Below are 499520 nucleotides of genomic sequence, written 5' to 3' on the forward strand. Positions count from 1 at the left end.
GAAGTCAGTCTTTGACTATTGAGTTTGAGGTTTGCTGTAGGTTTTTATGTGGTTTCCCTTCATCAGGTTAAGGAAGTTCCCTTCTGTTCCTAATTTGCTGAGAGTTTTTATTAGGAATGGATATTGAATTTTGTCAAATATTCTTTCTGCATCTACTGGGATGATCATGTGGCTTTTTCTTCTTTAGAAACACATCATCTGTGTTCCCACCATAACATATGAGCATTCCAGTTGCTCTGCATCCTCACCAGCATGTGGTATTGTCAGGTTGTGTTTGTTCAGGTTTTTTTTTTTAAGCCACTTTAATAGGTGTCTATTCATGTCTCGTTGTGGTTTTAATGTGCATTTCCCTAACAACTAATGACACTGAGCATCTTTTCATTTGCTTATCTGTCATTTGTGTATCTACTTTGGTGAAATGTTTTCTCAAATCTTTATTTTTTAAAACTGGGTTGACTATTTTCTTGTTTTGAGGATTCTTTATATATTCTGGATACAAGACCTTTGTCAGATATATAATTTGCAAGTATTTTCTCCCTGTTTTTGGCTTGTCTTTTTATTTTCTTAATTCCACAGATCAAGTTTCTAATTTTGATGTTGTTCAATTTATCAATTTTTAACTTTATGAATTGTGCTTCTGGCGTTGTAGCTAAGAACTCTGCCTAACACAAGGTCACAAAGATTTATTTCCTGTTTTCTTCTAAAAGTTTTATAATTTTTCATTTAGGTCTATGTTTGGTTTTGAGTTAAATTTTGTATAAGATGACAGGTATAGGTCAAGGTTCATTTTCTAAAACATGGCTGTCCAGTTGTTGCTACACCATTTATTGAAGACGAATCTTTCTCCACTGAAGTGTCTTTGCACTTCTGTCAACTCAATTAACTATATTTGTGTGGGTCTATTTCTGAACTCTGTTGTGATTCATTGATTTATGTGTCTATTCTTTGACCAATGCCACACTGTCTTGATTACTATAGCTTTGTAGTTAAGTCTTAAGACCAGCTAGTATGAGTGAGTCCTCCGAATGTATTCCTCTTTTTTTTTTTTTAAAGATTGAATTTAAAATTTTATTTTTGGCTGCATTGGGTCTTCACTGCTGTGCACAGGCTTTCTCTAGTCGTGGTGAGTGGGGGCTATTCTCTGTTGCGGTGTGTGGGCTTCTCCTTGCAGTGGCTTCTCTTGTTGTGGAGCACAGGCTCTAGGCATGCGGGCTTCAGTAGTTGTGGCGCGTGGGCTCAGTAGTTGTGGCACATGGGCTTAGCTGCTCCGCGGCATGTGGGATCTTCCCAGACCAGGGCTCGAACCCACGTCCCCTGCATTGGCAGGCATATTCTTATCCACTCTGCCAACAGGGAAGTCCTGTATTCCTCTTTTTCAAGGTTGTTTTAGCGATTCCAATTCCTTTGCATTTCCATATATTCAAATCAGACTCTTGATATCTAAGAAATTCCTACTTGGGACTGCAATGAATCTATAGGTCAATTTAGGGGGCAGACTTAACAATATTGAGTCTTCCAACCCATGAACACAGTGTGTCTCTCTATTTAGATTTTTTAACTTTCTTTCATCAGTGTTTTGTAGTTTTCAGCATAAAAACCCTGCATATTACTTTGCTAGGTTTATACATATTTCATTTGTTTCATTGCTATTGTAAATGTTTGTTTTTTAAATTTAATTCCCAGTTGTATATAGAAATACAGTTGATTTTTGTATGTTGGCCTCATGAGCATGTTAAACATACTGCTATTTCTAGGAGATTTTTTTGTACATTCCATGGGATTTTTTTACATTGACAATTGTGTCACCTATGAATAGAGACAGTTTTATTTCTTCTTTTTCATTCAGTATGCCTTTTATTTCATTTTCTTGCCTTACCGCACTGCCCAGGATTTCCTGTACAATATTGAAAAGGAGAGGTGAGAGCCGGCATTCTTGCTTTGTTCCCAATCTTAGAAAAAAAGAAGTCAGTCTTTGACTATTAAGTTTGAGGTTTGCTCTAGGTTTTTATGTGGTTTCCCTTCATCAGGTTAAGGAAGTTCCCTTCTGTTCCTGATTTGCTGAGAGTTTTCATTAGGAATGGATATTGAATTTTGTCAAATGTTCTTTCTGCATCTATTGGGATGATCATGTGGCTTTTTCTTCTTTAGTCTATTTATGTGGTGATTTGAGTCGAACTAGTCTTGCATTCCCAGGATAAACGCCACTTGGTGATGATGTATCTTTTTATACACTGCTACATTCAATTTGCTAATATTCTGTCAAGGAGCTCGCATTGAGGATTTTACTAGGGACTGCGGAAAAATCTGAAGTACTTACCACAGCCTCCAAGATCTCCCCTCCCCAAGCCACCCAACCTCATCATTTATGAGGGATGCTGATCTGTAATTCTTTTTTTTTTTTTGTCTTTGCAATTTATTTAACACAGATTCACTGTGGGAATTATAATAATTTCACTAGCCAAGAGAATACAGGATGTCTCTTAATAAACCAATAAAGAAATTAAACATACTCAAAACAAATGATAGATTAATTACCCTATTGTACCAGGCAAGGTGAGATAAAAGGAATAAAGTCCAAGTACACCTTAGTTAAGGTGTACCTTTTCTATGAGTTTTAGTTTCTCCGGAGAGAAGGCTTTGCCAACCAAGATCTGACTTCCATCCGCCAGCATAAAAGTCCATCGCAGCTAGAGCACGTTGCTAGGGAACAGTGGTGCAGGTGCCCATGGGCAGGCTGATCTCCTCTGGCTGCTGTTCCAACCACCACCTAATAAAGGTGTCGCCTTTACCAAGGCAAGAGGTATTAGCAAAGGGTAGCTTTTACCCGGACTGATAGTTGCTTCTCCTCATGTTCTTACCAATAAGCCCCCAGAAAGCCCCCTCAGCGGCTGGGCTAATAAGTGCTTTTCTTTTTTCTTCTCTTTTACTTTTTATTTTATATTGGCGTATAGTTGATTAACAATGTTGTTAGTGTCAGGTATACAGCAAAGTGATTCAGTTATACATATACATGTATCTATTCTTTTTCAAATTCTTTTCCCATTTAAGTTGTTAAATAATATTGAGCAGAGTAGCCTGTGCTATACAGTAGGTCCTTGTTGATTATTCATTTTAAATATAGCAGTGTGTACAAGTCAATCCCAAACTCCCCAACTATCCCTCCCCACCCAACCCTTCCCCCCCGTAACCATAAGTTCATTCTCTAAGTCTGTTAGTCTGTTTGGGTTTTGTAAATAAGTCCAGTTGCATCATTTTTTTTTAGATTCTGCATATAAGCGATATCATACAATATTCCTCTTTGTCTGTCTGACTTACGTCACTCAGTATGACAATCTCTAGGTCCATCGGTCCATCCATGTTGCTGCAAATGGCATTATTTCATTCTTTTTTTAATGGCTGAGTAATATTCCATTGTATATATGTACCACATCTTCTTTATCCATTCCTCTGTCAATGGACATTTAGGTTGCTTCCATGTCTTGGCTACTGTAAACAGTGCTGCAATGAACACTGGAGTGCATGTATCCTTCTGGACCCTGTTTTTCTCCAGATATACACCCAGGAGTGGGATTGCTGGATCATATGGTAGTTCTATTTTTAGTTTCTTAAGGAACCTCCATACTATTCTCCACAGTGGTTGTATCAATTTACATTCCCACCAACAGTGTAGGAGGGTTCCCTTTCACCACACCCTCTCCAGCAAAATCCAGTTTGTGGATTTTTAAAAAATATATATTTATTTATTTGGCTGTGCCGGGTCTTAGTTGTGGCATGCGGGATCTTCATTGCAGCATGCGGGCTCTTAGTTGCGGCATGTGGGATCTAGTTCCCTTACCGGGGATCGAACCCGGGCCCCCTGCATTGGGAGTGTGGAGTCTTAACCACTGGACCACCAGGGAAGTCCCTGTTTGTGGGTTTTTTGATGATAGACATTCAGACAGGTGTGAGGTGATATCTCATTGTAGTTTTGATTTATATTTCTCTAATAATTAGCAATGCTGAACATCTTTTCATGTGCCTCTTGGCCATCTGTATGTCTTCTTTGGAGAAATGTCTATTTAGGTCCTCTGCCCATTTTTTGATTGGATTCTTTTTCAAAGAACCATCTTTTCATTTCACTGATTTTCTTTAGTTTTTCTGTCTTCAATTTTATTGGTTTCTGCTTTTATCTTTATTATTTTCTTCTGCTTTCTTTGGGTTTAATTTGCTCTTTTACTAGTTTTTAAAAATTACCTTTGTTCTTTTAATATTTAATTTTAAGTATATACAATTTGATTTTTTTTTTTTAAGATTTTTTTGATGTGGACCATTTTTAAAGTCTTTATTGAATTTGTTACAGTATTGCCTCTGTTTTATGTTTTGGTTTTTTGGCCGCAAGGCATGTGGGATTTTAGCTCTCCAACCAGGGATCGAACCCACACCCCCTGCACTGGAAGGCAAAGTCTCAACCACTGGACTGCCAGGGAAGTCCCCAATTTGATTTTTAATAATGGCTGTATTCCACAACCAGCTCACAATGTTTCTGATATCCACACGCCTCACACACTGCTATGAGCTGGCTCCATCACACACTGCTTCCGAGTTTCTCTCTTCACAGGTGGTGGCCTCTTCACTCAGCTCCAGACTCTCTCCAGCTGCCTATTCAGCAACCCCACTGGAATGTCCAATCGACATCTCAATACAAACATGTCAAAACAACATCCACCACAAGGCCCCAATCTTTTTTCTCCTACTCTTCTATCCTCCCACTTTGTAAACAGCATCTCCAACACACCAGTTTGCTCAAGTCCCCGGGTAGGGCTTCATCCTTGACTCTTTTTTCCTCACACACCACATGTAGTCAGTCAGCAAGTCCTCTCAGCTTGACCTTTAAAACACATCTGGAGTCTGACCACTTCACACCACCTTCTCCATCATCACCCTGGTTCACACCGTATCAGCTCTCACCTAGATTCTACATCTGACCCCGCACGGGCCCCCTGCTTCGTCCTTGCCCATGTCATCTATTCTCACCACAGCAACATGAGTGATCCTGTTAAAATGTCAGTCACGTTGGGTCTCTCCTCTGCTCACAACTTTCCAATGGCTCCCATCGCAAAGAAGAAGCTCAAGTCCTTACCAGAGCGGCCAGGATCTGCCCTCCCCATGTTGCTTACTATTCTCCCTTCCACCGACTCTTGCTTTTCTTCCAACACCCAGCCATGTTCCTGCCTCTGCTATTCCCTTGGTCTACAAAGCACTTCCCCAGATTCCCACAGGGCTCACTGCCCCGCTTCCTTCTGTTCACACAGCACCTCCTCAGAGAGGCCTTCCCTGACACTCTTTAACCCCATTTCAGGCTTTATTTTTCTTCACAGCTTTTAGCACTCACTGCCGGACATCATATTACATACTTATTTGTCAGGGTCTACCCCACACACACCTCCACTGTTCCACTTACCACTTCATGCCCTAGAACAGCACCTGGGTCCTAGTAGTACTAAATCAGATTTGTTTGCGAAAGAAGGACTGAATAAATGAATGGGTGAGCAGCAGCCAGGAGAATGCTTAAAACCCACCCCTTGCTCCCTGCTGTATCGGGACGAGGGCGTGCTCCCTGGCAAGGCTGGTAGGGTGCTGGAGAATGTGGTCCCCTTGACTCCTGTAGCTCCACCTTGGCCATCTGGCCCTTCACCCCTGGCACTTCCTCCACCTATGGTGAACTGGGTTCCTCAAATGGACCACTCTCTCTCAACCTCAGGCCTTCTTCTATCTTCAGGCTGGAAACCCTTTCCCCACTCCACTTGGCTTGTTCTTCAAATGTCCTTCAGGCTACAGCTTGGCTACCACCGGCTCTGGGAGGCCTTCCTTGACCTCCTCAACTAGGTGAGGGGTCTCCTCAGCTCCAACTGACCAAGGCTTCCCCCACCACAGTACATGTCATGCTCAACTGCTTCCCCACCAGACTGTGAGCTCCCTGGTGGCAGGGCCTGTGATTTACTAATCTCAGGCCAGGGGGGCCCAACACAGAGTAAGTGCTCAACAAATACAATTTGAATGAAAGAATGAATGAACAAGTGGATTAATAAAGACCAAGCCTGCTGAGGGATGGAGAGAGGACTTAGGGCCCCCACCCTACTCCCCACCCCTGTCAGCCTCCCACACAGAGGGCCTGGTTCAGCCCAGCTGAGGAGCAGGGAACCAGCAATCATCCAGGGACTACAGGGTGTCAGCCAGTCACAGCTCTCAGTCCAGTCCTTGCCAGAAGGCCAAGAGCCTTGGGGCCCCACCACATGACAGGGGCTGGAGAACAAATAAACGGCCTCCAGGCCCTGGCAGGAAGAAGCTGAATCACCCCAAGTCTGGTCACTATGCCCCCCCCCACCATTACCACTTTCTGCCTAATTTCAAGCCCAGGTCACACTCCCTGGGCACAGCCCCCAGGATGGCACCCAAAGGGAAGGCAGAAAAGGGCTCCTCCTAGACCTGCAGACAACAATCACTGATGAACTGGGTGGCAGAACCAGAATCCACACCCATGCCGCCTGAGCCTGAGCCCTGGGTCACACTGCTGCCTGTGTCCCCTGGAGGGTCTGCTTCAGGGCCCAGGACCAAGAAGTCAGAGGCCCATGATGAACCCAGATGAGGCCACTGAGAAGACAGACTGCAGACCAAGCTGCACCCTCCCTGACGCCTTGTCTGTGTGTATGTGAAGTGGAGAAGAAGGGAGAAACAGTCCCATCACCCGGCTGTGGCAGCCTGGCACTGGTCTGGCTCCCCTCTCTCACCTCCCATATGCTCTTTTCTCGGCCCCAGGGTCCCCTCTCCCCAAGAGTTCGTGGCCCAAAATCTCCTTTCCACTTTACAGGTATGCTATTTTATGCAGCATACCTGAGGGCAGAAGAGATACTGGGGTCCTCAATTAGGCCTCTACTAGTGTCACTCCTTCTGTGGGAACCCCTTCCCATATCCCAGATCAGACCCTGGTGGTTAAAGAAGCTTCAGTGGCTCTGGGGATCCTCAGTCCTAGCCTGATACTACCACAGGGGCCTCACAAGCCCTTCTTCCACAGCTCCCCACATTTCTGTCAGCCCTCATCCAAATAGTGCACCTGCTCCTACTGCCTCAGTGCTCACCTCTGCCAGGACCGAGACTCAGACCAGACTTGCTCCCAAGTCCAAGCTCCCCTCTCTCCATGTGCCAGGGCAGCCCCATTCCCCTATGTCTCACCTTCCCCCTTTCTCAAACCCACCTGAGAGTCTCCTGACACCCTCTTTAAAGTGACTCTTGACCTTGGCCTTAGCCAGGTCCCAGCACCTCCTTTCTGCACTCTGCCCTGCTCTGCCATCTCTCCTGGCCCTCCCACCACTGCTTGTCAAATTAAAATGATCCTTTTCTGAGCCAAACATTCAAGCTTTCCACATCATGGTCAGCCCAGCAAACTCCAGCTCTGTCACTCACAACCTGTGTGACCTCAGGCAGATCATTTAGCCTCTCTGGCCATGATTTCCTCATATGTAAAATGTACTTCGAAGGCTACTGAGAGGTTTTAAAGGCAGTGAGTCAGTAGGTATCCAACACTTGATAGACTTTGGGTCTGATCCCCACAACGGCCGAGCCCTGAGGCATCCTACCCTGGCTCAACAGACTCCTGCTTTCCTCCTGCCCTCCTGGGAGAGCTCTCTACAGCCAGCAGCACTCCCAGGCTTCCTGTGTGTTGTGGCATGAGGTGGGCAGGGGAGGGTCTGAGGCCGAGCAAAGGGACTGCAGGGAAGGAAGCCACCAACTTGCCCCAGGTTTCTCTGGGCCTCAGTTTCCCCTCAGCTCAGTGAAGCTGAGATTTCTACACGCAAGGCCAGGATGGGGAGATTTCTACATGGAGGCTGGGAGGGGCTGCCTGAGCAGCAGGAGTGAGCCTCTGGTGCATTGGGAAAGGCAGAAAAACAAACGCACCAGAATCCAAATCAGGAAAGCCCAGAGCAGGGGTTGCCGTGGCAACCTGCGGCAGGCTCCCAGCTTCTCTGGGGTGGGAGCCGCGACTTGTCAGGCTCGGCTGCCCCTGCCTCCAAGGCCGCCTCCTCCAGCTCAGCGCAGATCACCACAGACACAGGAGAGGGGCAAGGGCACAGAGAAGCACCTCTGCCCCGTCAGGTGGGCCCGGCAGGCCTGGGCTCCCACTACCAGCTTTATCGAGATTACTCCTCTCCCAGAGTTAGGCCTACACCCAAAGGCCTCCCGAGTGCACGAAGCCACCGCAGTCCCACCACCCGGACCCCAGTGCCAAAAGCTCCAGCCTCGCCCATCAGCTGCCTGGGCTGACACAGCATCCCTGCGTGTGGAGATGCCCTCAGGCTTCTGCCAGTGCCAGTGGCCTCGAAACTAATATGTAGGCACAGGATGAAGGGGGCAGTGAGATGATTACCCAGATCTCCCTGCATAGCTGGGTGAGGAGGGGACAAGCACGAGTGCCAGGCACTGGTGTAGTGCTTTATGTATGTTTTCTCTCAATTAATAGCACTCCCCTTTTACAGATGAGGAAACAGCCTCAGGGAAGTTAAATGACTTCCCAAAGTCACAGAGCCACTGGCTGGTAAACAGCTGGGTCCCAACTGGGGTTTTCCAACTCCTGGGCCCAGACCCTCCCCACGGGGCCTGTTACTGGATGCCCTGGACTGACCACCCAGCACGTCACCTGGGGACCTCAGGGCCCTATCACCCAAAGACCACCAAAGCACTGTGCCCAGTCTGCACAGACACATAGTAAACAGACAGACAATGGCCTTCATGCTACCATTTAATGGCCAGGCCAGCACTGCCCAGATGATGCCCAGGCCCCAGTGGGGAAGTCCTCCCTCCTAGCTGGTATCCCCTGAAGAGCCCACCCCAGCTGGTGCCCCTCAGCCTCACGAGCAGCGTCCCAGTCCAGTCCCAGTGTCAGGGGCAGCCTCATCTTAGCTCCTTCAGCAAGCTGTTGATAGAGCCCAGGAGTTCCCAGAAGTAGCCCTCATCCTCGCCATCCTGGAGCTCCAGGGCAGCCAGTGCCTGGTACTCAGCCTGGAGGGTGACCAGCGTCCTGTTGAGCTGCGGGTCCTGACGGTAGCGGTCCCGACAGGTGGCCAGGAGGGCACGCAGCGTCTGTAGGACCTTTTCGCGGGCATCGTGCTCTGGCAGTGCCAGGAGGTGGGCAGTGATCTCGCACCAGCCCTGTTCCTGAAGGCCTGGCAGGAGGTGCACCTGGCGGTACTGCTGCAGCTTCTCTGGGGACGTCTCCCGCATCAACTCGGCCTCCTCCTCAGCAAACATCTGCCATCCGCATGGCCAGGGGCCGGGGTGTGGGAAGGGGAGAGAACACACAGAGAGCAGTTAGCCCTGCCTTTCAGACTCGAAGGCACATGGCTGACCCATGAGTCTGCACCCTCTTCCTCCTTCCCGTGGGCCTCAAAGGCCCTTCATGGGAGAAGGCCAACTGGACTCACAGCTTCACACATGCTCTCCAGCCCATCCATACGTCCACCCATCTCTCCATCCATCCACTCATCAAAAACAACTGTGTAATGTGCCAGGTGCTGGAGAAACCAAGATGGAGACATGGTCCCTGCCCTCAAGGAGCTCAGGATCTAGCAGGAGATTAAACATTAACTGAATAAGTCCTAAATATCATGATACATTTCATCCAGCAGGGTGGTGTGAAGGCAGACAGTCTGGATTCAAATTCCTGCTCCACCACTGACAGCTGAATGACGGAATGACCTTGGGCTAGCATTTGCCTCCCTAAGACCCAATGCCATCATCTCTCATGTGGAGGAGAGGACGTAAGCCCTTCAGGACTGTTGGGAGGACTCAGTGGGACAGTGACCATGCAGCCAGTGCCCAGCACACAGAGCACACCCACAATGTGAGCTTCGCCATCAACAAACGTTAGCTGTACCAGCAGCAGCATCACATCGCCATCACCACAACTACAGATCCACTCCCTCAGAGGAGTTAGGGCATGGGCGACAGAGGAGGCTGGCATTTCCCTGAGTCTTGAGGGGCTTGTGGGAGTTGCCCAAGGGGACAAGGGTGGAGGGTCCACACACACAGGAGGGTTGCGACAATAGGCCTGGGCCCACCTCATGTTTGAAGACCAGCAGGCTGTTATGGTCGATGGGGCACGAGGGCCAGGCTGGGGCCCAGAATGCTCAGAGCCCTGGGCGTCCCTGGCCATTATGCTGAGGGCCTGGGGAGTTGAGGAAAGTTTGGGCAGGAAGTCACATGCATGGCCTGTGTCTGGTAAGTGCAGAAACCCAGCCCCATCAGAATATGGTGGGAACCGATCCTGCCAGGCTGCCCGAGGCAGGAAAGGAAACATCTGAAACCTGACAAGTTACCAACTTATTTCACAATGCAGAGTACTAACCACTATACCATCACAGCAAGCCACCAGGAGTCTACCAACTTACTTCAAATGTCAGAGGAAGGCTATGCAGAGATGGAGGGTCGGCAGTGGGTAGAGATGTCCCATACTGGTTGTACTAAATGTGCTTGCAAGGAGAAAGAAGAAATCACTGCCCTAACTCCAGGGGAGGATGAGGCATGCAGATGACAGGGAAGGCAAGAGGGAAGCCCAGAAAAAGATCAGGGGCCACAGTGGACCACCTGATGGCTTTGGCGATTGCTGGAGCTGGCAGAGGAAGCAGGGGAGGAGGGGGGTCAGCATCCTGGGACAGAAAAAGCTGAGAGGGATGTAGTAGTCCTTTCCTAACCTACTCCCAAGTCCTGCCAGCTCCACCTCCAAACACATCCCAGTCCTCCCAGCTCTCTGCTCCATGGGCCCTGCTCCTCACTGCACTTTTGCAGTCCCCTGCCTCCCGCTCCCAGCCTGCATCCTCCAGTCCTCTGACAGCAGACAATGTGGCACAGCCCCAAACCCTTCACAACTTGGCATTTCTGATGATAAAGACTGACTCCCTTCCCTGGGACTTGGAGGCTCTTCAGGATCTGCCCCTGCCTGCACGTGGGCGCCTCCCCACACATGCCCTCACTCTGGCACCTGTCACACTAACTCTCCCCCAGGACCTATGTATGTGCAGCTCCCACTTCCAGGCACCCTCTCACCCAACACTGACTCCACAGTCAACTTGACTCACCCCTCATTTCTCACTCAGCACCTCCTTTGACTCCTCAGAAGAGGTTAGGGCCCTGATCATAAGCCTCCAGGGCCTACATGCTCTAGGAGATTCTCTGATAAATGTCTGCCTGAAAGCACCAGGAGGGCAGGGACCATGGGGCTGGCACAGCACTGGCAGGGCAGACGACCAGTCAACACTTGTGGAAGGAACCAGCGGGCAGGTCACCTCTGCGGCCCTTTGGCTCCAAGAAGGCACGAGAGGACGTGGGCTCATGACCACAGGAGGGCATCCCAGCTCTGCAGGAGCCCAGACGTCAGGGCACAGTTTCTTAGTGGAGGGCCCACCAAGAGCCAAGGGGCAGAAGAAGAAATGCCTGGGGTCTGGCAGACCACAGAAGGGGTAAGCCGGTGAGCCAAGGACCCTAACAATCTGAGAGGTGGTCCCACACTCTCATGGGAATTCTGCCTTCAGCTGCTACCTCCCGACACCAATGATGCCCTCAAGGTGCATGGCACCCTCCGGTTGGCAACCTGTCACACCTCTACCTTCAGGCAGCTCTGGACCCATCCCCAGATGGGTTTGGCTAGTTTGACTAGTTCTTTACTCTCTCTGAGAAACCATAAGAACAAGAAGCCCTGACTGCCTCAAGTGTAAAGTATGGCTGTCATCTGTTCTAACACTCTCTGGCTGAAACTCCTCCACCGTCCTCCTCCCGCAGGAGGATGGCTGTCTCCATACTGTTTGCAGAGAGACGCCACTCCCTCCCTGATCTTCACAGCACCCCAAAGCCTCAAAGGCCGGCTCCGGGGCCAGCTGACTCAGGGGCCTGCCTCTCACCAGGGCAGCCTTGGTGAGACTGCCAGTGGTAGCTCTCCGGGGATGAGGCAAAGTCACAGGGCCCGCTACGCCAGGGCTGAGGGCAGCAAAGAGACACCCAAGTCACGAGGGGAAAGTGATAGGTTCCTCCTGGGAAATGCCAAGCCTATGTACATGTCCTTCCCCTGGCTTGCTGGCCCACTCCCAGGATGTCAGCTGTGCCCCGGCCTTATTAATTGGACGTGAGGACCACATGGCTGCCTGCTGTTCTGAGAAACTGGGTTTCTGCAGCTTAGAGGGGTGGAGGAAGAGAAAGGGGGAGAGGGGGAGAGAGAGAGGGAGAGACTGAGAGACAAGACAGGACAAGAGAGACAGACAGAGTGAGTGAGTGCACACACACAAAAGCCAACAGGTGGAGAGAAAAGCAGCAACAGACAACCCTGATCCTTGGCCTGAGGCCTGGGGGGAGGGGTGCACAGGGGGGGGGGCAGGGAGGAAGGGCTGGGCCCCTCTGCCTCCAGCATTCAGAAGTGGTTTCCAGCGGCTGCCCAGCCCTGCTCCACTAATCCGCAGTTGGCTGTAGGGAGAGTGTGGCCCCAGAGAGGCAGCTGAGAAAACCCTGCCAATGCTCTCTGCAGCAGCTGAATTAAGAATCAGCCCTGGCTGGTTTTACCCTCTCCTTAATTAAGACACTTCTCAGGCTCACAAACACCAAAGTGGTCTGGGCACCAAGTCTCCTCCCAGATGGCAAGCCCGTGGGTCCCTGGGTCCCTCAGTGGCAGCCAGTCTGAGTCCCTGCCCAGAGCCAAAGCTCCCAGAGAAGGCACCTCCAGGTTTCTAGAATCTTAAGATTCAGCATCATTCCAGCCCCTGGCTCCTCAGTCTCCTGGCTGCTGTGATGGCTCCCAGACACAGCTGCTCCATCCCACCTGCTCCTGGTCACCCGCACCCTATGTTTCAGCCAAATGACCTTTTATTCCATGAAGGGCTGATACTGGCTGTTTCTGGCTTCTGGTCACACTGACCCTTCATCATGCTGACCCCTGTGCTTGCACACTTGGCCCTGACCACTGCCAGCGCCCCCTCCTCCCCTCCCACTCCTCACCAGCCCTCAGGTTTTAGCTCAGCAGCCGCTTCCCACAGGACATCCGCCCTGACATCTCAGAAATCCTGGGCTCCACAGCATCCCTGTCTGCCCAGCTCAGGGCTGGCATGTTTGCTCAGGATACTCAGCTATGAGGATGGAGGGAATGGATGGAAGATATGGGGAGGGGGGAGGGGGGAGGGTCAAATGGCCAGAAACAAACACAAAGCAAAGTGCACGGGAGGCAGGACAGGCCTGGGCACTCACCTTCTCAGTGACCAGGTCGTAGAGCAGAGTGACCACGCGCACGGCCAGCACCTCCATGCCCTTCTCCTGGACCAGACTCCTCAGCACCTGCAGCCCCCCCAGCTTCAGGAACTGCTGCTGGGCATAGGGGAAGTGTCGCAATAAGGAGCACAGGGCAAATAGAACCTGGGGAGGCACAGATCCAGATGGGTGAGGAGCCACAGAAACTAGGCCTTGGGGCAGGCACCCAGAGGTGCCCCAGCTACCCCAGCCCAGCTCCCATTCTTCCTGGCCCCACCCACCACCCTTGGGTACAGCTCACCCCAGCACCCAGGGCTGTGAGAGCCAGGAGAGACATCAGACACCTTCAACACCACCCAGTGGACAAACGGAGGCCCAGGGCAGGAAGCCAGGGTGTTGAACCTGAGACTGCACCATGGGAGCAGGCCTCCAGACGCCTCACATGCTGCTGTGCTGCTTTAGGTGAAGGGGACCTCTCCCCCTACGCCACCCAGCGGATGGCCACTCAGGCCCCCAAGGGTGATGTGTACAACCTGGAAAGGGACCCTCGCCTTTTAGGCTCCACAGGTGTGCTGGGGTCTGGGCGGGAAAAAGGCAGCAGAAACATACCTTCTTCTTTGCAGTGAGAGACTGCTCCGTGGCCAGAACGACCAGCAACTTCTGCAAGGCTCCTCCCTCAATGGCTTCCACCTGGACCTTTGGGTTGCTGGAGGGGGAAGCACAGGAAAGCAGGACTTTGCACCTACCTACCAACTTGGCGGTACGCCCCTGGGCCCAACCCAGGTAAGAGGGCTACCACCACAGCAGCCATCCCTGGGGAGGAACAAGGTGCACAGGGGGTGTTCCCACTCCGGACAACCTAGAACTTATCTGGGGAAACAGAAACAAACTGATGTAGGTCCACCTGGGTACAATGGCCTATGGCACAGACAACAGGGCCAAGGGCCCCAGGCCAGTGTCCACTCCCTATCAGCCAATGGGCTGGGGTGATCTGGGAATGGAAATCACCTCTACCATTTTAAGATCCCTCTGATGCTAAAGGTGCTACTTCAGTGTCCCTCCTATGGAAAGCCTTCCTCCACGCTCCTCAAGCCAGCCTTACGTGCTTCCCCCTTCCATGATCCCAGGTGCATCACACTCCGGGGAATCACTAACGATCTGTTCCTTTCAGGGTGTGGAGCTCCAGGGCCAGAGACCCCTTCCTCTCTCTCCCCTCCTGGGTGCAGCACACAGACAGTATGGAGTAAACACTTATGGGAGGGAGGCAGGCAGAAAGAACAATATCCAGGGAGCCTTTGCATCCCTGAGTAGATCCCCAAATAGGACAAACCCAGCTGCCTCCCTGCTGGACTCTCCACTATGTGACAGCTGCTACTATGATTGTCCCTGTATCTCAGCACTCAGCACAGGGTCTGCCATGGCGTAGGGCCCTGGACAGTAAGGAGTGAATGAAGCAACATATGTGTACAACCATGACTGCATCAACCAACAAACGGGCAACACTGAAACACAAAGAACCCAGAGCTGCCTCTGGAACTCCAGTCCCCATTCTGGGCTAGAGAAAGAGTGATGAGCTTCAAACAAATATTTCAGGCAAAGCGCTCATGGATGAAAGGATGGGGGTCCTGGAGGGTGAGACCTCCTCTAGGGCAGGGTGCCAGACAGGGACATGGCTGGGAACCCCTTACTTTCTAAGATCAAACTGATGATGAATTAAGGAGCAAGTGCCAAGTGCAGGGATCTGTGTAGTTAGGCCTTCGAGGAAGGTCAAGACTCCCTCATCAGCAGCTTATGAGGCCTCAGAAAAGAAAGGTGGCAGGCATGTAAAAAGCCTGAGACCAGCAACAAGAGGAGAGGCTGGACCAGAGGTGAGACAGTGGCTGTCACCCTCACCCAGACAGCAAGCACACAGAGGGCACCCAGTCTCTTCTGGGCTCTGGCTGCCTTATCTTAGCATGGCCACCACAAAGTACCCTGGAGACCCAAAAAGCACCTGTTTCTCCTAACCCCCAATCTTAGCAGGGGGCCCTCAGAACATCTTGGAGAGTAAGGCAGAGTACAGACAAATCAGAGAGTCGATTCCTGGTCCAAAACCCAGAGAAAAGGGGAGGCAGGTAACAAGAGAGAGAGCACACTGCTTGCTGCTCACAGGAGACAGCCTGGCATACAGCAGGCACCCCATACAAGCGGGCCGGATGGTACGGTAATGGGGCCCAAGTGAGTCCTTGATGGTCCACCCACTACTCCTACCAGGCACCAGCTTCAAGGTTCGAAGCAGACTTAGCACATGGAGCCAGTTTTCCTGCTGTAAAATGGGAGGCGCCTGCATCCCTCTGCATCTTCTCTGCAAAAGGATGCGCAGGGTGGGTGCCGGCCTTTCCCACTGCAACTTCACTTGTGTCTGAGGAGCAGCCTGGAGATGCACTGGGGCCCCTGGGGAAGAAGGCTGACAGCTCCTCTCCAGACAGGCAGGTGGGCGCCGATGCACAGAGTATGGAGCTGAGCCTCTCCCCTGCCCCCTGCTCCCCCAACTTGAGAAAGTCAGCTGCTTCATCAAAGCGTGAGTTAATTAGGGCTGTCTCTGCCGTCATGTGTCTGAGGAACGCTCACCCACAACAGGCAGGGTCTAGGAAAAGAAGTCGACCACGCTGAGAAATTCACACAAACGTCAAACGCAGCCTCCCAAGGAAGGGGGGCTGTGAGGCCCAACATCTCATCAGCCTCAGGGAATAGCACCTAGGAGCCCCATCCCCAGTGGGCCTGCAGAGCGGCACAGACAAGGCCCTCCAAAGACGTCATGTGAAGCTTCATCCTTGTCTACAGATCTGCTGAGAACAAGACCCAGAAACAATCACCTGGCTAACCCCGAAAGACAAGCTCAGAGCTCAGGAGCAGAGGGGCCTCCAAGGAGACCCAGCCTAAGCAGCTCCCAGAGTAGCAGCCCTGTCACCAACTGGGGCAGTATTGGGAGAGGGGAGAGACATGAAGAATACTGGGACTCTGCCCACCCAGGTTTCACCTGGTAGAAGGGGAGAGAAGACTCAAACCCCAAAGGGAACCACAGCACAAACAATAAAACAAACTACCAGGGGCAAAAGGGGAGGGCACATACTGTGTAGGCAAGTTCCTAGGATCCTCCAGAGAAAGAATAAGCCAATGGGAGTAAACAAAAGATGCCAAAAGCCAAGAAGAGATATGGCTTCCCCAGCATTTTTGTCCATCAGAGCCACGATGTGAGTTAGAAAGGGCCAGAAAGCACTGTCCTAGGAAAGATCTAGAGGCAAGGCACTGGCCAGGCAGTTGCTCAGAGAAGCCCCATGTGCAGAACAGATCCTTGGGGACACTCAGCCTGTTCTCTGCCACTCAACACTCAACAAGCCAGGCTCCACACATAGGAGAGACACCACACCACCATATCCTACTTACAGGTTTCAGAGTGAATAAATGAACGGCTATGTAACTTTAGGCCGTACCAGGTGGCTCTGAACCTAAGGTCTGTGGGGGTTCAGAGAAAGAATAAGAAAGTCTGGTCTGGAAGAGCCAGGAGGGCTGCCTGGAAGAAGAGAGACTGCAGAAGACTGGAGTACAAGTGAGGAAGACAGCCTGTGCACCAGACGACAGGCATGTGCTCAGGGAACAGCATGAGCATGTACAGAGAGGCAAGAAGACCATTCAGTGGAAGGCTGCCCTGAAGAATCATAGAAAACGGGGCTGAGGAGTGCAGCTGACTCCTGACACAAGGGCAGGTCAGGCTGCGACTGAGGATGGGGAGACACAGGACCCATATCCTGCCCAGCAAGTGGAACCTGCTCCTGCTTCTCCTTCCTCAACACACGCAAGGCAAAACGGGGAGTTGGAAACAAGCACTTCTAGGGCATACAGACACAAGAGAGGGCCCAGGAGAAGGGCCTGCCTCAGGACAGTGACCCCGGGGTGGGAGATGAGCTGGAGGGACACTCTGAGCCAGGCATAGCCCACCATTCCCAGGTCAGGCCGACTCTGTTACACCGTGTGTGTCGGTATCTGCCCAGCATCCTTTCTTCCTCACCAGGCACTGACACCCCTTTCTTCCCTTCCACTGATGGCTGCCTCTTCCACTCCTTGTGGTCCTGAGGGGGCAGGTCCCAACCCAAACCATCCCCATGGAGGGAAGCCATTTAGAGTAGGAAAGAATAGAACTCAAACACAGGAGAAGTAAACCAGAGAGAAAAAGGGAAAGCCTGGTGCCTTTTGCCACTTGCAAAAATCACTTTCATAAGGCAATGAATCTACTTTTTCACCTGCAGCAGAGTCCTGAAAACTTGGGTAAGTAGAGCAGGACCATGGGCCAAATGTGGGCCTGTGGCTGAGTGTGGCCAAGTGCGGCCTTAGCAGCCCTGGGCCCACACCCTGACTAGCTTAAATGAGGGAACCCACGTAACTCTGAGCTCTACCCCAGGCTTCAGGGCTTCAGTGGCTCCACAGACACATCAGGGGTTCCATACAATACCCTTCCGAAAAAAGCCTTTCAGTGCCACCCAGTCAAAGAGGCTGAGGAAACACAGCAGGAGGGTAGGAAAAACCAGGCTAGCATTTCCAGATGGCACTCAGTCCATCCAGGCAGGGACAGCAGAGAAGGGCTTTTCTTGAGCAATCTGCCCTAGAGGGGCAGACACCAACATGCTCTCAGAACCCCTCTCTCTCCAGGCAGCTCAGCCTTGGGCTCTCAATGCTCACTGCTATGTTTTGGGGGAAGAAATGCCCAAAATAGCTCAGAGTGAGGTCTACAGAATGTGCCAGGGCAAAAGCCTGGAGAACTCTTGGTGAGAATCCTGTAAACAATGGCTGATGACCTTGGGCAAGTCCCTTCACTTCGGTTTCTTCACCTGTGAGGCAGAGCTAAAACTACCTTGAGTTAAAGATAGAATAGCTAACGAGTGCCAAAATGCTAGACAATACATTGTGACCGGAAGATTATAATTATAGTGGGGTTGCTACACAAAGAGGCCAGACCATATCCTTGAGAACACTGCTTTTATTCAGCCCAGATGCCCCAGGCACATGTATGCTGGCCTCATCCCCCTCCTAGCCTACAGACTCAGGACCGGAGCTGTGGCCCACGCCTGAGGGTGGGGGTGGGGGTGGGGGTGTCTTGCTGGCTGGAAGATGGGTGTCCTGACAGCTGGCGATCTGAGTGAGTTGGAAGGGCAGGGGCCTGGCACGCCTCTCAGCAACATCAGTGGCGCTGGTGTGCTCAAAGTCAACAGAAGGATATTAAGGACGTAGCTCATCTCCAATGAGATAAATGAGAATAAACCTTGTTCAGGGCTAAGCTGGCTGGACTGAATAAATACCATTAGCACTTGGATTACCGGGATGTTCACAATCAGCAGGCGAGTCAGCTGTCTGTGTGCAGAGGGATGGCAGCAGCTGCTACTCTGTTAATCTTGGAGGCGGGGGGCGGGCGGGGTGCACGCAGAAATGGAAGTGATTGCATTCGCAGCAACCAAATGCTCTGGGTCAGGGTGACTGATGTGGGCAATATGCCAAGGGTCAGAGGTCATATTTCAGCTAACCAAGCTGAGCAAGTGTCTAGGGGTCATTGAGGAGGTGGTGGAGCTGATCTCAGGGTGGCCAGGGGGCTCATGAGAATGTTGCCCACTTCAGATTCAGAAGCTGCCCTCCTCCTTCCCTGTCACTCAGGACTCACAACATAATGTTCATGAAAATGTGAACATTTAGTTGTTCTAAAACTATTAGGAATTTCAAGATGGTGAGGGCAGAGCATTAAATCAAACACAGGCCCTCTTCAGTGTGGGGTCCTCTGCGATGCACAGGGCCATGAAGCAGGCACTGCTGGCACCAGGGTGTGTGCACAGAAACAGGAAATGCACAGAAATCCTGCGCACAGGTGAATCAGAACAACAAGGGCTAAAAAGGGAGTTTGAATCAGTGGAAAAGGAGAAAAACAAAAAGGCAGAGCTTCAGGACGGGAAATAAGGATTAGGTTGACTGGTCCGATGGGGGCTGAGGAAATACTAAGGTGAAACCCTTGGCACAGAGCCTGTGTCATCCGGAGTTTCAGTCCAAACCTAGATATCAGGCTTGTCCACGGCACACTGGGGACATGGGACACATGGGGTATGTGCCCTCTCATGAATCCTTGCAATATTTCTAAGTAGCACAATTATTATTTCTTCTGTCTTAATAACAGAAGAAAAAGCTGCCATTGTTCTGAAATGCTCTCTGCGAAGATGCTGTGCAGTAGGGACAGGGGGCACACCGCAGGCTTAATCATTTGTGATCCTGACTGATGACACTGTGCATGCTCATCTTCTTGCCCAGAGAGAAAGATTCCTTCTCCGATGGCCTCACCTTGTTTGTGCCCTAGCGTGTGGCCTTGATCACCTGTGAAACACAAGGACTTGCAGGATGTGTACTCCTGAAATAGGTTCATTAGGGATCTATAGTAGCCTGCCATCTAGGGATTAATAGGGTTAAGCATCTGTTAATCAAGATGTGGACAGTTACCAACTTAAATAAGAACAGAATAGGTTCACCAAAAAAATAAATGCCACGTACAACTCTTCCACATGGAAGTGAAGCCCCCAGGAGAAACAAAACATCCAGCCTGTTACGAGCTTCATACCACCTGACTATGGTGGGAACCACATTAGGCCCCTCAGAAGTTCTATCTGGACACCGGAGAAAAGAAGGAGAATCACTGGACCCATTCAAATACAGTCCCCAACCAGATGCCAGTCATGTAAGCAAATGTGGGACACCCACAGTTCACCACAATGATAAAGCTCACAACAGCATCTCTAGAACCTCTTTCCAGACACAAACACACAGAATGATAATCTTCCTACCTCTGGAGAGACAAAGGGGCCTCAGAGGAAGGGGCACTGAAGAATCTTCTTGACATCTGGTAGCTCTCAAACATAGCTCTGCATCACAATCACCTTGGGCATTTTCCCCCTCCCTTAAATCATTTCAGACTGGGCACTTAAAAACTACTACAGAAAATTATACAGAAAAATAACCTACAGAAAAGTTGCAAAATAAAAAAAGACTTCTATCAAGAGTCACCTGTTAACATTTTACTACATTTGCTTTCTCATTTTCTCTCTCTATGTTTATACATTTTTTCTGAAACATTTGCGAGTAAGTTGCAGATTTGATGCAACTTTACCTGTATATGTATCAAGTGTGTATTTCCTAAGAACATAACCACAGTACAGTTATCAAAATCAGGAAATTAACATTGACACATGATCTACAGATATTCAGATTTTGCCAACTGTCCCAATAATATCCTTTTTAGAAAAATAATTTTGGTCCAAGGTCCAATCCAGGACTTACATGATGAATTGAGAAGCATGTCTTTGAATCTCCTTTAACCTTGACACACCCTTCCTTAGCCTGTCTTTGTCTTTCACTACATTGACAGTTTTTTTTGTTTTTTGTTTTTTTTTTACATTGACAGTTTTGAAGAGTACAGGCCAGTTGTAGAATGTCCCTCAGCCTGAACTTGATGCTTTTTCCTGATTAGATTGAGGTAGTGTCGGTTGGCAAGAATGCCACAAAAGTAATGTCTTGTCTTTCTCGGTGCATCATATCAGGAGGCACATGATGTCATTCAGGCTCACAAGTGGCTGTGTTCACTTTGATTACTTGATCATGGTGGTGTCTGCCAGATTTCTCCACTATAAAGATACTATTTGTCCCTTTGGAATTGATAAATATTTTGAGAGGAGACTCTTTAAGATATGAAGACAGCCTGTTCCTCATCAAACTTTCACCCATTAGTTCTGGCATTCATCAGTAATTCTTTTTTTTTTTTTTTTTTAATTATGTTTTAGCTCCACAGAGTTTGTTTGGGTTTTTTAATTATTAATTTATTCATTTATTTTTGGCTGCGTCGGGTCTTCGTTGCTGCGCGCAGGCTTTTTCTAGTTGTGGCAAGCGGGGGCTACTCTTCGTTGCGGTGCGCGGGCTTCTCATTGCAGTGGCTTCTCTTGTTGCGGAGCACGGGCTCTCGGCCCATGCTTCAGTAGTTGTGGAGCACGGGCTCAGTAGCTCCGCGGCATGTGGGATCTTGCTGGACCAGGGCTTGAACCCGTGTCCCCTGCATTGGCAGGCGGATTCTCAACCACTGCACCACCAGGGAAGTCCCCAGTAATTCTTATTTAAAATAATTAATACCATGATGTTTGTCAAAGGATGATATTCAAACTCCATCATTGCTTCTATCTGTATTTGTTGGCACTCTACCTAAAAGAAGTTTTCCTTCTTCCTCACTTATTCATTCATTTATATCAGTATGGATTCTTATTTAATCTATGGGTTATAATCCAGTTCTACGATTATGTAAAATATACCTGAATAAATCTGAAAAAAAGAAATAGAGCCTTTTCATGTTGGTTTCTGTGTCTTTTTGACACATTTCCATCATTCTTTGAGCACCTCCATACTTTCTGGCACAAGATGTTCTTGTACAAGATATAGTACTTTTCCTACACCTGCTGTGGAATAAGCCATTTCTCCAAGGAGCACTTTGGGCACTTTCTGAAAATTCTAACAGATTCTAACCCTTACCCTACACATACTGAATCACAGTCTCAGAAGATAGGGCTTAAACACCTGATTTTTCACAAATGCTTCACATAAGCCTTACCAGGAGGCCTGGCACTGATCTGAGGACCAGCATTTGGGATAACTAGATCCAATGCCCAACCTTTTATCCAGTAAAGCATGTCTGATAACTGGCTGCCAGGTTGAAGATTACAGCAGTAGGGAGGCTCACCCTTATGTTAGCTTTAAACTCTTCCAATTGCTAGAAAAATGTCTTCTGTTCCCGAGCTAAAATCTGCTTTCATGAAGCTTATATCCACTGGTCCCAATCTGCCCTCTCAAAGTAGAGAGAGTCACCTGAACCTGCCCTGACAGGTCAGCCCCTCTGAACCTCAGAAGGCAAATGCCCAGAGAAAGATCCCCTCTCACAAATCTAGCCTCATGGGATCCAGCAGTCATTCTTCGTGTGACTCCTGAAATCCTTTGCCTTCTTGACAATGCTCTATGGGACACTGCCCCATGTACTGACGAATCCCTGCAGAGGTGGTATTCACATCTACCCACAGGGCTCCCCCTGGGCCAACCCCTCCAGAGTTCAGTGGTCCCAGCCACTCTGCCCCAAGGTCATCTGTCCCTAATACCTGAGGCACATCTAGGTTTTTGGCAGTAGTGTCACAAAACTGACTCAACACTGGGCCTGCCTAGGTCAAATCCCTGCAGGCTGTTCATATCACCCTCTGATGAGTCAAGTGTTCTCCAACATGGCCCTGAATACAAGTAGAGAAGGTAAAAAACAAGTTACAGATGATTCGGTGGACTGACACCATACTTTTGTTTCTGTGTGGTAAGACTTTAAAAAAAACAAAAAAACAAATATGGGTTATTTATAAAATTAAAAATTGAATAATAAAATTTTAAATGTTGCTTTGCTACCTGGGCCCTTCATCCTAGCCTGTCACTATTCTTCTGGATCTTCATTCTGTCTAACATGTTGGTTATCCCTTCCGAATCTGTGTCATCTGTCCCCATGCCCTCACATGAGAACCTGAATGCAGGTTGGACAAGCAGAGTCTGACATGAGCTCTTTGGCACATCACTACAGTGAAGGCTCTGTTGACACTTAACCACTTATAAACAAACCTTTATTAGGTCTGATTGTTAAAGACATGCGGATTTGTAGCTACTTGATCATCAATTTCTCTATCTGACCTATTAGATTATCATGAGATTCTGACAAATTCTTCTGAAATGCAGATTCCCTCTTTGTCTATAACATTGGTCTAATCTTCTAGGTTGGCAAATCTTCCTGAAAAAAGAAATTAGAATTAGGAGGGAGCACGAGAGTCTTCTGGGGTGCTGATAAAACCCTATTTCTTGACTCGGGTGGTAGTTACATGGGTATGTTCACTTCAAAAAAGTCATCAGTGGTATGCGTAAGATGGATGTACTATTCTGGAAGGAAGGGCAGGAGGAAGGAAGGGATATTAAGCTTTAAATCAGTCTATTTTCATGGAACACACATTAGCTCCAAGAGATCACCTCTCTTTAGAAATGCCCATAAATGAAGTCTCAAAAACTTGCCTTGTTATTTTGAAAAGCAAAAGAGTTACCATCCTGTCTCCTTACTCCTCTCTCAATGATGCTTAAACATTCACACATGCACAGGTCTCATGATGATATCATTAAGTTTTCATTTGATGTTTCAGACCCTAACTAATTTTAAGAAGCAAGTGGCTCTTCTCCTTCCTCACACTTTTGGGCTGAAGTTCTTCTTAGCCATGTTTGTTTTACTCTTTCTGGAGGGAAGGCCATTCTTCTTAAAAGAGAAGTTAGAGGCAAAATAGAATAGAGGATGGTGATGCCCTGTCATCTGCTACACTGAATCACCTGACTGAAGCAGCTGGCCCAACGCCTTCCCTGCCATTCCTCTCACTCTGAACAGTAACTGCTCAGGCAGGTCCTTTGCTCTAAGCATCCCAGGTTCCACCCACCTAGTATTCCTGACAGTGTTCTCAGAGATCTACACCTTTGTCCTCAGTTATAGGTCCCTTTATCATCTCTCAGACAAAAGCTCAACTCTAAGAGCTCCCCATGCAGCCTTGTTGGCCTGTTTTGGTGTCTCCTCTCTGTTCCTTGCAGTAATCACTTGTGACTATATTAAGCACATTTCATTGTTCAGACTATGAGTCATCCTTCCCTTCAAAGTTCTAGCCCAAACAACATATCTACTTTTTCCTGGACCTTCTAAAATCTGCTTTCCCCAAAACTCAGAGTTCTGCATTTCCCTTGGCTTCTCCAAACACAGCCGCTTTCTGCTAAAGTTTCCAACACCTTCACTTCACCAAACAAATCCTTCGTGATGCTCAGAATACAATTTCAGTGAAGCCCTTTTCCTTAATCTTCTGAGAGCTAAAACTGTTAGAAAAGTGAGTTAAGAATTAAAGCAATTCAAGAATTGATGAGAGTTTTGTTTTCTGCAGAAGGTTTCCCGCAAGACCTATAGCGCCACACCAACTTGCTTCTGCACCAAGTTTTATAATCTCAATTCAAAAAGCCTCTTCTGACTGTCATACAGAGTGAAGTAAGTCAGAAAGAGAAAAACAAATACCGTATGCTAACACATATATATGGAATCTTAAAAAAAAAAAAAAGGTTCTGAAGAACCTAGGGGCAGGACAGGAATAAAGACGCAGACGTAGAGAATGGACTTGAGGACACGGGGAGGGGGAAGGGTAAGCTGGGACAAAGTGAGAGAGTGGCATGGACATATATACACTACCAAATGTAAAATAGATAGCTAGTGGGAAGCAGCTGCATCACACGGGGAGATCAGCTCAGTGCTTTGTGACCACCTAGAGGGGTGGGATAGGGAGGGTGGGAGGGAGACACAAGAGGGAGGATATATGGGGATATATGTTTATGTATAGCTGATTCACTTTGTTATACAGCAGAAACTAACACAACATTGTAAAGCAATTATACTCCAATAAAGATGTTAAAAAAAAAAAGCCTATTCTACACTGAAGGTAAATAGCTGACATCTTATCCCAGGGTGTGTCTGTTTTTTGGTGGGCTAAGAGCCAGTGATCCGGACTTTTGTTTTACTGCAAAGCCCAAACTCAGTAAGCAAACTACTGAATAAGAGCTGCTCTGGAGTCAGAGAGACCTGAGTTCAAGTCCTAGTTCCAGCATTTTCAAGCTGTATGACTGCAATATGTTACTCAACCTCTTTGGACCTCAGTTTCTTCATCTATAAAATGGGGATTAATAATATTTATCTCATGAGATTGTTGTGGGGATGAAGTGTGATAATATAGAGAGATTAGCACACTTCCTGACAAACACCAAGCATTCAAATAATAGTTGTTTTTATCATAACATATTATACTCTTTAATGAAAATTACTATTTTTACCTTTCTGCTAAGAAAGGCAGAGTGCCTGGGTTTTCAGGCTTCTCAGAAGTGGGAGGGGTTACCTGTGGTAGGGGACAAAGAAGAATGTACCACCTCCCACTGAGTGGCCCTACATTCTCATTCTCAGCTCCTCTGGTTAGATAGGCAAAGCCAGTACAGGAAGAATTCATGGGGGAGAAATGTAATTAACAAGCTAGAGGCAGAGACAGGGAGGAAGGATCAAAGAAGCTAATTAGAACTGGCTAAAGAGAGGCCACAGAGTGGGGAACATGGAAGACAGAGAGCTAAAGAGAAATTATCTGTGGCTTATAATTATTCAACAAACATCTCCCAGTAATTGTCTCAGACAGTTTGAGGGAAGCAAGGTGGGGTCAACAAGGTTAAGCAGAAGAAAATTCAGGCTAAAACATATGGGAGATTTTTCACAGTGAGATTTATCAAATTTATTAGAGAACATAGAGAGGGTGTTAGTTTGGGTCCTCTATACTAGCTGGAGGTAAAACTATCCCCCTAGGTGCCAAAGGCTGAGGGAGAGCAGAGCAGGCTGGTCCAGCAGGGTATGAGGGCCCCAGGGAAATCACCTGGCCAATCCTTGTTCCAAGCTGCAGGCAATACACCTTCTCAATAGGCCTTTAGTGGCTCAGGAAGGAACTTCCTTACTCACTCAAATCTTGCTCTCAGGAGTTCTGAGATGTGTGCTGGGAAATCACTCAGTTTTCCTTCCAACCTCCTCATCTCCTCAATCAGAGCCAATGGAATCAAGCAAGGCCTATTTTGCTTTTGCCACACAACTGTAGAAATGTTTACGAATGAGCCATCTCTCAATAGCAAAAGGAAAGGCAACGACCGTGGGATGGTCTATAGCAGAAAATGACAACATTGAAATGCTTCATTTCCAGGATTTGGAAGTAGTATAGACTACAAGTCTCTCTGCTGTGCAACATACATAACAAGTCCCCAAAATATCCTTTGTTTGCTAAGGTTCTGCTTAGATATTTAAGGTTTCTGACAGTTTAAATATGGTGAACAATATGGTGAACCATCCAAATACTTTGCATCATTTGTATTTGGAAAGATCTTTGCGAACAATTAGTTCTAGTTCTGAGAGACGAGAACAGCACCCAGGCTCCTGGTTTTCCATGGGGGTGGATCAACATGGCCTCCTTGGCCAGCGCCATTTCATGTGGCCGATCTCATGGCTTGACTGAGCATGGGTTTCCTGCTCCTAGCCACTTCTGGTCACATTGTAACAGAGGAGAAAATCGAACAGAGTGGGTCTGCTGACTCCCCAGCCAGGCTCAGGGCTCACCAGGTCTCCTCCAGGTTAAGAAGGACACAGAGCTTCCCCGATGCAGAAACAAACCTGGGAGGCCTGGTCTTGCCCAAAGCCTTTACACCTGACTCATCAGACACTGGAATGGGGGCCTAAAAGGAAAGTGAAGACTTCCCATTCTGTGGAGATCTTCAAACACTGGAGAAAACCCCAAATTACTCACAGCTTCTGGAGACAGAATGATGGATGGTTTCGTTTGTGAGCATGCTATTTGTCTGAGGCTCTTTGTCCAGTCAGCTGGTCGACAAATGCTGACTGGGCCCAGAGTGCACAGGGTCTTCAGCTAAGCATCTTAAGGCCAGAGCAAAGAATGAAAATAGTTCCTGTCCCTATTAGACAAAATTAACAGCTGACAGAAACATGCAGAGAGGCACTCTATTAGACAAGTAACTGTGCAAGAGGGTGGCTTCAATATTAGGTGTAATCTGAAAAATGGAGGGCTTGACCAGGAGGGTGTCCAGGAAGAATGACCTCAACAAGATCAAAAGTCACTCAGCTAGGAGGAGAAAGGCTAAAAGTCTGCATGTATTACCCAAGTGAATGCAGATAAAAATCTACTTTTTTTTTCTTCAAAGAAAATGTTAAGAATCACCTTCCACAGACCCTTTTAACTCTTTTACTAATAAGTCATTAAAAGGCCTTCTGTTGCGATCATTCTAATGCCAACGAAAAAGTTACACTCATAAAATAGTTAATGTCAAAATGTAAATGGTTTGTTTAAGAATCAGCAATTGTTGCTGAATCAAACACAAAATCTCTATGGCTTGAATAGCAAGGGAAACAAAAGGCTTGACGATTTAGTGCTCATTAAAGCCTGTCTGGCTGAATTTTAGATTGCAACTTAAAAGAAAAAAACATTAAACCAGTTCAAGTGTGAACTGACATATGCACAGCAGTTTTCAGCTGCCTGCAAATGGGGCAAAGGCACAGTCTGGAATGTGACTTGCACATACCAAGGCTGTGGTTGGGCACGGCCCCATGTCCAGGGTATAGGGGTAGAGCCAGAGATGAGCAGAACCCGAGACAAAAAAGCACTGGGTCACAGAGCCCAGGCTCCCACCAGGGCTTGAGTTCAGCACAGTGGAATAGACCAACCCCAGTTAGCTCTTTCCTGCAGGAAGGCTAAGGGGTTTGTGGACAGCCAAATGCTAGGCTGGGGCTGTTTTGTCTGGGAGAAGTGGGAAAGTGTAAGCTTTTTGCACTTCCTCCCCTTTTCTGGCCTGGCTTGTCAGACACTTCTATGAAGCCACAGTGGAACTCTTGTCTTGATAGATCTGATTGGCTTTGTGACCCTCACAGACCTCAAGTCTGGTCTTAGAAATAGTCCTTTGTGGTAGGTTTGTGGGGTGCTGAGCAGAAACTCTGTCTAAATCCTCGTGCCCATTGGGCTATAAAAGTGCTTAAAATTTTACCACCTGGGGTTTGTTTCTTTGAGTCTTAAAGATAATTCTGTCTTTCAGGGTCCCCTATTAAAATGCCACTGTCCCTGGGTTGGGAGAACCAGTCATGTGTAAGTAGGGTGACCACATAATTTACTGTCCAAACTGGGACACTTTTAAGAGTGAAAAAAAGCACTATTAATTACTGCACTGGGACAAGAGGCACAAACAGAACATATGGTCACCCTCTGTATAAGATTTTGTGTTAAGTTCTATGAAGATACAAAGGTGACTAAAAAACTTGCACAGTCCTGGACCCTGGACACTAAGCTAAGGAGCAAAGGATACTGGGAACAGGCCAAGGTTAGGCACCCATAGGAGGGGAAAAATGACACCCCAGAGGGAAACATCACGGTAGAATACAAGGAGGCAGCTTCACAAAGGTAAAGACTACGGGCTCTGGAGCCAGACAGACCTGAGTTTGAATCTTGGACCTCCTTTCTGCATAACCGTAATTAAACTATCTTTGCCCAAACTTCTTCATCTGTAAAATGAGAATTATTTCATTGGGAGGATTAAATAAGGTATCCAATGTAACTGTGCCTGGCACATAATGTTCAATAGGTTGCATACTATGAGCATTATCAGGACCAGCCCTCTACTGAAAACCCCAGCTAGTTCTATACACGCCCCTGTCAGAAGGTGGAGGAGAGACAGGAAGACAGAAAAATACTGAAAGGGCAGACTGAGCTTCTCCTCCTTGCAAACTAACCCCTGAAGGGCCACTCCAGGGCTGAGTTCCCAAGGGCCTCAACTGCAGCAGCTCCTGAGGAGTGACCTGATGACCTGGCTGCCTTGCCCTCCTGGTCTTAGACTTCACACACTGACCCAGCCCAGCAGCTACAGCTCTACCTTGAACTCCTAGATGCACAGGCCATCCACAGTTCCCTCAGTGAAGACCATAGAGAGAAGGACCTTTCCAAAGTGAGTGAGCCCTGTCCTGATGGTCCAAGATAACGCTGTCTGTTGAGTAGTGGTACATTCTCCTGGGTCTCCTGTGACAATCGAAATGCAAAACTAAGGGCAGCCCCTCACAGTCATTAGGAGAATGGATTCTGGGGTTCCACCATTTAATAGTTCTTAAGTGCTTTCCAAATGTTAAGTCACATAATCCTTACAACAACTCTATGGGGCAAATACTATTATTACCCCCATTTTACAAACCAATAAACTGAGTCATGGAGAGTTAAGTAGTTTTTTCCCAAGGTCACATAGCTAGTAAGTGGCAGAGGCCTGAAAGCTCAATAGGAGCTAAGAGACCTGGATTCTACTGGGGCTATACCACAAACTACCAGCTGAATGGCTATGAAAGAGTCCTTAACTTATTTGAACTTTACTTCTATTATCTGTCAAGAAGCTGTCCTACTTAACCAAGGGAACTGCTTGGAGTATCAAATGATACAGGGCAAGTGAAAGCACTGTAAAAGTGTTTAAATATTATGATGCCACTGCCAACATTTGCCATCATTTAGTTTTGGAGAGCTGGACCCAGTATGAAGAAGAAGGAACCTGGTCCCGCACTATTCTCCCGTCCCTAGGACCCTGGACACTGGCTCAAGGTAAAGAAGGAATTATACTAATACAGTGGTTTTCAAAGTGTGGTCTCTGGACCAGCAGTACCAGCATCACCTGGGAACTAGTGTGAAGTAAAAATTCTTAGGCCCCAACCCAGACTTAGTGAATCAGAAAGTTGAGGGAAGGGTCCTGGCAACCTGTATTTTAAGAAGCCTTCCAGGTGCTCTGACGCGTGCTTAAATTTGACAACTACTGGGCTAGAGTGTCCATGGACAGATGACAGGCTGGGCTCTCTCTAGCCCTGGCCAGGAAAGGCCTGCTTCAGGGGCCTAAGGCAGAGCCCAGCTTTTGCAAGAAGACCCAGGCCCCGAGGGCCACTGCCAAGAAGATGAAAAGCTCCCAATAAAACCCAGACCTACATGGCCACACTGATCAAAATACAATAAAGAAGAAAGTGAGAAATCTGACAAAAGAAAAACGCAGCTTCAGTGGGGACAAAATACAACAATCTTCTGTAGGAGATGAGAAGCATAAGAGGGATGTTAGATGTTCAAAGCACCAAATGTCGAAACGACAAAAAATACAAGAATAAAGACAAAGTGTGGCTATCAATGCCACATGGGCCTCCGTCTAATGATGGCAGTAGCAGGAAACATCAGTCCCCCCAAGCGTAAGCCTGCTCTCCCCCACCCCCAACATGACAGTCTATATAAATAGTCTTGAGGAAAAAAATACCAGCAATTAGTCACTGAATCCTGCTTGTTGGAATGAGGAAAAGCTTGTGAAAAGTCACCAGAGGCTCTGGTGAGAAAAGCTTGGCTAAGGAGGCCATGCAGACTGAGGGTGGGAGCAAGATCATTAAGGGAGAAGGCCTGTGGGGTGTTCCTAGCAGTCTTTGATGCCTGCCAGGTCTTACCTGGAAGGAAAAATGGAGGGCCCAGCCATGAGGCCATAATGAGCTCCAACCTGGGCCCATATCCAAGTCAGAAGGACATTTATGTGGGCTTGGGCCAGAGGCGGGTGGGTGGGCGGGGGAAGGAGTCCTCAACCCAGTGTAGCAGACCCAGCCCTGGGCTGTGGTACCTTGGAGGATGAGGCAGTAGAACACAGAGTCTCTGACCAAAGTGCCTCCACACAGAAGCCTATCTAGCTACATACAGGTCGTCCCCCAGGCACCGAGGAATCAGTAAAGTAGCCTCAGTGCTTCCATTCAGGAATCTGCTAAAAATGACCCCATGTAAGGACCAAAAAATGGACCTCCTCCTGCAACGAATTTCTCAACTCAAACGTTCAATGCTCACTACTGCCTCTTGCCTGGAGTGTCCTCCCCCCACCACTCCCCATCCCTGGCCCCAACTTCATCAGGCTAGTTCCTATTCCTCCAGGTCTCTCTCCAACCATCTCCTCAGAGAAACCTTCACTGACCACCTGACCCACACAGGGCCCCGGCTATGCATTTCTGGGACCCCTTTCTCCTTCATAACACTCAACAGACTTGATCAAAGTCTGTTTCCCTTACTAAACCGTCACCACCCTCAAGGACATGGACTATGCCTTGCTGCCTGTTCACCTGTAACCTCACCCTCTAGAAGGTCTAGCCCAGTGCCCAGTACTCAATTAGTAGGAGCTGCCTAAAAGGATGAGGCTGGCTTGGTGTCACTTCACTGCTGGGACACCGAGGCCTAGATGGTCCAGCCCCATAACCAGGTGTGTGGATGGGTTGGACAGATGACCTCCCTCCCTTTCTGAGCAGCTTACCCACTCCAAGAGCTCACACAGGGAAGAGCCCAGTTAATGTTCTAAATTTTGCCTTCTTTTCCCTTTCTCCTCTAGTTCGACTCCTTAACCAACTCCCTGTGTGTCCCCATCGCCACGCATTCCCAACTGCTTGAGAAAAAGGATACAGTAGAGGTGTTCGATGACCCCTGGGGTACCCCTTCTGGGAGTATCTGTATTTGCTCACAAAGAGAGGTAAGAGATGTATTTAAAAACCAAGAAATTAATTCCCAACAGTATTAACAGAATTTTAGGCAGCAGGAGAAAAAAAAAAAAAAAAGATTTGGGGGCCAGGATCCTCCACATGGTTCCTGAAATCAATCTCCAATAGGTAACTTCCATTTGTGCTGTGTCTGAGATCAGCCCTGACTCAATCCTAATGTTAGGCACCGCTTGCCAGCCATGGCGGGGCAGTCACAGACATGTCTGCAGGTGGCCACTGTCATCTCCTTTCAGCCCAACCTCACCTGGCTGACCTTGAAAACGGCCCTCTGGCTAAAGACCAGAAACCTAGGCTACAACTTCTGCTTTCATTTCTGGAACCCTAATAACAATCCAACTTTCCAAACCGATGTCAGGTCAGCATGGCATCAGAGGTGGCTCCTTGGCCACTCTCCTCCTTCTGCAATACTCCAAGCTCCACCAACCTCTGCTCCACCTAAGAGCTACCCACAGTCAGCTCTGCCAGGGGCCCTAATAGACTGACATGCTAGGGATCCATTGAGAAGGTGGCATAGAGCCACACAGAGGAGCACGAACACTGTAAGAGGGCAAGGTCAAGTTAACAAATAACATACAATGAGAAAGAATTGCATGAACTGCAGTGGCATAATGTAGCATAACAGATGGATAATTTGATTTATTCTAAGATCTGTAAAAGTAAGTAATTAAAAATATGGAACAACGAATCTGCCACAGAGAGACACCTAACAGCCCCACAAGGGCCCTGCAGCTGGCACAAGCAGCCTGGGAAAGAAGCAGTGGGCAAGGAACCTCTAACACTGCCCTGATGTTTTAGGGACAATAAATTCAGCACCAGCTCGAGCTGGGCACCAGGGGACAGCCTGATTTCAGAGGGAAATAGTCAGACGCACAGCCGCAAACAGCATTGTGCCACAGGAGTATGGTTCCCTGTCTACATATGGAAGATGGGAGCTTAAGGTAGACTGATAAACTCCCCATCACTGACATGTTTGGCAAGTCCCCTGCAAAGCGAGACTGACAGATTGTATTTATCTCTGCAGAAGCAGAGGAAGGAGATGAAAAATGCATGCACGGATGACAAGATTAACTGACACCAAGAGGCAGGCTGGGAGACACAGGCTCAGGTCTCTACCCTCCTCCCATAGGTTGGCAGTAGATGGTGAGGGTGCCGTTACCCACATAAGAAACATGAAGTGAGCACCCAGTGTGTGTGAAGCACAGTGTTCCGCACAGGGTCCCAGCCATGAAGCATCTTCCCTGGACATGATGTTAGCTATTTGGAAGCAAAGAGTTAGATCAGTTGGAAGCTGTTTTCTATTAGTCAGGACTCTTTTTTTTTTGAGGGACCAAAACTGAATTCAGACTCATCTAAGGAAAAAACTAAGTTTGTTGGGCCCCATCATGAAAAATGATGACAAAAATAAAAGGACAACTGAGTCCAGAGGCTCAAGCAACATGCCAGGCCCTCTCTCAGGCTGCAGCTCTAGGCTCTGCTTTCCTCTCTAGATGAAGATGCATTCTCCAGGGAAGGATAAGTCTGATGGCCACTGGTAGCCCCTAAACACATCAACCCCAGCATAAAGAATTCTTCCTCTCAAATGGTATGGAATTCCAGGGCAGGACTTTGATTGGTCCTCCCTGTGTCACATGCCAATCCCCGGAACAGTCACTGTGCAGACAGAGGAGGCACTATGAATAGCTAGTCCAGGTCATATGACCAGCCCTAATTGGGAAGGGAAGAGGTGGGTCACAAAGATTAACAGCCTTACCTGACCACATGGTTCTGATACAGAGATTCCCAAAGGAAAGAAGATGTTTTCCAAAGGAGGAAGATAGAAGAATCTTTCGAGAGACCAAAAACAACATAAATCAAGAGCCTTCACAGCTCACCACACTGTTTCATACCAGCTCAAGCCATAATACTAGATAATAATTGGCTGTTTGGGGCTAGATTGGGAGTCAGCCCAGGTATGTAACAGTCGGGCTGGGGCCCTCCTTGCAGAGATCCAGTTTGACCCTACCAACTTTGAATGCTCCAAAGGGCCTGCTGCTTGTCCCTTTAACAGCAGCCCGTCCTTGCAGATGTGTCCCCATGGCCCAGGCACAAGACCGTGTGGACACCAAGCAGCTTCATACTTAGGAAACTCACACAGTACTAAAGCATAAAGCCTCCAGGCAGCAAACTCCTTGGATGTTTTCTTTACCCACTAACTTGAATCTCCTTCCCATAGCACCAACCACGTAGAATAACGCCCACCCCCTGCCCCCCCCCAACCTGGAAACCTCAGCTCAGCATCTTTGATAAGGAGCCAAGAATAGGGATGAGGCTCGCTTCAAAATCCCTACATATTCAGGAGGCCCCTTTGTTCTAAGGCCAGCTGGGGACACGAGATCACAGGGACCTTTGGGAGCCAGATCCAGCAGAGGCATCTTTAGGCCATCAGCTCCCAAGTTCTGCACATTCTTGAGTCATCCCAACAACTTCATCACTGACCTGAGGCCTGCCTAAGCAGTGATGCTGGCCAACACGGGGCTACGAAGTTCTTTCTGCCACTGAGGCCTTCTCCAGAAATGCAGGAAAATGAAGCTTGGCTCCCACATGGAGCAGCTAAATGCTCTGGCTATGTGTGGTACTTCGGAGCCACGTTTGAAGGTCTGGCCCAATGCAGCTCTGCTGGGCTCAGATGTAAAAACCTCCAGCCGGGCTGAAAAGCAGCTTGCCCACAGATGGGCCCTCTGGCCCAGAGCTCTTTGAGCTGGCTCTGCTCCTGCTCCACACACACCACAATTTATTGCTGCTGTTAAGAGACCCAGAGACAAAAAAGTTCCTGCCTCCACTTTGTCCCTGCCCCTCCTAAGCACACGCTGGAACCAATCACCAATGAAGACCTGGAGTGAACCTCAGTAACTATGAACCCCAAACTGAGCTCAAACAACTTTCCTTGAGCCACAATCTAAATGAAAGTTGTTTGTTTTTTTTAACTCAGAGAAACAGTTCAAACACCAACTAACCTTTCTCACCCCCTTCAAAATTACTGATCTTGGACAAACCACATACATCAAAATAGTATCTGGATCAAGAGTTTAATCCTCTCCCCCAGAAGCAAAGAGGGGTCTAGGTGGGTAACTTCAGGGTAACCCTGGGTCTAGCAGATGCAGGGGAAATGGTTCCTGGGTCCTCAGGGAAGGAAAAGAGAGAGGGGTAATAATAAGAGCAGGAGGGAGGACAGTAATCACGGGGCTAAGGCACTGGTGACTGGGGATAGATCTGTTCTTGTTTAGCTCCAGTAAGGAGAACAAGATTCTAAGAGAGCCTGGGCCGTGGTATTCTCGAATAATGTCTCGCTGGCCACCTGGCTGAAGGGATCTGAACAAATGGTTGAGTCCACCCCAAAACTCAAGCCAGTTAAAGGTTACATACCATAACGATTCAAAGGGCCGATTCCAGCAACTTCTCTTACATGTTTTAAGTTCACTGTATCTTTTAATTAGAAAATCATATAAGCTCATGGTAAAAAAATTCATACAGTATAAAAGGTATAAAACAGAAAAGTTCCTCTATCTCATAACCTCATTCCTCATACCCTCAGAGATAAAAGCTGATTTTTATATTATGTATTTATATGCACTATAAATTTATAAATCAATCTTCACTCATTTACTTTTTATATGAATGGATCATTACTGTACATGCTATTTTCAATGTTGAGACCCTACTTTACAGAAAGGAGAGGCTCCTCGAGTCTCCTAATATAGTCCCCTGATGCCAAACAGAGCAGCAAATAGAAGGAAAGAGGGTGGTCAATCATATTTTAAAAGACTCCAGGAAGATCTAACATTTCAGAGTTGGGAATTCCCTGGTGGTTGAGGTTAGGACTCCACGCTTTTACTGCAGGGGGCCTGGGTTCGATCCCTGGTCGGGGAACTAAGATCCTGCAAGCCACATGGCGTGGCCAAAAACAAAAACAAACAAAAAACACTCCAGAGTTAAATTTAAATCCAAAGAGTTCCTCAGGGAAGCATGACCCTTGACTCCAGTAGGGCCTCTCCCTCTGGCCCAGGTGAGAGAAAAGGTGCCTTGTAAACCATTCCTCTCTGGCTCTCCCGCTCTGCCGTTAGCAGCTTTGCCTCCCCCAACGTGTCAATCCAGGGCTCTCATCCTTCACCCTGAATCCTGTCACCACCTTTGTCCTCTCCCCTTGGGCTCGCTCTACAGCCTCCATGCTCCTCTGAAACATCACCACTGGCAGGGCTGAGCTAACTGAGAACAATAGGAGATGACCTCATGGCCTTCACATTCTAATGCCAGCTCTCAATTACTTGTACTGTTGAATAACTGAAAGAGGAGAATAATCCACTCAGCTGATTTGAGAAGCTAGCCAGGCACACAGATTATCTCAGAGTGAATTATTCACACTAGATAATTGGGAGTTGCCCAAACTTCTATTCGTGGTTCAGGCATCACATGGAAGAACATTCAAGCTGGAAAGTATGAATGCTGGAGGAGGGATGGAGACCTCCCTCCTAGGCCCAGAGTCCCTCTGTGTTGCTGGGTAAGTCACTGCCTCTCTCTTGGTCTAACTTAGGGTCAAAGAGTATAATAATGATGATGATGGTGATGAGATTGATGTTAATAATATTATTAGTGACATGTCTTACTGTATTTGTTTACCGGGCCCTGGATGCTTCGGATCCCCCAGTGCCTTTTTAGGAAAGCGTTCTTGGTGCTCTAGGTGTGGTAGCCAGTCTCCGAAACGGCCACCAACAATCCTTGCCGTCTGGTATTTATACCTTTGTATAGTTTCCTCTCCCACTGAATCACGGCTGATCTGTGTGACCAAAAGAATACAGAGGAGGTGGTGGTGATGACTTCTGAGGCTACATCATAAAAGGCACTGACACTTCTGCTTTGCTCTCTTATGTTGTTCGCTCTGAAAGGAGCCATGGGGATATATGAACAGCCCTATGAAGAGGCTCACATGGAGAGGAACTGAGGCCTCTAGCCAACAGCCAGCATCAACTTGTCAGGCATAAGAGTTGGAAGTAGATCGTGCAGCCCCAGTCCCAGCCAACATCTTGACTACACTTCAAAATTTGTGACCCACAGAAACTGTGAGAAATAATAAATGAATACTGTTGCTTGCTTTAACTCACTACGTTTGGAAGTAATTTGTTATACAGCAATAAAAAAAAAAGCTAACAATCAACAAGAAGGAAAGGAGAGAGACATTTCACAGCATTCTGTTTCCTGCAAGTGACACATCGTTGGAAGAACTCGGTCCGGTGTCAGGGCCACAGGCCAGCAAAACCCCTAAGCCCGTAACGTCCAGAACACTATACAAGAGAGGACAATCACCTTTATGGCCCATATATCCCAGCTCTCCAGCTAAAAAAAAGCTTGCAGAAAATACAATGCCCATACCTCTGCCTCCAGTCAGGATAACAGTAACAACAATAATAAAGCTACCATTACTGAGGGCTCACTGGCTGCCTAGCATGTGCTAGGCACTCTTTTTACATTATCTCCCTTACTCTTCATAATAACTCTTCATTATCTCCCTTACTCTTTTCTATTATGTCCTTTTGATGTCATTTCAACTTTCTATATCATATATTACTTTAATGTTTGGAAAGCTTATAATGAGCATGCATTTCTTTGAGTCACACAAAACAATACATATGAAATTTAAAAAAAATATTTGCAGAGCAAGCAAAGCGCTAATGACTATGTGCCATCCACTGCCTTCCCCAGAGAAGTGTCCTGAGCTGACTCTCTGAGTTAATGTTTGGGTGAACAAAGAAAATATAATAGCAGTTAACACTCTGATCACTACCTGCCAGGCATTCTTCTAAATGCTTTACAAGTATTACCCCATTTAATTCTCTGTAATAACCAACCTTAGGTAGGTTGGTTATCCCCATTTTACAGATAAGGAAACTGCTTGAGAGATTACATAACTTGCCCAACGTTTTTCAGCTAACAAATAGCGGAGTCCAGATTCAAGTCCAGGCCATATTGCTCCTGTCTTATGTTCTAACTCACCACATCACTGGCCTCTCAAGAGATAACCTGGAACTGTAAAATGTTCATTCCAACCCTGCCCACTGCGTCGTGGGACTTCAACACAGCACCCTATGTTGCTTACCATCCAGCCTGTCCTCAACCGCAGGGGAAGAAAGTAGGTATGCTGCTAGCTGGTAGAGGCAGAAGGATCACCCTACTCATCTTGGGGCCAAGGAACTAGGGCCAGAGCCAGCCCCAGCACTGGAAAACCAAGGAGACACCATGGTCCTGAATATGGAAAGTGACAACCACATGATGAAAGTAGCCACATCCATGGAGAAACATAGAAACTTTCTTATTCCATTTTCTAATCTGGAGAGCAATAATCTTCCAGGTTATGAAGGGCTATCATGGCCATGAGATCTACCACCCAGAATCCTGATAAGAAGGGATGACTTGAACAAGACACCAAGAAGAACCTCCTACCATGAGAGGTGTAAGATTACAAGACAGGAGGCTCTACATTCTGAAAACATGAAGAATTCCTTCCCACAAGGCAATCAGAAGGATCACTCAAAAAATGTAAATCAGATCTTGTTACTCCCCTGATTAAAAGCTACCAGCGGCTTCCTATTACCCTTAGAATAAAACCCAAATATATCTTACCTTGGTCTCTAATGCACTGTTAACTTCCCCAACCTCAATTCTTAGTCTCCCACTCCACTCAGGCAACAATGGCCTTCCGGCTGCTTCACCAACTGGCCAAGCTTGTTCCTGCCTCAGGGTCCTTGCACTGGCTATTTCTCTGCCCACAAAACTCTCAGCCTAATGTGTGTATGGCTGACTCCATCTTGACATTTGAGTTGAGGCCAGAAGGACATCTCCTGAGAAAGGCCTCCCTAACTAACCCTTCTAAAAAAACATAATCCTATTTTATTTTCTTCATAACACTTATCACTGACTTTTTATTTTTCTTCTTTTTGGCCGTGCCTCGCAGCATGCGAGATTTTAGTTCCTCAACCATGGATTGAACCCATGCCCCCTGTAGTGGAAGCGAGGAGTCTTAACCACTGGACTGCCAGGGAAGTCCCATCACTGACTTTTTAAAATAGCTTAATTGAGATATAATTCATATACCATACAATTTACCCATTGAAAGTATACAATCCAATAGCTTTTAATATATTCACAGAGTTGTGGAACCATCACTACAATCAATTTTAAAACATTTTCATCAGCCACCCTCCCCCCAAAACCCATATCTATTAGCAGTCACTTCTCATTTTTCCCAAACCCCCACCCTCCCAGGATCAGGCAACCTCTAAATTCATTTCTGGCTCTATAATTTGCCTAGTCTGGGCATTTCATATAAAGGGACTCATACAGTATATGGTCCTCTGTGACTGGCTTCTTTTATTTAGCATGTTTCAAAGTTTCATCCATGTGTTTCATGTAGCAGCACTTCATTTCCTTTTATTCTCAAATAATATTCCACTGTATGGATAAACCACATTGTATTGATCCATTAACAGTCAATGAACATTTGAACTGTTTCCACTTTTTGGCTACTATAAATAATGCTGTTGTGAACATTTATGTATCAGTTTTTGTGTGGACATATATTTTCAGTTGTCTTGGGTATACATCCCTAGGAGTGGACTTGCTAGGTCATATGGTAACTTCATGTTTAACTATTTGAAAAACTGATAGACCATTTTCAAAGTGGCTGGATCATTTTACATCCCCACTACCAGTATGTAAGGGTACCAATTTCTCCACATTCTCACCACGACTTATGATCATCTGTTTTTTTGATAACCATTCTAGTGAGTGTAAAGTGTTATCTCATTAAGGTTTTGATTTGCATTTCCCTGGTGGCTAATGATGTTGAACAGCTTTTCATGTGCTTATTGGCCATTGTATATCTTCTGTGGACAGCTGTCTATTCAGATCCTTTGCCTATTTTTCAATTGGATTATTTATCCTTTTTATTACTGAATTGTAAGAGTTCTTTACGTATTCTAGATATAAGTCCCTTATCAGATATATGATTTGCAAAATTTTTCTCCCATTCTGTGGGTTGTCTTTTCACTTTCTTGATGGTATCCTTTGAGGCACAGAAGTTTTTAGTTGTGATGATGTACAGTTGACCCTTGAACAACTAGGGGGTTAGCGGCACTGCCCTCTGTGTAGTCGAAAATCCATACGTAACTTTACAGTCAGCCCTACTTATCCATGGTTCTACATCCGCAGGCTCAACCAGCCTTGGATTCAACCAACCTTGGATCATGTGGTACTGCAGTGCATATTTATTGAAAAAAATCTGCACATAAGTGGACCTGAGCAGTTCAAACCCATGTTGTATTAACTGATTTTTTAAAAATTAATTTCTGACTAAAAGGTAAGCTATTTAAGAAGCGAGACCTATCTGTCTTGTTCACCACTGTACACCCCCAGTACAGCAGCCTAGCACATGGTAAATATTCAATACAAATATTTTTAATGAATGAATGAATTTTAAGACCAGAAGAGGTTAAGTATGAAATGGGCTATGAGAAATGGCTTCCTTGCTAGGAGACAGGGGTGAAAAGATGACATCTGAAATCATTTCTGGTCTAGAGAAGATATTAAGATGGCGAGCACGCAGACTTCCATTGGAGCACAGGGAAAGAGCATTGAGGGGTGCTAGATGCAACATACCTGAGAAGTGTACATCACCAATAATAAACTCCCTCATTTAACTGCTCAGGCAGTCATCCTTTCTTTTCAGCCACTCTGGAGAGCCAAAAGACAGAACAATGGCTCAGGAATGGGGCCATCCCAGGCAGAGAGGCCCAGCCACAGGGGGAGGTTCTCTCCAGAGTCCTCAGCTCAGCACAAAATCCCAGAGGCAGGCTCCAGGTTCCTCTGCTGTTCAGAACTGCTAGGGCTTGTATGTCACCGTGACTGACAAGCAGAGGTTTTACTAAGGAAAAAAAGGAGGTGAAAGCTGGTTCCCTAGACCCGTCATCTAGCCTTTGCCAAGAACAACATCAACAAATCTGAAGAGCCTAAGGTCCAAGCCAGGGTACCTCATCAAAGCATCTTGGGGATCCTGGATTTCACTGCCGAGGGGGAGCATTTCACCAGCCAGGCAAAGAGGGTAGAGGTATGGTATGGGAGCTCAAGGTTGCCCGAGTTGTGGAAAAGGTCTGGACAACCAGGGCAGGGGAGAGATAACTTCGCAGACAAGAAGGAATGTGAAACACAGGTGTGGGAACTCATCAGCATCAAAGAAAGGGATTCAAAAACAAGAGCCCCTGCCTTCCACTATGTCATTTTCATGATAGGAGAGGAAAGGGGCAGAATGAGTTTGTGAGGCGCATGCACGCATGCGTGTGCACATGCGCACACACACACATAGACACTCACACATATGGAGTTGCCCCTGGGAGGGTAAATATTCATGAACAGTTCAGTGTGTGAAAAGCAAGGACAGAGGATGACAAATGGTGCCAATTAGAAGGAAAGGGTGGTATCTATTTTTAAAGTGGCTGAATAAACAATAAAGGCTTGCTTGCTAAAAATACTGTGCTTGATCCTCTCCCCAATGACAGGGTACCTCTCCTGTGCTTGGTGACAACAGGCAAATTCTCTTCCCAGTGTTGTGGGTCCAACACTGCCATGACAGCCTCATATTTGCATTAGAGGTTCACCCTGGGTGCCTGTCTCCAGCAATAAGAAGATGATTTCTTCTGAGAAGCATTCTGAGCTCAGGACCACAAGCTGAGATGGGCACTCACACTCTCAAGATTCCAAAAGGAGCCCTTGGTGAGGAGGGGGCAAGTGAATGAAGGACTCCAATGAAGAATTCAACTACAGAGGCAACATAACCCAATGTATCCAAAAGGAGGGAGGAAACCCCAAACTACCTTCCCTAGGGAGCAGAGTCCCCTATGACAGGAGTGTTTGACAAGGGTCATTTCATGGGAATGGTGAGTTACCAAAATCAAGTTTCTTATCTACTGCCCACTCCTGATACACATCTTGATTTTCCTCCTAGGGTTGGATCTGACCTATGGCACAAGGAAATAAAGGCAAAGAATAAGGCTGATTATCACTCACAGGCAGAGAAAACAATAGAAACCCAGATATCTAGCTGGCCCTCTCTCAACCTCTTTCTCATCCCCCTCATCTTCTCGTCCATCTCCCCTCCACTCTTTCCCTTCCCCCCGTCTTTTTCTCTGTCTCTCTCTGTCCCTTAATGTATCTGTCTTTCTCAGTGTCTCTGTCTCTGTCTCTCCTTCAGTATTTGTCATCACTCCGGCATCGCACAGTGGTGAAAAAGTTGGCTTTTGGGTTACACTACCTGGGTTCATGTCTTAGCTCTAACACAGTCTAGCTATGTGATCCTAGGGAAATATTTGCCCTCCCTAGGTCTCATTTCCTCATGTGTAAAAATGTACATGATAGTTGTATTTATTCATAATAATACTTACTTGGATATATTCAATGAACAAATGTACGAAAGCCTCTTAGCTCAGTGTCTGGAATACTCTAGGTACACTGGTTATTTCTAAACATTCTTCATGCCTTGATCTAGACTCTAAACATTGAGGGCAGTAAACATGCCAAATCTATCTATCTCTTTGGAAAGCAACAAGAATTGAAATTCAGTAAACATCTGTCAGATAAGTTGGTCTCTCTTAGCCTGTTTGCCCTGGGCAGTAAGCATGGCTGCCAAGTACTTTTGCCCAGTTCACAGTTCTGCTGTGCTCATTACCTTGCGGTTAATCCTCCCAACCATCAGTGAGGTGCGCAGGGCGGGCAGCATCTGCCCTTCCCTTCATTAGGAAAAGGTGAGAATAAACTGGAAAACTCTTCCAGGCAAGAGCACAGAGGCCAAGGGCTTTGGCTAAGGTCCCTGTGCAAGTCAGTGGGACCTTGGTGTTCCTGGCTTGTGGGTTCCTCTGCATCCCTGGATGGCATCTCTGCTTCCTGTAGGACTTCCCCAGCATGCTTCTTCTGGGACATTTAGCAAATAAAGTCACCTCTTAACAACTCACCCGTGGTGGGAGGTGGCATCTGGCACTATTCCAAAAAACATCTCTCTTGGTGGGAAGTCCTTAGCCATGACTGCTACCTGGCTTAGTCCTCCCCTTCCAGCTTGTCATCAAGAATCACATTTGTACAGCAGTCCAGAGGCTGGGGTGCCACACAGAGAGGGGAGCAGGGCAAGGACAGGGCCCTTATACTGCATGAGACATACAGGAGATATGTGTTCAAGTAGATGTCTGTCCTACCACCACCTATCCCACACTAATGGGTCTCCCACATTCCAGCCCTCCACAATAGAGCTTGTCCACCTACCCAGTCATAATAGAGAACACTGCTCCCAAGAGAAGAGGGACAGTGAGGCCTGGCACAAACTGTGAATGTGTGTGACACTGATGTCCAAGCAGAAAGAGACAGTCTCTGTGAGACACAAGCCTAGGAAGCATCTCTCCTCCTAGAGCAGATCCTAACCACTGCCAGACAAAGGCTTCCTCTGCTGGGAATAGCTCTTTCAGCCATCTCTCTGACACATACTCTGCCCACAGCACTGGGCATTGGACAGATAGGTGGTCATGATAACCGCAAGTAGTGTGTGTTATCCTAGAGACTAAAGTAAGAGCTTCTTGTCACAGTGGGCTTCTTGGGGGATTAGCAAAGGTGGCTAGAACTGCCCCTTGCCCCAGAGGACAGGTTCCAACCAAAGTCTGGTGAATTAAAGACTAAAGAATGCACTGCTAAGTTCCTCTTCCACCTTTTATAACAAGTAGGGTTAAGTGTCTAGCCTATCCTCTTGTCACTGAATAGAGCAGCTGCATCTCCAGGACTCCAGGAAAAGTGGATGAGAGGTAATATCCAGGCTCAAGCACAAGAAGAGGAATGAGTACTGACACCCTGGATGCCAAGGATTACTCAGTCCCAGGCAAGACTGGCATTGTCCTGCTAATTCCTCCCTTTCCCATACATGCTTGAGTCCTTTCAGGTCCAGGAAACCAGGCAAGGTCCCCTAAGCATTGCCATCCCCTTCCTATCCCCACATACCCACACAAAAGCAAGGAGGAAAGTCTGCTGAGCACTGCTGGCTCTTGGGGTCCAGGCTAGTAAGAGGCAAAAGGTCCAGCTGAGGCTGAGCTGGAAAGGGAGATGTCTCTGACAGGAACAAAGGCTGTATCGGACACAGGGGATTAGATACTTCTCAGCTCAGGGGATTAGACAGCACTCTTCACAAAGGGGACTCCAACGAAATAGGCAAATTAAACTCCTTTGTGCCTGACACAATGGTAGCAGTGGAAAGTACAGCCAGAGCAGCTAGCAGGGCCAAGATAACACCAGGGCATGGCAGTGGGAAAATGGGGAGAAGAGAAGCAGGGCTCAGTTCTTAGCTCTACAGCGGCCTGAGCGTGTGGTATGGACTTTGGTTTCACCTTCTCTGATGTGGCACCAAGAAACCTCACCTTGCTCCCTTGGGGATAGTGCTCTCTAGGCTTGTTCAATTTAGAGAATGCCCGAGAAATGTCATCAAGGAAGATTTTTTTTCACCCCCTTCTGAGGTGCTTTGCTGTACTCCTTTCCATCTAGGGATGAGTGAGATCCCTTGTGATTCCCTCTGACCTGCCTGGTTAGCAATTCAGCAGGAAAACACCTCCCACGGCAAAATGAAAGTAGACTTCAAGCCGCTTTCCTTCTGGCTGTCTCCCATGTAAATGAGTTGCCTGCAGCCTGACTCACAAGAGCTCAAAATGGAAAAATGAAAAAAACAAAAAACAAAAAAAACCCAACAACAAAAACTCAGTTCGAAGGTAAGGGTAAGGCTAGCCTATCAGATGAGGCTTCTATGGGCCTAAACCCAGCACAACGCCAGGAACCTGACATGAGCACCAGCGCCTGGAAGACAACTCAAGAAAGGGATGATGGCACACTTCTCTGGCTGGAAAGAACCTCAGATATCTATTCCTCTTGTTTTTATAAGTAAAATGATTACTCAAATGTCAGTTAGCTGGCTATAGACCTGAGACTATGACCCACGTGAGTACAGGACTAGATCAGAGTCACCCTCAAGATCAGGATCCCCTGCCCCACATCCCACCCCATGCCCATAGCTAGAGTTAGTGGTGGCAGAGGGTGATGAGGGAACTTGGGCTTCCTCCCTTAGCCCCGGGTCCAGGAAGTGTAGCCCATCCATGAAAGCAAACCCAAGCTCTCTAGTTCCACAGATGATGTACTGTACTAACAGGTCCCCTGGCAAGGTGCCAGGATACCCAATTATCCTAATGGGCTCGGTGATTAATGTGACTGCGGTCCCCCATAGCACCAGGCCTTCTCCCTCTCGCTCCCTGTATGACAGGGTCTCCACAGGCAGAAGCTGCCCTAGGTGACTGTTTGGTCCAAACATCAAAAAAGAACACATCCATTTATTCGCTGTGGAAAGGAGGCAGTCATTTCAAACCTATACATCATGCATCTCTGCTGCAAGAAAAAAGAGCAAATTAAATTAAAATTCTCTCTGGAAGACTTCTGCCCCAAAAGACAGAAAAGCACTCTACAGTTGTACCTAGTTCCCACCCCCAAGCAGCTTTCTGCTCCCCTCCTCCCTCTTTCCCTTCTGGCTGGCCAGCTCCAGATGTGTCGCTGAGTTTCAATGATTCACTCTAATGGTAACACACCCTCAGAACAAATCATGGACTCTGACTGATTTAGGAGGCAACTTCCACAAATACCTGTAATCTAGTCCTAATCTTGTTTGTTTCCATCCCAATTATCCTGCATCAATGGTTTAAAAATGGGAACCGTCTGGTGCATACATCCAATCCATTTTCATAGAGGATAAATCTGGGTTATTGTGACCCTTTCCTCTCTCAGGCTCAGGACAGCACCAGCCGTCTCAAGGCGCTGATTGGGCCGAATCAGCTCTAACTCTATTCAACTCTTTGAGGATTCAATTAATCATAAAGCCAATTCCATTCTGGGCTCCATCTGTCTTGCCTCCTTCAGGGACTAATAATCACTCACTGCGTGTTTTTACACACTAGTTGAACTAAAATTAAGACTGATTTCATCATGGAGCACTCAAGAAGAAACAGCATTTCTTGGAGGAAAATTTCAGAGCTACTCTAATATTCAGTCTCGGTAAAGATAATATTAAACAAAAGAACATTTATTAAAAGCTTCAAAATTCTTGACATTGTAAAATAATTCTTGCCATCCAAATCCTGGGAAGAAGGCAGCTCCTCAGGAGAACTAGAAACTCTCAATGTTAGATCATGCAACAGAGAGACTCAATTTGTCCTTGGGCATCAGCAAAGCATGGGTACCCAAAAAATGTGAGGGAAAAAATGAAGTCAATTTGATATTTGATACATTTTTGTAAAAAATCTAACTAGTCATCCTTCCTGGGGGTGGCAGACTTAATTTAAAATTTGGAATTCTTTTTGAGTTACCTATCTGTGGGGAGAAGGAGATTGGGGGGTGGGGGCAATGGGCACCATATTCTTTTCAGTGTTCAGGACCTCTGGATGTCTTAAGCTGGACCTGCAGATTCTAAGCCCGTGCACTCCTCTAAAGGGCAAAAAATGTGGCTTTTGTGTTCTGTAAATAGCCTGGCTCCCCCAGAAGCATTAAGGTTGCTGCCCTGGCAAACACTCAAGATGGAGCCGTCCTACTCACCCCAGAAAGATTCCCTGATCTTTCTGGGATCATCTCTTTACCAAGAACATGACCACAAAAGGGTCAGAGCCCAACCAGTCAGCCACCTGGGTCTGGAAGTATTCCCAACTTGTCAGCAGGGAAAATGCAAATAGCTAAGCTTTTTATTTTTACTTTTCACAGTTGCACAGAAAGTATCTGGGCATCTCCAGAGTCCCAAGTGCCTAGTGGCCATGGTATACCTAGTGCAGCCCCCTATATCTGACTGTTACAAAATGGTTCCAACACAGCATAGGGAAGGCACTGCAGCCAAGGAGACCCCGCATGTGGCTGCTTTACTCCCTTAACAGGTTTTAAACTAAAATTCTGAATTGCACAAACTCCCAATCATAACTAATGACACAGTCATTCTAAACTTATCATCAAAGATGCTTTGTGAGTCATACTGGCTCTAAAAAGCACCAGTAATCACTCCTTAGATACAACAATCAAATACATCCGTAATTTAAACCATAAACTGCGCCTAGTAATAAATCTAATTAATTGGAGCACTGTCAGTTTTAAACATGGGTCAACACACACACTTTCCCAAGGTTTCCACCTGAGTCATTCTACATTTATTTAAAACAAAAGCCACCTCCTAAGAAGCTGTTTATGTACTGATAAAGAATGATATCTAAGATATATTGTTAAGTGGAAACAAGTAAATTGTATAATCATGTACTCATAGTAAACTACCTTTTGTGTAAAAATGGGAAAAAACACTATATGGGTGTATTTGCTTGAATATACATAAATGTCTCTAGAAGAAACTGGCAACACTGGTTGCTCTGAGGAAGGGAAGCTGGATGGCACAGGAATGGGGTGTAGGAAGTATTTTCACCATTGCCTTTAGTGCCCTTTGAATTTTGAACCATGTGAATAGATTACCAAATCAGAGTTGAAGACATAAAATTTAAATTTAAGTAAGTCACCTCATAGACACTAATCTGGACATTTGCCAAAACTCTACAGAGAAGTCTAACCACATTTCATGGAGAAAACAAGAGTCTTACACATCTCTCAGCTATGCAGTTTTCGTAAGGCTTTGGGTGCAGACTTCAAGAACACAGGACCAAAATTAGCTATAGCTAGAAAGATGTAGGGACCCAAGTGGTCACTATGAACATCTGAAGACAAAGCTGTAGCAACAAAGGAGGGAGGGGAAAGGCAAGCAGGGAGAAGGAGGTCAGGCTAGACACTTTGTGTAAGACACCCACTGCCCCATAAGGTACCATCTAGCTTGATAAGCCCCCAGTAGGGCTTTGTGAAACGGGAAACTGCAGCTCATCTAAGGCACAGTTCATTATGAGTTACAGGGCTGGAGAGAGGGGCTTTATCTGAATATTGCAGGAAGACGTTGTTCCGGATCCCAGGAGTTTCTGTGCAGGAAATGCTACCTGAAGGCCGTATCTTAGCCTGAAAAATCAGAGCTTCTGACTCATCTTCTCATTTTGGCTGCCAGCTGGCTCTGTGGTCTTGAACAAATCATTTCAACAGAGACACTGAGGGGGATTTGAGGCTCCTCCATTCAGCCATTCTCCACAGCTCTTTGGCAAGAACATCTGTGCAACAGGGATTTCATGTTAAATGGCAAAGGTATGTACCAGGGCTTGCTGATTCCTGTCCTCTCTTCCTGCCTGAAAACAACTCAGCAAGCTTACTCCTGGGCCCACTTTCTTTTTTTAAAAAATTTATTTATTTTATTTATTTTTGGCTGCATTGGGTCTTCGTTGCTGCGCGTGGGCTTTCTCTAGTTGTGGCGAGCGGGGGCTACTCTTCGTTGCGGTGTGCAGGCTTCTCATTGCGGTGGCTTCTCGCTGCGGAGCACGGGCTGGGCTCTAGGCACGTGGGCTTCAGTAGTTGTGGCCCGCGGGCTCAGCAGTTGTGGCTTGCGGGCTCTAGAGCACAGGCTCAGTAGTTGTGGCACACGGGCTTAGTTGCTCCGTGGCATGTGGGATCTTCCCGGACCAGGGCTCGAACCCGTGTTTCCTGCATTGGCAGGCGGATTCTTAACCACTGCGCCACCAGGGAAGTCCCTGGGCCCACTTTCTGCTTAGCCTTTGCTTCTCTTTGAATCTTAATGCCCACCCCAATGTGGACATACTTATCCAAAAGAGTTTTCCACCAAGACAATGAGGATTGTGAAAAGACACCTGCTCAGAGCGAAGGTACCAGAGTGACCATCATGAAGGAAAATCCCTCAGGATGCCCCCAGAACTCCCACCCAACCAGAAACCCTACTGGGACAGCCTTTACCCTCAAGTCCTTGCTGTGAGAATCTAAATGGCCCAACCACAGAACATAACATGGGGAGTACTCCTGGGAATTGGGCAGGTAGACTGCATTTTATTTTTCATGCACTTTCTAGCTGGTTTTTAAGAAGAGCCTTCAGCTCCCCCTTTATCCTTCTCATATTCTGGATGTTTTGCAAAAGGAAGGCTCCATGACAGCTTAAACTACCCTGCACTTGCCAGTCAAACAGAGAAGGAAGCCTCTGAGACATTCTGTATTCTGGCATGTTGACCAGATGCTCTAGATGAGGCCGGGACATGAGGGCCCAGCTATAATCCTTTCCCGGCAAGCCTCACTGAAGTGGCTGTGAGACTAAAGCAACTGATTAAACGCAGTATAAAAGCTGAGAGAAAATGAGGTAGAAATAAATTAGCTTTAAACCTCAAGGCTGTGTACGCAAATGAAGTGCAGTATGGCTTGGGAGGGAGCCTGGGAAGTCAGTCTTAGAGATTTCCCTGAAACAAAGGGATTATGGATTGTCCAATATGAGAAAATCCTTCTGTTCCACAGCCACATGACAGCCTTTTACCCGGTGCTGTTCATTAAACACTTCGCACACATTCTGAGATAATGGGATGCAGCCAACTTCCTGAAAAAGCCCTGAGACTCCTCCCTTCCCAAGTCTTCTACTCAGGCAGCGCAAGCTGCAAGGCATGGCTGTCATCAGCGGGGACAGGGTCGAAATTTCCTGCCATCTTTCAATTATTGCCCTCCCCCTTCTCTTTATGGATTCTCCTCTTTAAGTAATGGACTACTGTTACCCGCAGATGAAAGGGTGGGAGAGAAAACTTCTAACTGATCAGAATTCAATACATAACTCAGAAATGCTTGAATGGAGGCAGAGAAGAAAGGAAGTATGACAAGAGAAGGTTCCTCATCTCTGACCTTGTGACTTAAATCCCATAGAGAAACCACGCAGAAGGGGCTCGACCGTTCTGAAAAATGAACCAGAGCAGCAAAATTCGAAACATGCTTGCCCAGTCTGAGCAGCCCCACTTCTGGAAAGGCTGGTCAGAGCTGTTTTCAGGGTTCATTTGCAATGGGCAAAAAGCCTGTGGCCATGAAATTCCTAATGAGGCTCAATCTAGTCAGTGTCCATTGGACCCTCATACTAATGTATAAGCAGATCATGGAAAGAAAGGAAGGTACAGAACACTTATCAAGTCACATCCTGTGTTGGCTATAGCTGCTAGCCTTAATAGAGACCTTTCCATAAGCCCCACCTGTTACTTCCCCATCTCATTCCCTGCAACCTCAAAATATCAAAGTCAAGAGCTTGCATGACTGATGAATAAAAAGACTAGGGTCTCACTCAAGACCCTTAGAGGCATAGCCCTTTCTGTGGGAGTCTTAACTCTTCAAACTAAAGAAAGAACACGGGCTTTGACATCAAAGACCTGGTTTTAAAGGGTTGCCCTCCCATAAGTCATCTGAGAGCCCTTGGGCAAGTACCCTCTTCTGTAAAGCCAGAATACTATTACCCACAGCAAGAGTTGTTGCAAGGACTAAATGAAACAAAATATGTAAAGCCCCTGTCCCTAGCAGGCTCCTTTTCCACAACCAGCCTTCCTCATATCCACATTGTACCTGGTCCAGGTTAGTTCAGTTCTCTCTGGCATACTGTGCTCTTCAAGTCCTCCCCATTCTACAGAAAAGAAACTGAGTCTTTGGTAGTTTCTCAAATCTCCAAAAAAAGAAAAAAGATAATTTTATGCTTAACTATCCCAGAGCAAAGAGTTTTTTAGTTTTTTGTTTGTTTATTTGTTTAGCTTACAGCTAGTTGTGGTAGAAATTGCTAGTTGTTCCTCATGATCTGTTCTCCCATTCTTCCACCGCAGCCAAATTTTTGCTGGGCAAATGAAGTATAAGTAAAAAGTCTACATTTTGGCCAACAGGGTATAAACAGAAGCATCATTTGCCAGCTTTTAAGATCCTCCTTAAAAGACTTAAGTGTCATTGGCTTCCTCTTCTATGTCCCTTCTTCTGCTCTGCACCCTGGAATGCAGATCGGATCATTTAAAATGATGAAGAAAGGGTTACTCCTTAGGGATGGCATCAAAGTGTGACTAGAAGGAACTCAAGACCCCTGTGTCTACCTGGAGGGGGGCTGCCACACCAGCTCTGCTGACCTGACGATCATCTTTAGGCGAAAGAGAAATAAATGTCTATCTTATATATACCATTTCCTGTTACTTGCAGATAATTTTTAATGTCTAGACCAAAACCAGAAACATCTCCTTAAGTAAGAGATATGACTTACTTCTAACTAACACAATACAGGAAAGGTGACAGGATGTATGTGAATATGTGTAGGTCACTAATACTACCTGACACTGTAATGTCTGTTTTGCTGAGCACTCTCTCTCTCTTGCTGGCTTTGAAGAAGCAAGCTGCTGTGTTGTGAGCTATTTATGGAGATGGCCATTGGCAAGAAACTGAGGGCAGGCTCCAGCCAGCAAGAAACTGAGGCCCCTAATCTGACAACCTGCAAAAAAACTGAATTCTGCCAACAACCACATGAGTTTAGAAAGATATCCTTCCCCAGTCAAGCCTCAGATTAGACCTCAGCTATTGCAGTGATACAGAGGACACACTAAGTTATGCCTAGACTCCTGAACCACAGAAACTGATATAAAAAAAGTGCATTGCTATAAGCAGCTAAGTTTATGGTAACTTGTCACATAGGAATAGATAACTAATACAATGACCAAGGAAATAATTACAGATATGTAAAAATGATTCACTATTGGGTAATATATAAATAAAATTCACCAAACAAGTGGTCACAGTAGAAGGATTATCATATAATCATCTTGGTAGATGGCAAAAGTCATACAATTCACCATAAATTCCTCATAGAAGCCTTTGGTGGAAATGAAATTTATGTATACATACTTAACACTACTGTAACATACTTAACATAAACATATGTAACATAAACAAATACATATAAAAATAGATAAAACACACATAAACACATACACATCAAATGCCAGCATCATGTATAATCCTGAAATACCAAAAGGATTCCTGTCAAAAACAAATAAAGTACCTACTATCACCACTAAAAAAGAAAATGTGTATCTTTCTTTGCAGGTATTTTGACTGTAAAAACTAAAGAATAAACTTAAAAGCTTTTATAAACAATAAAATGGTTTAGTAAGGTACCCTGCAATATTTTTTTAAAAAATCAGTGGCCAGGATGTCCGTGGTGGTCCAGTGGTTAAGAGTCTGCCTTCCTAAGCAGAGGACATGGGTTCGATCCCTGGTCGGGGAACTGGGATCCCACATGCTGCAGGGCAGCTGGACCCATGCACCACGACTAAAGAGCCTGCATGCCGCAACTAGAGAGCCTGCGCACCACAACTACTGAGCCCACGCGCTCTGGAGCCCACGCACCACAACTAGAGAAGCCTGCATGCCGCAACTAGAGAAGACTGCACACCGCAATGAAAGAGCCCACATGCTGCAACTGAGACCCAACACAGCCAAATAAATAAATATTAAAAAAAAAAAGTCCACAAATTCTTTAAAAAAAAAATCAATGGCCAACTCTCATCTCCAATAATGGTGAATTAGATTATTCAGATCAAACCACTCTTTGAAAACAAAAAAACTGAATATAAAAAAATATCTCCCTAAAAGCCATCAAAAAAGCAACAAAATGTTTAGGAACTACAAAACCAAAAGCTAAGGAACAGATGAAATCCAGAAAAGTAACCAGACTATTGAAGCCACTCAGGCCTGCAGCATTCACTGATTCAGTCAAACTTGGGTTTTGGTTTTGGCAGCCTTGTGGGGAAAGGAGAACATAGTCAAGGTCTAGAGCCACCCAAAGTAGAAACCCTCCCCACATTTTCCTGAGAGTTTAGTCTTTTGAAGTTCTAGCTTAAAGGTGAATCAAAAAGACTGCCCTGGGAATAAGCAGTACAAAGGCAGGGCAGGGTCGGCGGGTGGAGAGGAAGGAAAAAGGAAAAAGAAAAAACTGACCCCAAAAAACTGAAGCCACAATCTGCCTTCATATGGTTTACAATCTAGGTTCACATCTCTTGGGCAGACTAGAAAACCTCAAGTTGTGAACTTGATTTGAGATGATTCCAGATCATTGATTATTCCAGGCACCCTGGCAGAAGAAAACCCAAATCTTCTCTGGCCCCAAAACATTTTTAACAATCAATGAGTAGTACAGTAAAAATAACCAAGCATATAAGGAAACAAGGCACCAATGATGCAAACTAGAAGAAAAAGACCTGGAATTGTAAAAATATATATTATAAAATATCTATACCATGTTTAAATAAATAAAAGACATCCTTTAAAATATCTGCAGTGAATAGGAAACTTTAAAAAGGTATAAATCAGACTTTGACAAAGATGCAAATAAAACTTCTAAAAATTAGAACTATAAATCCATAACTGAGTACTTAATGGACAGATTCAATAGTAGGTTAGACATGGTAGAAGGGAAAATAAGTAAACCAGAAGATAGCTCATACAAAATTATCAGGATTTCAGCAGAAATGTGGCATACAGATGAGGAATACAGAAGACAGGGAAAGCAACATAAAAGACTATTGATTAAGACGGTCTAACATATGTTTATTTGGAATCTCGAAAAGATAGGAAACAGAAAGAGGCAGAGATAATATTTGAAGCTATAATGGCTAAAAATATTCTAGAACAGATGAAAGACACAAATCCAGATTGAATAAATTCAACACACTCCAAGAGGAAATTAAAAAAAAAAAATCCACATGTAAACACATCACCATGAAAAAGTACAAAAAATAATAGAAAATCTTAAAAGTAGACAGTGGGAGGGTGGGGTAGAGATTATTTTCAAAAGAGTGATCAATTGATAGCAAGCTTCTCAACAGCAACACTAGAAGGCAGAATGGAATGATATATTTAATTTACTGGGATAAAACAAATGTCATCATAGAATTCTATATCCAGAGGAAAGAGATGGGTAGAAGGGAGGAGGAAAGGGAAAGGCAGACAGGCTATCTCATGATCAAAGTGTAGAATACACATCCTTTTCAGGCACATGTGAACATTTATAAAAACTGATCATATACTAATGGAAGGTCTCAACTATTTTAAAATGACTGAAATAATAAAAGTATTTATCTGACCACAAGCTAGATGTTACTAACAAAAACATAAGTAGAAACTTCCCATTACATTTCGAAATTAAGGAATACACTTAAATATAAATCATGAATCAAGTCATAATTAAAATTTTAAAATATTTTGAATGAACAATACTTAAAATAATACAAATCAAAACTTTTGGATGTCACTGAAGCAATAATTAGAAGGACACCCCTAGAAATGAAAAACATAGCCATTTAAATTGCAACTTTATGGACGTAATAAACACATCAGACACTACTGAAGAAAAAATCAGTTAATTTGAAAATAAAGTGGAAGAAGTCATCCAGAAAGAAGCAGAAGAGATAAAGAGATGAAAAATATGCAATAACAGTTAAGAGATGTTAGAAACACATGGTCCAATATTATCCTGATAAAAGTTTAGGGAGACGAGAATAGTGAATATGGGGGAGAGCCAATGAACCAGGTAATGGCAATGAATCAGGAAACTTCCACAACTGAAATCTAAAGATTGAAGTAGCACGTTGAGAGCCAAACAGGATAAATGAAAATAAATTTCTTGGACATATAATGGTAAAACTTGCTGATAATTAAATACAACTGAAAAACCTTAAAACAACTGGGAAAACTGATTGCCTATAGAAGGAAAAACTACTAGATTGGCAATAGATTTTCCATGAATAACAACAGATACCAGAAGGATAACTAGATACAGTATTATTCAAGGAGGGCAAAATGATGACAGTTTCAGGAAAATCTAAGAAAGATTACCAGCCCAACATTTGATGAAAGAATAACTAAAGAAAATTGAACTCCAGAAGGAAAAAGTAGGCAAAGAAATCAATAAACATATAGGTAAATATGAACAAGTATGAACTGTAAAATGTTAGCACTGATTATGGTAATAATGACTACTTTATAAAGTTGGTTAAAAACAAGGTGGAAATAAAATATCAGCCAGCAAAATCACGGAGAATGGAGAAATTGGAGTTAAAGCATCCTTACAGTTCTTGTACTGAGAGGAGGTAAAAAAAACTTTACACTTCAGCAGCCCAATCAAGCATGTTAAAAACTTAAAGGTAATCACCAAAACAAATAGCAGAAATTAATCCAACTATGTCAATCAATCATAATAAAAGGGACTGTATTAAATTCACCCACTAAAAAGCAAATATACTTAATTGGATTAATAAAACAAAATCTAGCTATAAGCTAAATGAAGAAAAGATATATCCAAAATACTATGGGAGAAATATTGAAAGAAAAGGGATGGAAAAAGCTATACCAAGAAAATACTAGCAGAAAGAAAGCTGGTAGATATATTGAGCAATTATAGGAAGAAAGAAAAATATGTAATCATAGAAAGATTTCACTACTAATTTATCAGAAAAGAAAGCAAGGCTGGCCACATATTAGTAAGAAAACAGGAAACACAAACACCTTATATACAAAGTTAAATTCACATACGCAAGTATATAAAGCAAAAAAATATTATATATGTCCATGTATCCAACAAATAAAACTCATTCTTCAGAAGCACTGACAGGACATTCACAAAAACTAACTACTTGGCAAGCAAAAAGGAAGTCTCAGCAAATACTGAAGAATCATTATCATACAGACCATACTCTTTGCTCACAAGGCAAACCACATACATACACACATATATACATAAATACAGAGAAGGAAACACTGTACAGCTGGCCCTCGAACAACGCCAGGGTTAGGGATGCTGACCCTCTGTGCAGTGGAAAATCCACATATAACTTACAGTCGGCCCTCTGCATATGTGGTTCCTCCATATACATGGTTCCCCCACATCTGTGGTCAACATCTGCAGATTCAGCCAACCCCGGATCTTGCAGTACTATGTTATTTACTACTGAAAAAAATCTGTGTATAAGTGGACCCGCGCAGCTCAAACCTGTGTTGTTCAAGGGTCAACTGCATTTGGGAAACCAAAACCACATTACTAAATAATTCATGGATTCAAAACCAACCAACCAACAAACGAAACAACTATAATATAAATTATAAACTATTTAACTAAAATGGTATTACAGGGAAAACTAAAGCCTGTATTATTTTCAAATTGAAAAGTTACAAAAAGAACAAAAGAATGAACCCAAAGAAAGTATATAAACAAAAATAATAGTTAATTGCAGAAATAAATTAAATAAAAAATGAAGGCCAAAATAAAAGAAGGATTAACAAAGCCAAAAGACTATCAGAAGATATACTTCTAGAAAGATTGGCCTAACTAAAAAGGAGATAAGCACAGGTAAATAATATTAGGAATGAAAAGGGAAACCTAACTATAGATGCAGTACAGATGAAAATAAAAAATCCTAAGGTAATACTTTAAACAACTTTATGTCAAAAATTAAATGTAATATAAAGGAAAAATGACCAAAGTTGACTCAAGAAGAGAGAGAAAATCTAAAGAGATTTAAATACTAATGAAATTGAATATGAAATTTAAAAAAAACTACCTACACAAAAAAGTGCCAAGCCTAGGTGGTTCTACAGGTAAGTTTCATCAAGCCTTTATGGAACTGACAGCCCCATCTTGTACAAAATGTTCCAGACATTAGAAAGGGAAGGAAAGCATTCCAAACCCTTTTATGACATCACTATAACCTTTATACAAAACCATGTAAGAACAGTATGACAAACATTAAATCTGAGCTTAGCTGGCCTGTTACTTATGTCTAGTTAAATTTTATAGTAAGTTCTGATAACTCTTTTCAATTTCATAGCTTTCTCTGGATTTATATTTGCACAACATATCTGAGTTCATATAAATCTGATCGGTTTTGATGGTATTCTCCCATGAGAATGAGATACTTAGGGGAAAAAAAGCATTTTTTTAGAGCTCTTTGTCTGTGGAGTCCTTATATCTATCTCAATAAAAATAATTAGGGACTTCCCTGGCGGTCCAGTGGTTAAGACTCTGGGCCTCCACTGCAAGGGGCACGGTCTGATCCCTAGTCGGGCACGCCGTGCAGCGCGGCCAATAAAATAAAATAAAATAGTAATAGTGAAGTTTGTATTTTGTAATCCACAAAAGCATAAATGAAGTCCTTAAAATGTTAAGGTCACGTTAAGATTATTATTATTTTTTTTTTTTTAATTTATTATTTATTTTTTATTATTTATTTTTGGCTGTGTTGGGTCTTCGTTTCTGTGCGAGGGCTTTCTCTAGTTATGGCAAGCGGGGGCCGCTCTTCATCGCGGTGCTCAGGCCTCTCACTATCGCGGCCTCTCTTGTTGCGGAGCACAGGCTCCAGACGCACAGGCTCAGTAATTGTGGCTCACGGGCCCAGCTGCTCCGCGGCATGTGGGATCTTCCCAGACCAGGGCTCGAACCCGTGTCCCCTGCATTGGCAGGCAGATTCTCAACCACTGCGCCACCAGGGAAGCCCCACGTTAAGATTATTATTAAGCATTAAGGGTTCTATAAGAATGAACTAAATGCTTTCTCATTAAAAAAAAAAAGACTAGTATAACCAAAAAAAATCACATGACCAACATCATTTATAATCACAGATTTAAAAATTCTTAATTAAGGATTAGCAAACTAAATCAAACAAAATATTAAAGATAACACATCACAGCCAAGTAGAACAGTAGAAAAACCTCCTAATGCAATTCATCACTTCAGCAAATTAACAGAAACAAAATCATATAATCACTTCTATAGATATAAGAAATTATCAATAAAATCTAATACAAATTCATGATTTAAAAAAACAGCAAACTGGGCTTCCCTGGTGGTGCAGTGGTTAAGAATCTGCCTGCCAATTCAGGGGACACGGGTTCAAGCCCTGGTCCGGGAAGATCCCACATGCCGTGAAGCAACTAAGCCCGTGCGCCACAACTACTGAGCCTGTGCTCTAGAGCCCGTGAGCCACAACTACTGAGCCCACGTGCCACAACAACTGAAGCCCACGCACCTAGAGCCTGTGCTCTGCAACAAGAGAAGCCAGCACAATGAGAAGCCCGTGCACCACAGTGAAGAGTAGCCCCCGCTCGCCGCAACTAGAGAAAGCCTGTACACAGCAACGAAGACTCAACACAGCCAAAAATAAAAAAATAAATAATAAAAATAAATTAATCATAAAAAAAAATTTTTTAAATCATACATCAGCAACAACAAATTAGAAAATGAAAACTTGAAAACAATCCTATTTACAGTAACAAATCCTGTAAGGTTATATCCTTTGGGATAACAAAAGATACTTAATGCCTAAGTAGAAAAATTATTAAAAGATTATTATTAAAAGCTTTAAAAACATCTAAGTGGAAAGATAAGCCATGTTCATAGATGGGAACACAACTGTGTAAATATGCTGATTCTCACGAAATAATCTGTAAATTTACTTTAACTCTAATGGAAATATCCAGAGTTTTTGTTGACCCTGACAGAGTGTGCCCAAAATCCATATGGAAGAGTAAAGGGGCAAAAATATTCAAGGCAATTTTAAAGAAGAATAAGAAAAAAGGATTTGTTTCACCTGATATAGAAACATATAAAGCTACAGTAATGGAAATAATATGAGATTGGTACAAGGATAGGAAAAGAGACCAACGGATCAGAATACAAACCCATACAAACAGGGGAACTTGGTATACAGTAGAGGAACCATTATAATTCGCTGGGGAAAAGACAGATTACTCATTACATGGTGCCAGGACAACTAGTTGACCACATGGTAAGAACTAAAATAAATCTATGTATCACAGCACAGAGCAAATAAGTTTTAGAATAAAAATCTAAGGGTCAAAACTTTACACTCAGGACCTCCCTGGTGGCGCAGTGGTTAAGAATCCGCCTGCCAATGCAGGGGACACAGGTTCGAGCCCTGGTCCGGGAAGATCCCACATGTCACAGAGCAACTAAGCCCGTGCACCACAACTACTGAGCCTTCACTCTAGAGCCCATGAGCCACAACTACTGAGCCTGAGTGCCACAACCACTGGAACCCACGCACCTGGGGCCTGTGCTCCACAACAAAGAGAAGCCACCGCAGTGAGAAGCCCGCACACTGCAACGAAAAGTAGCCCCTGCTCGCTGCAACTAGAGAAAGCCCGTGCACAGCAATGAAGACCCAAAGCAGCCAAAAATAAATAGATAAATTTATAAAAAACAAACTTTATACTCTTAGAAGGTAACATAAGAGAATATCTTTATACATTCAAGGCAATAAAGAGTTTCTTAAAATATAAAGAAAAGAAACTATAAACAAAAAGTGGTAATTTTGACTTTCTAAAAATACATTAGAATGTCTATAACAAAAGGCAACATAAACAATGCTAAAAGGCTTCCCTGGTGGCACAGTGGTTGAGAATCTGCCTGCTAATGCAGGGGACACGGGTTCGAGCCCTGGTCTGGGAAGATCCCACATGCTGCGGAGCAACTAGGTCCGTGAGCCACAGCTACTGAGCCTGCGCATCTGAAGCCTGTGCTCCGCAACAAGAGAGGTCGCGACAGTGAGAGGCCCGCGCACCGTGATGAAGAGTGGCCCCCGCTCGCCACAACTAGAGAAAGCCCTCGCACAGAAACGAAGACCCAACACAGCCAAAAATAAATAAATAAATAAATAAATAAATTTTTAAAAAAAGCAAAAAACAATGCTAAACAGCAAGTCATATACTAGAAGACATTTGCTATGCATATAACTGACAAAATATTAGTATACAGATTATATATAATAGACATGAAAATATACACACTATATGTAAGTATACAGATTGTATATATTTTAAAAACACTAAGCAATAAACAGAAGACTCAATGGAAGATCAGGCAAAAGATGTGAAGAAGTAATTCAAAAAAGTGCAGCCTTGATGGCACAAACAAAAAATTTACTCATCAAAAAAAGGAAGCGGACCTCCCTGGTGGCGCAGTGGTTAAGAATCCGTCTGCCAATGCAGGGGACATGGGTTCAAGCCCTGGTCCGGGAAGATCCCACATGCCGTGGAGCAACTAAGCCCGTGTGCCACAACTACTGAGCCTGCGCTCTAGAGCCCACGAGCCACAACTACTGAGCCTGCGTGCCACAACTACTGAGCCCATGCGCCTAGAGCCCGTGCTCCGCAACAAGAGAAGCCACCACAGTGAGAAGCCCGTGCACCACAATGAAGAGCAGCCCCCACTCGCCACAACTAGGGAAAGCCAATGCACAGCAACAAAGACCCAACGCAGGCAAAAATAAAATAAATAAAAAAATAAACAAATTTAAAAAACAAACAAAAAAAACACAAAAAAAACCCCCAATCAATATAATTCACCATTAAAAAAAAAAAAAAAGGAAGGGAGGGAGGGAGGAAGGAAATTTCTGAACAGTATATACAGTATGATTCCAATTATGGGGGGGAAAATGTACTCAATCTCTATAGAAGTCAGGGAAGAATGAAATAAAAAGAAGGATGGGATACAATTTCACATCCATCAGATTGGCAAAAACTTAAATACAAACATACATCCATACAGACACACACAGATATGAAAACAGATATATATGATAAACTATAAAAAACAGATATGATACACACAAAATTGAGAACAGTGGTTACCTTGGGAAGAAGAAAGGGAAATAGAAAGGATTACGAAAGGGTCTTCAACTATATCTAATATTTTATGCCTTTAAGAAATCTTAACCAAATATAGCAAACTTTAGTTTATTAAATTTGGGTAGTGAGTATAAGATTTTCTAAACTCTTTATGTTTGAAATATCTCATATTTTTAAAATAATATGAAGAAAAAATATTTATATACTCCTGGTGTATAAACAGCTTTATATGTGTCATAAGAAACAGAAACTATATAGATTAACAATTTCGTCAAAATAAACATTTTTAACTTCCATATAGAAAAGTACAATGGTGGGGAGGGATGGACTGGGAATTTGGGGTTAGTAGATGCAAACTATCACATTTAGAATGGATAAACAACAAGGTCCTGCTGTATAGCACAGGGAACTATAGCCAATCTCCTGGGATAAAACATAAAGGAGAAGAATGTAAAAAAGAATGTATATATGAGTATAACTGAGTCATTATGCTGTACAGCATAAATTAACACAACATTGTAAATCAATACAATTTATACTTCAATAAAATTTTTGTACAAGTACCATAAGTAAGGTTGAAAGAGAAATGACAAACTTGGAAAAAATATTTGTAACACAAAAGGTTAATCTCTAAAATATAAAGAGCTCTATTGTTTCAACAATGTCTGGGGCACAAATTGTTCAACAAACTAATCCTATCAATGTATGACTCCTTTGAAGGAATAGTTTCTGAGGTCCCTGTTTGATGTTTGTTCTCACCCTGGAGGGTTCCTCCCAACTATCTTACTCCCTGGTTCCTTCCTGCAAAGTAGCTGGTGTACAATCTAGCTGGTGCCTCTTTGTAAAATCCATCAATCTCCTCCCAGCTGCCTTTTAACACAACCTCCACTGTTCTTTTTTTTTTTTTTTTAATATCTTTATTGGAGTATTTACAATAAATACTTTGCTTTACAATGTTGCATTAGTTCTTGCTGTACAATGAAGTGAATCAGCTATACGTATACATATATCCCCATATCCCCTCCCTATCCCATCCCTCTAGGTCGGCACAAAGCACCGAGCTGATCTCCCTGTGCTATGCAGCACCTTCCCACTAGCCATCCATTTTACATTTGGTAGTGTATATATGTCAATGCTACTCTCTCACTGCGTCCCAGCTTCCCCTTCCCCCCGTGTCCTCAAGTCCATTCTCTATGTCTGTGTCTTTATTCCTGCCCTGATACTAGGTTCATCAGTACCGTTTTTTTAGGTTCCATATATATGTGTTAGCATACGGTATTTGTTTTTCTCTTTCTGACTTACTTCACTCTGTATGACAGACTCAAGGTGCATCCACCTCATTACAAATAACTCAATTTCGTTCCTTTTTATGGCTGAGTATTATTCCATTGCATATATGTGCCACATCTTCTTTATCCATTCATCTGTCGATGGACATTTAGGTTGTTTCCATGTCTTGGCTATTGTAAATAGTGCTGCAGTATCCTTAGGTTTGAACTTCTGCACACTCTGTTGCAAATGAAGTCAGTTCCATTGGGAGGAGATGAGGAGAGATCTGTTTTATGGCCTCACTTCCCCCCAGGCAAAATTTGAGCCAGGGCTCTGGAGCTGGAAGTCAGAACAATGACAAGCTTCTGAGTGACACTCCTAATCCAGGAGTTGAGTGCTCAGTGCATTGGAGTACAGAAGCCAGCAGTGGAGGTTCTGTCAACTTGCCTCTCCCAGCATAGAACGACCACCTCATGAGCCAGGGAAAAGATGAATGGGGTCCCAGGATTCTCAGTGCTCCACACCAAAGGCAGCACCTTCATTGCACAAGTGCAGATTGGACAGAAAAAGGGAACACCCACTCTGGAATGTGCTCAATCACAACTTAGCTTTAGCTACAGGTAGCTCAGGGGAGGATGAGAAATGATACATTTCTGCTCTTCCCAGGAAAGAAGCCCTCCAACTGGGAGCTGGGGGTAGAGGAAGTCCCGCATTCCTGGCTGCAGCAGTTTGGAGTAGAGTCTCTACCTCACTGAGCTGGAAGTGGGGAGGGAAAAAGCTGTCTTGGTTCAAATGACAAAGACTCTTGCCTTTCTTACCAAAATTTTGTAGATTTCAGTGAGTAGAGGTTTCTTTATTTGCTGTTTACCCTTAGGACCATTTCCAGAGGTTTTATTTTTTTATTATTTTTAAAAATAATTTTCACCAGTCTCACTGGTGGGAGTGGGTCAGCAAAGCTCCTACTGTCGAGCCGAAATCAGTCTCTCCTATACCTTTTAAATGTTTCATGACAATCAAGTATATGCTCTATAAAACCAGTAACACTTAAAAAGATAAAAACAGAGAAAGAGAAACTGAGGTTGGTAGGAGTTAGGAAGAAAGTAGGAATGCGATATTTAGAAAAGCCCAAGCTGACTGCCTCCTCATCAGACTCTGTAGTTCCACTCTTCTTTTTCCTCAAAGAGAGAAATTACTTTCTTTCCAGTAACCTCGGGCCATGAACAGGCACTTAATGAGAAATCTGGCAGACTTGAAATACCTTCAACTTTAGGGAGCATGGCGGATTCTTCCTTAAATCCAGATGTCTAATGGGACCAAGAAAGAAATGTCACAGACAATGGAACTGTGATGGCAATTACTGTCTAGAATTGATGAAAATGGCATCAGAGCATAGTTCTCAGGCCAAGCAACTAGGCTAAGAGTACTCAGGGCACAACTGTTTTCCCTCTTTTTGCCAAGCACCACTCCTACTACTTTGTAGCTCATCTGTCATTTCTCTAGCTGTTTTCATAACTCCAGTTTTCTATAGTTTTGCTATGTTGTTAGAAATGTATATTTTCTTAATCATTCTGCTTGGGATGCAGTCAGATATTCCTGAATCAGAATACATGCCTTTCATCAATTTCGGAAAAGTATTAGCCAAACCTCTTAAGATATAGCTTCTCCCACATTCTGTTTATCCTTCTGGAACTAACATTAGGCCTTTTCATTCTATTCCCCATGTCTCTTTACCACTTTTTAATTTTTAATTTTTTCATTTCTGTCTCTTCATGCTGCACTTTGGGTAATTTCTTCAAGTCTATACCCCAGTTCACTTAATTACTCTTCAGCTGTGTCTGACTAGTTATTTACCTTATCTACTGAATTCCTAACTGCAATTAACTTTTTTTTCCTTTTGTCTCCCTCCCTCTTCCACTTTCAAACACTCTTGAGCTTACATTGAGCCCACCTGAATAATCCAAGATAACCTCCCTATTTTTTAATTTATTTTTTATACAGCAAGTTCTTATTAGTTATCTATTTTATACATATTAGTATATATATGTCAATCCCAATCTCCCAATTCATCCCACCACCATCACCCCCCACCACTTTCCCCCTTTGGTGTCCATACAGTTGTTCTCTACATCTGTGTCTCTATTTCTGCCTCGTAAACTGGTTCGTCTGTACCATTTTTCTGGTTCCACATATATGCGTTAATATCCAATATTTGTTTTTCTCTTTCTGACTTACTTCTCTCTGTATGACAGTCTCTAGGTCCATCCACATCTCTACAAATGACCCAATTTCATTCCTTTTTATGGCTGAGTAATATTCCATTGTATATATGTACCACAAGTTCTTTATCCGTTCATGTGTCAATGGGCATTTAGGTTGCTTCCATGACCTGGCTACTGTAAATAGTGCTGCAATAAACATTGGGATGTATGTGTCTTTTTGAATTATGGTTTTCTCTGGGTATATGCCCAGTAGTGGGATTGCTGGGTCATATATTAATCCTATTTTTAGTTTTTTAAGGAACCTCCATATTGTTCTCGACAGTGGCTGTATCAATTTACATTCCCACCAACAGTGCAAGAGGGTTCCCTTTTCTCCACATCCTCTCCAGCATTTGTTGTTTGTAGATTTTCTGATGACGCCCATTCTAACTGGTGTGAGGTGATACCTCATTGTAGTTTTGATTTGCATTTCTCTAATTATTAGTGAGGTTGAGCAGCTTTTCATGTGCTTCTTGGCCATCTGTATGTCTTCTTTGGAGAAATGTCTATTTAGGTCTTCTGCCCATTTTTTAATTGGGTTGTTTGTTTTTTTTAATATTGAGCTGTATGAGCTGTTTATATATTTTGGAGATTAATCCTTTGTCTGTTGATTCATTTGCAAATATTTCTCCCATTCTGAGGGTTGTCTTTTCACCTTGTTTATAGTTCCCTTTGCTGTGCAAAAGCTTTTAAGTTTCATTAGGTCTCATTTGTTTACTTTTCTTTAATTTCCATTACGCTAGGAGGTGGGTCAAAAAAGCTCTTGCTGTGATTTATGTCAAAGAATGTTCTTCCTACGTTTTCCTCTAAGAGTTTTATAGTGTCTTACATTTAGGTCTTTAATCCATTTAGAGTTTATTTTTGTGTATGGTGTTAGGGAGTGTTCTAATTTCATTCTTTTACATGTAGCTGTCCAGCTTTCCTAGCACCACTTATTGAAGAGACTGTCTTTTCTCCATTGTATAACCTTGCCTCCTTTGTCATAGATTAGTTGACCATAGATGCGTGGGCTTATCTCTGGCTTTCTATCCTGTTCCGTTGATCTATATTTCTGTTTTTTGTGCCAGTACCGTATTGTCTTGATTACTGTAGCTTTGTAGTATAGTCTGAAGTCAGGGAGTCTGATTCCTGCAGCTCCGTATTTTTCCCTCAAGATTGCTTTGGCTATTCGGGGTCTTTTGTGTCTCCATACAAATTTTAAGACTTTTTGTTCTAGTTCTGTAAAAAATGCCATCAGTAATTTGATAGGGATTGCACTGAATCTGTAGATTGCTTTGGGTAGTATAGTCATTTTCACAATATTGATTCTTCCAATCCAAGAACATGGTATATCTCTCCATCTGTTTGTGTCATCTTTGATTTCCTTCATCAGTGTCTTATAGTTTTCTGAGTACAGGTCTTTTACCTCCTTAGGTAGGTTCATTTCTAGGTATTTTATTCTTTTTGTTGCAATGGTGAATGGGATTGTTTTCTTAATTTCTCTTTCTGATCTTTCGTTGTTAGTGTATAGGAATGCCAGAGATTTCTGTGCATTAATTTTGTATACTGCAACCTTACCAAATTCATTGATTAGTTCTGGTAGTTTTTTGGTGGAATCTTTAAGATTTTCTATGTAGAGTAGAAAATCATATATCCTGCAACTTTACCAAACTCACTGATTAGCTCTAGTAGTTTTCTGGGGGCATCTTTAGGATTCTCTATGTATAGTATCATGTCATCTGCAAACAGTGACAGTTTTACTTCTTCTTTCCCAATCTGGATTCCTTTTATTTTTCTTCTTTGATTGCCAATGGCTAGGACTTCCAAAACTATGTTGAATAATAGTGGCGAGTGGGGACATCTTTGTCCTGTTCCTGATCTTAGAGGAAATGCTTTCAGTTTTTCACCATTGAGAATGATGTTTGCTGTGGGTTTGTCATATATGGCCTTTATTATGTTGAGGTAGGTTCCTTCTATGCCCAGTTTCTGGAGAGTTTTTATCATAAGTGGGTGTTGAATTTTGTCAAAAGCTTTTTCTGCATCTATTGAGATGATCATATGGTTTTTATTCTTCAATTTGTTAACATGGTGTATCATGTTGATTGATTTGCATATACTGAAGAATCCTTGCATCCCTGGGATAAATCCCACTTGATCATGGTGTATGATCCTTTTAATGTGTTGTTGGGTTCTGTTTGCTAGTATTTTGTTGAGGATTTTTGCATCTATATTCATCAGTTATATTGGTCTGTAATTTTCTTTTTTTGTAATATCTTTGTCTGGTTTTGGTATCAGGGTGATGGTGGCCTCATAAAATGAGTTTGGGAGTGTTCCTTCCTCTGCAATTTTTTGGAAGAGTTTGAGAAGGATGGGTGTTAGCTCTTCTCTAAATGTCTGATAGAATTCACCTGTGAAGCCATCTGGTCCTGGACTTTTGTTTGTTGGAAGATTTTTAATCACAGTTTCAACTTCAGTGCTTGTGATTGGTCTGTTCATATTTTCTATTTCTTCCTGGTTCAGTCTTGGAAGGATATACCTTTCTAAGAATTTGTCCATTTTATTGGCACAGAGTTGCTTGTAGTAGTCTCTTAAGATGCTTTGTATTTCTGCAGTGTCTGTTGTAACTTCTCCTTTTTCACTTCTAATTTTATTGATTTGAGTCCTCTCCCTCTTTTTCTTGATGAGTCTGGCTAGTGGTTTATCAATTTTGTTTATCTTCTCAAAGAACCAGCTTTTTAAAAAAAAAAAAGAACCAGCTTTTAGTTTTATCGATCTTTGCTATTGTTTTCTTTGTTTCTATTTCATTTATTTCTGCTCTGATCTTTATGATTTCTTTCCTTCTACTAAATTTGGGTTTTGTTTGTCCTTCTTTCTCTAGTTCCTTTAGGTGTAAGGTTAGATTGTTTATTTGAGATTTTTCTTGTTTCTTGAGGTAGGATTGTATTGTTATAAACTTCCCTCATAGAACTGCTTTTGCTGCATCGAATAGGTTTTGGATCATCGTGTTTTTGTTGTAATTTGTCTCTAGGTATTTTTTGATTTCCTCTTTGATTTCTTCAGTGATCTCTTGGTTATTTAGTAACGTATTGCTTGGCCTCCATGTGTTTGTGTTTTTTATGTTTTTTTCCCTGTAATTTATTTCTAATCTCCTAGCATTGTGGTCCAAAAAGATGCTTGATATGATTTCAGTTTTCTTAAATTTACCAAGGCTTGATTTGTGACCCCAGATGTGATCTCTCCCTGGAGAATGTTCCGTATGCACTTGAGAAGAAAGTGTAATCTGCTGTTTTCAAAGGGAATGTCCTATAAATATCAATTAAATCTACGTGGTCTACTGTGTCATTTAAAGCTTGTGTTTCCTTATTAATTTTCTGTCTGGATGACATGTCCATTGGTGTAAGTGAGGTGTTAAAGTCCCCCACTATTACTGTGTTACTGCTGATTTCCTCTTTTACAGCTGTTAGCAGTTGCCTTACGTATTGAGGTGCTCCTATGTTGGGTGCATATATATTTATAATTGTTATATCTTCTTCTTGGATTGATCCCTTGATCATTATGTAGTGTCCTTCTTTGTCTCTTGTAACATTCTTTATTTTAAAGTCTATTTTATCTGATATGAGTATTGCTACTCCAGCTTTCTTTTGATTTCCATTTGCATGGAATATCTTTTTCCATCCCCTACTTTCAGTCTGTATGTGTCCCTAGGTCTGAAGTGGGTCTCTTGTAGACAGCATATATATGGGTCTTGTTTTTGTATACATTCAGCCTGTCTGTGTCTTTTGGTGGGAGCATTTAACCCATTTACATTTAAGGTAATTATCGATATGTATGTTCCTATTCCCATTTTCTTAAATATTTTGGGTTTGTTTTTGTAGGTGTTTTCCTTCTCTTGTGTTTCTTGCCTAGAGAAGTTCCTTTAGCATTTGTTGTAAAGCTGGTTTGGTGGTGCTGAACTCTCTCAGCTTTTGCTTGTCTGTAAAGGTTTTAATTTCACCATCAAATCTGAATGAGATCCTTGCTGGGTAGAGTAATCTTGGTTGTAGGTTTTTCTCCTTCATCACTTTAAGTATATCCTGCCACTCCCTTCTGGCTTGTAGAGTTTCTGCTGAGAAATCAGCTGTTAACCTTATGGGAGTTCCCTTGTATGTTATCTGTTGTTTTTCCCTTGTTGCTTTTAATGACTTTTCTTTAATTTTTGTCCATTTGATTACTACGTGTCTCGGTTTCTCCTTGGATTTATCCTGCCTGGGACTCTCTGTGCTTCCTGGACTTGGGTGGCTATTTCCTTTCCCATGTTAGGGAAGTTTTTGACTATAATCTCTTCAAATATTTTCTCAGGTCCTTTCTCTCTCTCTTCTCCTTCTGGGACCCCTATAATACGAATGTTGGTGCATTTAATGTTGTCCCAGAGGTCTCTTAGTCTGTCTTCTTTTCTTTTTATTCTTTTTTCTTTATTCTGTTCTGCGGTAGTGAATTCTACCCTTCTGTCTTCCAGGTCACTTATACGTTCTTCTGCCCTAGTTATTCTGCTATTGATTCCTTCTGGTGTATTTTTCATTTCAGTTATTGTATTGTTCATCTCTATTTGTTTGTTCTTTAATTCTTCTAGTGTTTGTTCTTTAATTCTTCTAGGTCTTTGTTAAACATTTCTTGCATCTTCTCAATCTTTGCCTCCATTCTTTTTCTGAGGTCCTGGATCATCTTCACTATCATTATTCTGAATTCTTTTTCTGGAAGGTTGCCTATCTCCACTTCATTTACTTGTTTTTCTGGGGTTTTATCTTGTTCCTTCATCTGTTACATTGTCCTCTGCCTTTTCATTTTGTCTATCTTTCCGTGAATGTGGTTTTCGTTCCACAGGCTGCATGATTGTAGTTCTTGCTTCTGCTGTCTGCCCTCTGGTGGATGAGGCTATCTAAGAGGCTTGTGCAAGCTTCCTGATGGGAGGGAGGGACTGGTGGTGGGTAGAGCTGGCTTTTGCTCTGGCAGGCAGAGCTCAGTAAAACTTTAATCTGCTTGTCTGCTGATGGGTGGGTGCCTCCAAAAAGGGTTTATATTTGTTTCTACCAGTAACCTGGAAATTCTGCCAATTTGGAACTACCTTAAAAAAAAAAAAAACAACTTTTTCTTACAGAAATTTTCATCTATAGACTAAAGTACAGAGAATGGTATAATAATCCTTCATGGATCTGTCACTCAGCTTTAAAAATTATGAAGTCATGACCAGTCTTGTTTCATCTATATCCCCACCCACCCACTTCCCCACTTCCTCCAGATAAGCATAAAGCAAAACTCAGACATACTATCATCTTACCCATAAATGATTATGTTTCTCTAAAATGACTCTCTTTTTAAAAAACACAACCACAATACCATTTCACATTAGAAATGTCTAACAGAAACTCCTTAATATTATCAAATACCAAGTAATTATTTAAATGGCCCCAATTATCTCACAAATTTTTTTAACATTGTTGATTTGGTCAGGCTCTAAATACAGTGTAACTGGTTGATATTTATCTTAGGTATCTTTTAATTTACTGGTTTCATTCTCTCCATCTTTTTCTTATAATTTATTGTTGAAAAATCCAGTAGTTCTACAGTTTCCAACATTCTGAACTTTGCTGATTACATATCCATTATATCATTTAACATATCTGCTGTCCCCAGAATTTCCTTTAAATTGGAAGTTGGATCTCAATCAGATTCAGATTTGATTTCCTATCAAGACAACTTCATGGGCAGTGGTGTCTACTTCTATCAGGAGGCATGTCAGAGTCAGGTTCCCTAATAAACCAACTCGTAAGATTTGTGGGCAAGAGGTTTACTAGGGACTATTCTTGGGTACAATACCTCTGAGGGATGAGGGAGGCAGGATTAGGCCATGGGAGAAGCTGAGCTGTGATGGCAATTGCAACAGAAGGCTCAACTGATCCCACAGGGAGCTCTGGAGCTAGGATGGTCTTTCAGAGTTGTTTCCTTTGAGGTAAGGGTGGAAGCACTTTGAACCCCTACTCTGTGTCATTTGGAAGCAGGCTACCCCCAGGAAGGGACATAACCTTGAGCAAGGCAGCTCCCTTCTGGATTAATTCTTGGAGGAACTGAATCATGAGCCTTGAGTAGCCAACACTCCCAGACCTGGGGGAATAAATGCTTTGGTCCTTAAGGGATAACTGGATGTACACCACATCCATCGTCCACAACAATGCAGATAATGTTTGATTGCCTTTCTTTTGCAGCCATTGATGATCACTGATCATTGCCAAGGTCCATTAATTCATTAAAGGTTACAGAAAGGTAATATTCTAACTGCATCACTCTTCCTTTTTTAGCTAGAGTTTCTCTATAAAGATAAACTTGCCCTCAACTAGTTGAGTACACGGAGATTCAGTTCATATTGGAAAGGCAAGATAAACAGAAAATGCTTTATTGTTTCTATTTATTTGCTATTTTTGATTATGAATTGGTTGCTACCCAGCACTCTTCAAAAATGACCAGTGAAGTTTAATTTGTTCTTTTAAGTATCATGATGGGGACTTAAACTTGGGGATTTAAACATATTTGATTTGCTTCAATTCACTGCAGTTATTATCCTTCTTGAAACTCCAAGAGCCCCATCTATGGTCAATGGGAACCTTTTCACATTGAACCCTGAGTCCTTTACACAAGACCCAAGTAGTCTTTGAGAATGTCCTTGCTTTTGATTATGACAAGATATCCAGGGTCATTTTACAAATGTTTTACTCCAGATTTGAAATGAGCTATTTCTTTAAGAAATCACAGTTCCTTTTAGAGGAAAATGCTATTTTAGAGGGAAATGTTATTTAGAAAATACAATCTAGGAGTCACAGTTGATCACTGTTATCAGGTTCATCTTTTTCTCTAGATCCTTTCAGTGGACAGAGCTAAAAAAAATACATTTTTTAAGAAAAAATTCATCATGAAATCATACTAATACTTTCAATCCAAAATCAGGACTAAGAGGGATTTTACCCAATATTCAATTTTACATCAGTATCTCCCTTCTGTCACGTTGAAAATCCTGGTTCTCAGAGAAACCAGCATAATTATTCATCTGCTTTATCCCACAATACACATAATAGTCTGAGAATAACAACACCAACATTTCCATCAACAATAAGATTTCTGAAAAGTTTTACAGATTTTTTGTCTTTAAAATACATCCAAATTGGGATGTATAGTCAAATTACTGGATTGTAAAATCACATAAAAGAGTTCCTCCCCGTGTGATTATCCCACCAATTCTATAGACAGCTAGATTCAATTGTTTCATCTTTTCTCAATTTTTATGAAAAATATTTTTTGTAATTATTTTGAGTTTTTAAATTACATAAAATATCTGCATGATCACAAAGTCTATCTCCCTATAGCATTTATCCTTCATTTTTAAAAAATATAAGCACATGCACATGCTTAATAGCAGTTTTTCATAATTTTCTCTACCTTCTTTTTTTTTTCATTTAACAAAATAGCCTGGAAAATATCACAAGAGAAATATTCTGTATTATACAAAAACATTCTTAAATCTTTTCTATAACTCTATAGCACTCCATGGAATAAATTATGTAATTTATTCAATCAATTCCCTGCTGATGGACGTTTGGGCTGATTCCCATCTTTGCTATTACAAATAGTGCTATAACGAATAACCTTGAGTTTACATATGTTTTTTCATATCTTTACCAGTGTATTATAGAGGTAGAATTCTAGAAGTAGGAATAATATTTCAAATGGTAAATATATGTGTGCAATTTTGTTAGATATTGCCAAATTTCCTTCTGTGAGGGTTGTACCATTTTAAAGTTCTCCCACCAGTGTATAAGAGCCTATTTCCCCACAGCTTCATAAACAGAATATGCTATCGACTTTTGGACTTCTACTATCCTGATAGGTGAAAAACAGTATCTCAGTGTAGTTTTAATTGGTCTTTCTCTTCTTATGAGTGAGGTTGAGCATTTTTTCATATGGTTAAGCCATCTACATTTCTTTTATTCCGCAAACTGTGTGTGTCTATCCCATTTTTTTCTATAGGGTTATTAATGTGCTTACTCTCTATTTTTAGGTGCTCTTTATATATATCGGAATATTAATGTTATATCTGTAATATAAGTTGCAAACATTTTTTCCAGTTTATTATTTACCGAGACTATTTCAGACTAAATTCTCAGCTTAGAGATTTTTAGGCCACAAAAAGAGTATGATTTCCAGCCCAAATGCACTCAAGGGTGAAGAATTTTCTTGGAAATTTTTCTACCTTCCGTTCAAAGCCAAAATGCCTTAATACCTCCTTTCGAGTAGAAGATTTTCATTTTTCTAATTCTCCCTGTCATGGGCTGAAATTTTCGTCTTCTGTCCCCCAGCTTAACGCCTGTTGGTATCAAGAGATTTTGGCCACTAGGGAACGACAAGTGTCCTGAGAACAGATATAACTTTCAGCATTCTGTATCTCTAAGAATTTGTGCTTTCCATTATATTTGTCTTTGAAACTTCTCTCAATTTCTTGCAGGACTACCACATAAAGAATACGTTGAGACTTCCCTGGTGGGGCAGTGATTAAGAATCCACCTGCCAATGCAGGGGACACAGGTTAGTGCCCTGGTCTGGGAAGATCCCACATGCCGCAGAGCAACTAAGCCCATGCACCACAACTACTGAAGCCCGCGTGCCTAGAGCCTGTGCTCCGCAACAAGAGAAGCCGCCATAAGAAGCCCGCGCACTGCAACAAAGAGTAGCCTCAGCTCACCGCAACTAGAGAAAGCCCGCACGCAGGAATGAAGACCCAATGCAGCCAAAAATAAATAAATAAATTTATTTATTTAAAAAAAAAAGAATATGTTATTTATTTCCCCTTTAGTTATGCAAAGCAGTGGCCCTACAGTTTCTTATCAGCTGAACTGAGCATTTAAGGAAATGTTTATATGTTACAGATCCAGCATCTTCAGGTATTCTGAACCAAAAATGCTTTTTGGGAAATGTAAACCACCATTTGCTAGATACAGAAGCCTTCCAATTCTGTTTTGCTTTGTTACCTATTGTTTAAATTTTAATTACAAATGTAATACACACTCACTGGAGGACAAATAAAACAAAACAAAAAATTAAGAGCTTCCCTGCTCTTCCTGGCTTCATTCCTCCCACTGATTTTTGGTGATTTCAGCTTTTGTGCTGGACCATTTAGTTTGTACCATGAAATGCTCTAAGCAGCTACATGAAACTTACCCTCTATAATGTGTTCTGGGTACCACAGACCTGGGTACTAGCTTCCACTCTCAAGCAACTATTTTATTGGGAAAACAGAGGAAAGAACTGGCATACATAGAGAATTAGATATATAAAAGAGATAGTTTAGGAGTCCAGACAACAAATGCTAATAAAGTTGAAAGGAAAGAACTTTGTGGGCTGGAGTTATGCAGGGAAGAAATTAAAGAGGAGGTAGTAAATAATGAAAAAATCTGAAAGCAGCCACACAGAGGATCTGGAGGAGGCAGGGGAACATTACAGAGATAGATTCAAAAGAAATGCAGAAGGGACAAGTTCATTAAGTAAAGTGGTGCTTCCCTCCTCAGAATGAAGCCTTGGTTTCTTCAATACTCAGGGTAGCTGGTCAGGTTTAGATCTCATTTTCCATTTGTCATTAATTGCCATTTGAAAAAAGAAACCAGACTTTGAATGCAGCTTTAAAAGCTATAAGGCTATCCAACTGCCCAGGCCAACCTGGTTAATATGCTAATTAATTTATGAGATACAAAATGGTTTGAGCACCTCCCTGTCACTGGAGGAGTGTGAAAAATTAGGTCATGGAGTCAAGAGGTCAGAACTAGTCCTAGGAGTCGCACGTGATCTTTTATTCAAATTCTGGCATTTAAAACATCTGACTTCACCCCAACCTCTAACCTTATATTTTCTGGGCCTTCAGCTGTGGGGCGGGGTGGGGGGTAGGAGTGGGGAGTGCTGCTTCCATGGCCTTAGATTTTTAAAGGGTCAAGATAAGGTATCTGAGGGCTTTCCTGGTGGCGCAGTGGTTGGGAGTCTGCCTGCCAGTGCAGGGGACGCGGGTTCGAGCCCTGGTCTGGGAAGATCCCACGTGCCGCTGAGCAACTGGACCCGTGAGCCACAATTGCTGAGCCTGCGCGTCTGGAGCCTGTGCTCCGCAGCAGGAGGGGCCGCGATAGTGAGAGGCCCGCGCACCGCGATGAAGAGTGGCCCCCGCTTGCCACAACTGGAGAGCCCTCGCACAGAAACTAAGACCCAACACAGCCATAAATAAATAAATAAATAAATAAAATTAAAAAAAAAAAAAAAAGATAAGGTATCTGAACCATCCACTATTACATCATTAATAAAGACAGCATTCTCCACTCAGCCCTCATATGCTATCTGAAAAACATTTCATTTCCTAGGTATCACTTTATTCTTTCGTTGTTTCATTATCATTTCCTAGCACTCAATGCTAGGTCCTGTGCTATACACTGGGGAGACAGCAAGATTAAGATAGAAAATGAATCCTATCCTCCTTGTACTGTCTAACAGGGGTTATCAACAGGTAACAGGTAATCAAACAAATATTTAATTGCAAATTGAGATAAGTGCTATGAAGAAGCAAGGGTATTTAGGTGTGTGGTTTTTTTTTTAACATCTTTATTGGAGTATAATTGCTTTACAATGGTGTGTTAGTTTCTGCTTTATAACAAAGTGAATCAGCTATACATATACATATATCCCCATATCTCCTCCCTCTTGCGTCTCCCTCCCATCCTCCTTAGAAGCAAGGGTATTTAAAAGGAATTTTAAAGATGTGAGAGAAATTTTTGAAATTTATTAATATGAATATGTTCAGAAACAAGTAATAGAATAATGACTAACATTGTTTTGTTTTCTGTTTTTTTAAAAAAGACTATCTCTCACAACAAAAGTATGGAAGTAGATGGTTCCAAAACCGGTATAGTAGCTAAACTATTCATACAGGAGCTAGTGTCCTGTCCTTCCCCTCTTTTATCCTCCTCAACATGTTGCCTTGTGCATCTCATCTCACTGGTCGAAGCCAGCTGTAGCTCCAACAACTGTAATCAAGGCAGAAAGAAGTGGACAAGGTCTCTTTACTATCTTTCTTTTATAAGAGAACAAAATCTTTCCCAGAAGCTTTCCCAGCAAACATCTCTTCGTGTCTCATTGGTCAGAACTGAGTCACATGCTTATCTCTAAATCAATCTACATCCACAGAAAATGGGATTACCATGCTTGGTTTAGACTATTCAGGGCTCATTTCCTAGCACTGGGAGAGGGAGTCCCCTCCCTAAATATGTTGCTGCCCTCACAATATCAAGGTTCCTTAAAATGGATTTATAAAAGGGAAATCTTTGTTTAGTAGACAACAATCATGAAAATAAAAATCCATAGGACTTGGTGACCAAGTAAACAACTAAATAGAGAGAAAGAAGACTCAAATATCACTCCAAAGTTTCAAGTTTTGGTAACGAAGACAATCATATGGCCAAGAATAGATAAAAAGAGAAAGTGGAAGAAAAACCTAGTTTATGAGACAGGCAAAATGAATCCCACTTTCTTCCTCTTGAGTTTGAGGTGCAATGACACAGTCTGGTAGAAATGGAGGAAAGAACCTGAGGAGAAAGACTGGACTTAGACATTGGAGTCATCCACAATGAGGTAGAATTTGAAACCATGGGAATAGGTAGGACCACTGGTGAAGAAAATGAGGAGACAATAAGGACAAGGCCATAATAATCTTGGTGAATTAGGAGACAGAAGATGATGATTAGGAGATAGAAGATGATGTTGTCATAAAAAGAAAAGGAGAGGGAGTAACTAATTACAGACATCCAAGACCAAGGGACTACAATCACATGGCAGCCAAGAAGTAAAGTTTCCAAAGGAAAGCAGTGGTCGACATTGTTAAACGTTATGGAGATGTCAGTAATGCAAAAATACTATTGAAAAATTTCAGGGATGGTATCTCATGTTCACTTATTTGGATCCCTTTTTGTCTACTCTTCCAAGAAGTTTGGAAAGGAAGGCTGGCAGGGGTCAGTGGATAAGTAAATGAGAACATCTGTGGGCTAAGAGGAAGGAGCCTAGAGAGCGGCAAGAGAGTGAGGAACACTGACGGCGAAGGGGAGAACAGGAGGGTGTGCAGAGGTTGGAGATCACGACAAGGATAAAAACCACATTTAAGAGGAGAGATGAAAATGTGAAGACATGATGGAGGTGGGCAGAGAACATGAAATGTTGGGGAAAAAAAGGAAACAAGTTTCGAGATATCTAGTGGATGACAGCAGTAAAGGTAAAGGTCAATGGAATTAAGAATGCTCCCCAGCAATCTCACAAAAGCCATCAGGAAAGACAGAGAAGATACAGATGAGCCCTGAAATTCACTGGGATGGCAGGAAAGAAATCTGGAAATTGGAGGCCAACCGATGGAAACAGGACACAATGATTTGACACTGGCCAAATGGTTAAAATTAATTAGTAAAATATCAGTGGGAAGAGTACAACGGAGAAAACTAGAGAACCAACGAAGCATGGGGTGACAGGGTGAAGGTCAGCAGTGGGGTAAACATTCATTTTATAAAGAGATGTATGTAACTCAATATTTCCTAAGGAGGTTCCAATGAAGATGTCGAAGACAGGGTAGAACGTAATCCTGTTCCAGGGATCCATCATAAGAGGTCATAATCACACTATGACTGATAGCACATGTACCTCCCTTTCTGTACTAGGCATAGGTTCATGACACACTGCAAACTACAGACAGTTCAAACAAAAGGACTGCATACAGTGAGAATTTACAAGCCTATGGAATTGCATAATAATTCATACATATGCATGTAAGAATGTGAGTTACTAAAGATGGATAGAGAACACCAAAAGTGACTGAGGGAGGGTCATGAGAACAGCAAAAGCCAGTGATCCCTGGGATAAGTATACCAGTTTCTTGATAATTTAACTCCTGACAGTTAAAAGGTAAAGGCTACAGATAGGGAGACAGAGGAAAACAAAAGGAAGCAGCCAGTTAGCTGAGAAGTGAAACCAAAACCAGTTTACAGAAGGCTGCATGACTTCTGAAATTCACAAGGCCTTTCTGAGTCTTCCCAAACACGGAAACACAAATAACTTGCCCGGGATTCCAGAGACTTCTCATAGGCCAGACTGTAGACAGACACACACAGGTGCCATCATGAGATGAAATCAGGTCACAGAAAGATCACTGAAAATATCTGACTTGAAGAAAGGAGAAAGGGAAGGAGGGAAGGAGGGAAGGAGGGAGGGAGAGGGAAGGAGGGAGGGACAGGGAAGGAGGGAGGGAGAGAGAAGGAGGGAGAGAGAAGGAGGGAGGTAGAGGGAAGGAGGGAGGGAGAGGGAAGGAGAGAGGGAGAGGGAAAGAGGGAGGGACAGGGAAGGAGAAAGGAAAGATGAAGATGCCAAAGGCATCAGACTCCTCCCTATCTTTACATATCTTCTTATGCAAGAGCCTGACCTGCCTTGCACATGGGCAACAAAAACATGGGCAGCAGAAAATGAATGTGTGTGTGACCCATAATGAGTGTGAATAATATTTTAAAAAGGGAACAAACTATTTCAGTGGCCATGTAACACTGAGTGGCCACGTCAATTACATTTATGTCAACTCTTTCTTCTTGATCTTGGATTAATTGCTTCACATCTAACACCACGGAAGAGATCTCTCCGTCCACAGAATATATGTGGAGGCCTGATGAAGCAATTAACCCAGGTAGGCAAATAAATACCCTCATGAAGCAGCAAAGTTAACACCAAGAGATATATGTGGTAGAATGCAAGCTCCTAATAGAAGAGAAAATGAGGAAGACAAAGGTCTGCACTGTAAAAACAAAAGAAAAAGAATTGCCTTACAGTGAAAACTCAGAGTAAAAAGGACACACGATGAACATGATGATATACCCCACATCACTGACAGGTACTTTATAAGCATTTTCACAGGACTTATTGTATATTATGTTCTTTCATATTCATTCAGTCTTATGAAATGCAGAGGAAACCTATTATTGCTTCTAGCTAACAAATGAAAAAGGTGAGGCTTAGAAAGGTGAAATCCCTTGCCCATAGGCAAACAACCAGGAAATGACAGAGACTGGACTTGAACCTAGATTTTCTGACTCTAGGTACAGTGGTCTACCTAGTCCTCCCAAACAAACATCTGGACTGACTGAGCAATATTCTTCCTCATCAGCAGAAAACTGGAAGGAATGATTTCTAAACAAGATCCCCAAACCATGAGACTCCATGATTCCAATGTGCTCACTACCCCTTGAATGCCTTCTTGACAAAGAACAAACTCACACAATCACTTTGTATGTGCACATATGCATACATGCATGCTATGTGTATGCACACCTGCATGCTGAGGGCAGGTAGGGAGCTGCGGAACAAATACTTAGGACATCAAGAATAAATAATGAATAGCAGACTAGACCACTGAAACCTGCCTCTCTGCATAGAAATACTTTTACCTTGCATCAAGTTCCTCTTTGCATAAAACACTGACATTTTCATGATGTTCAGGAGCCTGCTGTTGGCTTCCAAAAGCCCTGGCACTATAACATGCTGTCACTGTCACTGCCCTCCAGTGAGCCATCAAAATCCTGACTAGAACATTTTTGAATACAGCAGTTTTCTTGCCACCAAAACACTAAATTGCAATATTTTATATTTATCTCTATTTAAATTTTAGTGATGCCACATAAATGTTAACACGGTCTTACACTAATACAATCACGAAAAAGTCTTAATAACACTACATATTGGCACAGACCCCAGATGAGTTATGGCTTGCTAAGCAGGCCCAAAGCATGCTTCTCAAGTCACTTAGCCCCCCTTAACTAAGATGTGACATCAAGATGTTCCCCCATGAAATGTGTTTCCGGAAGCAATGGCAAAGTATATATAGAATAATTTGTTCACATTCAAAGTAGAAAGAAAGTACTTGGGATTACAGAAAAGCTTAAGGGTCTGGGGGAAAGAGGTTAATAACGTTTGAATCAATTATTTTATGGCGTGAGAAACAAAAAGTGAGCCTCAGTAAGTTCTCAAGCCTCTAAAGCCTTATGAGGATAAGGACCTTAACTTTTCCAGGGCTGAAATCACAGCTACCAATGACAAATTCACAGATTCTTCACCTTTCCAGTAGGCGCACAGGCAGTGATATCCCTGCCTGGCTCTGGTAAATCAGAGCAAGGGAGATATACCCTGGAGTCCACAGGACAGCCAGGGGTTGAAGATGAGGCAGGTAAGCAATAAGGGAAACAAAGGCTTGCAGTGCCCTCAACCTCTCCCCACAGAACAATTCTTCCAGCCTTCCTAGCTTTGCCCCTCAATTTACTAAGAAAAGATGCTTAAGTCTTTGAGAATGAGAGGGCATCAGACCGATACTCTGATTAAATAAAGATAAGCAGAGATGAAAGGCAAAGGAAATCTTTTCAAAACAAAGATTCCTGTCCATCAACAGAGGAATGGATAAAGTAGATGTGGTACATATATACAATGGAATATTACTCAGCCATAAAAAGGAACAAAATTGGGTCATCTGCAGATGTGGATGGACCTAGAGACTGTCATACAGAGTGAAGTAAGTCAGAAAGAGAAAAACAAATATTGTATATTAACGTATATATGTGGAATCTAGAAAAATGGTACAGATGATCTTATTTGCAAAGCAGAAACAGAGACACAGTCGTAGAGAACAAATATATGGATAACAAAGGGGAAGGGGGTGGTGAGAGGAATTGGGAGATTGAGATTGACATATATACACTACTGATACTATGTATAAAATAGATAACTAATGAGAACCTACTGTATAGCACAGGGAACTCTACTCAATGCTCTGTGGTGACCTAAATAGGAAGGAAATCCAAAAAAGAGGGGATATATATATGTATAGCTGATTCATTTTGCTGTACAGTAGAAACTAATACATTGTAAAGTAACTATATTCCAATAAAAATTAATTTAAAAAAAAAGATTCTAATGGTAAAAATGTTCAGAATAGCCTTTTTCCTACATCACCACAATCCCTGCATGCAAGTGAGGCAACACTTAATAGGAACCACACGTGCCCTTAAAGCAAGAATCAGAATACTGGTTCCTGCTGTAGAGGAGCAAATGGTCCTAGGAACAGATTTTCAAAAACAGAAGGAACTATAGCTCCAATGGACCAACTACAGCTTGAAGACATCTTGACTTTTTTAGGATGAGTATAATGATGAGGTACTCAAATCTCTTTCTGCATCCACTCTTTAGAGATGCTCATTTCTCTTGCCTGATCAGTCTTCTAGCATAAGCCAGGCTAACTGAAATTTAAACAACTCCCAATCCAGAGAGTGTGATAATCTGACTGCATGTTGATTGGTTCCAGGCAACTAGGGGAAGACACATTTCCCCACAAAAGGCCCTCCTTGGTCAGGTTCATCATTTATTCATCACCAGAGTAGCTTTACTGCCAAAAGGATCAGCTCTTGGAGTTCATTCCCCTTCCTCTCAACTACCTATGGTTGGTCTAACTTCTAACTAGCTTTGAATAAAACAGAGAATGTGACCTAAAATATGTTATTAAATGTCCATACAGGGCTTCCCTGGTGGCGCAGGGGTTGAGAATCCACCTGCCAATGCAGGGGACACGGGTTCGATCCCTGGTTCGGGAAGATCCCACGTGCCACGGAGCAACTAAGCCTGTGCGCCGCAGCTACTGAGCCTGCGCTCTAGAGCCCGTGAGCCACAACTACTGAGCATGCATGCCGCAACTACTGAAGCCCACGCACCTAGAGCCTGTGCTCCACAACCAGAGAAGCCACCACAATGAGAAGCCCGCGCACTGCAACGAAGACCCAACACAGCCAAAAATAAATAAATAAATAAATAAATTTTAGAAGTCCATACATATAGGATGAGGGGGAACCAAGAGTCACAGATGGTGACAACATGGGTGAAAATTCTTATCTACTTGGAATAAGGGCAGAATCAAATTCTTACTCTAGTTTCAATGGGATTACACTAAACTGTGGATAGAGATGTGCATGAGTTCAAATGTAACCTTCTTCCAGGCCAGTCAGGCCAAGAGTAAAGCCAGACTTCACCTGAAGGGTCCAAAGGATCCTGGCCAATGGGATGTCCATCCATGCTGCTCACCTGGAAAAGGCAGCCCCCAGCACAAACGCAGCATACTCCTTCAGCAGGGGTTCTGTGCTGTTCAGCCCGTTGATCACCACTTGAAGGCCACCGAAGGAAAGCAGGTCCTGTGCATTATCCATCTGCAACAGAGGCACTGCTTAGTACAGTACAGACATCAAGGAAAGAAGAGCCTTTCTTTTGGTGACTACTGAAGAACAAACCAAAAAATCAAGTAAAAAGTGTCGGTGGCCTTTCTAACTAGGAAAGGGTTTGTAAAAACAAACTAAATTTTTAAATAATCTTAAATTTGAGAATTCCTAATTCACCTAATGTGATTTATGAGCACGTGCATGGGAACTGGCAGAAATGGTACCTAGCAATTGCTTATGCCAAACATGTCCTGGAAAATTCTAATACCGTAATAAGTCACAAGCTTACTCGTAATGTACAAGCTGTTAACACAAAGATCTGGCGTCATCAGCACTAGTAAATGGCACTATGCTTCCTGTTGGTGTCCAGCCTCAACGGGGGCAGTGGAAGCAGCAGACACTTTTTAAAAAGCTGATTTTTAATTAGAAATCAGGGACTGTAATAGGAACTCTGTTGTAGGGAAAGGGCTGGAAAAGTGCTAGGAGAAGAATAACAATAGTACGCTTCTCTTCCCTCTTCCTCACTTTATAGTCTAAGGTTGACTGAATCTAGTCTAAGGTTGACTGAATCTGAGGACACTTGTGATAAATCTGCACAATAGTCTCTCTCTCAAAAGCTTTAGCCTAGGTCTGTGCTACTCACTAGTGGCTATTATTGGACAGTGCAGAACATTTCTACCATCCTATAAAGTTCCTTTGGACAACACTGGTCTAGGCTATACTTAAGGTCCAAAGCCCCAAGTCCAGACTCTGTCTCTTTTATTCTACAGGGAATCTCATTCCCCAAGCTTCATTGGTATCCTGGAACAAGAAAACTCAACTTCCTCAGAAAGGTCACTGGATCCTGTTTTCCCCATGCAGTAGCTACAGTCTCCCTTGAAAATATCTCCGTTGCTATAAAAGCTGTCTCTTGTCTACATGCTGATCCCACTCTACAAATCATCAGGAGAACTCAGGAAACTAGAGCCCAACAACAATGTGACTACTACCCACTTTTTTCCTCCAGATGCCACTGAGCCCTTTCCTACCTGACTGTATCCTTCCAAACTGGAAGATGGCTCTAACGGAGAAATCCAGTTTGAAGGGCTGTATTTGACTCTGCCTATGTTTTTGGAGAAGTCTAGCCTGTTTTTACCACTTAGAAGATCATTCTTAAACTCAACCACAAGAGCAGGGGTTTTTGTCTTTCTGTCCACTGGTATAGGTCCAGTGATTACAACAGTGTAAGCATATAGTTAAGTGTTCAATAAATCATCATTAAACCAATGAATAAATTTGATCAGAAAAAGATGTTACTGAAATAAACTCCACTATGAGTAAAAAAGGCAATCTGGTATATGTGTGTCAACAAAATGAGTGGGTCGCTTGTACCACAAACCTAAAGAGATGGCCAATCCATGGCCATGAAGTAAGCATGGAGTCTGCTCTGTCATAAGGTCCACAAGCCAGGGTTGGCATTTGTCTGCTCTAATATGTCCTTATGAAGAGGAATGATTTACTGGGCCATAGCGCGGCTAACTAGGAAGACTCAGAGCTGGGTGCTTTGCTGACATAAGCACAAATAATATGGGACTTCCCTGGTGGTCCAGTGGTTAAGAATCTGCCTTCCAATGCAGGGGACACAGGTTTGATTCCTGGTTGGGGAACTAAGATCCCACACGCCACAGGGCAACTAAGCCTGCATGCACCGCAGCTACTGAGCCCACGCACCACAACTAGAGAGAAGCCCACGCACCGCAACAAAAGATCCCGCATGCTGCAACTAAGACCCTACGCAGCCAAAAAAATAAATAATAAATAAATAATACTTACTGAGTCTTCCTTCCTCACATACTTTGATTTTAAAATCTAAGAATTCACTACCTCTCCTTTGATCTTCCTTCCTCCAAGTTTTCTAGATATAAAACTCTGGCTCAGAGTCCTATAATTCCATGCCTGAGATGGCTACTTATCAAGGCTGGTATGAGTCCCAGCAGAGCAAAGCAACACAGCCCAGAGTCACAGAGGTTCTATTCTAGATTCAGTTTATCTTCATTACTACAAAGATAATCCAGGGTATTATAAATGCTGACATTTATATAAGCACTTCAGCCTTTTCAAGATGTTTTCTCATTTGTTATTTCACTGGAGATGAGGAAGAAAAGAGTCACTCTGCCTACTGCACACCCAAGCTACAAAATCTGGACCCTGCCCAGTATCACACAGGAGAAGGCATGACCAGAGCCTGGGTCTGGGGCCAGAACTTTTCCCAGGCTTCCCTCAGGATTGGGTGGGACAGGTGGAAAGGAGCTCAAGGTAGAAGCAGGGAGCACATAAGGAAGGAGGCAGTAGGCAACTGTGCCAACACTCAGGAGGGAAAAAGGGAACCAGAAAACTGACAAGACAATGAGAGAACCAGGAGAATAAAGAAAGGGAGAAACGATGGTAAATAACTGAGGAGTCACATGAGGGAAGGCAAATACACCACCCCAGGGTGGATGGGGCAGACAGTGGCTGTTCCTCATAAATAACTCACACACTGTTTCCACACACATGGTTTTGCTTTTCACAAATCTAGTTTAATAATTCAAACATGGCTGTGAGGAATCCTTGGCAGATCCACTTTGGGTCCTTGAAGCCCATGGCTCCTCAAAACCGCCAATCAGTAAGTCTAGAATAGAAGTGGACTAAGTAAGTTCCTGGCAAGAAGAGTCCTATCTTCCTCAAAGCTAGTACTACATCACCCTAATTCCCCATCGCAACTGGAACTTGAGGCCGAGCTATGTCTTCTTTAATCCCCTGGTGAAATCACAACTTAACACTATTGCAGGAAGCCCGACATACCAGCCCAGACCACCTTATCCGTATTTCTACTCAAAACACCAATCACCCAAAACACTTATGACTCTTCTGCCAACAGATCAAGTTTGGTCTCCACACGGGGACTGGTTCCTGGACTGACCACAGGCTAAATTTGGTGATGTCCAAGAAACTGTTAATCCCACCCAGCGACCCATGAAAGCAGAATGGGTCATCAACCTAGAGATGACACTGCAGGGTGACCAAAGAACCTGCAAGGGAAATAAAATTTGTTAAGGCCCTGCTAGCCTCCTGTGTACTCACTCCCCCTAGGTAAGATAAGCTCTCATAAAAGGTCATTTTGGCCTTTTATGCTGCAACTAAAGAGCCTGAAGCCTGATACCTAAGGATCCATCCAAGTGTTAAGAAGAGAAAAAATAAAAGTTGTCAACATCAGAGCAGGACTGAGTTGGCCAATAACCCCTAGGATCCTTAATCCTTTAAATATCTATAACGGAAAAGCTGTTGGAATTTTTGTTTTTTACCCTGGAGAGAAAGACTGGAAAGAGGAAAGAGAACCCAGGTCCATTTTCTTCTCTAAAAGGATCACAGACCTGCTATTTGAGGCCTGAGAAAGAGTTATGAGCAGAGAGAGATGAAGAGGCCACCCCATAATTCCTGCAGATACAGTACATACTCATCCTCTCTCAACACAAAGGCTGGCAAAATCCTAAAGAATGTCTTTTAGCCTAGTTTATAGAGAACAAGGACGCTGTCGTGCGTGGGAGGACGCTGAAGGTCTATGTCTTGATGAAGATCTCAAACAAGCCTTTGATTATGATTACACATCCTTCCCAGGCCACCATCGCCCCTAGTCTGGATTACTGCAATAGCCTCCTATCTGGTTTTCCTGCTTCTACCCATGCCCTCGGCCTACAGACTAATTCTCAACACACAGCCAGAGGGATCCTTTAAAAGTAAGTCAGATCAAATGCTTCTTCTGCTCAACATCCTCCAAACAGTGTGTCTAATTTCATTCTTTTCCACAGTCTACAAGGTGCTCCATGACCTCCCTTCCCTTATCTCTCCAAGTTTTACCTACTTCCCTCCCCATTCTCTCAGCTCCCGCCACATTATTGTTTCCCAAACACACTAGACATGCTCCCACCTTAAGGATTCCGTACTTGCTGTTGCTCCTGTCTGAAATCTTCCTTCCCAACACTGCCAATCCTTATCCTGCTCTACTTTTTATTTTTCAATAGTATCTATCACCTTCAAACATATTATATATAATTTACTTGTTAGTTATGTTTGTTGTCTATCTGCCTCTTCTAGAAGGTAAGCTCCAATTTTGTTCACAAATGTATCTTAAGTGACTGGAACAGTGCCTGGAACTTAACAGGCATGCAATAAATTAACTTATTCAATAAGTGCATGACCTCTCTTGGCTCCTTCCACTTAGATCCACCTATTCTCTTCTGAGCTTCATTCAGATGGCACCAGTATCCTGTGAGTAGCCAAAAGGTTTAGAGCACAGAGTTTAGGGTCAGACAGATCTTGTTGCAAATCCCAGCTCTACACTAACTGGCTGACCTTGGGCAATCACAAATGTGACCTGTGCTTTATTTGCCTCAGTTATAAAATGGGATTAACAGTAGTACTCCAAAGGCAGGTATGGAAGTCAATGAATTAATGTGTACAAGGCACTCGAATATGTGCCTAGTATATGATAATGCTCAATAAACATTAACTATTACAATTATGGCACAAGTCTGATCAGTCATTTCCCTGATTCAAACTCCCCAATGGTTCTTAGGATCAAGGATAAAATCATGAAGAGCATGATTTTCCAAACCTCACCTCTCTGACTCCCTGACCTTTCCACTTTATCTATGCCACCCCACCCACTTGTCTCTGTGCTCCAGTCACTCCAGTCTTTTCCAGGTCCTCAATCTCACCAAGTTCTTCTCTGACTCAGAATTTTTGCACATGCTGTTTCCTCTGCCTCTAATGCTCTAATACAATGGGGCAAACTTTTCCTGAAGGGCCTGATAGTAAACATTTTTGGCTTTGTGAGCCATGTGGTTTCTGTCACAACCACTTGACTCTGCCACTGTAGCATTAAAACAGTCAAAAGCAATAAAACATCACATAAACAAATAGATGTGACTGTGTTCCAATAAAACTTTGTTCACAAAAGTGGGCCATAGTTTGCCACCCCCAGCTCCAATCTCCCCTCTTTGCCTAGTCAACCCCTAATCATCCTTTAATGCTCAGCCTAAATGTCACAACTTCAGAGAAGCCTTCCCCAGTGTCCCTGACTAGGCTAAGTTCCCCTGTTATATATTCACACATTACCCTTGGAGCCCTTATTGCAATCTTAAATTATCTCATTATTAAATTGTTAATTTTTTTATTGTTCAATTGTTCATTATTTAATCATTCCCACTTCCAGACTATAAGCTACATGGAACAAGTACCACATCTATTTTACCTCTAGTGTATCCTCAGTGTTGAAAAATTAAATGAAGTAACACTCCAAATGAAAAAGAGCTTGGCTCTGGTCTGTAAGAAGATATCTTACTACAGCAGATATTGGCCTAGATTAAAAATGCTATATACTGGGCTTCCCTGGTGGCACAGTGGTTAAGAATCTGCCTGCTAATGCAGGGAACATGGGTTCGAGCCCTGGTCCAGGAAGATCCCACATGCTGCAGAGTAACTAGGCCCGGGCACCACAACTACTGAGCCTGCGCTCTAGAGCCCGCGCTCTAGAGCCCGCAAGCCACAACTGCTGAAGCCTGTGCACCTAGAGCCCGTGCTCCGCAACAAGAGAAGCCACTGCAATGAGAAGCCCGCACACTGTAACGAAGAGTAGCCTCCGCTTGCCACAACTAGACAAAGCCCACGCACAGCAACGAAGACCCCACGCAGCCAAAAATAAATAAATAAATAAATGTATTTTAAAAAAAAAAATGCTGTACACCTTGAGAGAGAAGTAAAGATGGTGACAATATTTTCGTAGGGCCTTGGGCAGGGGGGTGTTATTTTTGGAGCTGTTAGTTAAAAGTCAGACTGATAGACAATGAAATATAATACCTGATGGACATAATATTCAAGATCAAAGAGTGCCGCAATCTTCTCTTCCAGGCTGGAGTTGGAACTATTGAACTTGTTGATCAGTCGTACCATGATCTGCATGTCAGTCTCAATGACAACGTTCAGCTCCTCAAAGTCCTTCTTCAGCTCCTCAATGGAACGGAAGAGCCGTTTAACTTTGGCCTGCCTTGCCTAAGGAGAGTAGCAAAGAGATGGTTAATCCTCAATTGAAGACATCTCCCCAAGACTCCTGTGGTCTACCATGGATGCCCATCCTCAAAGAACTGCTGCTCTAGGAGGCAATCTTCTTTAATCTGTACTATCAAAAGTCCTGATACTTTCCAAGATGCCCAGAGAAGAGAGAGCCCTCAGAGTCTACCCATGTAGCCCTCTGCCCCAAGAACACACTCAAGATTTTCCAAGGTTCACCTATCTCAGTCTGCCTTCCAATGTTTGGAAGAATGTCAAGTCTTCTTGTTGTAATCACTGAGGTCAGGGGAAGCAATGCAAGCTCACCCTCCAACCCCTAACCTCACACGGGAAAGCTGAGGTCTAAGGTGGAATAATCCATACCTCGGTTCTCTTTCTTCTACAATCATAGAATATCTTTGCTTTGCCCCTGCCCAATCCAGCAACATTTTAGGGAAACCCGGATGGAGGAAACTGTGGGTAAAGAGCTGTCAGAGTGGGAGCAATTTGCTGATGAAAATTAAATCTCTGTCATTGCTGTCAATCTAACTACAGGTGTACAATTTGTTCAACTTTTGAAGTAGCCAAATTACTGTATGTACTATACTCAAGTCTCAAACAATTTTTGCTCAGTCCCTCCCCACCCCACACACATATAAAGATTTTAAAAATGAAGTTATGTTGGAGGTGAATAAGAGGCTTTAATTAGATATTTTATACATGTGACACTTTCTGTTTTCTTCCCAATTTTAGAGGATAGTGCTTATAAAGAGAGTCTGAAAAGTCACAGTGGCTTACATCTCTATCTTCCAAGAATAATTAAAAGGCCCGAATATTTATAAAAAGCAGGATGATGAGCAGCTGTCAGCTCCAAATTGCTCACCTATTACCTATGGGTTTTCTCTCCAGTTACAAGGACTCCATAGAAACACCAACCAAAGAAATGAATCAGTCTCTCTTAAAAAAAAACCAAGTTCCTAGCAGAGCAATCATATCTATGCGATGCCATATTCTTCTCCTTTAGGCTAAACAGTGAAATGCTCTCCTTACACCCAGCTAGAGGACTCTGGGTGGCTGCCAAAGGCCAAGCAAAGAGGTCTAGGAAAGCTGAGTCACTGCCTAGAGCTGTGGGATGACAGACAAGTGAGCAGGATAAGAAACTAGTCACCTCTGCCTCACAAAAATGATGCATGCCTGGCCCTCGGGAAGGCCTTTAACAAAACAAAACTTTTAATTTTGCAGTAATTATGAACTCAAAGGAAATTACAAAAATAATACACAGAGTACTATATAACCTTCATTCAGCTTCCTCCGATGGTAACACCTTATGCAATAACAGCACAATGTCAAAACCAAGAAAGTGACATAGGTACAATACTATTAACTAGACCACAAGCCTTATTCAGATTTCACCAGCTTTTACATGTACACATTTGCATGTATGTGTGTGCATCATTCTCTACAATTTTATCTAATATACAGATTCATAACAGAACAATCAAGTTACAGAACTGTTCCATCACCATCAAACAACTCCACCGTAGTCCTCTATAGTTGCACCTCATCCTCTCATCCCTTGCCTCCTGTCCTTATGCCCTGGCAACCACTAATTTGTTCTCCATATCTATAATTCTAGAATTTGGAGAAGGCTATACAGACAGTTACACAGTCTGTAATTTTTTGAGATTGGCCCTTTTATTAAACTTAATGCACTTGAGATCTATCCAAGTTACTGTAAATATCAATGGTTTGTTTCTTTTTAATGCTGAGTAGTATTCCATTGTATAGATGTACAGTTTGTTTAACCATTCACCTGTTGAAGAATGTTTGTTTCCAGGTTTGGAATATTATGAATAAGACCACATGAACATTTGTATAAAGGTTTTTTAAAATATAAACTTGGGCTTCCCTGGTGGCACAGTGGTTAAGAATCTGCCTGCCAATGCAGGGGACATGGGTTCGATCCCTGGCCCAGGAAGACCCTACATGCCGCAGAGCAACTAAGCCCGTGCGCCACAACTACTGAGCCCACGTGCCACAACTACTGAATCCCGCGCGCCTAGAGCCCGTGCTCTGCAACGAGAAGCCACAACAGTGAGAAGCCCGTGCACCGCAACGAAGAGTAGCCCCCGCTCACCGCAACTAGAGAAAGCTCTCACGCAGCAATGAAGATCCAACACAGCCAAAAATAAAATAAAATTTAAAAAATAAACTTAAGTTCTTATTTCTCTGGGATAAGTGCCCAAGAGTGCAATTGCTGGGTCATAATGATAAGCATATGTTTGGTTTTATAAGAAAGATCCCAACTATTTTTCAGAGTAGCTGAACCATTTTATATTCCCACCAACAATGTATGAAAGATCCAGTTTCTCCACATCCTCACTAGTATTTACTATTATCATTTAATAGTAATAGATACTGCTATCTATTACTATCTAATAGATAGTATTATCATTAAATAGCAATAGATGTATAGTGATATCTTATGGTGAATTTAATTTGCATATCTCTAACATCTAATGACATCAAACATTTTTTCATGTGCTTATTTGCCATCTATATATCCTCTTTGGTGAAATGTTTGTTCATGTCCTCTTCCCATTTTCAAATTGTTTGTTGGTTTTTACTGTTGAGTTTTGAGGGTTCTTTATATGTTCTAGATAGATACAAGTCTTTTATCAGATAGACAGTCCTTGCTTTGTACAGATCTGATATGCACCAATTTCAACCACAGTTTAAATAATACTAGTCTCCCAACATGACTCAAACTTCAGTTGCCATCATATATTTAACTTTAATTGCATTAAGTACCAACTTTGCTGCTAGCTCTTCAGTCCATAAATCACTATGTAAATAACATAAATGCCAATCATGAACAGTGGCTGATCACATTATTTATTTCAAAATCTGACAGTGGCAGCTTACCTGGTGGCGCAGTGGTTAAGAATCTGCCTGCCAATGCAGGGGACATGGGTTCAAGCCCTGGTCCGGGAAGATCCCACATGCCGTGGAGCAACTAAGCCCATGCACCACAACTACTGAGCCCGCATGTGGCAACTACTGAAGCCCACGCACCTGGAGCCCATGCTCCGCAACAAGAGAAGCCACCACAATGAGAAGCCGGTGCACCGCAACAAAGAGTAGCCCCTGCTCACCGCAACTAGAGAAAGTCCATGCACAGCAACAAAGATCCAACACAGCCAAAAACAAAAACAAAAACAAAAAAACAAATAAATAAATTTATTAAAAAAAAAAAATCTGACAGTGAACTGTCACTGTGCATCCATTATGCAGTTCACACACAGATGTCAAGTGTGTGGTTATGGCTTCCTCATCCCCCAAGGATAAACCCATGTAACATTTCATAAAAATGGATAATCAAAAGAGACAACTGATCAACAAAGTTGAAAGCGCAGCAAAGAAACAAAAAGTGGTAACTCTGGCAGTTGAACATATATTATTAAACATACATGGAATTACAGATGATGTCATAATTTTTGCTACAACTATCAAACATAATTTTAAAACTTCAGGAGAAGGATAATCTATTATAGTTTCCCTTACTTTTATTCATTTCACTGTTCTTTCTTCCCAATGGTCCATGTTTTCTTCTGTTATTATTTCCTTTCTCTTTGAAAAATATTCTTTAGTCATTCTTTTAGGTAGGTCTGCTGGTGATAAATTCTTTTAATTTTCTTTTGTGTGAGAGTGTCTTGATTTTCTCCCTGACACTCCTGAAGGAGATTTTCATTGGCTATAGAATTCTGAATGAACAATTTGGTTTTTTCAGCACTTGAAAAATATGCCACATATTTTTGGCCTCTGTGATCTCAGATGAAAAAGATGCTGTCATTCAATCATTATTCCCTATTGATAGTATGTGGTTTCTGTCTTGCTGCTTTCCAGATTTTTTTTCTGTCTTTAGTTTTCAGAAGGTTGACTGTGATGTGTCATGGTATTGATTTCTTTGAATTTATAAACTATTTAGAATTCACTCAGCTTCATGAATCTGTGGGTTTATGTCTTTCACCAATTGGGGGAGTTTTCCATCTTTATTTCTTTGATTATTTTCTCAGCCCCATATTCTTTCTCCTCTCCTTCTGAGACGACTCTGTGACACAAATCTTAGATTTTCTGTTATAGTCCTATAGGTCCTTAAGTCTCTGTTCTTTTTTTTCAATCTATTTTCTGTTACTTAGATGACTTTTTATCGGTCTTTAAGTTCACTGATTCTTTTCTTTCTCATCTCTATTCTACTATTAAGCCTATCCAGTGATTATTTTTCTAATTTTCAGTTGTATTTTTCAGTTCTAAAATTCTATGCTGTTCTTTCTTATGTCTTCTATTTCTCTGCTGAGGTTATCATTTGTCTCAAGAGTGTACATAATTGCTTGAAGCATTTTTATGATAACTGCTTTAAAATCCTTGTTTGATAATACCAACTCCTGGGTCATCTCACTGTTGGCATTGGTTAATTGTCTTTCCTAATTCCAGTTTTGATTTTCCTGGTTCTTGGTATGATGAGTGATTTTTGGTATACTAGGCATTTTGAGTATTAAGTTATAAGACTCTGAATTCTACTGAATCTTCCTTTTCAGTAGGCAGTCACACTGTTTAGGTTTAATATGTTGGTTCTGGTCTTCTGGTACAGTTGTGACCCCAAAACAATTTAGTTTTCACAGAATTTGCAGTGTTATTTTGGTCTGCTTCCTGTGTGTGCTACCTAGAGCTAATCTAAAAACCTGGGCAGTATTCTACACCGTAGTTCCATTCTCAAATCTGCTGTGTTAATTCTGGTCGGTTTCTCTTGTGGGTTACTAGGGAGCATTCCCAGAACTTCATATGCAAAATTCCTTTCTCCATCTCCCTTCCCTCCAAAATCCTACCACCACCTCTAGTTAGGAGAAGGAAGAGCATCACCTGCCACCGCTGGACACTCAGCATTGGGAATGGAAGTCCTTCCTTGGCCTCTACTGACATCACCCTGGCAGGGTAACTGAGGCACTGCCTCATCACTGCTGATCTGAAGGTAGAAGTTCGGGATCCTCACTTATCCCCATTAACACTGCCCTGGAGCAGAAAGCAGAATGCTGACTTACGCTGCCTTGTTCCCACCAGATGGAGGGTAGAAGTATAGACTCTCCATTCACCAACCCTCTGGCATCGCTGAAGCTAAGAGAAGTGAAAAACTACCTTGGTGCTGCCAGGGAGGGGACAGACATTCAGGTTCCCTTCTTGGCCTCTGCTGACACCACCCCAACTGAAAAAGCAGCCTGCTACACGCATGTGAAAGGCGAAAACCAGGCTCCACACTTGGTCTCTGCTGGTACCACAGCAGTGGGAGAAGCAGAGAATAGTCTTCTACCACTGGGCAGAGAGGAGAAATTCAGGCTCTCTGCTCAACTCTCCCTGACACCACCACTTGACTGAGGTAGAAGAGCACTGCCTCACACCATCTATTGCTACCAGAGGGGGTGCAAGTTCAGGCTCCCCACTCAGCTTCTGCTGACGCCACTCTGGTGGAGGAAAGAGAGTACAGCTTTGCTATACTACACCAAATGGGAGGTGGAAATACAAGTTCCCCATTCAACTCCCACTGGCACTAAGGGAGGTCTTTGGCTAAAGCAGAATAAGTATTGTCAAAAAGTTTTTTGTTCTATTAGGCTGCCCTTTTCCTAGTGCTATCTTATGAAGAGCAGGCCTTTCTTAGGGCCTTTTCTCTATCTGTACCTGTTGATATTTCCATGATATGGGCTTCTCCAGTGCCCACTCTGGGATATATAGAGGGCAAAAAGAAAGCCAAGGAACTTACTGCCATGTCATCCCTCAAATTCCGAGGTCCCTATCTAATCCACCTTCTTCTTCTCACCTTTAGTCTTCTTATATTTGCTTTTAGTATTATGTCCAGGATTTTTAGTTGTCCTGAGCAGGAAGAATAGGGAGAAATGAGTCTATTTTATCTTGTCCAGAATCAAAAGTTTAAGAAGGCCATATTTGGGGGACTTCCTGGTGTTCCAGTGGTAAAGAATCTGCCTTCCAATGCAGGGGATGCGGGTTCGATCCCTGGTCGGGGAACTAAGATCCAACATGCCGTGGGGCAACTAAGCCCACGCGCCTCAACTAGAGAGAGAAAACCCGCACGCCACAACTAGAAAGAGAGAAACCCGCGTACCACAACGAAGAGCCCGTGCGCCACAACAAAAGATCCCACATGCCACAGTGAAGATCCCGCGTGCCACAACTAAGACCCAACGCAGCCAAAAATAAATTAAATAAATAAATAAATATTTTTTAAAAAGAAGACCATATTTTTAAATGGAGTAATTTATAGGATATAGGTAAACAACAGCTGACATGATAAAACATAAAGCATCAAGCAATTTGTATGATAATAGGGGGATAAAGAGATCAGGTTCAACAACAATGGCCCAAATGTGCTGGGTAAGACAGAGATTTTCCACAAAGCAAGGGACTCTGGGAAGGACTGATTCACTTAAATCTAATAAGTTACCAATGGAGATAATGGAATTGATGCCCTTCCCCAAAAAAAAATCAGGTAAAAAAAATTCACTCAATTGGTTAAGATATGACACAATATCTCACAGTATTGTCTTTATAAATAGTAAAAGCACATCCTGTACTTGCAAGTCACCATGCAAAGATTTTGTTTAAAGATTGATAAACAAAAAGTATTATGGTATCTGCAGCCAGGAGCTTGAGACATATAAGAAACTCCCCAGTCTACTTCAAGTGAATTTATTTGCCAGTCCCAATGCACTGGCAGGGAGCTGAGTCAGTCCAGGAAGGATACAAATGAAAATGAGAAAAAGACCCTAGGACCCAGCACCTCAGCGAAGGAGCTAACAACCTAAGTGCCACAGAAGTAAAGAAACAGTGTGGCAGCCATAGGTCAGAAGTGGCAGCTGACTCAAATCAGCTGGTACAGGGGTGTCGTATTTCGCTACCATTATTGGGATCTCCCCTTGCATAGGGAAAGAATTATTTTTAATTGCAAAAAAACAGCAACTTAAAACTTAAATAATCTCTTGCTTTTACATTTAAAAAATATTTTCATAATATTCATACTTTTCTACACTAATTGAATTAGGGGATAAGAATGCCATTAAAGAGAGCAAAGAGAAGAGACAGGGGTGCAGTGGGTCTTCCATCCACAGAGAAAACATGGAACAGGGGCTAACTTTTATGTTCCCGTCTGCTCCATGTGGAGCTCATGGTGAGAGAATGAGTGGGAATGAGCCCAACCCCTGGTCACAGGAATACCAATCTCTGCTCCAGGCACCTAGGCATGCACTGCTCTCCTCTGCTGGCCTCACCTTCAGCAGGTAGGGGATTTGCTTTTCCTCACACCCCTCCACCCCCACAGTTAATACACCTGCAATGTGATATAATATTACGCATCACCTTCCTTTACCACAATTGCTGCCATCCTGCTACTCACCTTCTCATACCACATACACTCTCCATGTTGGGAGATGAGACTTTGGTAAGATGAGTAAAGACATGGAGACTTGGCCTGCATATTAACACCTCCTCCTGAGGTCCTCTCCAATACACACATGCACGCACACACACACACACAAGTCCATCTGTCTCAGAAATACTTAGCTCTGAAGGATTTGAGGGACCTAAAGCTTCCTCCACTAACACACAGGCTGTCAAGAACCTGGTGTTGCCTTTCCAAGATACTGCCAGAATTCTGGGGTGAGGGCAGAGAAATATAATACAAAGCAAAGGGGATTGTGAAGAGGAGAAGGGGGAGGGAGAACTTAGAAAGGTCTGCAAGGCAGCCATTGGAGGAGGTTCTTTCAAGGACAGGACTCAAGTGGAAATGTAAAAACTGATTTGCAACACTGTCTGGTTATCACCTGAGCTCATGATCCATCTAAGAATAAGACTTTGTTCTGATAGGTCGGGATCCACGAGCCATCCCAGACATTAGAGGCATAACCAAGGGGCTGCAATTCTGCCTCTTTCTCCTTCTCATTCCCTTAGCTTATAAACAAATTTAGAGCTGGAGGAAACCTCAGCCATCTGTTGTACATTTAAGGAATTTGAGGTCTGGAAAAGGTTTGCTACATGTTCAAAGGACTTGGGCTTCTTCCTTCCTGGCCTAGGTCCTTTGTCCTTTAAACTTGTGTCTAATCCAAGTATAAGTGAAGAGATCTGGGTTTTAATCTCTATTCCCCTCACTGATGTCTGTGGTAATGCAGAGTATGGCTCCCTCTGCTTTGTGCTTCAGTTTTCCCAAATATGTAATGGGAAGTTGGATCCTAACGTAAACGATGACAGAAAAGCTCCCAGCATTTTTTTTTAAGAGTCTGTAAAGGGTTACTTATTTGGCATTAACTTACTTGGCTCTTTAAATTATTTTATAATATTATTGTTATTATTATCCCATGTTCACTGCTAAAGCTTCAGGAGACAGTGATTCCCTTCAAGGCCATTCTGCAGGATGGTATGAACTCACTATAAACAACATCACAAACCTTGTCTTCCTTTGAACTCTCCATATCTGCCCCCTCCTTGAATTTTGCCAGTGCGCTCTTGAGGTCCTGAGATGTATAGGTATTGGTGTTGATGTCCAGCCTGTCCAAAGAGAAGTTGAGAGTCACAAGGGGGACACCATCTTTCCCAAGAAAGAAAACCCCTCTGGGTGGCTGGCACTCCAAGGCCAGCTAATCCAGGCCAGCTCTAACTCAGAGCACACTATCCTAACTTTGCCGTGGGTCAGCCAGAAGTCTAACAGGGTGATCTCACCTTGAAGCTAGAGGAGGAAAGAGCTGAAGATGGAGTCACTTCATGAAAGAGGAGAAAATGGCATGAGGCAGACAGAAGCCCACCATGGACAGAGAGCTCTCAGCCGGCTACTCGGGCAGAACAAGTCTAGAATGTCTGTGCAATGCTGCTCCCTCAGTACGTGCCAGAGTAAGACCTCCTGGAGGACAGTGGGCACAGACAGAGGAAATAACGTATACCCTATTTATATTCTTCTAGGAAAGAGACCAACAGGGACCTGAGCCCCGCAAGTGTGTGCCTGACCTGATTTGACAACTCAGTCTATCTTTACAAAAACAGGTTGGATAAATTCATACCCTTAAGACCAACCCCTGAGCACAGAATACATGCAGGAGGTATGAGTCAACCTGACAAAGGAATGAGTTTGAGATACTGAGAACTAAAATCGAGGCCAGCCACCTTCCATAGCCAGCCTACAGCGACAGGGGAGAAAGGAACCAATGTGGACATAATGTCAGGAACCTGGCAGAGACTAGAGTGGTATCCTCACAAAGAGCCCTGGAGCTGATCCAAGCCACAACAATTCATCTTGACTGGAGAGAAGGTATTCATGGGGTGAGGGGGTGGAAGGCAGGTTTTGCCACCAGCACTCACTTCAGTTCAGTGAACAGAGGTAAGAAAAAGAATGGTACATACAGACTAAGGGAAGTATAGAAAGTGGGCTGTGCATGACAAGACTGTCCAGCTGGCAGGGGAGGGGGTGGGAGGGGGAGGGAGGAATCCAGATATCCCTGGAGATATATCAGAGGCTGGTGAGGAAGGGGCTACTGGACCACTCTCTGTTCCAGGCGAGATGAGTGCATCAGTCTTATGGTCCAACATCCTAGCCAGCCTCAGGTCTCATGAGAGGTACTCACTCTGTCCTTGATTCATCCTAGAGACCCCTTAGGGCCCTCAGAAAAACACTTGACTTCTTTAAACCCCAGTCCTCCTAAACTAAATAGCTAATCACTCCCATTTACAGACCACTTAGCCATGTGTCAGGCACTGTGTTAACCCTTTAGAAGTAATATTTCATTCAAATCATTACCACAACCCTACAAGGTAGGAAAGAGAACCACTTTCCTGCCAGAGAATCACCCACTGCCAGCTGCATGAGGATGCCACTGCCCTGACCATTACCCCTAAGAGGGAGTTACGTATTTAGGGCTATAACTTGAGCAGATTATCTCCTCCTTCCTCCAATTCTCGGTCAGGATTAATCCCGTCATGTCTGTATATCTGTTTACTGCCTAAAGTCCCAGTCTCCAGGCTATCCATCATCACCCACTCTCAGCCCCAACTGCACACACACAAGTGTGCACATGTGTGGGTGCACACGTGTGTGTGCACATGCACAGGCACACATACAACTATCCTCAGCTGGTATTCTCACTTTATTCTTCACTGAGAAAATCAGATGTTATCAAGAACTCCCTCACCTTTCCATCATCCACTCTATATACCAACCTGCACCTAAATCTGTATTTTCTGCTTTCCCTACTATTGGAATGGATGACAGTGTCCCTGCCCCTGCTGAACTTAGGCTAGAGATCCCACTTGCCTTTTCAAAAGCTTTAACTCCCATAATTATACCACTCCCACCTGCCTGCATCATCAATTTTTCCTTTGACTGGATTATTCCCATCAGCATACCAACACTCCTTTGACTCCACAGTCTCTAATTATCATGCCATTTCCCTGCTCCTGTTCAGATTAAGTAAAACTTTATGAACACATTGTCTTCATTCACCATCCACACCTCCTTGAATGCTATTTACATTGCCATATGCATTAACCTGGATTTTATTCCCACAACCCCACTAAAACTGCTCATCAAAATTCCCAGTAACTGATGGCCAAATCCAATGGACTCTTCACTAGTGCCATGTTCCTCAACCACTCAGCAGCATTTACACAGTTCACCCCTCCCTCCTTGAAACACTCTCCTTTCCTGGCTTCTTATTTCCACGCTCTCCGGGTTCTTCCTCTTCCTTACTCCTTCTCTGTCTCTTCTTGCTGGTTCCTTATCTCCTACCTAAATCCTATATGCTGGAACACCTCAGAGTTCAATCCTGGACAATCTTTTCTTCTCTATCTCTACCCTCTCACCTAGATATTTTAAAATATCTATCAGGCAGTGATGCCCAAATTTACATCTTTGACCCAAACCTCTTCTCTGAGTACCAGCCAGACTCCTGTACAACTACTGATATATCTTGGATCTCGGATGTTTAATGGCCACCCCAGACTTATTACATCTAAAACATAGGTCTTGATAGTTCTCCCCATAAAACTGTCCCTCTCTCAATCTTTTCTATTTCAATAAATAGTACCTTCAAGTACCTAGTTGTGCAAATCCCAAATGAGGCTTTACCCTGAACCCCTAACCCCATCCTTTTTCCAACCCCTACATCTAAATCGTAAGCAAGTCCTATTGCTGCTACCTCCAAATTAAATCTCCAATTCATCCACTCTCCTTCACACACCATAGACTAAGCCACCATTATGTTTTGCCTGATCCACTTAAATGACATTCTAATTGTCTCTGTGCATCTTTTTTTGTCCACCTTCAATCTACCCTCCATATACATAGCAACTAGAATGATCTTGCTAAACTACATTACATTAAATGACTCTCCCACCCCAAATCCTCCAATGGTTTTCCATTACAATTCTACTTAAATGAAGAACATTCAACATGTTCCTCAAAATTCCACATGATCTGGCCCCTCATACCTTCCCAATCTCATCTCCTATTAGTCTTCTTCCTTCTGCTACCCTCTAGTCAACCTGATCATTTTCCTGTTTCTTGAACTTGACAAAGCCCTTTCCTTAACAAAGCCAGAAACTCTTCTTGTTTCTTCTGCCTGAAATGCTCTAACCATAAACCTATAAAACCAACCCCCTGCATGACTAAATGCCCCTCATTCTTCAGGTCTCAGTTCGAACATCTCTTTGAGAAGGCCTTCTCAAACCATCCTATCTACAGTTACCTCCCTCAGGGACTTATCACCTTATTTCTTCCCTAGTATTTATTATAATCTGTAATTACCTTACTTGCATACTTATTTCTCTCTTTTCCTATCTGCTAGCCTCAATAAAGCTAGCATCTTGTCTGTTTTGTTTACTACTGTATCTCCAGTGCCTGGCACATAGGCACTCAATAGGTCTTTTGTGAAATGAATGAATGGAGTAAGTAAATGGTCCTGTCCTTGGCCCACTCCCTTAACTACCATACCATATTATACCGTGGTAAACGCTCAACCCAAAATGAAACAACTTGGATGAAGTTTGTCCCTTATCCCTCTAAACATAAGAGGATGACTCAAATATCTGGTTGTTCCAAGGCAAAAAGAGAGATGTACTATGGAGAGATTGACAGGGATGCAGACTAAAACTAGTGGAGATGGCAATACCTAACACACAAAGAGGAAGAGGAAAACCTGCTGAGAGCCAACTATACACTGAACTCAGGTAGTGCCAAGAGAATCCTCTGGGACAAGTCAGAGTCAGGAGACCTCTCCCAGGCTTTAGAGCCCACAAGAACTGTAGCTCTAGGTAGCAGTGTGGCCAGTCACACAGCCAGCAGCTCTAATGGAGAAGCTGCCATGGATTAGGCTGAATGGACTATCCCCATCTCTCTCTAGCCAGTGGTTCCTTTCTTTTTTTTTTAATTTATTTCTTTTTATTTTTGGCTGCCTTAGGTCTTTGTTGCTGCGCGCGGGCTTTCTCTAGTTGCGGCAAGCGGGGGTTACTCTTCTTTGCGGCTCGCGGGCTTCTCATTGGATGGCTTCTCTTGTTGCGGGGCACGGGCTTTAGGCGCATGGGCTTCAGTAGTTGTGGCACACGGGCTCAGTAGTTGTGGCTTGCGGGCTCTAGAGCACAGGCTCCAGAGTTGTGGCGCACGGGCTTAGTTGCTCCGCGGCATGTGGGATCTTCCCAGACCAGGGTTCGAATCTGTGTCCCCTGCACTGGCAGGCAGATTCTTTTTTTTTTTTTTTTTTAATTTATTTATTTATTTATTTATTTATGGCTGTGTTGGGTCTTCATTTCTGTGCGAGAGCTTTCTCTAGTTGCGGCAAGTGGGGGCCACTCTTTATCGCGGTGCGTGGGCCCCTCACTATTGCGGCCTCTCTTGTTGTGGAGCACAGGTTCCAGACGCGCAGGCTGAGTAATTGTGGCTCACGGGCCTAGTTGCTCCGCGGCATGTGGGATCTTCCCAGACCAGGGCTCGAACCCGTGTCCCCTGCATTGGCAGGCAGACTCTCGACCACTGAGCCACCAGGGAAGCCCTGGCAGGCGGATTCTTAACCACTGCGCCACCAGGGAAGTCCTAGCCAGTGGTTCTTAACTTTGTGGGATCACCAACTTCTTTGACAATCTGATGGAAAGCTGTGGATCTTGTTCCCCAAAACAGAATTAAGTCAATAAGCAAAATATTATAACAATTTTGAAAATTAGCCCTGCCCTTTGGCCTCTGTTCCCATTCCAGAACTAGAGAGGCAGGAAGACACTGTGAAGTGGAATTAAAGGAGCACAGGATGAGGTCCACTCCTTGAGAAGGAAGTCACCACCAAAGGCAACCAGAGACTCACTGAGCTCACAGCACTGAACACCCACACCACTTTGTCAACGTCTTTGGGCTTCTGTTCAGACAGGTTTGCTGCTGGCTATAAATGCTGAGAAGGAAGAAGACATGTCCAGCATATCCTGGAGGCCATTCCAGGGCAGAGCCCTCAGAAACATTCCAAAGGAGAAAAGCAAAGAGGCAGGAGTGGGGACAAATATTCTTCTCTTACGGTGTCTCTACTACAGACGACATGGATGGCTCTGCTTTCTAGTATAAAAAGACAGGAGCAAGAGACAAAGCAATAAGTGCTCCTGCTAATGATCTATGGTCAGGTATTGGAGAAATCACTTCCCATAGTATTAAAACCAACAAATAAAAAGCTCCAAATTCATCAAGTTCCTAACTCAATATTCTTAGACCAGGAAAAAAATAGTCTTCTTATTCAGAAAATAAGACTTGGCTTAGATGTGAGAAAAGACTTCCTAAGTACTTTGAGACACTGAAAAATGTATGTATATGCATGCTAGGGATGGAGGGAGGTTGACAGGGGTTACAACAATGAGATTTGATTCTTTCTTCGACGGTTCTGAGAAAATAATCATCATATAACCTGGGTTAATCCAGGTTCAGGCCTATCTGGAGAATGGGGGAAAGTAAAGATCCTTCCCAGTTTGGGGTGACTATAAAGACGACAAATAGCTCCTTATCTATCATAATATAAAGTTGAATTTTCCAACAGTGAAAAATGCCCAAATCTGAATAAGCTACTTTGTGGGCTTGTGAGTGCCACATGGACAGGATGGATGACCTTTTGCCAGGTATATAAAAGAAAAGACTCAGGTAAAAATGGGGCTTCTAAGGTAACTTTCTGCCTCATATCTAACCGCAAAATATTGTTAAAATAATAAAAATCCAAGGACTGAGTAACACTAACCCCACTCAATAATCCATGATTGATTCCCAATACTTACATGAATAGGCATATCTCAGAGATATTGAGGTCACTGTTCCAGACCATCGCAATAAAGTGAATATTGCAATAAAGCAAGTCACATGAATTTTTTGGCTTCCCAGTGCACATAAGTTATGTTTACACTATACTGTAGTCTATTAAGTGTGCAATAGCATTACGTCTAAAAAAAAAGTAGGTACCTTAATTAAAAGATACATGACAAAAAAAAATACAAACCAAAAAACCAATTACAATAGTAACTTCAAAGATCTATTCATCAAAGAACTAATCACAGGATCACCATAACAAATATTAATGAAAAAGTTTGAAATATTGTGAAAATTACCAAAATGTGACACAGAGACATGAAGTGAGCAAATGCTGTTGGAAAAATGGTAGCAATAGACTTGCTCGACACAGGGTTACCACAAATCTTCAATTTGTAAAAAACGCAGTATCTGCGAACCGCAACAAAGTGAAGCACAATAAAACAAGATATGCTCGTATTAGAACAGGGACAACAAACTATTTGTAATAATCAGATAATATTTTAGGCTTTGTAGGCCTTATGGGGTCATTTTCCCAACTACTCAACTCTGTCAGTGTAGCAAGAAATCAGCCATAGACAATACCTAAATGAGTGAGCATGGCTATATTCCAATAAAACTTTATTTATGGACACCGGAATCTGAATTTCAAATAATTTTCAGTCATGAAATATTCTTCTTCTTCATTTTTTTTCAACCATTAAAAAATGTTAACAACAACCTAGCTTCTGGGTCATACAAAAAAAGGCAGTAGTCCCAATATTTTGCTGCAGGCCATAATTTGCTGGTCCTTGTGTTAGATACTTCATGGCTGGTATTTATACTGACCTATCAAGCTGCACAATTCCAGCAGCCCCTGCAACCCCATGCCTCAACCTCCTTCTCCCTTACACAGGAAACAGCAAGCAAAAAAACTTGGTAATTCAAGGCAAAAAACAGAAAAATAGAGACTACGAATTGCCCAAAAGCAAATAATCTAAACTGATTATTAAAAAATAAGGCAACTCTTACCATTAGAGAACTTTTGAAAGCCTGTTTTAATATAGACTAACAAGAGGAAAAGTTGGGCTGAATTAAAGACTTCAAAATGCAATTTTATTGCTCACCAAGGAAGTATTACTGCAAAGCAGAAGGCTTAACAGGCCTGTTTTAATGAATAGATGATTCATCTGTAATCAGTGCATTAACTGTTGGGATTCAAATGGGTACTCTTAAAGTACTGGGAAAAATGGTTTCATTTTTAAAGCAGGTTAAGCATTCCCCTACAGCCTTTTTTAAAGTATCAATTTGCTTTGCAAACTATTTCTTTCCAAAGACCGTAGAAGTAAACATCCATAAAACCCTGACAGATTTATCACAAATTCTAAGCTATTAAATTTCAAAAAATTTAAAGCCATGTGTATTTGGGTAAGAAACAACACATTGTCATTACTCTCAGTATTACAGGGTCAATGCTGTCAGTCTCCCAGTCCCTAGGGTTGACACTATACCTTTTGCCTTTTTTCAACCCTTTCAAATTATTTCGAAGCTTGTCCTCATCTTGGAGTTTCACTTCTCTTGCCCCAGTCTGGAGATTCAGCCGCACATGGGATCCTGCAGGAACAGCATGACCTAAAAGCCAAGAAGAGAGGAGGCTTATGACGTATACAGTACCTGGAGGGACACTGCATGTGAAAAATTCCTTCAAGCGAAGTGCATAGCACAAGTTATCTTGGAAAGATGAGGTAAACCCCGAGCATAAAAGAGTAATGATGTAGCAAGAATTCAAGTTTTCTCAATTCTGGCAGGATCATAGCAAACTCCAAGTTACACCAACCACTGTGCCTCCATCAGAGAACCAAGGAGCCGGGGAAACACCACTCCAAGACAAGCTGTTCTGTTCCTGCCATCCCACTTCAGCAGGGAGTTTCTATATCTTTGCCTAAGAATTCAAAGGGAACTTGAGTACCTGAGTGTATGTGTATAATGATCCACTTCTAACCTCAAACCCATCCAAAATGCCTCAAGGATTTTTAAAAAAGGTTATGTTCAGAGTAGAATGGGGAAACTTATCTCTGGGGAGGCTCCCTGAATTGGGGGTTAAATGATGCAAAAAGTGAGACCCAGACTGGGAATAAAGGGAATCCCAAATAGATGGTGCCCTTCGTGCAAAGACTCAGACACAGAAACTGACAGGCCGCATTCAGGAGGCAGGGAGCAGAAGAGCTTGGGAAAAGTGGAAGGGCTGTGGAGGCTGCTGTCTTGATGTGCCATTGGAACCCCAGTTTGGGTAGGAGAATAAAGGTAATGGCTGAGGAAGTTGGTTCTGGAAAGAGATGAGGCCAAATACTGGCAAGAACAACAAGAAACTGGTAACTTCTATCCTATTCCTATGATCATGGGGCAAGAGGTAACTTCTTTTAGCATTAATTCCATCTCTAAGGGAGTTCCCTGGTGGTCCAGTGGTTAGGATTTGGTGATTTCCCTGCCGTGGCCCAGGTTCAATCCCCAGTCTGGGAATTGAGATTCTACAAGCCGCGTGGCACAGCCAAGGGGAAAAAAAAAAAAAATCCCATCTCCAAATGTATGAAAGGGAGAGATTATCTCACCTGGAGAGATCCAAAACCAACATAACAACAAGAGTATCTTCCCGGCTGAAGGCTAAGCAGGTCATCCTTGATTTTCCCTCTACTTTACACCCCATATACCCAATCTCCCAAATCTGGTGTTTCTCCTTCCATATGTCTTCTTTCTTCTTGAATGCATATCTTTCTCTCTGCCCTCCCCACCACTGCCCTTCTCTGAACCATAACCATCTCTCTTCTGGATACTGCCAAAGCCTTCTAACTGGCCTCTACTATCTCCTCTTACCTCCTAATCAAACTGTTCTTTACAATGAGTGATTTTTTTTTTTTTTTCAAAACACAAATCTGACTATGTTATTCCCCTGCCTTGAACCTTTTGATGGCTTCCTACTGTTCTTAAAGATGAAAATCTTCATGCTGGTCAATGAGGCCCTTTTTAGTATCTAGCTCCTTGCCTGCCTCTTCAAACTTGTCCACTCCTCATTCCCCATGTTCTAGGCCACACTGGCCTTCTTCCATTCCATGAAAGGAACCATGCTCCCTCCTACAACAGGGTCATTCCACCTGCTGTTCCCTTCGCCCAGAATGCTCCTTCCAACCCCAGCCTCCATCTCTTCATCCTTCCAATCCCAGCTAAGAGTCGCTTCCTCTCTGAGAGGCATCCTCTATTTCCCCAGACCAGATCTGGCTTCCCCCTAAAGGCTTTCACAAAACACCATGACCCTTTTTCTTTCTCTTTCTTTCTTTCTTTTTTTTTTTTTTTGACCACCCCATGCAGCTTGCAGGATCTTAGTTCCCCAACCAGGGACTGAACCCGGGTCCACGGCAGTGAAAAGTGAAAGCACCTAGTCCTAACCACTGGACCACCAGGGAACTCCCTGCCATGACCCTTTTTCTTAATAATACTTACCACAATCAATAGTTATATGTTAGTTTTTTATTTATCTGGCTAATATAAATGCTCAGGGTCTATCACATATCTTCAGGGTCTATCACATATGCAAGCATATAGTAAACCCTCAGTAATTATATATTAAGTGAAAAATCAAAAATGGAAGAGAGAAAATCCTGGCTTATCTAGAGGTGTGTGGAAATGCCAACAAGGATTTTCACTAGGACAAGTAGATTCATAATAATTCATAATAATTAGTAGTCATAGTTATTTTTAGTAGTAATTGTACTAATAACAGTAATAATAATAATAATAATATCTTGAATTTTCAGACTTTTGAAATTAGAAATAAAAAAGAGAAAAAGTACATGACTTTAAAAGTTTCAGAACACAACAGGTTAGACTGTGCTAAGCTGGCCAAGGAAAAGACTAGGATCTTATGTGAATCCATTTATTTTATTTGGGGAAAATTCCAAAATTACTCCCTTCACATAAACCACCACAGGGGGCAAGAGCAACCACAATAACATTAACTTAAAATACAGGTTACGCTCATTTAAAATACATGAAACCAGCCACGGCAGCAGTGGCAGAAGCAACAGAAAACACAGTATTTCAAATATTTCCACTCCACTGGGAAAAAGGCCAAGTTAGAGAGTGTGATCTGACCTGCTTCCTTCTAGGGCCTCTCTGAAGGGACCAGAACACTGGAGAAGAACAGAACAGAGGCAAAAAGTCACCAGATACATGCAGGGATTGGGAGGTAGAGGGGAAGGGGACAAGCAGAAAATAAGACAGGAATCCAGAAAGGCAAATAGGCCTACAAAGCCTGCGGTGTCTATCTCCCTAACCCTGGCTCCCTGAGGGGGAAAAAAGTAGGTGGTAGACTGCATCACTGTCACCAGTTCTGTTCCATCCACCCCCTTTACCATGTGACCTCACAGTCCCTCCTACTAGTAGTAGAGTGTACTTTCCCAACCTTTGACTTTGGACTTGGCCTGTGACGTGCTTTGGCCAGCAGGATGTTAGCAAATGTGCCACAGAGGTTTGAAATGTGCTTGTGTGTTTGGCTTGTCTCTTGGAATTGTGTTATCACTGTGAGAAGAACATGCTCTACTAGCATTCTGATCCAAGAAGGATGAGAGACCCATGGAGCAGATCTGGACCCAAAGTGCAGATTGGAGATGAACCCAGCTGAGCCCAACCACGGTCAGCCAAGTCTAGCCTATCTGCAGACATGTGAACAAGAATAAATGACTGGATACCTTTTTTAACTTTTTACTTTGAACTACCTTTAAACGTACACTTGCAAAAATAGTATAGAGAGTTTCCATATATCACTTACACAGCTTTTCCCAATGTTAATATCTTATATAGCCATAGACAGTTACTGGGAAATTAATACCAGTAACCAAACTAAAGATCCTTTTCAAACCTTACCAGTGTTTCCACTAAGGTCCTTTTTTGTTCCAGGATCCCATATGGCCTTCGGTTGTTATTTCTCCCTAGTTTCCTGCACTCTACAACCGTTCCTCAGTCTTCCCTTGTCTTTCATGACCCTGATACCCTCAAGAAATAAATACATATCAGTTATTCAGGAATGTCTGGTTCTTGTCATGATTAAACTCAAATCATGCCACCTTGACAGAAGAACAACAGAAATTATGTCATGCTCTTCTCAGTGCATCATATCAAAAGGTTCGTGATGTCAACATGTCTTATACTGGTGATATTGGTCTTGATCAACTAACAAAAGTAATCTATACTGAGCTTTTCCACTGTGGTAAACAAAAATCATGGCAAACTACCAAACTGTAGAAAACAGTCTGGCGGTTTCTCAAAATGTTAGACAAAGAGCTACCATATGAACCCAGCAATTCTTCACCTAGGTGTATTCACGAGAGAACTAAAAACATATGTTCACACAAAAACTTGTACATGAATGTTCACTGTAGCATTATTTATAATAGCCAAAATGTGGCAACAACCCAAATGTCCATCAACTCTGAGAAATGAACAAACAAAATGTTGTCTATCCATTCAGCAGAATACTATTCAGCCACTAAAAGGAATGAAATACTTCAAATCATTAAACTGTATCTCAATAAAACTGGAATAAATAAATAAATAAAATACACAGTAACTGGGCTTCCCTGGTGGCGCAGTGGTTGAGAATCTGCCTGCTAATGCAGGGGACACGGGTTCGAGCCCTGGTCTGGGAAGATCCCACATGCCGCGGAGTGGCTGGGCCCGTGGGCCACAACTGCTGAGCCTGCGCGTCTGGAGCCTGTGCCCCGCAACGGGAGGGGCCGCGATAGTGAAAGGCCCGCGCACCGCGATGAAGAGCGGTCCCCGCACCGCGATGAAGAGTGGCCCCCGCTTGCCGCAACTGGAGAAAGCCCTCGCACGAACCGAGGACCCAACACAGCCAAAAATAAATAAATAAATAAATAAAGTAGCTATAAAAAAAAAAACGCAGCTTTCTTTAAAAAAAAAAAAAATACACAGTAACTTAAAAAAAGGAATGAAACACTGATATATACTATAACACGGACGAACTTTGAATGCATTAAACTAACTGAAAGAAGACAGATACAAAAAGTCACATATTATATGATTCCTTTCATATGAAATGTCCTGAATAGGCAAATCAACAGACATAGTAAATTAATGGTTGTCAGGGGCTAGGGGAAGGGAGGAATGGGGAATGACCACTAATAAGCATTGTTTCTTTTTGGGGTGATGAAAATGTGGTGATGGTTACACAATTCTGTGTGTATACTAAAAATCCCTGAATTGTTTAAAAAAAAAAAATCATGGGGGAAATATTCTGAGATTATACAAATCCTCTTTTTCCTCAAACCTTTGCACACCATTAGAGGGATCCGTTTGCGACAATTACCACTGTGGAGATGGTCTAATAGCAATTTTCTACTCCCCTCCTTCCTTACACATTTATTAATTGAAATTTCACTACAAGGAAAAACTGTTGCTCCTCCATCTACTTAATTATTTACTTTTCTTATCTCATTTTTTTTAATCAGTCATCAATTTTATACACATCAGTGTATACATGTCAATCCCAATCGCCCAATTCAGCAAATTATTTACTTTATCAATATGTTCTCATGGATATTTTATTCTATGAGTTATAATCCAATATTATCATTATTTTGTTGCTCAAATTATTTCAGCTTTGGCAACTAGGAGCTCCTTCAGGTTAGCTCTTGTGTTCCTTTGGTGAGTCCCTTTCCCCCATCATTTTCTTTTTTCAAGTACTTCCTTACTTTCTGGATCCATAAGATGCTCCAAGTTTATCTTGCATTTTCCTTTTCCCAGCCCTGGAATCAACCATTTTTCAAGGAGTCCTAGTTTTTTATTGAAGAACAGTGTTTAGAAACCATGATCTGCATGATAGGTGTGGTCATTACTACTAGGTTGTCATTGCTTCTGGGCTCTCTCTGGGTCAGAGATAAGAAATTTATATGTGTGTATACATATACATATATACATCTGTATTTCTACATCTATTTGTCTGTGGACATCTTAAAAACTACAAGTTTATACTGATACCTCAGATTCCAATCAGTCCCACAGGGTTCATCTCCCCCATTTCCTTATTTGCAACTTCTTTCTCCAATAGTGAGAAAACTGGTTCTTTTTACCTGCAATATTATATTTATTGTTCAATACTAGTACACATAAAAAGTAGTTTCAAAATTGCTAACCCATACCCCTGTGAGAAACACATTTGACAAACTACATTACAGCATTTATATACAGCTCCTTTGTCTTTAATTTTACAGTATCTAGTCAAAGTATCATTTCACAAGGTCACTTAGGTTAGTTCCATTCTTCCCTACCCCCATCAGTATGATTATGTTATCAATTTGGTTCATTTGTTAGCATCTGTGTTCCACTTTGTTGTTTCCTTTCCTCCACATCCTGGTTGGTTCAATTTTTTATTTGGGGGCATCTGAAGGGTACGTGAACTATTGCTACGGTTCTAAGAGTCAAAGCTATACAAAGAGAAATTACTGTTGTTTTAAAGCTGAGTTTTGAGTGGTTTGTTTATTGTGGCAATTCATTCCAGTGGTCCCGGAACAAGGAATTTAAAAGTGTCCAATATAAAAAAGAGTTCTTTTTTTCTGAAATTACATCATTTCTATCTTTTTAGTGTTAAAATGTCCTTTTATAAAATGAGATAACGATGATGGTGGATGACAGTGGGTTGTTTCTATGTTAAGGCCCTTAACTCAGCAAAGTAAAGAAATTGGCCTTTGGCTCCCCGAACTTTCTTTTAAAGTTTTCTGGTCCATGAAACACCATAGTCTAGAAACCACCCATCTATTCTACCAACATTCCCTAGGACGTTTGAGAATTATTCCCATGGTACACTTTAAATGACTGAATTTTATGGTATATAAATTTTATCTCAATAAAGTTGTTTTAAAAATTCATTTCTTTGGATAAAGCAGTACTTCTCCTTTTGAATCCTGGGACAGCAATTAGGCTATCAGATATAGTACAAGGTGACAGCAAGTATTCCTAGGGGCCAAGAAAAACCTAAGTTCAGAGCCTAAACACAAACCCAGAAGGATAGTTCTGGGTAGGGTAGAAAGAAGAAAATGAGCCTAGAAAGCCTGAGGCCATCAAACACCTAGGCAAGAGGAATACTGGTAGAAGGGCAGGTAAGAAATATTGATCCAAGATGCAGAAGCCAATTCAAATGCTCATGGGAGGCAGGCAAATAAGAGAGATGAGGAAGGCCATCTGTAAGACAACAGGGAGTGGTGAGGGCTGAGAAAAAAATGCCCCCTCTGAAAGCATTCAAATTTTAAAATACAAAAGCTAAACAAAACATATCTATATATGGAATTCAGCCCACAGCCAATTTGTGACTACTGGAAAAGATGTTTCACCTACTGACAAATCTTGCCTGACCCAGTATTTGTCCCAACTCACCCAAGTGCCCAGTGATTAGAAACTTAGCCCTCCTGGGCTCAGAGTGGCAGCGTCCTCCTTGGGTAGTGCCCACAATGAGCCTGCTGTGCAGTCTGACTGCCCTGCTTCAGTGGAGACAGGGCCAATTGAGATGGATGCCACAGTGCCCTGGTTTCTGCGTTGGCATCAGATGCCTCGGGAGTTATATGTCTTTGGGAGGTGTCTCTGTAGGCTTTTGCCTCGAAACCTCCCCCTCCAGGGACTTCTAGGCTCTTTCAAGTCAAACCTGGACACAATGGCAGAAAATCAAGGGCTGCCGCGGCACAGCCTGCCCAGTTGAGAGCTGGCCATGCGACCATGAGCACTGGAACTCTGCTACCCACTCAGCTCTTTCTTTGAGGGCCAGGTAAATTCCTTTTTATTTTTTAATCTTCATGCCCTTATGTGTCCAACGACAAGAATCTATCGTGTCTGCTTTCACTAATGTGTTAGATTGTCGTGAAGAATAAATGAGAAAACACTGTGTCAGTGCTCAGAAGAAGTTAAAAGTGCTTCAGGAAACACAGCCCCAAAAAGGTTAAATGTCAACCAGAATGAAACAAAGACATTTTATTTATCAAGTCCTGTAGGTATGTGTTAACAAGAGTAAAAATTCCCAATTATGCCGAGTTTCTAAAGGGCAGGGGCCAATTACTTGTGCCCACAGCTCAGGCTCAACTCCAGGCACACAGCAGGCCACCAGAAAGGTCAGCTTGAATGCCAGCCCCCTGGCCCCCACTTCCAAGACCAGAAAGAATAGGAGGAATATGGGACAGGAAGCAATGCCACTCACCTCCAAGCTCCTAACCAGGGCTGGTCAGAGCTGAGACTTTAGTCTCAGCCAAGCGCAGTTGCCATGGCTACCACAGCCCTATCCTCCTGCTTTTTTATTCAAAAACCCCAAACAAGTCCTGGCAAGATCCCTGCCTCACACAAATGAGCATCTATCTTGTCTCCAAGGCAGGACTTGAACTGAACCAGTAACAAAAAAATGTGCACAAACCTCTCTAGGGTGCTGAACCCTGAACCAATGTTTAATGTTTTTTGAAGGGAAACACAAATGGAGATCTTTTTTGTAAGCAGCAAAACACAGAGTGAACCAGTCTGTATTGTCATTACATTTATGCATTTTCTAAAAGGACTAAACAATGGCAAAATGAGAAAAAATAAAAATATTCTCCAAACTGATTTTTTACTCTGCTGCATAATCTACAGTCTGGGCAGGGCCTTAGAAGAGTTCTCTGGCATGGCTTCCAAGCAAGGGTGGAAATCCATCACCTGCATTAAAGCCCTTCAGATCAAGAGACTCCACAGTCTTCCTCTGGGAACAGCTATCCTGATAGCTCCCACCACATTCCAGAACTACCCTCCAAAATTTTATCTGCTGTGACCTAACCAATGTCTCCTTTCCAGTTCTCAAGGAGGACAGACGACAGCTGGGCACCAACCTCTGTACACAGAATTCACAACAGCAGTGCTCTTCAAGTGCAAGGACTAGCAATGCTACTTGGAAGATTCCCTCTGTTACAGTTGGAGAGGTACTCTGAACAGCCATCAGGACAAAGGCTCAAAGTAACCATATCCAGGACACGGTGAGCCTCTTTCCACAACTGGCTAGTCAACAAGCATTTACTGAGGATTAGGTAAGAGCCTGCCTGCTGTATTCTAGGCATTCCTTCTACCACACCTTACTGTGTACCCACTGAAGAAAGCCACCTGCTGTGTTGGGCACTGGGAAAGATACCACATTAACAAAACCAATAGCTGTCACTGAGGAATATGAAGTAAACGAGGAAGAGGGGTAACAATATTTAGAGTCCCAAGTCCAGAGAACAGCTTTCAGGCAAGCAAAGAAGTGGGCATAATCAGGGGACAATGAGTAACTCCATTGGAAACTCAGCATATAACAGAAAGAGAAGGAGCAAAGAGGCTAGTTAGAAAGCTATTATACTTGACCTAATCAGATATAATCAAGCCTGAATGAGGGGAATGGGTAGGGAATGGGAAGAGTGAGACGGAGTAAGGGACGACAGTATTTTGACCAGAAAAACTTAGGAATTCTATCTGACAGGGGTCAGTCCTCCTTCCCTCAAAAGCACCAGACCTTTAAGCATGTGCAGTGACTCCTCGCACCAGCCCAGGAGACCTGTCAGAGCCCCACAGTTTAGTAAATCCACGGGTAAAGGAGAACAGGGGAGAAGGGACAGAGGGGGTACTTTCACCCAGAGACTCAGGATGGGTATCCCACACCTGTTTCCTAGCCCACTGATTGCCTCTGTTCCCCTTTTATCTCTACCCTCAATGTGTTCCATGTTCCTCTTTAGCTCAGAAGAAGACCCAGTGAGACTAACAGATATAGCACAGCCCCTTAATCAGAGCACTTGAGCTTTTACATCCATGCTGGGAACTGGTTTTCAATAACCCTATTGATTGCTATAGGCTACTAGTTCCTGCCATTTCTTTTTTTAGAGATATAGTCCCCACCCACACCCTACTCTCTCAACCCTACAAAATGTTGACTATATTCAGATTTCAATCCATTTTCAATTGTGCATACATGTATCTGTTGGGGATGAGGAGACGGGGGAAAGACGTGAGAAAACTAGAGGGATTTCCCTGGTGGTCCAGTAGTTAAGAATCCATCTTCCAATGCAGGGGACGTGGGTTCGATCCCTGCTCAGGGAACTAAGATCCCACATGTCACGGGGCAACTAAGCCCGTGCGCCACAACGAGAGATCCTGTGTGCCGCAACCACAGAGCCCACGCACTCTGGAGGCCACACGCCACAACTACAGAACCCACACGCTCTGGAGCCCGCGTGCCACAACTAGAGAGAAGCCCATGCACCACAACTACGGAGCCCGTGCACCGCAACAAAGAGCCTGCGTGCCACAACAAAGACCTGACGCAGCCATAAGTAAATAAACGAATGAATGAATGAATGAAAAGAAAATTAGAAGAGGAAAGGAATCATTAAGAGACCAAAGGCCAGGCAGTTCTTCCAGCTCTCTAATCCCACTTAGGAATTATTGAGTCAAATAAAACCACATTTTGAAAAGTCTCACTACAATTGAAGTTAACCATAAGATACTGGCAATGAGTTTCACTTAATAATGAGGAGGGGAAAAACAGCAATTGGGAGTGAAGGAGTTAAATGTGCCCCTTTCCCAGGGGTCAGGGACCTTAGTTCCACTACAGCTCATTTTCTGGAGAAGACTCGGGGATTCCAGAGTGCCTGCATTTCCCACCCAGGCACAATTTCATTAGCAGCTCATTAGCAAGAGTGGCAACCATTTCTGACTCTTGTTTTTCATAATGTTTATTGGTTAATTGACACTTTGAACACAAGTTGACTGAGAACCAAATGAAAGTGCTAAAACCATTCATTAGTCAAATTTAAAACACAAAGATTGTATTCTAAACAAACCCTTTGTTCTCATTTATTTTCCTCAAACAGAAGTCATAATTTAATAAGAGGGCTAAGAAAGCAAAGTGCCAAGATATTGTGCCATAATTTTTTTATAAATTTATTTATTTTATTATTTTTTTTAATTTTTGGCTGTGTTGGGTCTTTGTTTCTGTGCGAGGGCTTTCTCTAGTTGCGGCGAGCGGGGGCCACTCTTCATTGCGGTGTGCGGGCCTCTCACTGTCGTGGCCTCTCTTGTTGCGGAGCACAGGCTCCAGACGCGCAGGCTCAGTAGCTGTGGTTCACAGGCCCAGTTGCTCCGCGGCATGTGGGATCTTCCCAGACCAGGGCTCGAACCCGTGTCCCCTGCATTGGCAGGCAGATTCTCAACCACTGCACCACCAGGGAAGCCCGTGCCGTAATTTTTAATCCTTTTTTTCCTACCACATCAGTCCCCAGGGTTCCTGACATCATAATTGGCTGTTTGTTCTCTTTTACAGCACCTGTTACCTCCACAGCCAAACGTAGTTCTGTGAATTATTTCAAAACAGTACCAGCTACTCCTGACCTCTGCAATTTCCCCAGTACCTGATTCAAAAGCCCCTCAGTTTGGATGCTCCCTGCAGTGGAAAGAGAGGAAATCCATAAGTATGAGGGGAGCAAAATTCCTAGGGCCAAATTTCTCTCTAGATAAGTTCTAAAGGATGGGACTCAACTCCCTTCCTTTTTGAGGGAGAGGGGCAGAATACAAACCAGAAGGGGAAAAGATGCAAATGGAGCAATAGATACAGTGTAGAGAAGGCAGTCAAGGAAACAACTGGTCCCAAGTCCTTGCCCCTGCATTGTGAGAGGGCCTCCCTTAAATGTAGGCAACATGGACAACAAAATGAGGTTAGTTACCTGAGCCTTCTTTCAGCTATCAAAATGTAATGACAATCCCAACTTGTTGTCTCTTAAAGTTTTGGATCATGAGTATTAAGAGACCTACTAAGCAGTGCTGTGCTTTGCTTTCTTCACCTGCACTGCTAGTCTCACCAGAAGGAGCTACAGCCTCTAGCACTTGGGTGACCTGGGCAGTTATCCAGTCCAGTGGTAGAGGGCACAGGCTAAGGAAGACCCAGGTTCCAGGTCCAGTTCTACCACTTAATAGCTTTGAGACCTTGGGAAAATAAGCTCTGTGGCCCATGTACAGAACAGGGCTTAGAGTACTCACTTCATAGAGTTCACAGAGTTCACTGTGAGGAATAAGAGATAACGCAAGTGGGATGCTTAGGGTTCATCCAGAGTACTCTCAACAATGGTGTTTGCTGGACTCTTGTCTCTCTCTGACTTGTTCAGTCTTCCCAGCTATGGGACAGGGACCATTACAGATGGTTAGACTGAGTGTTAACAAGCTCTCAGTATGTACTTAATTGAGTTCTGTAGAGGATAAGTGAGTACATGATTTTTGTAGAATTTTCATGTCAGACTGCCTCATTAAGGCTGCATGAAGTTCAATACAATGAAGCCTACAGGGCATCCAAATTGAGAGGGCAGCCAGTTAAACCAGGCTTCTACCACACTGAAAAGATGCACTACAGCCTTCCTTGGCTGGGGCCAGCAGTAGGCCAACCAAACCCATTTAAGATGGAGCGGTCCTACCTATCCTATTCCCCAAGTCAGAACAGAAATCAGAGGCCATAACCAGCAGCATGACTTAAGCAAACGCGGGGAGGATTTAAATGAGAACAACTGCCAAGCCAGCAACAAGGGAAAAGTTTCAGGTTTCCCGATAAACTTAATTCAAACACAGGCTCAAGCCAATTTTGTAACAATGCACCATAAGGCTTATAAAAGCAGATGCCCTGCTCTGGCTTCATGTTCCTAGGGGGACAGTGCTTGCAGGTGCCCACCCAAGCATGGGTGAGAGCCCTGGATATTCCAGGCCACTGGGCACAAGGTTGGTGCTTCAGCAAACCTGCTAATATGTACACTTCTGACAAGCAGCCTGCTTCATACTTCCAACCCGTCGTCACAACAGCTGATGCTGCCCCCAGCTGTGCCTCCCCACAATGCTCCCAATCCTAAGCACTTAATGTTAACTCTGCAACTGTCACTTGATTATATACACTCTACCTGCTATACACTCTGAAGTCCCCTACAAGTACACAGGCAGTGCCTGCAAGTTCTGGCCTTGGTGCTTACTACCATTCATGAGTGGATTCACTCCCTGCTGAGTGCTTCTGGTCTGGATCCCTTTTGATAGAAATCACCTCACAAAAAGCCATTGCCAAGACACCCTCTTTCCACCTGCCATTTCAAATTTATGAGAGAAGGCAAACCCTTCAGAATTCCACGGACACCAGCATCGTGAGCTAGAAGGAACCTTAGGAGATCGTGAGACCTAATCTCCACTGGAAAGATACATGATCCCTCCTTGTGCCATGCCTCCTGCCATTGCAGCCTGGCGAAGCATCCCCAAGGACAATTCTGTTGGCACTCTCCTTAAAACCTTCAGTGGTTTCTTTGCTACCCTCCCAAGTACCAATACTCCTGCTGGTGTTCAGATCCACCTAATACAGCAAAGTCCCTGCCTAATAGTCTCTGCCTTATCTCCCCTCATCCACAAATACCCCATCCTCTGGCCAAACTCACCCACGCTTTCTTTGGTCCTTGATACTGCCTCTTTACTTGCTTTTACTCTGTCAAGTTAAAATCCATTTTTTAACGGCCTAACTCAAACAATTCTATGCAGCTTTATACATTGTCTTCCCTTCCTTTCAACCTTGAGTGTCTTGCTTATTCCTCTCAAATGGCACTTCCTCTATTCATTTTTTCTTACTCAATTGGGTTCTTTGATACTCATTCAACAGATATTTACTAACCACCTACAGTATGCCAGGTTTTAGGGAAATCAAGGATGAGACATGGCCTCTCTACACTTAAGGAAATCTCTGATCTGGTGAGGGAAGCAAATCCATAGAAATATGATACTTGTCAAATTTTCCCCAGTAGGTTAAATTCTCCTTGAAGTCAGGACATCTTTATATTCCTACAGTGCTAAACAGAGTGTCTGGTAGTAAATGTCCACTGTGTGTATGTTCCAAAACAAAGGTAAGTTAGCTTTATGGGAAGAAAAGCAAATAATTTCCTCTTTCTGAAATGTGGGGCAAAGGGATGTATTGCTGCAAAGACAGTCTTTAACATGGGATCATGGGAAAATAAAACCTAATTTAATAAATACAATACATATTTTAAAATGTGTTTTAATTCCACAGTATCATTCCTCAACCCACAAGTTAAATGAGATAGAGGTACAAAAACTAAGAATTGCACAAAGAGGGACTTCCCTGGCATTCCAGTGGTTAAGACTCCACGCTTCCACTGCAGGGGCACAGGTTCCATCCCTGGTCGGGGAACCAAGATCCCGCATGCCGCGCAGTGTGGCCAAAAAAAAAAAAAAAGAATTACAGAAACAGAGAGCAAGAGATCAAAACAGAATGAGAGACCTACACTGTTGGTGGGACTATAATCTGGTACAGCCACTATGTAAAACAGTATGGAGGTTCCTCAAAAAACTAAAAATATAGTTGCCATATGATCCAGCAGTCCCACTCCTGGGCATATACCCAGACAAAACTATAATTCAAAAAGATACATGCACCCTTATGTTCATAGCAGCACTATTCACAGCAGCCAAGATATGGAAGCAACCTATATGTCCATCAACAGATGAATGGATAAAGAAGATTTGGTATACACACACACACACACACACACACACACACACACACACACACACTGGAATACTACTCAGCCATAAAAAAGAATGAAATAATGCCATGTGCAACAACATGGATGAAACTAGAGATCATCATACTAAGTGAAGTAAGTCAAAAAGAGAATGACAAATACCATATGATATCACTTATATGTGGAATCTAAAATATGATACAAATGAACTTATGTACAAAACAGAAACAGACTCACAGACATAGAGAACAGACTTGTAGTTGCCAAGGGAGAGGGAGTTTGGGGTTAGCAGATGCAAACTATTGTATATAAAATGAATAAACAGCAAGAACCTACTGTATGGCACAGGGAACTATATTCAATATCCTGTGATAAACCATAATGGAAAAGAATATGAAAAAGAATGTACACATATGTATAACTGAATCACTTTGCTGTACAGCAGAAATTAACACATTGTAAAGCAACTATACTTCAATTAAAAAAATTTTTTAAAGAAAAAAAAATGAATGAGTAACCAACAACAATTAAAAAAAAATAGAATGAGAGAGAAGCATGGTTGAGCTCTTAACTGTTAGTAAACCACACACATCAGACTTCACTGTGGACTTCAGAGTATTATCACCTCTGATTACAGGCTTTGGTGGACGAACTATTGGTCGTAGCTCTACAACTGCTCTTTATCCTTAAACTTTCAAGTATTCCCAAGTCCACCAAACAGAAGCAAAAGAGATCTGGTGGCTAGGAAGGCAACAAGAACTGTGTCACCTGAGAACAGTTGGTGAAGACTCTAAAATTGTATGTGAAATATTTAAGTATACAATTACATTTTTCTGAGAAGGTTTATAGCTTTTACCAGTTTCTTAAAGAGGTCTGTAAATCACTCTCCCAACACACATATAAACATGCATACCTTGGAGAGCCTGTAGGCCAATACTGGGAAGGCTACACAGCAACAGGCATTCTAATACACTGTAGGTAAAGATACAAATCAGTGCAATGTTTTTGGTCATCTGGTAATACCTATTAAAACTGTAAATGTTCATTTCATTTGACCCAGCAGATTCCACTTGTAGGAATGTATCCAACAGAGACATTCACCTAAGTACACAACTGATATATTGATAGAATGTTCATAACAGCATTTTAATAATTGCAAACGAGAAACAATACAAAATGTCCATCAGTAAGGGATTTACTACACAATGCACTTTATGCCTTCAATGGAACACAATAGTCTCCAATAAGGAGGAGGGAGAATTATACTGACATAAAAAGATGACTAAAACTAAACAAAAAGAACAAGCTACAAATACATGATTTCATCTTTCTTTTTAAAGAACATATATGTTAACGTGGCAGCAATACAGTTTTTAATCTATCCAAATCCTCACATTAAAACAGTGACTAGATAGCAAAACCAACCCTATAAGCAACATTTGTATCAAAACAAAGTGAAAAGACGCCTACAAATCCCCAAACAGAAGCGAAGCAGGTGAAGACAAATCACCAAATCTGCATGGTATCAGTCTCTGTATGGGAGGACACAGGAAGCAATGGCGTGTCTGACAAACTTGAAAAAGGAAAACCCCAAAGCAGTCAATAGGTATTCACACACACACACACACACGCACACACACACACACACACACACAAAATAGGCCAGTGGGAGAAGAGCAGTTGAACCTAGGAGGGATTTTTCCAAGTCTAATAGTAGGCAAGTACAAGAAACCTGGTGGTAAATTCTCAAGGGGCTAGAGCAATCAAGCCCCACTGAACTCTCAAATTTAATCAACCAGTGCTCCCTATTAGGACAGGGAGACACTGAGAAGACACTTCTAGAAGAGAAATCAAAAGCAGAACTGGAACAATAGCAATACAGGAAAGAGAAGATCCAGATAAAAGTGCTGGAAGAAAACAGAGCCAGGAATCCTCATAGAGCAAGCTGCCATGTTGAAAATAACAGAAAGGGGAGCACTGCGAATTTTTTTTTAAAAGATAATTAAAGCCATGCTTCTTTTCTAATTTTCTAAGAAATCTAATTTCACATAAAAATGACCTGAAAAAAGTAATGAGCTCAAATCCTATACAATAACATTATTATAAGAAAGAAAAACAGAATAAGGAGAGGAATAACATCCCTATGGATAATGAAAGCAAGCCAGAAAAACATGCCATGAACAGATCAGAACTGCAACTTCCTATTTCAAAATGAGCTAAACACATGTTTTTGATGATACAAGATATTCAAGAATAAAAATAAGATGAGGTACCAGAACTCAATGAAAGTTAGAAATAAAAGAATAATCACAACAAAAAATGCCTTAAAATAAGTAGAAGGTGAAAGGAGAAAAATTTGAAAAACCAAAAATGAAGGAAAAAAAGTAAAATTTATCAGAAACCGACAAATAAAGACAGACAAAAAAGATCCAACATTAAAGAAGAAAACCAAAAAAAGGAAAGAGAATACCAAAAACTATAATTCAAGAAAAATTTCCCCTAGGGCATTCCCTGGTGGTCCACCAGTTACGACTCCACGCTCCCAGTGCAGGGGACCCAGTTTGAGCCCTGGTCAGGGACCTAGATCCTACATGCTGCAACTAAGAGCCCGCATGCCACAAGTAACAGAAAAAAAAGATACCACATGCCGCAACTAAAAAGATTCCGTATGCCACAACTGAAGATCTCACGTGCCGCAACAAAGATTCTGCACATGGCAACTAAGACCCGGCACAGCCAAATAAATAAATAAGTAAATAAATACTTTCTATAAAAATACCCCTAAAATAAAAAAAGCAGTTTTAAAAACCTATGTATTGGGACTTCCCTGGTGGTGCAGTGGTTAAGAATCCGCCTGCCAACGCAGGCGACACGGGTTCAGGCCCTGGTCCGGGAAGATCCCACATGCCGTGAAGCAATTAAGCCCATGCGCCACAACTACTGAGCCTGCGCTCTAGAGCCCTCGAGCCACAACTACTGAGCCCGTGTGCCACAACTACTGAAGCCCGCACACCTAGAGCCCATGCTCTGCAACAAGAGAAGCCACTGCAATGGGAAGCCTGTGCATTGCAACAAAGAGTAGCCCCCACTCACCACAACTAGAGAAAGCCCGCATGCAACAACGAAGACCCAATGCAGCCAAAAAACAAAACAAAAAATTATGTATTGAAAGAACACACTGTGTACCTCAGAGAATATTGACCAGGAATGTCTAACAGAAAGATATATTTTAGCAAAATTACTGGATTTTAAAAGGGAAAAAAAAGATCATTTGGGCATCTAAGCGCAAATTAAGAAAATTAGAGTCTTATCAGTGTTTCTGACAGCAAAGCCTATTGCCAAAATAAGATAAATTAACATATTTAAGATACTCAGAGAAAAAAAATGTGAACCAAGAAGTTTATATCTACCAAAGTGACGTTTGGGTATAAAGACCACAAACTTATCAACACCCAAGAACTCAGAGAATATTGTTTCAATGAACCCTGCCTGAAGAATCTACTAGAAAGCCCATTTCAGACAACCAAAATAACTATAAAGAGACACTGTCATTAAGACTGATGTTAAGTATCAAATATATATAATTATTCGGAGAAATAAGACTAAATGAGTGTTAAAATGAAGAAGTATATAATGGCTATATGCTCTGACAATACAGACACAGTACAGCTGTTTACAAATAATGAGCAAACACATGCAAAGGAATGTTTTTAACTTTTTTCAGAAATCATATCAGGGTAGTAGTATTGCCATTCTGAAACTGTTATATGTATAATATGACACAGGACAAATGAGTAATTATTAGATATTCTAATTGTACACGCTACTATATCCCAGAACCAGAATTCTTAGTGTGAAAGAAAAGAGATATAGATGTAATATCAAAGAGGCTAAATAAAAATCCTGTACTCCTGAATATGAATATCTGCTTGAATACATGAAGTATATTGTCATATATATTAGCTCTTGTCAACTGAAAGACCTAGAAACAATGACCAATGCAGTAGCAATGAGCTACCCTAATGGCCAGATTACAGTCTTAAAACATCATTTCCAATTAAAAGAAACCAGAGCTTCTTAGAGCAATGGCTGATTCCAGTCCTAAGCAGGAAATAAACAACATTAGCCTAGACTATCCTGTCACACCAGATCTCAAAAATGCTACCAATAACTACAATGGTAACATCAAAAGCGCTTTGGTTCAAATGACCAAAGACAAGACGATTTCAGTTTCGGTAAAAATAGTAATTGCAATGGGTTGAAACTTACTAAACGTTCTTAAAGGAAAAAAACTTAACACCCTTCAGAGGAAGCCTGGGAAACAACTCATTATCTTGAAAACTGAGAAACCAGGAAAAAAATCAAGCATTTATCCTGTCTTTCCTTTATAAACCATACCACTGGATAACCAAATCGTGTATGAGGGGAAGTGCCTCTTTATAAAAGTTTTATGGCTAAAAGTAAAAAGGAAATGATAGGTTTGAATATCGCCATCTTGTAACCCCACAAAAGGAGAGGCACTCCCCAATACAAGAACTCAAACCTATTTATAGTATTGTCAAAAGGATGGAACCTGAGTCTGATTGAGCCTCTGGATCCAGCTGACAATTTGTAAGAAATATTGAGGTCTGAGGATCATGATGAACTGCATTATGAGTATGAAAGCAGCAAAATTCAATCCGGGAAACAGCCTGAGTTCTTCAACAGACAAATTGTAAAGATAAGGAATGGAAAAAGAAATAACCTGTGGATTCAAGGAAACTTAAAGGATATAACAATTTTTTTAATGGGAAACACTTTAGAGTCTAGGGTGTGCACCTGGGTAATATATTATTTTAAAATGCAAAGAAGCAATTACTGTAAAAGCCAGGATAACAGCTACATTTGTTGGGAAGGAGATGTTGCAGCTGGGATAGGACACAGGAGGGGCTTCTGAGGTGCTTGGTAAAGTTCTATTTCTTGACTTGGGTAGGATTTCACGAGTGTTCCCCTTGTAATTCATTAAGCTTTACATTTTTATTTAATTTTCTGTATCTAATTTTATAATACAAATTGTTTAAAAAGAATATATTATGTTTTCTCTGATGAAAAAATTGGACTTAGAAGGACTTCTACTTCCTATGATATATTACATCTTATGACTTTCTAATGGTGAGCATGTATTACTTTTAGTACTAGAAAATTAAATAAAGATTTATTTTAAGAAGAAAAAAGGAAGGGAACTGGAAAAAACAAACCAACCATTTGACATCTCTTACTATAGGTTGGCTTCATTTGGGCTCCCTTGAAATACACCGTTATAACTGGGATCTATCTATAAATTACATACCAGCAACACACACACACATTCTAAATTGAGAAATAATGACTCAAGAGTACCATATAATGGCCCTGAACCAAGATGGCGGAGTAGAAGGATGTGTTCTCACTCCCTCTTGCGAGACACCAGAATCACAACTAGCTGCTGGGCAATCATCAACAGGAAGACACTGGAACTCACCAAAAAGACAAAGACACCACATCCAAAGACAAAGGAGAAGCCACAATGAGATGGTAGGAGGGGCGCAATCACAGTAAAACCAAATCCCATAACTGCTGGGTGGGTGACTCACACACTGGAGAACACTTATACCACAGAAGTCCACCGACTGGAGTGAAGGTTCTGAGCCCCACATCAGGCTTCCCAACCTGGGGGTCCAGCAATGGGAGGAGGAATTCCTAGCGAATCAGACTTTGAAGCATAGTGGGATTTGATTGCAGGAATTCGACAGGACTGGGGGAAACAGAGACTCCACTCTTGGAGGGCACACACAAAGTAGTGTGCGCATTGGGACCCAGGGGAAGGAGCAGTGACCCCAAGGGAGACTGAACCAGACCTACCTGCTAGTGTTGGAGGGTCTCCTGAAGAGAGGCAGGGGTGGCTGCGGCTCACCGTGGGGACAAGGACACTGGCAGCAGAAGTTCTGGGGAGTACTCCTTGGCATGAGTCCTCCCAGAGTCTGCCATTAGCCCCACCAAAGAGCCCAGGTAGACTCCAGTGTTGGGTTGCCTCCGGCCAAACAACCAACAGAGAGGGAACCCAGCCCCACCCAGCAGCAGTCAAGTGCATTAAAGTTTTACTGAGCTCGGCCCACCAGAGAAACAGTCAGCTCTACCCACCACCAGTCCCTCCCACCAGGAAACTTGCACAAGCCTCTTAGATAGCCTCATCCACCAGAGGGCAGACAGCAGAAGCAAGAAGAACTACAATCCTGTTCCTGTGGAACAAAAACCACATTCACAGAAAGATAGACAAGATGAAAAGGCAGAGGGCTATATACCAGATGAAGGAACAAGATAAAACCCCAGAAAAACAACTAAATGAAGTGGAGACAGGCAACCTTCCAGAAAAAAAATTCAGAATAATGATAGTGAAGATGATCCAGGACCTCGGGAAAAGAATGGAGGCAAAGATCGAGAAGATGCAAGAAATGTTTAACAAACACCTAGAAGAATTAAAGAACAAACAAACAGAGATGAACAATACAATAACTGAAATGAAAACTACACTAGAAGGAATCAATAGCAGAATAACTGAGGCAGAAGAACGGAGAAGTGACCTGGAAGAATGGTGGAATTCACTGCTGCAGGACAGAATAAAGAAAAAAGAATGAAAAGAAATGAAGACAGCCTAAGAGACCTCTGGGACAACATTAAACACAACAACATTCGCATTATGTGGGTCCCAGAAGGAGAAGAGAGAGAGAAAGGACCAGAGAAAATATCTGAAGAGATTATCATCGAAAACTTCCCTAACATGGGAAGGGAAATAGCCACCCAAGTCCAGGAAGCGCAGAGAGTCCCATACAGGATAAAACCAAGGAGAAACATGCCAAGACACACAGTAATCAAATTGGCAAAAATTAAAGACAAAGAAAAATTATTGAAAGCAGCAAGGGAAAAATGACAAATAACATACAAGGGAACTCCCATAAGGTTAACAGCTGATTTCTCAGCAGAAACTCTGCAAGCCAGAAGGGAGTGGCAGGATATACTTAAAGTGATGAACGGGAAGAACCTACAACCAAGATTACTCTACCTGGCAAGGATCTCATTCACATTCGATGGAGAAATCAAAAGCTTTACAGACAAGCAAAAGCTAAGAGAATTCAGCACCACCAAACCAGCTCTACAACAAATGCCAAAGGAACTTCTCTAAGTGGGAAACACAAGAGAAGAAAAGGACCTACAAAAACAAACCCAAAACAATTAAGAAAATGGTCATAGGAACATACATATCGATAACTACCTTAAACGTGAATGGATTAAATGCTCCAACCAAAAGACACAGACAGGCTGAATGGATACAAAAACAAGACCCATATATATGCTGTCTACAAGAGACCCACTTCAGACCTAGGGACACATACAGACTGAAAGTGAGGGGATGGAAAAAGATATTCCATGCAAATGGAAATCAAAAGAAAGCTGGAGTAGCAATACTCATATCAGATAAAATAGACTTTAAAATAAAGAATGTTACAAGAGACAAGGAAGGACACTACATAATGACCAAGGGATCAATCCAAGACGAAGATATAACAATTATAAATATATATGCACCCAACATAGGAGCACCTCAATACATAAGGCAACTGCTCACAGCAATAACACGGGAAATCAACAGTAACACAATAATAGTGAGGGACTTTAACACCTCACTTACACCAATAGACACATCATCCAAAATGAAAATAAATAAGGAAACAGAAGCTTTAAATGACACAATAGACCAGAGAGATTTAATTGATATTTATAGGACATTCCATCCAAAAACAGCAGATTACACTTTCTTCTCAAGTGCACACGGAACATTCTCCAGGATAGATCACATCTTGGGTCACAAATTAAGCCTCAGTAAATTTAAGAAAATTGAAATCATATCAAGCATCTTTTCTGACCACAACGCTATGAGATTAGAAATGAATTACGGGAAAAAAACGTAAAAAACCCCAGAAACACATGGAGGCTAAACAATACGTTACTAAATAACCAAGAGATCACTGAAGAAATCAAAGAGGAAATCAAAAAATACCTAGAGACAAATGACAATGAAAACACAACAATCCAAAACCTATGAGATGCAGCAAAAGCAGTTCTAAGAGGGAAGTTTATAGCTATACAAGCCTACCTCAAGAAACAAGAAAAATCTCAAATAAACAATCTAACCTTACACCTAAAGGAACTAGAGAAAGAAGAACAAACAAAACCCAAAGTTAGCAGAAGGAAAGAAATCATAAAGATCAGAGCAGAAATAAATGAAATAGAAACAAAGAAAGCAAGAGCAAAGAGCAATAAAACTAAAAGCTGGTTCTTTGAGAAGATAAACAAAATTGATAAACCATTAGCCAGGCTCATCAAGAGGGAGAGGACTTAAATAAATAAAATTAGAAATGAAAAAGGAGACGTTACAACAGACACCGCAGAAATACAAACCATCCTAAGAGACTACTACAAGCAACTCTATGCCAATAAAATGGACAACCTGGAAGAAATGGACAAACTCTTAGAAAGGTGTAACCTTCCAAGACTGAACTAGGAAGAAATAGAAAATATGAACAGACCAATCACAAGTAATGAAATTGAAACTGTGATTAAAAATCTTCCAAGAGAGGAGCTTCAAGACGGAGGAAGAGTAAGACACAGAGATCACCTTCCTCCCCACAAATACATCAGAAATACATCTACATGTGGAACAACTCCTAAAGAACACCTACTGAACGCTGGCAGAAGACCTCAGACCTGCAAAAGGCAAGAAACTCCCAGGTACCTGGGTAGGGCAAAAGAGAAAAGAAAAAACAGAGACAAAAGAATAGGGACGGGACCTGCACCAATGGGAGGGAGCTGTGAAGGACGAAAGGTTTCCACACACTAGGAAGGCTCTTCCTGGGCGGACACTGCAGGTGGCGGAGGGGGGAATATTCAGAGCCACGGAGGAGAGCACAGCAAGGGGTGCACCGGGCAAAGCAGAGAGATTCCTGCACAGAGGATCGGTGCCGACCAGCACTCACCAGCCCGAGAGGCTTGTCTGCTCATCCACCGGGACAGGTGGGAGCTGGTAGCTGAGGCTCGGGCTTCGGAGGTCGGATCCCAGGGAGTGGACTGGGGTTGGCTGAGTGAACATAGCCTGAAGGGGACTAGTGCGCCGCAGCTAGCCAGGACCTGCCTAAGAGACAAGAGAGTTCTTGCATCTTCGTTTCCTGGTGCGCGAAGAGAGGGGAAAAGAGCACCGCTTAAAGGAGCTCCAGAGACCGGCGTGAACTGTGGCTATCAGCGCGGACCCCAGAGACAGGCATGAGACGCTAAGGCTGCTGCTGCAGCCACCAAGAAGCCTGTGTTCAAGCACAGGTCACTATCCACACCTCCCTTCCCGGGAGCCTGTGCAGCCCGCCACCACCAGGGTCCCGTGATCCAGGGACAACTTCCCTGGGGGAATGCACGGCGCACCTCAGGCTGGTACAACGTCACGCAGGCCTCTGCCACCGCAGGCTCGCCCCGCATTCCTTACACCGCCCTCCCCCGCGGCCTGAGTGAACCAGAGCCCCCGAATCAGCTGCTCCTTTAACCCCCTCCTGTCTGAGCAAAGAACAGACGCCCTCAGGTGACCTACACGCAGAGGCAGGTCCAAATCCAAAGCTGAACCCCGGGAGCTGTGCGAACAGAGAAGAGAAAGGGAAATCTCTCCCAGCAGCCTCAGGAGCAGCGGATTAAATCTCCACAATCAACTTGATGTACCCTGCATCTGTGGAATATCTGAATAGACAACAAATCAACCCAAATTGAGGAGCTGGACTTTGGGAGCCACGATATATATATATTTTTTCCCTTTTTCTCTTTTTGTGAGTGTGTATGTGCATGCTTCTGTGTGTGACTTTGTCTGTATAGCTTTGCTTTTACCACTTGTCCTAGGGTGCTGTCTCTCCGGTTTTTTTTTTTAACTTAAAAATTTTTTTTCTTAATAATTATTTTTTATTTTAATTATTTTATTTTAGTTTGTTTTATTTTATTTTATCTTCTTCTTTCTTTTTTTTCTCCCTTTTATTCTGAGCTGTGTGGAGGACAGGGCCTTGGTACCCCAGCCAGGTGTCAGGGCTGTGCCACTGAGGTGGGAGAGCCAAGTTCAGGACACTGGTCCACAAGAGACCTCCGAGCTCCACGTAATCTCAAACGGCGAAAATCTCCCAGAGATCTCCATCTTAACACCAAGACACAGCTCCACTCAATGACCAGCAAGCTACAGTGCTGGACACCCTATGCCAAACAACAAGCAAGACAGGAACACAGCCCCATCCATTAGCAGAGAGGCTGCCTAAAATCATAATAAGGCCACAGACACCCCGAAAAACACCACCAGACGTGGACCTGCCCACCAGAAAGACAAGATCCAGCATCATCCACCAGAACACAGGCACTACTCCCCTCCACCAGGAAGCCTACACAACCCACTGAACCAACCTTAGCCACTGGAGACAGACACCAAAAACAACGGAAACCACGAATCTGCAGCCTGCGAAAAGGAGACCCCAAACACAGTAAGTTAAGCAAAATGAGAAGACAGAGAAACACACAGCAGATGAAGGAGCAAGGCAAAAACCCACCAGACCTAACAAATGAAGAGGAAATAGGCGGTCTACCTGAAAAAGAATTCAGAATAATGATAGTAAAGATGATCCAAAATCTTGGAAATAGAATGCAGAAAATACAAGAAACGTTTAACAAGGACCTAAAGGAACTAAAGAGCAAACAAACAGTGGTGAACAACACAATAAATGAAATTTAAAATTCTCTAGAAGGGATCAATAACAGAATAACTGATGCAGAAGAAGGGATAAGTGACCTGGAAGATAAAAGAGTGGAAATAACTACTGCAGAGCAGAATAAAGAAAAAAAAATGAAAAGAATTGAGGACAGTCTCAGAGACCTCTGGGACAACATTAAACGCACCAACATTCGAATTAAAGGGGTCCCAGAAGAAGAAGAGAAAAAGAAAGGGACTCAGAAAATATTTGAGGAGATTATAGTTGAAAACTTCCCTAATATGGGAAAGGAAATAGTTAATGAAGTCCAGGAAGCACAGAGAGTCCCATACAGGATAAATCCAAGGAGACACACACCAAGGCACATATTAATCAAACTATCAAAAATTAAATACAATGAAAAAATATGAAAAGCAGCAAGGGGAAAACAACAAATAACATACAAGGGAATCCCCATAAGGTTAAGAGCTGATCTTTCAGCAGAAACTCTGCAAGCCAGAAGGGAGTGGCAGGACATATTTAAAGTGATGAAAGGGAAAAACCTACAACCAAGATTACTCTACCCAGCAAGGATCTCATTCAGATTCAACAGAGAAATTAAAACCTTTACAGATAAGCAAGAGCTAAGAGAATTCAGCACCACCAAACCAGCTCTACAACAAATATTAAAGGAACTTCTCGAGGCAGGAAACACAAGAGTAGGGAAATATCTACAATAACAAACCCAAAACAATTAAGAAAACAGTAATAAGAACATAGATATTGATTAATTACCTTAAATGTAAATAGAGTAAATGCTCCCACCAAAAGACACAGACTGGCTGAACGGATACAAAAACAAGACCCATATATATGCTGTCTACAAGAGACCCACTTCAGACCTAAGGACACATACAGACTGAAAGTGAGGGGATAGAAAAAGATATCCCATGCAAATGGAAATCAAAAGAAAGCTGGAGTAGCAATTCTCATATTAGACAAAATAGACTTTAAAACAAAGACTATTACAAGAGACAAAGAAGGACACTACATAATGATCAAGGGATCAATCCAAGAAGAAGATATAACAATTGTAAATATTTATGCACCCAACATAGGAGCACCTCAATACATAAGGCAAATACTAAGAGCCATAAAAGGGGAAATCGACAGTAACACAATCATAGTAGGGGATTTTAACACCCCACTTTCACCAATGGACAGATCATCCAAAATGAAAATGAATAAGGAAACACAAGCTTTAAATGACACATTAAACAAGATGGACTTAATTGATATTTATAGGACATTCCATCCAAAAACAACAGAATGCACTTTCTTCTCAAGTGCTCATGGAACATTCTCCAGGATAGATCATATCTTGGGTCACAAATCAAGCCTTGGTAAATTTAAGAAAATTGAACTCGTACCAAGTATCTTTTCCAACCAAAACGCTATGAGCCTAGATATCGATTACAGGAAAAAGTCTGTAAGAAATACAAACACATGGAGGCTAAACAACACACTACTTAATAACCAAGACATCACTAAAGAAATCAAAGAGGAAATCAAAATATACCTAGAAACAAATGACAATGAAAACACGAGGACCCAAAACCTATGGGATGCAGCAAAAGCAGTTCTAAGAGGGAAGTTTATAGCAATAGAATCCGACCTTAAGAAACAAGACACATCTCAAATAAACAACCTAACCTTACACCTAAAGCCATTAGAGAAAGAAGAACAAAAAAACCCGAAAGTTAGTGAAGGAAAGAAATCATAAAGATCAGACCAGAAATAAATGAAAAAGAAATGAAGGAAACGATAGCAAAGATCAATAAAACTAAAAGCTGGTTGTTTGAGAAGATAAACAAAATGGATAAACCATTAGCCACACTTATCAAGAAAAAGGGAGAAGACTCAAATCAATAGAATTAGAAATGAAAAAGGAGAAGTAACAACTGACACTGCAGAAATACAAAGGATCATGAGAGATTACTACAAGCAACTCTATGTCAATAAAATGGACAACCTGGAAGAAATGGACAAATTCTTAGAAATGCACAACCTTCCAAGACTGAACAGGGAAGAAACAGAAAATATGAACAGACCAATCACAAGCACTGAAATTGAAACTGTGATTAAAAATCTTCCAACAAACAAAAGCCCAGGACCAGATGGCTTCACAGGTGAATTCTATCAAACATTTAGAGAAGAGCTAACACCTATCCTCCTCAAACTCTTCCAAAATATAGCAAAGGGAGGAACATTCCCAAACTCATTCTACGAGGCCACCATCACTCTGATACCAAAACCAGACAAAGATGTCACAAAGAAAAAAAACTACAGGCCAATATCACTGATGAACATTGATGCAAAAATCCTCAACAAAATACTAGCAAACAGAAACCAACAGCACATTAAAAGGATCATACACTATGATCAAGTGGAGTTTATCCCAGGAATGCGAGGATTCTTCAATATACACAAATCAATCAACGTGATACACCATGTTAACAAATTTAAGGAGAAAAACCATATGATCATCTCAATAGGTGCAGAAAAAGCTTTCGACAAAATCAACACCCAGTTATGACAAAACCCCTCCAGAAAGTAGGCATAGAGGGAACTTTCCTCAACATAATAAAGGCCATATACGACAAACCCACAGCAAACATCATTTTCAACGGTGAAAATCTGAAAGCATTTCCTCTAAGATCAGGAACAAGACAAGGATGTCCTCTCTCACCACTATTGTTCAGCTTAGTTTTGGAAGTCCTAGCCACGGCAATCAGAGAAGGAAAAGAAATAAAAGGAATACAAATTGGAAAAGAAGAAGTAAAACTGTCACTGTTTGCACATGACACGATACTATACATAGAGAATCCTAAAGATGTCACCAAAAAACTACTAGAGCTAATCAATGAATCTGGTAAAGTTGCAGGGTACAAAATTAATGCACAGAAATCTCTTGCATTCCTACACACTAATGATGAAAAATCTGAAAGAGAAATTAAGGAAACACTCCCATTTACCATTGCAACAAAAAGAATAAAATACCTAGGAATAAACCTACCTAGGGAGACAAAAGACCTGTATGCAGAAAACTATAAGACACTGATGAAAGAAATTAAAGATGATACCAACAGACGGAGGGATATACCATGTTCTTGGACTGGAAGAATCAATATTGTGAAAATGACTATACTACCCAAAGCAATCTACAGATTCAAAGCAATCCCTATCAAATTACCAATGGCATTTTTTATGGAACTACAACAAATAATCTTAAAATCTGTATGGAGACACAAAAGACCCCGAATAGCCAAAGCAGTCTTGAGGGAAAAAAATGGAGCTGGAGCAATCAGACTCCCTGACTTCAGACTATACTACAAAGCTACAGTAATCAAGACAATATGGTACTGGCACAAAAACAGAAACACAGATCAATGGAACAAGATAGAAAGCCCAGGGATAAATCCATGCACCTATGGTCAACTAATCTATGACAAAGGAGGCAAGGATATACAATGGAGAAAAGACAGTCTCTTCAATAAGTGTTGCTGGGAAAACTGGACAGTTACATGTAAAAGAATGAAATTAAAACACTCCCTAACACCATACACAAAAATAAATTCAAAATGGATTAAAGACCTAAATGTAAGACCGGACACTATAAAACTCTTAGAGGAAAACATAGGAAGAACACTCTTTGACATAAATCACAGCAAGATCTTTTTTGATCCACCTCCTAGAGTAATGGAAATAAAAACAAAAATAAACAAATGGGACCTAATGAAACTTCAAAGCTTTTGCACAGCAAAGGAAACCATAAACAAGACGAAAAGACAACCCTCAGAATGGGAGAAAATATTTACAAACGAATCAACGGACAAAGGATTAATCTCGAAAATATATAAACAGCTCATGCAGCTCAATATTAAAAAAAGAAACAACCCAATCCAAAAATGGGCAGAAGACCTAAATAGACATTTCTCCAAAGAAGACATACAGAGGGCCAAGAAGCACATGAAAAGCTGCTCAATATCACTAATTATTAGAGAAATGAAAATCAAAACTACAATGAGGTATCACCTGACACCAATTAGAATGGGCATCATCAGAAAATCTACAAACAACAAATGCTGGAGAGGGTGTGGAGAAAAGGGAACCCTCTTGCACTGTCGGTGGGAATGTACATTGATACAGCCACTATGGAGAACAGTATGGAGGTTCCTTAAAAAACTAAAAATAGAATTACCATATGATCCAGCAATCCCACTACTGGGCATATACCCAGAGAACACCATAATTCAAAAAAAGACACATGCACCCCAATGTTCACTGCAGCACTATTTACATTAGCCAGGTCATGGAAGCAGCCTAAATGCCCATCGACAGACGAATGGATAAAGAAGATGTGGTACATATATACAATGGAATATTACTCAGCCATAAAAAGGAACGAAATTGGGCCATTTGTTGAGACGTGGATGGATCTAGAGACTGTCATACAGAGTGAAGTTTGTCAGAAAGAGAAAAACAAATATCATATATTAACGCATATTGTGGAACCTAGAAAAATGGTACAGATGAACTGGTTTGCAGGGCAGAAATTGAGACACAGATGTAGAGAACAAACGTACAGACAGCAAGGGGGGAAAGTGGTGGTGGGGGGGGCGGTGTGATGAATTGGGCAATTGGGATTGACATGTATACACTGATGTGTTTAAAATTGATGACTAATAAGAACCTGCTGTATAAAAAAATAAATAAAATTCAAAAATTAAAAGAAAAAAGAAATAGAGAAGACAAGAATGACTCTAATGTCTTGGCCGTAGCAACTGAAAGAATGGTGTTGTTGCTCAGACTGAGAAAATGGGAGGAATAACTCTTTGGGGAGGGAAAATTACGAGTCCAGTTTTACACCTGCTAAATTAGAGATGTTTATTAGGCATCCAAGCTGAGATGTTAAATAGTCAATTGGTTGAAGAGTTCAGGAGGGAAAGCTGGGCAGGATTCTTAAATGTAGCAATAAGTAGCATTACATGTGGCATGTAAAGTCATAGAAGTAGATGAGATTACTTAGGGGGTGAAGGGGAGATAACCAAAAAAAAAGAGTACCATATAGTCATAATCAACATGTACTACTCAGACACATTCTAACACATCCTGCTAAGCAGACAGGAGTCCAACAGATCAAATGTAAATTGCATATTTGCAATAAAGTACCTGACAGGTATTTCGCTAGGGTATGGCTTTACAAAGAGGTGGTCCAGAAGGCTGAGAACACAGGCCTTGCTCAAACACAAACCAACAAGATGCTGGGTTCAAACTTAGTGCCTTTATTCCCAAATGGCCTTGAACAGAGCCCTCACCCAACTAGCCAATCTGCCCCTCAAGGCTTAAGCAGGGAAACCAAAGAGTGGAAGAGAATGGGCACTTCAGGAGAATTGGTACCGACACTGGTAGTGGTGGGCGAGGTGGGAGTGGAGAGGATTAAAGAGCTTTTTTAATGGGATTCGTGTCCCTTCAACCCCTCTTGCCTCCAGAGCTAAGCATCTGAGTTATGTTTAATGCTTGCTATGGACTGAATGTGTCCCCCACAAAATTCATATGTTGAAAACTAATCCCCAATATGATGATATTTGGAGGTGGGGCCTTTGGGAGGTGATTAGGTCATGAGGGTGGAGCGTCATGAATGGGGTTTGTGCCCTCATATAAGAGACCTCAGAGAGCTCCCTTGCCCCTTCCACTAAGTGAGGCCAGAGTGAGAAGACAGCCATCTATGAACTGGAAGTGAGCTCTCGCCAGACACTGAGTCTATTGGTGCCCTGATCTTGGACTTCCCAACCTCCAGAACTGAGATATAAATTTCTATTGTTTATATACCACCCAAGACATGATATTTTGTTATAAAATTCCAAACTAAGATGATGTTTTGGTTACCAAAGGGAAAACAGGGTGGAGGGATAAATTAGGAGTTTGGAATTAGTAGATACAAAATGCTATATATAAAATAGGTAAACAAAAAGGTCCTACTGCATAGCACAGGGAACTATATTCGATATCTTATAATAAACTATAATGGAAAAGAATATGAAAAAAATATATATGTATGCATAACTGAATCACTTTGCTGTACACCAGAAGCACAACACTGCAAATTAACTATATCTCAATTTAAAAAAAAGGATGATGCCAAATGCCCATAATGACGGAAATGCACAAATCAGCAACCAGAGTTTGATAGCATTATCCACAGAAACCGCTGAAAGAGGGGTGTGCAGACCAACCTAGACAGGATTCTGCCTTGAGGCAGATGGATGGAAGCACTACTTCCTAAAAATTTCCATCGCTTGGAACTTTATTTTTCCTCCGCAGCACGAGCTATCTCAAAACAAGGACATCAGTCCAAACTGCTCTATGGAGTAAAAGCTATACTCCAAGGACTTTTCTGAGTTTGTGGCAGCCACTGAGAGGTAGGAAACGATAATGTGTGCTTAAGTTTATGTCCAGTCCTACTAACTCTACAAAATGGAAACGAGTTCCCTAAAAACCAAGTACTCCTAGATGCCCTAAGCAGTCCCCACCACTTCCCTGGCTCTGCAGACATCAATAACAGAGCTCGTCACAGGGAATAAAACATGATTATAAGATAATGCTACATAAACGCTGGTGCATTTATGGGGAATAAATGTCAAGGTAAAGCAGGAATATTTATTTTCCATGAGGGAGATGGTGATCTCGTGTGTCAATGCCTATTATGCTGAACTGATTTCAGTTTTTACAGTTCAGTAAAATATTTCACATCATTTTGCATGGTTATGGCAGTCATAGTGACAGAACCTACAATGACCTTCCACAAGGTCTAGCTTTCAGACATCTGGACTTCACAACCTCCTCTATTCTAAGGTTCCATTTTCCCAGGACAGACATAGTGAGGCATGCAGAACTGGCAAGTTTTGATTCCCAATAGGACTTGCCACAAGCAGGCTCATCCATTCTCTTGGCATTCCAGAGGAGCTGGACCCCAGGTCTTTCCAAGGACCCTAATGTCCTGTTATTTAGTCCCTTCTGAAAGTTGCTTCAAAGTAACAAAAAGGAAGCAGCTAATTTACAGCCCTATTCTTTTAATCTTGGTCAGCCAGATTTTCACAGACATCAGTTTATTTTGCTTTATAATAATATTAGACAAAACAACAGTACCAGAGTCAGCCCCAAGGCAGCAACTCACTCTCAGGGGTTCTGCTGACATTATAAACTGATCCTATTTCTCTCTTGTGTTTTATGTTATCAGCTAAACCTGTCAACTTAAATTATTGCCTTGTAACCAAATCAGAGTTACCTATTACTCCGGTATGTGTACATTTCTGAAGCTGTGTACCTATATCAAGTTTTGCAAGGGTAGAAAACAAGACTATAAATAAACAAATGGATAACAGAATATGTTACCATTACTTTAGCAACGGATGCTAAAAGTCAAATTCATCACATGGAAAGCCACTAAAATGGCTGAATATACAGACATTGGAAACAGCAAAAGCTTGATACTGATACAGTCATTTGCATGTTGCTCCATCCTGCAATCCATCTCTGGGCTCTGGTAGCTCAGAGCATCTCCATTTAGAAGAGTAAATAAGTATCCCTAGGGCCTGTGACAGGTGGGTGGACATTTGAAAAACTGAGGGCATGATGTCAAAAAGGTCAGATTTATAGCCACTCCATTATTTCACCAGCATAGTTACAAAGAAACCAATTTTCCTTCAACTGGTATGGCTAATGGTCACTCTTATTCAAAGACCACTGTGACCCAAATTGAGCAATAAAAGGGCCTCCAATAAGACATTAAAAATCTATTCCCTTCTCAGGACTAATTCTGGTTCTTTAACCATACCCTCCTCCACAATCTAAAAACAAATCTTCCCCCAATCTTTCTGGGATTTCATGGTGCTAAATATATGATACCTTTATGAACAAAATGCATAATTCCTTCTTCATTTCCAAAATAAATAACTTCAAAACTACAAAAAGTATAAAACTTGACATACATTTCAATTTCCCCCAAATTTCTATTATCCAATACCCAAGACTTTCTCATTTCACATTTTTTATACTTTACACATCTTGTCATAAGCATCAGTTAAATGTTCTCCATGACTTTCAATGACAAGCTCACAGTGTCCAGGGACAGTATTTTAACTTGAATTTCTGTATAGTTCACAGCATGGCAGCATATCCTTAGAAAGGACAGCAGCTGACTGCAGGCTCAGTGGAATGGAGGAGGCATTCTATGATCTACAGCAGGGGTCCCCAACCCCCAGGCCACAGACCGGTACCAGTCCACGGCCTGTTAGGAACCGGGCCGCACAGCAGGAGGTGAGTGGCAGGCAAGCAAAGCTTCATCTGCTGCTCCCGATCGCTGGCATTACCGCCTAAACCATCTCCCCCACCCACCCCCACCAACCACCATCTGTGGAAAAACTGTCTTCCATGAAACCAGTCCCTGGTGCCAAAAAGGTTGGGGACCGCTGATCTACAGAGAGGTCCTGAGGCTCAGAAGACAAATGACCACCTGAGAGACCACCCATTAAGTGGAGCGGTGTTTCACTGAGTTCTCATCAGTTTTCATAATGAAATTCTAACAGGCCCAAATCCAGGAAAAGGAGGCCAGAGTCGCACCCTACAACAAAACTCCATCTCCCCAAACTCTCCTTGTCTAGAATATAATTCCAATCTAACAATCATTTTCATTCTCTCTGGGAATTTATTGTTTAATCTCCCTTAGCTTTTCCTAACAGCTACCACCATACCTCCTGAGCCTAGAAACTGAGGCCTTGCCACACATCATGGGTAAGTTTCCCCAAAGTCAACTCTCTGAATAAACCTGAAAGGGTAGAGCAGGGGGCACAGTTCTATGCAGAGGCACCAAAACAGTCACTGATGAGCTGGGATTTGAGGGCTATCAGAAAGACACTAAAATCCCAATACTCCCCAAAATCCTACTGATTAAATCCCATTGTTAGAGAGTCTTCTTTTGGATCAAATCTTTAGCTCATCCTAGGACAAATCATACAATTAAGTGCACGTTAGGAGGAGGGCATGGCAGGGTAGGAGTGGTGTATATGAGTGTGCCTTCCACTGTCCTCATTCCCTCTAACGCTGCCCAGACAAACTAAAGCACAGATCAAGGACGCACATATCTAGATACGAGATTTGGAAAGATTTTGTATGAGCCCAGGGCAGCAAAGATGTCCCTCCAGGGTCACTTACGCAATGTGGCTATATTTTTCCATGAAAAAATCTCACATTCACCTTTCTAGGTACACAACAAACAATATTTGGCTACTATACACTCCTGTGTCTCTAATATTTGCCTAACCTCACCTTGTCTGAAAAAAATTACTAAGAATTATAGTAGACAAAATTGTAATTGACAAAAATGCTTCCCAATCTCTCATTTAGGCATCTGGGAAATTAAAAAAAAAAAATTCCTCATTTCTGGAATCATCTTAACTCTTGTGGAACCCTTTGGACTTGATTTTCACTCTATAGGTCCTGAAAGCCAAGCATCTTCCCACCTGAGCCTCCCAATTTCACTAGACCTACTTTCTTCATGCCTCCCTGCTGGGGAGAGTCAGAGCAGCAGGAGAAGGCAGGTCCCAACATGCAGAAGCCACCCACATGATCAGGTACAGCTTCTCTGCTGAGAAGCTCGGCCTCACAACCTGCATGTCAACTCCTCACCATTCCCAGTGGATGGAGAACCACCACCACATGGCACACATATAAAATGCCAGGCAACAAGAGGCAGAGAACACAGCGTTGCTGCCAATGGCTTTAGCTAGTACTATCTAGCACTTTCCACTTGAGAATTTTAAATTAATAAAGCAGCAAAATAACAACAACCGTGAAGCAGCTATGTAAGAGATAATACAGAAAAGGAGGTTATGTTTCCACATCAGCAGTCAATTAAGGCAGACTAGCATCAGCCATTTACTTTCTAAACTAGCACTGTTCAATAGAACTTCCTGTGATGATAGAAATGTTCTAAATCCATGCTGCCCATTGCAGCAGCCCCTGGTCACACATGGCTATTGAGCAATTGAAATGTCAGTAATGAAACCAAGGAACTGAACTTTAAATTTTATTTAATTCTGATTTTAATTTTATTTAATTCTGATTAATTTAAAATTAAATAGTCACAAATGGTTAGCAACTACCATATTAAACAGCACAAAAGTAGATCCATATTTCACAAATGACACAGCCCTGAAGTGAGGGCCCAGTCAAACATCGGATGGAAAAGGGCTTTGAGAGGCATGATGGCCCAAACATAAGCTGAAATCCTGGGGCCTTACAGCAGAGGCCCCTCTAGGGGATTCAAATCTGGTTTACAATACTGAGTATCTCTTGCCAGTTCCACTTCAGGAGATCCTAAGCCATGGAGTAAACAAGAGCAGTGGCTCTCCAGAGTCAGAGAGGAAGGAGGCCAGGGATCCATTAGTACTACATCTCTTCTGAGGACAAGAATTATGGGTAATTCCCCTCTCTCCAAGCTAACTGTTATAACAGATACCTATTCCCTGAAATAAAAATGTTCAAGGTCATCTCCACAATTGAAAGGAAGGCTGAGTATAATTGAATGCAAACGTAAATAATAGATGAAAACAGGTACAGAATACCCTGCCCTCCCAAACAATTCAGATAACCCTTTCAGAGATGAAGGGAGATGAGATGGAAAATAACTTACTAAGGAGGGGCAAAGGGATAATGAACTGCACTGGATTTCTTTAGTTCAGATGGTGGCAAAAAAGAACTAAATGGAAAATTAAACTCTACTGAATAGCATCTTATGTTAACTGAAAACAAAAGGTTCAACGAAGTAAGAAAATAACTTCATAATCACTTTATTCATATACAGCCTGTGGTTTTCCTCCATTTCTGAGGTCTGACCCATTAGCAAATGTGCACTGGCTATACCACCATTTTCCAATTTCCACTTTTTTTCTTCTCCATGCCAACTTCAAAGTCCCAAGAAGAGAAAAACCAAAGGGAACAGATAGGAAAACCTGGGATTTCTACTTTCTCTCATAGAGCCACAACTAACATCTTTCGGCAAATCTCCTAGGCCCATATCTACTTCTGATCTTAAACAGAAGAATTTCTTATGTAACTGAAGGCTACCATCTTCAGTGGGGGTAGGGGGTTAGGGGGGTGGATGCACGTTATTGCACTTGGCAATAGATTGTGAGTTGATGTTCTTTTCTCCAAATAAAGCTACACATAAACACAAAATTTGCTGGATACAGATTTTACCACCCATTGGACACCCTAATGAAAACAGTTAAACAATTCATTAGGATTTTTATTAAAAAGTCAACATGTGTCCAATCATTTTTACATTGCCACAATGCACAGAGTATGAACACAAATGGATCATTCCAGATAAAGCACTGTCTTGAAAGATGAAACACTGACCAGTTAGATTGTACCAAGTCCTGGCCAAAGTTTTCAGTCTTAATCTGACCACTATTCAAGTCCCTGCCAAAAACCAACCTGACAGAGCAGATATCTGAGGAAGGCAATCTAAAGTACAGGCTCTCTCCATTCTGCTAAGGGGACTCTATATTGTATCCCAGTTAAAACAGAAGAATGCTCACTGGATTTGCCCCTACAAAACAAATTCACTGAAACCTGCTTTCTTGTATGCTGTCAGGTTTTGTTCAGGTTCTATATAAGGAACAGATAGAAAAAAAAAAATTCTGCATTTTCTGAAAAAATCTTGCTAAAGACATTGTCCAGTACATGATTTAACGTCTATTATAAAAATGCTTTTAGATCAGTTCTTACTAGTACCAGGAAAAAGCTCTCAGCAGACAACCTATTTTATAATTTTTGACTATTTTATTAGATGATAATTATGTGATTCATCATATTTCCCTTTTTCTCTTGCCTGCCAGGACATTCAGAATTACATTTAATGTTTAGATCCTGTAACCAACGTAGCCAAGGTAGTTATTATATTTGTTTTCCCCAATCCCACACCCACAAAGAGTTTAAATTAATTCTAATTTATATTTAAGCAATCATACATCTTTTACTAAAAGTTACTAAAAGTCCTTTTCATTAGCAGGCAGCCTCATAAAAGAGTTGTACTACCACACTATGAGCACAGCATTAATCCCTGTCATCACAATGTGGTGTCAATGGTAATTCACTTGATAAATTCCTATCCTAAGACAGACATTCAAGAGAAGTAAAGTGAGTACAGTCAAGGCACCAGGTAGGGAGGCATGAAACAGGATACAGCATCCTTCAGGAACAATGGGGGTAGGGGAATTCCCTCTCAGGAAATAGATTTGAACTGCAATATAAATTCTCGATAGGGCAAATATTACTTTTTTGCAGATAAGAAAACAGATGATGAGGAGCTCAAGTATCTTGCCCTAGTCCTTGGCTCTCTCCACTACACCATACTGCTGTGCCATGAGCCACTGATGTGAATAAAGCCTTCACAGACCATGTGGATGGCTACAAGGACCACAGAAGACAACCTAGATGGGGAGAAAGGCCATACCTGCTAAAAATAAGATATGCTCAAGCCATTCTCACTGTAGCCTATTAAGTGTGTACATAGTAAGTCATAAGATTTCTAACCTTTAAGGGTATAAGAGGGAAGGGGGGCAGAAAAGAGGAAATTAGCAGTTACCAATTATTTACCAATTACCTCTTGATGCTAGGCATTAAAATAGCTTCTATACATATCTTATTTCATTTTCACAACAATTCTATGGGGTAGGTATTCCCATTTTAGAGACAAGAATATTTTGGTTATACAACTAGCCCAACTCAACAAATATTTACCAAACATCAAATTACCAGGCATTTTGATTCTGCAAACCACAGTGGTTCCTGTCTACAGTAGGCTTCAGGCTGGTGGTAGAACCAGGTCTCCAACCCAGATCTGTCTGAAGAAGGACTTCAAAAGCACTTCTTCTGGGCTTCCCTGGTGGCACAGTGGTTGAGAATCTGCCTGCTAATGCAGGAGACACGGGTTCGAGCCCTGGTCTGGGAAGATCCCACATGCCGCGGAGCAACTAGGCCCGTGAGCCACAACTACTGAGCCTGCGCATCTGGAGCCTGTGCTCCGCAACAAGAGAGGCCACGACAGTGAAAGGCCCGCGCACCGTGATGAAGAGTGGCCCCCACTTGCCACAACTAGAGAAAGCCCTCGCACAGAAATGAAGACCCAATACAGCCATAAATAAATAAATTTTAAAATAAAAAATAAAGGCAGAAAAAAAAATTAAAAAAAAAAAAAAGCACTTCTTCCACCACCGACACTGCCTCCCTCTGTCTCTGAGCCAGGCTGAGGACACATTGAGCCTGACAGTATTTCAGGAACAACCAAATCCTAACTGTCAACAACCTCTGCTGCCTACCCCCAAGAAAGCTAACTGAGGCCAAACAGAAAAGTCTCTCACTATGTGGTATAAGTCCGTTGATGCAAAGACCAGAATCTATGCTGATCTGGGGCCTGGCTCGCCTGCAAAGCAGATATCATTAAAGCTCAAGAGAGAGACTGGTGAGCTGGTAGAATAATAGATTCCCTAGAGGCTGGACAGCTCAGCCCCTTTAACCTAAAATTCTTCCATCATTGCCTCCTGCCATTCGTGGCAGGCACTAATCCACACTTCAATTACTTTGTGTCTTGATGGATTGCTGAGTTGAATTTATCTAATGCTAGGTTAGAGTCTAGGTTGCTACGTGGAAATGGATTCCTCTAGGGATCAGTAAGAACACAGATGAAATTTCCAATCACATCCTTATCAATCATAATCATTGGGATTCTAGTCAGGAAGCTGGTAATAAATTAACGGCCAATCGATCAGCCCCATCAGGCATATAGCTCCTGCTGTTGAAAAAGCAGGGCCTTTAGTCCCTCCCAAGGCATAGGAGCACTAAAGCCCCAGGATACCCGGATATGTGTGGGGCATGGCAGCCCAGCTCAACAAAGATGGAGCAGCCACTGAGCATGAGCACCCAGCCAGACCCTACAGGTGTTCAAGGATTCAAATGATACCAACTCCTGATTCAGGAGCAATAAGTGGGGAGTAAGGCAAATCCAAAAATTACTATAATATGAGGCTCGATGTGAGTTTCATGGGAGAGGTTGTGGGGTGGGGTGGGGGTGGGAGTTGGAGGAGTGGAAAGTATAAGCACCTGCCACTGGGAAAAACTAGGGAGGAGAAAATCTGGATGAACCCTGAAGGCTGGGGACAACTTGTTTCTCATTTTTTCCTTGCTTTATGTTTTCTGATTACTATAGAAAAATACAACCATTTTATTTTAAAAATCAAATATTACATGAATATATAATCATCCTACAATCCCTATAATCATTACTTTTCTTCAAGAATTATCATTAAGAGGGCATAGTTTTCCAATTTTTTCTCTATACATTCATATACATTTACTATCAACAATTTTTTTAAGAATGGAATCATAAATATATATTGTTATACAACATGCTTTTTAATCATCTAGCAGTATACCTTCCATATCATTCCATGTCAGCACATATACACCTACTTCATTTCTCAACAGTGTCACAGTATTCCATTGTAATATATATAAATCAACATGATTTTAACAGATAGAAATTATGTAGGCTGGGGGACAAGGGAGTGGAGAAATTGGGAAGTGGAAAAGCAGCTTCAGGACGAAAAGTAACATGAACAAAGAAGGAAAGTCCAGGACACACTCAGGGAAACAGAAGCAGTTCCATGGCTAGAAAATGAGGTATGTATAGGATCGTAATAGGAGGTAAGGAAGAAAGAGAGAGGTTACGGGGCCTCACAACCCAGGCTGAGAAGTCGGACCTTAACTCTGTAGGCAGTGGGGAAGCATTTCAGTTTCTTCAGGGAAAATTGATGTTACAATGGCTTAGACAGAAGAACAGTGGTTTACACAGACTGAAGCAGTAGGATATACCTGGAGGCAGATGCACCTAGAGTTGGGGAAACTGGGCAAGGAGCCACAGCTCAGTAAGAAGTCATGGGGTGGGAACAAGAGGGAGCAGTGGGAAGGGAAACAAGTGATGGGACACAGCAAAGCGAGCTTGACTGATGAGAATGGGCTGGGGGGAAGGGAAGAAGAGAGATGCCAAAGTTTCAAGGTAAGGTAACTGGGAGAATAATGATGCCATAATTAAATAGGAAGAAGAATGGGTTTTGGAGGAAATTATGAGCTTGGTTTTAAAGAATGTGTAGCACCAATGGGACAGGTGGATATACATAAGGCAGCTGAAAATATGGGATGGGGGTTCAGGAGGTAAGGCTGAGGCTGGAAATACAGGCTTGGGAGTCATCGGCATGGCAATGAGAGCTGAAGCCAGAAATCCCTGAGGCAGAAAGTGAAGAGACAAGAAATAATACTTTTCTTTCGACAGCCTTGATAAAAGGCTACATCTGAAAAGTAGGAAGGAGAAAAGGAGTCAGAAAACAGGTAAGAATGGATCCCAGTGCAGTAATAGATGTAAAAGCAATTTGCCAAATTTAACTTCAATATAAATGAGAGTTATTAAAATAATAATAAACTACATTTATAGGCTATCTTCCTTCCCCCCTCTTCCAGCTCCAACTCCACTCCTAGAGCTAGCAATTAGACATCAATTCCAGCCCAGACCCCAGGACTCTAACTTCCACCCTATAGCAATTCTTCATTCTTAATCCAACATCCTGCAATGGTCCCACCTTTTCCCCTATATGAAAACAAGGTGAGGGAATAAAGGGGGCTGACAACAAATATTAGTGTCTTGGAAATGAGAGGTGCCATGAGGTCCATGTTACATCAAGAAGAGAGAGGCCACAAGGACACTGAGAGACTCTAAGAACCAAGATGGGGCTGATGGGTCACAGGCCTGGCTCCCTGAGGTAAAACAACAGCTTATGGGAACTGGGGCAATCAATGACCAGAGTGGGGGTCAGTCATATTGTTATAAGTTCTGGAGGGAGGAGGTGATAGACTGGGTGGGGCTATGAGGCTATGGGAGGGAGCTACTAGAAGCAGAAGAAAGCCACGTAATTCTCAAACAATGGGGAGTGGGTAAAGCCTCCTCAGAGAAAAGATAACAAGACCACTCCCTTCATTTCCCAAATGACTACGTGTGGCAAGTATCCAGCCACCTGTCCACTTCCAGGTACACACCCTCTCTTCCTACAAGCCAGCTGAGGCAGTTCGCCCCTGTCTACCATCACCTGGGAATCTCCCTACCCCTCCCTGAACCACTGTGCCTCTGTTCCAAACTCTATCCCTCACCCTCTCTTTCCATGTTGAGCTATTACTAAGCCTGTCAAGCTGCTACCTCTGGAGCACAGATTCCTCTAAAAAGATGACACAGAATTCTGACCCCCTGCTTCCTGCCGCTGCTCGGCCCACAATGGTTCTTTCATTCACTCGTTTAGCAAACATTTGCTGACTGCTGACTAGGTGCCCTTTCCATTTTGTGATTTTTCTGACAAAGAATAGTGAAGTCAAAAACATCATGAAACATTTTCAAAATCCAAACCACTCCTGGTTCGTTGATTGGCTGAGAATAAAGTCCTTCTAATAAGCGAGATTTTGCTCCCCATGGGAACTTGTGCCCAAGTCCTCAAATGCCACGGCTCAACTCATTCTACCTGCTTCTCTACACTCTGAGAAGCAGAGTGTAATTTCTGGTGCCAACTCTACCTGCCCACCCAGCTCCTGTCCATCAACTTAGTTTCTAAGAACACTTCCTGGGGCAATGATGGGAAGAGTCGTCCTAAAGAAGTCTGCTTCCCATATGCCTCAACTCCAAGCTGTTCCAGCATGGTTCCCAGCTATACTGTGGCAGATATGCTCAGGTCCCCCTTTCAAGGAAAGACTTGCATAGGTCAGCAGGCAACCTATAGTGTCAGCTCTTCAGGGTTTGCCTCACCTGCAGAGAGCTACTTTGGTCAAGGTCATGATGTTCAGGGGCAGCCTATAATTGGGGACTGAGCCAGGAATGGGTATAAAAACCTAACCATTGTGGCCTAATGTAAGGCAATCTGAAAAACAATACTCACTCCAGAACGCCTTGCTGGGATAGCCATGGCTTCATTGAGTTTGCATCACAGTTTGACTTCATTCTCTGTCCAATCCTACCTTCCTTCCCCTTCCTTTCACAGATGTTGGTCCCTTATAAATAGACTGCAGCCCATCATCAACCTCAGTGTCTGCTTCAGGACAACCCAACCAAAAACTTTTTATACTAGTGAAGCTGTAAAACCTTGTGGGTCCTACTTATGGCAGGACCCCAAGCTCTGGTATGGCTATAGCACTGTCTTGGAAGAAAGAAGCAGAAACAAGTAAACAGTCGCTCTGTGATGATGCAACATTTGGGGAACTTCCCCAAAAGACCTTTTGTGAACTGAAATAAATAGTGGACAAAGTGTCTAGTACCACCCACCAATCATAACCACGTTTCTCTAGTTAGCACACTATACCCCTCTACTCAATCATTTATTCAGATCATCTACCCACCCTGCAACCTCTGATTCCCCATTCTTAGTGGAGGCCTGGCCTTCTACATCATGGAGCATACAGAAGTTATCAGATGGGGTCTCCCCAACTTCCCCCTTACAAATGGATGGAGTATATCTTTCCAAGAACCTTCCTCTTATCCACCCTCTCTCCTGAATCTTCCGCCTGTCCCTGTGTACTACAGTCTTTCCATCAGCATGTATACAGTCTCCAATTTCTCCAACACTGATGAACTTTGAAAACATTATGCTAAGTGAAAGAAGTCAGACACAAAAAGTCACATAGTGTATGATTCCATTTATATAAAATATCCAGAATGGGTTAATCCATAAAAACAGAAAGGAATTTGGTGGTTGCCAAAGCCTGGGGGGTGGGATGTGGGTAATGGGGAGCAACTCCTTTCCCTTTGGAGTGATGAAAACGTTTTGGAACTGGATAGAGGTGGTGACTGTGAATGTATTAAAGGCCACTGAATTGCTCAGCTTAAAATGGTTAACTTTAAGCAAAGGAAACCATAAACAAGACGAAAAGACAACCCTCAGAATGGGAGAAAATATTTGCAAACGAATCAACGGACAAAGGATTAATCTCCAAAATATATAAACAGCTCATGCAGCTCAATATTAAAGAAACAAACAACCCAATCCAAAAATGGGCAGAAGACCTAAATAGACATTTCTCCAAAGAAGACATACAGATGGCCAAGAAGCACATGAAAAGATGCTCAACATCACTAATTATTAGAGAAATGCAAATCAAAACTACAATGAGGTATCACCTCACACCAGTTAGAATGGGCGTCATCAGAAAATCTACAAACAACAAATGCTGGAGAGGGTGTGGAGAAAAGGGAACCCTCTTGCACTGTTGGTGGGAATGTACATTGATACAGCCACTATGGAGAACAATATGGAGGTTCCTTAAAAAATTAAAAATAGAATTACCATATGACCCAGCAATCCCACTACTGGGCATATACCCAGAGAAAACCATAATTCAAAAAGACACATGCACCCCAATGTTCATTGCAGCACTATTTACAATAGCCAGGTCATGGAAGGAACCTAAATGCCCATCGACAGACGAATGGATAAAGAACTTGTGGTACATATATACAATGGAATATTACTCAGCCATAAAAAGGAACGAAATTGAGTCATTTGTTGAGACGTGTATGGATCTAGAGACTGTCATACAGAGTGAAGTAAGTCAGAAAGAGAAAAACAAATATCGTATATTAATGCATATTGTGGAACCTAGAAAAATGGTACAGATGAACCGGTTTGCAGGGCAGAAGTTGAGACACAGATGTAGAGAACAAACGTATGGACACCAAGAGGGGAAAACCGCGGTGGGGTGGGGATGGTGGTGTGCTGAATTGGGCGATTGGGATTGACATGTATACAATGATATGTATAAAATTGATGACTGATTAAAAAACAACAACAACAAAAAAAATGGTTAACTTTAAATTATGTGAATTTCACCTCAATTTGTTAAAAAGACAAAAGAAAAATTTCCCTGTACCCGTTCGAGGTACGACCTTTTCTCATTTCCTTTCCTTTCTCTTATACTGAGAAAGTTTTCAAGGGTTGTCTACACTTAAGTGTATCTCCTAATCCTCCGGTTCACTCCATAGCTCACTCACTCTACTCCCACCCAGTGACAACCACCAATGCTTCTTACTCCTCATCTTATGAGATTTTGTGGCAGCACCTGACACAAGAGATCAGTATCTCAGTCCTAAAGTACTCGCCCTGACTTCCTTGAGACTGCACATCTCTGGTTACCTCCTCCTCTAGAGCCTCTCCTTCCCCAGATTCCTTTGCCAGCTTACCCTCTTCTATCTACATTTAGGAGTTGAAATTTCTCAGGAGTCAGTGTTTGGTTCTCTTCTGGGGTTCATCACACACACACACACACACACACACACACACACACACAAAGGAAAGCACAGAAATAAAACTAGAATGATCTATTAGATAACAAAATAAAATATACTGTAAAGTCTATATAATTAAAATGGTTTGGTAACTGGCACACGAATAGCCAAAATAAGCTATGGAACAGGAAAGAAAATTCAAAGATAGACCCAACTGCATACGGATATTTAGTACACAATAAGGTAGCATCTCAAATCTGTGGGGAAAGAAAAGACTTTTTAATCAGTGTTGTTGGGATAACTTAACAGACATATGGAAAAAAATAAAATTAATTCCATTCTTTATGCCTATATATCAGGATAAATTTCAAACAAATCATATTTAAACATTAAAAATGAAACCATACAAGCATCAGGAGAAAACATAGGTGAATTCCTGTATAACCTGGGAGCAGTGAATAACTTTCCTAAATATGATTAAAAAATCCAGATGCAATAACAAAAATACTAATAAATCTGATTATGCAAAAATAAAAATAAGTTTATAAAGTTTTAAATGCATGGAAAATAGCATAAGCAAAGTAGAAAGACAAATGACAAACTGGGAAAAAATCTGCAACTTAATATAGTCAGCTCTCTGTAACCATGGGTTCCACAACCAACCATGGATTGAAAATATTCAGGAAAAAAAATTCCAAAAAGTTCTCAAAAGCAAACTTTAATTTGCCACACACCAGCAACTATTTACGTAGCATTTACAATGTATTTACAGCTATTTACATAGCACCTATATTGTATTAGGTTTTTTAAGTAATCTACAAATGACAAAACATAAAGGAGGTTGTGTGTAGGGTATATGAAAATACTACGCCATTTTCTACAACGGACTTCTGCATCATTGATTTTGGTATCTACTTGCATACACTGCTGATGGAAATGTAAAATGGTACAATCTCTATGGAAGGGAATTCAATAACATCTAATAAAATTACAACAGAATTTAACTGTTGACCCAGAAATCTGACTTCTAGGAACTGATTCTGAAGACATATTATCAACAACCTGAATGATCTTGGAAGCAGATTCTTCCCCAGGGCCTCCAGAAAAAATACAACTGGCTGACATCCTGATTTCAGCCTGAGACCCTCAGCAAAAGATCCAGTTAACCAGTACCTGGACTTCTGATCTACATACACTGTGAGATAAGCCACTATGCCACTCAGTTTGTGGTCATTTATTACAAGGCTATAATCTGTAATACAGACCTGCAGATGGGAGAAAGGGTTTACACCAAGACCAAGAGATGGGACTAAGTCAGCTTTGTGAGACCTTAGGCCATCTAGTTCAGCTGGATGGCAGGTAGGCAGAGCTAGGGACTTAGAATAGCTAAGGTTCTTGAGGCCCACTTTCCTTGCCTGACCATCCTCTGAGGGTGGGGGAGTAGAAGGTGAGGAAGAAGGTCGAGGATGGGAAGCCCCTGGCAGGCTGCACTACTGGTAAAGAGCGTATGATCACTCACACTTTGATTCACATTCAAGAATCTTTAAGTACTTTGGTGTCTTTTTATTCTTTCCTTCTTTTCTTTTTTTTGTTTTTTCTCTCTCCTGGACACTCAGACTTTAAACCAGATAGCCTTGAAAAAAAATTTTTTTTAACAAAAACGTAGCCTGTTATTTGGTACAAATTTCCCCTTTGTAAGCTTTCCCTTTATATGAGTCTATTTCTGCAGATAACTGAACCCAACTGTGATATTTTAAGTTTTAAGAAAGTACATTCTGCTCTACTTGCAAAGGGAGGGGACCGCTTGGCCTCTTCCTTAAGACAGGCAAAATGGAAGGGGATGCAAGATGCCCTGTTTATTTGTTTCCAAGACGAATCTACTCCAGGCCCAGGCCCAATCCATGTACCCAGCAGCGAGTAGGCCTTTGTTCAGAGAGCATCACATGTGTGATGGGCACAGCACCAAAAACATAAAGCAAAATTGCTGCATATTCGGGCTCAAGACAAGGGAAACATGAAAACAACAAGAGATGGAGAATGCAAAGCACAAAGGAAATATCTTTTATCTTACAGTTTGGTTGTTCCTGATGACTTTTGTCCAGACCTGAAATCAGTGTGACTCCATTCTTTGGGAAGTATGTGCTATGGAGGCTTTAAAACATATTATGAAGGGAGACCTTCAAGATGGCAGAAGAGTAAGACGTGAAGATCACCTTCCTCCTGACAAATACATCAGAAATACATCTACCTGTGGAACAACCCCTACAGAACACCAACTGAACGTTGGCAGAAGACCTCAGACTTCCCAAAAGGCAAGAAGCTCCCCACGTACCTGGGTAGGGCAAAAGAAAAAAGAAAAAACAGAGACAAAAGAATAGGGACGGGACCTGCACCAGTGGGAGGGAGCTGTGAAGGAGGAAAAGTTTCCACACACTAGGAACCCCCTTCACAGGCGGAGACTGTGGGTGGCGGAGGGGGGAAGCTTCGGAGCCACGGAGGAGAGCGCAGCGCAAAGCGGAGAGATTCCCGCACGGAGGATCGGTGCTGACTAGCACTCACCAGGCCGAGAGGCTTGTGTGCTCACCCGCCGGGGTGGGCGGGGGCTGGGAGCTCAGGCTCTGGCTTTGGAGGTCAGATCCCAGGGAGAGGACTGGGGTTGGCTGCGTGAACACAGAATGAAGGGGGCTAGTGCGCCACAGCTAGCCGGGAGCGAGTCCGGGAAAAACTCTGGACCTGCCTAAGAGGCAAGAGACCATTGTTTCGGGGTGCGCGAGGAGAGGGGATTAAGAGCGCCGCCTAAACGAGCTCCAGAGACGGGCGAAGCCGCGGCTATCAGCACGGACTCCAGAGACGGGCATGAGACGCTATGGCTGCTGCTGCAGCCACCAAGAAGCCTGTGTGCAAGAACAGGTCACTATCCACATCTCCCCTCCCGGGAGCCTGTGCAGCCCGCCACTGCCAGAGTCCTGTGATCCAGGGACAGCTTCCCCAGGAGAACACATGGCGCGCCTCAGGCAGCTGCAACGTCACGCTAGCCTCTGCTGCCGCAGGCTCGCTCCGCATTCCGTGCCCCTCCCTCAACACCGCCTCCCCCCAGCCTGAGTGAGCCAGACCCCCTAATCAGTTGCTCCTTTAACCCCGTCCTGTCTGAGCGAAGAACAGACGCCAGAGGGCGACCTACATGCAGAGGCAGGGCCAAATCCAAAGCTGAACCCCAGGAGCTGTGCAAACAAAGAAGAGAAAGGGAAATTTCACCCAGCAGCCTCAGGAGCAGCGGATTAAATCTCCACAATCAACGTGATGTACCCCGCATCTCTGGAATACCTGAATAGACAACAAATCATCCCAAAATTGAGGCAGTGGACTCTGGGAACAAAGATATATATATTTTTCCCCTTTCTCTCTTTTTCCAGGTGTCTGAAAGAGTCTTGCTTCTCCAGCCGAGTGTCAGGCCTGAGCCTCTGAGGTGGGAGAGCCAAGTTCAAGACACTGGTCCACAAGAGATCTCCCGGCCCCACGTAATATCAAATGGCGAAAGGTCTTACAGAGATCTCCATCTTAACGCTAAGACCCAGCTCCACTCAATGACGAGCAAGCTACAGTGCTGGACACCCTATGCCAAACAACTAGCAAGACAGGAACACAACCCCACCCATTAGCAGAGAGGCTGCTTAAAATCATAATAAGGTCACAGACACCCCCAAAACACACCACTGGACACAGTCCTGACCACCAGAAAGACAAGATACAACCTCATCAACCAGAACACAGGCACCAGTACCCTCTACCAGGAAGCCTACACAACCCACTGAACCAACCTTAGCCACTGGGGGCAGACACAAAAAACAACAGGAACTACGAACCTGCAGCCTGCAAAAAGGGGACCCCAAACACAGTAAGTTAAGCAAAAGGAGAAGACAGAGAAACGCACAGATGAAAGAGCAAGGTAACAACCCACCAGAACAAACAAATGAAAAGGAAATAGGCAGTCTAACTGAAAAAGAATTCAGAGTATTTATAGTAAAGATGATCCAAAATCTTGGAAATAGAATGGAGAAAATATAAGAAACATTTAACATGGACCTAGAAGAACTAAAGAGCAAACAAACAATGATGAACAACACAATAAATGAAATTTAAAATTCTCTAGAAGGGATCAATAGCAGAATAACTGAGGCAGAAGAACGGATAAGTGACCTGGAAGATAAAATAGTGGCAATAACTACTGCAGAGCAGAATAAAGAAAAAAGAGTGAAAAGAATTGAGGACAGTCTCAGAGACCTCTGGGACATTAAATGCACCAACATTCGAATTATAGGGGTCCCAGAAGAAGAAGAGAAAAAGAAGGGGACTCAGAAAATATTTGAAGAGATTATAGTTGAAAACTTCCCTAATATGGGAAAGGAAATAGTTAATGAAGTCCAGGAAGCACAGAGAGTCCCATACAGGATAAATCCAAGGAGAAACACGCCAAGACACATATTAATCAAACTATCAAAAATTAAATACAATGAAAAAATATGAAAAGCAGCAAGGGGAAAACAACAAATAACATACAAGGGAATCCCCATAAGGTTAAGAGCTGATCTTTCAGCAGAAACTCTGCAAGCCAGAAGGGAGTGGCAGGACATATTTAAAGTGATGAAAGGGAAAAACCTACAACCAAGATTACTCTACCCAGCAAGGATCTCATTCAGATTCAACAGAGAAATTAAAACCTTTACAGACAAGCAAAAGCTAAGAGAATTCAGCACCACCAAACCAGCTCTACAACAAATATTAAAGGAACTTCTCGAGGCAGGAAACACAAGAGTAGGGAAATATCTACAATAACAAACCCAAAACAATTAAGAAAACGGTAATAAGAACATAGATATTGATAATTACCTTAAATGTAAATAGAGTAGATGCTCCCACCAAAAGACACAGACTGGCTGAACGGATACAAAAACAAGACCCATATATATGCTGTCTACAAGAGACCCACTTCAGACCTAGGGACACATACAGACTGAAAGTGAGGGGATGGAAAAAGATATTCCATGCAAATGGAAATCAAAAGAAAGCTGGAGTAGCAATTCTCATATCAAAAAAAATAGACTTTAAAATAAAGACTATTACAAGAGACAAAGAAGGACACTCCATAATGATCAAGGGATCAATCCAAGGAGAAGATATAACAATTGTAAATATTTATGCACCCAACATAGGAGCACCTCAGTACATAAGGCAAATGCTAACAGCCATAAAAGGGGAAATGGACAGTAACACAATCATAGTAGGGGACTTTAACACCCCACTTTCACCAATGGACATATCATCCAAAATGAAAATAAATAAGAAAACACAAGCTTTAAATGACACATTAAACAAGATGGACTTAATTGATATTTATAGGACATTCCATCAAAAACAACAGAATACACTATCTTCTCAAGTGCTCATGGAACATTCTCCAGGATAGATCATATCTTGGGTCATAAATCACAGCTTGGTAAATTTAAGAAAATTGAACTCGTACCAAGTATCTTTTCCGACCACAATGCTATGAGACTGGATATCAATTACAGGAAAAAATCTGTAAAAAAAAAAAAAAACACATGGAGGCTAAACAATACACTACTTAATAACCAAGACATCACTGAAGAAATCAAAGAGGAAATCAAAAAATACCTGGAAACAAATGACAATGAAAACATGACAACCCAAAATCTATGGGATGCAGCAAAAGCAGTTCTAAGAGGGAAGATTATAGCAATACAATCCTACCTCAAGAAACAAGAAACATCTCAAATAAACAACTTAACCTTACACCTAAAGCAATTAGAGAAAGAAGAACAAAAAAACCCCAAAGTTAGCAGAAGAAATCATAAAGATGAGATCAGAAATAAATGAAAAAGAAATGAAGGAAATGATAGCAAAGATCAATAAAACTAAAAGCCAGTTCTTTCAGAAGATAAACAAAATGGATAAATCATTAGCCAGACTCATCAAGAAAAAAAGGGAGAAGACTTAAATCAACAGAATTAGAAATGAAAAAGGAGAAGTAACAACTGACACTGCAGAAATACAAAGGATCATGAGAGATTACTACAAGCAACTCTATGCCAATAAAATGGACAACCTGGAAGAAATGGACAAATTCTTGGAAAGGTACAACCTTCCGAGACTGAATCGGGAAGAAATAGAAAATATAAACAGACCAATCACAAGCACTGAAACTGAAACTGTGATTTAAAATCTTCCAACAAACAAAAGCCCAGGACCAGATGGCTTTACAGGCGAATTCTATCAAACATTTAGAGAAGAGCTAACACCTATCCTCCTCAAACTCTTCCAAAATATAGCAGAGGGAGGAACACTCCCAAACTCATTCGACAAGGTCACCATCACCCTGGCACCAAAACCAGACAAAGATGTCACAAAAAAAGAAAACAACAAGCCAATATCACTGATGAACATAGATGCAAAAATCCTCAACAAAAACTAGCAGACAGAATCCAACAGCAGATTAAAAGGATCACACAACATGATAAAGTGGGGTTTATCCCAGGAATGCAAGGATTCTTCAATACACACAAATCAATCAGTGTGATACACCGTATTAACAAATTGAAAAATAAAAACCATATGATCAACTCAATAGATGCAGAAAAAGCTTTCAACAAAATTCAGCACCCATTTATGATAAAAACCCTCCAGAAAGTAGGCATAAAGGGAACTTACCTCAACATAGTAAAGGCCATATATGACAAACCCACATCGTTCTCAATGGTGAAAAACTGAAACCATTTCTTCTAAGATCAGGAACAAGACAATGTTGTCCACTCTCGCCAGTATTATTCAACTTAGTTTTGCAACTTTTAGCCACAGCAATCAGAGAAGAAAAAGAAATAAAAAGAATCCACATCAAAAAAGAAGAAAAGCTGTCACTGTTTGCAGGTGACATGATACTATACATAGAGAATCCTAAACATGCTACCAGAAAACTACTAGAGCTAATCAATGAATCTGGTAAAGTAGCAGGACACAAAATTAATGCACAGAAATCTCTTGCATTCCTATACACTAATGATGAAAAATCTGAAAGAGAAATTAAGGAAACACTCCCATTTACCATTGCAACAAAAAGAATAAAATACCTAGGAATAAACCTACCTAGGGAGACAAAAGACCTGTATGCAGAAAACTATAAGACACTGATGAAAGAAATTAAAGATGATACCAACAGATGGAGAGATATACCATGTTCTTGGACTGGAAGAATCAATATTGTGAAAATGACTATACTACCCAAAGCAATCTACAGATTCAAAGCAATCCCTATCAAATTACCAATGGCATTTTTTACGGAACTAGAACAAATAATCTTAAAATCTGTATGGAGCCACAAAAGACCCCGAATAGCCAAAGCAGCCTTGAGGGAAAAAAACGGAGCTGGAGCAATCAGACTCCCTGACTTCAGACTAAACTACAAAGCTACAGTAATCAAGACAATATGGTACTGGCACAAAAACAGAAACACAGATCAATGGAACAAGATAGAAAGCCCAGGGATAAATCCACACACCTATGGACTTTATTTTTGATAAAGGAGGCAAGAATATACAATGGAAAAAAGACAGCCTCTTGAATAAGTGGTGCTGGGAAAACTGGACAGCTACATGTAAAAGAATGAAATTAGAACACTCCCTAACACCATACACAAAAATAAACTCAAAATGGATTAAAGACCTAAATGTAAGGCCAGACACTATAAAACTCTTAGAGGAAAACAGGCAGAACACTCTATGACATAAATCACAGCAAGATCCTTTTTGACCCACCTCCTAGAGGAATGGAAATAAAAACAAAAATAAACAAATGGGACCTAATGAAACTTCAAAGCTTTTGCACAGCAAAGGAAACCATAAACAGGACGAAAAGACAACCCTCAGAATGGGAGAAAATATTTGCAAACGAATCAACGGACAAAGGATTAATCTCCAAAATATATAAACAGCTCATGCAGCTCAATATTAAAGAAACAAACAACCCAATCCAAAAATGGGCAGAAGACCTAAATAGACATTTCTCCAAAGAAGACATACAGACAGCCAAGAAGCACATGAAAAGATGCTCAACATCACTAATTATTAGAGAAATGCAAATCAAAACTACAATGAGGTATCACCTCACACCAGTTAGAATGGGCATCATCAGAAAATCTACAAACAACAAATGCTGGAGAGGGTGTGGAGAAAAGGGAACCCTCTTGCACTGTTGGTGGGAATGTAAATTGATACAGCCACTATGGAGAACAATATGGAGGTTCCTTAAAAAATTAAAAATAGAATTACCATATGACCCAGCAATCCCACTACTGGGCATATACCCAGAGAAAACCATAATTCAAAAAGACACATGCACCCCAATGTTCACTGCAGCACTATTTACAATAGCCAGGTCATGGAAGCAACCTAAATGCCCATCGACAGACGAATGGATAAAGAACTTGTGGTACATATATATAATGGAATATTACTCAGCCATAAAAAGGAACGAAATTGAGTCATTTGTTGAGATGTGGATGGATCTAGAGACTGTCATACAGAGTGAAGTAAGTCAGAAAGAGAAAAACAAATATCGTATATTAACGCATGTATGTGGAACCTAGAAAAATCGTACAGATGAACCAGGTTGCAGGGCAGAAGTTGAGACACAGATGTAGAGAACAAACATATGGACACCAAGGGGGGAAAACTGCGGTGGGGTGGGGATGGTGATGTGCTGAACTGGGTGATTGGTATTGACATGTATACAGTGATGTGTATAAAATTGATGACTGATTAAAAAAAAAACCCTACAAACAATAAATGCTGGAGAGGGTGTGGAGAAAAGGGAACCCTCTTGCACTGTTGGTGGGAATGTAAATTGATACAGCCACTATGGAGAACAGTATGGAGGTTCATTAAAAAACTAAAAATAGAACTACCATACAACCCAGCAATCCCACTACTGGGCATATACCCTGAGAAAACGATAATTCAAAAAGAGTCAGGTACCACAATGTTCATTGCAGCTGTATTTACAATAGTCAGGACATGGAAGCAACTTAAGTGTCCATCAACAGATGAATGGATAAAGAAGATGTGGCACATATATACAGCGGAATGTTACTCAGCCATAAAAAGAAACGAAATTGAGTTATTTGTAGTGAGGTGGATGGACCTAGAGTCTGTCATACAGAGTGAAGTAAGTCAGAAAGAGAAAAACAAATACTGTATGCTAACCCATATATATGGAATCTAAGAAAAAAAGAAAGAAAAAAGGTTATGAAAAACCTAGGGGCAGAACAGGAATAAAGACGCAGACGTAGAGAATGGACTTGAGGACATGGGGATGGGGAAGGGTAAGCTGGGATGAAGTGAGTGAGTGGCATGGACTTATATACACTACCAAATGTAAAACAGATAGCTAGTGGGAAGCAGCAGCATAGCACAGGGAGATCAGCTCGGTGCTTTGTGACCACCTAGAGGGGTGGGATAGGGAGGGTGGGAGGGAGGAGATATGGGGATATACGTACATGTATAGCTGATTCACTTCGTTATAAAGCAGAAACTAACACACCATTGTAAAGCAATTATACTGCAATAAAGATGTTAAAAAAGAAAAAACAAAAACATATTATGACATATATCAAGTTCCAACACAGGAAAAACTTGCCATTGAACAAGCACTGCCTGAAATCCTCCAGAGCTCAGTCAGGTCCATCTGTCAACCAACATTTCCCCACTTCTTGCACCTGAAAAGGTGCCGACAGTACAATTCTCCACCCAACACCACCTCCATTAAAGCATCAGAGGAATGCAGAGGACCTCCTGGCATGGGCACCGAGTATGGAAGAGACTGGTCCTTCTCCACTCTGTTCAATGGAGGTCCTCAAAACTCTCTTTCCGTCCCTTGCCCATTACACTTCTATCATCCACATATTTTTCTTAGACAGTGTGAATCTATACTTTTAACCATGCATTTACTATACATTGTGTGAGGCAGGTTTGCTTTAGTTCATCCTAAATTTAGTACCCTTGAGGTCAAGCAGTGTTGCCAGGTTCTACTGACCAGAATTTGCTAAACCAGTCCACATTTCCGCCATCTTTATCCTCCAAGTTTTCAGTGCTTGTCACAGAGAAGTTCCATACATATTCGTGATTAAATGAATTTTCTTTCACTGGCTTTACTTTCTTAGATCAGAAAGTCCTATGCTTCCCTCACTGTCCTCACTATCCATACACATTCCACGTCTGTCATGCCAAACCAGCCAGTCCTGGAACACAGGTTTAACCATGGGGGGAGGTGGGTGTAGGGAAGAGGGTGTCTCTCATAAACCAATCCTCACCTTCAAGAGGAACAATTTCTGCCAGGAAAGTAGTAAATTGCATCATTTACTTGTTCTTCCTGCTGATGGGTGAACACATTGGAAGCACACAACCCACTTCTGCCATGATTCTCATTTCCATGTGAACTCAAGTAGAATAGAAACAACAGATGTCATTTCCTCCATTAAAATGGGACACCATTAGAAATCTCAAAAGAGAAAAGAAAACTCAAACACAAAATCCTCATGTTGTTTAAGGACGAAAGGGTGATACAGAGGAATTCATTCTTTCATTCATTAACAAATATTTCTTAAACACCTGCTATGAGCTAAGCACAGTTCTGAGCCTTGAAGATCCAGATATGAGCAAGACAGGCCAAAATCCCTATTCTCTCAGAATTTTGTAGTGTGGAAATAGACGATGAACAACATTAGTAAAATATACAGTATTAGATAGCTAAGTACTAAGGAGCAAAATAATGTAGGGAAAGGATATGAAATGACAAGGAAGGAAGAAACTTGTTTCAGATGGTGGCCAGGGAAGGCCTTGTTTGAGATGGTTACTTTTTTATTTTGGGGATAATTTTAGATTTATGGAAAACTTAAAATGATAATACAAAGATTTCAAAATATTCCTGTACATCTCTCACTCAGTTTCAGTGCCTCTAATGTTACGATCTTCATTACTGTAATACATTTGTTAACATTAAGAAATCAACACTGGGGTGTGGTCAACACAGAAGAGCAGGAAGACCTTGACTGAGCCCACCTCCTCCCATTAGCCCATGAAAATTATAACTATTTACAGAACAACTATCAATGAGAATGACCTGAAGACTAGCAAAAAGATTTTCAGGGACTTCCCTGGTGGCACGGTGGTTAAGAATCCACCTGCCAATGCAGGGGACACAGGTTCGATCCCTGGTCTGGGAAGACCCCACATGCCGTGGAGCAACTAAACCCATGCACCACAACTACTGAGCCTGTGCTCTAGAGCCCACGAGCCACAACTACTGAGCCTGTGCACCACAACTACTGAAGCCTGCATGCTCTAGGACCCGCATGCCACAACTACGAGGCTGCGTGCTGCAACTACTGAAGCCCGCGTGCCTAGAGCACGTGCTCCACAACAAGAGAAGCCACCACAATGAGAAGCCTGCTCACCACAACAAAGAGCAGACCCCGCTCATCGCAAGTAGAGAAAGCCCGTGTGCAGCAACAGAGACCCAATGCAGCAAAAAAAAAAAAAAGATTTTCAATGACTTAAAGATATAAAGAAGGAACCACAACAAGACTCGTAGGAGGGGCAGTGACATGGCAGTCAAGACATACATCCTTGGGTAGGTAACCCACAAATGGGAGGATAATCACAATTGCAGAGGTTCTACCCAAGGAGTTAGGGATCCAAGCGCCACACCAGACTCCCCAGCCTGGGAGTCCTACACTGGGAAGACAAGTCCCCAGAATGCCTGCTTTAAAGGCCAGTGGGCTTGCATATGGGAGACATGGAGGGCTGTAGGAAACAGAGACTCCACTCTTAAAGGGCACACAAAAATATCTCACACGCTCCAAGACCCAGTGCAGAGGCAGTAATTTGAAAGCAGCCTGGGTCAGATCCACTTGCTAATCTTGGAGAGCTTCCCACAGAGGCAGGAGGATGCCCCCTAGGGACAACGACACTTGTGGCAGCCATTGTGGGGCGCTCATTCTACCACAAGGACACTGGTGCTGGTAAGCACCATTTTGGAGTCCTCTCTCTAGCCTACTAGCACCAAGGGCTTATCTGCCCACCAGCAGGTCAGTACCAATCCTGGGACACCCTGGGCCCTGTTGCCAGTGACACTGGAACCTGGCCCTGCCCAGCACCAAGCTAGTGACAGCCCCAAGATCCCCTGGGTTGCAAGCCAGCCATTCCATGACCCAGCCCCACCCACCCGTGGCCAGCAGCCTCCATATGAGGTAGGGCCTAGTAGCCAACTAGGCTGGGGGCTAGTCCCACCCACCAACACATCCACAGTAATTGGTGCTACCACAAGAGAAGGGCTTATGCAGCTCACATAGGGGGCACCCCTAGAGCATACAGCTCTGATGATGAGGGTAGAGTGTGCTGCTGGGCCCCATAGGATGTCTCCTACATAATGCCACTTCTCCAAGATCAGTAAACATAAATGATCTCCTAATACACAGAAACAAGATAAAATCTCAGAAGAAGAACTAAGCAAAGTGGAGAGTAAGTGATCTACCCAATAAAGAGTAAAAGGTAATGATCATAATGATGTTCAACGAACTCAGGAGAAGAATGGGTGAACACAGTGTGAAGTTTAACAAAGAGTCACAAAGTATAAAGAGGAACCAGAGATGAAGAACACAATAACTGAAATTAAAAATATATTGGGGGCTTCCCTGGTGGCGCAGTGGTTGAGAATCTGCCTGCCAATGCAGGGGACGCGGGTTCGAGCCCTGGTCTGGGAGGATCCCACATGCCACGGAGCAACTAAGCCCGTGAGCCACAACTACTGAGCCTGCGCATCTGGAGCCTGTGCTCCGCAACAAGAGAGGCCGCGATAGTGAGAGGCCCGCGCACCGCGATGAAGAGTGGCCCCCGCTTGCCACAACTAGAGAAAGCCCTCGCACAGAAACGAAGACCCAACACAGCCAAAAATAAATAAATAAATTTATAAAAAAAAAAAATATATATTGGAAGGAATCAACAGTAGATTAGATGATACAAAGGAACAGATCAGTGAACTGGAAGAAAGAGTAGTGGAAATCACCCATGTGAATAGAAAAAAGTATTTTTTCAAATGAGGTCTCTTAAATAGTTTAAGAGACCTCTGTGACAACAGCAAGCACACTGAAACTTGCATGATAGGGGTCTCAGAAGAAGAAGAAGAGAGATAAAGGGGCAGAGAACTTATCTGAAGAAATAATAGCTGAAAATGTCCCTAACCTGAGAAAGGAAACAGATATTCAGGTCCAGGAATCGCAAGAAGTCCAAACAAGATGAACTCAAAGAGATCCACACCAAGGCACGTTGTAATTAAAATGGCAAAAAGAGAGAGAGAGAGAAAGAGAAAATCTTAAAGCAGCAAGAGAAAATCAACTAGTTACATACAAGGAAACTCCCATAAGACTGTTGGCTGACTTTTCAACAGAAATTTTGTAGGCCAGAAAGGAGTGTCACCATATATTTAAAGTGATGAAAGCAAAAAACCCACGACCAAGAATATTCTACCTGGTGTGACTATTAGTCAGATTTGAAGGAGAGATAAAGAGTTTCAGAGACAAGCACAAGCTAAAAGAGTTCAGCACCACTAAACCGACTTTACAAGAAATGTTAATGGGACTTCTCTAAGCAGAAAAGTAAAAACAACTAGAAATATGAAAATTACAAAAGGAGAAATCTCATTGATAAAGGCAAATATACAGTAAAGGTATCAGAAAAACACTTATAAAGTTAGTAGGAAGGTTAAAAGACAAAAGTAGCAAAATCATCTATATCCACAGTAAGTAGTTAAGGGATACACAAAATAAAAAGATGTAAAATATGATGCCAAAAACATTCAATATGGGGAGGAATTAAAATCCAGGGTTGTTAGAATGTGTTCAAACTTAAAAGTTCCCCAACTTTAAATAGTCGTGTGTGTGTGTGTGTGTGTGTGTGTGTGTGTGTGTGTGTGTGTGAGTATTTGTATATAAACCTCGTGGTAACCACAAGCCAAAAATCTGTAACAGATACATACACAAAAAAGAGAAAGGAATCCAAACATAACATTAAAGATAGTCATCAAATCACAAGGAAAGAGTGGGGGGGAAAGAATAAAGGAACAAAAAAGAACTACAAAAGCAACCAGAGAACAATTAACAAAACAGCAGTAAGTACATACCTAACAATAATTACTTTAAATGTAATTGGATTATATGTTCTAATCAAAAGACAGAGTGGCTGACTGAATAAAAAAAAGAGACCCCTATATATGCTGACTACAAGAGACTCACTTCAGATCTAAAGATACACACAGACTGAAAGTGAAGGAATCGAAAAAGGTATTCCATGCAAATGGAAATCAAAGGAAAGCTGGGGTAGCAATATCAGACAAAATAGACTTAAATGTATATGAATAACTAAATCACTTTGCTGTACACTTGAAACTAACACAACATTGTAAATCAACTATACGCCAATATAAAATAAAAGTTAAAAAAAATAAACTTTAAAACTGTAAAACTTTAAACTAAAAAGACTGTAACAAGGGATGAAGATGGGCATTACATATAATGATAAAGGGATCAATCCAACAAGATGATATAACACTTATAAATATATGTGCAGCCAACATAGGAGCACCTAAATACATAAAGCAAATATTAACAAACATAAAGGGAGAAATTGACAGTAACACAGTAATAGTAGGGGACCTTAACACCCCACTTACATCCATGGACAGATCATTCAGATGGAAAATCAATAAAGAAACACAGGAATGACATGTTAGATCAGATGAACTTAATACATATACACAGAACATTCCATCCAAAAGCAGAATACACATTCTTTTCAAGTGCACATGGAACATTATCCAGGTTAGACCACACACTAGACCACAAAACAAGTCTCAATAAATTTTAAAAGACTGAAATCATATCAAGTATCTTTTCTGATGACAACAGTATGAGACTAGAAATTTTTACAAGGTAAAAAACTGCAAAAAACACAAATACTTGGAGTCTAAACAATATGCTACTAAACAACCAATTTTCAGTAATTTCTTCACTGAAGAAACCAAAGATGAAAACAAAAAATACCTGGAGACAAATGAAAATGGAAACAATGACCCAAAATCTATGGGACACAGCAAAAGCAGTTCTAAAAGGGAAGTTTATAGTGATATAAACCTACTTCAGGAAACAAGAAAATCTAATAAATAACCTAACCTTACATCTAAAGGAAAAGAAAAAGAAGAACAAGAAAAACCAAAAAGTAGTAGAAGGAAAGAAATCATAAAAATCACAGCAGAAAGAAATGAAATAGAAAGTAAAAAACATTAGAAAAGATCAATGAAACTACGAGCTGGTTCTTGAAAAGATAAGCAAAATTGATAAACCTTTAGCCAGACTCATCAAGAGAGAGAGAGGGCCCAAATCAATAAATTCAGAAATGAAAATGGAGAAATTACAACAAGCACCACAGAAATGCAAAGAATAGTAAGAGATTACTACAAACAGTTATACACAAATAAAATGACAGTTTAGAAGAAACTGATAAATTCCTAGGAACATACAATCTCTCAAGACTGAATCAAAAAGAAATAGAACAGACCAATTACTAGTAATGAAACTGAATTCAGTAATTTTTTTTTTTTAACTCCCAACAAACAAAAGGCCAGGGCTAGATGGCTTCACAGGTGAATTCTACCAGACACTAAAAGAAGAGTTAACACCTATTCTTCTCAAATTATTCCAAAAAAATTGAAGAGGAAGGAATGCATCCAAACTCATTCTACAAAACCAGCATCATCCTCATACCAAAACCAGACAAAAACACCACAGAGAAAATTACAGGCCAATATCACTGATGAACATAGAAGCAAAAAAGCTCAACAAAATATTAGCAAACCAAATTAAACAACACATTAAAAGGACCATGCACCATGATCAAGTGGGATTTATCACAGGGATGCAAGGATGGTATGATGTCCACAAATCAATGTAATATACCACACTAACAAACTGAAGAATAAAAATCATATGATCATCTCAATAGAAAGAGAAAAGGTTTTTCACAAAATTCAACATCCATTTATGATAAAAACTCTGCACAAAGTGGAGAACATACACCAAGAGGGAACATACCTCAACATAATAAGGGCCATATATGACAAGCCCACAGCCAATATCACACTCAACAGTGAAAAGCTGAAAGCATTTCCTCTAAGATCAGGAACAAAACAAGGATGCCAACTATCACCACTTTTATTCAACATAGTATTAGAAATCTTAGCCACAACAATCAGACAAGACAAAGAAACAAAAGGAATACAAATTGGAAAAGAAGAAGTTAAACTGTCACTGTTTGCAGATGACATGATACTATATATAGAAAATCCTAAAGACATCACCAAAAAACTGTTAGAATAAAAGAATACATTAAAGTTGCAGGATATAAAATTAATATACAGAAATCTGTTGCATTTCTATACACTAACAAACTATAAGAAAAAGAAACTAAGAAAACAATCCCATTTACAATTGCATCAAAAAGATTAAAATACCTAGCAATAAATCTAACTAAGGAGGTGAAAAAACTGTACTCGGAAACCTGTAAGATATTGATGGAAGGCACTGAAGATGACACAAACAAATGAAAAGATATACGGTGCTCATGTATTGGTAGAATTAATACTGTTAAAATGACCATACTCCCCAAGGCAATAACAGATTCAATGCAATCCCTATCAAAACACCAATGACGGGCTTCCCTGGTGGCGCAGTGGTTGAGAGTCTGCCTGCCAATGCAGGGGACACGGGTTCGAGCCCTGGTCTGGGAGGATCCCGCATGCCGCGGAGCGACTAGGCCTGTAAGCCACAACTGCTGAGCCTGCGCGTCTGGAGCCTGTGCTCCGCAACGAGAGGGGCCGCGACAGTGAGAGGCCCGCGCACCACGATGAGGAGTGGCCCCCGCTTGCCGCAACTGGAGGGGGCCCTTGCACGGAAACGAAGACCCAACACAGCCAAAAATAAATAAATAAATAAAGGAGTTCCTCTAAAAAAAAAAAAACACCAATGACATTTTTCACAGAATTAGAATAATTCTAAAATTTATATGGAAATTAGGAGATTGGGATTCACATATTCACACTACTATATATAAAATAGATAACTAATAAGGACCCACTGTATAGCACAGGGAACTCTACTCAAGATTCTGTAATAACCTAAATGGAAAAAGAATCTGAAAAAGAATGGAGATATATGTTATGTGTATAACTGATTCACTTTGCTGTACGCCTGAAACTAAGACAACATTGTTAAGTCAACTATACTCTAATAAAATTTTTTAATTAATTAATTAATTATTTTGTCTGCACTGGGTCTTAGTTGCAGCATGCAGGCTTCTTAGCTGCGGCATGCATGCCGGATCTAGTTCCCCGACCAGGGATCAAACCCGGGCCCCCTGCATTGGGAGCATGGAGTCTGACTCACTAGACCACCAAGGAAATTCCCCAATAGAAAAAATTTTTTAATTATATTGAAGCATGTAAAGTAAAACAGGAATAAACACTGAAAAAAATAAAACTTCTAAGGAAACATGAAAGATCCCAAATAGCCAAAATAATCTTAAGCAAGAAGAACAAAGTTGGAGGTATCATGCTCCCTGATTTCAAGCTATACTACAAAGCTACTATAATCAAAACAATATGGTACTGGCACAAAAATAAACACATAGATCAATGGAACAGAACAGAGAGCCCAGGAACAAACCCATACTTATATGGTCAATTAATCTATGACAAAGGAGGTAGGAATATACAATGAGGAAAAGACAGCCTCTTCAACAAATGATGTGGGGAAAACTGGTTACATGCAAAAGAATCAAACTGGACTACTTTCTGACACCATATACAAAAATAAACTCAAAATGGATTAAAGACTTAAATGTAAGACCTGAAACCATAAAACTCCTAAAAGAAAACAGGCAGTACACTCTTTGACATTGGTCTTAGCAGTATTTTTTGGCGGGTTTTTTTTTTTTTTTTGGTTTTGTTTTGTTTTCTATTTTTTGTCCTTGCCACACAGCATGCAGGTTCTTAGTTCCCTAACCAGGGATCAAATCCACACCCCCTGCAGTGGAAGCACAGCATCTTAACCACTGGACCACCAGGGAAGTCCCTCAGCAGTATTTTTTTGGATCTGTCTCCTCAGGCAAGGGAAACAAAATAAAAAATAAACAAATGGAACTACATCAAACTAAAAAGCTTATACACAGCACAGGAAACCATCAACAACAACAACAAAAAAAGGCAGCCTACTGAATGGGAGAAGCTATTTGCAAATGATATATCTGATAAGGGGTTAATATCCAAAATATACAAGGAACTCATAAAACTCAACATCAAAAATAAACAACCTGATTTAAAAATGGGCAGAGGACTTTTTCCAAAGAAGACATACAAATGGCCAATACACACATGAAAAGATGCTCACTAATCATCAGGGAAATGCAATCAAAACCACAATGAGACATCACCCCACACCTATCAGAATGGCTATTATCAGAAAGACAACAAATAACAAATAACAAGTGTTAGCAAAAATGTGGAGAAAAGGGAATCCTTGTGCACTGTTGGTGGGAATGTAAATTGGTACAGCCACTATAAAAAACAGTATGGAGGTTCCTTAAAAAATTAAAAATAGAACCACTTACCATACAATCCAGCAATTCCACTTCTATTTCCAAAGAAAACAAAAACACTAATTTAAAAAGATATATGCACACCTATGTTACTGCAGCATTACTTACAAAGCCAAGATATGGAAGCAACCTAAATGTCAATAGATGAATGGATAAAGATGTGGTATGTGTGTGTGTATATATATATATACATATATATGTATATATATATATACACACACAGTGGAATATTAGCGATAGAAAAGAATGAAATCTTGCCATTTTCAACAACACGGATGGATCTAGAGTATATTATGCTAAGCAAAATAAGTCAGAAAGAAAAAGACAAATACCATACGATTTCACTCATATGTGGAATCTAAAAAACAAAACAAATGAACAAACAACAAAACAGACTCAGATTCAGAGAACAAACAGGTGGTTGGAGGGGAGAGGTGTAGGAGGATGAGTGAAATAGGTGAGGGAGATTAAGAAGTACAAACTTCCAGTTACAAAATAAATTAGTTAAAGGGATGAAGTGTACAGCATGGGAAATATAGTCAATAAAATTGTAGTAACTTTGTATGGTGACAGATGGTAACTACACTTACCATGGTGATCATTTTGTAATGTATAGAAATATTAAATCACTATGTTGTATACCTGGAACAACAGTGCTGTAAGTCAATTATACTTGAATTAAAAAAAATAAAGAAAGAAACCAACATTGTTACATTACTAGTAACTAAACTCCAGACTCTTTGTGTTTCACCAGTTTGTCCATTAATGTCTTTTTTCTGTTCCAGCATACCATTCAGAATACCACGTTGCATTTAGATGTCATGTCTTCTCTGGTCTATGAGAGTTTCTTGGTCGTTCCTTGTTTATCACAACCATAACAGTATGAGGAGTACTGGTCAGGTATTTTGTAGAATGTCCCTTAGTTTGAATTTGTCTGATTTTTTTCTCATGATTAGAATGGAGTTATTGGTTTTGAGGAAAAATACCATAGAGGTGAAGAGCTCTTGTTTTCACATCGCATCAGGAGACTTATCCATATAACAGCACTGGTGATGTTACCCTGAATCGCAGGTAATGCTTACCAGGTTTCTCCACTGTAAAGGTACCGTTTTTCCCTTTCCATAAACTACTCTTTAGAACTGAGTCACTAAGTCCAGATCACACTTTAAGTTCTACCTCCTGGAAGGGGGAAGTATCTATGTATATTACTGGAATTCTTCTGTAAGAGATTTATCTTCTCTCTCCCATTTATTTAGTTATCTGTTCATTCATTCATTCAATCATTTGTTTATATAAGTTTATATTCATTCAATCATTTGTTTATATAAGTTCAGACTCATGTATATTTATTTTATACTTTGGGTTATAATCGAATACATTACTTATTTTGCTGCTTAAATCATCGCAGCTTTGGCCATTCAAAGAGAAGGTCACTTCTGAGTAAAGATCTAAGAGAAGTGAGGGAGCAAGCCACAAACTTATCTAGGAGAGGAGCATTCTAGGTCCCAAGGTGTGATGGGCCTGGTGCATTCAGGAAACATGAGGGAGGCCAAGGTGTCTAAAGGAGAGGGAATGTGAGGGAGAGTAGTACAAGATGAAATGACGGAGATAAGGGTAGTAATACACATCACAGAGCTGTGTAGACCATGGAAGGGACTTTGACTCTTTATAAGAGAAGGAAAGCCAAAGGATATTTTTGAGCACAGGAAGACATAACAAAAGGATCATTCTGGCTGCTGTGTTGAGAACTGACTGGAAGCGTTAAGGGCAGAAGGAGGAAAGCCAGTTAGCAGCCTATTACAATAACCCAGGGGAGAGATAATGGTGGTTATAGGGGTAATGAGAAGTGGTCAGATTCTGGATATATGTGAAGATAGAGCTGTTAGGACTTGCTGTCGGATAGAATGTGGGTGTGAGAGAAAGAAAGGAGTCAAGAATGGCTCTGAGGATTTTGGCCTGAGTAACTGAAAGGACAGAGTTGCCACAAACTGAGATTGGGGAAGGTTACAGGAGCTCAGTTTCAGACATGTTAAGTTTGAGATGCCTATTAAACATCCACGTAGAGGCAGCAGATGGACAGATGGGTCTGGAGTTCAGAAAAGTACAGGCTGGAGATTAAAAAAATCTGGGCGTCTTCAGCATACAAATAAAAAGTAAAGCCATTAGGCTAGAGGAGATCACCAAAGGCATAAAAGTAGATGAGAAGAGTAGAGGTCCAAAGACTGAGCCTCGGACACTCTGGTACTGAGAGAAATCAAGGCCTTCTTACCTGCCCTTCAATTAGAAACAAATTTAGCAAAAATTTTCCCATCCATTGTGTACAGAGTACTGTTCTGGAGCCCGTAACTCTCAGGTCTCTCAGTATGCAACCTTAGCTCTCACATTTCTGCAATTCCCTACTCCCAATCTGCTCCTTTGCTGCTGTGCAACTGGTCTCCATCATGAGACAATCATTACTGCCACCATCCCTTTGCAAGCTGTTCCTCCCACCTGGAAAACCCTTCCCACTCCACCTCATCAAACTCCAACTCTTTATCAAGCCCTAGGTGTCCCATCTTCTCTCTGAGCTTTATCTAACTATTCTGGCTTATAATAAATGACATTCCACCCCAAAGTAGCCCATCTCTGAATCTCTGTAACACCTGCTATCGGTACAATTAGATATTTATCACTTATTGACCTATATGGCTAGTTAACTTTACCTATAAATAGCTCTTATTTATATGTACTGCAGCTTCCTTTAAGGAGAAGGGTATCTCAGCCTTTCCTATTCTCCCAACAGTAGCCTGCCAAATACCTACTACATAGCAAGTGCTCGACAAACGTGTATGGATTATTTCATGTCAATTCTGTTATCCAGTCCAGTTCAGTAAGCTTCTTGAAAGTAGGGGCCTATTTTATATCCCTCCTTCATCTGGCATTGGGCTGGACACAGGTGGGCAAGCCCTCAACATCTGTTTACCATCAAAGAGACTGATGACAATGTCCCTGTCCTGGGGATCCTACAGTCTTGGTACAAAACAATGAGAACCTGTGTTCTGTGCTTGCTGCCCTGTCTTTCCTGAAGCCAGCTACTTCCTAGTCAAGGGAGAAGTACCTAGAGATCACAGAGAGAAGAAATCCCAGGGCATCTGATGTGTGATGCACAACAGGAATGAGAGATACTCAAAACATGGTGTTATCTTAACAGCCCAGACAAGGTTACCCCCAGCTGAGATGCTGGGCAAAAGAATCAGAAAAGATGAGCACTTCTACTTTAGTGAATCTCTTCTAAGAACATAGAGAGCACATAAAAATATACGCAAGAATGTTTACTGTAGAATTACTTATAATAATGAAAAACTGGAAGCCACCTAAATGTGTAACAATAATAATCAATTAAGCATAATTTGGTATATTCATACAAAGACTAGCATCTGGAAAAAGTTCACTGTGTGCCTAATTATGTGCTGGAGGCTCTAGCTTTTAAAACTCCACAACATTTAGCTCCCAATTTCTAAATGGAAAATATTAGCCTCTAAATATTATATACAGAATGAAAGCACTTTTGTAAAAACAACTGGAAGAACATAAACCATGCTATCTTTATATCTGGATAGTGGAGTAGGGATGGTTTTGTTGTTGTTTCCCTTTGTGCTTTTCTGTGTTTTCCAAGTTTTCTGCTTTGAAAACATAAATATTACTTTGTCAGCAGGCCAAAAAAAAAAAAAAGCATTTTAAAAACAAACACATAAAAGCTAAATTCTCAAACATCTAAGCATCAACTGCTAGAATGTTCCTACTTCTGATGTAAAATGCAAGAATCATAAGCTTGAGCCCTCCCCTGATCCCCCCTCCCCGCTCAAAACAGAGAAAAACCCATGAAACTATGAGACTAAGAGCTTCTTGAAGGTAAGATCCTGTTTTGCTGATCTTTGGTTTCCCGCCCCAGAGTTTTCAGCACCCAATAAGGCACATATTTACGTGCTCAGTAAACACAAAAGGGAAGGAGGAAGTGTGGTGAACTTATAAGGCACAGATGTCACTAACACAATGACATTACCCTACCTCCATCCACCCCATCCCAGGTCTGATCCCTTCCTCTCCTATCTCTAGGCATTGCACAAGCTGGCCAAGTAGCTCTTAGAACAGACAAACTGCTGACTTTTTGCACCACAGCATTCATCTTTTGCTTTTTTTCCCCTTTCCTTTCTCCCTCTTCTTAAAAGGTGATCTTGCCTTTCAGCTAGTATAATGCACCGCACTGAACCAGCATGCCAGTCAGTCTGCAGAGAATCATTGAGAGAATGAATCTAAATAATAAAAGCCAGAACAAGGAGATACCTTGGAGAGAGACTTGGTGTAGTACCTTCAATTTAGAACCTCATTTCAGTGGCTAATGCAATCGTTGGAGACATTAGCCTCATTTTTGCCAGGAGAGTCCAGCAACACAGCAGTACTAAACATGGGCACAGAGGACCCTGCTCATCTCAGAGACAGAGTGCAGAGAATGAAATTAGCAGCACTGCACTTCTGGTGGAGAGGAAAGCAAATCCCCACACCCTTCCACCAATTCATCACCAACCATGTTTAAAATAAAAACACACAAGAATGAGTATGGGAGTCAGCAGGAGAATGAAGTTCGAGAGAGGCCGAGACCCCTGAAGAGGTCCCCATGGGGCACTTACAGACTACATGAAAGTTAATTTCAAAGGACATCCAATAAAGGCAGCCCTACAACAGATTTTGTCATTGCTAAGCCCCATATGCTGGAATGGCTCCAAAACTTGCCAGCAGATCAGTTTGCTGAAGCCAGAAATAGGGAGGCAAGCCCCAAAAGGTCAGACTGGAAGGGAAAGGCTTAGCTCCAGACATATCTACACAGACTTAGGGGATAGGGAGGTTGTTCCTAAGACAAGAGCTTCCCATTGGCTAGGTTAAAGAAGTCGCATCTGGTCTGGTCCAGACTTGTCCTAGGTCTCTCTCTCAAGTGGTCAGTCTCCTTGCTGCAAGAGCCAAGCAGCTCAGGACCATGCGCTTTCCTGTGGCTACATGAAGAGGGAAGCAGGAGCCTCAGAGGCAGCAACAATATCCCTAGGGAGCAGTCTCTGAGGGGTTCCCCACTCCCTCGTAGACTGGGCCCACAGTGGGTCTCCCTGAATGGCCAGGTAGAGGAAGGCACTCCTTTCTCTTGCTCTAACAGGTTGTTGGGCCAGTAGCTCTCTCTCTGACCTTAGAGATTTCTCATTGTCTCTGGTCACCCAAAGTTCCATTCTGCCCTCCATTCTGTTATTTGAGGTTCTTTTGACTTATCTAGGGGTGGGTGAGAAGAAAAAAAGTTTAACCAAGTCTTCATAGCAAACGATTTTCTAGAACACAATGTTCCTTTTTCCTCTCCCCTCCCCCACCATAAGGCAAAGGAGAGCCCAAAGTCACCAACAACTCATTCCTTTTTTTCAATTGAAGTATAGCTGATGCATAATATTCTATAAATTATAGGTATACAATATAGTGATTCACATTTATAAAGGTATATTCCATTTATGGTTATAACAAAATATTGTCTATATTCCTTGTGTTGTACAATATATCATTGTAGCTTATTTTATACCTAATAGATTGTACCTCTTAATCTCCTACCCCTACATTGCCCCTCCCCCTTCCCTATCCCCACTGGTAACTACTAGTTTGTTCTCTGTATCTGTGACTCTGCTTCTTTTTGTTATGTTCACCAGTTCGTTTTATTTTTCAGATTCCACATATAAATGATATCATACAGTATATGTCTTTCCCTGTCTGACTTATTTCACTTAGCATTATGCCATCCAAGTCCATTCTTGTTGCTGCAAAGGGCAAAATTTCATTCTTTTTTATGGCTTAGTAGTATTCCTATATATACACACACACACACACACACATATCACATCTCCTTTATCCATTCATCTGTTGATTGACACTCAGGTTGCTTTCATATCCTGGCAACTGTAAATAATGCTGCTATGAACACTGGGGTGCATGTATCTTTTCCAATTAGGGTTTTTGCATATATATTTTAATATATACACAAGAGTGGAATTGCTGGACCAGTAACTCATTCTTAACAGCCTCATGGTCTTACCAGCACTAACCTGGACGCTTTAATGACTTTAAGAGGTCAACACTGTAATGACAGACACAAAGACACCTATACATCAAGACCTATGAGTGGAGGGGTGGGACCGCCAACGTTCTGGATCGAATGGATTCCCTGTGATGCTTAAAGCCAAGATACTCTGCTATGCTCCCACTGTACTTAACACAATGGTAGGCACATAGTAAGTACTCAAACACCTCAGGACCTGAACTCTTCCCATAGCTCTCTCCATAAAGTTCTGGGTATATGAAAAACTGTGCCCTCTACCTCATAGATACTAAAAGACAGCCCTACAGGAGACACAGGGGTTGCTTGGGAGGAAAAGCAACAGAGATGAAAAGCTAGACACCCCAGACTCCACCCAGGAGGCATACGCAATGAGAGGAGCAGTACAGGCATAGGGAGACAAGAATTACTCTCCACATACACTGCCTGCCTGCCAAAATTTACTGGATGGCAGGAATCCTAGATCTGTGGGCTAGGAGTGAGTCATGTTATGAATCCCTTTTTTCTAAGCAGCATGTGCAAAAACTCCTCCATCTCAAGCAGGGAAGACGGTGGTCTACAACTGGAAGCACTGATTTCATTCTAATGCTGGAGCAGCCTCCTCAAATTACAGAGTCCATTCTGGAAGAAGCCAGGCGAGCTAGACTGTGGCTTTGGATAGAGTCAAAAATACCACTGCCATGAAACTGTATCATCACAGTGTTGATAATTTCCCTTTAAGAAGCAAATCTTCCTTTAACTGTAAATCAATCCCTCAATGCAGTTTTAGAAATCTATCAAAAAAAAAATCAGCTATTACCAGAAATTCTAAATGCTAGACACTAGAAGCTGAGCTCTAGTATAATTAGGGGAGATTCTGAATGTTGCCCTGAGGCAGACTATACAAGACCAGGGTAGGAAGGAGTTATATACACTTAGAAAGCTCATTTAGGGAATAGGCTGTGCATAATGCATGTAGGCCTGGGAGTGCAGACATTCAAAGGCAGGCTTCGAGCCGTGACACTGGCAGATGGTTGCCTCGGTGGCAATTGTGCATGCTTCAATGGCCGCCTCCTCCTGTCCACCCTTAAGCACAGGCTTATGCTCCCATGAGGCATGGGGAGCACCGGCAAACATTACCCCCAAAGAATGGTGCCTTTCCCTAGGGATGGTAAACATTTCCATCAGAAGGCAGAAGCTGACACAAGGCAATATCTCTCTGTGCAGGGAAAAGAAGCCACAAATATAAAGTTGCTCATTCAAAAGAGACAGATGACCGCTGCAGGCCAAGCAGTGCCAAACCATTTGTAAAGGGTTTGCACACATCCATCAGCACAAGTAGCTGCATGGGGGAGGGGGAGCAGGAGCGTGGAAGGCCACTCAGGGTACAAGACTCTCTGGCCTCAGGTCACTTGTTATCTGGCTGAAGAGAAGCCCCAGGAGGAAGGAAGCTGGTCATCTTTCCACTGGGGCTCTAGCCTGAGCAAAGGGGCAGCAAAGATTTGATTTGTAGCCTCGTCTCACTCCTCTAGCCCAGGTGTTCCCAATCCTCTCAATCCACACCCAAGGTCTGTGCACTTCAAGCCTCTGCATTCACAAGCCTTCAGGGGTAGTATACTGTTCAATCTTGAACTGGACACTTCTCCCTCCCACCACCATCTCCCATCTTTTTTTTTAGTCACATGTGTCATAAGACATACTAGTCTTATGCCTAAAATATCCTACAGAGAAATGTGGTTTATGAACTCTCCCGTAATACAATACATAATTCAGAGACCAGCCATTTGTCACACTATTGAGTAATCCACACGCATCCCCAGGGTGTGACAATAAAATTTGTAAATCAACAGCAAAAAGCAGTACACCTTAGCCACTGAGTTAAAATACAGAGAACATTTTTTAGCACTGATTTTTTTTAACTTAGAAAATACATGGGCTTTTGGAAGGTAAATACTGGCGAGGGAGCTGTGGGCTAGAATGGAAGACTTTACACTTTCCAGACCCCGCCCCCCACAGTTTACTTCAATGCAAAAATAAAAACTCCAAGACTCATATTCTCCCAATGATAATAATGGCTTTCTTCTACAAAGCCTGTTATTAGCATGACAGAGATGGCCACATCAGTCATAAGAAAAGCACATGTACCTTCTGCACCCAAGAAGAGCAAGCAAAGTACCTGCTTTATGTGAGAGAAAGGCACTTAAAACAGGAAAGAAAATAATAAATTATTGCAAAGCTTGGTTTGAACTTATTTTTCTTTCTTCTGGATGATCAAACAGTGAGCGTGAGCGTAGGAGTAGGCATTGAGATCTGCAAACATATTGCCATAGTGATTGGTGCTTAGATAATAGGATAAAATAGGCAGTATTTCATTTATATTCCAAGGAACAGAGACAAATGCCCTGATCACTCAGCCTAATGCCAAATGAGTGGCCTCCACCCTAGTCGCTATGGCACCATTGCAGAATCAGAACTGGGGCGTGTGTCTGACTTGTCACCCAACGAATTATCCGCCTAACCTCTGCTCAGGGTGCAGCAGGTGTTCAGGAGCTAAAGGCCAAGCATTGGGGCCCCTTAGTAAGAGCCCTTCCTGTGACATAGGAGGTGAGACTGAGTCAAGTATGACCTGCTATGCATGGCTCCACCTGGTCAGTTTCTCTTTTTACCTAAGAGGTCACTTGGACTTCATTTATTTTAACTTTTTAATTCGAAATAATTTTAGACTTGGAGAAAAGTTGCAAAAACAGTACAAAGTCCCCATACCCTTCACTCAGTTTCCCCTAATATTAACATCTTACATAACCACAGAACAATTATCAAAACTAAGAAATCAACATTGGTACAATAGTAGTTAACTAAACTACAGAATATTTGCATTTCACCTGTTTTTTCCTCTAATATCCTTTTTTTCTGTTCCAGAATCTCATCTAGGATATGACACCGCATTTAGTTGTCATGTCTCCTTAGTCTCCTCCAACCTGTGACAGTTCCTTGGTCTTTGCCTTTCTCGATCTAGACGTACTTGAATACTGGTCAGTTAATTTTTAGATCATACCTCAGTCTGGGTTTGTCTGGTGTCCACTCATTTTTACTACAACAGAAACAATAGTAGCTAATATTTATTAAGCTATTCCTATATACCTGGCACTATAGTAAACACTTCTATGCTTACCTTATTTACCCCACTTAAAATTATCCTCTGAAGTAGGTATTATTACTATCCCTATTTTACAAATGATATTTCATTACAGGATATTTCATTAAACCTTAGTGGAATTAAATAACTTGCCCAAGGCTACCCAGCTGTAAAAGGCAGAGCTGAACCTGGGTAGATTGATTCCGCAACACTCTACTGTCTGCTATATTCAAGGCATTGCGACAACAACCAGATGCCAAAATACAGGCTAGACTCTGCCCTCTGGCAACTCCTTCCCCAAAGGACATGTCTCTTTGAAGAGAGGGCATTCTAGGCTTTTGTCTTTTTTACAAGGGAGACAAACTATCCACTTTAATTTCTAAGTTATGCCCATACAACCAGAAATTTCTTTCTCTTGACAAGAAGCACCTTCCTGGCCTGAGGACAAAGAAGAGGGCAGTGTTCTCCTGAGCCCTCACCCTCAACCAGTACCAGGAAAAGGGGAAACATACAAGCATGTAGGTGTGCTCAACTCAAGAGCACTCTCTTCCAAAGGCTTCTGCAAGTGTATGAAGACGTTACGGTCAAAGGATAAAAAAGAAATCTTCTGGGATTGCTTCTTTTCCATGTCATGCCCAGAGATGTCCAGTGATGGGCAACACAAGCTGACACCTTCTCTTTAGCATTAGGTATTTGGGAAAGTTGAGGCACAACCCATTCATGTAGCACAGGGCAGAGTGTCAAGGGACATGGCTGTGGGAGTCAGGCTGGGAAGAACTCTGGCTACACTCCAGGACTTGCTGTTAATGACTATGACTTTAGATCACTCAGTTCCACAGACTTGATTTTTCCCAAATCCCCTCTCTGGCAACGCTAAAGTGTTTTTTTCTCTTGTTCTGATTAATCAGTGAAATACATGGCTGAAAGGACTGGCTTGGAAGTCATTTCTTGATGCTGGTAGAATTGAGAAAATACTCCCCTAACTACACACTCCACATCTATCCACCCCTGCCACCTGACACTCAGCAGCAGGTAGAGGCCATTACAGCAAGGGAGAAAAGAATGCAAAGAGGGCAGGCAGTGAGGGAGGAAGAGAGAAGGGCTGAGAGCATGAAAAGGGAGGAAAAAAACAGAGAAAAAGTATTTTGTTCAAATTCAGTCACTATAGAACCAAGACTTTCACTGACATGCATAAGTAGGGTTAAATGATGTCAGCAAATAGGTGAAAAGACTCAGGCTTCCCTTGATTTGTCCTTCTCTTAACTTCTCCCCACTTTCCTTCATTCCCTCAAAGGGCACCTCCCAACCCCATCATTTAGATAGGCTCCTGTAAATCAAACATTTCACTTGGCTGCCAGCTTCGGGCAAGAAAGAGCCCCCCTCCTTTGAAATCTACCATTTTGTATCTAACTCCAAGGTATCCTCAGCTAGCTATTTTGATCAAATACTGGAGGTTGAAAAGCTAATGGTCTTTAGGGAACAATTCCTCCAGCCTCTCCATCTGCAGTCTAACCCAGTGGGAATCTAAAGCCAGCTAATAGCCCTCCAATCACACTGCACACAGGGCTACTTAATCCACTGTGTTTAAGGAACATCTGGATCTACCCCTAAGATCTAACCTAGGAAACAAAGATGGGGCAGCTTGAATAATTCTTCATCCTCTTAAATAATTTCCCCTCTCAATGTCAACAGCCTCCAAAATTCACATTATTTTGTTCCCACAGAAACCTGAAATAGCACTACTTTCAAGCAATGATCCTACACTTTCTATCTTCAGAAGAAAGAAGAAAATCCTGGGAAGAGCAATAGGAACTGAGGCCCCCTCACTGGCCAAATACAGGCTCCAAAAGAGACCAAGAGAAGAGATAAACACTTCTTTGCAGGGCACCTTCAAGCCTCCCTTAAATAATGTACATAAAGCACTAAGGACAAGGGGGGTTCCCCCAAAATGTTAGTTTTCTTCCCTTCCCCAAACAGCTAGACTTAGAGTTCCTGGGTCCTATTCCACCTCAGTCATTCTTGGCAATGAGATACTAGACCACCTCCTCACCCTCTGTCCAAAAGCCTGACTTGGCCAAAACCAGGATACAGAATGGAGATTAACAAATGATGTTTATGCAACATGTAGAGGGCTGCCTGGGGTGGGGGTAGTTTCCTTTAGGCTAGGCAAAAAAAAAACTTGACGAAAGTACCACATTACTACTCCATAAAAACTCACCTCAGGGAGGAGCTTCAAGATGGCGGAAGAGTAAGACGTGAAGATCACCTTCCTTCCCACAAATACATCAGAAATACATCTACCTGTGGAACAACCCCTACTGAACACCTACTGAATGCTGGCAGAAGACCTCAGACCTCCCAAAAGGTAAGAAGCTCCCCACGTACATGGGTAGGGCAAAAGAAAAAAGAAAAAAACAAGAGACAAAAGGATAGGTACAGGACCTGCACCAGTGGGAGGGAGCTGTGAAGGAGGAAAGGTTTCCACACACTAGGAAACCCTTTGCGGGTGGAGACTGCGGGTGGTGGAGGGGGGAAGCTTTGGAGGCACGGAGGAGAGCGCGGCAACAGGGGTGCGGAGGGCAAAGCGGAGAGATTCCCGCACGGAGGATCTGTGCCGACCAGCACTCACCAGCCGACGAGGTTTGTGTGCTCACCTGTCGGGGCGGGCGGAGCTAGGAGCTGAGGCTCTGGCTTTGGAGGTCAGATCCCAGGGAGAGGACTGGGTTGGCGGCGTGAACACAGAATGAAGGGGGCTAGTGCGCCACAGCTAGCCGGGAGGGAGTCCGGGAAAAGGTCTGGAGCTGCCAAGAGACAAGAGACTTTTTCTTGCCTCTTTGTTTCACGTTGCGTGAGGAGAAGGGATTAAGAGCGCGGCCTAAACGAGCTCCAGAGATGGGCGCGAGCCGTGGCTATCAGCGCCGACCCCAGAGAAGGGCATGAGACGCTAAGGCTGCTGCTACAGCCACCAAGAAGCCTGTGTGCAAGCACAGGTCACTATCCACACCTCCCCTCCCGGGCGCCTGTGCAGCCTGCCACTGCCAGGGTCCCGTGATCCAGTGACAACTTCCCCGGGAGAATGCACGGCATGCCTCACGCTGGTGCAACAACACGCCGGCCTCTGCCGCTGCAGACTCGCCCCACATTCCGTACCCCTCCCTCCCCCCGGCCTGAGTGAGCCAGAGCCCCCGAATCAGCTGCTCCTTTAACCCCGTACTGTCTGAGCAGGGAACAGACGCCCTCAGTCAACCTACATGCAGAGGCGAGGCCAAACCAAAGCTGAACCCCAGAAGGTGTGTGAATAAAGAAGAGAAAGGGAAATCTCTTCCCAGCAGCCTCAGGAAGCAGCGGATTAAATCTCCACAATCAACTTGATGTACCTGCATCTGTGGAATACCTGAATAGACAAAGAATCACCCCAAAATTGAGGCGGTGGACTTGGGAGCACCCCCGATATATATATTTTTTTCCCTTTTCCTCTTTTGTGAGTGTGTATGTGTATGCTTCTGTGTGTGATTTTGTCTTGTTATAGCTGTGCTTCTACCATTGTCCTAGGATTCTGTCTATCCTTTTTTTTTTTTTTTTTTTTTTTTAGTATAGTTTTAACGCCTGTTATCATTGGCGGATTTGTTTTTTGTTTGGTTGCTCTTTTCTCATTTCCTTTTTTTATTACTTTTTAAATTATTTTTTTTAATTTTTAATAATTTTTTTTACTTTTAATCACTTTATCTTTCTTCCTTCCTTCCTTCCTCCCTCCCTCCCTTTCTTTCTTTCTCTCTTTTATTCTGAGCCGTGTGGATGACAGGGTCTTGGTGCTCCGGCCAGCCGTCAGGCCTGTGCCTCTGAGATGGGAGAGCCGAGTTCAGGACACTGGTCCACCAGAGAGCTCCCAGCTCCACGTAATATCAAATGGTGAAAATCTCCCAGAGATATCCATCTCAACGCCAAGACCCAGCTCCACTCAACAACCAGCAAGTTACAGTGCTGGACACCCTATGCCAAACAACTAGCAAGACAGGAACACAACTGCATCTGTTAGCAGAGAGGCTGCCTAAAACCATAATAAGTCCACAGACACCCCAAAACACACCACCAGACATAGACCTGCCCACCAGAAAGACAAGATCCAGCATCATCCACCAGAACACAGGCACTACTCCCCTCCACCAGGAAGCCTACACAACCCACTGAACCAACCTTAGCCACTGGAGACAGACACCAAAAACAACGGAAACCACGAATCTGCAGCCTGCGAAAAGGAGACCCCAAACACAGTAAGTTAGGCAAATGAGAAGACAGAGAAACACACAGCAGATGAAGGAGCAAGGCAAAAACCCACCAGACCTAACAAATGAAGAGGAAAATAGGCAGTCTACCTGAAAAGAATTCAGAATAATGATAGTAAAGATGATCAAAATCTTGGAAATAGAATGCAGAAAATACAAGAAACGTTTAACAAGGACCTAGAGGAACTAAAGAGCAAACAAACAGTGCTGAACAACACAATAAATGAATATTTAAAAATTCTTCTAGAAGGGATCAATAACAGAATAACTGACGCAGAAGAACAGATAAGTGACCTGGAAGATAAAAGAGTGGCAATAACCTACTGCAGAGCAGAATAAAGAAAAACAAATGAAAAAGAATTGAGGACAGTCTCAGAGACCGCTGGGACAACATTAAACGCACCAACATTCAAATTTAAAGGGGTCCCAGAAGAAGAAGAGAAAAAGAAAGGGACTGAGAAAATATTTGAGGAGATTATAGTTGAAAACTTCCCTAATATGGGAAAGGAAATAGTTAATGAAGTCCAGGAAGCACAGAGAGTCCCATACAGGATAAACCCAAGGAGACACACGCCAAGACACATGTTAATCAAACTATCAAAAATTAAATACAAAGAAAAAATATTAAAAGAAGCAAGGGAAAAACAACAAATAACACATAAGGGAATCCCCATAATGTTAACAGCTGATCTTTCAGCAGAAACTCTGCAAGCCAGAAGGGAGTGGCAGGATATACTTAAAGTGATGAAGGAGAAAAACCTACAACCAAGATTACACTACCCAGCAAGGAACTCATTCAGATTTGACGGAGAAATTAAAACCTTTACAGACAAGTAAAAGCTAAGAGAATTCAGCACCACCAAACCAGCTCTACAACAAATGCCAAAGGAACTTCTCTAGGCAGGAAACACAAGAGAAGGAAAAGACCTACAAAAATAAAACCAAAAACAATTAAGAAAATGGTAATAGGAACATACATATCAATAATTACCTTAAATGTAAATGGATTAAATGCTCCAACCAAAAAACATAGATTGGCTGAATGGATACAAAACTAAGACCCGTATACATGCTGTCTACAGTAGACCCACTTCAGACCTAGGGACACATACAGACTGAAAGTGAGGGGATAGAAAAAGATATTCCATGCAAATGGAAATCAAAAGAAAGCTGGAGTAGCAATTCTCATATCAGACAAAATAGACTTTAAAACAAAGACTATTACAAGAGACAAAGAAGGACACTACATAATGATCAAGGGATCAATCCAAGAAGATATAACAATTGTAAATATTTATGCACCCAACATAGGAGCACCTCAATACATAAGGCAAATACTAACAGCCATAAAAGGGGAAGTCGAGAGTAACACAATCATAGTAGGGGATTTTTTTTTTTTTTAAGTAGGGGATTTTAACACCCCACTTTCAACAATGGACAGATCATCCAAAATGAAAATAAATAAGGAAACACAAGCTTTAAATGATACATTAAATAAGATGGACTTAATTGATATTTATAGGACATTCCATCCAAAAACAACAGAATACACTTTCTTCCCAAGTGCTCATGGAACATTCTCCAGGATAGATCATATCTTGGGTCACAAATCACAGCTTGGTAAATTTAAGAAAATTGAACTCGTATCAATTATTTTTTCCGACCACAATGCTATGAGACTAGATATCAATTACAGGAAAAAATCTGTAAAAAATAAAAACACATGGAGGATAAACAATACACTACTTAATAACCAAGACATCACTGAAGAAATCAAAGAGGAAATCAAAAAATACCTAGAAACAAATGACAATGAAAACATGATGACCCAAAACCTATGGGATGCAGCAAAAGCAGTTCTAAGAGGGAAGTTTATAGCAATAGAATCCTACCTTAAGAAAGAAGAAACATCTCAAATAAACAACCTAACCTTACACCTATAGCAATTAGAGAAAGAGAACAAAAAAACCCGAAAGTTAGCAGAAGGAAAGAAATCATAAAGATGAGATCAGAAATAAATGAAAAAAAATGAAGGAAACGATAGCAAAGATCAATAATACTAAAAGCTGGTTCTTTGAGAAGATAAATGAAATGGATAAACCATTAGCCAAACTCATCAAGAAAAAAAGGGAGAAGACTCAAATCAACAGAATTAGAAATGAAAAAGGAGAAGTAACAACTGACACTGCAGAAATACAAAGGATCATGAGAGATTGCTACAAGCAACTCTATGCCAATAAAATGGACAACCTGGAAGAAATCGACAAATTCTTGGAAAGGTACAACCTTCCGAGACTGAACCGGGAAGAAATAGAAAATATAAACAGACCAATCACAAGCACTGAAATTGAAACTGTGATTTAAAATCTTCCAACAAACAAAAGCTCAGGACCAGATGGCTTTACAGGCGAATTCTATCAAACATTTAGAGAAGAGCTAACACCTATCCTTCTCAAACTCTTCCAAAATATAGCAGAGGGAGGAACACTCCCAAACTCATTCTACGAGGCCACCATCACTCTGATACCAAAACCAGACAAAGATGTCACAAAGAAAGAAAACTACAGGCCAGTATCACTGATGAACACAGATGCAAAAATCCTCAACAAAATACTAGCAAACAGAATCCAACAACACATTCAAAGGATCATACACCATGATCAAGTGGGGTTTATCCCAGGAATGCAAGGATTCTTCAATACACACAAATCAATCAATGTGATACACCATATTAACAAACTGAAGAATAAAAACCATATGATCATCTCAATAGATGCAGAAAAAGCTTTCAACAAAATCAACACCCATTTATGATAAAAACCCTCCAGAAAGTAGGCATAGAGGGAAGTTACCTCAACATAATAAAGGCCATATATGACAAACCCACAGCAAACACTGTTCTCAATGGAGAAAAACTAAACCATTTCCTCTAAGATCAGGAACAAAACAAGGTTGCCCACTCTCACCACTATTATTCTACATTGTTTTGGAAGTTATAGCCACAGCAGTCAGAGAAGAAAGAAAAATAAAAGGAATCCAAATCGGAAAAGAAGAAGTAAAGTTGTCACTGTTTGCAGATGACATGATACTACACATAGAGAATCCTAAAGATGCTACCAGAAAACTACTAGAGCTAATCAATGAATTTGGTAAAGCAGCAGGATACAAAATTAATGCACAGAAATCTCTTGCATTCCTATACACTAATGATGAAAAATCTGAAAATGAAATTAAGGAATGCTCCCATTTACCACTGCAACAAAAAGAATAAAATACCTAGGAATAAACCTACCTAAGGAGACAAAAGACCTGTATGCAGAAAACTATAAGACACTGATGAAAGAAATTAAAGATGATACAAACAGATGGAGACATATACCATGTTCTTGGATTGGAAGAATCAACATTGTGAAAATGACTATACTACCCAAAGCAATCTACAGATTCAATGCAATCCCTATCAAACTACCACTGGCATTTTCACAGAACTAGAACAAAAAATTTCACAATTTGTATGGAAACACAAAAGACCCCGAATAGCCAAAGCAATCTTGAGAAAGAAAAATGGAGCTGGAGGAATCAGGCTCCCTGACTTCAGACTATACTACAAAGCTACAGTAATCAAGACAGTATTGTACTGGCACAAAAACAGAAATATAGATCAATGGAACAGGATAGAAAGCCCAGAGATAAACCCACGCACATATGGTCACCTTATCTTTGATAAAGGAGGCAAGAATATACAGTGGAGAAAAGATAGCCTCTTCAATAAATGGTGCTGGGAAACTGGACAGCTACATGTAAAAGAATGAAATTAGAACACTCCTTAACACCATACACAAAAATAAACTCAAAATGGATTAAAGACCTAAATATAAGGCCAGACACTATCAAACTCTTACAGGAAAACATAGGCAGAACACTCTATGACACAAATCACAGCAAGATCCTTTTTGACCCACCTCCTAGAGAAATGGAAATAAAAGCAAAAATAAATAAATGAGACCTAATGAAACTTAACAGCTTTTCAACAGCAAAGGAAACCATAAACAAGACCAAAAGACAACCCTCAGAATGAGAGAAAATATTTGTAAATGAAGCAACTGACAAAGGATTAATCTCTAAAATTTACAAGCAGCTCATGCAGCTCAATATCAAAAAAACAAACAACCCAATCCAAAAATGGGCAGAAGACCTAAATAGACATTTCTCCAAAGAAGATATACAGATTGCCAACAAACACATGAAAGAATGCTCAACATCATTAATTATTAGAGAAATGCAAATCAAAACTACAATGAGATATCATCTCACACCAGTCAGAATGGCCACCATGAAAAAATCTACAAACAATCAATGCTGGAGAGGGTGTGGAGAAAAGGGAACCCTCTTGCACTGCTGGTGGGAATGTAAATTGATACAGCCACTATGGAGAACAGTATGGAGGTCCCTTAAGAAAGTAAAAATAGAACTACCATACGACCCAGCAATCCCACTACTGGGCATATACCCTGAGAAAACCATAATTCAAAAAGAGTCATGTACCACAATGTTCACTGCAGCTCTATTTACAATAGCCAGGACATGGAAGCAACTTAAGTGTCCATTGACAGATGAATGGATAAAGAAGATGTGGCACACGTATACAATGGAATATTACTCAGCCATAAAAAGAAACGAAATTGAGTTATTTGTAGTGAGGTGGATGGACCTAGAGTCTGTCATATAGAGTGAAGTAAGTCAGAAAGAGAAAAACAAATACCGTATGCTAACATATATGTATGGAATCAAAAAAAAAAAAAAGGTCATGAAGAACCTCGGGGCAGGATGGGAATAAAGACACAGACGTACTAGAGAATGGACTTGAGGACACAGGGAGGGGGGAAGGGTAAGCTGGGACAAAGTGACAGAGTGGCATGGACATATATAAACTACCAAATGTAAAACCAATAGCTAGTGGGAAGCAGCCGCATAGCACAGGGAGATCAGCTCAGTGCTTTGTGACCACCTAGAGGGGTGGGATAGGGAGGGTGGGAGGATGGGAGGGAGGGAGCACAGAGGGAAGAGATATGGGGATATATGTATATGTATAGCTGATTCACTCTGTTATAAAGCAGAAACTAACACACCATTGTAAAGCAATTATACTCCAATAAAGATATTAAAAAAAAAAAAAACCTCACCTCTGCTCAGATAAACTAATTATGGCCACAGGTAATCAAATCTGAAAACTTTTTAATCCAAAGAAATGATTCTCTCCTTTCAAACAACTGCATTATACAAACCATAAACAGACTATTCTGAGAACTAAAGAAATTAAAATACAAATCAATCTGTTTGTCTCAAATCAACATATTACGGGAAATAAGGCAAGACCAACAACCTACTAGTCTATGAAAAGTAACAAAGCAAAACCCCAACATGAACAGAAATAAAATCAGCCTGATCAGAGCACAAGGAACAAAAAGCTTACAGAGCCCACTGCACACAAGCTCTGCTTCATTCAGGTTCTTTTCAGGCCTGCCTAGAAGATCAGTGGCTAGTGGGGTACCACCCAAACTCTGACCTTGAGCACTGCCAAGAGCCTCGAAGAGTCTTGATAATCCCTGTTTCAGAAGAGGGGAGGTTAGAGTAGGTTCAGAGGAGCTTCCACTAAAGCTCTCCAGCTTGCCCCATAGGCCAAAGGTCTCCCTCATCAATCCCAAAGACAATCCAACAATCTCCTTAATGATCTACCCATCTTTCCTCACACTTCAGCTATCCACTGGCCAGGGCTCACAGTGCTCTAGAAAGTCACCAAGCCCACTGGTCCTGGCCCAGAACAAAGTCAGGCTGTCAGACGTCAACTGGGCCCTGACGCTGGGCAATGCTTAGTTCTGACCTCTTGACTGTCTAAGCAACTTCTTCACCGTGGTTATTCCTTAACCTCACCATTCCTTAAGCACCCAATCAAGGCCTTCTCTTTCATCATCCAAGGTAAAAGCCCCACCCTTGGCTTGACTCAGAAAATCGAAGACATCTAATGGAAGCTTCCTCAATTTCCCTCTACATCTCTCGTACTTTTCCTTGTTTTTGTCTAGGCTGTGCTTCAAATTTCCAAGGCTCATCACATTCATGAGGCCAAGACTTTCCATCTGCCACCTAAACAACTCTGCCTCATCAATGATCTTCTCTCTGGGATTTTAAATCTGTCAACAGTGCCTCCTTCCCCCTCTGCCTTCCAATGTACACAAAAGCTCTCTCCATTCAGCTTCAATGCTTCAGTGTCTCTCTGAAATGAAGAGCTGCCTCTGGGAAGATGTTCCTTCAGGGCCACACCTCTGTCTTCTCACAGCATTATATTCCTGCCTGGGGTCTTCCTACACCATAGGCCCAGGCAGGCAAGCCCCTCTGTCAATGCCCACCATGGTATCTCCGACATCAAGCACTATACCTGGAACATTATAGGAGTTCAACAAATGTAACAAGAAATGAATTTTTTGGTGTGGCTATCTGTGAAGTTACCGTTTTCATTCTCTTCTTCCACTTATTTTCAAACTCCTCAGACTCAGGAGTTTATATCGTCCTTCTTCATTTCCTCATCTCCCATTCACGGCACAGCCCTGAATGGACTAAACTACACACTTATTTTCACATAGTTAGATCTACTACTTTTCAATTCTCTTTCCTCCTACCACCCCCTATCCTGACATAGGGGATGCTGCGCACCACCACCATCCCATTATTCTCTTACGCATCTCTGCCTCTCCTACCAGGTAGATATACTCTCACTTTTAGAGTGAGAGTTCATGTCATCCTCCCCTTCATTCTTGCTTCCTACCTGTCCTCTTCTCTACCTAGTCAAATATTATCTCCTCTTAAGTTACCAATCAAGTCCTACCTCCAGTACTGTGACAAACCTAGGAATGGAACAAGCTCTGGAAAAGGGCCTCTCATTCCAGCTCCAGGTCAGTCCTTGAGAGCTATACCCAGCCCTGGTTAATCCCAACCTTGGAGATGGCCTAGACAGTCTTAGCCAGTAGGGCGAGGGCAATATTAGAGAAAGAAGGGAAGTCGAGGTTCCACAGATTCTCTGAATTAAAGCCAAGCCCTGGGTATGAGGGCTGGAACTGGTTTTGGCAGCTAGTCTTCCATTATCCCTAATCCAGTCTAAGTTTTTTTATTTCAGTCAGTTTGCGGTTCCCGATCCTTGAAAGCTGAGGCTGTGCAACTCTAAGTACTCTTTATTAAACCTCAGAGAGAACCGGTAGGTGGAGGAAGGAGAGGAAGGGGAGAATAAGGGCCTAGGGTGAGCATTAAGCATATAAACGCTTGTTAGAAAGCAGATGTCAACCATCCAAGTCCATAGACTGCAAACTGGACCCTGGCCTGCCCCATCCAGGTACTTAAGGCCAAAGCCCAGGCAGAGATGCTCTGGTGCCAGTACAGTGCTCAGCCAGCTAGTCTCAAAGTGGCCTCAACCTTGACAGTGGACATGCTGCCCTGGCCTCCACCTGCTCCCCCCAGGGGGGTGTGGAATTTGGCTGCTATGGGGCAGTGGTCAGCCATCCTGAGAGAAGTCCAAATATGGGAAATGGTGTCACTCTGAAATGAAGAGTTCTAAACTGTCCTTATGGAGCCATGTGGGGCCTTCATGTATTCCAGCCCACCATTATTTTCTCTCCCAGTACAGGGTAATTTGGAGCCTCTGACATTGCTCCTACAGGTCTCAAGAGGCCTGGCATCCTGCTATGCCCCCAGCAGTTCCCTAACAAAGTCATACTGATAAAGAGTAAAGGAGATGCTCAGAGTAGAGACGCTTAACAAAGGCTAGGGAGGTGGCAGTAATGGGGGAGATGGACTAGAAGTATAGGCAGGAGAGAAACAAATGAAGTTCTCGGGGAATCCCCAGAAGACTTGAAAGGTTTCAAAGTAGGGGAGGAAGGCACTATGCAGAAGGAGGCAGCACCAAAGATAAGCTCTGCTGAACACCTCATCCTGAAAAGTTGTTGGAGATAGCAACTTGTGTTCAAGAGAGGACACAGATTACCACACCACACAAAAAGCATGCAGTTTCCTCTATCCCGCCCCTGCTCCACCTTTCCAGCACTGCTCTGAGCCAGGGTGAAAGATCATCCAACAGAGGCCCCTTGCTATAGCCCTCCCTCAGGCCATTACCTCCCGGTGGCAGCCAAGAAGTCCCAACCTCCCCACTCTCATGAGCAAGAGGAGCTTAGGTATGAACTGCCCTTAACTAATACTCCTACTCTCACCCACTGCTCACAGGCCTCGAGGTGTGTGTGTGCCTGCGTGTGAACGATGGGACACAAGCAGGTCATACTCTTGTGGACCATCCTGGGGAATGAGATAACCTGTAAGGAAGATCCCTCCTGACTAGGGGAGGAAGGGAGCATCACCTGCCTCCCAATCACAGAGCTGGGTAGGTGGCAGAAGGCACTGGGAGCTTTGCTCCTTAGTCCCACGTCAATTGTAGCCTGTGGTATTAAAAAAAAAAAAAAAAAAAAGTATCTGGTCTTTATCCCTGGTTCCTGAAATGACTCTTGGGGGGGATGGGTGGATGGGTGGGGGTGTGTGTGTGTGTGTGGAATTAGGTAACTTCAAGATGGGGGCAGGTCACCAGAAAGACCAAGCCTTGATTAGACAGTTGGAACTTTTAGCCCCACCTCCAGGGAGGAAAGGGGGGCTGGAGAATGAGTTCAATCTCCAATGGCCAATGACTTAATCAATCACGCCTAAATAATGAAACCTCCATAAAAGCCCCTAGGGGGCTTCCAAGAGCTTCTGATTGGTGAACACCTAGAAGTAATGGGAGGGCAGTGTGCCCAGAGAGGGCATGAAAGCTCTGCACCCCACCCCCCATACCTTCTATGCATCTCTTCCACTTGGCTATTCTGAGTTGTAGCCTTTATAAAAAACCAGTAAACATAAGTAAAGTGTTTTCCTGAGTTCTGTGAGCTGTTCTAGCAAATTATCAAACCTGAGGAGGGAACTGTGGGAATCCCTAATTTATAGCTGGTCAGTCACAAGTCCAGTGGCCTGGGACTTGTGACTAGCATCTGAATTAGAGGCAGTGGGACTGAGCCCTTTAACTGTGGGATCTGACACTAATTCCAGGTAGATAGTGTCAGAATTGAATTGAATTATTGGATACCCAGTTGGTGTCTGAGCATTGGAAGATCACACAGCCTCTTCTAAGCTGCAAGGGGCCAAAGGCCTCACAAAGACAATCCTGCAGAGTCACCCAGACCAGAGTCAGGTGTTCCTTCAGACAGATGTCCAGGGCATGCAGGAAATCAGACTCCTCCCTTAAATGCCTGAAACAGAGTAGTTGGTCTACCATAAATGAGGTTTTTAAAATTCAATTCCCTCCTATTGCTCGTGCAGATCTGAAATGATCTGACCAGATGGCTGGTGCTCTATAATTCTTGGATTGCTCTCATCAGTTGTTGATGATTTAGACTTCTTTTTTTTAACCCCCTCACATGAACGTGTTCCTGCACAGGCTTCCTGCATGCTCCCATCAAGTGGCTCTTTGTGCTAATGCCAATATTCCAGAGGCTCTCACACAGTATTTCAGAGCCTGGAAGTCACCTCAGGTCAATAAGAAGCCCCAGGTCTAAGCTTCCCTGAACCCATATGAGGCCAACATATAGCACTGGTTAAGGGGCAGAACAAGAGAGGCCTTTGCTCAGATAGCCTCATTGCCTCCACTTTTCCTTCAGGTCCCCAAGGAAAGGGAGGCAGCAGCAAAGGTATATTTTAAAAATGACAACTATAGCCATTTATTGAATATTTCCTATGTGCCAGGCCCAGAGTGAAACATTTTACACGTTAATCTTGTTTCAATCTCACACCATCTCTGTGAAGTAGGTATTTTCATCCCTATTTTCATATGAGGAAACTAAGGTTCAGAGATTCTGATCAAACTGACCAAGGCCACACAGCTCAAAAAGAGAACTGAAGGTGGGTTTGGAGGTTTAGCATCATAAAATTTGACTCAAAGCTCTACCAAGATCTCAGGGATAGAGAGAAGGCCCTGGCCTGGCCTCCCCATACCCTCCTCTGTGCCCTCACTGAGCACAGGACACTTCCACCAGGACATCCAAAACACTTTTTCTCTCTGTATCCTCTGTGAGACCATAAGCTGCTGGAAGGCAGGGGTCATGTCCCATTTGCTACCCAGAAAGACACGCTTAGGGCCAAACAAAGCTAGATCTGAATTCTGTCTCTACCACCTACTGGTCATTTGGCTAAGTCACTTCTCTCTGAGACTCATTTTTGTCTACGAAAATGAGGGTAGTTATAGCACCTGCCCTCAAAACATGCCTGGCACAGTCGATGCTAAGTAAATGTGAGCTATTATCTGTCTCTGGCTACCAGTACAGTGCCTGGCACAAAGTAGGATCTCAGGAAATGCCCAGGGAGCAAAAGGCCCACAATATCTGGCTGTGACCAGTTTTCTCTAATAATAAGTGCACAGGCACAAAGCCTGGGGTACAGTGGTCCTCAGCCCTAGGGCAAATTCCTGAGTTCCCTGCCCAGAACCCACAGGACCTGCCAGCAAACAGCTTTCCTCTGCCTGCTTGTGAACAGCTGATGCTGAATCCACACTCAAATGCTTGCTGTGCCTCCGTAAGGTATGACAGATCCCAAAATAAACCAGGAGAGAGAGAGAGAGACAGGAAAATCACTTCCAGGAACAAGCAACTCACAGTGAGGATGCTGACAGTGATAACAGAGGCAGGGAGACTTCAGGAGAGTGACCTACAGCTGCTCCAGGGCTAAGTGACTGGGGCCCAACTCCTATCTGGCCTGGTAGGAAGGTCCATGAAGTTACGGGTTAGTCCCCTGGTATTCCAGGCCACAGCAGGCAGTCAAGAAATCTGCCTTCAAATGAGCCCAGACCACGTAGCCCAGTATCCCCTCCTTGGAGACCTCAGGACAACAGAGATGAGGTCCTCCCTTCAGAGACCTAAAGAGACAGAAGGTACTGAACTGAAATCAATAACTGTCAACATAAACTAGCCATTTTGCCGTTCTCTTAAAAGTCCCCAAAAGATATTCCACCATATTCCTGTGCCACGCACCTAGCTCTCAGGCAGGAAATGCTGTACTAACCCCTTCTGCTCCCTTATCAAAAACCTCCCTGGAAGGAAAGAGGGAGAACATCCCATGACCATGGAAGTCTCTCCTTGTCACCATAAGTTCCTTCCCTACCTAAAGCCAGAGAGGACAGGAAGGCTACATACTCATGTACCCTCACTGGCATCCAATTCCACAATCAAGTTTAAGGAGTGGCACAAATGGCAAATTTACCGTTAAAAATCAGAACTGCTGTGTACCGAGTAATGTCTTCATGTTGGGAATCCTCAAAACAGCCTCTGCAGCAGGCAGGGCAGGACATTTCCCCGACGTCACCAATGGGGGAACTGAAGGGCAGAAGGATTCAGTGACTTGCCCAAGATCCCCTAAGTAGCAAAGCTAGGATTTGAACCCAGGACTGGCTCAGTCTAAAGTCTGTGCTTGGGACTTCCCTGGTGGTCCAGTGCTAAAGAATCTGTCTTACAATGCAGGGGATGTGGGTTCAATCCCTGGTCAGGGAACTAAGATCCCACACGCCACGGGGCAACTAAGCCTGCACACCACAACTACTGAGCTCACGCACCTCAACTAGAGCCCGCGTGCTGCCAACCATGGAGCCCACGCGCTCTGGAACCCGCACACCACAGCTACAGAGCCCACGCACCCTGGAGCCTGCGTGCCACAACTAGAGGAGAGAAAACCCGCATGCCACAACTAGAGTAAAGCCTGCACACCACAACCAAGAGCCTGCGTGCCGCAACAAAAGATCCCACATGCCTCAACAAAGATCCTGCATGCTGCAACTAAGACCCGACACAGCCAAAAATAAATAAGATAAATAAATAAATAATAAATAAATCTTTAAAAAATAAAATAAAGTCTGTGCTCTTTACCACTAAATTATACTACCTCCTCATTTATCTACTCTCCCTGGGACTGGCTACATTCCTTTTAACCTTTCAGTAGCTGTGATGGAAGCTCCCAGGCAGCATTCGTTATGTGGTGAATTAAATATACTCTGATTAAAGGCAAGTGCCAGCTATCCACACGACACTGAGATGTCAATTTCCTACAACAGACATAACATATAAAAACCTTAATATACACACAGAAGGGCTTCCCTGGTGGTGCAGTGGTTGAGAGTCCGCCTGCCGATGCAGGGGACACGGGTTCGAGCCCTGGTCTGGGAGGATCCCACGTGCCACGGAGCGGCTGGGCCCATGAGCCACGACTGCTAAGCCTGCGCGTCTGAAGCCTGTGCTCCGCAACGGGAGAGGCCGAGATGGTGAGAGGCACGCGCACCGCGATGAGGAGTGGTCCCCACTTGCTGCAGCTGGGGAAAGCCCTCGCACAGAGGCGGAGACCCCAACACAGCCAAAGACAATAAATAAATAATAAAAATTAAAAAAAAAAATATACACACAGAACACCTTGATCCTGTCCTGGGACCTAAGAGAGTCTTGTCTGCCTCGACAGTACCAGACTCTGAATCACCACACATCAAACCCTGAGACCATAACAAGCCTCTCACCTCCCTCCCCTCACTGGTCCTGCTTTGGGGGTGAGTGTAGGTGAAATGAAAAACACTCTTGGATATGGGGCAAGCATGTCTGGACCTAGACTTGCTTTGCCCCCAGAGCTGAGTGTCTGTGCTCAAGCACAACACCCCAGCCTTTGGGGCAGCTTCAAGGGAATTTGGGGCAGAACAACTTATAAGGGGCTCTTGAGAAACTAGAAGGCAGAAGATGATGTCAATGGGGTAACAAGTTAAATATAAAAATCAGTACTCCTCTCTAATTCTCCAGGAGGTGCTCAGAGCCCTCAGCCTGCCCTCGTTACACAGGCTCTGGCCCTCCCTCCCCAAAGATACAAAAAGGGCTCTTTTGCTTAACCATGGACAGGAGCCCCACTGCCCAGAGGCTGGGCAAGGACCCTGGGTCAGAACGTTCAGGCTTGTTCTGCAATGTGGACTGGGGTCTTGAAGGGTGCCACAGGAAAAGAGACGGTAGGAGTAAGGATGACAGGACGTTGACCTCCATCGGCTCCAGGCACTTGCCTGGTTAAAAGTGGTACAAGCACTTTTAATCACATAAGATCAGTGGATACAGCACACATCCTCCACTTCCCACACCCTGAGAGCCCCTCTAGTTTTAGTCCCCAAAGACCAGGGGGGCTCAGTTCTCAGGGAAGGTGGAGGAGGGCAGCCAGAGGTTGGATCTGCTGAACCCAGTACCTCTGTCCCTAAAATCTCCCTCTACCCAACTCCATTAGCACCTACTTGGTTTCCTTGGTGATGCATCACTCTTCTGTGGCAGCAACTACCCGCATGCAAACCCAGCAGGAGTGATATTGCTACCAGATAGTTGGCTGGCACAGCAAACGCTGCCCCTGCCAGCACAGCAGCAATGGGGGCAGTGAGGACATGGTGATGAATATCAGCAAGGAGTTGATGAAACTATACTCTGGCAGCTGCCAGGGCTTGCCATCCACCCGCCACAGTGCAGAACGCAAATAGCCTACTCCTGAGAATGGGCTCAAGTGTCATCACAGTCGGGCTCCAGCCAAGGACAGCTGGGACTCTAGAAGGACAAGTGGGAGGAAGGTGGGTCCAGGCTGGGGTCAATGACATAGGACAAGTTGGCTGAATGACATAGGTCAAGTCACCTAACCTCTCTGAGCCTCAATGTTTCATCTGAATATAAAGGACAATAATAGCTCCTATTATTGTGAAGACTGAACAAGATTATGCACATGAAGCACGTAGCACAGTATCTGAATGTGGTAAACACCACAACTGCTGGCTTTTTTTCATTATTATTTAAGCCCTGGGCCCAGGGCCATAAAAGGGTTAGAAAGTTGTTCCTTCTGAGGATGCTCCATTCAAAAACCAGGCCAGGAACAGCCCCTGTTTCTTGGCACAGGTTCCTTTAATAACAGAAAACTCCTGCCCCGCACCAGTGCTCCGGACTCTCCCATGAACAATATTTCAGCAGCACTGAGCCGAGCAGCAGAGCCCAAAATAGCATTTGCAGAGTGAGGCACATGTCACTGCCTCTCCTGTGCTTCAGAAGTGCAAGGAAAGAAAGTTTTCTATCACTTGCTCCAAAAGCTCGGCCACCCACCACCCGCCTTCCTTCCAGGGCACTCAGATGCCACAATCTCTGTTCTGCAGGAAAACAAAGGTCCCTGAGTCCTGCAGCAGCAGCCACCCCTACTCCCCTCCAGGAGGCCAAAGAGGGGCTGTTCCTTCAAAACAGCCCTGGGGGGGAGAAAGGACATACACATTTTGAATTTCAAGTATGTTTCCTGGGGACAGCGCTGGGCTTGGTACCTGGCCGAAGTGCCTGCCACTCATGGGTCGGGTGAAACACCTCCAGGACCTTGGGATCCAGCTCCTCCTCTGCTGTGGTTTCCTTTCTCTCTGTTTCTTTGGTGCTGCTCTCCTCTGGGTTGGTCAGTGCAAACTCCTTCAGAGAAAGGAAAACACAGGGCATGAACCACCACAGCTGGGTACCAGGCAAGCAGAAAGAAAATGGCCTGGGGCAGTACACTCTTCTCCTCCTTGCCCTTCCTGCCCTCCCTAGCCCTGTTTGGACCTTTCACAAAGTTAGTGTCAGAACCAGTACAAGTGAGGTGATATGGTTAAATTAACACAGTATGTGTTGTATGTATATGGCACTTCTGTGTATGCATTAAAAAAAAAATCCAGAAGGTTCCACACTATCTTGAGGGAGTTAAGGGAACATACTGGGGAGAGGGGTTGACAAAACGAGACAATAAGAGCCTTTTACTTTTTACTTGATAAGCTCCTATCCTGTTTGATGTTTAAAATTCATACCTATTATTCTTACAATTAAAAACTAAAGATATTTATAAAAGAAAAAACATACATATGAATAGGAAAGTAAGGCCTCAAATGGTCAACACAGATGTACAAAAGCTGGCAGCTAAGGCCCAATTAATTCCTAAGCAGCCCAGCAGGACAGAGTAAGGGCGTGGGCACCTTCATTACCCAGGGTACCTATGGAGCATAAATGACCTCTTAGGGCATTCCAATCCATGGAAGAAGGGGTACAAGTGGGAAGGTGCAAGTCCAGCTGGGCTGAGGGAGGAAGATGCCCGGGTTGGAAACCTCTTCCTAAAACCTGTTTCCTTCCACCCCATGGAGAGCATGGAGGATTAATGAGATGGTGTAGAGCACTTTGAGCTCAGGAGACAGACATGTAACATAAATACAAAGTATTATTCATCTTGCTCCTTCCCAGCCTCCAATCCTTCCTGTCCCATTTTTAAACCTGTTCTTGCATAAAAGCAGTAAGACCTCAGGAAATTGGAACCAGAGGGTTCCAGAGCTCCGGGAAATTACATTTGGGAGGGCAAAGAGGAACCCACACTAGAACACTGGGAGATTATTTCAGCCCTTCCACCTCCCCCGCCATCACTTTTCCTCCACCTCCCAATTTTTCCCCTAGGAAGTATTTTTCATGGATTCTTCCTATGAACCCAAACCTGTGCTAGGTACTTTACGTAGATCTCATTTTGGTCTCCTGAACAATTCTAATCCTACATGGGAGGTAACAATGTATCCCTTTCAATGTGCCCCAGCACAAATCTGAGCTCGAAAGAAAACAAGGAACAGAAGAGTAGATGTGTGTGAGACTAAAGAGAAGACAGACTGGCAGGAGGCTCCGTGCATTCTAAGGGCATGGACATCAAACTTCCAACAACTGAGTTTCCTGAGGGCAAGCACTGTGTCAGTCTCTTTCACCACTGTATATACCCCTTGCCTAGCCCAGGGCTTAGTTCGTAATCACACAACAAAGGAACAAAAGAAGGCCTTCCTCCTACAGGCAGGTATGTCTTTGGGAGGCAAGTCCAAAGAGTTTGCTGGAAGCCAGGAACTAGCCCCACACTCCAGAACAAAGACCACTTTGTCCACTAAGTACCTGCAGCCTATGTACTCCAGGGCCCAGCCATGCTGGTCAGTCTCTGCCAAAAGCACCATACACGAGACCATGGGACTAGAAGACCATTAATAAGATTTACCTCAGGGCTTCCCTGGTGGCATAGTGGTTGAGAATCTGCCTGCCAGTGCAGGGGACACGGGTTCGAGCCCTGGTCTGGGAAGATCCCACATGCTACGGAGCAACTAGGCCCGTGAGCCACAACTACAGAGCCTGCGCGTCTGGAGCCTGTGCTCCACCACAAGAGAGGCCACGATAATGAGAGGCCCGCGCACCGCAATGAAGAGTGGCCCCCGCTTGCCACAACTTGAGAAAGCCCTCGCACAGAAATGAAGACCCAACACAGCCAAAAAAATTAATTAATTAATTAATTAATTAATTAAAACTCTTAAAAAAAAAAGATTTACCTCAGAAGTATGTGGACTAAATGTGGATGTAAATGAGTGCTGTGTGCCAGGTGTAAAAACAACCAGGAGTGGTGGGACTGTGAAAACTGGAGTCCTCCTGCCTTGACTAAGAAACACAGCTGCTACTCAGCTGCTCCACCACTGCCACGAAGGCATTCAACTTGATGAGAAACAAAAATCCAGATTTTTATGTGACATTTTCTTACTTTTAGAACACTAAGAGGGCCAAACTAAACATCTCTAAGCTTTACGTTACAACTCTTGCTTTAGTGTATCTATTAGCCAGTTAACTCCTGGCAGGTACAGCTGTAATCAAGTAACCAAATGCTCAACATCAAGGGAAGCAGAAAGAGGCAAGGGTAATGGTGATGATGACAATATGGCAGAAAGCCCAATCCAGGCAAGGCTAGTGTTCATTCTGATGAGTAGGGGCTGAGAAAGCCTCTTTTTCTAGATCTTTAATGAGATTAATTGAGTAGGTTCAAGAAGAAGGATTACAACAAGATGTGAACCACTGAGACACATGCTTCAAGCCCTAGGAAAGCCAAACGCTTTCTGCAACAATCCCATCACTGCTCAAAATGTTTTTTAAGCTTCCTCTTGGTATCATCTTTGAACCATTTTTTTAAAAATTATTTATTTATTTATTTTTGGCTGTGTTGGGTCTTCGTTTCTGTGCGAGGGCTTTCTCTAGTTGTGGCAAGCGGGGGCCACTCTTCATCACGGTGCGCGGGCCTCACTATCGCAGCCTCTCTTGTTGCGGAGAACAGGCTCCAGACGCGCAGGCTCTGTAGTTGTGGCTCACGGGCCTAGTTGCTCCACGGCATGTGGGATCTTCCCGGACCAGGGCTCGAACCCGTGTCCCCTGCATTGGCAGGCAGATTCTCAACCACTGCGCCACCAGGGAAACCCTGAACCACATTTTAAGCTACACACACACACACACACACACACACTCACACTCACAATCTGCCATTATTTTACAGATCACCTGTTTTTAGTAGAGGTGATATAAATTTGGTGTTCCCCTGTCTGGTCAGCTCACCCTGTTCACCAAATCTGGCTCTGAGTGACTTTGGCAAGCACTGAGGGAGGTTCAGTCACACAAACATACTACAAGCTGGACAATCACTTCAAAGGTGGAACTGCAGAAAAGGTTTTCAGGAAAAGCAGCATCATGGAGATGAGGTTGTAATGATAACAGTAGCTACCATTTATTAAGCCCTTACCCATATTCCCGGAACTGGTCTGAAGTGCCTTCCATGCCTCACAACTCATCCAAGTTTCATCTATGAAGCACATACTTTTATTCCCATTTTACACATACAGGGCCTGTGCAAAACCACACTGCTGAGAAAAGAAGAGCAGAGATTTAAGTCCAGGACTGCCTGGCTCCAAAGTGCATGCATGAATTCTGACTCACTTCTGTGTTTCTGTTCTTAGTCATGGGTTCTAACGGTTGTGCCCTGGGATACCGAGGGAAGGAAGCAGGGTCAATGAGATCACCCCAGCACATTTATCAGCACATCCTCCTTCCCTTTAATGACTGTGTTTAAAGAAACACCGTCCCAGAGAAAGGGACGACCCTCTCTCTGCTCCAGCAGTGTCCTGAACAGGAGACAAAGACCAAGAGGTGAGGGAGGCCAGCCAGCCCTTGGTCAGCTCTGAAGTAAATCTCGTGCTCTGGTGACCTCTCAGTTGGCTTCTCCGAGCTCCCTTCCATGCTGAATCCTCTCTTCTCTCTGCCATCATTACTCTAAATACCAATTTCCTCTTAAGTGGCAAGAAATCCCAGCTAAGGTGTTAGCTGACAACAGCTTACCATGTCACACTTCCTTATAATTGTAACTGAGTAAGAGATTCTTAAAGACCAAAGCCTTCAAGATCCAAGGGAATGAATGAATCTCTCAAGGTAGGTGGATAGATGCTGTGACAGAGACAGACTGAGAAGGCAACATTTTGGGATAGAAGCCTGACTGACACAGCCCTAAATTAAACAATGGAAGCAGCCAACCCTTACTAAAAAATAACAGCTGACATTTATTGACCATCCATTAGCCATATTGTGCCAGTGCCAATGCTAGGTGCTTTATATATACAATCACATTTAATCTACAATAAAATTTCAGAGGGAGGTACCAACCCTGTTTTACACATGAGGAAACAAAGCTCAGAAATGGTCAAATTAAAAAAAAAAAGAAATGGTCAAATTGCCAAAGTAGAAGGCAAAAGGGAGTTTACCAAGGCTCTGTGCTCCTTCCACTGGGTTCCACTACCTCCCTCATCATCCACCACCTTCTGAAGGCCAGTATACCACACAACCACATCCCTTTAGCATTCGCACTGCTCCTAAGATGTGGTGTCCCAGGGAGATGCCATAGCAGGAGCCAGGAAGGGAGGCTGGCTCCAGATCATACCCTGACACACACAGCCAGCCTTTGCTGGGTGGCCATTAACCTGTACAAATCCCTTTGGGGAGGACAATTCCAGGTCACTAGGAGCATTTGCCTGGACTCCAGGCTCTGAACAAAGGATCATGACCACTCCCACTTCCCCCACCACCCATTTTCACTGTTGTGAAGGTGGCTGGCTGCATAATTTGGATTTTAAATGCCATCGGGGCAGCAATTTTTATGGTATGAGAGAAAAGATGCTTCAACTCCTACTTGTACTTAGCACATGATGAAAGATTATGACAAATGGATACAGCTTAGGAACAGACATAAGGATAAAAGCAGCTTTTGCTGATGAAAGTCAGTATTAACATTTTTCTGAGATTAGACTCAAAAGAGCTAATATAAATGGGCCAGAATAATTATGGCTCTGAAAGCTCATCTATTTGGTTGGACTATTATCCAAAAGAGACTTACTAACACACAGTCCTTAAGTAAATTCATCAGCACGCTTTTGTTAATTGTGCATCTGCTAAAGCTCATGATGGGGAGCACCCAGATCCTCATGAGCTGCAGGTTGGAGGGGACACAGCCCTGAGCCCCTGAGACACTTGGGTGCTTTTCTGGGCCAGGCTATGCCAGAGACAGCCCCAACTTCATGCCATGGCCAGTCCCACCCTCAGGGGCCAATGGGATCCCAGTCTCATTCTCCTTGAAGAGGAGGCCAAAAAACGGCAGCAACAAGATCTTAGTCAAAGAACATTAAAAGCTCAAAAGGATTCGTGACTCCTAACTGTACATTCTCTCCTGCTCTACAAAGTGGGGAGAAAAGCAGAGAGAAAACAAATGACTTCAGAGAGAAGGTGGAAGCTTGCCATGAGCCAGAGGTGAACCTCAGCTGAGCTGGATTAAATTCATCACAATTGTCATTTGCACTTCAAGGCCCTCCGTCTCCAAAGCCTCCAGCACTTTACCCAACATTTAAGTGGGACCCCTGGGGTTGGAGAAGGTGGCCAGGGGAGGGTGAAACTGTGAGAGAGCTGACAGTCAGGGCATCTCAAGGGAGAGGAAAGAGAGGGCACTGGGAGTTGATCAAGGGCAGGCTGTTGGTGGGGCAGGCCAGGGAAATGGGGCCAGGACACCCTGCAGCCAGGCCAAGCTCAGGGCCTTCTCGGGCATTCTGCCCCTGCCTTTGGCAATGACAGAAACCCTCAGCAATGAGGTCTGGGTTAATGAAAAGGAGGCTGTAAAGAACATGGAGAAAAGGACAGAGGGAAAGAGGATACAGAGCTACAGACAGACTGAGCATGCACATGGATGAGCAGAGTAGACAAGGAAGCAGTCTTACTTGGTGCTCACCACACAGGCACCCAGCCCCTTGGGGAGAATCATGACCTTCCCAGCTCTGCCACAAACTAGCTTTATAATGTTGGCCAAGTTACTTAATATCTCTGAGACTTAATCTCCTCCTTGTCAAATGAGGATAATAACTGTAGTTGTCTACTTCATAGGGTTGTTGAGGGGATTAAATAAGAATACATATAAAGCACATAATACAATGCTTGGTACATAGTAAGCTTATCATATTATCATCATTGTTATTATATCATTATCATCATCATCATCTTTTCCCCAAAGAGAAACTGTGTCGTAAGCTTTAAACAGAGGCCAGAGGACTAAGGGATGGGGGAAGAAGTACACATACTCCATGACCCAGCACTGGTCACATTCCTATAAGAAACTCCCACAGCAGCCCTGGTGGCATGGAGGCTTTCCTGGACCCACCAAAAAAGATCCCTCTATTTGCGGTAAGACACTTACCGAGTTCTTATGACTGAGGCAGAAGGTGAAGCAGGAGGTCATCAGCATGCCGAGCAGCATGCCCAGAGGAGCCATCCTAAATAGAAGCAGGCCCTGGTGAGGCATAGTTAGGGGCCTGAGGAATGTAAACACAGAAAACAGAAGGTCAACAGGAAGCTGGTGCTTGACACCCCTCCCCCTGCCCCAGCATAGTGATTCCCATGATGTCACCTTTTTTGACAGATGTCAAACATTTCAGATGATGTCAGACATTTCCTGAATAGAGGTATCACAGGTCTTCTACCCCAAAGGTAGATCAACCTGAAGCAAGCCTCCATTCTCCCATATGGGGAGATATGCCTTGGTTAAAACTGTACAGTAAACCAGGACGCTTGCATGTGCTATAATAGCCCTGGTCCCTTCCTTCTTCATTATCCAGGTTGTTATCAGGTTGCACAGGGTGGTATTGGCTATGGTGAAGAGAGAAGGAAACTAACCAAATGATTTGTGTGTGAACAGACGTGGGCCCAAATTCATATGAGCCTTTATAACCATTCACTTCTAAACCATATCCACTGTTATACCTGAAGACAGATACCATCAGCACCCTCTAAAACAGCAAAGTTCAATATTCCCAAGCCATAAAGCCTTTTACATCACTTTTCAGACAGTCAAACACACCAAAGTGCAGGCCCTCCTAGCTGTTAAAATTTAAATAACACAAGGATATTCCATGTTCACAGACTGGAGGCTTAATAATGTTAAGACAACAATACTACCTAGAGCAATATGCAGATTCAATACAATCCCTATCAAAATCCCAGTGGTGGGGAATTGGGGAATTCCCTGGCAGTCCAGTGGTTAGGACTTGGCACTTTCACTGAAGTGGCCCAGATTCAATCCCTGGTCGGGGAATTAAGATCCCGCAAGTCACAGCATGGCCAGGAAAAAAAAAAAAAACCAATGGTGATTTTTTACAGAAATGGAGAAACCTATCCTAAAATACATACGGAATTTCAAGGGACCCAGAACATAAAAATACTGAAAAAGAAGAACAAAGTTGGAGGACTCACACTTCCTGATTTCAAAACTTACTACAAAGCTACAGTAATCAAAACACTGTGGTATTGGCATAAGGACAGACATATAGACCAATGGAATAGAATTGAGAGCCCAGAAAAAATTACATATATGATCAATTGATTTTCAGCAATGGTACCAAGACAATTCAATGGGGAAAGGACAGTCTCTCCAACAAACTGTTCTGGAACAACTGGATTTCCACATGCAAAAGAATGAAGTGGACCTTTCCCTTACATAATATATAAAAATTAACTCAAAATGGATCAAAGATATAAATTGAAGAGTTAAAATTCTTAGAAGAAACATAGGGAAAATCTTCATAACCTTAGATTTGGCAATACTTTCTTAAATATGATACCCAAAGCACGGATGATAAAAGAAAAAATAAATAAATGGAACTCCTTCAAAATTAAAAAACTTTTGTGCCTCAAAGGACATTATTAAGAGAGTGAAAAGACAACTCAAAAAATTAGAAAAATATTTCTAAATCATCTATCTTAAGGGTTTAGTATCCAGAATATATAAACAACACCTACAACTCAACAACAAAAAAAAACAAGCAAGCTAAATTAAAACAGGCCAAAGACTTGAATAGACATTTCTCCAAAGAAGATATACATATGCCAATAGGGACATTAAAGGATTCTCAACATCATTAATCACTAAGGAAATGCAAACCAAAGCCACAGTGAGATACTGTACCATTTTACATCCACTACTATGGCTATAATTTAAAAAAAAAAAAAAAAAAAAAAACAGAAAGTAACAAATGTTAACAAGGATGTAGAGAAACTAAAACCCTAGTACATTGTTGGTGGGACTGTAAAATGGTGCAGCTGCTGTGGGACAGTTTGGCAGTTCCTCAAAAAGTTAAACATAGAACTACTATATATATATAATCCAGCAATTCCACCCCTAGGTATATATTCCACCCAAAAGTTCTGAAAACATTGACTCAGACAGATAGTTCCATGTGAATGTTCACAGCATCATTATTGACAACAGCCAAAAAACTGAAACAACTTAAGGATTCATCAACAGATGATTTTTTTTCAAATGTGGTACATACAATGGAATATTATTCAGCCATAAAAAGAATGAAATTCTGGTACATGCTTCAACATGAATGAACCTTAAAAACATTATGCCAAGTGAAATAAGCTAGACACCAAAGAATAGATACTGTATGATTCTACTTAAGTGAAATATCTAGAATAGGCAAATTGGAATAGTAAAAACATTTTGGTCAGTAAACTAGAGTGGAAGTCAAAAGAACTTAATCCAGACTGGCAAATGACCTCAGAAAGAAAGGCAGAAAGAAAAAAAATAACAAATTAAAAAAAAAAAAAAAAAACCACCTTAGAAAAATTCAGAACCTGTCAGTATCAGCCCAGACCCTTATAAAAGGTTTTCGTGTTGGTCACTCAGCCCCAATACACCTCATTAGTTTACTAATGAGGTTTACTCAAAGAGTCTTAAATGAATTAATTATAAGGGAAACACCTCTGGAGAGTATGGGGTTTTACCTTTTCTCTTTCCTATTCCTGCCACACTCCTCCATGTTCCACCTCAATAAATTGGTCCTGTGACAAGATTGCAGTGGAACCCAAAGCCCTGCCTGAACCCACTATAAGAAGTTATTACCCAGTGACCAGCCCACACCTTCTCGGGGGCAGACAGAAACTTTCCCTAAGGAAATCTGGAGCCGTGAAGGAAAACAGCCCTGCTGGACCGGCACTGTGCTAAAAAAGCACAGCCAAATGGAAAAGCAAAGGCTTGGGAGCTAAAAATAGATGCTATACTCACCCAGCAGCAAAAGCCTTTGCTTTCTGCCAGTTTCTCCCCTCTTTTTTTGTAGACAAAATGGAACGGCTGAGTGCCACATGAGCTTTCCCCAGCAACCTGGCTCCCTGGGGCACCAATCACATTGAAAGACACAGACTCAGTTCATAGCACAGCACTAGGTTCTGGACAGGTGCCTGGCCATGTCTGGGTGTGCAGAGGAGTGGGAGTGCAAGGCTCGGTGAGGATGAACAAGGGACAGAAGCTGCCACATCAAGAATGAGAAGTCAAGAAAGGCCCAGGGAGATGGGTCCCAAGAGGACAGAGCCCTAGAGCTTCCTATAATGTCCCATACCTTTTTTATTCTTGCATCCTTGGCTGTGGGGAAAAGGAGAACAAACCATGGAAGTAGGGGACTCACAGCATTATCAGGACAACATACATTAAGAGAGAAAAGGATTATCCAAAAGCCACAGACTTCCCTTCCCCTACATGAGACCATTCATGTGTATATGCATATACACACACACAGAGAGTTAGACGCCTCCTTCTTACAGCCAGGGATAAACACCTGGAACTGATGCTGGGGGGAAAAAATGAGAAGGAACAGATAAATGAGAATGAAATCAAGGGCAAAGACGACAAATGAGCAGGAGGAGAAGGCCTAGAAGGGACTGAGGAAGAAGAGCTTGGGGGCAGCTGATGCACTAACAGCGTACCCACCTCCTGGAGTGGGATGGCAGGCCAGGTGAGAGAAATGGCAGCTCCCACAGGGCTCCTTGCCGCCTCCATCACCTGCACACACACTAACGCCCTCAGAAGCATTTTCTGACAATACTAAGGATGACAGGTCGATTAGTAAATGGATCCTTCATCTCCCCCACCCCCAATAATTCCATGTGGACTGCACACCTGACCTATTCATTGGTTCCATATATTTTTCCATGAATCAGAGATAAAGAGAGAGAGAACATGGTGGTGGGGGCAGTGCCTGGGGAGAGGCCTAGGAGCAGTGAGGCTGGGAGAAAGGTGTGAGACAGTTTCCCAGGCATTGCAAGGGTACCCAGAGAACAAGTGCAAACTCTGCAGCACGCAGGCATGGGTAATGCTGTCCTCTGTCCTCATAAGGCCTGGCCTGTAACTATGTCACCTGGGCTTTGTCCTTATTCAAGAAGTGGCGATGGAGAGCAAGCAGGCACGTTTTCCCTGGGCTTTACACTGAAGCTTGGGGGAAGGGGAAAAGAGGGAAAGGAGAAGTGGCCCACAGTTTGGTTCTGCCAGGATGGTCCACCATCACAAGCAGGGACATAGGCAGCAGCAGCAGCAAAAGAAAACCTCAGACCCTGACATAAGTAAAGCCAAAGTCATGGAATCCCACAGAGGCATAGTTTGGCACTTGGCCTGAGGTTAGCGCCCTCCCCAAATCACTTGCCACCCACTAACCCTGAGTTCACCTGATCACCTGCTCCTGTACACCCTGGATAACAAACCTTCCCATCATCCTTGGCTCTCAAAAGAAGACAGAACTACATCTTTTCATTTATGGCCTTCTTCTGACTTACAATACCATCACTCAGTCCAGGAAAGGGGAATGCATTTCAGTGTTCCACCAGTAACTCTTTCCTTAAGTATCCTTGGGCTTTGAGACAAAAGAGATAATAAGGTACTTGAGATGCCCATTTTTCTATCAAAATGAGGATGGCAGGAAGCCAACAGAGGAAGGAGGAGTGGAACTGCTGGACCTCCTAAAGCTTCTGACATGCTGGGAGGTCCCATGGACAGTGGCTGCTCTCCAGTCTCAGGGCCAGAGCACAGGGGGAACAGGTAAACATCACAAGTGTTCTGGGCAGGGAGACCCACCTCAGCAGCCTGCCTGGGAACGCTTGGAACTCCCATCTTATAAAATGCTCATGTTCTTAACCTACAGTGTATGCCCATGTATTTGTTTCCCCAAATCTTTTGGAAAAAGTGAAAGGGCAAGAATTTCTACTTCCATCTTATAAGAAGGAAATTAAAGCAAAGAGATTTAAAACATTGGGTTGAAAGTATAGTACATGAATTTAGAGTCAGACACATCTAAGGCCAAGTCTTGGCTCTGCCAATTTCTAGCTATGTGATCTTGGACACACACTTCACTAGGCCTCAGTTTCTTCATCTATAAAATGGGCATAATAAGAGCTCCTACTTCAAAGAGTATTAGGGAGGATTAAATAAAACAATGCGTTGAAAGTACACAGTACAGCACCTGGCACCTAGTTATCACACCATCATTAGACCGGGGATGAGGACTTGCCCCTGGACCCACAGGCAGTCAGAGCCAGGCCAGGCCCCCTAGAAACACTCTCCAGAGCTCCCTGACTCCTGCAGGATTTGCATACCCTCTAGCTGACCCCACATCTCAAATTTTAGGACCAAAGCCTTTTGCTGGGTATCTGCTTTCAGGAGGTGAAGGAAACAGATGTTAGAGGAGGACCCCCACAGCTAAAAATGGAGAGACCCCAGCCAGTTTTCTGCTGAGCACCAAGGCAGACCCAGCCCATTCAGTGCTTTTCCTAGCATATTAGTGTCCAGAGAGCCAGGCCACCATCATGTAGAACTTCCACTTGCAGGAACAGCTATAAAACAGCCTTCTGCTTTACAAACTGACACTTAGAGGATGAGCTCTTCCCACAAACACATTCATTACTATTTATGTGCTACACAAACTCATACACACACACACACACACACACACACACACAGAGTCACTCACCTCTACACAAATAGAAGCTCACTGCCTAATTTGGGCAGAAAAATATGAATCTGAAAAAACAATGCAAAGAGAACATTGAAAGGATAGTCCTGACAAGGAAGAACAATGTGCAAAGGCTTAGGAAAAGAAATGAATTTTTTTTTTTTTTTTTTTAACTTTGGGTTTATTTATTTATTTATTTTTATGGCTGTGTTGGGTCTTTGTTTCTGTGTGAGGGCTTTCTCTAGTTGTGGCAAGTGGGGGCCACTCCTCATCGCGGTGCGCGGGCCTCTCACTATCGCGGCCTCTCTTGTTGCGGAGCACAGGCTCCAGACGCGCAGGCTCAGCAATTGTGGCTCACGGGCCCAGTTGCTCCGCGGCATGTGGGATCTTCCCAGACCAGGGCTCGAACCCGTATTCTCTGCATTGGCAGGCAGATTCTCAACCACTGCGCCACCAGGGAAGCCCAAGAAATAAATTTTTAAAGAATAATTTGAAGGACAAGAGAAGTAAGTTTGAAGAGGTCAGGCAAACAGGCTTTTTCCCCCATAAGACATAAATTAAAGTCAGGAGATAGACAGCAATTAAATAAAAAGAGGCTTTGAACTGCAAAAGAAATGTGGCTTCTAACCCCAGTCTAGCCCTAACTGGCTGGGAGGCTGGACCTGGAACATCCTTAAGCCACTGACCATTTCTGTAATGGCAACAGTGTGTGCCCCAAATACTGAAGTCATGCTTAAGGCCATGCAAATGGGGACTGCTCTCAACAAACCCAAGGCACCCTAAAAGGAAAGTGATCAGGTGAGGCTACTGGAGTGTAAAAAGTTCACAATGGATCCAAGCCTCTGCCTGACCAGAGAGTTACAAGGCCAAAATCCGCTTGTACAGCCTGCAAGGGAGAGCCCAAGTGAGGCCTTTCCAGTGGCAACACAGAGACAGGTGCTGGCCCTGCCAGAGCGCACATGGAGCCAAGAAGGGCTCCACAGGCCCAGCTGGGACTGGAGCTCTGGAAGGAAGGCAACACAGGATGGGATGAAATAGGAAGGAGGCATTCCTGACCCCTCCTTAATACTCTGTACTCCAAAATGTGGGGGACATGGCCAATCCCATCCCTACCCCAGTAGAGAAGAGAACAGATCTTCAAGAAGGTAGCTAAGTCGCTACTAAATATAAAATAGATAACCAACAAGGACCTACTGTATAGCACAGGGAAATACACTCAATATCTTGTACTAACCTATAATGGAAAGGAATCTGAAGAAGAATAGATAGATATGTATAACTGAATCACTTTGCTGTACATTTGAAACTAATACAACATTGTAAATCAACTGTATTTCAATAAAAAAATTTTTTTTAAAAAGGTAGCTAAGCATGTTAACAAAAAACTGCAATCTCGGAGACAAAAGACAGTGCTCCCTCTAAAAGAAATCAGGTGACAAGTAGAGTGATTGAATAAAAGGGAGCCCAGCCTGGCCCTCTCCAGACCTATCCTATTCAGCCCCAGCCTTCAAAGAATCTGAATGCTAGAAGGGAGCTTAAGACTTAGTCTTCATTTGGACTGCTAACAATCCAAAAGACACAGCAGGCACTTGATACCTACACACAGAAAAACAAGAGTTCAATGCCTTCTGGTATGGGCTTGTCACTGCATCCAGGAAGGCTCTGGCAACTTCATGCCTGTTGAAGACAAAGAGGTAGAGAGGACTAGGGCAGAAGAAGAATTTTGGTGCCATCACCCAGAGGTGACAACCAAAGCAATAAGAATAGAGTTCCTGTATTACGGAGAAAACTTAAAGAGAAAGGAACAATGGGCCAAGAAGAGTTTTCAAGCCATGACTGTACGTTAGTAAAAGAAAGAGGATGGGACTTCCCTGGTGGTCCAGTGGTTGAGAATCCATCTTGCAATGCAGGGGATGCCGGTTCAATCCCTGGTGGGGGAACTAAAATGCCATATGCCGCGGGGCAACTGAGCCCGCACACCACAACTACAGAGCCCAGGTGCTCTGGAGCCCACATGCCACAACTAGAGAACCTGCGCACTGCAACTAATGAGCCCGCGTGCCACAACTAAGACCCAACGCAACCAATAAATAAATAAATAACTTTTTTAAAAAAGAAAGAAAGAGGAGCAATCCAGGGACCAAGATGAAGAACATTAAGAATAGTGCAGAATTACACAGGTCAAGAGAGGAGGAAATCCTGAGAAGATCAAGTTGTGGGTTCAACAAAGTCAAGAGGTCAGTCAGAACGAGGATGAGAAAAGCCACTGGATTTGGCAACAAGGCAGCTGGAGGACCCTTCAAAAGAGGGCACACTTGTGAAGAAATAGAGGCACAAGGGTAGAACACCTAGAAAAGCTGAGTAGGTCCACTGAAGTTTGGAGATTTGGGGCAACTTCTCTAAATCCAATTTTTTCAACCTTTCCCCTAGAGTCATAATGATAACAGAGAAAATACTGACCCCGGTGGTCATATAGAGAGACTCTCCGATGCCATATGGTAGGTTCCCTTGATGGAGTAGAGCTACCCCTCAACACACACATCCTCAGGATAGTGACGGGCACACTCACATCAGTAGAGAAAGGAGGCAAGGAGACAAAGTCTCCAAGAACAAACTCCCATCAGACACACAACTCCACCTTCTCTGAGCTCTCAGCCATGCCTCAGACCGCTCTGAAGCTTTAGTCCTTACACTCTGTAGAGCTGTAATAATCATAATTATAGCACTTGGACCGAGGGATAAAGAGAAATACCCCCATGACACCCTATTCCCTAGTATCAAAATGCAGTATTTGGGCAGCCCAGAAGAAAATAAATTCTGTATAATAATAATTATAGTTAACATTTATAGAGCACTTTCTATGTTCCAAGCAAAGTTCTAAGCTCATTTACTCTTCACCACAACCCTGTGATGGGGTTCTAATATGCTGCTTATTTTGTCCATGAGGGGACTAAAATTCAGAGAGGTTAAGTAATTTGCCCAAGTTCACACAGTCAGAGAGTGGTAGAGTCAGGAATCAAAGCCAGTTTGGCCCCAGAACCCATGCTCTTTCTACAGACCATGCTGCCTTTCCAGTGGTCTATGAAATCAGCCATTCATTTTATTTGTTTTGCAACAATGTGAATAAAAAGGCACACATTTTGTGTCAGGAGAGAAATTTTTTAATGAGCCTACTGGAGCCCTCTTGCGGAGAGAGCCACCTCTGCCACATCTATATTTCTGCACATCATACACACACATGCATGCACACACATTTTGATTACTGAATGTCCTTGGCACAGCCAAGCCCACAGTAGAGACACAGACATTCAAGAAGAAGAAGGCCCTTGACTCAGATTGCAACCAGTTCGCTGGCACCCTGTGTGACTTGACCTCTTAACCTCCCATAACTCAGGCTCCCCAGCTGTACAAGAAGCAAAAGCATCCTTGCTCTCCCTCACAGAGTCCAGCACAAAGCACTCCCCTCATACATACCCAACTGTCTGGAAAGAACTTAGCAGAGGGGAGGAGAGAACTATATTGGGTAAAAGTTGGCCAGGATGATATCCAAGCTCATTTACAACTAGTCTATGATCCTATTCCCCACGCATGAAATATATAGGACAGGATTATTTCCACATGGCAGATGAAGAAAATAGAGCCCAAAAGGGTGAATGGGGCTTGCCTAAGCACACCAGCAAGCAACCAGGCAAAGCAGAGAAATATACCAGCCGTGGTCAGTGTATTTTCCACTAGGCTCCAGACTGCACGTTTCTAGCAGGGAGTTGGCAAGGAAATCTACTCCTTATACTTGCTCCCCGACACTGCATGAGGTCCTTAGAGTGATCAGCCTGTGTCTCATGACAGCAGCCAAGGTTACCAAAAACTCTACTCAACTCCATCTCCACTCCAGACCTGGATTTCCACCCAGGTCTCCCCAATTAGTTGTGGGACTTTGGGCTAACCACTTAACCTCTCTCCAAATTTCAATTCCTTCATCTAAAAAGGGACTTAATAGTAACTATTTTGTAGGATGGGTGTTAGCATTAAATGAGATGATATGAAGCATATAGCACAATGCTTGACACAAACCAAGGGCTCAAGAAGCTTGTAGCTCTCACTAACAACTACTGTTAGAGAAAATTCTGAGCAAAGGACAGGATAAACAAAAGCAGTGAGGCTTCACCCCCATATAGAAATGTCTTCTGTTCTGATAATCAAGTCTCTCCTTGGAACCCAGCTTCCCTGAGCTGCAAATCTGCCCACACACCTGCACTAAACTCTAGGTGGCTACAGAGGCATTTCCATTGAAACCTTTAAGCGATATTGGCTGGCTCTGCATCAGTGCCCACTGGAGAGTTGACTAAGAAAAGCCACTTCAGAGCCCAGCTTCCCGGTGACTCAGCCCTGTCTTCATATTCCTGCTGCTGCTCTCATACCTCTAAGAGAGAATAGGGAAGGCAGGAGCAGCAGGGGCAAATTCAGCAGACTTAGACTGCTTGGACCGCCCTAGACAGGGTCAGTTGCTATCCAGGGAGTAAGAGCTCCAGGGCCACCTCCTTCCCTCTCCTTTTAAACTAATAACTATATCTCCTAACAGTAAGCATGATGGGCTTTCTTTATAGCCTGCTCCCCAAGAATACCAGGACCTTCATACACTCATCTACAAACCACAGTCTGGGGCTGGAGAGGGATCAGAGCTCATCTTTCCTTTTCCCTGCTGCGTCCAAACTTCCAGCAAAGGTCAGGGCCTCACAGTGGGACTATGGTAGGATAGGGAGGAAGGTATGACTTCTAGTCCATAGCTCCAAATGGACTATCTGCAAATCAGTAAGCACACCAACCCTTATTCTGTGCCAGCCACTCTGGCACTTCGGATTACAAGCACTCAGCATTCACACTCTAGAAACAGGTACCTCAGGTCCCCCGAGCACACTGGGAACCATACTGTATAACAGAACATACAAAAGATACCATCACTGTCCGCAGGTGTTTTATGTCCTATTGACCATCAGTGAGTAGCATGGTTTTCCATATCTGAGTCTCAGACAGTACAATTAAGAAGAAAGCCCTCTTAAGGAATATGCCGTGAGAAAATAGATACTGTTCTGGGCAACTTGAGACACAAATTATAACTTTGAAATGATGAGATGGGCAACAATTAGGGTGATCCTTAAACTAATTGAGGAACCCCAAGAAAACAGCATTTACTTACAGAAAACCTTAGTGGCAGCACAAGTACGGATCACCAATCACTGAACTCGCGACTACCATGTTGGCATTGACTATGTCCTCCAGGTAAGTCAGCAACTGAAACAACATATTTTATTTTTAACACACCTGAGAGTCCAAGACTATTCATAATTCCAGATCCTTAAAAACTTGAAAGGAGGATAAATTTTAAAGTGTACACATTTACATACGTGGGCAGAAACACAAAAATCAGATGCTTCTCAACACAGCTCAGGGAGCCATAACTCACGGTTTTCAGAATCCCACCTAACACCCAGAGAAAATCTGGGTGCCTTCTCTGAGAGATGGTGGGAGGCTGGGGAGGTAGCCAAGAAACAAAGAAACCTAAACTCAGCACTTGGCAAGACAATTAAGGAGCAGAGGATTTTAAATGCATTGTTTGTGACTCTAAATATGTCTACATTTATTACCAATTTGGGATCAGAAACCACATTTAGTTCTGCCGTGACCACGCACTAAAAATATTAAGCAGAGTATTGCCTAGGAAACAGCAGTCCTCCCTGCTGCAGCAGCCCCATTTCAGAGCTGACTCTGCCATGGTCCCAAGGCTCCCCATCCTGGGCTTTGCTAAGAGCCCAGTCACAAGCAGAACTGCCACTGTCCTGACAAAGCCTCGCTTGCTTTTTAGAAAGCAGCAGTAGGAGCTTCCTTCGTGGCGCAGTGGTTAAGAATCTGCCTGCCAGTGCAGGGGACATGGGTTCGAGCCCTGGTCTGGGAAGATCCCACATGCCGCGGAGCAACTGGGCCCGTGAGCCACAATTGCTGAGCCTGCGCGTCTGGAGCCTGTGCTCCGCAACAAGAGAGGCTGCCATAGTGAGAGGCCCGCGCGCTGTGATGAAGAGTGGCCCCCACTTGCCGCAACTGGAGAAGGCCCTCGCGCAGAAACGAAGACCCAACACAGCCATAAATAAATTAAATAAATAAATAAATAAATAATTAAAAAAAAAAAAAAAGAAAGCAGCAATAGGAGCCAGGGCTAGAGATTACACAACGTCCTCATCCTCTCCAAGGCTGTGTTACGTGGTCAGTGAAATTCCATTTCATGGGCCTATAACAACTACAACCCATCTGACTGGGAGCTCCGCAAGAGTAGGGACAACGTCCACCTAAACCACTGTTGTATCCTCATTGCCTAGCACTGTGGCAGACGCTCAAAAAATATCTGTTAGTTGAATAAAATTAATAATCTAAAAGGGGGTCACGTGGAATACACAATGGAAAATAATGTCCGTGAAAATATGAACTATAGTGAAACATGAAAACAGATACATAAAATACTGTTGAATGAAGAACATAATGGCACATGTATATGAAATATTAGTACTTTGAAAAAAAAGTGTGTGTAGCCAACTCTGTCATCAGACATGAAGTTAGAATTATGGAAAGCTATGCTCAATGAAGTCTTTCTTCCTAAAATATTAGACATATGAGAAAATACTTAAAATAAATATTATTTTCAACACAGAACCTGTTCCCTTATCTACTTTTTTTTTAATAAATTTATTTATTTTATTTGCTTATTTTTGGCTGTGTTGGGTCTTTGTTGCTGTGCATGGGCTTTCTCTAGTTGCGGTGAGCAGGGGCTACTCTTCGTTGCTGTGTGCAGGCTTCTCATTGCGGTGGCTTCTCTTGTTGCTGAGCACGGGCTCCAGGCACGTGGGTTTCAGTAGTTGTGGCACACGGGCTCAGCAGTTGTGGCTCACAGGCTCTAGAGTACAGGCTCAGTAGTTGTGGCACACGGGCCCAGTTGCCAGTAGGATCTTTCCGGACCAGGGCTCAGAGCCATGTCCTCCGCAATGGCAGGCGGATTCCCAACCACTGCGCCACCAGGAAAGCCCTCCCTTATCTACTAATTCGTTCTGGTGCCTGGGATCACAGAGACCTTGTTCAGCAAGACCATCCATCTATCACAGAAAGAGAGAGCACAAGGAAATAGCTGCAGTCTTAAAATCCAACTTATCAAGTTGACCTTTTTTACCAGACGACTTCCAGTCTGCATCACCAGTATGACTGGCTCCCTAGACAGGTGGCCAAGACGGAGGTGCAGAGACCAAAAAAAAAAAAAAAAAAAAGGATGCCAGAGCTCCAAATAGGTACCCCCACACCACACGGCCCATGGCCTACTACCCAGCAACGTGCCTATTAAGAAAGGTAGCAGATACCAATCCTTCTAAAATTTCCAAAAAATAGAAGAAAAGGAAACACTTCTTAATTCATTCTGTGAGACCAGAATTACCCTGACACCAAAGCAAGACAAGGACACTACAAGAAATCTACAGACCAGTACCCTTATGAATATACATGCAAAAATCCTCAACAAAATACTAGCAAGGCAAATTCAGTGGCATATCAAAAGGATTATACAACATGATCCAATGGGATTTATCCTAGGAATACAAGGGTGGTTCATCACATGAAAATTAATCCATTTAATACATTACATTGGTAGAGTGAAGGAAAAAAAAACACATGATCATCTCAATTGACATAGAAAAGGCATTTGACAAAATCCAACATCGTTTCATGATAAAAACACTCAATAAACCAGGGACAGAAAAGAACTTTCTTAACATAATTAAGGTCATATATGAAGAACCAACAGCTATCATCACACTCAATGATGAAAGACTAAAAGTTTTTCCTCTAAGATCAGGAGTAACACAAGGATGCTTGCTTTTGTCACTTAGATTCAACATAATACTGGAAGTTCTAGCCAAAGCAATTAGGCAAGAAAAAGAAATAAAAGGCATCCACATTCGAAAGGAAGAAGCAAAACTATCTGTTTGCAGGTGACTTTATCTTATACAAAGAAAACCCTGAAGAATCCACAAACAAAAACTATTAGAGCTAATAAATTCAGCAGGTACAAGAGTTGCAGGTACAAAATCAAAACTCAAATCAGTTGTATTTCTATACACTAACAACTAACAATCCAGAAAGAAAATTAAGAAAATAATTGCATTTAAAATAGTATCAGGCTTCCCTCATGGTGCAGTGGTTAAGAATCCACCTGCCAATGCAGGGAACACAGATTCTATCCCTGGCCTGGGAAGAGCCCACATGCCACAGAGCAGCTAAGCCCATGCACCACAACTACTGAGCCTGCACTCTAGAGCCCGCAAGCCACAACTACTTAGCCCACGCACCACAACTACTGAAGCCACGTGCTATAGAGCCTGCATGCCACAACTACTGAGCCCACACGCCGCAACTACTGAAATCCATGTGCTCTAGGGCCTGCGTGCCACAACTACTGAGCCCGCATGCTGCAACTACTGAAGCCTGCGTGCCTAGAACCTGTGCTCTGCAACAAGAGAAGCCACTGCAGTGAGAAGCCCGCGCACCGCAACAAAGAGTAGCCCCAGCTCACTGCAACTAGAGAAAGCCCGCACACAGCAACAAAGACCCAACATGGCCAAAATAAATTTTAATAAATAAATAAATAAATAAATAAATAAAACAGCATCAAAAAGAATAAAATACTTAGGAATAAATTTAATCAAAGAAGAAAGCCTTTAACCAAGACAAAAGACTTATACACTGAAAACTGCAACACATTACTAAAAGAAATTAAAGAAGACCTAAATAAATAGAAAGATGTTCTGGGTTCCTGAACTGGAAGACTTAATTTTGTTAAGATGACAATACTACCCAAAGCAATATACAGATTCAACATATTCTCTGTCAAAATCGCAAAAGCATTTTTTGCAGAAATGAAAAAACTAATCCTAAAATTCATATGGAATTTCAAGGTACCCTACCCAAAATAATCCTGAAGAACAACAAAGTTGGAAGATTCACACATCCTGATTTCAAAACCTTACCACAAAGCTACAATAATCAAAACTGCACAAAACTCACATAAAGATAAATATATACTCATATCGACATAACGATAAACATACCCTCTTATATCATTACATCAATTGATTTTTAACAAGGGTGCCATTGACTAAAAATGGAGCAAAGATCTAAATTTAACAGCTAAAACTATAACATTCTTGGAAGAAAATGTAGGGGCCAAACTTCATGACCTTGGATAGGGCAACAGTTTCTTAAATATGACACGAAACCACAAGTGATAAAAGAAAAAAATAGATAAATTGGACTTCATCAAAATTTAAAAACTTTTGTAAACAACAAGGTGCTACTGTATAGCACAGGAAACTATATTCAATATCCTGTAATGAACCATAATGGAAAAGAATATAAAAACCAATGTGTGTATATATATATATGTATAACTGAATCACTTTGCTATACAGCAGAAATTAACACATTATAAATCAACTATACTTCAATAAAAAAAATAAATTTTTAAAACTTTTTAAAAACTTTTCTGCCTCTCATTAGCAAGAGAATGAAAAGACAACCCACATAATGGGAGAAAATATTTGCAAATCACATATCTAATAAGGGCTTACCATCCAGAATACATAACAACAACTACAACTCAACAACAAGACATGCAACCCAATTTAAAAATGGGCAAAGAACTTGAATAGGTATTTCTCCAAAGAAGATATGCAAATGGCCAATAAGCACATAAAATGATGCTCAGTATCACTGATAATTGTGGAAATGCAAATCAAAGCCACAGTGTGATACCACTTGACACCTATTAGGATGACTATAATTTTTTTTTTTTTAATGAAAATAACAAGTGTTGGCAAAGATGTGGAAAATTAGTACATTGCCACTGGAAATGTAAGTGATACAGCCACTGTGGAAAAGTCTGACAATTCTTCAAAAGCTAAACATAAAATTGTCATATGACCCAACAATTCCACCCCTAGGTATATATCCAAATATCTGAAAACAGTGACTCAAACAGATACCAGCATGTGAATGTTCACAGCAGGCAAAACAGGAAATAACCTAAGTATCAATAGATGAATAAATTTGCTTAAATAGATTTTTTTAATGTGGTATACACATACAATGAAATATTATTCAGTCATAAAAATGAATGAAGTTCTGAAGCATGCTGCAGCATAGATGAACCTTGAAAACATTATGAAATAATGTAAATTTTCTGGCTAAGTAAAATAAGCCAGACACAAAAGGACAAATATTATATAATTCCACTTACATGAAATATCTAAAATAGGCAAATTCATAGAGACAAAAGTAGATTAGAGATCACCTGCAGGGAGGGGGTAGGTAATGGGAAGTTATTCCTTAATAGGTTCATGGTTTCTATTTGAGGTGACGAAAAAGTTTTAGAAGTAGATAGTGGTAATGGTTGCAAAGCATTGTGAATGTAATTAATGCCACTGAACTGTACATTTAAAATGGTTAAAATGGCAAATTTTATGCTATCTATATTTTACCATGCTAAAAAAATATAAGATTGCCCACGAGTTGGTAATTGCTGAAACCGGATAATGGGCACATGGGTACATTAATTATATTGTTCTCTTTTCTAAAAATTTAAGAAAAAAAATGATGTCTTCTGTAGTTTCTCTGGTAGATAGTCTGTCAAGGTAAAGAAGTGCCTTTCTATTTCTAAACAGCTAAGAGGTTTTATCATGAGTGGGTGTTAAATTTTATCACATGTTTTCTCTACTCTAAGATGATCATATAGTTTTTCCTTTAACCTACTAAAGTAGCAAATTGCATGTGCAGATTTTCTAATGTGAAACCACCCTTGCATTCCCAGGATAAGTCCAACTTGGTCAGATGATCATTTTTATATCCTGCTGGGTTTGATTTGCCATATTTTATTGGTCCTTCATGTACTCCCATAACTCTCTGTGCAGCTATCATAAAACCCACCAAATTGTACTATAAACATGAACTCCCTGAGGGGAAAGACTCCTTCCTCATCCACTGCGCCATCCCTAGCTAGTGCAGGGTCTAGGACACAGTAGGCCCTCAATAAAAGTATGGCAGATAAATAAGTAAATGAATGGGTAGGTGGAGAGATTACCAGGTGAGCAGATGAACACCTTAAACCATAATAGTGACACCCTGGCAGGTGTGCAGAGAAGATTTTTCAGGCAGGAAGACCTTCTGAAGGCTCACCAACCACTCCATAGAGGCGTCTTCTCTGTCTAAGAGCAGCTCAGTTTGTCTGCAGCCCTGTAAGCTGAACCCTAGCCCTAGACTCTCATCTCCCCACTTTCCCTCATTACCTAATCAATAATGTCCACAGTTCAGTGCCTGCTTTCACACAACAAGATGCCGCCCTCATACCAAAGCATACCCCAAAGCTCAGATCCTGTGCTGGGATTAAAGGGGAATGTGGCATTAGTTTCAAATTTAAAGCGTTCCTGCCAACCTTAGAGTTTATTCCCAACAATCAAAAAGGCCTCATCCCAACCCTGACTGGCACAGCAAGAGCCCATCCCATTAAAAATTCACTGCATCAGCAGTACAGAGAAGGAGAGCAGTCAGCAAGGGAAACAGCTGAATTATTTCAGCAGCTGTAAATTATGTGTTCTCTCTTCCTCTCCTCCGAGTCCATGTTCAACTGTGCCCCATGCCTCCACAAGGAACTTGGGTTTGTCAAGTATCTACGTCAACTGCAGTAACCAAACTTGAGTTCAAGAAGCAATATTAAAAAGCACTAATTAGCTGATATTTAAGTAACTATGTTTAATGTCAACAAAATCACACTTTAACATTAAACATCCAGTACTCTATTAGTTGCTTAATTAAATTCCTTAAGATCCTTGGACACTGGCAGAAGCACACTGCTCTGGGGAGCATTCCCAGGCCCTGACCTTGGCAGGCTGTGGAAGGGAAAGGGCCCAAATCCCTGAGGAAGTGCCAGGAGAGCCCAGTTTTCTTCTAGAGTCTCCTAATGAGGTGGTTTCTCTTCACAGCTCTGCTGGTCTCCATAGGGCAACAAGAACATGACAAACACATCCTGAGCCTGGAAAATTGCCAAACCAGGCTACAATTTTTTTAATGTTTTTTTTTTTTTTTAAAGCACACATAAACCCAAGAGAGATATTTTTCCCATCTGGCATCTGTTCTTCTTAAGAGTAGTATATCATGAGACACTGAAGCATGCGTACAAGGGGGATACAACAGGATTCATGACAGCAGGTAGTGTCAGAGGGCTCTCTGCAAGATGCCACCAACCAAATCCCAGCCTGCCAGGAGTCATCAGCCTGCAACTGACAGGCGTACAGCTCAGCCAACAGCAGTATTCTAGACTGGAGCCTGCAAAGGGACTCTCAGTTCCAGTGAGTGACCTTGTGATGGGGATGCCAGTGGGATCCCAGGAAGTCTCTCCTGCCACAGTAGGCTCCATGAGGATGACTTACCAGCTAGTCTTCTCACAGCACCAGATTTGCTGAAAGGGGATAACATGCCAGCTACCTGCCCTGGTAAACATTCCCTAGAAACAATCAGTCTTACAATCAGCCTCTAAGTAGAGCACATTCAGCCGAGGATCAAAAAGCATTTGGAACCCACATTTTGGGCAGCAGATGCTCTGAACCCAACCCCACTGGGTCATGAGTAAGATAGTATCATTTTAAGGGCACCAAGGGTGTAACAGATGCCAAGTGGCCCTCCCTTGCCTCACCCTTATAGCAGGGGTCCCAGTTCTTTCTGGTTTCCTTACAAAGCTACCCCTTTACCTCTCAGGTGGTATCGCATTTTTATTTCTGTCACTCAGCACCTCCCCTACACCTTCTATTTTGCCAAAGGGCCTGGCCTGACACAAAGTAGGAGGTAATTCTTTCCAATTATTCTATCCTGTCTCTCACTGTTCAGGGATTCCTCTTGTGGCAGCTCTCCTTAAAACAGCCACCGCAGCCCCTGCTAATGCCAACAGAAAACACTGTAGAAGAAGCTTGGTTAATATTACAGCCTCTCACAGTGAAAGGCAACCACTCCCATGAACAACCAGGCACAAGCCCTGGCTTCAGAGAAGCTGGATGTTTGAGTTGCAACTTATGAAAATGTGGAAAGCAACCAGAAAACACAAGAGCACTATGCCCATGCAGCCCAGACACACTGCTCACTTACTACCTGCAGTTTCATACCCATGCCAAAATCATTTTCAACCCCAGATGAGCACTCAACAGCCACGCCAATTCAGAAAAATATTTTTGCAAAGACCTTGTTCACTTTCCCATACAGGAAAGCTACAAAAAAGTAAAAACTTGTTCACTATGAAAAGATGAATAAGCCCTTACCACCTACTAGGGAACATATATCCAGTTGCCACCACCTCCAACACATCCAAGTAGCAGATTATTCACCCTTCAGCACATGTTTATTGAGACCTGCTACATCCCAGACATGTGCCAGGTGCTGGGGATACAAAGACTAAGAGGGGTCCTGTTGTCCAGGAGCTTCTAGACGGGCAATGTAAATTGATAAGTAAATCAGTAGCTACAGTAAGCACTGGGTTGAAAGAGCCCTGACAGAGATGGCTAGAAGGCTCCACAGCAGGAAAGCACAGATATCTCCATCAGGAGATAGGGGTCAGAGAGGACTTCTTTGGAAGAGGAAGAGGAATTAACCAAAGACAATGAGAAAAGCATCCCAAGCAGAGGCAAGACTGCTTTTTGAAGACCTGGAGGCATGAAACTTGAAACATGTATTTATTTCAACAATGCTGGAGCAAAGGGTTTACGGGGGAGCGGCATCATGATACACAAGAACCCACTTTGCCAGATGGGTCAGATGGGTTCCAAACACATAGCTCATTGCACTTTCTTAACAAACCTTTGCAATCTCTCTCCTTTTCAGAACTGCCCCATGTGAAAGGGAGACTGGAGAGAGGAAAAAGAAGCCTGCTAAGATAAGAGGGTCACCATTGTTTGTGAATTTTGCTTATGAATTCACTCCTTTGCCTTGCAGTTCAATGGTTTGTTAGTTCTTGCAAATTCTCAATATCTATTAATAGAAGGAGTTAGTTTGTAAATAGAATCTGGATTTGTACTGTATTATCCCTCACAGTGGCCTAAAACCCAAGTGGGTAATTTGAACAGGAAAACAGCCTGAGATTCTAGGCACAATCTCCCCCAAGGATATGCCGTGCTCTACTCTCCTCTGTATGTTTCACACTCAACAAGTCCAAAGCTACTCTACTGATCCTCCTCTAGAGTTGCCTAGCTTTCCTGCACGAGCCAGAAACCCAGGAGCTCTCCTCAACACTCCCTCTCCTTTCCCCCACTTTCCTTCTGCCCCCTGCCCATCACCAACTACTGTCAATTTTATCTATTTTCCTCCATGTTCACCTGCCCAAATTGCTCACCCCCACCCCCAACCACCACCTCTCAGGTGAGGGCAACCCAAGCTGATCAGCACAATGAGGAAGCAGAGGGCACAGCTTTAATGAATCTGTTATTTTCTCAGCCCAGGGTTTCTGGAATAACCCAAACCCAGTCTTCTGAGACCCTCTGAAAGGCTCTCGATAGAAGCCACTTTCTTGCTCAGATGAAGAGCATCACTCAGGGAACCCATTTGATAACAATAGCAAGCTGGAATGTGGGCTGCAGAGAAGGTTTGGTGCCTTGAGTGAGTCCTCTAGAGGTCCCAATGCCCTGCGACCCCAGAGGCCAAAGCCAAATCTATGATTATGGGAATCAAATCCCAGGCAAAGCAAACTTGGCCCCCCCTACAGCCCCACCCCTCACAGCCCATGGAGACATCCTCTGGATAGCCACTGAGCTGAAGAGTCTTCATCCCTACTCCCTCTGCCCTAAGAGAAGCCATTTCCTTCCACCAAAGCAGGTGGAAGAAAGCAATTTTCAGGAGGATGATGTTGGTGAAACCGACGTCCCAAAATAAGGGATAAAATGTGTTGAAGAGGAAGGAGAGCACTGGCCATGGCTCTCAGCCTCAATTCACTGGAAACTTCCCTTCATCCCATTCCTTACCTGTGGCCCTCACAGCAGCCCAGGAGGAATAAATGTATGTTGAATGAATGAAGAAATGAACAAATAAGCAGACTAAGAGGCTGGAGGGAGGGGGCAACAAGAGAGAAAGAAGGCCCTGCTCAGAACCATCCCTCCATTCTTTCAGGTATCTCTGGGCACCTACTATCCTACTATGTACTGTGTACCTGTGCAAGGTGCTAGCAACACACAGGCTGCACAAACTATGAAAGAAGGGCAGAGAGAAAAGCACTCTTCTTCATCTCCCTGGGATGGCATATTTCCAAATACTACTTTAACAGCACCTCCCATTTGCCTGACCTTAAAGCCATGCCTAACGGCACACATGCAAATAAAAACTTTACTTTTTATTGTATCCAGTACTTTGGGGCCTTGTGGTTTCTTTTCTAACGAAAAACCTGTCATTCATCTCCTTGATTAAAAATGGATTTAATTTGGCTTTCATTAGGTAGATACAAGGGGAAAACATACAGATTCACAGAGTTAACTCACCCGGCAACAGGACTGTGATGAGCTTTAGCGACTGCACAGTTGGGTCCCAACCCACCACTAAAGAAAGAAAATTAAAAAGCTCACAACGTGGAGCTTAATCTCCAGCCAAAAGGAATTATCCTCCCATAAGCATCTCTGTCGGATTTTCGGTTAATGTAAAAAATTTTCAAAAGAAAGGAAACCCCAAGGGTTTCATAACATATAACTTAGAATTTCTATATTTTTCTAATTCCCTTGCAGGGAGAAAAGGCAAAGAGGTCTTTATTTCTCAATCCTACTTTTCAGAACTTTTCCCATTGATTTGACATTGTCATAAAAATTTTCAATTTGTAGAGAGCACAAAGCAGAGGAAGGTACAGTGGCTGAGGAATTTTAAGCTGCTGTGAAGGGGGCAGTGAGGTGAGGGTGGGAAGAGCTGCAGAGGAGGTAGGAGTTACAGTCCTGAACACCCCACGCTCAGCAACACAGCCCGGGCTCTGGGTCTAACTTCAAACATAAGGAACTCAGGCCTGGGGCAGCCCACACTCTCTACCACACTTCAGGCTCTTGTACTCAGTGGTTTAGAGCAAATGGACAGACTCTGCTGCAGTGTCAGAGGGTTTTAGGGTAAAAGATCAACAAATTACAAGTATACACCTTGATTAAATGTTAGAGGGATTATTCTACAGCTAGAGCATGAATTCGATCCTACCTTCCCCTGCTTGAAACCATTCAATGGTTTTCCAGGGCTCTCAGGGAAAAGGTCAAATTCCATACCCAGGCCTTCCACCATCAAGCCCCAATCAATGTCTCCAGCTTTCTCTATTTCCTCACCATGTCTATAGTTGGGCTTATGGAACTTTCTTCTCAATGCTCTAAGACATCTTGTCTCCCACCTCCAGGCCTTTGCACATGTCTCCTTGGAACTTTGTTTCCCCTCCTCTTTATCTGGCAAATTCCTACTCATCTTAAAGGTTTGCTACTCATCCTAAGACACTTCATGTAGGAGGCCTTCGATGATCCTCCTCACTAGATTCAATTAGGCACTGACACAGCACCCATACTTCCCTTTTCATTGCATTTACTACACTTTCTTATACAGTTATCTTCCTCCACTGCTAGGCCTTAAGCATCGTAAGGATAGGGACCATGTCCACATGCCCAGCTAACTCGACACTTGACACAGAAGAAACGTTTGGTAAATTCTTGAAAGATTTAGATTCTGTCTCACTTCTCAGTTCTATCCTGTTCAACACCCCCCAAGCCAGTTACGTGCTCATCTCCCCTCTGCCCCGCCTCAACCCCTCACATTTCAGTTCTCAATGAATGGCTCACCCAGACCTTAACCTCAAGAATGTTCATTAGTTACCAGTGCAGCGCCTGCTGTGTGATGGACACAGAGTTAGGTAATTAAAATATAGAGATGACTGAGCCCCTTCTACCTTCTCGCAGAAGAAAAAGCATATGAACAAATAATTGCCACACAGTATGACAAGTGTCATAAAGGAGAGATACATGGTGTGTGGGAGGGGCAGAAAAGAATTAAGCCATTCTTCCCAGTGTCCCCTTTCCCTCAGTATCGCAAGCTAACTACTCTCTGTCTTTCCTCATTCTTACAGATAGAAACCCCTCCAGTGCTCTTTCCCTGAGTATTTAGCCCAGATCAGACTTCTCTAAACTGGGCTCCCACTCAGTTCCAGATTAATTCAAATCCTTTCTTGGCTTCTGCTTTCTTACCTTCTTCAGTTCTTTTCCCAAGCATCTAACTCACATATATCTCTGCCTCTGCCCTATCCTTGGCCAACTTGTCTAAGCTACTATTTTTCCAGCTCCTCCCTCAACTGTCTTGGGTGATCACTTGACATTTATGAAGCATCTGCACTTACAAGGAACATACATAACAGTCCCTGTCTACAATGAAAAAAGGGGACTCATGAGGCCAAAACACCAGAAAAAATTGAATGCAAAATAAACCATCCTCACAACACAGCTTTTCTCCTCTACTGCTTTCTCTTATAGATCCAAGTGCCAGGGCATCATGGCCCCCAACAGGATGCTCCGAATTATGTTCCCAATTTCCAGGGAGGTTACAGCACCCTTCATCCACTAGCCCCCAGCCAATGAAGCCCTGGCCTACCCCTTCAGTCTTTCTGAAGGCAAAGATCACTCTATCTAGCCACACGTTCACGTAATCAACATGTACTGAGTACCCATATGAGCAAAGAACCATGTTCCCCACAGTGCTGTACACAATGTCCTGTACATAACACATGCTTGGTTAACGTCTATGACTGAATCTCTGATAAGAAGAAAACCAGCTAAGCCTCTCCTGTCCTTTGCCCAGGAATATCCCAGTGCAAAAAAACACTCTGCAATGAAGCCTGAGGTCAGAGGTCTCACAAACCTCTTACTCATCTGCGCCCAGACCAGGGAGACCTTCACCTCAGGTAAGAAGATGATGACACAGCCCTCCCATCAGTGTACCAAGGAAGTTAGAGAAACCACTGTTGTAAAATACCCTTTAATCAAGTGACCCGTCTCCACTTAGTGTAGATTTAGGGGAAAATTTTCTCAAGAAACCAGTAATAAATGGAGGGGAGAAAAGAACAGAAATTAATGAATATAGTAATTATCCCCCAAAGTTGCAAATCAGAACAATTCCTCTCTTGAAGACAAGTATGAAAAACAAGATTAAAATGCTTCGGGGATGTGTTCGTGAAACAGCAAGTAACAGAACAGATAAAATGCATTTACCGTACCTCGCTGGGGTACCGTACCTCGCTGGGGTACCGTACCTGTCGGCTAATAGCTATCAGATACTAAATACCACTGTAAAAATATTCTTCTATGCTTCATTATAGTTACTATTATCCCTGGGAAAACAGCAACACAGCAAACTGTCTTGAATGGTAATTGGGAATCATTTCAGAGCCCAAGCTTCTCCCCAGGTATCTGAGCAGAAGTGGGTATGAACCAGGTTATAACCCCCCATATTAGTCTGCTAGGACTACCATAACAAAATACCATACACTGGATGGCTTAAACAAGAGAAACTTATTTTCTCATAGTTCTGGAGGTTAGAAGTCCAAGATCAATGTTCTGGCTGGTTTTGTTGCTAGTGAGAGCTCTCTTCCAGGCTTGTATACAGCCACCTTCTCCCTGGCCTCAAGTGGCATCCTCAGTGTACAAATGCTGTGGAAAAAAAGAGCTCTCTGGTATTTCTTCTTATAAAGATCTTAATCCTACCATATCAGGGCCCCACACTTATGACTGCATTTAACTTTAAACTGCTTCCAAATTACTCCCTTGTTCCAAATACTGCCATTTTAGAAGTTAGTACAGAACCAAGAAGAACTACAATCCTGCAGCCTGTGGAACAAAAAACACATTCACAGAAAGACATACAAGATGAAAAGGCAGAGGGCTATGTACCAGATGAAGGAACAAGAAAAAACCCCAGAAAAACAACTAAATGAAGTGGAGATAGGCACCCTTCCAGAAAAAGAATTCAGAATAATGATAGTGAAGATGATCTAGGACCTCGGAAAAAGAATGGAGGCAAAGATCGAGAAGATGCAAGAAATGTTAAACAAAGATCTAGAAGAATTAAAGAACAAAAAAACAGAGATGAACAATACAATAACTGAAATGAAAACTACACTAGAAGGAATCAATAGCAGAAAACCTAGGGCAGAAGAATGGATAAGTGACCTGGAAGACAGAATGGTGGAATTCACTGCTGCAGGACAGAATAAAGAAAAAAGAATGAAAAGAAATGAAGACAGCCTAAGAGACCTCTGGGACAACAGTAAACACAACAACATTCACATTATAGGGGTCCCAGAAGCAGAAGAGAGAGAGAAAGGACCAGAGAAAATATTTGAAGAGATTACAGTTGAAACCTTCCCTAACATGGGAAGGGAAACAGCCACCCAAATCCAGGAAGCGCAGAGAGTCCCATACAGGATAAACCCAAGGAGAAACACACCGAAACACACAGTAATCAAATTGGCAAAAATTAAAGACAAAGAAAAATTATTGAAAGCAGCAAGGGAAAAACGACAAATAACATACAAGGGAACTCCCATAAGGTTAACAGCTGATTTCTCAGCAGAAACTCTACAAGCCAGAAGGGAGTGGCAGGATATACTTAAAGTGATGAAAGGGAAGAACCTACAACCAAGATTACTCTACCCAGCAAGGATCTCATTCACATTCGATGGAGAAATCAAAAGCTTTACAGACAAGCAAAAGCTAAGAGAATTCAGCACCACCAAACCAGCTCTACAAAAAAGGAACTTCTCTAAGTGGGAAACACAAGAGAAGAAAAGGACCTACAAAAACAAACCCAAAACAATTAAGAAAATGGTCAAAGGAACATACATATCGATAATTACCTTAAACGTGAATGGATTAAATGCTCCAACCAAAAGACACAGGCTTGCTGAATGGATACAAAAACAAGACCTATATATACGCTGTCTACAAGAGACCCACTTCAGACCTAGGGACACATACAGACTGATAGTGAGGGGATGGAAAAAGATATTCCATGCAAATGGAAATCAAAAGAAAGCTGGAGCAGCTATACTCATATCAGATAAAATAGACTTTAAAATAAAGAATGCTACAAGAGGAAAGGAAGGACACTACATAATGATCAAGGGATCAATCCAAGAAGAAGATATAACAATTATAAATATATATGCACCCAACATAGGAGCACTCAATACATAAGACAACTGCTCACAGCTATAAAAGAGGAAATCGACGGTAACACAATAATAGTGGGGGACTTTAACACCTCACTTACACCAATGGACAGATCATCCAAACAGAAAATTAATAAGGAAACAAAAGCTTTAAACAACACAATAGACCAGATAGATTTAATTGATATTTATAGGACATTCCATCCAAAAACAGCAGATTACACTTTCTTCTCAAGTGCACACGGAACATTCTCCAGGATAGAGCACATATTGGGTCACAAATCAAGCCTCAGCAAATTTAAGAAAACTGAAATCATATCAAGCATCTTTTCTGACCACAACGCTATGAGATTAGAAATGAATTACAGGGAAAAAAAACGTAAAAAACACAAACACATGGAGGCTAAACAATACGTTACTAAATAACCAAGCGATCACTGAAGAAATCAAAGAGGAAATCAAAAAATACCTAGAGACAAATGACAATGAAAACACGACGATGCAAAACCTATGGGATGCAGCAAAAGCAGTTCTAAGAGGGAAGTTTACAGCTATACAAGCCTACCTCAAGAAACAAGAAATATCTCAAATAAAAAATCTAACCTTGCACCTAAAGGAACTAGAGAAAGAAGAACAAACAAAACCCAAAATTAGCAGAAGGAAAGAAATCATAAAGATCAGAGTGGAAATAAATGATATAGAAACAAAGAAAACAATAGCAAAGATCAATAAAACTAAAAGCTGGTTCTTTGAGAAGAGAAACAAAACTGATAAACCATTAGCCAGACTCATCAAGAAAAAGAGGGAGAGGACTCAAATCAATAAAATTAGAAATGAAAAAGGAGAAGTTACAACAGACACCACAGAAATACAAAGCATCCTAAGAGACTACTACAAGCAACTCTATGCCAATAAAATGGACAACCTGGAAGAAATGGACAAATTCTTAGAAAGGTATAACCTTCCAAGACTGAACCAGGAAGAAATAGAAAATATGAACAGACCAATCACAAGCACTGAAATTGAAACTGTGATTAAAAATCTTCCAACAAACAAAAGTCCAGGACCAGATGGCTTCACAGGTGAATTCTATCAAACATTTAGAGAAGAGCTAACACCCATCCTTCTCAAACTCCTCAAAAAAATTGCAGAGGAAGGAACACTCCCAAACTCATTTTATGAGGCCACCATCACCCTGATACCAAAACCAGACAAAGATACTACAAAAAAAGAAAATTACAGACCAATATCACTGATGAATATAGATGCAAAAATCCTCAACAAAATACTAGCAAACAGAATCCAACAACACATTAAAAGGATCATACACCATGATCAAGTGGGATTTATCCCAGGGATGCAAGGATTCTTCAATACATGCAAATCAAACAATGTGATACACCATATTAACAAATTGAAGAATAAAAACCATATGATCATCTCAATAGATGCAGAAAAAGCTTTTGACAAAATTCAACACCCATTTATGATAAAAACTCTCCAGAAACTGGGCACAGAGGGATATTACCTCAACATAATAAAGGCCATATATGACAAACCCACAGCAAACATCATTCTCAATGGTGAAACTGAAAGCATTTCCTCTAAGATCAGGAACCAGACAAGGATGTCCACTCTCACCACTATTATTCAACATAGTCTTGGAAGTCCTAGCCACTGCAATCAGAGAAGAAAAAGAAATAAAAGGAATACAAATTGGAAAAGAAGAAGTAAAACTGTCACTGTTTGCAGATGACATGATACTATACATAGAGAATCCTAAAGATTCCACCAGAAAACTACTAGAGCTTATCAATGAATTTGGTAAAGTTGCAGGATACAAAATTAACGCACAGAAATCTCTTGCATTCCTATACACTAATGATGAAAAATCTGAAAGAGAAATTAAACGAAACACTCCCATTTACCATTGCAACAAAAAGAATAAAATACCTAGGAATAAACCTACCTAGGGAGACAAAAGACCTGTATGTAGAAAACTGTTAAGACACTGATGAAAGAAATTAAAGATGATACCAACAGATGGAGAGATATACCATGTTCTTGGATTGGAAGAATCAGTATTGTGAAAATGACTATACTACCCAAAGCAATCTACAGATTCAATGCAATCCCTATCAAATTAGCAATGGCATTTTTTACAGAACTAGAACAAATAATCTTAAAATTTGTACGGAGACACAAAAGACCCCGAATAGCCAAAGCAGTCTTGAGGGAAAAAAACGGAGCTGGAGGAATCAGACTCCCTGACTTCAGACTATACTACAAACCTACAGTAATCAAGACAATATAGTACTGGCACAAAAACAGAAACATAGATCAATGGAACAAGACAGAAAGCCCAGAGATAAACCCACGCACCTATGGTCAACTAATCTATGACAAAGGAGGCAAAGATATACAATGGAGAAAAGACAGTCTCTGCAATAAGTGGTGCTGGGAAAACTGGACAGCTACATGTAAAAGAATGAAATTAGAACACTCCCTAACACCATACACAAAAATAAACTCAAAATGGATTAGAGACCTAAATGTAAGACCAGACACTATAAAACTCTTAGAGGAAACCATAGGAAGAACACTCTTTGACATAAATCACAGCAAGATCTTTTTTGATCCACCTCCTAGAGTAATGGAAATAAAAACAAAAATAAACAAATGGGACCTAATGAAACTTCAAAGCTTTTGCACAGCAAAGGAAACCATAAAACAAGACGAAAAGACAACCCTCAGAATGGGAGAGAATATTTACAAATGAATCAACGGACAAAGGACTAATCTCCAAAATATATAAACAGCTCATGCAGCTCAATATTAAAGACACAAACAACCCAATCAAAAAATGGGCAGAAGCCCTAAATAGACATTTCTCCAAAGAAGACATACAGATGGCCAAGAAGCACATGAAAAGCTGCTCAACATCACTAATAATTAGAGAAATGCAAATCAAAACTACAATGAGGTATCATCTCACACCAATTAGAATGGGCATCATCAGAAAATCTACAAACAACAAATGCTGGAGAGGGTGTGGAGAAAAGGGAACCCTCTTGCACTGTTGGTGGGAATGTAAATTGATACAGCCACTATGGAGAACAGTATGGTGGTTCCTTAAAAAACTAAAAATAGAATTACCATATGATCCAGCAATCCCACTACTGGGCATATATCCAGAGAAAACCATAATTCAAAAAGACACATGCACCCCAATGTTCACTGCAGCACTATTTACAATAGCCAGGTCATGGAAGCAACCTAAATGCCCATCAACAGACAAATGGATAAAAATGTGGTACATATATACAATGGAATATTACTCAGCCATTAAAAGGAATGAAATTGAGTCATTTGTTGAGACGTGGATAGATCTAGAGACTGTCATACAGAGTGAAGTAAGTCAGAAAGAGAAAAACAAATATCATATATTAACGCATATATGTGGAACCTAGAAAAATGGTACAGATGAACCGGTTTGCAGGGCAGAAATTGAGACACAGATGTAGAGAACAAACGTATGGACACCAAGCGGGGAAAACTGTGGGGCAGTGGGGGGTGTGTGTGTGCTGAATTGGTCGATTGGGATTGACATGTATACACTGATGTGTATAAAATTGATGACTAGTAAGAACCTGCTGTATAAAAAATAATAATAATTTTTTTAAAAAAAGTAGTGCTTCAACATATGAATTTTGAGGGGACATAAACAGAAGGGTGAGGTCTGTTTCTAAAGATTAGCTCATGCACTGAGAAAGGAAAATGAAGGACTGGGTAAGAAAGTGGCCTTGAGGACATAGCTGCTGACTGTGGGGGATGATGGCCAAAGACCCTAGGGATATGGGGACAATGATGGGGGTGGAGGGGAGGCAGGAGGGAATGTCCAAAGTCAAATAAAGTCTTGAGGAAGTGTTAAGGAACTATTCCACTCCCTTTCATAGAAGATAGCTAAATAATAATAATAGTAAGATTTATGTACATAAATAAGAATATTTACTGGGAATTTGGGGTTGGTAGACTGGGAATTTGGGGTTGGTAGATGCAAACTATTACATTTATAATGGATAAACAAAAAGGTCCTACTGTATAGCACAGCGAACTATATCCAATCTCCTGGTTAAACAGAAGGGAAGGGGTCAGGGCACAACCTTTAAAAGAATGACATAGCTATAAGACGTAACAAACTGATTACCAACTAGGTCCAGATAGCAGAAGATTCGACTTCCAGTAGACCTTGAGCCTCAGTATATGCTCACTGTAATACATTATTATAAAACACACACAGCAGTGCCATGACAGTTCCGAGGCCAACCATCAAAGATCAAAAAGTGGGCAGTGGCCCAATTCCTGGAAATTTCTGCCCCTTCCCCAAAATAGCTGGAATAATCCTCCCACTCATTAGCCTATGAAATTACCCAGCCCATAAAAACTAACCACCCCATATTTCAGGGCCTCTCGCCTTCTGAGATGGCCCATACTCTGTCTGTGGAGTGTGTTTCTCTCCAAACAAATCCACTTCTTACCTATCACTTTGTCTCTCACTAAATTCTTTCTGTGATGAGACATATAGACCCTGAGTTTCATTAAGTCCTGAGACCAGGTGTGTGATCTCAATTAAAAGACCGTGAGTTCAAGTCCCAGTTTGGCTGGGTTCAAGTCCCAAATCTGAGTTGTGTGGTTTCACTGGGATAAACCATAATGGAAAAGAATATTAAAAAAAGAATGTATAAATGAGTGTATAACTGAGTCACTTTGCTGTATAGCAGAGGTTGGCACAAGATTGTAAATCAACTATACTTCAATAAAAATAAATAAAATTTAAAAATACCTCCCCCACAAAAAAAGAATATTTACTAGGTACTAGGCACCAACTGTATATCTGACACTGTGCCAAGTGTTTGGCATGCAAGGTTCCATTTAAGCCTCATGGAATTATTCCAGAAGATACAATCACCATTTTTATTTTACAGATAAAAAAGCAAACTTATATTGGTGAAAGTCTAGCAGCCCTCCAAAGATATCAGGTCCTAATGCCTGGAACCTGCCAATTTACCTTACAAGAAAAAAAGGTCTTCACAGATGTGATTAAGGATCTTAAAACGATTATCCTGGATTATAGGCCCTAAATACAATCACAACGTTCCTGTAAGAAAGAGGCAAAGGGAGATTTGACACAGGCACAGAAGAGAAGGTGATGTGAAAACAGAGCAGAGATTTGAAGATGCTGAGCTTAAAGAATGGAGTGATGAGGCCACAAGCCAAAGAATGCCAGCAGCCACCAGAAGCTGGAAGAAACAAGGAACAGATTTGCCCTAGAGCCTCGAGAGAGAGTGTGGCCCTGCCAACACCTTGATTTCAGCCCAGTGATACTGACTTCAGACTTCTGTCCTCCAGAACGAGAACTAGAATCTCTACTTGTTTTAAGTCTTCAGGCTTGTTTTAACCTTTTACAGCAGCCACAGGAAATTAATACCCCCAGCTAGTAGTGGCAAAGTCAGCCTTTGAACCTGGGTCCTTGTGACTCCAGGCCTGCACTCTTGAGCCCTGTGCCTTGCTCCTTGTCTGCACACAGCCTCCCCAAGCCAGACCTGTGCACTGATGGGTGGCCCTGCCAAGACTTGAAGTAATCGGCACCGGCACCTCCTCTATGGCAATGCCCCCAGACAAGCCTCCTCTCCCTCATTCTCCCATATCAGAGCAAATGCTTATCAGAGGCAAAAAGAATGTCTTAGTGTTCTAATTATCAGGTATGGAGAGAAACAGCCCACAGTCCAACATCTTGATGAGAAAGCAAACCAGTGTCTAACAAAGGTTTTCATCTAATTTATTTGTTTGCACTTGACTGTTTTCCAGAACATCAAGAAGCTCCTAATCTCTGTTGCTTGCTCCATTTGGCCCGTGATTTATTCTTTCCCACACAAACACGTTTGGGGAAGAGTATCAGCTCCAAGAACTGTTTCCCCCGCTTTCCTGTTCCCCACTTGATGACTTCTCAGGGAAACAGAGCGAAGGAGAGTGCCACACTGAGTCCCTCTGTTGAAGCCTTTGAGATGAGCAGTGGTGTGAGCAGGCTGGCACAGAGGTGCCTCAAGTTAACCAATTCTGAATTAACAAGCAGAATAAACACATGTCAGGGCAAAGGTACTGCATCTCAAAATGCACTTTTTGAACCTATTCTGACAGTATGGTGAGCTCTAATTTACAACACTTCAAAGCGCAGGTGGCAAAACACAGCTGTATGTTTTATAAAAATAATGATGTCCTGGTATTGTAGGATATTGTTGGCTGCTGTGGCTATTAAATCTTTGCAGAGGAGCCGTAACAAGCTGGGGGCTTCTGAGAGAACAATCATCTTGCTGGATTAGCAAAGGGTAGACTTGGGATTTACTAACGTAGTAAAAACAATAGGTAACTCATTACAGTACCCAGAGTTCTCCTCCTTTTCTTTTGCTACATGCTTTTTCTCTCCCTCAACCTCCTATCTTCCTTCATGGTTTTTTAGCAACTTCCTACATTATTGCCTCTTGCCAAGAAGGTTCAATCTGATATTTCCATCAGTATCTCAAAATAACAATTACAGCTAACATTTAGTAAGTATTTATTCACCAGACATTGGGCTCACATCACAACAGCCCTATGTCATAGGTACCATTGTTATCCTCCATTACATATGAGAAAGCTAGAGACTTAAGTGTAAGGGGTAAAGTCACTTTCCAGGTCACAGAGCTACATCAGTGGCAAAGTCAGAATTCAAAGCAGATCTGACTCCAAAGTCAAGCTCTTTACCCTATATCATACTGGCTGCCTCCCAAATGAACTGGGGGCCTTACTACTGGTGACCTCTAGAGAAGATCTTAAGGAGGACAACCCCGTAATCTTGGCTTGACGGTTCCAACTGACCTCAGGACAAGCCCTGGTAGCCAAAACTGTCCCAGGAAATTTCTTCCTTCCCCATTTCTTTCCTCAGAGACAATCATCCTGGAAAATACAGTTAGTCCCAAAGAATCCTTGGGGGAATGCAAATGAACCTAAAAATGAAAAGCAAGTTACCCACTTCCCCAAACGAACCACAACTCCTGGATTGAGCAGTACCTGAATGGGAGCCCCCCTCTGCTCCCTCCACCTGCCTGAATCTCACTAAGCAGGCTGTCACCCAACAAGACCCTCATTCCACCACCAAGGGAATAACGGAGAGTCCCAAGTCTTGGGAAGAAAACCAAAACAAAGGCAAAAAGGGAAGGAATAAATAAGAAGAGAACAAAGCTCAACTCTCTATTTATTATGTATCAGCAGGTTCTGGTTTTTTAACCTTATTAAAATATTCTGGCTCCAAATTCATTTTCCTTTGCTTAGTCCTAATATTGGCTTCAGCTCTCTTCAAATGGGCCCCCAAAGATGTTGAAAATGCATCTGAAAGGTCCACCTCCTTCCATGGGAACTGCAGGAAACGCTCCTGACATCTTGCTCCAAAATGCTATTTGTAACTTCTTAGGATAATAACCCTAGAATTATCGGGTAAAGAGTTCTCCATTTTCCCCGGCAACAGGGCTCACCAGGGCTAGGCAGGCAAGGGGAAAGAAAGATGGTACAGCAAGAGAAAAGCTCCCATTTCCTCATCTAGCAGCACAGGCACAAAACAGGCTCCCAAATGCTACCCAAATCACTAGGCTAGTACTGACATCAAATTCCAAAGCTACATGTCACATGAGGTGACACTGTCCATTCTAATGGGGGAGGGGTCAATAGGATGCTGGGAGATGAGGAACTGGAGTGGCAAAGAAAGAGAATGGAGAAGAAATGTAAACCATAAATTAGGGCCGGAAGCCCTGCTGCTTCTCCTGCTAAGAGCTGGCAATGAAGGACTGAATCAACTTCCTAGGTAAGACCATGAAAGGGGATGTTAAAATAAATTGAGAGAGAAAGAGGAAAAAGATCAGAGGAGAGAAGGAGAGTCTTACTGCACCAGGTTTGCAATTTGTCAGCTCTCAGAGCTGCAGCTCTGAGTGGCAGGTTTTTTAAGGTTTATTTTAAGACCTTTGAGGCCTTTGGGGGCAAAAAAAAAAAAAAAACTCACTAATTCTACCTTTTTCAAAGTCTCCTGAATTTTGCTGTAATGGAGGGCATTTGCATGAAACAAGATGGATTCCTCTTAGAGAAGGGTCCATTCCTCAGAAAATGAATGTGTTCATTCATGTGCATGTGTGTGCATGCATGTGTAAGAGAAGAGAGACATTTGAGAGCTGTTTCCACAGTAGTCTATTATTCCATCAGATACACAGGTGAAGAACATGGGGCGGGGGGACAGGGCTGGGGGGCCTGACCCTCCAAATCCTTGTGAACACAATAATTGGCAACTGGTTTTGAAGAAGTTCTTAGGATTTAAGGAAAGAAGAGAAAATCAATGCAAATCAAAATAAAAAGAGATACAAGTTGGTTTACTTTTTAAACAAAAAACAAAAAAAACTCAATGCAAGAAAAGAAAGAAAGAGAGGAAGGAAAGGAAAGGAAAGGAAGGAAGGAAGAAAAAGAGAAAGAAAGAAGAAGGAAGGAAGGAAGAAAGAAAGAAAGAAAAGGAAGGAAGGAAGGAAGAAAGAAAGGAAGAGGTAGCCTGATAAGCTACCTGAAACGTAGGCCTGATATCACCACCCCTGGAGTTTGGGGACTCACTGGCTGATGCACCTTTAAATGACTCAGAATTATGGATGACAGTCAAAATGGGGTGGGAGAGTATAACAGTGCATTTTACCCATCCCAACCACATTTCTACAATCGCACACACACACACAAACACATGTTGTATAGCCTGGGGGAAAAGGAGATGGAGCCTAACATTTTACCTACAATCCTGGCTAGAAGAAAGCTGTGAAAATTCTGAAAGAAAATACTCCTTTGAACAAGAATTGCAGAAACAACAGAAGGACCAGGAAATAGAGAAGTGAGAGAAGATTAAAGGAATAGAGATCATCATTTAGCTCAGAAAAGACAGAAGAGGGGAGGTGAAAGAAGTGAGAATCATGATTTTTGAGCCCAGAGAAAGTTGCTTGAGAGAGCTACTTGCTGTTCTACCAAAAAGCCACCTTCTGGTATCAGAATCTTCAAATACTTGTCTTGCTGGCTTATAGCTGAAATTCTTGCATTAAAAAAAGTCACTAAAAAGTGGACTTCTAGATAAATTTAAACACAGATTAAAGATTACCCCAGATGGATAGAGGATGGTCAGTAATGATAGCAAGTTAAGACACTGACTTAGTAGTAACAAGAGTGACCAAATACCCCGAATTAACCACAAGTCTAAGCCCTTCACAGGAGGAAAATAAGGAGAGAGCTGACAAGGAACTATCCAATGTCTTCCTTTTCTGAGCTTATAAATAGTGAAGAGTCAACAATATCTAAAGCAGGTTAAGATAAGCGTGTATAAGAGACAAGGAAAAGGAAAAGGCAGCTTTTGGTGGGAGAAAGGGAGCCTTGGAAATGAGTAAAGACCCAGTACTTGCAGGGCTATAGTTCTCAATAAACACAGACCCTTTTTAGGAATTTAAGCCCATGTCTGCTGGCCTACTCTGCTCCCAACACACTCTCCTGCTCATATCCATGTCTGGGATTTCATTCTCTAAATCCAGGCCCAGGTCTCTGAGCACTAGTAACATTTAGGACCCAAACATTTACAAAGATGGCTGGACTCCTGCTTCTTCCTTATTCTAGGAGCTTGGAGTGCTTCCCTAGCAAAGCAAAGCAGATTGCCTAGGACTTACCAGGTGGGCATAGCAGTACTGAGCCTACAGCCCCTGCAGCTCCCTAGGTTACAGGCCCTCTGCAAGGGGAACAGTTAACTGGTCCAGGTCTCACTCATGCCACTAACATTTGCCACGAAAAAACAGGGCACTGCCAGAAAGAGAAGCGCTATCCCCTCTGACTGCTCCATGTCTCACCCTGCTACTCACTCACATTCTGTGAATTTGTATCTATCTGGCCATCGTCAATTTGTCAATTCTTGTCTAATGCCCTTATCTAAGTACTTAGGTAGTATTGCAAAAACTGTCAGAGTGAGAAAAATCAGAGTGAGATAAATTTGCCATCATGGTCAGCTTCTGTGTTTGTTTTATTCCAAGCAAATGCACTAAAGCTTGCTTCCTTATAACAGAAAACCTAAAAATCAATGCCCAAAGCCCAATAACTACAAACTCCCCTTTCCAGTAACAAAATGCCTGGAAGAAAGAAAGCCACATAAAAGGAAGTCAGAGAAATATAGCCTCTCCCTAGAAGATTCCAATTAATGGTTGAGAGGAACGGGGGGGAGGACAATTAATAAGTAATGAGCAAGCAAGAAAATCGTCTTGATTACATTTATTTAGGAAACAAAGCATTATGAATGTGAGCACCTGTGTACCCAGTCTGAGTAATAACAAAATCCATTCTCATTTACAAGCTCATTCTTTCAATAAATGTTGTCTGATCATCTACCATATGCCAGGCACTGTTTCTACCACTGGAAATACAGCTGTGAACATGACAGCTGTTCTCACGTAACTTACATTCTGGTGGAGGGAGAACAGACAGTCAACAAGAAGCAAACAAGAAAAATATCAAACACTTATGTTACCATGACATAAGTAGTCACTTTAAACCAGAGAAAAGGAAGGGCCTTTCTCTTAAGTAACAGCAGAACTTAGATCTGAATGACAAGGAGTCAGTCAAGTGAACGTGAGGGAAGAGTATCCCTGCCAAAGGGTACCGTTGAAGCAAAGGTCCTCTATGTGAGGAACAGAAAGGAGGTCACTGTGGCAAGAACACAGAGATCGAGGGAGAGAGTGCAGGAAATGTGGCTGCCAAGGCAGGCAGGTGGGGATCCGCTCAGTAAAGGCCTATAACCTGGGTAGGGAGTTTGGATCTTATTCTAAGTATGATGGTAAGCCAGCAGAGAGTGAAAGGCAGGGGAGCTACATGGTCCTTAAGAACTTATTGTGGAAGTTGGTAGCTTATTCCAGGATGTAGACTGACTTTTGAAAAAATTTATCTGTCCCCAGAAGTTCCAAAGGGTTTCATTTCCCAAGAGACATGCTCAACTGTTTCTTAATCTATAAGTCATTGAAGATGTACTATGTCAAGGGCACTGTGCTGTTTTACATACATTATTTTATTCAAACCTCAACCAACACTACGAGTAGATATTATCATTTCCATTTTACAGATGAGGACGCCAAAGTTCATAGAGGAGGGGAAATGACTTGCCCAAGACCACACAGCATGTACAAGGCAGAGCCAGGGCTGGAACCCAGGTCAGTCTGACTTGAAAGAGCCGGGGTACCCATCCACTTTGCTCTAATGATTCCCAACCCCTTTGCATTTGGGGGGTGGGGGGAGAGACAGTAGTTCTTTCGGGTGACCACTCAAACCTTCTGCTTATTTCTTTTCTTCTAACTGAAGCAGTCTCTCATATTCCCCAGAGGGGAACAAAAATTGGGGCCTGACTCCAAATACCTTCTCCAGGAACCTTCCCTAACAAACCAAATCCATTCTCACCATTCCATGCCCTTGGCCAGCCTTTCTTGGCACCTGCGGTCCCATCCATGGCTTCTCTACTTGATGGGGTATGAAGTCTTTGAAGGTACTATAATACTCACCATTCACTGAGCACCTACCACATGCCAGGCGCATGATGTACATTATCTCATTTCATCCTAACTGCCCCAGCAGGTGGGTATCAGCATACCTTATTCAGATGAGGAAACTGAGTCACAGAAGTACTAGGACAGGGTCAAAAACTAGCAATTAGCAGAAGTGGAATTCTCTTTCATTCTACAGAATGCAGTGCACACGGCTTACTAAATGGTGAGTGAATAGAGGTACATATAAACTCATCATGGCAACCCCTACCCCCATGAATGAGGAAGAAAGCATGGACACAGGTCAGGGCCTGCACACTCTAGACCAACACATTTCATCTTCTCAGCCAGTGAAGGCTCCAATTCAGAGAATGTGAAAGACTCTGTCCTTCCTCCACCCTCACTTCCACCCCTGGAGGAATCAAATAAATCAAATTAACTTTCTTCAATACCTCCACTAAATACAAGCCCATTACAAAGATCATTCCCCTCCCCACACCCAAGACCACTGGGGGGTATTTTATTTCACCAATTTGGTACTAAACAAACCTTTACAGAAAATACAACCCAGCTTATTTTTCATGGTCTCATGTCAACCACCTTACACAGTATTTTACAAAGGAAAAGTAGCAGCAACAATAGAGTGTTTCAAGAAACAAATAAAAGGGGACAAGGATGTTCACTACCAGAAATGGAAACTCAGAAGGCAACAAAAAGACAAGGCTGCTCGAAATGGTGCAGTCCTAGCAAGAAGCAGCGCTACCTAACCAAGAGCTGAGCACCCCCACCCCCAAGCCAGGAGCAAACAGGAATCAAGGCATGCTGGAGGCTAGGGGCCGCAGGAGGAGGAAGAAGCCCACAGGAAGACAAAGCGTCACCAAGTGGACATCTGATCGGGATCCTCCCTAGGGGACTCCTTGTTTTACTGAAGCATGACCACACAGAAGAGCAGAAAAAGTGACCACAGGGACTTCCCTGGTGGCATAGTGGTTAAGAATCCGCCTGCCAATGCAGGGGACACGGGTTCAAGCCCTGGTCCAGGAAGATCCCACACGCCGCGGAGCAACTAAGCCCGTGCGCCACAACTACTGAGCCTGCGCTCTAGAGCCCGCAAGCCACAACTACTGAGCTCATGTGCCACAACTACTGAAGCCCGCACGCCTAGAGCCCGTGCTCCACAACAAGAGAAGTCACCGCAATGAGAAGCCCGTGCACCACAATGAAGGGTAGCTCCCGCTCGCCGCAACCAGAGAAAGCCCGCACGCCACAACAAAGACCCAATGCAGCCAAAAAAAAAAAAAAAAAAAAAGTGACCACAAAACTGAGCACCTCAAAGCCAGGACATCTTTATGCCATGCCCAGCATGGAAAACAAACAAAATTAGCCAAATAAACCATAACAACAATTGTTACCACTTTTTATTCATCATTTACGTTGTGAAGGAAGCTAAGCACCTTTCATATAGTCTCACCAATACTTCACAACAACTACCCTGTGAGGTGGAAACTTATTATTATTTCCCAGTTAGAGCTAAGAAAACTATGGGTCAGAGAAGTCAAGTAACTTGTCCAAGATCACACAGCTTATAAGTAGTGAAGCAGAGATTCTAACTAAGGTCTGCTCAATTGCAAGGGTCATGCTCCTAACCACTATATGCAGCATGGCCTTCCAGCTGAGTAAGTGAAAGGAACAGTGGCCAAGGCTACAGTACTGCTGAGGAAGGGCTCTGATCGAGGGTCTGGAACCACCTACCATGCACCTAACTCTTGGCCTGACAGCATGTGACTCTGACCCAGGCTTCTTTATACCACAGTGCATCTCAGTCTTCCTGGCTACACAGTGGGAAGAATGACTACAGCACATTTCCGGCCCTCCAGACACTGGCTGCTGCCAAGAGAGAACATGTGCACACCTGCGTCAACCAGAACTGAGTGGTACACAAACTGCAGGTGCTGGCTTTCCTAACTTGGCACATCACATCTCAGGGAGGTGCCCGTGTCAGTGGCTTAAGCGGTACAAGGTGAAAGGGGTAGCCCTTGCTCAGTAGTGACAGCCAACACAGGGATGGCAAGACAGCAGGTTACAAAGTGCTTTGTTGCTGTCACATGTTAACAAGCGACAGGCATGAAACCTCCAGGCCTTTTTCTGGGAAGATGGAAAAATGCCAAATGCCAGTACTGTGAGCCACCACGTCTGCTGAGTGGCCAGGTGGCCCCAACAACACACTGACGGTGGGCACTGAGAGAGGACTTGACTCAGGAGGAACAAGGCAACACGGCATGGGGTCGATCTCAAGATTACCATTTAGCTGACTGAAGGAAAACAAGTAACCTATTACAGTAATGTTCCTTTTCTGGTCTTCATTCTCACTCTCTCAAAACCCATCCAATGTTCCATCTAACAGAGTGATCAGTTCATAGTGCAAATTCAATCATCTCACCACCACAACCACGACTAACAACCCTCCAAAGGACTCTTCTAGTAAATACAAAATGCCTTGCCACGGCTGAACAGGCCTGCCCTTGCCAACCCCTCCAACCTGACCCTGTATCCATCTCCTCTCACTCTCTGTGCCCTGGCCACGTTTTATTTCAGTTCCCCATAGAAGTCATGCTTCTTTGCTCCCCACCCCCACCCCCCCAGGAGGCTTTGTAAACGTTGGGCCCTCAACCTGAAATGCTCTTCAACCTCATGTCACTTTGCTTAGTAAACATCTGTTTGTTCTTCACAATTTAACTCAAACATCATTTCCTCAAGGAGCTTTCCCTGATACCCTCTTAACCCCAGGATCAAGTCAAATCCCCTGTCAAATATTCTCATGGTACCACATTCCTTTCTTTCCACACATTTATTACAATCATAATTTTACATTTATGTATATGGTTATAATCTGACTTGATGTCTATATTCCTCAATACTCTAAGCAGGAACTGTATATGACTTGGTCACAAGTGTATCTCAGGGCTTACTATAGTGTCTGGAATGTAACAGACACTATATATATGTTTATTGACTGAAAGAAAAATTCAGAGAGAAGGAAAATGAAGCTCTGTCCAAATCAAAATGGTTCTGCTTAGAGAAGCTGTTCTCCTCTTGTGACCTTAAGACAAACTATTCTTCCCCTTCCCCCTTCCTCTTTCCCAAATTTCTTCCAGAAGTTACTTTCTATATCCTGCCATGGTAGCCATAGTGATAAGCTGGCCTACAGCCAAAAATAGTCTAAAAAGATATCACCTTGTCTGAGTACTCCAGGCTTCCAAAATAAAAGTCCACAGCAAAAGCCCAGGCATATAGAAATATAATAACCTTTACCCAGTAAAGAGACTGAGCCAAACAACTAGCAGCCTCTGCAAGAAACAAGTACTTCCCAAGGCAGGCAGTGCCCCCACGTGACCCACCCAAAGGAAAAAGGGGAAAGGAGCAAGGCTGCAGGCGACTGAGGCAGAAGCAGGGATACTATTCCCTGAAGGGATTTTAAACCCTATCTTTTACTCCCTGGATAAAGCAGAGATGTGCCCAAACATCAAATATCAAAAGTCTCCCTGAGAGGCAGCTTCAAAGTAGGTCTACAGATTGTGGCTCAGAGAAGCAACACCAGGGCCTGAAGAAACTCAAATAAAGCTCTAATTGAGGCCAAAATTCCTTTTAGAAGCAGGAGGGTCTTGTCCTTGCCCTTCTACTCTTTAGGATAGGCAGGTGGGGGTGGGGTGAAGGAAGCAGAAGCATTTACTGAGCTCTACTTAGTGGCAGGCATAGTGATAGGCACTTCAGAGACAGGGCTGTTAGTGAAAAACAAATGAGACATAGATGAGCACATACAAAGTCAGGCAGGTGAGGCTCAGCGAGGTTAAACTTGTCCAACAGCTAACGAGTGGCAAGGTCAGGAGCAAACCCAGGTCTGCCTGAATCCAAACACTCTTTTCTCCTACCCCAGTGCTGTCTTTGTGGGTCATCTATGAGCCCAGCTCTGCTCCTCACCCCTTCACCACCACCTTCCTATCCAGAGTGGGAATGCAGCTCCAGCAAGCTCTCTGGGTAAGGAGAGGCTGTCTTCTGCAAGCACAGCCCACCACAATTAGTATGTATGCATAAATGAGGTACACCCTCCCCCCCCAGGTATGGAATACATTTCACTGTAGGGAGTAGAGCTCATCACCTGTAGCTAAGAAGATGAGGCTGGGTTTTCTGAAAATCCCAAATGGGCCCACAGGGATGAAATCTCTCTCTGCCTTTCCTAGAACCCACTGCTGCTGGATGCTAGGATGGTAAAATTTAAACCAAAAGATGGTGCATGCTCCATCACACCATGAGAAAGACAGTACCTTTAAGGCAGACAACCCTAGCTGAAGTTTCCATAGCCCCTCTAGCTATGCAGAGAGGGTAGCAACTCAATACCTGAATCATTCACATCCACACAGCATCTCTTACAAGATTAAGCACCCATTCCCTGTGCTATAGTTCAAGGTTAACCCTTCCCTTGCACTCATTACAGGATCTGCCTCTTATCAGATGCTATGCCAGCTGATTATTATGATAACTATTATGCCATTATAACAACATTATTGCACTTTTTTCCTGCACTTAACATCTGTTGGCTGATAGGTTTAACTGGTACATAAGCAATAATTACTCAGTGCTCTCTCCCTTCCAACCTCTAGTGTGACTCTTAAAGCTAAATCCAACTGCAGCAAATGCCCAGCCCCAGCAGCAGTGGGAAACATGGCTCATGTGGGCTCAACCACCATATTTCCAGCGGTCACAGTGCCAGAAACAGAGGCTCTGCTAGGTCCCTAATTGTTGACACACTCCCCCATTCCTGGCAAGGTGATGGAATTTGGGGGAAACACCAAGCAGCAAGCGATTTATTGTTGAAAACCCCTACAGAGTCAGAGGAGTCATGTACAGGCCTCAGTACTGCCGAGGGACAAGCAGTACCAAATCACAACGTTACACACCACAGCAAGAGAAGGAGGAAAGGAAAATGCATTTCTCCACTGGGAGCTCTCAAATAAATGGTTCCCACAGAGCCATTCTGCCTGCTTCCCTATATACACTTCTTGGCAACTGCTGGTAAATTGGCAACAGAAAGAGGAAGAGGGAACAGAGGGCTATCTTCAGGCCCCATTTTGAAGCTAAGAAATCCGTCAACCTGGCTGCTGGGCCTTCTTCATGCAGAGCCCACTAGGGGCCAGGATGCAGCCTGGAGTCCAAAATGGAGAAGCAAGTCCCACTTCCAGTCAGCCAAAGCCCCTGACACAGTATATACATGTGACTATATATGTCACGCTATATATGACAAAGTAGAGAAAGATGTGAGATTCTATGACTACAGAATATCAATATGCCTGAATTACACATTAGCCTTATTAAAGAAAAGGCAACCCATAGCGAGGCTGCATAAAAAACACATGATAAAACAAACCCCACCAGGAGACCAGGGCTGCCCCTCTTTGTTATCTACCCTGTAATACACAAGGCTCTTTTTTTTTTTTTTAAAAGGCGGAGAAGGGGCGGAAGGTTATTTGAATTTAAATTACCCATGAACACTATAATCTGTGTGCAAGGAGAAAAGGAACATTCAAGAGTGCCAAGCGCAGGCCTTTGGGACATGTGTGGCCGAGGCAGTAGTAGCCCACAGGGCTTTCTCCTTCAGCCTCAGCTTGCTACTCTCATCACTTGGGAGCAAGCAAGCCAGCAGGCATGGCCCAGGCAGCACAAAGAGGCACTGTCTCCTAGGTCTAGGGAGAAGATTGTCCCCTCAGAAGGAAATTAGTATGAAGCAACAAAAAATGCACAAGACCAGTCATCCGCAGAAGTAACCCATCTGAGAAGGGAGTTTGGAAAGGTGTTTCTGTCTCTCACCACTCTATTCTCATGGCCAAGCAGTACCTGACACATAGTGGGTGCTCAGCAAAAAACTAGATTTGGGGCTTCCCTGGTGGCGCAGTGGTTAAGAATCCGCCTGCCAATGCAGGGGACATGGGTTTGAGCCCTGGTCCGGGAAGATCCCACATGCTGCGGAACAACTAAGCCCATGCATCACAACTACTGAGCCCGCGTGCTGCAACTACTGAAGCCTACACACCTAGAGCCCGTGTTCCACAACAAGAGAAGCCACTGCAATGAGAAGCCCGCACACCGCAACGAAGAGTAGCCCCCACTCGCCACAACTAGAGAAAGCCCATGCGCAGCAATGAAGACCCAACGCAGACAAAAATAAATAAATACATAAATTTATTAAAAAAAAAACAACTGTAGATTCAGTGGTAGCCAGAAAGCCTCCTTAGGTTGGAACAGATTGATTGAGAAGAGCTAGAATCTAGTTGTTCCTACTGTAACCTGTGGTAAAAGAATGACTGTGGTCTGCAAAAGACACATAAAAGGGAATCTAGAGAATAAAAATGAATCTCTCTCCAATACATTCCTGGTGCCCGAACAGACTGACAAATGTATTTTGGTCAGAATACAGATATAGCCCTAGAAGGACAATGCTGCGAGGAAAGAAGAGAGAGAAGGAGACAGGGGAATAAATAGGACAAAATATTTACTGAGTGCTTACTATGTACATATCTGAAAACCCCAGGGGGGGTTTACAAATGAAGAAATAGGAGCAGAGAGGTTAAATAACTCATCTCAAGTCTCACAGCTAGTATACGGTTTGAATCCAGGTATATCTTATCTACAGCCAAGAGCTTTCCACCATGCTTCACCCTGACTTCCTCCAGAGCTGAGTTGGCTCCCAGCTCACCTTTCCTATAGTGGAGACAATGCTCCTACCTGTGCACACAAATCAACTTGGTAGTCATGTTTCTCAGAGTTAATTAGTTAACTGAAACTGTAGCTTGATGGTCTCATGAATTTCATATGCTTAAGAGAGCCCACTGGAACTTAAACCTGGGTGAACAAGCTGAGTTTCCAGACCTACAAAGCTGCCAACCAGTGAGGCCTTGACTAAGCCATCAGCTGGTACATATCTCTATAACAACTCTCTTCAGCATAGCACAGGTTAGGGCTAGGTGCATAAAGATAACCTGAGCATGATCTCTGCATGCCCCCAATAAGTTCTCTTCAGAGATTGCAAAGGAGGTACCAGGAGCCTCTTCCATGCTGAGTTGTGTCAGTAATGCACAGAATTCTCTTTGACGGCAAACTTATTCTGATTTAAGTAAGAACAGAAAAGGTAAAAAGTCAAAGATTTCTGCTTAGTTCTTAGAAGCAGCTGAGCCTTCCCTCCATGGTGCTCACTGCCTTTCTGGAGCTTCCAGAGACCTTCCACACCCATGACACCAGGGGCAGCAGACTGGAAAGGGTAAGATGATTTTCTTTTCTTACTTACTTACTTATTTATTTATTTATTTATGGCTGCATTGGGTCTTTGTTGCTGTGCGCGGGCTTTCTCTGGTTGCGGCGAGTGGGGTAGCACTACTCTTTGTTGCGGTGCGCGCGGGGGCTTCTCATTGCGGTGGCTTCTCTTGTTGTGGAGCACGGGCTCTAGGCGCGCGGGCTTCAGTAGCTGTGGCACACGGGCTCAGTAGCTGTGGCTCGCGGGCTCTAGAGCGCAGGCTCAGTAGTTGTGGCGCACGGGCTTAGTTGCTCCAAGGCATGCGGGACCTTCCCGGACCAGGGATGGAACCCGTGTCCCCTGCACTGGCAGGAGGATTCTTAACCACTGCGCCACCAGGGAAGTCCCAGGGTAAGATGATTTCCAATGTTGTATTCTGAGGAGACCAGTGGTGAGGATCAGCCACTGTTTCTAATGGAAGTGAATACCCTGGACAAACTCAGGGGACACTAAGAAGTACTAAAACACACTGTCTCTCATGGTTGTCTGTTTATTTTGCCTCCTGTATGAGGGCTTTCATCAGTTAAAATTGTTTTTTTCAATGCTTAGGGAAGCTAACAATTCACCCAGGTGCACAACAGCTGCTGGGAAGACCTGTGGGAAGGGACCACCCGGCAAAGGCAGGCTGTGTATGGTGAGGAGGGTCTCCCAGGGCACTCCCAGGGAGTGCCCTACATGCCAAACCATATGTTGTCAGGATATTAATCCAAACCCATCTTGCGCACTTTACAATGTTTACTCTCTCTGGGATGTGGAGCATTAAATTATATCCAAGGACTACATGAGTCCTTCCAATTCTATTCCATACTTACTTCTTTGCTCAAAAGATTTGTAACCTGGAAACAAAGCCCTCTGCCTAACAGCAGCAATAATACTCAGCAAAGAATAGAAAACCAGACTGTCAATTCAAGCTTCCCTAAAAGGTATCGCCCCAATGGAGCCTTAATTTACCCTATCTAGAAAATGGAGAAACCTACTATTGACCCCTTTTTTCCAGAGAAGACAGGCCTATGTAACTGAGATTCCTAAAGAGGGAAAAGCTAGAGCCGAAAGAGGAAAAAGAAAACACCACAGCTCCACCCCCTGCCCCTACTGCAACAGTTCTGAAAACCTGTAAGAGAATTCCAAAAAGAGAAGACTACCTCACTGCCATAAGAACTTAGAGCAAGGGGCATGAATGTAAACTAAGGCTACCCGGAACAGTCACAGCTCTACCCTGACTAGCTATATGGCCCCAAGTAAGTCATTCAGACTCCCCAAACCTCAATTTTTCACCTCTATAAAATGGGGATGTTGTAAGGATCAGATAAAACAATGTATCCAAAAGCCCTTTAAAAACAGTAAAATGTTGGGCTTCCCTGGTGGCGCAGTGGTTGAGAATCTGCCTGCTAATGCAGGGGACACGGGTTCGAGCCCTGGTCCAGGAAGATTCCACATGCCGCGGAGCAACTAAGCGCGTGCGCCACAACTACTGAGCCTGCGCGTCTGGAGCCTGTGCTCCGCAACAAGAGAAGCCACGACAGTGAGAGGCCCGCGCACCACGATGAAGAGTGGCCCCCACTTGCCGCAACTAGAGAAAGCCCTCGCACAGAAACGAAGACCCAACACAGCCATAAATAAATAAATAAATAATAAAAATAAAGGAATTCCTTAAAAAACAAAAAAAAACAAAAAAAACAGTAAAATGTTGAACGTACTTTAGGCCTGATTGTCATTCTAAGACCCCTAAGTGAGAAACCCTAAAACACTTCTGGGGACCAGAGAAGCAAGGCTGCCACCTCTGAGAGGCAATCTACAGTGACTGGGTCTAGGTGTTTACAAAGAGACCCATGCTTCAGGACTAAAGAGAGAACAGAGAATTTGAAGAGGAGATCAAACTTAGGCTTGCTCAGGTACATTAAAAAAATAACAATATATGTACATGGTTCAACTTAAAGATAGCACATAAAGGTATACAATGAAAAGTCAGTCTCCCTCCTCTCCTGTTCTCCAGCCACACAGGGGGTCTCACCAGAGACAACCACTCTTTTCAGTTTCTCATGTATTCTTCCAGATATTCCAATCAGCTAGTTTCTACCACAAATGAGGATACCACTGGAGGCAACACTTTCAGACCCTCAAGTAATACCAAGCAGTAAGCACTGCCATGGGCCCTTAGAGACTATGAAAAGAACAGGACAGCCAAAGGAAAGATAATGCCCTGCAAGAGGCTCCATAGAGGTACAGATTTCCTTCTGGCTATTATACTGCTTTGCCCCTTGGCTGACCACATTTAGGCAATGATTTTGTACAATATATTTCCCTTTCGGTTGTGCTTGCTCATCCAGAACCCCTTCTCAGAGAAGCCATTAACAGGAATGGTCTCTGGGACTTCGCACTGTATCAGCCTGACCACCAGGCCCTTAGAAGTTGACAGAAGCAAGAACAACCATCAAACCTGCCTCAGCCGAGGCTGGGCAAAAAGAGCAAAAATCACATATGTCCCCAGGACACCATCTTTCTGGGGACAGAATACAAGGGAGGATGAAGCCCAGACCGTGCATGGTCTCTGCAGGACTCAGCTCAAGAAACTAAGTCACTACCCACAGAAAGTCACAGGATGCTCTCAACCAAAGCTAGGCTTTCACCAAAACTCCCTCAAAAGCTTTCAGATTATGCCTTCCCCTCCCTTTCTTCTTCCACAAGGAACTTAAATGTGTGAAATTTCAGCCTCTACCCAAAGGTCACAAATGGATAGTGTATAGGTCAAATCTATACCATAGATGTGCTTTGGTAGTCCTTGGGGATTTCACATTAAAATCTGGATTTCTAGCTTCTCTTGTAATATGAGATGAGGAGGCCACTAAAGCCACACTCACCCATGGCAATAATGGGCTGAGTAGCAGCTGTCCCCCATGGAGCTCATAAGCACTCCGGTTTGACACAGCCCAACATTCCCTGCTGCCTCACACTGTTTCTGACCCAGCCCTGGAACATCTTTGAGTTGGAGACCCCTGGCCAGTGAGTGACAGAGAAGGCTGATGAACTGGTAGGCAGAGGAATTAACCAAATGGCTGGATTCCTGGATCCAAAAGCATGTATTAAACACCCTCTATGTGCCAGGAATTGTGCTGGGGGCTGGGTACACAAAGAAGAAGAATGAGGGATGCAGTTTCTGCCCTCCGAGAATTTCTAATCAAGTTGGGAAGATAAGACTTACTCTAAAGAATCAGACTGTTTCACACAAAGGGCTCTGGGAGTTGAGTGTGCCAGACTCACTGTGATTAGGGATCAAGGAATATTTCAGGGAAGAACTGAGATTCGAACAGAACTGTTAATCATTTCTCAGGCATTCATGTATTCATTCATTCAACAAGCATTTATGGTGTCCATGTTACACCCAGCATTATGCTGGAGACAAAATAAAGCACACCCATGTCCATGAGATGCTCATACAATAAGAGACAAAGCAATAAACCAGGATAAAGTATGCTGAATTCTATAATCAAAGTGTTGCTATGGGGATACAGATGAGTAGGTATAAGGCAAGGCTGACTGAAGAAGGTGGATCTGCAGCATAAAGTAGGAAACTAAGCAGAGAGTACTCTGGACAAAAGAACTGGCAGAGACGCAAACATGCAGAATGATTACAGGACCACGTGGATCAGTTTACCAGGAGCAAAGGGTACTTGTGTGTAACGGTACAGGATATAATTAAAGTGGTAGGACAGGGATACACCGTGATAAGCATGAACACCAGGACAACTGATACATATGGAATTTATTTAGCAGCCAGTAAGTGCCACTGAAAGCTTCTAAACATGAGTGTTCTCCAATCAGCACTGTATTTAGGAAGACCCTAACGGGCAGTGGTACACAATGTCCTGGAGGAAGCCTAAGTAAAAGATAGGAGGAGGCTCCTATAAAAACTCAGGTACAGTTCCAGGAAACAGAGGAAGCAGTAACACTAGACGAGAAAGATACTGCAGAGGCTTGTCCCAAATTTTAAGACAATGGCATTTCTTTGAAAACACTCTTTAATTTCTGGGGTTTTTTACCTATTCAGACTGGTCTTGCCCCCAGATAATGAGGTTTTACCCTATTTGCTTCATTCAGAGAAGTAAAGCACAGGCTATAGTTATGATGCTCAGGATTTTTAAAACCCCAGCTTGAAATCAATATAATGGGGGGCAGTAACTTCAGGGGCTTCTTCCCCCCTCCCACCTCCACTGCTACACTGAACCAGTTGCAAATCTCACAGGAAAAGAGAGCCAACTTGAGCACAAAATCCGGGTCAGTGTATTTGACTATGCCTCTCTGACCTTGCACAAGGCCAGAAATGGGCATACAAATCAGAAGAAAGCTGTGACAGAAGTCAAAGTCCCCTTAATGAGCTAATGGCTTCATGTCTGGCTGAAAAGCAGAAGGCAAGAGACAAGGAGAACACATTGCCTCAGAGGGCTGCAGGCAGACTCTGGACCAGCCAGCCCTGCTCCATTAAAATCACCATGTCAGACACTGCACAGGAAACAGAGCCCACTGACTGGGGCAGCCAGTTAGAGAGAGCCTCAAAAAGGTGAGAACTAAGCCGAGTAAGGATAGAGATGGCAGAGAAGCTGCAAACTTCCTTGCTGTTCACAACTTTTAGTTATTTAGCATGAGCATGATCAGTGTGATTGATAGGAATACTAAGCCAACCAACAAACACAATGATGCGATGGTTAAGATCACACTTGCCCAGTCAGCATAACTTACCCTCTAACCAGGTCAGGAACTGGAAACTGCTGTTGCTGTCATTATTGATAATAATATATAGAGCACTTACACTGTGCCAGAGGATGCACTTTCTGCAATTCTCAATTCAGTTACAAAAGTAGCTATTACTATTCCCATTCTACAGATTATGAAATCAAGGCTTGGAGAAAATAAGTAACTTGTTCACAATCTGAAATCTAATAAGTAAATAGCAGAGTAAGAAACCAAGTGAGCTGACCCATGAGTGGGTTTTTTTTTTCAATTGAAGTATAGTTCATCTATAATGTTGTGTTAGTTTCAGTATGTATATATTTATTCTTTTTCAGATTTTTTTCCATTATAGGTTGTTTGTTTGTTTTGGCCTCGCCACACGGCATGCAGGATCTTAGTTCCCCAACCAGGGATCGAACCCATGCCCCCTGCAGTGGAAGCACGGAGTCTTAACCACTGGACCGCCAGGGAAGTCTCTCCATTATAGGTTATTACGAGATACTGAATATAGTTCCCTGTGCTATACAGTAGGTCCTTGTTGTTCATCTGTTTTATATATAGTATGTGTACCTGTTAATCCCAAACTCCTAATTTATCCCTTCCCGCCCCTTTCCCCTCTGGTAACCATACATTTGTTTTCTATGCCTGTGAGTCTGTCTCTGTTTTGTAAATAGGTTCATATGTATCGTTTTTTTTAGATTCCACATATAGGTGATATCATATGATATTTGTCTTTCTCTGTCTGACTTACTTCACTTAGTATGATCATCTCTAGGTCCATCCATGTTGCTGCAAATGACATTATTTCATTCTTTTTTATGGCTGAGTAATATTCCATTGTATATATATATATATATATATATATATATATATATATATAACACATCTACTTTATCCATTTATCTGTGTTGGGACACTTCGGATGCTTCCATGTCTTGGCTATTGTAAACAGTGCTGCTATAAACATTGGACCCCTGAGTGGTTTTAAACCACCTGAGATACCATTTACTCCTTCACTTTCTTTTTCTTTTAGAAATGTTTTAAAGGTTTGCTTGGATCACAAAATAAGGTCCACTGGTTCACTGGCTCCATTCTTTACAGAACACACAGCAGTCTGGCCTGGGAACTACTTCACTGTTTCTAAAACAAGTGGAAACTTCAAATCTATTTCCTTTGGGATAGGAGCAAAGGGAAACACACTTCAACATAAATAGGAGAAAAATCAGGGCTTCCTTGGTGGCGCAGTGGTTGGGAATCCGCCTGCCAATGCAGGGGACATGGGTTCAAGCCCTGGACCAGGAGGATCCCACATGCTGCGGACCAGTGAAGCCCATGCGCCACAAGTACTGAAGCCCACGCGCCTGGGTCCTGTGCTCCGCAACGAGAGAAGCCACCGCAATGAGGGGCATGCGTACCACAGCAGGGGGTGACCCCTGCTCGCCAAAGCTGTAGGGAGCCCATACGCAGCAACAAAGACCCAACGCAGCCAAAAATAAATAAATTAAATAAATAAATTTTTTTTAAAAATCAGCATGACAGCCAAAAACCTCACTGCTGAGAGTTGTAAGATGATAAACAAGGCAGTCAGTGGAGGCAGGGCCTTCTCCCTCCCTAGAGATTTTTAACTGCAATAACATCTTGCATCTTTACAAGGCTCTAAATAATTTTAGCAACATCTATAGCCATCTTCTGTGAGCTCTCTGGCTTGAGTCTTGGCTCTGCCACTAATACACTGGTGGCCCTAAAAGAAGTATATGGCCCATTTCACTTCTCTGGGGCTCCTTTTATCAGTAAAATAGGAACCAATGGAAAGCAAAACTGAAGCACTCGGTGGTGACAGAACTAGAAGGGTACCTCCTCTTTACTCACCCAAGGAACCACAAACAGCCATCCCTTGGATCTGAACAAGACTCAGTTCCGATGTTTGCAATGAAATTGATATAAAGACCCCCTAGGATGATCTCTTCCAGCACAGAAATACTGTGAATTTAGACTTTAGCAGCTGGGCCCAAGGGTGGAGACTTTGCTTCATGAATATAATCAAATTCAACCCTCATGAGTACGAGATGCAGAGGGTCACAAAACCAACCTTAAAATCCTTCCTAAGGAGCTGGCCTTTTATGCTTCCAATGTCTACTACTCACTGGATTCAAAGCATGACCAATCAATGTTTTCTGTATTGACTGTCCTACTTTATGTTTCTTCCACTGAACTAAAGCCTGCTAGTTTTCTACAGTTTGGTCAGACAGATGCTACCTCCTTGGGAGGCTCACAGAAATGAGAGGCATAAGCATGAAACTATTCACAAATATAAAGAGATGTCCATTTAAAAGTCCACTGGCATCAGCATTCCTCACCAGACCTTTGAGATGCATCTCTCATTCTTCTTCCCATTTCTAGAACCCCTCTCACTCACAAGACAGAAAGGGCAGGCAACTTGCAGAAAGGGAAGTGACGAGATATGGATCAATTCATTGACTGCTGTATGTTTCTCTACCTGTGATGATAATAAGTGGTAAATAAAAGGCATAATCAAGAATACTTTCAGTCAAGCACTCCCTCTGGCGAGAGCACCAGACTCACAACTAACTGCTGAATAGTCATCGACAGGAAGACACCAGAACTCACCAAAAAAGATACCCCACATCCAAAGACAAAGGAGAAGACACAAATGAGATGGAAGGAGAGGCACAATCACAATAAAATCAAATCCCATAACTGGGTGGGTGACTCACAAACTGGAGAACACTTATACTACAGAAGTCCACCCACTGGAGTGAAGGTTCTGAGCCCCATGTCAGGCTTCCCAATCTGTGGGTCCAGCAATGGAAGGAGGAATTCCTAGAGAATCAGACTTTGAAGGCTAGCGGGATTTGACTGCAGGACTTCGACAGGACTGAGGGAAACAGAGATTCCACTCTTAGAGGGCGCACACAAAGTAGTGTGCGCAGCAGGACCCAAGGGAAGAAGCAGTGACCCCATAGGAGACTGAACCAGACCTACCTGCTAGTGTTAGAGGGTCTCCGGCAGAGGCGGGGGGTGGCTGTGGCTCACCGTGAGGACAAGGACACTGGCAGCAGAAGTCCTGGGAAGTACTCCTTGGTGTGAGCCCTCCCAGAGTCCGCCATTAGCCCAACCAAAGAGCCGGGTAGTCTTCAGTGTTCGGGTGCCTCAGGCCAAACAACCAACAGGGAGGGAACCCAGCCCCACCCATCAGCAGACAAGCGGATTAAAGTTTTACTGAGCTCTGCTCACCAGAGCAACAGCCAGCTGTACCCACCACCAGTCCCTCCCACCAGGAAACTTGCACAAGCCTCTTAGATAGCTTCATCCACCAGAGGGCAGACAGCAGAAGCAAGAAGAACTACAATCATGCAGCCTGTGGAACAAAACCCACATTCACAGAAAGACAGACAAATGAAAAGGCAGAGGGCTATGTATCAGATGAAGGAACAAGATAAAACCCCAGAAAAACAACTAAATGAAGTGGAGATAGGCAACCTTCCAGAAAAAGAATTCAGAATAATGATAGTGAAGATGATCCAGGACCTTGGAAAAAGAATGGAGGCAAAGACTGAAAAGATGCAAGAAACGTTTAACAAAGACCTAGAAGAATTAAAGAACAAACAAACAGAAATGAACAATAAAATAACTGAAAAGAAAAATACACTAGAAGGAATCAATAGCAGAATAACTGACGCAGAAGAACAGATAAGTAACCTGGAAGACAGAATGGTGGAATTCACTGCCGCAGAACAGGATAAAAAAAAAGAATGAAAAGAAATGAAGACAGCCTAAGAGACCTCTGGGACAACATTAAACGCAACAACATTCGCATTATAGGGGTCCCAGAAGGAGAAGAGAGAGAGAAAGGACCAGAGAAAATATCTGAAGAGATTATAGTCGAAAACTTCCCTAACATGGGAAAGGAAATAGCCACCCAAGTCCAGGAAGCGCAGAGAGTCCCAGGCAGGGTAAACCCAAGGAGGAACACGCCAAGACACACAGTAATCAAACTGACAAAAATTAAAGACAAAGAAAAATCACTGAAAGCAACAAGGGAAAAACGACAAATAACATACAAGGGAACTCCCATAAGGTTAACAGCTGATTTCTCAGCAGAAACTCTACAAGCCAGAGGGAGTGGCATAATATATTTAAAGCGATGAAAGGGAAGAAACTACAACCAAGTTTACTCTACCCGCCAAGGATCTCATTCAGATTCGCCAGAGAAATCAAAAGCTTTACAGACAAGCAAAAGGTAAGAGAATTCAGCACCACCAAACCAGCTCTACAACAAATGCTAAAGGAACTTCTCTAGGCGGGAAACACAAGAGTACAAAAGGACCTCCAAAACCAACCTGTAACAATTAAGAAAATGGTCAAAGGAACATACATATCAATAATTACCTTAAACGTGAATGGATTAAACGCTCCAACCAAAAGACACAGGCTCACTAAATGGATACAAAAGGAAGACCCATATATATGCTGTCTACAAGAGACCCACTTCAGACCTAGGGACACATACAGACTGAAAGTGAGGGGATAGAAAAAGATATTTCATGCAAATGGAAATCAAAAGAGAGCAATACTCATGTCAGATAAAATAGACTTTAAAATAAAAAAGAGACAAGGAAGGACACTACATAATGACCAAGGGATCAATACAAGAAAATACAACAATTACAAATATAATTGGGTGCATACACCCAACGTAGGAGCACCTCAATACATAAGACAACTACTAACAGCTATAAAAGGGGAAATCGACAGTAACACAATAATAGTGGGGGACTTTAACACCTCACTTACACCAATGGACAGATCATCCAAACAGAAAATTAATAAGGAAACGCAAGCTTTAAATGACACAATAGACCAGATAGTTTTTTTTTTTAATTCCTGATTAGCTATTTTTTCCTTATTTATTTATTTATTTATTTATTTATTTATTTATTTATGGCTGCATTGGGTCTTCGTTGCTGCGCAGGCTTTCTCTAGTTGCGGCGAGCAAGGGCTACTCTTTGTTGCAGTGCATGGGCTTCTCACTGAGGTGGCTTCCTTGTTGCAGAGCACGGGCTCTAGGCATGCGGGCTTCAGTAGTTGGGGCACGTGGGCTCAGGAGTTCTGGCACATGGGCTTAGTTGCTCCGCAGCATGTGGGATCTTCCCGGACCAAGGCTTGAACCCGTGCCCCCGCCACTGGCAGGCGGATTTTTAACCACTGCGCCACCAGGGAAGCCCCAACCAGATAGATTTAATTGATATTTATAGGACATTCCATCCAAAAACAGATTAGGGCTTCCTTGGTGGCGCAGTGGTTAAGAATACACCTGCCAATGCAGGGGACATGGGTTCGAGCCCCGGCCCGGGAAGATCCCACATGCTGCAGAGCAACTAAGCCCATTGTGACAACTTCGAGCCTGTGCTCTGGAGCCCATGAGCCACAACTACTGAGCCCACATGCCACAACTACTGAAGCCTGCGCGCCTAGAGCCCATGCTCCACAACAAGAGAAGACACCACAACGAGAAGCCCACGCACCGCAACGAAGAGTAGCCCCTGCTCGCCACAACTAGAGAAAGCCCTCGTGCAGCAACGAAGACACAGCGCAGCCAAAAATAAATAAATGAATAAATTTATTTTAAAAAACAGCAGATTACACTTTCTTCTCAAGTGCACATGGAACATTCTCCAGGATAGATCACATCTTAGGGCACAAATCAAGCCTCAGTAAATTTAAGAAAACTGAAATCATATCAAGCATCGTTTCTGACCACAACACTATGAGACTAGAAATCAATTACAGGGAAAAAAACATAAAAAACACAAACACATGGAGGATAAACAATACATTACTAAATAACCAAGACATCACTGAAGAAATCAAAGAGGAAATCAAAAAAATACCTAGAGACAAATTACAACAAAAACACGATGATCCAAAAACTATTCGATGCAGCAAAAGCAGTTCTAGAGGGAAGTTTATAGTAGCAATTACAAGCCTACCGCAAGAAGAACAAGAAAAATTCTCAAATAACAATCTAAACTTAACACCTAAAGGAACTAGAGAAAGAAGAACAAACAAAACCCAAAGTTAGCAGAAGGAAAGAAATCATAAAGATCAAAGCAGAAATAAATGAAATAGAAACAAAGAAACAATAGCAAGATCAATAAAATTAAAAGCTGGGTCTTTGAGAAGATAAACAAAATGGATAAACCATTAGCCAGACTCATCAAGAAAAAGAGGGAGAGGACTCAAATCAATAAAATTAGAAATGAAAAAGGAGAAGTTACAACAGACACCGCAGAAATACAAACCATCCTAAGAGACTACTACAAGCACCTCTATGCCAATAAAATGGACAATCTGGAAGAAATGGACAAATTCTTAGAGAGGTATAGCCTTCCAAGACTGAACCAGGAAGAAATAGAAAATATGAACAGGGCTTCCCTGGTGGCGCAGTGGTTAAGAATCTGCCTGCCAATGCAGGGGACACAGGTTCGAGCCCTGGTCTGGGAAGATCCCACATGCCACAGAGCGGCTGGGCCCGTGAGCCACAACTACTGAGCCTGCGTGTCTGGAGCCTGTGCTCCGCAACAGGAGAGGCCGCGACAGTGAGAGGCCCGCGCACCGTGATGAAGAGTGGCCCCCACTTGCCGCAACTGGAGAAAGCCCTCGCACAGAAACGAAGACACAACACAGCCAAAAATAAATAAATAAATAAATTTATTAAAAAAAAAAAAAAAGAAAATATGAACAGACCAATCACAAGTAATGAAACTGAAACTGTGATTTAAAATCTTCCAACAAACACAAGTCCAGGACCAGATGGCTTCACAGGTGAATTGTATCAAACATTTAGAAAAGAGCTAACACCTATCCTTCTCAAACTCTTCCAAAATATATGAGAGGGAGGAACACTCCCAAACTCATTCTATGAGGCCACCATCACCCTGGTACCAAAACCAGACAAAGATACTACCAAAAAAAAAATTACAGACCAATATCACTGGTGAATATAGATGCAAAAATCCTCAACAAAATACTAGCAAACAGAATCCAACAATACATTAAAAGGATCATACACCACGATCAAGTGGGATTTATCCCAGGGATGCAAGGATTCTTCAGTATATGCAAATCAATCAATGTGATACACCATATTAACAAATTGAAGAATAAAAATCATATGATTATCTCAATAGATGCAGAAAAAGCTTTTGACAAAATTCAACACCCATTTATGATAAAAACTCTCCAGAAAGTGGGCACAGAGGGAACCTACCTCAACATAATAAAGGCCATATATGACAAAACCACAGCAAACATCATTCTCAATGGTGAAAAACTGAAAGCCTTTCCTCTAAGATCAGGAACAAGACAAGGATGTCCACTCTCGCCACTATTATTCAACATAGTTTTGGAAGTCCTAGCCACGGCAATCAGAGAAGAAAAAGAAATAAAAGGAATACAAATTGGAAAAGAAGAAGTAAAACTGTCCACTGTTGCAGATGACATGATACTATACATAGAGAATCCTAAAGATGCCACAGAAAACTACTAGAGCTAATCAATGATTTGGTAAATTTGCAGGAATACAAAATTAATGCCAGAAATTATTGCATTCCTATACACTAAATGATAAAAATCTGAAAGAGAAATTAAGAAAACACTCCCCATTTACCACTGCAACAAAAAGAATAAAATACCTAGGAATAAACCTACCTAGGAGACAAAAGGACCTGTATGCAGAAAACTATAAGATACTGATGAATGACATTAAGATGATACAACAGATGGAGAGATATACCATGTTCTTGGATTAGAAGAATCAATATTGTGAAATGACTCTACTACCCAAAGCAATCTACAGATTCAATGTAATCCCTATCAAATTACCAATGGCATTTTTTACAGAACTAGACAAAAAATCTTAAAATTGTATGGAGACACAACAGACCCCGACTAGCCAAAGCCGTCTTGAGGGGAAAAAACGGAGCGGAGGAATCAGACTCCCTGACTTCAGACTATAGTAGAGAGCTACAGTAATCAAGGCAGTATGGTACTGGCACAGTAACAGAAATATAGATTCAATGGAACAGGATAGAAAGCCCAGAGATAAACCCACACATATATGGTCAACTAATCTATGACAAAGGAGACAAAGATATACAATGGAGAAAAGACAGTCTCTTCAATAAGTGTTGCTGGGAAAACTGGACAGTTACATGTAAAGAATGAATAATTAAAACACTCCCTAACACCATACACAAAATAAACTCAAAATGGATTAAAGACCTAAATGTAAGACCGGACACTATAAAACTCTTAGAGGGAAACCATAGGAACAACACTCTGACATAAATCACAGCAAGATCTTTTTGATCCACCTCCTAGAGTATAGAATAAAAACAAAATAAACAAATGAGACCTAATGAAACTTAAAAAGCTTTTGCAAAGCAAAGGAAACTACAAACAAGATGAAAAAGACAACCCTCAGAATGGGAGAAAATATTTGCAAACGAATCAATGGACAAAGGATTAATCTCCAAAATATATAAACAGCTCATGCAGCTCAATATTAAAAAAACAAACCACCCAATCAAAAAATGGGCAGAAGACCTAAATAGACATTTCTCCAAAGAAGACATACAGATGGCCAAGAAGCACATGAAAAGCTGCTCAACATCACTAATTATTAGAGAAATGAAAATCAAAACTACAATGAGGTATCACCTCACACCAGTTAGAATGGGCATCATCAGAAATCTACAAACACAAATGCTGGAGAGGGGTGTGGAAAAAAGGGAACCCTCCTGCACTGCTGGTGGGAATGTACATTGATACAGCCACTATGGAGAACAGTATGGAGGTTCCTTAAAAAACTAAAAATAAAATTACCATATGACCCAACAATCCCACTACTGGGCATATACCCAGAAAAAACCATAATTCAAAAAGACACATGCAGGGGCTTCCCTGGTGGCACAGTGGTTGAGAGTCTGCCTGCTAATGCAGGGGACACGGGTTCGACCCCTGGTCTGGGAGGATCCCACATGCCGCGGAGCAACTGGGCCCGTGAGCCACAACTACTGAGCCTGCGCGTCTGTAGCCTGTGCTCCGCAACAAGAGAGGCCGCGATAGTGAGAGGCCCGCACACCACGATGAAGAGTGGCCCCCGCTTGCCACAACTAGAGAAAGCCCTAGCACAGAAACGAAGACCAACACAGCCAAAAATAAAAATATAAAAATAAATAAACAAACAAATAAATAAATAAGTAAAAAGACACATGCATCCCAATGTTCATTGCAGCACTATTTACAATAGCCAGGTCATGGAAGCAACCTAAATACCCACCGACAGACAAATGGATTAAGAAGATGTGGTACACATATACAATGGAATATTACTCATGTTAATGCATATGTGTGGAACCTAGAAAAATGGTACAGATGAACTGGTTTGCAGGGCAGAAATAGAGACATAGATGTAGAGAAATAGAGACACAGATGTAGAGAACAAACATATGGACACCAAGGGGGGAAACTGGCGTGGGGGGTGGTGGTGGTGGGATGAATTGGGAGATTGGGATTGACATATATACATTAATATACATTAATATGTATAAAATGGATAACCAATAAGAACCTGCTGTATAAAAAAATAAATAAAATTCAAAAATTCAAAAAAAAAAAATGCTTTCAGTCACGACAGCCAGCAATCGGACCCCATAAACATACCCCTTCCCATTTCTGTGTAGATATGACATGTGACATGGCTAACATCAGACACTACCCAAAGGCTCCAATTTCTAGACCAGGAACACCTGGGCTCAGCTGTGAGCAAGGCCAAGGAGCCACCAGAGAAGCAAATGTAAAGAATAAATTCAATTCCTGCCTCTTTGGAGAAGTCCAAGTAAAAATATCCCTCCTACCTCCACCCATATTCCATTTCTTTCCAAATCTCTTCACATCATTAGGCTTTGAGGCAGACAGTATAGAATAACTTCAGAAAGGGACAAACAACTTCTGCTCTGAATTATTAAGAACATCAATAAGCAAAAAATAAACATCATTCTTACTAATCCTCATGCTTACAAACATCTAATGGCCAAGGAGTTTACTGGACCTGCTACACCCATTTGTTTATACCCTGTACATATCATGCTCAGTGATTAGAAACAGCTCTGCTGGTTGGAAAATGGAACTAATAAAGACAAATCCACAGCTGTGACCCTCCTAAAAGCCAGCTAGCTCCAATCTTTCCATGACAGCCATTAGCTAGAGCCAGCCATCCCATAAGAGGCCCAAACAGGAGAGGGTAACAAAGGCACTATCCCTAAGGCATCTCCAACATGTAAGAGGTCACTCAGTGACCTCTTCAACAGCAGGAACTCTCTTTTCATAACATTTTTCATTGGGCTTGGCACCTAGCAGGGCCTTGAGAAAATAAGTTGAATGGTTGATTATCCTGCTGATGATCGCAGACTCTTGAGGAGTGGGGATGGGCAGCAGAGTCAACAAAAATAGCTTTAGAATCAGAACTGGATTTAAAGACTGACTACACCAAACTTTTTGACCTTGACCAAATCACTTAACCTCACTAAGCTTCAGTTACTTCATCTGTAAAATGGGGATGATACCAACTATCTTACAAGGTTGATGTGAGGACTGAATAAGATAATATTCTCCTGCTTTCACTAGTTTGGGGTTTGAGGTGTTGAAAAAGCTCATGGTAACAGCTGCAATTTCTAGATAGAAAACAAGCCTTGATGACTGTATTAGTGAGACAATATAGGATAAGACCATGCATTCTCAATAAGGGCAAAATCACCCCCAAAGGGGTGAAAATTGATTCTTGGGGAAGAAAAAATCTTAGATATTACAACAGTTTGTGGCCCTCCAAAGAGCCACAGTACATAAACAGATACACAGTACATCTATGGTATTAAAATTCCACTGACTGGAGGCAGGGGGGCAATTAGGGAAAAAAATGTCTCAAAAGGTGCTAATGAAAAAAGGTTGAGAAACACTTGATTAGATGTCCAAAGGGACAACCCAGTTTCCTCAAGAACCTGGTCATACTGGCACCCTAATCTTGCACTTCCGGCCTCCAGAACTGTGGGAAATAAGTGTTTGTTACTTAAACCACCCAATCTATGGTATTCTGTTATAGCAGCCCATAACTGACTAAGTCACTTCTCAATGCCTCAAATAGTGCCTAGGACACTATTAGAAGAATGAGGGCAGACATGGCCAGCCAACATAACCACACCCTTGTCTATCAGTCTGGGCTAAACATAGTTCAGTTGCTCCTGGATTCTATCTCCAAAGTAGAAAATTGCACAAGTGAGGATGTTTACAGGTTTACACAAGTTTACAGGTGTAAACTCTTCACAAATCAGGAAAATTCTGACAGGTTCTTCACATGTGTCCTGAGCAGCTTTTATGAGGTTTTTATCCCAAAGACAAACTCAATTACTGTTGAAGCTAGTAATCAGGGGTTACCGACAGCCCCACCTGAATGACAACAGGCTATCCTCCTCCCCTACTCAGCAGTAAAACCCTTGGTGAAAGTAAAGAAAGAAAAGAAACGGGCAGGATATTCCTTCCTTATAATTAAAATAAGAAGCTCTATGTTATGGAAGACTAAGCCTTGCAGCTTAAAGCCGACTCAGAGAAGGATAAAGCATTCATCCTTGCTCAGAAAGAGAAAAGATTAGCTCCACAAGGACAGGTCTCCAAATTGACACCAAATCCAGGCATTAGAGATTCCTGTGCTACAGAGAGTGATCTAAGCACCAGCTGAGGCCCCAGAGAAAAATCCCCAGGAATCCACAACCAAGGGGCTGGCACTGTAAGAATGTTCAGATTAGCTCTCCTGAAAAGAGGCTTACTCCAAGAAACTGGCAGATGGCCTCCACAGCACAGCTTCACTCAGGAAAGGATAGAAAATGAATGAAAAATAGAACTACCATACGACCCAGCAATCCCACTACTGGGCATACACCCTGAGAAAACCATAATTCAAAAAGAGTCATGTACCACAATGTTCATTGCAGCTCTATTTACAATAGCCAGGACATGGAAGCAACCTAAGTGTCCATCGACAGATGAATGGATAAAGAAGATGTGGCACATATATACAATGGAATGTTACTCAGCCGTAAAAAGAAACGAAATTGAGTTATTTGTAGTGAGGTGGATGGACCTAGAGTCTGTCATACAGATTGAAGTAAGTCAGAAAGAGAAAAACAAATACCAAATTGGGAGATTGGGATCGACATGTATACACTGATGTGTATAAAATGGATGACTAATAAGAAGCTGCTGTATAAAAAAATAAACTAAATAAAATTAAAAAAAAAAAAAAACCCTATCATGAGTACCATTAACTGAGACCACTCCCTGGCTCTACGTTTCCTAAACTATAAAATGGGTGTAAGAATATCTACACCCCATAAAAAAAAGAAAAAAAGAAAAAAAAATACCGTATGCTAACAAATATATAGGAATCCAAAAAAAAAAAAATGGTTCTGAAGAACCTAGGGGCAGGACAAGAAGAAAGACGGAGACATACAGAATGGACTTGAGGACATGGGGAGGGGGAAGGGTAAGCTGGGACGAAGTGAGAGAGTGGCATGGACATATATACACTACCAAATGTAAAACAGCTAGTGGGAAGCAGCTGCATAGCACAGGGAGATCAACTCTATGCTTTGTAACCACCTAGAGGGGTGGGATGGGGGGGTGGGATAGGGAGGGTGGGAGGGAGTGGATATGGGGATATATGTATACGTATAACTGATTCACTTTGTTATACAGCAGAAACTAACACACCATTGTAAAGCAATCATACTCCAATAAAGATGTTAAAAAAAAAAAAAAAGAAAATGAATCAAGAAAAAGACAGGAGGCAGGATGAGAAGGTCAGAGCATGAATCCACAAACATAAATGAAATGACAATTAGAAGGCATCCACCTATTTGGAAAAAGGCACAACTTGCCTTTACAAACGCCCCTGTCTTTCAGAATATTCTCATTTATAGCAAATCTTCATTCTCTGAGGGTGAAAACAGTTATTGCATTCCTATGTCCCAAGAGCTTTCATATGTACTACCTCATTTAACCACTCTTTAAAATATTATTCCCATTTTTATCCCATTTTTGTCCAAGGTCATATGGCTAATAAGAAATAGATTCAGAATCAAAACTCATGTTCAGGGAATTCCCTGGCAGTCCAGTGGTTAGGACTCTGCCCTTTCACTGCCGAGGGCCTGGGTGCAATCCCTGGTAGGGGAACTAAGACCCCACAAGCCTCGTCGCGTGGCCAAAAAAAAAAAAAAAAACATGTTCACCACTAGGTCCACTTCAAATGAACTGTTAATTCACCTGAAGTCAAGGGACAAGATTGCTTACCCATGCCATTTGGGGTTTAAAAAAAAAAAAAAAGTATGGTATCATGTACTAATGAAACTGATCTCTCATATGGTTCAAAAATGTCTCTGTCAGAGTTGGATTTTCAAAACTACTTTGTACAAAGGCCATATCAAAAAAAAAATTTTTTTATATGGGAATTCCCTGGCAGTCCAGTGTTTAAGACTCCACGCTTCCAATGCAGGGGACACAGGTTTGATCCCTGGTCGGGAAACTAAAATCCCATATGCCGTGTGGTGCGGCCAAAAAAAACAAAAACAAAAAACAAAGGCCATATCACTTAAGTGATGCCACCCTCAACCCCCTCCACTTGCACCTACACATACCATTCTAAAGGAGAACAAAACTCAGTGAGAATTAAGTTCTGGCATGTTTATTTCAAACCCTTTTTTTTAACTTTCAGTTTCACTTCATTATCCTTTTCTCCTGTCAATGAAACACACCAGGGCTCAAAATTGGTCTCTGCAGAGAAGTAACAGCTGGTATTCAAAGACAGCAGGAAAGGTGAAGAAAGCAGGAATCAGAGGACAAGGCAATTTCTCATTCCTGAGCTACCACATCCCTACTAACATACTCCCCATTCCCATCGTCTGTAAAATGGGGGCAGTAAGTCTTTTCTGTTGCCAATTTCATCAGAACAGCACATGTATTAATTAGCTGATAAAATTCACCAAACACCCAAAAGAAAGGTAAAAATAAATCTGGTGTGGCAACACCTTTAAAACCCAAGGGCCACGTTCTCAACTGAAGCCACAGACCAAGTCCTGATCCATTTTAAACAAACATCAATCCTAATATCCTCACGTCCTGACTCCCATCAAAATCCTATCCAATCTCCAAATCTGGCTATAGTTTTATCATAAAAGAAAAGAGCTTGGATGGGTTGGGAGCTAAAAAGACACATAGATACAAAACACATCTTTCACACTGTCAAAACAAACACTGTGTTTATAAAAATCAATTTCTTCTCTTAGCAAACATGGAGGATTCATTCTTTGCCTACCTACCTAGTCTGGGTTTAATCTAACCCCCTCAATCCCCCAAAGCAGTTTGCCTTTTTGTTTTGTTTTATTTAGGCCGGAAAGCCAGCTGGACTTGAATCGAGGCCAAGCATTTAAAAATATTAGAAAATTGATCTTACATATGAATCATATTTTTTAAATTATTATTATTTTTTAAGGCATCAAACAGCCCTCTAGCTCCTCTAGTGCAAAGGAAGCCTCCACTGGCCTCTTAGGTGTTGGGCATTTCCTGACTCCTTGTTTTTCCCACATGGGGCTCATATTTCAAATGATTTTCTCCTGCCTCCTGTAGCAGAGAATTTCAAAGCGAGGATTTCCAGACCACCTAAATCAGAACCACCTGGGAAGGATTGCAGGTGCCCATGCCCCACTTTACCCAAAATTCCTGTAAGTAAAACCCAGGGATATGCACAACCTTCTGGGTGATTTGAAACACACCAAAGTCTCTAACCCCTACTTTAAAGGCAAGTATTTCATCTACCAGGGCAAAGGATAACACAAGACAGGAGTGGAAATACGACGCGGGTAAGGCTCAATTCCACATGGTGAAGAGACACCAGAATGTCAACACTGGAGCAGCTGGACAAATGCAGAAATTGAGGCCGGGAAAAGGGAACAGGGAAGGGAACTAAAACAGATGCGAAGCCAAACGCCCGTCTCGGACCCCCATTGCCTCATCTCCTGGACTTTAAGCAGGGTTACGGGAGACGTTTTGAGTGGGAAAAGTAGAGAAGGCAGCCTTGGGCTGAGAAGCCAGGTCTGCGGAAACTAGTGAGGAGCCCAGAGCCCCCTTGTACGTCCCGCTTCGCAGACACCAGGGGGGCGATATGTAGGGGCCCCACAATACTGCTGGGAAGGCGCCGGGGCCTCTGGCGGGAGGAGACCCGGGCAGCGCCCTGAGCCCCCAGCCCAGGCCCAGGGCCGGGCGGCCCTCACCGCCCCTACCTTCGGCTTCCAGCCCGGCAGCCGAGGGGCAGACACAACCCCCACAATTCCAGGCGGCCGCAGCGGCAACCAGCTCCCCGTACGCAGACGCAGCGGCCACCGTCAGAAGCCGTGAGCGCGCGGCTATTATGTCACTCGCCTCCTCGCCCAACTGTCGTCTTCCAGACAGCGTACAGCCGCCTCACTCCCTTTCCCGCACTCGGAGTTGTCAGCCCCACCCATCCCGGCTTCTGTTAAGTCCCGCCCCCTAGCGTCTATCTCAGCAAACCTCCTGGAACTTATTTACCCCAGTATCCCTCCGCCAGCGTGAGGTACCCGCGGGCCTGGTTTTGCTCCTAAACCAGAGCTTAACTTCTTTCTAGCGGAAGGATTATCAGAAAGAAGTCAGAGGAGGACTTCCCTGGTGGTCCAAGGAGGACTTCCCTGGTGGTCCAAGGGTTAAGACTCCAGGCTTCCACTGCAGGGTGCAAGGGTGCGATTCCTGGTTGGGGAACTAAGATTCCCACAAGACGCATAGCGCGGCCAAAAAGAAACCAGAGGTGGTAGGGAGTAAAAAATCAAACTGGTGTGACTCAGTTGGGATAAAGCAGTAAGGAGTCTGAAGCAATAAACAGTCCTTAGAAAATTTATGCAGAATAGGGCACCTGCAAGTCACCTACTTTATATACTTATGTAATGTGTGAATTGACAACGACCAATTATTTTAAAAATAAAAGTCACCAGCAGCTCTAATTCCGTTTTACCACTGAATATCTTATTTATATACGCCAGGTGTTGCGTATACATTATATTTACTTCTTATAACTTTTTTTTTTTTTTTTTTGCGTTGTATCTGTGGCTGAACGCGGGCTTTCTCTAGTTGCGGCGAGCGCGGGCTACTCTTCGTTGCAGTGCACGGGCTTTTCGTTGCGGTGGTTTCTCTCGTTGTGGAGCATGGGTTCTAGGCGTGCGGGCTTCAGTAGTTGTGGCTCGCAGGCTCTAGGGCGCAGGCTCAGTTGTTGTGGCGCACGGGCTTAGTTGCTCCGCGGCATGTGGGATCTTCCCGGACCAGGGCTCGAACCCGTGTCCCCTGCATTGGCAGGTGGATTCTTAACCACTGCGCCACCAGGGAAGCCCCTCATAACTTCTTAAGATCAGAACTGTCACCCCCTTTTTATAGATGGGGAAGCTGTGGCTCAAAGAGGTTGACTTACACAAGTTCATACAGTCCGAAAGTGCTATAACTGGGAATTTAAGTCAGAGAAAGGATAATCTAAACAATAATAGCAAACAATCAACCTATCTGTGGAGTTCCTTTCCCTTTTCCATGTATTATGTGAGCTTCTAGCAGTTAATCTACTTTCTTGATTATGTTTACTTCAAGCAGATGGAAGATTGACTTCACAACCATGAACAAACTTTGGTTAGTAGCCTGGGAAGAGAGAACAAGCCCCTAGGCTTCAGTGAGTAGTGCCACTTTATTAGAAAAACCTACATAAGATAACTTCCCGGGGACTGGGTGGGAAAGGACAGAGAACAGCTCACTTTTCCCATGGAACACCCAGGAGGCTGGTGAGAATAGCTGGGCCCAGGAATAATTCTAGTTTGTGTCACTGCCTAGTACCATGAGGACAGATAATAAATGTTCAACAAGTATTTACTGCATCAGTGATACATTGCAGAGTGAACATATAAATTACAATTGAGCCTGACACAAGTTATAAAAAAGATATTAGTAAAGTACTACAAGAGTAAGATGCTTAAAAATAGAATAACTCAAATCTCAGAATTCATACATAAATGCATGAGCCAAGAGAAGAGTCCAGCTGGACACAGAGCTGCCAACACTCACAGGAGCCTGCCTTCCTTCTTGGGACAGATCTAACCAGCTCAAATATGTGCAGAAGGAAAATTCTGTGTCCCCCCAATCCCCAAACCTCTAAAAGCCCTGATTGAGAACCCCTTCCCAGGGGAACTAGCTCCAAGCTCAAGCCTACTGAGCTGCTAAAATCAGAGTGCAGGGCTGGGCCTAAGCAGATTGCCTCTACTCTCGTGGCCCCCAAACAAGGAGGACCACTGTAAAGGTGGAAAGTTTGAAATCCAGGGATCAGATTGGGTGGTGGGATCACGTTGATCTCTTCTCTGTTTCCCTATATTACTCTTGGAATTGAGCGGAAATAAGTTTTAAATTTTCTTTTCAATAAGTAAACAACAACTAAAAAGCCTTCTGTCCCTTACAGCTCTGTTGGAGAGCTTCCAAGTTCCCTCTTCCACTCCCCAGAAGAGCAAAACCTTGGAAAGGTAAAGAGCCAGGGGAACCACCTTCAACCTTGCCACCATCAATTAAAGGAAACCACAGCACCCACCCCCAGAGCCCTGGCTAAGCAGAGATTTATATGATCAATCTGGCCTACCTCAACAAGCAAAATGTGTGAATAGATCATTTCTCCTCTGATCAAACTTTCTCAATTAATCTCCAACAAGCCTGATACCCAGTTGTGTGAAAGCATTCCTGGCATCAGGAATTGGCTCCCTGCTCTCTCTGGATGGCCCTAAAATGTTGAATGTGGGGAGCCGGAGCCCTAGCTCTCTGTCTCACCACCCTATTGTCCTGCCCCCTCCTCTCTGTGTACCCCCCAATCCCAGCTCTCACCATACACTTTATTTTTTTTTATTTAATTTATTTATTTATTTGGTTGCACCAGGTCTTAGTTGCAGCAGGTGGGCTCCTTTAGTTGTGGCTTGAGGGCTCCTTAGTTGCAGCTCGCTAGCTCCTTAGTTGCAGCACCTGGGCTCCTTAGTTGTAGCAGGTGGGCTCCTTAGCTGTGGCATACAAACTCTTAGTTGCGACATGCATGTGGGATCTAGTTCCCTGGCCAGGGATCGAACCCTGGCCCCCTGCATTGGGAGCACAGAGTCTTAACCACTGCGCCACCAGGGAAGTCCCTCACCATACACTTTAAATCCTGCTGCCAGGAATCACTTCTGAACTCCAGACATTTTATTTACTTGAACATGAGTACCAAGCTACATGTGGTAAGGATACATCTCTGATACTATCCCACCTGTTCTTACCCTCAAAGAGCTCAGAGTCAGATGAGAGACACAGAAATGTAAACAGATCAAATCAACACAGTCCAGCAAGGGCCATAAAACAGAAATATTAACAAAGAGCTATAAGTTCACACTGCTGTCTATCTTTCCAGATCCCTTACGTGAATAAAACTTTTTCACATTCATCATCTTGTTTGCTTCAGACAGCCCTATGAGGCAGATGGGGCCAATTTTTATCCCCATTTTACAAATAAAAGAAAAACTCTTCTCTCTGAACTCTTCAGAGCTGTGCTGTCCAACACAGTAGCCAATAGCCACATGCAGTATTTAGATTTAAATTAATTAAAATTAAATAAAATTTTAAGTTCAGTTCCTTAGTCACACCAGTCACATTTCAAGTGCTCAAGAGCCACATGTGGCTAATGTCTACCATATTGGACAGTGCAGATTATGAAACATTTCCATCATCGCTAAAAGCTCTGTTGGAAAACAGTGCTTTAGAGGTCCTGAGAGGCTGAGAGTCAGTGCAAGGGCAGGAGTGTGAAGCTAGAGAGAGCTCTCTGCATTCCCAGAAAAGCTAAATCGAGCTGCCAACATGGAAGAAGCAAGAAGCTGAGAGTGAGAAGCTGAGGGGCACTGCCAAGGAGACCAAGAGGAACTGGCCATCTGAACCAGGGTCCTCTACTACCTGTGCTGCACTCAGATGCAGTAGGTGGCAGCAGCTAAGGCAGGGCAAAGACGAGATGACCTCTGCCCTGGGACCAGGCACACTTGAGCCCATCAGCAGCTTCCTTGGTGCCAGTCAGGAATTCTAGGTCTCTCTATCCCAGGAGACATCAACGACCCCAGTGTCTGTGCTTTGCTCAGGTGCATTTCTGAAGGCCTCAGTAGCAGAAAAGGAAAATTTAAAAAACAGTGTTTTCAGCCCCTGTGAAAGGGATGTGAGGCCTCTGGATGGCAGCCTCCCACCTGCTAGAAGCCTTTGGCATCTCCAGGGGGTTTTGGCCAGAAAAAGGTAAGTAAATTTAAGCTGCACTTGCTTTCAGCTAAACAGGCCTCTCTGGTTCAAAGGGAAAGCACGCAAAAGAAGAGACTCAGAAGACAGACAAGATTCAAAGGGTTCTCACCAAACAGCTCCCACTGAGGCCAAAGCTAAACCCCAAGAACCATGATTCTGTCTCCAGAAACACCTTCAACCACACACCTACTCATGTACACAGCCATTTGACACAAATGTACTGCCTATGGGCACCCGCAAAGGCACTGAATCACAGGAACACACACACAGAGCAGACACAGCTACAGCCGCATAACAAAGCATCCACAGTCATTTATTTAGCAATTTGGGCAGGGCTTGGCAGGGAAGAATAGACTCTGCTCTGTGCACTGTCCACTGGCGTGGCTCAACTAAGGCGTGGTTCTCACTCACATGGCTGGCAGTTGACGCTGGCTGTCAGTTGGGACCTCAGCTGGGGCTGTCAGCCAAGACACTGACAAGTGGCCTCTCCCAGTATCTGCTTGGCCTCCTCACAACTTAGTGGCTGGTTTCCAAGAATGAGCATCCCAAGAGAACCAAGCATTAAGGTGCATGGTATTTTCATGATCTAGCCTCAGAAGTCACGTAGCATTATTTCTGCCATACTCTATTGGTTGAACCCTTCTCTCCTCTGACATTGTCCCTAATAAAGGTCCCCAAGCACCAAAGCTTTGGGAGATCACATGTGGAGAATAAGGCTTGCCACGTGGCATGTCACAGGACGTTGGATCATCAAATCCAACATCGTTGTCAGCAGAGAGCCTAGAATTGGGGTTGTAGAGCAGTGTAAGAACAGGCTTTGAAATTGGACAGACGTTTTAAGTCCTGACTGCCCCTCACTAGCTAAGCAAGTTGCTTTAACCTTAACCAATGTTAGAGGTGTGTTTCCTTATTTGTAAAACGGAGATAATATTAGTACTCACCTCAGTAATTGTTATGGAGATTAAATGGGATAATATATATAAGGCATTCAGCCCGGTGCCTGGCACAGTAAGTGCTGAATAGTTCTTAGCTATTACTATTCTTTTCCATGCCTGTTGGCTACACAGATGTTGTGCTAGAAGCTGGGCAAAGTTAAATCACACACATATACACGTGTGGGTACTTATAGACTCACACAGGGGATCCGGCTTTATATCCTTACTTATATTCTAAGTAATTATCCCACTCACAGACGTACACATATTACACACATATTATACATCATGCCCAGACTCTATAGGAGCTTTTGCGGAAAGGTTGGAAGAAGAGGTATTACTAAGGCAGACAAATCCTCCTTCCAGTCAAAAATGAGACACAAAAAAATGAAAGGTATGGCAGTGTCTCTGGGACAGAGGATTTCAAGGAGGTTCTTCTGGGGAAAAGAATACTGCATTTTCTGAGCTGGGTTAGAGTGACAAGTTGAATGGTTTTTCTCAGCAGTGTCTTTATTAGTCCATATGTTGGAGCACACAACAGGCCAGCTCAGGTGTCAAGGGGCTGGTCACATGCAACTAATCATTCTTATTTGTTTACCTAGTGTGGCTTCCCATTTCCCCATAGCCTCTGCAGAGATGCCCAGGGTGGGAGGCATTGGCACCAAGATCATTATGGAATTATGAGACCCATCGAACCATCATTAGAGCCACTGTGGGGAAATAAATCTTCCCTGGCTAGAACTGGACTGCACAGCCATGGGAACCCTCCTAATGTGTGTTCCTCAGGAACTGGCAGGGGTAAGAGCTGAAGAGTGGGGTAAGGTTAAGGGGTCCTTCTCCAGGGCTGGGGATCTAGGGGCTCTGGCCTTGTCCACTCCTCATCCTGGGGAACAATGATAATAATGACAACCTAATGTTAAACAGAACTTTACAGTTTATATCACTTTCTTGCATTCATTATACCATTTAATTCTCATAGGAATCCTGTGAGATGCAGGATACATTGTCCATCATTAACCATGGTAGAGATGACCCATGGTAGCCCCAAAATGGAACATGTGGAATGGAGTGCTTCTAAGAGTCCAGTTAGACCTCAGCTTTGATCTATCTGCAAATCTGATATTTTCATATTACAAATAGGTCAGATTTTATCTACCAGAGTATATCCATTAGTTAACAAATTTATTGAGTTCATAAGCCAGGTGGTATGCTAAGAGCTGGCAATATATGGTGAGTGAGCTGACTTAGTCCTCAAGTAAATTAAAGAAAGCCTCAACTTTTCTGCACTCCTGTCATTGACAGGTGGATTATATTTCCCCTCCCTTTGAATCTGGGTTGGCCTGTGACTGCTTTGACCAATGGAGTACAGAAGAAGTGACACTCTTGAATTATAAACCCCATCTTTCAGAGTTTCCATTTTGGTTTTTTGGATACCTGAGCCACTCTTTAATAAGTCCAATCACTCTGAGGGAGGGACAGTATGGCAAGGGGCCCAGCTGAGCCCAGGCTTCCAGCTGACTTGCCAAGGTACCAGACATGTGAGTGAAGCCTTCTTGGACCCTCTAGACCAGACCAATTTCTAGCTGAGTGCCGATGAGCGGTGCCAGTCAATATCACATAGAGCAGAAGAATCATCCAACTAAACCCTTCCTGAAGTCCTGTTGCACAAAATCATGAGATGTAACAAAATGGTTGTTTTGGCAAACCTCTTCTATAAAGGGCCAGATAGTAAATACTTTAGGCTTTGCGGGCCATGTACCATCTCTGTCACATATTGTTCTTGTTTAGGGGGTTTCTTTTACAACCCCTTAAAAATGTGAAAAAAAAAATTCTTAGTTTTTCAGTTATATAAAAACAGGTGAGGGACTTCCCTGGTGGTGCAGTGGTTAAGAATCCACCTGCCAATGCAGAGGACACGGGTTCGAGCCCTGGTCCTGGAAGATCCCACATGCCGCGGAGCAACTCAGCCCACAACTCAGTAATTGTGCACCACAACTACTGAGCCTGCACTCTAGAGCCTGTGAGCCGCAACTACTGAAGCCCGTGTGCCACAACTACTGAAGCCCATGTGCCTAGAACCCGTGCTCCGCAACAAGAGAAGCCACCTCAATGAGAAGCCTGTGCACCGCAACAAAGAGTAGCCCCCACTCGCCGCAACTAGAGAAAGCCCGTGCAGCAACGAAGACCCAGTGCAGCCAAAAATTAATTAATTAATTAATTAATTAATTTAAAAACAACAGCAACAACCAAAAAAACAGGTGGTAGGCTGGATCTGGCACATGGGTCCTACTATGCCAACCTCTGCTTTAGGCCACTAAGGTTTGGGGTAGTTTGTTACCTAGAAATAGCTAACCAGAACAGCCCCTTCATTCATGAAGCTAGAAGACTGAGGAAGACAACATAAAACAAAAAAACAATTACTAGTTAATCAAATTGCTACATATGCTCCAAATGCCATGGGACTTTAACAGCACTGATGGCTCCAGGAAAGGACTCCCCAAAAAGGTAACATTTAGACTGAGACTTGAAGGATAACTATAAGTTTGCAGGTGAAAAGAAACAAAGAAGAGTATAGTGGGCCCACCATTTTGGTTCAGTGTGGGACTCTCTGAAGGGCAATACTAGTTCCAGAGCTCTCTCTTGGATTGGTGAAGGACTTCTTCCTCCACCCAATCTTCTTCTGCCTCCTTCCTTTAATAGGTATTGTTCCCTATGAACATCTGGAACCCTAAACTCAGTCTCAGTTCCTGCCTCTGGAAAACCCAACCCATGACACTTGCTAAAACAAAAAGGGAATTTATTGACTCACGTACGTGGAGAGTCTACAGGCAGAGTCCTGAGTGTCAAGCAGAGGTAGATTTAGAGCTCCAACTAGGGTGACCAACATGGGACACAGGACTTTCAGTTCTAAAACCAGGAAGGTCACAGACAAACTCCAATGTATAACCAGGTCTTGATATCTCTCCATGGCTTGGCTCTACTATCACCTGGGTGGGATAATTCAGTCTCAGGCTCTACACAAAGCAAGACAGGTCAGCAGGTTCACTGTATTCTCTCAAGTTGGAGACCTGCAAGAAGGAAACTAATTTGCTACCCTTATAGCTCTAAATAATTGGATTGAGTCATATTGGCTCTCATTGGCCTGCTTGAGTCATGTACCCTTATTTTATTTTTTTTTAATAAGGTTTATTTATTTATTTATTTATTTATTTTTGGCTGTGTTGGGTCTTCGTTTCTGTGCGAGGGCTTTCTCTAGTTGTGGCAAGCGGGGGCCACTCTTCATCGCGGTGCGCGGGCCTCTCACTATCGTGGCCTCTCTTGTTGCGGAGCACAGGCTCCAGACGCGCAGGCTCAGTAGTTGTGGCTCACGGGCCTAGCTGCTCCGTGGCACGTGGGATCTTCCCAGACCAGGGCTCGAACCCGTGTCCCCTGCATTGGCAGGCAGATTCTCAACCACTGCGCCACCAGGGAAGCCCCCCTTATTTTTTAAGTTTAGTGTTTTTTGTTTTTGGGGGGTTTTTTTTGGCTGCACCACGTGGCATGAGGAACTTCCCCAACCAGGGATGGAACCTGCACCCCCAGCAGTGGAAGGGCATAGTCTTAACCACTGGACCACCAGGGAAGTCCCAAGTTTAGTTTTTTTTAATTGACATAATTCACTTACTAAAAATTCATCCTTTTAAAGTATGAAATTCAGTAGTTTTTAGCGTACTCACAATGTTGTACAATTATCACCACTATCTAATTCCAAAACATTTTCAGCACCTCAAAGAGAAACCCCAAACCCATTAGCAGTCATCCCCATTCTCCCTTCCTCCAATCCCTGGCAGTCACTAGTGTACTTTCCATCCCTGTAGATTTGCCTATTCTGCATATTTCATATAAATGGAATCATATAACATATGGCCTATCTTCTTTCACTTAGCACAATGTTTTCAAGTTTCATCCATGTTGTAGCATGAATTAGTACTTCATTCCTTTTTATGGCTGAATAATATTACCCTTGTTTGAATATACCAACATTTTGTTTATCCACTCATCACATTATGGACATTTGGGTTGTTTCCATTTTTCATTGTTATGAATAATGCTGCTATGAACATTCCTATACAAGTTTTTATTTGAAGACCTGTTTTAAATTCCCTTGGGTATACACCTAGGAGTAGAATTGCTGGGTCATATGGTAACTCCATGTATGGCCCCATTTTTTAATCAATCACTGTGGCCTAGAGGATGGAATCGTCTGATTGGTTTAAACCTAAGTCACGGGCTCTACTCCTGGTGCTGAGGGTGGAGTCAGTTTCACTAGAACAACACGGACTGAGGAGAGAATGATGTTTCACCAGAAGGAAATGTGGAACAGCTAGCAGATGCAGGGTGAATGGACTCTAGGCAGCAAATCCACAGATGACCACTGCAAATAACTACTTTTACTGAATGCTTACTATGACCCAGGCACTATGCTAAGTACATGCATTATCTCATTTAACCCTGCTAGCAACTTAATGAGGTTTCTACTCTTATTCCTATTTTACAGATGAGGAAACTGAGCCTCAGAAAAGTTGAGTAAGTTGCCCAAGTTTGTGTATCCCGGAGGTGGGAATTTGAACCCAGGTCTGATTGCAAAGCAAAGTGTCAGAGAAAAAACAGATTTTGAGTTATTTCAAAGTGTATCTACTAGAGGCTCTTTTATTTCACTTGCCCAACATTGTTATAATCATTGTAGAAGTGTCTGTGTAACCAAAAATTTCCTTTTACATCAGGAACAGGGAAGAACAGGTTTTATAATGAAAAAAATCACAGTTGACATTTTTTTCCTTCAGATTTCCAAGTAAGCTTCCAACTTAGTGAGATACTGCATCATTGGCATTGAAATTAAGCAGCTATATTTCTCAGAAAGCCCCCATGCTTCTTGTAACCAACCATCTTTTTCAAATAGGTCTAGCAGAAATTCAGCTAAATTTCTCTTGTCATGAGATTAGGAAATGCAGAACACCACATCATGCTCTTAACCTCCCTCAGACATGATTTACAAGAGCTCTTATCACAGGCTCTTCTGCAGTCCTCATGGTGAGGACCTGAGGCCAGGGATTTCTGACTCTCTGCTCCAGTAGACCAGAGCTTGGGCAGTGTGAGATGGGTGGGACAGAAGATGTGAGGTTGCCAAAGAGTTGAAAGGGTATAAGGAGTTGCATTTCATTGCCCCCACACCCTCTGCCGAATCCAAAAGGCTAGTCTTTGGAATATCATGGAAGAATAACTTCATATTAAGCTGCATACTGTATTAAGCTTCATACTAAGCTTCAGGCTTACAGCACCACACTGACATTTAAGAGACTTCTTCCCACCACCTCCTCCTCCCCAGTATACACACATCCCCACCAAAGCAACTTGCATCCTAAGCCCTTAAAAGATTTACTGCCAGTATCACAGACAAATTAGTGAATGCCCCAGCAGTTGTTTCCAAAGACAGGACAATCATTTGCATGAGGAGTTGCATGCCATCTGCATTATATTTGCAAGTAATTTTCATATCATGTCTGCCCTGTCAGAATGTACATAAATCCTTTATACTTTCGCTTTTTTATTTTCTAAAAAGGACTACGCCTCCACATCCTGCCCAGACTGTCTGGTAAAATTACCAGTTGAGTATTCCTAGCTTGCTTGTGAAGAGCCTCACATGCCATGCTAAGGAGATCTCAAACTGTAGCGAATCCCCAAGGATATCAGAAACCAGTTTGAGATGCTTCCTTCATTCATTTATTCAACAAATCTTTACTGAACACCTACAATGTGCCAGACACTGTTCTGGGTGCTGAGGATATATCTTTGAACAATGAGATAAAAATAATTACAGCATTAAAAATTAAATGCTGGGGACTTCCCTGGTGGCATAGTGGTTAAGAATCTGCCTGCCAGTGCAGGGGACATGGATTCGAGCCCTGCTCTGGGAAGATCCCACATGCCCAGAGCAACTAAGCCCGTGCGCCACAACTACTGAGCCTGCGCTCTAGAGACCATGAGCCACAACTACTGAGCCTGTGTGCCACAACTACTGAAGCCCACACACCTAGAGCCCGTGCTCCACAACAAGAGAAGCCACTGCAATGAGAAGCCCATGCACTGCAATGAAGAGTAGCCCCCACTCACCACAACTAGAGAAAGCCTGCACACAGCAACGAAGACCCAATGCAAATTAATTAATTAATTAAATTTTTAAAAAATTAAATGCTGGCATTTCAGAAGATCACTTCTCACCAACCCAATCAATAAATACAAGTGCAAACCAACACTAAAATCTCAAAGTGTTTGGCTATAAGGTAGTCATCTGGGTATTACAGACTACGCTTACATTTTTAAAAATTAATCCTGAAATTAAATAATACATTTCTTTTTTTAATATTTATTTATTTATTCATTTATTTGGCAGCATCGGGTCTCAGTTGTGGCATGCGGGATCTTCGTTGCGGCATGCGGGATCTTTCATTGCAGCACCGGGCTCAGTAGTTGGGGCATGCTGGCTCTCTAGTTGTGGTGCGCAAGCTTTAGAGCACGCGGGCTTAGTTGCCCGTGGCACGTGGGATCTTAGTTCCAGGACCAGGGATCAAACCCGCGTCCCCTGCATTGGAAGGCGGATTCTCAATCACTGGACCACCAGGGAAGTCCCAAATAATACATTTCTTAAAGGGTACTGAAGACCCCTGAGAATACATCTACAGTGATCCATGAGCCCCAGGTTTGAAAAACACTAACTAGAGAGTCATTAAAAGATTTAAGCAGGGGACTTCCCTGGTAGTACAGTGGCTAAGACTCCACGCTCCCAATGCAGGGGTCCCAGTTCAATCCCTGGTCTGGGAACTAGATCCCACATGTCGCAACTAAGAGTTCGCATGCTGCAACTAAAGATTCCACGTGCCAGAACTAAAAGATCCCACATGCCGCAACTAAAAATTCTGCACGCCACTAAAGATCCCACAAGCAGCAACGAAGATCCCTCGAGCCGCAATTAAGACCCGGTGCAGCCAAATAATTAAAGAAAAATAAATTAAAAAAAAGATTTAAGCGGACTTCCCTGGCGGTCCAGTGGTTAAGACTGTGCTCCCACTGCACAGGGCACAGGGTTCAATCCCCGGTTAGGGTAAGATCCCACAAGGAAATGACCTAGGTTTGTGTCTTAGATCTTTCTGGCAGCTACATGGAGGGTGGGCTGGAAGCAGTTTCAGGTCAGAGGCTAAGAGATCAGAGAGAGACTTCAATAGTCTGGGTGTGACTCAGACGTGGCGCTGTCCACACTGCCAGCCTCATAAACCTTGGCCCCCTCACTGATGCCTGTCTGAAATCAAGTCACAACACTTACATGGTAGCTTCAGAAGTTTTACATAAAAATTTGTGCAGTCACAGAGAGGGGTCACAACCTACATCGTTTCACTTGAAAAGTCAGGTCTAGACATGTCTATCCAAATTCTCTTGTGCAGCCATAAGTGGACGGTCCTTCTCAACTCTTCCATCACCCAGCTCTCAACTGACTCTAGTGTCTCTCTTCTTGATCTTTTAAACTCTGGGACTCCAAATACATCATGTCTTAATTTTGTGGAGCAATTCAACTTCTATTCGAAAATCCCAGGAGTGTTTGAAAACAATGGGCCATTCAGTTCCAGGACCTACCCTGTGGGAAGTTATAAATAACTTTAAAAAAAAATTCTGTCCTTAAGTAAAATCTAGTAAGAACCTTATCAAGAGCAATAGCTCTGTAATGGAGAGAAGAGACAGAGATAGATAGCAGAGGGAGAATCATGATTATAGGGGGGAAAGGAAGCCTATGGCTAAATACAAAGATTCAAGGGGTAGGCCACAAACAGCTCTCATTAGGTCTTAGTCACATGGTTAGGGTGGATTGCTTGGTTTAGAAGCTCAGAAGTATCCAGACAGGGTCTGGTTAAAAACCCAGGGTAATGCCAACCAAAAAGAGGAGAAAGGTAATGGACAGGAGTCCAAGGAGAAGTGAGATGTAGAGAGATGTAGCAGAAAACAAAAGAAGAGCTTCAAGAAAGAGGGAGCCAGCAATGGAGAACATTACAGAGAGGTCAAGTACAAGGAAAACTGAAGAGAAGTCATTGGATCTAGCAATTAAGGTGACCAAAAGAGCAGTTGTAGTGAGGTCTTGTGGGAGATACTGTTAATTATTTACCCCAAAGCTATTTTCCCACCCTTCTTCCCTACTTACAAGGACTACCTCCCACTACAGGGGAGGCTGGATAATTTCTCAGTACACCTTCCCCCACTCCTTTAAACCCAAGGATAGACAAGTGACCTAGTTCTGGGCAAAGGGACTTGGAAATAAGCCTGGAAGCTTATGGAAAAGATTTTCCTTTTCAATACAATAGATACCTTCAACCCCTTCCTTTCCCGCCTTGAAAGTTGTATATGAGCTCATGCTATTCAGAGCTGTGGCAGCCGTCGTAGGACTATGGGGGGGACAAGCTCAAGAATGGAACAAACACCCTGGCAAATGAGAAAAGCTGGGATCTTTGTGTGTGTGTGTCTTTCTGTCTGTGTGTATGTGTGTGTGATCTTAGTTCCCCAACCAGGGATTGAACCCGGGGCCACAGCAGTGAAAGCACCGAGTCCTAACCACTGGACCACCAGGGAACTCTCCAAAGCCTCGACCCTTGATGGTATTACTGAGTGGTGAAATTACCCAAACCTGAAGCTACTTACCTCTGGATTTCTTGTTATATGAGATAAATAAATGTTCTTACTTCTTAAATCACTGTTAGTCAACTATTTCATTATTTACAAGCATGATACATGGTGAACATGGAAGCCAGAATTACACTTACTGAGGAGGGAATGGAAAACAAGAAAGTAAAGATTCTTAGTGTTGTCCAGTGGTTTCCAAATGCCAATTAATGAACTAGCTGCATTAAAATTACAGAAGGAGCTTTCTAAAAATACAGCTGTCTCTCCTTTATTCCTGGAATATTCTGATTCAGTAAGTCCAGCACAGAGCCCAGGGATCTTGCTCTTTAATAAGGGCCCCACTGGTACACCATTTTGGAAAGTTGTTGGCACTTTCTTATAAAGTTAAACATACACGTATACACCTACCCTATAACCTACAATTCCACTCCTAGATATTTACCCAGGAAAAAGAAAAATATATGTCCACAAAAAGAAGTGTATGAGAATATCCATAGCAACCTTATTCATAACAGCTGAAACTGGAAACAAGCCCAAATACCCATAGCAGAAGAATGAAAGAGATCAAGGGCTGGGGATGATTACAAAGATAACCAAGGGGGCTTCCCTGGTGGTGCAGTGGTTAAGAATCTGCCTGCCAATTCGAGGGACACGGGTTCGTGCCCTGGCCCGGGAAGATCCCACACGCCGCGGAGCAACTAAGCCCATGTGCCACAACTACTGAGCCTGCGCTCTACAGCCCGCAAGCCACAACTACTGAGCCTACGTGCCACAACTACTGAAGCCTGAGCGCCTAGAGCCGGTGCTCCACAAGAGAAGCCACGACAATGAGAAGCCCGCGCACCGCAACAAAGAGTAGCCCCCGCTCACTGCAAATAGAGAAAGCCTGTGCACAGCAACAAAGACCCAATGCAGCCAATAAATAAATAAATAAATAGATAGATTTAAAAAAAAACCAAAAAAGATAACCAGGGGACATTGGAGGCCTGACCACAACTGGATATCAGACCCTGGAGCCAACGAGCACAGTTCTGTGGTTTTCTCTGATAGCCTCAAGGCAGGAGCAGAGTAAATGAATGTTGTCCGAGCTATGTGTGGGAATTAGAATGGGAGGGATGAAATGACAGGATGACAGGAGGCAAAGGAACTAAAGGCAGTGGCGAGAATGGAGGCAAAGTGACTATCTCTGTCTGAGGTTTCTTTTTTTTTTTTTGGCCGCACGGTCTCAGTTCCCCAACCAGGGATTGAACCCGTGCCCTGAGCAGTGAAAGCACAGAGTCCCAACCACTGGACTGCTAGGGAATTCTCTGTCTGAGACTGTTTTTGAAACACCCCTGTCCAGGCTTCCCTTATTCTGCCCCCTTTAGCTCTGCCCTCCATGTGTTTCGTGCCTCCTCTTCCTTGGATTCAAAACCAAAAAAAAAAAAAAAAAAAAGTAGGAAAACCAACCAACCCATTTTGCACACTGGGACTGAGGCTTAAAGGAGAGAAAATAGGAAAGGTCAAAGTTGGTGTTGAGCGAAGCGAAGCAAAAGCTGAGGGCAAGACAGAGATATCCCTGAGATATTCAGCCTACCTGGGGACCCTAGAAAGGGCAAAGGCAAATCCCAAATTTGTGTGGCAGCCAAGGAGGTTGACCCTGCTCTCACTGAGGGTCTGAGGAGCTGTCATCTATGGGATAACTGGTAGCCTGAAAAATTAATTGGCCCGCTCCGGATAGGAGATAAAAGGAAAATTCTATCCAAGCAGGTGTCACACTAATTTGGCAGGAGGCTGGGTGCTGATTTGCATATGTCAACATCCTCTTCCCTTATTCTTCCCTCTCCCTCAGTCAGGCTGGTTTCAAGCTGCTCCCTGGGGAGGAGCATCAGAGAAGTGCAGCCTTGCATGGATGAAAATTAGGCTTTCTAAGGAAAGAAGTCCTGGAAAGGAGAGTGGAGACAGCTGTAACCTTACAGCTCTAACTTCCCTTCCTCTCTCTCCTTGCAGGCTCAGTAGAAGGAAAGGAAAAGAAACCAACACTATCAAAGGTCTACTTTTTATCCAGCCCTATGCTGAAAGCATTTAACCTAATCTTCCGAACAACCCTGCAAGTCCAAGATCATACCCAAGTAAGGAAAGAGGAGTTTGGGGGAGGGGAAGTGTCACACAGCTAGGGAGGGGCCACGCCAGGACCCCAGTGCATGTCAGTCTGACTCAAACTCTGAACTGTTTCTACTATAATGAGCTGAGTGGTGTTTTCTGTGTGTGTCAAAAATTAATCGACCCTATAGCCAGTGCAGATACTTAACTGTAGAGCACTGACTTGCAGGAGAGGGCTCAATTTCCCTAATTCCCAGGGCACCTAGTGACACACAGAGCAACAGCTAAGACTGTCACCCACCAACAATAACAACAAAACAACAATGGGGGACTTCCCTGGTGGCGCAGTGGTTAAGAATCCGCCTGCCAATTCAGGGGTCACGGGTTCAAGCCCTGGTCCGGGAAGATCCCACATGCCATGGAGCAATTAAGCCCATGCACCACAACTACTGAGCCTGCGCTCTACAGCCTGCAAGCCACAACTACTGAGCCCACGAGCCACAACTACTGAGCCCCCACGCCACAACTACTGAAGCCTGTGTGCCTAGAGCCTGTGCTCCACAACAAAAGAAGCCACCACAATGAGAAGCCCGTGCACCGCAATGAAGAGTAGCCCCCACTTGCTGCAACTAGAGAAAGCCCGTGCACAGCAATGAAGACCCAACACAGCCAAAAAATGAATAAATTTATTTTTTTTTATTAAAAAAAAAAAACAATGGGAGCCACTACTTCTCGAGATCTAAGTGCTAAGTATTGTTTTAAGGACTTTACAGGTATTATCTAATATTTATCTTCACAATACCCTATGAGGCAGCCAAAGATTATCCTTTCAAGCACCTATGGAACATCTAAAAAACTGATCACATACTAGACAGAAGAGTACATCTCATCAGATACTTTTAAAAATCAATAAACCACTTTCTTTAATCAAAATAGAACTTAACAACAAAAAGATAACAAGGGTCCCATGCATTTGGAAATGCTTCTAGACTCATGGGACAAAAATTAAATCAAAATGAAGATATTTAGACATTAAAATTAGCTGTGGGAAGCAGATAAAGTGATACTTAAAGGGAAATGTGTGGATTTAAATGCTTATATAAAAAAAGCAAAAGCTGGAAAAAAGCATCCAACTCAAGAAATTAAAAAAGAACAGACTAATCCAAAAGAGAGTAGGAAGAAGAAATCACAAGACAAAGCCAAATTTTAACAAATTAGGAAATAGAGATACTATAGAAGATCAATAAAAACTTTTGATAAGCTCAATCAAGAAAAAGAGAAGGCATAAATAAACAATATCAAAAAAATTTAAAGGGGACATACCGGCAGATATAGTAGAAAATTTAAAATCATAACAGAATACTGTAAAGAACTTTAGGTCAATCAATTTTAAATTTTGGTGAAATGGATAATTTCCCTTAACATGGAAAAACAATCCTATAGTGGAGATATTATTATTATTTCTTTTCAACAGATAAGGAAACTGAGGAACACAGAGGAACTTGTTCAAATTCCCATACTAGTAAGAGACAGAGTCTGGATTTGAAGGCCCAGGCAGTGGACCTCTAACTCATCCTTCCTCCTTCCCACATTTACTGAGCACCTGCCACTGTGCTAGGGATTATAGGAATAAAAGACAAAGTTCTTACCCTCAGGGAGCTCCCAATCTAGGAGAAGAGATGAGGACAGGGAACAGGGTGAGTCGAGTGAGCTACCTAGAGCACAAAATTTAAAGATCAATTTACTCTCACTTGCACAACTTTCCTTAAATTTCGCTCTCTAGTCTTGGGCCTGCTAATAAGCATAATCACAACTACAAAGTTACATGCTTTCCACATTGAAACAGGTAAGAATTTTGAGCTATGGATTGTGAGGAAAGGGCATTCCAGGCAGGGGGGACTAGTATGAGCAAAGGACAGAACAGGGAAGCAGCATGATCCCTGGTGGGAACTACCAGCAGTTTGATATTTCAGAGGCATACATATCAGTGCAAGGTAAAGAACGGCAGAGGAGAGGCTAGAGAGATGGCCAATGTTCATGTCATTGTAGGTGCTAAGGATTTTTGACTTTACTCTGAAGGTTTAAGCAGAGGAGTGACACGGGCAAAGTCGTATTTTATATGAGCCCTCTGGCTGGAAAGTGGATGGTGTTGGGGGCAGGAACAGGCTGAAGGCAGATGACTTAGGAGGCCATAGCAGCATCCAGGCAAGAGATGAAGAGAGCCTGCTCTAGGGCAATAGCGGTTGGACTAAAAAACAGGAAAAGGATTTAAGAAGTATTTGAGATGTAAAATTGGCAGGACTTAGTGGTTGACTGAATGTGGGAGAAGAAAGTGTGAAAGGAATCAAGAATGAGGCCCCCACCACCCAGTTTCTATCATGAAAAACTGGAGTGCATAGTAGTAATATCAACTTCCATCTCTTTCTTGATTCATACATACATCCAATAATCTATCCATCTTTTTAGTCATTCATTCATTCATTTTTTGATTCATACATCTATATATCCATCCATTTACACATCTATCCTTTAATCAAATTCTTATGTGTCAAAGCGCCATGAAGAATACATGTATAGGGCCTCCCTGGTGGCGCAGTGGTTAAGAGTCCGCCTGCCAATGCAGGGGACATGGGTTCGAGCCCTGGTGCGGGAAGATCCCACATGCTGCAGAGCAACTAAGCCAGTGTGCCACAACTACCGAGCCTGCGCTCTAGAGCCCGCAAGCCACAACTACTGAGCCCACGTGCCACAGCTACTGAAGCCCGCGTGCCTAGAGCCCATGCTCCGCAACAAGAGAAGCCACTGAAATGAGAAGCCCGCGCACCGAAACAAAGAGTAGCCCCCGCTCACTGACACTAGAGAAAGCCCGCACGCAGCAGTGAAGACCCAATGCAGCCAAAAATAAATAAATAAAATAAATATATTTATTTTTTTAAAAGTTTAAAAAAAAAAAGAATACATGTATAAAAAGGTATACTACTTGGCCTTACTCATTTATTCATTCACTCACTAAACGTTTATTGACATCCTGCTATGTGCCAGATACTATTGCAGGTAATAGAGATATAGCAGTGAAGAAACAAAAAAGGTCCTGCTTAAGGACCTAATATTTTAGTGGAAGATACAAATAGAAAGCTAAGAAATAATATAATTTCAGGTAGTGAAACTTCTTTGTAATAAAAGAAACCAGAGTTCCTTGGAGAAATGGCTGATTCTAGGGATGGGGCAGGAAATATACAATATGAGCCTGGAGCATCTTGCAGTACCAGAAAGAAAGGAAGGACTCAAATAGAAACACAATGATGGAAGTATATCAAAGGGACATAAGAGCCAACTTGAAAGGGCTCCCAGTAACCAAAATTGGAACAATCTGAGGAACAAAATAAAGTATTACTGGATTATAACCCCAAGTAAAAAATAAGTATACATGAGTACTGATTTAAAAGAATTGACTGAATAAACAAATAAACATGGGAGAATAGACAAATCTCTCTTGCAGAATCCCCAATAATTTATGTAGATACCCCACCTTCAAGGAGGTGGAACACAACTCCCCACTTATTAAGTATGGGCTGTACATAGTGACTTCATTCTAAAGAGTACAGTAGGGAAAGGGAGGAGGAGTAACTTTACAGTGAAGAAACCTAGCAAACTTAAACTCAGCCAGATGATCAATAATAACATCAACAGTAATAAGTCATTCTGATTGATATGATGTAATGAGAATTGTACTTTACTTTTGCAGTTTCCTCCCCAAAACCCATAACCCTAATCTAATCACAAGAAATCTCAGGCAAATCCCTACTGAGGGACATTCTACAAAACACCTGACAAATACTTTGAAAGTGTCAAGTTCATGAAAAACAAGGAAAGTCTGAGAAACTGTGTCATAGTCAAGAGGAGTCTAAGGAGACATGATGACTAAATAGACTGCAGTATCCTGGAAAAGAAAAAGGACATTAGGCAAAAATTAAGAAAATCTGAATAAAATATGGACTTTCGTTAATAATAATATATCAATATTGGCTCAATAGTTGTGACAAATGTACCATACTAAAGTAAGACGTTGTTAACAGGGAGGGAAACTGGGTGTGCAGTATATAGAAACTCTGTACTGTCTTTGCAACTTTTCTGTAAATCTAAAACTATTATAAGATTAAAATTTTATTTTTTGTAATTTTTTTAAAATAAATTTATTTATTTTTGGCTGCACTGCGTCTTCGTTGCTGCACACAGGCTTTTCTCTAGTTGCGGCGAGTGGGGGCTACTCTTCGTTGTGGTGCGTGGGCTTATCACTGTGGCTTCTCTTGTTGCAAAGCACGGGCTCTAGGCGCTCAGGCTTCAGTAGTTGTGGCATGCGGGCTCAGTAGTTGTGGCACACGGGCTTAGTTGCTCCGCAGCATGTGGGATCTTCCCAGGCCAGGGCTCGAACCCATGTCTCCTGCATTGGCAGGCGGATTCTTAACCACTGAGCCACCAGGGAAGCCCTAAAAATTTATTTTTTAAAAGTGCTTTGAAGAAAAATAGAACAAGGTACAGAATAACCAGTAATAGAATGGTGCATATTTTAGATGTGGTGGCCCAGGAAGTCTTCCTTAAGGTGATATTAAAACAGAGTCTGGGGAATTCCCTGGTGGTCCAGTGGTTAGGACGCTGCACTTCCACTGCTGGGGGCCCAGGTTCGATCCCTACTTGGGGTACTAAGATCCTGCAAGCCGTGCAGAGCAACAGAAAAAAACCAAAAAACAAAAAACAGAGCCTGAATGAAGTGAGGGGAGAGCCACGCAGAAATATTAGAGAAAAGAGTTTATCAGGCAGTGGGATCAGCAAATGCAAAGATCTTGACATGAGGGCACATTTGATATGCTCAAGGTCAGTGACCCTGGAACAACGTAAATGACAAAGCTACTTGGAGAGGTAGGCAGGGATGAGATTATGTGCAGCCTTTTTTCTTTATTTATTTTTATTTTGTATTTTACTTACCTTATGATTTTTTTAATTGTGGTAAAATACACATAACATAAAATTTACCACCTTAACCATTTTTAAATGTACATTTCAGCATTGTTAAGTGCATTCACATTGTTTTTGAGCAATCAATCTCCAGAACTCTTCATCCTGTAAAACTGAAACTCTATACCCATCATAAGGAGTGAAACCATAGTAAGTATATTAGTTTCCTATGACTGCCATAACAAATTTCTATACCTTGGTGACTTAAAACCACAGAAATTTATTTTTCCTGTCAAAAGCTCAACATCAGTTTACATGTATTCGTAGTTCATTCTTTTTTACTGCTGTGTAGTATTCCATTGAATGAATATACCACAATTTATTTGGCCATTGTCCTGTTGATGCACAGTTGGGTTGTTTCCAGTTTGGGGCTATTATGAATAAGGTTGATACGAACATTCTTGTACATGTCTTTTTGTCCACACATGCACTCATTTATCTTGGGTATATACCTAGGAGTGGAATTATTGGACAATAGTATATGTTTAACTTTAGTAGAGAGTGACAGTTTACCTAAGGGCATTTCCCAGTTTACATTCCCACCAGCAGTGAATGAGAGTTCCAGTTGTTCCACATCCTTGCCTACACTTACTGTTGTCAGAATTTTAGCATTCTGGTGGGTATATAATGGTACCTCAGTGTGGTTTTAATTTGCATTTTTCCTGATGAATAATAAGGCTGAGCATCTTTTCACTGGACAACTTTGAGCAGAAGGGAGACGTAATTTAATATTCTTAAAAGATTACTCTGACTCTTGAGTTTAAAATAGAAGAGGTAAGGAGTAGGGGTGGAAGTAGGGAGACCAGTTAGGAAGTAATTACACTAACCTAGGTGAAAGAGGATGATGGCTTGAACCAGGATGGTAATGATAAAGTTAATTTGAGGTGGTCATATGCAGAACATAGTTTGAAAACATAGCTTACAGAGCTAACTGATAGATTGAATGTGGGGACTGAGGGAAAGAGAGGAGTCAGGAATGGCCCCTAGGTATCTGACTTGAGCAACCAGGTAAAGGGAGATGCCACTAGGATTGTGCAGGGAATGGCAAGCTAGAAGGGTCAAAGAATCAAGAAATTTTTTTGGACATACCAAGCTTGAGATTGCTATTAGATATACAAGTGGAAATGTCAGGTAGGCATTAGACATCTGAGTCTGTAGTTCAAAAGAGAGGTCCAAACTAGAGATATAGCCATCAGTATAGAAAGTATTTAAAGCTTGATGCTAGAGAAAATTACTTAGAAATGAGTATGGGTAAAAGATATATCCCTGGGACTTGAACTTGTAGAAGGCATAAAGATAGGGAAAGGATCTGCCAGGAAAGCAGGAGGAAAACCATGAGCGTGTTAGTGCCCAGGAAGCCAGGTGAAGAAAGTGTTCCAAAAGAAGGGTGCCATGAACTAAGTCAAATGATGGTGAGACATAGACTAAATGATAACTGAAAATTGACAAATGGATTTGGCAAGTAGCTTTAAGTTGCTTCTTATCCAAGGGAGGAGCTAGGAAAGGTGAGGAAGAAAAGGAACCACCTGTGTGGCTCTGGAAAAAAACATCCTTAACCAGCATGTCTGGGGGTGGGGGTAAGGATAGTTTAGAGAGAAAGATGAAACCCACCAGACTGTCAACGTCAAATGCTTGCATCTCAGACTACCAGCCCACATGGGGCAATTACTAAATCTTCAGGCTAGAAAGATCACCACTAAATACAAAAATCTCTCCTTGTCTTCCAGGGAACTATACCTAAACTTGCAAACTGAAGGACTTGCTGGCTGAAGGGACCATCCTGGGATTCTAGTCCTTCATTCATAAAGTATTTATGGAGCCACTACTATGTGCCGGGTAGTCTATAGGCTCTATGGAAACAGCAAAGAACAAAACAGACTAAACTCCCTGCCCTCAGGAGCTGATAGTCTCCTATGTCCCTGTACTTTCCTGTAGTCTCACCCTCTTACATGCCCAGAGACCCTAAGGCTATAGGGCAGAGCAAGGCAGATCTAGTCATCACTCTCTGAGCCCTGGTAAAACATATAAAACTCTCCTTTTCAGAACAAAGTACAGTGATCAGCCCCTTGGCAGAGGGTGAATTTTCCCCGGGGCCAAACCCAAGCTGGGAGCAAAGGCCCCACATCTGGAGTGCCATTAGTTTGGATGTCACTGCAATTATCACGTTGGCTCCAGACAAAGCCGAATCACAACTGAAGACAGGATTTTAAATCACGACCTTCCAGAGTCTCATTAGGTAACTGATGCTGATCACATTGCTTAATGGGGACCCATGAAATGCTTGCTGTTTATATTACAATGGGCAAAGAACAGGCTCAGCTAACCAGATAATTGACTGATGATGTAAGGGACTAGGGTGAAGGGGTGGGAAGAGGCATGGAAACCTGGTGAAGTTTCCCTGCCTCTGGCTTTTAATGTCTTATTGGTGATGATTGTTTGACCGGATTCAGAAGAGACTGTGCACTATGGTCTTCACAAAGCCCAAAGCTGCTCTTCCCAGGAGCCAGGGACTAAGATAAGAATTGTCATTTAATAGGATTTTCTATAGCAGGCTAAATCGTTTGCTAAATGAGCAATTTCAATCATCCTTTCCCACCCACTAGGAGGGAATTAAGCTCACTTCTCCTCCAGCCTATACCCCCACCTCTCACATCCTCATTCCCTCACCAGCTCTTAGCAAGAAAGATGGTCTGGTTGAAGTACAGAAGGTACAGATTATAGCAAGATGCTTTGGGTCCAACTGAGTTCACCAGATCAGGAGACTATAAGAGAGTTGCAGCCATATTCCCTACCCCTGCACACCCCAGACCACCCTTGGAGAGCCATGCACACCCTCCAAATGTGGGTCTCCTTAGAACAGAGACCCCAGGGTGGGCAAACTTCTCCAAAACTTGCCAAGAAGGAGCTGTAACACTTCCTACTGCAGAAAGAGGGGTGGGGATGAGATTAATTTCTTTCTATTATTGAGACCTGGGTCTTTTCAGCAGGGAGTTTTGATTAAATCCCACCAATCAAGGCATATAAGGCATTCTCATAACCTCTGGGTATTTGGAAGAGAACTTAGGGAAAAGGAAGGAATGATCTTGGGAAGGAAGAAGCCATAGCGTCTTCAGTCTATGGACTGAAATCAGATTAATGGAAGATGTATCTGATAAGGAAGAATTCAGTGTTTCCAAATTCTGCCTCTTGTTTGGCCTAGGACCTCACCACATCTGGATTCATTTCTACTGGCTCCATATGCATGACCACTTTCTCTCCCTCCTCTGGTATGCTCCTTTTGTCTCCTTTTGCATTGGGATTGATAGATGGCATGATGTCTTGATTAAGAATGAGGGTTTTCTCCACAAATTGATCTACAACACAAACCTTATCAAAATCCCAGCTGGCTTCTCTGCAGAAACTGACAAGCTGATCCTAAAAATCATATGGAAATGCAAGGGACCCAGAGGAGCACAACAGTGTCAAAAAAAAAAAAAGAACAAATTTGGAGTATAATAATCAAGACAGTGTGGTACTAGCATAAAAAGAGACATATAGATCAATGGAATGGACTTAAGACTCCAGAATAAACCCTCACATTTATAGTCAGTTGATTTGCAAAAAAGATATCAAGACAATTCAATAATGAAAGAATAGCCTTTTAACAAATGATGCTGGATATCCACATGTGAAAAAATGAACTTAGACCCCTTCCTCATACTATATATAAAAGCCAACTCAAAATGGGTAATAGACTTAAATGTAAGACCTAGGGCTTCCCTGGTGGTGCAGTGGTTGAGAGTCTGCCTGCCAATGCAGGGGACATGGGTTCGAGCCCTGGTCTGGGAGGATCCCACATGCCGCGGAGCAAGTAGGCCCGTGAGCCACAACTACTGAGCCTGCGCGTCTGGAGCCTGTGCTCTGCAACAAGAGAGGCCACGATAGTGAGAGGCCCGCGCACCGCGATGAAGAGTGGCCCCCGCTCGCCACAACTAGAGAAAGTCCTCGCACAGAAACGAAGACCCAACTCAGCCAAAAATAAATAAATAAATAAATATTTAAAAAAAAAAATAATGTAAGACCTAAAACTATAAAACTCCGAAAAGAAAACATAAGAGTAAATCTTCATGATTTTGGGTTAGGGAAAGCCTTCTTAGGTATGACAGTAAAAGCACGAGCAATGGAAAAAAAAAAAAAAAATCTAAGTGGACTTCATCAAAATTAAAACTTTTTTTGTGCTTCGAAGGATACCATCAAGAATGTAAAAAGACAACCCACAGAATGGGCGAGAATGTGTGCAAGTCATAAATCTGATAAGGGACTTGAATCTAGAATATATAAAGTACACTTACAACTCAATAATAAAAAGACAAATAACCCAATTTAAAAATGGGCAAAGGATCTGAACAGATATTTCACTGAAGAAGATATGCAAATCGCCAATAAGCACATAAAAAGATGTTTAACATCATTAGTCACCAGAGAAATGAAAAGTAAAACCACCAGGATGGCTATAATAAAAAAAGATAGATAGGGCTTCCCTGGTGGCGCAGTGGTTGAGAATCTGCCTGCTAATGCAGGGGACACGGGTTTGAGCCCTGGTCTGGGAAGATCCCACATGCCGCGTAGCAACTAAGCCCGTGAGCCACAACTACTAAGCCTGCGCATCTGGAGCCTGTGCTCCGCAACAAGAGAGGCCGCGAGAGTGAGGGGCCCGCGCACCGTGATGAAGAGTGGCCCCCGCTTGCCACAACTTGAGAAAGCCCTCGCACAGAAACGAAGACCCAACACAGCCAAAAATAAATAAATTAATTAAAAAAAAAACTTTAAAATAAATAAACACATTATTTTAAAAAAAGATAGATAATAACAAGTACTGAACTTTTTGGAGGATGGGGAATGGGAAATTATTGTTTAATGAGAACAGAGTTTCAGTTTGGGGAGATGAAAATGTTCTGGAGGTGGATGGTGGTGATACTTGCACAACAATGTGAGTGTACTTAATGCCACTGAACTGTACACTTAAATGATTAAAATGGTAAATTAAAAAAAAAAAAAAGGAGGATGTGGAGAAATTGGAACCCTCACACACTGCTGGTGAGATTGTAAAGTGGTGCAGGGACTTCCCTGGTGGCATAGTGGTTAAGAATCTGCCTGACAATGCAGGGGTCACGGGTTGAATCCCCGGTCGGGGAAGATTCCACATGCCTCGGAGCAACTAAGCCCGTGTGCCACAACTACGGAGCCTGCGCTCTAGAGCCCACGAGCCACAACTGCTGAGCCTGCGTGCGGCAACTATGGAAGCCCGTGCGCCTAGAGCCCGTGTTCCGCAACAAGAGAAGCCACCGCAATAAGAAGCCCGCGCACCACAACAAAGAGTAGCTCCCACTCGCCGCAACTAGAGAAAGCCCGCGCGCAGCAACAAAGACCCAACACGGCCAAAAATTAAAAAAAAAATAAAGTGGTGCAGCTGCTTTGGAAAACAGTCTGGCATTTCTCAAAAGGTTGAACACAGATTTACCATATGGCCCAGCAATTCCACTCCTAGATATACATATACCCAAGGGAGTTGAAAACACGTGTTCATACAAAAATTTGTACATGACTGTTCATAGTAATGTTATTCATAATAGCCTCAAAGTGGAAGCAATCCAAATTTTTATCAACTGATAAATGGATAAATACAATGTGGTATTTTATGGTATAGCCATACAATATCCATACAATGGAATATTATTATTCCATTCCATTAATATTAATGGAATATTATCCAGCAATGAAAAGAAATGAAGTACCAGTAAATGCTACACCATGGATGAACCTTGAGAACATTCTGCTAAGTAAAAGAAGCCAGTCACAAAAGACCACATAATGTATGATTCCATTCACATCAAGTGTCCAGACTAGGCAAATCTAAGGAGACACAAAGTACACTAGTGGTTGATTAGGGCTGGGAGTGTTGGGGGGAAATGGGAAATGACTCCAAATGGGTATTGAAAATGTTCTAGGGTTGACTGTGTCGATGGTTGCACAATTCTGTAAATATACTAAAACTATTGAATTGTGCACTTTAAATGAATTGCTTAGTACATAAATTATACCTCAATAAAGATTATATATATATACATACATACATATATGAAGAAAAGCAGCAGGTAAGTCAAAAGCTAACTAAAAATTCTATGTGAAATAATTACAACTAAGAGGTCTGATAATCGCATTTAAAAATAATAATAAAAAGATTCTTAAAATAAACAAACCAAATTCTGAGGGCTTTGCTGGCCAATCTCAGTTCTGGCACCTGCTGACTTTGTGACCTTGGACAGGTTACTTAACCTCACTGAGCTCAGTTATCTCATCTGTAAAATGAGCATTAGGTCATTGTGAGGATTAAATAAATTAATGTGTAAAGATACCGGGCACATAGGAGGTGCTCAGTTAATGGAAACTATAAAGAAGAGTCAGAGAATAGTAGTAACTAGAGAAGGAGAGAAGAAAAAAATAGTATTTATGGGCCAAGGCCATATCCATATATTTTTGCCTAACCTCTGGATGGGCTCTAGGGACATAAAGAAGTCCCTGACCAAGGAGCTGGAAGGCTAAGAGATCGGGCATTCCCGAAAAAAAAAATCCCAACAAAATGAAACAAGTGCTGCAATAGAGTTACAGACAGGTTGCTCAGGGACACGGAAAAGGCTTTTAAAGTGGAGGAGACTTCCTACAAACTATAAATACTGGAGAGGGTGTGGAGAAAAGGGAACCCTGCTATACTGTTGGTGGGAATGTAAATTGATACAGCCACTATGGAGAACAGTATGGAAGTTCCTTAAAAAACTAAAAATAGAACTACCATACGACCCAGCAATCCCACTACTGGGCATATACCCTGAGAAAACCATAATTCAAAAAGAGTCATGTACCAAAATGTTCATTGCAGCTCTATTCACAATAGCCAGGACATGGAAGCAACCTAAGTGTCCATCATCGGATGAATGGATAAAGTAGATGTGGCACATATATACAATGGAGTATTACTCAGCCATAAAAAGAAATGAAATGGAGGTATTTGTAGTGAGGTGGATGGAGTTAGAATCTCATACAGAGTGAAGTAAGTCAGAAAGAGAAAAACAAATACAGTATGCTAACACATATATATGGAATCTAAGGAAAAAAAAAAAAGGTTATGAAGAACCTAGTGGCAAGACGGGAATAAAGACACAGACCTACTAGGGAATGGACTTGAGGATATGGGGAGGGGGAGGGGTAAGATGTGACAGGGTGAGAGAGTGGCATGGACATATACACACTACCAAATGTAAAATAGATAGCTAGTGGGAAGCAGCCGCATAGCACAGGGAGATCAGCTCGGTGCTTTGTAACTACCTAGAGGGGTGGGATAGGGAGGGTGGGAGGGAGGGAGACGCAAGAGGGAAGAGATATGGGAACATATGTATATGTATAACTGATTCACTTTGTTATAAAGCAGAAACTAACACACCATTGTAAAGCAATTATACTCCAATAAAGATGTTAAAAAAAAAAAAAAAAAAAAAAAAGAACTACCAGGGCTTCCCTGGTGGCGCAGTGGTTAAGAATCTGCCTGCCAATGCAGGGGACACGGATTTGAGCCCTGGTCTGGGAAGATCCCACATGCCGCAGAGCAACTAAGCCCATGCGCCACAACTACTGAGCCTGCGCTCTAGAGCCTGCAAGCCACAACTACTGAAGCCTGTGCATCTAGAGCCTGTGCTCCGCAACAAGAGAAGCCACCACAATGAGAAACCCTTGCACTCCAACGAAGAGTAGCCCCCGCTCGCCACAACTAGAGAAAAGCCCGCGCACAGCAAAGAAGACCCAACACAGCCAAAAAATTAATTGATTAATTAATTAATTAAATCTATTTAAAAAAAAAAAAGAATAGAGCTACCCTATGAGCCAGCAATCCCACTCCTGGGCATATATCCAGAGAAAACCATGATTTGAAAGGATGAATGCACCTGAATGTTCATTGCAGTGCTGTTCACAATAGCCAAGACATGGAAGCAACCTAAATGTCCATTGACAGATGAATGGATAAAGGTGTGGTACATATATACAATGGAATATTACTCAGCCATTAAAAAGAGTGAAATAATGCCATTTGCAGTAACATGGATGGACCTGGAGATTATCATACTAAGAAAATAAGTCAGACAAAGAAAGACAAATATCATATGATATCTCTTATATGCAGAATTTTTAAAAAATCATAGGGACTTCCCTGGCAGTTCAGCAGTTAAGACTTTGTCTTCCAATGCAGGGGGTGTGAGTTCAGTCTCTGGTTGGGGAGCTAAGATCCCACATGCCTCCTGGCCAAAAAAACCAAAACATAAAACAGAAGCAATACTGTAACAAATTCAATAAAGACTTTAAAATGGTCCACATTAAAAACATGATATAAGTTTTTATTTCCATTACTCTAGGAGGTGGGTCAAAAAAGTTCTTGCTGTGGTTTATGTCAAAAAGTGTTTTTCCTATGTTTTCCTCTAAGAGTTTTATAGTGTCTGGTCTTAATTTAGGTCTTTAATCCGTTTGGAATTTATTTTTGTGTATGGTGTTAGGTAGTGTTCTAATTTCATTCTTTTACATGTAGCTGTCCAAAACAATAAACAAATGGGACCTAATTAAACTTAAAAGCTTTTGCACAGCAAAGGAAACCATAAACAAGATGAAAAGACAACCCTCAGAAAGGGAGAAAATATTTGCAAATGAAACAGTGGACAGAGGATTAATCTCCAAAATATACAAACAAACAGCTCAATATCAAAAAAACAATTCAATTACAGATGGCCAAGAGGCACATGAAAAGATGCTCAACATCACTAATTATTAGAGAAATGCAAATCAAAACTACCATGAGGTATCACCTCACACTGGTCAGAATGGCCATTATTTAAAAATCTAGAAACAATAAATGATGGAAAGGGTGTGGTGAAAAGGGAACCCTCTTGCACTGTTGCTGGGAATGTAAATTGATACAACCACTATGGAGAACAGTATGGAGGTTCCTTAAAAAACTAAAAATAGACCTACCATATGACCCAGCAGTCCCACTACTGGGCATATACCCTAAGAAAACCATAATTCAAAAAAAGACATGTAGCACAATGTTCATTGCAGCACTATTTACAATAGCCAGGACATGGAAGCAACCTAAGTGTCTACTGGCAGATGAATGTATAAAGAAGATGTGGCACATATATACAATGGAATATTACTCAGCCATAAAAAGAAACGAAATTGAGTTATTTGTAGTGAGGTGGATGCACGTAGAGTTTGTCATACAGAGTGAAGTAAGTCAGAAAGAGAAAAATACCATATGCTAACACATATATATGGAATCTAAAAAAAAAAGGAACTGATGAACCTAGTGGCAGGGCAGGAATAAAGACATGGACATAGAGAATGGACTTGAGGACATGGAGGGGAAAGGGAGGAGAGGGGGAAGCTGGGGCAAAGTGAGAGTAGCATCGACATATATACACTACAGAATGTAAAACAGTTAGCTAGTGGGAAGCAGCAGCATAGCACAGGGAGATCAGCTCGGTGCTTTGCAGTGACCTAGAGAGGTGGGATAGGGAAGGTGGGAGGGAGTCTCAAGAGGGAGGGGATATGGGGATATATGTATGCATATGGCTGATTCACTTTGTTGTACAACAGAAACTAACAAAGTATTGTGAAGCAACTATACTCCAATAAAACTCTATTTTAAAAAATGATACAAATGAATTTATTTACAAAACAGAAACACTCGCAGAGAACAGATTTATGGTTACCAGGGGGAAGGGCAAGGGTAGAGATAGATTGGGAGTTTGGGATTGACATGTACACACTACTATATTTAAAATAGATAACCAACAAGGACAGCACAGGGAACTCAGATCAATATTCTGTAATAACCTAAATGGGAAAAGAATTTGAAAAAGAATGGATACTTGTATGGGTATAACTGGATCAGTTTGCTGTACACCTGTAACTAACACATCATTGTTAATCAACTACACTTCAATATATAATAAAAATATTTTTTAATGTTTTAATAAAATAAATAAATAAAAAAGTGAAGGAGACTTTAAGATTTGGCCAGGTGGAAAAGTGATGAGTGGTCCCTTGTCCCCTCCCGCATTGTGGATGCCCAAAAGGATGTGAAGCACACCCTCCCACACCCCACCCAACCCCCTGTAGAGAAGGAAAACTGGATAGAGCCAAACTAACACAGGCAGAGACAGAAGTCAAAAGGGCAATTGTGGATTGACTATTTGTGGCCAGGATGGGCAGTGAAGCTGGCACATGAGATGGAAGGTGGCGCCTGCCTCCCTGGACTTGCAAGAGGTAAGCTGAGCCTTGAGAGCTCCTCCTCTCTCCCCTTCTTCCCAGTTCCTCTCGGCCACTAAGCCTCTGGATCTCCTTCTCCCTCCCACCAGCCCTCTTTTGGGGAACAGCCCGCTGCTCTGTGGGCAGAGCGTGATGCCTCCATCACTCCTCCCTCTAGTGACTCATCCTCAAGACTGGGGGTGGCAGGAAGTGTCAGGGCCCTAGAGTTGCAGCCCCATCCGGATTCTGGCAGCTTAGAGACATCCTATCTTCTTCCCTCCTCCCCCGACCCCCGCCACCTCCTCTACTTCCAGCTCTGACTCTTGACATTTCTATGTAAGAGACATCCACCTCCCTGAAAACTCTTGTTGCCTTTCCATTGCCTTCTCCGGTCCCTCAGCTCTGGCCCCCAGGGGTTGCTGGGGTGAAACAGCTTGATCTCTAGGGCAGCAGGCACAACCCAGATTTAGGGGTCCTTTCTTGGGGAAGGTGGCCAAGTAAGAGCTACATCCCCACAGCCAGGCCTTTGAGGGGTATTGCCCATGATGTAGAAAACATTCTGAGCAACACTTAAAACAACAACAAAATTATTTTACTACCTACTAAGAACTTCATAAGTTTTCTCATTTATTCCTCACAACAACCCTGTGAGGCAGATACTATTATCACTGTCATTTTGCAAGTGAGAAGAGTGAGGGGAATTAATTTGGAAAGTAGAAGACTGGGACTCAAATCCAGGACTCTTTACCACCAGGCTTTTCTGCCTGTTTGGGAACAGAGGGCAGTGTAGTTCTCCTTGAGCACAGCCTCTGAGTAATGTAGGGCAGCACATGCAATCCTGAGGCCCTTGGTACAGCTGCCCTGAAGTCTGACTGGGGCTAAGGGCTTTGACCCTAGCCTCCCTTCCTATTCTCATTGCCTCTGTGGACCTGCCCCACTCTCCACTCCTGAGGGGTGGGAATGTGGAGGGCTACTCCTAGGATTCTCATCCCCCTCAGGAGCTTATCTTCCTATTAAACTTCTCGGACAAACAAACATCAACGTGCTTCTTGAGTGCCCAAGGGCTACTTAGAAAGAGACAAAAGAAGGAGCATTGCTTATAGGTGCAGGCCAACAGAAGGAGGTGACAGACACCCAAGCATGGGGTTAGCCCAGGCTTGCAGACAGAGCAGACACCTGTCACATCAAAGAGGCACAGAGATGGCCCACGTGACAATAGAAATAATAATACCCTTGAATTATGTAGCACTTTATAATTCCTCAGACACTTTACAAACATCTGATTCTCCCGATGACCTCCAGGGAGCCAAGGAGGCAGAAAGCATTTTTTATAAGCTGTCGCCACCTGTCAAGTTTTCCCCCCAGAGGAGGAAAGGCAGGAGGCAGGCAAGGCAGTGAGTGAGTTAACCAAATCCAAGCCCCAGTGGGTAATTGATAGTTTTAATGGTGACTTTATCCTCAGACTCCTCAGATATCATATTTCCACTGGATTACCACATTTACATAACAGTGCGGGGTGAGAGACCCTGATAAATCTTCTCTGCATGGGGATGAATACAGTGGAAATGTACTCTGTTAACATCCATTTGTTTTACTACACTCCTGCCCTTCAGTTTAGGGAGGAAAGAGCAAGGCTATTGCTTTATGAAGCGAGGGAGGAAAGGAGGGAAAAATGGAAAATGGAGGGAGGAAGATCAGAGATCTGGAAAGAGAGGAGCGAATGAGAGGGTCAGAGATGGAGAGAAAGGGAGAGCTTTGGGCAAGCTGGAAAGAGGAAGCAAGGAAGGAAAGAAGGAAAGCCATCTCAGCAGTCAAGGGTCTAGTGGTGAAAGGGATGGAATGATTCTGCGCCATGTGGCTAGCTGCTGGGGAGCAGCCCACAGTAGTGGGGGTGAAAAAGATTCAGAGGTTTTTTGGGTGGCTCTCACCTTTGTAGCTGGTCAGAGAGGGTGGGAGAGTAAGGAGAGCCACAGGGCACAGGACTCCTTTTAAGTCTACTTAAGGTGTTATCAGAAACCTCTCTGAACCTCTTCCCATCGCATCCCACCACTTTCCATCCCCCTATATCCAGAGAACAGGTGGGCTTCTAGAGGTATCAGGACTGACCTCTAAGAATCCCTGGGCCTGAAGTCTTTCTGATCCAGAGGACTGGATTTCAGTCCCTGCTCTGCCACTAACTTAGCTGGATGATTTTACTCCCCTAAACTCTCAGCTTCGGTTTCTCTATTGGTAAAATGGGAATTTATTTTTCCATCCAACAAGTATTGACTGACTGTACACCAGGCATTTTCTATAGAGCAGAAAACAAGATAGATAATAGCCCTTTCCTTCAGAGAAAGACAATCCAACGAAGGGAACAAAACTTTGTCCGAGAAACACGCCCTGCCCACATTAGGATACGAGAGATGAGAGCTCACTCTGTGCCAGGCACTGTGCTAAGCGCTTTATGTATTAACTCCCATAATCCTCACAGCAACCCAGTGAGAACGGTCCTGTTACTAACCCCATTGCACAGATGACAACACCCTAGTCGGGGCAGCCTCCCCAACACACCCCATCCTGCTACTTCATTTTCTTCACAGAATTCACCACTATCTACAATGAACTTGTTAACTCACTTGTGTGCTTATTGCCTTATTCACATCTATATCCCAAACATCTTGAGCAGTTTCTAACCCAAAGGAGGTTCTCATTAACTGTATGTTGAAGGAATGAAGGAACAAAGGGATGAGGAGCTCCTGGGGAGTGAATGCCACCCTGCCCTCCACGCAGGGTGATGACGAGGGGGATCTGAGGGCAGGTGCTGGAGGTGTTCTATCACTGCAGACATGGAGGGGGCTGTTGTCAGCTGACCCTTCTTTAGTGAGGAAGAAGCGCCTGTTCTTCTCCCTATTCTCAGCTGTCTTCTTTTTTGTAACTTCCCTCAGATGTTCTGCCTCTTCTGGTCCCATGATTAATTCTGCTTCTTCTAATTGTATCCTCCTCAATTTCTTTTTTTTTTTAAATTGAAGAGTGGGATTTTAGTTCGTCCCAAATCTTGGCCATTTTCTACTTTGGAGTGAAGGAACTTTTTTTTTTTTTTTAATTTTTATTTTTGGCTGTGTTGGGTCTTCGTTTCTGTGCGAGGGCTCTCTCCAGCTGTGGCAAGCGGGGGCCACTCTTCATCGCGGTGCGTGGGCCTCTCACTATTGCGGCCTCTCTTGTTGCGGAGCACAGGCTCCAGACGCGCAGGCTCAGTAATTGTGGCTCACGGGCCTAGTTGCTCCGCGGCATGTGGGATCCACCCGGACCAGGGCTCGAACCCGTGTCCCCTGCATCGGCAGGCAGACTCTCAACCACTGCGCCACCAGGGAAGACCCCCTCCTCAATTTCTTTGTCTCACTCTCATTCTTGTTCTTTTTGCTTCCCTGCTTCTTTGTTTCTCTTTGAGAGAAAGCTCATCCAAAGAATTGCAATTGGTGATTTCAGAGGCCAAGTGGAAGTGCCCTGCAGAGGGCACTTTTCTCCATCTGTAAAATGGGCAGACACTTTTAAAAAAAGAAAAAGGGCAGTTTTTTTGCAGTTTTTTGAACCAGTGCTGGTGGGTCTGTGGGAGAGAGGTCTCAGGACCACAGCACTGACCTTCCCACATCCTCATCCAGAGAAGCCTCACCAAAGCCTTAACCACAGGAGTCCCATAACCAACAGATAGCTACTTCCTCTCCCACTATGTGTGTTATTTACATGTTACTTGCAGTAAATACCAATCAGAGGATAATAAGCCTGGTTTTCCCTCTCTCTTTGGGTTTTGAAAACTCCTCAGTCCATTGCATAGCAGCTTCTGCCGAGGCTGTAACCAGCAAGTCCGTGGGTTAAGTGTAGAGAACCATGTCACCACATGGTTGGCCGTATTGTTACCAAAAGTGGGATCTGGCTGCTCACAGCTCTAAAGCCAATAAAGAGGCAAGGGTGGTGGAAAGGAAAGTTTGCTTTATTTCAGAGGCTGCCAACTGGGGGGGGGGGGGGGGGGGGGGGGGGGGGCAGACTCCTGTTGTCCAAAGGCCAACCCCCCCACCACTGACAATCAGGGGGCAAGAGCTTTTATAGGCAGAGGGAGGGGGCTACGTGCAGAAACAGTACAGTCAGCCCTGACAGTCATCTTGAAATTGGTCATGCAGTGGTCTGATCAGTGTCACCTTGATTGTTTTAAGTACAGTTAGTTTTCAGTTCCAGAGTCCATTTGTCCCCATTTCTTTGAGGGAAAGTTCTCGGAATTTTGGCAACTTATGTCATGGCTACAGTCTGGTCATGATGGAGTTAACTTCTTCCACCTGGTGGGGGTTTCAGTATCTGCAAGACAGCTCCCAGGGTATGGCTCAGAATATTATCCATAGCCCTTGAAGAGGAACTAAAGGTCCTTGACTTTGTTTAATGACTAAGCTATGATTATTTGGTCTTATTTGACTGTTTTCCTTTGCTTCAGCATTTTCTCACTTCTCTGATTAAACGTATTCTTTGGCTAAAGTTTTTCTACAGACAAAAGGCAGGCAGAAGACATGGGTGGGGGAAGGACCATAGGGTCCTACTCCATTTCAGTATATCAGAGTGGTTGGGAATGTGGGCCTGAAGATTCAGACAGCCCTGAGTTTGAAGCCTGGCTTCTAAGTGAGTAGACTATAGATGGCAAGGGCAGAAGTTGTGTGTCAGATGAATCCTTTTGTACTTTCCCCAAATCAGGCATTCCTCACAGGACCACCAGAGCCCCCCCTGTGTCAAGTCATTTTGGCCAGTCGAATTGGGATTATCTCTGCAGAAATGTCCAACCCACAGGATTCTGAGCTCCTCAAAAACTCAGTTTTTTTTTTCTTTGTATCCCTAGAGCCATAAAAGTAGCAGGTTGTCCAGACCCAAAGATACTCATTTACTCCCTCTAGACACTGCTGTTCCTCGAGACTTTGTTATACTTAGCACCTACTGTGTGCCAAGCACCCAAAATACGTTATCTTATTTAATCCTCATAATAGCCCTTGAGTTAGGGATTAAATGAGACAATAAGCATTATCTCTCAATTGGACTATGGAAGAGCCTCCTTCTAGAAGAACACTGAGTTCTTCCTCATTTGATACCCATAGTCTATTCACACAGCAGCCACAGATCCTTTTAAAATCATGTCACTCCTCTGCTCAAAACCCTTCAATGGCTCCCCATTTCACTCTGCATAAAGTCCAAAATCCTTACTACAGGATTCTGTAGTTCTGTAGTTCTACAGGGCCCTATATTACCTCCCTAACCCCAGGCCACAAATTTTATGACCTCATGCCCTACCATTCTCCCCCTTGCTCTCTCTGGTAAGCCACACTGGCTTCCTGACAGTCCTCAAACATTGCTGCACACACTCCTGCCTCAGGCCCTTTGCACTGGCTATCCCTTGTGCCTACAAAGCTTTATCCTGAATATGTCCATGGCTTTCTCCCTTGTTTATTTCAAGTCTTTACTCAAGTGTCACTTTATCATGGAAACCTTCCCTGACTCCCCTGTAGTAATTTTAAAATATGCCTACAAATTATCCGATACTATTCCCTTCAAGAAGTAGAACTCAATTCTCCTCACCTTGAACGTTGGTCCAACTTAGTGACTGCTTTCTAAAGAATAGAATATGGCATAACAGTGTGTGACTGCTAAGACAAAGTCACAAAAGGCATTATGATTACCCTAGTCTGATCAGGAGAAAACACCAGACAAGCCCAAATTGAGGGACATTCCACAAAACACTTCATCAGTACTTTTCAAAATTCTCAAGGTCATGAAAAACAAAGAAAGACTGAGAAACTGTCACTGATCAAAGGAGACTAAGGGAACATGATGACTAAACGCAACGTGTCATCCTGGATTGGATCCTAGAACAGAAAAAGGACATTGATGGAAAAACTGGTGAAATCTGAATAAAGTCTATAGTTTAGTTAATAGTAGTGTACCAATGTTAATTTCTTAGTTTTGACAAATGCACCATGGTTATGTAAGATATTAATGTTAGAGGAAGCTGGGTACAGTGTATATAGGAACTCTCTGTACTATCCTTGCAACTTTTCTGTAAATCTAAAATTATTGCAGAATAAAAAGTGGCTTCCTCATTGCTCTCTTTCTTGGATCACACACTGCCATGCCATGGGGATACTCAGATAGTGAGGACCACGTGGTGAGCAACTGAGGCCTCCAGCCAAAGCCCTGTGAGCCAACCATCTTGGAAGATCCTTCAGCCCTAGTCAAGGCTTCAGACACTGCGGTTTTGACTGACACCTTGACTGCACCTTCAAAAGAGACCCTGAGCCAGAAACACCCAGCTAAGCCACTCCTGACCCTCAGAAACCATGAAAGATAATACATGTTTGTTGTTGTTTTAAAGCTCTAAGTTTTAGAGCAATTCATTATGCAACAATAGATAACTAATATATGCCCCTATCTAAAATAGTCTCCTTATGGTCACATTCGACCCCCTTTCTGGCCTTAATTTTCTTTATAGCACTTACCACCTGACACAGAACAAGTTTGTCTATTTAACTTGGTCTCTACACCAGAATGTGAGCTACATGGGTGTGGAAACTTTGTTTTATTGATGTCCCCAGCACCTAGAACTGTGCCTGACACACAGCAAATGTTCAATAAAGGATAGTTGTTGTAGTTATTATTATTGGATAATAGAAGGTTCCCTGTCCTCACCTGGGAAAAAAAAACCCTGCCCCTGGGATTTGGGGTGGAAGATGGGGGGCAATGTGGCACTGGGAAATGTGAGCAGAGATGAGTATGAAATCCTGACTTCTGAGTCCAAGTTCCTCATCCACCGAGATCCCTTAGACAAGCTCTTCCTCTCTCTGGGTCTCTGTTTCCTCACCTATTAAATTCAAAAGAGGACTTCCCTGGTGGTTCAGTAGTTAAGACTCCGCATTTCCACTGCAGGGGGCACGGGTTCAATCCCTGGTTGAGGTACTAACATCCTGCATGCCTCGCGGTGCAGCCAAAAAATATAAAATAAAATTCAAAAGACTGGGATGACCTACAAGTCACCAAGATTTCTTTTAGCTCTAATAGCCAATGATTCTAAGGGCGGGCTGGGAGAAAGAGGCACAAGAGTTCAGTTCTGGAGATGGAGGAAAGGAGAGGGATGAAGAATATGTTTATCTTCCACAGGGACCAGGCAGAACCTGCCTCCCTTTGAGCTGTGCCAGCTGCCTGAAAACCTTTTTGCATTTGATCATCTACTCCTTTGCCCTGAGGCCCTGCTGCCCCTCTTCCCTCCTCTGCAAATCCTTCCCAGGGGCTGGGTTACCTACCTGTGTCTCCAGGCTCCCATTGCCCTTTGCATAAGCCTTCATAAGGCACTTTCCACAGAGTATAGTAATGGGACCTTTGTGTCCTGGAACCTTATCTCCTAACAGAAACAAGTAAGTCCTGGGGAACACTCCCAGGCTTGCAATTCCCTCCCAGGGAACACGGACCCTAAAGGGAGAAAGGAAAGAGAAAATGGGGGAGGGGCTGGAAGACCAGGTATGTGCTGGGACTCCCCTAAACCCTTCCCCTTCCCTCTTCTCCAGTCTTAGCCTCACTACCAAGAGAAGCATGCCTACCAGCCTACCTGCCCCTCACCTAAGTACTCTGTCAAATGCCACTTATTTGGGCCATATTATCTTTCCCTGCTCCTCCCTCCCTTAGTCCCCCATGCCCCTCCCACAACAGACTTACCCTAGTTCCCCTCCTAACATGTGCTCCAGGTCTCTGAAAGCTTCCTGGTATATTGGTATGAAGTCATTTTCTCTCCAGAAGAATAGCTCGTGTAAACACCTGAAGAACCTGGTATGTTCTGGGAATCAGAGGTAGTAGCGTGTGTTATGTTTAGTCTGTTAAATGAGGTTGGGAGTAATGGAGATGAGGCAGGACAGGTAGGCAGGAACCAGCATTGGTGGAGGATTTTGTCTCATAGACCATGGAAGCCGATGAAGAATCTGCACAGGTTGGAACTCACTTCCCTTCTACTCGGCCCACCTCACTTACATCCCTTCTTATCTCTTTCTATACCCCCTTGGCCCCCCACATCCCATTTGGCTCATATCATAATCTTAATAACACCAAAACTTTATTGAGAACCTTCACTGTGTAAGTTTTCTGTTCACATTACCTCATTTCAACCTTTCAGCACCGATGAGGTAGACGTTATTATTGTCCCCACTTCATAGGTGAGGAAAATGGCTCCTGTAAGTGATTTTTTGCCCAAAGTTGCAAATCAAGGAAGAAGCAGAGCCCAATTTCTTAAGCATTACACTAATTGGTCCATGCTCTCTGGCCTTTTCCAAATCTCTTCATTGGGGGAAAAATTAGAGATGTCCATAGGAGGTTTTGAGGTCTGGAGACAGAACAGGAAAAGAATCCAGAGACTAGATAATGCTGGAAGAGAGAGTTCCAGGCTCTGATGGGGCCTATCTCACCCAGCTTTGGTACCTGGCTGTGCTTGGCAGGCAGTCTTCTTCTATTTTCCCCACTCCTTGTCTTGGTCCACTTGGTTCCTCCAGTTCCCACATCCTCCTTCACCTCCTTGGATACTGTTTGCCCTTGTCCTTCAGCTTCTGGGTAATACATTTGTTCTGAAGATGCCTGGATGGACCAGGACCCTCTGGAAGCCTCCAGATAATTCAGGTATCTGGAGAGGATGGCCATACCTCCCCCCTCTTCCCCCAACTCTAACAAAAGGGTTCTGGCCTCACCCTGGGCTTCCAAGGCTCTTCAGCAAAGGTTAGTTCCTCTCTATCTCATCTCCTACCACCCACCCCATGCCCTCTCACAAGCTAAAAATACATAACCACACAAGCTTCTCAGCACATGACAAGTTCTTGAAATCTTTGCATAGGCATTTTCTCTCTCAGGAATGCCAGCATCCCCTCCACCCCAAGTTTGTTACCAGGAAAACTCCTAATTATCCCCAGTCTTGACTCAAACATGACCTTTATCCCCACTGATATCATCACCATTCAGGCTGTTATTCCTTGCCTGGACTACTCCCTCACTGGTTTCTAGGATGCCACTCTGGCCCTACACTATCCATTTCCCATACTGTACCCAGAGTGATCTTTCTAGAATGTAAACTTAATTGTATCACCTCCTTTCTTAAAACTTTTAAATGGTTTCCCATGCCCTCAAGGTAAAGCCATAATCCTTAACCTGGTGTGGCGGCTCTTTCACCCCACTCCCACCCGCTTCTCTAGATGCGTGTCTTTCAGCTGAGCCTACCACCATACTAGCACTCCAGCCAGATTTCCTGACACTTTTTCTCAGTTCCTTGAAACTTGCCTGTTCTCTCTTGACCCTACACGATGTTCCCTTGGCCTGGAATTCTCTTTTCCTGCTCCTTCCCTAGCTGACTTCCACTAACCCTTCAAGCAGGTCTCGGCCTGAACTCACTTCACCACTGAGCCTTCCAGAACCCCCCAGACTAGGTGAGCTGCCTCTGCTTTCTGCCCCCAGTGTCCATTATTTCCCCTAGGACAGCGTTTATCCTGTTTGTTACTACCCATTTATTTATTCATATCTCCCACACCCAACTGCGGGCCTACTTTATCCCCTGCTATAATCCAGAGTCTAGTACTAATGGCTTCTCCATGAACAACTGTTGAAGTGGTGAGTGAACAAAGCCTTCTCTGTCTTAACAGTGCAGACTCAGACACCCACTGCAGCTTCTACCACCACCATCCACATAGTTACTATTATGGATTACTGCTTCTCTGGGTGTTCCTCTCTCTTTATGGACTGGGATGGCACCTTTCACGTTAGTACTCCAACACCTAATACAGAGCATAGCATTCATCCTTCCATCCATCCTCTCATTATTGTTTTCAAAAAAATATGTATTATCTACTAGATAATGTAATATGTACTAGATAGATAGATAATATGTACTAGATAGATAATAGATAATATGTACTAGACACTATGGATGCAGCAGTGAACAAGATAGACAGTCCCTGCTGTCAAGTTCACATTCTAGTGGCATAAATGGGTAACTAGTGAACAGGAGGTTGAGTGGATCTCAGTCTTATTGGGAAGCCCCTGAGGGCTTTCCTCTCCATAGCTACAAAGCAAGGAGCACAGGCTCTGAGGGAGGAGATATATTCTCTTGGTGATCTCTGGACCTCCCTTTTTACAGGTGTTCTTGGGACCAGTCATCAAGCAGCAGCAGCAGCAGCAGGGAGGAAGGGAATGAGGGAGGGTGGACCGAGTGGAGACGGTCCAAGCCTCTAAAGACGGGCAATGGTGTTGCAGCCCAGTGCCCACAGGCACTCTGCCAGGGCAGTTTGGTAACTGGCTTTCCTTGCTATCCTGGAGCAGAGAAAGAAAGAGATCCACAAAGGGAAAGACATCAATGGACAGAGGTGACAGAGGAAAAAGGAAGGAGAGAAAAAGTGGAACAGAGAGGTGGAGGAGGAGGAGGAGTCAGAAATACAGAGAGAAAGGAGACTGAGGCACAAAAAGAAGGCCTGTGGGACTGAACCCTCCCTGTGTTGCTAGGAGAAAGCTCTGGGGCTTGGCTCCTCATTCAGGTGACTAGGGAGAAAAAAGATTCAATATTGAGTCCTTAGGATTCCTCAGATGCTTTCCAGAGCCCTCTGATCCCTCAAATTGTCTTTGGCCCCATCTGGTCATCCCAGGAGGCTTCTGCCAGGGACCTGTCAGCCCCCCAACCAGGATATACTCCGTGCAGACCCTCACAAGCAAGGGATAGGCGGTGATGGAAAAACACAGTAGCTCTGGGCACAGCAACCTCTGATTTTCATCTTTTTCAGAAAGGATCGTAGAAAAGACCCTATGTTCATCATCTGTTTCCTAACTGGGGGCTCCAAGCTCTACTCTCTGAGATACCAGCCTGACCATATCCCAATCTGCAGGCACAGAGCAGAAACTTCCTGAGCTGGGAGCTGGGGAGGCAGGGGCCCCCACCCCAGGAACTCCCAGATGCCAAGCAGGAGTCTGAGTTCTTAATTGTGCTGCTGCTCTCGCCAGCAGTCTGGGATGCTCGCTCCTGAGGCTGCGATGCCATCTGCTGCTCAACTTAGGAAACTGGCTGACTCCGGCTGCATAGCCAAAGCTGAACCTGGCAGGAGTCGGCAGGAGACCTGCCTGGGTCTCAGGAGGCCATGTCTTTGTCTCTGAACAGACCCAATGCTGGGCCTCAGGGACGGAGCAAATACTCTCTTCCCTGTCATCATTCCTTTTAGACCAGGCAGGAAGCCTTCACAAGAAGATCCACAAGAGTGTGGAGGGGTAGGTGTGTTGTCTCTGCCCTTCATAAAAGTCCAGTGTCATCTCAAGGTTAAGTTGCCCAGAGAGGTCCTAGCTTGCCTTTGAAGTTTTACTGCTTTCCTCAAAGCATTTTTTTTTCTTTGCAGGTTTAACTAAGATTATTCTACGTTGCGTTAACTGGGTGAATGAAATAATGAGCCCAGGCCTAGAGGAAGTGGGGCTTTGAAGAAAGAAACATGCTCCTGCAGAATTGAAATAAGACCTTCAGGCCCACAGTGGGTTTCTGAAGCTCCCGCTCTCCGTGTGTCCCTGTTCAGGCCTCAACCCACATGGGGCTGTGAGCTCCAGTGTTTTGGGAGACACATGCTAATATCTGGCACACATTTGTTGAAGTATTGGTTATTTTGAGGACGTTTTCTTCCTTAAACCAGTTATAGTAGCCAGCCTCCATCTCCTGATATTCATATACTTGTAGTCCCCTCCCACATAGTACCAGGGTTTATCTGTGAGACTAGCACAATATAACAGAAGTAAAGGTATGTAACTTCCAAGATTAGATTATAAAAGATACTGTGGCTCCCCCTTGGTTACTTTCTCTCTGGGGGAAGCCAGTTGCTATGTAGTGAACAGCCCTATGGAGAGGCTCATGTGAGGGAACTTAGGCCTTCTGTCAGCAGCCATGTGAGTGAGCTTGGATGCAGATCCTCCAGCCTCAGGCAAGCCTTCAGAGGACTGAGGCCCTAGTGGACAGCCTGACTGCAGCCTCATGAGTGACCCTGAGCCAGCTCAGCTGAGCTGCTCCCAGTTCCCAACCCCCAGAAGCTATGTGAGATAAGCTTTTGCTGTTTTAAACTCTTAAAGTTTGGGGGTAATTTGTTATGTAGCAACATAATAGACCTGTCATACGGTATTATTAATATTGTATCATGGCATCTCATCTGCATTATATCACTTCATTTCCTTGTAAGAGGTGGCATCTGGACCCCTACCCCTCAATCTCTCTAACCTCATCTCCTACCACCCCACCCTCTCAATAGCTCACCCTCACCCTAGGCTCACTCCTGCCTGAGGCCCTTTGAACTTGCTTTTATCTGCTGGAGCCCCCTCCTAGGCACCCTAAACCTCTGCATGGTCACTCCCTTATCTCCTTCAGGTCTTTATTCAAATGTAGCCTTTTCAGTATAGCCTTCCTTGACCCCCTGCACCCCTTATCTGCAACTCCCACATCTGCCTATCCTTTTCTCTATTTTTATTCTTAGCCCTTATGATTATAAGACATATATATAATACATATATATATATATTATATATATATATATAAAATGTAACATATATAATGGAATATATTTTACATATTTATCTCATAACTTCTATCTCCCCCAGTAGAATGTAAGTTCCGTGAAGGCAAGAATTTGTGTTTTTGTCTATTTTGGTCACTGCTCTGTCCCCAGCACGTGGAATAGTGATAAACACATCATAATAGATGTGCAATACATATTTAGTTGAATGGGAAAAAAATGAATGTCATAATTCACCACTTATAGTATGTATGTCTTTTAGATCCTATATCGTATATCACATGCCGTATTATGATGTCACATATGTATTATATTTAAACACAGTACAAGGCAGTGCAGATAGAGTAGGGCCATAAACAAGAAGACCTAGCTTTGCTTGCCGGTTAGCTATGTTACTATGAGCCAGGCATGCAATCTCTCTGAGCCTCAGTTTTACTCATCTATAAAGTGAGGCTATAATAACTTCCCTGTCCTATCATAGGGTAGTTGTAAAAATCAAATGATGATGAATGTTACAGCATTTTAAAAAAACCTAGCACATGATATGATTGTTTCTGAAATGTGTTCCAAAGACCATCTGTCCCAGGATATGCTCTGTGGAGAAAAAAAAAGATCAAGAGGTTTGGAAAAATGGGTTCCAATATTCTAAGCACCCCCTCCCCCATGGACACTCACGATTCATTAGCGTATGAAAGGCTCTGAAAATCCTGCCTGAAAGGTCTTCCCCCAACGTACCTGACTACACTTGCGGAAACCTTGCTCTCTAAATATACAGAGCAGCGTCTTTGTTAGCAGCATAATACTGTTACTTTAGAAGAAGGAATTCTAAAGTTTTTGGAACCGAAATCCCAGTGGGGTAGGCGACGAGATCCCATAGCTGATATAGATTGGGAGGAGAGGGTAGTGGAGAAAATGAAATGGAGGCGGCACGAGAGAGGAGGGAAGGAAAGCGAGAATAAGGAAAAGAAGGAAGAAGAAAGAAAAATGGTGGTAAAGGAGGAGAGGACAACTAAAATAATGCCCTTTGAAAAGAACTCAGCAGAACAAAGGCAACTTGAAATTTCCTGTGGGCGGGGGCGGGGGAGTGAATCCAGGAACCCTGGTGTCGCCTGCTGAGCCGGGCTTATCCCTTTGAGTGCTGCCTCTGCCAATTTCCGCAGTTGGACCTCAGGCTTCCTTTTCAGCTTCAAAGAACGTCTGATTGAAGAGATCTCTTCTTTATCAGGGGGGAGGAATCAGGTAAACCAAATCAGCAGCTTCTCAATTTAGTGTACTTATTAAGTGCCTGAAATGGCAGCTGCCATTTTTCCTTTCCTTGTGAGCAATAAGCCTTCTTGGCAGCATCCATCTCCCCAGAGGACGCCTGGCTTGGAAAAGGAAGAACAGCAATTCCTCCTGAAAAGATTCCCTAGGCTAAATGGGACATGAAGAGGTTGGCAGGTTTACCTCCAGGTCGACCTTCCCTAGCCCAGTCTAAACAGGTACTCTTAGAAAAAAAAGATTCTGTAGCTCTCGGAGGCATCCACTCATATTTCCAGCCCTCATGGTGAGGAAGTCCTTTGTTATACCTTATTTCAGTCTTTTTATATAATTTCATTTTTTTACTGCCTTTTCTTTACCCCAGAATAAGGGAGTAATCTGTCATAAATTGCATGTATAGTGCAATTTGTAGTAACCAATTTCTCTGGGCATATGATTGGTTAATACCAACTGAAGAACCTCATTTCCCATCAAATGAGAGGCTGGATTTTTTTTTTTTTTTTTTGTAATTGTGAGATTCAAAGGTGGGATAAGGAGGTAATGGGAACGGAAGCAACATATGTTGGGCACCTGCCCCATCCCTTATATGTGCTATCTCGTTTAATCATCACAACAACCTAAAATGTAGTGATTACAATTCCCATTTTATAGGTGAGGAAACTGAGGTTCAGCGGTCAAACCACTAATATTTAAGTGGTGGAGTCAGAATCAGATCCACATCTGACTGTCAAATCCATGTTCTCTCTACCCCAGGGGCTTGTACATAACACAGAAACCTGGGTCTTTGATATCCTTGCATTCCTTCTGATATATTTAGTTTCTTCTTTAACCCCACAAACATGCTGGGATTTTGGCTGTTTTCACATGCACATTTACTGCAGGTTAAACTTAGCATCAGAAAGGTGCCAGTAACTCCCTCAAGGCTTTCCTGTGACCAAAACCGAACTCAATCTACCTGATGTCCACCTGCCTCATCAGACTGTAATCTCCATAATGGTAAGGACCATGTCTGTCTTATTCACCACTGTATTCTCCTAGTGCCCAGCACAGGACCTGCTAGATATTCAATATTTGTTGAATGAATGAAAAAATGAATGACAAAGGCAGACAAAAGACTCCATAAAGCAAGAGAAGAGAACCTAAGATGAAGATTAAAAAGGCCAACATTTATTTTAAAGAAGAAGCAAAGAAGAAGAGAGATAGCCAGGAAGAGAATGAGAGACAGCAAGATAAGAAAATTCAGCACAAACAAGCAAGATAAAAATAGCCTCTTGCCACTGTCCTTTTAAAATTACTTTCTATATTTGAGCCCAAGTGACAAGTGAAATCTCCTCTGTAATTTCCCATGTGTTCAGCTTAATGAATTTCCGGCACATGGTTTCAGTACTGGAGGGCCAATTTGGACACTGTGGGGGTGGGGGTGGTATGGAAATAGACTAACTAATTGAGTCTAGAAACCAAATGAAGGGGTGATTGGAAGCATGTGAGGAGGGAGCCAAGTCTTGGAACTTGCTCAACATCAAGAAGGACTGGGAATCAGTCTTGCTCTAGCTGATGTCACCATGATGTTTCCCTACATGCCATAGAGGGAGCCCAGAATCCCAGGATGCTTTGCAACTATTCTTTGTATCACATTGCCTATCTTCTATTTACTTATTTATTTACGCTGCGTTGGGTCTTTGTTGCTGCGGGCAGGCTTTCTCTAGTTGTAGCGAGCGGGGGCTACTCTTCGTTGTGGTGCATGGGCTTCTCATTGCAGTGGCTTCCCTTGTTGCAGAGCATGGGCTCTAGGCATGCAGGCTTCAGTAGTTGTGGCACATGGGCTCAGTAGTTGTGGCTCGCGGGCTCTAGAGCGCAGGCTTCAGTTGTTGTGGCACACGGGCTTAGCTGCCCCATGGCATGTGGGATCTTCCCAGACCAGGGTTCGAACCCATGTCCCCTGCATTGGCAGGTGGATTCTTAACCACGCACCACCAGGGAAGTCCCCACATTGCCTATCTTCTAAAGAGCTTTATCTGTTTATATAGAGGGTAGCCTATTAGTAACTTAATTTCAACCATTGGAAAAATAAAGAGACTAGCTCTTTCCATATACCTTCTACACAGTAGGTACACCGTCATAAATCTTAAACCAAAACATTATGAGAGAGTCAAGTTAGGGAGGGGAAGTATGAGAATGCACAGTCTACCCCTCTGCATCTGTTTGTGCTGGCCACCCAAATGCATTAATTTTCTCTGTATACTGAGGAAGGAACTCTGAAAGGCCACAAGTCCCAAAATAAAAAGTCCTTTCTAGACCTTAAAATTGACAATGACCATGAGGCCCACAATTTTAATCAGAATTGCAGATCTTTTAGGTCCCCAGGTATGCTTCTTATTGTTGTTTTAACACCTTTATTGAGATATAATTCACACACCATACAATTCACCCATTTAAAGTACACGATTCAACGGTTTTTATTATACTCACAGATATGTGCAACCATCACCACAATTTTAGAACTTTTTCATCCCCTCAAAAAGAAACCCCATGGGATGCTGGGCCCCACGCCTTTACGCAAACACAGCAGCTCCTCCCCCTGCATCTCTGCCTCACCGGCCTTGGGGGGATGGTTCCATCACGGCGTCAATGCAGAAATGACTACAGAAAGAACTGTTGGCTTTGCAAAATGACCCACCTCCTGCAATGACTTTAAATGAAAAGAGTGTTCAAAATTCAGTTACACAATGGATTGTAGACATAGAAGGTGCGCCAGGTACCTTATATGAACGGGAAAAATTTCAACTTCTATTTAAGTTTAGTAGTCGATATCCTTTTGACTCTCCTCAGTTATAATTAATTCCCCATGGGACTTCTCTGGTGGTCCAGTGGTTAAGAATCCACCTTCTAATGCAGGGGACGCAGGTTTGATCCCTGGTCCGGGAACTAAGATCCCGCATGCCAGGGGCAACTAAGCCTGTGCGCTCTAGAGCCCGTACACCACAACTAGAGAGAAGCCCGCGTGCCGCAACAAAGATCCCGCATGCCGCAACTAAGACACAATGCAGCCAAATAAATAAATAAATATTTGAAAAAAAAAGAAACCCCATAACCTTTAGCCATCTCACCACCCCCCCTCAACCTAAGCAACCCCTAATTTACTTCCTGTCTTTATAGATTTTCCTGTCCTAGACTTTCATATGAATGGAATTAAGCACTGTGTGGTCTGGCTTCTTTAATTTAACACAATGTTTTCAAGGTTCATTTAGGTTGTAGCATGAATCAGTACTTCATTTCTTTTTATGGCCAAATAATATTCCACTGTATAGATATACCACATTTTGTTTATCCATTTGTCAGTTAAAGGACATTTGGGTTGTTACAAATTTTTGGCTCTAATGAATAGTGCTACTACGAACATGTGTGTACAAGTTTTTATGTAGACATACATTTTCATTTTCTTGGGTATATACCTAGGAGTGGAATTGTTGAGCCATAAAGTAACTCTATGTTTAATAATATGAAGAACTGCCAGACTGTTTTCCAAAGCAGTTGCACCATTTTACATTCCCACCAGCAGTGTATGAGGGTTCCAATTTCTCTATATCCTTGACAATCTAACTATGCGTTTGAGAAGTAAGGACTTCCCTGGTGGTCCGGTGGCTGAGACTCTGCGCTCCCAATGCAGGCGGCCCAGGTTCGATCCCTGGTCAGGGAAGTAGTTCCCACATGCCGCAACTAAGAGTTCACATGCTGCAACTAAAGATCCCACACGCCACAATGAAGATCCCGTGTGCCGCAACTAAGACCCAGCGCAGCCAAATAAATAAATAAATAAAATTTAAAAAAAAGAAATAAGGACTACTGCAGGGCCCCACTCTAACTTTGCTAGCTCTTACAGAGCAGCAGCAAGGAGTACAGGGATGCAGGAGAGATCCCTCTTCTACTCTAAGCCTTTAAGATCAGCCAGAGGGAATACTGCCATCTCTAGTACTCTTCCTGACTCCCCAGGCTAGGTTAGCTGCCCCTGACATATGCCCAAGGATACCTATACTACTTATCTTTCTTCCCCACTAGACTGTAAGCTCTAGGCAGGCAAGAATCTCTATTCCTCTGACTTTATTTTTTAATTTAATTTTATTTTTTATAAATTTATTTATTTTGGCTGCATTGGGTCTTCGTTGCTGTGTGTGGGCTTTCTCTAGTTGCGGCGAGCGGGGGCTACTCTTCGTTGTGGTGTGCGAGCTTCTCACTGCAGTGCCTTCTTTTGTTGCAGAGTACAGGCTCTAGGCGCGTGGGCGTCTGTAGTTGTGGCTCGCGGGCTCTAGAGCACAGGCTCTGTAGTTGTGGCGCACGGGCTTAGTTGCTCCACGGCATGTGGGCTCTTCCTGGACCACGGATCAAACCCATGTCCCCTGCATTGGCAGGCAGATTCTTAACCACTGTGCCACCAGGGAAGTCCTATTCCTCTGACTTTATATGCGGCGCCTGAACAGGGTCTGGTAAATGGTAGATGGTCAGTAAATGTTGATGGGCAGATTAATTGAAGAAATGATTAAATATTTCTCTACTGGTGATTCCTGTCCAGGGAGGAGAGGAAAAGAGCAGTCTCGGGGACGAAAGACATCAAGTAAGGAAGCAAGAAGGAGAGGATAAATGAAGGAGAAAGGGAAAGGCAGGCAAAAAATTTGGAAGCCTAGTGTCCCTTGGAGCCAGCCTTTCGATTAGGAGGTCAAACTCAGAGCTCATGGACCTTCCCTAATCCTTTGCCTTTCATCTCGCTGCATTTTTTTTTCTAGAAATTCTCCCTTTTCTTTTTTGTTATTCCTAACAATTTTGTCTTTGCAAGAATAAGAAACAAAAAGGGAAAAAAGTAGTTGATATTATAAATAAAAGACCATATAAGTCAACTCACCAAAATGAATTCAGAATTTAAAAGGATGGAGATTAAGAAGGTTGACTATAAAGGATTTTTTAACTGAGAAATGAAGAAATCATAATCTAGGTTTTCCTCCAAAGGACACTGAATGGCCTATAGCTAAAAAAGGTGACCACATTTTCAATATCACATGAGAACATGGCACATCTCTCAGCCTTACTTATAATGTCTGGCCTTCCCGCCATCCTGCCTTCTCCCTGGACTGATCTGTGAAACCAGTTGTCTCCAGGCCATTTGGTCCCTCTCTCCTTAAAGGCCCTGGTATCTCCCTATTCTCAATTACTTCCTGTCTTTGCTCTGAAAGCACACATGCACACATTCACACAAACCTCATCCTTCCTTTTCATGAATCCTCAGGGTAGCTCTGCCTTCTCCATTTTGTGTGTTTGGAACGAAAGAAAGCAAAATATATGAGATGCCAGTGCAATTTCTCCTTTAGCAGAGCTCTGCAGGACAATTACCCACCCCATCTGTCCGGTTTTATAGCTCTCATAACCCTCCTTTATGAACACACTGTGGCAGCTGGATGCAGGCATTGATTATGGCAGCAGTCTTCAGCCACTTTCCTATTTAACTGCAAAGCAGAGCTCCTGCCTACCAGCCCAGCACTGATCATGCGACGTTTTTAATTACTGTATTTATGTAAGCCTTTTTCCTACCAGAGCCTGTGTCCAACTCCATCAAAACTGGGGAGGATTTGTGCTTGCCACTTCAGTGGCTCTCTGTCCTTAGGGCCTAAAGTCTTTTCCTGGAATCAATGTAGGACTCTGGGCTTTCTCAGCAGAGGTCTGGAAGGGTGGGGGTGTACAGGAAGCACATTTTTTTTGTTATGAAATACCTGAGGAAATAGATAATAAAACATGTTGGCAGATAAGGGCATTGGCTGACTCCCAGGGGTTCACCTGACAAAGGTGCCAGGTGTAATCGATCAGCAGAGCCAGTAGGATGCTGGAGGTGGGGGAGCAATAGGAACGAAGTGGCTTTAGAGTTTTGAGAATTATGGAATGGATTTCGGAATTACTGCTGCTGGGCCTTGCCCTTCTAGTCCTCAGCTTCACCAAATGTTCAGCAGGAGAGAATCATATTGACTCCAGGTAGTGGGGGAAGGTTTAGTGTTCAAAAGAAATGCTGGCAACCTGGTGGGCAAAATGTGGCCTCTTTGGCTATTGTGCCACGGTGAAAGGCAAGTCTGGCAGAGAAAGACAGTACTCTTTAGTTGCTGCAGCTCAGCTAAGGATCCCACTGCAGGGCCGCAGGGATGGTCCCACAGGTTAGGCTGGAGTGACTAGCATAATCCAGCCGAAAACCTCCTGGAGAGATCCCAAAGACCAAGGTGACCTGTGTGGGCGGGCGATCCGTTAGCCGAGTGACAGAACTGCTGAAGAAAGCCAGAAAGAGGATCTGCGTGGGAGGTGGAAAAAGCGTGGGCTGATCTTGCGGCAACCGAAAGGCGCCACACGTGTGAGAGGAACCCGCGGCGCTCGGTGTGGGCAGGCGGGAAGCACCGCCCCGCTAGGATACACCAAGTTTTCTCTTAAGCAGTCCCACATCCAGCGCCCTTTCCAAGCGTAAGTAACAAATGGGATGGGTGTCAGATAATTATAACGCTTGTTCGGATTCCTACCTTTTCTCTTCCGGGGTCTAGCTCCTGTAAAGAGTATGCTCACCTCTGCCACAGCTCTCCCATTTTTCTAACTCTTTCCTGGGCGGGGTTTCTGGGTCCCGCCCGCTGAGGGCCCGCCCAGTAGCCGCCCCGGGGCGGGGCTCCCCTCGGCTCCCGGCTGCCCTTTCCCCTGCGGACTCTACCCGGGCTGCCGTGTCCCAGCCGAGCTCCGGACACGTGCTGGTGAGTAAGGGCAAAGAAGGGAGAGGCCTTGGAGGTTTACCAGCCAGGGGCGAGAGGCAGTTGTGGGGAGGCTTCTTCCGAGGCACGGGACGAAATTGGGGTTCCTTCCCTCGTGACCCCAGGTTCGGAGGGCATCTTGAAGAGATGCTGGGGGTCGTACCCCCAGAGTCGCCCCCTGTTTCCTACCATCCCTACTGTCCCTGGAGAGTTCCCCAGAGCCGGTCTCGGAGAGTCTCGGTCCCCAGGCACCAGGGCCAGGGACTTGGGAAGGTTTCTGAGGAACACGTGTTCGGGTGGAGCTCGGTCAGTCCCTTCAACCCGAGCCCCTGAAAGGGACAGGCTATTTTTGGATTCGTTTTTAGACCTGGACAATAAGCCCCCTCTATTTTCCTTTTCCTCTAAATTGTTTGGAGGCGTTTAGGAGTGAAATTAGAGAATGGCTGGAAAAAAGTATAGTCTTAGATACTCTCACTTTATATATATAAGATTATAAGGGTGAGTGGGTAGGAATGTTTATTAACATTTTTGCAAATATTTCGGTTATTGTTTTCAACCAGTAGTTGGGGTCGTTGGCAGGAATGGCAACCTAACTGCCTCCAGTTCCTTTCACACCGATTACTGCATCCAATCATTTTTTAAGATGCTGTTTTATGGTTCTTCAAGAGGTCACATAATTGAGGCCCTTCTCAATCTAGTTTTAACCAGCCTCTCCAATTTTCACTGCCCATTGCTCTCCCAGGATAACTTCCCCTTCTACTCACCAGTATTCATCTCCTTGCCTGGAATGTAGCTCCTGATAATAGCAAGTGTTACTGAGTTATCAGTCTATAGCAGATATTATCCTATGGGCTTAATTTGTATTCCATTTAAATCTCCCAACCACCATGGGTACTATTATCAACACCCCCATTCAGATGAGAAGACTGAGGTACAGAGGTTAAGTTACTTGCCCACTGCCACTTGGCTGTTAAGTGACAGAGCCATTAATTTGATACTTGATGAGACCATTAGTTTGCTACTGTTGAACTGCTGTGGTATGCAGGTACAAATGACATATGACAATAAAGCTAACCAAGGGAAAGCTATTTGTTTTATTTCTTGTTATTGTTTCTGTGGCTCAGGCCTCACCAAGTTACAGAGTTTTGAGGGTAGGGGTCTTGAACTCCACACAAGTGTTCACTAACTGTTGGCTGACTCTAACCTGGAGTGCTTTGATTGCAGAGGGGCCAGCTGTGGACTTTGGGAAGATGCAGCTCCAGGTGAGTGCAACTCCATTAGCCTACCTTTGGCCCCAGCTGTAGGCAGCTGCCTAGGTTTCCGTGTACCTAGGCAAGTGTTACACTGCTGGGAGAACAGCAGCCAATAGCTGGTTGGCATTCTGGGCCTGGTTCATGCCAACTATGTTGTTAACTATACCAGGATGCCTGCATAGTTGCTTTTCCATTAAGGTTAAATCTGCAAGAGCATGCCTTTGCAAGGAGAAACCTAACATGGAGAATGGTTCTGGTCCGACAGGTTTGGCTAGTATGAAGTTCCTTGAATCCTTGAGTCGTGCCTTGGAAACAGAACAAAGGCAATGGAGGGGTATATAAGTAGAGAGGAAAAGTTGGGCTTTTATTTTTTGAGTCTACCAAGTGCTCAAAAGGGGCCTTATAGGACTTCCCTGGTGGTCCAGTGGTTAAGACTCCAAGCTTCCACTGCATGGGTTAGATCCTTGGTCAGGGAAGTTCCACATGCCCCGCGCTGCGGCCCCCCACCCCCGCCACAAAACAAAAGAAAACAAAACTGTGCGCAGACACACAAAAAAGAGGGGGCCTTATAGAGGGCGAAAGTCAATGGGATTTTTGCAGATTTCATAGCTCCCACTCCCCCACAGTGCAGAGCTAGTCAGGATAAACCCTTTGTAGAAGGATAGCTGTAGTTACCTGTGAGAATGCCATGCCTTACAAGGAAACGTAGATGTGAATTTGCTTTAAAATTATGGGCTTTTTCTTGTTTGTTTTTTTTGTTTTGGCCGCGCTGCACAGCTTGTGGGATCTTAGTTCCCCAACCAGGGTTCAAACCCGGGCCCTCAGCAGTGAAAGCGCAGAGTCTTAACCACTGGACCACCAGGGGATTCCCTGGGCATTCTTTAGCTCATTAATGGAATATAAAAATAGCAATTCATTGAGGGGGCTCTAGATACTAGGCCTAGCTACAATGATAATAATTTCTGCTTTAGGTTGACAGTATATTTTTGTTGATATCTTACTGATTTTCAGGAGTAAGCGGAGTTGTTGCCTCTTTGGAGCAGTGGATATTGAGTCCCCTTTGTAGTGATATTGTTTTAGAATGGTAATTTTCTAAAAAGAGATGCTTCTCAGTTCTAGGCAATCACTTATCACTCAGGGTGATGCTGGAGGTTGTCCAATAGGGCTGACTTAGTTGCTGCTTTCTGTGAAAAGTGACATCTTAGTTCTACAGAAGGAACTGGTGAGGATGTTGGGAAGCAGAGGAGTTATTTATCAAAGCTAGTTTTGTTCTATCAATTGGCTTTGCCTTAAAAGGATTCTCTTAGCTAAATGTTGGGTGCTTTGGGTGAATACCTCAAATGTTCATTGTGAATAGCCTTTAATATATTGGTTCTTAATACAATTGATATCTAGAGGTCTTTAGTAGTAACAGGCAAGAAAAAAGGTAAGTAGTGGGAAATAAAATAATTGCTGAGGATATAAAAATTATGGTAAATCATAAACGACAGACAGCATTTTGTTTCTATCTCTACAAAAAAGCAGCCTTAGGAGCTGGGATGTTGGACACTGAAATCTTTTTCTTTTTAGGATGACTTGAAAGTAGGGCATCCATGGGCTTCCCTGGTGGCGCAGTGGTTAGGAATCCGCCTGCCAACGCAGGGGACACGGGTTCGAGCCCTGGTCTGGGAAGATCCCACATGCCGCGGAGCAACTAAGCCCGTGCGCCACAACTACTGAGCCCGCGAGCCACAGCCACTGAAGCCCGTGCACCTAGAGGTCGTGCTCTGCAGCAAGAGAAGCCACCGCAATGAGAAGCCCGCGCACCGCAACTAGAGAAAGCCCGCGCGCAGCAACAAAAACCCAACCTAACCAAAAATAAATAAATAAATAAATTTTCAAAAAAAAAAAAAAAAGAAAGTAGGGCATCCTTGGCCCTCCTGAAGAGAGGAAATTAGTGGCAGATGGACAGTCTGTATGGAGTTATCAGGTAAATGTCCTTATTCATTCCAACATTGACTATGTGCCAGGCCTGTTTGTTAGTTGGAGCCCATCAGGAAACAATTGGGAGGCAGAATCAACTGTATTTGCCCCTAACAAATCCTACTCAGGGAAAGGCTGAGTAGGATTTTGGTGATTATGGTCTGAAGGCATGTGGGATCTTTGAGATTATCTGTGTCATTCCATCTGAGGAAACTGGGGGGCGAGTGTAAATTCCGTGAGGGAAAGGATAGTGTATCTTACCTTGTTCACAGCTAGATCCCAAGCACAGTGCCCAGCACATGGCAAGAACTCTCTCAATGTTGGATAAAATGACTGAAGCCATGGGAAAGGGTTTCCTGTTTCCAATTTTTTAAAGGATTTGACAGCAAGGTCTGCAATCAATGTTCCCAGGCCTCTGTTTTGCAGTCAATGTTCAATTCATGGGGATACCTATATCCATGTCTTCTACCTGGGGTACTTGGGTATCTGAAACAAATAAGAAAACTGTTTCAGGAATCATCCAGCAGTTGTCAGCTGTCCAGGCTAGTGTGATGCCTCGGATGGTGTTACACTGTTGGAAGAGCAAGTGCTGCCTTTACTGAGGTCTGGTTCCAGTACTGTTTTGGCGCTGTGGCTGAGTACCTTTGGGCAACGTTTTGCACCTCTGAGAGTGGAGTAACTCCTCCTGTGGAGTTGGTCCTAGTCTGGGTGCAAACAGTTTTTTTCTGTTAGAAAAGGACCCTGCCTTAAGGATAGCCTGTCATTCCTTTCCTCTTTGAATCCTAGATGTCTTTACCTGAGTGAGAAACCTTCCTCCACTGGGACCTCAGATGTCTGACAGCCCTTTGTGACACCAAGATAAGTAATGTATGCAGTGCTTTTGTCATGTAGTTTCTAGTTAACTCACTTCAGCTCAAATGGGTGGTGTGAAATAATAGAAAAAATATATATACATACATTTTTTTATGCACACGCACGCTTGATATACATATATCTGCCCCTGGTTTTTGGTACAGCTCCTAAAACCCTTGTGATTTCCTAAGTGATCAGAGCACTAGGAGCATCTTTTGTTCTAATATTTGGTCTTTGAATGTGGCTCCTGACAATGAGCTCCTAAATCCCTTGGAACTTCATGGGTGATGTATGTCTTTTGTTCTGGTGGGGCTGGTCACCAGAAAGACCAGGCAATGATTAGAGCTTAGAATTGTCACACACTCACACACCCGTCTCAGACACACACTCATTCTCCAGAGTGGGGAGAGGGGTTGGAAATGGAGTTAATGATCATGATGAAGCCTCCATAAAACTTCCAACAGTGTGGGGTTCAGAGAACTTAACAGGTGGTGAACAACACGTTGAGCTGCTGGGAGAGTGGCATCCCTTCCCACATACCTTGTCCTACGCATCTCTTCCCTCTGGATGTTCGTTTGTATCCTTTATCGTATCCTTTTATAATAAACAGGTATACAGTAAGCTGTTTTCCTGAGCTCTTTGAGCCACTCTAGCAAAAATTAGTCAAACCCAAGGAGGAGGCTGTGGCAATCTCTGACTTACAGCCTTTCTGTCAGAAGTACAGGTTAACAACCTGGACTTGTGTCTGGCATCTGAAGTGGAGAAGGGGCAGTCTTGTGGGACTGTGCCCTTGGCCTCTGGGATCTGAAGTTATCTCTAGGTGTAGATATTGTCAGAATTGAGTTAAATTGCAGGACACCCAGCTGGTGACAAGATTTGCTTGGTGTGGGAAAAACACCCACACATCTGGTGTCAGAAGTACTGAGAGTGTGGTCAGAGTGTGAGACTAAAGGAAAAACAGAAGTGAGGTTTTCTTTATAGGTGGGAATACTTAAAATTCTAAAAAAATTATGGCAGGACTTCCCTAGTGGCACAGTGGATAAGAATCCGCCTGTCAATGCAGGGACGGCTTTGAGCCTGGTCTGGGAAGATCCCACATGCTGCGGAGCAACTAAGCCCGTGCACCACAACTAATAAGCCTGCGCTCTAGAGCCCGTGAGCCACAACTATTGAGCCCACGTGCCACAACTACTGAAGCCCTCGCACCTAGAGCCCATGCTCCGCAACAAGAGAAGCCACCGCGATGAGAAGCCTGTGCACCGCAACGAAAAGTAGCCCCTGCTCACCGCAACTAGAGAAAGCCCGCACGCAGCAACGAAGACCCAACACAGCCAAAAAAAATAAATTTATTTAAAAGAAAATTGTGGCGAGAACTAGAATTTTAGAGAAGAATGATTAATCTAAAGTCCAAGGCTTGGGACTTCCCTGGCGGTCCAGTGGTTAGGACTTCGGGCTTCCACTGCAAGGGGCCTGGGTTCAATCCCTGGTCGGGGAACTAAGATCTTACAAGCCGTGCAGTACAGCCAAAAAAAAAAAAAAAAAGTCCAAGACTTAAACTAAGCCCTCATATTCTAGAGCTCTGCTGTACACTACATGTGTATTTAAATTGACAAATAAAATTCATTTCTCCATATCAGTATCTAGTGACTACCTACTGGCCAGTTTAGAAGACATTTCCAGCAATGCAGGAAGTTTACACTACTGTTCTAGAGCAGGAGTTGGCAAACTTGCTGTAAAGGGCCGGATAATAATTTAGGTTTGTGCACCATATAGTATCTGTTGCAACTACTCAAGTCTGCAATTGCAGTGTGCAAGCAGCCATAGATAATATGTTAACAAATGAGCATTACTGTGTTTAAATAAAACTTTATTTAGGGGGCTTCCCTTGTGGCACAGTGGTTAAGAATCCACCTGCCAATGCAGGAGACACAGGTTTGAGCCCTGGTCCGGGAAGATCCCACATGCCGTGGAGCAACTAAGCCCGTGTGCCTAGAGCCTGTGCTCCACAACAAGAGAAGCCACTGTAGTGAGAAGCCTGGGCACCATAACGAAGAGTAGCCCCCACTCACCACAACTAGAGAAAGCCAGCATGCAGCAACAAAGACCCAACACAGCCAAAAATAATAAATGAATAAAATAAATAAATTTATTTTTTAAAAAAACTTTATTTAGGGACACTGAAAGTGAAATTTCACAAAATTTTCAGTGTTGAAAGAAAAAATTCCCCTCAACCATGCTAAGCTTGAGAACCTTTCAAAAACAGATGGCAGGGCAGAATTACCAAACTCTGTTTTAAGGAATGAAATTCAGGCCTTGGGAGTTTACAGCTCATTTGTGACAGATTTAGGGCCAGTACTAACATGTGTCCCTGAAAATTTATGTTATCAATACCTTTGCCTTAGAGCAAGCTTTTACCATATGGTATTAAACTCCATTTAGAGGACTGAGGTGACTTTAGTAAATTATCCAGTAGTAGGATAGTCCTTATTTCTTGTGTTTGGTGTTTGTTATATATACTTTTTGAATGGGTTACTTATAATTGTTCTCTTTTAACGTACACTAATGTACATCTAAAGAAGAGGCCCTAAGAAAGAATAGCAATCTGGTTTCCAGCAGAAGCTGATCACAAACTCAACCCTAGGTAGTGAAATAGAAATGGTCCCTAAGGAAAGAGGAAAATTTTATATATCATGAATAGCCAGGGTTTAAAATCTGAGATCTCAAGTTTCTCTGAGCATACAGATTGCTTTCCTGAGCATGGTAAAGCTACCCAGGTGCAGGGAGGGGCCCCTATGTTGCTACTTGAAAAGGGAAAATTCATTTGGTGTTTGTGCCTGTATTCAGTACCCCAGGAGGTTTCAGTGGCTTAATCATGCACATTAAAATAATTTAATGGGATTTCCTACTTGATAAGTGAAGTTAATTGGTCACCTACTACTCCCTGTCGTCTTGATTTCTTTTTTTTAAGATTTCCTATTGAGTCTAAGATGAAGTTACACATTTCAGAGTAGCTTTTTGTCCATTCCTTCTCTTTTGCCATCACCCTTTTCCCATGCTGCAATGAAAACTGAAATTGGACTGGCAGATATTGGTCTGTAAATATCCAAGCTGCCACCTCCTGCCATAGATAGCAGTTTGTAAACACAAGTGCCCCTTTTCATTGCTCTGCTCAAGTTTCAGGCCCTGTACTATATTAAGAGGGAAAATTAAAACAGGATGAGTAGGGGGCCCCAAGTATTGAGTGCTATCCCTGGCACCTGTCAATTTATTTTCCTTCTTTCAGGGTTGAAAGAAACTTGTCAATGAACTTTTACATTGAAATTTTGGGTTATATCTCAAATTTTAATCAGGAAAACAAAACCCCAGAGGATAAATTCTGCAGGCCCCAAAGGGACATAAAAAGGTGCCTCAGTGCCTAGGAATTCACACAAAGGAAAACAACCTGGTAAGAGCAACTAATTAAGAACCTAAAACAGTGACAATGGCTCTTGTGAGTCTTGTTGCTTAATTAGGGCTTTATGAACAGCTCCAGTTAATGGACCTGTCAATATTCTCTTGGAAAACAATTTAACTGAATTAACAAATCAACTGTAATACTTAGAATGTCTGCTTAGCAACACCTTTCTCTTTATTGTTATTTAGGAACACTTTTAATGACCCAACATGCTAGGTGATATATTTGTCAATTTAGGATCCTAAGGCCTGGTTCAAAGGAGCCCCTGCTACTTTAGCTCTCCCTAATCTCCATTATAAGCCCTTTGGGGTGTGAGAACATTTTATACTGCTTTTTAAGGGTGACTTAACTGTTACCTGGGAAAGGGGTGATAAAATGGACCTTGAAATTTATTTCATTTTAGAATAGTTGTAGATTTACAACTATTTACAACTGTAGAAAAGTTGTGAAGCTGGTACAAAGAATTCACATGTAGCCTGCACCCAGTTTCTCCTAATGTTAACATCTTATATTAGTATAGTACATTTGTCACAATTAATAGGCTAATATTGGTACATTATTATTGACTAAAGTTCATGCTTTATTCACATTTCCTTAGTTTTCACCTAATGTCCTTTGTCTGTTCCAGGATCCCATTGAAGATATTACATTTAGTTATCATGTCTCCTTAGGCTTCTCTTGGCTGTGACGGCTTCTTAGACTTTCCTTGTTTTTGATGACCTCAAGTTTTGAGTAAGGCATTTTGTAGAAAGTTTCTCAATTAGTTTGAGTTATTCTCATAAGTAGGATTTTCTCATAATTAGGATTTAAAAATCTTAAGTGATTTTGAAAGGAAGACCACAGTACCATTCTCCCATATCAAGGGTACATACTATCAACATGACTTATTACTATTGATGTTAACCTTGATCACATGGCTGAGGTCATATTTTCAGGTATTTCCACTGTAAAGTTACCCCCTCTCCCCAGTGCTGTGCTCCTTGGAATGAAGTCACTGTGCAGCCCACACTTAAGAAGAGTGGAGTTGTGGTATTCTTTCTTTATAAATATATATATATATATTTATTGGAGTATAGTTGATTTACAATGTTTCTGCTGTACAGCAAAGTGAATCAGTTATACATATGTCCACAGAGTATTAAGTAGAGTTCCTTGTGCTATACAGTAGGTTCTTAGTTATCTATTTTATATATAGTAGTATGGAGTTGTGGTATTCTTAAGGGTGAAATGTTTACATCAGTTAATTGAAATTCTATAGAAAGTAATTGGTCTCTTCCCTCATTTATTAAATTTATTTCTACCACTATGGACTCATGGATATTCGTTTTATGCTTTAGGAAATAATCCAGTAATAAACTTAATTTTGTTCAAAGTGCTGCATCTTTGGCCACTGGCAGCTCTTACAGTTGGCTCCTGTGTCCCTTCAATATGCCGCCATCATTGTGCTGTTGTTTTTAAACACTTCTCACTTTATGGCATCATAAGATGCTCCAGGTTCATCTTATATCTTTCTTGTCCCAGAGTTAGCCATTTATCTAAGGAGTCATGGTTCCTTTATTGGAGAATGGTATTAAGGAACCAAGATCTGGGCGCTACATGTGCTCTAGATACTGAGGTATTATTGCTTCTAGGTCCTGTCAGCTACATAGTGCTGCTGTGAACATTGGGGTTCTTGTATCTTTTCGTTTTATTTATTTATTTATTTTTTGGCTGCGTTGGGTCTTTGTTGCTGCACACAGGCTTTCTCTAGTTGCTGCGAGTGGGGGCTACTCTTCGTTGCGGTGTGCGGGCTTCAGTAGTTGTGGCGCGCAGGCTCAGTAGTTGTGGTGCATGGGCTTAGTTGCTCTGCAGCATGTGGGATCTTCGCAGACCAGGAATTGAACCCATGTCCCCTGCATTGACAGGCGGACTCTTAACCACTGCGCCACCAGGGAAGTCCCGCTTGTATCTTTTCAAATTAGAGTTTCTCCGGATATGTGCCCAGGATTCCTGGATCATATGGCAACTCTAGTTTTTTAAGGAACCTCCATACTGTTTTCCATAGTGGCTGCACTGATTTACATTCCCACCAACAGTGTAGGAGGGTTCCCTTTTCTCCACACACTCTCCAGCATTTGTTATCTGTAGGCTTTTTAATGATGGCCATTCTGACTGGTGGGAAGTGATACCTCATTGTAGTTTTGATTTGCATTTCTCTAATAATTAGTTATGTCAAGCATCTTCATGTTCTTATTGGCCATCTGTATGTCTTCTTTAGAGAAATGTCTTATCTAGGTCTTCTACCCAGTTTTTGATTGGGTTGTTTGTTTTTTTGATACTGAGTTGTACAAGCTGTTTGTATATTTTAGAAATTAAGCCCTTGTCCGTAGCATCATTTGCAAATATTTTTTCCTATTCTGTAGGTTGCCTTTTCGTTTTGTTTATGGTTTCCTTTGTTGTGCAAAAGCTTAAAAGTTTGATTAGGTCCCATTTTTAAATTTTTGCTTTTATTTCTATTGCCTTGGGAGACTGACCTAAGAAAACACTGCTATGATTTATGAACATTCCATTTTTAATACTCAACATGTCTTAGTCTATGGTCTTTGTTCTCTTTCGTTTAGAATACTGGTTGAGGCTGTTGTCTTTTATAGTAGATGCTGTATTCCCCAAATGACTGATTATTTTTACCCTATGAGCTCACAGTAGAGGATGGGAATTTTGAATCAGCTGGTGGTAGAAGGGAGGAGCCAAGCCCAGGCCCTAGTGTACTAATGAATTGAAGGAAAGTAGAGATGTCCTCAAGGCACAGAGCCTGTGAGTTAGAATCTGGACTTCACCAGAATGGCAGATGGTAGAACTTCCTCTTCTTCCCCTCAGTTGTAATTCTCTAGAGGAGAACTCCAGGAGCTAATGGTTACAGTATGTTGACCACCCCAGGAGAGTTCTGTGCCAGCCTATGGCACAACCCCTACTCCCATGGCACTCTACCCTTTTCTACACTGGGCTTCCATTTCTTGCCCCTGTATAGTAGGGCCCAATCATGATCTGTTCATCCAGGGGACTCTTCATATTTAGTTTCTCACATCCCTAACCTCCCTCTTATTTGTGTGTATAATATCTCCCGGCTGAGTTAGAGGAAGATGAGTAAATAACCTATGCTATTTACTCATCTTGTCAGAAGACTAGTCATTTAACTCATACCCTTTTTATGGCTTTACAGCTTTTATGAACTGAACTCTGCTAGACATTGGGGATACGTGATGAACAAGATACAGTCTAGCCCTCTCATGTTTACCACTCTCAGATTTCTTTCTGGACATGCTGGTTTCTTTCGGTCCTTTTGCGTCTAGGTCTCTGCACATGCTGTTTCCCTTTCCCATTCCATCTTCCTTTTCCACTTTGTCATTTCGGCTCAGGCAGCACTTCAGCAGAGAAGCCACCCTCCCTGACTGAGCACCCATTTTATGTGTCATTGCACCATGTTTTACCGCGGAGCTAGATAGCCCCATGCCGTGTAAGTCCTTTGAAAGATATTATTCACCAGTTTTTAGAGGTTTACCTCACTCCCATATAGCCAAGCAGCCTCAGTTCTACTGACAGCTGACTAAAGAACCTCAACTGGTAAATATTAGTATCAGTGTGTCATAAGGTACCCAATATAGAGTAAGGCCATAGGCATATCCTACTTTTTAACAATACCCCAGTAAGTAAGGATAATAACAGTGCTGGTTTGGTTTTGTTTAATTTTGAAAAGAAAAATCATGGAAACAAAGATGTTGGGTTTCCAAATCATTTGCTGGTGGACTCTAAAGATATAACAGTGCCTAACTATTTGAAACTAAATTTAGCTTCAAAGTGTTATATGAAAATAATGGAATTGCAGAGGATTTGTTGTTCAAATTTGAGACATCTTTTAACTAAAACGTGTGTGGCCTTTTAAACTTTCTTTGATAATCTGTAAGTGTCTTTATGTTGAAGAAAATTTTTGAAACATCTTTCTAAATTATAACTTATAGAACCTCTCTTACTAGCAGTCATTGCACTGACAAATAGGTGCCAGGATAAAACTTATAACCAGATTTAAATGGATAATTTTAACATGTTTACTCTGGAGCTCTACAAAAGTAAATAATCTTTGATTCTATGGTTTTGTCATTTTAGAATATTTATGTAAATACACTTCAGGACATAGAATATGGAGAATATTTACTGCATGTTGACCATGGGCCAAAACTGCTAAAATCATTCTATACATCTCTTAATCCTCTCAGCAGCCCTACAAGGTACATGCTGTTATTTGCCCAAGGTCACACAGCTGGTCTAGGAACTATGGTGGTGGTCACTGAATCTGACTTCAAAGCTAGTGATTGGTTTGGGGCTTTCATGTATAGTTCCCTTCCAACTAATTCTCATAAATACCTTCAATCATCAACTTCATTCAGCCTAACAGAGACTCCTGGGTGCTATGAGATGAAGTATGAAGTACATGGAGACTCCTTTTATTTTGTTTATTTATTTATTTATTTATTTATTGGCCGCACTGCGTGGCGTGTGGGATCTTAGTTCCCCGACCAGGGATCGAACCTGTGCTCCCTGCATAACCATTGGACTGCCAGGGAAGTCCCTAATGGAGACTCCTTTTAAAAGCAAGGGTAAAGGCTATGTCTGTATATGTTCTATGTATGTTATCAGCAAAAGAAAGCTTCCTCAAGCTAGAGCAATAGTGGCCAAGATGCCGATGGCCTGAAACAAGGTATGTGGCATTTGTTATGTGTAAGAGACTAGAAGCAAGAAGAGAAGCATTTCAGTAGTCCCTGAAAGGTGTCACACATCCCCACCCCTAGCTTTGCTCTTTGGTAGGGTTTATCATATTTTATTAAAATTCTCCAGTGCCTGTGCTACTAAACTATGGGCTCAATGAGAGGGTCAGAATAAGAATTTCAAGACATTTAAAAATTCCTCAAGAATTTATGTCTTTAGAAGACGGGAGTTGGATTCTCTTTTCTGTTTCACATATATATAGTGGAATATACCTGCTAAATTAGGGACATAAAGACCTTAATAGATAAACCATTATATAAAAATATAACATTATTCCTAGATTATTTTAAGAATACATCAAAAATATTTGCAATTAATTTATCTCAATAAAAGTTACATATTATCCCAACATGCTAAAATGGCATTTACTAAAATTGCTGAGAGTCAGGATTACAAGCCTGGTAAAATGTATCTTATTCTGAAAGCCTGTGTGATGCTTAACAGAGGAACCCTAGAACTGTTCCGATTAAAACAGAAAGCTTTGTTCAAGGGTACTATCAAAGGCAATTAGGTATGAGAAGAAAATGTATAAATGGGGAAAAGTAAAAATCAGTTGTAGATAATAAGTTTTCTTAAATGCTGTGAGTGTCAACTGAAAATGGTCCATTGAAGTAGCAAGTAATCAGTTTGAAGATAAACTGGAAGGAAGACAAAGCTAGGAATCATTAAGAAGACATGTGTAAGTTATATATGAAGAAAATGTTAAAATGACAAAAATGAGACCTTAAATGGAAGTCATACCATGTCCAATAAATCTCAACATAATAACTAAAGAAAAGTATAAGTTTATTAAAATCTCATTAAAAATAACAGGATAATTTTTGGAAGTAGACAAGTTGATTCTAATATTCATATGGGAAAACCATAATATTAAGAATTATTATGAATAATATAATATTAGAACTAGACTCCTAAAGGAAAACTAGCTCTACCAGATGTTAAAATAATAAGACAGGGTGGGGACTTCCTTGGCGGTCCAAGGGTTTGATCCCTGGTCGAGGAACTAAGATCCTGCATGCTGCATGGTGCAGCCAAATAAAAAAGGGTGGTAAAAAAAAAAAAAAAAAAAAAAGGGTGGTACTGGCACCTGAGTGGACTACTCTATGAATGGAACAATTTAAGGGAATACAAAAATAGATCCTGGGCTTCCCTGGTGGCGCAGTGGTTAAGAATCTGCCTGCCAATGCAGGGGACACGGGTTCGAGCCCTGGTCTGGGAAGGTCTCATATGCTGCGGAGCAGCTGGGCCCGTGAGCCACAATTACTGAGCCTGCGCATCTGGAGCCTGTGCTCTGCAACAAGAGAGGCCGCGATAGTGAGAGGCCCGCGCACTGCGATGAAGAGTGGCCCCCGCTTGCCACAACTAGAGAAAGCCCTCACACAGAAACGAAGACCCAACACAGCCATAAAAAAAATTAATTAATTAAATAAATAAAAAAAAAAGATCCTGGGCTTCCCTGGTGGCGCAGTGGCTGAGAATCTGCCTGCAGATGCAGGGGACACGGATTCGAGCCCTGGTCTGGGAAGATCCCACATGCAGTGGAGCACGTAGGCCCATGAGCCACAACTACTGAGCCTGCGCGTCTGGAGCCTGTGCTCCACAACAAGAGAGGCCACAATAGTGAGAGGCCCATGCACCGCGATGAAGAGCGGCCCCTGCTTGCCGCAACTGGAGAAAGCCCTCGCATAGAAACAAAGACCCAACACAGCCAAAAATAAATAAATAAATAAATAATAATTAAAAATGAATACTTAAAAAGACTGGAAGATGTCTAGATTTTTAAAAATTTTGTATGGAAAAACAAACAACCAATAAAATGTTTGCCAAGAGTTAATTTTTCTTTAATACAGTCCCTATAAATTAAGAGGTAAAAGCTCAACAACCCGATAGGTAATGGCAAAAGATATAAACAGTTAAGTGATGCTTAACCCTAGTTAATGCAAGTAAAATCCATAGCTTAAATTCCATTTTCCAGCAATCAGATTTACAAATAGAATTTGATAAGTTATCAAAGGAATAATTAGTTCCAATTAAAATTCCAATATTTATGTTTATTAGAACATAGTTATGCTTGTTTATTGACCAATCGTGTCTGCTTTTGCACAAGTGCAGAGTACTTCTGACAGACTATGGGCCTTGAAGCCTAAAATGCCATTTGACACTACAGAAATTTTGCCTGACCACTGCTCTAGAACAGCACTGTATAATTAAAAGTTCTGCAATGACAGAAATTTTCTCCAAGCTGTCCACTAGTTAACTATAGATAGTAAGATTGAGAAAGTGAGTGTAGATTATGGCTGTTGTACAGTGACAGCGTAGGTTTAGAAAATGAGGGGTTTATTTTAAACTGCACATAGACGTTGACACGTATAGGGTAATATGTACATAAACTTTTGATTTTTGGCCACACCATGGGGTGTGCAGGATCTTAGTTCCCCCACCAGGGATCGAACCCATGCTCACTGCAGTGGAGGTGCCGCGTCCTAACCAGTGGGCCGCCAGGGAGTTCCTGTACCTAAACTTTTTAATACTAATGCTTTGAATAGCAGAAAATAGGAAAATAAGACTTTGGTGTGTCACCACATTATAAACCACCTTAAAACTTAGTAGTTCGGGGTTTCCCTGGTGGTGCAGTGGTTAAGAATCCACCTGCCTATGCAGGGGACACAGGTTCGATCCCTGGTCTGGGAAGATAGATCACACCGCAACTAGGGAAAGCCTGCCCGCAGTAACGAAGACCCAACGCAGCCAAAAATTAAAAAAAAAAAAAAATCTACTAAAAAAAAACCTTAGTAGTTCAAACAAGTATTAAAATTCTGTGGGTTAATTGGGCTCTGCTGGGTGGTTGTGTTGTTCCACATGGATTTGGCTGGGGCTACTTGCCATCTGGAGGCTTCACTTTGGCGGGCAGATGCCACTGGCTGTCACCTGGGAGCTCAGCTGGGGCTGTTGACTAAAGCACCTTGATTCTTTTGATGTGGTCTCACAGCATGGCACTTGACTTCCAAGTGGATGAAAGTAGATCTTAAAATCACTTCTGTGTTCTATTGTTAAAAGCCAATTACAGGGACTTCCCTGGTGGTGCAGTGGTTGGGAGTCCGCCTGCCAATGCAGGGGACACGGGTTCGATCCCTGGTCCAGGAGGATCCCACATGCCGTGGAGCAACTGGGCCCGTGTGCCACAACTACTGAGCCCACGTGCTGCAACTACTGAAGTCCCGCGCCTAGAGCCTGTGCTCTGCAACAAGAGAAGCCACTGCAATGAGAAGCCCCTGCTCGCCGCAACTAGAGAAAGCCCGCACGCAGCAACAAAGACCCAACACAGCTAAAAATAATGAATAAATAAATAAATTTTTTTAAAAAAGCCAATTACAGGGCCCTTACAGAGGGCAGGTAAGGGGGAAATTGATACTACTGTTTCATAAGTGCGGAAAAGGATTATTTGTGGCAATCTTTAATTCACCACAAGCATATATGTGTGTGTGTGTATATACATATATAAATGTTTATGTTTATAGGAAATCCTTAAAATATACAAATGGTTGATAGTGGTTGCCTTTATGTAAGGGAGTAGTGGTTGGGGAAAACTCTTTGTTGTGTGCTTTGAATTTTATTATATGTATTCCTTATTCCAAAACTTTTTTTTAATTTATTCATTTATTTTTGCCCTCGCCGCTACATGGCTTGTGGGATCTCCCTGACCAGGGATCGAATCCAGGACCCCTGCAGTGGAAGTGTGGAGTCCTAACCACTGGACCACCAGGGAATTCCCCCAAAACCCTTTTTTAAGCCCACTTCCCCTCCCTTGCCACTGCTGAAAAAGAACCACTGGTTAACAGTTTTCTGTTTTTAAATAGCCTAAAGTATTGAAATGGCCTGGTTCCAGGGCATTAAATCTATTTAAAAAGTAGATGGTGGACTGCCAGGAGATTCTGAGACCACAGCTTTGCTGAAGGCAATCCAGTATAATGCTTTAAAGCTCTGGGTTTGGATTTATTTAGAACTGGAGTTCAAATCCTGGCTTTGTCACTCTTTAGCTATATGACCTTAGGCAGGCTTTCTTAATCTCTTACATAAAACAAGAGTAATGGTACTTTACTCTCAGAATTATAATGCATTATCAGCTACTTTGTGGTGTCAAAATATATGTCCTCAATCAATATGACTCTTCTGCTTAAAACTTTTAAAGGTATTCATTATTAGCTCAAATGTAGACTGTATCCTGGTGTTTAAAGCCTTATTCCAAACTTGTCACTTAGACATTTCAAAGTCTCAGCAGAAATACTTGCTTCGTAACCTCTTTATCATCCCTGGTGTACCACACCCACTGCCAAGAAACCCAAATGTGAATAGAGCTCTTGATCCATCTCTTCTCATAGCCAGGCCCACCTTGAGGCCAGACTCCTTGTCCAATCTTCATCAGACTGGGATCCTCAAGAGCTGGTAATTTGTCTTATCCATCATTATATACCCACCCTTGTACACTGTCTTTCATGAAATTGGCATTTGATGACTGAAATCTTGTATCAATTTGGTTTCCAATGTGTCTTTGCTGTTGACCCACTAAGCAGATCCTCAATAAATAATTACTCAATTGAAAAAGTCTGCCTTTCCTTCTTTGTACAACCACCAGATTGCATTAACAGCCTGTACAAAAGCATGGTAAGTGCATATCTGAACTAAACATGCATTCATGTTTCTGTCTCCAGAGAAGCAGAGCCTCTTTTTCATCTAAGATCTGGGGAGAACATAAAGTGAAGTCTTATCCAAAATCAGTTGGAATCAAAGACTCACAGAGTAGAAAGCAGATCTGGTTTCAAGTGAAGGAGGACCCAAGATTCACTGAACATTTAGGATACTCCCAAATTTCATTCCAAAGTTAACTATTTAGTGGGCTTAAGCCTTACTTATTCAGGGGAACCCCAGTTCTTGATGTATTCTACCAAATGCCCTCTCAAAGCCTGTAGAAAATCATGCAACATAATGGAGATGTGGGATTACAGTTGCACGCTTCACAACGGCTATTTAAAAATTTTCCTTCATGCAACTCTAGCCCTTTCCACAGATGGCTTAGTCACAGAAAATTGAAGTCACCTGACTATAATTCCTAATGAAAACTCGGCACCATCCTCTCCATACCGCCTGTTACAGTAAAGACATGTCTCCTTTCTTCAGATCCCATCCTTTGAGTAGTGTCCAATATGAATTATCCCTTCTCATCCTGTTTTTTTTTTTCAACCAATCCTTTCCTAAGATAACTCTTCTGCAAACATTTTAATTGTTCCCAAAATTCTCCCATAGTAAAACAAAAATCTTCCCCAACCCTGCTTTCTCCTCTCTTCATAGCCACTTTTTCTGCATTTGGTAGTTTCCCTCTTACAGCTTTCCATACACTCAGCAGCTCCTGACTGACTTCCTCTCCCACTTTACTGGAAGTCCACATTGCTACATCTTTTGTAGGTTTTTAGTCCTAGTCTTGACCTCTTGGTAGCATTTGACCCTGTTGATCATTTTGGCCTTTAAGTACTTTGGCTGGGCTGTCAAGGCAGTACAATTTCTCTGCCTCCCTCCTCTTCGCTTTTTTCCCCTACCTCTACTCACTTGGTCTCTTTTGCCATTCAGCTCTACCTGATTGCTTTTTGTCCCAAACAACATTCTACAGGTCTCTGCTCTTCTCCATCTTTGCCCCCTCCACTATCTTCACAGTGGACCCAGAATGATTTTTCAAAGACACGACTCTGAGTTAGCATACTCAAGATTTTAAAATTTTCAGGGCTATTAATCTGACTTGTATTCACTAATTTACCTCAGGTGTCAGTTGACTGCCTGTCCCTCTGCGTTTAAACTTGAAACCCCAGGGAAATGGCCCTTTCCTCCGGCCTTATCTATACAATTTCTCAGGATTTCCACATGTGCTATATACTCCTTTGCTCATGGGGTACTTGAAGAGTGTTCTACGTTCAAATTCACCAAATGGCTGCGGCGGTCTTTTCAATAGCTGTCTTCCTCCTCAATGACCCTCTGCATGAAGTAACTGAAATCAGAAACCACTTAAAATGGTATCTGTCCCCACTTCCTGGCCCTAACTACGACCCCTCAGCAAATTATCAGAGAATACCAGAGAGGACAGAAATTGGGTCTAGGCCAGGGATTCCTGCGACTCGCTTCTAACGCATACACTTTTTAAGTTTTGCACCAAGCAGTATGGGGGGAGTCGAGAAAAATCCTTTGTGGGGAATGGGACTCGAACACGTAAACTACGGCTCTCCATTTCCCGCCATAAGCGGGCTACAGGATTAGAGAACAACGACCACCGCTGAGGGCGCGAGCGACGTGCGCGCGCTGAGTAGGGGGAGGGGCAGAAAGGGACCGAGGTGGGTGGGGGCGAGCTCTCGCGAGAGTGGGTTTGTTCTTGGGCTGCAGCCGCTGCTGCCACCTCTTACAGCGCCGTTGCTGCGGGGGATTGTGGGAGCTTCAGCGTCCCGCTCGCTTGGAGAGAGGTACCTCTCCTCTTCCCTCTCCCTCTCCTTAAGGTAGGCGAGAAGCGGGTAAGAATCGGGGTGGGGTGGCCGGGGGCTCTCTGCGTCCGCCGGGAGGAGGCAGCGACGGCGACAGGGACCGCGGGGAGCCGGCGGCGCGCCTTTCTTGCTCGCTCCCGCTCGCCCGCTCTGCCTCCCTCCGCGCTGCGTATGTGAGCCGCCTGATCGGCGGCCGCCATGTTAGGAGCGCAGTGGCGGCGCAACCAGCCTTCTCGTGCGGCGGAGGTGAGCGGCCCCGGAGGGAGACACGCGGCCAGGCAAGGGCCCAGGGTGCGGCGGGAGAGTCGGGGGCGCACAGGGCAGCCGATCGGCCGAGCTTCCTGCGTCCTGGGCTTGCTGTGGGCGGGGGCGGGACGACGAGCCCGTTACACGCGGACTGCAGCGCTGAGGGGAAGGGAGGAGCGCTCGAGGCCTGAGGGACCGGCTTATCACAGGGGGCCTGCCGTTTGGGAAGGATAGTTAAGATAGGGCCAGCCCCAGATATATTCGCGCTTTTTTCCCTTTTGCGCCTGAAAATGTGACCCAAAATGGTGGATTTCGTAGACTCTGAAAAGCCTAGCCGTTTGAGCGGCGTTTTTTTTTCTGGTGTCGCGGCCTTCGCTCCTTTCGCCCATCGTTTCATAGCGCCCCCTAAGACTCCCCTGTCCCCTGCCCACACACAGGCGCGCGCGATTTTAGCCGGACCTCAGAAACAATTCCCCCCCACCCGCCATCGGGTAAAAATGGCCGAAAAATGAAACGTTAACGCTTGTTTCTTGTATTGCGTCGTGGATAAAGCCTTCTTCAGTGCGCTGCGAGGCAGGAGATTTGTTGTTTAGAGAGACACCTCACATTCCTTTTCCTCTTTATTAAAATACTATCAGTCTAGGGTTCTCTAGAGAGGATGGCGTGGTGTGGGGACCTTCCGGTTTCCAGACAAAGGGTTTAGAGTACCCTGGTGTAGTCGGGGCATCGTTGTTCTTTTCGTTGCCGGCGCTGTGCCATGTTCTGTGTTCTACAGGGACTTTTCCCATTTACGGCGGAGCAATATCTCCAGGTGTTTATCCTGCTCTGTGGCCCCATTCTGTGGCATAGGCTTATTGGATCAGTTACAGTTTTCCAGCGAGATATTTCTAGAACAGTTATGGCGATTCCGAAATTCTAGTCTTTCAGGCGCGCTGGAATAGTGTGCGAGTCGATTTCCCAGGTCGTAGTCACGAGATTTTGCATTGATGCTGCGTTCTGCGTGTTGAACAGAGTTTGGTTTAATATTCTTAGATAGTCGACAAAACAGTTTTCTCCCAGGTAAATTTAAACAGCTGTACTCTGCGGGCAAAAATTATATTTTAGGCTATTTTCATACATGTTCAAAATAAAATTTCCTTTTAAAAAACTAAATGGTTCAGTCACCTACGGAGTCTCGACATAATTGTTTCATGTTAGTATTGTTGTGGAAATCAAGAAGGCGGGGAGGACAGATTTTTGTTGCAAAAAACGCTGTGTGACTTTTATACTTAACTAAACTTAAAATTAAACACGATTGAAGTACTACACGAAGGTTCTTCTGGTTGGTTATGTAAATAAGACTTGGAAAAGAGATTGTTAGCCAGAAGCGTTTGTGTTGAAAGTGCCTTAAATTGGCATTTCTTCCTTTTACGTTATATGTTGATAACGTTAGCGTATACTTTACCCAGAGAGGAAGTTTTCACATTATCATCTTTACACATCTCCCTTCTCAGCTTTGTGTAAGTGGAGTTGCTTTTACGTAGCATTTTGAGCTAATTAATTCAGAAGGATTTAACCACCCTTGACCTTAAAACATTGTGTATATTAAAGGAGTCTTCAAACATACTAATTCTACTAATGCTTTTAGTATTAAAACGCCAAGTATTATTACAAGTCAATGAAATTTAAACAAATTTTAACAACTGAAGAATGCAAAGAAAATGTCTTACATAATTTAAGAAATAACAGTTCAAATTCCTAATTTTATAGACGAGAGAATTAAACCCCAAGGAAGTCGTTGTTATGTAGTTAACCAATGGCAGTGATGCCACTGTGTTCTAGAACGCTTGCATTTTGATTGGATACTTGATTCAGGCTCTGCATGTTATAATAAATAGGCTTAAAAATGGAAGAACTATACTTACAGGAAGTTATCCTGTAAATAAGGGAATGATGTGTCAAAGATTGGTGTACATAAATGTTAATGTTGGTTATTAAGCATATTAAAAATCCAGAAGATAAAACATTTGGAGATCTACTAATTGTAGTGTGGCCATCAAGTGGTAATCTATACAGCTATTTAGAAGTGTTTTAAGAGGGGAGTAGTGACGGGGAAATTATAGTGGAATATAGTACTCATTGGGAAGAAAGTGTAATAAAACTCCACTAATACCGAATTTGATGATTTTTTGTTGTTGTTGTTTCAAGGAACATATAAATAAGCATAAAAATAGAGATATACCCAAAATTTTGGCTCTGGATGTTGGCATTGTGGGTCATTTGTATTTCCTTCTTTTTTTTTCTGAAATATCCAGAAGACGTTATACTTACTTTTGTAATGAGGAAAAATGAAACATTTTTTGTAAATGCTAGAACTGCTGAAAAGACTATCTCATGTTTTGTTTTTTTAGGATCTCATGTATTTTTGAGGGGAATTGAGATAGAAATGAGCCAGCTTCTTGAAATCAAGTGCAGAGTGTTCAAAAGTGACAGAAAGAAGTGCTTGTGTAAGATACTCTTGTTATGTATGTACAAACAGAAATCTGAAGACATTCTTATGTAAAATTACTATTAGGACTAATAATTAGATTATGATATGAACTGCAGCCATTAGCTGTTTTTAAATGATCAAAACTAGAGAATTGGGTAATGGTCTGTTAGGTGGTGTTCTTAGCAGATCTTCTAATTAAAAGCCTGTGCTTTGTTTTTATATACCTCTCTTAGTTAGAATCGCATTAAAATTGTACCACACTGTGGCAACAGGTTCTAAGTATACTTGCCTGACTTAAGGTTTGGGATGGACTATACTAAATTCATTGTGGGTGAGGTGGAAGGGTTGTAGACAGTGTAGTTTTGCAATTTTTTATATATGTGGTTATTCCATGGTTAACACTGTCCAGGAAATTGCTTTAATTTAAAATTCCTAGGTATGTAGTGGGTCTTCTCATTGGACCATTAGGATCAAGGGTTGTGACATGCTTGTTAAAAGGTTTATAGGTAGAAAAGCTGTTTAGTGGATAAAGGCAGAGTAGAGAGAAGCCAGTGGATTGAGAGGACTTTGGATATGTAGCCTTTAAAGTACTTTAGCTTTTGACTTACCGCAGATGATATTGACTGTAAGCTTAAATATAAACTGTAATACAGTAGAATTTATATGATAAATGCTGTGCTATCTTTCCTCACCTGAATATAATTTATTACTGTGGCAGGTCTGAATAGATGCAGTACCTTTGATGTGTTGCAGCCTTTGTGTGATTTTCCAGTTGTAGGTCAAGCCTTAATGTCTGTATAAAGGCTCAGGAGTTGCTGAAATTAAAATTTACATGAAGTAGCAATGAAAGCTTATGTACAATTCTTTTTAATTAAAATTTTTTTAACTTAAAATTTTTAATTATTAAAGATTTTAAAACTGTTCCAAAGCTTAAGGCTAATTGATATTAAATACTTGGTTTTTTTCTGGAAACTGTTTTAAATAGCAAATCTCTGCCTTCCTTTTGTAGAATACCAATAGCCTGTGGTTGTTGGTACCTGTCAGAACAGGTTAGTAGGAAAACAAAGAGGGTTCCCGTGGTGGGGGGGGGTGGGATGATAGGTCTTCCCAGCTCTTGCTGTTGGATATGCTGCTGGATAAGAAGAGCTAAGAGGGGGGAAATGCCTGTAGTTGATGTCATAGTTAGCAGTAAATGCAAATATGGAAAGTAATCTGTTGATACTAGAGTCTCAGTAGGATCTTTGATTTGTAGTATCATAGATTGTTAAATAGACAACTTTCTGGTCTTTAAAGGTGATGTGTATGGTGTTTTTTTTTTTCTCTGTGGGAATTTCTAGGATATTAAACATTTCCCTTTGTTATAGTCACTGATAGAAGAGCTTACACCATATGTGAAAGTTTAAAGTCAAGTGTTTGAACACCTGAATCACACAGTAGGTGGGAAAGGAACAGTAATAGCAAAGAAATACAAACCTTTGTACTTAAAATATTCTTGGGACTTCCCTGGCGGTCCAGTGGTTAAGACTTCGCCTTCCAATGCAGGGGGTGCGGCTTCAATCCCTGGTGGGGGAGCTAAGATCCCACGTGCCCCCCCCCCTCCCCCGCCAGGGGCCAAAAAACCAAAACAGAAGCAATATTGTAACAAATTCAATAAAGACTTTAAAAATGGTTCACATCAAAAAGTAAAAAAATCTTTTCTAGCTGTGGAAAGATGTGGAACAACAACAATTTTAATGCTTAGTTATGTTTCCTTGTGTGGGCTGTGATATTCTGGGAAAGCAGAATGGACGAGGGAACTTTACACTTAAGCATGAGGAGACCGAGAAATATCCATAACAGCGTTCTTGGTAATGACAGGAAGTTGGAAACAGTCTAAATGTTCATCATCTGCAAAACAGATAAGTGTACGTGCCATAATGGTATCTATATATTGCAGTGAAAATGTAGATGTAATTCATGTGTAAATCAGTTTTAAAAAGTAAGCAATACATACATTTTAAGCCAATTTGTATAAAATTCAGAAATGCAAAGTTAACACTTTTTAAAAAGATATATGTCTATTAAGTGGTAAGACTTAAGAGACTGCAGAAGGGGAGGAGGAATCACTGGAAATTGGTAGGTAGACGGTATCTAAGGTTTTGTTAACGTTGTTTCTGAACCTTGGTGTTTATATACACTGGTTTGTATAATGTGTGATATAAAGGGGGTGGTGCTGGGCCTTAAGAGAATTACTAGTAAATGGAGAACGGAGAGACACATTCCAGCTAATAATTGTATTTGAGTGTGGACTTCATGTGGTAAGTAGTAGAGAATTGTGTGTGTGTGTTTATTTATTATTTATTTATTGGCTGCTTTGGGTCTTCGTTGCTGTGCGTGGGCTTTTGGGGGCTACTCTTTGTTGCAGTGCCTGGGCTTCTCTCGCCGTGGCTTCTCTTGTTGAGGAGCACGGGCTCTAGGCGCGCAGGCTCAGTGGTTGTCGCCTGCGGGCTTAGTTGCTCCGCGGCGCGAGTAGTATATTTTTGAAGAGAGTAAAATAATGAGTGATATTTTAGGAGGCTTATATTGAAACCTGTGAACCTGGATCCAATACACGGATGCCATCTGGAAGGCAAGAGGACAGAGTATGTCCAGTAAGGTTATGGCAGAGGAGATAGAGAGTTATGGACTGCATTTCTGAAGGATGAGAAGGTAATTTAAAGGTAGATTGGAAATGGAATGAAGAAGGAAGAGGTTTAATTTGTTTACTTTCACTAGAATCCACTTCTCTTCTTCAGTCTTAACTTGTCTAGGTTACTGCCAGTCTTTAAATCTGGTCTTTTAAAGCAGACTTCTGGTTCAGGAACAAAGTTCGGATTTTAAATCTGACTTCAAATAGGGATGAGACATGATAGTATAGTTGATATATGAAATAGTGCAGTGAAAGTGAAAGGTGTTTATGTCTCTCGGCCAGTCCTTTTACTTCTAGTTTCTCATTGGTTGTGAGGATCAGATTGCATAAAGTAGATGATCACTATGGTGCTTACCATGTACCAAGTCTTATGAAATGGGTGTTATTTTTATTCCCATTTTACATACCAGGGAACAAACACAGAGATGTTAAGTAATTTGCCCAAGGTCACACAGCTATTTTGTAGTAGAACTGGGATTCAAATCCAGGCATTTGGGCTCTAAAAATCTCAGTTTATATCAGATCAGAGAGTTGTACAAATGTTTGTGGAAACCAAGAGCAGTAGATCATAAAGTTGTGAGTGGAGGGGGAACATCTTAAGAGTGCAGAATGGTGCCTTGAGAAAAACCACAAATTTTGCTTTGAAGTAGAGAGGAGAGTTAGCCAAGTTAGTGTCTTAGGTCAAATCAAGAGTCAAAATTGCCTGTTAAATGGAATAATTTTCTTTCCTGTAGTATGAATTTACTTCATTAGTTTTCTCTATTGCTTAATCTGAAAATGTTTAATGTCTAGTTGATAAAGTCACTAGGAAAAAAATTTAAACCTAGGAAGAAGAAAAATGTTCCAAGTCTGAATAATAGGAATCCTCTCTGTGGATTACCGTGAAGATTTCTATTTTAGCAGATGAAGGTACTGTGTTAGCCTAAGGACCAGGAAGTGGGCTAGAAGTTGAATCCAGGTCTGTGATTGGATTAACACCAACAGTCTTAAAGCATTTAAAAATAATACTTGTTTTTCAGTCTTCCTGGGCACGACACTTTATATGGTTTTATCTTTATTGTGCGCTGAGGTACATATTGCTTTATACAAAACTGAAATTAATAGAGCTGGATAAGCAACAAGGATATACGGTATAGCACAAGGAATAATAGCTGTTATCTTGTAATAACTTACAGTGGAGTATAATATGCAAAAATACTGAATCACTATGCTGTACACCTGAAACTAATATAGTATTGTAAATCAACTATACTTCAATTAAAAAAAGAATCTGGGACAGTATTTCCTAGGGGGTTTACTATTTAAATTAATTAGTTTTTTTAAAAACTTAAGTCACTTAAAGGCATGCCACACTGAAATGAGATTATGGCACTGAAGAACACAGACTAAAATATAAGTTTTTAAAGTGGCTCAAGCTCAATATATAAAATTGAATAGTTCCTCAGATAACAATCTTTTTAAAAAATCAAACCGTTAAATGAAATACAAGTTGTAAACATATATTGGGAAAACATATAGTGACATAGGCTAATGTGAAAATGAAAATTTACTTAACACTCTAAAATGGAAACTATGTTGATAAGTTATTTATAAAGCCATTATAAATTTAATAAATGAGAAACTTTAAGGAATAATTAACCTAACCCTGTATTTTAATTGGAAATGAGTCAGTTGCTTGCTTTAAAAGTTCTGAGCAGGGTAGTCAATGCTTTAAATTACTAATAGTGAACTATCCCTGCCATCTGTTGGTGAAATGGTTAGGACATTCTTACTGTATTGGTATTGTTGGTTGCTACGTGTATTTGGCATATTTTCACATGAATAAGTTAAATCACAAGGGTGTTTGACCTTGATAGAACTTGGAAAATCTGAAAATTTCTTACAGCTTTTTGTGTTTTTAATTCAGATGGGGAAAATACTGTAAGAAACTATTGTTTTTTAGCTGTTTGTTAAATTTTTATGTGAGATTAAAGGGTTATTATGAATTTTTATATGAGATTAAAGGGTTATTATAAGTGGTTATTTCTTTCCTGAGCATCTCTACAAGCCTTTATGATTATACCATCTTAAAATTAGTTGTTTTTAAGAAGTGATTATTTCACACAATTGTAAACATAGTCAAAGATCCATATGATGGTATTAGATATCTTTAAAACATAGCATTTTTAAATTTAGAAGCTGAAGATTTTTTTCTATAATGTCTTTTAAAGAAGTAAAGTCTGCTTATGGTCATTTCACTTCCTGCTAAATAATCCTCTGAAAGAATGAATATGTAATAGGACTAATAGGTAATCTTTATTTTACAAAGGAAATCGAAATATGGAACAACTATTTGTTTTCTCCATGAACTTTCTGGATGTGTTAAGCTTTCATTTGTTTTCTGAAATATTTTAGTTTTCCATTTTTTTTAATTTTTGAAAAAAATAAATCCAATAAAGAGTATCAGATAGTAGTATTCATGGAATGTGGAGGTTGAATATGATTAACTGAAGCTTATTTCTTAACCATACATACAGATACTTGTTCAGCTGTTGAAGGTGAAGCTAACATCTTTAGTAGCACTTATATCATGAACTAGGTTTAAGTTCCAGGTTAATAATTTAGAATTGTGTATTAAAATGAGCTTTAAATCTGTTCATTGAGAATTTGAATATCAGATTGTAGTTAAATGGCATTTGTAAAGCAAGCCTAATTAGTCATTCTTTTTCTGATGTTTTCTGGTTGGGGGTGGTGTGGAGGTACTTTCTCTTTTGGAAGTGAAAGATTTTGCATTAATGGGCATTTAGAATTTATCGTATAAAGAATTTAAGTGGGTAAATTAGATTTTGATATTACATTCTAGGTTAGTTATCTCGAAGTATTTTCAAGCTTTATTAATCTCTATGAAAAGGCAATTTTATATAATGATGGGAAAAAAATACAGTAAAAGAAGCTAATCTTTTTAAAACATCTTGGTAACTTAGTAAACCTCTCAGTATTGTGCTAACTTTCATAGGCAGTAGGTCTTGCTTAAAGGAGCCTTTTAAAGTGACTTGTTCGTCTTACGTTCACCATTGACCAAAGATCTAAATGAACTTTTTATAAATGTTCTTGCACCAGTGCCGTCTTGTCTGATTTCTCTTAATTTCTTTGTTCTAATAAAAGATTTTAAAAACTTTGTTTCAATCAGAAGTCTGACTTAAGTTCTTTTTCAGTAATGCTACTCTCATTGTGTGGGACTGCATTTTAAGTTGAAACTCTGAGTCACAAAAATATTGTTATTCTTAAGAATTACAAGTTGTCATGGGATTTACATGGTTTGTCTTGCCCTTTTTCTTAGTTTTTCTGACATCCATTTTCTGTTTGTCTTAAGGTTATCACCTTTTACCTTTACTTCTCTTAACCTTTCCTTTTTGCAGATCCACCATTTTCATATATGCTACAAAGAAAAATAATTCTGTAATGCAACGATCATTTATTTCCCTTAAAATATGATCAATTTTAAAAAATTACATATGATCATAATGCCGCAGTATAATTTCCCTAAGGGAAAGAATAGTTCTTTCAAAAGACTGGCTTTTCAAAGTACAGAGCTTTGGCTCTCAAATGAAGGGCAAAGCTGCAATTAATAGTAACCTCGATACTTTAAATTTTTGATTTCGAAAAACCCTCTTAATGGTATTGATTTTTTTCTTTTTTTTAACAAAGTATACATGAAAACTTAGAGGGTCTTACCAATGTTTACACAATATTTCAACCGGCATTCTGTATGGCATTTAAAAGTCATATCAAAGAAACCTTCATCCAATGATGTACACTTAACTCTTGTCTTTATTAATCTTAAGGCCTAAGTAGTTTACATAATGGATCTCATCTAGAACTAGTTTCTTTAGTGTCTTTTCTCAAATTCGTCTTTCTTGGTGTGCAAAAACATCTTCTGTACTTCCAGTCACCTCTGATAGCATTTCTATGTCTTTTTAACTTTGTTACATCTTTTTGTAAAATCTAACTTAAGTCTCGCCTGCAACTTTTTTTTATACTTCTTCTACCACTGTTTTCATCCAGTGTTTCCTTACTTTAATCTGTCATTGGTGGAATTGGTCCCATAATAGACTTGTAACTATTGAATATTGCCTGGTTTTTGCATTAATAAAGTTTAATATTTTAAACTAACAGTACTTAGGGTTATGGGTGATGAAATGTATTAAAGTTAACTGAGCAATGCCTTCTAGTAGAATTATGTAGCAAACAATTTAAGACTTATCAACCTCTGTATGTAATTGTGATTATAAAATTGTTTCATCAAGGACATTTATTGTGTATATCATTTAACTGATACTTTATGAGCTCACACAAATGCTTTCCAAATTCTTATGTAACAATTTCTGAGGTAAAATAACAATTTAAGAAAGAAAATGAAAATAATTTCATTATTTTCACGTCTTGGAGGAAACACATCTTGGAGGATCGCATTCAGAATTTAAATTTTCCAGGTGATTGGGCTATTCTTGTGAAAGAATCTGTGTTTATAGAAATCTGTGTAAGCAAGATCTCATTTTCATTTTCACCTGTTTTGAGCTCTAGGGGTGCTGTGGCCTTGAGCATTAAGTGAATGTCGATGGCTGCTACCTTGGGGAGTTTCACTTCTTTAAATCACCTATACTTCCTGTACCTGGGTTTTTTCTTGGGAGGTCTCCTATTTCTGTACTGCGCATATTTAGTTCTCCTTACCTTTTAAGATTAGAGATGAAATAAGCAACTGCCTGATATAGGATGGACAGTAAGAAGGCAGTTAATTATTTGGCTTAAATTTGTGCAGAAATCCTTAAACTGTAGGAAGTCCCTTATTTTTCTTCACATCTGTCTTTACCTCAATTGGATTTTGCTGCATAAAGGTCTCAGCTATTGTGTTTGATCTTAGATCTTATACTAGGTACTTGACACCTAAGCTTCGTTTACTTGTGGTTTTTTACTTGGTTCTTTCTGATAGTGTTAATAGGTCTCATTTTCTAAAACAGAATACAACTGATTCATCTTTGACTTGCTGACCTTGATTTTTTGTTTTTAGTCTTCTGGAACTTAAGCATCATACTATAGGGTGTATTTTTATTCTTCTAAAAGAAGAGACCCATCTATATTTTTATTGAAATTTTGATGTATCCAGACATCTAACCCTTCAATTGAAATGTTTTTAAATTCAGTATGAAATTCCCTTTAATAGTTAAACTTTATCATGAAAGACTACTTTTTAAATATCTATATGCAGGCTCTGCATACATCTGAAATCTGTTTAAGTTATGTAATTCTTTGTAAGTTTGAGATCTTAAATGTTTTTTTTTTTAATCAACATGATGCATAAGTTTTTTTTCTAAAAAAACGGCATCTACTTAAAGGGATTTATGACTAAAATTGCTTATTTTTCTACAGAGTTGTCTGCTGGTTCTCAGCTTGAAGAAGATTCTACAGTCCTTATTGATCCTTTTTCTTGGCGTTACCATTTTTTGAAGCAAAGTTAACCTAGTTTTCTAGTTTGAGCTTTCTTTTTGGCCATCTTCTAAAAAAATTTTTTTTAATCTATAAACTAGACAAGAGATAGTTCTACAATGTCCAAGTCATTCCAGCAGTCATCTCTCGGTAGGGACTCGCAGGGTCATGGGCGTGACCTGTCTGCAGCAGGAATAGGCCTTCTTGCTGCTGCTACCCAGTCTTTAAGTATGCCAGCATCTCTTGGAAGGATGAACCAGGGTACTGCACGCCTTGCTAGTTTAATGAATCTTGGAATGAGTTCTTCATTGAATCAACAAGGAGCTCATAGTGCACTGTCTTCTGCTAGTACTTCTTCCCATAATTTGCAGTCTATATTTAACATTGGAAGTAGAGGTCCACTCCCTTTGTCTTCTCAACACCGTGGAGATGCAGACCAGGCCAGTAACATTTTGGCCAGCTTTGGTCTGTCTGCTAGAGACTTAGATGAACTGAGTCGTTATCCAGAGGACAAGATTACTCCTGAGAACTTGCCCCAAATCCTTCTACAGCTTAAAAGAAGGAGAACTGAAGAAGGCCCTACATTGAGTTATGGTAGAGATGGCAGATCTGCTACACGGGAGCCACCATACAGAGTACCTAGGGACGATTGGGAAGAAAAGAGGCACTTTAGAAGAGATAGTTTTGATGATCGTGGTCCTAGTCTCAACCCAGTGCTTGATTATGACCATGGAAGTCGTTCTCAAGAATCTGGTTATTATGACAGAATGGATTATGAAGATGACAGATTAAGAGATGGAGAAAGGTGTAGGGATGATTCTTTTTTTGGTGAGACCTCGCATAACTATCATAAATTTGACAGTGAGTATGAGAGAATGGGACGTGGTCCTGGCCCCTTACAAGAGAGATCTCTCTTTGAGAAAAAGAGGGGCGCTCCTCCAAGTAGCAATATTGAAGACTTCCATGGACTCTTACCGAAGGGTTATCCCCATCTGTGCTCTATATGTGATTTGCCAGTTCATTCTAATAAGGTGAGTTAATGCAACAGATACTTCTAATTTCTTTTACGTTGTAGTGCCTATTCTGTATTTACCTATATCTTTTACTCTAATTCTGTAGTCTGGTGACATTGAGTTGATCAAGAATTTTTATACTTTTGAGAACACTTACTTTATTTCGAAGGTAATTGTTTTTGAGCATTTTAAACCAGGGCTTTACATTAATACAATCTGCCTAGATTACTTCTGGCCACAAAGCTGTCATCCACTGGGATTATCTTGTTGGTTTTTGGCATCAATATGTTCTTCTTAATCGTATATTTAAGCAGGTTTTTTGTCTGCTTTGTTGAATTGTTTTAAGTATTTTTTTTTTTTTTTTGCAGTCAATGTGCTCTGCCATTCAGGATGCTAGATAATCAGCTCTCCATCTGTCTTAATTACTGATTCGTATGTAGTAAAGATGTATTCTTGAACAATTCTCTTTTTTTCCTTATCTGTGGCTACAGGGAAAGAGTTAATGTAGAGCCCTGGTGTTTGTTTCAGTATATTTCATATTTTAGATTAGTTCATTCTTCCTTTTTTAATTTCCCTTTAACACAAACTCTCATGCTGTAACTGAAATTTTTTCATCATTTTTTTTCTCCTTTTCCACAACTTTCTTAAACATACTTCAAAACTCACTTTTTATTATCCCATATTGCATCTATCCCTTTAGAGACTTGGGAAAATCAACTACTGCAGTATCCTGCTCTGTGTTCCTCATAAGCATGTTCTTTTTCTGACTTAGGCTTAGACTTCTGGTATAGTCATTTGAGGAAAAAAAAAATCTAATTCTCCTTTGCTTTAATTATCACATCTGGCAAAATGGGAACTTTTTCAAAATGTCCTTTTAAATATATTGTCCTTTCTCTTTCAACGTTTTCAATGCTAATCATTCGCACTGTTTTTTTTCCCCCCCAAAATACAGTGCAGTTGACTTAAAGTCAACATTATAGCACTCCACTAGCTTGATCTGTAATCTGACCATCCATTTTTCCTGATGTGCTGTACTTAACTGGAACATGTTGCTGCCATGAAACTGATTTGATGGTTACTGTCACAGGGTTTTTTCTTCACAGTAACATTTGGAAGGGTCATTTTCTTTTCATATCTATCCCTTTTAAATGCATTTTTAATTGAGTTGATGTTTGAGCAAAGTATATCATATAGGTCATTAGAGATTTTGTTTTTAATCTTTTTAAAAGTATTACCAATCAATCCCTTTTCTGTGTTTGGATCTCAATATTTTTGTCTCAGATAACTAAAAGAAGAGACTTCTTATATTATTTGAATTTACAGAGTATTTTGAAAAATATCTTTAAGAATAATTCCTAGCTAAATATATGTATGTATTCCTATAATACAAAAATCTTTTGAATTAATGCATCAATAATTTAAGTATACAAGGAATATTTTAATCTTTAATCCATGTCAAAATAAATTCAAATGCTAAATTTACGTTCATAGATTAATTTTCATTTAAGACAGAACCACAGACTCATAGAAGTTAGGGAATTATATTTAGTAGGTGTTTTCCTTTTTCAAATTAGTTGGATACACTAAGTATGTCATGGAATTTAGTTTTTGTTCAGTACCAAACTTCAAGTTTTAGGTCTGGTATGAATTGATTCAAAGAAAAGGTCCATTAAGCTCCTCTGGTGACTCAAAATATTTTCTGTTACTTCTTGCCTGTTCGCAGAAATGGCAATATGAGAAATATTCTCAGAAAGGTTTTCTAAACTCCAAGGAAGATAGCTAGGTACAGTGTCTCAAATGAAAGTGATTGTAAGGGACTTAAAATCTTTGCTACTGGAGTCATCATAAATCAAAAGCTGTTGTTGGAAGTCTCCTTTTCCTGACTTTGAGCGGTAATTTAACCTTGCTGCTTACACATGGGAAAACAATTCAGTAAAGGAACACAAAAGAAAACCAAGAAGGACTTTAATCAGAAAAAAGTTTCTATTTTTATATATGATTATACTTTTCTCTCCAAATGTTGCTACCTTCTAGTTCCTTAACAGTTATATTACTAAATAATGATAGTAACAGACCTAAATTGACAAAAGAATATTTTTGAATATTTGAAACTTTGAATTCAAGAGTAAGAAGACACCTTACCTAGTGCAAGAGGTACTTTTAACCTGTAAAAATGCATGTACCCTAGCTAGTTTGGGTATTTTATCACAAATTTAGAAACAGTTAAGAATTACTTTAGAGGCCCTTTGTTTGATTTACAAAATTTATGGTATTTGTAAATTGTACCAATTTTAAGAAGTTTTAGCACCTGGATTCTCTTAATGTATTTTAGTTTCCTTAACATGGCTAATGTTTTCTGGATATCTTCTTTATGGAAAAAATAAATACTCACTTTTATTAGGGATCTTTTTAATTTATAGCTGATGTAGAATCAATGAGTTTAGAGAAAGTAGATAATGAAAATTTTTTTAACATTTAATCCTGCTCTCTGGTATTGCTGCATAACTTGGAAAATCTGTTCTTTTCACTTAGTGGTAACGTTAAATAGCCTACATGATCAAAACTTCTTCTTACTATGAAGTAAGAAACTTTTAGGTGCAAAACATCTAATTTGTCATCATTATTTTTGATATTTTAAGTAACTTTCAGTGATGGTGTTGCTTTTATTTCTTTCTAGGTCATTGTAGAACATCAAGTTGCTCTTCTACACAGCCTCAAACTTGCCTCAAAATTCCTTTCATTTAAAGAAAACTGGCCACTACAGCCCTTTCACTGTCTTGTCACTTGAGTTCATATTTTCCTTTCAGCATTCTAGAAGCCCTTAAGTTATTCTTTATTCTGCCATTCCACATGTGCTTCTCCAAATTATCTTTTCTTTATATAATTTAGGTATCTCAGTGACATCAAGGTGAATGTAGTTTTTCCTGCAGAACTTCTGAATTCAAAAAGTGAATCCTTTTTCTTTATTAATCTGATGTGAGAGTTACCTCCATGTAGAATCCAAGGATATAGGTTTTTTAAAAAACCCTTTTGGCTTTTAATCCTCACCTTAGACCAAACAGTAAAAGATCAGGTATGGTAGTGTAGATTAGTAATGGGTGGGTTTGGGAGGTATATAACTGATTCTTTGATCTTGGCTTTCCTTCTAGTACTTGGTAAGACCAGCCATACTTTCACAAGTTTGAACCTTTAAAGATCATGGGGGATTGGATATAAATAACTTCTGGTCAACTAGATATCCTTTCCATCTCCTATTAATTAGAAGCATGCCTAATAGGGTAACTTTTGCTCCTCTCCCAACACACTACTTCTCAAGGGTATTTTAAATCTGAATATTTTTCGTTAAGAAAATTCTAAGTTAATGTATTTGTTTAATCCCGCTTCTGAATTTTGTGAACTTTACCTATGGCGCCTCTTGGTTACAGCCATTTTTAAAGTGGCCTCCAACAAGTCAGTGGTCTGTTGCTTTGCAAGTAGAAATGTTTTATATCCCAAATATCTGGTTGTAGAGCCAGCTGGAGAGATCTCTTCCAGTTCCTTACTTATTAGCCATTATTTTAAAAAGACAATCCAGCTTTGAGAGATAGTTCCCTAAGTTCTTAGAAGTACCATTCTGTTTGAATGTGTTCCATTTTACCTCTTTCACAGTTTTAATTTTTAGTAGGGCATAGAAATGTGTGTAAACTCTCAAAATGTAAGTTAGTTTTTAAAAATTAGATCCCATTTATAAAATAACTTTTTCTAAAGTTTCAGAATGGTGTCTCTTGTAATTTGGTTCCTTATTTTAGTTCAGCTCTAAGTGAGACTCCCTTTTTAAAACATTGCCTGACCATGTTTTATATTCCAAATATAATGTATTAGGTAGTGTGGGTGTTGGAAAAGTTGCCTGATTTTGTGGGGATTTGTGAAACAATAATACTTGTAAAGCGGGAAGTGTAAAACAAGATAGCTTTCTTTATAAGCAATGTAATAATAGTTGCTTTTTTTCTTTTTAATGAAAAATTTTTTTATTATTAGCACTTCCTATGTGCCTGGCAATGTTCCGATAAACAGGTTACCTTTATTAATTCATTCCTTTTCACAAAATTCTAGGAGAATATTGAATCACAGTGAATTTAAATAACTTATACGAAGGATTCACATTTAGTAAGTGGCACCTTGGGAATTGAATGTAGGCAGTCTGGCTGCAAAGCCTACTTTTCCTAACTCTTTCTTATGTTAATCATTTACATGTGGATTTTTAACTAAAGAAAGGAAAGTTTATTTGCATAAAATAGGAAAAAAAATAATCCCTTCAAATTTAAAATAATCACACAGGAGCAAATACTGGAGAAATAAAATGTTTTCGTCCCTAAAATTTAGAAATGGACACTCCTAAAATTTGCTTCTCTGTTTTTGGGAAATATAATGGGAGCTTAGTTTTTTGATAAATGGGAGCATTTTCTAGAAAAGTCACTCCTGTTGAATCAACTTAGCTTTTTATGGCTTTAGTACACTTGCAACATACCTCAAAGGCTGGATGAAATTAAAGATACTGTTTTTAACTAATTATTCACATTTATAGTATATATTTTCTAAAGTGATATAAGCATGGATATTTTATCATATTTAGAGTTCTATAAAAGCAATTCTAATGATACGTAAATAAAAATTCAGTTTTGTCCACAGAAATTAATATGCCTACTGATCTCAAGGTCAGTTACTACTCTTGATCTTATTAACTCTATATCTTTTCCCTGTCAGGTCTGTTAGTATATTAACCAAGTTACCCAGTTTTTCCAAGAATGTGCATGGCGTATTTGAGGGCAGGATCAAGCTACAAGGATTCAGAGAAATGGTTTTAAATTAATTCAGTGTGATTAGTGAATGGGCAGGTGTTTATTCTGCTTATGATACTACATATAGATTAACATTCTAGAGTTTGAATGGTTCAAATGAAAATACCTTAGTTTTATTTTTGTTAATTCTACTAATTTACTTTGCTACAGGAGTGGAGTCAACATATCAATGGAGCAAGTCACAGTCGTCGATGCCAGCTTCTTCTTGAAATGTAGGAGTTTGAAATACCTTTAAAGCATCCTTATCGTGAATCAGAAACACCCATTGATTGCTTTGGGGAGTTCACCGTTTACTTGTAATATCCACATTGTTTTTACTGCATAGTTGATACTGTCCAGGCAATGCCAATTACAAACAAAATGTTTAGATCTGGAATTGTATATGGGATGTTAGATGCAGTGGTAGTGGTACTTTGTTATTTAATATTTGTAGGGTTAATAAATGTTGGTTCTTTTTATACAAATTGAAAGAATTAATAGACTTAAAGATAGCCTTTGATACATAGAACAGGTTCATGAGAGCATTTGCAGTAACAGTAATACGTGCTCTAAGAATACAGAAGACGTGGAAAGGGGGGAAATTACTAGAAGTTAAAAGTTAGTTTTCAAGCAAAACCCTTCAGGATGTATTTCTTGCTTTTGAGATACTTTTGATTCTGAGTTTAAGTTGCTAGAATGAATTTGAATTCCTAAAGAATCTCCCTGCCTAAATAGCACATGATACCCATTGTTCACTGGAGTGGCCATTTTCACGTATGCTATGCTCTGTTGGGGCTGTCCTTTCTGTCTAGTGACACAACTCAGCTCTGCTCTTGGTATTTAATATTGGAGAAAGAAAATCTGTGGTCAGTCTTTGTTTCCCTATATAACCCAACATTTCCAGTCCCTCATGGAGCACTTTTCTTCTTTGTGAATTAACAAATATAGGGCATTCTCTAGCGGCCCAGTGGTTAGGACTACACACACTTTCACTGCCAAGGGCCCGGGTTTAGTCCCTGATTGGGGATACAAGCCATGTGGCATGGCCAAAAAAAAACCAAATATAGGAGTATTTTAATTGCAACATACATTGCCTACATTTTCAGGCAATACAGAACAAGTATATTCTCCTTCATTTGGATTAATTTGAAATTCTGAAATTTTCCTTTGGAAATATCAACATGTCATGTTTTTAAACTGTAATATTTCTAACACTTAGACTCTGTATAACTTTCCTAATGAATAATCTCTATTTTAAAGGCCAAGCGAGGCTACTTTGTGAATAGGACAGTTTTATTTTAAAGTTAATTTTCTGGTCTTTTTAAAGCTACCCAGAATGGAATCCTGACAATGATACAGGACACACAATGTAAGTTAAATTTTTTAAGCTATTGTTTGTAAAGGAGATCAATGTAAGGAATTCAGGTTAAATTTTTCAACATTTCATAAACAGTATTTTCATAATTTCTTTATTGAACATGAGAGTTTGGTAAAAGTAGAAGTCACTGTGGGTGAAAGAATTTCTAGAAACTATCTTTTATATAGTAATTTTTATTTTATTGTTACAGATTTTTCCCTAGTTACTTCATACATAAATGCCCCCAAAGATTGGAATCATAGTCATACAAATGTTTTAGCAGTAAATTTTAGTTCTTTCTGATGGACTTTATCATGCTTTGTATTTTATGTTTTCACATTATACTAGGGGTGATCCATTCATGTTGCAGCAATCTACAAACCCAGCACCAGGAATTCTGGGACCTCCGCCTCCCTCATTTCATCTTGGGGGACCAGCAGTTGGACCAAGAGGAAATCTGGGTGATTATAAAATTCATGTTACCTTTCCCTAAGAGCTTTTATCATAAAAATTAAATGCAGTGATGTTAGGCAAAAGAAGTGTCATTGAACTGTAACTCAGAAATAACATTGCATGAGAAGACATGTGGTACTCATATGATATTTGTAATATCCTTCATTTGTGTTTGAAAGATGTCTGTTTTTCAATTAAAATAGCCTGGTAGTGCAAGTATATTTATTACAAGACTGAAAAATACACTTTTTCCCTATAAAGGTGCTGGAAATGGAAACCTGCAAGGACCAAGACACATGCAAAAGGGCAGAGTGGTCAGTAATAAAGCTCTTGCTTTTGCTGTTTTAGCTGTTCGGGGGAATGTGATTTGACTTGAATCCTTGCTAATTGAATTTGTGTCATAGTCTTTATTATAGGAAGATTGCTTTAGTTTGAAAATCATCAGGCTTTTATATATGACTTTGATAAGAGTTAAAACTTTGTTTTCATATGTCCATAGTCTACAGATCTCACCTTGATTCAAAGTTAAGAACTTTGCTATCTAATTATGTACACAGTAGTCAATTTAAATATCAGTGCAGGTACTGTTTTCTGAAACTTTTGAGATTTGCCCCAGTGACATATTTTAAATATTTAGTTTTTTCCAGTTGACTGTAGATTATAAAAGTTTTAACATAATACATAACCTGTTTCGTATTGCTTCTAAAGAGACTTGTTTACTAACTTGATTTTTTCCTAATGGATAGGAAACTAGCCGAGTTGTTCACATCATGGATTTCCAGCGAGGGAAAAACTTGAGATATCAACTATTACAGCTGGTGGAACCATTTGGAGTTATTTCAAATCATCTGATTCTAAATAAAATTAATGAGGTATGAGTTAAGTGTAGTATTTATTCATCACTAAAATATTTCCAAAGGGGATTACATAATTTTGTATTAGAAAAAGAATGTAAGCTTAAATCATCAATATGGAATGTAATGTAGAGCAAAGGGCCAATAGTTGAACTAATCAGTAGTAAATTCTAGTACTAACGGATTATTAGTAACTTTATAAATTGTGATTCTTAAGCAGTAACATTGTCATTATTATACTGCTGCTACTATAAGGGCTATGTAAGAATAATTATTTGGAAAACCATTTCAAACTTTTACCCAAGTGGCACCAAATTATTTCAGGTTCAGTAGGCATAATAAATGATAGTTTTAGTATCATGATGGTAATAAAATCTGAGGTGACCGTTAATAAATAGCAAATTAGCAATGCTGGGTTTCTTGTTTTGCTTTTAGATTCTTGAAAATGCTCTCTAATTAATGATTAAATATTTTTGGAAAGACTTTGGGCATTGTGGAATTTGGTTGGTTTTGGGAAATAATTTTTTTTTGCCATTTTAGGCATTTATTGAAATGGCAACCACAGAAGATGCTCAGGCTGCAGTGGATTATTATACAACCACACCAGCATTAGTATTTGGCAAGCCAGTGAGAGTTCATTTATCCCAGAAGTATAAAAGAATAAAGGTAATATCTGTTTTTCCAGATTTGTATTACCAACCATTTGATACATCATTTTAATATTTACAAACTTACAGCTATTTTAAATTGTTGCTAATATCTAGGATAATCTTAACTATTAACTAATAATTACGGCATACCTACCAACGTTTGACTCCCCCTCCCTCCTTTTTTTTCCCATTTATTAAATTAAAGAAACCTGAAGGGAAACCAGACCAGAAGTTTGATCAAAAACAAGAGCTTGGACGTGTGATACATCTCAGCAATTTACCTCATTCTGGCTATTCTGACAGTGCTGTCCTCAAGCTTGCTGAGCCTTATGGGAAAATTAAGAATTATATACTGATGAGGATGAAAAGTCAGGTAATATACATGTAGAAGTTTTGAAAAAGATTATTTCTCAGAATGCTTTAAGTTTTTTGTTTCATTTTGTTTTTTTAATATCCTCATAGTGAAGAAAGGGCAGGGGTGGTAATTTGGCATCCAAGGTGGAGTGGTTCTTTATCTTATCATAGATAAATTTTCTAGCCAAATGGTAGTTTTTTAAAAGTCATAGTAGGCGAATTCTATCAAACATTTAGAGAAGAGCTAACGCCGATCCTTCTCAAACTCTTCAAAAAATTGCAGAGGGAGGAACACTCCCAAATTCACCATCACCCTGATACCAAAACCAGACAAAGATATCACAAAAGAAGAAAATTACAGACCAATATCACTGATGAACATAGATGCAAAAATCTTGAACAAAATACTAACAAACAGAATCCAACAACATATTAAAAGGATCATACACCATGATCAAATGGCATTTATCCCAGGGATGCAAGGATTCTTAAGTATACGCAAATCAATCGATGTGTGATACACTATATTAACAAATTAAGGAATAAAAACCATATGATCATCTCAATAGCTGCAGAAAAAGCTTTTGACAAAATTCAACACCCATTTATGATAAAAACTCTCCAGAAAAATGGGCATAGAGGGAACCTTCTTCAACATAGTAAAGGCCATATATGACAAACCCACAGCAAACATCATACTCAATGGTGAAAAACTGAAAGCATTTCCACTAAGATCAGGAACAAGACAAGGATGTCCACTTTTGCCACTCAACATAGTTTTGGAAGTCCTAGCCACGACAATCAGAGAAGAAAAAGAAAAGGAATCCAAATTGGAAAAGAAGAAGTAAAACTGTCACTGTTTGCAGATGGCGTGACATAATTTTCTACTCTACATAGAAAATCCTAAAGATGCCACCAGAAAACTACTAGAACTAATCAGTGAATTTGGTAAGGTTGCAGGATACAAAATTAATGCACAGAAATCTCTGGCATTCCTATACACTAACAACAGAAGATCAGAGAGAGAAATTAAGGAAACAATCCCATTTAACATCGCAACAAAAAGAATAAAATACCTAGGAATAAACCTACCTAAGGAGGCGAAAGACTTGTACTCAGAAAACTATAGAACACTAATGAAAGAAATCAGAGACATAAACAGATGGAGAAATACATCATGTTCTTGGATTGGAAGAATCAATAGTGTGAAAATGACTGTACTACCCAAAGCAATCTACAGATTCAGTGCAATCCCTGTCAGAGTACCAATGACATTCTTCACAGAATTAGAACAAAAAATTTTGCAATTTGTAAGGAAGCATGGAAGACCCCAAATAACCAAAGCAATCTTGAGAAAGAAAAACGGAGCTGGAGGAATCAGGCTCCTTGACTTCAAATTATACTACAAAGCTACAGTAATCAAGACAGTATGGTACTGGCACGAAAACAAAAATATAGATCAACGGTACAGGATAGAAAGCCCAGAGACATACCCACGCACACATGGTCACCTAATTTTCGACAAAGGAGGCAAGAACATACAAGGGAGAAAAGACAGCCTCTTCAATAAGTGGTGCTGGGAAAACTGGACAGCTACATGTAAAAGAATGAAATTAGAACACTCCCTAACACCATACACAAAAATAAACTCAAAATGAATTAAAGACCTAAGTGTAAGGCCAGACACTATCAAACTCTTAGAGGAAAACATAGGCAGAACACTCTATGACATAAATCACAGCAAGATCCTTTTTGACCCACCTCCTAGAGAAATGGAAATAAAAACAAAAATAAACAAATGGGACCTAAGTAAACTTAAAAGCTTTTGCACAGCAAAGGAAACCGTAAACAAGATGAAAAGACAGCCCTCAGAATGGGAGAAAATATTTGCAAATGAAACAATGGACAAAGGATTAATCTCCAAAATATACAAACAGCTCATGGAGCTCAATATCAAAAAAACAAACAATTCAATTAAAAAATGGGCAGAAGACGTAAATAGACGTTTCACCAAAGAAGACATACAGATGGCCAAGAGGCACATGAAAAGATGCTCAACATCACTAATTATTAGAGAAATGCAAATCAAAACTACAATGAGGTATCACCTCACGCCGGTCAGAATGGCCGTTATCAAAAAATCTAGAAACAATAAATGCTGGAAAGGGTGTGGTGAAAAGGGAACTCTCCTGCACTGTTGGTGGGAATGTAAATTGATACATCCACTTTGGAGAACAGTATGAAGGTTCCTTAAAAAACTAAAATTAGAACTACCATATGACCCAGCAGTCCCACTACTGGGCATATACCCTAATAAAACCATAATTCAAAGAGAGTCATGTACCACAATGTTCATTGCAGCACTATTTACAATAGCCAGGACATGGAACCAATCTAAATGTCCATCGACAGATGAATGGATAAAGAAGATGTGGCACATATATACAGTGGAGTGTTAACTCAACCATAAGAAGAAACGAAATTGAGTTATTTGTAGTGAGTTGGATGAACCTAGAGTCTGTCATACAGAGTGAAGTGAGACAGAAAGAGAAAAACGAATACCGTATGCTAACACATACATATATGGAATCTTAAAAAAAAAAAGGAACCGATGAACCTAGTGGCAGGGCAGGAATAAAGACATGGACATAGAGAATGGACTTGACATGGAGTGGGGAGAGGGGGAAGCTGGGGTGAAGTGAGAGTAGCATCGACATATATACACTACCGAACGTAAAATAGTTAGCTGGTGGGAAGCAGCAGCATAGCACAGGGTGATCAGCTCGGTGCCTTGAGATGACCTGGAGAGGTGGGATTGGGAGGGAGGCTCGAGAGGGAGGGGATATGGGGGTATACGTATGCATATGGCTGATTCACTTTGTTGTACAACAGAAACAGAGTATTGTGAAGCATTTACACTCCAGTAAAGCTCTATTTAAAAAAGATTATTTCTCAAAGTGCTTTAAGTTTTGTTTGTTTTTTGTGTTTTTTTTAATATCCTCATTCGTAGTGAATAAATAAAAGTGGAAAGTAAAGATCTTTTCTCTTGCTTGGTTAACAACACTATTTGTTTCCAGAGTTTGCTTCCAAAGATCTTCCTTTGTGTATATAGGTATACTTTTTCCCCTTACTTCAAATGGGATTATATCATACTGTTGTTTTCCACATTATACGATTCCATTGAGTAAACTGTAATGAATTTAATTTCTTTAGTTGATGGATATTAGAGTTGCTAGTATTTTGGCTGTGCCATTAATGCTGCTGTGGACTTTGTGGCATGTGAATTTATGCATTTGATTGGAGGATACAATTTCAGAATTGGAATTTTGGATCCTGATATTTCCTTTCTTTACTTTGATGGTGTCAAATTCCTCTTCAAAAAATAGTACTCAAAAAAAAAAATAGTACTCATTTATAGTCACACCAGCATTGTCTGAGAGTGAGAGCTTTGCAAACACTGGATATTAAAGACTTTTCAAATTATGTGAATTTAATGGATGGATGAAGTTATGTCATACTTGTATTTCATTTTTAAAATTCATAGTAAGGGGAGCATCTTTTCTTTCTTTTTTTTAACCCTTTTGTAACAACATGAGTTTGTATCCTTCCAAACTTTTACTTTTTAATTTTTTTTTCTTTTCCTTAATGTATTTTGAGTGATATTTTCTAAGCTTAGTACTTTAATTACTTTTGCAAAAAGACTGTGTATAGGTGGTTTAATATTTGGACAAGATACTTTGTAAATCTGACAAATTGTCCTTATCTGGGTGATGTTTAACTCTTACTGCTGTCTCTATACTAAAGATTAAATTCTCCTAACAGGTAGAAAAAATAAGCTCTAAAATTCTGTGCAATTCTCTGAAAAATAATGTCTTTGCTAATTTTTTTTTTTCAGGCCTTTATTGAGATGGAGACCAGAGAAGATGCAATGGCAATGGTTGACCACTGTTTGAAAAAGGCCCTTTGGTTTCAAGGGAGATGTGTAAAAGTTGACCTGTCTGAAAAATACAAAAAATTGGTACTCAGGGTATGTAGTATTTGATTCTACTTCATTATAAAGCTTGTTTTCATGCTTTTCAAGCCATGACATTCTTATAAACATTTTTATATGCCAAGAATATAGGGTTTGGTTATTGAAAGAGAATAACCTTTTCTCTTTTTCTGGTCTTCGTTAGTACAGAAGTTTTTAAACTGATGTTTGTATAAAGCACCTTTTTACTTTTATCTATTTAAGATTTTTTTTGAACAGAGTTCTGTTAACAAAATGTTTATTATTTACTGCTCTATTGAAATGTTGATTGTAATGAACTGGTAACTGTATGCAGCTTAAATTCTTAGGTATGGTTACAGAGATTGAATAAGCTTAGTTGATATATAAAGGATGGTCATCAATTATTAGTTAATTGGATAATTATATATTCTACAAATTCTAATACATTTATTTAACTTCTGTAAAATTTTGTCTTTTAGATTCCCAACAGAGGCATTGACTTACTGAAAAAAGATAAGTCCCGGTAATTTCCCTGTGTGTGTGTGTGTGTGTGTTGGTGTCTTTGTGTACACTAGTATATTAAAAACTTTTGTTTTCCAGCTCAGGTGAATTAATTCAGATGTATCTTTTGGTTTCAGGAAAAGATCTTACTCTCCAGATGGCAAAGAATCTCCAAGTGATAAGAAATCCAAAACTGATGGTTCCCAGAAGACTGAAAGTACAACCGAAGGTAAAGAACAAGAAGAGAAATCAGGAGAAGATGGTGAAAAAGATACAAAGGATGACCAGGCAGAACAAGAACCTAACATGCTTCTTGAATCTGAAGATGAGCTACTTGTAGATGAAGAAGAAGCAGCAGCACTGCTAGAAAGTGGCAGTTCAGTGGGAGATGAGACAGATCTTGCTAATTTAGGAGATGTGGCATCTGATGGGAAAAAGGAACCTTCAGACAAAGTTGTGAAAAAAGATGCAAATGCGAGTGCTTCAGCAACTGCGAAGAAAAAGCTTAAAAAGGTAAAGGAAGATTATATGTTGACCTGTTTTAGTAGAAAACGAGATCAGATAAACGTTTCAAATTATATATGTTAGGGTCACAATAAAGAGAAATCACTTATATTAGGAAAAAATAGATATGAATAATAAAAACATTGAAACCTAAACTCTGCAATAAATAGATTAAATAGGACTAATTTTCAAAAGAAAAATGTCAGTTCACAAAGGGAACTTTTTAGTAATGAAGGAGAAAGACTTAAAACTACATATGATTCTGTTTTGTAGTGGTAGTGTGTAAGTAGTAGTAGGCAGCCTTTATGGTCCAGCTTGTTTTTTAAAAGATGGGGTATGAATTTTACAGTAACTTAACTGACCCAGGCCACTAAAAACCTTTTGTCAAAAATGGTTGAATCTGAAGAATTTTCCTATTAGAGAAATGTAACCTTGATTAGATACTTTAATAGGTTTTAAAACATTTTTTCTTAGAACACATGTCACATATAAGAGCATATAAGGCGAATATCAATACAAAAATACATACATGGTAAAAGAACAGTAACTCAAAAGACCCATGGTGTATTGACTACCTATGTTAAGGAGCCCGTTTGGAGCTCCTTAAGATAAATGGGTCTTGAAATGAGATTTTTATAATTCTATTTCATTGGTTCCTTCTAAGCAGTACTCAGCTACTAGGAAACTAATACTTACTCCAGTTTTTGATGGCTTGGTCAAAAAAGTTAGTCTTGAGATTCTTTTTCTGGCTGAAGTGGATAGTGCTATGTTTGCACTCTTAAGAGCTGATAATTATTGAGCGCTTATTACATGCTATAATTTTTCCTAAGCTCTTTGTGTGTGCTGATTAACTGATTCTTACAATGACCCTATGCCATAGATACTTTTTTATCCCCATTTCTTGAATGAGCAGATTGAGATATGTTAAAATTGAGTGGATTGTGGTTATACTGCCTATAAATGGCAGAGCCAAAATCTAAACCTAAGCAGTCATGCTCCAGAGCTTGATTTTTAAACCACAGTGCTATTTTTAGACTGAATGTCCTCTAAGCAAGATTTATACCATAAGATACCTTCTTTGAAGGACATCTTTCAACTATCAAATCAGTTCTTCGATACATTCCCTAGCAGCAGAATAGTCTCAGAAAGTATAGAATATGAATGTCCTCATATTTATTTTCTGCTCTTTGTATGAGGCAAGCCTTCGATTATTTAGTTTTAAAACAAGCTGAGCTGTTTTTGAAAAGGTTAGTAATTTAGGGGGGAAAAAGGAAGACAGCTTTTTTTTTTTTTTTTTTTTTTTTTTGAGAAAATGAATGAAGGCAAAGACGCTATCCCTTTCCCTTCAAGTAAAGCAAATGGAAGGGATGCTGCAGGATAATTGTTGCAGAGTAAATTTGTCTTTCTTAACAGCGTCGTTTCCCAGGGAGTATGGAAGGTTTTGTCACTCTAGATGAGGTTGGTGATGAGGAAGATTCGGAACTTCAGAAACTTCGTAAATCGGGCATGGCATTTAAATCTGGTGACAAAAATGATGATGGTTTGGTTGAAATTAAGGTGGACAAGATCGAGGAACTTGACCAAGAAAATGAAGCAGCGTTGGAAAATGGAATTAAAAATGAGGAAAATACAGAACCAGGTGCTGAATCTGCTGAGAATGCTGATGATCCCAACAAAGATACAAGTGAAAACGCAGATGGCCAAAGTGATGAAAACAAGGAGGACTATACAATCCCAGATGAGTATAGAATTGGACCATATCAGCCCAATGTTCCTGTTGGTGAGATTTAAGGCTTTGTTCTTTCCCCTCTCACCCTCCCCAAACTCTTATTAAATAAGATTTTTAAAATTGGTCTTACATAAGCTCTGATAACATTCTTAATTTACTTCTATGCAAAACAGTTTGTAAATCTTAATTGGAACATTCTTTTTTCCTCTTACCCATGTCTCCTGATTTTGTATTATCTTTTGTTACCATTCCATAATATGTTCTCTTTTCTCATAAAGTTTTCTGAGAATTTCACATTGCTTTTTGTTTTGTTTACCTTTTCTATTTCAAGATTTTTAAGAGAACAATTAGGTGTGGGACCTTAAACATCAATTAAGTACAAACTATTAACAATGTCATGGTTTTTGTTTTGTTTTAGCTTAGGCTATATTAGACTTGTCACAAATGTTACCTCATTCAAATTATATTGACAGGAAAAAAAGATTTGAGAACACTATTAAAATCTTCAGTTTACTGAATTTGTAAGAATGTATGTTTGTGTTCTAGGTATAGACTATGTGATACCTAAAACAGGGTTTTACTGTAAGCTGTGTTCACTCTTTTATACAAATGAAGAAGTTGCAAAGAATACTCATTGCAGCAGCCTTCCTCATTATCAGAAATTAAAGGTAAGGCTATATCTAAAAGAGGAGAGTTCTTTTGTGAAAACTAGCAAATCATGTAAGTTTATGGAAAGTACTGCCTGTGGACCCAGCATGCTTTATCCTGGAGATAACATTCTTTATTGATGGGCCTTGAGCAGTTTAATGAATTCTAGAAACATCTGTTAAGCCTCTTTCTAGAAAACACTCTTAACTAAATGTTGTTAATTGAGTAATTTCTAAATTTATAGTTCTAAATGTCATAAATTCTTTGGTATAAAGTTATTTGAGTATTCTCAAATGGTTGTTAGACTGTAATTTCTCTAATTTGGATATTGGAGGCCTGAAAGCCAGCTTTATAAAGTGCCATATCCCTTCATACTTAATGATTTTTACATTGACTTTAAATTATTATATATTAATAATGACACTTCAGTAAGTTTCATGATCAACAGGATATAAAGATAAAAGGATAAATTAAAAAAGCACAACATGGTAAAGCATAACAAATTTCTGTTTGGATATTTTGAAGTTTGGTGTTTTAGTTAGTGGCTTAAGGGCTAAGTATTGAAATAAATAATGGGAAAAACTTGAAAGTAAGAGTTAAAGAATTCATAATTGTAGATAACACTGATTTATAATATAAAGCTACTAGAGCATTAAGAACAGTGGTTATTTTCAATGGTAGCAGCAATTTAATATAAATATTTTGTCTGCTTGACTTAGTGGAAGGGTCAGTGAATAAATACGTGTCATTTTAACTAAGTTCTTGGGGTAACAGTAGTTCTTCTGTGTGGCTGTTATGGTCTTTGTTTGATGATCTCTGTAAGTTAGTCTTAATTGCACATTAAATAACTTTTCCATATTTTACCGTTTTTCTCCCATGCCTTACTGTGGTGTCCAGTTTAGTTTCATACTTGCCTAATAAGAATAACTGGATCTTAAAAATATTGATAAGGTTATAGTTAAATTAGACTCAAGTCCCTAAACATGGATAGAATATTTTGTTTTGGAGTTAATCCATTTGTTATGTTTCACTGCGGTGACTTAATCCTTGTAAAAAAAAATTTTCTATTTTCTTTTCAGAAATTTCTGAATAAATTGGCAGAAGAACGCAGGCAGAAGAAGGAAGCTTAAGATGTGCAAGAAGCTTAATGATTTCAAAGAAAATAATGGTTCTTTGTTTTTAAATGTTAACCTTTTTTAAATACAATACAGATAGTTAGAAGAAAACTATTGTACTCTTTTGTTATAGTGGAAAAATAATAGACGTCTGTTCATGTGTTAAGTGTTATAGCAAAAATACATATACGGTTAAGTTAATGAAGAATTGTTTTTGTTTTATCAAAATGGTAACAGACAGAAATACTTGGTAGAGACTGACTTCATATGCTACTTAAGACACTTGCATCACTAAGAAAGATACGTAGAAACATTCAGAGAAATGAAATTAGTAGTTCCAAGCTTCAAAGAAATGTCAAAACTTTTGATTCCATTCAATAAAGAACAAAACCAATTGTATTTTTATTACTTTCATCTGAAACATTCCACATTTTAATCTGAGCCTTTCAGACTTTTCATTTGCAGTTCGAAGCATTTTTGGTTTTGTTTCATTTTTTGAGAACGTCATTAATGTGAGATTGGTAATTAAAATGCAGGTGCAGTTTTCTTTTAATGTCATGCTGTTTAGGTAATAAGAAATACTAAGTAATTGGCTTTAGATTTTGTAATTTTTTCCCTAAGTTCCTGCTAGATTTCGTATTCTAGTAGTCAATGTATTTTTCAGTGAAATGTAAAAATATTCCCATTCTCTTTGACCAGTATTAATTTCTTGAGATATTGCTTGTCACTTGAATCCTGTAGCTGTCATACATCTGGTATAAGCACATTTGATTTTTGAAGTGTGTAGACCATCTCTTCATATTTTCAAGATGTAATTTTACATTTCTGCATTTTAAAAACAGTTTGGCCATAATCTTAGACGCACGCTTCTAATTCATATACTGCATATGTGACCTTTGTGAACAGAAATTTGCATGTATAATCTGTGTTTACTTGTAACTTTCTGGTTATATACGGCTTATATCTGTGGATTCAAGTTTCTGAAGTGAGTACCAATAAAAAAAAAAAAACCTAGGCCATGTTCATTGGTTATACATGTTTGAAATGTTAACCAATATATTTGTCAGTTGTGGTTTTTATTCACTGTTACACTTTTTTGCATGCTTTAACAAATTATTACATTTTTAATTTAGAGTGTTCTAAAGACTGCTACTAAAGATCTGAGTTTTAAAGCTTTTGGTGCTGGTGGATTTCTTGTTGCTGTTACATAACTGAAAATGGGACTCTTCATAGTTTTTTAAAACCTTGGAGTTTTAAGATGTTAAGGGTGAGGAAATGGTAAAAGCTCATGTTTAGACATGTGTAAGTATTTAACGATAAAATTGGAAGTAACATGGAATAACAAGAATTGGTTTTACCATTACCAGCCTTTCAAAGTTGTTGGGATTATAGGTATAAGAAAGAGATGATTGTCAAACAAATTTTCAATTTAAAAAAAAATAAGAATTTAAGGGATTCTCTTTGAAACTCTTAGGTCCAAGTGTATTAAAGGATATATCAAATAGTTGAAAGAAATATTATGATCTACCACTGAGGGGCAGATGACACTTTTTTAAATGTAACATGCACAAAAAATCCTTGCCAGTTTACTTCTGTAGTTTAATTTTGGCCTTTACTAATTACCTGCTTTTGTTTAACTCCAACTTTTAACAGCAGCTACACAAAGCATTTTGTGTACATGGAATCCCTTGATTGTTTTCTGTCAATGATAACTTTTCATAGATCCTACTTTGTTAGATATACCAAGTTGTAGAAAAGAATGTTTAATATCTTCATTTGATAGCATTTGAAAGCAGAAATTCTCGTAAATAAATTGCTAGTGATGAATAAATCTGTAACAGCTATTTCCCAGATTATGGCAAACCTTTATTTAAGAGGAGTGTTTCCACTTTAACCAGCTATAAAGTTGAAAATTTTCCTACCACCATTTTAATTTTTAGTTTAAGCTGCTGTTAATCCTGGGTAAAGGAAACTTTTATAAACACTTCATGTTTGTTTTACAGTTTTCTTTTAACCGATTGTTGATAAATTCGGCATATGAGAGTGACCCTGGTAAGGCTTGAGTTTGCTAGCTGTAGTACTGTGTATCCTAAAAATAATTTTATTTAAGATTTTATTAATGAGGAAGGTGAATTTCTGGCTATAGAGTACACCAGGAAGTACCTCCTCTAGAAAACGGTATGATTGCAAGGAACTTTCAAAGGTTATATCCTTTCTCTGAATTCTTTAACCCCTTAGGGTGATGGGGACAAGTAAAGGATGTATATACCCTATTAAGTATTACGGTGGCATTAAGTTTATAAAAGGGGAAGGGTACACATTTTATGCCTCGCTTTGTTCACAGTGCATTTTTGGTGGCTTTGATGTGTAAAACAACATCATGAATAAAAATTGTGACAAAAGAGGGTCATGGTATGTAGTGGAAATCTGTAGGAACACTGCAGATTATATTTTTAAATCAAATTAGTAACAAAATTGGTATAGACAGTTTGGTTAGGATAACATGCACTAGGGCTAGGAGTGAGTAGCTCTGTGCTCTCTGTATTGGCCTCCATCATAGAAAATGGCCTAGGATAGCTGAAAGCTCAAGCATTGAATGGTTATGCATTTGAGGTTATATTCCCTGACAAGGACCTTGAGCTGTTTGTTGAGCTGGAGTGCCTCTCCAGTCTGATGCAGGTCCTTTGGCTGTCATGGGTAAGACCAAGATTCTTATACAACATGGTATATAAACAAAATGGTTCTGTGAATTCTTTTTCTTTAGTCGTTCTCAAATTTTAGCATGCATCAGAATTACCCGGAAGCTTCATTTAAACATTGCTGGGCCCTGTTCTTAGAATTTCAGATTTGCTAGGTGTAGGGTGGGTGTTAATAATTATCATTTTTCAAGTTACCAGGTGATGGTTATGTCAAGGATAGAGGCCACACTTTGGTTTACCTGTAGCTGAAGTGTTACTGCTAGGCAGTTGTAATCGAACACCTGGTTTAGATGCTGTTGCTTGAAGTACTGGTTTTGCTACTGTTAAAAACTAAAAATAAGGGGAATGTTGGAAAATAATCATTATTTGGGGGTGCTCACAAAGCATTTTTTAAAGAGTTGTTAATGGGAGACACCCAATTCAGAGCCCTAGATAACTGCTTTCCCAAGTCAACCCTTTATCTTTTGCTTGGAACATTAATAAAATCTTGAACAGCTAATTTACTGAAGTTTCAAGTGAATGGCAAAATGGAAGTAGGTACCGCCCATCACTCCAGGTATATCTAATTTGCTGAATTATAAACATCATAGTTGACACAAGGTAGAGCTCAATTAAGGTACTACTCAAGTAATTTGGAAAAGTTCTGAGGGAGAGGACTGTCAGGTAATACATGATTAAAAGGCTATGTTAATACTTTTAAAAGGCTTTATCTTAAGATTTTTGACCCTGGCCTTTCCTTGAAATTATAGTTCTTAGATTTATAATTTCCATACAGTTTTAAGAATTCTGCAAAGCCAAATGTACAGTAGAGAATGGGAAAATTGAAAAGCAGTATGTTACATGTAGAGAAAAGTCAAACGTATCCATGCCAATAGCATTTGTAAACTTCGGGTGAAAATTGCTGCCATTAGATACAAGTTTAATGATCTTTGAACCATCTTGTCATTGTGCTTCATACATGGCAGCATTGATGTATTGGTTGTGAGAACCTGATCCAAAGATATACCAAGAGCAGCAGGAATGTCCTACCTTTGACAAGGACAAAATACTGAAGTTTCAGTTATTGCACCTGACTATCAAAAGTAGGACCAATTTCTATTTCCTCAACCTTGCCAGGGTTGTTAAATCACAGCTACTTCCTTGGCAACTACCAACTATGTCCTTGATATATGCCCCCCCCTTTTTTCCTACACTTAGTATCAAGATAAGCCCTAGTTCATGCTCTGTGTGCACTCTATTTTGTGGTATGAAGACCTGTGGAAAGGAATTGGAGTTTAAATGATTCTTGGTGTAATGGATGGTGAAACTTTAGTGAAAACCGAACTTATTTTCCTGATGGTGGCTGCTTCTGCTCGCAAGTACAAGGTGTGTTTCTGACCCATCTCATTGTAAGTAGCTGAGCCTGTGCAAAACCAGCAAGGAAGGGCTTGGCTCAGACTGGAAAAGGAATTTTTTCTTCCTCATATCACCCTTCTTATTCAAAGCATAATCACCTTTGCTTATTTTACATTTACAACTTACTTTCTACAAATTTGACCCTCCTTTTAGGACAGTTTTTTTTTAATACACAAAATTTACCATCTTAGCCATTTTTTAATAACTTGCTTTATTCTGTTAATACCGTAATTCACTTAACCAATTCCCTATTGATAGGCTTTTCAGTTTCTTGATTGTTTATAACATAGCTATGAAATCCTTAGGTATCTATATATATGTCTGATTTCTTCCCCATACGTGGAGTGTTTGAGTCAGGATTTACACATTCTACGTTTTGATAATTCGGGGAGAGTGGGAAGCTGTTCATAGCCATCCTAGGCCTTCATAACCATCCTCTCCTGATTCCTGATTCCTACTTCACCTTCCATCTCAAGTTAGAATTGTTAGTGCCTGAGACAAACAGTTGAATGTCTGCAGCATTTTAAAACTGCACCTCTGATGGTTCCATTGCAGTGTCTTTCCTCATCATTGGCAAACTTCTTAGCCTTCATTATTGTTGTAGTGTTTTCCATTCATAGACCATCATCACCACCATCCAGGCATAGCATAAAAACATGGAAGTACCCTGGGCCCATCAGGCTTTCTCAGCCACAATGGTGAACTCTGTGAGCTGGGAATTGAGATCTATAACCCCTTTGTGTGAGAAAAACAACATAAGCCTTTGAATGGTTCAGATTAAAATAAGCCAGGATTAAGCAAAGATTATTTTTCAACATAAATTACATGGGTTGTGTTAATAAGTTCCATTTATCTCCATGATTAGCTTTTAAGATTGCCAGTCATCTACAGATTAAACTACCTATTTTGATTTTGTTTTCCCTCCTGTCCATGCCTCTTCTAGCCTCGAGTTGATAGTTCCAGGTTCCTTGAATGAATCATGCTCCACAGACCAGCAAAACAGCACCATCTTCTTCCCCAGAGCTGTTGGCTCAGCAAGCAAGAAAGCCAAGCCCTTGCAGTTTAGGATACAGATCTGCAAATGTAGCCAAAGTGGTTGACCAAGGCACAACTGTCAAACTTTATTTGGAGCTTTGGGCTGACTCAAAGCAGATTTTTAATGAGTGAAATGGCCCTAGAGAGAAGCCCTCTCTTGGATTCAAGAGTTTCATGGAACTTTTTTTTTTCCTTTAGTTTTAGCAGTTATAAAAGCTTGTGGTTTTTTAAAGATTCAAGTTTTACAAGAGAGTAAAAAGATAAATCTCAGTCCCTCATTTTACTTCCCCAAGGGGAAGAAATTAGAAGTTTTTGTGTGTCCCCTCTCAAATATAATGTATATTCGGAATTTTCTTACACATACTATACACTGTAGCTTGATTAGCATCACAAAATATATCGGGACTTGCCAGTGATGAAGCAAGGAAGCATGGATTAGAGTAACGTGTGCAGGGCAGCCCATCCAAGATCATGGTCGAGGAAATTCTTGGACCCTTAGGTCTCACCCTTCTATCTTACCTCTGGACAGAGTATTTCCTCCCTTAGCCTGGGCACCACATATATATCGGTAATTTGCGCCTGTGTGTTAAGATCTAGCTCCAAAAAGTGTGTTCCTGAACGTGTATGAGTGCAGGTGCTCGTAGATCAGTTAACACGCCTCTGTGAGTCTGTCTTAGTTTATTATTTCTGTGTTATGTTTCTGTGTCAGGATCTCTGGATATGATTTAGTACATGTCACTCGTAGTGTGACGCTGTGTATCACGTTTGGTGTGTGTTCCTGGGTGTGTGACTGCGCTGTCGTTATCTAGATGTTCCTATTTGATGTCAGTGTGTTTGAAGTAACCGTTGCGGTGTGTAGTAGTCCACGTCTGTGTATCTTTTCTGGGTCTCCTTCCCAGCTCCCCCACTCACTGCATCCCATCATTCTTGAAGGATGGGCGGTTGTGGGGACACTGGCCCAGCTCTACTCCGGTTTTCCTGAGAGAACACGACAGGACTTCCAGTGTTCCCCGCGGCCGCCAGGGTACGCCGGAAAGGCTGTTGCGCATGCACATGTGTGCAGCTTGGACGAAGAGAACTTTGAGGTCGCCCTTTCTCTCGCGCGCGCTCTCTGGTGGCCTCGGAGGGCAACGATGACAAAACGAGAGGCGGGGCCGGTGGCGGCGGCGGAAGTGAAGTCACTTCCGGGCTGGGGTGTTTGTTTGGACTGGAGAAGGGAGGCGGCGGGCGAAGCGCGCGTCGAGCGGGGTAGCGGCGCTGCCTGTGGAGATCCGCGGAGGCCGACCGGATTCGTTGGCTGCCGTCCCCGCTGCCGTGCACTGGGTGAGGGGTTCTCTCGGGCGGAGCGGCGAGAAGGGTGCGGCGGCCCGGCGGTCGAGGGGCAGCACCTCGGCGACGGCTGAGGGGCCTAGAGGGTCCCCTGGGTTGTTGGCCACCAAGCCTGTATGGCCCCCATTGTTCCTTGCCTCTTCCAGCCGAGTCTGAGGGATGATCTTGGACCGACTTAGTCTCTTTCTTCTCTGAGAAATGGCCGTCGCTTTTTTCTCATTGTCATTATTATGGTTTGGATCTCGTAGCTCTCTATCCGGGTCCTCGGTGGCGCGCGAGGGTTGCCGGGATAGCACTTTCTCGCGTGCCGCCCCTCCCTCCAATCGCTTCACCCACCCTCCGATACCCTTTTCCCCTGCCCCCCACTGCCGCCTCGGCAACAAAGCTCATTGTTTCTCCTCACTTTACGCCTGCGCGTCGCCACGCGCAGCCCGTACTTGCTGCGCTTGCGCGCTCCTCCAGAAGCCTGGGTGGGGGAAGAGAAAGGGGCGGAGGGACTGGCGGGCTGGCGAGCGTCCTAGGGGAGCATTCTGTAACCGTCCACGAGCCTGTACCTTTGTGATGATCCCCTTTCTCCGGTTTCTTCGCCTTCCCCTGCCCCTTATTTTTAGTTACATTGTATTCCGTGCTCGGGATAGGAGGGCCTTTGGAGTACTGGCAGTTCCTACTCCAGGACTGTTTTGAACCAGATGAACCCATCCAATTCACATTCTTTTGATTTTGGTTACCTTACTTTTTAATTTCTACTACTGTGCTTATTCTCTCCCACCATCAAAAATATATGGCTTGTGGTAAAGTTGTTTGTTTCAAAACATTTGTTGAAGCAGTCAGCAATGGTATTCTCTAGTAACTGCAAAAGGTGGCCTTTTCTGCTTCCTTTTGTTGTCTTATTTTCCTTGATTTTGCAACCCCATCATCTCACAGAAACCGCAAACTCTAGAAAGAATTTGGCTTCCAGTGTGCCGTGGGATGAGGTCTAACAGCTGACAGCTTTTGACATTTCAACAGAAGACAAATTCCCATTTTGCATGTGCTGGCTAATCTTGTTAACCTGATAGCATAATTTGTCACAATTTGCCTTTGAGCAGTTGGTCGGGTGTTGGTCTGCCTTTGAAATTTCGTGGGCTGCAGGTTATGTTTGCAAATAAGGGTCTCTCAGGGTTTTTAATGAGATTCCCAGTGTTTGCTGTTTTGTGCTTCTGTTTCCGGTTTGTGAGAGGATATTTGGGGCAAATTAGTCTGTTTATATTACTTGTTAATTGTGAACTTGAACAGAACTTAATTTTTTCTCACAAATAAGTGTCTATGATAAAAAGGTAACTCTCCCAAAAGTATAGCCTCCTTATCTGTTTCTTTCAGGGATGGGAGCTAAGTGAGTTTCATATTTATTATTAACCTGTGAAATAGGCAGGGTGAGTTTTTTTTAATACAAATTTTTAAATATTTATTTATTTATTTTTGGCTGTGTTGGGTCTTCGTTGCTGTGCGCGGACTTTCTCTAGTTGCCACGAGTGGAGGCTACTCTTTGTTGCGCTGTGCAGGCTCAGTAGTTGTGGCTCACGGGCTTAGTTGCTTCGCAGCATGTGGGATGTTCCCGGACCAGGGCTTGAATCCCTGTCCCCTGCATTGGCAGGAGGATTCTTAACCACTGTGCCACCAGGGAAGCCCTGGGCAGAGTAAGTTTTATCCTGCCCATTTTGAAATCGGGAAAATAGAAACTTGAGAGATTATTAGGCACATATTTCCATAGCACTTAGTAATGCCAGGCATTGTTCGAAGTGCTTTTAGAAGTGTTTAATCTTTAATGTCTGTAGGCAGTAAGTACCACTGTAAAATGAAGATTATAAATGAGAAATGTGAAGTAACTTGCCCAATGTTACATAGCTAATAAAAGCTGGAATTCAAATCCAAATACTCCAGAGATTATGTGCTCTTAACCACTATAGTGTGTTGCCTGGGATTTAGTAGCATATCCAAGGTCCTCTAGGTGGTTAGTGGCATATCTGGGACTTGAATCCAGTGCAAGGTTAAAGTTGTCCAAGGTTGTTGTCTTTGTGATCTGGATCACCCTGTTGCACAGATACATTAATAGTTTGTATATGTTACAGCCTGAGGTTCAGTTCCAATAACTCAATCTTTTTTCTTAATGTCCTCATCATTTAGAGTGGTGCTGTCCAGTAAGATAGCTACTAAGCACATGTCTATTGAGCACCTGAAATGTAGCAAGTGCAACTGAAGAACTAAAATTTTAATTGTATTGAATTAAAATTAAATTTAAATAGCCACATGAACCTGGTGGCTACCACATTGGATAGTGTGGGTTTATTTGAATTGCCTTTGCTTTTTATTTTTTGTATCAGTTTTTATAAATAAGGATGGTATTTCTGATGTGCTTTGAGCTTTTATTTATCGGCAGTGTTGAGCCATCCTTACTCTGACCTGATCACCCTGGTTACACTACCGTTGAGATTAGGGTTACACTCTTTGGGACTTTTCTGTGACATTGTTTCACTCCTACAGATGTTTGGACCTATTATTTTTATTTATACAAATTTATATTTGCTCTAAGTGTTTAATAATACTATTATGTGCCAGGCTGTCTGCCTAGGTACAGATGGGGAACCTGAAACACAGAGAGGTTAAATAACTTGCCCATCGTCACATAGCTAGAAAGGTAGCCTGGTTCCAGAGCCCCTTTTTTGTTTTTTTAATTTTTAATTTTATTTTTATTTGTTTATTTTTGGTTGCGTTGGGTCTTCGTTGCTGCGCGCGGGCTTTCTCTAGTTGCGGCGAGAGGGGACTACTCTTCCGTTGTGGTGCGCAGGCTTCTCATTGCAGTGGCTTCTTTTGTTGCAGAGCATGGGCTCTAGGTACGCGGGCGCAGTAGTTGTGGCACGCAGGCTCTAGACCGCAGGCTCAGTAGTTGTGGCGCACGGGCTTAGTTGCTGTGAGGCATGTGGGATCTTCCTGGACCAGTGATTGAACCCCGTGTCCCCTGCATTGGCAGGTGGATTGTTAACTACTGCACCAGCAGGGAAATCCCAGAGCCCATGCTTTTAATCATTCCTTTATACTGCCAAACATTAAAACAAAATATTCAGCGCTGCTCACAGACTTCTGAATTAAATACAGAGGCTGATGCAGAAATTTCTTTATCTTCTCTAACTAAAATACATACGTATACAATATATATGTGTACAAATAAGGTTAAGGAGTCTACTGTAGTTCAAAGTAGAGTCCAGTGGAATAAGAAAAGGTGTTATGTCTGTGGGGTCAGTTTTTTGATTTTTTTGGGGTTTGGGTTTTTTTGGCCATGCCACGGGATCTTAGTTCCCTGACCAGGGATCAAACCCAGGCCCCCAGCAGTGGAACCCCGGAATCCTAACCACTGGATCACCAGGGAATTCCCTGTGGAGTCAGTTTAATGAAAGAAGCGGAAAGAGAATCCTGTTTGAATTTTAATGAGAATTTTTTTTTTGAAGAGTTAATGTTTTAATTTTTTTATTCCAGTTTTATTGAGATATAATTGAAATATAGCACTGTATAAGTTTAAGGTATACAGTATAATGATTTGATTTACATATATCATGAAGTGTTCAATGAGAATTCTTAAGTAGGGGGAGACTTTCTAAAATTTAAAAGATTTCCATATTTTAAAATTTTGTAGGGACTATGAAAGGATGGACACTGCTGGAAACCAGTATGTGTAAGAGGCATTTCAGAAGGGAACAAACAGCTGAAGTAAAGAGTTTGTAGATTTAAAGTGCCAGGCATCAGAAAAAACAGCTCTCATCTAACCAGAATCTGGCAAAATCTCTGAATTTAGGTGTTAGGCTCTCATATTAGGCGTGATGTAAACAGCATGTTTACAAAAGAAAGAAAATTCATTTTCTACAATACTGAAAGTTGGAATATTTGTAGGTTATTGATAGAAAGGACAAGTCTAAATCTGTCCCACTTAATATTACTGTTCAAATATGAAAGCAAAAGACAGTTTCAGACATGAAGTAGCTTAGAAATTTATATCCCCAGGTAACCTTTTGAAGAAATATTAAGGCAAAACAAAGATGTCAAGTTAGGGGAAAGTGATTCTTTATATATATAATCTAAGGGAAAACCTAATAGCATAGATCTAACAGTGCTAAATTATTTCTACAAAACTCAGGATATGGGGTGGGGAGAGGAAGTGGGTAAGTAAAATCATTCTAAAGGTCTTGCTTTGTCTGGGAGCAGGGATTGGGTTGGATATATTGAAGAAGGTAAAGCATTCTAAATGTCTTGAGTTGGTTTGAGGGTGTATAGAGTATTTTTTTAATTGATAGGAAACTGTTCAAACTAATTTCACAATAGATATAAGTCAAATCATTGTGCTGTACACCTTAAACTTATACAGTGCTGTATGTCAGTTATATCTCAAAACTGGGGGAAAAAAACCAACTGAAATTCCACAGTAGTTTGTAAGTTACAGAAAATAAATCAAGTATTTTTTTAAAAATCTGCTTAAAATAGGAAAGTAAACATTACAGGAATAGAATGTAAAAAGAAACTATAAGAAAGCTAAATGTGAAGTTACGATGAAAGACAATACGAAGCATCAGTTACCAAAAATGTTAATTCCCTGTGAGACAGATCCTCAGGCTGGGTCAAGTAATCTAGCTGTTATAGTAGAGGACTTGAATATATCACTTTCAGAATTTAACAGGTAAAGTTTTAAAAAAAGGAAAAAAAGATCAGCCTAATATATACGCATCATTTTTTATGTAAGAAATAGAAATCACAACAACAAGGTCGTAATGTATAGCACAGGGAACTGTATTCAATATCTGTGATAAACCATAATGGAAAAGAATGTAAAAAAAAGAATGTGTATATGTGAACTGAGTCACTTTGCTGTACAGCAGAGATTGGTACAACGTTGTAAATCAACTATACTTCAATTTTAAAAATTGAAAAAAAAAAAAGAAAAGACATGGAAGTCACACATTTTTCTCTTTAGGCCCAAGGAACATTTTACAAAAATCATTAGTTGTCTACAAACAAAACTGTAATAAATTCCCAAAAGTGAAGGTTTTCTGGCTGCATTTTATAACATAATAAAACTAGAAATCAGGCATCAAAAGGTAACCAAAAGAACCTTAACCACTTGGAAATTAAGAACATTCTTCTGAATAATCTCTGGCTTATTATAAATAAAATAATTTGTAGTTACCTAAAGTTGGTAACTGTATTCTATATTAAAATTTCTAGGGAAAATTCATAGATATAAAATTTTTATTTGTGAAAGGTTGAAAATAAACATTTGTCAACTTGAAAAACAAAGAGCAACAAATTGAAGTTATGTAAAAAGGAAGGGAAAAATAATGTGAGAAAAGTAAAATTAATAAAATAAAAAATAAGTAGAAAAGATCAATAAAACCAAAAGCAGGAGTTTTGTTTATTAAAGTTGAATTTTTTTTAAATTAATTAATTAATTTATTTATGGCTGTGTTAGGTCTTCATTTCTGTGCAAGGGCTTTCTCTAGTTGTGGCAAGCGGGGGCCACTCTTCATCGCGGTGCGCGGGCCTCTCGCTATCGCGGCCTCTCTTGTTGCGGAGCACAGGCTCCAGACGCGCAGGCTCAGCAATTGCGGCTCACGGGCCCAGCTGCTCCGTGGCATGTGGGATCTTCCCAGACCAGGGCTCGAACCCGTGTCCCCTGCATTGACAGGCAGACTCTCAACCACTGCGCCACCAGGGAAGCCCTAAAGTTGAATTTTTAAATAGGTAATCCATTCCCAAAAATAGATACAAAAAATATCCTTAGCCGTCTAGTTCTCCTCCCTGTAGGTAACCAGTATTTTCAGTTTTGTTTTTAGCAGCTCTTACTGAGCTATAGTTCACATACCATGCAATTCATCCGTTTGAAGTGTATAGTAGAGTAGTTTTTAGTATATTGCCAGAGTTGTGCATCGATCACCACAGTCAATTTTAGAACATTTTCATTACCCCAAAAAGAAATCTTGTACCCATCATCTGTCATACAATATGTGTTCCTTGGTGACTAGCTTCTTTCATTTAGCATATTTTCAGTATTCATCCATTTATCAGCTGGTGGACCTTCGGGTTGTGTTGTATCCACTTTTTGGCTATTAAGAATTACTTAATAAGAATTAAGAAATTACTGCTATGAACATTTGTGTGTATAAGTTTTTATGTAGACATATTTTTATTTCTCTTGGGTATATACCTAGGAGTGGAATTGCTGAGTTATAAGGTAATTCCGTGTTTAATCTTTTGGGGAACTGCCAGACTGTTTTCCAGAGCAGCTGCACCATTTTAACATTCCCACTGGCAGTGAATGAGCATTCCATTTCTCCACATTTTCACTAATATAAAGTGGTATCTCGTGGTTTTGATTTGCATTTTCCCTGATGGTTAAGGATGTTGAGCATCTTTTCATGTGTTTATTGGCCTTTGGAGAACTGTCTATTCAGATCCTTTGCGCATTTTTAAATTGGTTGTTTAGGGACTTCCCTGGCGGTCCAGTGCTTAGGACTTCGCCTTCCGTGGGCGGGGGCGGGGGCGGGGGCGGGGGGCTAGTTCGATCCCTGGTTAGGGAGCTAAGATCCCACATGCCTCTCGGCCAAAAAACCAAAACATAGAACAGAAGCGATATTGTAACAAATTCAATAAAGACTTTTAAAAATGGTCCATGTCAAAAAAAATCTTAGATTGGTTGGTTGTCCTTTTATTATTGAGTTGTAATAGTTCTTTATATATTCTAAGTACAGTTCCCTTATCAGATACAATTTGCTTCTCAGTTTGTTTTCTGTCTTTGTAGAGATTCTATGCATTTGCAAATTGTGAACACACACACCCTTCTTTTATATATATGAAGAGTTTATTACACTTGCTGTTCTGCAAATTGCAAAGTTGGAATTCTTTTTTCCTACGATAAATCCCTGGTAGGCCTAATCGAGGAAAAGAGGAACATAGTCAAATTAGCTATGAAATAGGAGAAATTAGATAGTTTCTATTATAACAAAATTGAAATTATGGAGAAATAAAATTTTAGTGAAATAAAAATTACCATAGTTAACCAGAGAGGTAGAAAACCTGAATAGACAAAACAAGAAAAACAAAATTAAAGGTTGTTAATAATATACTAGTTTAAAAAGTACCAAGCCCTTATAACTTTAGATTCATTTGTCTTCAGGGATCCCATAATTCTTGTTATTCAAATGATTCCTTAATATAAGGATGGGAAGTTTCTAGTTCATTTGTTTGAAAACTTTTCTGTACAGTTCTAGTAGTCTGGGTTTGCAGTTATTTTCTTTCAGTGTGGTCTTTTGCTTTTCATTATTATTGTTGAAAAGCAGCTGGTTTTTCTCATTCTTTTTTGAAAATAATGTCTTTTTGGGTTTTAGAATTCTCTTTGATACTCTGCAGTTTGACTATAATGTATAATATATCTTGCTTTTTATTTATCTTACTTTGAGATTCTTGGGCTCCTTAAACATGTTGGTTGATTGCTTTCATCAAATATGCAATATTCATATCCTGCCTCTGCCCTATGTTTCTTCTTTTCTTCTTCAGGAATTTGATAGTTGTCACTCTGCCCTCTACATTGTTTGAACACTCTTTTGTATGTTCTATCTTTTTATCTTTTTGCTGTTTTCTGGATACTTTCTTTTGTTTTCCAATTCTATTGTATCAAATCTGCTGCCAGACTTATTACATTTTTGTTTATGTTGTGATTTCTGTATATCTAGAAGTTTAATTTGGCTCTTTTCCAAATCTACTATGCACTTTTTATATTTTACTGTTTTCTGAGGATATTTTCAAGCTTGATATGTAATGATCATTTTTGTCATCTGCCACATGGGTCTGGTTATGCTTTCTATAAATTGCACTGATTCTTGCGTGTTGTATCTTGCTTTTTCCTTCCAGATTTAGTTATCTTTCATTTTGAACTCTTCATTGGCCTTGAGAAATCATTTTTGGAGGTCCTTAAGGCCTAGCATGAAAATGGCTTCCTCCCAAGGAGTTTTACATTTGCTTTTGCCAGGCAGTGGCACTAGGGACACTACCAAGTCAGGACCACTTCATACTCATTTCATGACTTGGGATGTTCTGGACCTCCCAGGTGATGAATTTATTCCTCTTATCCACAGGAGGACCAACCACAGTCACAGTGTCTGTGTTCCTTTCCACCTTTTCCTTTTGATTTGCTTGGTGGGGAGTGGGAGTTGCTTTTGGTTCACCCTTACCCTGAGCCTATAGCCCTTTAGGGTCCCAGCTTAGAGTGGGGAGGATCTTTTCTTCAGTTTTCCACCTTGACCTTTATGCCTTTTGCCCCATGAAGCATCCAAGGTCAACCCAAAGAAGGCTAATGGGCAAAAGTCCTCAGTGCGAAGGCAGCTTCAGTGTTTAAAAGTTCCACTTTGCTCTCTGAATTCCCACTTTACTTACTCTTCAACACTTTAGTGCTTTTAAGTGTTTCTTTAAGACTATGGCATCCAACACTTTCAGTTTTCAATGGAAAGACTGGTCCAAATAATCTAGCCCACAATTATTGGTAAAATGAAGTCCTGATTCATTTATGTTCTAAGGAATTAAAACAGTTCCAAGTAAACGGATGTACCATCTTCCTGGCCAGAAGGCTTAATATAAAAACATGATCCTGATTAAGCTGCAAATTTTTAATAAAATTCCAGTCAGACTCTTATGGAAAAATTATTCTAAAGTTCGTATGAAGAATAAAAGTGCAAGATTTCCCCCCCAAAGAAAGTTGAGAAGGGAGTTGTGCTACTACGTATTTAAACTTACTGAAAGGCTCCTGTAATCAAAAGAGTAAAATACTGTGCTGAAATATTTGAGGATGAAAGGTCATAATGTCTGCAACTTATCCGATGGTTAAGCAAAAAAATTGTATAGAGAAAACAACTGTGGCAAAATGTTAACAGTTGATGAATCTAGATGAAAGGTACAAATGTTCACTGTACTATTATTATGACTTTTTTGTAAGTCTAAAATTCTTCAAAATAAAAGTTGGGGATAAAACAGTATACATACAATACACCATCATGGAACAAAGAATCTAGAAACCGTGTAAGTGGGAATTTGATTATGATTAACATCAGGAACAAGCTTTCATTAAATAATGATGAATGATGTGTTCATATGGAAAAATATAGATCTTTCACATCATACTCAAAGAAATGCTCACACGAGTTAAAGATTTAAATGTAAAAAAAAGAAACTATAAAAATACTGAGAGAAAATAAAGGAAATATAACCTCAACGTAGGAAAAGACTTACTAAGCAAGATAAGCATATCCCAGGAGCTGTAGAGGAAAACATTCTTTTTAAGCCCATCTGTTTGCAAAAGTAAAATGCTATGTTGCTTATATAGAGAACTGTTGAGGATGCAGAGAAATGGGAGCACTCAGTGTATTATAGGAATGTACATTACCATAATATTTTTGGCAAATAATCTGTCTTCTCTTAAAGCTACAAGTGCACACGGCCTTTGACCCAGTTATTCCCACTTACCAGAATGTATCCCACAGAAAGCTCAAATAGAAAAGGATATGTGTACAAGGGTGATCAAAGCACGATTGTTTGTAATGAGAAAACTGGAAATGTAAATGCATCAAAGGGGGAATTGTTGAGTAATTGGTGCTGTATCAATTAAAAAGTAAAGTGTACTTCTACATGTTGACTAGTAAGGATATTTCATGTAATATATTTAGCATGATTCTGTAAAATATATAAATCCTTTATGTGTGTTTTTATAAGCAAAGAGATATGAAAAGATACATACTAAGCTGTTAACATTGATTACCTCTGAGTAGGATTGGAGATCAAAAGGAAAAAACTTACATACACATAGGACCTGTTTTGTACATTTAAATTCTTTTTTTTTTTTTTTTGGCTGTGTTGGGTCTTCGTTGCTGTGCGCGGGCTTTCTCTAGTTGTGGCGAGTGGGGGCTCCTCTTCGTTGCGGTGCACCGCTTATTGTCATGGCTTCTCTTGTTGCAGAGCATGGGCTCTAGGTGCGCAGGCTCAGTAGTTGTGGCACATGGGCTTAGTTGCTCCGTGGCATGTGGGATCCTCCTGGGCCAGGGCTCAAACCCGTGTCCCCTGCATTGGCAGGCAGATTCTTAACCACTGCGCCACCAGGGAAGCCCTAACTTAAGTAGGGTGTACTTTGTATATGTACATTTCTTTCACTTTAATGCTTCCTTTTCCAACAAAATTTCCTAACTATGTACAAAATTTTTTAAATGATTATTGAAAACACTGTAAGATGATACATTGCTGTTTTACTATTTTGTAATTTTTGTTTAGGAAAATCTTAACTATATGTACTCTAACAACTACTAGATATTTAATATTAGTAATTCAATATAGTTTGTTCTGAGTTAGTATTACTGTGTTATTTTAAAAATCCTTTTATGAGAGTAAGGCTAAAAAATTATTTGAATTACATTTTCTGATAATTTTAGGATTTTAAAGCATAATAAACATTATTTGAAGTAAATATGAACATTAAAAAATTGGGGGGAAATTATTGGCTTTCTCACTTCATTTCTGCCAGTTTTAAAGTGGTTTGGATTGAAGCATGAACAAAGATAAGATAGCAACAGATTGGTATGGTTTAATTACCAGATTTTTTTTTTTTAATGTATTTGTCGAGTTATTATCTACATTGTGCCCTCAGACATCACTCAAGCAAATTAGGTGCTTCTGTTGTATTTCCAGTAGTTCCTCTTTTAGTTTTGGTTTGTTTTGTTCTAGAGAAAAACTTTTTCTCAGCCACAAGAGACTAATATATATAAATTTGAGCTCATTGACTCTTGGAGTCTTGAAGCTGCTTCTTTTGGGCTGCCTCTGAATGGGATGATGATACACCCCAGCAATACACCTTTCACTATATATTTTTTTGGTGGTTTTCCTAGTGGTTACCCTGGGAATTACAACTAACATCTTAGTTTGTAACAAGTATGAACTAAAAACAATTTAGTTCCATATAGAGAAAAAGAGTTATAAAGCAAAAAATACATTATTAGTGACTTTTGTATTTACCTATGTAGTTACCATGGTTGTTTATTTCTTTGGATGAATTCAAGCTAATGCTAGTATTCTTTTGTTTCAACGTGAAGGACTCACTTTAGCTTTTCCTATAGGACAGGTCTATTGGTGATGAATAAGCTCTCACTTTTTTACTTATCTGGGAATGTCTTAGTTTTTTTTTTAAGTCACTTTGTATATGTTTTCCTACTGCCTTCTGGCCTCTGGTTTCTGATGTGAAATCAGCTATTAATCTTATTTTGAAGATGCTCTCTTTGACTTTCAATAACTTGATTACAGTGTGTCTTGGTGTGGATTGCTTTGAGTTTATCCTGCTTGGAGTTTGTTGAGCTTCTTGGATGTGTAGACTAACATAGATTTCATCAAGTTGGAGGAGTTTGGGGCCATTATTTCTTCAAATACTCTTTCTCTTCTCCTTCTGGGACTCCCATTATGCATATGTTGGTACATGTAGTGGTGTCCTACTGGTCTCTGAGGTTCTGTTCATTTTTCTTCATTATTTTCTCTTTCTGTTTCTCAGACTGAATAATCTCAGTTGACTTACCAAACTTGGTAAGTCAACTGAGATTATTTCCCTGCTCAAATCTGCTATAAACCCTCAAGTAGAATTTTCACTTATTGTACTTTTCATCTCCAGAATTTCTACTTGGCTTCTTTTTTTAATTTATCTCTATTGATATTTGCTATTTGATGATGATATTTGCTATTTTTATGGTTTCCTTTAGTTCTTTGTACGTGGTTTCCTTTGGCTCTCTGGACATTTAAAACACCTGATTTAAAAGTCTTTGCCTAACCCAACACAGCCATAAATAAATAAAATAAAATAAGAAATTAAAAAAAAAAAAGTGGACCAAATGGAATACCAAAATATAAAAAAAAAAAAAAAAAAAAAGTCTTTGCCTAATAAGCCTAATGTCTGGGCTTCCTCAGGGACACTTCCTATTAATTTCTTTTTTTCCTGTTTATAGGCCATACTATCTTATTTTTTTGCATGCCTCATAATTTTTGTTGAAAACTGAACATTGTGACTATTATATGGCAACTCTGGAAATCATATTCTCCCCTCTCCCCAGGGTGGTTGTTCTGCTTGTTCTGTTGTTTTAGTGACCTTTCTGAAATAATTTTGTAAAAGCTTGTATTATTTTTTGTGTGGCCATTGAAGTCTGTCCCATTAGCTTAGTTGTCAGCTAGTTCTTTTCTTTTCTTTTTGAAATTTATTTATTTTTAATTAATTTAGTTTTGGCTGCGTTGGATCTTCGTTGCTGCACGCAGGCTTTCTCTAGTTGCAGCGAGCGGGGGCTACTCTTCATTGCGGTGCGCGGACTTCTCATTGCGGTGGCTTCTCTTGTTGTGGAGCACAGGCTCTAGGTGTGTGGGCTTCAGTAGTTGTGGCTTGCAGGCTCTAGAGCACAGGCTCAGTAGTTGTGGTGGACCGCTTAGTTGCTCCACGGCATGTGGGATCTTCCCAGACCAGGGATCAAACCCGTGTCCCCTGCATTGGCAGGCAGATTCTTAACCACTGCGCCACCAGGGAAGTCCCAGCTAGTTATTTTCAAGAGATGTCCTTTAATACCCCTAAGCAAAAAATAAAACTCTCCCAGTCTTGGCAGATGGGCTTTTGTGTATGTTGAGGTACACCTTTAACACTCCGGCAGTTTACAGCTCTTTCTTATGTGCAGCGCCTGAAGCCTGAAAAGTGTAGGGCCTTGTTAGGTCTTTTCTGAGCGTGCTGCCAGCACTGGGCATGCCCATGGCCTTTTAGGTTTCCCAGAATATGCAGGAGCTTTTCAAAGCCTTTATTCCCAAAGCATCTCCTTCACCAGCCTTTCCTCCCAAGCTTTTTGCCCCAACTGTTATTCTTTGCAGGCATTGGCTACTACATTTGCATTTAACTGCTTTTGACAAATGCCAATTTAAAATTGTAAATTTTATGGTATTTGAACTATATACTCATTTTTTAAAATAGCAAAACACACGACACAATCTAAAGAGTGTGGTCTAAGAAGGATCAAGAACAGGTCATAGAAGAAAATTTAAAATCTGATACAATACCTTATATTAGAACACCTTGTACTCAGTAATTGTAGGTCTGTCAACGTTCTGAAAGTAAATGATCCTTACCCCTCTGGCTTTTCACTTGGCTAGCTGTATCAGAAATCTGGTCAGCAGTTGTTCCTTCCTCATCTATCTTAAGGTGTAAGATTAGTGCCCAGGCTCCAGTTGATTTTTACTGGTTCCAATTATGATTTGTTTCCCAAATATTACTTGACAGCGAAATTTCATTTACTGTCCTTCATAGACTCTTTCACTGGGATCTATACCAAAGCCACGGGTTGTTTGATGAGGTGATAATTGGCATAAAGCTGACCTAGAGACATGTCAAATGCAGGGATTGGGCCCTTTAGGCTAAGCACTATTTATATTTTATTTGTTACTGGTTGGCATCAAACAAGGAGGGAGGGAGTCCCTTGAGATTCTCAGACTATAGAATTTGCTGATGCAGATTTTTCATTGTTTCATTGTTATGCTCGTGAAATGTATGGAGAACACTTTTTTCTTTTAAAAAAATTGCATTTACATATAGATAATACTTCAGTCACCTGAAGCACATTCAAACACAAGTTAGTATTTCTAGTACATGTCTCACACGTATAATTGCTACTTAACTGTTCAATTCTACTTGAATATCCTGTACTCTGTGCTAAACATGATTTTTATTTGCTGTTTTTAACTAAAGATATAAGTCACTTATTAATATTGTGGTCTTCTGAAATGTAGGATTTAATGGGTACGAGTTGGGATAGGACACAGGTTGGGAAAATAATAATGTTAAGCTGTTATAAATTGGGGTGTCTTTGAACATAGTTTAATGATCAGTTCATATGCAGAGTAAACAAAGTTCCATCCAGTTGCAAAGCAGAATTGACCCCCTGCTTTTCATAATATTTGAGTCTAATCTAAAACGTAATTTGTTTAAAGATGAGCATATAAATGTTTGGTAGCCTTGACATATAAGAATGAGTAATTTTCTTTAGAGGAACTGATTGCTCTCTAGTCGAAACTTGTTATCAAAATAAGGGGGTTTATTTAATCCAAGATTAATAATAAATAAAAATATCAAAGATATCCATCATCTGTTTTCTGTCATGTCTGCTTTCACAGTGCTTTCACAGTGCTTCACTTTTTTTTTTTTTTTTTTTGGTGCTTCACTTTCTTAACCCACATCATGTGGGTTTTCTTTCTACCCACAGCCTAGCACATAAATCTCTGTCTCTGCCTTTCTTTCATATACATACAACAGTGAATAAGTAAGGCAGACGTTCTCAGTAATTTTTAATTCAGGACTTACTAACAATTGAAAATGCTACCACCATGATGACTGTTGTCATTAGTATTCAGTCTTGGGGGAAATGCATATGTGTGCCAGGATAGGACCCCCTACCACAGCTTAGAGACTAAATTCATGTTATATGAACAGCTATAAGTTTTATTATACTTAGGTCTTCCTAAGGATAAGTCCATAAAATGAATGTAAAGGGCCAGGCAACATACATAGAGCAAGTCTTTCCCTGAACCTTACCCAAAGAAAAAAACTATTTCTAGTAGGAGATTTTAGTTTTAGTATTTTATTTGATTATAAGTTTGAGTAAGAAGGCCTGAAGAAGTTTTCTTTTTTTTTAAACTCTATTAGGTATGCTATTTCCTTCCTTTGGCACAAGCCACACTAATGTTTGGATTTATGTACAAGTGACTCTTGCTTTATGTAAACCCATTTTTTAGCAATTTCAGAGTCAGTGAATTGGTAGACTATTGTAGAATCTGAAACTTTATGCTTCGAACTTTTAGCCTGCAACATATCAGCTAGGTTAGATCATGTTATCACCTATTAAGTAGAGTATAAGAAACCAGATCTACTGTATGAGATTAGATGCCTGATACTTACTGTACAGTGGGAAAATCCAGACATGGAGGAACTCAACATGGACCCAAAGATAAAGCAAATAGAGAATGGGCTATGAAGTCGAGAGAGCCAGAGCTATACCTCGCGACTAAGGAACTAGGAGTTATTAAAAGTTTGTTAGTTTTCACTTCCAGTCTCTGGGCTTTTTAATAACAATTTTAAAAAGTAGAATTTGCTTTTCATAAAGTCTCTTGATGACTTAAGTCTTCCAAACCATGCTTGTTTTATAAAGCACAGAATATCCAATTAAAACAAAAATTGGATGGTTTGGGGATTCCATTTAAGCAATTGATTGCCTTTGTTTACTGTTATTAGCAAACATTAGATGAATCTAGGCTATTCTCAGCTATTTCGTAAATATTAAAATCATTTAGGAGAAAAACAAAGTTTTCCAATTACTGTGTTTATCATGTGCATTAATATATCATGTACATCTAATACCTAATCATGATGGCTGGTAATAATAGATGCTCACTAAGAACTGAAAGAATGACTGACTAGATTAACTGTATTGTTCTTCTTTTAAGGTTAAAAACTACATCTAACACCAACCATGAAAGATCCAAGTCGCAGCAGTACTAGCCCAAGCATCATCAATGAAGATGTGATTATTAACGGTCATTCTCATGAAGATGACAATCCATTTGCAGAGTACATGTGGATGGAAAATGAAGAGGAATTCAACAGACAAGTTAGTTTTGTGTATAAACATGCTCTTTTATTGTAGCCTATGACAGCCGTCAAATAATATAAATGTACTTTTCCCTGAAATGCGTTTTTCACCTGGTCCCTTATATATGAAATACATGGATTTATGTGCCACCACTCCTATTTTAGTTGGATGCTGATTACTACCAGGTTTAACTGCTCATTGAAATAACCTAAGTAGCTTTTTTCGGGGTCCCACCCAGAGATTCTGATTCAGAAGGATTTAGGGTGGAGCCTGGGAAACGTGTTTTTTAAAAGCTCCCAGGTGGTTCCAGTGAGCAATTAGGTTTGGAAACCACTACCTTACACCAGTCAGATTGTTCTATTGCAGTGAAAGTCAAGGGAGCCGGAATCAGGAGCAGATAGGCACAGGTACTGGGGTACAGATTGTACTGTTTTTCATGTAAGGTTCTCATTCTGATCAGCCTCAAAATCTGACACCACTGTTTTTTTAGAGAACTCTCATACATTGATAGATGTCTTTTATTCCCATATTTCTGGTACCTGTTTCTACCTTTCATCTAGTTTTCTCTCTGATCCTGGCTTTGATAATTAGTAGCCAGCTTGATTTCACCATATCCAGTTATATATATTCAAGAGTAAAGCAATGTAGTCTTATTTCAGTGAGAATGTTTAGTTGCTGACCCTACCCTCCAAAGAATTTTTTTTTTTTTTTTTTAAATTTTGGCTGCGTTGGGTCTTCGTTGCTGCATGAGGGCTTTTTCTAGTTGCGGTGAGCGGGGGCTACTCTTCGTTGTGGTGCGCGGGCTTCTCATTGAGGTGGCTTCTCCTGTTGCGGAGCATGGGCTCTAGGTGTGCGGACTTCAGTAGTTGTGGTGCGAGGGCTCAGTAGTTGTGGCTCTCGGGCTCTAGAGTGCAGGCTTAGTAGTTGTGGCGCACAGGCTTAGTTGCTCCGCAGCACGTGGGATCTTCCCGGACCAGGGCTCGAACCCGTGTCCCCTGCATTGGCAGGTGGATTCTTAACCACTGTGCCACCAGGGAAGTCCTACCCAAAGATTTTTTCTTCCAGTCATTTTTGAGTGGGTTTAGGGTTTGTATAGTTTTAGAAGTATCATAGGTAATTCTGATACACATTCCTCCACGAGAACACTTGTTACTTCTTTCCTGCCACCCTCAGTGGAAAAAAAAGAATATTCTGCTGTGACAAGTAAAGACATAGCAAAACCCTAAACAGATCTTTCCAGGTCTTATGGAAAAGATTTTTTTTTCCTTAGCACAGAAGCAAAGGAGGAAGGTATGACATTATGTTTTTAAATGGTTTAGTTCAAGATTCTTTAAGCCTTTTCTAGTGATGTCATCTTACCAAGTATGCTATAAATTACCCTTTATTTATTATAAATCCAGATAGAAGAGGAGTTATGGGAAGAAGAATTTATTGAACGCTGTTTCCAAGAAATGCTGGAAGAAGAAGAGGAACATGAGTGGTTTATTCCAGCTCGAGATCTCCCACAAACTATGGACCAAATCCAAGACCAATTTAATGACCTTGTTATCAGTGATGGCTCTTCCCTGGAAGATCTTGTGGTAAAGAGTTTTTTTTCATCTTTTTAAAACCTAGCTCATCTTTCCCATAAGTGGAAAAGCTAGCAACCATCTGTTTAAGAAGAGTTCTACATCTCTTCCCCTTCAGAAATTCTGCTGCTTCTTACTAAGGAAGCAGAGACCTCCTGGTCTCACTTATGATAAGGAGTGACTTCTGGCAACACTCTGGAGCTAGTCTGAAACTACTAACAGACTTCTTGCCACTGCTTTTAGTTATGATAACTATGTTGCCCTAGGAAATGTCTTAAAGCATTAATTCAAAAGGGAGTACACAGGATGTTCATGTGACTTGCCTATGCAAAAGTAGCTTGATGGAGAGGTTTTGCTCTTTAATTGTCTTAAATATTTGGTGAAATTACAAATTTTTTCTGAAAGATAAAATTTGAGATTTTTTTTCCTGACCCAGGATTTTCATTGAGTTACCCTAACTCCATTTGGAACTGTGATAAGGACTTTTACAAGCTCTTGGCAGAAAAGGAACACAAATCTTTTTATATTTTTAGTTATTCTCAGTGTCTCATTGCTGATGGTTTATTTGTAGTGAAAAGTTTTTTCAGGAATTTTGATAACTAAGCATCAGTACTAGAGTAAAACCTAATGATTCCTGTGCTAAAATTAAGATAAAATAATTTTAAAGTCAGAATGTTAAACTTTCTTTCCATATGGACAATCTGTCTAGTTGCTTCTACAAGATGGTTCTCTGGAATTTACCCCTAGACTCTGAAGTAATTTTTGCAGTTGTCTTCTGTTCACTGTGCATTGATTTCCTAACCTGGCTGTACGTCATAATTACCTATGAAGCATTACAAAAATTTTCTCAGCAACATCCCAGACCTGCAGAATCAATCATCTAGGCATGTTAATTTTTTAAAAGCACTCCCAGAGGATACCGCCAGCCTCCCCTATCAGGCATTTTTCTAAAGGGCTGTATAGAGAAAACTGAAATTTACTTGTGGTATAGCTTTTGTTGCAGTAAATGACAGTAACCCAATTAAGCACATACATGATCTGAATAGTCTGTTGGGATATGCTTGCTTATGGCTACATTAGGCACTCCACAAATAATCCTGGTTGCTCTGAGGAGGGAAGCTCTTTGCTGGGCATAATGTATAACTTTAACTGGACCCAGTATCATTCCATTGTCTAGAAACTGGTTTGTTTGACTCAGTCTATTTGAGGTTAATTCCTTCTCATTCTTTTGTAGCTGCCAAAAGATTGGACATTCAAGAACACTGCTTTTTAAATTTAAACCTCAGACTCTTAAAGTTTAGATATATTTATTTCCCTTGAGAGAAGGGAATGGTTGTGTATAAATTATGGAACTTAAATTATTGCTCCAACATGTTGTTTAATATGCTTTGGTCTTGAAGTAAGTGATATTGGGGGCTCAGATTCAATCTAAAATCCTGCCAGCATGCCTACATTTCAGGCCCTGGAATCCGTCCTGGTTTCTTTTTGTCTTGATCAACTTGCATTCAAAGATGTGGTAGAGGAAAATTTCCAGCTATTCCCTATATGCTGACACATCTGCTTAGGAAAGTAAAGATTTAGAAATACAAAATAATGGTGGTACAAGTCTCTCAGGCTCTTAGAGGCTTTGGCCCAGTCTTCCCCTAACTGATGCAAAAACGAAGTCCCAGAGAGTGACTTATCCAGGCCTATATAAGAAGTTAGTTAGCAGAGCTGGGATTCCAACTTAGGTCTTCTGACTCCCCATGCAGTTTTCTTCTCCTCTTATATACCATGCTACCTGTGGGAATTAGAATACAGCAGTTGTAGAAAGACAACTCCATATTTTGTGGGAATTAGAATACAGCAGTTGTAGAAAGACAACTCCATATTTTCAAGGAGCATCATAAAGTAAAATTAATCCATAAACCATCCCCCAATCACTTTTATCATCATTTCAACACTTGTTTAGTATTTTTGCATAGTATGAAACTGTTTAAATAGCAAGTCAAGTATCATAGTTAAATGAACAGAATTCCATGTTCTGAGACACTCCTTTAGTTGATGTGAAGTTAGTGAGTTTCTGATTACACTTAAGCAAACTTAATTTCAATTTCTGCTTTCTCTTTAGAAAGTTGATAAAATTTGGTATAATATACGTAGCTTACATCTGGTTCCTCCTTTCCCTGCTGTGGATTTTTTTTTTTTTGACTTAAGTTTGACCTTACAATCTGAATTCTTGCCTTTTTCTTATATTTTTGGAAGATGTTTTTGCATGTGGATCTGGGTTGAATGCTTCTGAGTATCTGAAGCTTATCTGTTAATGAACTTGCTTTTTTATGTACTTATCTTCCAGGTCAAGAGCAATCTGAATCCAAATGCAAAGGAGTTTGTTCCTGGGGTGAAGTACTAAAATATTTGAGTAGACGGGGCCCTCTTTTGGTGGATGTAGCACAATTTCCACACTGTGAAGGCAGTATTAGAAGACTTAATTGTAAAAGCTCTCTCTTGTCACTGTGTTACACTTATGCATTGCCAAAGTTTTGTTAGTCTTGCATGCTTAATAAAAGTGCTGAGACTGTTATTAAGTAAAAAGCTGTCAAACATTTACTGAAAATAGAATTGGCCCCATGGCTTGATGTGAAGACAGCGAGGAAAGAAGCACCAGTCACGTTGTGTCAAAGCACCAAATTAAATGACCTCTAAATCTTAGTGAATTGTCCTTTTTGAGACTAAACTGGTCCCTTAGGGTTAACTAATACTTGTTAATGTCTAAACTTTTTTTAAATGAGTAAATTTAAGTTCTAGTAGTTAATTTCTCAGTTCAGACTTAAATTTGCATCTGTGCCTATCAAAAAGAATCTCCTTTTTCTGATGAAGGCTTGTTAGTTAATTTGAAATAATTTTTTATAAACAAGTATGTCTTAGGTTCACTACCTTGTAACCTTTGTAACCGAAGTCCTAGCTTTTACGGTATGTTATCATGTAAGAAATATTGAATTCTCCTAATGTTACATCTGAGAAAGTATGTGATTTGAGAATTGCATCCTCTTCTAAGGAGTCATTGCATCAAAGCTATACCTGTGTAACGTCTAACATTTGACCAACCCATAATCCAATTGAACAAAGAAATTGTAACCTATGATTTGAGTGGTGCTTTTCCTTGCTTTGTTAACCATCACTACAATAGTCTGCAGCACAACTTTTCTTTTAACAAAGCTAGAACAGTTTTGGCTTCTTAAACTTCTTATTTGGGTAGGTTAAGCTGCCATACGTGTTCAGTGTGAATAGTGTTTAAGTTGAAAATATTGTAAAAAAATTATATTTTTTCAAAAATATTTAAAAAAATAAATAATAGTAGAACTGAGCAGATGGTTGTGTTTATTGGTGCTGGAATACAAACTCTCCGGTGGTGATACTTCCTTCAGCGTGGGCTCAGTCCCTCAGGACAGCCCTGCTAGCAAGATTTCTAGGTTTTTTAAGATTTCCTGAGAGAGCAGGCTTTATTATTAGATTCCATAGTGTCGAGTATGTTGTTATATAAGTGTCTGTCCAAAATACAGCAGTAAAATAAATTCCATAGCTCCTTCCGTAGCCCACCTTGATCACCTCAGGCTGCAGTGTCAAGGCAATTATATATATCCATGTTAAGAAACTTTCTGGCTGGCCAGTATAATGGTAACCTTACTGTAGTATAACCTTCATTGAGTTTTGCCCTTCACAAACCATTGCTGCTCTGATTGGACTGGTTTGCTGTTTTGATTCACCTGGACCTTCCCCTTTTTCACCCTCGCAAGCTAATTAATAATAGGTTTGTGGCTAATATTTATTTGGGGTAGGCTCTCAACCAACTAGCAATTTCCTGGTTCCACATACAATTTCTGCCCCACGGCCCTACTCAGTCGTTGATAATGTCCTCTGTGTTTTTCTTGAGCTTGGAGGGCTCAATATTAAGAAGGCCATCTAGTCAGTTCTGGGTCACATTCTTCCTAGGGTCCTTTGGTGTGAGTACCTGTGCCTGGTGTTTTTTAATAGCTACCTTACTAAGCTAATAAACAGGTAGGTTTTTTAAGACGCTGAAGCAGACGATCCTGCTTGGCTCTCATTCTTTTTGGAGCCATAATACCACCAGTCCCCTCTGTTCTCTAACAGCTCAGTACCACAAGTGGCACAGCAGGCTGCCAAGTATATGAGGGTTACAGATCATTTCTCTGAGCCTAGACGGGGGCAAATGAGTTCATTTCCACATACTGCCAAATTATCATCATGCAGTATAATTAGAGGTTATAAACTTGAATTAGAGAGACATTGTAACCTAATGATTAAGAGCAAAGACTACGGGGCTTCCCTGGTGGCACAGTGGTTGAGAATCTGCCTGCCAATGCAGGGGACACAGGTTCGAGCCCTGGTCTGGGAAGATCCCACATGCCGTGGAGCAACTAGGCCCATGAGCCACAACTACTGAGCTTGCGTGTCTGGAGCCCATGCTCCGCAACAAGAGAGGCCGCGATAGTGAGAGGTCCGCGCACCGCGATGAAGAGTAGCCCCCGCTCGCCGCAACTAGAGAAAGCCCTCGCACAGAAACGAAGACCCAACACAGCCAAAAATAAATTAATTAATTAATTAATTTAAAAAAGAGCAAAGACTAGCCTATCTCAGGATTTTGTGATTAGTTAATACACATCAAGTACTTAACACAATCCCTGGTACATAGAAAGTTCTATTTAAGTGACTTATTACAATTAAGGAGTCATCTAAGCTAAGCTCTCACTTTGTTGGAACTTGTCTGTCTGAGGCAATGTGTACATTAAAACTACTTTGATTTTTTTTTAAGGGCTTGAAACACATTATTACCCCATCTGGGCCTATGTGGCATAATTTTAGGGTAACTGAAGTCATTCTGTTCCGTAGGGGTTTTATTTTATTACAACTATTTAAACAAGGCACCTTATGTGAGAGGATTTTTCCTATTCTTGTGCTATGTCAGTTACTTCTCAACCTTTTCTATGTCATAAAGTGTAATTTATCATACTGGAGTGCAAGGATGAGGCTGCCTGTAGCTAGTTTATGGCTCATGGGTTCCAGTTGACCCAGTATCAGCCCAGATAACCAAAGTCCAAAGGGATCAATATTTCAGTATACTTGTAACCTCCTACAAGGTTACTGGCCCACACCTGTTGGGAATTTCCACTGTCACTATAAAATGGCTAAGGAGTTCCACATATGTATACTGACTTTTTACGCAGTATGCCTTCTGATTGAAAACATTCAAATAGGTCACAGAAATGGAAACTGAGTACTTTGTTTTCTCTTTGGTTAAAGCATAAGAATGTTGTGATTTTTCAACCCTCCCACAAAAGCCATAGACTAACAGACATCCTACCTTTCCTGGGTGCAGTTTTTCAGACCTTGGTGCACACCGACCCAGTTTCTGTATTTTGTGGGGTATCTTCTGGAACTGGAAGCTGGTCTTTTGACCTTGAAGAAAATCCTTTGAAGACTGGGCAGATAGGAATGTATTTCAGAAAGGCAATTCTTTTTACCATGCTCATCCCAAAGGGAAAGTCATAGCTCTTCAGGCTGGTAGACATCTCACTGTTGGCATGGGCCCCAGCTTTCCACTGTATCAGACCTCGTTCCTCTGGGCTTCCTGGAAGAGGACAGTGGGGTCACTTACAGAGCCAGCAATCCTCTGCTACCTCCCCTTCCCATAACCTAGTCATAAGGTAGACTTCCAGAGTTGTCTTGATTCTCAATTCTCTGGTCCTGAAAAGTTGAATCTGTGATTTCTCAGCTCCTAACTTGGCTAGAGCTCTAGGGAACCCTAAGGGATACTGGTTATATGTAATTAGTATTTATTGTGTATCTACAGTGTGCCATGGTCTGTGCTAAGTGCTTTTATTTCATTATCTAATTTCTTTGAAACATTGGTGGGAGGTGTATAGGCACTATTACACAAAATTTTATGATGAAGAAGGCAGGCAGACGGTTAAGTAATTGTCGACCTACATCTCGAGTAAGGGGCTGGTGTCTGCTGGGCCAGTGGGGACCAAATAATGCTCAGACTGCTGTGAGGGCAGGAAGTTATATTTTGAAACACTGTAATCAGTATTAATATTCAATATTATGATTCCATATTTGGAAAATAAACTCTTGTTTTTATAATACAAACTTCAGAAAGTCAAGCTAAGTAAAATCTTTGTTGGTGGTAGGGATAGGCAAGAGAGATTTTTTACAACTAGAGGAAATCTCCTTTAGGAGGTATGGGAGGGATGTGTGAATTCTCTGAGGTTTTCACAAGAGGGCTAGGGTTGACCAAAGACTGTGAGACAGTGTAAATCTAGTGCAAAGATTTCCACACGTTGGCAGCCCAGGCTGAAAAGCCCCATGAGTAGAGAAACCAAATGTGTCCCAAAGTCTCAGAGGAGAGGGCACTGAGGGAGGGCTGGGGTCCTTAGAGAAGACCACTTGGAGGAGGTACTGTTTGAGCTGGGCCTGACTGCACAAAGAGCACAGGTGGGCAGAGTGGAGGGAGAAGAGCTGCAGCTGTGGCACAGGACTGAGGTGACTGATGGCCCCACTCCTCACCACTGCTGGGACACGAGCCAGGCCGGCGCTCCCTCGCCTCCCCTCGCCTCCCCTCCACATCCCTACCTGTGGTGCCTTCTCCAGTGCTTCTCCAAGTCCTAATCTCCTTGGCCCCATCCAGAATCATCCAGGAAGCCCTCCAGATGACTCCAGCCCAGGCTCATTCACCTTATTGCTCTAAATTGCTTTAAACCCAGTTTTACTTTCTGTCTTGCTGACAACGGTTTTTACCCTTAAGTGTCTAACTCAGGGCCATGCTTGCTCCAGTAGCACTTGCTGAACTAAACTTACTGCCCCTCTGAGGTTGGTCTGTGGGTAGGTAAAGAGTAAGAGCAAATGCAAAATGGTCTATCAGCAAAATGTACCCATCCTACAGAATAAAGCTCTGCAATTCCATTGTTGAGGACAAGGTTCTGAGCCAGCCAGACCTGGGCTTGAGACCAGGTTGTGTGACCTTAGGCAAGTGATTTCACCACTCTGAGCTTCAGATTCCTCATCATGCACATTGAAGGACTGTTGAAGATTATGTAGCATAATACATACATTGATCATTGGCAGGGATGGTTGCTGATGGGCAGTTGGGTTGAAGGATAGAGATGTGAGGAACTCAGGCACTCTGAGGCTGTTAACATCTGGGTAGCTTAATCCAGCTGCCCAAATCACAAACCCCTCTGTACAGCTGCCCACCCAGATGCCCTCCATCTCCCTGGATTCCCTAGGCATTGAGGTTGCCACTTCCCTGTCTCATGTCCACAGGATGGGCTTCTCCAGGTCCCACCTCAGCTTCCTCTGGTGGGCGAGGGGGGTACCATGGTCAGGTATCACCCATCCATCCAAGTGATAGCTGCTACCAAAAGCTCCTTCATCTGATGCTATCTAAAATCCCTGAAAGTGCCAAGGAGTCCTGGCCCTTCTCTGCCCAAACTCTCACCCACCAGCTGCGCATAGCCAGCCTCTGATTCCTGTGCTCTGAATAGACACTTGTGTCTTCAGAGAGGGGAAAGCAAGTGGGGTCAGCTATGTTTAGGCTGTTAAGTCGCAGAAGATGGAGAGCTGTCACCCTCCATCTGTCACCTCTGTGGACTGATGCAATCTAGCCCCTGTCTCTACGGAGCTTTCCTTGATCTTACAGTTCCCCTGAAACTCTCTAGCAGAGGCAATGTGGTGGAGTGGCTGGGACACAGGCCTTGGACTAACTGCATCAGATGGACTTGTTTAAATCCCAAATTTGCAGCGTTTTAAATCAGCAAGTGTTGTGACCTTCGGTGAGTCACCTAACCTCTGATTCTTTTTTCTCATATAAAATGGTGTTGATAGTCTCTGCCTCACAGGATAGTTTTTGAGGATGAAATGAGACATTTAGCTCCATGCCTGACCCATAAATGTTTGGTAAATGCTAACTATTCTTATTACTAGTGAGAGCACCTGGTGACATTTAGTTTTTATATATTTACTGGGCACATAAACATGGGTCAGGAGGATTCTCAGGGACCCCACAAAGTATCCTCCATGATCCCTGTAAAAAGCCCTGATACCAAAGAGAAATGGTAGGGGCTCTTCTAGTAGCCAGCATGACAAGTCACTGGCATATTTGGAGTGAGTTTTGCCAACATACTGATGCTACATTTCCATCTGTACTACTCTAAGAAAGCAAAGGCAACCCTCAACCCAGTGGCAACAAAGAAATGGAAAAGAAACACTTTACAGGGCCCCGGAATGACTCTCCTAGCCACACCCTCTTCAAGACTAAGAGGGAAGCCTGTGCCTCTATCAGGCTGGTGGTCTCTCCCTCCGGCCCATCTGTTCCTGCTTCTCCCTGCGGGGCCTGAGGCGTTGCATCTGACCTGGCCACAGCTCCGGCTCAGGAGACATCTGCTGGACTGCCTCTGAGTCCAACCTAGTTCTCTGTTCCCCTCCCAGGGCTGACCCATACCTGGCACTGTGTTGTCCAGTATGAAAGCGAGGCACCCACCCACAAACATCTCCGTAGTCAGCAGCACAGTCAGAATCTGGTCCACTTCAGGAATGCCTGTGGAACAGGCCAAAGGCTAATGGGTGTCATGGCCCCATCTGGAGAACAGAGCTCAGAGACTTTCTCCACACTGGTGCAGCCTGCTGACTTCCTCGAGCAGGCACAGAGATGGAACAGTACAAAACCTTGACTTTCAAGATTATACACCTCTGCCTCTCCCATCCTTGGATTCAAATCCCAGTTTTGCTGGTTGCTACTTGTCTTGCAACAAATCATTTAACCCCTCTGAACCTCACTTTTCTCACCTGTAACATGAAGATGGTAATAGTATCTGTCTCATGGAGCTGTTGTGAAAATTAAATGAGCATATGTAAAGCTCATACCTGTCCACAGAAAGTGTCTTAGTAAAGGACAGCTGTTAATTAGCCTCTCAGCTGCTAACATCCAGAGATGGGCAGGATTTGTGGCTCTGGCTGTGTGGAGCCTTTGAGGGAAGAGGCTATGCTCAGAGTCGAGCCCACCACACCTCCCCCACCCTGAGACAGGTAAGACAGGTGGAGGCACCTGTGTTGATGGCATCCGGGTTGGAGTCCAGGTAATTGGGCAGCGTGAGCCCGAAGAACATGGAAAATCCAAGCACGAAGAGGTTGCGGGAGGAGTTCATGTCCACGAACTGCAGGTTAGACAGCCCCACAGCTGTAATCATGCCTGAGAGCACAAGAGAACCGCTGGAGGCTCTGCGCAGGCTGGGTGGGCTCCACCACACGGCGACCACGCCCCAAAAGCACGCACAACACTCACCAAAAAGGGTGCAGAACATCCCCCCTAGGATGGGGTCAGGGAGCGAGGCGAAGAGGGCCGTGAATTTGCCAATGGTGCCCAGGACCAGCATGATACCCGCACCATACTGCACCACGCGCCGGCTACCCACCTGCCAGTGAGCCAAGGGGTGGGGCTAGACCCAGGGGGTGAAGTTGGGCGGGGTTAGTTGCAGGAGGGGAAGGGCGCGGTGGGTGGGTGGGGCCTGTTATAAGAGCAAGGTACATATGGGTCAGAGCATGATGCAGGGCGAGGCCTGTCAAAGGCAGGGTGGGGCTAGGCCAAAGTAGGGACAGGTTTGGGGTGGGGCCTGCGGCACATGGAATGGGGGCGCAGCTTTGTGCTGCTCTGGCTAGTTGTGGCACCTTGGTAATCCCCAGGACACCAATGTTGGGGCTGGATGAGGTGGACCCGTTGCCCGTGCCCAGCAGCCCTGCGATAATGCAACAGATGCCTTCGGTGAAGATACCCCTGTAAGAAAAGGGCAAGTGGGGTGGGGGCCTTGGTCCATGCTCTAGCCTGGCTTGTGTCCCCCCATTGCCCTGGCCAGCCTGGCCAGAGTCTCTAGGGCTGTGTGAGCTGCAACTATCTGTCCATAGTACTCCCCACTCCAGGCCAGAGGTGGGTCTGGGAGCCAGGAGCCCAGGTCTGAATGCTAGTCCCACTGCCCTGGCACTTAATCCTTAGGTGATTCTGGGCTTCAGTTTCCTCGTCTGTAAGATGGGGATATTAAGAGTACCTGTCTTACAGAGCCATTAGTGGATTGCATAAGAGAACGCACATCAAGAGCGAGACACATGGGGACTTCCCTGGTAGTCCAGCAGTGAAGACTCTGCACTCCCAATGCAGGGGGCCCCGGTTCCATCCCTGGTCAGGGAACTAGCTCTCACATGCTTCAACTAAGAGCCCGCATGCTGCAACTAAAAAGATCCCATGTGCTGCAACTAAGACCCGGTGCAGCCAAATAAATAAATAAAGAGAGAAAGAAAGAGCTAGACACATGGAAGGCTGTCAGTGACTGTAGTTTCCCTCAGACTTCGTTGTCTCCTCGGCTGTTCGCAACACAGAGTGAGTGATGAGAGCATCTCCATTTCACAAGTAAGGAGAACCTGTCCTGGAGAGTTAGTGACTTGCCCAACTCCTTGTCCCCCACCTCTGGGATTCAGTTCTGTCCGTACATTTGCTTCCTGAGTGACCCTTGAGGGGATGAGATACCGGGGAGGGCAGGTGGGCATACCTGTTGATAGCGTGCACTGGAGGGGGTGGTGCGCCAGCCAGGCGGGCACAAGCATAGTAATCTCCGATGGACTCAATGATGCCTGCTAATGTGGCACTAAACATTCCCAGGACAGCAGCCGCAGTCACTGTGGGAAGCCCCCACTGACCTGTATCAACAGGGAGATGGGAGGATGGATGCAATGAGTGTTCCTAGGTGGGTCAGGGAGTGGATTAGGCAGTACTTGGGTGGAGCAGCGGAAGGGGTAAAGAGATCTCAAGCTGGGGTGGGAGCTATACAGTTGTGGGAGCTTATTTGGGGTCACTTAGAGTCATAAAGCTGGAGTGAGACTTTGAGTACACCACCACTCTGCCTGGCACACTATAAATGTGCAGCTAATACCTGTTATGTCATCAGCTGGACTGGGGTCACCAGGGGCCTCACTGATGGTCTCAGTTGGAGGCAGAGGGGCCCAGATGGGGTTGCTCACAGGGGTAGGGGATGCGGATCCAGGGAGCAATAGCCACGATGTCGCCTCGGGCATCTGTTCGTGCCTGGAAGCCGTAGGCTGTGGGGTCTGAGGGCAGCACGTCCGTCAGGGTCAGTATATAGCAGAGCAGCCACACGGTCATGATGGCTAGCACGATCTGAAGTGGGAGTGGGGGGTGAGGGTTGCACTGAGGGCCCAGGAGGTCTTGGCCCAGGCTAACCAGCTCCTACCTTAGCCCTAGCCCCAGCCCGAGCCTGTGCCCCAGCCCCAGCTCAGACCCCGGCCCCCATCCCTGGCTAGGACCTCATCTCTGCCTCTAGCTCCCCTGCTGCCCCCGCCCTTTCCCCTGCCCTTGGCCCTGGACATAGGTCCAGCCCCTGCCCTAGCTCCAGCCCGAACCGCCTGTCAGCTCCTCACGGGAAACATCTTGAAGATCTGGATGCGGAAGAGAGTGAGGCCCTTTCCCCAGCAGTAGACAGGCAGCAAGAAGGTGAGATTTCGCAGGTACTGGGAGAAGAGGACAATCAGGAGAATGGAGCTGGGGACAGAAGCACAAAGAGAAAACGGCTGGTAGGCCGGGCAGGGGGCAAGAGCCAAGGCTAAGGGGGCAGGACACGAAGGGGTTGAGGGACTGGGGCTGGGCAAGGATCAGACCTGGTGCCCACTCACCAAGCTGAGATACCCCAGTGGGAGCCAGCTCGGTCACCAGCAGCTTGGAAGACAGAGAGACCAATGAGGGAGACAGTGGGGGTGACTGTAAGAGGCCCGATGTAACTGAGCAGGGCCCCAGGCAGCCCCATCAGCCCAATCACCACCTCCACCATACTGGACACCATGATTGCACCCTGGACCTGGAAAAGCAAAGATCAGCTATAAGTCACTATGTAGAAGCCATGACCTCTATGTTAAAAAAAAGGTCCTGGACCACGTCCTCATATCCCCCAATTCAGCAGTGGCCTTCCCTCCCAGCTAGTCCCACCCTCAAGTCCAGGTCTCTTCTAGCCCACGTGCACACCCACCTCTCGTATCCGTGGGTGCCAAATATGAGAGGTATCCAGGGGCAGACTCCAGTTACCGTAGATCTCCTCTGGGGGTGTAGACAGGAACACACACACACACGCACGCACAGGGAACAGAGACAGAGAGAAAGTAAAGATGCTGCCCTGAAGGCACCTTGGGGTATGGACATGGAGCAGTCGCCCAGACCTCTGGGCTCCTGGGGCTCCCCTCTCCAGTGCAGTCCCCAGAAATGTGCCCACCTTCTGGAGGGCATTTCCATCTATCCAGGGCCAGGATGGCTTTGGCTGGGACCAGAAATGCAAAGGCGCTGGCCTGGAACAGCGGCAGCCTGGAAAGAGAGGCACAGAGCAGCAGGGACAGGGTAGGAGGTGGGGAGGCAGGAACACAGAGACAGGGGAGATGGGGAGGGAGGGGCACAGAGCGAGGCACAGGGAGAATCACACACAGGGACAGAGACACAGAGGAACAAAGTCAAGGGCAGAACAGAGGGAAGTCACTGAGGCCCCAGGCAGGACTCTGTAACATTTTGGGGGCCTAAGAAAGAAAACAAATGGAGCCCCTGGTTCACAACCTGCTCCCTTTCCTTCTCAGCACCAGCTCCTGCACTGTGAGGGGACACGTGCACGGAAGTGGACAGCTCAGCTCCTGCATGCAAGCTCCACTCACAACCTTCCTTCATCTTCCCACCATACAAATGACCATCCTTAGGCCACCCAGACCTAGGACTGTGCACACGGGGGCAGGGGGTCCCCAGGAGGACGGACCACTGAAGAGGCCCACACAAGCCCTGGCAGCAGGGGAGTGAGAGGTCCCAATTACCCAGAGTAAGGCTTAACGGAGGAGAGCCCAGCTAGGGCACGTTCCCTTTCCTTGAGGAACACCAGGGGTCCAGGGTGGGACCCCAGCTGCCTGGCTCTAAGGCTGGTCTGGAAGCAGAAGCAGCAGGTGGGGACAGACAGCAGCTTTTCTTGTCCCACAAGAGTCCTCTGAGACTGCTCCTGCTGTGTGGATCACTGCGTGTGTGTCTACGTGGGGTGGGGTAGGGGTGGGAGTGGGGCAGCTCACCGGATGCCCAGTGTGGTCTGGATGAGGGTGGTGATGCCCACACAGGTGAAGATGGTGCCAATGAGCTGGCTGACCATGTACTGGTCACGGCCCACACACAGCGCCTCAGCCAGGAGGAAGGGCACAGCGATGGTGCCACTGAAGCAGGTCAGGTAATGCTAGGGGTGTGGGGAGAGTGCATGAGGCAGGGCCCACGGAGCTCACAGGGAGGCAGGGGAACCCTCACAGTCCTCACGCCTGCCTCAGTGGGCCTGAACCCGTGCCGCCCCTGCCAGTGTGCCCACCCAGGACTGATACTCCCATAAGGCATTCCCACAGAGCGACTGCTCACCTCTCTGGGGGTTACTAATCTGCCCCCAAGTTATTCCTGCAGCTTCTGTGGAGTGGGTCCCCTTCCCTGTCACCGGCACTCCACCTGGCAGGTGATACCTCATCCCTTTCAGGCCCCATCAAGCCTCTTCCCCACCCCTGCTTGGTGACAGTCACTGCTTCTGACCTTAGGTTTCTCTTCCTGTTACCCAAGATGACCTCTTTGGCCAGGGAGGGGGCTGGGGAGCAGGCAGGGCGGGGGTGGGAAGGCCCTGGGGAGACGCCCACCTGGAAGCCCAGCAGGACGCACAGGTACCAGGGCGGCACATCCTCAATCTTGTACAACATGTCAGACTTGGGCTCTTTGCACAGGGCCGTCGGGGGGTCCTTCGTGGAGGTCCCTGCTGAGCCCAGGGACTCATGCTGGGGGCAGCAGAGAGAAGTAACTCAGCATGGAGTGATGGGAACCAGAAAAGTCCATTCTGCTTCAGAATCAATTAGGTAGCCCGAGTGGCCTGTCAGCTCCTCAGAATGGGGTCCCCACCCTCCCTCAATGCTCATCCACCCACCTACCCCTTGGCCTGGCTACACCTGGCTCCCACCTCACGCTGCTTTGTGCAGGGATGAGTCCGCTGTACTGGCTCCTGGAGCCCTCAGAACCTGGCCTTCTAACCAAGGGAACGGGCCCATACGTCACAAGGCCGGGGGCACCAGGAGAGGAGGCCAAGAGGGCTGGAGACTGTGACAGGCCCTCTTGGACGTACTCTGGTCCCCCCTCTGTCCCTTAGAGGTCCTTGGAGTGTCACTAATGGGGCGGTAGGCTGGGCCCCTGCCGGCCCCCAAGCTGGAGTGAGCCAGTCCCAAAGAAGAAGTCTCCTTCACCCCACTGCCACCCCACCCCCTCCCCCAACTACCACATTCCACCTGGGACAGTCACTCTTGATCCAGTTCATCAGAACCTTTGTCTCTGCCCTCCCAGGGAGCAGGACTGCTCAGGCCCCCAGCCCCACCCTGCCCCCACCCGCTCCCCTCATTCCCCAGCACCTGTGTCTGGCCCTCAGGGTCCTCCTGGGCCCTCATCTTTGGGGCACAGGTGTGAGCAGTTCCTGAGGAGAAGAAGGGATGGCTTTACGAAGGCCAAGGAGGACTTTAATCCGCATAGCCGACATTGTTCGAAGTAAATCTGTAACCAGATCTCCAGCACTGATTGCGAAAGGAGGGCCCAGGCCCCGGTAACGTATTAACTCCGGCCATAGCAGGAAAGGCCGCCCAAGCCTCTGCCACATTTACCTCCCGAGCACACCCTCCCTTGCCCGCACCTGAGCCTGGGCACGGGACAGGTATTTTCTGAGAGAGGGCTGGAGTGGGGGTGAGGAGCGGACGGCCTTGGAAGTTTACCAGGCCCTGGGTGAGGTGAGAGGAAAGGGAGTGAAAATGGGCACATATTATGGTACACTCTGAATGAGGCTTTTCCCCGCTTATTAATCAAAAGTTAATCATTATCATCATCATAACCCATCTCGTTATTTAGGAACAACTGCGTGCCAAGCAACATCTGTGTATTGTCATGTTTAACCCCAGGCGCTGGGTGCCATTAACCTCTTTTACAGCTGAGGAAACAGATTTAGGAGATGTGATCTGACCAAGGCCACACAGGTAGCAAGGTTTTAGAAAACCATTCCAAAAATTCAGGTTGGCCTGAACTACTGAGCCCACACTGTTAATTATACATTAAATGTCAGAAAGGGCTACCCTCCCCACCACCTCCACTCGCCCCTCAGGGTCCCGGAGGCACAGAACAGATGGGCCTCCGGAGAAGGAGATGCCGAGGCTAGCCCGGTCTTGTCTGTCCTCTGTGTCAGGACAAGGATTCCTTCCCTTCCCCTCCCAGTCAGGACCGGCTACGTAATCTGTAGGACCCAGTGCAAAATGAAAATCTGGGGCCCCTGTTGCAAAAGTATTATAAATTTAAAAACAGCAACAGCAGAGCATTAAACTGATTTGTGGGGCCTTTCTAAGCACTGGTTCCTGCGTGACTGCCACGCAGCCGCTGAAGCCGGCCTGGGCCCGGCCTGTCTTCCCCTCCTGGGGGCTGGGGAGAGCCCAGGGGCTGAGGGTCCTCAGCCGGTGGGGCCTGGGCCTGAGGTCCCTGGCTCTGCTCCCTTCTGTGCTGCCCCAACCCCATTAGGGTCCACCTACTTGTGGGTCGCTGTGCCCATGGCCAGGCCCTGCCCCAAGGCTTCCCCCGCAGCACCGCTGTCCAGCTGGGTAGCAGCTTCATGTCACAGCCCCGAAATCCGACGGCCTGTCCAGCCTCCAGCCCGTTCCTCTGTCCACTTGTCCTCTCCTCTCAATTCCTGGCTCCTGCTCCCAAGCTCCCAAAGTCATCTGACCAGTTCGAAGCCTCTACTCCTCGGCACTCTCCTCCCCACCCTCTCCTCCCTGGTACTTCCCAGGGGCTGGGGAGACAGCCCTACCCCTTCCACACATTGTCCGTTGGACCCTCGAATCAACCCAAACCACATACCACACACATGGAGACAAAGCCGGGAAGTTGCACATGGTCTGATACGCAATCACACAAATGGACCCGGAGCACCTAGCCTCTGATGCAAAGTGTCTCTAAGTCCGTCCACAAAAACACAGGGCCATGCAGGTGCACGTCAGGGGCTCCCAGCTCCACACCTGATACTACTGACTGCTCAGCCAATTCCTTGGGCCCTGGCTCTCCTGGTGCTTAAGAGTTCTCTCCTGAGGGCCAGGAGGAGGGGCCTCAGGCAGATGGGGAACAGGTGATGGAACGTAGGGGGCTGGGGTGCGGAGTGGTAAGGGCCTGCCTGGGACACCCCCATTCCTCCAGCCCTAACCTTCCCCCACTCCCCAAATTTGAATCCCCTCCCAGCCCTGCCACTGCTCAGCCTGGGACTCTGCCTGAGCCTCTTTTGTTGTCTGGGCCCCAGTTTCTGCACCTGTCAACAGGGTATTAGAGTGTCTGTTCTGTCCACTTTCCAGGGCTTCGGAGGATCAGAGACACAAATGAAACTGTAAGCTGTAGCACCACTGACCCCAGATACCCAGACTCAGGTGCGAACCACGTGGAGCTCTTTTCTCCGTTTCTAAGAAAAGGGCCCCAGGTGAGAATTTCTGGGGAGAGCAGGACGTAGAGCCAAGATACTGAATCCAGCCTGTTCCTGGACCCCTGCCCTGCCCTGCCCTGTCCCAGTTGAGCACCGAGGGCTCAACCATGCTAGCTGGGGTCAGAAGCAGAGTCTAGAAAGTGAGCAGCTGCTGGGTGTAGACCCAGGAAGACTAGTGTTCTGGGAGGGGCACAGTAGCACGCAGTGGTTGCAGTGGGTATGTCCACAGGCAGCCTGCTTATGGAGTTTTCCTTGGCTTTTTCTTTTCTCTCATGAGGGATCTGGGGTTTCAACCGTTCAGATAGCTGGTTCCATATGCCTTTGACAGCTCACTCACATTTCCAGCCACGACAGATCTCACTTACCTCTGGGAAATTGTGGGGACGTGTATCTGGCCCTCTCTAGGAGGGACATCAGCAGAAACACCAATGTCTATCCTCCCAGCCCCCCAAGCACCTTTTGCAGAGAGAAGGATTCGAGGTCACTGGTTTTATTTGAGTCCAGAGGGTAAGGTCTTGGCCGCCCCCCAGGCCCCAGGGCCCAGAAGCTGGAGGAGGGAGGGAGAGTGGCAGCACAGAAGAACAAGGCCGCCCCGCCCTCCAGGCAGCCTGCTGAAAGGAGGGGACAGATCCAGAGGAAGCCCAGCTCCCTTTAGGGGCTGACCAGGAAGGGGAAGGAGGAGTTGGACTAGAGCTCTGCCCTTGTGACTGGTGCCTCCTCTGAGCAGGCCCCCCGGGGGCCTCCACACAGCAATGCCTCCAGGGCCCCTTGACCTTGTTGGTGGGATTCATAGATCTGGTCTTCTCCAAACTCCCCCAGGTAGTGAAAGCATGTCTTGGAGAGCCTAGGGGAGCCCAGGAGGAGCCTCAGACTCTGCCCGGCCCACAGTGGGGCAGACCAAGGCTCCATCCCACCCCAACCCTCCAGTCATCACCTGGTGGGCCACGGCGCCCCCATGATGATCACACTGATGCTCGGCTCCGGCCCCTTGTTAAGTCCTGGGCCCATGAGACGTTTCACCTGGTCCACTTCTCCAACTCCGTAGCTGGAGGCAGTGGGAGGAGAGGGAGACAGCATTAGTGGAGCCCGTCACCACATGAAGCTGGGCACACTGGGCATCTGCCAAGTTTAGTGCCCAGATTCTGATCCTCCTTGCTGAAAAACTGAGGACCAGAAAAGGGAAACTCCTGGCCCAAAGTCACACAGCAACCTTGTCTCCTGGCCACCTCACCCTTCTACTTGCTCCCAGCTCCAGAGCTCAGATTCTGTCCCAGCCAGTCCCCACCCTTGGGCCAGAGCCCTAGTGGAGTGTGTGTGGTGTGTGAGTGGGAGAATGAGAAGCCCCACTCATCAGCCTGCCCCTGGAGGAGGGGGGCAGGGGCCAGATTTTCAACTCACCCCTGCCAGGTCTGGGAGCAGCTCCGGTCCAGGACGTCTGTGTATACCGACTCGCTCAGCTTGCCACGGCCCCCGGAGTCCAGGGTGTGAAGCTTGGTCTCTGCCTTTGTCAGGTGCTGCCACATCTGGAACAAGGAGGGGTTGAGAACCAGGGCTTCAGAACTGCTCAGCGTGAAAGGAGGGGTGATGGGGGGGAGAACAGAAGCCTGGGTCTCTGAGAAAGAACGAGGCAATGGAGCCTTTTGAGCAGGAAGCACCTGTGAGGCAGGCTTCACGGCCCTTGCCCAGGTCCAGAAAGCTGGGACCACGCCAGCTGAGGCAGGATCTGCTGCCTTGGGATGGGGGGTGGGTGGGTGGGTGGGAAACACTGAGGTGGAGAATTAGGCCTGGGCATTGAGGCCCCTCCCCCAGGGCACACCTGCCCATCAGCACACACCATTTGAAACCACAAGAACAAGGAAAGAAAAAAAAAAACCTCCCAGTCTTCAGTGACACGTGTACTCATAGCCCCCGTGTGCGTGCACGTGCACGTGCACACAGTCACACAGACACACACAAGAAGTACTCAGGCATGCGTGACAGATTTGTATGTGAACTCAAGACACACACATGCTCATGGACTCATGGGATCGACAAACATGCACACATGTACACATACACCAATGCTCCCCAGTCATGCTTTGGGAAGGAGTCCAGACTTAAGGGTGGTCCTAGTAAGGGAGGAGTCCGAGAGGACAAGCTAGTGACTCCCTGGTGTCCCAGAGGTCGCCTGCTCTTTGTTGCGCAGACAGATAGGTAAACTGAAGCAGGCTGGTGCCGGTGAGGTGAAGATGGCAATATCATGGAAGCCTGAGTCTAGCTCGATGCCTGGGTGGGGGGGGTGGGTGGTGTTTGGGGATCCAAGGCCAGCGGTGGAATCTGAGGTAGATGGAGGGGTCTGGCTTGGGTGGGGGCCTGGGTAGGGGCAAGAGAACTGCTGGCAGGGCGGCGAGGGGGTGGGGGGCTCACCTGGTAGGCCACCGCCCTGCAGGCGTCACAGCGAAGGTGAGCAGGCATGTGAGCTGAGAACTTCTCTTCATCGTCCAGCTCGGGGGCGGTGGCTGTGAGCGGGGCCCTGTCCCCAAGGCCCCCTGGGATGGTCCAGGCCCCCAGCAGCAGCAGCAGCAGCAACAGCCTCATGGTCTGTGGAGCTGGCTCAGCGAGCAGGGCTGTGGTTGGGGTGCAGGGGCGCACGTGTGTCCGCGCAGTGGGGGTTGCTGCAGAGAGCCTGCCCCAGACCAATGGGGAACCAACACCTCACCCTGACGTTCTCTCCCTTCCCCCAGGGCCCTGGAGACACCACTCGCGCACCTCCTCTCGTGGGACCCCGCCTCCAGCCAATGAGGCAAGGAGAGGGGCCGGGCCTGGGTGAGGACACATGGTGGCTGATAGCTCTCATGTCCTGGGACCTGAGCATATGGCAGGCACTGTGCTGAGCCCCTCGGGGAAGGAGGTGGCTGGTTACTGTCATCTTAAATCTACCCCTGAGGATACAAAGGTTCAGAGAAAAGTGACAAATCCAAGGCCACACAGCTAGAAGGGCTATGCTGAGATTGGAACCCAAGCCTGGTTGACCCCAAGGCCCACTGGCCACTCAGCCACTAGGAGAAATGAGGCCCCAGGCGTGGTTGCCAGCCAAGGCTCCCTCCCTGAGAGGCAAGTTCACTGAGGCAGGGACGCCACAGTGTATGAAAGACACACATGGTCCCCTCCCCCAGGCCACACCCAGGCATGAAAGGGCAGTCTGGGGGTGTTAAGGGACCGCAGCAGGAAATCAGACACCTTACACCAGTTGTTCCAGCCATAGTGGCCATTGGGTCAGCAATTTATTGCACACCACAATGCGGTGAGGGGACCAGGAGTGGCCCAGGGCCCTCCTTGCCATCAGGACCAGCATCTCCAGCCACAGAAAGATGTCCAGGTTATTCTGACTCATAGTTCTCTCAGTCAGCTTCCAGTTCAAGGCAAGGGGGCAGTGACTCCAAGGGATCCAGGCCCCCCAGAGGCCTGGAACTTAAGGAAGGCATTGATCTCCATCCCTGACACTGCTTCTAATGGTAACTGTTCTTCCCCAAACTCATCACATCACATACCAGTCCCGCAAGGCCCAGCCACTTCACTCAGAACTCTACACAGACCCCCACGCAGAGCACCTCCCACACCATGCATCTCCTTCTGCTCTCCTCAGAAGCTCCTGGAATCTCAAGGCAATTGGAACACAGGCCCTGGGTCCTGTCCCTTCCTATGCTGTGGCCAGCCTGCAGAGCCAGCCCCTCCCTAGGTATGGTTGCCACACCTGTTACCAGGGCAGTGGAACCAGATGAGGGCTCCTCACAGGGGCATCCCTTCTTTTGCCAGCCCTAACCCACCCTCCACCCCACCCAGAGAGGTCAAGAGTCTCCTCTGGGACAACAGCTCAACCATCCTCCTTGCTTTTAAGTCTTTCCTGACGACGCACTCATCTGTCCCCCACCCTCGGTAGGAATGGCTGGAACCTCCACTCCTAACCCCAGGACCAGCCAGTTCAGCTCTGAGGGCTTAAGACAAGCCAAGTCAGAGGCTGGGGTTGAGGGGAGAATGAGGGGCGGTACTCCCAGCTGGAGACTACAGTCACCTCCCCACCTTCCCCGCAGTCCCCCCACCCCAAGTCCTGGGCTGACCCTCCAGAGCCCCTCCCGTATTACTTCCCTCTCCACCTCCACCACCTGTCCCCGCAGCTCCCTCTCTCAGATGAGACTCACCTAGGGCCTGCACTAGCCACTCTCCCCTGCAGCCTCCCAGGCCAAGGCTCAGATCCTCTTGCAAAGAGTAACAGATTTGATAGCCAGTGTCTTTCTCTCTTCATCCCATCAGTGCTCACTAGCCTGCTCCACCTCTGCTGGGCCCACCTTCAGGGAGACACAGACAGCTCACTACCTCTGGGGGCAGCCCTGTCCCCTGCAGCTCCCATTTCCTGCTGCCCCTGAGGAACCCCATCACCCCCTCAGGTCGGCTTCTGGGGCCATGTCCTGGGATTTCTCACACTACCAACTGAAAATTGTCACTTGCCATCTGCCTCTACAAGGATGAAATCACTAGCCAGTGCAATTGCTGACCTTCAATACATGCTGAAAGGAGTTCTGGGCAGAGATCAGGAATGAGGCCCTCTGTGCTCTGGGAAAAACTGGCAGAAAAGGCCTTTAGATAGTCAGATATTTTCAGGAGAAGGTTTTATGAGCCCAATTTCTTGCATCTTCTCATAATTAGAAAAGCACTAAAATCATTAATGGACATCTACTCCTTGTGACTAGCAGCAACCTTCTGCCAAAATGTGTGCTTGATTGCCTGTATGCCCCTTCACCAAACCCACATATATACTTACTTCCCCCACTTACCTCTTCAGAGCAGTTCCTCAGTGCTGAGAGGCTGTCTCCCAAGCTTATAGTTTTCATTTTGCCCCAAATAAAACTTAACTCACAACTCTCACGTTCTGCATTTTTTTCATCCCACAACACACACACACAGCCCTCCAACACACCACACTCTGGGAATGCTTGGGAAAGGGGTATACGATTTTGTCGGGGGGAGGAAACAGGCAGCCATTTCCTGAGCTCCAGCTCCATCAGCGCTGGGGGTCTCAGATAAGCACTCTGAAGGTAACTTCTGGTCTGAAGACTGCATGAGATGGGTAAAAGAAAGAGGTGAAAGAAGGAAAAGAGGGCACAGGACTGGATGCCAGAACCTCCAAGGCCATTAATGGGCCCCAACACCATGGGGATCAGGCCCTGGGGCCTCACACGGGGAACAAGGAGCCCTTGCTCGGCTGGGCGGGACCCAAGCTGGAGGGTGGAGCACAGAGGAGCAGAGGAGGCGCGGGGCTGGGGGTCCCGCTCACTGGCAGGTAGTACATCCCGTCCAGGGGCCCCGCCTCGGAGGCCCAGGGTAGCTGGGGGCCGCTGAAGGCCGGCGGACCCGGGGATGGTGGCAGTGAGAGGCCAGGGATAGGCCCATAGCCAGGCGGGTAGAGGCCGGGGCCCAGGGCCAGCGGGGTGTAGACGCGGCGGGGTGGCACCGAGGGCGAGGGTGGCAGCAGCACCTCCACGTACTGCCCGCTCTCGGGGTCGAAGAGCAGCCGCAGCCGAGGCTGCCTCGGCGCCTCCACAAAGTAGTAGCGGCCGCTCTCTGGGTCCACCAGGACCTTCCCCGGGTGCGCGGCCCCGGGCGGCCTGCGCGCCCCCTGGGAGGGGCCTTCCGGGGACCGGTCCATGGGAGGCGCCGAGGCGGCGCGGGCCTGGGGCGGGGCCGCTCTGCCAGCGGACGCCTGGGGCTCCCGCGGGAGGGGCGACTGGACCGCAATCGCGGGCTCAGGGGCCATAGGCGGCGTCTCCTGTTTCGGTGCTATTCCAGGGCTCGAGTTAGGGTGCGCCTGCGGGGAGCTGGGGCGGGGCGGTCCGGGAGGTTGGGTCCCTGCCGGCCCTATCGGCGACTTCTGGGGTGATGTGCGAGCGCCGCCTAGAGGGCTGGTACGACCCTTGTCGTCGGGGACCAGGCGCTGGGGCTCTGCATCCCTGTTCTTTCCGCCAGGACCGCGCACCACAACTCCCTGGGTTCCCTCCGGCCGGCGGCCTAAGGCCAAGGCACCAGGCAGGCGGATCTCAGTGCGCGCGAAGGGTTTCGCCGTGCTGTTCTCTGCCCTCCGCCGCAGGACCCCGTTGGGCTGCGTAACGTCCCGGGGGACTGTGTCTGGGGTTGGCTCTGGGGTCTCGTAGGGGTGTGGCACGACCGGCAGAAAGTCCTTGAGAAAAACGGAAGTGTAGTGAGCCGGGGCGGGGGCCCCCGGTGCCTGCAGCTCTTGTGTCTTGGATGCGCCGCCTTCCTCCCCGCGGGGTTCCGCAGGAGGCGCAGGCAGCCCTGAGCCTGGGGTGCTTGCCGGGAAGCTTGGCGCGTATGTGGTCTTCACCATCTTGCGCACGTCTCGGGGCCGCGGAATGGCCACGCGCGGGCGTCCCGAGGCCGCTTCTCCAGAGCCCAAGGCTTCCGGGCGCGCATTGGCATCCAGGGTGCCCACGAGGCGACTGAGGGGCAGCTGCGGTGCAGCCACCGCTGGCGACAGCTGGCTGCCTCGGAAGGCAAGATCCGGCATCTCCCGCGTGGACGGACTCTGCGCCTCTGTTAGCTCTGGAGTCTCGGGTGCAGATGGCGTGGGTGGCACCAGTTCCTCCTGGGCTACGCCATTCATAGCTTCCCGCGTAGACACTACCGCTGAGCTCTGCACTGTGGAGTCCCACGTCTCTTGGGGCGATGGGCTCCACGTCCCAGTAGGACGATCTGGAGTCTCCCATGAGGACAAGGTTGGCGGAGACGGGCTCCTACTCCCCTCAACTGTATCCCCACCTGCCGCATGCGGAACCTCCCACGAGGAAGGAGCTTCGGGGGATGGGCTTCTTGCACTGGCAACACCCTGATTCCACTGGGAAAGGGTCGGAGGGGAAGGGCTCTTTCTGCTGACAGTTTCAGTGACAGCAGCATCCTGATTTCCCCATGCGGAGGATGCCTCGGGGAGCGACGGGCTACTCACCTTCCGGATAGCCCTATTCCACGGGGACAGGTTCTGGGGCGAGGGGCAACGAGGACCCCGCACGGTCCCATTTGGAGCTTGCCACAGCGGGGATGGGCTCCTCGGTCTCACAGCCTTACTCGAAACCTCCCGGGGGGCCCTAGACTGGGAAGAAGGACTCTGTGCCCTCAGGACGGTTCGATCCGGAGTCTCTCGCGGGAACCGAGTCTTGGGTTCCTGGTAGTGCGCCTCCTGGATCTTCTCCCCAGACTGCAGGAAGATGCTGGAACTAACTGGACCCAGCGGCTCGGTCCCGGGCGCGGGCTTGTCGCGCCGAATTGCGCGCTCACGGAGGCTAGGCCACGGTCGTGGGGCCCTGGCGGGGGCTGAACTATAATGCACACGAGGTGGCCGAGACCTGGCCTCCTCCAGGGCCACTCGAGTACTGCGGGGCGTTTCCGGGGTCGCAGGCTCTGGCGGTACCGTGGGTCCGAAGGTGGCGCTGCTTGGGGCAGGGGTCGCGGGACTCAGTTTTCTGGCCAGCGCCGTCTGCACGAGGTCCGCGGCAGCCTGCAGGCGGCCCAGAGACTCGTCCAGGGAGCCGGTGCGCAGGAACAGTCGCGGGGGCGGCGCGCTGGCCTCCCGTGGGGGACTCCGGGGCCGGGGGCGCAGCTCGATCTGACGTTTGGGCACCGTCCGGGGCCTGGCAGGCGCGGCACGCTCCTCCAGCGCCACCTCCACACACTCGAACTGCGCTGGGGTGGCAGGACTCGGCCCGCGGGGTCGCAGCTGCAGGTAGGTGGCCCAGCGGGAGCCACCGTCGGGGCCCTGGGGCTGCGGTTCGGCAGGGATGGGAGACGCGGAGCCGGGCGGAGAGAGGCTGCGGAAGGTCCGCGTCGTGAGCTGTTGCACCTCGCTATCCTCCGCGTCGGAACGGCTGAACAGGGGCCCGGCGCCGAAGATGACTTCCATCTCCCCCGACGGCAGCATGCGCAGCTGGGGCTGGGGTGGCCGCGGGCCCGAGGCCGGGCCTCGCGGGAAACCCGAGCCGGGCCCGAGCTGCTGGCGGCTATTCTGGGCGCTGACGGACAGGCGAGGCTGCGCGCCCTCCCCCAGCACAGGGGCCACCGTGGGCCAATTCGCCCTGCCCTCCGCGTCCGGCCCAACGTCCGGGGGCTCTGGAGAACCCGGAGCCGTGTGGTAGGAGCCTGACGAACTGGAGGAGTCCTGGCGCCGCGCGGGGGCGGCGGGCAGCCGCCCTGGGAGCCCGGGCAGGGTTGGCGGGGCGAACGCGGTCAGCATGCTGGGGCCGGACGCCGCGCACTCTCTCCCTCGCATTCGCCTCCGCTGGTGCCGCGGAAGCCCGCACTGTCCCCGCCCCGCCCGCGGGTGCCGTGGGGTCACCGCGCCTTAAAGCGGCCGCGTCCGCTCCCGAGACAGCGGCGTAGGCAGCCAGAGAGACCTGCGCCCTGGGTCCTACCCTCCCAGACCCCTTCTCCCGCACGGCCGGAGAGCCTGGGGTGGCATTCCAGGCTTTGGTTGACAGGAAGGTGAGGGGAGGGCAGGCATCCAACTTGTACCCAGGAGCTAGGCCCAACTCCACTCATCCATCACAGGTGACGGAACGGAGGCTAAGCAGGGACCTGCCTGAGATCAAGCACTATGGCATGTGGATCAGAGTGTGAGCCAGGAGACCAGACAACTCAGGTCTTGCTAACAATTTCATCTTTATGTCAGCCCCCCGCGTCTTCTCATCACTGCAGTGCACCCCTCCTCCCTGGCCCTCCCATAGTCTGTCGCTAGAGCTCATAAGGGTGCATCCCCCCCTCACCTTTGATAGAGGAGCATGGCTTGGAGGGCTCCCCCCCACTCCAAAAGTTGTACTGGGGCCTCAAAAAACTGCTGTCCCTGGCTGGACCCACTGCCCTTAGTGGAAACCTAGGCTGGAGGGGACGAGGGGACAGTTCTAGCTTTTCAGGCTGCCAGAACAAGTCCCAGATGCTGATGTGGCATCTCTTAGGAACCTCTGGGGTAGCTCTGGTCCCTTCTCTAAAGCCCCTCTGAGGCAAGAATAGCTCTGTGCTCCCCCATGCACTCACAAGGCCCTCATTCCAGCCCCTGCCACCTCAGGACTTGCCCTGGGGACAAGTGCTGATGGGGAAGCAGCCACCACCTGTCATTCTCCTGGGACAATGACAATGGGCACCACTTGCCCTTAAACTTCTGGCTTCAAGGTCCTGCTATGACTCAGGCCCCAGCTGGCCCTGGAGCAAGAGCACTGGCCCCTCCTACGCATTCATTCTCACACTGACCCAGGAAAGGCTAGACTTGACAAATCTGACTCAGCCTCCCTTGAGTGGGACCCCTGCCTGGGGTGTCCCCTTGATCACCTAGGGCACATTAGTGATGGCTTCTGAGAGGATCAAGCCTGTCCATCACATCCAGCCCTGCATATGCAACTTGAGCACGTCATAGCCCCTTCACACACTGTTACCCCACCTTAAAAATAGACACAGCAGAAGAAAAACACACACACACACACACACATACACAGAACACACCATTGTCCTTTCCCCTTTCTCCATTTGTGCAGACTAATAAGCTGTTTGGGAGAAGTGTAAGAAGGTGCAAATGTGATTCACAGGTACAACGTTCTTGTTATGTGATGGAAACTGATTTCCCAAATTCACTGTGGTCCTGGAACCCACCATCTTTGAACTCTCCAGTCAGGGCTTCTCACAGACACATACACAACACATACACACATAGCCCTTCAAGTTGAGAGAGTTAAATTTACCAGGGCACTGGGGTAACCAGGGTTGTTTATGTAGGAAGGAATTTAATACCAAGAGTAAGAAGGGACAGTGCCTACTAGACAACCAAGTAGTCCTTCCCTAGGCTACAACCCCACACCCCCATGGGCCCCCACTACTACCCAAAGGAGGGAGGGAGGGGAGTAGCAGGGGCTGGAGACTCGAGGAGCATCCATTCTGAACACAGCAGTGGCCTGACAGGTGGTGGTCCAAAAGGCAGGCAGGGAAGAAGGAAGGAGAGCGTCTTTTGCCTTTCACCCTACCTCTTCCCTGGGGTCCAGGCCACTGTGAGGCCTCAGGGAGGTACCCACAGGGATTGGAAGGGTCAGGATGGGGACCACCACAGCAGAGAAGGCAGAGGTTGGGCATTACAGCCAGATGACAGGAAGGAGACGACCATTTTATTTTTCCCTGGGACGCTGGCGGCTGCGGGTCTGACGCGTCCCCGAGGCTTTCTTATGCTTCTGGTCCAGCACCTGGGCCATGTAGTTCTCCTGCTCCTTCTGGATCCGGAAGTCAGACACGTGATTCCTGCAATGGAGCCGGCTGGGCATGGGCTGGGGACAGCCCAAGGGTAGGGACCAGAGGTCTGGCTCCCCACTTCCATCAACAACCCCCAGCCTGGCCTGGACCCCTCACCTGAAGATCTCTTTCTGCTGGCTGATAACTTGCTGCAACTCCTTAATCTCATTCTCTTTGCCATTAAGTATATCTTCTTGCTTTATAATGTGAGACTCAATTTCTGTGGGGGAGAGAGGCAGGGAGGAGGAGTGGTTCCCATCCCATGAGCTCCTTCCTGAAATAAGGCATTCCCTCAGGGGTCTTTTCAGAACTTGGCTCCCCCCACCCAGGGGTTGTCCAAGAGGAGTTGCTAATACCTTCGTAAGAATGAGTTTATTATGGAGTCATGATGGGGTGGGAGTGGAGGGCACAACATCTTGATGAATGTGTCAGTGACTTTACGGCTTTATTCTGGACCAGGTAGCTCACATGAGGGCAGGCAAGGGCCCTTGGAGATAGATGGTCAGCCCTGCCCAAAAGCAGGAGGATGAATGGCTCCTGCCCTCAACTCCTGCAGCTCTTTACAGATATCACCTCCTTGGCAAGACCCTTCTTAGTCTAAAATCACAACCCTTCCCAATACTTCCTATCCCCTTTTCCTGCTTTATTTTCCTTCTTAGCACTTATATCTCACAGACCATACATTTTGCTCATTAGTCTTTTCCTCTACTAGGATATAAGGTCCACAAGGACAAGGATTTTTTGTTTTATTCACGGCTTTAACCCTAAGGCCTAAAATAGTACCTGGCACGTACTAGATGTACAATACTTTTATTTGTGGAATGAACAGGATGTCCCCTGGGCCTTTAGGTCTTAGAAACATCACCTAGTTCAGTCATTTCAATCCAACCAGACATACTGAGGACCAGCTGGATGCCCAGCCCTGTGTTAGGGCTTCAGGGGAGAAGACAGGATCCCTATTCCACAGGGCGGGTGGGGAGGACCCAGGGAGATAGTGGTGGCAAAGCTTACCCCCAGATTAAGTGCTCATTAGAAGCAAGCGTAAGTTTTGTGTCTTGGGTTAAAATCCATTGAGGCTGTAGGGATCTGGGGTTGCTTCATTTACATAATGTCCCTCAGGGAGTCCTGGAAAATTCTGATCCTCAAAGGAAGAAAATCCTACTGCTTTTAAAGGCTGGACGAAGATTAACTAGAACATAAGCTCTGAAAATGCAGAAATACTGAAGCAGTGAAGGTTTCAAAAGAGAAGATCTGATAAAAAGTTAAGGCACACGTTACAGAGAGAGACATGGGTGAAGGAAAAGAATGAAAACATGGGCTCACTGGGTCACAGGACCAGGACTATTGAACCTCCTTCCCCGGGTCATCCAGTGAATCCAAACTGATTGCTTGTGAAGTTCTTATGGGAAAAAAGTATCATAAATGTGTTTGAATTTTTTAAAATAAATGCGAGCTAAATTTAGAATAAACGGCACCCAATGAGAGAATGGTTAGAAAAGCCTTTTGAGAAGAATAAGGAACTATGTGAGTGTAAAACTGGAACCATGCAAAGGGAGGTGGGGGGGTGGGAGACAGGCCAGGGGGTAGCTCAGGTCACCAGGTCTCCTCAGGTGAGGGCTTATGCCCGACTGGAGGAGTTCAGGACATTCTTGGGGGAGGCGGCCAGGCTCCTCCCCGTGACTCACACACCCTCCACAAGCAGACGCAGAGCCCCGAGGCCCTGGCTGCTCTCTAGGAAATGTCCTAGAGGAAGGGCCTCTAGCAGCACCAGGAAAGACCCCTAGGTTCCTTTTAGGAAGTTGGGGGATGTCCAGGGAAAGGGGAAGGACTAGGAGACCAGCGTCCTCGGGTATGGAGGCACTGACTGCCTGTTGGGCTCCAGGAGGTCCTAACAGGAGCTCTTTTTTTTTTTTTTTTTTAATTAATTTATTTAATTTATTTTATTTTTGGCTGCGTTGGGTCTTCGTTGCTGCGCGCGGGCTTTTCTCTAGTTGCGGTGAGCAGGGGCTACTCTTTGTTGCGGTGCGTGGGCTTCTCATTGCGGCGGCCTCTCCTGTTGCGAAGCATGGGCTCTAGGCACGCGGGCTCAGTAGTTGTGGCTCACGGGTTCTAGAGCGCAGGCTCAGTAGTTGTGGCGCACGGGCTTAGTTGCTCCGCGGCATGTGGGATCTTCCCGGACCAGGACTCAAACCTGTGTCCCCTGCATTGGCAGGCGGATTCTTAACCACTGCACCACCAGGGAAGCCCTAACAGGAGTTTTTGATCAAACAACCATGAGGCTTGTTAGTCCACTTGGCCAGATCAAGATGGCAGCCTGCTGGCATCTTTCCAGTGACAGTACTCACCAGGGGAGAGAGAAGGCTGCACTGGTGGGTAGGGGGTGCCCAAGGCTCCAGGTGGGGGCCCATCAGGAGAGACACTGAACCTCTTTTGGGCTTGAATTCTGGCCTACTCAAAATGAATGCTGCAGTGAATGAAGGAAATGTCGTATATGGAATTCACATCTACTTCTTAAACTAGGTAAGGGGAGTTTAAACTTAAACTAGGTAAGGGGAGTTTAACATTCTGGGAAAATGAAAGGGGGTCCCAAGGTCTCAGGACACTGGGTAGCTCACTGAAAGTGCCCCACAACTCAGAGCACCAAATGAGCCAACAAGTGGCCACAGGCATCTGCATAGAGCAGACTTGAAACCTAATGGCCCACAGACATATTTTCCTTGGCCCATACAATACTTAAAAAATTTCTAAATCAGTTGCCAACACTAAAAAGTCAGAAAAGCTTCCATTAAAATGTGGTTTCCAGTTTCTTTTTTGAAGACCTGACAGTACTGGGCCCCTATTCCCATGGCAGAGGTGCTAGGCCCTTGAGAGGGGGCATGGTTCTCCACATTACCACAGTCCCCACTCCTCCTATTGGGTCCCCAACACTGAAACTAAGGGTCAGCTTCCACACAGCACTGTGCTTGCCCCGTTGTTCCTCTGGTAACAGAGTTATGAGTAAAGTACACTATTTCTAATAGTCACCAAAAGTGGGAAAACAAAAAGGTGGACTAAGAAGGTCATATGTTTCAAGAAAAATGGGAGCGAGCCCATTCCTTTATGGCCATGAAGAATACTGTACACCAACTACTTCCCTCATTTCCGTGGCCTGCCTGGTCCCTGAAGGCCTTTGCGAAGGTGTGGCCCGCCTGGGCTTGCCTGTATCCTCAGCCAGGGACAGAAGTTGGGGTGAAACCCTGCTCTGGACACAGGCACTGGGCTGTTAGGGAAGAGCCCACGTATGTAAGCATGGGAGGGAGCGCGGGCCTCCCGCCTACCATTGCACTTGGTGATGAGCTGGTCCTTCTTGCTGGACTCCTGCAGGGCTCTGCTCTTGACATTGGAGAGCCTGAGTGGAGACGATAAGAAAGGGTGGGAAGGCTGATGGGCAGATGGGACCCCCAACCGTTCCCCCACTACCAAGGCCCACTCACGCCTTTTCAAAGGCCAGCTTCTCTTTCTCCAGCTGTTTAGACAGCACCTCTACCTCTCCGAGGGCAAACTGCAACTTCTCCTCTTCCTTGGCCAGGAGAACCTTGGTCTTGGCATGGGCAGCTTTCTCTTCCTGCAGGGGCAGCAGCAGTGACCTCATTACCCCAAGCCACGTTGGGTCTCCTAGGCTCCCTTAACCAGCCCCCTTTCTCAGAAAGGCACATAGAAGCCAGGGTACAGGAAGATTCTGTCCTTACTCTTGGGGCTGGAGGCTCTCAGAGGCTAATACTCAATGACTCTACCCAATCACAGGGATCCTGGGAAATGGGGGAAGCTTAGAAGCTGACAGAGGCCATCACTTACCACCAGCTTTTTCTCCACTGCCTGGAACTCTTCTTTACTGACAAAATTTTCGTCCTGGAGAACCATCTGCAACAGAGCCTGGCTCAGGGAAGGGCTGGGGTGGTAGGGGTTTCTCTAGGGACCAGGACTGAGGATAGATAATGGGATGCCCAGGGCACCTAGGATGACACTGGGGCCCAGAGAAGGGAGAGTTCATTCCACAAGATTCACTGATGCTCAGCTCTACGTCCTGCCCTCAAGGAGCAAGAAGTCTCATGGAGAAGACAGCCCATGGCCACCACTTCTAACATGGTGTGTGCTATGATGGAGGTTCCCAGAGGAGGCCCCTGACCCGGCCTGGGGAAGGGTCAGAACAGCTTCAAGGGAAGGGGATGTCAACCTGATATCTGACTGCTAAATAGGGGTGGGCCAGAAGAAGAGGATGGAAAAGAAAAGTGTTCCAGATGGTGAGAACACACATGCAAAGGCCAGCTGCCAACAGAAAGACGTGGGCACCTAAAGGTATGCAGGTAATTCAGTGTCCAGAGCTGCATACTACCGTTAAAGAAATAGATGTGAAGTCAGTTTTATATGTCCCCACCTTCTTACCCAGATAAAAAACAAAACAGAAAAACCATGAACTCCAGTTGGCCAGGATTTTACCATGCCTGTCCATGTAATCTGTGGCTCCAATGCTTTGCACCCATGAACGGGGGTTTGATCAAAAAAGCAAAAGCAAAGGGACATAAAGGGGTTGGAAGCCCTTAAGTCAACATGTGAAGAGCCAATTCTGTGCTTACTGCACTCAGCATGGGGAGGGGATTCCATAATAGTAAGGATGTTATAGTTACTCTGCACACAAGGGCCTTGGGAAGTCAGTGAAGTCATCTGCAATTAGAAATGAGGAAATTGGGAATTCCCTGGCGGTCCAGTGGTTAGGACTCCAGCTTTCACTGCGAGAGGCCGGGGTTGGATCCCTGGTCAGGGAACTAAGATCCCGCAAGCCATGTGGCGAGGCCAAAAAAAAAAAAAAAAGAAATGGGGAAACTAAAGCTCAGTGAATAGATGGGCATATCTATCAGGCTCTGCACAACCAGTCAAAGAGAGTAGGAAACAACTTGGCTTTGACTAAAATTCCCTGGTAAATATTCACGAGACACTGCCCCCTTTTGGCTCCACCTCTACCAGACGGAACACATCTGGGCCCCGCCTCCTCGTGATGACGCTATTGGCAATGTGCTCTCGGCCCGCCCCTGGCATCGGGACAGGGTCTGGCCCCGCCCCCACCACTTAGGCGTCCAGTCCGGCATCCCCCAGCTCTTCTGGCTGCGTACCACGTTCCTCAGCTGCTGGATCAGTTCCTCCTGAGACTCAATCACGTCTCGCAGTTGATCGAAGGCGAGACACACTGATCCTGACCCTCCCGGCGACCACCCGACGGGCGTCGCCATCTTTCGCCCCCGCCAGCTCGTTGGAAATGGCTGCCGCGGGTTGCCTCCCCGCTGACGCCCACCAATGAGAATGAGACGCCACAAAGCACCCTGGCAACCGGGGCGGGGACTTCCTTTGTTAGCAGGGATGGGGCCCGCCTCTTAAAGGAGCCGCTCTCTTAGAGGAGCCGCCTGGGGAAGAGAACCTCCAACACCGTTAGTAATTTAAGTTTATAGGGAATTTGCACATCTATTATATGATATGTTTCTCACGCAGTCCTGAGGAGCGGGCAGGGCCCGGCTTATACTTACTGTAAGGGCTGAGGAGCAGGCAACACTCAGACACCAGCCCTCAGCCTTCTCCCAGGGCCCATTAAACTGCAAGACCCTGAAGCAAGGGTCAGCTGAGACAACCCCTGTATATTTAGCTTCACATGTCTCTTTATTCCACTCTAATCTCTAAATTTCCCCCATAGTATGAGACTCCAGCCTCCTGTGATCTTTATTCCTCCTAGGAACACACTTAGTACTTAGGGGGCCTGAGCCTAAGCAATGAAGGGAAGCTCAAGAATAGAAAAGGAGAGTGGCTTCACCCAAGATAAGAGTCCTCACATTCTGGTACCAGGCTCTGGGCAGCCTGAAGAGCCTGAAGAGATTAGAACTGAAGTCAGGCATGAAGGAGACTTGTAAAATGGAGGCAGGGAAGAATAAGGTGATCACACATCCCCACCAATCCTCACTGAGGGCTTGTTTTGAAACCCAAATAAGATTACGCTCAGGCTATTAGATATTAGCTATTACCAGAGCTAATATTTATCGAGTATTCACTATTTCATGACACCATTATGCCTTATTAGTATTATTTCATGTGATCCTCATAATAACCTTGTGAAGTAGGTTCTAATGTCTACATTTTACAGATGAGAAAATGCAGGTTCTATGAGAATGAATAACCCAATAAGCCAAGGTCACCCAAGCTAGTGAGCCTTGGAACAGGGTTTTGACAGAGGCAGTCTGATTCCAGAGTCCATGTTCTTAACCATGATGCTGTGCTGCATTTTGGTTGAACATAATGGATTCTGAAGTTATGGAATTTGAAACCCCCAAGTAGGAAATGACTATATTAAGAAGGAGTTTGGAAAAAATGTTGTCGATGACCACAAAGGGAAGTTGAAATTAAATAATTGGAGGTAAGCCACTTAGGCTGCTCTCTTTAGCTGCTTAGGTGCCTCTTTCTGGCTGGATGTTGTGACTTGACAAACAAACATGGCCATTCCTGTGGCTCTCCCAGTGGTAGCCCTTGTTTTATCTTTCCTTTTTTATTGTGTCTGTTCTCATGTCCTTGAGGGCAAGGCCACCTCTGTTGATCAGTTTTTAAGGGCCTAGAGCTGTAGAGTCTAACAGAATTTCTCTGATGGAAATGTTCTGCACCGTCCAGTACCAGCAGCCAGTAGCCTCACGTGGCTCAGCAGTACTTGAAATGTAGCTCAGGTGACTGAGTAATTGCTTTTTAAATTTTTTAAAATTCCAATTAAAATTTAAATTTAAATAGCCAGGGACTTCCCTGCTGGCGCAGAGGTTAAGAATCCACCTGCCAATGCAGGGGACACGGGTTCGAACCCTGGTCCGGGAAGATCCCACATGCCGCGGAGCAACTGGGCCCGTGCGCCACAACTACTGAGCCTGGGCTCTAGAGCCCGTGAGCCATAATGGCTTACGTGCTGCAACTACTGAAGCCCATGTGCCTAGAGCCCATGCTCCACAAGGAAGAGTACCCCTGCTCACTGCAACTAGAGAAAGCCCAGGCGCACCAACAAAGAACAAACTGCAGTCAAAAATAAATAAATAAATAAATAAATAAATGTAAATAGCCATATTTGGCTAGTGGCTACTGTATTGGATATCATGGGCCTATAGGGTGCTCTGTGGTTTATGTGCCTCAGGACAGAGACCTCTAGGAACTTTGTCTTTCAAATGCGAATGCTCCTTTGAATTACCCTGGACAAAGCTGAACATTGCTCTGGGGCAGCGATCACTGAATCTCCCCATGAACTCTGTCCCCTCTCTAGGGTCTTTTAGGAGGTGCTGCTTGATGTTCCGTTGCCACTCAACATTCACCTCCGCCAGCTGCCCTTCACATTTAGGACAAAACCCTAAAAGGCTCCAGCAACCAGTTCCTGAGGATGGGAAGTTATGAGCAAGAGAGAACCCTGGATCCAGGTCCGCACCCTGCATACTAGCATGGACATGAGGGACGGTCACCCTGGTTGGGGACTGCCACGAACTCCCACTCTATGTCAACAAAAACTACAGGTTCTTAGCCAGCTGGGGCTCAGCAAAGCTCAGGATAACATGACATCACAGATAGCTTTGTGATCCTGCCCTGGGAAGTGCTGCCTTTCCGCACAGGCTTGTCATACTGGTTGATGTTCTGGTTATCTACTGCTGTATTAACAAGCCACCCAAAATTTACAGCTTAAGAAAATCACTTTGCTCAGGAATCTTCACTTTGGGCAGGGTTCAATAGTGAAAGCTTATTTCTGCTCTATGTCGTATTGCCTGGGATGGTTAGTGGGGTGGGGGGTGAGGGTATGAGAAGCTCCACTCCCAGGACGGCTCACTCGCATAACTGGCAAGTTGGTGCTGTCAGCTGGGAGCTCATCTGAGACTGAGGACCAAGGTTCTTGGTTCCTCACCATGCGCCACTTGGGCTTTCTCATAGCATGGTGACTGGGTTTAAAAGAAAGCATCCAAAGTGACGAAATGGAGGGAATACCCTGGTGGTCCAGTGGTTAGGACTCTGTGCTTCCACTGCCGGGGGCCCGGGTTCCAAAACAAAAAAAACAACAACAAAAAAACAAAGTGACGAAATGAGAGATGCCAGTTTTCTTAAGGCCTGGCCCTAAAAACTGGCATAGTGTCATTTCTGCCCAACCCTATTGGTCAAGGAACCACAGAGTCCGTATTCAAGCAGTGGGGACACATCCTGCCTTTTGATGGGAGTAATTTCAAAGAATTTGAGCTGTACTTCCAGAGGAAGTCCTGACAGGTGACATGTCATTTCCTTCAAGGTTCAGTTCAGATAAAACCAGACTGGAACTTAGTCTAATGGGGGAGACAGATAATAATCAAATAAACACCCAAATAAATCCCAATTTAAGTCACTATTCAAGTGAATAGCATTATAGCTATGAGAGGTACAAGAAAGAGAGGAATGAGAGTAATTTAAAAGGAGATTTAGCCCAGCCTGGGGTGTCAGGTGTGAGGAAGAGATGTTTGAGCTGAATGAAACCTATTAAGGTAACCAGGAGGCACTTTGCAAAGGGGGCAGGGGCAAGTGAATGGGAAAGGCTTCCAGAAAGAGGGAACAGTATATACAAAGTCCCTTGGGCAAAAGGGTTGGCATAGTGTAGTAACTAAAAGGCTAGTATGGCAGAAAAGAAAAAGATGTACAGGACAAGCAGGGGTAGAGGCCAGAAACTTGTTACAGCCTTGTTAAGTATTAGGACATACTGAAGACTTTGCTGATTTTTATTATGGGGGCAAAAGAAAGGTACTGAATATTTTAAGCAAGAGGGTGACATGCTATAATTTATGCTTTGAAAAGATCTCTCTGGTTGCAGCAAGGTGTACGGATTGTAGATGGCCCTAAGTAAATGCACAGAGACTACTTAGGCAGCTACTGCAGTGGTTTCTGTCAGAGAAAGTGGATGGTAGTTGGGAGTCAGATGGTATCAGAGGAGATGAAGAGAGAAGATGGATTTAGGATGTTCTGGAGGTAGAATTTATAGGACTTAATGATGGAGGGGATATGGGAAAAAGGGAGTCGAGGTGTTTGGTTGTCTACTGCTGCAGACTACCACAAAATGTAATGGCTTAGGGCTTCCCTGGTGGCGCAGTGGTTGAGAATCTGCCTGCCAATGCAGGGGACACGGGTTCGAGCCCTGGTCTGGGAGGATCCCACATGCCGCGGAGCAACTGGGCCCGTGAGCCACAACTACTGAGCCTGCGCGTCTGGAGCCTGTGCTCCACAACAAGAGAGGCCGCGATAGTGAGAGGCCCGCGCACCGCGATGAGGGGTGGCCCCCGCTTGCCGCAACTGGAGAAAGCGCTCGCACAGAAACAAAGACCCAACACAGCCATAAATAAATAAATAAATAATAACTAAAAATTAAAAAAAAAAAAATGTAATGGCTTAAAACAGTAGCCAGGGGACTTCCCTGTCGGTCCAGTGGTTAAGACTCTGTGCTTCCAATGCAGGGGGCGCGGGTTCAATCCCTGGTCGGGGAACTAAGATCCCACATGCCGCTGGGCGCGGCCAAAAAAAAAACCAAACAAACATTAGCCAGTGTATTATTTGCTCACGGTTCTGCAGTTTGAAACGGGCTTGGCAGGGCAGCTCATTTCTGCTGTGATCATCAGCGTGGGTGGCAACCAGCTTGGCTCAGGTTGTGTCTGCGTTCAGTCCTTGCTGCCCGCTCAGTTGTTTGGTTCTCCTCTGCATGGCTTCTCCACGTGGTTAGCTTGGTGGTCGCAGGGTGGTGGGACTTAAATGGAAGCTGGTTTCCCCTAAGTGCAAAAATGCAAGCTGCTGGTTTTGCCACATTCTATTGATTAAAGATCAAGGCCAGCCCGGGTCAGAAAGGGGACTACACAAGGTCATGAATATTAGGTGTGGTCCACTGGAGGACACCAAATTAAGTCTACCACACAAAGTCTCCTGGGTTTCTGACTTCATATTTGGATGGATGGTGGTGCTATTTGTGGAAATGGGAGCACTCCAGTGGTGTTGCTTCTATCCCCATTTAAAAAAAAATCACTGCGCTCTGTATGAAGGATGATTACATTTCAAATCTCTTTTCCTCAGAATTGCTTTCACTGATCCTTCATCCTGGATTAAATCCCATTGTTATAGATTCCCAAGCTTCCTTTGGTCTCCCCTTTGACATTCTTCCCACTGGGGAGCATTGTCTAATTGGCTTCCCCATTAGATGTGAACTCCAGGAGCCATGGTACTGGGTCTCACTTGTTTCCTGACCCCCATCCCAAAAGTTCAGCCCACTGGTACATAGTAAGTTCTCCATCTTTGCTGAATTGAATATCACCTTAATCTTTCTTCACATGAAAGGTATTATTATTACATTAACAATGTCCTGCATTTCTAAACCAAGACTACCCTAACTGAGGACCATTAGGAACAAAGCCAGTAAGGAACTGCGATAACACCTGACGTTTAGATGCCAAGTAGATTTGATGTGTACATTCGCTGTAATATGCTGCAGCTGCTGACATCTGACGGAAAACAAATATTGAATTGGTGATGCCACCAATGCTATCTATTATGCTAAACACCAATAATTCCATTGATGTATGCGGGAACACTGGAGCAGAGGTCAACAGCCTGTCTAGTCCTAAGTGGCTCCAAGGAGTCAGGCAATATGCAGTACCTACGGGTGCCATGGGCAAAGGTAAAAGAACAAAGGAAAAATATAAAGCCATTCTTTTTATATAAAATCATTTAATTTCTTTCTGTTAAAATACACTCAATCCAGATGCAATGGATCAGGTGACCAGATTTTTCAGGATTCTTACTCCACCAGGAGCTGATGCCGTCTGTGTCAAACCTGGCTCTGGTCACAGAACATTCACATCTTTAATTCCAAATACTGAATGTGATGCAAAAGATGTAATCAATATCTAACATACAGGTATATAGTTACTTGGTGGTCACTGCACGAGGTTATCAACCATGCAGGCTCAAAAAATAAGATGTATAATAAGTTGGTCCTTTCCAAAAATAAATATATTAGGACACTAAGCCTATACCTTAAATGAATCCAAAATAAATACTAATTAAGCGCTAGCTCCTGTGAGGAACAGTGCATGCAGACGATGAACTCACGCGTGTGGCTATTCGTAACAGAAAGCTCTGGAATCCCAACAGTGCCTCCTCACAAAGCCAGTCCTGAGTGTGAGGATGTAAATGAGAGTAACACATAGCTTGACTAGGCTGCTGGATTCCACGTTCCAGTGGGGTTTGGAGTTCGGCGTAATTTCTAATAGTTTCCAACAGAAAGAACAGCAATGGCATTTTCTTGCTGGTCACTTCTCCCAAGCTGTGAGGCCTGGAGCTGATGAAGGAAGTTCAGAAGTCCTCTAGTTTGAGCAGATGAACCCCAGGGTTGCTAATCTGGGGACACGGATTCCTTTAAGCTGCAGTGCCCCTTGTGATGAGAAGGGTTTTCATCCCACCTTCCTCACTGCTGATCATGCAGTGTAGAGGGCACTTCCATTCTTACGAGAGCTTCGCTTTCTGCTCGAGCCTCAAGCCCTATTTCTTAGCCCCACTCCCATCACGCGTCTCCAGTCTGCATTTGTGCTCACAGAAATAGTCTAGAGTTGCATGCCAAGTTCTGAGAGCAAGAATACGCCATGCCTAGAGAGTTTATATATGATAAAAACTTTCCAAATGATGTAGGCAAGAGGAAAACGCTTATTTTACCACCATGCAGACAACCCATCTAAAATGCAACCCAGGAAATTATAGTTTAACAATATTCTGGACAGTACCAAATAGATTAAACTATCCTTCAATCCAAAGCAAATACCATTCCCTTGAGGAAAACCAGATGTGAGTGTTGCAGTCTATTAGGTAATAAATAAAACAGTACCATCAGTGCTATAAAAACAGACAACAGACCTGACATTTAATGAAGTGAGTTAGTATTGCCTCTATTTAGTATCATCATAGATAACTCATCTCTGCCATGAAATCCAGGTGTGACTACACTATTCATGGGCATCTAGAGCAGAGTCTTTTACCTTGTCAAGTCAGTTTAATTATGGCCCATTTTCTAGCAGAGATTGGGGCTGGGGACAGGGGAGCTTTGATTTTTGTGTGTACAGGAAAACAACTTTCTATAGCTCATTTGGCTCACAGGCACATTTTATCATGTAAATCCCTTCAGTCACTCAGAGGGGATCAAGGAAGCCTCCCAAAACCCAGGAGGATAGACTTCGTTGGGTGACAAAATCTGACTATCTCTGGAGCTGCTCTCCCTCCCTACAGCTGAGCAGGTGCCCCTACCAGCCACCAAAGCCCCACTCTTTACCTCTGGACACATCTCCTGACCCTGTGGGATGCCCACACGTGGGACAATACTAGATACATCTGCCTAAATCATGGCTATGCATCTGAAAGGAGAAAACTCTACTTTGGAAACAAGTTTTAATGTAGACTCTCCTTCCAACAGGAACTTTTCTTCCATTCTGAAGAAAACATGGAGTGTAGACTACCTTTACCTACTGATCCTTCCAGGTTCAGATTCATGATATAATCTGGGCAGCTTGGTCCTGGTAGCTCACCTCCACGGGAAGGCCCAGAACCACACAGTCCAGGCAACAACTTCCCTCCTCCTTGTCACCAGTGGGAAGAGCTGCCTGCTTTTGTTTTGTATACAGAAGTGGTGTAGAGAGGTGTCCTAAGTGGATGTAGGACTGCCATAGAAAGGATACAGGATCCCAGGGTGGGGGGAGGAGCATCCTTGGGAAAGATTCTGCTTTAACCAATATGGCTAGAATTACCTGAGCAATGGGGATGATCACACACTTCCTACCTGATAGTCGGCCTACCATCTAGCTCTGTCACAACAAGTTGTGTGACCCAGTTCAACCATGCATCCTCTCTGAGCCAATGTTCTCATTCCACACCAGGCACTCAACAAATGTTGACTACATGAAAAAGCATCTCCTATCACAAACTACAGGGCACTGGGTTAAACAATGACTGCTGGGGCCAACGCCATACCCCCATAGCCACAGACTGAGGGTCTTTCCCCTCTATCTCTAGGCTTGAGCAAACAGCCCAGCTGGCTGGCAGTGCCTCCTCTTAGGTATGACCACTGTACCTCTGTGGGGTGTAGGGACTCAGCTTAAGTGTGATGCTGCAAGGGGAAATGCCAACAAGAACATTCTCTGGGTTCTGTGATGGACTAGGGAAACTGCACTGAGCAGCTGAGACTTAGTCTTGCATTTTACCTTCACCTGCTTCCATGTGTCCATTGAACTGTTTCACTCAATAACTTAATTTCTGGGCTCTCTACAAGAGAGAGGGTTAAGGAAGTAAAAGAAACCCAAATTAGGCAGTTTGCTAATGCTAGTGACTCTGAACAGAGATTAGACAACTAGAAAACTGTGGACTACAACAGTTTACATTTCTTCACATTTCCCTTAGAAAATGGAAAGTTGAGTTGTTCCAACAGCTGAATCTGGTGGGGAGACGATGACTCTAATGAAGGGAGAGGTATAATTCTCAGTGCACATTGTAAACAACCAATATTAAGCTGCTTTGGCTAAGCCTAGGAATGACTGGCTATTGAGACTTCACTGAAGGGAAGAAGGAAGAAAATATGAATCTGCTCTGGGGTGCCCTGAACTACATTTCTAGAGGCAGGGTAGGCGCAGAGCACGGGGCTGAATCTAATGCTTTGCCATTAATTCAATTTAGATGACCTGCTCCTGGCCCCCGGAGCCAACCCCCAGGAAGGATTCTGTGATGACAAGTCTGGCTCCGTGCTGAAGCACCTCCAACTCTGCCCACCAAACAAAGTTAGCAAATTGTAAAATGTTCATCATTTCCTAATTTTGTATTATACAATGGAATTAGGAACATAAACAGTAACACGTAGCAAAACCCCGAGCCTGCATAGGACTACCATCCTCTCAGCCACCTCTGCGTAGGCCAATCAGTTTGGAAAGTTTTTCACAGTTTTCAAGTTTCAGCGACTCTGCCTTCTGTTTCAATCGTTCATCTCTGTATAATCCTGCCAAATTGGTCAACTCTGACTCTGAAAGATAAAAGAGGTAACAATTCATCAAGAAAGTTGAGCTCCTCTGTTTCACTTCAATACTTCTGGAAGCAAAGCTCCTTTTACTTTAATGCTTTTTCTTTCAATTAAACTTAAGAAACACTCATTTACTCAAGAAACATGTATCAGGCAGCTACGCTACACCAGGTGCTGAGGATTAAGGGACACCTGTGATCCTGGAGTCCAACAGTATCTGTGCTCTATTACAAAAGCACTGGACTTAGTTCTTATCAATAGAACATTTGGCACCAGACTTAGGAAACCTGCACGCGTGCAGTAAAAGGAGACCCTGTTTCAGGGCTTTCCTACGAATGGTATTCAGATGGCAGTTGGGAGAGAATGGAGTCCAATCGCCTGTTCCTGTCATCTGAAACAAAGACAGCTGCTTCATCCTTCCCTCTGCGTTGCCGGATCATAACTCATACATGCGGACTGACACAGAGCCCTCCACCGGCAGGCATGCCTTCTATAGAAGGGCAGGTTGCCGGCGGCGTTCCTCATTCCCTCACCACATGTGGGGCCCCTAACTCAAAGGCCAAAGGCAGCTGGGCTCTTTTAAAAGTGAAATCATCTGGATCCGGTGACCTCTGTCTCCTTGACGAAATGTATTTCATTTTCTCTTCATGGTGGAGAAAGTCATTCTATTTTTAACCAGAATATAATCTCTGCTGTCCTCCCGGACTCAACAGTGGTTTGGCTGCCTCTCTTTTTTATTCTTTTGTATAGTTTCAGAGACATTCGTAGGAAGGAATGCCTGAAAAGCACCTCCAGAGACGTGTTGTGTATTAACAGGATGGCATGCTTCAAGGGGCTGCGTGGCTTCTGAAAGCCTCAGATAGCAGGCAGCTACTCAATGTTTAAAAGACCACACTTGTGAAAATGCTATTTTAATCATTCTGAAATATGTCTATCCATTCTTAGTCATCTTGCTGACAGATTTTGTTTTTCTTGGTGGAACGAGAGGCACCTGTCTGATTAATCAGCAAACTGCCTGGAAACAGGACTTAATACCTAGCCAGAGGGAACAATGCGCAGTGGTTTCTGAATAAGTCTGTATCAACACAAAATACAGGCATTTCTGCTCACAATGGTTCCGTTTACACCAAGTAAGGCCCAAAGTGCAGATTAAGTGCAGGACTCCAGGGTGAGGGGTGGGTATGCATGAAAACCCACCCTCTGCGATGTGGGTTCAGAGGCTGGGCCCTGGCCCAGCAGTTGCTTGGCAAACAGTGGGTCTCCTAGGCTCTAGAACAATGTGCTCTCATCCCGTGGCGTGGGGCCTGCAGTGCGTGCCAGCCAGAGCTTGCCCCCCGCACAGGCATCCTCGCAAGTGATGCGGCTTCAGGGCGGATCATGCGCCGCACCCAAATGAAAGCCCTCTGCTCCTTCGTTCCGCCCAGAGCTAGGCACTGACTCCATCTGTCTGGCTTCTTTGGCATGTGGGAAACCTGTTCAAGAGGGCTCTGTGAAATCAGGCTGTGCCTTTGGTCCTCTGAGTCACAGTTACACCAGTATATAGAGCAGATCCTGTGGCTTTGCTTTTCCTGGAAACGATTTCCTTAGGTTTTTTGTTACTGACCTTATCCAAATGTCTCATTGCCTGAAATCTCATTCCAGAAAACATTAAGGGCTAGTGATTCTTACTATTTCATACACTGACAACCACTGTAATGAGCTGATGAAAGAAAACTGCACATATATGAATGCTTTTCTCAAAACATGACGTTGCTTTTTTAAAGTTCATTGAAACCAGTTTTCAATGCTCCAGAGATTGAGAGCAATGACCTTGCTCTAGAGCAATGACCTTGCACAAGGGCAGTGTTTCAAGGAACTATGTCCCACACCCCCATGACCATGCTTGGAGAAACTTCTCTCCAAACTGCCAGTGAATACTTTTGCACTTCAATGAACAAAAGGTCAACTCAATGAATATGTTACTTTTCACAAGTTCTGTTAATATTCAATAACTTCTAAGAAAAAACAAAATCTTTGGCAGGGGCAGGATCAAGAGAACATCTTTTCTTCTCTGCAAAATGTTTCCCCTGCCCTGAATGCCAGTGTAATAGAGGGACAGAGCATTGCACCTTCAGGGTAAGCTGACTCAAGCAAATTGCCAAGAGAGGCAAGTCCCAAAGCCTCTCTCAAAAACACTCTGCATGACAGCCCAGATCAGAGTCCTGACAGCTGGAAGACCCCGACAGATCCCAACGACCATCATGATCCAGCCTCATAAGACAGTGCTGCATCCAGTCGAGCAAGGCCAAGCAAGGTCTGGATTCAGTCAGGATCCAAACACTTACTATATGCCAGACACCATGCTAAGCGTTATACTCATACCATCTTCTATAATCCATACAACCTCCTTGGGAGGAAGAAAGCAGAGAAAAGAAATTAACAAAAGATTTTAAAAGACAATGGCTAACTTTGCTAAAAACAGTTTCCATTCGGTATTTTGCCAAGAGTGAACTTTGTTCTCAAGCGGGTTTATTTTTACAACCTCCATGTGCTAAATTTAACCATGCTGGCTGCACTTGCTGCTGGATCCGGAGGGCAGATGCTGCTTGTTCTCAAATGGCACTTGGGCTGTGTGGAGGCTCCGGACAGCCACCATCCTTAAATGCCAGAAATAGATTTTTAAGGGGTGTGTGCTGATAACCCCCGGTTTGGAACTTGTGGGTACACGCATCATGCTCACCCACTGGATCTGTTTATACCTGGAGAGTGCCAAAGCCCTGAAAGTAGGCCTCATGAGGATGGGGACAAAAGCCTAGAAGCCACCTTAGGTGTAATCCTTACCATGAGCTCTCTGCATAATTTCAAAACCCTCTCAGAGTCTAAAATAATGGAGACTCTTAGGACATACGCTGTGGCCTTCACCTGATTTGGACCCATGTTTATAATGCCTTTAAGTCTAAGGCCTCTATCTTGCTCCAAAATTCTTTCCTGATTTTTGAAACTTGCAAAACCTAGTTTAACAGTGGGGTAGGGGTACTTCCTGACCCCTCAGTTTTTTCAATAAAAAAGCAACTTCCTCCTCCTGCTGAATTCCCCCTTACATCCAAGTCATTGCCCACCAAGCTCCTAATGCACCTGAGAGGTCAGGTGGGCTCTGCCCTACAGGAGTAGACAGCAGAGACAAGGTCCCTCAGGGGCAGGGTTAGGACACTAGCCCTGCTCAGTGATTCCTAGTCCTCAGCAGTTTCACTGTTTTCCAGTCCTGAGAACCCTCTCTTCAAAAGACATTTGTGGAGCATCTGCTCTGAAGCAAAGACTGTGCCAAGGGCCTGGGACACAAAATTAGTAAGACATGGTTTTTGCCCTCAGAGAGCCCAGAGTCCAGCAGGGAGACTGTCATGTACCTACAGAACACGTTAACATGGCGAGGGTGGCACTGTCTTAGCAGGATGAGCAAAGTGCTTTAAAAACACCGAGGAAGGAAAGACTAACTTGGGGTGGGGTTGGGATGCATGACGGGTCAGCGAGGGCTTAGCAGCACTGTGACTGAGGATCTAAATTTATCAGACACTGTTAGATGTATAAAAATAACCAATGACAGACAAGGTTTTAAAAAATGAGTTAGTTTGCTTTTTAAAAATTAACCAAAGCCAAGTTTTATAAGATACAATTACTAATGAATATATGTGTGTGTGTGTGTGTGTGTGTGTGTGTGTGTGTGTGTGCGCACTCCCCATGAACACTCACTGGGGTTGGAAGCCAACACTGTCACCCCCATTGTCTCCAGGGAAACAGTGTGGAAGGCCTGCTCCTGGGAGAGTCGCTTTTGTTCTGTGTGGCCACAGCTGATTGGAGGGGAAGAGAAGGGGCACCGAACTCAATAACAACAACCTATAAAACTTTGGTTAGGTTGGATCAATCAGATTTCCCTCTGGGAAATGTGAAATCAGGAAACCATGGACCAAACCAGCGAGCTACTTAAACAGGAAGCTTGTGATGTAGAAAGGGGCCAATGACTTGTGGGGTTGGGGAAGTTGGGAGAGTGAATAGGAGGGTAGCAACCAAAATAAACCATGGCAAATTAAGGCTGTGAAGGAGGAGAGCTTGAAAAAGCAAAGAAAAGAAGTTGGTAGAGAGAGGAGAGAGGGCAGATAGGCAGAGAGATGTAGAGACTCAGAGACAGACAGACAGATAGGCAACTAGTACTGCCCAAGTTCCTAAGATTTCCCAGTCCTGGCCACATGTATCCTGTCAATAAACTTCCCTTTTTTTGTAATATCCTGAATGGGCCTCTGTCCTATGCCTGTTCACGTAAACATCAGTAGCTCAAACAAGGAGAGAAAAAGGATCAGGAAGCTGTGGATGCCTCAGGTTGGAAGCATGGCACCAGCTAAAGCCCCTTTTAGAGCATCTTACTTTGTTGTTTCTCCTTCCAACAACTTGTCTGGATGTAATCAATGTAATCCTTTTCTATCGTCTTCTCCAGGTCACGCAGAGATGCTCCTCTGTAGGCCTTGTCAAAGTTTTTATCCACAAAGTAAGGCACCTGTAGGTTCTGGGTTTCTCTAGAAATGGTGTAGCCCAAGGTCCTGAAACAAGGAGAGAGAGGCTCAGGTATGCCTGTCATACTTGGCAATATCACTTTTAGCACTGGCCTCACAGAGATCATTCACACAATCACCTCTTCAGAGGGCAGATGCAGATATCATTTTCTAATACATCTAACATTTATTATTTCCCAAGCAAAGCAGTAAGTGTAATGTCATCATTGTTGCTATTATGTGAGCATGTTCAAATGGATTCAGTCTCAACATATTTACTTCCTTAAAGGATTCACCTCCCTCTCTTCTCTCTCTCTCTCTTTTTAAATTTAAAACATACATCATGAAGGTTTGTCTTACATAATTATGAAATGATTACCACAATAGGTTCAGCTAACATCCATCTTCTCATATAGATACAATAAAAAGAAAAGAAAGAAGACAAGAATAAAGGCAAAAATAACTTTCTCCTTGTGATGAGAACTCTCAGGATTTACTTTCTTAACTTTCCTATCATACAGCAGTGCTACTACTGTAACACTGTGTTGTACGTGACATACCTCGTACTTATTTAACTTATAACTGTTAGTTTGTACCTTTGACCATCTTCCTTCAATTCCCCTTCCCTCTCTCCTCCACCTTCGGTAACCAGAAGTCTGATCTCTTTTTCTGAGTTTGGTTTTTTTTTTTTTTTTTTTTTAGATTCCACATATAAGTGAGATCATACAGTATTTGCCTTTCTCTGACTTATTTCGCTTAGCATAATGCCTTCAAGGTCCCTCAATATTGTCACAAATGGTAGAATTTCTTCATTTTTTATGGCTGAATAATATTCCATAGTGTGTGTGTGTGTGTGTGTGTGTGTGTGTGTGTGTGTGTGTGTATGTGTGTGTACAGGTTGTTTCCATGTCTTGGCTACTGTAAATAATGCTGCTGTGAATATGGGGGTGCAGCTATCTGGATTGACCTCTCTTAGACTGCTTTCTATGTTAAAAGTAGAATGCTGAATGCTTAAAAAACAATTTCTATATTGTATAGGACCTAGCATGGCACCTGGCGCAGAGTGGCTATTGGTAAATGTTGGCTGAATGAAATGATTGTTACTATAAACTATTTAAAAATAACCAGACAGCTTATACCAACTTAGTTCTAATTTTTAGGACATGATAAAAAGTACTTTACAATGATACCTCCAGGCTAACTCTCAGTGGGTCTAAGATATCCAAAGGTGTCTGGTGCTCAGAAACTTTAACAGGTCTGGGTTAACTGAAGTCTAACCATAAGAAAGTACAGAGGGAGTTCAAATTCAAGTTAAAACAATGTGATGGCAATGTGCAAAATCCAAGCTGATTTTGTTCAAACTGGACAAAGTCCATCTTAAAGGAGTTATATCTGACCTTTTCCTAGCCTTTTCCTTTGATCTCTCAACTTATGGATCTTGCTGGATGTCTCAGAGCCATGACTGCTCTTGCCTCCCTCTGGGAAGCTGTTATCAGGGCAGGTTCCTGTCTGCCCCACTGGCCTGACAAGAAAGGAGGTAGCAGTAGCATATGGAGAAATATGGAAGTCAGGCAATAAGAGGGAATCAGGCCATTGTGTCCCGACAGCAATAACCTCGCTCTGAGTCTCAGCTTTCCTCTCTGTAAAATGAAGATATTGATCTAGAATGATAGTCTTTAGTCTATAGTGATCACCAACAAGAGCTCTTCCTGTTAGGTATGGTTCCATGGAGTCCACATTTTGAAAGGTTTTTGTCTGCTAAACTATAATAGTAATGACTCATTTCCCATTATTGATTAAAAAAAATAATCCAGTGATTCTCAGACTTTAGTATGACCAGAATTATCTGGAGGGCTTGTTAAAACTCATATTGCTGGTTCTCACCCCTAGAGTTTCTGAGTCAGTAGATATGGAGTAAGGCCTAAGAGTCTGCATTTCTAACATGCTGGCAGTTAGATGATGCTGGTCTAGGGATCAAATTGAGAACTGATTTAACTAAAATAATTAATTGAAGAAATTTAAAAATTCCTATCAGAGCTCAAATTTTCCATGCAATACAAACTTTATAATGATTTCTATATTTTCAGCAAAAGCAAAGAAATGAGATACTATGGTTTGACTGTATAGCCTTATGAATAAATGTACTATTCTTCCAATTTCTTAAATTGGAAATAATTACTAGACCTTAGTTACTATGTTCTCAGACTCACAGGGGTCCAGCGATACTATCACAAGCTCAGTAAGGTCCTTTTTAACTCTAAAGTGGAATGTTAAAGATTTAATCTGAACCTGGAGTTCGTCTATTAATCCTTCAGAAACCAGCCATTGCTATTCTGCAGCTGACCAGATGATGTCGCTGTAGAACAAAACAATCCAGGTCCTGAGTGCCTGGGAAACTGCCTAAAGAACAGTATTTTTGAGTCTCTGTATTATTACTATCCAGCTGTTCCTTTAAACACAAAATCAGTGTTTTCTACAACAAAAGGTGAAATGGAATGTTAGTAATGTACCAGCTTGTTAAGAAATATTTATAAATATTTGACTTACGATTTATAGAATAGACTATATGGGGGATTAGCAGCTAGCAGCTGAGTAATCACAGATATAATCACAATCACCAGAACTGGAAGTAACTGAATAAATGCAGAATATGTAGTCTGAAAAAGAAAAAGCATTTGGTGTAAGTGCTCTTCATCAATATAAAGCTTATTGAAAAGAGAACAGTTTTCCCAAAGAAAATATGAATTACTGATGTACTGCACATAGCCCAAGGCTTTTCTGGGAAGGTTGTACTTTCTGCTGAGAAGTACCAAACAGCCCCATTCTGTCTGCTGAAAAGGCTGAATGAGGCCCACCTACAATCTGGATTGACACTCAGTAATCCTTCTGCAGCCCCCTTTTCTAAGACCAATGAAGCAGACACCTGTGCGGGAGCTTGCCCAGACTGTGACTCTCATGAGGTCATGTTATTATGCAACTTTGGTGCCTTGGCCTCAGCTGAATGGACTGTGGGACATCTGGGGGACATCAAACCGTAGCAGGGATGATCACATTCTCCCTCCTAAGCATCTGGGATTGAGATCCATCATCATTCACTGCTAGGCAGTCACTTGAAGAAAGGACACATACTCTGAGGCACTGCAGACTGGACATTTGCAAGGGGAAGTAGAAAAGCCAGGCTGCTTAGAGAGAACAAAACAGATGCAGGGAGTTAGGAAAACTGGAGACAGTCTGGCCCCAAGAGTCATGGAGAGCACAGCTGCATGGGGGCCTGACAGCACCCCAGTTCCTGGTTCCCGTCTGACATAAGGCCCAGCAAGCTTCCTGCCCTTAAGCTTCATGAGACTCCCTTGATCCCTTACCTTAAACCCCCTTTAGTATTGAATATTTTGAAGGGGGTTCCTATTCTCTGCAGTCAAGAAAACGTTTTTCAAGACAGCCCCATAGGTGAACAGATTTCCCAGGACAGTCACCAAAGAATGGATGGGGGAGGGGGTACCATTCTGGCTTATTTGGGCCAATTATCCAGCTCCTCTTGCCAGGCTTCTGCTTTCCTAAAGCACATTTTAGCAACATATCTCAAGTTGAACTTCGAAAACCTGATCATACTACATAAAGGTCAGCTCAGTACAAGTGTTTATGGGCAGCTGTTGTCCTGTCCTCCCCAGGTACCTGAGGCTTATCTTCTTCCTCTTCCTTCCGTGTCTGCATCCTCTCATGTCGGTGCCGCCGGCGGTAATAGTGGGGGTCATCTGTCACGTTTGAAAACATATGAATGTTTCCTGGAAAAGAAAGAAAAATACTTAGCATGCAATATGGCAAACACCCTTTCCTTGCCTTTTCCAAGGTCCTTGCTTCCAACTAGGTTCTCTGAGGGTAGAGTATTGTCCCGTTTTACTCAGTAGAAAAATACAACAGTAGGTATGTCAAGTGAACCAGCTGGAAATGGGACATGCTTAGCTCTCTCGCCCTTATTTAAATAATCCTTTGTAACTAGTGAGTGAGAGAACCCCAAGAGGCTAAGAAAGAAAGCACTTGGGCCATGAATCCTGTCTGACATGCTCATGTCTGCCTCCTTGCCCAATATCAGATTATGTCACTAGTATCTTTAATAGCACCTAACAAAATTCAATTTACTTCCCAGGCATTTAATTAACCCAACTTCCAACTCTCTGGGGGTACTTTTCTAACCTTTACCTTTATATAAATGCTATTTTGCAATAATGATAATACAGGCATTTTGCTTCTAATTTATAAAACACTTAAAAAAATATCCAATCCTCAGAGCAGCCTTGTGAGGTTGGTATTGTCAACCCCATTTTTAGGTAAGGAAACAAGATCAGACGGACTAAGTCAAAATCATGCATAGTTGGAGGGTGGAGACATGCCTTCAACCCCAGATTATCTGATTCCAAAGTTTGCTGTTGCCACCATACCATGGTCCCTCTATTCAGATCCTCAAACAGATCCTCAAAATATATATGAATTTTTTTTTTTTTTTGGCCGTGCCGAGCGGCATGTGGGATCTTAGTTCCCCAGCCAGGGATCGAACCTGCACCCCCTGCAGTGGAAGCGTGGAGTCTTAACCACTGGACTGCCAGGGAAGTCCCTATGACTTCTTAAACGATAATTTTGGGATACTAACCTGTAGGAAAATGTCCTCCAAAGAAGATGTTGAACAGCTCTTCTGGAGTGATGTCGGCTTCAAAGTCCCTGTAATAATTATAAGGTCTGGCTCGAGGGGTAGTGAAAGTCACCTGTTCATCTCCATATTCATCATAGCGGAGTCTCTTCTCAGGATTGCTCAGGACTGCAAAGGCATTTCCTATTGCTGCAACAAAAACAAAAAGCACCTGAGTACATAGTCTTTGCTGTAGCTGAGGGTGATTATAGTAGTAGCAATGAAGAGCCCAGAGTTGATTGGTGCTGGACAACTTCACAGTGACCCAAGGAGAGGTGCTTGGGCCTAGAAAGTTCACCAAAGTGTTTGCCCTTGAAATCTTCCATGATCTAGTCTGATAAGCCTGAAACAACACTGGACTCAAGATGAACTAAGAAGTACTGTTCTCCGTCATCAAAAATGTGTTATTTCCTTGAGAGCAGTAGTTTATGGTTGGAAACAGTTCCTACATAAGTAGTGGTATTCTAACATGAAGTCACATACAATCTCCTGAATAAAATAATCAGTAAAAATCCTCCTGCTTGGCTAAAAGCAAAGTCCTCACTCATCAGTCTTATTTCAGCTTACTTTTTTTTTTTTTGGCTGTGTTGGGTCTTCGTTGCTGCGAGCGGGGGCTATTCTTCGTTGGGGTGCGCGGGCTTCTCATTGCAGTGGCTTCTCTTGTTGTGGAGCACAGGTTCTAGGCACGTGGGCTTCAGTAGTTGTGGCACGCGGGCTCAGTAGTTGTGGCACGCAGGCTCAGTAGTTGTGGCACACGGGCTTACTTGCTCCGCAGCATGTGGGGTCTTCCCGGACCAGGGATGGAACCCCTGTCCCCTGCATTGGCAGGTGGATTCTTAACCACTGTGCCTCCAGGGAAATCCCTCAGCCTACTTTTAAAAATGGTCTTTAGAAATTAACAAATGTATCTCCAGGGAATTCCCTGGTGGTCCAGTGGTTAGGACTCTGTGCTTTCACTGTCAAGGGCCTGGGTTCAATCCCTGGTTAGGGAACTAAGATCCCACAAGCCGAGCAGTGCGGCCAAAAAAAGAAAAAAAGTATCTCCAATGTCTTAAAGAGGGACCAAAGACTGAATAGATTACATATGCATACCATCACTTCTCCCTATGCACAAATGTGCAAACTTTGTCCAATTTCATTTAAAAATACAATCAGTGCCAACAATCAAAGAAATCTTGAAAAAAAATCTTTTAAGACATTCCTACCCGCCTACCTTTAATTCAGTCAACACTATCAGAAACATAGTCAGAAAGAGCATTTCCTTATGATTCTTCTAGCTAGGGAATTGTATTAAATATTTATAGCAATAAAACTGCTAAGCAGAAAAAACAAACAGAAAAACCTAAACAGAGTTGCTTAAACATTCACATCCCTTGAAATCTGGCAGATTTCTCAGAGAAATGGCATTAGTCTGTGAGGTACCTTACATGAAGGTGTGAGGAAATTGTGGGTTATCTGTTTCCTTGTAGAAACTGTGGGGAGAACTAGATTCACAATGGCACATCAGCAAGGGTAGCTTGCCCTCTGAGGTAAATGCTGACTTTAAAAAATGTCTCAGATCTATCATTTTTTACTTTTTCTTTTGAAAAATTTCAAATCTCCAGAAAAGACGAAAAAATAGTACAATAAAAACCTTTACATTTATTCATCAATTATTAGCATTTTACCACATTGCTTTCCTCAACTCTCTACACATACACATATAATATGTATTCATTTTTTTGCTGAACCATTTGAAAGTAGGCCGCAGATATTATGACACTTCACCCCTAAATATTTTAGCTATGTCTCCGGAGAAGAAAGATATTCTCCTACATGATCACAACATCATATCATAGCTAAGAAAATTAACATCAATTCATTATCACCCAGTGAATCCATGCAAGGTTCATGAATTACATTTGGTTTCACGTCTCTTTAGTTACTTTTAATCCAGAACAGTCTCCCCACCTTTTTTGTTTTTCATTATATTGAATTTTTTGAAGAGTGGTTCAGTGTTCTTTGTAGAATGTCCCATATTTTGATTGTTTCTTTATTAGATTCAGGTCAAACATTTTGGCAAGAATACCACATGGTATTACAACATGTAATGTTAGGTTGTTCTAGTATTGGTGATGATAAGTTGGATCACTTGGTTAAAGTGGTGACAGCTAGCTATCTCGGTTATAAAGGAAAATTTCCCCTGTGTAATCAATAAGTATTCTGTGGGCGATAATTTGACATTATGTGAATATCGTATGCAACAACAACCTATCACCCAATGGTTTCGGCATCCATTGATAATCCTTGCCTTAATCAATGACATTCCTGAGGGTGAAGCTCTTAAGTAAGATTTTTATTTATGTGTTGGATCCAAAATATTTTTTAAGAATATATCACTGAAAGTATCATGGAAATCAATGGAAAAAAGATTCGATCTATAACCATGTTTTTGCTCTTTACAAAGCTGCATAAAGCTTTTTCATACATGTTAATAACAGAGGTTTCATGAACAAAGATTTTCATGGTCAAAGAAGTTTGGAAGTGCTGTCTAGGCCCTACTTGCAAGTGGCCACCGACCTATAAGTTCCACAAGAGGAATCATATCTGTTTTCCTCACCATGGCACCTGGCACAAAGATCTTCAATAAAGATTTGCTGAATCAAGGAATGAAAGGTTCCAAAAGGTGTCACAGAGAAACCAAATATTTTTTCCAAAAGAAATTAAGGTAAGTGAATGAGGACAGGAGAGAGCTATGCTAATAATCACTATCTAAGAGGTGTGGCAGGAAAAAACAAAACCCTGCTTGTGGCCTTATAAAACAATTACAAGGGAGGCTGAAAACAACTTGCTGTGACCAAACAACATAGAAGGGCAGAATTAAGCATTAGTTTAGGATCAGACCTTTGAAAGCATCTGTTGCTCCAGGAGCACAGTTCTTGTCAGGATGAAATTTCAGGGCGAGTTTTCGGTAAGCTTTCTTAAGCTCTTCATCACTGGCATTTCGTGAAACCCCCAGAATTTCATAGTAATTTCTGCATTTCTTGATCCTAAAAACACAAATCAGAAATATTTTTTGGTATGTCTACAAAGGCCCCTTTTGTATAATTAACTGCAAAATAGTAAATCAATCTTCTCTCCAATCTGTGAGCCCCAAAACAAACCTAAAAGAAAACTAGTGAACACGTTAATGAAACATACAATTCACTAACAATGTCCTCCTCCCAGTGAGAGCTTAATTCCTTTCAAAGTATTTTTACATCTAATATTTTTTTCTTTCTATATCCCTGCAAGTGGATAGAACAAGTATACTAACCCTTATAATATTAAGACCCAAGCTAAGGTCCTCAGAGTTGAACCATTGGACAGCAAAGTCAGAAGAAATACCCCAACCATCCTTTTTTTTTTTTTTTTAAAATCTACCTTTTGTTCCCCTTATGGCTATCTGTTTAAACTTTGTTTTAAAAAGTTAACATATTCACATAGTAGAAGAAAAATATCCAATAGTACTAAACTATATACAGTGAAAAATCTTCCTGCTTCCCCATTCCCTGTCCTCCAATCTCCTACCCTAAGAATAACCACAGTTAGAAGTTTTCTGTGGGGAGTTCCCTGGTGGCCTAATGGTTAGGGTTCTGGGCTTTCACTGCCATGGCCCAGGTTCAATCACTGGTCAGGGAACTGAGATCCTACAAGCTGTGTGGCACGGGAAAAAAAAAAAAAAAGTTTTCTCTGATTCCTATGTACAGAGAGAGTACATGTATAGAGACTTCCCCATTTTTTTTTTACATAAATGGAAGCATATTATAATCACCCTTCTGTATCTCATTTTTTTTTTAAACTAACAATTTATCTTGGGAATTGATCCATAACTTATAGAGATAAAAAGTACAGGGATAACAGTTTAGACCACCAGAGTGTCAGTTCTGAACTTTTTGATCTAAGAAGTCTTTTATACTCTTATAAAATGATATAATGGCATGTTATATAGCCTCTCAAAAATTCCACTGTATAATTATGAAGGAATGAGAGTGAAAAAGGCAAATAATACGTTTGCATTATCATGAAGATAGTTTTAAACTTGCAGACCCCTCCCCAAAAGGGTCTTGGGGTTCCCAAACCACACCTTGAGAGCGGGTGGACTACAGCATGAACTCTGGAGTCAAAATGCCTTGGTTGGCATCTGATCTTGCTGTGGACTTAACTCTGTGCCTTTGTTATCTTCTGAAATGGGCTGATAATTATACCTATATTTCACAGCTGTTATAATTAAATGAAGTATTCATTAAAATGCTTGATAGCATCTGACATGACGTAAATATTGGCTATTATTACAAATCTACCACATTCTACAGATGGTCAACAGGCACATGAAAAGATGCTCAACATTGCTAATTATTAGAGAAATGCAAATCAAAACTACAATTAGGTATCACCTCACACTGGTCAGAATGGCCATGATCAAAAAGTCTACAAATAGTAACTGCTGGTGAGGGCGTGGAGAAAAGAAACCCTCCTACACTTTTGGTGGGAATGTAAATTGGTGCAGCCACTATGGAGAACAGTATGGAGGTTCCTTAAAAAACTAAAAATAGAACTACCATATGATCCTGCAATCCCACTCCTGGGCATACATCTGGAAAAGATGAAAACTCTAATTTGAAAAGACACATGCACCCCAATGTTCATAGCAGCACTATTTACAATAGCCAAGACATGGAAGCAACCTAAGTGTTCATCGACAGATGAATGGATAGAGAAGATGTAGTATATATATATATATATATATATATATATATATATATATATATATATATACAATGGAATATTACTCAGCCATTAAAAAGGAATAAAATGCCATTTGCAGCAACATGGATGGACACACAGATTATCATACTAAGTGAAGTCAGATAAAGACAAATATGATATGATATCACTTATATGTGGAATCTAAAAAAATAACACAGATGAACTTATTTACCAAACAGATACAGACTCACAAACATAGAGAACAAATTTATGGTTACCTTCTTTCCTTTATCTGTTGGTAGATATTACCTTAAACATTTCCATTAATTAAATGGAGGTGTGTATGAATTGAGATGTGCCCAGCCCCTTCAGTTCACCCAGAAAACATGAACTCTTAAAAACTGACTGTAGTAAATGCAGGAGAGATGGATACCTGATAAGACACAGCAAAAGTGACCTATATACACATTATGACTCTGAAGTACATATTATAATTGTGATATTTCCAGTGGTAAATGTCTGACTTTTAAAGACATTCTTTTAAATATTTGTATTATTGTTAGGATGTTTTAATCAGTTGTGTTTTTTAATTCCATGTAATATATGTAGCCCTAATCAGATTTATAGCACCATATTTCTCCTTGGGTCTTAAAAGAGAGTTGACAACAATTTAAAAGCATAAATTGTTTTATATTAGCTAGTATGTATATTTATTTACCCGATGGCTTTATCTTGTTTCCCAAAATTTTGGGGGGATTTGTTGAAAGCATTGTAACTTCCATAAATGGCTATTTTCTTGTAACTGTCAGTGAAAATGGATGTGTACGTTGTGTTTTTATATTACTTTGGTTTTCCTGGTTTGTTTGTTTTTTGGGTTTTGGGGGGAGATGGTTAAACATAGAATCATTTTTTTAAAAAAAGTTATCTTTGGTCAATGAAAAAAAAAAAAAAAAAAACAAATTTATGGTTACCAAAGGGGAAAGCGGGGATGGGGGTGGAGAGGAGGGGGATAAATTAAATCAGGAGTTTATAATTAACAGACACACACTACTTTATATAAAATAGATAAACAACAAGGTCCTACTGTATAGCACAGGGAACTATACTAATATCTTGTAATAACCTATAATGGAAAAGAATCTGGAAAAGAATATATATATATTCAGTTACATATAACACAACACTGCTGCACACCAGAAACTAACACAACATTGTAAATCAACTATGTACTTTAAAATAAAAACCTACCACATTCTTTTAAAAAGCTGCATATTCTTGCATTTTATGGATGTATGTACATTCCCTACTGATGGGCATTTAAAGTATCTCCATTTTTTTGCTACCACACAATTCAGTTAGGCAGGCAGAGACCCAGAGGCTTGTTGAAGAGTTCATAGTAAGTCAGTAACACAGTTGGGACTATAATGCAGGGTCTGGAATGTCGGTCAGGGCCCTTCCCCAAGAGCTGCCCATGAGGATCCTATGGATTCCCCACCCTAGTTTCTGATCCCTCCTTCCATGGCAGATTCTCCCCTGCCTTTCTCTTTCCCTCTCTCCCTTATCAGATATATAATTTGAAAATATTTTTTCCTGTTTTGTGGGTTGATTTTTCACCTTCTTGATGGTATCTTTTGAAGTACAAAAGTTTTTAATCTTGATGAAGTCCAATTTGCCTACTTTTTCTTTTATCCCTTGGGCTTTGGGTGTCAACAAGAAATCATTGCCTAATCCATACATCACAAAGCTTTACATTTGTTTTCTTCTAAGAGTTTTATGGTTTTAGCTCTTACATTTAGGTCTTCGAATTAATTTTTGTATTTGTGTGAGGAAGGGGTCCAAGTTCATTTTTTTGCATGTGGATATCCAGTTGTCCCAACAACATTTGTTGAAGACTAGTCTTTCCCCCATTAAATTGTCTTGGCACTCTTGTCAAAAACCAATTAACCATAAATATAAGGGTTTATCTCTGGAGTCTCAATTCTATTCCATTGATCTACATGCTTATTCTATGCTGGTGCACACTGTCTTCATTACTGAAGTTTTGTAGTAGGTTTTGAAATTGGGAAGTGTGAGTCTTCCAACTTTGTACTTCTTTTTCAAGACTGTTTTGACTACTCTGGGTCCTTTGCATTTTCATATGAATTTTAGGATCAGGTTGTCAATTTCTGCAAAAAAGGTAGCAGGGAATTTGATAGGGATTGTGTTAAATCTGTGGATCAATGTGAGGACTATTACCATATTACCAATATTAAGCCTTCCAATTCATGAATACAGGCAGTCTTCCCATTTATTTAGGTCTTCTTTAATTTCCTTTAATGAAGTTTGTAGTTTACAATGTAAAACCTTACATTTCTCTCATTAAATTTATTCCTAAGCATTTTATTCTTTTTGATGCTGTTATAAATGAAATTGTTTTCATTTTCAGATTGTTCATTGTTAGCATATAGAAAAATAATAATTTTTGTATATTGATCTTATACTGAACTTTGCCGAAGTAATTTATTAGTTCTAATAGTTTGTGTGTGGGGGGGTATTCCTTAAAATGTTCTATACTAGATCATATAATTTGTGAATATACTTTTACTTCTTCTTTCCAATTTGAATGGCTTCTACTTCTTTTTCTTGCTTAACTGCGCTGGCTTGAACTTCTAGCACAATGTTGAATAGAAATGGCTAGAATCTTGTTCCTGTCCTGTTCTTGATCTTGGAAAGCATCAAATTATTCACCATTAAGTATGATGTTAGCTGTGGATTTTTTTTTTAATTTAAGGAGGTTTTTTAAAAAAATAATTATTTATTTGGCTGTGCCAGGTCTTAGTTGAGGCATGCAGGATCTTCGTTGTGGTATGCGGGACCTTTAGTTGCGGCACGCAGGATCGAGTTCCCTGACCAGGGATCAAACTTGGCTCCCTGCATTGGGAGTGCGGAGTCTTAACCACTGGACCACCAGGGAAGTCCCAGCTGTGGATTTTTGGAAGATGACCTTTATCAGGTTGAGGAAGTTCCCTTCTATTCTTGGTGTGTTGAATACTGTTATCATGAAAGAGTGCAGGGTTTTGTCAAAAGCTTTTTCTACACCTACTGAAACAATCATGTGACTTTTGTCTTTTATTCTATTAATACGGTGTATTACATTATTTGATTTTCATGTGTTAAACAACCTTGCATTCCTAGGATAAATCTCACTTGGTCAAGATATATAATCCTTTTTATATGTTTTATATGTTGCAGAAATCTGTATCCATCTTGTGATAACTTTGTCTGTTTTTGGTTACAGGGTAATAATACTGGTCTCATAGAATGACTTGGGAAGAATTCCCTTCTTTGGTATTTTCTAAAATAGTTAATGAAGGATTAGTTAATTTGTCTTCAGACATTTGGTAGAATTCACCAATGAAGTCACCTGGGCCTGGGCTTTTCTTTTGGGAAATCGAATTTATCCATTTCATTCAAGTTATCTAATTTGTTGACATATAATTGTTCACAGTATTCTCTTATATAATCATTATTTTGTAAGATTGGTAGTGATATCCCCTATTTCACTCCTGATTTTATTTATTTGAGTCTTCTCCCTTTTTTTGCTTGGTCAGTCTAGCTAAAAGTTTGTCAATTTTGTTGATATTTTCAAAAAACCAACTTTTGGTTTTGTAGATCTCTATTGTTTTGCTATTCTCTATTTCATTTAATTCCACTCTATATTATTTCCTTCATTCTGCTTGTTTGAATTTAGTTTGTTCTTCTTTTTTTAGAAGATTAGGTTATTGATTTGAGATTAAAAAAAAAAAAATTTATAGCTATGAATTTCCTTCTAAGTATTGCCTTAGCTGCATCCTATATGTTTTGGTATGTTGTATTTTCATTTTTTAAATTAGTTTTTATTGGAGTGTAGTTGCTTTATAAGTGTTTTCATTTTCATTCATCTCAAAGTATTTTCTAATTTTCCTTGTGATTTCTTCTGTGACCTATTTGTTATTTAGGAATATGTTGTTTAATTTTCACATATTTGTGAATTACCCAAATTTTCTTCTGTTGTCAATTTCAAAGAACATACAGTGTTTGATTTTAATCCTTTTAAATTTATCAAGTCTTGTTTTATGGCCTAACACATGGTCTATCCCGGATAATGTTCCATGTATACTTGAGAAGAATGTGCATTCTGCTGTTGTTGGGTAGAATGTTGTACAGGTGTCTGTTATGTCAAGCTCGTTTCCCCTGTCTCTCTTACAGTAGAAGCAGGGCAGTTACTTCAGATTATACCCTAACACTCCACTTCCACCTAGCCTTGCCTCTGAGGCCAAGAAGCTATTGTGCTTCAATAACAGTAATAAAAATAATAATAGCAGTCAATACTTACATAACACATCATCTGTGCCAGGCACTGTACATAAAATCACTCATTTAATCCCACCACAGGCTCACCTTTGTACTCCAAGCAGCTGCTCCTCAGTATAAGTGGCATTCCCCTCACCCTGTCGGGTTTGATTCCACTCATGCTCAGACTTCTTTTCCTTTTGTGCCTTCCTGCAGTTACAGCAACCACAGGGGTCATGACTTTCAGGAGGTCTGTCTTCTGGGTATTTGTTTCTTCTAACTGCATCAATGTAAGCTGCAAAGCAACAGCACCTCCATGAGGCTTCAGTCTGACCTGCAAATCAACTTTGCTACTGGCCTTAGCTATCTGGGAGGCTGCCTGTAGGCAAATGAGTGTGAGGCCCAGGTTACTGACATCATGCTGAGTTCTAAACACCCATATAAAGCTGAAGAAACATCTTCCTTGAGAAAACAATACAGAAAATACAGAGGCAATCATGAAAAACGTTTAATGCCAGAAATATGAAGCATAATAATGTCCACCATACCTACAGTCATCAGTCAGCAAATAATCTTCACTCAGAGCCAGTAAAGGGGCTCAAGAGGCATCTGCCCAATACCTTGGCTTTAGGGCAGCACAGGGGAAGCCTATTTCTCTGTGGTCCATGGTCAGAAGTGAATTGATCATAACACATTATTTTTTGTCGCAATGCCTCCCACCACTAAGATTTAAAGTAGAAATGAGTTCAATTTTTTAACTGACAGTTATAAAACTAATATGTACAAGATATTTGGCTAGATAAATCAGGGAGATGTATGCATAAGATCTACTCCTGACCACAAGGAGGATATAGTTTAAAGGAGAGGATTTACTTAATCATAATGCCTACAGAGTACGAAGAGGGCCACAGTAATATAGTCAAAGAAGGCAGAGTACTCGTGTCCTGTATGGAGGATCTGGGTAAGATTTTTAAAAACCCTTTCTCCTGCTTAACATCTCTTACTGACTAGCCACTGCTCGGTGTCCCAATTTCTTATAATGGGCCCAGCCTGTCTCTCCAGCCTCAAATCTCACCACAAGCTCCTTTGTAGTTTATGCTCTAGCCACACCAAACTCCCTTCAGATCATCAATGCTTTCTCTTTTCTCTGTGCCTTTGCACATGCTGTTCCCTCTGCCTGCAAAACTCTTCTCTAAGTAGGTCTGGCTAACTCCAACGCATCCTTCATGTCATCATATGTAACACTTTCTTCATGAGGCCTCTGACACCCAGGCCACACTGAGTGCCTAGTCAGCATGCCCCCCAAACCTACGACCTTGCTGTGTAGCCCAGGACATTCTGGCCCTGTTCTGTAACTGACTGTTTACCTGTCAAACTCCCTCAGTAGACTTAGAGTTCTGTGGGCTCCGGGGCCCATGTCTGTCAAATCCCGCTGCAGGATCAGCATAATGCAGAGTACATAATAGGCACTGGCTCAGTACTCTTTGCCTGACTGTAGGATGGAAAAAGCTGGCCCATCCGTCCTGATGCTGGCTGCAGGGACAAGACCAAACCCAGGCCGAGGGTCAGGCAGCCCAGTTTGGAGGCGAAGATAAGCACCGGGTAAGCAAGCTGCGGGAAACCGCGTCACCCCGCTGACCCCGGCGCAGGCGGGCCTGACAGCTGCAGGCCCTGGGCGGGGCACGGGCCGGGGCGGGGCACGGGCCGGGGCGGGGCTGGGGGCCGGAGGCAACAAGTCGTCACGGGTGACTCTGGGTACCCGGCCGGGTCCTCAGCTTGAACCAGCGCTCCTGGTTTCCGGATCCCGGCCCCCTGCCCTGGGCGGTCTCCCTCCTCACCAGGAACCCTACTCAGGCCCAGCATCTTCTCATAGCCCTCCATCCTTCATCTCAGGCCCAGGATCTCAGCCCCTTCAGGTGCCGTCAGGAGCCCCATTCCTGATTTCTCCCTGACCCTGCCCTGTCCCACCCTCCGGCCAGGACCTGATACCTTCCGTCCAGCGCTCCCCGCTGCCGAGTGTCGCTGCCATACCGCTTCCCAGTCAGCAGGTCTGCCGAGCCTCCCCCGCGCCCGAGGCTGAAAGGGAAGGGGGCGCAAAAAAGCGCGGGGCATGCTGGTCATTGTAGTCCAATCCATAGGAGCTGAGGTTCATTGGACTACAATTCCCGGCAGGGATCGCGCCAGGGGTCGCAGATGCAGTGGTGTAAAGGGGCGCGACCCTTGCTGCCAGTTGACTGCTTTATAGCTAGCGGCTCTCAGCCTGAAAGTGTGGCCATGGCGGGTCGCGCTTTTCCTCATTTGTAGAGTGGGGATAGTGGCTTTGGCCCCGCCTAACACTTCGGACGTTCAAAGAGACGCGATGAGATCTATCCTGGGAAAGGCTTTGCAAACTATGGGCTAGAGGGTGACATTATGACTATTTTTATCCTCAGGATGTCCTTTTTAAATATAGCTGATGCCTGTTCTGTGCAAAGTGTATGTTCAGTCCTGGACAGGTTTTGGTGATGTCGAACCTAACCCTGGGGAGAACCAAGAAAATAAGAAAGTGAGAGATATATGGGGTTAGAGGGCGGCTCCTCTGGCATAGCTTCATTAGAGGGACCGGTAGGAGTCAGGGGTAGAGAAAGAAGAAGAAGGCAGGTATTGGAGCTGGTATATAGATCCCCTATCTTTGCTGTTCCTTATCCTTCATTCATCCCATCCTACTCCAGGGCCCCTTCGAGACTTTTCTCCTCTCCTCCACCCCATTTGTTTCCTTGGCCCATTCCCTTCTTTTCTGAAGGACCGGGCCCTAGGAGATTAGTAAAAAGGAAATGAAGAAATATTCCTGCTTTTCCCCACCCAGGTTTGTATGGGGCCTAGCAAAGAATAAAAGCAATTCTTCATAGGTGGGTAGGTCCGGTGTCACTGACTCATCCCTGCAGGTGAATTGGGATGGCCAAAAATCAGGTCTGCAAAAGTGAAAAATGATCATGTACATCCCCAAATAAAAAATTACCTGGAATTCATTGAGATCTTACTCAGGAAGACCAAATCAGTATGTCAATTATGATATCAACCAGCAGTTACTTAGGTAGTTGGAGTGGGGAGATGCACAGCCCTAGACACAAACTGAAAGGGTAAATGCCTTCAGTGGTATGCAGTTCCATCCCTTCTCTGCAGTCATGGCCCTGGGATATATGAGCATCAGTGTGTTCACAGAAGGCTGGGTCCTGAAGAAGCCACTTGTGCTCTTCAGACAAGGGGTCTGATCAGGGATATCCTTTAGGTGGTTGAATATAAGAAGGAAGTGTATTTGGTTTAGGGAGGCTAGACAGACTGATCTAGAAGATGGACAGGGGAAGGTGGAATATGTCTTGAAGTCCAGGGGCACAGGGCTAAGGTCTGGAGGTACTCAAAGATGTCAGAGTACCATGAAGTGAGAGGTATCTGGTTGAGAGTGGGGGTACTAGAGCATTTTAGGGGGAATTGGATTGAGAAGGGGTGCTACAAATTATGGGGCTACTTAGGAGTAGAGTCCAGGTTCAAGAATGCTGGACAAGATTTGGGAAGCTGGGGCCTCTTGAAAATGTCTGGTACCTCAACAACCTTTCCCTTTATCCTCTGAAACCTCACTTCCTCCTCTTCTAGATGGCTCATTTACTCCTCGATCAGTAAACAATGGTTTAGCTTGCAACCTTCTCAGGTGTTGCCATGCACGTATATCCTAGAGCTCAGTTACACCTCAATTAACACCTCTGGATGAATTTTGCTATGACTTTATCACCAGGACTAACTTAGAACTCCAAACCTCAACACTTAGAACACTTCTATGCCAGTTTTTGCTTAAGCATGCCAACCACGCAACAAAAATAATTCCCACTGTCAAATTCAATCTCTGTGTTTGGTAAAAGAGGAAGCTGTGGGCTCAACAGCCTCCAGATAGAGGTGCCAGGGGAAAGCAATCAGCAGGAAGAGTGAGAGCACCTGGGAAGGAAATAAAGGACAAGAACTTGGCAGTTCTCAAAGAGAGGAAGGTAGGTGCAGAAAGAAGTTCAAAGAGGTAAGAAAGGACATCCACAGATCCAGGGGAAACTGCTGAGCAGAGGCACACAATGTTTTCCAGCAGATTCAAATAGAATTGAGTAGTACTAGCCTGGCTTTGGGAAACTGTGTTCTAGACCTAGGCTGGGGACCCTGCAGTGACTCTTTACCTGCTAAACAATTTTACCTAGAGCCAGCCTCGAATTTCTATCAGTTTTCTCTTCTTACTTTTAGAAAAACTTGTTGAACTGTAGTGAATTTTTGCTGGTGATACTGAGGTTTGCCATGTGCCCTATATGATTGAGGTGCTGCCCCATCCAGCCCTGGAAGAAAGATACTGAGTAAATGATCCCTCTATTCAACTGGGCCTGTGCTCCTGAGCTGGCTTGTTGGTTGCCCCCCCATAGGATGAGGGGAGAAGCAAGGGAAGAACACACAGCAACCACCCCACCCCTGCCACCCGTTCCTGCTTTGGGGCCCTTTAGTCCTGTGTTAGAATAGGGAGGAAGCCGTCTTCTAAATGGCCACCATCCTGTTGTCTAGACATAAAGGAAGAGATATGGTCTCAGGGAAGCTGCAGGGAAAGGCTATATATACTTGGATTTCCTGTCAGAGGTGGGGTCTTGTATTTACATAAGTAGTAGGATCCTCCAGCAGAACCCCGTCTAATATAATTTGCTAGAGAGCAGAATTCAGCATTAAGTGAATTCATCCTCAACCCCTTCACAAAGGGTAGTTATTTGGCAACAGGAAAATCAACATGGCTAATGTGGTATTGCAATGTCAGTTTCAGGGTAAAAGCCTTTCAATCTCATATTAATACAAGTTCACCCCATCTCTCCCATATATAAATACCTTAGGACTAACAGCTCATGTTTGCAGGACATTGTCCAGAGTCAGGGGGAAGTTTGTGGCCTTATACGGAAGACGTCAACTTACCTAGAACGAAGCCCATGTCCTTGACCTAATTAGTCCAGCATGATAAGCATCTGAACTAAGTACCCATGGCAGTCAGAATAACAATAACAATTCAAACAGAATCCAGTACTTCTAGACATTGTTAGGTCACCTGCAGAGTTCTGTCCCAGTGATGGATTTTTGTACTGGAACTGGCTTGGAAGTCATATGCTTTTTGCATTGTGGCTTAAATAAAATATATCTGAATTATTTTTTTAAATGCTATAGTCTTGCTGTCATAGGTTGGGTACTCCAAGAAATAGAGTCTCTGAGATTTACATGCTGAAGGTTTATTGGTGAGTGCTCCTGGAACTACAGTTGTGAGGAATAAGGGAAGCAGGATTAAGCAGAGGGAGAAATTGAGGCAAGGGGTCCAGGTCTTCATCTCCACCTCCCCACCCCATCAACTGGTCATCAGTCAGCTATGAGCCCTCAGCAGCCAACACTCCCAGCAATTCAAGATCAAGGGTCTTGATCCTGAAGTGGAACCTGGGTGGTGGTACTCCATGTTGTCTGCTGCAATTGCCAGCTAGTGCTTTTACTTCCCAAGTGTCTCCACATTTACTATTCCATTTTACCTACCAAGTAGCCTGTGAGAGAGACAGGGCCAGGTCGGGATCATTCTTCCACATTAATACACATGAACGCGCAGGAAAATCTAAGTCCAGAGAATCTAAGTCCCAGAGTCACCCAAGACTTGTCTCTGGCTCCCACCCAGAGCGATCTCTACTTAAAAGATTGTGTTTATTTTTTCTTACATCTAGAGTTTATAGAACTGTAAAATATAAGAACCCAAAAAGATAGTGAAGGCCAGGTAGTCTACCCACCTCATTTTAAAAGTAAGAAAGTAGGCTCAGAGATTGGGATGATTTCGCCAAAATCAAGCTACAAGTCTGTGGCAGAGCCCAGCCTTTTGACTAGATTTCCTGCACTCAAGATCCAGTTTTCATGATCTCTGATGTGCTGAGCACAGTGTACCACATAGGAGCTACAGACATGAGCAGGTTATAAAATCCTCTGCCCTAGAGGATTTTAGAATCCAGTAGGTTTCTTCAGGCCACTTTAATAGTTTCACTGAGACAAGTAGAGTGAAACTTTCTGTTCTAAGCGTTCTCTCTCCTTGCAGAGTCTAAATCCAGAAAAAAATAGCATATGGTTCCTTCAGAATGGGTAATCTATGCTCTAAACTGCCATCAACCAGATGCCTGTTGCACTCCATGCATACATACCCAGATGACTCTTCCATTGACTCTCCCCAACCAAGATTCATTTCTAAACCAGTGTCATGGTAGAGATGACTAAGATAACTGCATTCTTATTCTCTTGAAACAACTTTACAGTGTTTGTGAGCCATCATTCTGTGTCTTGGACACAAAAATCATAGTTATGTGGGGCAAAGGGAGTGGATTTGGGTTTACGAAGTCACAGATCTATCCTCGCTCCAAACCTTCCCAGTGCTATTCCCACAGCTAGGACCAAAATGAGGCAAGTCTACCTGGGCAGGCAGAGGGCATTTGCCCTTATATTATTCAGCTCTCATCACTGGAGTTTTCTAATCAGAATGCGTTGTGTGTCCCATGTTCTCACTCTCCAGACTTAAAACTTCTTTACTGGTGACAGTGATCACTGTTTACAGCTCCTTTTCTCTCCCTTCTATTGGAGTGGTTAGTCCTCGTCACTACTTAATAAACCAGGTGAAACAAGGCAGACCTGACAAAAAGTTCTCTCCACCTCCCAGGTTTCTCAGAGAGCTCCCCACAGGGGTAGAAACTTGCACACGTGCCTTACCTACAAAAGGAGGCCCCAGAGCTGCTAGAACACTCTCTTAAGAAATACCCATGGGAACATAGACCTTAAAAGAAATTAGACTGCAGGCTAGAAAATGATTTTAATGCAAAATAGAAAGGACCAATTCACTGTCATTTTCCTTGCTCTGGCCCTATAGACTCCTCCTCCCTGTGACTTTGAGATGGTGGGAGGAGCATGCTGTGTTTCTAGGGTGACTGCCCACGTGGGAAAGAGTCTCTCAGGCTGGCAGCTTGCTCCCAGATCTGGAGGAATGCTAATGTCCTTTAGATCTGGGAGTAGATGTGAAACAATAAAATAACATATCTAGTTTATTGCCTCTACCCATCCCATCGCCTTCCTTCTTACAGTCACAGGGAAGCTGCATCATCGTCAGATCCACAGGGACCCAAGGTCGCTTTTAAAGAACCTGCAAAATAAATACATAATGAGGATGGATGAAGTTAACCGGGAGTGGTAGGGTAGGGAAGAGGAGAGAAGAGCCTGGATCTTTGAAAGTATCTCCTTTCTGGTTAAGGAAGTGGAGCCTGAAAGGAGGAGGAGGAGGGAGAAGGGAGGAAGGAACCAGGAAAAATGCACCTTCTCTGCTGAGGGGCATCCTTTGCTGTTATTCATGTTGATGTTCTTCATGGAGATGAGGGTGATGCTGTCTTTCTCTCCATTGGCTGTGGAGCAGCTGGGGGGAAGGGAACATGGGTTAGAGACAGAAGGAGCCATAGGGCAATGGGGATCAAGGAATTGGGGGGTTGTGAAACTTAACCTTTGTTTTGAGAAACCTTTATTTTGGTGGTGGACTATAATGAAATGAGTGTGTGCTTTGAAGCCCCAAAGATTTGTGTTTAAATCTTAGTTTTGCTACCTACTACTTGTGCGATCTTGACCAAATTACAACCTCTCCTAAGTCTTAATTTTTTAAATGTGTAAAATGCAGTCATATCTGCCTTGAAGAACTCCTCTAAGAATCTGAGATATACAAAAATTTCTACCATAGTGCTTGGCACATATAAGGTGTTCAACAAGTGGTTCCTTAAATAAGTACCTTCTTGTTTAAGGAGTATATTAGAATCTGAATTCCTGGACTTTTCATGAAGGGGTTATAGAGACTTAGCCTTGGGGCTGAAGCGTTCCAGTCCATCACCTGCCCGAGCCCTGGTCTCGGTGAGGCTGTCAGGATTCTGTGTGTGTGTGTGTGTGTGTGTGTGTGTGTGTGTGTGTGTGTGTGTGTGTGTGTGAAGGCAGGAAGTGTTGGTCCCTCTTGGAATGGGGGAGTAAGAGGTCAGTAGATGATTCTTCCCTTACACCTCTGACAGTCTTACCTTTCCGAGAGCCCCGAACTCCCAGGTTTCTGGGGATCTGTAAAAATCCAAAGGCACGGATTGGAGGTCACAGGCTGTAACTGAGAAGCCCAATCTTCCCCTCAAAGCCCACCCAGTGGACCCTCCCATTTCCCCTAGTGGTGCCATTCCTTCCCTCAACCCCAGGCTGGGTGTCAGTTCCAGAATCTAGCTCTGGGTCCCTCATCAAAGAGAGGCAAAGGGGACCCTGAGGGTCAGGGCACGTACCTTCAGACTCCTTGTTCTTCCGACACTTAAACCTTAGACTGACCACACTGACCAGGATGATCACCACAACCACCAGGATGGCAATGAAGCTGATAACACCTGAATAGGGAGAAGGATGGGGTGAAGGAGAAGCAGAGGACAGGATGGAAGAGGGCAACAGGAGTCCAAATTCCCTTCCCAGCTAAGTGCTGTGTAGACAAGCTCTGGGAGTAAAGTGAATTCCCCTCCTCTGTTGAATGAATGAGCTCTCAGCCTGCTATTCCTGCCTCCACAGCCCTGCCCCATCCTCCCTTAAGAACATGGAGCCCATCAGAGTCCAGAAGAGCTGAGTGGAGGGCCAGCGGAGGCTCCATCCCACCAGCGTCTTCCTCATCAGCCAAACCCTCCTAAACCAAACGGACAAGATTTGAACTTGTGTTCCCAGACCTAGAGTCCAAGTCAGCTCAGGCGTGAGGTCCCCTGCCACTCCCCACCTTCTCCTCCCTCTCACCGAATGCAGCCACAGTGAGCACCGTCTCTGATGTGGGGCTGGGCAGGATGGTCGAGTCTTCTCTCGTCCTCAAACTCATGGTGGGTAATTTGGATGTAACATTGTGAGAGGTGTCTAAAAGGGAGTAGGGATGGGGGTATCAGCGAAGGGACTGATGCAGTCTATGTGAGAAAGCTGGCCCCCTCCCACTTCCCCCAGTTAGAGGACTGCAGAGAGAACTCATGCCCTACCAAAAAGACTTCCTCCCACCCTTCAGAACTGGGTGATGTGGGATCACGTGAAGAGCATTGCTGGTTGCTCATGTTCCTAGTTCCAGAGGACTTCAGAAAATTCAGGATGCTTCTCTCATTATGCTCTTCCCACCACACCCGTGGGGTCCAGAGGAAAGGGATTTATGCTGCAGAGATAGGGAGCCAGACCGGGCAAGGGGGAGCCATCTGTGTTTTGCCAAAGGTTGAGGCGGAAGGAAGGAAGGGCATCAGATGTTTGTCCCCAGGCACTGACCTAACAAGCCAGGCTGCCAGTTAATGGGCACAAGTTTCTGGTGCTCTTAAAAAATGGTATGGTCGCCCATCTCTGCCCCACTTCAACACATTTACTGCAGGCCTGATTGCTATTCCACTTCCTTATCCTCACCCAACTCCTAAGTTTAAGTCTGGAAGTGTAAAAAGGCCCCAGAGCCGAGGGCTGGGATGAGAGAAAGGGTCAGGGTGCTCTTCACTGTGAGCACAGACAGGACATACCTCTGCTTGTACTGCCACTGCTCTTGCCGCTGCTTGGGACACCTGTGCCTGCACCATGAAACAGGAGGGCCCAGATGGAGGGTATCCACCCCCTCCTAGTTTTCTCCCATGCTGCTGGGTGAAGGCCAACCTGCCCTGAGAAGCGTGTAGCCCTTTCCCGCCTTTTGTGTCTCCCTTTCCAACATTTTGGGTTCCCCTACCCCCAGCTTACCCCTTCTATGCCTTTATCAGTCCTGAGTCCAGGCTCCTTTTACCTTGACTGAGACCAGTTCCTGTCTCCACTTCCCCCCCACCTCAAGCCTCTCTACCTCTCTCCCAAAGCAGGGTACCACTGGTGTGGATCCTAGCCTTGAGAACCCTCACTGTGGGGCAGGACCTGGGCTTCCCGAGGCGGGAAGAAGGAACCCAGCCAGACATGACCCAGGGCTTTTCACCCGCAGTCCCAGGTACTCATGGAGTCCTGACGTGTGCTTCTGTGGCTGGGACCAAGTCAGTCCCAGCAAGGACAGGGGTGACCAGCCACGGCGCTTGAACTCAGAGTCATGGGTTTACTGGCTTCCATGGAGACCCGTGAGGGCTTCTGTGGAGCTGCTGCAGATTAGGAAGCATGCGTGGCCTGCTTAGGGCCTCAACCAGCATGTGCGCAGGGAAGCTCTTTAGCCCCGAATCTGCCTTCAATTCCTCTGGGCCTTTACCTTTGCAGTTCCCTCTCCCTGGGATATGCCCTACCACCCTCCACCCCACAGTCTTCATCGGATTAACTCCTTCTTGGGCCTCAGCTTCAGAGATCACTCACTCTGGGATGTCTGGCCCCCAAGTCTGAAGTGGCTAATGTTGCCCTGGTTCCCATAGCACCTTCGGCTTACGCTCATCGTGGCCCTTCTCACCCTGCTTTGTAACTGTCAATATGAGGTCCTATTTGCTTGTCTGGTCCTCCACTTATCTGTATTGTCCTTTAGAGCAGAGACTGTGTCTGCCTCCTCGCTGGACCCTCCCTGAATGGCATCTGTAATCTGAGTGGCAGAGTACCTGGGATGCCGGTGCTGGACAGAGGGCTTGAGTAGTTGGGCTCTGCAGAAGGACCGTCTCCTGCAAGTACAAGTGGAGGGCAGCTGGAGGTGGGGCAGGTTTGGTGACACCACACTCCCTAGCCCACCCGAGAACCCTTGGGCTCCAAGCAGATCTAAAGGGCTGGGGAGAGGGCTGGGCAAGGGGCAGGTCTTGGCCCCTAGGCACCCACACTCACTCACCTGTCTGGGGGGAAGTTGGCTCTGTGGTTGGACTATGACTGCTGAAGTTTCCTGAAACAGATCATCTGAGACTGAGGGTCCGCTGCCTCCTATTGCTCCATCTGCCTCTCTCCTTCGCTAAGCTGGTGTTTTCCAGTCTTTCTTCCTCCCCCACCCCACGCCCCAACCTGTCATCTCTCTCCTCTCTCAAGGCATGTGAAAGATTAGTGCCAAACAGGCCTGGAGCTCTTTCCACTTTTCCTCAGCTCCCAGGCCAGAATGCTGGAGTAGGCCCTGTGCCTTTGGTCTTACCCTGAGGGCTAGTTGTCGCGGGCTGGGAGTTGTGGCCTGCAAGAGAAAGCAGAACACGTAGACTAGCTTGGTGAGCCTTCTGCCCAGCCTTCACCCCCGCCCCGGAGAAGAACCCAGGCCTTTTGGCTTCCAGCCTCCCACGCTAGAAGGCAGACACCCTTGGCAGTAGGCTAGAGGATGTGACTCCAGCTCATGGCGCTGGCTTCCTCTGAGACGGTGACTCAATCACACCATCGCCACCACCTCATGGTTCAGTGTCCTAGAGTCCTTTCCTGTCTCTTCAGTCCCACATGGGTTATATACCGACCTGACACAAGGGCAGGGGAAGGTTATTCCAAAGTAGTGATATGTCCAAGGACAGAGGGCCAGTGAACTGCCACGTCTAGACAAAGACCCAGAACTCCAGGTCTCTAGCTAACGTTCTCACTACACTACCATGGAGCCATCCCTTTTCTGTGAATACTGTCATCCTGGTCTTGTCCCAAGGGAAGGGGATGGAAAGATGTGGTGAATAAGATGAGGTGAGGGATTGGGGTTGGTACCTGGGCTGTCTCTCTACCCCTCCAGCTGGAGGTAAGGGCCTACACAGGAAGCAAGTTCTGAGGTACGTACAGGAGGCAAGGAAATTCTAGAACGAGCCACCAGTTTACTCTAACAGGTAGAGGCTACTTCAGAAATGGTCACTGTTAGCCAAACCCAGGGAAGAGGCAATTATCAGGAGGCCCCAGTCACAAGGCCTCGTTCTCCTTTGTGTGTGTGCATGAGTGTGCCTGCGGACCTCCACGCAGATGTGCATGTGTGCTGTGTGTCCATATATGTGTCCCCTGTGTGCGTGGGACCTGAAAGGTCAGGTTGTGTTTGCTCATTTTCCACAATGAAATCATTCTTGAAACCTGTGAACAATGTGAAAGGAAAACAACGTGGGGAAGTGGAGCCGCCCAGCTGGGTTCCCGTCCTCCACTAGCTGGGCTGGGACTGCAGCCGCTGGCCTGGCCTCCTGCTCCCTCAGCCCCGCATCATCAGGGAAGTACCAAGCCTGGGAGCCCAGGCCCCGGTGAACAGAGGCTGCTGAGGGCCAGGGACCTGCCCAGCCTGGGGCAGCCCACTAGTTTATTTTCTTCAGCCACTGCCTTCCTCCATGGGGCTATCACTTGGATAGTGTGGAAATAATTGCTTCCAAGCCCAAGCTTGCCCAAAGCCAGGGCTGTGTTTTTCCAGGTCACCATCTCTCATAGCCCCATTCCCTCCTTGGGTGGGGCAGTCAAGAGGGGAGTTAAAACTTCTAGGTGCCCCAGCCTAGAGAGAACTCTTCCCAGCTGGGGAATCACCCTGGGTGAACACTTTTCAATCTGAGGCATGTCTTAAAAAAAAAAATCTATCAGTTATTGATCAAGCATATCTAAGGTACCATCTTTGCTCTATAAGGTGATAACTAGTTTTTAGTGGGAAGGCACAGTTCACTGCCTTCCTGCATTTATCTAGAAGCAAAACTAGTGTCTTAGAAGGAGTTCCAAAGTCACAAGCTCTGAGTCCCAGTGGCCTGCTCTCTCTTTGTCTCCTGTCTCCCCTCCCCCTACCGGAACAGTTTGTCAACAGTGGATTCCTCTGTGAGGAGGGACTTGGGGAGCATCTGTTTCTATAGGCCGGGCTGCCTCTGACCACTAGGCACAGGGATATCTTACTTTCCTGTCTCCCCTCCCTAATCCCTACCTGCTTCACTCGCTGCCAGCCTCTCTATTCCCCCTCTTCACCACCACCACACTGTTCTCCTCAGCAGCATAGTTTAGTAGTTAAACTCATGGATTTTGGAGTCTGGCGGTCTTGAGTTCAAGCCCTGACTCTGTCACTTACTGTCTGACCTGGGCCTCAGTTTTCTCTTCTTTAAAATGCAAGTGATTTTAGTAGCCCAAAAGTCATTGTGAGGATAAGAAAAGGCACATAAAGCACTTAACACAGGGCCTGACAGTTCATGCTCAAGAAATTCTGGACATTTAAATTTTTGCCCCCTTCTCTCCAATCCTCCAAGTTTCAAGTCTGCCCTCAATCTGTGTCTCCACAGTCACGTCTCTTTGTGGGCCTGAATATCCTCAAAAAGATTCCCCAGTCCACCAAAAGAAGGAAACAGCGAGGGCTGTGAGATCCTGGGATGAGCGGCTAGGATACTCAAGGGTGATTGTAGCTCAGGAAGAATCACTCAGGACATTCCTAACCCTGGAGCTTGGCTGGGACAGAACAGCAGGTAGGGAAGCTGGGAGAAGCCTAGGTTTGTGAAAATGTCCCCTCGTGGGTCTCACCTCTTAATCTCCTCCTCTGCCATTTCTGAGGTTTCTACGGCAGCCTAGTCCCCCAGCCCCAGATCAGATGTGTGACTCTATCCTCCCGGGAGGGGGTGGGGGGAATAGGAATGGGATGATCAGAGTTTTATCCCCAGTCCTTGGGCTTTTAGAAAAATGTCTGACCTCTCCAGGAGACAGAGCGTTGGGGAACTCGAGCCCTCTCACCCACCGCCAAGAAACCGCCATCCTCCCTCCCCATCCAGATACTCTTGAACCCCCTTCTGCCGCTTTGAGCACATGCTCATAAATCCTCCACAGAGGACCTGTGGAGGGTGAGGTGGGGGTGGGGAAGGGATGACCGAAGGGAAGTTTCTGCCCTGTGAGTCAGAATCTCCTGGATTTCTCATGGTTCCCAGAAACCGCTCCCTAATTAGAGGACCCCTTATGAGCTGCTTCACACTCATCCGCTAGCAGAGCTCTGTCTGAGAGGTGTTGTTCCCAGGTCATTTCCTCTGGGGGTCATTTCATCTGGCCTCCTAGATGAAATGCGTACATCTTCTTTGGCAAATGGTTCTTTGTATCTAACCTGAGTCCCTCTTCCTGTGATTTGAGCATAAAGTCAATATTTGGAAATCCCGGGTTGTTACTCCTCATACGAAAGAAGAAAAAAGATCACCTGTAAAGCCAAGGTACAGACAGTTTTGTGCTAGGACACCCTGGAAGGAGCTTTCCAGCCTCAACCTCACACCAAGACAGTCACCTCCCACATTTCAGGGGGCCAGCCTCTCCGGGGGCCCCAGTTCACCCTGGAAAATGTCCCACAAAAGAGTCTAACCATACCTCTATTTTACCGCTGCCTGGGAATGACCAGCTCCCAAGCCAAGTGATCCCCTTCACAAAAAGGCTCTGGAATTTCCCTCCGGGTGAGCGAAGCCCTGGATGCAGAGCCTGTGTGGTGTGTGTCCTGAAGGAGAGACAGGCGCCCAGGACTGCCGGCCGCAGGAGAGGAGCTGCTGAAGGACAGTGGCAGGTGCCTCTTACCTTGGAGCAGGAGGAAGCCCAGGATGGCCCAGCACAGCTGCGTTTCTCCGACGCTCCCCATGTCAGCTGGGTCTGCGGCAGGCAGGCAGCCTCTGTGCGGAGGCTCTGTCCATAGTGGAAAAGAGAGAGGGAGTGCTGGGGCGGGATGGGGGTGGGGGCTGACTCTCCAGAGCTTCCTGTCAAAGAATAGAAGGAAACAGATTGGGACTGGCTCCAGGGGCCCTGCTCAGCCCGGCAGCCCAGTTGAGGATGTAAGGCTGAAACAGCCGCGCCTGCGCCCGGGCTCCTCGTGGCCTGGGCTAGGGCCACCGTGGTCTCCTCCAGGACCTGTGCCCAAAAGCCAGCGAGAGCAACCTGGCCCCGTGCCCCCTCTCTTCCCCTCCGTGGGGATCCATCGGTCCCTCCGTACACCACCTGGAGGCTTTCTTGGAGTGTAACTCTGTTTCACTGAGCCCTATAGCTCGGCCCACCGGCCGCCCACCCTCTGTAGACTGAATCCTCCACATGCCTCTCCCTCCTCAGGGCTCCGGATGCAGATGGGACTCCCTACATCTTTCAGGGAGACCTTACAAACATTACTGTTATTCTGAATAGAAAAACAAGAGGACCACGTTCTAAGCATCCCTCCCTCAGCCCTCCCCTCACGTTGGGGTCAGGTGTTCCCTGTGCTCCAGCAGCACCCTGTCCTTAGCATCCAGCCAGCCAGTTGCACTCGCTCTGCCGGCCAAGTCAGCAGTCCAATGACCAGCAGCTTAAGCGAGCTTGGAGGTCTGAGTGGGGTCCCTAAACGTTAGGGTGTGTAGCAGCTGGGCTGAGAGACAAGGAATCAGGAAGCTACATCTTACTTCCTGGGATCAAATCACTGGGTGAGGGGAGTTCCTGGGGCGTCTCCTGGTCTCCAGACTGGAATAGAGGGTGGTGCATGCACAGCGAGGGACAGATTGAGGGATGGCTGGTCCCATGGAGTTAGTTGGGAACCAAAAATTATCCTTTATAAACTGTCTCCGGGGAGAGGAGAGACTGGTGGGCACTTTTTGTGACTTGGATGCATTAAAGCACACACATTCACAAATGAAGTTATAGACAAGTGCAAAGAGACATACCAGAATTCATATTTGTGAAAGTCAAAGAAGAAAAAACCCAAAGAGAAAAGAATGCCTTGCATGGGAATGATAAATATCAAATTCAACAAGATGTTTATCCCTACGGTGAGAAGGAGGGGAGAGGTCAGGGAGTGGGGCTTCTATTTTATTTGTAATGTTTTAGTCCTTAAAATTTTTTGAAATCATGTGACAGACTATTGAGATGAACAGAACTAGTGGTTGGGCCAGAGAGATTTAGTATATTATAGTCTGCACTTTCCAGTGTGTTTGAGAAATCGCTTTTTTAAAAAAAATCAAAGATAATGACTTCAAGGAATCAGTTGGGATAGAGAGCAGGCAAGTCCTGGTGGGGGGCGGGGCGGGATTAAGGCGCTGGCCAAGTGCCTGGGATCTTGTGGAGGAGGGACAGGCAGGCAGACCTAGGCTCCTGAAGCTGGTAGGGGGCATGAAAGGACGTGCCAAGGAGTAAGATCAAAGCACTCTCAGAGTTGAGGGCTGGGCTCAGGGTAGTCCAGATGTTTGAGGAAGTAAAAGCGCAGGAGAGAGCGTTGAGGCTGCGTGTGCAGAGGGTGTGTGCCCCGTAAGCCCCATAGACGTGGCAGCTCCGGGTAGGGACCGAGCTGGGGAGGCAGGTTCTCCTTTGCCCGGCTGGCCGCCAGTCCCGAGGGAGCCTTGCACAGCGGGACAATGCATCAGGTAGATTCTCAGCTCACCCCCTCCCGCCAGGCTGGTGAGACTCCCCCCAGGGGCCCCAAGCCTTTCACCAGCCTGTGCTTCCCTTTTTCCCCCCGTACATCCGGAGCTGCTTCCCCACCCCCTGACCTGGGAGCTCTGTGGCCTGGGCCCCAGAGAGCTCTGACTTTCAAGCAGGGTGGGGAGGTAGGTATTGAGCTTTCCAGATGCCAAGGGACAGGTATTGGGGAGGGATGGGGTGGACAGTGTGACTCAGGAACTAAAGGGAGTGGGTTTGTCCTGGCCAGCCCTTCCTGGACCCCAGGTGCCTAGCCATGGGGATAGCCAGGCTGAGGGTTCAGGGTTAGGGGAGGGGCTCCACCTCAAGGGTCTGCTCCTCAAGGTCCAGCTGGGGAAGAGAAGACTAAGGAGATAGTTTCTTGAGCCTGTGATAACTTCGCCAGCTCTGGGGCTTACAATTTGGAGGTTTGCTACCTTGATGGTAATCCCCCAACCCCCTCTCAATACTTAGCAGGATAGAGACAGACAGAGGTAGGGATCATGACCCCCAGCTTTTGGTAGAAGACCCTGAAAGAGAACAGAGGTTGGCGTGGGGTCTCCTCAGTCCATCTTGGACAAAGCCAGGAATCCACACTGGCCATTCCCTCCCCTCCAGGACCCTGAACCTGATTCTGAGTGGGGTGTTTTGGGGTATAGCTCTTGCCTCACTCCAAGTCTCTGGGGTTCATGCCTCCTCTTCCTCTCTCCCTCTCCCCGGGGTACACCCCTCTTCCTACTGTGTGTGTGGAGAGTAGTGGGAACGTAAGATGCTGGACACAATGACTCCTTTTTCCTGGGACTTTAAGGAATAGCTGTTCACTGCCCCCCTGGCCAGGGCATGGGACAGCAGCCCATAGTGTGCTAAGATTCCTGACCCAGGACATAGGATCTATTTAGGAATTTTGCTGAAGACCTGGGAAGAGAGAGCAGTGGGAGGGGACTTGGCAGGGGGTTGTGGGTGGGGGGGGGAGGAGGCAAACTTTATATGCCAGGCTGTAATAAAGCCCCTCTCTTTGTCCCTTTCCGAATGACCTTGTTGCCTTATCTCTGTTTTTTTTCCCCCTCTGTCTCTGTCTCTCTGCATCTATCTTCACTTCTGTCTCTTTTTCTCTCTCTTTTTCTTTCTGTCTCTCTCTTTGTATCTTTCTCATTCTCTCTGTATCCCCCTCTGTCTTTTTCTTTCATTTTCTCTATTGTTATGTGTGTTTATCTCTGTGATTCTCTGTCTCTCACTTCTCTCTCTGTCTTTACCGTCTCTCTGTCTTTCTTTCTCTCTCTCTCTCTCTCTCTCTCAGTTCCCTTTGGGTGTCTATCTCTCTCTATTTTGGTCTTTTTCTGTGTGTATGTGCCCATGTCACCCTCTCCATCTGCTGCTTCCCTCCCAGGCTGGCCACCATCCCTGGCTTTCTGCAGCTGTGAACGGCTCAGCGGGGCAGGTGCCCCAGAGGCAGCTTCCGGAGGTGCTGGGCGGGACCTGGGAACCACCTCAAGGGGTCGGGCTGCCCCTGCTAACTGTCATTGTCACTGCCTTTGTCTTGCTGGCAGTCTGTATCGTGGTGGCAGTCCACTTTGGGCCAAGGCTACACAAGGGCCATGCCACTCTCGCCACAGAGCCACCATCCCCAAAGCCAGAGGGAGGCATCTCCCTCACCCGCTGGCGAGTGCTGGGCCGTCAGGACAGTCACGAAGATGCCCAGCAGGAACCTCCTGGCTCTGACTCCTGCCCTGTGCCAGATGGGCCCAGGTTCAGCATTGATGAAGTCACATTTCTGTAGGAGGGAGACTTTGGAAAGTTGGCCTGACCTGGCTCAGAACAAGAAACTGGACAGAGAATTAGGGCAAAAGCAAATTGGGGCCTGGGCATCAGAGCTTCGGAAGGGCACACATGGACTTAGCTGGAGCTGCCCTCTCAGCAGAGTATTTATACAGAAAGCCCTGTTGTGGACCAAAAAATAAAAGAAGCTTGAATGCTGCTGTGAGCATTCCCAGGGTCCAAGTTGCCCTTAAAAACTTACCCCCTCCTCTTCAGGGACCACCAGACCACTGAACCTCCCTCTCTGAGGTCCTACTCCCTCCTCCACTCCTCATCTCCTCCCCTTTTGGTGTCAAAGTGAGCCTAGCTTGGAAGATTCCACCACCCACCCCACCCCTGTGCAGGGATGTCAGAGGCTCCTGGTAGAGGACCCGTCCCCACAGCCTGTGAGGGCCAGCCAGGGAGAGCCAAGGCAAAGAACCCAGGGGTCTGCCTTCTCTGAGACTCAGGAAAGGAAGGAAAATCTGTTACCCTTTACCTTTGGCTGTCAGGGCCCAGGTCTTGCCAACAACTTCCAAGGCCCTTAAAAGCCCCAAGCACCAATCATAGCTCCCCAAATTGTCTTTGAATTGCCCCCACTATCTTGGAGCAAGACTCTATCTTGCCTTCCCAGGATGGGATAGAGGAAACTGGGGGGGCTCTCAATACCTCCCACTTTCTGTGCACATTGGCCTGTTAGAACTAGCCTAGCATTTACCCCAGGACATTTCCCAGATCCAGAATCTTCCAGATGGTGGGAAAACAGGAAAGGAAAAGGAGCTCCATGGAGGTTGTCTGGGGAGAGGAAGGGGTGGGGATCCCTGCAGGGGGCGGGACATGGAGGCTGGGAAGATGCAGGAGGCCAGGAAGGCAGAACAGAGCCTCCCAGTGGCTCTCTGGAAAGGTACCCCTTTCCCTGACACCTTTGAGCCTCACTTATGTGCAGTCAAGAACATGCAGACAGACATTTATGGAGGAACTTCTGGGTGCTTTACTCTGGGGGACACCTCAGGGCAACAAGTCAACCCTGGGCACTGTCCTCGGTGAGACCCCAGTACAGTCAAGGGCTCTGAGAAATAACAGAAGATGAAGAGGAACAGAGACGGGGATTGTAATGTGTGCAGAGGACTGGCTTGCCTCCACTGAGACTGGTAAGAGGCAGCTCTAATGTTAATAGCTGCTCCTTCTTGTGGGCCCACTATGTGCTGGGCTACAGGCTCATCCATGGACCTACAGATATTATATTGTTTACTCCTCATAACAGCCCTGGGAGGAGGAGCCACTGTTATCCCCATTTACAGTTGGGGATATCAAGACACCCAGGAGGACACAAGTACCAAGTGGTGGAATCAGGATTTGAACCTGGGGCCGTCAGACTCCATAGTCTGAGCACCATGTTGGGGGCCAGATGCATAGGGAAAGGTTATGTTGGGGATACCCTTAATTCTGGGCTGGTTTTTAGGTGTTGGAATGACTGCTGTGAAGTTGGGGGATCCTCAGGGGCAGGATGGCTGGCACAGTGGGGGAGGAGAGGAGACTGTCTCCCCCTTTACTCCCTTGGCTCTCTCTTTACTCTCTGTCATCCTTGGGAGCAGTGGGTTGCTTCTGGCCGATGTGTGTCTGTGTGTGGAGTTTTTCTCCACAGTAATACTGTACTCAGAAATTCGTATTGAGCATTTGTGATAAAAACAAAGGTGGGAGGGAGGGAATAAGTCTTGGGCGGAATGGATGGAAGTGGCAGAAATGGGCTGTCCGGCCTCCCAGATGGGGGCAATTTTGCCACCACGGTGTCGTTGCAATGGCTCAGGTCTAACACTGACAGCACAAAGTATGGCAGGTGGCCAGCTGCCACTGCCAAGGTCCCCAGCGTATATCCCATCACCTCACACAAACCCTCTTCCCCCAGTTATCCAGGGGACTCTCATCCGGAGACGTTTATTCAGTGACCCCTGCTTCTTTGAGCAGCCCCTTGCCCAGGACACATGTGTGTAACCCTCATGGCATCTGTGTGCTGGCTCAGGCCCCTCCCTGTCCCCCAAGACTCCCACTGGAGACAAGGGCACTGAAAGGACAGGTGGAGTGGGGGTGCTGCCCAGCTCTATGCCCTCAGCCCAACTGGTGGGCTCTGTCTACACTGAAATGATAGCTACCACCCCATGGCCCTGTACTAGGATGAGGGGGGTTGTAAGGAAATGTGTCTGTGCAAGCAGATTTGGACATTGCAGATAATAATGGCCAACCGCCTGTGTCAGTCAGAGTCTGGCCAGAAAAAGATGGCATACTCAAATAATCTGAGGAACGTTTAAAAAGGGGACTACTTAGGGACTTCCCTGGTGGTTCAGTGGTTAAGACTCCAAGCTTCCACTGCAGGGGGTGCAGGTTCAATCCCTGGTCGGGGAACTAAGATCCCAAATGCTGCATGGTGTGGCCAAAAAAATTAAAAAATAAAAAATAAAAAGGGAACTATTTAGAAAGGGCAGGTGTAAGGAAACTACAAGTGAGAGTGAGCGCTCCAGACTGAGCATCAGTGAGGCTCCAATACCACTGCCAGGACTGAAGGGGCATGAGGAGGAGGAAGTTAATGAGACCTGGAGATAGACAGGGTTACTGAAAGGGTCCTTTAGGTCTAGAGAGAGCCCACAGTGACCTTGATACTGCAGGGAGGGACCTGGGGGAATAGATACCCCAGGCTCACCCTTCCCTTCCCCTCCTTCTCCCACTGGGGCTTCCCATTGACTGAATGTGACCGGAATCTAGAGGGCAAGGGAGCCTGTTGAAGTCATCCCAGGACAGAGGAGAGGTAGAGAGTAGGTCTGAGGGTCCAATGGGAGACACCTGGAAGATCCTTGAAGTTTACCTGGCATTTAGAGTTTACAAAAAACCCATACAGCCATAGTCCTCACAAAAACTACCCTGTGAGGTAGGTAGGGCAATGATTATAATCCCATTTCATAGATGAGGACACTGAGGCTCAGAGAGGTGAAACAACTTGCCCAAGGTCATAGGATTCATCTTGAGATGTCAAGTCCAAGGACCTTCTCTGAGAGGCCCCCTATGGAAGGAAATGGCTCTGCTAGGCCTCTAGCTGCTGAAGAAAGAAATCCTCCAGTCCAGAGTCTTGGGGATGGCCAGGGGCTCAGGGAAGGTGACCCTGGGCCTCAGAAGACATCCGAGCGGAGCGGGAGAGGCTGTTCCATGCCACTGATGAGGAGCTCAGGCTCTTGGGACAGTGTGGAGGAAACGGGCATCACTGAGGTCCCCACGGTGCCCATGGTAACCTCCCTTTCCTCCTGCCGAAGGTGCTGGAGAATCTCTTGTGACAAGGAGAAGCTGCTTCCCTCTGCGGGTTCTGGAACAAGGGTTGGGGTGGGCAGGCGGGTGAGGGCCTCACACATTCCCACTCTAGCACACCCAGAGAACTTGCTGGGTGGATCCTCCAACCCTCCCTCTCCCCCACCTCCCTGCATCTCCTCCCCACTCCTAGCCACTGGAGCTAGGGTTTCATGAAATCCTAGAGCTAGCAGTGGTTTTAGAGACAAGAGAATTCCACCCTCTTTCTTTTAGAGATGATACTCAGAGAGGGGCAGATACCTGCCTAAGGTCACAGAGCAAGGGAGTGGCATGGCTGAGGCTGCAGCCCTGGACTCTTGGCTCCTGGCCTGGGGCTATCTGCTTCTTCTAGCAACCCTAGATGAAGTGAGAGGCCCCTAGAGCCCACCTCTTCACACTCCACCCGGGACCCATAGCCAAAGGCCTCAGAAAGCAATCAGGTATCCCACGGTGGGGAGATGGGACCTCTCCCAGGGGAGGAAGGGGCAGGGCTTGAATGCCCTGACCACTTGGGAAGACCCGGGCACGGTGCTGCCATATCTCCTGCTGACCCCCTGGGAGACCCCTGGGGCCCCCAGCTTTTCCTGCCCTTAAGCCTATCAACCCCTCACCCTGGTAGACAATGAGGTGGCAGTTGTTCTGAGACTCAGGGGCAGCTGCCAGGATGTCTTCAAGTGTCTGGCAGAAGAGTTTGGCCTGCTCAAGCCGGTCCTCCCGGCTAAAGCCAGCTCGGCCATCCTGTGACATGGCAAACAGGGTCTGCAAGGGGGTGGCATATTCCAGGATACAGATGCCTGCCTGGAGGAGGTAAAAGGAAGCCCAGACTCAACCAGGGGCCAGGCAGACAGACGCTGGACCCCAGTGCCACTGCTTAATCTGTAGGGATGGAGTCAGGGGAGGTGGCCACCTGATGGGGTCTATACTGTCTGGTTGGCCTTTGCCTCTGACACTCCACTCCTAAATCAGGGCCAGGGCTGCATTAAATTTACCCTTCCCACATCCTCCTCCTAAGATTCTCAGGGAAAGGCCCACTGAGCTAGGCTGTCAACTGCTCCAGCTGGAAGTCAAGTCTGGGGATGGGGCTCTGGGGTTCAGCCTTGGCTGGGTTCCCCATAACCCACATGAAATCCTTCAGACATTCTCATGGCCTTCATCTAGGGCAGCTTTATGGTCAAGAGCATGGTATACTCAGGGTGAAATTGTCCACTTTCTCCCTGGTTCTCTGAGTCTCGGTTTCCTCTTCTGTAAAGTAGGGGCTATAACAGTCCCTACCCCACAGGGTGGTAGTGAGGATGCAGTGAGGTAGTCAGATGAAGCACCTGGAATAGCATCTGGCATGCAGTAAGTGCTCAATTAATGTTACTTGTCAGTATCGTCATTCAGAGCTCAGTTTTGCCCAGCCCTGGGACCAATTGGAGAAACTGAGGCTCAGAGAAGGGCAATGAATTTTTATCAGGGCTTGGCCAGGGCCCAGAGTTCTGGGTCCCTAGGCCTGACCCCTCCCCAGCGTTCCCACTTCCCTGCACACTCACCGGCTGCCCATTCTCCAGAAGCTCATAGATGCTGTTGGTGTAAACCCGGCCCTTGATGCCAGCACGGTCAGCACTTTGCTCGGGCAGCTTGTGTAGGAAGCGAATGTTAGGGTCAGCCATGCTCAGGTCGTCAGGCACCCCACAGTCCAACGGGAAGAGGATGTGCAGCCGGTGGCTTCCTGCGCCCCGTAGCACATTATTGTGGAACTGATTGTAAATTTGGATCCTGGCCTGGAGCCCTGGGGTGGAGAGGCCCAAGAAGTCATTTCCACCAACTGTGTCTCCCACCCAACTCAGGACAGAGACCCACATCATTGTTCCCCTCAATGTGTGGGTGCAAGAGAACCGAGGGGCCAATCCACTCACATTGCCTGAGAGGCCAGGAGGGGAAGAGCATGTGAGCATCCTCCCCTCCCCTCCACCTACTCCCACCACCCCTTTCTCTCCCGCACTTGACCTTTGTCCAGATTTCTGTCAGCCCCACTCCTTCCCACCACAGCTTTCAGGGCTCTGAGAGGCAGGCAGAGTCCTGGGAGGTGACATGCCAGCAGCCCCACATGCACTGAGCCAGGCCTCTAGAGGAAGCCCTGGTGTCAAAGGAAGGCAGCCATGAGACAGGGGAGAACCATGGCCTTGACCAGCAAGTCAGAGGAATGAGACACGACCCATGGGCTCCCAGTGGGGTAGTCAAGGGTCCAGGCTCTGGACAGGCCTGGGTTCCAATCCTGTCTCCTCCTCTAACTAAGCTGTGTGACTTTGGACAAGTCACTTTATCTCTCAGAATAGCTGTGAAAACAGGGGTGATGATTATCCCTTCCTCACAGGGTGTGAATTAAAGGAGAAAGTGTGCATGAAGGGCATACAGCATGCGGCAAAAATTTATTGAAAGAATTCATGGGTGACTTGGGACAAGTCGCTTAATGGATCTAAGCTCCAAATTTCTTCCTGTCAACCAGGCATAATAATAACAGCCTTCATGCCTACAAGATTGCTTTGGGAATCAAATGGTTTGTTAGACATGAAAATGCTTTGAAAATATATTGAGTTCTGGAAACACAAGGTTGTGTGTCTTACTGTCTGTCCTGCAGATCTGGAAATGGGGGCAGAGAGGATGGCCCACCTGGCAGGATCAGCCGCAGGTACCCAATATAATATGACCAGGCCAGCCCATGAGCCACATTGAAGTTCCTTTTTTCACAGATGGCAGAGACCTCTGCTGGGGCCAGGCCCTGTGGATAGCAGGGTGGGGCTGTGGGGCCTCCAAGAAGAACAACCAGAGCCCTCCTCCTCCCCCCAAGATTACCCAACCTGCTGCCATTTGGCTCCGTTCTCTGCCACTGCTGAACCCCGACCATTATAGGCTCCATCCAAGGACCAGCCTCTAAACTAGTCCCACTCCCAGTACTAAGCTCAGAGCAGGTCACATTTGCCACATCTCCTCTTGAGCAGACCCTCCACCTCTCTTTGTGTCGTACCTGGAGGCCCAGGAGGATGTTAAGTGCCTGTGAGAGGCCCAGGAGAGCAAGCATCCAAGTGAAGGGCAGGCCAGCCACGTTTGGGAGGGAGAAGTAGAAATAGCAGGACAGCAGCAGCAGGGCCCCACGGCGCATGGGGCAGCCCAGGCAGGCCCGCACAGCCTTCCAGTAGTTGCCCTGGTACCTGCAAGTGACAGCCAAGCTCCAGACCCCAGCCCAGCTCAGCCAGAGAGATTCAAGGAGGGGCAGGGCTGGGGGTCAAGGGAGTGAGACATGTTGGGTGCCTAATCGCCATGGGTACTGCAGGTAGTCACCTGGAGTGGACGTGGCACAGCTCCTCGGCCAGACTGCAGACCCCCTTGATCAGCAGTCCCAACTGCTGGGAGGCCAGGTGGAGCACCAGCCACTGGAGAGTGTAGTCTGGCAGCTCCCCCAGCCCCCAAAGGGCCGCCAGGCAGGTACCTAGTAGGACCAAGGCTGCCTTCTGGGCCCTGTGACCCCTGGGCCGTGGGATGGATGGATGCAGGCTGGAGTGGGGCATCTGTGGATATCAAGAAATCCATGGTTGTGTTCCCCTCACTCTCCTATTGTTCCGGGACTGAGGCTCTGGCTGGGCACTTGCCCCAGCTCTACGTTTCCCTGGTGCCTAGCCATACCCAGAGGCTGCTCTTGGAGACACCTCGAGGGGACAGGCTGGGCATACAGCATCCCAGAGCTCCGATCCAAGAGAGATTTGTTGAAAACAGAGCAGGTGGAGAAAGAAATGCATGCGCCCCACATACACACCCCACCCAAGCCCAGTGAGACCACAGGTGTGGCAAAGAAAGAAGACAGTGACTACCCCAGACCTAGACCTGAAAGTGTCCCGTGAGGTACCACCCACCTGGGGACCCTTGGGGACCGGGGCTTCCCTCTCCCCACCATCTACCCCAAGGAGGACCTTAGTCAGCAAAGCTGAAAACCACAGTTCAGAGGGTAGGGGCAGGGCAGCCAGAAGGTTGCCACCCACCTCTGCAGCTTCTGCAGGGGCCTCAGCCTTGGAACTCTGGCCGGGCTGCTCCTGATCTTACCTTCTGCCTCCCAGACGGCAGCTTGTTTCTGGAAGGCAACAAGGAGAGAAGGCCCGGCACAAGGGCTCCCAGCAACCGAGGACGGCCTCTCAGGGTGTAGCCTGAAAATGAAAGGTTAAAAACAACGGAAGCTTCCTCCACAGCACTCCAGCCCTGGCATCTCACCAAACCACAGCTGCACTGGGCTGCGCTGGGGAGGTTATTTCCTGCCACCCAAGGAGGGAGGAAGAGCCTTCCCACCAAGGCCCCGGTGAGCCACGTCCCAGTATTGGGGTGAGGGAGAAAGCTTGAGAAGGCCCCCGTTCCACTGCCCATCCCCGAGACCGAGGGCATTCAGAAACTCCCTCAAACTCCCTGCAGTCACAATCCTGAACGCCGGCTGCCCCTCAAGCACCCACAGTCAAGCCCACTCTACCAACACCCACGAGGCATTTCACACACCCAGCCAAGCACACACACTACACCATGCTGCCCTGCCTGCTTGTTTTATTCTGATTTCCAGATGCAGATCCTCTTTTTCTGAAGATTGTGATATCAGGCCGGAGGCGGGGAAAATGAAGAGTTATTTCCTGTAACAACAGCCTTCTAGTAAAAAGCTTAGTGGGAGCAGAAGCCCTGCAGAAGAGCGGGGTTTCGGCTCTCCACAGGAAGTGGCAACGCCTGTGACTTCTCAGAGAGAACTTGGTGCTTCCAGCCAAAAAGGCAGTCGCGTGAATAATAATAATAGTAATAATAATAAAGTGCTCACCGTGCTCCAGACATTATGCCAAGCGTTACATAAATTGTTTCACTTAATCCCCTCAGCCACCCTCTCAGGAAGGTATAGTACTAACCTCATGGACAATCTGAGGCTCAGTGAGGTGAATTAACTTGCCCTCGTCCCCTGGCTAGTAAAGGAGGGAGTGGGGACGTGAACCAGGTAGGTGGCTCCAAAACCCAGCTGGTTCTGTGCCTTGATTTCCCAGAAAGGGGTGGAAGGTGTCGCTGTACTTTCTCTCCCCTACAATGGCTCACAAAGGGACCCCCTGCAGTGGGCAAGGGCTCCAGTGCTTCAGAACCAAAGAAAGTCAAGGTTGCCAAAGAAAAGGCCTGAGCAGAGTCCTCCCAGAGTGGGCAGTCCACAGCTGTCCCAAAGTCTCCCTGTGCCAAGCAACCTTGGGCCTCCAGTATCCTGCCCAGCGGCCAGCACCACCTCCCCTGGGTGTTACCACTGCTGTCAGCTCCACTGTTCCACCCCTGAATCTGTGCTTCATCTCTGCCCCCTTCTCCTGGAGGATGGTTCTCTATTTTATAGGCCAGTTTTGCACTATGCATCAGAAGCCTTAAAATACACATAGAATCGTAGACCTTGCAATTCACTTCTGGGAATCCTTCATCAAGAAATAATCAGACAAGGGCACAAAGATGCCAGTTTTTCAGATGTTTGTGCCAGTGTTGTTTATACCAGAGAAAAACTAAAAACTATCTAAATGTCCAACAATAGGGGACTGATTAACAAAATTGTGGTTCATCTTATGATAGAATGTTAGGTAGCCACTAAAATGATGATGTAATTTTGTATGTTGACTCTTAAATACGTTTAGTATATTGTTTCTTATTGGAAAAAAGCAGAGTACAAAACGGTATAATTGCACTGTAAGAAATACACATTGCACGAGAAAAGGTCTGGAAGGCTACACGATATACGAAAAATGCTAACAATGATTACTCTGTGTGGCGGGAATGTGAGTGATTTTTAGTATAATTTTCCCTTTTTGCTCATTATGTTTTTTAAGGTTTCTTTTCCTGACATTGAACATGTATTAGTTGTTTGATGCTTGGAGTATGCTGTAAAGAGAAAAAAATCCCAACATTGTCCTGGGGCCTCCTTCCACCCTCCTCTGTCCTCACTGCCCTTTGCTGCCTGCCGCTGCTCTGGGCTCTTTTTCCTGAGTTTGAACCTGCTCTGAGGAAAGCCTTGCAGGAGGCATGAGGGCCAGGTCATTCAGGAAGAGTAAGATGTGGCCTGGCTGAGGGGGAGTGAGGAATGATGGGGACCAGGGAGGCAGGGAGGCCATCCGGAGTGTGGAGGGTTGGGGGCCAAGTCTGACTGGAGAGAACGCTGCTGAGGCAGCCGAGGCCCCAACGTCTGGGCCCTCAAATACCAGCCCAGGAGTTTCCACATACCATGCAGTCCACACGGGTGTGTCCTGACTTCCTGCTGTGTGTGTCAGGGAATGTGCTAGGCATGGGACATGCTTGTGAACGTGTCAGGCCAGAACCCTGTCGTCACAACACCTATAGCTGGGCAGGGGCAATGGGCCTTGCATAACTGTGCAAGTCAGAACGAGTCACTGCAGATATGGTGAGGGCTTTGAAGAATGCATTCCTGTTGCTTCTCTGAGGGGAACTTGGAAAATCCCAAGTCCAGATTTCCCTGAAGGAGTGCCATTTATGCTGAGTTTGGAGGACCAAGAGAGAGACGTGGGGGAGGAGTGAGAGTCTAGAACATTCAGAAAAAACAGCACACATAAAGGCCCTGGGGTGGGAAGGAGTTTGGCCTGAGGAGAAACAGAAATGGCAGGTGTGGCGGGAGCATGTAAGCATGTTGGGGGTCTGCGTTACTTTCTTAGGGCTGCTATAACAAAGTACCACAAACTTGGTGGTGTAATACAACAGAAATTTATTCTCACACAGTTCTGGAGGCTAGAAGTCTGAAATCATGGTGTTAGTAGGGCCATGCTTCCTCTGATGCCTCTAGAGGAGGACCTCTCCTTGCCTCTTTCACTTTCTGGCAGCCCGAGGTGTTCCTTGGTTTGCAGCTGTAGCACTTCAGCCTCTGCCTCCATCATCACGGGGTGATCTTCTCCCTGTGCGTCTCTGTCTTCACATGGCATTTCCTCTTCTTATAAGGATACCAGCCATTGTCCCATTGGATTAGGGCCCACCCTAATGACCTCATCTTAACTCAATTGCACCTGCAAAGACACTGTCTCCAAATAAGGTCACATTCCCAGGTACTAGGGAGTTAGGACTTCAGCATATCTTTTTGGGGGGACACAATTCAACCCATAACAAAGTCAGTGATGTAAGAAAGGGTACTGGAGAGTTGGTTGGAGCCCTGTGGGCTGTGGCCAGGGCCTCAGGGCATGGGGAGTGTCACTACGACTGCACGGATGAGATTGTCCTCATCAGCTGTGCTGATGGCCAGGGACCTTGAAGCCCTTCCAGACTGGCCATCTGGCACCCAAGGAGGAAGCCAAGGACCACAGAGGGAAGTTAGGTCTAAGTTCCAGACTGCCCAGCTCACAGGCTGCTGCCCTCGGGTCAGTGTTGCTGAGTGCCAACACTCTGCTCCACAGCCTGCTCACTCCTGGGGCCTCCCCGCCTCACTTCCTGGTAGTTGCGTCTTCCCTCCAGACACCCCAGAAGTGCTGGTCTGGGATGGCTTTCATTTCCATTTCCAGCCTAGTTACAGCTCCCACGTGTCTTCCCTGAAACTTGTCATCAGTGTTCCTGGGAGAGAAGAAAACACTAAGCACTCATTCAGTGGACACCGGTTCTGGGACAGAGCACGAGTGGGATAAGGAGGCCTCTGGCTTCTAAGGAGCCACTCTTTTGCCCATGCAATGCCTTTCATGGTTAAAAGTCCCTGATATTTGTGTGTAAATGTTCCTGAATCCTGCTAGCGCAGGGACATTGGGGGGATTTTATTATCAGCTGACCATGGTATACCTGGGATCTTGCCTCTGCCTCTCCTTGCTGTGTGACCTTGGCCCAGTTATTTAACTTCTTTGAGAGTTAGTTTCTTCATACCTAAAGTGAGGATGGTAATACCTTTTTTCTCATAAAATTGTCATGAGAATGAAAAGAAATAATGTGTTTGTAGGCCTGACTTGTAAGTGCTCAGTAATTGCTAACTCTAATCACCACCACCACCATCATCATCATCACCATTGACAATCACACTCTTGGAGTTGCCAGCCCCTGTCATCTTGGCCTCTACCCTGGGCTCAAGTCACCTCTCCGGCGGACACAGAGACTTGATGTCTCATCCATGGGTGGCTCTGAGTCTGACCTCAGCCACCTCCTTGTTGTAATTTTATTGCCCCATCATGGAGCTGCCTAGTGTGTCATGGGCTTTCCAGGACAAGACAATATCCTGGTAGATGTGATAGAGAAAGAGGGACTGGATGATGCATGATTGGGGTTGGGGAAGCACAGCTGGCTGAGCTTCTGTATCTTCAGGGAGTAAATAATGGACCTACATCCTCCTGGAAGGGGGTATTCCTCAGGGTGGAGAGATCTACCGTTGTTTTTTGTTAGTTTTTGGTAACAGCCTAATTGAGATATAATTCACATACCATACAACTCACTTATTTAATGTACAATTCAGTAGTTTTTAGTGGGCTTCCCTGGCAGCACAGTGGTTAAGAATCCGCCTGCCAATGCAGGGGACACAGGTTCAAGCCCTGGTCCGGGAAGATCCCACATGCCGCAGAGCAACTAAGCCCCTGTGCCACAACTACTGAGCCTGCGCGTCTGGAGCTTGTGCTCCACAGCAAGAGAGGCCGCAACAGTGAGAGGCCCGCGCACCGTGATGAAGAGTGGCCCCCACTTGCCGCAACTAGAGAAAGCCCTCGCACAGAAACAAAGACCCAACACAGCCAAAAATAAATAAATGAATAAATGAATAAATTAAAAACAAACAAACAAACAAAAAAGACATAAGAAGGTGCATCTTTGTGCACTTCTCTGATTATTAGGAGAGATTCTTAGAAGTGGGATTGCTGGATCAAAGATTATGCCTATTTTTCAGGCTTCTGATGGATAGTACCAAAAGGCTCACTAGATGTATGCTGTTTGTTTTGGAAACCACCATGAGAAAATAGGAAACAACTCAAATTTTCAGCCCCAGGGAATCAGTTAAAATAATGACAGTACATGGTGAGCAGCCACAACACACTATAATGTAGCACTAGATTTACTGACGCTGAAAGACATTTATAGTACATTTTAAAATCACAGAACTAGTTACAAAATAGTCCATATTAAATAAACTTGGCTGCCTCCATTCAGTAAACTACTCTGCAGCTCTTTTAAAAATGAGGCAATTCTCTATGTACCGATGGGGAAATATCTGAGAGCTATATAGTGAGGTCAAAGAGTAAGTTGCAGAACAGTGAGTGTGGAAACAAAAGGGTAGATACGTATATGTTTGTGGTATGCTAGAAACAGGTGAAGGCATATTTCAGGGAGGGGAGCTAAGTGGCTGAAAGCAAGTGAGAGAGGGAGACTCACTTTTAACTGCATATGCTTTTGTGCTATTGTACCTTTAAATTTTTATACTGTGAGTTATCACCTGTTCAAACATTATATAAAATAGTAATTAACCACAGTATGTACATTATGATACCATTTTTATTTCTTAAGGTTGATGTATATAGTTGAGTGAGAAAAGTTCTGGTAAAATGTTCATAGTAGTTATTTGGGAAGGGTGGGGTATCTGGAGGTTTAAAAAGATATCCACAAATTCTTTCTTACTCCTTCCTTCAAGAGGTGGAGCCTAATTCCCCTCCCAAGTATAGGATTAACTAGATCATAAAAGGCATTGTGGTTTCTTCCTCGTTCTCTTTCTTGGATCATTCACTCTGGGCACAGTCAGCAGTTGGGTCAAAAGATACTCGAGCAACCATGGAGAGGTCCACGTGGTGAGCTACAAGGCCTCCTACCAACAACCAGCAACATCTTGCTGGGTGTACAAATCAGCAAGCTTAGAAATAAAACCCCCAACCCTGGTCAAACCTTCAGATGACTGCAGCTCTGGTGGACATCCTGATTGCAGTCTTGTGAGAAATCCTGAGCCAAATCCTAAAGCTACTCCAAAGCACCTGAATCTGAGAAACTGGGAGATAATAAATGTTTGTGGTCTGAAGCTACCAAATTTGGGGGTAATTTGTTACACAGAAATAAATACAATAATACAAGGTAATTTTAGATTCTTATTTTGTTTATCGTATTTGTAAATTTTATTAAAATGAACACATGTTGTTCATGAAACTAAGAAAAAAGGAAATAAGCAAGAGAACAGAGGAAATACAGTTCAGCCTGAGGTTCGTTAACTCAGCTGTGAGATCCCTAGATGGGACCTCTCTGGCCTCTTAGCAGCTTGGGTGAAGAACCCTTGAGGGCTTTAGAGGACCACAATTACACTGCGAGTCCCCATTAAAAGTCTGCTGCTTTCCTGGGCTGTGTTCATGGGAATGTAGTGTTTCTGCATCAGGGAAGGTGACCTCATGGTTTCCCCAGACCCCACATCACACCAGATCTGGGCATTGGATACTGGTGTCCAGAAACCATTGAAGGACCTAAAGGTGTCTCTCCCTTCTTTTGGGGACTCTTGCCTCACAGCTCCTTCCTCAGTTGTGTACTCCAGCAAGACTGGGCCTTGTCAGCCCCCCAGATACTCCATGCTCTCTCTCACTGCCTAGATGGCTTTTCTGTCCCCACATCTGTCCCCCAAACACCCCACCAACCACCCCTCCACCATGATGCTGCATTTTCTAAGCTCAGGGTACCAGCAAAATTCTCCCAGTTTTTCTTAAAAAGTTTGATATTGAATGGCATTGAAGTTGCTCACCCTTTGTCTGACCACAGGGAGATCTCAGGAAGTCTTCCTAGGCACCAGGCTGGCTGAGGGCCTTGCCTCCTGCTCCATGTCAGACCAGATCTCTCCTATTTGGCCTTGTGCAAACTTTATCATTACTGCTGATATGGTTGTTGGTTTCTTGGACAGACTACAAGCCATGGGAGGACAGGCCTCAACTTTGCTTGTTCTCTGCTGTGGCCCCGAGGCCTGTCACATAGTAAACGCTCTGTATACAGACATGAATAATGAACAAACAAACTCAGGAGACATGAACAATCTCTTCAAATGCCTGAAGTGCTGTATGGGGCAGAAGAACCCTCCTCTTTTAGCCTATAGAAGGTGATCAAAGTGATTGTCGGGCTTCCCTGGTGGCGCAGTGGTTGAGAATCTGCCTGCTAATGCAGGGGACACGGGTTCGAGCCCTGGTCTAGGAAGATCCCACATGCCACGGAGCAGCTGGGCCCGTGAGCCACAACTACTGAGCCTGCGTGTCTGGAGCCTGTGCCCCGCAACGGGAGGGGCCGCGATAGTGAAAGGCCCGCGCACCGCGATGAAGAGCGGTCCCCGCACCGCGATGAAGAGTGGCCCCCACTTGCCGCAACTAGAGAAAGCCCTCGCACGAACCGAAGACCCAACACAGCCAAAAATAAATAAATAAAGTAGCTATAAAATTAAAAAAAAAAAAAAAAAGTTATTAAAAAAAAAAAGTGATTGTCAAATCAAAGTGATTGTCAAATTTTGGTTCTAAGTCAGGAAGGGTCTTCTAATAATATAGGTTGCCTGTGTTACTGACCCAGGTTCTTGGACTCTTTAATCAATAGGAATTGATAAGAAGCCAGACGAGAAATTCAAGCAAGGCTTTATTGGGACTGGTGCTGCAGCAAGAGGGAAGAAAACAAGCAACAGGTTCCCTTGCTTGCTCCCCAAGGTGGGGGTGGGGTGGGGGGCGAGTGGGGAGGGTGGGAGGTGGGGAGGCAGCTGGTCCCTTAATTGGGGTGCGGGTATGGGCGAATTGGTGGGTCGGGCCAGAGTGGTGGCTTGGGTGGACTGCCTACCCCCTGGTGGTGCTGTGTGCAGGGATCATGTGCAGTACCCTGCTTTTGCTCCCCGTACCTCAGAAATGGCAGTTGGGTTTTGGTCTTTTTGTAGCTTGTTCGTAATTTGCCACAGCTGGGCATGCATGCAGTTATTTTTAGTCCCTTATAGTTTCTTTGTATTCTGTTGCTTGAGGAGACATTTGTCCAGGGGCAAGCACTGCAGTAAAGGTCCCAGGTCTCTGCCTCTTTCACCTGTGAGGTAGTGAGCTGCAGTCACCAAAGGGGTTTACAAGAAACTGGTGGGCTCTCTGTGAGGGATGGGCTGTAGAGAGAATTCCAGACTGAAGAGGGTTATGAGTTCCCAAGATCCCAAGTGAGCTGGGCTGTTGAGGAAGTCATGAGGGTGTCTTTCTGGTGGGGGAGGGGCAAGGAGATAGATTATTTTTTCCACTAGAGGAACTTGCGTCTGATTCAGGCTGGCTGAGCAGAGCTGGTTGGGTTCACCCTTTCACACTTCCCCATCCCAGCCCCACTTTCCTTCTCAGACCTGAAAGAGGCTGTGTGGCTGGCACTGGTGACACCTGGTGGCCAGTTGGACTAGGACAGAGGCAACCCCACCATCTGCCTGTCCTGTGCATCTGGTTCATAGCTGTATTCCAGGGCCTAGTACAATGCTTGGCACAGAGGAGGCCCTGCCCTTTGAGGAAGAAATGGATGAATGGGTGAATGAACGCATACAGACGGTAAAGAGGAAGAGGAAGAAGAGATGCTGTCTCTGTGGGCCTGGAGATCTAACTAGGTGGACCAACCTGGACTCCAGGAGGGAGCCAGACAATTCACCTGCTCAGGGATGTACAGAGAGAAGTATCTCTGCTCTCTCTTTTGCCTTCCTCCTCTGTGCCTGTCCTGTGTCCTAGGGGCACCTGTGAGGTGGGGGAAGGGTCTATTGTAGGAAAAGGCTAAAGTTAATTAAAAGCTGCTCCTGCATCTAAGCTTAATTGGGCTCTGGAGTTATGAAGCTATGAATAGAGACCCATGGGCTGGGTTGGAAGTTCCTGAATAAGGCTCCTTTCAGGGTGAGGACACCGAGGCCCAGAGAGGTCAGGAACCTACTTAAGGTCCCACAGCCAGACTGTGGCAGGGCCAGGACTCCCAGCTCCAGTTCCTTAGGTCAAATCATAGCATTTGACCACGTAAGATAAAAACACAGAGGAAAGGAGCAGTTGACATGGAGCCTAGAGGAGCAGTTACAAGCACCTTAGCCTGGCAACCAGGGCTTTCCCATCACCTTGTGACACTCCCCAGCACATGCCTTTCCTTCCAACTGAAGAAATGTGGCCCAAACTGAGTGTGCATCACCTTCCAACTCACCCAGAGCCCTCCTCTCAACCATTCTGCTTTATACCCATCCCTTCAACTGCATGGATAGGTTTAACTTCCCTGAGCCTCAGTTTCCTAATCTGCAAAGGGATTATTTGAGGTGTGAGAGAGGCTGCTTGTCAAGTGCTTAGAACAATGTTTGGCACATGGTAAGCATTCAATAAGAATCACAGCTGCTATTACAGTTGCTGTTGTAATTAAGACCCAATTCAAGTCCTTCCCACAACTTCCAACTAGATGGAGACATCCTTGAGGGCAGAGGGCAGAGGGCAGAATACCTTGACTGTGTATGCAAAGAAGACCCAGGACACAGTGGTGGTCTGTGTTGGCTCTAGAGGGCATCTGCTGACTGGCTTCTTTTAGTGCCTTCTCTTTGGGCCGGGCAGGGACTGGCCCTGCTGTTTGAGTCTGGTTTTCCAGCTTTCATTCCTTGAGGCTGTACTGAGTCACTTGTCTGGACTGGGCTTGAGATTTTTCTGATGGGTCAATAAACAAAGAGAGACAAAGTGCTGCTGGAGTACCAAGATGCCATCCCCAGCTGCCCTGGATGGCACGGTGTTGGCGGGGAGCATTCAAAACCTCCAACAGAGGAGCAGGAATGGGTCCTTGAGGCGACAGAGAAGAAAGCTGATCTATTGGCACAGGTTCTCCTTAGCATCCCTGGGAGGTGGGTGTGCCCCTAAACCAGACCCCTGTGGGTGGTAGCTTGAGGGGAACTGAAAAGACTCACCACCCCCCACCCCCCAGTCATGTCCTCTCCTCCATCCTCAGGGCTGGCTTATTCTTGGTTGTTCTTCTCTCTCCCCCGCCACCATGCCAGGTCCTTGAGCTTGGAGTATGCCCAGATATTCATTCATTCTGGACTCAGAAAGTATTTATTGAGTCCCCTCTCTGTGCCAGGCACCTTGCCATAGGAGCTTACATTCTGGCTGGGAGGACAGACAAAGAAGCAGACAGGCAAATCTCCACTTAATAAGTGCTGTTTTAGGAGTAAGCCCAGGGTAGGAAGGAGGTAACCTTTAAACTCAGTCTGAAGGAAGTGGAGGAGGTATAGCCACTAGGCAAGAGGAACCTGTGTACAGCCCAGGAGGAAAGAGAGCCCCTTCTGAGGAGCTGCAAGAAGTAGGTTTCAATCATGGGAGGCTTGTTAAGCATGGGTGCCAGTCCCAGGGATTCTGATTTGGTGGACCTGGGGTGGGGACCCAGAATCTGCACATTTAACAAGCTCCACCAGTGATTTTGTTGCAGGTGGGACTGTGGCTCAACATGTGAGGGAGGCATTGTGAAAGATGGGCTGGAGATCGCAGAGGCCAGGCTGTGAAAGGCTGGTGGATCAGACTGAGGAGTTTGGTCTTTATACCAAAGGAATCAGAAAGCCCCTGAAGAGCTTTCATCCAGGGAACAACCAGAATCTTTGCAAAGATCCCCCCTCTAGCTGCAGTGTAGGAAGTGGGTTGAAGAAGACAGGACTGCTGGTCGATGTGGCCTTCCAGCCTGGAGTGAATATTGGCCTGGATTAAGAAAGAGGCAGTGGGGCCAGAGAAGTGGCTGAATTTGGGAGAAGAGGGGGGACAGGAGCATTCACAGGACCTGGTAATGTGCTGGCTGTGAGATAAGGGAAAGGAGGCAGCCAGAGGGCAAGGGAATGGGTGGTGAGGAGCCAAAACCTGGTAAGGGAAGTCGGAGGAGTGTGAGGAGCCCCTCAAACCCAGTTCCCATGCTGAGTTTCTGATTAACCTCTCTGTCCAAAACCTTATTCCCTTTCTTGTCCCATCGCTGTTCCCCTCAGGATTGAGGACTATCGAAGAAAAGGGGGGACTGAAACTGAGCAGGACCCTGCGAGGCCTTCCCAGGTACAAGCCCCTCTGTGTCCCCCCTTCTTGTTTGGCCTTCCCTGAGTTCCAAAGAGCAGACTCAAGCAGTTAATGATTAGAATAATAGAGTCACGGTTCCTCCTGAAGGGATATAGATAACAATGTGAGTTGTTCTGCAGAAACTCAGACCCTCCACCAGGTGGAGGATGGTGACTACATGCTGACCACAAGCATGTAGACGCCAGACTGGCTGGAACCAGAAGGTTGATGATTGAGATTCCTGAAGCATCACCCTGTTATCTCGCCACCAACCAGTCCAAAAAGTGTCCAGGAGCTGATCATACTGCCTGTGACCCTCACCCCTCATGTTGCCTTTTAAAACCCTTGCCTGAAAGCCATCTGGGAGTTCGAGCCTTTTGATTACTAGCTGCCCAGTTCTCCTTGCTTGGTGCCCCGCAGTAAACACTGTAATTTCCGTCACCACAATCCAGTATCGGTAGATTGGCTTGGCTGCATTTCAAGCAAACAGACCCAAACTGGGTAACAAAGGGATTCAATGTGGAATCTGAGGGGTCTGAGAGGTTGGACCATAGTGTCCATGCCTGTTACCTGAGGACACAGGCTGGCTGGGAGTAGGGAAGGCACTGCACCTCAGGGACCCCAGAGTCGGGAGACCCCACAAACTGGTGTATCCTGTGTCCACAGTAGGACAGAGACCACCAGAGAGGCCTAGCCCACAGCTGGGTCCGTACCCGTCCTCTGTCCCTCTGGTGACACGCACCAGCAGCTGCCATTCCCGGCTTGCTTCTGGGCGGTCACCTCATGGGGCTCGGTTGCCAAGGGTCCGGCCTCCGCTACATGGCACTGCTCCGGGCATCCCCCTCGGCCCCTCCTGCCGCTTGGCTGCCGCCAGGAAAGGACCGGGAAGGCACTCCGGGCCGCCTTCTCCTGCTATAGTGCCGCTTGTCTGGCAGATTCGGGCCTGCAGCGCGGGTACGGTCAGCCCATCGCAGCTGGAGCCACTGGCTGGCTGGCGCTGGCTCCCGTCTCCGCGCTTTGGCCCAGAGAGTCTGTGTTTCTGCATGCTTCTCCCAGGTGCACAGATCAGAGAACTGGACATCATTCTTGAGAAGGCTTTCAGCCTCACACCCACATCCAGGTGGTCATGGAGTCTGGTGGCCCATTCTGTCCCCTAACCGTCTCCAGGACCCTTCCCTGACCCCAGCCCTTTCTCAGACCTGCTAGCATGACAATTAAAGGAATAGATTACAGGATCAGCTCCTAGCTGTGACTTGAGGAAACAGTCTTCCCATGCTCTAGTTTCCCTTAAAATTAGATGGAAATAATACTAGCTCGTAAGATTGTTGGTAGGACTAAATGAAATAATCTTTTTCATTACAAAGCAAGTGGTCAATAAATATCAGCTATTTAACACTTCTCTTTGTGTTGCTGGAATATACTCACTGGCCCAAACTCTTCAACGGCTTCTGACTGCACTCAGGATACAGTGCAAACCTTTAGCTTGGCCTGCAATGCCCTTTCAGTGTCACTTCCCGACACTTCCCATCTCTTCCTTCCTCACATCCTTTGGCTTTATCATAGACTCCTCTGTGCCTTGGCCTATACGCCCTTTTCCCATTTTCCCTACCTTCTAAGACTCTCCTCACCGCTTAGGACCCATCTCAAAAGCCTTCCTGTCACATACCCTACAATGATCCCAAAGTTTTAACTTGCCTAGAACTGACGTTATTAGAAACAAAATGGAAAAACTAAGGAACAATATGTCATGATTATAAATATGTTTGAACACTCTGTGCTTAGTTTTAGGGACAAAAATGGCTGGGGAGGTGACTGAGCTGGGAAATTAGAAGAGAAGAAGATGAGGAGCAGAAAAGATAAAGAGCGTCCCTCATCCCTTACCCCACCAGGTGCCCAGGCCCTGAGGAGGCTACCTCACCCCCAGGAGCCAGTTCAGGTCTTTGAACAGAACTGATTTATAGATTCTTGGAGGCAGGTACTGCACACTCCTTTGAGCAGCTTTTCCAGCTGTAGGAATGGGTGCCAATGAATCACCTGCCCACTGGCATCTGGTACTCTGAAAACTAGAGGCAAGCACATGTGAGGAGGCCAGCCAGATCTGGGGCAATGCAAGCTGATGAAGGGTCTGAGCTGGTAACCTTCATGGGGAATCTAGATCCCAGCAGATAAATAACCTGGTATGCCCATGCCTATGCCCAATGTGCTTCAGTCCCCCAACCAGGTCATCCAATCCAAAGCCTCCACTCAACTGGGCAACCCACAGAGGCAAGCACAGAATGTAAAACCCCATCCCACCATATCATTCCTTCCCCAGAACTTACCAATTTGTGTGCCAGACCTTGCGCTGGGCAATGCTGGATAGATGGGACAGATAGAACAATGTCATTCTTGTTCTCTTGGGACTCACGGTCTAGTGGGGGAGATGAGTAAATCATGAGGACAAGATGTGACAAGAGCTGTGAGAGGATTAAGTGAACTAGGGGCAGGCAATGTCGTGCAGTGGTTAGAGACCTAGACTGGCATCAGATGATGCTGTAAAAGTGCTTAGTGCCATACATGGCATGTATGAAGTGATCAAAAAATATTTACCTGATGCTATTCACCCAAGAGGCTATTGCAGATGCAAAGGTCTAGCATCCAGCTCATCCTCTAAGACTTCTGTGGTCTCCCTAACAAATGCGAGCTACCCCTGTTAAATCTCTGTAGCTATTGTTCACAGAGCACCCTCCTCAGCTCACAGATAACTGAGTCCGTCTCCTGAACAAAGGACAGTGAAGGGGGAGGGCAGGGGAAATGGCAGGAGGATAATGGGAGAAAGACTGGGGGAGGGGCTGGAACCTCGGGAGGAGGTACCTCAGGCCCTTGGGGTACCAGGGAACGCCAAGGGATGCATTTTGTGGAAGAGGGCTTCTGGGAAACTTGTCTTGGAGGTCTATCTGCATAAGAATTAAAAGGCATCTATTTTTTTAAAAGGCATCAATTATCCATATCAAAGAAAGAGAGGGGACTCCCAGCCCCCCTTGGCACTGCCAGGATCATGTCCCTGACTCTCCAGATCATCAAAGACACAACTGTTATTACCACGGGGTATCAGAAAAAAGACCGAAAAAGTTCTTGGGTCTTCTTTCTTTCTACTGCTTTTCTTTTGACCCAAGTGGTTAGATCTGCTGGGGCTTCTTACTCTGGAGTTTATTGGGCCACGGGGAGACAGGAATCTATCCAGAGGCTAAATATAAAGCCAAAGGCCATCAATTCCCATCTGTACCCAAGTTTTTCCAAATAAGGACTTTTCTCCCTTCATTACAGAATTAATACATGATCACTTGCAAATAAATTAGAAACCACAGATAAGCAACAAGAAGAAATATTTGATATAATGTTTTATCATTTTCCTCAAAAATATGAAAAGGTAAATAAAATACATTCTAAATATTTGCTTCTGTCACTAAAACCTGCTGCTGCACAATTTGTAATGGTTGTAGACTGTTTTGTTGGAGATGGGGGAGGGTGTGTGTGTGTGCGTGCACGCACCCCAGAAAGGATGGAGGGGTGGCTGGACTGGGAGGGATTGGGGAGCTAATCCTTTTGTGACCCCAGGAGATTCTTAAATAATTGGAGGGACAATGATTGATGATGGAGGGTATTGAAAATACCAGTGAATGACCTGGAGGTGAGAAAGGGACCTGGAAAAAACTCCTGGTAAGGGGAGGTCAGGGGAAGCTGAAGCACCAGCAGGAGGAAGAGGACGGACAGGTTTGGAAGTGCAGCCGGCCTGGAGGTAGAGCATACTGGTTTCAGAGTCCTAGCAGGACTTTAGGTGCCAACCTGGCCCTTTTGTTGCCATAACTTTGAGCAGTTAAGGACCTTCCTCCTTCTTTTCCTTGACTGTAACAGTATCTTCTTCCCAGAAGAGTTGTGAGGGGTTTGGTATCTATTAAGCACTCAATAAATGCTAGCTATTATTATTACCAAGTGCTAAAGATATGGTCCTTTGTGTGCTACTGTGCTCAGTAACAAGAGGCCATTGTTACTTATTACTAGGCCACCACTGGAGGGTGAGGGATCAAAGGAGGCCTGAGGATCCTAAATGTGAAAGCCCCTCAGGAGGCTCCAAGGCTCCCTAGCCAGGAAGGCCTTTATGATGATTATTAAACAATAGGCAGGGGCCCAATCCCAAACTTGGCCCAATCACCCACCCCTTCCTTCTCTGCAAGGGGTCAATAGTCAAATAGGGCTCAAAAGCCACTCAGCAGAAGTCCCTAGTGTGCTCCCTTCAGGGCCAGGGGCTTTATTCAAAAAGGGTGCCATCTTGTGTGGGGTGCTCATCTGCGGGGAGGGGGTAAGGAGGTAGGAACTGCACAAGCATCGCCCTTCATTCTTTTTTCTTTAATTGACAGTGTTTCAGGTATATTTTAATTGACAGTGTTTCAGGTATATAGCAAAGTGATTCAGTTACGTATATTTTATATATGTATATATATATATACTCTTTTTCAGATTCTTTTCCATTATAGGTTATTACAAGATATAGTTCCCTGTGCTGTACAGTAGGTACTTGTTGTTTATCTATTTTACACATAGTAGTGTATATCTGTTAATCCCAAATTCCTAGTTTATCCCTCCCTCCCTTTCCCCTTTGGTAACCATAAGTTTGTTTTCTATGTCTGTGAGTCTATTTCTGTTTTGTAACCTGTTTTATAAATAAGTTCACTTGTATCATTTTTTGATTCCACATGTGATATTCTATGATGTTCGTTTTTCTCTGTCTGACTTACTTCACTTAGTATGATAATCTCTGGTCCATCCATGTTGCTGCAAATGGCATTATTTCATTCTTTTTTATGGCTGAGTAATATTCCATTGCATATATAGCACATCTCCTTTATCCATTCATCTATTGATGGGCATTTAGGTTGCTTCTGTGTCTTGGCTATTGTAAATAGTGCTGCTATGAACATTGGGGTGCGTGTATCCTTTCAAATTAGAGTTTTTGTCTTTTCTGGATATATGCCCAGGAGTGGGATTGTTGGGTCATATGGTAACTCTATTTTTAGCTTTTTAAGGAACCTCTACACTGGTTTCCATAGTGGTTGTATCAATTTACATTCCCACCAACAGTGTAGGAGGGACCATTCATTCTTTTTTTTTTTTTTTTTTTCTGGCCACACCTTGCAGCATGCGGGATCTTTGTTGCCTGACCAGAAATTGAACCTGTGGCCCCTGCAGTGGAAGCACAGAGTCTTAACCACTGGACCACCAGGGAAGTCCCTCATTCTTGACTTTGTAATTCTCATGCTTGGGATTCCCAGCAGTCTACATCCCCATTTTTAAAAATGAAGACACAAAGCTTGAAAGATATAGGCATGCAGGTCTCTGAGCAAGAAACACAAGTGGCCAAAAAGCATATGAAAAGGTATCCCTAACCTCATTTGTGATGAGGGATGTCTTTGGGTGTGGGGAAACAGGTGGTCTCGTATACTATTGATAGGGGGTGTAAATCTTATGACCTCCTTAGCAAATAATCTGGCAATATCTACTGAAAATTTAAATTTGTATATCCTTTCATCCAGCAATAATACATCTAGGGATTTTTTTTTTAATGTTACCTTTATTAGAAATGCTTATATATATATATATATTTTTTTTTTTAATCAGTCATCAATTTTATACACAACAGTGTATACATGTCAATCCCAATCGCCCAATTTAGCACACCACCATCCCCACCCCACCGCGGTTTTCCCCCATTGGTGCCCATACGGGATTTTTTTTTAACAAGGATTTTCTTTTCTTTTTAAAAAATATTTATTTATTTATTTATTTATTTTTGGCTGCGTTGGGTCTTCGTTGCTGTGCGTGGGCTCTCTCTAGTTGTGGCGAGCGGGGGCCACTCTTCGTTGCCGTGCGCAGGCTTCTCATTGCGGTGGCTTCTCTTGTTGCGGAGCACGGGTTCTAGACGCGCGGGCTACAGTAGTCGTGGCCCACGGGCTCAGTGTTTGTGGCTCATGGGCTCTAGAGCGCAGGCTCAGTAGTTGTGATGCACGGGCTTAGTTGCTCTGCGGCATGTGGGATCTTCCCGGACCAGGGCTCGAACCTGTGTCCCCTGCATTGGCAGGCAGATTCTTTTTTTTTTTTTTTTTTTTAAACATCTTTATTGAAGTATAATTGCCCTACAATGGTGTGTTAGCTTCTGCTTTACAACAAAGTGAATCAGTTATACATATACAATATGTTCCCATTTCTCTTCCCTCATGCATCTCCCTCCCTCCCACCCTCCCCATCCCACCCCTCCAGGTGGTCACAAAGCACCGAGCTGATCTCCCTGTGCCATGCGGCTGGCAGGCAGATTCTTAACCACTGCGCCACCAGGGAAGCCCAAGTTTAATTTTTTAAACACATTTGTAGGGTAAATCCCTAGATGTAGGACTTCCCTGGTAGCGCAGTGGTTAAGAATCTGCCTGCCAATTCAGGGAACACGGGTTCGAGCCCTGGTCCGGGAAGATCCCACATGCCGCAGAGCAACTAAGCCCGTGCATCACAACTACTGAGCCTGCGCTCTACAGCCCGCGAGCCACAACTACTGAAGCCCTTGCGCCTAGAGCCCGTGCTCCTCAACAGGAGAAGCCCCTGCTCACCACAACTAGAAAAGCCCACGTGTAGCAACCAAGACCCAACACAGCCATAAATAAATAAATAAATAATTTTTTTTTTAAAAAAGAAGTTTTAAGGTACATTGCAGAATGGAATACTACACAGCAATAAAAAAGAACAAATGTTGATACACGTAAATGGATCTCAAGGGTATTTTGCTGAGCGAAAAAAGCCAGTCTCAAATGACTCATGCGTACTGTATTAGTCCATTTATATATTATTCTCAAAATGACAAAATTACAGAAATGAAAAGTAAGTTAGTAATTGCCAGGAGTTAGAGATGCTGCAGTCGGTGGTTGGTGGATGTGGCTGTAAATAGGTACTATGAAGGAGATTTCTACAGTATTGGAATAGTTCTGCATCTCAATTCCAGTGGTAGTTACAGAAATCTGCACATGTGATAAAATGACATTAAACTATATACACACATTGTACCAACATGAGTTTCCTGGTTTTGATATTGTACTATAAATAAGTAATTTGTAACTACTGGGGGAAACTGAATGAAGGGCACACTGGAACTTTCTGTACTATCTTTGCTACTTCCTGTGAACCTATAAGTATTTCAAAAATAAATTTGAAACTACATTTATAGAGCCTCATATGTAGTATGAGTCCACTTCTGTAAAAAAATTTAAAAGCAGCTATTATTTGAGAAATAATATCTGAGAAAATATTATATATTTGAGAAAACTGATGTCCAGGATAAGGCTCGATTGTCAAAGTCAGCCTGTATTCTTGACCACTACATCATACCATATGTATATTTATATATACAATATTTATATTAAAAAGTTTGGACAGACACGCAGCATTAGTTATGGTAGTTATTTCTGGGAAGGTAGAATTAGGGAAGGGGGCTTTAATTTTCAGCTCTATAGGTTTCTGTATTGTTTGACAATAAACATGACTTTTTTAATCAGACAAAAATATTAAAAGGTAAAAAGGTAAATCTACTGTGGTACCCCCTCTTCCATGTCCTAATGATGCATCTGGGTTACTCTACAATAGTCACAAAATTATTCTGAAAGACAAAGCTTGGCAGGTGGGCCCCCAGCCTCTGTTAGGACGTCCCCCTTTCCTCGCCCTATTTGGTGTTCATCTCTTTGATCGTTCTGCCTCCTTTGGGCTCAACCATCCCTCTAAATCTGTGTGGATCCTGGATTGTACGTGGGGCTGGATGCAGAGGAAGGTCACCGTTCCGGTTGGTCCCCGGGCCCACCTGGCGGGAGGGCTGCAGCTGCCCCCAAGGCGGCACTGGGGACAGGACGGAGCCGCAGGCTGTAGGGAGGGGCCTGGCTGTAGGTGCCGCTTTCTACTCGCGGCGGAGGATTCTCAAAACCAGTCCCTCCTCTCAGGTCCCGCATGCCTGTTTCCCATTGGCTAACTTTTACTGGAACAAGAAGGTTTCCAAAAGAATGCTTCTAGGGCATAGGTAAAAATAGATATTTTAAAAGTGATAATGTTCACGCAGAGCTTCGCCGCCAAATCCCAATTCTTTCCTGAGAGCAGTGTTAATGTTAAAAGGTCGTGAGACCGTACGTAGCATTAAAGTTCGTCTGCTTTCTCCTTGAAACACGAGCGACTTCAACCAGAAGTTCAATTTCTCTAATGTAAATTACAGGGAAATCAGTAATACCGTGATGTGGACTGGACACAATTTGCCTGAAGCCTTTGGACTGTTCTTAACTGCATTTTCTTTACCCACTGAGAGGGAGGGAAGGCAGCAAAAATGTCCTTGAGGTAACCACCCTGGTGGTGCAATGGTTAAGACTCCGTGCTCCCAATGCAGCGGGCCAGGGTTCAATCCCTGGTGCGGGAACTAGATCCCACATGCCGCAACTAAGACCCGGTGCAAGCAAATAAGTATTTTTTTTTAATGTTCTTGAAATCGATGGAGTGATTTAAGGGACCCCATAGAAAACAAATAATTTTTTTTCTATTTGCTTTTGTTTTTAACAACAAAAGAAAATCATGTTGTTGTTGTTATTATTATTTTGGCCAGGCCACGAGGCTTGCAGGATCTTAGTTCCCCTGACCAGGGGTGGAACCCAGTGCCCTCTGCCGTGGAAGCTGAGGAGTCCTAACCACTGGACTGCCAGAGAATTCCCATGTTTATTATTTTATTTTAAAATGTAAATAATATAGAGGAGTATGTAAAACAAAAAGTGCAAGTGTCTTCCCTCACTTTCCTCACGTAATTCCCCAGGGGTAATTAAGTAACAATCACTGTTAAAAATTTGGTTTTCATCTGTTCAGATCTTTTTCCATGCACATTCCAACACATACACATGCAACCAGAATTTCATGAAGATGGAAAAAAAACTTTTATTGAGATATTACTTAGAATAAATTGTGCAAATCTCAAGTATAAACAGCTCCATGAGTTTTTATTAGACATTTTTTTAACCCACAAAAATGGAATTATATCAACCGCATTTTGCTGCAGTTTTTGTTTTTTGTTTTTTACCTCAACAATATTGTGATAGTTCTTCCACAGTGGGACATATGGATTTAACTCATTCTTTTCATGGTGGCATATTTTTCTGTAGTATGAATTACAGCACTCTAACCTTTTCCAATTGATGAATAATTAGACTGTGTCCAATTTTTTGCTATAACATGTTATTAGATTTTTAAACTTTTTAAAAAATTTATTTATTTTTTATTTTATTTATTTATTTTTGGCTGCGTTGGGTCTTCGTTGCTGCGCGCGGGCTTTCTCTAGTTGTGGTGAGCTGGGGCTACTCTGCGTTGCAGTGCACAGGCTTCTCACTGCAGTGGCTTCTCTTATTGCGGAGCATGGGCCCTAGAGCACAGGCTCAGTAGTTGTGGCGCACAGGCTTAGTTGCTCCTCAGCATGTGGGATCTTCCTGGACCAGGGCTCGAACTCATGTCCCCTGCATTGGCAGGCAGATTCTTAACCCCTGCACCACTAGGGAAACCTAGATTTTAAAACTTTAAAAACTTTTTTTTTCTTTTTTTTTAGAAATTCACATTCTTTTATTTATTTATTTATTTATTTATGACTGTGTTGAGTCTTCGTTTCTGTGCGAGGGCTTTCTCCAGTTGCGGCAAGTGGGGACCACTCCTCATCGCGGTGCGCAGGCCTCTCACCATCGCGGCCTCTCTTGTTGCGGAGCACAGGCTCCAGACGCGCAGGCTCAGCAATTGTGGCTCACGGGCCCAGTTGCTCCGTGGCATGTGGGATCTTCCCAGACCAGGGCTCGAACCCGTGTCACCTGCATTGGCAGGCAGACTCTCAACCACTGCGCCACCAGGGAAGCCCCTTTTTTTTTCTTTATATAAGAATAATACATGCTCAGTATGAAACATTCAACATTTCAGAAATGTTTGTCTTAGAAAGCAAAAGTCCTTCATAATCCCCTCTCAGAAACCACCAAATACAGATATTATTCTCTGCATATAGCATGTACATCATCTATATTGTGCAGTCTCTATACACTATTGGAAAAACAAATAAGGCTGAACTATATATCTTGTTTGCTGCTGAAGCCATTGGCATTTGAATACGGGGTCCTTATCTCATTCCCAGCAGTGAAGCAGCTGGGTCCTTTTAAGCTATAGACTACGAGAACCACCAAGTCCTCAGAAATTGGGGCTTTACTTAGCTGTCTAGGGGCTCTGCCACCTCTTCTGTCTCTTAGTCCTTAGACCCTCCCCTACCTTTCCAGGGCAATGGTATGGGTTGAGCCTGCAGGAAGCCATCCACCCTTTGCTGCTATACTCTCATCCCCACCACAAGGTTCACAGAAAGAGCAGTGGTTGAGGGCTCTGGAAACCAATCTCAGCTTAACAGGGGCTGAGTTTGTAGACTTCTTTCAAGGGAAAAAGGCTGCCTAGGACCAGACCTTTATAATACTGCTTTTCTCAGAAAAAGGATCATTATCATCATAGCTAATATTTATAAGCACTTCCTTCAGGCCAGGAACTTTATACATACTTCAAAAAATTTTTTTTGGCTGTTTTGTGTCTTTGTTGCTGCACACGGGCTTTCTCTAGCTGCGGAGAGCAGGGGCTGCTCTTTGTTGCTGTGCGCAGGCTTCTCATTGTGGTGGCTTCTCTTGTTGCGGAGCACGTGCTCTGGGCATGCGGGCTTCAGTAGTTGTGGAGCAAGGGGTCTAGAGCACAGGCTCAGTAGTTGTGGCACATGGGCTTAGTTGCTCTGCGGCCTGTGAGATCTTCCTGGACCAAGGATCGAACCCATGTCCCCTGCACTGGCAGGCGGATTCTTAACCACTGTGCCACCAGGGAAGTCCCTATACATACCTTTTGTTATTTAATCTCATAATTCTATGAAGATGCTACCATTATCTCCATTTTACTGATGAGAAAAACCAAGTTTCAAGAGGTCAAGTAAACTTGCATAAACTTCACACTAGGAGCAAATAGCAGAGTAAGGCTCAAACCCACTGACTGCAAAGCCCTGGTTCTAAACCACTGTGTCACTGGATCACACTACCTCTCAACACCCCTGACCTCAGTAAGGGAAGCAGCACAAGGGCCCATTACCATCTCCTCCTTTCAGACTATTTCACCAGGAGGAAGTCCACATGTGCACAATGATATCTTCTCCAAAGAGAGAGTAGGGACGGTATTTTTCCTTCCTACTAGATTTTGAACCCTTTACACTGGGTTTAGACTGTGTTCTGTGCATAAATTCTTGGAATACTACAGAGTGTTTTTGTTTGGTTTGTTTTTTAAGGGATCTGCTATCTTACCCAACAACTTGTGAGTATAAAGAAAGTTTTCTTGAGCTGCTCCTAAATTCATTCAACATCTGTCTTTGATATGCCAGGCACTGGGGATTAAAAGTGGAACAAAAGAGACAAGATCTCTGCTCTCCAGAAACTGACGATCTATTGAATGAGACTGTTGTCCAACGATTAAAATAAAGTGTGATCAATCTCTGGGCAGGACTCTAAGAGCACCTAAACTAGTCTGGGTGACTGGTCAGGAAAGCTTCCTGAAAGATGACTTTTAGGCTAAAACCAGTCTGCCAAAAAACATAAGAAAGTGTTATAAGAGGCAGGTGGCAAAGTTAGTGTCATTTCTTCAGTTAGCAATTCTTACGAAGTAGGGCATGGGTATAGCACCAGACCCCAACAATATAATTAATGCTGGTAGGCAGAACACACTCCAAATCATATATAACAAGAGACAGAGACTGTTCAAAAAGAATGTAAAATTGAATACAATTCTTTTGGTAAGCCACTGTTCTGATTTTTGACCATGAAAAAATGAGCTACTTCAAACTCACAAAGCCTAATTTTCCTAGGAAATAGTTTACCTCTGATAGCCTCTAATGGTGGTACTATCTTAAAGAGTCTGGGATGTTTGGGGACATTCTTGTGTTTTAAATCTACACCTTAGAAAGTATCACAGGGAATTCCCTGGCCATCCAGTGGTTAGGACTCAGCACTTTCATTGCCATAGCCTGGGTTCAATCCCTGGCTGGGGAACTAAGATCCCACAAGCGGGGCCCGGCCAAAAAAAAAAAAAATCACAAAAAGGGATTATACTGATGCAGCTAGAAAATCAATTCCTGGTTTACCTAATACTTCTTATTCAGTTATTCTAATAAGACACAATGAACTCTCCTATAGGGTTGCTGAGATCCAAAAATAGGGAGTTCCCAAATTATTTGCACTGTACTCTTTACTCAGCCCACGGCAATCATCTATTTATATTAATGAGTATACTCCTTATCATTTATTTTATTTTATTTCTTTATAAATTTATTTATTTATTTTTGGCTGCGTTGGGTCTTCATTGCTGCATGCGGGCTTTCTCTAGTTGTGGTGAGCGGGGGCTATTCTTTGTTGTGGTGTGCAGGCTTCTCATTGGGGTGACTTCTCTTGTTGCGGAGCACAGGCTCTAGGCGCGCGGGCTTCAGTAGTTGTGGCACGTGGGCTCAGCAGTTGTGGTTCGTGGGCTCTAGAGTGCAGGCTCAGTAGTTATGGCACACAGGCTTAGTTGCTCCGTGGCATGTGGGATCTTCCCGGACCAGGGCTTGAACTCATGTCCCCTGGATTGGCAGGTGGATTCTTAACCACTGCGCCACCAGGGAAGCCCCTCCTTATCATTTAATCACAGCTGTCAGCTCTGGAAACACCTTTGCTAAGGGAAAGCCTTTAAATACTGTAAAACTTGTGGTATTGGGTTGACAACCAAGAATGTGCAGTGTGCTCACAGTTTCAGTAGGACAATGGAAGGTAAACTGTGGGCTCTAAGATCCATGTAGGGCAAGTGGGAGGACAAATCACCCCAAGGAGAAATCTATTATATAAGAAGATCTAAAAATTCTGCATACTCTTAAATTTTTTAATATTGTTTTATTTTATGTATACATTTGCATATAATAAAATGCTCAGATCTTTAATGTTCTTTTATGTTCAGTTCCATGAGTTTTGACAATTGAATATATGTACCTCTGTAACCGCCACCCAAAACAATATATAGAACATTTCCATTACCCCAGAAAATTTCCTCGATCCCTTTCTTGGCAAATCACCTCCTCAACAAGAGCACTTTTTTGACTTCAAACACCAAAAATCAGTTTGTCTGTTTCTGGACTTCATATAAATGGAATTGTACGGTTCATATTCTTTTGCATCTTTCTTCTTTTGCTTAACATAATCGTTTTGAGATTCATCCATGTTGTTAACTGTGTCAGTAGTTCATCCTTTTTTTGTTATTGTAGAACTCCATTGTATGACTTGTCATAATTTGTTATCCCAGTCGCCTGTTGATGGACATTTGGGCTGTCTCCACTTTTGGGCTATATACAAATAAGGCTGTTATGAACATTTGTGTACAAGTCTTTTTGTGGACATATCTTTTCATTTTTCTTGAGTAAATACTTAAGAGTAGAATTGCTGGGTCATATGGTAGATGTACGTTTAATTTTATAACAAATTACCAAACAGTTCTCCAATCTGGTTGTATCATTTTACACTCTCACCTGCAATGAGAGTGACAATTGCTGTACTTCCTTGTCATCACTTATGGTTGTCAATGTTTTTGATTTTAGCCATTCCAGTGGGTGTGAAATGGTATCTTGTTATGATTTTAACTTGCATCTCCCTGATGACCTATAAATTCCAAAGTATTTGAAAATAACCCTTGGTCAAAGAATGTATCACAGGGGAAATTAGAAACTATTTTAAACTGAAGGAAAATGAAAAACAAAACATAACTAAGTTGTAAGATACAGCAAAAACAGTGTGTTTTAAATGCTTTATTACAAAGTGCTTATATTGGGAAAAAAAGGAAAAGTGTAAAATTGGTGATCTAAGCTCTTACTTTAAGAAGCTAGAAAAGAACAAATTATATCCAAAATAAATAGAAAAAAATAATGAATATAAATCAATAAAATAGAAAATGGACAAATGATAGAGAAAATGTAAGGTCAAAAGTTGGTTCTTTGGAAGGATTAATAAAACTGACAAATCCCTGGGACTTCCCTGATGGTCCAGTGGTTAAGACTCCATGTTTCCACTGCAGGAGGCAGGGGTTCGATCCCTGGCAGGGGAATTAAGATCCCCACATGCCACACCACCAAAAAAAAAAAAAAAGATTAAATGCCTCAAATAGCATTTAAACAGAATAAAAATGTAAGACTAAAATAGGCATATATTTTTTAAAAATTGATAAATCCCTAGCAAGATTTAGCAAGAAAAAAATAGAGAAAACACAAATAACCAACATCAGGCATACAAAAAGGAACACCATTATATATATATATATTTTTTTTTTAATTTAATTAATTAATTAACTTGGCTGCATCGGGTCTTAGTTGCAGCACGCGGGATCTTCATTATGGCATGCGGGATCTTTTGTTGTGGCACGCGGTCTTCTCTCTCATTGTGGCCCCAGGGCATGTGGGATCTTAGTTCTGCAACCAGGGATGGAACCTGCGTCCCCTACATTGGAAGGGAGATTCTTAACCACTGGACCACCAGGGAAGTCCCTGGGGACCCCATTATAGATGCTACATATAGTAGAGGAAAAATAAGATATTATGAGTAACTTTGTTCTAATAAATTGGACGACCTAAATGAAATGTACAAATTCCTTGAAAAACACAACTTATCATAATGGACACATACATATGAAAGAAATTAAATTTATTATCAAACTCTTTCTGCAAAGAAAACTCCAGGGTCAGATGGCTTCACTGGTGAATTCTATCAAATATTTATTTAATGAAGAAAAAAAACAATCCTACACAAACTCATTCAGAACATAGAGGAGGAACACTTTCCGATTTATTTTATGAGGCCAGAATAACGTTGATATGAAAAGTTGACAAAGATATTACAAGAAAAGAAAATTATAAACCCTTATCCCTCATGAACATACATGCAAAAATCTGATCAGTCTTTGATATAGCAATTTCATTCCTAGGAATTTATACCAAAAAGCCCTCTTAGAGTTGTACAAAGATCAACTACAGAATATCCACTATAGCAGTATATTTTTTTCACTATAGCAATATATTTTTTTTAATTTATTAATTTTATTTATTTATTTATGGCTGCATTGGATCTTCATTGCTGCGCCCGGGCTTTCTCTAGTTGCGGCGAGCGGGGGCTGCTCTTCTTTGTGGTGCACGGGCTTCTCATTGCGGTGGCTTCTCTTGTTGTGGAGCACAGGCTCTAGGCGTGCGGGCTTCCATAGTTGTGGCACGTGGGATCTGGAGCGCAGGCTCAGTAGTTGTGGCACACGGGCTTAGTTGCTCTGCGGCACGTGTGATCTTCCCGGCCCAGGGCTCAAACCCGTGTTCCCTGCATTGGCAGGCGGATTCTTCACCACCAGGGAAGCCCTGTAGCAATATTTTTAATGGTAAAAATTGGAAACAACTTACATATCCCCCAAAATGTGACAAGTTAATTAAATATGGTACATTTATATGATTGAATATGTAGCGATTAAAATATAGTAGAAATATGTCTTGACACAGGAAAATTCACCATATGTTGT

General features: G+C 43.3%; 11 protein-coding genes, 1 long non-coding RNA gene and 1 other non-coding gene across 43 annotated transcripts; 5 read left to right on the plus strand and 8 right to left on the minus strand.

Annotated features, from left to right (window-relative positions):
* Positions 1–8463: 8463 nt before the first annotated feature.
* Positions 8464–316717, minus strand: SIL1 (SIL1 nucleotide exchange factor). Of its 7 annotated transcripts, none has more exons than XM_036846353.1 (11): positions 316637–316700; positions 210980–211074; positions 200208–200322; positions 193954–194089; positions 102957–103077; positions 95606–95705; positions 86910–87101; positions 80902–81023; positions 13867–13963; positions 13258–13422; positions 8464–9282 (listed from the first exon to the last, which is right to left on the minus strand). In XM_036846353.1, exons 3-11 carry the CDS (start codon positions 200310–200312, stop codon positions 8926–8928), a joined length of 1395 nt encoding a protein of 464 aa, XP_036702248.1. In that variant the 5' UTR covers positions 200313–200322; positions 210980–211074; positions 316637–316700; the 3' UTR covers positions 8464–8925. The 7 variants fall into 7 exon arrangements, with proteins under 7 accessions (XP_036702248.1, XP_036702241.1, XP_036702242.1 ...); XM_036846346.1 differs by lacking the exon at positions 316637–316700 and adding an exon at positions 265162–265364; XM_036846347.1 differs by lacking the exon at positions 210980–211074 and having other exon boundaries at positions 316637–316717.
* A 61-nt stretch (positions 316718–316778) lies between these two features.
* LOC118892139 lies at positions 316779–333772 on the plus strand. Of its 2 annotated transcripts, none has more exons than XR_005019242.1 (5): positions 316779–316858; positions 318080–318117; positions 319678–320077; positions 320857–320937; positions 332234–333772. It is a non-coding gene; the product is annotated as an uncharacterized LOC118892139 (long non-coding RNA). The 2 variants fall into 2 exon arrangements; XR_005019243.1 differs by lacking the exon at positions 332234–333772 and adding an exon at positions 321986–322867.
* LOC118893706 lies at positions 320590–320789 on the plus strand. The gene has a single exon (XR_005019556.1). It is a non-coding gene; the product is annotated as a small nucleolar RNA SNORA74 (small nucleolar RNA).
* Positions 333773–335550: 1778 nt separating the features above from the next.
* MATR3 (matrin 3) lies at positions 335551–365582 on the plus strand. 7 transcript variants are annotated; one of them, XM_036846343.1, is made up of 15 exons: positions 335551–335709; positions 346485–347572; positions 352543–352604; positions 353699–353740; positions 354077–354189; positions 354443–354495; positions 354928–355053; positions 355576–355701; positions 355891–356058; positions 359935–360066; positions 360510–360553; positions 360669–361044; positions 362593–362815; positions 363311–363432; positions 364492–365582. In XM_036846343.1, exons 2-15 carry the CDS (start codon positions 346661–346663, stop codon positions 364540–364542), a joined length of 2550 nt encoding a protein of 849 aa, XP_036702238.1. In that variant the 5' UTR covers positions 335551–335709; positions 346485–346660; the 3' UTR covers positions 364543–365582. The 7 variants fall into 7 exon arrangements, with proteins under 7 accessions (XP_036702238.1, XP_036702233.1, XP_036702240.1 ...); XM_036846338.1 differs by having other exon boundaries at positions 335571–335709; positions 362449–362815; XM_036846341.1 differs by having other exon boundaries at positions 335659–335676; positions 362449–362815.
* A 5246-nt stretch (positions 365583–370828) lies between these two features.
* On the plus strand, positions 370829–391316 carry PAIP2 (poly(A) binding protein interacting protein 2). Its single transcript, XM_036846657.1, has 4 exons — positions 370829–370979; positions 386550–386713; positions 388096–388275; positions 390599–391316. The coding sequence occupies exons 2-4, from the start codon at positions 386576–386578 to the stop codon at positions 390653–390655; spliced, it is 375 nt and encodes a 124-aa protein (XP_036702552.1). The 5' UTR covers positions 370829–370979; positions 386550–386575; the 3' UTR covers positions 390656–391316.
* SLC23A1 (solute carrier family 23 member 1) lies at positions 389554–404532 on the minus strand. 4 transcript variants are annotated; one of them, XM_036846656.1, is made up of 17 exons: positions 403921–403985; positions 403041–403125; positions 402766–402827; positions 402010–402144; positions 401413–401570; positions 400587–400675; positions 400347–400414; positions 399997–400178; positions 399745–399865; positions 399328–399484; positions 398859–399006; positions 397987–398092; positions 397604–397757; positions 397367–397510; positions 396764–396859; positions 393626–393892; positions 389554–390043 (listed from the first exon to the last, which is right to left on the minus strand). In XM_036846656.1, the coding sequence occupies exons 3-16, from the start codon at positions 402799–402801 to the stop codon at positions 393645–393647; spliced, it is 1842 nt and encodes a 613-aa protein (XP_036702551.1). In that variant the 5' UTR covers positions 402802–402827; positions 403041–403125; positions 403921–403985; the 3' UTR covers positions 389554–390043; positions 393626–393644. The 4 variants fall into 4 exon arrangements, with proteins under 4 accessions (XP_036702551.1, XP_036702547.1, XP_036702548.1 ...); XM_036846652.1 differs by lacking the exon at positions 403041–403125 and having other exon boundaries at positions 403921–404529; XM_036846653.1 differs by lacking the exon at positions 403041–403125 and having other exon boundaries at positions 397604–397733; positions 403921–404528.
* Positions 404533–405332: 800 nt separating this feature from the next.
* MZB1 (marginal zone B and B1 cell specific protein) lies at positions 405333–409434 on the minus strand. Its single transcript, XM_036845429.1, has 6 exons — positions 409391–409434; positions 409037–409183; positions 407265–407464; positions 406257–406381; positions 405793–405903; positions 405333–405702 (listed from the first exon to the last, which is right to left on the minus strand). The coding sequence occupies exons 3-6, from the start codon at positions 407433–407435 to the stop codon at positions 405546–405548; spliced, it is 564 nt and encodes a 187-aa protein (XP_036701324.1). The 5' UTR covers positions 407436–407464; positions 409037–409183; positions 409391–409434; the 3' UTR covers positions 405333–405545.
* Positions 409435–409736: 302 nt separating this feature from the next.
* Positions 409737–413337, minus strand: PROB1 (proline rich basic protein 1). Its single transcript, XM_036848454.1, has one exon. It carries the CDS (start codon positions 413167–413169, stop codon positions 410068–410070), a length of 3102 nt encoding a protein of 1033 aa, XP_036704349.1. The 5' UTR covers positions 413170–413337; the 3' UTR covers positions 409737–410067.
* Positions 413338–414603: 1266 nt separating this feature from the next.
* Positions 414604–420455, minus strand: SPATA24 (spermatogenesis associated 24). 2 transcript variants are annotated; one of them, XM_036848455.1, is made up of 6 exons: positions 420314–420455; positions 419001–419066; positions 418640–418770; positions 418484–418554; positions 415284–415386; positions 414604–415175 (listed from the first exon to the last, which is right to left on the minus strand). In XM_036848455.1, the coding sequence occupies exons 1-6, from the start codon at positions 420428–420430 to the stop codon at positions 415046–415048; spliced, it is 618 nt and encodes a 205-aa protein (XP_036704350.1). In that variant the 5' UTR covers positions 420431–420455; the 3' UTR covers positions 414604–415045. The 2 variants fall into 2 exon arrangements, with proteins under 2 accessions (XP_036704350.1, XP_036704351.1); XM_036848456.1 differs by lacking the exon at positions 415284–415386 and having other exon boundaries at positions 414657–415175.
* Positions 420456–425915: 5460 nt separating this feature from the next.
* DNAJC18 (DnaJ heat shock protein family (Hsp40) member C18) lies at positions 425916–451954 on the minus strand. Its single transcript, XM_036846386.1, has 8 exons — positions 449482–451954; positions 447601–447787; positions 441337–441482; positions 438418–438603; positions 437445–437554; positions 436320–436429; positions 433648–433820; positions 425916–429255 (listed from the first exon to the last, which is right to left on the minus strand). Exons 1-8 carry the CDS (start codon positions 449519–449521, stop codon positions 429131–429133), a joined length of 1077 nt encoding a protein of 358 aa, XP_036702281.1. The 5' UTR covers positions 449522–451954; the 3' UTR covers positions 425916–429130.
* A 2387-nt stretch (positions 451955–454341) lies between these two features.
* Positions 454342–462072, minus strand: ECSCR (endothelial cell surface expressed chemotaxis and apoptosis regulator). 6 transcript variants are annotated; one of them, XM_036846387.1, is made up of 10 exons: positions 461932–462072; positions 458615–458650; positions 458324–458374; positions 458103–458162; positions 457074–457121; positions 456331–456444; positions 455841–455939; positions 455595–455631; positions 454858–454954; positions 454342–454687 (listed from the first exon to the last, which is right to left on the minus strand). In XM_036846387.1, exons 1-10 carry the CDS (start codon positions 461990–461992, stop codon positions 454679–454681), a joined length of 612 nt encoding a protein of 203 aa, XP_036702282.1. In that variant the 5' UTR covers positions 461993–462072; the 3' UTR covers positions 454342–454678. The 6 variants fall into 6 exon arrangements, with proteins under 6 accessions (XP_036702282.1, XP_036702285.1, XP_036702284.1 ...); XM_036846390.1 differs by lacking the exon at positions 458324–458374; XM_036846389.1 differs by lacking the exon at positions 457074–457121.
* Positions 462073–463721: 1649 nt separating this feature from the next.
* On the plus strand, positions 463722–465726 carry SMIM33 (small integral membrane protein 33). Its single transcript, XM_036846393.1, has 2 exons — positions 463722–463730; positions 465152–465726. Exons 1-2 carry the CDS (start codon positions 463722–463724, stop codon positions 465539–465541), a joined length of 399 nt encoding a protein of 132 aa, XP_036702288.1. The 3' UTR covers positions 465542–465726.
* A 2434-nt stretch (positions 465727–468160) lies between these two features.
* On the minus strand, positions 468161–473479 carry STING1 (stimulator of interferon response cGAMP interactor 1). Of its 9 annotated transcripts, none has more exons than XM_036846382.1 (8): positions 473407–473479; positions 472905–473066; positions 472210–472436; positions 471896–472079; positions 471541–471649; positions 470421–470659; positions 469500–469686; positions 468416–468907 (listed from the first exon to the last, which is right to left on the minus strand). In XM_036846382.1, exons 3-8 carry the CDS (start codon positions 472434–472436, stop codon positions 468717–468719), a joined length of 1137 nt encoding a protein of 378 aa, XP_036702277.1. In that variant the 5' UTR covers positions 472905–473066; positions 473407–473479; the 3' UTR covers positions 468416–468716. The 9 variants fall into 9 exon arrangements, 8 of the variants coding, with proteins under 8 accessions (XP_036702280.1, XP_036702272.1, XP_036702273.1 ...); XM_036846379.1 differs by having other exon boundaries at positions 472966–473066; positions 473407–473473; XM_036846385.1 differs by lacking the exon at positions 472210–472436 and having other exon boundaries at positions 468161–468907; positions 472966–473066.
* Positions 473480–499520: the final 26041 nt, after the last annotated feature.

The sequence above is a fragment of the Balaenoptera musculus genome, chromosome 3, assembly GCF_009873245.2.
Source record: "Balaenoptera musculus isolate JJ_BM4_2016_0621 chromosome 3, mBalMus1.pri.v3, whole genome shotgun sequence".
NCBI lineage: Eukaryota > Metazoa > Chordata > Mammalia > Artiodactyla > Balaenopteridae > Balaenoptera > Balaenoptera musculus.

Coding starts and splice junctions, on each gene's coding strand:
- SLC23A1 (XM_036846652.1), bottom strand. CDS start 404,002: ATGAAGCTGCTACCCAGCTGGACAGCGGTGCTGCGGGGGAAGCCTTGG. Junction 398,093..398,858: donor CCAGTGCACGCTATCAACAG/GTATGCCCACCT, acceptor CTTTTCTTACAG/GGGTATCTTCACCGAAGGCA. Junction 396,860..397,366: donor CCCGGATGCCATCAACACAG/GTGCCTCCACCT, acceptor CCTGTTCCACAG/GCATTCCTGAAGTGGACCAG.
- SPATA24 (XM_036848455.1), bottom strand. CDS start 420,430: ATGGCGACGCCCGTCGGGTGGTCGCCGGGAGGGTCAGGATCAGTGTGT. Junction 419,067..420,313: donor TCCAGCAGCTGAGGAACGTG/GTACGCAGCCAG, acceptor GCTCTGTTGCAG/ATGGTTCTCCAGGACGAAAA. Junction 418,771..419,000: donor CAGTGGAGAAAAAGCTGGTG/GTAAGTGATGGC, acceptor CTGCCCCTGCAG/GAAGAGAAAGCTGCCCATGC.
- PROB1 (XM_036848454.1), bottom strand. CDS start 413,169: ATGCGAGGGAGAGAGTGCGCGGCGTCCGGCCCCAGCATGCTGACCGCG.
- SIL1 (XM_036846347.1), bottom strand. CDS start 200,312: ATGCCTCACCAGGGCCTGCTTCTATTTAGGATGGCTCCTCTGGGCATG. Junction 194,090..200,207: donor GCCTCAGTCATAAGAACTCG/GTAAGTGTCTTA, acceptor CTTTCTCTGAAG/GAGTTTGCACTGACCAACCC. Junction 13,964..80,901: donor CTGGGGGCTGCCTTTTCCAG/GTGAGCAGCATG, acceptor TTCCCCCTCCAG/CAACCCAAAGGTCCAGGTGG.
- STING1 (XM_036846376.1), bottom strand. CDS start 473,298: ATGCCCTCGGTCTCGGGGATGGGCAGTGGAACGGGGGCCTTCTCAAGC. Junction 472,080..472,209: donor CTGTGCCACGTCCACTCCAG/GTGACTACCTGC, acceptor TGTCACTTGCAG/GTACCAGGGCAACTACTGGA. Junction 470,660..471,540: donor CCTGCGGCTGATCCTGCCAG/GTGGGCCATCCT, acceptor TCTCCACCCCAG/GGCTCCAGGCCAGGATCCAA.
- ECSCR (XM_036846387.1), bottom strand. CDS start 461,992: ATGGGGAGCGTCGGAGAAACGCAGCTGTGCTGGGCCATCCTGGGCTTC. Junction 458,651..461,931: donor GGGCTTCCTCCTGCTCCAAG/GTAAGAGGCACC, acceptor TTTCTCTTGCAG/GCCACAACTCCCAGCCCGCG. Junction 456,445..457,073: donor CAGTGGCAGTACAAGCAGAG/GTATGTCCTGTC, acceptor ACTCCCTTTTAG/ACACCTCTCACAATGTTACA.
- PAIP2 (XM_036846657.1), top strand. CDS start 386,576: ATGAAAGATCCAAGTCGCAGCAGTACTAGCCCAAGCATCATCAATGAA. Junction 386,714..388,095: donor AAGAGGAATTCAACAGACAA/GTTAGTTTTGTG, acceptor TTATAAATCCAG/ATAGAAGAGGAGTTATGGGA. Junction 388,276..390,598: donor CTTCCCTGGAAGATCTTGTG/GTAAAGAGTTTT, acceptor CTTATCTTCCAG/GTCAAGAGCAATCTGAATCC.
- MATR3 (XM_036846338.1), top strand. CDS start 346,661: ATGTCCAAGTCATTCCAGCAGTCATCTCTCGGTAGGGACTCGCAGGGT. Junction 354,496..354,927: donor ACATGCAAAAGGGCAGAGTG/GTCAGTAATAAA, acceptor CCTAATGGATAG/GAAACTAGCCGAGTTGTTCA. Junction 356,059..359,934: donor TGATGAGGATGAAAAGTCAG/GTAATATACATG, acceptor TTTTTTTTTCAG/GCCTTTATTGAGATGGAGAC.
- MZB1 (XM_036845429.1), bottom strand. CDS start 407,435: ATGAGGCTGTTGCTGCTGCTGCTGCTGCTGGGGGCCTGGACCATCCCA. Junction 406,382..407,264: donor GCAGGGCGGTGGCCTACCAG/GTGAGCCCCCCA, acceptor TCCTTGTTCCAG/ATGTGGCAGCACCTGACAAA. Junction 405,904..406,256: donor TGCTCCCAGACCTGGCAGGG/GTGAGTTGAAAA, acceptor CACTGCCTCCAG/CTACGGAGTTGGAGAAGTGG.
- DNAJC18 (XM_036846386.1), bottom strand. CDS start 449,521: ATGGCAGCGACACTCGGCAGCGGGGAGCGCTGGACGGAAG. Junction 438,604..441,336: donor AGCAACAGATGCTTTCAAAG/GTCTGATCCTAA, acceptor TTTTTGTTGCAG/CAATAGGAAATGCCTTTGCA. Junction 437,555..438,417: donor TGGAGGACATTTTCCTACAG/GTTAGTATCCCA, acceptor TTTCTTTTCCAG/GAAACATTCATATGTTTTCA.